Source organism: Prunus avium, chromosome 4, assembly GCF_965620075.1.
Source record: "Prunus avium chromosome 4, drPruAviu1.hap1.1, whole genome shotgun sequence".
Lineage (NCBI taxonomy): Eukaryota > Viridiplantae > Streptophyta > Magnoliopsida > Rosales > Rosaceae > Prunus > Prunus avium.
Genome location: NC_142287.1, coordinates 21670034 through 22234947, shown reverse-complemented (window position 1 = coordinate 22234947; position 564914 = coordinate 21670034). Strand labels below are relative to the sequence as shown.

Here is a 564914-nt window from a genome sequence, read left to right as displayed (position 1 = left end):
CTAGAGGAAAAAACATATTTACACCCCCCTGAGGTGTAAAGGGGATGTAAAAGTGGCTTTACACCCCCGAATTTACACCCCCCCACTGTGGATGCTCTAATGACTACACATGATAGAACACACATCAAGAATATACAAGAGCACATTTCCTCAATCTGATCCCTTAATACACTTATTTTAGATGGGGTGAATTTTTTTGTGTGGGTTGGCTTGATCGGTTGAGCAGGGGCACTTGTATTTATATGCATCAACCTAAGAGTCTTGCCCATCAAGAAACTCTTAAGAAGTCCTTATTTCATTAGGTTTATAGCTTCTAATCCACAATTAAATAGGAATCCTTCCAACTCTTATATTAGCCTTAAAACACTAACTTAAATAGAGCTGCAGATAGTTGCACTTGAACTCCTAATTGATATCAAGTCTTAGAATCCTTTTATGATAATAAGACCACACTTTAATGAGATAAACATCTATATGTCTAACAGTCTCCCACTTGGTCTAATGATCATCAAGAACTCAATATTAGTTACTGTAAGGACTATAGAATCCAACTCACTGGTAAGACATACCTCTTGGGATCTCATTTTAATTTTCATGTGGCAACGGTTTTCTATATAAACCATTGTGATTTTTCTTGGAAGCAATAAAAATAAGAGATAAGTGGTAGTGTTCTCAGTCCTGTCTGTTTGATGATTTTCCTTCTGCAAAACCAAGCCCTTAATATCAGTTTAGTTGTTTAATTTTGATCTAATTGATTTTTCTTTTCTCTTTAATGAAAGTTTGAAATGTCTTATAGTACTTCATAAGATATTAAGAAAGATATTAGCAACGTGTTGGAGCGTAAAAAAAAATAATCTTAAAAAGCAATAAAAATTAAGACGACGGTTTACCGTCGTCAATTCACTTCAGTTCTTAAAAATTAATCTTAAAAAGCAATAAAAGTTTGCCGTCGTCAGTTCAGTTCTGGTTTTGTTTTGGATTTTGTGTATTTAAAATGTTGTCTTTCTCACTTTGGTGGTTCGATTATGATCAGGATCCAAAGATCTCAATGGTAAGATTTCATTCCTCTTGGGATCTCATTTTAATTTTCATGTGACGACGGTTTTCTATATAAATCGTCGTGATTTTTCTCAGTTCTTGTCATCATTTTGTTGATCTACCGTCGTAGGCTACCAAAATCAACAAAAAAAAAACCTTAAAAAGCAATAAAAATTAAGACGGCGGTTACAGAGAAGGCAGACGTATAAATTGAATAAATACAACGGTAATTTTAACGTCAGGACATGGTAAATAAATATTATACGTCGCTAATTGAACAAACTGATGTGGTTATTACGTCTTGATGTTTTATAAATATGACGTGGATATTCTAATTTAGACGTCGTTATCTACTCTTCTGTTGTCGTTGTTCTCTACTACTCTATACCACAGTAGTGTTGTAGGCACCGTCGTAATACACTCCCAAATAATAAGTCGATAAATATATCTTCCGCATCATGGTACATTGATTTAACACGTCTTTGTTTTGTAATATACCGACGTGGATTCCATAATATTATACGACACCGACTAAGAACATTTGGTTGTGTTTATGAAGGAGTTAACACGGCGGCTTTTTTGTTGAACTGTCGTCTTTACTTTCTACGTCGGTGGCTTCATACGTGCGCGCTGTCGTTGTTTTTCTGTCATAATTTAACTCTAAAGAAAACCATTTTAATAAGACGACGTTTTTTTATTGGGGTGCATCGTTTAAAAAAAATATTCAAGTGGACCTCCATTTTTTATGTGTTTAAGTTACTTATCCACAACGGTTTTATGTTACCGTCGTCTTTCTAAACACAACGACGGTTTTTTGTTCTATCGTCGTCTTTTTCTGGTCATCTTTTTCACTTTTTGTAGTAGCGTGTGCATTTGTTTCAATGTTATAAATTCACCAAAAATTCAATTCTCGACATATTTTCATGAAATCAGCGCCTACAGAAGCCTTAGAAAATCATCATTCTCCCTTAATTTTGTCATTAGTTAATTCGAATTACAACTTCACTCTAACAGATGACATGTTAGTATAGTTCAAAACTGAAAAATTGTCCACTATAAATTTATGAATGCTAGTATACATTTCAAGAAATTTGATTATCCTTATGCATTCTAAACATCATACAACATTGAGTGTCATATAGGTGGAAACGAAGCAATAAATTCCATATCACAAAGCCAAAATATAAATATCACTTTATCAAGTTTAAACACCTTTGGGCAATCAAGAGATCGTTCGTATCTTGAGTATTTTATATTGCAATGTGCCACTTTTGATTCAAACTAAAATTAGCTAGTGAACCTTAATCAAAAGTGCAATTTGATCCATGCAACTCATTCAATTAAGAAATAATAGTAACACAACATCTTTAAAACATGATCTGAGCTTCATATTGCATGACCTTTTCTTCAAATTATAACAAAACTTTATCCAAAATTTGCCATGCAAAAGTCCAAGTTTCTTTAGGTGATCATTCAAAATATTATCCTTCCTTGGGTATTTAGATCATCTTTCTTAATAATAAGCTTGCATTCTATATAACATGACATATATATAATTAGACGTTGATAAAACTAGGAATTGAAAAACTGTGATATTCATGGCAATAAATTGAGATGCTCCTTAAATGCAAGTGATACATTTGCAAATTAATACTTGTAAATCATGTTAAACTTATATCCATAAAACAAATTTCTCTTTATGCTTGAGATTCAAACTAAAAGTGTCAACTATAACAGTAGTTATGACTCAAAACACATGTAGCAACACACCAAGATTATTATAAACCTTACAAAACAGCCAAGTTATTTTATGATGAACACAACCTTATGGATTAATCCAACTTTACATGATCGAATCCATTAAATACTGATTAATACTTTTAACACGTGTGTATTAGTCCAAATGTACATGGTTTTATTCATCTCACCTACGGATCAATCCCTTTACATGTGAAGTAGCATTGATGGTACAAAATGTTTACTTAAATGCATACAAAAGGCAACCAAGTATTAAATATGTCCATACATAAACAAACAATATAGCCAAGTAAGAAAGTTCCAAAATAGCTCACGTTTCCCTTTATGTAATGAACCAAAATTATATTTTCTTGAGTCATGAAAATAAATTTTATGACTATTTAAGATCGTTATGAATAAATTATCATCAACAACTCAAACACGTGAGATTTATCAAAACGATAAATAGGACATGTATTGCAATTCTTATAACAAAACAAAACCATATATGCACCTAATGGAGTTAAGGTTCATTGTGACATTCCATAAGTTTTTAAATACAAACATATCTAAATAAGCTATTCCATAATGCTTAAATATATGTACATTATTGATTCACACCTGTGGGTTGAGAATCAAACATGTTTTTAATGATCACCAAAAGAGTTGATATATGAATTTCTTTTGTAGGTTATATTCTTGCATATGTGGATAGAGAGAAATTCCTATATTAATTGACATATGTTATCTTTTTGGGCCACTCCACCGTTAATATATGTGGATAAACTTTCCCCAGGTAGCTTTACTTAAACACTGTTGACGCACAATTTTACCTCACTTGGATGGGCCTCTAATGGGTTGCCACGTCAACAGGCCCAAGGAGAAAAGTTGGTTGTTGCTTTCCTACAAAAGGGACTCTCTCCTCTTGTTGAAGGGGGACCCCAAAAAAGAGGGGGAGCCAAGAGAAGAGTGCTCTCGGCAACTCTCTTTAATTCCTCCATATCTCCCTCCTTTCCCATTTGTAAAGGCTCTCAAGCCTATCCCAATGTAATCTCTACACATATATACAAATACAACAATCAGTGGATGTAGCCCAACTTTATGGGTGAACCACTCAATCTCTTCATTTTACCTGTATGATTGCGATATTACGACTGTCCCAAAATTACAGGTTCAACATTTGGCGCCGTCTGTGGGATATGACACAAAATTCATGTCGTTCTCATCTATCTCAACTTGGAAGTTGATCTCCACCAAAAACCTTATTCATGGTTCAGCCACTCCTAGCCGACCAATGGAGAGTAAAGCCCATATGTGGCCCATTGCAAAATCTGGTCAAGACACCATGTGTCTCCCCCTCTTACTTTCTTCAAGACATGATGAAAAAATTATCAAAATGCTATGTCACACCCCAATTTATTTACTTATTTAATTAATTAATTATTTATTGGGAGTGTGAGGTGAAAGAAAAACTAAAACTAAAAAATTTAAATAGCAAGAAACAAGAGAACTGAACATAAACTTCTATTTAAACCAAAGTAATTTACATTGTGATTTTACAAGCAAAATAACATAAAAATATAGACTTTTAGCAAAACATCTAAAACTATCTGCAACACTTTCTTCTTGTTTCCTTGTCACAACTAAACTTCATATTCAAAACCTGCAATAAATTCATTAAGGGGTGAGCATTACATGCTCAGTAGGGGCCCTATGTGATTAGTGAGATTTTTAATGTGCAATTTATGCAATGTATGAATGAACTTCAATTCTACCCAACTCGTTAATCTATATAATAGGGCAAGCAAATCTGCATGTCCCATACCATGCATTTTACCACTGTGATTCCGAATGCCTTATTATATAAACTAACACCCATTTCAATCATCCCATAATTCCCCTTTTGCTAGTCATCTTGTCCATACCATTGATCTCCAAGCCCAAATCACCCAATCGACAATTGTACCGCCGATTTCCTACTCTACTGTGCACACGGGCTCGCCTGAACTTGGTCCCCACAATGGTTAGACTCAACTACACAAAAGATTCTTCCCATTATCCTCATTTCCATAATTTATTTATCAACCCAAAAATTCCAACCACCACCGACAACATATGAACATGTCAATATTAATCAAATTATAATGATAATTGACAAGCATGTAAACACCCAATATCAAGGATAATAATCAAACAATATTATCAAGCATAATATAGTGTTCACAATATTTAATTAAATCAATTTTTGCAAAACCTCCCCAAGAAAGAACTCCTACCTCAAATCCAAAGCTATTGCGTAACTCCCAGTTGCAAGTTCAAAACACCTCGAGTTCCTTCAACGAATTTCTTGTTCTACACTTTCTAATATTTTCCTCTTCTTTCTATCATGCATTACTATGCATGCTGTTTAAAAGAGCAAGTTAAGGGAATTGGTTCCTATTTATACTAGTGAAAGGCGGCAACTTGATGGTTTGTGATTGGTGTAGTGTAGGTTTGATTATATGCTTGACTTCCTAGATTATCCCACTTTCTCCTAATGCCAACAGCCCATGCTTTAACCAAAAGCGTAGTCATCTAGGTAAAAGCTTAGTCATCTAAGTTTACACTTGTGAAGAAACTAGAGTGGTAAGTTCCCTTTATGCAATTATCTTTGTACGTGGCATTCCCTAACTCAAACAGATAGTAATATTCCTATTACTTTATCACGAAAGTAATAACTATAAGGTCAATATATATATATATATATATATATATATATATATATATATATATATAGGGGGCGGATCCGTGGCACTATATTTTTGACACAAGTTTTGACACAAGTTTTCAACCGTTAGATTGAAATGGATTGAATGGTTAAGATTAACTAAACTAATTATATATTTTTTTTAAGAAAAATATATATTGAAAATAATTATTAATTGACTTTCTCTTTCTTATTTCTCTATCCTCAATCAATGTTTTATCAAATCTTCCTATTTCGTCGTTCTCTATCCTCTAGAATTCTTCGGTTAATGACTTCCCATCCTCCTCCTCTCTCTTCTAAAGCTTTACAGGTTTCTGATTCTTTTTCTTCTCCATCACCAACTTCATCTTTTGCTTTTTTTTACTGCTTATTTTTTGGGTTGTTACAGGTATACATGGATTATAACTCTCGAAGAAAAGGCTTGGGGATAACACCCCACCCACACACACACAATGAACTGCAAGCAAACTGTCTTTTGCCATATATTTTTTAATGTTATTACTAATCATAATGAATAAAAAGCTAAATCTTGTAAGCCATTAAGATGTTAGAAAAAAAAAAAACAGAGAGAGAGAGAGAGAGAGAGAGAGAGAGAGAGAGAGAGAGAGAGAGAGAACAACACAGAGTTAGACCAACCAAACCGTAGAGAAGAATATTGCAACAAATCTGGGCTTTTTCTTTTAAATATTAAAATCCTATTTTCTCTTCAATATTGGTAGCTTGAGACAGATTTTCTATGCCGTGGTAATGCTCAGTTGGTGTAGATGACGATGGCAAGGGGAAGGTAACGGTGAGGTTTCGCAGGATATTAATTGAGAAGAGAGAAAATGATAAGAAAACAAAAGTGGGAAAGATAATGAGTGATTTTCGGGATTATCTTAACTAATAAATAAAAATGAAATTTACTTGGTATTAGAGATTTAATTTAATTTAAGTAATTAATGAAACATAATCTCAACCATTCAATCCTTTCTAATCTAATGGTTAGAAATCTGTGTCAAAACTTGTGTCAAAAACATAGTGCCACGGATCCGGCCCCATATATATATATATATATATATATATATATATATATATATATATTAATATATATTAAACTATAACCCATATGAATATATAATTAGTTTTAAATGTAATTTTAACTTATAAACAAAACATTTGATTTTTCAAATATATATATATATATATATATATATATATAAATATATATATATATATATATATTATTTAAATACAGATCTTTACATGCTACCTCTTCTTGTCTTTGCCCTTTGCTCTGGCAGACCAATGAAATGTTAGTTTCTCCTACAACTATTGCTCATTGTGAAGAACAAGTACAGAGTGGTTTGGTTAATGTTTAAACAAGAAAGGGAAAGGGAGACTTGGATGTGGTGTGACAATTTTTGGCAATGACATCCACATCTTGTGCCAGAAAGAGCCCACTGCTCATGAAAGACACATCCTCTCGCTATCTTCCATACCCAGCACCTCTTTCTAAACACGAGGAAGTTGTAGCCAATCCTAGGCTGTTCATGGCTACTTTGGAAAAGCTCCATGCTTCAATGGGAACCAAGTTCATGACAGTCACGCATCTGCTACAAAAGCAACCAACAATATTCTGAATAGGAGATAATAAATCTCTTCTCTCATTTAGTAATTTTACAATAAAATAATATACCAACATAAATATCTAAACATAAATATCTAGGGATAATATCTCAACTTAATATCTGTGATGGGTCGTCATAACATAATATCTTATGATATTATATTGTTATTATGTGTCGGTACATGAACGAAGTTATAACCACTCTGCATGGTAGCCCGCCACCTTGCATGGCAGACCTGACCACCATGGATGAGCGCCGACCACTCTGCATGGTCGCCCGCCACCTTCGATTATGTAGGGGACTTGGACAATTGAAGGTCAGCTTCTGGTTATGTGTTTACATGCGCAGGAGGACCAATTAGTTGGAGGGCACTACTACAACCAATTACAGCTTTGTCGACCATAGAGGCAAAGTATATTGCATTGGCCGAAGCTGGAAAGGAAGCAATTTGGCTCAATGGCTTGGTAAGTCAAATGGGAATCACCCAAGATTATGTGAAGCTGAAGTGTGATAGTCAAAGTGCCATTCATTTGGCAAAGAATCAAGTTTTTTCTGGAAGATCAAAGCACATTGAAGCAAGATATCACAGAATCAGAAATTGGGTGGAGTCTAAGGAGATTTGGATTGAAAAGATTCATACAGATGACAATGCCGCAGATTTCCTTACAAAGATAGTGCCGGTCAAGAAGTTCAAGCATTAATTGAACTTGATCAATCTCGTTGATTGATTAAAGTGGAGCACCTCCTTACTTGAGGTGCAATGAGGCAAGAAGACGATTGCCAATGTGAAAACTCTTGAAGATTTCCAGAGCTGCTTCAAGGAGGTTCAAAGATACTCTGGGGTGCAATGATCAAGACTTGGTTTGACTCACCAAGGTGGAGATTGTTAGGATTTTGGCTCGTCAAATATGTCCTAGTTGGTTTAGGATTGTTTTAGGAAAATTAGAGGTATATCGATTCTTGTCCTAGAGGGATTAGGAAAGAATTTCAGTTTTCCTTATTCAATTTAGATTTGGATTTCTAGAAGTCTATTTGGTTTTGGATAAGTGTAATTTCCTAATCCACTTAGGAATAGGAATTCAATTAGCCTTAGGACATGTAAGCCAACTCTATATCTATAAATAGGGTGCGGCAAGGCTTATTTTGTAGGAGAAAAACAGCTAGAGATAGCCAAGAGTTTTGAGATTAGTTCTAGGGTTTGCAAAAGTTATGTAATCTCTATTATTAATCAAAGGAGCGGTGATTTCTCTAGGTAGAGAAATCACAACTGGACGTAGGCAAAAGTTCTGCCGAACCAGTATAATTCTTGTGTGTTTCTAAGTTTTCTAATCTTTGCTAGTTTAGTCTATTGCCGTTCATTACATTAAAGAACAAGATCCAGTGTGCGGGTTATTTAACAAACCAACAAACCAACAAAAGGGTTTAGTTGCTATGGCATAAGTCTACATCATTGTTAGGTCTTAGAAATCATTCCCACCAAAGCTAAGATTAGTTTCATAAGCCCTTAAGCCACCCCAACACTAACAACCAACATGGTTTTAGTAACTGTATAGTTGCTAAGGCCTTTAGCCATCAATTTTAGTTGGTTAGTGGGTTTAATACTTAGAAAGAAAATGGTGACTATAGCTCAATATTGTAGTAGTGCATGCATTGCCTGTCTTCTTTGTTGCACCGATACGTGGGTTTTGGGGGGTATGCGTGTATCCAATACGCCGTTGATATGATACAGCATCGATACGGCCTCGATATGTATCCGATACGCCACGTGGCGTATCGTGGACTTTTCTGACCTGTTGACTTTACGATACGGCTCCGATACTTCGTCGATACGGTCATGATACGGTAACGATACGTTTTCGATAGGTCAGGGGGTAAAAGCGAAAATATTTGGAAAATTTGGGGGTGATTTTGAAGGTTATTGAAAATATGGGGTTAAAATGTAAAATTAAAACTTAGAAGTTCAAAGACTCTGCCAATATCGAGAGGCTAGGTCTTTTGGGTCTCATTCAGACAGAAAACAAAACAGAAGACGAAGGAAGAAGGAAGGAGGAAGAAGGAAGAAGGAAGAGGACTCACCAGCGCCGTCGCATCTGGCCGTCGTAACCATGGCCGTCGCCATCTCAGATTCATTTGGGGTTTCTTACGCAGCAGCTCAAGGTTTTCGTTCTGTTTTCTTTTAATAAGCTGCTCTGCTGTTTTGTTAATTGGGTATATAATTTACAAAATTGTTGTGTGGTTAGTTTGTGAAGTTGGAATTGTTGTTAATTAGATAATAGGTATATGCTATATGGGTTGGGTATTTACCGGTGATGAATGAAGTTAGAGCTTTGAGAAGTGATTTCTTATGTTTTAATTTGTGCTTTGTTTATGGATACTTGTATTTTGTGTGTTTTGTTTAATTTGTGCTTTGTTTATGGAGATTTGAATGAAGTTATGTGTTTTGTTAATGTTTTGAACTTATTATGGATGAAATATCAATTTTCAAATTTTCAATTTATATTATTATTTTTAAATATATATTATTTTAATCGCTGGTGCCGTACCCGTATCTTGCTTTTTGGAGATTTGCCGTATCGGTGTATCCGTATCATATCGCCGTATCCGTATCGGTGCAACATAGCCTGTCTTTCTCTTGATGATCACCTCTCTAGATATTTTGGGAAGTTTTAGTTGATGTCGTCATCATTCTAATGGCTTTCACGTTTTTGTTTTTTCAGAGTAATGGAAGTGTGTGCACGATCAGCTGGGAAGATTACTAAGGTAGAGGGTTACTGTGAATCCGGGTTAGATCTATGGGTTGATTTAAAGGTAATCAAGAAAAATGTAATGGGGATTGTGACTGAACAGAATTACATGTTTTTTCCTATATTTGTGGGCAATATTTGTACATCTTCTTTCATTTTTTTTGCTGGGATTATTAGATGTGAAGAATGTGGAAAATATTATAGTATCATCATGATCTACTTTGAATTTGTGCCATGTTAACCTCACTCTTACTTCTCATGGATTTTGAGTTTCATTTGACTTTAATTATTTTTTTATTTATATTTTTATAAAACTCAATATCTTCTTCCTTTTGGCTAATTTTCAGATAGATAGCAATCCAGAAAATGATTTAGATCATAGTGACTTGCCTCAACCCACTGCGTCCCCCCAAGGCTTTTCAACAAGAGTGCAACTCACAGATTTGGGGTCACAACCAATTCTTGGAAGCAATTTTGATACCAATGAAAGAGGCAGTGACCTACTCATGTCAGCCTCTCCAGATGCTGATGTGAGCACAATCAAAATCAGCAAACAAGCTTCTAATGCAATGGAAGAGCTTTCAAGCATGGCTTTTGCTCAAGAGCCTCTTTGGCAAGTTGACATGGCAAGCAATACTGAAATGCTAAGTGATGTCGAGTATATGAGAGTGGTTAAGGTGAGAGAATGTCAGTCGCCCCCAAGCTTGGACGTTGGCAACTCTCGTGAACTTGAACCAGTTCTTGCAGTTAGTTCTGAATCTTCACGAGCAGTTGAGTACTTCGAAATTAGGCCTATCAGCATTATTGAACTTTTGATGGATTTGGTAAGTTCTCTTTTGATTAAACTTATTTAGTGTTTTTCTACGAAACAAGTTTGAAAAGGAAAAAAAAGGGGTTTTTACCATATAAGGACAAATAGGCAGTAACCAAGACAAAATGGTTCAGCCCCTCAAAAATTGGACAAACCGGTCTAGAGACATAAAAGTTATTTCATGTAACTTTTGAACAGTGACTGGATCGGTTTGTCCAATTTTGGAGGGACTGGACAATTTTAACATTTTGTCTTGTGTGGACTTTTTTTAATCATTTTCTATAAAATAAATCATGAGATATTATCAATTGATTGCTTATATTTTGATTGATGATCAGGAGCAATGGTCACTTGCTTTTTCCAATATTGTCTCTAAAGCAACACTAGTGGGAGTTTTGGCATCAACAGGAGTGGAAAGACACTACGATGGAACTCTCCAACTGGTAATATATATAAATAGGAACCTATGTTTCATCCAACTATAAATGTTGTGTATATGCTTCATCCTCCTATCATGAGATAATTATGACAAAGTGCATTATAGTTTTGCTAAGCGCAGTTGTCCAAGCGTGGCGACTACACACAATTTGATGTGGGATCTACTGTGAGTCCCACACTAATTATGGCTGACACTAGCATTAATTATTCTTATAATAACCATTGTACCGTAAAGTTAATTATCAGGTTATTGTTGTTTCCAGATGAAAGCCGAGTTTCATGCCCCATCACCACTTGTTCCAACAAGAGAGAGTTCTTTTGCAAGGTATTGTAAAAAGTTAGGCAGTGGCTTGTGGGGAGTTGTTGATGTGTCCCCGGAAACGTTGCCCCAATTTCCATCAAGAAACTTTCGAAGACGACCATCAGGCTGTTTGATTGAAGAAATGCCAAATGGATGCTCTAAGGTTACTAGATATACTTATGTTAATTGGCATGGTTGAGAAAAGCATAGTTAATTAATTATCAATATCTGATGCAATTAATTTTTGTTCATATGCTAGGTTATATGGGTGGAACATGTGGTGGTGGATAACAGACTGGTTCATCATTTTTTTCAGCCGCTGGTCACTTCTGGTTTTGCATTCTGTGCAAAGCGTTGGGTTAACACTTTAATTCAGCATTTTCAATGGTCTGCAACTGTAAGGGCTCCAAACAGTCCTACCGATCGTGGCGGTAATTAATTAATTTGTTTCATGCATCTTGATAAAATCAAGTGAACTATATTTGAAAATTTTCTTTTGATTACATCGATTGACTTGGATTTAGATGCACCAATTAAATAGCTAAGCTTTTTCCCCTTATTTTGATTAGTGATTATACTGCAACCTCAAAGAACATTCTTCTTGAAGTTTTCGGAGAGAATGGTAAAAAGCTTTTTCATGGACATCAGTGCTTCGAGAGAGAACAAATGGATGCCATTTCCAGTGTCGGGTGCTGATATAATGATATCGACAAAGAGTAGCACAGATGACCATGGGAAGATTCTAGGTACCACAACAGTGTTTGCTACTTCCGTCCACCTTCCAGCCCCAAGTAAACAAGTATTTAGTTTACTTCGTGATGTCAAATTTCGGAGACAGGTATGTTTTCTGAATTTTGAATATGCAATGTTTTCTTAAAAAAGAACAAAAAAAGAGGAGCATGCAAGTAGCTCTTAAAGTGTGCATAAAGATTATGTTGGTGCCTAGGATTAGATTGGATAACTCATAACATTCAAGGTATGCTGAAGTAATAAATGAAGGCTGAGATGAAAGTTTTTGTATTCTCCTGGGATTGTAAGGATAAATCTCATTCATGACTAATCAATCTTACCTTCAACTTGACAAAATTTGAAGGTTTGCCTTCATAATTTCTTCATTCAACATACCTTGACTTTAGTGGGTTATCCAATCCAATCCAATCCTAGACACATATTTTAACTATAATCCTTTCATTAACATCTGTCAGAAAGAGATCGATCATGTCTTCCATTTAACTTGTGAATATAAAACAGTGGGATATCTATGGACGCAATCATAGATTCGATGAACATGCTTATATAAGCAATGGCGACAATCCAGAAAATGGGGTTTCTATATTGCGAGCCATTAATGTGAGTTGCAGATAAATTCTAGGTTTTTTTTCCTTTATCCTTTTAAATACATTTAAGCTTAATATAGAATTGCTTGATTTTATTTGTATAGGATGAAACAAAGAAGATTAAAGCATTGTACATGCAAGAGAGCTATACAGCCTCGACAGGCTCATACATAGTTTATGCACCCTTTGATTATAAGCATGCCGAGAACAAGTTGATGAAGGATGAATGGCCAGACCACATACCTATCTTGCCCTCAGGGTTTTCTATCCTTCCTGACAGACCGATCCACTGGGACGAAACTGGTGGAAGTCTTTTGACCATTGCCTTCCACGTCGTTGCTAAATCACCAACTGATGAACGTGAGCCTTCTAATCAACTAGGGTTCCTTATGCACAACATTATCGCAAAGACTGTGATGTCAATCAAGGAGGCCCTAGGATTCTCTATATGATGTACAAAGCAACTACTAAAACTACAAATGATTCAGCACAAGTTTGTTGTAAGCACTTGAAATCATTGCAAGACGAGGCTCCTTTAAAATGAGGAGCTCCTCTCCACGGCAAATGGAATTTTGATGTGTCAAAACTTCATTTGTTTTGAGGAGCGCCCCCTCAATTTTAATGGGTGGAGGTAAAGCAAATGTTGAGTATGCTTTCAGAAAATATAAGGATTTTCAAACAAATTGTATGCGCAATTAACTCTAAAAGTTAATTTACCTGAGTCAGTTAACCAGTTTTGCCCTATTAGTTTATGTAATGTCTCTAATAAACTGATTACAAAAATCTTAATCAATAGGCTGAGACCTGTTATCTCAGATTGCATTTCTAAGAACGAAGGAGCCTTTGCTCCCGGAAGATCAATCTCTGACATTATTCTTATTGCCCATGAGTATGTTCATGATTTTAAGAGAAAGATGGGTTCTAGAGGAGTTGTGGCGATTAAACTTGATTTAGAAAAGGCCTATGACCTCCTTGACTGGGGTTACATTAGATGTTGCCTCACTCAATTTGGTTTCAATAATGCTTGGTGTGATCGAGTTATAAATTGTATTACTAGCACTTCCTGGTCATTTTAAAGCTTCTCGAGGTATAAGGCAAGGGAACCTTTTATCTCCTTATATATTTATCTTATGGGATTAAAGATCGAAATGGTCTCCCAACTATTGCTCCAGTATCATTTTAGTCCATCAACTAAAATTTTCATTTGAACCGTCCTTAAACTCTTTATTTTGTATTAAGATGGTCCATCTGTGATAGATTCCGTCACTTCTGATTACGCGATGGCCACGTGATTGAGCTTTGAAGGGTATATGCGACTTTTTGAGAAGCTCTATCGTTCAGAAGCAATCAAGAAAAAAATCCCACTCATCGATGGCCATAACAATTAAAACTTCCCACTCATCACAAATATTATAAACAAACCCCATGAAAAAAAATCAAGGAAATCCACATTATCAATTGTCTTTGCCTATGACCTCATTCCAAAACCTTTTTTTCTTGAACCATTTCTATCAATTTCTGTTGCAGTTCTTTCTTTTTTGCTTCCACGGATCTCAATTGTTCTTCATTTGCTCTACCTTCCTCCTCCTTTGCTCTAAGTCTTCTAAGCAAACCAGGGACCACTTGTTTTCCTCTTGGAAAAGTTTCATTATCCACCCACTCGAAAAAATGCATACCTCTTCTGTTATTCTGGAAATCAAATCTTACCCAATTTTAGACATCACCAAGCAATTAAAAATGGAAAAAAACGACTTTTGCAACCCAAATAATTACTTACCCAATTTTTATCTTTGTCCCACAGGCGCAGTACCGACTCGTGCCACTTGAGGTCATTGAAATCTACAACATCGCAAACCTAGGGTTCTAATTTGGGGGTTTTGGTGGAGCTTCTAACAGAAATGGGAGGGAATGCATTCCTACGTTGGCTTGGTCGTTTTAGAGGAGGGTACTCACCTCAAAATATAGTTTTGTCCCTCGATTTCATGGAATAATACACAGACTTCGACGGCAAAACCGTCTTGATACCAAATAAAGAGTTGACGAACGGTTTAAATGAAAATTTTAGTTGGTGGACCAAAATGATACTGGAGCAATAATTGGGGGACCTTTTCAGTCATTAACCCTATCTTATGCATGGAACTGTTTATTAGACACTTTAACAATCTTGCCATGTCTCCAAGAAACATGTGGGTTTTCATCTCCTGGTGGTTTTCGAATTTCTAATCTAGTTTTTGCAGATGATTGTCTTATTTTTGCAAGAGCTACCTCAACGGCTGCAAATAACATTAACAATTTACTCTAAAATTTCTTTGAAGTCTCGGGCCAAAAAATTAACTTACATAAATTCATGGTTTATTTCTCTGCTAATGTTCCTACTAGAGCCAGAACTATCCTTTCTAACCTCCTCCAGATCCAGCATAAACTACTTTAGGTTGGTATCTTGGCATTCACAACATTGTTTTCTGGAATGATCTAGACAATGCTAAACTCATGATAGACATAATCCGAAATAAGTTTGCTGGTTGGAATGCCCAAACTTTTTCTAGAGCTGGCAGACTTACCTTAATTAAGGCTAGTGTCTTTGCGATTCCTAACCATACTCTTTCTTGTTTTAAATGCCTTAAGGAAGTTAGTAAGGAAATAAATAACTACAGCAGATGTTTTTTTCTGGGGTAATGGGAATAAAGTCCCCTCATGGGAGGCCTTGGGGTTTATTCAGCTACTCATTTTAATAAGGCTGCTCTGGCTAAACTTGATTGGATCTATTTATCTAATAATTCCAACTAGTGGTCTCAAATTGTAAAATATTGAAAGAAAGATTGTTTCCTTTATGTTAAGAAGAAGGCTTCACATTTTCTTGCTTGGAAGGCTATTTTAGATGCTCGTTCTATTCTGATCAAAGGTTTGCGGTGGACTATGGGTAATGGGCAATCTATTATATTTTGGACTGCCAATTGGGTTTTCCCTTTTCCTCTCCTTGATTTGTTTTTTGACTTGCACATGATTAATATTGATTATAATGTTTTAGTTTATTATTTTATCCACAATTAAACTTGGAACAGAGAAAAACTTTTGGAAGTCCTTGATGAAGATATATTTGAGAAAATCATAAATATCCCCTACCCATTTCCCTATGCTTGATCGGTTGATTTGGGGGCCTAGCTCCAATGGAAAGTTTAATATTAAAAATGCTTACAAAGTTCAATTGTAGGATGAACTCCACCCTAAAGTCGATCTCCTGAAGAAAATGTGGGGGATTATCATGCTTCCTAAGGTGCAACTTTTTTCATGGTTATTTATAAGGAAAAGAATCCAAGTTGTTGGTGCTCAAAACTAGATGGTCGGTAGTGATAAACACATAATTATAACAATTTCTATCCCTAATCTATATTTGTTAGTACTTTGTTTTATTGATTTTTGCACCAATTAGAATGTTCCATTGCATTTTACGAATCCATTTGCACTTCATTGAAATGTAGGCTAATTCATTTGAATTCTCTATTTGGTAGATCTCTCTTTGAAGTGGCACCCAAACTCTTATCAATTGGGCAATAATTGTTACATTCTATTCTAATATCATGATTTTATATAGGTGCATGTTGGAGCTATTAAGGAGAAAGAATGTGCATGCATGTGAAGCAAAAAGAAAAGAAAGAAAAGAAATGAAGCCAATTCCAGTCAATTTCCGGCAGTCAACTTGCAAAGCCCAAAACATACACTTGTACTGCTCATATGGGAATACATTCTTCATAAAAGTTGTTCCAATGGGTGTCTATTATGACATATCCAAATTTGAGCCCCATTGGATACATATTGAAATCTCAGGCCTTCCTACACCAAGCCTGGTTCAAAAGAATCATTTTTTTTTCAGCAACCAAAAGAAAACCCACATGGGTTGGCAGCAAAAGGCAGCCATAATTGAACACCTTTGAATACCCATGTGAAGAAAGCTTGAGGTGCAGCAGCTAAAGAATTGAAAAGAATGCATGAAGTGCCACACCCATGCCAAAAGAAGTATGGGATGGAATTGATTCCAACCACACTAACTTAGACAAGATGAAGTGGGAGTTATGGATTGTATTGGAATAGGAATGGTGGTGTTGGAATTCATCATGATGTTCCTCCTTCTTAGCCCTATAAATAGAGAAGTCTTCAAGCTTCAAAACACACACCAAGCTCCACAACTCTTGAGCTTTCTCTCCTTCCTCCAATTCTTCTAGTTCTAAATTTCTGTTTTAGTTTTATTTTATGGGGAACTAACTCCCTAGCTAAGGCTAGGGGGAAAGCTTTTAATATGAGTATGTAATTTTCATTAGTTTGATCCAAACTTAAGCTTTAATGTGATTTTGTAGTTTTTGTTCAAATGGAATTTGTAGTTTTCTTTTTTAATTAATTGATGAATGTTTGATAATCTATTTCATGGGTTCAATCATGTTTTTCCCATTGTGTAGTAAAAACTTTCATGCTTTTAAAAGAGAAGAGAATTACTAAAGATTAATAGAATTTTGATGAAGTTTATTTTTTGATAGTTTGTTGCCAATGGTACAAGTTATGTTTAGAATACTTCTAAAGGAAATTAAAAAGAGCTTTAATTATTTTGAACAACTATAATGGAAAATGTTTTGTGGATCAAATTAATAAGAGTTGCATGCTTATGATAAAAGTGGAACCCCAATGCCTTAGTGTTTTAATCAATTGAATTTTCTTTAAATCAAATCTTGCATAAATCTACCTCTCAATAACAATTGTTCTTTTTCATCTCTGTTATTTTCTTTACACCGCTCTCTGTGGAAACGACACTCGGACTTCCGAGCTACACTACTATACGACACCTTCCCTTGGGTTTTGCAAAGTGGTACGAACAGGTAGTGGGCACAACTTAAAGATGAGGTGTGATCTGATCTGCTTTCGGTAGGCACTTCCCTTCGGCACGCTGACGGTGATATGTAAAGAGAGAAATGGAATAACAGTATGTAAGACCTAAGGCATCAGTGTGATACCGACAGAAGGCCTTATGATGCTAAAGTTAGTCGAAGGAGAGAAGAGTTAGCTATTGACAAAGTAAGGGCATAAGTGTCAAATAATTGTTACCTTGTACCCTGGTGGCAAGGGGCTCTATTTATAGAGGTTTTGGGTGTCCTCTTAGTGTGAGATTTCGATGTGGGACTCACGGGAGTAGCCTGGGAGGCTGCCACGTGTCCCAGTGAATATGCCATTGAGGAACTCAAGAGATTCCTACAAGATACCTTATGGGAGGCTGAATTGGCAGGGGGTGTCGAAGGCACCTGCCGATTGTTTACCGTAAGCCTGTGCAACTGGGCCAGCCAGTGTGCAATCGATTGTGGGTGCCGAGGGCAACTACCGATTGTGAGGTTGGGTTTGCCAGCATTGACTACTGGGCCCTGCTTGGTGTTAGGTCATTTCCAGGTGTCATGGCATGAGATGCCAATCAGATATGATATAAACAGAAGTCCACCAAGTTCCTGATTGAGAAGAGACTTCTTGGTTGGGGACTTTCACATGTCTTCGGCATTTTGACCCAGATCTCGATATAGAGATTTGAGCCAGTTATTCGTAGTTGCCGATGATTGTCTTGTAGTCCCCCAAGTCCCCGATCGAGGGGGCGCTTGAAAGAGGGATGCTTGGACCATGGTTACCGAACGGTATGCTTATGATGGTGGTTTGTGGTCCTTGGTTCTGACGATCGGCAAGCGAAGTCAAACGGGTGGGAGGGTGAGTGAAGACTCAACCTTGCACGCTTGCCGTTCGACATGCAATGATGAACGGATTGGGAGGGGAGTAAGGACCCAACCTTGTACGGCTGGGTTCAACATGCGGTGATGAACATATTGGGAAGGGAACATGAGGCATTGGCCTTAGTCGGTGAGGCCCTTACAACCTAATGCCGATTGGAAGGTGTGTAGGTGGGTTAAAGGGTCCTTAACCTCTGTGTAGAATGGCACTGTGAGGGTTTGAACATCCTCCTGCCTGTAGGTTCTGATCCAATCGGAGAATGGTCCAGGCTAAAGCTTCCCCTAGGTTGGGTGTTAAGACTTGTTTTGTTCCTCTTCGATTTGTCTCACTTTTCGGAAGAGGAGTCGAACTACAGAAGTGGTAGATGGTGGGTCATCATATACACGACATGCCGAATGACAAGGTGATAGCTGACGAGAATTGCGCCTCTAGTCTGCATAGCTTGCTGTTCGGTAGGTGTTCTTACCACGGTCTCCGTCTTCCTGGTTTTCATCACTTACAGTTCGGTAGTGTCTGCAGTCTTACTAAGAAAGCTTTGGTCTTTCCAAACGGCAGGAGAGGGTGGTTTTGGGGGAAAGAGGTATGTAGTCTAATTCGTCTGTCTCCTCCAAGCTGAGCGCATCGTAGCTTTAGCTTAGTGGTGACTTCAGATTGAGCACCTTTAGGTGCCGATTGTTAAGTTTGGCGTTGACCAGGATCGGCAATGGTCGTTGTTGCTCTCGTCGGTCTTTCAATTTGTCTCAACGGTCCAAGTAGACTAGGAATTCCCGATGTCGTTCTTCCGGAGAGGGCACGAACAGGTGTCGAGAGGTGAAAGGCTTGGCGGCTGCCATTTGCTTCCCCTTATCGCGACCGTCGGACTTAGGCAGGCTCTTGAGCAAATGCTCCTACCAATGTTGCATGGCCTGTTCGAGGCCGTTGTGCAGCTGAGTTGAATGCATCTGTTGCTCGTTGAGTGTCATCGAGCTTGGAAGAGAGATGTTGTTGTGCTCATGCATCTTTGCCTTATCCTACCATAGGGATTCTATTTGAGCCAAGAGGTTGGCTTCAGTAGTGCTTTTCCCAACGGATGTCTCTGGCAATAGCGTGTTGGGCCAAGGAGCAGGGCTTGCTCCAGTGTTGAGGCTGAGGATATGGCCATTGGGTTCGAGGGATGAAGGTGTATTTATCTTCACTCATCAGAGATATGGGTCAATCAGTGACGCTTTCCACAGACGGCGACACTCTGTTGGTGCTCAAAACTAAATGACCAGTAATAGGCCCAACTAAATATGAGGTGTGATATGATCTGCCTTTGGTAGACACTTTCCTTCGGCAGGCTGAGGGTGATCTACAAAGAAAGAAAGGGAAGAGCAGTATATAAGACCCAAGGCATCGGTGTGGTACCAACTGAAGGCCTCCGATGCTAAAGTTAGCTGAAAGAGAGAGGAGTTAGCTATTGACGAAGTAAGGGCATAAGTGTCAGATACAAATAGCTGTTACCTTGTACCCTGGGGGCAAGATGCTCTATTTATAGAGGTTTTGGGTGTCCTCTTGGTGTGAGGTTTCAATGTGGGACTCGTGGGAGTAGCTTGGGAGGCTACCACGTGTCCTAGTGAATATGCCATTGAGGAACCCGAGAGATTCCTGCAAGATACCTTTTGGGAGGCTGAATTGGCAGGGGGTGCCGAGGGCTCCTGTCGACTGTCTATCATGAGCCTGTACAATGGGCCAGCAAGCGTGCAATCAATCGTGGGTGCCGAGGGCACCTATCGATTGTGAGGCTGGGCTTGCCAGCATGGGCTACTAGGCCCTGCTTGGTGTTAGGTCTTTTCCACGTGTCATGGCATGATGGGCCAGTCAAATATGGTACAAACACAAGTGAGAAGTCATTTGCACAGGTTTCTTTCTCATGTTAACCCTGAGTGTCCCCTGTGCAACAATCAAAGTGAAACTATTAATCAACTGTTTTTTAAGTGCTCTTTTGCTGCAAGTATTTGGAGATGTACCTGAATCCTTCCTGTAACTCTTCAGCCTGATTTTGATGGGATTACTTGGTTGTCTACCCTCTCAAGTAAATCAATTAGTGACAACCCGAACACTCTCACTAAAGCTTTACTGATTTGCTGGGGAATTTGGGATGCTCAAAACAAATGTGTTTTCCAAAATGTTCCTCTCCATCCTGCAAAGGCCCTAAATGTTGCTAGTCAAATTGATATGGACTAGTGGAAACAAAATTTCAAATCTTCTTTAAGATTGCAGTGTGTGACTGACATCAAATGGGAGCCTCCTCCCATGGACTGGGTTAAAACTAATTTTGATGATCTGTTCGCAATAATATGGTTGCTACTAGTTTTATTGTTCATGATTGGAATGGACATGTGTTAGCAAGTGCTAAAAATATTGGTCAAGCTTCAATAACTGTTGGTGAATGTCTTGCCTTGCCCATGCTGTCCATAATGGTTGGCGTAAGGTTTTCTTGGAAGGAGACTCTAAACTCGTTATGGATTGCATCAATTAGGCGGTTTCTATTCCTTGGGGTATTATGATGTTAGTTCAAGATATTTGACTGCTGGTTTTGTCTTGTGAAGAAATTTCTCTTAATCATGTCTTTAGGAAAGCCAATTTCACTGATGATGCTGTATATGAACATCAATATGCGGGCTTAACTGTTGTATTGGACGAGTGCCAAGTCTCACAGGGATTATGTGTTAATTAAATCGATAACCTGGATTAAGATGGATTACGTGCATGTTAATATCTTACAATCTCAACAAATTGTGCCAATGTCATGTACAAAACCCCATTTAATCTAAAGATTCTTGAGGGGATTTTAGTACTTCAAACTATCCACCACGACCACAAAACAATTTATACTCACTTTGTGTTAGAATAAGATCATTTACCATTAACCACTTCATGTCTTCAACAAGTTTAGTCAATCCTACGGGTGATTGATTCAAAGGCAATGTACAAACTAAAAACACTTGTGACAGAGAAAACTGATACAATCTATGATTGCAAACACCTTGCAAAAAATCAGCCGCCATTCATCTTCTTGGAAGAATATCTGAAAACAAAAAATCATGGAAGGGTGGACCTGCGAGAAGGTGAACGCCAAATTTCATAAGGCATCTATACAAAATATAGCATAATGGTGCATGCTTAATTATACACTGCGTATACCAGTTCATAATCCTAGCCCATTCTGGTTCGTGCATACTTTTCTTTTTAAACAGAAAAAAAAAAAAAAACAAAATCATTTTCAACTAGCAACAGGATGTGATGGTACAGATGAATTGATATATTGATCACAGTTCTTGTCGATGCTCTGAGAAGAAGTTTAAGTAAATCCTTGTAACTATTTCAGGGTTTTAGTAAAACAGGTTTTGATAAAGGATCCTAACCTTCTTGTTCGCCAAGAATATAAAACGGAACATGTGCAATCATCTTCGTTGCACCATCACTCCACTTGACAGTGCCTGGGTTCTGCATTTGTCCACGTGAAGGTCGTGAAGGACCCAATACAGACAAGGAAATTGCAGGTTCAGTCATTAAACCCAAATAATCACGAGCCCGCCGCCAGACCCTCACATCTGATATTCGAGACCGAGCTACCTGGGGATACAAAACAATTTACTAGGCGTGAACTGATGAGGGAATTTTTGCAGCACATTATGCTACAAAGGAAATCCACCTCCTCCACTAAAACACATAGAACTTATGTGTAAGAAAATTGTAACAGAAAAACTTAGACACTACTCTGATAAGGAAATAGCTAAGTTTATGAGCTTATGGTCAAAACTGAAAGTAAAACCTTGCCCAAGGAAACCCGTGCCCTAGGCAGCAATTCACGATGGTTGGTAGCCAGCTTTGCAATGGCCGTAACAACAAAACATAGAAGCCTTGATTGGGATGACTTTCTGGAAGTTTGGCTATCTGAGCTAAAGACCGACTCCTGTCCGAGGCCTAGACGGCTTCATAAGAAAACAAAAAGAGAAGAAAAATGTCAGCAAACAAGAGGTTGCCATTGCTACGGACATATATGAGTCAAATCAAACAACGGTTTTATAAAGGGAGATTCACTATTATACCCAATATAGGAGCCCAAATTATAAAAAAACCCAATATGAAATGGACTTTAGAAACACACCCAAAGCCCATTTACAATAGAGCAAAAAGGCTTTTAACTTCTTTTAAATTACAAAACTGCCATTGATTTCTTAAAACAAACCCAACCCAAAACCTCATAAAAAACCCCAAAACACTCAATAGGGCATCAAAGTAATTTAATAATCAAAATTAAATTCAATAGGGTCAGCTATCATTTTTTGGGTTTTTTTTTAGTGTGTTTATAGAAATTAAATTGTGTAGGGTTTATTTATAGTTTTAGTGCTAAGAATGGATATATGACTAAATATCTCTTTTATCTATTACCTAGATGCAAGGTTTTCATACAGGAGTAGCTCTAAACCCTCAAAAAGCTCACGTGCTTCATCTTTATGTGATCCTCCACCCCCACCATGCTCTCCGATGGCCCAACACAATTGTAATGCCAACTCTGTCTATGGAAAAAGAAAAATGTAATACACTCTACATGGAACTACGAGACCTACAAACTTCAACAAATGATGAGGTAATCAACTGACCTTTTCAGGGCTGTCATAAGCTTCCCCAAGCCTGTCCATTATAGGCTTCTGCAAAGATTGAAATCACATTGTAAACTTTCAATCAAGGACAGTAGAAAATATCTTACAATAACATGTTAGTAAAGTTAGCCATGAGTCTACTGCAAGGCATGTATCCAGTATATTTTTCTCAATTTCCATTTTGCCCTTTAAATTTAAACCATATAATTAAGGTTTGAACCAAAACCCACAAGAACTGAAATCCATTACTCCCACCTGCTATCTGGTCAAAATTGTGCACCTCATAATTTCTAATTACATAACTTCAGAGCCTGCTGTGTCACCAACAGTTGCTAATAGATTGAAAAGCAACATACATAATTGAAAGAAATCGAACAATAATAAATGACAGAAGTAAAATTGTTTTTGCAACACTACCTTCAAAAGTGCAATAAAATCTGGAGAGCGCTGAAATGCAGCAAGCATGAATTCTAAAATCCTCTTACGAACCTATAGAAATGCATAAATTCTCATAAATAAGATTCTCCATCTCTTGGAAATCGCATGAGTTACACATATATCATGATGATTCCAAAGTGACAAAGGATGATAAGGGAACAGGCATCATGCAATCAGATTTCACAGAAGTTCACAAGTTTATGATACATAGCTATAAAGAATAATTCAAGCTCAAACCATGCATATAATATGAAAATGAGTAAAGAAGAAAAGTATCAACACCCACATATACCAGGGTAGCACCAAACCTTTTTTTTTTTGGGTACACCAAATCAAGGATAGTGAATCGTAAGAAACAAGAATGATACAAATATTCAGTTTCTTGAAACTATAACACAGTCTCCAATCATCATTGTCCATCATTAAAAGCGAACCAACTATCTTGGGTGCGTGATGTGACTCTAGTGACTCTAGTGACTCTAGTGCCTCAAGTGTGACAAGATCAAAGAAAATGACATCATTAAGGGCGTCATTGTGATACTGGCCAATGATCTTTGCAGAATCAAGTCAAATGAAGTGCATCTAATGATTGGTCCACTTCTATGCATCAATAATCATAATATTGTCCACATCTTTCTGTACAGTCTGCTAGGATGCCAAAAGAGCATTGCAACAACCTCAGCACAAGAAACTTAAAATTTATTTAAATGGATACGCACCTCATATGAAAATTTTTTGTCAGGAAATATTGTGGCATTTCGGGACATGAGTAGGGGAATCAATGCACAGACCAAAGCTGGAATAAAATAGAGAAAAATAACTTATGAGAACAGACAAAAGAAATAAGTTTCAAAAATAAAATCTGTAAACAATAAAATTGATACCAAACTCTAATGAAGAATCAGAGCTATATCTCACATACAATTATTGACATCACGCAATGCTATAGAAAAATACACATCAAGAAACCGTGGTGCCATGCGTAGTATGTGTTTCAGCCTATCAGATTGAGGGGTATTAATTGCAGCCTGTAAAGCTGCAGCCATCCCAGGAGATGTCCAATGGCGTTCCTGAAATACAACATGAATAAAATTTGAGCATATTTTTCTCAAATGGTCAATTCTAAATAAACTTGATGCCATAAAGTAACAGTATCCAGTCATTTATAAATATGCTCAAATCTTGATTCAAATATTTCTGAGTGGTCCAAACCACAGACATTAAGAATCATGCTTAAAGGAATCAAATAACAAAAAAACAAAAGTCCAGTAACAGACCATGTCAAAGTCTTTACTTAATTCCTTGTGATTACAAAAAAAAGAAAGAGTATATGTGATCATCTTGCATCTGCACTCGGTTGAAATGATAAAAAGGATGAATTAAACAAACTGCTTCAAAAATCTGTCCCACTTGCCCATTACACCATTTAAGACAAAAGGAAAGAAAAAAGAGGATACAAATAAGAGAAATGTTCTTTTTCTGTACACTTACAAAAATAAAAAATCTACGTTTCAATTGTATCCTAACCAAGTTTAAACCTTGTGTCACTGCCACTGGCATTAAAACAGCTGTAAGCTGCTCCAGAATATGCAAATGAACATTAGATTAGAAAGAAAAATCCTTACAGCGATGCCATCATTTTCATCCTTTAGAAGATCGAGAAACAGAGGGTCAGCAACATCAATTGTACTGCTGTCCTCTGATTCAGAATCTCCCCCTCCATCTCCTATTGTTGAACCAGTATATGCCTCATCCATAAGTGCGAGCAGCATCTGAATCAACATAAAAATGGTATGTTTAATAGTAGGATTTCTAAAGTTTCGGGTAAACTCAAGTAATTTTAAAGTCTGAAAAATAACCTCAGGAGCCGTACTCTTCTGCATTGAGGCTATGCTGTTTCCAACCAGCGACCCTGCGCTCTTTTCTACCTTCTCCAATGCCACCACCAAAACTACAATATAGTTGAGATGAAAAATTATAAATCTCATGCAAATTTAAGAGAAACTAAGAAAAAGAAATTTATCATAAAGTACACTCAGCCAAGCCCAGAATAACAGGGCTGCCATGATCAGAAAGTGCTTTATTGTTTGAAAGAAAAAACAAAAAGGTAAATAAGTAAAAAGACTCTATGACTCTCTGTTCATACAGTTACAAGTTCACAAGTGTACATTGAGTAGGACTAACGGTAGGAGTGCAAACTATTAGGGAGTTACAATAGTTAATCCTACTAATGATAGGAAATGGTCAATTGTCAGTTACGTTGTTATTAGGCCATAACTCCATATTTATGTTTATGATAATGGCTTGATGTGTATGTGTTCTGTTCCTTTCTACTTTGAATACAAATTGTTTCTATTCAAAAAAAATAAAATAATGGCTTGATGTAACTGTAGATTATTCTCTACTGACTTGTATATATATTGTATAATGATCATATGAATAATATAAGGGAAAATAAGTTTCTACATGGTATCAAAGCTAATGGCTAACGCCGATTAGCGATACTCCAGTTGCCAATATTGAGAGTCGTTGGCGCTCCTAACTCATAAGGGTGTTTGTTTCTGTATAGTCCTTTTTCCTCTCCTCTTCTCCAAGATGAATATATATTTTTTTTTTTCCTCTCCTCCACAGCTCAATGCCTCTTCCACTCCTTAGATACCTAGTCTCACTCCTCATCCATGTTAGTCTCTTGACATGATAGCCAGATCTCTTTTTTCCCTCAGAGACCACATCTCTATTGTTGTTTTCCTTTCTCTTGAAATCTCTCTCCACTTCTTTGTCTCCGTCGAGCTGTCTCTCTTCCCTCTATGAGCCTCGTCAATGCTCACCAAGCCTTATCCTAGTATGCAATCGTGGTTTCTCTCTCCCATGTTTTTCTGATGGTTTCTCTATCGTGGTTTCCATATTTTTCTTCTTGTTTGTTGATGCTGCCCGTCATCGTTCACCTAGCTGTTTCTCTTTCCTCCGCGAGCCTCGTCAACGCTCACCGAGCCTTCTCTGCTGTGCTACACTGCTGCTATTCCCTTGCCACAGCCCTTGTTTCTTCCTCTATGTTGCTGACTTGGTATCGGCCACTCAAGCCCTATCATTGTGTTGCAAACTTGGTATCTCTGTGTTGTCGCTTTGGTATTGACCTCTCACGCTCTATCTCTACTCAATCGGTGTTCTCCTCCCCTCTTAAGCCTAATCTCTTTCTTTGATTTTACTACTGGTCTCTGTCTTGTTCGCTGCTCTTTTGCGCTGCCTTTCTTCTTCTCTATTATTGGTATTGTCTTCTTTTCTTTATAATTCTTTTATATTACTGGGGTATTCTCTTCTCTTCTTTTCAATTGTGTTTTCTCTCTCCCCGTCATGGGTTGTCTCTGGCATCTTGAGTTTCCTTCCTGCCATGAGCCCATGCGCTTCTTCACATCTTGTGTCCCTCTCCCTCTCTTGACTACTTTCTCCTTTTGATGGGTGTTCACTTTTCTCATCTTTTTCTCTCCTTTTTCCATCTTTATTTTGAAAGGATTCTCTCTATGTGTTTTGCCCACAATCTCTTTTCATTTCTCTGTCTCACTTAGTTTCCTTCTTTATTTCTTATTATTGTTTTTTAGGTCAATAACCCCTCTTTATTTTAATCTTTATGGGCCTCTAAGCTCTTGTGATGATCTTTTCTTTATTACTTCTCTGTTCCCATGTGGTTTTCTTCCTCATACCTTATTTTATTTTTTCTATGGTGCTTTGAAATTCAAACTTGCCCATGCTCTCCTTTTCTTTTCTTTGTGTTCAAAGTTGGTTTCACCTCCTATCCTCTACTACTGTGCCGCACCCTCTCTTAACCCCATTATTCCCTTCAAATATTCCTTATGCTCTCTTTGCAGGAATCCCTTTCTGCTTACCCTGTGATGAATTTTCTTTTGTTTCCACTTCCTCTCTTCCTATGAGTGTTAACTTTTTTTATTTTTCTTATTTTGTGCAACTTTTTTTTTTTCTACATGGCTACTTTTCTCGCTTACCGCATGCTCTTTGTCCTACCTAGAGGGTGATTCCTAGGCAGAGCTATGTTTCTCAGGTGCCTAAAGTTGTTTCCTAGGTCCATTTGACTTGTATGTCAGCCCGTCATTTTATTCCTTCCTTCCATAAGCCCATGCACTCCTTCACTTCCTGCCTTTCAATGGGCATTATGTTTACTTTGTTTCTCCCATGCCGCTGTTGCAACTCTGGAGATTGGAGTTCTTCTTTTTGGTTCCCCTTACTGGACTACTACAACCGACTGCTGCCGCCATCTCCATTACCATGTAGTTTCTTCATTCAAATCTTGTTGTGCTGTGTGCGCTCGATTTGCGGGGGAGTATTAGGGAGTTACAATAGTATCAGTTACAATAGTTAATCCTACTAATGATAGGAAATGGTCAATTGTCAGTTACGTTGTTATTAGGCCATAACTCCATATTTATGTTTATGATAATGGCTTGATGTAACTGTAGATTATTCTCTACAGACTTGCATATTTATTGTATAATGATCATATGAATAATAAGGGAAAATCAGTTTCTACACAAACCATCAGCAGTAATAAGACCTCGTTGTTTATATGCTAAATGGTGGGACTTTGCAACTGACACTTTGGCTTAACTACTTCAAAATTATCTAGACCCAACCAGAGTATAAGCTCTGTAAGGTTAAATAAGCCAAGAGATAAAGTGCCATCAAAGAAATGCAGCGAATACAAAAGATAAATGTGAACTGAATAATCAAACTCACTTGGCAAGTCCACTAAAGATGGAAATAATGGAAGAAATGACCCAGGAGACATCAATCCTGGAAAAACCTTCATAAATGATTTTTCTAATCTGCAGGGAAATTCACAAAGATGACAACTGTTGGCTTCTCTTTATTTAGAAAATTTATCAAATCAAGTCATCTATTCACTATAAGGCCAAATGACAATTAGAATCGAAAAAAAGTATATTTGTAATGTACATATATTCAAAGTGTCTGTGTACAAAGCTAACAATTTGGTCATATGTGATGTGACATGTTTATAAAAAGACAAGTATAAATAGAAAAGGTATCTTTGAGCACAAAATCAAATGAGAGGTACAAAGAACTCACTTTTCCCCATTCCATGCAATCAACTTTAACATCAACGGAAAGAACTGCAGACACATTGTTAAGGTTAGAGATACAGGATGGAGTTATTTCACAACATTCCGTAGGATACTGCTGATATTGAAAAAGGATCACATAAAAGGAAAAAAAAAAAAGAGGAAATAAGGAAAAAATAGAAGTATAAACTTATAAATGCAATTTGAAATACTTTGACTACAAGGGCACTGATTTTGATAGGCTTTACCATTATCAGAATATTATCAAGAAGCAAGAATTGTCAACTAACCCACAGTTTACATCTCAAATTACGAGCATGATTCAACTTTTTATATTTCATAGCTTTCAAAAGTTGAGTCAAGTATCGTAACTTAGACATGTTTACTAAGTGATTCTTTGTAATTTACACGTGAATGTAAGTGTTTATTGCATTAGATGCAAAACAACTACACAATTGCGAAGTGCCACCAACACTTTTGAATAATATGAAAATACAGACTTCAACACAATATTTACTTTTGCTAACAGGTAGATGTCATACTATTTCTGATGCAGTACAGCCCGTAGGTATTAAATTAATCACTTAACAATCGAATAGAGAAGAATATAAGAGATCGAGGAGAAGAAATATAGGTCGAAAAGACGAGACAAAGGACAGAAACAGTAGAACAAAGAAGAATATCAGAGGTCGAGGAGAAGAAAATATAGATCGAAGGGACGAAATCAGAGAGTTCTTCTAGGAAAAGGTTTACTCTTTGAATTTTAAAGAACTACATGGGGTTATTTATAGAAAACTAAAACCTAGACATAATAGGATAAAAATCCCTTGCTTAAACAGAAAACCTAACCGAAATAAAATAGGAAACTTAAAACTAGAAATCTGGAAATCTGGAAAAGTAGAAATCCTACTAGAATTGGGAAAACTAGAGAATCTAGGAAACTAACAAATACATTAGGAAACTAATAAATTTAGGTCCTATGCGTCCTGCATCAATTTCCTTACAAACAGAAAATGATGTAGATATCAGTCATACCTGAGGAAGTAAGGTAGGGAAAGAAGTTAAAAGTTTTTTCTTGTTGGCATTCAGAAAGTCAATGGTTGCTTCTGCAACAACAGGATCTGCAAACTCACTGCAACCAGATTAGAAAATTTGAAGTGTGATGGCCATCATATTTGTAGTTAGATTTCATACAAGGGAAATGGAAAATTTATGTAAGAATATAAGCAAGAAAAGAAATGCTCGTTTCAACACCAAATGGAAAGTAGTGCAGATGATATTTCAGTTAGTGCATTTTTTGAAGTTTAAACATTTATAACTTTCTCTTTAAAGTACAAAAGAATCTAGAGAGTACTTTTCGTGTCAATATGCTTCTTATTGACTCTATCCTTGACATGACATCATATTTAACATTTAACAGGCAGAGACCCTGACATGAGTCCATGGACAACTATAGAGTTAAGAACATCTTCATCATCAGAACTGACATATTCAAAGAACAAATCAAGGTTTTGTAAAGGAGGACAAGGTGCACAAAGTATGTCATTCTTCATTTCATCTCCTGCATCAATTGACCCAAGTATTGGAGCTTGAAATAGACCAATGGAACTTAGGTTTCATACTGGAGAAGTTTCAAAACACTGAAGTAACAAATAAAAATCTTCCTTTCTTCCATTTTATCTTACAAAATTTCTAGAAGTTTGCAGGTTAATCTTGCCACAATTTTTTTTTTTTTCCTTTTCTTGTAGTAAAAACCAAACAAATGATTATGATGGAGCAACTGACTACAAAAGAGCAACTTCCATGTCATACAACTAATTACTAGGTAGATGTCAACATAGATAAAGGAGAAACCCAATTTCACTCGATATCATATACTTTTAAGCAGCCTAAAAAATAATCTGAAATGGTGTAGATCATTTACCGGCTCAAGCATGAACGGAAGAATGTCCTGAGACTGGGATCAGCATCATGTAGAACTATCTCTCCAAAATCAAGGTAAAATTGAAGAATGGCCTGGCAGAAAAATCAGGGTAATTGAAGTTTGAGCAAGGCATCTTCCAAAAAGAAAATTTATCATACACGCCAACCTCATCATTGGAAAGAAAAAGGTAACACCAAAAAAAAAAAAAAATGGAGACGGTGGATATGACTCTTTACCATATCCACTGTTGTGGCTTTGTCAATAAAATGTTCTCAGACCAATAAAAAAGATGACACTGAAAGAAGAGATTCTCTTTTACATTCTTATCGCTTTCCCATAGATTAGTGAAACTTCTCCAGAAAACCCTTCATCTTATTGCTTACATAAGTGCAAGCCCTAGTGAACAAGCATTTATTTATTATCTTACAAGGGAAAGCACAGACCTTAGGGAACCCAGTAGAAAGCACTTCCAATTTATTTTCAAAATGAATCATGAGTTATTTACACCAACAATCCATCGGGTTTTTGGCTTTTTCACAAAACACCCTCAGGTTTACACGAACGCCCCTGAGGTTTCAGCATGGAAAAGTCAAATACTCAAATGGATATGAAACCTTTAGCATCACATATACCTATTTCTGGTGCTTTCTGTAAGCATCCCAATACCATTTTCTGTACCGTCTAAATTCTAAAAACACTACGTGACATTAATCAACAATTTTTATTTTTATTTTGGTTTCATTTCCTAGTCTTTTCTCAGAAGTTAGACAAAATGAAACAGTAACAACACAGGGCTGAGTAAAAAAATTAAAAAGAATGGAAAAGATAAAACGAACCAGCAATAGAAGGCCAATAGAGGTTTCAGATTGAGACAGCGAAGCCACTGAGCGTTGAAAGAGCTTGTTAATCTGCGGATAAACTCTAGCCACCAAATCCTCTGAATTCTCATCTTTACACAATTCATATAGCTTCTTCACCTAATCAACATTTAATTCAACCAAAAAAACAATATTTTATTTTAAATCAGATAAATGGGAAAAAAAGAAAAAGGAAGCCTCTTAGTGTATGTTCGGTTCATAATTAAGCTCAGCTTTTGATTTTCCTTCCTCTTTTTCTCAAGAAACAAACAGAGAGTTAGGAAAATGATGAGATAGATAGAGAGAGAGAGAGAGAGAGAGAGAGAGAGAGAGAGGACTCACGGATTGGAGAAGAGAAGAATCGGAAGCAGGATCATTGGCGACGTTGGAGTCTCTGGCACTGCTCGATAAGGTTCTCAGATGCCAATCCCAATCGCGGTCTCTATCGCCCATTTCCTCCCTTTCTTTTTCTCAAAAACAAAATCCCAAGCGTTTTTTCTTTTCTTTTTTGGTGCTCCAAATCTCAACTGTTTTCGTAGCAAAATTTGAAACAGAAATTTTGATTTATTTCAATTGAAGCAAAGGTCTAAAACATTAACGAGAGAGAGAGAGAGAGAGAGAGAGAGAGAGATACGTTGGGGAAACTCACAGCAAGCACACACAGAAAAGTGAAAACAACCGCTCGCTGTGTGAAACGGCGGGTCGTTACGTGAAGTTAATTCATGTCGTTCAATGTACCCGGGAATTTATTTTATTTTATTTTTCTTTATAGAAGCGATATTGGGTAGCTGTGGGCACAGTTTGGTCCGGTTTTGACGAAAAAATTATCCAAGGTGGTCCAGCGGCTTGCCTATAAACCAGTTCGATTGCCGATTTTGAACAGGAATCTTTTTTCTTTCTTTTTTTTTTTAAATTTTAAATTTTTACAAAATTCAACTAAAATTTTATTTTTGGGGCTCAAAAATTCACAAATAACTCAATTTCATGCAAATGGAGGTGATTGGGCCTAAAAAAAAAGGGTGATTTCGACTTGGACTTGGAGAAAGATTAGTTATGGGTTTAGAACTTTAGTATTGGACTTAAATATTTTAGGGTTTAGTTAATTAAAAATTATAAAGATATAAAATAAAATAAAACCCTAAGATCTATGGGATGCCTCACCTCTCTTCGTGAATCAGTACTCCTGCTCACGTTATTAAAAAAAAAAAGTTAATGCAAGCAAATTTATGTCATGGAAAGTGCATAATAATATCATTCTTCGGGTTTTAAAAATTGAAAATTGAAAAAAAAAATATATTTTATTTTATTTATAAAGAAAACATTAAATTTTAATATATATTATTTTAAAAAAAATAAACTTGGAGTTAAGATATCAATATAATAATATTATGTATTATTTTACTATAAAATAAATATAATTTATTAAATGAGATTTAAACGGATTGACCCATTGGACTTCGTGCAGGGCCCAGATATTGTGACCGACCGCTAGAGCGAGAACAAGAACTAAAGCAAGAAGCATAGAGAGCCTAAAAGTCACAGCCATTGCCTTCTTAGCTTTGTCAGGATTGCCAGCTCCCAATTTGTGCTGCACCACAACAAGTAACTTTTGTTTCAATGTGCGAAACAGAATCTAGATATCGAAAAACTTGGAGCAATATAAAAAAGCTGGATTGTTGTTCTACCACCAACCTTGCAGCAGCACTTGTTGGAAAAAATGGCTCACCTAAAAGGATACAAAGTTTTTTGGCGCTCAAAGGATGATTTTGAATCTGCCTAAAAGCGACCGGTCGCTGGACATTTGCGACCGGTCGTTTTGAAGCAGATTCGAAGTCTGGAAGCAAAACTGAAGAGCGACCGGTCGCTAGTTCTTTGCGACCGGTCGCAGGCACACGAGCGACCGGTCGCTGGACATTTGCGACCGGTCGCTTAGAAGCAGATTCAAAGTCTGGAGGGAAAAATTCTGGCGACCGGTCGCCCATTCCTGACGACCGGTCGCTCCAGTCGTGCTGTGATGCTTTGCTTACGTATTTTCAACTGTCTTTTCAATGGCTATCGCTTTCCACGAGTTTGCAGGTGCTTAATGGATCACTTCTGAGGTAAAAGAGGGTTGACTACCTGCTGGATAGTTGGGAGAGCACTCATGGCTAATTGGTTATCCTATTTTGATTAATCTCCTCTCCATTTTCTGGTTTAATGGAGGTGGCTGAGTGGGATTGTATTACCTACCTAATCTGACCCTTAGTCTAAGTGGTGACTAAAAGGAAAGAACGTGGAGGACAATCAGATATCCTATCTCTTGTCCATTGGCCTGTGTAGGTAATGGGATGAAGTAAGATAACACAAGGGAGAAAGAATGTTGAACAAATGTAGTGGCAAAAGCTGGAAACAAGTCAGAGTTTCTTTAGAGAGCTTTGTTCAGAAAAAAACTAAGGTGAGAGCAAGAGAGTTCTCTAAGTGTATCAAGGTGTTGAGCAAGGGTGTGAGAGAAACAGATTGTGAGGGTAGTGTTCTAAGGGGGTTTCCTTTGTAAACCAAAGTTGTAACCTATCTTCATTAGTGAAATCTCTCAAGGTGATCACCAAAGAGGATGTAGGCAATTTGCTGAACCTCTATAAACACTTGTGTCATTTGTGCTTGGTTAATTTCTAGTGTGTGTGTGTAAGACTCATCCATCATTGAGTTCTTTGTCCAAAGTCCATCAACAACAAGATCTTAAAAGGGCAGTGAGTTAGTCATTAATTCATCAACAAGTGGTATCAGAGCTGTGTTTGGCAGCTGGTGCTAGTTCTTCTCTTGGAGTGCTAGTGTGTTGAAGATGGCAAGTGACATGGAAGCTGAGAGTGGTAGCAGTTCACAGCATATGAAGCAACCACAAGTAGCAAGCATGAAGGTGGAGTTAAAGCCTTTCACAGGGAAGGAGAACTTCACTCTTTGGCAACGAAGGATGAGGTCAGCTCTTACACAACAACAGCTCCATGTTGTGTTGGTTGGCAAGGAGAAGAAGCCAGCAAGCATGACGGATGATGAGTGGGGAGTTCTTGACGAGTTAGCCAGAGGAGCTATCGAAAACTATCTCTCCGATGAGGTGCTCATCAACGTGATAAAGGATACAGCGAAGCAAACATGGGAGAAGCTCGAAGAGATGTTTGCAGGGAAATCGTTGTCCAACAAACTCTTCCTCAAGGAAGAACTCCTAAATCTTCGGATGGAGGAGGGAGGAAATCTAATGGAACATCTAAGTAGTTTCAATAGATGTGTTGCTGACTTGCAGAGAATGGATGTGAATTATAGTCCGGAGGATAAGGCTCTCATGTTATTGACATCCTTACCTTCGTCCTATAAACACTTTCGAACCACTCTTATGTTCGGAAAGGTTACTCTTGATTTTGAGCCTGTGGTGCAAGACATCATGACACACCATAGGATGACTCAACGTTCGGGAGAAAACTCTCAAGGCGAAGGTCTAGTTGCAAAGACCGGAGAGAGAGGTCGTTCAAAGAGGCGTGAAGGCAAGAAAGGCAATAGAGGAAGGTCCAAATCCAAGGCGAAAGATGGTTGTTTCGAGTGTGGGTCAAAGGAGCATTGGAAAAAGAATTGCCCCATATGGAAGGAGAAGAAGAACAAAGGGAAGAATGCAGCGAACACAGCGGAGGATGTCACAGAAAGTGATGGTGAGCTTTTGTGTGTTAATAGCAATGTTAAAACAAATGCATTGGCTAATTCTTCAAGGTGTTCCTCTTCCGATTGGATTTTGGATTCCGGATGCTCATATCATATGTGCTCAAACAAGGAGTGGTTTGACACGTATGAGAAAGAAGATAGCAGTGAAGTGATGATGGGGGATGGCTCAATGTGTAGAGTCAAAGGAACCGGTACAATCAAGGTGAAGATGCATGATGGGGCTGTTAGGACGCTTGGAATGGTAAGGCATATTCCAAAGTTGCGTAAGAATCTCATTTCCCTTGGAACTCTTGATAAGAATGGTTATTCATTCAAAGCAAATGGAGGGAAACTCATAGTCTCAAAAGGTTCACTTGTGATTATGAAGGGAGAGATACAACCTAACTGTCTATATAGGTTGTGTGGTACAACAATCATAGGTGGAGCAGCTGTATCTACAAGCAAGGACTCGGAAGATGAAACTCAGCTTTGGCATTTGAGGCTAGGGCACATGAGTGAGAGGGGCATGCAGGAACTATACAACAGAAAATTGTTGAAAGGTGTTCAAAGTTGCAAGCTTGAGTTCTGCAGATTTTGTACCATGGGAAAGCAATCCAAAATAGCTTTCAAGCAGCGAAACAAAGAGGAAGAAAGCACGGGTATGCTAGATTATATTCACACGGATGTATGGGGGCCATCACCGGTTAAATCGAAGGGTGGAGCTCGCTATTTTGTGACTTTCTTGGATGATTTTTCCAGGAAGGTTTGGGTCTACTTCATGAAGGAGAAATCTGAGGTCTTCACCAAATTCAAAGAGTGGAAGGCGGAAGTAGAGAACCTAACCGGAAGAAAGATCAAGATCCTAAAGAGTGACAATGGTGGTGAATATAAGGACAGCAAGTTCCTTGAGTTTTGCAAAAGTGAAGGCATTAAGAGGCACTTTACCGTGAAGAAGACACCCCAACAAAATGGAGCTGCGGAGAGGATGAACCGAACTCTCATGGAGCGTGAGAGATGTATGAGAATTCATGCAGGGTTGCCCGAATCTTTTTGGGCAGAAACGGTTAACCACGCTGCCTATTTGGTTAACCGATCGCCTTCAAGAAATCTTGAGTTCAAGTGTGCAGAGGAGGTATGGTCTAAAAGGTCAATCGATTATTCGAATCTTAAGGTGTTTGGGTGCAGTGCATATGCACTTATTCCTAGTGATGAAAGATCCAAGTTGAAGCCAAAGTCTCTTGAATGTATTTTCATTGGATTTGAGAGTGGTGTGAAGGGCTACAAGCTGTGGGATCCAGTGAACCACAAGAAGATACTCAGCAGAAATGTTGTGTTTGATGAGAAGACCATACCTATGAACAAAGTCAAGAATTCAGAGGCAAAGGAGGATGTTGTTGAGAAAGAAACAACCATTGAAGTTCCACTCAAGAAGGTGTCAAGAAAGACTTCACGGAAACAGCCAACTGAAGACGTTCAGGAGGAGGTGGAGTCTGACATTGAAGAGGAAGAAGCTGGGCAGCATCAACAACACACTCAAGAAGAAGAAGAGGCTCAAGAACAGGTGGAGCCATCATCTATAGCTCGGTCCAGGCCCAAGAGAACCATCAAACCACCTCAAAGGTTTGGTTGGGAGACGGATGCAGTTCACTATGCCCTAAATGCTAGTGAAGAAGAACCAACCACGTTCCAAGAAGCTGTTGAGAACAAGGAACGGGAAAGTTGGATGGAAGCTATGATGCAAGAGATGGAATCTCTACACCAAAACTCAGTTTGGGAGTTAGTTCCTAAACCCAAAGGTCGCAAGGTTATTGGCTGCAAATGGGTGTTTAGGAAGAAAGAAGAAATGCATGAGAAGGGTGCCACCTTATTCAAAGCTCGGTTGGTGGCAAAAGGATTCTTACAAAAGGAGGGAGTTGATTATGATGAAATCTTCTCTCCGGTGGTGAAACATACTTCTATACGACTACTACTCTCCATAGTAGCACAAGAGGACATGGAGGTGGAGCAAATGGATGTGAAGACTGCTTTCCTTCATGGTGAATTGGAGGAAGACATCTACATGAGCCAACCTCAAGGGTTCATTGAAGCAGGGAAGGAAAATCTGGTTTGCAGGTTGAAGAAGTCTTTGTATGGGCTGAAGCAATCTCCAAGGCAGTGGAACAAGTGCTTTGATTCTTTCATGATGAAGATTGGGTATAGAAGATGTGAATCTGATTGTTGTGTTTACTCTCATGCATTCAAGGATGGTAACTTCATCCTTTTGCTTCTTTATGTTGATGACATGCTAATTGCATGTAAGGACATGTCAAAAATCCAGAATTTGAAGACATTGCTTGGAAGGGAGTTTGACATGAAGGATCTTGGTGCTGCATAAAAGATCCTAGGAATGGAGATAAGGAGAGACAGAAAGGAAGGCAAGTTGTGGCTGTCACAAAGCAAGTACATTTCCAAGGTACTTGAAAGGTTTAATATGATGGATTGCAAACCGGTGTCTACTCCTTTGGCGGAGCATTTTAAGTTAAGTGCAAAAGAATGTCCTTCTACGAATGTGGAGAAGGAAGAAATGAGTAAAGTTCCATATGCAAGCTTGGTAGGGTGTCTCATGTATGCAATGGTGTGCACACGCCCCGGCTTAGCCCAAGCCGTTAGTGTGGTGTCAAGGTATATGGCGAATCCTGGAAGGCAACATTGGACAGCAGCAAAATGGATTCTCAGGTACTTGAAGGGCACCAAAAGGCTTGGGATATTGTTTGAAAGACAACAAGGAAATGCATGTGTGTCGGGGTATGTAGATTCTGATTATGCAGGAGATTTAGACAAGAGGAGATCCACCACAGGATATGTCTTCACTTGTGGTGGAGGACCGATTAGTTGGAGAGCAGTGTTACAATCGGTTAGTGCCTTGTCTACTACGGAAGCGGAGTATATGGCGTTAACGGAAGCTTCAAAAGAAGCGGTATGGCTGAAGAGATTGGCAAAGGAATTCGGGATAGCTCAAGACTTGGTGGTGATTCTAAGTGACAGTCAAAGTGCTATTTGCTTAGTGAAGAATCAAGTGTTCCATGGAAGGTCCAAACACATTGATGTGAGATACCACCGGATAAGGGATTGGGTGAATGATGGAGACATCACAATAATGAAGGTTCATACAAATGAGAACGCTTCAGATTGCCTAACAAAGCCAGTCACAGCAGCAAAGTTCAAGCATTGTTTGAGCTTGCTCAATCTTGTTACATGCTAAAGATTGAGGTGGAGTTCTTGAGAGTTATCAGGGCGATTCTCAAGACATTACAGATGTCCTGGAAGGCAATGATGTCCACAAGGAGTATTAGGCTCGCCATGGTGGAGATTGTTGGAAAAAATGGCTCACCTAAAAGGATACAAAGTTTTTTGGCGCTCAAAGGATGATTTTGAATCTGCCTAAAAGCGACCGGTCGCTGGACATTTGCGACCGGTCGTTTTGAAGCAGATTCGAAGTCTGGAAGCAAAACTGAAGAGCGACCGGTCGCTAGTTCTTTGCGACCGGTCGCAGGCACACGAGCGACCGGTCGCTGGACATTTGCGACCGGTCGCTTAGAAGCAGATTCAAAGTCTGGAGGGAAAAATTCTGGCGACCGGTCGCCCATTCCTGACGACCGGTCGCTCCAGTCGTGCTGTGATGCTTTGCTTACGTATTTTCAACTGTCTTTTCAATGGCTATCGCTTTCCACGAGTTTGCAGGTGCTTAATGGATCACTTCTGAGGTAAAAGAGGGTTGACTACCTGCTGGATAGTTGGGAGAGCACTCATGGCTAATTGGTTATCCTATTTTGATTAATCTCCTCTCCATTTTCTGGTTTAATGGAGGTGGCTGAGTGGGATTGTATTACCTACCTAATCTGACCCTTAGTCTAAGTGGTGACTAAAAGGAAAGAACGTGGAGGACAATCAGATATCCTATCTCTTGTCCATTGGCCTGTGTAGGTAATGGGATGAAGTAAGATAACACAAGGGAGAAAGAATGTTGAACAAATGTAGTGGCAAAAGCTGGAAACAAGTCAGAGTTTCTTTAGAGAGCTTTGTTCAGAAAAAAACTAAGGTGAGAGCAAGAGAGTTCTCTAAGTGTATCAAGGTGTTGAGCAAGGGTGTGAGAGAAACAGATTGTGAGGGTAGTGTTCTAAGGGGGTTTCCTTTGTAAACCAAAGTTGTAACCTATCTTCATTAGTGAAATCTCTCAAGGTGATCACCAAAGAGGATGTAGGCAATTTGCTGAACCTCTATAAACACTTGTGTCATTTGTGCTTGGTTAATTTCTAGTGTGTGTGTGTAAGACTCATCCATCATTGAGTTCTTTGTCCAAAGTCCATCAACAACAAGATCTTAAAAGGGCAGTGAGTTAGTCATTAATTCATCAACAGCACTGAGGCCATATATAATCATGTATGCAATTGCTTCTGTATTCACACTGACGAGAAAATATTCAAAGAAAGATTAATTTGAGTCAGCCTGCAATATTGTAACAGTTATAGAAAAGGAGAGGAAAAAAAAAGTATATTGAAGCATACCACATCGCCATTAGTGAAGTTGTTTCTTCCGAGTTTGGCATCAATCCTCCTCCCATCAACACCAGAATCTCAAAAACCCATTCCTCCAAACTGGAAAGGTTAAAAAGGTTTGTGAGTTTAACCTTGCAAATTCCATCTCATACTCCTATAGATAATAATGCTGCTATGCTATAGTTGTAGGGAAGCATGCCAGCATCTGAGTTAATACTTCAAGAGTTCAAACCCTCAATTGATGTTATACGTCCACAGTCCAGCCCTTGAATTCAATCACGATTCTAACGAAAAGCCTTCCCATGTATGCTCAAACTTCTTTGAGCAGATGACATACATGGCCAACAAAAAGGGCAGATAACCATAACGAAATTGAAGCCGCCAGTGGAGCTCCCTTGTAACCAAGAGCTGTCCAATGTACCAAACCATAAGCAATGCCGAAATGAATAACAAGGGGGACGAACGAGAAGACCAATGGCAGGACAACAAATTGTGCCTGAAGAAATCTCAAGATGTTTTGCAGGAATCCATTTGCAAATAACCCTGGAATCAGAAATTTCATAAAAACAGCAGCAGACTTGGAAATTTGAGGATCTTGATGGAGTAAAATAAGTATAGGTTCTGTGTAGAACCAGATTATAGATATGATGAAACAGAATAGGAAAGATATGATGCAAGAGGCTTGTAGATAGATCCCCAACATTTTATACAACTTTGCACCAAACCCTTGTCCACAAAGCGTCTCAAGAGCTCCACTTAACCCAACCTAAAACAAGAACAGACAAGAAAAGAATTAAACGCAAAGGTCTGCAATCATACTGAGTATATAAGGGTCAGAGGGGAGAGAGAGAGAGTTACCATGAAAGCAAAGCCAGTAACAATGGCCCATGAATTGGCAAGGGTTGCACCAGCAAGCTCAAGCTTCCCAAGATGGCCAGCAAATATGACTGACACCAAAGTGATCAAATAGTAGAAAAGATTGGTAAAAATCATTGGCAATGAAAGCAAGACCTGTTTCTTGGCCTCCTCCATGTCCAACACTTTCTTCCACCAGCTTGTTTTGTTTGCGCCTCCTTCATCTCCATGACCCTCTATTAAGGGTACCCTAGTAGTTTCATTTATCCTCTCTAAATCTGTGTTGCTAACACTGCCATCTTCTTCTTTTTCTTCTCAAGTTTTCTTCTTCTTCTTCTTGTTTTCTTATAATTTTTTCTGGATGTCAAGAGGCTAAATTAGAAGGTACCATTCAAAAACTGGGATTTCCTCCGCCATTTAAAGACTAAATCTTTTTATATTTTTATTTTATTCTTTGGTTTTATCACGTGGAAGATTAATATATACTGCACAAGAGATAAATTTACAGGTGTTAAACATAATGTATAGTCAGGATCATATTGTCAGAAATTAAATAGCAGGAGACTTGTACAAACATAAATCCGACCGATTCACAATCAATTATAATTCGTGCTGCAATTTGGATTGGGGAAGAAATAATTTAGACGCTACGGCTAGTAGTCGCTAGCCACATGCAACAATTGTCTGAGAACACAATACACACTTATGACACACACAGAGAGTCGTATTGTGATCGTCATCTCCATCAATACACTGTACACACCAAGCTTTTGTCTTCTTGTTTTTTGTTTTTTGTTTTCCTGACAGTTCGAATGGAGGTGTTGAAATAAAGGATTTTGATTTGATAATAGAGTTAAATTTGATAAATTAAAAAAAATTAGAAAAAAAAAATTAGATTTGCAAGTAGGTTACTGAGGTCTGGGGTTGACCCCAGTATGGTCTTAGGCCAGTACTCTAAGAAGGCACATAATTTAATTCTATTTTCATGCATTGCACAAATGTTTTTAAGGAAACTGATTAATGATGGTGATGCAGGACGCGCAGGACCTAAATTTATTAGTTTCCTAGATTCTCTAATTTTCCAAGTTCTAGTAGGATTTCTACTTTTCCAGATTTCCAGATTTCTAGTTTTAAGTTTCCTTTTTTATTTGGGTTAGGATTTCTGTTTAAGCAAGGGATTTTTATCCTATTATGTCTAGGTTTTAGTTTGCTATAAATACCCCCATGTAGTTCTTTAAAATGGAGATTTGAATGTTGAGTAAACCTTTTCCTAGAACTCTCTGATTTCGTCCCTTCGATCTATATTTCTTCTCCTCGATCCCCGATATTCTTCTTTGTTCTACTGTTTCTGCCCTTTATCTCGTCTTTTCGATCTATATTTCTTCTCCTCGGTCTCTTATATTCTTCTATGTTCTATTGTTTAAGTGCTTAATCTAATACCTACGGGCTGTACTACATCAATTGGTAATCAGAGCCTTCCCTCACTTTCGTTTGCGTTTGATCTCTGCCATGGCACCCCAAACCGTGGCCAGCCTTGGGGAACAATTTCATGCATTCCAAGACAAAGTTTCTGACGATATCGCTGGCATGGAAACCCAACTCTCCAAACTCAGTGCTGACCTCAAAGACGAGTTGGTACAGGCTCACACACATCGTGCGACGACGGACCTTGCCATCACCAAACTCCAAGACTCCGTTCAATTGCTCATCAATCACTTTCGGGCTGGACACGCTGAACCTTCTTCTACCTCAGCGGTGCTCTCGTGTTCGTCTACGCCACCGCCACAAAGTGGCCTTTTGCCCACTCCACCGGTGGATCAGAAATTCAAGGCCATGCCATACGGCATGTCGCATAGCTCAATTGGGCTCTCGCTCGACACGCCCAAGGCTCAATTGGAGCCCCCTTTTTCTTTTGGGACTATGCCACCACTCCATTATACCCAACACACAACGGGCCCTCCTCCAGTGACTACTCCAGCTCCTACCCTGCCACCCGTTCCACATGCTCAGTACACTCATACCCCTCGCCGTTTTGACAACGATGTCATCCGCCACATCAAGCCTAACGCTTCTACTTTTGATGGTCGTGGGGATCCTACGATGTTTCTTGATTGAGTTCAAGCCATGGAAGATTATTTCGCCTGGTACGACTTGACAGATGCTCATAAACTTCGCATTGGTAAGATAACGCTACAGGGAGCCGTTAGAAAATATTGGAATTCTGTGGAGGAGCAACTATACCAATTTGGACAGCCGCCTGTGACTCTATGGGACGAGATGAAATTAAAGCTTCGCGAACAATATCTTCCCACCTTTTATCGCCATCAATTATATGAACAATTATGGACCCTTTCACAAGGCAGTTCGACCGTTACTGAATTCCACGCTCGTTTTATCGAACACAAGATACGTGCGGGGATTCGTGAAGAACCCGACATCACTATGTCTTGCTTTATCCATGGTCTTCGTGACGATATCAAGTGTGAAGTTCGGCGGTTCCGTTCGCATACTTTGGAAGATGCATATTGTCATGCATTGGAAGCTGAGACATATTTGTCGCCACAACATTCAGGATATTCTGGTCAACTTGCAATCGCCAACCAAACTCTTCCCACTACGGATATGCATACCGGGTTTTCAGGACCATCTAAACCGCTTGCACCACCACCTAACAAAGGACCGGCTGTTTCTACTAATGCTCGCATTGAATGTTTCCATTGCCATGCGAACTTTAACTATCAACACTCCCGCTAGTGAGCTTTGTGAGATTGTGGAGCCTCTCGAAGGTGTTTATGATCCGGACATTTATGATTGCTGACCCTCGTCCCCTATTATTCATACTTGCAGTTGGCGTTGTTGTCATTAATTTACCTTTTGTGGTTGTTTACTCGTCGGAGTCGAGTTCTTTTCGCCAGAAGAGAATGATGCAGGACGCGTAGGACCTAAATTTATTAGTTTCCTAGATTCTCTAATTTTCCAAGTTCTAGTAGGATTTCTACTTTTCCAGATTTCCAGATTTCTAGTTTTAAGTTTCCTTTTTTATTTGGGTTAGGATTTCTGTTTAAGCAAGGGATTTTTATCCTATTATGTCTAGGTTTTAGTTTGCTATAAATACCCCCATGTAGTTCTTCAAAATGGAGATTTGAATGTTGAGTAAACCTTTTCCTAGAACTCTCTGATTTCGTCCCTTCGATCTATATTTCTTCTCCTCGATCCCCGATATTCTTCTTTGTTCTACTGTTTCTGCCCTTTATCTCGTCTTTTCGATCTATATTTCTTCTCCTCGGTCTCTTATATTCTTCTATGTTCTATTGTTTAAGTGCTTAATCTAATACCTACGGGCTGTACTACATCAGATGGTGGTTGGAAATGACTGGTAGACAACAGGTAAGATAGAGAAAGGCATCATATAATGCAGAATAGGCCAATTTCAGAGAGTTGGAGACTTTTCTTTTTTGGCCGAAATTAAGAGAGATGGAGACTTAACTGTAAGGATATTACGTGCCTCCTTACTCTAATTCACTAGCCTCTTTGCAAGCGGCACGCGCTTCCGCGCCTACTAGATGCTTTATTTTTATAATAAAAAATTAATTTATTTTAGAATTAAAAAAGATAATGGGTAGTTGTGTTCCATAAAAATATATAGGATTTATTATCTTATTTTTATTTTTATTTTAATTTTTTTTAATATGAAAAAGTGTGAATTTACCATATTATCCTCATTTAATTAATAATTTTAATTCTTAATGTTTGGATTAACCAAGGGCATTTTCTGGTATTTTGAATGTTTCATTATTCTCTGCCTTTTGCTTTATATATATAGATTATTTCTACGAATCACAGTTTGACACATATGCAAAAATAATTCATCAAAAATACAAAAATAAAAATTTATGCACACATGTCACACTGTTATTGACAGGAATGTAGGAGCTCCTGCATACATAATAAGGAGGGACGTATTTTCCTATTTGAATTGGATTTGAAATCATGGTATACATGAATGTAATCCAAACAAACAGTTTAACTTTATAAGTCATCGAAATTTCTAAATTTGAAGTCACTCCATCCAAGTGGACCCTAAATGCCACATTAACACACAACAACAAAAAAGGTACAAAGATTAAGAACTGGGTGGAAAACCCAAGAGGAACTAGTGTAACAAGAGCCAAGAGAACTTACTATATCTATCAACGTCTTCACACAAACTTCATGCCAAAAAAAGAAGTTTACACAAACTGTCTTCTGTTTGATGTTACGAACTTACAACTATGAATTTTCTTCAAAATTAATAATAATAGATGAGAACTCTCAAAGATTTTCACAAATTAATAAATTATTATTGATTAGGCTGTTTTGAAAGTAGAGCAGCGATCCCCACAGACAGTCCATCCACATGTGTTGCTTCGTTTTGATGTTTTTTCTTTTAATTTTCTGTAACTAACATCTGTTTCTTTCTCCATGCCTTCTATTTATTTTTGAAGACTTTATAGGAAATGACCCATAATGTACGTTGCAATAAGGCACATGTTAATTCTCTAGGGTTGGCAACTTGGTATGGAAGTTAACATGGCCCTTTGTGGCAACTTTATATGCCCAAGACCTAAGCTCTCTCTGAAGCAAATGTCTGGTGTCGCCTTTTGTTTGGATTTTAGGCATTTTGGGCTCATTTTGCGTGGATGGAGGAACTGTCTCATGTATTTCTTTGAATCTTTAAAAAAAGTACTATGTGCCTCCTACATCTCTCTAACCTAACCTGATTATTTTGAGCTTACTTTATGTAACTATCCTTTCATAATCTTTCTTTAGTAATGAAATTTCCTTTTGACCAAAAAAAATTCAAGGATGGGCCAAATCTTTGAAGAAAAAGCCACTTTCATAAGAAACGAAGAAAAACTTTAATATTCCCAGTGAGGTATGTCCCGACTTATATTTCTGAATCACGACTCATATATTTTTTTGGGAAACGAACTATCGTGAACATAAAAGACTAGTCTTGATCCAACATTATTGGTATTTCTAATTTGATCACTTAAGAACAATAAGCCACGCTTGATGGCTTGGACTGTGCTATTTTAGTTAAATTGAACAAAAGTCATGTCACATGTTTGGTGAACTTATAAATACTGAAATTGAACTTTTTTTTTTTTTTTTTGGTTGAGAAATTATGGGATTGCATTGATAATTCGGCTTAAAAAAAAACCCCTAGACACAAAGGGCCATTACAATAACAGGGCGATCTAACATTAAAATTAAGACACTCTAGGGATCCTCCACTAACGATCACGCAAGATCAAAGAAACTCTGGCATAGTGTCACGGGATGACTTTTTCGGAGTTTTCCTTCCATGCGGCCTTAGACTTGATCGCTTCTCGAACAAGCTAAGTCAACATTCCTTCCCACAATCTAAGATCGAATCAAGCAAGAACACTATCGCAAGAGTAAGAACAATAAGAACACTCAAGAACGCTCAAGAGAGTTTGGGAGAATATATGCTTGTATTGCTACTCAATGCTTTACAAGTTGTGAGGTGAGGATATACAATCAAACATCCTCCTTATATAGTGATCATATCCCACCTACCACCACAATAGAGGGCTAAGATACATTGTCACCAATCGGGATCTACCTACTACTGTCACCAACCAAATGCTACCTACTATTGTACATTAAATCTGGACATGTGGGCTAAGAGGTCTAGCATGATCCATCCGACGGGTTGGGCCTAGAACATATGGGCCGTGACATTCTCCCCCATCTAATCTGGTGACGTCCTCGTCGCCGAGGTAGTTCCTGTTCAAATGCTTTGATTTTGTCCTTGTACTGCCACAATGACTCTTCTTTCTCCCAATTGCCTTTGGACTCTGGCAGGCCCTTCCATTTGACAAACTCGGTACACCTTTGCGTCGCACCTCGCGCTTGGCCATGATGCACTTGACCTCCCTGTCAGATGAAGTCACCATTAAAGGTGGAGCTTGTTGAGACTCCCCTCGACTTGGCTCCTCGGGGTCAGCATGGTAAGGCTTGAGATTGCTCATGTGAAACACCGGATGAATCTTCAATGGTGGCGGTAGTTCCACACGGTAAGCAGCTCTTCCCACTGTTCGGATGATAGGAAATGGGCCCTCATATCTCCTCAGCAACGCCTTGTGTACCTTTCTAGTGGACTTGTGTTGAGAGGGTTTGAGCTTCACAAAGACCATGTCACCTGGTTCGAATACAACATCTTGCCGGTGCTTGTCCGCCGATTTCGTCATCTTCCAAGTTGCCATCTCCAATTGAGCCCGAGCCAACTCATTAGTCACCTACCACTCCTTGGCCGTCTTGTATGCCGCAGGGCTACTCCTCGTGTAGCATGACACCACTGTGTTCGGTGTCATAGGTTGTTTTCCAATTGCCAACTCAAAAGGACTTGACCCTGTCGACTCCGATCGCTGCAAGTTGTACGAGAATTGAGCAACATCTAACAGCTTCGCCCAATCTCGTTGGTCCATGGACAAACTCTCCCATGGTCTGGTTGGAATAGGAAGTGGCTTTAGCAACCCACCTGGCTGTTTCTGCAAGGTCTTGTCTTGTTGGCATACAAGACAAGTATGCACAAACGAGTCTGCATCTTCCCTCTTTTGAACGGTATACCTTCGCTCGGTGTCATTGAGCTTTTGGCTCTCGAAAGCCAATGGGTGTCCATCCTGCATGAATACACCACCAATAGCAAAATCTGATGCATCAGTGTGTACCTCAAAAGGTTTGCCAAGATCATGAGGTTTTTGCACTGGTTCCTCCTCAATGGCGTGATCCACCTCTCCCTTAGGTGGTAAGGTGTTGGGCAGCTCCTTGGGCATGACATCTGCAAACTCCTTAAGGACTGCTTCCACCGCTTTTGGGACTAGTTGGACTTCCTTCTCAACTATATCCATCTTTATAGTTGCAAGGAACGTCGGCTCACCCTTTTTCCAAGACTTGGAAAATTGCATGGCTGACAAAAACTTTGACTCGCCTTGTTGCCTCACCACTGGCACCATGCATGGCATTGCCCCTCCCTGTGCAATGCACATAGTATTGTAAAATGGAATGGGAAATGCCTTTACCTTGTCCATGAGCGATTCCTAGCACGACATTGTAGTCATCCATCGAGATCACGGAGAAGTCAGCTACTCCCTTCCAAGCACTAATGTGTAACCCCACACCACGAGCTACTCCGTCAATTGGTTTGGCAGTTGAATTCACCGTCTTCATACTGCCTGCTTCCTTCGAGACTCGACACCCAAGTCTCTTTGCTTCCTGCACATACATAAAGTTGTGCGAGGCACCCGTATCCACCAGACAACGGGTTGTCTTGCCATCCACCATGGCGTCGACGAACATCACTCATTTTGCTTGAACCTGTGGTTGAGCGACTTTGGCCTGTAGGGCATTGAAGCGGTGAATGGCCCCCATTCCTGCTTCCCTGTTGGCCTCCTCTTCCTGTTTGCGCCTGATAAATCACGGCCATAAGCTGGCCGAAGGAGCCCATTCTCTCGGCCCTGGCACTTGTTCGTAAAAACTGAAACGCAGCGTTTCGCCAGGGTACTTCGCCTTCCTAAAGACAAAAGAAGAAATGCTAAGGCATGATCATCTCGGCCTCAAGCGCAGGCCGAGGCCGAGGCCGAACAAAATCACGGCCAAGGCATTAAAGGCAAATCATCACGTGACAGCAGGGTCCCAGGCTTCATTTAATGAAGTAGTGCCTGTTTAATGCAGCAAACCCACTGGCCACAAAGAAGCATTTAATGCATGAGGGAAGGTGGGAAGTAACTGAAGTCAGGATTTGGTGATGAGGATCAGAGTGATTAGACGTGGACATTCTCACAAGAATTCTGACAGCCTGAGATATTGGTTCACCAGCTATCCAGGCCATAAATGCGTCTCCACGGCCAGAAGCTCAGAACCCACGATCAAGAGCGGCGGCCGAGATTCACCGGGATTTCTGGGGTCACACCACCATACTTCACGATCCCAAATGTCGATTGGACTGCCCACTTGCTCCAATCAGGCTCCACCATGCAGATTTTTAGCCCCCACAAAATTATTTAAAGAAAAGTTAATAACCTAACCTTAAAGTAGTCTTTCCAAACTTCTTCAGGAGCAGTGAATTTCTTTGTGGTTGGATCCTACCCAAACCCAGAGCTGTGACGAAGAATCTGTGAATATTTTTGGTATTCTCTTTTAAAGTACTTCAACCGACTCTAGTATTGAGAATAGGTTTTGTGACACCTAAGTTTTTCATTAATCTTGGGGAGTATTTTGGTTTCTACAGTTGCCTTGCTTAGCATTCCATTAGCATCACGCCATCCACGGGTTGTAGCATCAACCATGAGTTGCAACAACATTCTACTCTCTTCCACACTCCAAGCATTATAATCTTGTTTGCTCTTCCCTTTTTCCATTTACTTGTGTATTTTCAGACTCCATTTGAGTGGTGCAACTATGAATTTTATCATGTCAATCACAAATACAACATAAAAAAATATACAAAACTACAAACGTTGATCCCAAAAATGCACATCAACAACCATAGATCCTAATAGACACATCTTATGTTGAATACAAACATGAATGATGTAGAAGAAATGGCTGAAGAAGAATTGGAGTGAATAATGGAAAAAGGACGCACTAGGAATTACATATTTGGCGTTCGAGCTCTGATTGGGGCGTATGATACCTTTTGAATATATATAGCCACACCGCTATACCAAATTAATATTTCAATACTACATCCGTATTTTGTAAACGTTATAAGGACTTGGTAAAATTCACATTTTCTTTTAAAGCGAATGTACAATACTCTTATTGAACATTACAGATGTATTTTTCATGTTTAATACACATATTTTTTTTAAAAAATTCACATATTATATACATAATTATAACATATTATTGAATAAAAATAATATATATTAAAATATTACATAGTGGCGGAACTTTTAAGTTGTAATTTTCCAAACTTTTGCCGAATAAAATATGTACGTAATTTATTCGAATTAATATCTATCAAGTATAAACTAATGCAACTAGGAGGGTATTGTTTTCATAATTTTTTTTTAAAAAGAAATAGTATAGCTGATCGGCTTTACTGGGGTTTTTCCAATTTTTTAAAAAGAAATCGTATAGCCGAGTAGTTATACAGTTATACTAGGGTTTTTCTTCTTCTTTTTTTTATTTAAAAAAATATAGCCACACCTATATACCAAATTAATATTTCAATACTACATCCATGTTTTGTAAACGTCTTAAGGACTTGGTAAAATTCATGTTTAAAAAAAAGTGAATGTACAATACTCATATTAAACATTACGTATGTATTTTTCATGTTTAATGCACATATTTCTTACAAAATTCACATATTATACATATAATTATCACATATTATTGAATACAAATAATATATATTAAAATATTAAATAGTGGTGGAACTTTTAAGTTGTAGTTTGCCAAACTTTTACTGAATAAAACACGTACGTATTTTATTCATATTAATATCTATAAAGTATAAAGTAATGCAACTAGGAGGGTCCTTTTTTCATATATTTTTTTAATGAAATATAAATAGTATAGTCGCACGGCAATACCATTTAAATATAATGTATTTAATTCTTCTTTTTTTTCTAATTTTGAAAGAAGTAGTATTGCTAGCCGGCTATATTGGGAATTTTTTTTTAGTTAGAAGGCTATACTGGGTTTTTTCCATTTAAAAAAAAAAAAAAGGAAATAGTAAATTGAAAATCCCAAGTATAGCCGGCAGGCGATACTCGTTTTCCGAATTTTAAAAAAAAATGGTATAGCAGTGCGGCTATACGCACCTCTTTTTTTTTTTTTTTAAAGAAATAGTATAGCCGCCTGGCTATACAGGGGTTTTTTTTCCAATTTTTTTAAAAGGAAATAGTATAGTCGCACGGCTATACTCAGTTATTTCCAATTTTTTAGAAACTATACTAGGGTTTTTTCAATTTTTTTAATGCAATAGTATAGCCGGTCGGCTATACTACGTTTTTTCCAATATCGGAACAGAATCCTCCAAAGACGAAATTTAAATTGAGGCATCACTTATATATGCATCACAAGATAAATTAAGGAGTTCAATTTACTGTATAATACACAGTTTATGGAGATGAATGTGGTTTTAGTATCTGTAATCCAACCAAACCACGTCATAATTGGCTTGCTAATTAAGGCAAATTTGACCAAATCATATTGCCGCAACACGTGCTAACTTGAAAGTCTCAATATTTGAGACATCTTTTCAATTTAATGATGATCGCTTATTTCTTATTTTACTGAGATCTCAAAGCATCACAGAAATAGACAGATAAAAATCAGAGTACGTCCTTTGAGCAGTCCTCGGAAGCAAACTGGAGTTGTCGCGACTTAAGTTCATATACAAAGCATGTGCCTTGTTGCTGCCATGCCCCGATCACGGTTCCCTCAGTTGAAGGCAACATTGCTACACAAAAGTAGCGTTTCTCAGTGTTGTTGTGTAGATACATGTATAATGCTTGTACAACGAAATCAACCTTGAAAATGAAATGCCATTCCTGCATACTCTCTAAAGCCCTGCTTTTCTTCAAAACAAAGTTTTAATCCTTCAGACGAATTGTAAACTCTTTGAAGGCAAAAGCTGAGGAAATAGGTTTCGAACGCTCGTATCACAACTCTGTAAGGCTCTCGAACTAGATGAGATCTCCAACAAGTTATAATTGATGAGAGAAGCATATATCGGAGTTTATTTCTGCATAGATAGGTTTAGTTTAATTTTCACTTGGCAGTGACACAGACACACAAACCAAACATATAATATATCAAACAATTTTATTCAACTATATATGTTGACAACTATAATAACATCCCTACTGTATTAATTAGAAACAAATCTAAAATACAAAACCCAAAAGAGTGGATAACACAAACATGGTGACACCCAACCCAAGTTTCGAAAAATGAAGAGCAGGACCGCTACTTAGAGCTGAGCTTGGCGACTTCACATCAGCAGGAGAGGATGAAGGTGTCGGACTTGGACTTGTAAATGAGTCATCTGGTGTAGGTATGGTGGCCAGAATCTCAACCCTTTGTCCGGCTTGACAATGACCAGGAGCACCACACAAAAAGTAAAAGTTGTCGGGCCTTTCAAGGGTGATGGTGTCAGATCCCGAGGTATAGACTGCGATAGAGAAGCAGGGTTGCAAGATTCGTAATCTTCGTTAGTAACTTGCATCACGTTATGGAATTGATTGTTGTAAGAAAATATAAGTGTGTCACCAACATGGAAGTTTTTTGTTGAAGCCCACTCGTTGTAATCAACAAGGCCTCTAGAAGACCACCCGCTAGAGTCACCAACTCTATACACAGCACCGAAACAAACACCACATAAAGCAATCATAACCAAGCAAATCAGTGGACTTTTTCCCAAAGCCATGAGTAGAGACAACAAAAAGGAGAGAGGATTAAAAAGAAGAAAAAGATCGAGTGATTGATCAAATTTATGTTAAAGGATCGAAGAGCTGACTGAAATTTTGCGTGAAAGTAGAATGGGGTGCTCTTGCATATATATATATATATACTCCAACGTGGAATATAGGGTTTCCAACTACTTGTTGGAATAGGATTTTTTTTTTCTTTTTTTCACAACAGAGTTAATTATAAAGTTTGAATGGCCCAACCCCAATCCAAATCGGCTTAGTACTGGTTAGTGTCAGATTAGCAACTGTGAAAAGGAATATGCCCATATAGTTGGGGATATATTTCACTTGAATTATTATTATTATTTTGCCAATACTTGAGCCAAGTTAAGACCCAAAATAGATTAAAATTTCAAATTTTAAAAAACGAAGACACATTATTTTGTCAAAAACACTTTAAAAGCAAAATGGAGTTGTTGCAAGTTGTTGTTGCCATGCCACCCCCCCACGAGAAATTGCTTGCCTAAAACAAAGAATTTTTATTTGATTGTGCAAATTTATTCATCGTGTATAATTTAATTTTGAAAGGGTTGATTGGACGAATCAGAATAAAGGGATTTCAATTCTAGTCCAAAAAATTTCGAAATGAAAACTCTCTTCCAATTCCGTTCCAAAAAATTTCTGAATTTCAACATCCATTCCAATTCAGAAAACTCCATAATTTTCATAATATTTCAGAACTTACATATTTCGGGATCCAGTAGTTGACAGTCAAAATGTTACTATCATGTTGTGAGTGATTATATGAGGAAAGTTGTTAAGTACTTGCAACTGAAGTACAAGAAGTTTGATTTTTATTTTTCATTAGTGACATAATTAAATTGGACTCAGACTATCAAAATTGCACGTACAAATTACACCCTTGTTAAAAAATTTGTTGTTTTCAGTATTCAACAGGGGCACAACCCAAAGAGAAGAAACCAATATAAATTGACAAATATAATAAATCAAACAATTTATTCAAAACTACGTTATAAGTCAAAACATTAAAACTACATCCATCTACCTCACGAATTGAATGAAACATTAACATCCCTACTATATATATTAAGAAACATATCTAAAATACCAAACCTAAAAGAGTAGAGATAACACAAACATGGTGACACCCAACCCAAGTTTCGAAAAATGAAGAACAGGACCACTACTTAGAGCAGAGCTTGCCGATATCGCTTCAGTAGGAGAGGCTGAAGGTGAGGAACCATAAGGTGTCGGACTTGGACTTGCAAATGAATCATCCGGTGTAGGTAGCTTGGTCATGATCTCAACCCTTTGTCCGGCTTGACAATGACCAGGAGCACCACAGAAAAAGTAAAAATTGCCAGGCCTATCAAGGGTGATGGTGTCAGATCCCGAGGTATAGACTGCGACCGGAGAGTTAGGGTTGCAAGATTCAAAATCTTGGGTAGTAACTTGCATCACGTTGTGGAATTGATTGTTGTAAGCAAATATGAGTGTATCGTTAACATGGAAGTCTTTTGTTGAAGCCCACTCGTTGTAGTCAACAAGGCCTCTAGAAGTCCACCCATTAGAATCACCAACTCTATACACAGCACCAAAACAAACACCACATAAAGCAAGCATAACCAAGAAAATCAATGTACTTTTTCTGAAAGCCATGATTTACGTAGACAACAAAGCAAAGCGAGTTTAAGAGCAGAGAGAGATAAGTTACTGAGCAAATTTGCGTAAAAGAAAGAAGTTTTGCGTGAAAGTAGAATGGGGTGCCCTTGCGTATAAATAGTATGTGCATCCATTAGCCGACTCCAACATGGAATAGGTTTCCATCTACTTGTTGGAATAGGAAATTTATTTTATTTTATTTTATAACAGATATATATCATTATAGAGTGTGAATCATGACACAGCTTATCCGTATGTGGGTGTGATTCAAATTTGGTGGTCAAAATATTGACTTCATGCCTCATCCAGGTTTGGGGACCAAAATGACCCAAATCCAATCCAAATTATATTAGTACTGATATTGTCAGATAATAGTTTGATGCACCTAGATAATAGCTTGATTCCAGAAAAAACTTTGTTCCCTTCAAAATAATTATTTAGGTCCATATAGTTGTGGCTATTTGATACTATTGATTTGATTTCTGAGCACATGCCCTAATTGCGTGACTTTGTTTTTCCTTTTCTTTTAATTAAGTGTACGCAAGACACACATTTTGTGTATGCTAATATATATTATTAAGGTCATCAACTAGCAATTAGTTTACTTTTCTTATTCTTCTACAATTTCATAAGTTGTCCCAAGTTCAATTTTCAAGGCCTGCAAAGATATAGCAATTTTATTTTATACAGAACATTCGAGTCTCTTTCAATTCTGTAGGAATTTGTTACTTGAGCCTAAGGATCTAAAATATAATGAAAAGGGTAAAGTGTTATTGCACCGCATGATCAGCTTCCTCGTTGAGATCTCCTCCAAATCCACATCAAGAAAAAATGGCGGGAAATGTGTAACACCCCGTCACGACTAATTATTTTATTTTGCGAAGTTACATTTTTGCTCTTGAAGTAAAGTATTTTGGTCAGTTTTTATTTGGAAATAGTTTGGGAATTAGAGTTGCACCATTTCATAGAGCTCGCTCTCACGAGTTCGTAGACATGTAGTGGGCTCAAATTAGCTTTTTAACGAGGAAATTGTGGTCAACAGAGTGCAGTGGCACAATTGAAATTTTTGGAGCAGTCAAAATTTAAAAACCCTGGGTTAGACTCTCCCACGGCTTCCTCTTTTGATTCCCCACGCCTGTCTCTTATAGTTCCCAAGTCTGGTCAGTTTTCATTTCAAACTCCCACACAATTATACCATTCTCTTCCGAAAGAATTCTCTCCCAACTCCTCACAAGTTCCAAACCCGTCAATCTAGTTGACTGCTTCAAAACCCCTCTCTCCTGAACTCAAAACGAAATTTCTTCTTCTTCAAACTTGTTCCTCTGGTTGTCTAGTAGGAACATCCGAACATTAGCCCAATCCAAGAAATATAATCACCCGAAAAACCAGTTTGAAGATGAACCGCTCATCTCTGCCTGGTACTTTGTGTTATGCATGGATTTGGCTTTTCATGTGAGTTTCCATTGCTCTTTTTGTCAGATACAAAGTAGTTTTATTTCAATATTCCTCCAAATGGGGAGGTCAATATATATACACATTACAAAGTGAAAGTGCTCCATAAAAGTATGGAGATAAAGATAAGCTAGTTGTCTAAATCCTTCCTAACACATGCTAACTATCTACCATAAAACAATATTCTCTAAACAAGATAAGGTGCCCACACGTGTTGACCATGCAACCATATTTTCCAACTCATGCCAACATTCCCCCTCAAGTTGGTGCATAGATGTCTCGCATGCCCAACTTGTCAAGTGAGTTGGAAAACGCAGTGGTGGAAACAACATGGGTCAAGATATCAACTAACTGGTCTTCTGTCTTCACAAATGGCACATCAATAATATGAGCTTCCAACTTTTCTTTAATAAAGTGTCTATCCACTTCCACATGCTTGGTACGGTCATGTTGCACAGGGTTGTGAGCAATAGCAATGGCAGCTTTATTATCATAGTACAATGACATAGCAACTCTAGGTTTGTAACCTAGTTCTTTCATCACATTCTTGACCCATAACAATTCACAAATACCTTGGGCCATCGCCCTGTATTCAGCTTTAGCACTCGAACGAGACACAACCTTTTGTTTCTTACTTCTCCAAGTAACCAGATTTCCACCAACAAAAGTAAAGTAGCCAGAGGTAGAACGCCTGTTAGTATTATCACCTGCCCAATCAGCATCAGTATATCCTTCAATAGTTATAATACCCTTTCCAGGAGTACTCTTCAAGTATCGTAGAATCCTGTTGACAGCATCCATATGTCTTTCACTAGGAGCATGCATGAACTGACTAACAACACTTACAGCATAAGCAATATCGGGTCTAGTATGAGAGAGATAAATTAATCTACCCACCAGTCGTTGATATCTTTCCTTGTTGGTGGGAACATCACCAGGATTTTCTTGTAACTTATGATTCTGTTCAATTGGAGTGTCAGCTGGTTTGCACCCAAGCATACCTGTGTAAGTTAAGAGATCTAAAACATACTTCCTTTGGGAAAGACATATGCCCTGGTCTGATCTGGCCACTTCTATCCCAAGAAAATACTTCAATTCCCCCAACTCTTTCATCTCAAATTCACTTGACAGATATTTCTTCAATTTATCAATTTCATTATCATCACTTCCAGTCAATATCATATCATCCACGTAAATAATTAAAGCAGTTACCTTATCTTTCTTATGCTTCAGAAATAATGTGTGATCTGAGTTACTCTGTTTGTACCCAAACTTCCTCATTGATAGTGCAAATCTTCCAAACCAACATCAAGGAGACTGTTTTAATCCATATAATGCCCTTTTTAACCTGCATACCATTCCTATCCTTTCTGGAACACCTGGTGGAAGATCCATGTACACATCTTCTTTCAACTCCCCATGTAGGAAAGCATTCTTAACATCATATTGCAATAGAGGCCAATCATAATTAGCAGCTAAAGACAATAATATACGTACAGTATTGATCTTAGCTACAGGAGCAAAAGTCTCATTGTAGTCTACACCATATTTCTGAGTATAACCTTTAGCAACCAGTCTAGCTTTGTACCTCTCGACAGAGCCATCAGCTTTATGTTTGATGGTGAAAATCCATCTGCATCCAACAGTCTTCTTTCCTGGAGGCAAATGAACCACATCCCATGTCTGATTCTTTTGTAGAGCCCTCATCTCCTCTGCCATAGCTTTGGTCCATTTTGCATCTGCTAATGCATCCTGCAACTGTCTTGGAATAGATACAGTAGATACTTGATATAAGAACGACTCATATGACTTGGATAATCTATGGGTTGACACATGATTAATGATGGGATATTTGGCTTTAGCATTTAGGTCTGTAGTATATTGAGGTTTGGGTTTACCACGGTTTGTTCGAACAGGCAATTGATATTTTGGTGGTTGAGACTCAAAATTGTTATTTAAATTACCTAAAACATCATTAGTTTCAAGAGTTACCTTATGTGGGACCTCTCGAGTAGGTTGGATAGGCCGTGGAGAAAGAGGGGAATAAGATGGTGTTTCCATGGTGTTTTCAGTTTCTGGTGTCTGAAAGTTGAATTCTTGGTCATCAATGATAGCCTCAGTGTGAGCTTCAGCATCCACACATGGGACAGAATCAGAAGCTTCAGTTTCAACTTGAGCATCCAGACGTGGGACATTATTAGACTTAGATGCAGAAATTGTAAGCCACTCATGCCTATTCTCTTTTACGCTGTCATTCTCCCTCTGAAGAGGAGAGCCATCAATGGTAAAATAGGATAATTCCTTATGAAATGTGACATCCATAGTAATAAACATCTTGCGAGTAGGCGGGTGATAACAACGGTAACCTTTCTGATGGGAAGCATAACCCACAAAAAGACATTTGATGGCACATGGGTCGAGTTTACTTTGATGATGAGGAAGCACATGAACATAGGCAACACACCCAAACACCTTAGGAGGAAGGTTAGTGACAGGAGACATGGTCTTCATTTTAGCTTGAAGAACTTGAAGCGGGGTTTGATACCCAAGTACACTAGAAGGCACCCGATTTATTACATACATAGCAGACTGCAATGCTTCCCCCCATAGATACTTGGGAACATTGTGATGAATCAGAAAGGCTCGGGTAACCTCCAAGAGTTGGCGATTGCGACGCTCCGCAACACCATTTTGTTGCGGAGTGTAGGGACATGATGTTTGATGAATCATTCCTTGGGAGATAAAGAACTCAGCAAGATCACGATTAACATATTCGCTGCCATTGTCAGAACGCAACACTTTGATAGTGGTAGCAAATTGAGTTTGAACCATCATACAGAATTCCTTAACAATACGACTCACATCGCTCTTGTGTTTGAGCAAATAAATCCAGGTGATACGTGTGCAGTCGTCAATAAAGGTCACAAACCATCGCATACCACCACATGTAGTGGTTTGAGAAGGACCCCAAACATCAGAATGGACCAAAGTAAATGGCATCAATGCCTTGTTATCACTCGAGGAAAAAATAGTACGATGACTTTTGGCGAAAATACAAGTCTCACAAGTAGAGCATTTGAATTCTTTATTACAAGAAGCAAACAAAGATGGTAAAGGTGCTTTAAATATCCAAACGATAGGTGTCCTAACCGTTGATGCCACAACCAAATCATCTTCTCATTCTCCAAAACTTGCTTATTAACTTGATGTGCAACAATGTCAGACTTTGAACCATGAAAGTACCATAAATCCCCTCTCCTAAAACCACGACCCACCTCCTCCTGAGTGTGAAGATCCTGAAAATAACAATGTTGTGGGAAAAAATGGGAAGAATATCCTGCCGTAAGTTTGGACACAGATAATAGATCCTTATCTAATGTAGGAACAAGAAGGACATTACTTAAGGTCATGGAAGGGGTAAGTTTTACAGTGCCAATGCCAGTGATAACATTTGTTTCTCCAGTAGCAGTTTTCATGATATATTTTGAACATGTGGAAGTAAAGGTAGTGAATTTCCTAGGATTATTAGTCATATGATCAGTTGCTCTAGTATCAACTATCCATGCACTATCACAAGCAGAAGTAGAAGTACATAAAGCATAACTAAATTTACCTTGCTTGGCCTCCTTAGTGGTTACATCACCTGATTCATCCCCAGTGGTTTGAGTGGTGACATGAGCAGCACTGCTTCTATGTTTCTAGGCAATCAAATCATCAGCCCATGCAGGTCGTCCATGAAGTTTCCAACACTTATCAATAGTATGGTTTTTACCACAATAAGTACATTTTTGCTCATCTTTAGTAGGAGACGATCCATTGTGCTTGACAGAGGGCTGTAATGGTGCAGAGGATCTCTCAATGACTGGTTTTGAAGTAGAAGCTGGTTTAGGTGGGTGTGCAAAAGAAGTACGATCTGGTCCTTGGAATCCCTTGCGTGCAGCCATGGCACTTCCACTAGTCTTCTCTTCACTCCACATGGTTTTTAGTCAGACATCTTCTTCACAAATCATAGCATAAGTTTCTAAGACATCAGGAAGAGGATCAGAGCGGAGCACATGTGCCCGGGCTGCATCAAGATGTGAATCCAGCCCTGCCAACAAGATATATACACGGAAATTTGTGACAGTTACCAAATGAGTGCAGAGATCAATTTCATTCTTGATTTGAGGTGGATTGATGGCATCAAGTTCTTGCCAAATGATTTGCAATTCCTCATAATAAGCCTCCAAGGTGCGTCCTGCTTGCATGGTGTTGACAGATCTCTTGGTCAACTCATAAATCTTTGAGGAGTTATTACTCACAGAATAAGTTTTCTCTACAGCATTCCAGATCGCTTTGGCAGTAGTAAGACGATCGAACAGAGCACGTACATGTTTTTCCATGGCATTGAGAAGCCATGTTTGAACAGTACAATTTTCTTCTTCCCAATCTTCATAGGCATCAACATCTTCCTGTTTAGGAGCTTTCTTGGTACCAGTAATATAGCCGAGCTTCTTCTTGCTGGCTATGGACATGCGAGCTGCACGAGCCCAGGAATCATAATTGACTCTCCCAGTCAATTTCTCAGGAGCAATTTGGAAGTTTTCAAATCTATCACCAGCCATAGGTAAATGAATAAAGAATATTATTCAAAAACTTTGGTTTGAAAAGGGAGACAAACTTGTCTCGGATGGGAAATAGAAATTATGGGAAAAAGAGAAAAGGTTAATATAGTTTATGGGAAAGAGAAAAAGTAAAGAATGATGGGCATGTGGGAATATGGAAAAAATAAAATGGATTTTTGTAAAGAGGAGAGGATTGGATCAGTTTGACGGTAGCAGCAAGCTATGGAGCAGTTCTGGCAGTGGGTAGTGGGAGGGCAGTTGGATAGTATAGATATTCAGTGGGCAGTGGTAATATTTTCTGGGTTTGGGTATGGGTAATAGCAGCGGAATGCAGAGTAGGGTAATAGCAGCGGAAAAACGAAATTGTATGGAAAGCTAGGATAGATCAGTTCAGGTCTCAAGAGCTTAATGCTCTGATACCATGTCAGATACAGAGTAGTTTTATTTCAATATTCCTCCAAATGGGGAGGTCAATATATATACACATTACAAAGTGAAAGTGCTCCATAAAAGTATGGAGATAAAGATAAGCTAGTTGTCTAAATCCTTCCTAACACATGCTAACTGTCTACCATAAAACAATATTCTCTAAACAAGATAAGGTGCCCACACGTGTTGACTATGCAACCATATTTTCCAACTCATGCCAACACTTTTCACCTCTGTCCTTCACACAAGTTGTTTCTAAGGTCGAGAGATACAACATATCCAAAAGGCAAGACCATTGAGGTCTTTAACCAGCTGAAATCGTATTCAAGGTGAGACTAGTTTTCTCATACTTCCTATCTGCTGGTTCCACACTATTGCCAACTTAGTCACTCTTGCATAGAGCTTTCCCATGATCTAATGACCCTTCATGAAAGTTGTTTTTCTATGTCTTGGCTATAATCTATCAAACTTTGAGCTTCATCCAAAAAGTATAGCCATCCAAACATTCTATAGGAGTGTAACATGTTCATATCCTTGTCTGTTGTGTTGATGTAGGCTCGAATTATGTCTTGCATGTCGATTTCTCTTGCTTAGATGAGAAAGTTTCTTTTACAAAAGTCTTTGAGAATTTTGTTCTCTACAACATATCCAAAATACATAGTCATCCAGCAAGTTTAGCCCTCTCGGAAGGGTTACAAAATGAAACAAGCTTCTTTGTTTCCAAGTGCTATTTTGGTAGTTGTTCTCCTTGGGGGGTGACTTGAGGATTTCAGACCAATTCAGAGGATTGAGGTAAATATTTAAGATTTTTTTGATTTCTAGAAATATGTTATACAGGTTATATTCTTAAGGTTTTGAATTGATGAGTTGTTTCAAAGTTAAGTGGAATTGTGGACCTATAGGAATGTCCGGATAAAAGATCAAAGGTTGTGGGTCCCGAGTGTCCGGTTGACCTAGATAGTGGGCCACGTTGACTCAGTTGACTAGATGTCTTCTGAAATCGTCTTGGCCCTTAGCACTACAAGAAAAAATGTCAGTAGTGACCAATTTCCTTGTGACCACATGAATAATGATAACAAATACAGTGAATTTTAATGACTAATAATACTACATGGTCACTAAAATGATTGACCCCTATTTGGTTGCTATTCCAAATTTACCAGGAGCTGTACTAAAGAATGCTACAATCTCTTTTTCTTTTACTTTAAAGATTGTATTTTATGAGAATCCCCTTCTCATTCAGCATCTAAAATCATCTCATTGCTTACCTGGTGGTTTGGTATTCTATTTATTTGGGTTTTTTTGGTTGCTATTCCAAATTTACCAGGAGCTGTACTAAAGAATGCTGCAGTTTCTTTTTCTTTTACTTTAAAGATTGTATTTTATGAGAATCCAGTCTAAATGATTTTTATTTTATTTTATGGTATTTGATTTGAGGTTTCCAGTCTAAATACTTTTCTTCAATAACTACTTTTTTTATGTTGTTGTGAGATTTTAAAGTGTGTAATTTCTCAACTCAGCCAGTAATTGGCACGAGTCTCCTTAAGTTAGTGTTCAATTCATTTCACTCAACTCGTTAGTTTTGACAGAATATGATAATAGAGGTAGCATCTGAAACACAATGATTATAAGCATATTGTCATTGTCTGTAATCTGTATTATATTTGTCTTGGCAGTTAAATCTCTGGATCCTGCGATCTAAGTAATAGCGCTGAACTACTGTAACTTGTTTAATGAAATATATTATGCATGTAGAGCAATGGGAGAGCATTTTTAATAATATTTCTGTTTTTCATACAAATACACATTTTTTAAAAAGCAAATGTATAATACACATATTGTAGGCATATGTACGTATTTTTCATGTTTAATGTTTTCTTAATTCTTTTTCAATAAATAGTATAGGCGCTCGGCTATACTGCGGTGTTTTTTTTGTTTTTAAAAAAAATTTAATATAAATTAAATTAAATAGTATAGCCGTTCGGCTATAGCCTTTAAAAAAAAAGAAAAAAAAAGGCACCCCGGCGATAGGCGGGATCTTTAAAAAAAAATAAAAAATCAATAGTATAGCCGCGCGGCTATACTTGGGCTTTCTTATTTTAAATGAGTAGTACAGCCGCTCGGCAATACTTTGTCCTTTTTTTTATTATCTTTTTTGTTAAATAGTATAACCGAGTGGCTATACTGGGCTCCCTTATATAAGTTTTTTTAATAAGTGGTATAGACGGTCGGCTATACCGGGCTCTTTTTTTTAGTTTTTATTTTAATAAATAGTATAAATAGTATAGCCGCACGGCTAACATCTTAAATATAATGTATTTAAAGGAAGCAGTCACACATGTGCAAGAAAGACATGCTAATAATTAGTAATCCTAGTAAGACTTGGACATGAATTTCCGTTCTCATTCTAATCAACGTAGATTTATACAACTTTTACACCTTAGACATGTGTTAGTATGAAAATTGTATTGTCATTTCCTAGACTCTAGCATAGGTTTGGAATTAGGGTATGAATATCTTTTACTGGAAGTTTTGGCGCAACACATTCAATCCCGGATTTTCGAAGTATGACTTGATCGATATGAGGAAACTAATTTCAGGTAAATCATGACATAATCATGCATTCATTATAAGATTCCTAGTTTGAGTTATTTTCACTCAAGTGTTTTTATGTTAATCTTATTCTTAATAGGATTAGATTTTATCTCTTGAGATTACTTTCCTAGTTGGACTCTATTTTAATTTAAGTTAAAATATTATGTTTTCATTATCTTGGACTTGGAAAGCATGTTTCAATGAATATCCTATTTGGCTTCGTTGTTTACATGCTCATAAACATTGTTTCATTGGATAAAAATTGATTGTTGGAAAACCTTATTTTATAATACAAAAGCTGATGAAATTACAATAGGAATCTAAGAGAATCAAATATGTTAAATGGCAAGAGAGTGAGCACGTGGCTTTGTGTTTTTCTCTTGCAAAAAGGAGTTGTAGTCTGAATGGGTCTTAGAGTCATAGTTGCTTTGGAAGTGTAGTCTCGTGGTTTGCTCTCTAGTGAGAGAAACCTGCTTTGCATAAAGGTATTGTTGTTTCTTTTTCAACAGGGGCTTTTCATTGCAATTACATCTTTGAGCATATTAAATCTTTGAGCAAAAGTCTGTCGTGCTGATTTTTCTTTGGTAATTCATCAAGTGCTCCTTTGTTGCTTGGTGACTTATCGAATTTATTCATCATTCATATTGCATACATATGCATGTCAGTGACTCATATGGTTGATGGCATCAAGACCGTGGTGGCGGTTTTCCTCCGGTGAGCTTGAAGCAATCGTGACCAGTATTGCGTTGAACATAAGGAGTGTCGAAGATCATCCCGTGACAGAAGTTGAGTTACGAAGAAGTCGGTAAACATTATCTAGAATGTGTCTAGGATAAGTGTTTGAGTACTTCTTGTAATCATCGTTCTATAGTGGATTTGTGTTGGACTGAGGAGTCCCGTGGATTTTCCCCAGAGGTGGGGTTTTACCACGTAAAATAATTCTCTCTGTGTTCTTTTATTTTATTCCCAGCACGTTCTGGGATTGATAAGCCATATCAATCCTGCTGCCGAAGTTTATTTTTTGTTTATTGATTATAATCTTAAATTGGCTTATACACCTCCCTCTAGACATTTTTAGTCATCCTGCAAGTATTTTCAACATGGGTTCATATATTTTAATAAATAGTGGTTAGCAATGATTGAGAGTGAATTGCCTTGCCTACACCCGTATAGGTAATTAGCAATGATTTCAAATGAAAACTGGTTTTTATATTTTGGGTGTTTATATTTTATATTTTGCTGGTGGTAGATGCAATGCCAAGTGTACAGCTCACATTGCTGACACATTTTGTAAGGCTAAATCTGTTTTTCCATTCATTGTAAAGGGGATAATTCCGTTGGTATGAAATTAGAGTGTGTGTGTGTGTGTGCATTGCTATGTTCATTGCGCAGTAACAGACGCTCTCTCTCCTCTCAACGATCTCTCTATCCTCTCTTAGCTCAATTTTTCTTCCTCTTTTCTAGAAACTAAGCTCTGCATATTTTCAAAATCTCATCACGGGCTAGTCCTCTGCCAATAAAATGTGAATACAGTAGGAAACATGACCAAGTAGCCCTTCTTCACAGTAAAAATATCCGGTGTATGTCCCGTGTTGCCGGCTTGTTTGTAGAGAAGCATCATACTCTTCCTGTTTGCCGCATCAGAAATCCGGTGATCGGTCATGTCCTTGACTTGCCTAATGCACATATGGATGTGTGTAGAATGAAATGTGCTTTTGATTCATTGACTGGTGATGCCAAATTGGTAAGTGCTTATATCCACAATGATGAAGTGGGATATGAAGTTATGAGCCTTGGACAAGATGGGGATTGGAGAGCCTTGAAACACCCAAACCAAGGCTTGTTGAAGAAAAATGGCAAATGGGCAACAAGAAGGCAATTTTTTCTAACTGATGAGGTTCATGATGGGGTTTATTTTTGTTCTGAAATTATAACAGATGGGGAAGATTGGTGCTTGGAAGTCCAAGATCTCGATCCGTGGAACGAGTGCTTCATCACAACTACATTGGCCCAAGGAGTTTTCAATGGCTGCAAGAGAGTTTGGGTTTTCAATTGGAACCAACATATAGCTGTTGGAGATATTGTAGAGCAAGACCTTCATGTCTTGGTGCTAGAAGACCTGAAAGAGCAAAAATGGAGTCAAATTAAGATCATTGTGCCATTGAAATTTTTGCAGCATCAGCCACTTTTGGATGATCAAGTTCTCATTTCTGTGAAGGCTGATTGTGATGAGCTCAAGCTGCGTTATAAGGGAGGGAAGACTCTTTTATGACATGAACAAATGAGGTGATTAAGAAGGTGGTGTATAAATGGTTTGACACCGATCTTCTGGGATTTTATAAGCCGAGCCTTGTGAGTCTCAAGGGAATGAGACAAGACGAGAGGGTACGACTCAGAATGGGGATTGATTAGAGCAATTGCAATGAATTTGGTGGTTGTTTATGATTACGAAATTACGTTTTTATTTTAAAGAAGTTTGTTTGAACCCTCAGTTGCGATGCATCCATCTTTGATATGCAAAAGTGCGAATTCGTTTGTTCCAAATTACTGCTCAAGTCTTTATACTCTGATGTGTGATAAAAAATTTTAATTTGCCTTTGATATATTAGATGTGATCATGACAACTAACACCAGATTCATGACAACTAACACAATTACGTCCCAAATAACCTAAATGATCATAAGCATGAAACAAGAAGTTGAATCAGAAAAAACAAAACTCACTACAAGGAAAATCCCTTTTAGCGACGAAACCAGTTGGTCGCTATTACATGATATTTCGTCGCCAACGATAAATAGCGACGAATATTTTTGGTCGCCAAGGTCGTCGCTGCAAGCTCGTGGCTAAAAGTACCATGCGACGAAACAGAATTTCGTCGCTAAAATAACTAAGCGACCAAAACACGTCGTCGCCAATTAGCTCCAAGTTGGTCGCCTATAGAGAGGGAGTTGCCGCCAAAAAACCAAAATTTCCCGCGAAATGGAATTATTTAGCGACGAAATATATGTTTGGTCGCCAAAGATGGGAGTTTATTTGTGGAATATGTTAGTGGGTTTACTGAATGGGCGACGAACAGATTGGTCGCGAAAAACAGCTGTCAGATTGAGCGACGAAAAGAAATTCGTTGCCAAAAGTGTATAGATTATTTTTTTTTTTTGAAATAAAAATTTGTGTCAAGCTTTGTAACAGAATATTATTTAGTCCATAAAGTTTCTGAAAAACACTAAATAGATGAAATTAATAAAAATCGCATAATTACTGTTCAGAAGATACTAGTTTAAGCATACATCAATGTAGCTAGATATAGAAACCCTCTAGAACCCCCCAAGGTATGCTACATATAAAAACCATCAAGTATGTAGATGTACACACAACCTAATGAATATTTACAATATCATCAAGATCATCATAAACATTACGTGACCACCACTATTACCTTGATCACCATCACAAGAAGAATCACCAGTATGCTGGGATGGAACATCTAAATGTGAGGGTACAGGACCGCATCCACTCAATGACATTCAAAAGTTTACCCACTGTGCCAGCTCACAAACTATGCCTTTCAACTCACCAATTGTGCCTTGAAGTTCCTCAACCTTTTTCTCTGTAGCAAAAGAGGAGGCAACTCGACCACTATGCGAACTCTCCACTCGGAGACTAGAACCCAAGCCTCGAATCCTCTTGCCCTTTGCAACCCCAAGTTCTGCAGTCATGATCTCTAACTGTTGTGGGATAGGGAGTGCGATTTGATCTAGTGGAGTTCCTAAACTCTCTGCCACTTGTTGCTTGGCCTTCTTATACTCTTCATACATCTTCTACAAAAAGAAGCAAAATAAAGATATGTCAATATTATAAATGCATAAAAAGAATGAAGTGAATGGGATGCTAGTACCACCAATGGCGTTCATAAATTAGCAGTGCCAATTATCCAAATCAGTCACAAACAAAAATAAAATCAACTTGAAGCAAATAATAAAAGGAAAATGCACATAAAAAATGGAATATATCTCTTTGGATATACAGATTGCAGAAAGTTTGAAAATACTCACAGGTCTTATAAGATCCTTTTTCTGCATCTCCCCAAAGCACAATACAAACAAGAAACTTCGAAAAACAGGGATTATAAATATTTGCCCAGCAACATGGCCCCCTTATAATTGGGCCTAAATTTGAACTTCTAAGAGCACAACGGGTTATTAGAGCTGAATTTGTTTAATTGGAGTTTGGAATTGGGCCTCCAAAGAGGAAGAGAAGTACAACTGCAGGCAGCTCAGTTTCAAAACAATCTTAGCATGCACGTTATTTTGGTCATCAATATATAAGATCATGGAAAATTTAGAAAACTTACACATATCTTCTTTGTATTTCTAATTAATTAGTTCTATTTGCAATGGATAAAGTCTTTATATGATGCTAAAACCAAGGTACACAATTAGCATCTAAAATAATGGGTCGTCAAAAACTTGCATGACCAGTCGGCTGATTTTGTTTTTGATTGCAGATTATAAACTAAAAAGCCATGAAGAGTACATGCATGTCACATATATATGCAAGTCAATAGTTAATTGTCAGCAGGTTTATGTATTCCTTACCCCTTTAATTTCAGCAGCCTCATTTATCGACAGGCTCTTATCCTTACACATACACATGTTGTTCCAGTAGCTAATGTATGTAGGATTTTCACCCTTCTACATTTTCCCAACAAAAAGAAAATGAGAAATACTTGAAATTATTACAATATAATAAATAAAGAAAGATTTCAAGTGGCCTAAAATTATAAACCTCTTTAACACCATCCATGTGTTTTAGGAAAGAATGTGACCCCATGTATATATGATCAAACTTCTTTTTTCTTTTTTTTTCTCTGTTCTCAGCATTGGCCTTGCAACATTTCTGTTTTGATTATATACATGAATTGTTAATTTTTTTTTTCTTTTTCTATTTGATACTTAGAATAAGTTCCCAATCAAAAAATGAAAACTGCAGATGTTATGAGACATTAAATACCTGATATTACTCATTTGTGTACAACGTATCAACCAAATAATGTCACTCTTCTAGAGTCCTTCGAGTACCAAACATCTTTTCAGGGGGAGGTGTTGCTCGTGCAAGTTAGGATCCGTTAAGTCCACATCAAACATGAACTAATATCAATTAACCATAAACAAAACAAGTATTAGTTATAATTTTTCAATGCAAATAGAAACATTGACTCACCCTTGTATATATTGCCACAAGCTTTTTATTTGCAAGTCCCTGAATTATGAATTAAGTTGCACATACTACAAAGCAGTATTAGATAAGATTACCTGCAATCCCAATGCCATATCTTTCTTAGACTCCAAGCTCACTTTTTTCATCCCTAAAACATTCAATGGAGCTTTATTGCGAGTGATTAACCCAATCTCAGAGACGAACAGTTTCTAAGCCTCAATAGTTGCCACCAATTTCTGGGATGGATCCATCCGTATTGGAAACAAACTCTTCCTCTTTTTAACAACATCACAAGTGCCAGCTCCCACAGTTCGGCAGCAATGAGTGTTCTTCCCCTGTGAAGAAGTCTGAGTATGCGTTCCCTCATCTAGAAGACAAAAATAAAAATTAAGAGCACAAAATTTTGTAACTAGAGTGCACAAAATAAATATATAAAAATTAAGAGCACAAAATATTGTATCAGTTACCCCGTTGGCGAGAACCCCCTCCCGAGGCTGATAAAGTACCTTGTTGTGGCTGAGTTGATTGTTGTTGTGGTAGCTGACATGGTTGCTCAAGTGGCTGTGGTGGCAGTAGAGTTGAAGTTTTTCTTCTTCTTATTGTTATTGTTGCTTAAGGTAGTAGCCCTCTTAAGTGTCATTCTGCACATTTACAAACACATAAACAAAGAGAGAATACATCAACATGCTACTAGATCATTCCCTGAAAAAAAAAAAAAAAAACCAAATGATTGAACATCATACTTCGGCTGTTATGACATCGATTCTCATCACAAACATGCTTGAGATAGAGGAATTATTCATCAAAAAATGATTGAATATCTCTAACACACCTTGTCTCCGTCTCCTTATACCTCATATAATGGGCCTTGTCCAATTCAATCGGTGATGACTTGAAGCAGTTTCAAAATTTCATAACATGATTAGAAAAAACACTTATATAGATACAAGCAAATAACTCTTTCACAGATTGACAAGCTAATAACTCTAGATTGACAAGCTAATAACTCTTTCACAGGAAAATTATAAAAAGAGAGATTCCACATTAAATATGTTTTTTAAGGGTAAGTATCATGGTAACAATTTTTTTTTTTATACAATTCTTTCCACATTACTTTGCACAACTTAGCTAAACCCATGAAACCAGTAAAAAAAGAAATGAAGGCAGGCGCAAGAATCGTAGCTATTCATACCTCTTAAGCAAATATAGCCTCTTAAGAAAGTATTTCAAACAACCTATTGCAAACAAAAGTTATAAAATAAAAATAAAATAAAATAAAACAGTTAGACATAATAAACCCATGACACAAGTCAAAAAAAAAAGAAGAAGCCAGAAGCCAGATTTTTAGCTATCCATACCTCTTAAGCAAATATAGCCTCTTAAGCAAGTAATTCAAACACCCTATCGTAAAAAAGAAGAATAAAAAACACAAATCTGTTAGACACTATATTTTTGGAGGGCTTGAGTCCAAATTAGTATTCAAACTCAAAATAGTATGCCTTCGCCCTCTAAGTTTCACTACTCATCATTAAACAAAAACATTATTTTTCTGAGTTAACTCAAAATAGTAACATAATAAGACATCACAGGAAGCACCAAATATCCAAGATAAAAGCCTAAACAGAAAACCAAATGGTTCAAAGAAATATTGTAGTCAACACATCCACTTTATACAGTTATAACATGTACAATGAATAAAATCAGGCTTAAGGTCACATGTCTCTCGTGTAGTATATGAATGATCTGAAACTAGTAATTAGGCTCTTCATCTCAATTCCAAAACAAATTATTATTCTTTACAGTTTTTAATTATATATGTCCTAAATGATGACAAAAACCATTTCAAAATTAACAAAAATGTACCCTTGAAGCTAATTGAATTACCTTGCATAAAATTCAAGCAACCAGTGACCATCACATAAAGCCAAAATGGTTCGTTAAAAAAGAAAAAAAAAAAAGGTGGCTGGAAGTGCTTGAAAAGGATTTCCAAAACAATCAAACCAGAATTGAAGGATGATACTCCATCAGTTAAATTCTATCATCCAATTAAGTGGTACTACACTCAGACACCAATGCTATAAGGGAAAGAAAAATAATTGCTACACTGACGAGTTAATCTATGGGACCATGACCCTGCAGCTAGCTTATATATAAATATAGAGACAACTCTACAGCTAGCTTATATCTAAACTATAAAGAGAACTCAATAAGCTACATTGGCAATAATAATAACAACAACAAAACCATAAACTCACAGACAAAGGCAAAGAAACCTTGAAACGAACACACACCCACATGACCAACTTCCAACTTCTAACTTTTTACTTAAATTATATAAATGAATTGTTATATTCTTTCTTCCCACGGATAGTAAAGAAATTCAGATTTAATCCAGAAGTATCAAGCAAACATTCATGACTTGGAAAACAATCAATCAGACTCAAAGCATTAAAACATAAAAAATGAAATAAATAATGGGTACGTGTGCAAGTGAATCATCTCAAATTTGACTCAGAACCCACATCAAATGGAAAACAGGGCATTCATATCAGACACAAAACCCTACTCAAATTTGACACAGAACCCACAATAACTACTTGAAAAAGGAAAAGTCATTTTATTCAGAATACTTGGACAATTGAATGTTCAAGCATTTAAGATATCAAAAAGGAAAAATCAAGCACTGAAATCAGGTCCGATTTAAATTCCTGGGTATCTATTTCTGTTTTTCCTTGGTTATTTTCTCCGCAACCAAATGAAATCTACAACTGAAAATCAGAGCTCAAAAGAAAATGAAGGTAAGCGAGACAAGGTAGACTCACCAGAAGCTTGCCGCTGAAACACATAGTGAGGAGGATTTCGGAGATGGAGTTTTCAGATGGCCGTCGATTTCTGACACTGGTATGGAAAGGCGTGTGAGATGGAGGATCTCTTTGCCGACGTCAGTGGAGGATTGCTCTGTCGACGTCGGTGGAGGATTGCTTTGCCAATGTCAGAGCAGCGGAGAGTGGGTCTGAGAGGAAATAACGAGTTGGGATTTACTTATTTTTTATTTTTGTATTTATACTCTCTAGATTGGCCCCAAAAACTATTTGGTCACCCTTAAGATAACATATATAAAACTAAGTCGTTTTATGGCTTAAATTTTCCAAGCACGATGGTCTGCGACGAAAAACAAGTGGTCGCCGACACCACAAAATTTTTAAGCGCGAATTCTAATTTAGCGACAAAACATTGAACCTCAGCGACCAAATATTTTCGTCGCCAAAACTTTTAGAGTTTCGCGCGAACACAATTCAGAAATTCTCGACCAAATATATATTTGGTCGCCATGACCTAGTCTAGCCACCAAAATCTTTCGTCGCCCTTTCAAAGAAATTTGTCTCTATTTAGTTGACTCAAGTCATCACGGATGTCTAAATAACACGAACCTTTTGGCAACCAATTGGAATCGTTTCGTCGCTGATATCCCTTTTTCGCCAACAAAATATGGTTCGTCGCTAAATATTTCGTCGCAAAAAAGGTTTTTCCTTGTAGTGACTATTACATCGGATTGAAAACCCTAATTAATTAATCCCATTGTATCGACCTCAATACCCAACCAATTTCACAAAAGGAAAAATATCACTTTACAGAAGGAATGGAATATAATACCCCAACTAAGGTTAGAGACAAGACTCAACGAAATCAAAACCCATCTGAGAAACTTTTAGAAATATCCAAATACATGCTTGATTAGATGACAGACACCTCCGTACAAGAAGAAAGGGAATGTAATTAGAGCCAAAAGGCTCAAAGAAATCATAAATAATTTCAACCAGCAAAAACAAAACTATTGCATCTGATTTGAAAAACCAAGAGTTTCAAGATTCATAGAAACCAACAGCAACTTCAAGTTGAGAATCATATACATACCTCAACTCAATACCTAGATATGCTTCTCGTCATCGGCAGTTGAAAGTCACCCAGGTAGCTACAAGTGGATACAAAGGCTTGGGGAAAGAGACATCCTTCCATACTTGTCCATTTCCTCTAGCAGGAAAGTATATATAGTCCCTGTAGAATCTGTATTGGGGAAGACGGAGGCCAACTCTAACAATTGTCCCCTTCTGGACAGCTGTGTTTCTCCAGGTTTGTAACAACGGCATTTGCAACTTTCCTAAAACCTCTCAACGTTGCAAATATCAAGCCAATTAAATTAGCACAATATATATATATATATATATATATATATATATATATATATATATTCATATATATATATATATATATATTCATATATATATATATATATTCATATTTCAAAAGGAAGAGCACCAACTATAAACAATTAAAGCCGATTGAATCATCAGAAAAGAAAAAAAAAAAAAAAAATCGGCCTAGGCGCTAGGCGGTCTGGGCGATTTTTTTGTTTTTTGTTTTTTTTTCCTGACTTGCAAATATCAAGCCAACTCTAACCTCACGCTGTCGCCTCCTTCACCAAATTCAGGAAAATCAAGCTCTTTAATTACCAGAATATTGTGCCTGATAAGTTATGGCAAGTTTAGACCAATATGCAAGAAGAGAGAAATGAACTGAAGAAACAGAGCTCACAAGTATTCTTTTCTTCTTCTTCTTATTCTATATCATTTTTCACCTGTAGAAACAGAGAAATGGATTCGAGGCGAAATGCTTAGTAGGAATCGTACAGCCGGGCGGCTATACCCTTAAAAAATTAAAAAAAAAAATCAGCCACCCAGGCAGTAGGCGGGTCCTATTTTTTTTGTGTTTTTAAAATCAATAGTATAGCCGTGCGGCTATACTTGCGCCCTTTGTTTTCATTTTTAATATAAGTTGTATAGCCGCTCGGGTATACTCCAAAAGTAGAATGCTTAAGTTTCGCCTTGACAACTTCAAGGGGACTGGGAAGTGGATACGCTACGGGACTCTGACTGTAGATATTGTGTGTCTAGTGTTGGATCACTTAGACTTGATATCTGACCAGAACTAAAAGCTTAAATTTATCAACATATATTTGTTCCCTCTGGTTGAACAGTAGAGAAACTTCTTTGCTTTAGCGACATTGAATAGTCATGTGAATTGTTAGTACCTGCAGATATATAGCAGCAAGCATAGAAAGTTTAACTACAGAATGTTAGTCCCATTCCCACCTATGTAGAGTTGAATTTTTCTAATTGTAAATAACTCAAGGACTAATGTGATTGTTTTCTTTTTGCCATATACAAGATTAGGGTTCATATATATCATTTCATCTTCCGCAAGGATTTTATCATGGTTTCTTTCTTTTGAAAAAAAAATCCATGTCCAAGTCTTACCAGGAGAACAAAAATAAAAAAGAAAACCAATGTTTGCTTAGGAAAACAAATGCTAATATATTATATTACTAGACCCATACCAAAAAAGAATCTAAGTTTTGAAGAACGAGTTATTTTACACAAGGATTTGCACTCTTATCTACTTCAAATACACTTGCCAAACCCTAATGGAACATGGCAGGTGCTTAGACAACCCTGCAGTAATCGACGTAGCAGTGAAAAAAACTTATGCTTATACTTTCACATGCTTTGCTAAAGCACTATTAATTGTTTAAGCACAGAGACCTTGTGACATTATACGCATCACCCGGTGAAAGGTTTACACACACGCACGCAGACACCAAAATTGCCATCCCGTGTCCTATTCAATGCCACAAATATGATTTATTAAAAAAAAAAAACGAGTTCTATACCTTCTTTATTTGAGATATGGATGCAGTCCAACAATTTTGGGCACCCAAATCCTGAGCAATGTAGCAATTACAAACATGCAGGCAGTGGACACATAATACTCGACAATCATTTGAATTCCCAACTGTCATGTAACATCTTGACATGTTCAACGAAGAATCTCCATTTTTTTTCTCTTTTTCTGAAAAGATGCTCGGGTGCCACATGAGGGCCGGCCCTGACTTTTTGGAGGCCCAGTGCCATTTAAGAATTCCTTTTGGCTTAAACATAGTAATTTCATTCAAATAACAAAGACAAAGTACATGCTTCTGTTAACCAAATACATGCTCGATCATTAAATGACATACACCTCCGTACAAGAAGAAAGGGAATATAATTGGAGCCACAAGGCTCAAAGAAATCATAAATAATATCATGCCAAAAGCATATAGTAACTAAATGACCAGCAACCCAGAGTTTCAAGATTCATAGAAAGCAGCAGCAACTTCAAGTTGAGAATCATATACATACCTCAACTCAACACCTAGCTATGCTTCTCGTCATCGGCATTTGAAAGTCACCCAAGGTAGCTACATTCGAAATTCGGACCAGACCTTCTTAAGTCCTTCTTAGAAAAGAAGGTTCTACTCCGTACTTTGAATATTGCTAGCTTGGTGAGACACCTTGCTCCAGAATAGGGCTGCTGCTCCACTGATTTTGTTTTTTTTTTTATATGAAAAGTTCCAAGGTTTCTACCTCTAATTATATAGACTTAGGAAAGGAAACTGACTTAATCATTGGACTTCTTTCCTTCCTAGGTTTTAGGCCCAAAAAGTAATTTCTAATATTCAAAAAATAAAAATGGAGAAAAAAAGATATTCAATGAAAACTCTGTTTTTCTGTTTTGGTTGGATATATATATAATTTCAATCATAAGGTTGTACTTATCATTTTATCTAATCTAATTTAAATTGTTGTACTTATCAGGCTTTTACTGTTACAAAATAAAAAACACAAAATTGGAAGCTTTTTCTCGGTTTTAAAGAAAAAACAAAAAGAAACCATGAGAATCTTTGCGGAAGAAAATGAGATATGAACCCTAATCCTAATCTCTTGTGACATTTTAAGATTTAGAAGACTCACTAATTAAATGACATTCATGATGATACATATCATAATCTTGTGCATTTCGTTTATCTTGACATGCAGTCTTGTGTACATGTAGTGCTGGACTTCGTCTCACCTGAAAATGTTAATGATTGCATCCAGTTGACTAATGAAGTCCGTCTGCTTCCAGAAGACATAAAGCAAAAGTTGACAAGCTAGAGGTGAACTTTCAAAGTTGATCAGTGATTGAAAGTGCCTACCTTTTTCATGAAAAACAGGTGAAGAGAATGGCCCTTTATAGTATTAGTTCAGCAATCAAAGAAATACGTGAGCTTACATGTGCAATGTAATGTAAGTGCCACTTTTATCTCCTCCATGCTTCCTCATGTGGCACCCGAGCATCTTTTCAGAAAAAGAGAAAAGAAATGGAGATTCTTCATTGAGTACATGTCAAGATGTTGCATGACAGTTGGGAATTCAAATGATTGGCGAGTATATATCCACTGCATGTTTGTAAATGCTGCATTGCTCAGACATTCCCATCAACATCGACTCTATGACGCCTAACTTTCTCTAGTAACTGCTACATACACTTAGCAGGATGGACCGTATCACCTTCTGGAGTACCCCAGAAAGCGAATGCCGCCTCCACTCCCTGGACTAAAATCAAATACAGAATGTAGATTAAGGAGGGAAACTTGCAACAGAAGCTTCCTAAGTTCATAATATCATTGCGGAACTGCATTTGTCTACAACCATAACACACACACAGTGATGAATAAACGAAAAAAAGGAGTGAATAGTACACACACACACATATATAACATATTTCAATTGTGCTTGACAAAATTCATGCTTTGGGACAAGAAAGTATTAAACATTCAGGTATATCAACTGGTATGATTCACAAACTTTAAGACACACCAAGATGCTTTATAAGATTTAAACACAATTCAATCAAAATATAGTCCAAAAGCATTGCAAGCAACATCGAAGGTATATGAGCAAGCGCAGATTTAATCCGATTATGTCCTTCAAGATCATCGACATAGTGTGAGACAACATTCCCCTTGTGCATAAGTTTCCACCAAAACAGCAGGATGCAAAAATGGGCAACTTGAGACATGATAAAAACTGCAAACTGCTGCACACTCTCATCCAATCTCCACCACTTTAAAGCAGGAATGGAGTTTGAAAGTTTTGCTACCAGATTGATTATAACAAAATCTCTCCTAATCGATTTGCTAACTCTAACAATTGTCCCATATGTGTCCGCTTCTGGACAACTGTGTTTCTCCATGCTTGTAACAACGGCATTTGCAACTTTCCTAAAACCTCTCAACGTTGCAAATATCAAGCGAATTAAATTAGCACAATATATATTCATATTTCAGAAGGAAGAGCACCAACTATAAACGATTAAAGTTGAATCATCAGAAAAAAAAAAAAAAAAAAAAAAAAAAAAAAAAAAAAAAAAAAAAAAAAAAAAAAAAAAACTCGGCCTAGGCACTAGGCGGGTCTGGGCGAATTTTTAATTTTTAATTTTCCTAACTTGAAAGAAAACTAACCTCACGCTGAAAGAAGCCAAAGGACGCTGAAAGAGGCCATTGTTGTTTCAGACTTTCAGTCAATCGCAGTGTTCGAAAAATCGGCCTAGGCGGGCGGCTAGGTGGCTAGGCGTAAGCTAGGCGGGCTCGAGGTGGCTAGGTTGTCTCTAGGAGGGCGCGAGGCGGGTAGGCGGTTGCTAGGCGGGCGCGAGGCGGCTAGGCGGTGGCTAGGCGGGCGTGAGGATGCTAGGCGGTCGCTAGGCGGCCAGGCTGTAGCTAGGCGGGCGCTAGGCGGCCAGGCGGTAGCTAGGCGGGCGCCTAGGCGGGTTGGGTCTTTTTTCGTTGCCGAACCCGGAGGACGAAACAAATCGAAGCTTGCTTGACTGCGAGTGCAAGTTACGAGTGCAAGCTTCGTGTTCATCTGGAATATATTTAAAGCGTATAGCCGCTCGGCTATACTTTTAAAATATACGAATGTCTTTGAATCGGCAATAAAGAAACAAGGCCGTATTGGATATTTCGGACGCCAAAATGTCAAATTGTCAAGGATAATTATCCTTCTTTTATTTGACAAAAGTTTTCAACAATATTAGAGTACAATGAATGGCTAAAATTTTTAAAATGCTAAACTTTTAGTACAAATTTTATAATCTAATCCTACTCCAAAAAATATTAGCCCACAATCTCTTTGTCTCCTGGCCTGTGATTATTTTTTGTTTAATATTAGCTCACCTCTTTTGACTAAAAAAAACACATTTATGACTGCTTTTAAAACAAATAACATGGTAGTAATAATAAATTACTATCAAAACAAACATGGGAAATATTTAATGTCTGCCAACATGAAAATTTAATAATTTCTTCATGCTCTATGTTCCCTAGTAGCCGTAAACCCCCTTTCCTTTTTTGCCAAAATAAACTGTAAACCCCTCTTCTTTGGCTCTATTTTAAATATTTTTACAAGTATCAACTAATTAAGGTGGTTTTGAAGTTGAAACTCCAAGGCTTGAGGTTAAATAATGGCTGGTCTGGTCCCTCTGTAGTTTGGATTGCTTCTTTTGAATTGCATTTGCATTGCTTCTTCTAGCTACCAAGTATTTTTGAGAGAAGGAGAAAGGTTCATTTTAGATTTTTTTTTATATTTTAAAGATGTTATTTTATTATTTTATTTGTTACCTTAAAATATTAGAATGTCTTTGAATCAGCAATAAAGAAACAAGGCCTTATTGGATATTTTGGACGCCAAAATGTCAAATTGTCAAGGATAATTATCCTTTTATTTGACACAAGTTTTCAACCATGAGATTAGAGTACAATGAATGGCTAAAATTAAACAAACTAATTTTTTTTAATTTTTTTTTTAATATAATGATATATTGTAATTACTTTTTTATTGACTTTCCCATTCCATTTTCTCTCTGTGTGTTAATATTTGGCTTTGTTTTTTATATACCCCCTGAAAATGTATTTGAGTCACACTTTGCTCCCTGAATAAGAACGGATCCATGTACAGGCTGGGCTGGGCTCTAGTATGGTGTAAAATTTTTAAAATACTAAACTTAGTACAAATTTTATAATCTAATCCTACTCCAAAAAATATTAGCCGACAAATTTCTATCTCCTGGCCTATGATTGTTTTTTGTTTAATATTAGCTCACCACTTTTGACTTAAAAAAACACATTTATGACTGCTTTTGGAACAAATAACATGGTAGTAATAATAAATTACTATCAAAACAAATATGGAAAATATTTAATGTCTGCCAACATGAAAATTTAATAATTTCTTCATGCTCTATGTTCCCTAGTAGCCGTAAACCCCCTTTACTTTTTTGCCAAAATAAACTATAAACCCCTCTTCTTTGGCTCTATTTTAAATATTTTTACAAGTATCAACTAATTAAGGTGGTTTTGAAGTTGAAACTCCAAGGCTTGAGGTTAAATAGTGGCTGGTCTGGTCCCTCTGTAGTTTGGATTGCTTCTATTGAATTGCATTTGCATTGCTTCTTCTAGCTACATAGTATTTCTGAGAGAATGAGAAATGTTCGTTTTAGATTTTTATTTTATTTTAAAGATTCTATTTTATTATTTTATTTTTTACTTTATGGTTTTGAAATATTTTAAATGTTATTATATTATTTTTATTTTTATTTTTATTTTACTTGTAGTCCCCAAACTCAAGAAAAATATTAGCCCACTTTCCTGAATCCGTCCTTGCCCCTGAAACTCATTTTGTCTCTCTTTACTCCATTTTCCATACATATTTGCCTCACTTTGCCTCAATTCCGGTGAGGCCAACAATTTATGGTCAAAATATTAATTAAAAATTAAAAACTCAATTTTAAATAAGATTAAATATTTAAAACATAATGTATATTAATTGAGTTTTTAATTTTTAATTAATATTTTTACTAGAAATTGTTGGCTTAGCCGGAATCTGGACAAAGCGAGACAAATATGTATGAAAAAAGGAGTAAAGTGAGACAAAATGAGTTTCAAGGGGCAAAGTGAGACTCAAATACACCTTCAGGGGACATATCATAAAATAAACCTTAATATTTCGGGAGCTTTAAGCCCTGTTTGGTATCCTACTTAAAACAGTAAATTCAAAAACTATGATTCTTGTTAAAAACATGAGTTTTCAAAGATTGATTTTAAGATCATAAACTTGTTTGGTATTGAACTCCAAACTATTTTCAAGATCTAAAAAAATTGGAATTAAATGAGCCTAAGGGAACATGTGTTGTATGACAACATAAGTTAAATGAGCCCAAGAAGCACTATGGCTAAAATACAAGGATGGGGTTTTGCTTCATCTTTTGTATTGGCTTATATAAGCCACACTTAGACTGTTTTCTTTCTAGGGTTTGAAGAATCCAACTTTGGAGTGGGTTTTTTTTTTTGGACGAAACTTTGGAGTGGGTTTGAGAGGAGAGAAATATCCACTCTACCATGCTAGAACCAGCCACCAAGAGGAGAGGGCTAGCACCTTACCTCCTCTTGGTCATCTTCTTCATCTCTTACACTACGTTTGTGTGTATGAACTAGAGGGCATCTACTTTGGTACCTTGTGAAGACTCTATGAAGCAAGCAACAAGGAAGAAGGTCTTTCCGAAGGTGAAAACTCGGAGACCATCCAAGAGAGCTTCAAGGATAAGAAAGTCTGATCCTTTTCTCCCTTTTCTTTTGTGCATAAGTGAGATTAGACCTAGAAAGATACTTGGAATTTGGAAGCATTAGGCTTAATAAGATCTAAAAGTCGCTTCCGCCTCTTTGAATGTTTGATTCATGTATGTTGTAGCTTAAAATCTAGGAGTTTAAATTTAAATGCATGTTTCCTTCAGAGGCTGAGTTATGGAGTCTCCTTAGAGGTTTGCAAATGGCTTGGGCTAAGGGTATTAGGACCCTTGATGTTGAATGTGACTCTTTTATCTGTTGTTTCTCTAATGGCCAGGCTTCTGGAGAAATGAGGAAACAAGTATGGAGTCAGTGAAGAAGTTCTTGGAGAAAGAAGGTGAAATGGCAATCACCATGGATGCGCTGCCAGAGAAGTTCTTTGAGCCCTTTATCATGAAAGGCATTCAAGTTGATCTCCTTGAACCCGGTTGTATTGTTTGTTCCTTCAAAGTACCCCCTCGATCGCTGAATGGAGGCAATTTTATGCATGGTGGAGCCACAACAACCCTTGTGGATTTGATAGGGTCAACTGCAATCCTCACCGTCGGAACTCCCGACTTTGGTGTTTCAGTGGAGATCAACGTTTCATACTTGGATTCTGCTTACCCTGGTGAGGAAGTTGAGGTTGAGGCCAAGGCTTTACGAGTTGGGAAGGCTGTTGGTGTTGCCAATGTTGAGTTAAGGAAGAAGAAGACATGCAAAATTATAGCTCAGGGCCGTCATACCAAGTATCTTGCTCTCGCTAGCAAACTTTGAACAGCTTGGAAGATGGAACCAAGACCGAAGACACAATTCAGTCTGTGTTCTATGTAAAGATTTTTCAACATTGAATAAAATTTCTTTTAACTGAATTATATAAATTCACAGTTTGAGATGCAAATCAATGATCAATTGAAATTTTCCTCAGACTTGTATAGAATATTGAGAAGCCTTTTGGTGTTGTCAGTTTTGAATTTAGGAAGAAGAAAACAGGGGAAACATTGTTGTCAAACTGGTGCTTCTCCCTACACTCAATAAACTGTGAACAACTTTAAACCAACAATTCAGTGTTCCAATTTACAAATTTTGCTCATGGTTATAGTTCAAAGAGTTTCACATGCAAACAATGCTCAATAACATCTCTCCTCAGACTGATTCCAATTCGAAAAAGTTGTTAAAAACCAGAAAATTCAATTGCTTAACCTTTAGATCGTAACATGATACAACTGGTTCATGAAAAAATAATCTAAATCAAGAAAAAAAAGTTGATTATTTAAGTCAATTCTTCAAAATCGCATTCCTCATCATAATTGCATTCATCATCGTAATTGTATCAATTATATTTGTCATTTGCAACATATGAATCGTCATCTTGGCCTTGTATGGCTTCAGCCTCTTCACTGTAACCATTACTTTCATGCTCAAACTCATCATCACAATTGTTCTTCTCATTTGACAGTTGCATATCACCAAGACTGCCACAATTAGACTTTGTGCATTCCTCAAATGCAGGTGCAAAACCCTGATTTTACGCATGAAGAAAAAGATCAGATGAATCAAATTCGGTATCTATTAAAGTTCAGGCAATTACTCACAGAGAGATACCTCCATTTTCTAAAACCTACCAGGATTTTTAACTAGGAGCTACATATAAAATGACAAAAAAACTTTGAACCATATAACTGCCCCATTAACTGCCCAATTAGTTAACTGATCATTCTAGTAAACCACCAGATTGATTTTCAGATATCACAGTTTCATGTCTTAATCCATGCTTAATAATAATATACCATCTTCCAAAGATTATTCCTTTATGTATTAAGTTCTGTCCTGGAGTAGTTTGTGTGACTTGGATATACCTTTATTCCATTAAACAGGAATTTGGTGTCTGCACACTAACCAGACATTAAGAAAACAAAAAATATATTGAGCAAGTAACATCATTTGACCATCAAAATTAAACGTGCCATTAGATTTGATTGGCTTTCGCTTGTAGCCTGTGCATCAATGAACAAGACCTTGGATGTTGACAAAACATAATATGGGATTTGCAAAATTGATTCTAAAATAAGACATAAAATATGCTTACAAGCTCTTCATTTAAATTATCCAAAGCTTCATAGTTGATTTTTGAACTCAGCCTCTACAAGAACAAAATGTCACATTAGTATCTGTTAAATAAATTATAAGTAGGACAATCAACATTGCAGGAAAATTTAAGCACCAAAAATCCCATAAACCAGTTTATTTTTAACTTACATTCTTAGTATCCATCACAGTAGAAATTTTGACAGCCTTTTCTAGGTTTTTAGCAGGAGCATCTTTCTTGGCCATTTTGGCTCGTTTTCCACTCTTTCCCTGCCAATTTTATAGTTGCATATAGAGATCAATACATAAGACTCAATGCTGGCAGTAAATTACATACACAAATAGTCAAAAGATCAAAAAATAAGTCAAATGCAAATAAGATTGAAGTGACAACTTTCAACACAGTTATGCAGTGTGTGACTCAAACAACAGCTCAGAACTAGGCAAGAACTCTAAGCTGGATGAGACTTCCTAGCCTATGCTTCAGATCACAACGCACATATGACATGTAGCAAACATAAACTCAAATACAAGAAACGGGGTCAGTTTTAAAAGTGAAGAATTCCTGCACAATCACAGAGCTAAGGAGAATGAAGAGGCAAATAATGCAGGGGCCGATAATCATGATTAACTACATAACCTCAATGATTTTCAATCTAAAGACTCAAAAGCCAAAAATATAGACAACAAATAAAAAGAAACCAGAAACGAAGAAAGCCCCTAGCATTGCAGCTGAGAGATGGCTAGTACCTTCAGATGGATCGGTAGCAGCATTTTGAGCCATGGACACATGAAACCAGAAGCAGCTGAGAAAGCATAGACTGCGAAAGAAGCCAAAGGACACTGAAAGAGGCCATTGTTGTTTCAGACTTTCAGTCAATCGCAGTGTTGGAAAAATCGGCCTAGGCGGGCGGCTAGGTGGCTAGGTGGCTAGGCAGTCGCCAGGCGGGCTGGAGGCGGCTAGGCCTTCGCTAGGAAGGCGCGAGGCAGCTAGGCGGTGGCTAGGTGGTCGCGAGGATGCTAGGCGGTCGCGAGGCGGCTAGGCGGTAGCTAGGCGGGCACTAGGCGGCTAGGCGGGTAGGCGGGCGGCTAGGCGGGTTGAGTCTTTACCCGGAGGACGAAGCAGCCGAAACCAAAGAAAACAAATCGAAGCTTGAGTTGATAGAGGAGCGAAATGGTTTGACTGCGTGTGCAAGCTTCATGTTCGTCTGGAATATATTTAAAGAGTATAGCCGCGCGGCTATACCGTTAAAATATTCGAATGTCTTTGAATCGGGAATAAAGAAACAAGGTCTTATTCTATATTTTGGATGACAAAATGTCAAATTGTCAAGGATGATGAATTGCCGAGCAGTTTGATGATATTTTTATTACTTGGAAGGGGAACACGATGTCAAGTCCTCTATTGGTTCACATAGATGTTTTAGCCTCTACTTCTTTCTTTCCCCTTTTTTTGCTTTTATTTGGGGGGCGCGTGGTGGTGAAATTGCAGTGCTAAGCTGTGTTCCTATTATGCAGATGCGCTCTGTTTCTGTGGAGCTTGAGATTCTTGGCAGGCATCAGCACCCTGAATTGACCATTCCCTTTTTAAAGGTCGTCTTTTTATTGTTTGGTCATTCTATTTATTTGGGTTTTTTTTATGGTATTTTTGGTTGCTATTCCAAATTTACCAGGAGCTGTACTATAGAATGCTACAGTCTCTTTTTATTTTACTTTAAAGATTGTATTTTATGAGAATCCCTTCTCATTCAGCAACTAGAATCATCTCATTGCTTACCTGGTGGTTTGGTAAATTTTTCTGAGTTGGGGAAATGGGCAAGAACTGCATTACTTACCTAAATTATTTTGCTCTGTATTCCTGGGAAAGTGGAGGAAAGAAAAAGGATGTGTATTATTAAGTATCATAGGTAATTATTTCAACTTCAATAATAAGCTAGTTTAAGAAGCACAAAGTATCTGTATTAAGTTGAGTTCGGTGAAGTTTTCAATTTCAAAAACACTATTTTTTCATTTCATCCCTTGATTAGAAAGGATAGGTTTCAAAATTATTATTCTTGTTTCTAAATGTATATTTTTATTTGGCATATTAAATTCATGTAAAGCAGGATGCTTACATTTTCTTTAGTTGATCAAAAACAGTGGAAATGAATTGCCAAGAAAAATGGAATAGTAACACTGTATTTAGTTTATTTAGTCAGACATAAATGTTATCAGGTTAATTCTTTTTTCTCTTTAGGCTGTAGCAGAAATTGCCGAGGCATCAAAGCGGGAGGCTTGTTCATTGCTGAGCCAAGCAGAGTCTTATTTGTTGGATGTCAAGGCTAGAATACATGATATGGAAAAGAAAGTTGATGATGACATTCTTATGTCCCACGTGGATTCAGGTAAACAGTTTTCTTTTCTGATATCTGCTTATTTTGATTGGGTTGAAATTTTGTTTTTTTTAATTTTATAGTATTTGATTTGAGAGGTTTCCAGTCTAAATACTTTTCTTCAATAACTACTTTTTTTATGTTGTTGTGAGATTTTAAAGTGTGTAATTTCTCAGCTCAGCCAGTAATTGGCACGAGTCTCCTTAAGTTAGTGTTCAATTCATTTCACTCAACTTGTTAGTTTTGACAGAATATGATAATAGAGGTAGCATCTGAAACACAACGATTATAAGCATATTGTCATTGTCTATACTCTGTAATATATTTGTCTTGGAAGTTAAATCTCTGGATCCTACAATGTAAGTAATAGCGCTGAACTGTACCTTTTTAATGAAATATATTATGCATGTAGAGCAATGGGAGAGCATTTTGTTTAAGCTGAATGATTCAAAGAGATATAGACGAACAGTGGGAGCTATTGCCAGTTCATGTATTATGGCTGCAACCCCTCTACTAGCTTCAGGAAGGCAAGCAGCTTGTGTGGTGGCCTTGGATATAGTCAAGGTAACTTTCTGCTCTATTTGTTTTCTGTCCCTTTCCGTTCTGTGAGGTTATGCATACAGATGCCAAGTAATTATGTGATAATGTGAACCATGAGAAGATCTTTTGCTTTTCTTTTGCTTCTTTTGTAATTTTATAAGATGCTTTACTCTTTTCTTACCCAAGATACGGCCACTATCTTAATTTTGATTGGTAGTAGCTGTGCGTTTTGCATGTCCATCCAATGATGAATGAACATTTTCTTCCCCACTTCTATATATGAAGGATGGTGTTATGTCATTGGCAAAAGTGGAAGAGGCTTATCGCCATGAGAGAGCTGCTAAGGAAGCAATTGAAGAAGTGATTGAGTCATATTCACTATATTATCTCCAAGATATGTTGGATGCTGCTGATGAAGGGGCTGATGAGAACAGGTTGCTTCCAGCAATGAATAAAATCTGGCCTTTCCTGGTTATTTGTATTCGAAATAAAAATCCAGTGGTGCGTGACCATTCTTTCCCCTTGCTTGTTGTCTTAGTCCTGCACAGGCATTGCAATTTTTACTTAGTCCTTTTGTGACTTGGACGAGATTCTTATGTTGGTGGCTTTATGTGCTTTAATTTATTTGCCAAGAAATTTGCTGACTCATGAGACAATTGATTATATGCTTCCTTTTTAGCGGATTGTAACTCTTGTTGCCTATGGGTTTTCAGGCTGTTCGAAGATGTTTATGCGTGGTGAGCAACACAGTGCAAATTTGTGGAGGAGATTTCTTTTCATGACGCTTCCACACTGATGGCTCCCACTTCTGGAAACTTCTGTCTACCTCCCCATTCCATAGAAAGCCCAACTTAAAAGAAAAAATCCCTTTGCAACTTCCTTACAGAAGCACTTCCACTTCTTCGGAGGACACCTTGGCCGAAACTTCTAATCTCAAAGTCCAGGTTTCAGTGCTCAACATGATTGCTGAATTGTCCCGAAACAGGAGTTCTTCGGCATTGGAAGTTGTCCTCAAGAAGGTCAGTGGTCTTGTGGTAGGGATTGCTTGTAGTGGCGTGGTTGGTCTCCATGATGCATCTGTAAATGCCCTTCAAGGTCTTGCATCTATGGACCCTGATCTTAATTTGCTTCTTATAGCTGATGTTTACTATTCTATGAAGAAAAAAGACATACCTTCACCCCCAACATTAGGCATACCTGAAATCTTCCAAATTCTGCCCCCACCCTCATCTCCAAAAGAGTACCTTTATGTGCAGTAAGGAGGGCAGAGTTATGGTTTTGATGTTGACTTTCCTTCGAAACTGTTTTCAAGAAACTGCATGTACTCTAGTTTTTGTTAACCAAGTGTGCAGTTAAAAGATTCTTATTATCATAGTATATGTACAAATTGCTATTCATACGTCGTTCTCAAGTATAGGTTCGAGTTGCCAACTAATATATCTTAGGATCCGTTTGATAACCATCTTGTTTTTGTTTTTCAATTTTTATACTTGAGTCATTTAGATATAGGCTCTTGAAGCTTAGATAGTGTAGACACAAAGTCATGAGCTTTCACTACTAAATGCTTCCTCAAATGGTTAGTGACCGGCCATACGTGCCCTTTGTGTAGGTTCCAGTTGCCAAGCCAGCTGAACATACATGGATTGTTTAGTTTTTTTATTAATTCCATCGAATTTCTTAATTATATGTAGTCTGTATCTAACATTTATTTGGACACTTTCCCAGAGTTATTATCTGTATAAAGAATTTAGTATTTTTTTTGTTTAATACTCGTATATGTATGTATGTATGTATGTATTTTTTAATAATATTTCTGTTTTTTTTCATACATGTCTTAAAGACTTGGTAAAATACACATTTTTTAAAAAGCAAATGTATAATACACATTGTAGACATGCATACGTATTTTTCATGTTTAATTTTTTCTTAATTTTCTTTTTTAATAAATTGTATAGCCGCACGGCTATACTGCGGGGGGTTTTTTCCCAAAAAAATTAATAGTACAGCCGATCGGCTATACCCTTAAAAAACCAAAAAAAAGCCACCCTGCTATAGGTGGGTCCACTTTTATTTTTTATTCTTAATAAAATCAATAGTATAGCCGCGCGGCTATACGTGGTATTTTTTATTTTGCGGCTATACCCTTAAAATGTATACTGGGATTCTTTTTTTCCTTTATTTAAATATAACTAGTATAGCCCAGCGGCTATACGGGGCTCTTTTTTTAATTTTAATTTTAATAAATAGTATAGCCGACCGGCTATACTGCTTAAATATAATGCATTTAAAGGAAACAGTCACCCATGTGCAAAAAAGACATTCTAATAATTAGTAATCCTAGTAAGACTTGGACATGAATTTTCGTTCTCATTCTAATCAACGTAGATTTATACACCCGTATAGGTAATTTAGCAATGATTTCAAATGATTGAGAGTGATTTCAAATAATTTAGCAATGATATTCAATGAAAACTCTTTCTTTCTATTTCAGTTGGATATATAATTTCAATCATAAGGTTGTACTTATCATTTTATCTAATCTAATTTAAATTGTTGTACTTATCAGCCTCTTACTCGTTACAAAAATAAAAAAACACAAAATTGGAAGCTTTTTTTTTGTTTTAAAGAAAAAACAAAAAGAAACCATGAGAATCTTTGCGGAAGAAAATGAGATATGAATCCTAACCCTAATCTCTTGTGACATTTTAAGATTTAGAAGACTAAACATCCATGATACATATCATAATGCATTTCGTTTATTATTAATCTTGTGCTTAATAATAATATACCATCTTCCAAAGATTATTCTTTTATGTATTAAGTTCTATCCTGGAGTAGTTTGTGTGACTTGGATAATAATAATATACCATCTTCCTAAGATTGAAGTGAAAACTTTCAACACAGTTATGCAGTGTGTGACTCAAATAACAGCTTAGAACTAGGCAAGAACTGTAAGCTAGATGAGACTTCCAAGCCTATGCTTCAGATCACAATGCACATATGACATGCAGCAAACATAAACTCAAGTACAAGAAACGGGGTCAGTTTTAAAAGTGAAGAATTCCTACACAATCACAGAGCTAAGGAGAATGAAGAGGCAAATAATGCAGGGGCTGATAATCATGATTAACTACATAACCTCAATGATTTTCAATCTAATGACTCAAACAAAGCCAATAATGTAGACAACAAATAAAAAGAAAACATGGAACAAACAAAAACTAAGAAAGCCCCTAGCATTGCACCGAATCCTTGTGAACACCCATATGATAAAATTTATGGATTTCCAAAGGCTAATTTATCATAGTCCTTGTTCATTGCTTCCCAAATCATTCTTTTGATCAGTGCCGCCTGCTTGCTGTTAAGGTACCCAAATCATGTCCCATTGCTTGAATATTGAGATCAACGTCGTCATTGCATTCTCAATTCAATCATTGCGTCCACATCACATAATGTATTTATGCTATACCTGAAAGATGGCTAGTACCTTCAGATGGATCGGTAGCAGCATTTTGAGCCATGGACACATGAAACTAGAAGCAGCGGAGAAACCATAGATTGCAAAAGAAGCCAAAGGACGCTGAAAGAAGCCATTCTTGTTTCAAACTTCCAGTCAATCGCAGTGTTCGAAAAATCGTCCTAGGAGGGCGGCTAGGTGGCTAGGCGGTCGCTAGGCAGGCTTGAGGCGGCTAGGCGGTCGCTAGGAAGGCGCGAGGTGGCTAGGCGGTCGCTGGGCTGGCTCGAGGCGGCTAGGCGGTCGCTAGGCGGGCTCGAGGATGCTAGGCGGTCGCTAGGTGGCTTGGAGGTAGCAAGGCGGGCGCTAGGCGGCTAGGAGGTAGCTAGGCGGGCGCTAGGCGGCTAGGAGGTAGCTAGGCGGGCGCTAGGCGGCTAGGCGGTAGCTAGGTGGGAGCCTAGGTGGGTTGGGTCTTTTTTCGTTGCCGAACCCGGAGGACGAAACAAATCGAAGCTTGAGTTGATAGAGAAGTGATTTGGCTTGACTGCGAATGCAAGCTTCGTGTTCGTCTGAAATATATTTAAAGAGTATAGCCGTTCGGCTATACGTTTAAAATTTATTTTGGACACCAAAATGTCAAATTGTCAAGGATAATTATCCTTCTTTTATTTGACAAAAGTTTTCAACCATTAGATTAGAGTGATGGCTAAAACTAAACAAACTAATTTTTCATTTTTTTTTATAAATATAATGATATATTGTAATTAATTTTTTATTGACTTTCCCATTCCATTTTCTCTCTCTATATTAATATTTGGCTTCTTTTTTTTTTTTTTTATATACCCCTTAAAAATGTATTTGAGTCTCACTTTGCCCTCTGAATAATAACGGATCCATTTACATGCTAGGCTAGGCTCTAGTACGGTGTAAAATTTTAAAATGCTAAACTTAGTACAAATTTTATAATCTAATCCTACTCCAAAAAATATTAGCCCACAATCTCTTTGTCTCCTGGCCTGTAATTATTTTTTGTTTAATATTAGCTCACCTCTTTTGACTAAAAAAAACACATTTATGACTGCTTTTGGAACAAAGAACATGGGAGTAATAATAAATTACTATCAAAACAAACATGGGAAATATTTAATGTCTGCCAACATGAAAAATTAATAATTTCTTCATGTTCTATGTTCCCTAGTAGCCGTAAACCCCCTTTCCTTTTTTGCCAAAATAAACTGTAAACCCCTCTTCTATGGCTCTATTTTAAATATTTTTACAAGTATCAACTAATTAAGGTGGTTTTGAAGTTGAAACTCCAAGGCTTGAGGTTAAATAGGTTAAATCTTATTTTTAAAATGAGTAGTATAGTCGAGCGGCGATACGTGCTATTTTTTATATATTATTATTAACTTTTTTATTAAATAGTATAGCTGTTTAGCTATACCCTTTAAATGTATAATAGGATTCTTTCTTTTTGTAATTGGTTTTTTCCTTTATTTAAATACTAGCCTCTCCGCATGCGATTCCGCGCCTGCGAGAGGATTTTTTTAAAAAAAATTTTAATTTATTTTAGAATTAAAAAAGATAATGGGTTTGTGTTCCATAAAAATAGGATCCATTATTTGAATTTTCTTTTAATTTTAATTTTAATTTTTTTTAATATGAAAAGTGTGAATTTACGATATTATCATCATTTAATTAATAATTTCAATTCTTAATGTTTGCATTAACCAAGGGAATTTTTTGGTATTTTGAATGTTTGCCTTTGACTTAAAAAAGATAATGGGTAATTGTGTTCCATAAAAATAGGATCCATTATTTGAATTTTCTTTTAATTTTAATTTTTTTTAATATGAAAAGGTGTGAATTTACCATATTATCCTCATTTAATTTAAAATTTTCAATTATTAATATTTGCATTAACCAAGGCCATTCTTTGGTATTTTGAATGTTTCATCATTCTCTGCCTTGTGCTTTATATATATAGATACAAGATAACTAGTATAGCCGAGTGGCTATATACTGGGCTCCCTGTTTTATATAAGTTTTTTTAACAAGTGGTATAGCCGCGAGGGGCTCTTTTTTCATTTTTATTTTAATAAATAGTATAGCCGGATGGCTATACTTCTTAAATATAATGCATTTAAAGAAAACAGTCACATGTGCAAAAAAGACATGCTAATAATTAGTAATCCTAGTAAGACTTGGACATGAATTTCCGTTCTCATTCAAATGATTTCAAATGAAATTCTATTCCCTGATCTTAAAATTCCCAGATAAAAATCTTCAAATTCCAAAGTAGTGTTAAAAACAAGGAAAGAACAACTTGAATTTTCAGATTGAAAAACCCAGAGTCCCAAGATTCATATAGGAACCAATATCGCAACATCAAAACGAAACGAAACAGAATTAACTGTGTCAAGTATTTTTAGAGCCATCTTCTTCACCTCAAGCATTTCAACAATTTCAAAGTATAAGCGAGTCTTTCTGAGATCGGTCAGTCATATATTGAAATATAGCATTCAAAATAAAAATATCCAAATACATGCTTGATTCAATGACAGACACCTCCGTACAAGAAGAAAGGGAATATAATTAGAGCCAAAAGGCTCAAAGAAATCATAAATAATATCATGCTATGACAAGCAAGAACAACTTGAACCAGATAAGCATTTTCAGATTCCGAAGTGCTAAAATCCAAGAAAGAACAACTTCAACCAGCAAAAACAAAACTATTGCATCAGATTGAAAAACCAAGAGTTTCAAGATTAATGGAAACCAACAGCAACTTCAAGTTGATAATCATATACATACCTCAACTCAATACCTAGCTATGCTTCTCATCATCGGCAGTTGAAAGTCACCGTACTTCAAAATTCGAAATTCGGACCAGACCTTCTTAAGTCCTTCTTAGAAAAGAAGGTCCTGCCCCGTACTTCAAATATTGCTAGCTTGGTGAGACACCTTGCTCCAGAATAGGGCTGCTGCTCCACTGATTTTGTTTTTTTTAATGAAAAGTTCCAAGGTTTCTACCTCTAATTATATAGACTTGGGAAAGGAAACCGACTTAATCATTGTACTTCTTTACTTCCTAGCTAGGTTTTAGGCCTAAAATGTAATTTCTAATATTCAAAAAATAAAAATGTAGAAAAAAAGATATTCAATGAAAACTCTTTTTTTCTGTTTTGGTTGGATATACAATTTCAATCATAAGGTTGTACTTATCATTTTATCTAATCTAATTTAAATTGTTGTACTTATCAGGCTTTTACTTGTTACAAAAATAAAAAAACACAAAATTGGAAGCTTTTTCTTTGTTTTAAAGAAAAAACAAAAAGAAACCATGAGAATCTTTGCGGAAGAAAATGAGATATGAACCCTAATCCTAATCTCTTTTGACATTTTAAGATTTAGAAGACTAAATGACATCCATGATACATATCATAATTTATTTTATGGTCGGTAGCTTTAAAACTAATGAAATCAAAAGTTTAGTTTTCATTCGATAATATATGATGCTACAACAAAATTACAAGAAAAGTGAACAACTCTATTTTACTAATTGGGTTTATATTGAAATGGGTGATCTTGCTTCATTCTATCCGCTAATTTGCTCCATATATTTTACAGATTTCCGATTTCTTATATTTAACTTGATTCTTTCATGTTTCAATATTTTATTTTTAAATGGTGTTTTTAACTTATTGACTTTGTTGTACAACTAAAGATCAGCATGTTTTTAACTTATTGGCAGCAAAAGATTACATGGAAACAAGTTGGTTATATATTTTATTAAAATGTGATATCCATTTAATTAATACATAAGTGCACCTTTTTATTTTTTGGAGTACAAATAAATTTCGAGATATGCTACAGTCAATCACACGATTCATGTCCATGTAAAGATTAGAGAACATTACTTTGCTCTCCAATAAAATGGGGAGAAAAAAGGTTACATTTTATTAAATGTGATATCCATTCAGTTAAAGGAAAAAAATTAATGTGAGAGTGCACTTTAAAATAAGTTTCGAGATATGTTACGATGAGTCTCACGATTCATGTCAATTCATGCAAGCGAAATTCACAATGCATCAACAGTCAGATTACGCCTACTCGTGAGCTATTCATAATTTCATATACAAGTTAATTTGGGTGGCTTAACTTTCAATGATCCTAGTACCAATGTCTTTTTTTCTCCGTCATGAAAAAGGTGAAGCGAATGGCCCTTTATAGTATTAGTTCAGCAATCAAAGTACGTGAGCTTACATGTGCGATGTAAGTGCCACAGCTGGGAAAGACAATATTTATCTCCTCCATGCTTCCTCATGTGGCACCCGAGCATCTTTTCAGAAAAAGAGAAAAGAAATGGAGATTCTTCATTGAGTACATGTCAAGATGTTGCAAAACAGTTGGGAATTCAAATGACTGCCGAGTATATATCCACTGCATGTTTGTAAATGCTGCATTGCTCAGACATTGCCATCAACATTGACTCTATGACGCCTAACTTTCACCAGTAACTGTTGCATACACTCAGCAGGATGGACCGGAGCACCTTCTGGAGTACTCAGCAGGGATGCTTATAAGATTTAAACACAAGCATAAATGCATTGCAAGCAACATCAAAGGTATATATATGTTACCAGGAGCTAGCATCTTCAAAAGTGCGTGTGTCCCAATGTGAGCAAGCGCAGATTTAATCCGATCATGCCCTTCAAGATCTTCGACATAGTGTGAGACAACATTCCCCTTGTTCATAAGTTTCCACCAAAACAGCAGGATGCACAAGTGGATGCAAATGGGCAGCTTCCCTTGTCAAATGGGCAACTTGAGACATAATAAAAACTGCAAACTGCTGTACACTCTCATCCAATCTCCACCACTGTAAAGCAGGAATGAAGTTTGAAAGTTTTGCTACCAAAACAGCAGGATGCACAAGTGGATACAAAGGCTTGGGGAAAGAGACATCCTTCCATACTTGTCCATTTCCTCTAGCAGGAAACGTATATATAGTCCCTGTAGAATCTGTATTGGGGAAGACGGAAGCCAACTCTAACAATTGTCCGCTTCTGGACAGCTGTGTTTCTCCACAATGGCATTTGCAACTTTCCTAAAACCTCTCAACGTTGCAAATAAAATATCAAGCCAATTAAATTAGCACAATATATATATATATATATATATATATATATATATTCACATTTCAAAAGGAAGAGCACCATAAATTAAAGCTGATTGAATCATCAGAAAAGAAAATAAATTAAAAAATGGGCCAATATGGATTTACTCCAAAAATACAATATCTTAAACGTATAGACGCGCGGCTATACCCCTTAAGTAGCGCAATATGGATTTATCTTTTTTAATTACTTTAATTAGTAGTTATGTTTTAGTTATTATTTACTTAGTGAATTATTAGTATTTAAATATTTAATTAAAGAAAAAAATAGAAATTTTAATTACTATTTATTAAGTAATATAATTCATGAAGTTAATTAAAATATTTAATACTAATTATTCATTAAAGAAATAATAATTAAAATATAATTGCTATTTTAACTAATTAAATTAGACAAAGATATTATTTAATTACTAAAAATAAAATTGAAAAAAATTAATTAACCTAAACATACTACATTTATATATATATTAAGGAAAATGCTAGAGGCACCAACTTTGGGCACCAACTTGCTCACCAACTCTCCCGATGAAAGGTGGCATATGTCTATCGCGGCATTCTTGCAACTCTTTTTTTCTTTATTTTTCTGTAGAGAATTATTGCAAGAGGGCAAATAAATAAATAAAGTAAATAAAAGAAAGCATCCAATATTAATTGCAGAAAGCTTTTTCTTCGTTTTAAAGAAAAAACAAAAAGAAACCCTGAGAATCTTTGCGGAAGAAAATGAGATATGAACGCTAAACCTAATCTTTTGTGACATTGATTTAGAAGACTAAATGACGTTCATGATGATACATATCATAATCTTGTGCATTTCGTTTATCTTGACATGCAGTCTTGTGTACATGTAGTGCTGGACTTCGTCTCACCTGAAAATGTTAATGAGTGATTGAAAGTGCCTACCTTTGTCATGAAAAACAGGTGAAGCGAATGGCCCTTTATATAGTATTAGTTCAGCAATCAAAGAAATACGTGAGCTTACATGTGCAGTGTAATGTAAGTGCTACTTTTATCTCCTCCATGCTTCCTCATGTGGCACCCAAGCATCTTTTCAGAAAAAGAGAAAAGAAATGGAGATTCTTCATTGAGTACATGTCAAGATGTTGCATGACAGTTGGGAATTCAAATGATTGCCGAGTATATATCCACTGCATGTTTGTAAATGCTGCATTGCTCAGACATTCCCATCAACATTGACTCTATGACACCTAATTTCTCTAGTAACTGCTGCATACACTCAGCAGGATGGACCGTATCACCTTCTGGAGTACCCCAGAAAGCGAATGCCGCCTCCACTCCCTGGACTAAAATCAAATACAGAATGTAGATTAAGGAGGGAAACTTGTAACAGAAGCTTCCTGAGTTCATGATATGATTGCGGAACTGCATTTGTCTACAATCATAACACACACACAGTGATTAATAAACGAAAAGGAGTGAATACTACACACACACACACATATATATATATATATATATATAACATATTTCAATTGTGCTTGACAAAATTCATGCTTTGAGACAAGAAAGTAAATGAAGAGATAGTTAAATAATTCTGTCTAATGAGGTTGCCTTTACTTTAATTAGCTTAAGTTTTTTTTTTCTTTATTAGCAGCCTTACTTGAATATAGATATCAAATACACGCCTTCCCAGATTTTGTGAAGTTTGTGCATCGCGGCTAGCAAAAACCGTTTTTGCAAATTGCAATGTTACAGTATAAGGTCCATTCTGAAGACCCAGGCCATAGTATCTCAGTGACCCTGGGGACACTCTTGAAGTCTCGAAAAGCTCTGGTGTCAAATCTGCACTGGAGACTTGCGTAAGGGTGGTTTCCACAAATGATTGATTCAAATTATCATAAAAACCCGCATTGCTAACAGCCCATTTCTGTGTACTGGTTACATTAAATGTTGCTGGGTGAAGAGCTGAGTCTTCAGCCTCATACAATATGCCATCATTTCCTCTCATTTGTGGTCCTCCACACTTGATTGAGAAGTTTGTATCTGTACAATTCAATGTAAAAACACAAGCTATGATTAGTGAAAAAACTTCAAACTAATGTAAGAGCATCCACAGTGGGGGGATGTATAAGGGGATGTATGTTAAATATACACTCGTTGTGATCGAAATCACCCGCAGTGGGGGGTGTACATGAATGTAAAATTACATCACCACCTTGGAGATGTAGATTTAGATGCAATTGTACACCTTTTTTTACATCTCTTGCAGGTGGGACCCATCTACAAAAAGGAGAGGAAAAATGGAGAAAAGTGGCTTTACACCCCCGAAAATACACCCCCCCCATTGGAGCAAAAAGCGTATTTACACCACCGAAAATACACCCCCCCACTGTGGATGCTCTAATAGCACAAGATATGCTTACTAGATTTATCAAGACATTCCTACAATATGTATACATAATGAGATAAGCAATGCCTATTGCTGTAACATGATCTAGCATTAAAGAAATAAATGCTAGTGAAATATAGAAGAAGATTACATAGTGGGGTATTTCGATTGCATGGAAAATTCCTCTAGAGGCAATTCAATCCAGGAAGACTGTAAACACAGAGAACAATTATTATTTATAATAATTAAACTGTAGTGGAAGAATCCATTAAACTGCAAAAGTGTAATAGCAATCACTTTATGTTTGAACTGTCCGTCTAAAAAAAGGGTATTTCGATTCAACTCACGTTATGTTTGAACTGTCAAATGTGAAGTTGTTGACCACTAAATTCCTGCATAAAATCCTTAATCAATCCACATATGAAGATGAAAATTTTGTGTTCAAATCTCAACATATCAGTACTTCAAATCCATCCCTTCTAATTTATTGAATTTCATTCATGTGGTATTATATATGCACAATGAAGGTGAAAGATAAAAAGGAGACATGCAGTTGCAATATTGTGGTTACCCATGGGGGAAAGCTTCCAGAGAAATAGTTGTAAGACAAATCTCTGCACATGACAATACAGAATGAGAAGGCACAAAAATGCATGAAAGTTCAAAGGAATTTAAGAAAGAAAAAGGCTGCCAGAATGCACGCGCACACACACACACAGAGTACTGGTTTCATTGCCAGTACATATAGCATACTTTTATGACATTAGGACTTGCATAGTCTGAAGTTGATTGCTCTTTTGGCTTGGAAGAGGTCCAGACAGACTAGTGTTTCCAAGAAATCTGGCCATATCAATTATAGGAGGCACCCAGGAAAAAAAAAAAAGTAGAAACAAAGAAACAATAAAAAGGTCAGATGAACGACTAAGTTTCCGAGCAGGAAATTCAATGGCATAAGTACAGAAGAGGGGAATAATGAAGGCAGGCCTTATTACAAATACATAAGAGAACTCATGTTGAACAAAGAACTTGGGAGTTCGCCTGTTAAATTGTTGAAACCCAGATCCCTGCAACATGAGTGATAAGTTAGAGGAACAATTAGAATGATAAGAAAATTAATTGGTATCTTTGGGATTCAAGCTTATATATCTGCTGGAATGTACAGTATCTGTAAACGTTGATATTCTCCAAAATCAGTAGGGATGCTACCATTGATTAATGTATTCCGTAGAACTCTGTTACACCACCAAAAAAAATTAGTGGACAAGTAAATGGAGTAAGATTTTCAATTTGAAAGGGAAAACGAAGTTTGATCACAGTGCGTGAATAAATGAGGTGTTAACTTACAAATCAGTTAAGTTCTTCAAATTTCTTATGAAATGAAGAGACGAGCTCACATAATATATATCACTGATTCGCCTTCATCATCATACACAAACATAAATGATGCCCAGTAAATGGAGGAGAGAGAGAGAGAGAGAGAGAGAGAGAGAGAGAGAGAGAGAGAGAGAGAGAGTTTAAAATGTATTAAGGATTTGCCCTTACAGAGATTACAATGAAGTCAGTTGAGGAAAACTAGTTGGTATTGGGCCTTCAAAAGAGTTCCCTTGAAATCTCCTACAAAAACATTTGAGATGCTTGTGAATAAAAGTCCCATCTCAGCCATGCAGATCTGCTTTCATAAACTGCAGAAGGTTAAAAGTTTGCCATACTTACACAGAAGTTAATTTTCTCAAATTCCCAATAAAATAAGGTATCTTTCCTGAGAAAGGATTGTCTGATGCATAGCTAAAATTCAAAAAGTTGACTCATAGTAAGCTCATCCCAGAAAAGAAATCTCAAAGTACTGAATAAAAAAAAAAAACTTACAGGATTTTCATGTTGATGAGCTTAGCAAATGTTGAAGGAATTTCTCCACCGAGTCCACAGCTGTCCATGTAACTGTGAAAATAACAAACTGATTGCTACCAATTTCATACGATAAATGCATTCCTTGCTCATTGATAATGAAACAACAAATAAACCGCTCCTTTAAGAGAAAATAATTACACATTGCAACAAGTGATTCAAATTCGATGAGTTAAATGAAGCACTCACAATAGCCCGAGATTGACTAAGTTACCAAGTTCTGGAGGGAGTGTTCTGGAGAAATTATTTGATCCAAAGGACCTGCAACAAGTCATGTTGAGAAGGTCTAGAATTAAATGATAGGGGGTTCTATATTTAACATGTCCCAATAGAGCATTTCTCAGTTGTCTTTGCTTACAGCATCGTTAGCTCCTTAAGGTTTCCAAGCTCCTTGGGGATGGGACCCAATAATGAATTGTGGGAAATTGACCTGAATGGAAATAACAATTAAAGATATTAGCACCCGTTTATAATTCAGGATAAAAACAGAGTAATTTTATGTATAGTACTATGTGCAGTCTATGTTTCACTACTTACAATACTGTCAACGCAGACATACCGATGAATGCTGGTAGGGGACCAGTGAAATAGTTCAGATCAAATTTCCTACAAGAATTGAAACAAAATGCAATGACCAGCGATTAATCTCTGAGTATAAAAAATATTCGTGACAATTTTGAACGGTAAGAAACTTGATCTGAAAATGTTAATGAACACCTCAGCTCAAGTTAGTTTAGTATTGTTAGAATACCCACGTGCTATTCACGTGTTAGTGTTGGCATCTGTTAAGCATGGCTGTTAGTTAAGCCTTCAGTCCTTACAATTGTATATAAGCTAAACTGTGCATTGTAATATTCATTTCAGTGAAAAATATACAGAAATTCTCAATATATTCTCTCTGTTTTTCAGTCTTCTTCTTCCTTTGTTTTCCAAGTACTTCTTCTGTTATCATGGTATCAGAGCCCATGGTGGTGATCAAGATCTAATATTCCGCTTCCGTCTCTCAGCTTCCTTCGTCTCTCTTGTTCTTCTCTCTCTGCAATTCCTCCTTTCTCAGCTTTCTAAGATTTCTCCGATTTCTCGGCTTTCTCCAATTTCTTCGAATCCAAAATTTCTAAAAACCCTAATTTCTTCATGGCTTCTTCTTTTCCCAAAATTGAGAGTCTTCTTGGCCTCCTTACGATTCTTCTTGCTGATGATAACTTCTTGAAGTGGAGTTATCAGATCGAATCTGTGCTTCAAGGATACGAGCTTTTTGGGCATTTCGATGGTTCTTCGGTTTCACCTCCTCAATTCGCCATTGTTGATGAGGAAGGCGACACTTCTGAGCTTACCACTGCTTATAAGGAGTGGATTCGTACTGATAAGGCACTTTTGAGTTTACTCATTGCTTCTCTGTCTGACGAGGCGCTTGAATACGTCATTGGATGCAAAACAGCTCGCGATGCTTGGATCAACCTCTCTGATCGCTATGCTTCAGTTTCTCGCGCTCGGATCAACCATCTCAAAACTGAGTTGCAAACTGCACAGAAAGGTGGAGATTCTATCGAGCGATTTTTGCTTCGTCTCAAACATCTTCGAGATCAACTGAATGCTGCTGGTATCAAGATTTGTGATGATGATTTCATCATTAATGCTTTGAATGGATTACCACCCGAATATGACATAATTAAGATTGTCTTGATCGCACGAGATACTCCATTGTCTCTCAAGGATTTCAGAGCCCAGCTTCTCGCTGCTGAACAAACTGCTGAGGCTCGTATTGTTCATCATACTGCTTTATATGCGACTAATTCATCTTGTGCTCAAGGTTCCTCTGTGTCTTCAGGACAAGGTATTTTACGTACACCTTCTCAGCCTTTACCACATGTTCAGTCGTTTGGTGGTCAGCAGAATTCTTTTTCTCGTGCCTCTGGTTCTCGAGGTTTTTCTGCACAAACCTCTGGTCGTGGAAGGTTTAATGGTGGTCGCCATGTCTCCTCTCAGTTTCGGGGTGGTAGTCCTTCTGGTTTTCATGGGGGTTCTAATTCCTATCGATCTCATGTGGTGCCTGAGTGTCAAATTTGCAGCAAGCGTGGACATACAGCCGCTAATTGCTATTTTCGTCATGCCAATTCCTCCTCTTCTACTTCTAGTGTTGTTGAATGCCAAATCTGTGGAAAACGTGGGCATGGCGCACTTGACTGTTTCCACAGGTCAAACTACTCATTTCAGGGCCAAGCACCTCCTTCTTCTCTGAATGCTATGACTGCTCAGACTTCTTTCTCTCCTGAGCAAGTCTGGATTGCAGACAGTGGTGCTTCCCATCATATGGTTGGCAATTCTTCTCAATTGGATCATGTGACTCCTTGTAATGTTGATGAGAATGTCACTGTTGGCAATGGGGCAGGTTTGACTATTCAGAATCTTGGCACTGCTACTATCTCTTGTGCCCAATCTCCTTCACTGTATCTTCCATCTGTTTTGCATGTTCCTAAGCTTAAAGCAAATCTATTATCCGTCCATCAACTGTGTAAAGACAATAATTGTTTTATCACATTTGACGTCTCTGGCTTTTATATACAGGACAAGATAACCAAGGCAATTCTTCTTCAAGGCAAGAGTAATCACGGTTTATATCCTATTCCTCTTGCTGCTTCTCAAAGATCTCGAGGTGTTTCTTCTATTTCTTCAGCTCCAGTTGCATATCTTGGACAACATGTCAACGTCTCTATCTGGCATCAAAGGTTAGGGCATCCAACAAATACCGTTGTGCAAAGAATGCTTCAAGATTCTGCTTTATCTGTTTCTGCTGATACTTCTCAAGCACTATGTACCGCTTGTTTACATGGTAAAATGCACAAGCTTTCTTTTCCTAAGGATCATGTTAAGTCTAGTGTTCCTTTTCAACGGATTCACAGTGATGTATGGGTCCTTCTCGACATAAATCTATAGATGGTTTTAGATACTATGTCAGTTTCATTGATGAGTGTACTGGTTACTTGTGGCTTTATCCACTGTTTAATAAATCTGGAGTGTTTGAAGAATTTCTCAAGTTCTATGCTCTTGTCACTAATCAGTTTAAGGCTCCTATTCAGTATTTTCAAAGTGATGGGGGTGGTGAGTTCATTAGTAGGCAATTTTCTTCTTTTTTGGATTCAAAAGGGATAATTCATCAGCTTTCTTGTCCATACACCCCTCAGCAAAATGGTTTGGCAGAGAGGAAGAATCGCCATATTATCGAAACTGCTCTTACTTTACTAGTTGCTGCTGCTCTTCCTGATAAGTTCTGGTTTCATTCAGTTGCTCATGCTGCTTATCTCATCAATCTTATGCCTAGTTCAGTTTTAAGATATCAATCTCCTTTTCAAAGCTTGTATGGCAAGACTCCTGATATTAAATCTCTTAGGATTTTTGGTACTGCGGTTTACCCATATCTCAGACCTTATAATGAACATAAGCTTCAGCCACGAACAGCTCAATGTGTTTTTATGGGATATTCTCAAGGTTATAAAGGGGTCATTTGTTACAATAGATCCACCGCAAGGTTTATTGTTTCCAGACATGTCATTCATGATGAAACTATTTTTCCTTTTAAGTCTCATTCTATCTCAGCATATTCAATTCCAGTTTCATGCTCTTCCAAGACTCAGCCTTTACCTATTTGTATTTCACTTCCTCCATGTGTGCAAGTCTTAAATCCTAGTGATATATCTGGTTCTATATCTCCTCAACACGTTTCTTCACAAAATCATACTTCACAGAATGTTTCTATTTCATCTTTAGAATCTACTGAGAATCCTGCCTTGTCTTCCAGTGATTCAGTATTATCTGTGATTAATGATCAGCAACTCCAAGTCCTCTTGCCTGCCTCCCCTTCTATCTCTAGTTCTGTGTCTCCTTCTTTTAACACTCATGCTATGCAGACTAGATCAAAGGCAGGTATCGTTAAGTCTAAACAGTTTGAAGATTATCAGTGCTATCATACCACTCTTCCTGTTCTACATGATGCTGCTGAACCAGGCACTTATAAGGTTGCTTCTCAATCTGTTCATTGGATTCAAGCTATGAAGGACGAAATTGAGGCATTACATGCTCAGGGTACTTGGGAGTTAGTTCCTATGCCAGTTCATAAAAATATTGTTGGTTGTCGATGGGTATATAGAATTAAGAAAAACTCATATGGTACTTTGGCTAGATATAAGGCAAGATTAGTTGCCCAAGGCTTCAGCCAAGCTCCTGGACTGGATTTCAGTGAAACTTTTAGCCCTGTGGTCAGACACACCACAGTAAGGTTGATATTAAGTATTGCAGCAATGAATCGATGGTCGCTCCGTCAACTTGATGTTAAGAACGCATTTTTACATGGTGATCTTGAGGAAGAAGTCTATATACGTCAGCCCCTAGGTTTTGAGGATCCAAAATATCTCAATTATGTTTGCAAGTTACGAAAGTCTCTTTATGGTCTTAAGCAAGCTCCAAGGGCTTGGAATGCCAAATTCACAGGTTATCTTCCAGCTATTGGTTTTGAATCATCTCACTCTGACCCTAGCTTATTTGTGAAGCATCTAGGTTCAGATATTGTGATCCTTCTCTTATACGTGGATGATATAATATTGACTGGTTCAAAGGTAGCTTTGGTGCAAGAAGTTGTTGATGAATTAAGCTTAGCTTTTGATATGAAAGATATGGGGAAGTTGAAATATTTCTTAGGATTACAGATTTCTTATAATACAGCTGGAGATATCTTTATTAACCAGGCTAAATATGCCAAAGACTTGCTTGCTAAGGCTGGTCTGAGTTCATGCCGACCTTGTACTACCCCTTGTAAACCACATGGTCAACTGTTACAGACTGAAGGTGATGCTTTGACTGATCCTACAACCTACAGAAGCATTGTTGGTGCATTACAGTATTTAACATTTACCATACTTGAAATCTCTTATGCTGTCAACACAGTATGTCAGTTCATGACAACTCCTTCAGAGTTTCATTTTCAGTTAGTTAAGAGGATTTTGCGCTATCTTCAAGGTACCTTGGATCATGGACTTACCTTTACTAGTGGTGCTTGGGAACTTAATGCTTACAGTGATGCGGATTGGGCAGCAGATATAAGTACTAGACGATCTATCACTGGTTTTGTGGTTTTCTTAGGTCATAATCCTATATCTTGGCAATCTAAGAAACAGAACTCAGTCTCCCGGAGTTCAACCGAAGCAGAATACAGAGCATTGGCTCATACAGCAGCAGATTTGGCCTGGATTCGACAAGTTTTGCTTGATTTGAAAGTGTTTCTACCTCAGCCTCCTACTATACATTGTGACAACCTTTCTGCTCTAGCATTGAGTTCTAATCCTGTGTTTCACTCACGGATCAAACATCTTGATATAGACTTTCACTTTGTTAGAGAAAGAGTACAAAGAAGAGATCTCTCCATGCAGTATATTCCAACAGATGAACAGGTTGCAGACATATTTACAAAAGGGTTACACAGTCCAATCTTCACAAAGCATTGTGGTAATTTGCGGCTTGGGAACCCAGCTGGATTTGAGGGGGAATGATAGATGAACACCTCAGCTCAAGTTAGTTTAGTATTGTTAGAATACCCACGTGCTATTCACGTGTTAGTGTTGGCATCTGTTAAGCATGGCTGTTAGTTAAGCCTTCAGTCCTTACAATTGTATATAAGCTAAACTGTGCATTGTAATATTCATTTCAGTGAAAAATATACAGAAATTCTCAATATATTCTCTCTGTTTTTCAGTCTTCTTCTTCCTTTGTTTTCCAAGTACTTCTTCTGTTATCACGATAAACCAAACAACAGAGAAGGGGGTTGGAAAAACTTCATCCAAAACGGCCAGATATCTTAAAGCCTCAAATTCATTTGGAAACACCCCTCGTTTGTTGATGTGGCTGGATTATTCTCTGGCTTTTCAAACTTGCTTCCATTAATGGCAAATCCAATGCATTGCTCTCCTCCACTGATAGGCTGCATGTCCCATTGCTTCAGTATCGAGATCAACGCTGTCACTGCATTCTCAATTCAATCATTGCGTACACATCACATAACGTATTTATGCTACACCTGAAAGATGGCTAGTACCTTCAGATGGATCGGTAGCAGCATTTTGAGCCATGGACGCATGAAACCAGAAGCGGCTGAGAAAGCATAGACTGCAAAAGAAGCCAAAGGACGCTGAAAGAAGCCATTGTTGTTTCAGACTTTCAGTCTGTCGCAGTGTTCGAAAAATCGGCCTAGGCGGGCGGCTAGGTGGCTAGGCGGTCGCTAGGTGGGCTCGAGGCGGCTAGGCTGTCACTAGGAAGGCGTGAGGTGGCTAGGCGGTTGCTAGGCAGGCACAAGGCGGCTAGGCGGGTTGGGTCTTTTTTCGTTGCCGAACCCGGAGGATGAAGTAGCTGAAACCAAAGAAAACAAATCGAAGCTTGAGTTGATAGAGAAGCGAAATGGCTTGACTGCGAGTGCAAGTTCTGTACTCTGCCAGTGCAAGCTTCGTGTTCGTCTGGAATATATGTCAAGAGTATAGCCGCTTGGCTATACCTTTAAAATATTCAAATGTCTTTGAATCGGCAATAAAGAAACAAGGCCTTATTTGATATTTTGGACGCCAAAATATCAAATTGTCAAGGATAATTATCCTTCTTTTATTTGACATAAGTTTTCAACCGTTAGATTAGAGTACAATGAATGGCTAAAATTAAACATACTAATTTTTTATATATATATTTTTTAATATAATGATATATTGTAATTAATTTTTTATTGACTTTACCATTCCATTTTCTCTCTCTATATTAATATTTGGCTTTTTTTTTTATATACCCCTGAAAATGTATTTGAGTCTCACTTTGCCCCCTGAATAAGAACGGATCCATGTACAGGCTAGGCTGGGCTCTAGTACGGTGTAAAATTTTTAAAATACTAAACTTAGTACAAATTTTATAAGCTAATCCTACTCCAAAAAATATTTGCCCACAATCTCTGTCTCCTGGCCTGTGATTGTTTTTTTGTTTAATATTAGCTCACCTCTTTTGACTAAAAAAAACACATTTATGACTGCTTTTGGAACAAAGAACATGGTAGTAATAATAAATTACTATCAAAACAAACAAGGGAAATATTTAATGTCTGCCAACATGAAAATTTAATAATTTCTTCATGCTCTATTTTCCCTAGTAGCCGTAAACCCCCTTTCCTTTTTTGCCAAAATAAACTATAAACCCCTCTTCTTTGGCTCTATTTTAAATATTTTTACAAGTATCAACTAATTAAGGTGGTTTTGAAGTTGAAACTCCAAGGCTTGAGGTTAAATAGTGGCTGGTTTGGTCCCTTTGTAGTTTGGATTTGCATTGCTTCTTCTAGCTACATAGTATTTCTGAGAGAAGGGGAAAGGTTCGTTTTAGATTTTTTTAAAATTTTTTAAGATGTTATTATTTCTTTTATTTGTTACTTTCTGGTTTTGAAATATTGTAAATGTTATTATATTATTATTGTTATTATTTTACTTGGAGTCCCCAAAGCCAAGAAAAATATTAGCCCACTTGCCTGAAACCGTCCTTGACCCTGAAACTCATTTTGCCTCACTTTACTCCCTTTTCCACACATATTTGCCTCACTCTGCCTTGATTCCGGTGAGGCCAACAATTTCTGGTCGAAATATTAATTAAAAATTTAAAACTCAATTTTAATAAGATTAAATATTTAAAACATAATGTATATTAATTGAGTTTTTAATTTTTAATTAATATTTTGACCAGAAATTGTTGGCCTCGCTGGAATCTAGACAAAGTGAGAAAAATATGTGTGATAAAAGGAGTAAAGTGAGACACAATGAGTTTCAAGGGGCAAAGTGAGACTCAAATACACCTTCAAGGGGCATATCATAAAATAAGCCTTAATATTTCGGGAGCTTTAAGCCCTGTTTGGTATCCTACTTAAAAAGTAAATTCAAAAGCTATGATTCTTGTTAAAAACATGAGTTTTCAAAGAGTGATTTTACGATCATAAACTTGTTTGGTATTGAACTCCAAACTATTTTCAAGATCTAAAAAAATTGGAATTAAATGAGCCCAAGAGAACATGTGTTGTATGACAACATAAGTTAAATGATCCCAAGAAACACTATGGCTAAAATACAAGGATGTGGTTTTGCTTCATTTTTGTATTGGCTTATATAAGCCACACTTATATTGTTTTCTTTCTAGGGTTCGAAGAATCCAACTTTGGAGTGGGTTTTTTTTTTTGGACAAAACTTTGGAGTGGGTTTGAGAGGAGAGAAATCTCCACTCTACCATGCTAGAACCGGACACCAAGAGGAGAGGGCTAGCACCTTACCTCCTCTTGGTCATCTTCTTCATCTCTTACACTACGTTTGTGTATATGAACTAGAGGGTATCTACTTTGGTACCTTGTGAAGACTCTATGAAGCAAGCAACAAGGAAGAAGGTCTTTCCAAAGGTGAAAACTCGGAGACCATCCAAGAGAGCTTCAAGGATAAGAAAGTCTGATCCTTTCCTCCCTTTTCTTTTGTGCATAAGTGAGATTAGACCTAGAAAGATACTTGAAATTTGGTAGCATTAGGCTTAATAAGATCTAAAAGTCGCTTCCGCCTCTTTGAATGTTTGATTCATGTATGTTGTAGCTTAAAATCCTTGAGTTTAAATTTAAATGCATGTTTCCTTCAGAGGCTGAGTTATGGAGTCTCCTTAGAGGTCTGCAAATGGCTTGGGCTAAGGGTATTAGGACCCTTGATGTTAAATGTGACTCTTTTATTTGTTGTTTCTCTTATGGCCAGGCTTCTGGAGAAATGAGGAAACAAGTATGGAGTCAGTAGTGAAGAAGTTCTTGGAGACAGAAGGTGTAATGGCAATCACCATGGATGGGCTACTAGAGAAGTTCTTTGAGCCCTTTGTCATGAAAGGCATTCAAGTTGATCTCCTTGAACCCGGTCGTATTGTTTGCTCCTTCAAAGTACCCCCTCGTTTGCTGAATGGAGGCAATTTTATGCATAGTGGAGAGCCACAGCAACCCTTGTGGATTTGATAGGGTCAGCTGCAATCCTCATCGTCGGAACTCCCAGGTTTGGAGTTTCAGTGGAGATCAACGTTTCATACTTGGATTCTGCTTACCCTGGTGAGGAAGTTGAGGTTGAGGCCAAGGCTTTACGAGTTGGGAAGGCTGTTGGTGTTGCCAGTGTTGAGTTAAGGAAGAAGAAGACATGCAAAATTATAGCTCAGGGCCGTCATACCAAGTATCTTGCTCTCGCTAGCTTAACCTTTTGATCGTAACATGATACAACTGGTTCATGAAAAAATAATCTAAATCAAGAAAAAAAAGTTGATTATTTAAGTCAATTCTTCAAAATCGCATTCCTCATCATGATTGCATTCATCATCGTAATTGTATCCATTATATTTGTCATTTGCAACATATGAATCGTCATCTTGGCCTTGTCTGGCTTCAGCCTCTTCACTGTAACCATTACTTTCATGCTCAAACTCATCATCACGACTGTTCTTCTCATTTGACAGTTGTATATCACCAAGACTGCCACAATTAGACTTTGTGCATTCCTCAAATGTAGGTGCATAACCCTGATTTTACACATGAAGAAAAAGATCAGATGAATCAAATTCGGTATCTATTAAAGTTCAGGCAATTACTCGCAGAGAGATACCTCCATTTTCTAAAACCTACCAAGATTTTTAACTAGGAACTACATTGCAAAATCATCATAAAATGACAACAACAAAAAAACTTTGAACCATATAACTACCCCATTAACTGCCCAATTAGTTAACTAATCATTCTAGTAAACCACCAGATTGATTTTCAGATATCACAGTTTCATGTCTTAATCCATGCTTAATAATAATATACCATCTTCCAAAGATTATTCTTTTATGTATTAAATTCTATCCTGGAGTAGTTTGTGTGACTTGGATATACCTTTATTCCATTGGACAGGAATTTGGTGTCTGCACACTAACCAGACATTAAGAAAACAAAAAATATATTGAACAAGTGACATCATTTGACCATCGAAATTAAACGTGCCATTAGATTTGATTGGCTTTTAGTCGCTTGTAGTCTGTGCATCAGTGAACAAGACCTTGGATATGTTGACAGAACATAATATGGGATTTGCAAAGCATGAATAAAGCAAAATTGATTCTAAAATAAGACATATAAAAGATGCTTACAGGCTCTTCATTTAAATTATCCGAAGGTTCATAGTTGATTTTTGAACTCAGCCTCTGCAAGTAGGACAATCAACATTGCAGGAAAATTTAAGCACCAAAAATCCCATAAACCAGTTTATTATTAACTTACATTCTTAGTATCCATCACAGTAGAAACTTTGACAACCTTTTCTGGCTTTTTAGCAGGAGCAGATTTCTTGGCCATTCTGGCTCGTTTTCTACTCTTTCCCTGCCAATTTTATAGTTGCATATAGAGATCAATACATAAGACTCAATGCTGGCAGTAAAACATACACAAATAGTCAAAAGATCAAAAAATAAGTCAAATGCAAATAAGATTGATGTGAAAACTTTCAACACAGTTATTCAATATGTGACTCAAATAACAGCTCAGAACTAGGCAAGAACTCTAAGCTGGATGAGACTTCCAAACCTATGCTACAGATCACAATGCACATATGACATGCAGAAAACATAAACTCAAATACAAGAAACGGGGTCAGTTTTAAAAGTGAAGAATTCCTGCACAATCACAGAGCTAAGGAGAATGAAGAGGCAAATAATGCAGGGGCTGATAATCATGATTAACTACATAACCTCAATGATTTTCAATCTAAAGACTCAAAAGCCAATAATATAGACAACAAATAAAAAGAAACCATGGAACAAACAGAAACTAAGAAAGCCCCTAGCATTGCACCGAATCCTTGTGAACACACATATGATAAAATTTATGGATTTCCAAATGCTAATTTATCATAGTCCTTGTTCATTGCTTCCCAAATCATTCTTTTGAACAGTGCCGCCTGCTTGCTGTTAAGGTACCCAAATCATGTCCCATTGCTTGAATATTAAGATCAACGCTGTCACTGCATTCTCAATTAAGTCATTGCGTACACATCACATAACGTATTTATGCTATACCTGAAAGATGGCTAGTAGTACCTTCAGATGGATCGGTAGAAGCATTTTGAGCCATGGACACATGAAACCAGAAGCAGCTGAGAAAGCAGAGACTGCAACCGAAGCCAAAGGACGTTGAAAGAGGCCATTGTTGTTTCAGACTTTCAATCAATCGCAGTGTTCAAAAAATGGGCCTAGGCGGGCGGCTAGGTGGCTAGGCGGGCTCGAAGCGGCTAGGCTGTCGCTAGGAAGGCGCGAGGCGGCTAGGCGGTCTCTAGACGAGCCCGAGGCCTCTAGGCGGTCGCTAGGAGGTAGCTAGGCGGGCGCTAGGCGGCTAGGCGGTAGTTAGGCAGGTTGAGTCTTTTTTCGTTGCTGAACTCGGAGGACGAAGCAGCCGAAACCAAAGAAAACAAATCGAAGCTTGAGTTGATGGAGAAGCAAAATGGGTTGACTGCGAGTGCAAATTCGTATTCGTCTGGAATATATTTAAAGAGTATAGCCGCTCGGCTATACGTTTAAAATATTCGAATGTCTTTGAATCGGCAATTATGGATCAATTTCCATGGGTCGGTTATGATCTGCGGCCCAAACGTCGGCCCGATCCTACGGCCTGTGGGTCCGATCCAAACGATTAACGGTTCTGCTACCCGCGTACGCCAGGCTTTCCCTTAGCCTTAGGTTGCCTTGCTCTCTCTCTCTCTCTCTCTCTCTCTCTCGTCTGCAATACATACAAATGGCAAGCGACAGGAAATCCGAGGAGAAGAAGAAGAGTAGGAAAAGGAGCACTTCTTCAGATTCTGAAGGTACTCAAATCTCTCTTCCCTTTTTTGTTTTTCCTTTCTCTCCGGTTGGTTGCTGAGAAATCAAGCAAAAATCGAGATAGGTAAAGAAACAGATGAAGAAAACATTCTCTTTTTCATAGCTTTTGTTGTTATGGTTTAATCTCACGTCTCAGTGTTGCCAAATAGATAGCTTTCAGACGTGGGTTACTTGCAGACTTTGTTGAAAATTTTGAATTTGTTATATTTTCCTAATATATTGTCATCAATCAGACAAATTTTTGTGGGTTTCCACTAAATTTGTGTAATTTATTGCTCAGGGAGTATACTGGAATGCGGGTTTAGTTCCATTTGATTATTCATTGTTTCAATTTTTTTTCTTTTTGCCACCAAAAGAGTATATGGTTGTTTGTTCTTATGGTTTCTTTGTTTTTTCCTAATGTGGAAGTACATATGAGAGAAAAGGTAAGAGGCATAGACCTGTAGAAGATGAGGAACGGAAGAACAGAAGGAGTGATAAGAAGGAGAAGTCAAAGGACAAGAAAAGGTCACATAAGCACTCGAAACACGATTCTGATAAAGGTATATCAATTCCATATGAGCATGAGGCTCGTACTTCATCATTTGAAATTATATGACTTTTTGGGTTTAGATTTTGTTATCAGTTTGAACTATGTGAAAAATGTTGTATCAGTTTATATTCTTCACTAGTTTAGGATGGATTTTCAATTGTTTACTGGTCTTAGATAATATCACTTTGTGATACTCATTGAATCCAACTTATCGGGTCTAAGAGTAAATTCACTTTGATTTGACCTCAAGCTGTCATCATATACCTACTGGTTGAATAATGAGAAATTATATATCAATAACCAGTCCAAGTAGGGTAATGGCATATTTGCATCAGTATGGTTTTATCAGACATGTACAGGCTTACTAGTTGAATAATGATAGAAATTAAGCTTCAAGTTGCTATGCACTTAAGAGTAGTAGCATGGGTTTATTAGCCGCATCCTTTGTTTGGTGTATGGAAAAACTTTGTTTGATCGAGTTGTTTTGACACTGAAAAAGTAAACAAAAACTAGGAGGTTAACTAGAAAAAAATTATATTATTTGACTTACCATGTAGTAATGTCTTCTATTGGATTATGATCCAAGAAACTTCCGTGGTTACCAATTTCTTTGCCTATAGAGGATGAGGCTCTTTATAGGAAATTACTTATCATATTGACATACTATTGTGCCTCAGAAAAGAAGACAAGGGATAAGCACAAAAGTAAACATCACAAAGGTGATCGCCACTCGGTAAGCTTTCTTATTTCTAATCATGAAATAAATATTTCATGTTTTATGTTGTCCCAACTGTGTATAATCTGGATTTTCTCTGTGCCTTTTAATCCTTAGGGAAGCAATATATTTCTTACAAAAAATGATAACTTGCCATTACATTGAATGTTAAATAATCCAAAGTGCTTGAATATGTTAGCAGAATCTTTGATACTTTTAGTATAATTCAACTGATCTGAGTTATTGAAGAACTGAGATAGTCAGGTAAAGTTTGCATAGATTCTCGAAAGTTGGCAAGGCTTTGATTTCGGCCGTTTAGACATTCTTATTGTATAGATCTCTAAAGGGCATCAAAAGTTTAGATTGTGTGAGGGAATGCATAGTAAAATCGGGGAACAGGGAGAGCAGTAACACATAGTTTCCATTGGGTACCTAATTGTGATGTTAAATTTTAGAAACCAGAAAACAACTTACAAGATATTGCTCCAATATGCAGTTTTTATTATAAGTTCTCTTTTCATGCAAGCAAGTTATATTTCTCATGAAGTAGTGTTTCTTTAGTTATGTTTGGAAATGTTTCTTGTTGCAATTAAGAGCGTATGGTGCTCAACCTATGGAAAGGTGCCACTGATGCTCAAAGAAGACCTAGACAGAGTATATTTGTAAACGGACAAATGTTTGCTCTGAGAGAGAACTTGTATGACAGAAACCAAGAGAGCATATAATGAAGTTTATTTCTGCACAGGTGCGATTTATTTTAATTTTCATCATGTACAGAGTGGCAAATAAAAACTGACAAATATAATTTTAAACAATATATTCAAGCCATGGATCCAATCCGCATAAATTGAATGAAAAACATTAACATCCCAACTATATTACACATCTCCAAAACACAAATCCCGAAAGAGTAGATAATACAAACATGGTAGCACCCAACTAAAGTTTCGAAAAATGAAGTGCATGGCTGAGCTTGACGACCTCTCTTCGGAGTCAGAGGATCCGTAAGGTGTCGGGCTTGGACTTATAAATGAGTCATCTGGTGTAGGTACGGTAGCCGTGATCTCAACCCTTTGTCCGGCTTGACAATGACCAGGAGCACCACACAAAAAGTAAAAGTTGCCAGGCCCATCAAGGGTGATGTTGTCAGATCCTGATGTATAGACTGCGATCGGGGAGGTAGGGTTGCAAGATTCATAATCTTGGTTCGTAACTCGCATCACGTTGTGAAATTGATTGTTATAAGAAAATATGAGTGTGTCGCCAACATGGAAGTCTTTTGTTGAAGTCCACTCGTTGTAATCAACAAGGCCTCCAGAAGACCACCCGCTAGAGTCACCAACTCTATACACAGCACCAAAACAAACACCACATAAAGCAAGCATAACCAAGAAAATCAGTCTACTTTTTTCCAAAGCCATGAGTAGACAACAAATAGGAGAGCGGATTAGAGAGCAGAAAAATGATCGAGTGATTGATCAAATTTTTGTAAAGGGAACGAAGAGCTGACTGAAATTTTGCGTGAATGTAAAACGGCATGCCCTTGCATATATATACTAGTGTATCTACTAGCCGACTACAACATGGAATAGGGTTTCCAACTACTAGTTGGAATTTTGACCCAAAAAAAAAAAAAACTACTAGTTGGAATATGATTTTTTATATTTTTCACAACACAAATAATTAGAAAGTTGGAATGGCCCAAACCCAATCCAAATTGCATTAGTACTAGTACTAATACTGTCAGATAGTTGTGACTATTTTTTACTTGATCCAAGTTATCTAAGGACACAAAATATATTTTATAAAAAAAAAATTGTAAAAAAAACAAATACACATATGTTTTTGTACCAAAAAAAAAATTACAGATTATAAATGAAGTTATATTTACACCCATGCCACGGTGCTTCTTGCACATCTGCATCACCACTCAATTGATGCCCTTTCTCTTCCTACATCTCGAGTACCAGATATAACAACTTTGTACTTTAAAAAAATATATAGTTTTGCTGGCAAGTCATATATGTGTATGTTTTTCCTATAAATTACAAAACTGCCATTCATATCTTAAAATGAGCCCAACCCCAAAACCTCATAAATAAAAAACCCAAAACACTCAATAGGATATTAAATTAATTTAAGAATCAATATTAAATTTAATAGGACTAGCTGTCTTTTTTGGGTTCTTTTTGGGTTTGTTTATAGAAATTAAATTGTGTAGGATTTATATATATCACAAAATATCTCCCTTTTTTTTTCTTTTTTCTTTTTTTAACCTTTTGGTTTTCTATCACCACCTCTTTTATAAAATTTATGGCATGTTTACTTAAAATAATTGATCTACTGTGCAATCCTCAAAAGCTTGCAATTTAAGATCATACACAAATCGGTTGTTGCGATGCCCCGATTATGGTTATAGTGAAAGGATTTAATGACGCAAAAAAATGCATTGATCAATTGTTATGAAATTAATCAACACCTTGAGGATTTGGAATAGTGCAACTTGTCTCAAAGTGAAAGAAACATATGGTCAAACCAAGGTGGTTGGTGTGAGTGGTTCGGCACTCTCATTCCTTAAGAGAGGTCAGGGGTTCAATCCCTGCTCTCGTACGGAGTCACCACTTTGGCCAACACTTTACCCCTTACGGGCCGGCCCGGTGTGAGTGGGGATTAGTCTGGGTTGTGGTTAAGGTTTAAAGGTGCCACCCATAGTTGGGGCCCATCCAGGACCACCTCATGGTTCAGACCAAAAAAAAAAAAAAAAACATATGGTCAGGGGCTTGAAACATATATTTGCTTTATCTGAAACAAAGAATTTTTATTTGACTGTGCAATTTTATTCATCATGTATAATTATGAAAGATTTATGTCCTTTGAATGGCAAGGAAACCGATTTACGCCATACATATATGTTCATATATATATATATTGTTGAAGTTAAATTCCTCCTTGCAACTGTGAGAATACAAGAAATTTCTTTTTGGTTTTGGGTTTGGCAGACCCAGACTATCTAATTTTGTCAGTTTTGGTTATTTTTAGTAGAGGTCTCTAGCATTGATGAGAGAGATTAAGTGTATGACAGAAACCTATTAAGCATATATTGGAGTATATTTGTGGACATCTAGATTTAGTTTAATTTTCATGTACAATTAGTTTCAGCTGTGACACAGAGATACAAACCAAAAAGAAGAAACCATATAAATTGACAAATATAATAATATCAAACAATTTATTCAAAAAACTATGTTATACATCAAACCATCTCTCACCTACCTCATGAAATGAAAGAAACATTAACATCCCTACTATATATTATTAAGAAACATATTTAAAATACAAAACCCAAGAGAGTAGATAACACAAACATGGTGACACCCAACCCAAGTTTTGAAAAATGAAGAGCAGGACTAGTGCTTAGAGCTGAGCTTGGCGACAACACTGCAGAATGAGAGGCTGAAGGTGATGATCCATAAGGTGTCGGGCTTGGACTTGCAAATGAGTCATCTGGTGTAGGTAGGGTGGCCGTGATCTCAACCCTTTGTCCGGCTTGACAATGTCCAGGAGCACCACACATAAAGTAAAAGTTTCCAGGTCTTTCAAGGGTGATGGTGTCGGATCCCGAGGTATAGACTGCCACCGGAGAGGTAGGGTTGCAAGATTCGAAATCTTGGTTGGTAACTTGCATCACGTTGTGGAATTGATTGTTGTAAGTAAAAATGAGGGTGTCGTTGACATGAAGGTTTTTTGTTGAAGCCCACTCATTGTAATCAACAAGGCCTCTAGAAGTCCACCCATTGGAGTCACCAACTCTATACACAGCACCAAAACAAACGCCACAGAAAGCCAGCATGAGCAAGAAAGTCAGTCTACTTTTTCCCAAAGCCATGAGCAGACAACAAAGGAGAGCAAATTAAAGAGCAGGGAGAGATCAAATTTATGTAAAAGGAATGAAGTATATAGCTGACAGAAATTTTGGGTGAAAGAAGAATGGGGTGCCCTTGCATATAAATAGTGTGTGCATCTATTAGCCGACTCCAACATGGAATAGGATTTTTTATTTTATTTTTCATAACAGAGTTAAATTAAAAAGCTCAAACAACAACCCAGCTTATCCGTATGTGGGTATGATTCAAATTTGGTGGTCAAAATATTTCCAAGAACGCATATATAATTCACATATAATTCACAGGAAGCTAGAGATAATAAGATAAAGTAGCGGCTTTTGGAAATGATATACATGAAGTAGCCTAAGCCTATATAGATATGGAGAAAACATGATAAACGCTGCATTAACATTACAGAGAACAGAGAGCTCGTAGGCTTTGTGGATAAGCCCGGTTCTTCTTTTTGAGAAAGACTTGTCTATTAGTCGTATTCTCAATCCTCTTGATCTGAAGCTTCACTCTCCCCATTCCTAAACTAGCTTTTACAGGTTTTTTAGTCGTACCTTTCCATTTCTATTTTGCTATTTTGGAAAACCTAGCTAGCTACTTGTATGGGAAAGTAATCAATATGATGGAGAAATATGACGAACATTTCCCTCTCATCATTCACATAATAACTCAAGATACAATTACATGGATGAATAGAAGTTAGGAGAGAAAAACTAAAGGAGAAAGATAAGGAGCAAAATCTTACCAGAGTTTTTGTCACTGTCAGGTCCCTGGCCTGACACACACACAGATACACATATCAAATTAAATATATTCATTAACATAACAAACATTTTGTTCTTGAGAATAATTTTATTTTATTTATTTTGATTGATTTATTAATAAATTGCGTTTTTTATTATTTAATTATTCTAACCCATTTAACGGGAAAAATTATTGTATAGAAGATTTCTCATTATTGATTAATTTGATTTTATATTTATCAAAGGCTGAAGCTTTCATTGTCAACCACTTATAAAACTAGATTGTCAAGATATAATGTTGAATAATAAAGTTTAATTTTGAAGATAATCACAAACATTAAAAGCAAAAAACAAAAAATCGTATAAAAGAAAAGAAATTTGTATGGATAATGCGAAAGAGAAAACACGAATGATGAGCTATAATGTTGAATAATAATTTTGAAGATAAGAACAAAGATTAACACGCTCCCTCATTGATCATAAAACCCCAACACCCACAATCGGATAGAATATTTTTGCTTATCACTTTAACTCAAGGTGTACCCTCACCACCCTTCTTAATATTTGACACGTGTCCATGGGAACCCATGAACATGGTCTCATGAACACGTGTCAAATATTGAGAAGGGTAGTGAGAGTACACATGGGTTAAAGTGGTGATAAAAAATATTTCCACAATCGGAACACTCAAATCATCAAAGTCAACCCAAAAAAGAATCATTTATCTAGATTCTTTCATCAACACCATATTTAAGGATTTTTATCACAAATGGTCACTAAGGTTTGCAAAATTATCACTTTTGATTCTTTATGTTTTTTTTTACATTATTGGTCCTTTATGTTACACCTCACACATCAATTTGGTCATGTTATTTAGGTTATGTTAAATTGATGACGTGGCACGTATGTGGTTCCCACATATCCAATGAGATAATGTCACGTGGATCTAAATAAAAATTATTTAAAAAAAAAACTGGTTTAACATTTAAAATCTAAAAAAATTAGAAAACTAAATTAAAGAAAAGAAAACAGAAAAATTGCAAAACCGAACCGCCGGTTTCTTTAGAGATTTTGGCAAAAATCGAACCACCCCACTGGAAAAAGGTTCCAATATTCCTGAAAAAATGCTGAGAAAGCTATCTTGTTTGACTGAAAACAAAGAATTTTTATTTGTTTATGCTAATTTATTCATCATATATATTCAATTTTTAAAGGTTTATGTCCTTTAAGGTGGAAGTTTCAATACAAAAGGAATGTCAACTCGAATATCTCCAGGTTAGGGGAGAAAAATGTTCTTCCATTAATGATTTAAGGTAGACCCATACTATGATAAAGATTGCACGTACAAATTCACAACGTTGTTTAACTTGTTCTTTTTAGTATTGATGAGAAATATAATTAACTTGTATGACAGAATCCAAAAAAGCATATATTGAATGAAACATTAGCATCCCTACTATACTAAGAATAAACATATCTAAAATACAAGACCCAAAAGAGTAGATAACACAAAGACGGTGACACCCAACCCAAGTTTCGAAAAATGAATGCTTAGAGCTGAGCTTGGCGACATCATTTCAGAATGAGGAGCAGGACCACTACTTTGATCAAAGCTTGGAGACACTTCTGAATGAGAAGCTGAAGGTGAGGATCCATAAGGTGCCGGGCTTGGACTTACAAAAGAGCCATCTGGTGTAGGTAGGGTGGCCGTGATCTCAACCCTTTGTCCGGCTTGACAATGGCCAGGAGCACCACACAAAAAGTAAAAGTTGCCGGGCATTTCAAGGGTAATGGTGTCGGATCCCGATGTATAGACTGCGATCGGAGAGGTAGGGTTGCAAGATTCGTAATCTTGGTTAGTAACTTGCATCACGTTGTGGAATTGATTGTTGTAAGCAAATATGAGTGTGTCGCCAACATGGAAGTCTTTTGTTGAAGTCCACTCGTTGTAATCAACAAGGCCTCTAGAAGACCAACCACTAGAGTCACCAACTCTATACACAACACCAAAACAAACACCGCATAAAGCAAGCATAACCAAGAAAATCAGTGTACTTTTTTCCAAAGCCATGAGTAGACAACAAAAAGGAGAGCGGATTAAAGAGCAGAAAAATGATCGAGTGATTGATCAAATTTGTGTTAAGGGAACGAAGAGCTGACTGAAATTTTGCGTGAGAGTAGACTGTGGGGTGCCCTTGCATATATAGTGTGTATCTATTAGCCGACTCCAACATGGAGTAGGTTTCCAACTAGTAGTTACAGTAGGATTTTTTTTATTTTAATTTCTTCATAACAGAGTTAATTATAACTAGTGCTCATCTGTCAGATAATGATTTATGCCCATATAGTTGTTGCTAATTTTCCCTTGAGCCAAGTTATCTAAGGACTTAAAATACATTAAAAGATAAAATGAAAAAAAAAAAATACGAAGACAGTTTTTTCTCCAAAAAAATATATATAAATTAAAAATTAAAAGAGAGAGGTATATCAAATTAGGATCCCTTTGTGTAATTAATACCTTGCATGCATACGTCCATAGACACTGCAGTTACTTGGATTGGATATATGAACTGGTATCACAAAAACAGAAAAATTAAAAGAAAAGAAAAAAAGAAGCCAACAGTCGAGTGTGCAATAATCCTCGGAAGCAATTTGTACTTTAAATTATTGGAAGGATTTGATGCTAATAGTATTAAGAGGGAGCTGTTTTAGGTTTTGAATGAAAGTGAAGTGAAGGTTAGGAGTGGTACTGTGATTTTTTTATTTATAAATAAATAGTATAGCCGCGCGGCTATACGTTTTATAATATTATATTTAAACAGTATAGCCGAACGGCTATACTATGTATTAAAAACAATTTTAAAAACCCGAGTATAGCCGACCGGCTGTACTGTCGGAAAATATTATATGTAAATAGTGCGGCGGCGCGGCTGTACTATTTATTAAACTTTTAATAAAAACCCGAGTATAACCGCGCGGCTATACTATTTATTTAAAAAAAATTTAAAATCGACTATAGCCGTACGGCTGTACTCTGTAAATACCCCTTTTCCTTACTAATTTTTCTTTTCCGTGATTTTTGTATACTCTGAAATAAATACCCCTTTTCCTTATTAATTTTTCTTTTCCGTGATTTTATTTTATCAATAAGAGTAGTTTAGAGTATTATCCATTACTATTAGGCCACTACCCGAGTTTTTATTATCCCCTTTTTAGTTTTAACTTTTTCATAGTTTTTACCTGTATAAAGAATTTAGCATTTTCTTGTTTAATACTCATATTATACACATACATACGCATTTTTTAATAATATTTCCATTTTTTGTCAAGGCAGCAAATATACATTGGTTAACTGAAAACGAAGAAAATGATAATTTTTTCAATCAATGTGTATTTATTCATCCTATATAATTAAATTGTTCAAAGGTTAATTTATTTAAAATGACACCTTTTTAATGTACGCGAGTGAATATGAAGTTCTATTATGCGTTCTCCCACTCACAACCCTCAACTGCTTGCACACAAGAAGTTTATTTCTTTTTCTTTTCTTTTTCAATGAAGAGCCAAAATGCTTTTCTTTTTTTTTTATCCCTTTTGTTTTGTTTTGTTTTTTTTTTTTAATGATGATGAATACCTACGTTTATCAAAATCGCATGTATAAATTAAGTTCTTTTCATTAATAGGCTCATTTATGACATATTATATAATTACCTGTATAGAGTTTATTTGAAGGTAAAATCTCAAAACTTGCCACTTGTTATTTTCTAATTGGTTCTTAGTGTGTTAAAAAATTTCTATGAGAAAGTTCATTGCTGCAAATTAGTTGTTTAATTTTGTAGTACAAAGCAGTGACACACAGGGACACGAACCAAAAAATATAGAAACCCAAATAAATTGAAAAATGTTATATATCAAACCTAACCCTACATCCTCATCTTCCGACCAAAAAAAAAACCCTACATCCTCATCTACCCCAGGAATTGAAACATTAACACCCGTACGTACAATAATATTAAGAAACCTGTCTAAAGTACAAAACCCAAAACACATAACACAACAGTGGTGAACTCAAGCTTCAAAAGACGAAGAGTAGGAGCACTGCTTAGAAACAACACTTCAGAAGAAGGCGATGCTCCATAAGGTGCCGGGCTTGGGCTTGCAAACGAACCATCTGCAGATATAGGCAGCGTGACGTTGATGTTGACTTTTTGTCCATGTTGGCAATGGCCAGGAGTACCACAGAGAAAGTAAAAATGGCTGGACCTATTAAGGGTGACAGTGTCAGAGCCAGAGGTGTAGGTTGTGTTGCAAGATTGGAAATCTTGGTTGGTAACTTGCATCACGTTATGGAATTGACTGTTATAAGTAAATATGAGGGTGTCGTTGACGTGGAAGTCCTTTGTTGAAGCCCACTCGTTGTAATCAACAAGGCATCTAGAAGTCCAGCCATTAGAGTCACCAACTCTATAAATAGCACCAAAACAAACACCATAGAGAGCCATTGTCACCAAAAGTCTCAGTGTAATACTCTTCATCAAAGCCATGACTAGAAAACAAAGGAGGGCGAATTAAACAGCACAAAGAGATCAAGTGATAGCTGACTCAAATTTTACGAGAAGGGTAGTTTGTGTGGCCTTGCATACAAATACCTTGTGTTTAAGCCATTTCTAAATGGAAAAGGTTTCCAAATAATGGTAGGAAATATATGTTTTACCAAATAGTTAACCAATTTTCTTAATTTCCTTTCTTCTTGGCCATATTGGATTTCAACAAGTCTGTAGGCTTCTTGGTTCCTAGTCTAAAAGCCCTTAATTTTCTACTAACAGACAAACTAATGATTTGATTAAACAAATATCTAAGTATTTAAGGGGAAGGTCAGTGGGGTATATCTCTTTTGGTTGAGCTCTTCCACCTCCACCATGTGGTCGGAGGTTCGAAACCACCAGGCACCCAATGATAAAATGTGTAAATCCCCTTCCCCAATTGCTTGCACTAAATAAAGGAACGGGGGTTTGGGGGAGGATAAAAAACACTTTTTATTTTTTGGTAGACTGGGCCCAAGGGCCCAAAAGTACAAAAAGAACTACATGCAGGCCCAAATTAAACATACTAGGGCTCGATTTCACAATTTATATCTTTTTCGATGAGGCTATATAATATCTGATTTGAAGAAGCAAAAACTTGGTTCCAAAACATTATTAACAAAATTTCACAGCACCAAACAGGCAACTGCAATTCAAAGTAAAAGGAACCAAAGAAAAGAAGAAAGAAAGCTGTGAAGAATACAATCAATTAAGGATGGTCATCATTAGCACAAATTTCAGGAGTAAATTGGAGCGCATGAGTGTTGAGATCGTAGATGAGCCTCATACTTTGCTGATGCCATGCTCCTAGTATAGATTTCCTATTACCTGGCATCATTGCTACGCAAAAATGACCTGCCTCATGATTATAAAAGTTCACATATCTTGGATCAACAACATAATTAGCACCCTCAAAGTGGTATGTCATAGAGGCAAATTGAGTAAACTGCGGCGTATAGCTGTAACATAATTGAAACCCTTCAGGCACCCGACCAATTCTGGTAAGATGGAGAGAATCATAATAGTTTTGAAATGCCCTCATAACCTCCCGGTACGTGTTACGTCCATTGGCATTTTGATCAAGTTGAGAGATTAGGGCACCTGAATCAATGAAGAAACCACGGGTACCACTTTGACTATATATATGCAAAGGTACCCGGTGGAAACCCTAACTTGCCTGATCCAACACTTATATCCAAAAGATTTAAGTTGTAAAATGGAGATCCTGGTGGTGTTACAAAAGGAGTTGTGCTAATACCTCCATGTGGTGCTGGTATATCATCCCCGAACCTTACCACACTAGGAGCCATTTGTGCTTCAGTAAAAGGAACCAAGCAATATGAGAAACGTCTTTGGGTTTGATCAGCCAACTGGGACAATAGTGAATCAGGGTTCAAGCTTAACCCCAACACCCCCGAAATGACACCATTTTTCGCAAATTGAATGTTTCGATTGTCGTTCGAACAACAAAAGACTATGTCAGCAACGCGTAGAGTGGTTGTGATGTTAAATGGAAATGTGAATATTTCAATAGAAGCTATACCTCTAGTCAATGCCCCACCACCATAATTGATGTTGTAGACACATTCGTCGTTAACACATTGGTAAAGGGCCCGGGGACCTTGACAAAAGTGGTGGTTGCAAGCAAGCTTTCGATAACTCCACGATTGTGCTGAATCGTAAATGGGAGTTGCTTGTGGGTAACAATTTTGACAAGGTTTGCACTGCGTCCAAATTAGGCTACCGCCGGTATCCAAAAGTAAGAACACAACTGTGGCTGGGGATCCAATGCCGACTTGCACCATGTAGAAGAAGTTGTCACGAAGCAAAGTAAGACTTATATTGTCAAGTTCTATGGTGGAATTTGAAGATGAAATTAAGTCCAAATAGTGAGATCTGGCTTCGGAGAACTTGATCATTCTTTGAATTCGTTCAAGTAGAGTGAGGTTTCCAGGGTACAAAGGAGATTCAGGAGCCTCTCTGGGGATGAGCTTGAGGCTGAAACCATTTGGTTTTGAATATGTTGGATGGAATGCAGAGATTGTGATGAGACAAAGAAAGAGAGTTATGTGAAGAACAGATGAGACTCCAGCCATTTTGGTTAATGTATGAAGCATTTGGGGACTGCGATAGCTAGACTTATAAAGTAATCTCCAAATGCATATAGCACCATATCTAGGCTGTTTTCTTTTTTTGGTAAGTCATGTGAACAATATCATGGCCAATTTAATAACACATTTATTCCCGTATATGGAAATCTTTTTTCTCGTTTTATTTATGTAAGGATTTTCCCATGTAAGTCTTTTTCTCCCTTTCATGTCTTTATGTGAACATTAAAAAAAGAAGAAAAAAAACTTAGCAATTACCATGTATGGTGATGACTTTTTACAGTTAATCGAGATAGAAAACTTATCACAGGTGTTAACCCCAAACTGGAAAATAATTATTTTTTTACATTGCTAGAGCTCGAGTAAAACCTATTTGGCCTGAGACTTTGTGAAAATCATTTTCTACATCAGACCGATATGAGGTAATTCATTAAATATAGTAAGGGATGAGATCCCCAAAATCCAGAGTGTAATTGAAATAAATTAATGAATATTAATAGTGTTGATGGGCATTTTTTTAAAATATAAGTCTAAACTACAAAGGGGATGGAGTTTCTCATATACACACACTACCAAAGTGCCATGGAGGTTCGAATCTGAGGCCACTGATCTGCAAGTCAAGGCCCTTTTCCACTGGGTTAGACCGTATTGGCACGGGCATTTTAGACATACATAAAAAGATATATAATAATATTAGAGTTCTGCTATTTCCACCCTCTGTCCTATTTCCCCACCCACCTTATCTTAAAAATTTTAAAGGCAAATTTACTCATTTGTAAAATGACTTCTAAGAACTTAGGGAAAAAACCTAAATTCACATAACCCACCTATTCCATAGTTTGACAAAAAGAAAAAAGAAAAAAAAAAGCGTAAGACCCATCATCTTGTTCTCCTCCCTCCAACGACACACACAGCGACGCTATAACCACCATCCTTTCTCCTCCACGTCCTTCTTGCTGCTCCTCGCTGCTCACATGAGTCGACCACTCCCAGAGGCGGATCCACCATGGGGTCAATGGGGTCAGATGACCCCATGGCAGATCTGGAGTTTAGTGTTAGGGACTGGTTTTTGCCCTTGGAAGCCATGGAAATGACCCCATGGAGAAGAAGAAGCTTCGGTGGCTGGGGTTCTTTTCAGTTTTTTTATTTTTAAAAACTGCCTTGCAAAACGACGTCGTTTTGGGCAATGCAATTTTTTTAAAAAGACCTAGCCAAAACGACGTCGCTTTGGTCTAGGACTTTTATAAAAAAAAAAAAAAAAGGGGCTGCAACTTCTTAACAGCAAACAGACCCGAAAACAGACCCTCTAAACTCCAAATTTTCATATTTCTCCTCCCTAACCCCAATCTCCCCAAGACCTCTACCACCATCTCCTCCCTTGCCACCGCCACCAAGGGTGCTAGCTACCGTTCACCACCAGCCATTCCCGTTGCCGCCACTATTTTTGTGAAAGTTTACAATTCAATTCAAGTAAGTTCTAATTTCTAAACCCTAAGCCTCAATTCAAATAAATGAAACCTCGTCGTGGACAATTGTAACTTGTAATATTATTTTTGAGATTAATTATGAGTGAAAGTACTATCGTTTCATTTTCAATATTTTTTTCATCTTAAAAAATTATTAGGTAGTTTACACTATGACCCCATGAGTGGTCATTCCTGCATCCGCCACTGACCACTCCATGATGAATATGTCAATACTTCAAGTGCTTGTATTCATTAGTTCATACTTTTTTGCAGTATGGTTACCCATGTCAATTGCTTTGTTAAAGGCAGACGATAACCTTCCTCTTTGGCGTACTGGATTGAAAGAGGTGGAAATGCTTGAATTAATAATTAAAGAGTATTTTAGGAATAATGGTTGGTGGAAAGATAGGATTATCTTTTTTCAAATTTAAATGAGTGGAAAGATGTGGGTGAGGAATTAGGACAGTAGGTAGAAATAGCAGCACTCTAATATTAATGCTAACTTGGTGACATGTACAAAAGTGAAAACGCCTAAATCAAAAATAAGAAGGTCGCTCACCAAAACAAAAAGGCCACAAATGTTTAACTACAAGTTGAATTCGAATCCTCTACTTTATTTTTCTTTGCTTGAATGTGCTTGACTTTTAATCTGAATTTGTCACCTCATTAAAAAAAGGGCTTGTTCAATATAGGTCCCTAAAAATTCTATTTCCTAGACATATACCCATCTATATCCATTTGTATCAAATTAATTTGAACCTATGTTTTAACATCTCCTACATTATCTACACAGTTGGTATTTCGTCAAACACGTGATGTGCAAAAATTAAACACACACCCAACTTCTTGTTGGAAAAAAAAAATGAATTGGGTTTTCTAAAACATTTTTACCTAATCTCAAATTCCTAATTATTGCTGGGTTTTTAGTTTGCTCTTCCTAATTTAGTGTACACAAAGAAACAACCAGAGTGACTCCAAATGGTTTTTAGCCATTTTTTTTTTAATGTTTTTAGTGGTTTGAGATTAAGTATTCAAAAAGAAACAACCAGAGCGGCCCCACAATAATGGGTATAGGTAGGTACCTAATGAGTAATTTACCTAGTGGGGTGATGCAAATGATATATCCATGAAAATACAATTGGTCGTTTAGTTTACATGAGAGCTGAGTTGACTTTAGTCACAAGTTGTGTTCTAGCAACAGAAGCTAGAAAGATAATCGGATAACAGAAAGAACCCACAACAAGTCGACATAATAAAGAACCCACAGCACTTTAGTCACCAATCAGAATTTCAATGAACATAAAAACCTGGCAAACAAAGAATTAAAATGTTCTTAAAAAACGATGATCTGCTCTCAACACTATAATGACATCACCTGTTCTTTCTCCTAATAAGACTTTGCATCGGTCTTGTCGAGTAAGACTCTGCATCGTAATTTACCTATCTAAGAAATCAGATTTCTAAATATGCATAAATTACTTGTGTTATGCAGGGCAGCCCACTCAAGATTTAAGTCGTCGGCGCCGGAATAGTTTGTCGCAGTCAGTGTTGTCGGCATCGGAATCCTGGATGCAACAAGAACTCCCGTTAAGGAAAATCATGGCTTTTCTCAGAAAAATAAAACTGATCCAACAAATCACTATCCCTATGCAAAATACCATTATGCAAATTAAATTCATAATCAAAACTAATATGCATAAAGAGGATTGAAATTGCAAGCTAATTCGGTGGGAGGAAATCAAAACAATAAAATTCAGGAACCAAGGCTTAATACACCTCCCACATAACACGTTAAATTATAAATAGGGGTAGTTTTGGAATCCGAAAAATATAATAAATCAGATTTTAAGTTATATTAGGTAACTACTTAGTTGGATCCTAGTGATCGGGTATTATTTGAAAAAATTGGGTATTTTAAATAGAAAAATAAAAGGAAGGATTGTAGATGATTTTAAATGAATTTTATGGGAGTAACCTCAATTTACTATTAAAAAAACCATCCAAAGACTAAAATATGATAAAATGTTTTTTTTTTGTTGCTTTCTCAAGGAAAATCTGTTCTCGAAGAGTCTGACCCTTATTGGAGATTATGCAACCAGCAGAAAGAGATAAGTACCCTTCCTCAAATCAAATTCTTCATCATTGGGGATCTCTATTCAAGTTTCTTGTTTGTTTTTAAAATCAAGTTCTTATTAATGGATTCTTTTCTTCTTTCATTTTGATGCCTAAGAAGGCTTGATTGGAGACGTGTGGGTTAAATATGGTTTTCTTATGAATTGCATCGGCTAAATGATGAAGAAGAAGAAATTTTTTGGGGAGGGGAACTGTCGGCAAAGTGGATATAATCTTTTAAGGATTTCTTGGTTTTAAAAATATATCAGTTTTGGATTTTTTTTTATTCAGTAAGGTGATAAATTCGGGTTAAAAATCAAGCAGATCGAAGCAGAGGATTTGGATCCCTAAAGGATTTAGTGATCAAGGGATAATCCTAAAGCCCAAAAGCGCAGCAAGTGGCTTGTAGCTCATGTGGTTAGAATTATTTACTCATGCACCAAACTTCCTAGGTTCGATTCCTCCATCTCCCAATATCATTTTGTATATTAAAACAAATGCCCAAAAGCGCAAAAAAAGAAATGTGAGAATTCAAATAAACAATTTGTGGCATACGTGGGTTTGGCCAGTTGGCCAACAATGCATGCCCACCCCCTTGCAACCGAGTTTAGGCATGTACCTGTAGAGTAGTAAGATATCATTTTGTAAAGAAAAAAAAACTTGCACTCATATTCTTGCAAGTAATGATCGAATGTTTAATCAAATGATTTCTGATGTTGAAATTTCTGCACAAATGATATTTTAACAAAGATGCTAAAAGTTGATGGAGTCATAAAATACAACTTATAGTAGGTCCCACAAATAGTAGCTTATTTGAAGCTCTCTCATCTATCCATATCTATAAGAGCACTTCCAGACCCTTGCCATGGCAAGGAGGTGCTAGGGCAGCTACTATTCACGTGAATAGTGGCTGCCTTTGCAAAAAGCAATGTGTGTTTCCAGCAATTGTCATGGCAAAGGGCAAATACTATTCATTTTTTTTGTTTTTTTCACAAATTTGTTTACCTAAACAATTAATTTGGACAATTTTTTTTAAAAAGATTTTTGGTGTGGGAAGTGAAAAATATGACTAAGTATTTTTTTTTTTTTTAAATCTGAATTTTTTTGTATTTTTTTCAATTTTTTTCAATTTTTTTTGTTGCTGACGTCAGCCTCCCTCGTTTTGGATCTCGGGCTCGACCCGCCCTTGGGCCAACCCGTCTTCGTTGTCCCCACCTGCAACTCGAGCCAACCTGAGCTGCTGGAATTGATTTTTTGCCCAAAAGTCCCCTAGCCCGAGTCTAGCCTGAGCTGCTGGACTTGCTCTAAAAGGATAAGGAGCATTTGGTTAAACTTTCAAAAGGCTTATTTGTTGAATTGACCCCTGTTGTTTCCAAATAGTCTCAGTTTGCCCCCTGAAGTTTCAAATGACTCAATTTCCCCCTGAACTTCTATTATGTGACCAGGGTTGCCCCATTCCATTAGTTTTCATATAAAAACTGTTAAATCAGTTGACGTGACATGGGTATTTTGGTAAATTTAACTATTAAAAATTAAAAAATTCAAATTAAATATAAAAAATGATTGAAATTATTTAAAATAGGTAAAAAATTAAGATGAAAATATCTCCTCTTCTTTTTTCTCCCTCAATTGTCAGCACTCACCACCTTTTCCCTCATCACAACTAGCCCCACCACCCAACCAACCCCAACAACCACCTTCCTCCTCCCCACCTTTGTCAAAACAAAGGTACCAAAAAAAACCCAGCAACCCCTCTTCCTTCTTTCTCCCTCTTTCTCTCCCTTTCCCCCCTCTCTCTCTTTGGCAGCCAAAAACCCAACTCGCCCTCCACCATCTCCTCCTCTCTTCGACATCATCAAACCCTAACCAACAATTCACCCTCTATCTCTTTCCTCCCAATTCTCTCTCTTTCTTTGGTAGCCATCGAGGAAGATCTAGACTGCCACAGATGCGAAATCTGATGTCAATTTAGTGATTTTATTTGTGGGTTTTGAGCCTTTTGACAATTGGGGGAGGGGGTTGACGAGAGAGAGAGAGAGAGAGAGAGAGAGAGAGAGAGAGAGAGAGAGAGGGGGGGGGGAGAAGGTGGGGTGGGTTTTGGCTGGGTGTGGGTTGGTTGGGCAATGGGGCTAGTTGAGATCAAGGTCTAAAATATCGGAAATATCGGTAGGCCAAAATCACGGACATTTCGATAGAAATATCGGGATATTATCGATATCGATAAAAATTGAATAAAAACCACAGAAATTGTAAGAAAAACTTGGAAATTTTTATTAAAACTTTGCAGGATGTTTATTTAGTCAATTATCTATTAGTTTATCATAAAAAATTGGAATGAAATGCATTGCATGAGGGAGAAGGTGGTGGGGCCTGACGATTAGGGAGAAAAAAAAGAATACATTTTTATCTTTATTTTTTATATTTAATTTGAATTTTTAAATTTTTAATAATTAACTTTACCAAAATACCCATGCCCCTTCAACTGATTTAACAATTTTTATTTGAAACATAACGTTATGAAAGTTCAAGGGGGAGATTAAGTCATTTGAAACGTCAAGAGGCAAATTGAGACTATTTGGGAACCACATGGGGCATTTCAACAAATAAGCCCTTTCAAAATACCAACAAAAACATCTTATTTAGAAAAATGCTAATGACAGGAAGTTGAGACGGACCATAGGCATGGTTAACTTGGGCTACAGCCCAGGTGGCTTTTTTTTTCCCAGCTAATTGAATAAGCTACTATCCTAAGGAATTCCTTGCAATGCACGTGGAGAATAAAATGGAGAAAAGAAAAGCTGCACATCTCTACACATAGAGAAAAAAAAAAAAAAAAGAATGCACGGTCAATGGAAAAAAAGAAAGAAAAGTAGAAGAAATTGTTTATGTCCCCCCTTGACTAGGTGTATTATTTGTTGTTATCAATGAAATTACATCATAAGGTCGAGTTTTCTATCTACTTAGTATGTTTATATGAAAGTTAAATTTAGTCCAATTAAGTTTGAAATCTTGGGTCCGTCCCTGAAAAGTCTAATTCAATAAAGATAAATTAGCAAAACTAAATCATTAGAGAGAGAGACAAAAAAAAAAAAAAAAAACCCAATCACACTGGTTAGCAAAGGAGCAAAATGTTGCATTAAAATATGAGAAATTTAAAATGTGAATTGTCTATTTTACCCTATTATCCAATCATCTTTAGGGAGCATTAAAATCAAAAGTAAAATCTTCTCGCTAGATCCAATAACTCTAACACACATCCATGCAACCTTAAGCACTTTCTTCGTCAAACTTCCACTTATTTTGACTTTTCCTCTCACAATAACTAAACCCTAACATAGTTCAGACAATAACTAAACCCTACATAGGAAAAAAAACAAGCTACTCTTAATGGATGGAGTGTCAAATGGTAGTTGGGAAGCCTCCAAATGAGTTACAGGTCGATTGCTTGAGTTTTTTTCGAAAGCTTTTTACAAGTTTGTCTTCGTGAGGGTTGTGATTCTGTTTGGTATAGATCAACACCAAATGTGAATCAAGATTTTAGTGAAAATACGTCGTATAGATCTTTCTTGTTCGTTCAAATGCTACCAAACAATCTAAAAGAGTTATTCATTGTAGTGTCATTGGAGCTATATAGATTTTTCAGTGACATTCCACCTAATTTTGTTTAAATCATCAGAGGGTTTTGTCGAACAATAGGAGTTTAATGCATATTTCTTTTTCTTTTGAAGGAACAACAATAAGGTGATGCCTCTAATCGAGCGGTAACTTGTGGCAGTGGCGGTGCTTCCAGTGGTTGGGTCAATGGTTCCAATCAGATAACGGAAGTGTGGGTTGATAGGTTGTTCAGTGGCTTTGGATCGATTTTCAAACAATGTTTCGGTTTAGCCAAAAAATTTGTGTTAGGGTTGGAATTTTATTTTACTTGCTTTTGTTTTACTTTTAGTAATTAATAGGTTTGGTTGGGTGTATGGATCAAATTATATAATGTATTGTGGGTTCTGCATATAGAGTGTGCAGGCTGGGCGACCGCACATGGCCTCCAGAAAAATAAAACCTTTAGTCCAACAATTACATAAGCTAAAAATGCCTTTTAGGTGTGTGATTGTTACTTTTAAAGCTATTCTCTGAAATTTTTTGGGCCTTTTTCTTTACTTTTCTTATAGTGAGTCTCTTTTACTTAAACTAACCAACTTAGCACCTAAACGTGGAACTTTTTATTTTTATTTTTGTACAAAAGCAGTTAAGTGTTGAATATAAGAGCTCGTTTGGGAGTGCTTTTGGAGCAGCGAAAAACGCTTCTAAATGGGTGAAAGCGCTTCTATATTTTAAAAATGGTGTTTGGCAAAAATTGCAAAAGCGCTTTGGGTGAGATCCAAAAGCACTTGGAGTGGTTTTGAAAGAAGCACTTGAGAGGTGCTTCTTCTTAAAAGCGCTGCAGGACAAAAACACGAGAAGCACTTAGCTCCCTTTAATGAAACTTTTAAAATACTGAAAATACCCATATTTAATTTTTTTAAATGCCAAAATACCCTTTCTTTCTTTTTTTTCCCCCTCTCTCTTTCTCTCTCCTATTAAAACCAAAACACTACCCGCGAAAAGCCCAACAGACGCCAAAACACCCATGGAAACCCTTAAGCTTCTATTCCATCTCTCTCATGGCTTCTCTCAATATTGAAGAGATTTGCTCTTTATTTTCTGACTTTATTCCACATTTGTTAAATTAATCAAACCAGCTAATTACTGATACACACCATGGCTTGGTAGTTTACAAAGTTCTTATGACACCACTGCGAAGATTTACAAGACTGAAGAAATCCTTTGTAGACATTTAAGAAACTCACGTGGTCACCCTGCATGGAATCAAGAAAATCAAACAGGACATCCCATTAGGTTACTGAGCCTAGAAAGATTAGGCAAAGACATATGCATCCCATTGAAAATTCAAATTTGGTACCTCAGCAGCAAAATTCAACTTGGCTTCATCCAGTTCCTTCTGTGATCCCCAACCAGAAATCCAGATAGACTGCAAGACCAACATCTTAATTGTGAATTACTCAACATAAGATTTCTGTTGAGGCCCAAAAAATCAAGGGTTGGGCCCAAATAAATCCCCGGCCCAATGCGACACCTTATTAAGAAGAAACCCGATGCAGAACATGCGAAATTCTTCATGCACGCTTGCACGAGCCACAAACACGTGCCATGCCAAATAAATATGCAATTTATCACGCTAGGAATTAAAATGAGCCTATAAAAGGCATTGGCTCTACAAGCTCATGCTAATTATTTTGTCAAGCATTATGTCTCTTTTCAAAGACGACAAAATTCAAGCACGCCAAGCGACATGCCATGCCAAGCAGGAAATCATTATTTCACACATAGCCATGCTACAAGCTTAAGTGGGCCCAAGCCACGCAAATGCTCGGGGCTTGCTTGAGTGGGTTGTGGTATGGATGGTAACGAGCTTTCATGGGGCCCATTGATGAGCCAAGAAATGGAAGTTTTGGGCTGCTTGGGAGCCCCAAAACTCAAGCCTATTTCTTGAGCCCAAACACATGGGTTAGCATGAGAGAGGAGAGAATATGACCCAATGCCTTAGGAGAACATCCCATAGGCTGCTGTAGCATTTAGGAAAATCCATGACAGTTAGAATGCCCAAAAACGGATAAGCCACTTCCAGCAGCTGGACGAAAGCGTGCGGGCCGCTGGAAAGGAGAACACTGATAACCCCAACGGACAAAGAACTAGCATTGTCATAAGTCTCATACCCAAGTCAAATAGCAAGCCACTGCAAAAACCAAAGGAGATTCATAGGAATACCCATCGGACAAAGAACTTCCTCCATCTCTCTTTTCCTCTGCAAGCTCCATCTTGAAAACCCACAAGGAAAGCAGGTGGCGCCTCACCCTTATGGGGGAGGTCCAGCTGCGTCAAAACCTTGGAACCACAATGGGCTCCTTACCCATGCACCTTGGATAGGAAAATTGCATCAAATAGGATCAAGTGGGAAGAAGCAACGAAAAAGGGAGGAAGAGGTTAGATAAAATTAGGGTTCTTTGTAGCTATAAAAGAGAGCCTTAGCTACCCAGAAAACCAACCCATTCTTCGGAGAGCAAGCTTCCTCTCTCACCTGCAAACCCAGTTTCAGAGCTTGACCAAGCTTTGTCAAGCAACCTGAAATTTACTCAAGCCACCCAATCCTTTTCCTCCGTGGTCTTCTTCTTTTCCTGAGATAAAAAACCTTCCTAATCTTCCTCTGCCCCAGTCTTAATTTCTGTCCTCTGTAAGAAACTCATGCTTTTCTCTCTCTCAAATTGCTAAACTTGTGAAAGCTTAGCTCCCATGCCACAGGCTCCTCATGCCAAGCCATTCCATTGCTAATTTGTCACGTTTATTTGGTTCATTGGTGAAGGGAACCAAGGTGTTTTCAAAGGGTTTTCACAAACCCTTTCAAAACTCTCTTGGAGCCTGGTCTTCGAACTTAGAAACAGGGGCAACCTCCTCAGCTCATCCTTTACAGCAACCCAAGCCCATTCGTCTAGCTGCTGGAACAAAAAGACCCCAACAATTTCTATTCAAGGAGTTTCTTTTCTTCTAGAAATTGAGATATTTTCTGTAAATTTAAAAAAGGCTTATTTTCTTTAAATTTTTTTAAAGTACTTTTAAAAGTGCTTTTATTGTGTCAGCCAACCACTAAACAAAATATCAAAAGCGCTTTTATGTAGTGTAAAAGTACTTTTAAATATGACATCCAAACGATAAACTGCTTCTTTGTAGAAGCGCTTATGTCATAAGTGCTACTGGCATAACTGCTTCGGGAAGAAGCACTCCCAAACGAGCCCTAAAAGGCTTCAACTTTTATGTGAAACCCCGTAATTTATATATATATATATATATATATATATATATATATATATATATATATATATTCAAGAAAATTAAATGATTTTGATGATTTTCTTAAAATTTGCTTTTAATATTAATATTAATTAGTTCTTGGTAGAAGGATTTTGTGCATAGCTATCTAGGATCATGCATGGCTGTGTAAATTGAGTTCTTTTATGTACTCCACGTAGTTAGCATGTGTCAATCAATTATGCATTAGATGGTCTACTAGTTTTATTTGCTTACAAACTAATTAGATGTCAATGAATTAGATGATTGAGTCATCAATACGTGTCTTCATTGTATTTATTCTTATCCTTCTATTGACTTAGAGTGAAGGAAAAGCTACTTGAAATAAGGAGATGATCCTTATGCATTGAAGTTATCTCATAACTACCGCCCTTGAAATCCTATAAATACAACCATTGTTTCTTCAATTATCATTTCCCTCTTCAGAAAAGTAGAGGCAATAGAACGAGGAAATAAAATAGAGAGAGAGAGAGAGAGAGAGAGAGTGGTGATGAAACTCTTGGAGCTTGGTTTGAGTAGTAGTATATGAAGATAGGTAGATGGGTTGTCTTGCCAATTTATTTAAAGGGTTCTCATTAGCAAGGTGAGTAGTTTATGTAATGTGTTCTAAAAGTTCTTATTTTGTGATAAAATATGAAAACCATGAATTATCGTGGATTTGTTCTATTTACAAATATCTCTCTATTTCAAGTCAAGCATGTCTAATTTGGTGCAATCTTTCATACTATATATATTGATTGGAATATTTATGAAGTATGTATTATTCATGGAACATGAGAACTTCAATTTTGGAGTATCCGAGGGATAGATGTACCACACGGGGACATAGGGCAGTAAGGCCAATAGGGGTCATGTGGTTGGTTACATGCTATGAAGGATAACCAAGATATGAAGGGATGATGTGATATGATCTGGATTGGTGTATCTTTTCATGATATTTTCTGAAGTGTGTAAAACGACATTGCTTGACTGGCATATTACATAATCTACTCACTGAGCGGTGGTTGCTCATCCCTCACCCTGTTTAATTTTTCAGATGAATTAGTGAGCAAGACAAGGACTAAACAAGTTGAGGCTGAATTAGATGAGAGTGATAGAGCTTTATTTATTAATTGTAAAGTTGTAAGATTTTGGGAGCTAATTTTATAAGAAAAGTTTACTTTATGTTTCGGCTTTCTTTTTATTTAATTTAATTTTACTTTTTATGTTTCTCACGCACCGAGCGCGAGATTTCCACCAACTCCCGGATCCGGGGCGTGACATTTTATTTCTATTTAAAGTCTCCAAAATCAATGAACCGGCCCAACTAGGTGATTTGGTTGGTTTTGATGGCTCACCAATTTTTTGCTCACCCCTTATAATTTAGACCTAGTGAATGGCAAGACATGGTTGGTTGAGCAGGCGTGGGTTAAACCAATGGGCTAAAGTATTGTGTCCGCCTCTTTGCACTTGAGTTGGATCCAAGTCTTCATACACCCAACCGCAGTATATAGAAACCTACAAAATACCTTTTAGAAACCAAAACGTATTGTTTGTAGTCTGTAGTACTCCCTGTGAAAGAAGAGAAAGTTGACGAGATACTTTTAATGTAAAAGGTGCGCACTCACATGACTATTTGGTAACACTTCTCTCTGGACTGAGATTTCAGAGAAGAAAGCCATTGTATTTGTAGATTTCAAAGTCTCACAAAACACACCCAACAAACCCCTGCCACCAAACCCAAACGTCGAAAAGAAATAATAATCAAAATTAAAATTCAATATTTCTGTCTCTCTGCTGTCATATATTTATTAGATTACTCTGTTCTACGAAAGCTACCCCGATCATAAAATCTGAGGGGAAAAAAGAAGTATTTTCCTACCCTTTTCTTTTTTATTTTATTCAAAGCTTTGATCTTTACTATATATTGAAGATCTACCGTTCCGGGTTCAACTTTCAAGCTTTTTTCAGGTCAAACAAAGCCAAAGTTTTATTTTTCTCTCCTTTGTTTTTGGTTCAGCAGCCGTGAATTGTTATTGGGTTCCAACTCTTCTCTTCAAAACCCGACTCTGACCCATTGATCTGTATTGGGTTTTTTCTGTGTTTCACAGAAAACCCACTTGAATTTTCACGCCAGAAATTAAAGCTGTTTTCACCATGATCTGCTCTGTGAAGCAATACTCAACTATAACAAATGGGTCTGATATCTTTTTGCGGCAGAGCACTCGGCCGCCGATGCAAAGATCGTTGTTTTTGCCCTCTCTTCCGGTGCAAAAGTCTCAGAGATCAGTTATTTCAGTGCAAAAGGCCTTACATGTGTCTGCGATCGAGAGTTTTGGGTCTCCAAAGCCTCGAACAAGTTTGATCAAATGCCAAGCTTACGAGGCCGACCGATCGCAGCCGATCGAGTCGAACATCGAGCTTCCGAAGCCCGATACTCGATCAGAGGCGGCAAAGAAGCTGAAGATCGGTGTGTATTTTGCTATGTGGTGGGCTCTGAACGTGGTTTTCAATATATACAATAAGAAGGTGTTGAACGCCTACCCCTTCCCTTGGTTGACCTCCACTTTGTCTTTGGCATGTGGGTCTTTGATCATGTTGATCTCCTGGGCTACTAGGATTGCTGAGGCGCCCAAGACTGATATGGACTTCTGGAAGGCTCTGTTTCCTGTAAGTTGAATTGGGTTTTTTTTTTGTTTCTTCTGTTTATGTTCTTTGGGTTTTCTGAGAATGGAGGAGAATGATAGAAAGTGAAGTTTTTAACTGGTTCTGCTTTATGGTCTTTAAGTTTTGGTATTGAAAGTGAATTTTGATTTTTGAATGTCTTTTATTGTGAAAATAACCATTTTGTTTGGTTGCTGAGAAAATTAAGGAAATAAAAAAAAGTTATGTTTTGGTAGTGAAAAGAAAAGGAGTAATTGAAATAAATAATGCCTTAGCTTTAGTGGTTGCCTTTGTTTGAGAGGTCTCAAATGTTTGCTGAGTTTGACAGTTTTGAAGTCTTTTGCCAGATGACTTACAGACTTTCGCTGTTTATTATCATTTTGCTTGAAATTTCTATGCTTTCTTTTTTGGTTATTGGTTGTGACTTTCTTGTTGCTGTTTTCACAACAGGTTGCTGTGGCACATACAATTGGGCATGTAGCAGCGACTGTTAGTATGTCTAAGGTTGCAGTTTCTTTCACTCATATCATCAAGAGTGGAGAGCCAGCTTTCAGTGTATTGGTTTCAAGGTTCCTGTTGGGCGAGTCCTTCCCTACATCCGTCTACCTGTCCCTCCTTCCAATCATCGGTGGGTGTGGTCTTGCTGCCTTGACAGAGCTTAACTTCAACATGATAGGTAACCATTCTTTTTCCTAGAGGGAACAGAATTGTTAAAATTCTTGGTTTATTGATCTTATTATTTTCTGAATTGGTAGTACTCTGTTTTCTTTCTTTTACAATCTGTGTCATGCTGCGCTGGAAAAGAAAACCAATATATATTATAATTAACATCTTTGTTGTTAGGGAGTTTTGCAATAAAGCTAGTTAGGCGCTAACATTTCATCAATAAAGATCTAAAGTTCTAAACATGTAATTTACATACCTTATCTTTATATTCTTCTGCAACCAAATTAAATTTCCACTCTTCATATTGTATGCTTCTTTATCCTTCTTTATCCTTCAGGTTGAGTTTTATCCAGTTGCAGAGTTTTGGTATGGTTAAATTTCTGTCATTAAATTGTAATTTCTAGTTATTTAGGTTTGAAATGAGTTTGCTTGTTTTTCTTTAAGGTTCTAGAGTGTTAAATTTGTCTTTTTACTGTTTGTTTCAGGATTTATGGGGGCCATGATATCTAACCTGGCTTTTGTCTTTCGGAACATATTTTCAAAGCGGGGCATGAAGGGAAAGTCTGTTAGTGGGATGAACTATTATGCCTGTCTATCTATCTTGTCGCTCATAATTCTCACACCATTTGCAATTGCTGTTGAGGGACCTACGATGTGGAAAGCTGGATTTGAAACGGCCATCTCTCAAATTGGACCCAACTTAATATGGTAATTACATGCTATCTACTAGCTGTGATATTTCCTGGTTCCTGCCCTGATACCAACTGTGATATGTTTCTACTGTTTGGTGTCTTCAGTTCTAGGTGTGCATTTGTTTTACCATGTTAGAAAATAAGGCACATGATCCCTAAATCAATAATGAAAACGTATAATCCAAACACCACAACTTTTATGTGTTTATTTTAGGTGTATGGATTTGTTTGTTAATTCAATGGATTTTCACTTATTTCACTTAACTGAATCCAAATTCACAATCTGTCCAGAGTCAAATCTCTTCTAGAGACTACTACCTAAAAAATTAATTTCCAGAGATGTCTTGAATGGCCATAATAGAATGCACATGATGCAAGGGACAAGTCATGTTGGTTTTGGTTAGGTAGTAAGTGCTAGAAGTTTATCTAATTAGATTATCTCATTTTTACTGATCATGAACTTTTTCTACATGAAAATTAGTAGGTTTTGAACACTCTCTGGCATCAAAATGATAGTTATAATAGGTTCCTGCAATCCACTTCTTTGCTGAATGTTTGTAGCTTCATTATTTATGTTACAGGGTCTTTTTACGTCAATGTACTGGTATTTGGAAGTGTTCATCAGATGAGCCAATAGTGAAACTATGTTCATTTTTTAATTGTTTCCATATCTGCAGTTATTGTTACACATTGCTGGTTAATCATTATATTTTGCATTCCATACTTTTTATTTCTTGTACGGAGAATAAGATACATCTGGCAATGTTGTTGCAAAGACCATGTGTTGTAAATGTTGTTTGGACCTTGAATCACTATATAGGAGCAATACTTTGTTTTGTTCTTGTTAACACCGTGATCCCCTTTGTTATTTTTTATTTATACAAATGCCTTCTTATACTTATGAATTGCTGTCGGTTATACATAATAGGTGGATGGCGGCCCAGAGTGTCTTCTATCATCTATACAACCAGGTGTCATACATGTCCCTGGATGAGATTTCTCCCTTGACATTTAGCATAGGAAACACCATGAAACGTATATCTGTCATAGTGTCCTCCATCATCATATTCCACACACCTGTTCAGCCCGTCAATGCTCTTGGAGCTGCTATTGCAATTTTCGGAACTTTCTTGTATTCCCAGGTAAGCCCATGTTATGCATTGAGCTTGATTGTTCATAATTTATTTACGGCCTTTTCTGCTTTATCACCCCTACTAACTTTTTGGATATCCATGATAAATTTTCAGTTGCCATTATTTCCAAAACTTTGAACTACTAGAATACAGACCAATTGTTGTTTATATATTCTAACATTCTCCTTTGCGTGTGGGCTTCTTTCCCCCAACACCTGGGATTCAACATAAATTGTGAGGTCATAGTATCATGGATTTGAACTAATGATCTCCCATTTTGATACATGATGAACCTAACATTTCTCATTAAAATACTCAACATGTAGAATTAATCTTATATTGGGAGATTGCATTTAAAGAGATTTGAACTCCATATGTTTGAATCACGTACTCTTAACATCGTATCAAAACTGTTGTATATTTACCATTATTTCCAGAATTTTAAGTTGTTATGATGTGGCCCAGCTATTGTTATTATATTGCAACACTTTCTCTGATGCAAATTCGCCAACTCTATAGATACGGACAAACTTATTTGCTTGCTTTCTTTTCATGGCTTTTGTTTGTATGTTAAAGATGCCAACAGGTATTTGGGGGATATTTTTGTAGGTATGGGTTGTGTCACGTGCTTATGATAGTGATGGCATTGCAGCCTTAGACTATGTGTATCTTTTTAAGTTAGACTTTCTACTTTCTTTACCCTACCTTGATGAAAGGTTAGGTGTAGCCTTGGCTCATAACCAGAGCAACTTAGGTGTTAGATGTGCCTGATGTAAATACTGGCAAGGATCATTGCCACTAATTAGGATGTTGATTTATGTAGTGTTAGGTGGCCTCTTTCATGCTTTGCTTGGACCATAAAAGTCTACCTAATTTTACTTTGAACTTACAAGTTTGTTTCATAATTTTACACCATTATTTAAAGTCGAGAATGATAGGCGCCCAAGTTGACTCTGACAGGATGATGTTGGGAATTTGCTTGGTTTCTCCCTTTATGATACTAAATCCAATCTACTCTTTTGGCCTAAACATCATTTTATTTCCCTGTTTCTTCAGTCAAAGCAGTGAGAAGCTTGGCCTCGAGGAGGTTTACGTTCATGTAACATAAATGACGGGGAAAGGGAGGCGGCAATTTCTGGCGTAGGCAGAGGCAGGGGAAGAGTTTCTATGAAGATCCATGGTTGCTGGATTTTTGGTCATATGAACCAAGAGTGTAATTGTAGATACCAATAATGATTCAAACATAATCACCTGTTATACAAGGAGTTAGGCGGTTTTTTTTTATTTGACCAGGTTGGTGAGAGAAATAATAATTCAATAATATCCAAGACTGTCTCTGCTTTGAGAAAGCAAAATGTCAATGTGGACCTTAGGCTTATTCGCATTTCGTGTTTAGAATCTCAAACTATGATTAGAGCATATTCCATTTGAGTTGGTGGGTGTGCTTTAGAAATCATGAGCTTTTATATTTCGGATTTAATGTAAGTCAGCAGCATCTGTTTGGTGCGGGTTTTGTTTCAAGTGTGCTTTGAGATAATTGCAAATGCATCTTTTTAATTATTTAATCACCCACTCATGTTAATTAAACATTTTTTACCAAGAAAAAGAAAAGACAATGGGTCAGATGCTATGCTATTACCATGGTCATAAAATGGTTTTTGTCTTTTTATACAATATCTTCTAATAAAGTGGGCCACAAGATTTTATCAAACTTGTAACTCAAATGATTAAGAGCAGTTATCCTGCATCGTAAGTCCTAGGTTTGATTTCTCCCTCTCCCAATATCGTTTGTATAAATTAAATTAAATTTTGTTAAAATAATTTTGAGAACTTTTTCTTTTTGTTAAATTTCACTACATCCCCTTTTATGAGTAGCTAGTCATACCCACGTCAAAAAGTTTTTTTGTTTCTTTTTTCTAAAGGTGTTGATAAATACATAAAAATGTATTTTCTTAGTTTCTTAAAAAAAATTGCATTCTTTGCAGAGATCTGGACTGTAGAGATTGAACAAGGTTGTAGCAGTGCTGTTAATGTATTAGAAACAAAACAAAGTTTTAGATTAAGAATATAAAAATACCAAAACAAATAAAAATACCTGTGCTAAGTGTTTTTGTCTACGTATGCATGAAGGGGACGAATAAAATATTTCTTGTTCATGTACAAGAAAGAATCGAAATCTCTTTTGGGTAGTGGAAAGAGTCTCTTGTTCATGTTCATCGTCCTTTTCTTAAAATATAAAAACTATGACCCTCTTTTTTTATTTATTATTATTTATGAATCCCACATAAATAATTTTTTTTAGAACAAACAGAATTTCATTAATAAAGGAGTAATTACAAGAGATGTTGATCCAGGGCGAACAGGGCAACGGCATGGGGCCCAAAAGTTTTTGGGGCACAACAAAAATTATAGTCCTCCATATATATGTATTGTATATGCCAAAACGATATATATGCATGATGTCTCCCACTTCTTTTTTTATTTATTCTTGATGCCCTTTTTTTTTAGAGAATTCTTTATGCCCTTTTGTTCCTTCGTTGTTGCTTCTGGTCCACTTTTTCTTCTGTATTTTTTTTCATCTCAAATTCCCTTTGGTCTGCTGTGTTTCATTTCCTCCTCTTTGTTGCAGTTTCCTGGCGTTTGTGGTGGCAAGGGGCAGAAAATCAATTGGAGTTGGAGTTGGAGTTCTTGTTCTTTGCTTCAAGTTGAAGAACAATGCTCAAACTTCAGGTTTTATTGTTCTTTGTTCATTAGTTTTATTGATTTTTTATGTAGTTACATTCTTGTTATTGTTTTGGTCTTATGTGTTGATTGTTGAGATTTTGATGTAGGACAAATGACAGATTTTATCGGGGTTGAGCTAGAGAAAAGGATGTAGTGGGAATTTGCGGATTTGTCATCCGAACTTTGATTTGGACGCAAAATACCATTTCAGAAAGGGAACGACGCCACAAGTCAAACTCACAGCTTTGCTGTGATGTAAGATGGATTTTGGCATTCTGAGGTCGTTTGGCCTTCCAAAACCTCATTCAAAGTTTCGTAGTTAATTTTCAGAATAAATGCCGTTTTCAGTTTTAATGTAATAACTCTCCTAGCAGCTCAAGGGTTGAGAGATGTGTATTTAGACAGGTGTGGTGAACGTTTTTCATAATCTCAGATTTTAATACAATTATCCCAAGAGAATTCCTCTTAATTTCTGGTGGAATCCAGATTTCTTGTTACTCAAGGTTTTCGTTTGAAACCTTTGTTGCTTGTGCTGCGTCAGATTTTTATTTTGAAGAACAAATTGCTGAAAGTCTAAAAGGATTTTTGCATAAATATTTTCTGGAAAAAAAAAATGCTTCACTGGAAAATGTAGTTGAAGATTTACCAAATGAGTCTAAACAACGAATTCATTTTGATCAAAATGAAAATGACAAAAGTGTACATGAATGAAACGAAAATGAAAGTGACCAAAGTGCAGGACATGATATTGAATTGAAGATACAGTGAATGAACTTGAATGCCCACAATTTGGCATTTCACGGAACACATGAAAACGAAAATCAGGATAATTGAACCTGTCCTTGGCAACGAACATTATTAAAAATTTATAATTTATAATTTTTAAGGGGTACTTGTATCCTTTTTTTATCCAAAAAAAACTGTCTATAAAGGGCACACTCTACACTTCGCCCCGGGCCCTCAGATCACAGAAGACCGACCCTAATGTACAAGATGAACACACCCCAAAAGGAGGTTCTTGCATACAATAAATCGGGAAATATAAATCCAGCAAGATAGTGAGTAATAGATATTACAAAATCAAGCCCAGCTCACTTAGAGTTGACAGATAAAGGATCAAGAAGACTCTTTACTGCACCAGTGCTACAAAGAGATCACTAAAGTTGTAAATATTTAGTTTTTACTATAGAATATTATGATTACATACCCTAACAAGAATTCAAGGCTAAATGAGAAAGCTTTGAGGTTGGCAAATAGTCGACGTTAATTTTCCGGTCAATGGGAGAAAAGGACAGCTCTTTTCCAATTAAGAAGAGTTTTATACCATTATGGCATGATGATCTTGATTTTCTATGTTTTTGTTTTTCCTATTCTTCAAATTGTTAAGATTAGAGCATTCAACACAAAATTGTTCAATCATAGACGTAGCCGCTCAACGTCCTCTTACATGTGATCGCTGCAGCTCAATTGGATTAAACGCGGGAATTATATCATGTTATAATGTGAGCATTCAACTATAAATCAATTGATATCTAGAAAGAGCAACGTGATATGTGATTTATATCTTACATGCAAATTTCGTTTTTTATTTTCTCTTTGTTTTTCTTAAAAGTTATTTTCTTTCTAAAAACAAAGAAATAAATCCTTCATCAACTGTCCTTTTTCCAAGAAACAAGAATATATATATCCGTGTTGTTTTTGGCAAAAATCACATAGGATAGATCTTTTTTATATGTATGAATTTGGCCTTTCAAGAGTATCAAAGGTTGTCGTAAAAACCACATAGTTTCTATAATTTTTCTTTTGTTTAAAGACTTCCCACTGTGTTGCTTACAGCATTGCACCAAACAAGATCTTGAATCACTTTTCCAAGGTATAAGAACAACGTGATTTAAGGCTTAATTGCTACAACGCTCCTGAAATTATGGTCAAATCTCACATTGCCTTTTGAAACTCAAAATGGCCCACTTTGCTCTCTAGACGGTCAAATCTCACATTGCCTTTTGAAACTCAAAATGGCCTCTCACATTGCCTTTTGAAACTCAAAATGACCCACTTTGCTCCCTTGACCAATGTTGCACGATAAGAGGAAAATGTGACCCACTATACAAAAAACCATCAAATTCAGCCTCAGTAACAGTAAGGGGAATTTTTACATTAACTGGTTTTTTGTATATTTTTATTAGTTTAATTACCACATCCACCATTATTCTTAAACCGTTCTTCTCCCTTGCGTCCCTCGGTTTCGAACCCAGAATCATAGAAAACCAATTGAGAATTTGAAAGGGCTAGATTCTTTAATGACGACTGAATTTCTCTGAAGAAATTGAGCAAAGCCTTCGCAATAGCAATCCATCGTAAATATTCAGATATAACTAGATTTGCAGTCTCCTCATTGAAATTCATAAAATTACATTATACAGCAAACAAAGAAACTTGCATCATTACAAAAACTGGTCTTTGATATTATGCGGATACAAAACTTTCCTTCAAATAAGCAACCCACTGTTATTCCACTGTTATTCGTTGGAGGCATCCTTGACCTATCAGCAAATTGCATTTCCAAACTTGCTCTATAACGGGTGATTTAATAGACACATTATGGAAATAATAATAAAACATTTCCCATGGTTCCTTTAGCTTTCTGGAGAGAGACGATCCTTTGGTTTTGCTCAATCATGGTGGCATCAAACCTTCAAGTGCTTGATGGCAGTGTGAACGTCCTTATCCCCTCTGCCGCTGCAGTTAAGCACAACCTTGGCCCCGTCAGGGAGTGTAGGGCACAGCTTCTCTAAGTAGGCCAATGCATGAGAAGTCTCCAAAGCTGGAATTATTCCCTCCAGTCTTGACAATCGTTTAAAAGCTGCAAGGAGTACAAAAAAATTACGAAAGCTGGATAAGACTGATCTAGTAAAATCTAGTTGTGTGCGCTTCACATGTAATGGAAACTAGGGACAAAATATAGTCCGAGGACTTAAGACCAAGAGCATGACAAGGACACTGCAATAAGAATGACGAACATCACAGCTTATTACAGGTCTCCACTTGTTCATGGTGTCATCCGTGGACTGTACATTAAGCTTGAGAGGAAATTACATATTCCATATGTCAAACTGATATTTCATTTAAAGATAACCAATCTAACGCTATGCATAAGTGCGCACTACTTCCCCCTACCCGAAAAAGAAAAGGTCAAAAGAGTATTAAAAAAATCTGAGCCAGAGTCCAATACCTTCCAAGGCTTCTTCATCAGTAATGCTATAGTATTCAGCACGCTGTGTGTCTTTCAGGAAACTGTGCTCTGGACCAACTCCAGGGTAATCCAGGCTAAATGCCACAAAGAAATCAGAGTTACTACATTTCAAAGCCACAACAAAATTAATTGATAGCTAAAAAGATCAACGAACTCTCATACCCTGCACTTATAGAATGAGGCTCAATAATTTGTCCATCGTCATCCTGCAATAAGTAGCTCATAGCTCCATGCAAGACCCCAACTTCCCCTTTTGTCAAAGTTGCAGCATGCTTTCCACTGTCCAATCCAAAGCCTGCAGCCTCCACCCCAATCAATCGAACATCTTTGTCTTCGACAAACTCATGGAAAAGTCCCATGGCATTTGAACCCCCACCAACACAAGCTACCAGCACATCTGGTTTCCCTCCCCACTTTTCCAGTGCCTGTTTTCTTGTTTCTTTACCAATCACCTTGTGGAAATCCCGAACCATCATAGGGTATGGATGTGGGCCAGCAACGGAACCCAAAATATAATGAGTTGTCTCTACATTAGTTACCCAGTCCCTTATAGCTTCTGAAGTAGCATCCTTCAATGTAGCTGTCCCAGAATGGACTGGTCTAACCTGTATTTCAAAACAGCAAAAGAAATTAAAGTTCAAAATAATTAGGATTAGTAAGAGCGATGCATTGGACTCAAATAAAAGTAACAGTTTATGCCATTTCACAGCAGAGTCTCAAGAAAACGAAAAATGAAATTCAAAAGAAATGGCCATGGCAGTTAAATTCAGTAATTTGTCCCCTAAAATGAGTGCACATTTCTTGTAAAGAAAAGATGCAATCTGTAAAATGTATCTGATCAGCATACCTATCTTGCTAACTCACGCCAAAAGAAATTATAAACTTATAAAATCGAAAAAGTAAAAATCATCCTTTCTAGCACGGCAAAAAACAACTGTCAGCTAACCATTCATGAGATGGCAGAATGGAACACTGAAACAATCAAGATTATATATAATCAATAGAAACTTAAAATATGCTAAATAAATTCCCTGAGAGAAAAAGAACCCAAGAAAATTTAAGTATTAGATAGATCGAAAACCATAATTTAATCTCTGACACAAATCTAATAGGTAACACAGAAGGGGCAATAAGCAAGAGTCGTGCACAACATAATAATTATGGAGCATTCCATAGGAAGACAATTGGCTTCTCCCCTTCTAGGAACCCTGTTCTGGGAAAATATTACTGGTGGAATATGCAAGTGAGAAAAATATGCACAATCTCTCGGTACAGTCCAGTTTCATAATTCATTGGATGTTCAGCTAATAAATGTAACGAAGTGAGTTTCAGAATCATAACAAACCTCTGCTCCAAGAAGCCGCATTCTGAAAACATTGAGGGATTGCCTTTCCATATCTTGGGCACCCATGTAGATGATACACTGCAATCCAAAGCGAGCACAAACAGTGGCAGTGGCAACTCCATGTTGACCCGCTCCAGTTTCAGCAATAATGCGTTTCTTTCCCAATTTCTTAGCAAGCAAGGCTTGGGCAACGGCATTGTTGATCTTATGGGCCCCAGTATGGTTAAGATCTTCCCTCTTCAGATAAACGTGAGGCCCTTCACCATTAGGGCGTTTGTAGTGCTCAGTTAGCCGCTCTGCAAAGTAGAGAGGAGTCTCCCTGCCAACATAGTCCTTCAAAATGCCATTCAATTCTTTCTGCAAAATCATAAAGTTATCTAATCAGTTACTCAGTTGTATACCACCAAAAGAAAATTAAATTTCTCTCCTCTTTCAGGCACAGGAAACTCAGATTCAGCCAATAACCAAGAAGTAAAAGGGGTTCTATTGTCAGCAACACACCAAGCATATTCTTTGTAAGTGAAAAACGGAATAATCTTTTTTTTTTTTTAATGAAGAAATCTTCTTCCTTATTTTGGATACTTTTGAGTGCAAATTTCCAAAAACTAAGTTTGGCGTATGCATCCTACAATATCTCAAAATTGAACGGTAACCAAAAATTGTAACTAAAGACACCACATCACAACTAAAATCACAAATTTTATTTGAATGAAACAAACAACAAATCCTACGAATTCCCGAATTCCCTAAAGCTTCGCTGAGCTCAATGACAAAATACAACATAAACTAATTGCATGCAACCTTTTTTGGGTAACAAGATGCAGCTTCGAAATGGGTATATACCATACACTGTCATGTACTCCATAACCAAGTTTTCTGGTATATAATGCTTTCCCAGCTTGATTCAATTTAAAGGACCTTGTGGCCACTCTGCTCAAATAGCTACATTTCATTCATTTTCCTCACAAATTTTGATCTTGACAACAATTCCAAGTACGAAAAACCAAATCAACATGCACCAATGTCCAATTCATTCATATACAATTCTCACCACATCAAAATTTTCACATTTGATTCTCAAAACAGAACAATGAGGGAAAAGGTCAAAAACAGTACCTGAAAGTCCTCGTCATTAGCAAGAGCATGAAAAGCAGCCTCGAGCTCGGTGAGGGCATGCATTAGAGTTTCGGGGACGTACTTGCCGCCATACTTACCGAACCGGCCGAAGGAATCGGGTCGGGGCAGAACCGATAAGGACCCATTGTCGTGCTTGTCCTCCATCTGAAGAGGTGCTGAATCTCGGGTGAGGGTGCAGCAGATGGAAGAAGGGGTGGTGGCACGGGGGGTAAATTTGTGAAACTTGAAGGGCAATTGGGAGGAGGAGGAGTAGGGTTTTGGAAGCGGTGGGGTGATCAGTCGGTGGGTTTTGCAAGTGGTGGAAGCGCTTGTGGAGGCTGCCATTTTATGGAGGTTGTTTTTAGAGAGAGATTTGGTTAAATTGGTTTTAGTGTTTTGCAAGGGTTGTGAAATTTGACCTCTTTTCGTACGTTTTTTATATTATAACAGCTTTGGTGAAATGGTAGGGGAATAGTTTGGATTTTGCATTTATTGCCCCTCTAAAAAAGGAAAAAATTTACCTACCACCCTTTGTCTTTGTCTCATGTATTGTGTGGCAAATATGGTATTGTGGACGTGTTCTTCTTCTGGGAGGGGTTGGTATTTGTGGTCAATAAATAATATGGTAGCTGAGTTCTTGTGTTTTTCTTTTTTGGATACAAGGTTTGTAGAGAAGGTGAGATTTATTAGCTTATTAAGACCACATGTAAAAGAATGAAATTTATGTTTTCAAATATACTATTTCAATCTATTTCAAATATACTACATTTAGTTATTTCAAATACATTTAAGCTAATCATATTATTGGTTTTTTTTAACAAATTTAGCACTCTCGTCAAATTCAAATCATTTCTTTCAAATTTCTCTATCTGAATGAAACCTAAGGGCCCATTTGGTTCGCGGATTGAATTTCTTGGGAATAAAATTCTCATGTCTAATCCCCCGATATGGGAATGGAGGGTGTTCATTCCCATGTTTGGGATGATGGGAAATGAGGACTAGTTATTGCAATTATCTCATATTCCCATATTTAGTTAGTGCAATATTAGGAATGAAAAGTTATCAAGTTTCCTGCAATATCCTTGTTTTTTATTATTATTAAAGGTTATCAATATGAAGAGTTTTTACTCACCAAAAACAAAAATATGAAGAGTTTTTAAATGGTCAAACAAGGACGGAGGCACATTGGGACCAGTGTAGTCTCGAGCTCCCGCTCAATTCTTATTTTAGAAAAGAAAAGTACTATGCTGTTACTGGATATCCTATATTAATTAATATATTTATTGTACCACATGGGCCCTACCAGCTAAATCCCACATCTCCTCTAAGGCCACCACGTGCAATCTCATTCTCAAAAGGTTCAATAACTATCACAACATTGACACACTTAGTTGACACCTGCTGATATGTCAATGTATCATTCGCTGAACAGAAAACGAGAAGAAAAGAAGAGCAAATGATACATTGACACATCAGCGGGTGTCACTAAGTGTGTCAATGTTGTGTGTCCAAATAGCATTACTCTTATTAAATTACTTTTTTACACAAACCCCTACAAACCTAAGAGTTTTTCACCCCTTTTTCCTCTTTTCTTGGTTCTTTCTCGTTGCTTGTGAGTTTTTTTCTCCTAAACTCCATATTATATCAAGTTCTAATTAGGTTAACCCATTTAATTAAAGTGTGATAATCTTTCTCTTAGTTTTTATTATTTTCTCCCCACCTATGTTTTTTTAGTTTGTGAAATTTTGATTTTTTCTTTCTGTCTATTTTGATGGGTCTTTCAATTTATGTGTAGAGAGAGTACTATGAATATTGTAAAGAATTGCTTACGCAACCAAATGGGGGATTTTATGGATGTTGATTGTTCGGTTGCATATATTGAGAAAGATAGTTTTATAATATAGATGACGAGGTTGTTTTGCAACAATTTCAAATAATGAAAATTCGTCGAGGACAATTATGATGCTAATGAATAGGCAATATATGATTTTCGATGTTTTGTTATGTCTTGTGAATTCAAATTTGTTATTGTTTATATTTTGTGAGAGGCCCCCATAAACATGAAATCTTGGCTTTCCCACTAGGGTCAAAAGTGATATTTAATAATGATAACATGAATAAGTTCGTCCAAAAAGACTGCATTAAATGCTTTCCCAAGTGCGCGAAAAAGTTTCTCAAGGTGAGCCAAGGGTATGAACTTCCCCCCTACATAGGAAGTCCATACCCACAAGTCCATAATTGCATTCTCAATAGTGCACTTACCAAACATTGGAATACAATTTGAAACCCATTTCCAAACTCCTAATCTTTGAACAAAACGGGCCTAAAAGATTAGGATTAAGCACATGTAGGTAAATATGACAGAAAAAGAATGGGAAGATTCACCCAAAAAATGAAAAAGAATGGGAAGATTCACCCGAAAATGAAAAAGAGTAAGTTAGTGTGGTACATAACCAATGTGAATTGTCAATTAGCGTTCGATAATATGTGTACATTTTAATTTGACCACAAACAAATTATAATTTAGTGTTTGAGGAGGTTTGGACATTCTTATTTGAACCAGAATACTCAAGTACGTGTACCCGGTGCTTATACAGAGGAACCCATGCCTTGCTGTACACAACCAGAACCAAGAACTAGAAGCAACTTTGTATTAATTTCCTACATCTTTGCCTTTATTTCTTTCTTCAAACAAAATTTCAACGTCCTCAAGTCACAAAAAGAACATCAAAATCTAGGAATGTAATTTACACAAACGGGGTTGTTATTGGCACTCCGAAAGAGTCTCGTTGCACTCTTCTTCCATAAGAGAGGAGTGCAACATGACTTTTTCGGGATGCCAATAACAGTTCTCTACGATTTAACCTTTCCACACAGATAATAATTTGTGCTTGACTCACCCTTAGTCCAGCTGTTGGCAACCATATAAAGTGCTGGCCAAGGATACATCCAGATTCATGAAAATCACAAACCACGAGGAGATATAACATACCAAGCATAATTTACAGTAACATCCATGAAACGTATTCAGAAAATTTGATGCTATTCATAAAATCCACCCATTCCCATACATCTGATCTGCCGGAAAAAAGAAAAGAAAAGAAAAGAAAAGACTTCTCATGCATCAATGATCCCCAAATGTTAAACGGAAGCGCATTCGAGTAGCCAATTGAGCCTGTCAATTCATAGAGTTCTCGTGCAGTAGTACATACTCTCGGCTGCAAAAACCAAATTATAAGAATGACGTCAAAAATATGCCACAAAAATATTAGAAGCAATACAGCATGGATCACATATCATATCAGAGACAGCAAACAAGAAATTCCCCAGTAAAACTACAGATTTTTCTCATCAAGCATACTTTTAAGCTTCATGAGGAAGTGATGAAACACAATTACAAATCATTTCGGAAAGCAGAATCCTAAGATTCTCCGTTCAATTTGAAATAGTCACAACCATCTTAAAATCCCAGCTGTCCAGTAGTTTGAGGCACAATTTGAGTAACGAAACAAAAAAGAATAGATCATATAGAAACAAAAACCATCTTTCAGTCAGTCGTCATAGTTTCTGCTTTAGAAACCTAAGAGTCTAAGACAGCTCAGTTTGCATGACAGATATAATCTTCAAAGACTACACACATGTACTCACAGAAAATGGAGCAGCCAGAAGAATGTTATGGTTCCTCCTCTGATTAGCTTTTTAGTCTCTTAAAAGATTAAACACATCATGCTGCAGATAACTCTTACCAGTTCGACATTTGAATGACTTTTGGAACCTTCCACAACCTTATTATCTTCAAATATTACCCTCAAAATTGTAACTATAAAATTCATAATTAATGATACAAAAAATGAGGGCCCAATTATGAAAGGGAGAAAAGCAGGCATCAGATATGACTTGAACTAAATCAAGTATCAGATGACTCAAACTAAATCAAGCATGACCTATGATTTCAATTTGTATAATCAGCTGCAACTCTACAAACCTTAAACATTCGCATGATCAAATGCTCTAATAGGATCAAGCTGATCACTATGCCAATACAAAACTTACTGACACCCTGACTTCAAAAGTACACACTTGTAATGCAAATATAGGGTTGGTGGTAGAATAATCTGAACATGACTCGCATTAAAATCTCCTGATTTTTCATGTTAGAGTTTTGATTCCAGTGCTTACATGAAACCTCCATTAGCTACAACAGCTTTCTCTGCTCTCATGTTTGGTATGCACTCTTTGGGAATGTGCTACCTTTTACATCCCCCCTCCCCCATGGGTTTACCGTTCCAATTGCCTGGAATCCATTTACCATTTACTATGATTCTTTATGACCAGCGTAGTCAAGTCCAACTAACAACTTTACTTGTCATGCAAGTCCCAAATTTAACAAACATTATGTAGGCCCTTAACCAGCACATACTGAACCAAACAACAATTATTGGTTTCTAAAACCAATTGTTTCAACTCAATTCAAACATAACCACCGTAGAAACCAAACCAATTAAATTCAGGCATTCAGCAGCAAGTATCATTACAGTATTCATTCAGGAATAATGCATGAATTCCAACAGAAAAAGAAGAAAATTTCTAGGAGACATCAATCTAAGGACCACAAAAGCTTAAGTTGGATTATTGATTAGTGACCTACCTACTATTACCAAATCTAATGGTGTCCTTTTCCATTAGTTCATAATACCGTTGAGGTTCAATTGCAGTATCCTGCAAAAGAAAAGCAAATGTTAAATCTAAATTCTTGCAAATACAGGAAAGCCTCAGCTTACTCATACACAACACAAATGCCAAAAGTATAATTAAAAGAAAAGAAGACAATATATCAATTGAGCCACTTACATTAAGAAAAGTTTTATTTGTGCTTCCAAGGTCCATTAAGTAAGGCCTGTAACGGTGCACACAAGAAATGAGATTTGAAAAATTCACCCTTCTAAATAATGGAATTAGCCACAAATTAACTGTCTTACCTTACTTTCTTTGATAGTGTACCATCAGGTTGCTCCATTTCAACTTGCCTGGCATGGTGGGAAAATAAAATATGATATTAGTTACTATCCAAGAATGTAAATGGCAAAAATTAAAAAAAAATTTGCAAAATTCAAGATCTACCTGAATTGTATAACAGCATGTTGCTTGCTACAGGATGGATGATCTGTAGGGACGTCTGCCACCCTTCTTTCCCTCCCAAAGAGGTAACAGCTTTGCCGATGTATGTACAGGGGTTCTGTAGATCATATGTACATCTTAGAAAACCATAATTCAAGGAGAACATTTTGATCACCATGAATAGAATCCCAAAGACATGGACTCAGAAATCCCAACAGAGAGTACTATTAAAATGCACAAGAAAAATAATTGCACTTTTTTGCATGCTTGCCAGATATGGAAAATCACCAAAAACTAAGTCATTACCAAAAGAAAATGGAATAAGCTCAGGTTGGGAGTAGTAAGCATCACACAACGATAGCTCGCCTAAGTAATAGAACTTGACTGGTCCAGAATTTCATTACTACTCGATAATCCAAAGTCAATCAAGTTTAAACACAGTTTTGAGTTAAGAGCAACAAGATGCATAAAGGTACTCAATACCAAAAGAAAATGCACATAAATCCAACAGTTTTCACTTTAAAAACACTACTCAATACTATTGGATTTGTACCTTTTTTCTTTTGGGAAGAAAACTACCAAAAGCTTAAAAATCTAAAAAGGAAATTTCTACAAGTACTAAAAACGTTAATGTACAACAACCATATGTGCACAAAAAATAGAAACATGCACTATATTTTGCGCCACAAAAATATGTTTCTTCTCCGATATATTGCAACATAGTATCTATGAACAGAAAGTCTCAAATATTTCTTGAACTGTCTAATATTCATTACTCACACCATTGCACCCAATCCGATAAATGATTTGAACTTGAAAGAGATGTTTCCATTAGGAGAAAACATACAGAATTACCACAGGCTGCTTGTCTTAGTAATCAGTGTTATAAGAAGAGGTTAAGTACGTGACGGAAGAAGTTATATGGATGCTAAAACGTTGTTACATCCTAAGGTTACTTATTTACTGAATTGAAAATTGATGCTGCATTGTGGGTTGCAGCCAAGGTCTTACAAAAACAATAAGAGAATCTTCAGTCATTAGCCCTTCAGCCTTTGAGATTTAAGAATTTTGACAGTTAATTGGCTTGGAGCTAGGTACTTTGATCAGACATGACACATGAGGTCTTTTAAAGACTGTACGTCTAAAGAGAAGCAACCTGCAGTCGGTACTCAGCAGCTACTTCGTTATCATTCAACTACTCTAAGTGCTTCACCATTGAAGAAGCATATGTAGGTCTCAAGAAAGGCACAAAAACAAGAAGATAACTTCCAGTATTTATCTCCAAGAGACTTACCATTTAACACTTCACCGCCCTTGAAAACATAAAGCCGCCATCTTACATCAGGTTTTCGTCCATCTGGAGGCTCAGTGAATAAAAGTGTTATACCTGACAAAATAATAACCATATAGAAAACAAAACATATATTATTATCTTTTTATTTGTTATAATGAATAAACGTATAGAAATGCACAATCTCCGCACTGTATATATAAAAAAAATCAGAGAATTAAAACTATATTGTAATTAGGATTCTAAGTTAATTAGAATATTTGGTTTCCTTGTTGTTTAAGGGTGCGATTTGGTTGTAATTTAATTTCACGTTGTGATTGTACTTAATTTATTTGCTTACTAAATGAGTGTTGGTTAAGGAATGTGATCTAGTTGATTTTCTAATTGAGTGTTAGTGATTTGTATTTGGTACAGAAGTTATTAAATTCAGTCTACCGGAGGTTTTGGTTGATATTTGACCCACATATTTAAATTTTCTTTTGGGGCCCAAAAGTTGAGGCTAGATGTTATGATGAGGTATGTGTGCCTATCTTATTCATTTGTGGAAAAATCATTCAAGATGGCACAAGTTTATGTCTTGATGTTCTTAATTATGTTTCTGAGTTATGTAACAAGCTGGGCATGATTATCATCTACGCTCCAACTTCAAGGTAAAGTGTTGGAGAACAAAAGTTTGTTCTAAATAGGAGTTTAAGCTAAGTAGAGTATTGCTTTCCAAGTTTGTTTGGGGTTGTGATCTAGCTTCCCCAAGTGATCTGGTAGTTATTTCGTTTCCTATTGTGATTAGGTTGTACTCTATTTAAGCCCTTTAAGGGTTCAGATTAGTGCATCTATTTCTTCCTATTTTCAAAAACAAAAGAGATAAAAAGTTTAGACTTTTGTATCAAACCCCAAGGAAAAGGTGATCTCACCCCTGACTCTATTAGTTTCCGCAGCAAGCTTTCCAGATAGCTCAAACGAAGGTTTTTCCTGTAAGTCGAGTAGTAAAAGGAGCAAAATGTAAGTACAGTTTCAACCTTCCACACAATTAAACAAATTATTTGCACTACACAATACTCAGAAATAAAAGCAGTATGGATAAACAAGACCTATCACAGCTTGCACCGGATAGCTGAGAATATTTGGCATGCGTAATAAAAATTTGATGATGATAGTTATGATTGAAGAAAGACACCAAGCTATGCATTACTTACCTTTTGCTTTGCTTCCAAGGCCTCCTCAGCAGCCTTCATCATAGCTACTGCATCATTCTCATCATCCCTGCCCAAGAAAGAAACCAACAGCTCATCAAAAGCTACATTAAAGCATGAGCACTCAGACATTAAAAGTTTCAAATGAACAGAACCCAAAGTGAAGTAACCTAAAGTTATGTGATCTACCTTAACAAATTAACAGACATGAACGTTTACTATGTTAAATTGGCAATTAATGCTTTATCACTTTTACTACAAAAATTAAGAAACTGGAATTGAGAAAAACTAAAATATTTTTTCCAATGACCCTTATCTCGTATTATTAAGAATTGGCATGTTTTATTACTTTTACTACATCATGAAAGTTTACTTTGCTAAATTGGCAAGAACATATTGCTTACACCGACCTTTATCTCTTCTCATTCACCAGAACAAATCAATAGAGTGACTAAATATATCAAAGTGCAATAACATTCCAGAAATCATTGGTCCATTGCAAGAAAAATATATTTGGACAACAGATAGTTTTATCAATGGTTTCAGCGAAGTGTAAACAAAAAGTTCGAAAGATACCCACCTATGCTCATCTTCTCTTGAATTTGGTACCTGAAAATGTTTACCTCTGGTTAGACACTTTAGATAAGAATCATCGCAACTAGAAACAGAAACCACTTATAAGCATCACAGATAATTGTCCCAATGAATGCAAACGTAATTGAATAATTAATTTGTGTGTTTTCCTTCATTCAAAAAAGTCTTAAAACATACAACCACTTCCACTTTTCCACATTAACTCCTCCTTGGAGTGAGTTAGGAGGTGATAAATAAGAAAAAAGATATTTTGAAATGGAAGTTATTAGAAAATAAACCTATGCAAAAGAACTTTTGAAAATCTACAATAATGTCAATGAAATTTAAGAAGCATCTTATAAAAAAAAATATGAAATTTAAGAAGCAATAATTTTCAATAATGGAATTAAAATTATTGGGGAGGGGGATGAGACATTTGAAGGAGTGGATATCACCAGACACCTCATCACGAGCTCTGGTATTGGCAGCTTGTTGAGGTGAAAGAGATCTTTTTCTGTTCTTGTGGTCCCGATCCAATGGAGAAGTAGATTGCCCATGTCTTGTTCTTGAAGACCTATGATCAGTACTGTCTTTTCCTGACCTTCTCTCCACTCTTTCACTATCAGTTTCCCTATCTGAACCCTTTTCCCTTTGCATTCTTCTATCACTCCCTCTGCCATGATTCCTTTCACTGTCATTCTCAATTACTTTCTCCACGTCTCTGGTAACACCAGCAGGTTGAGGTGAGGGACATATATGCCTACTCCTTCGCTGTCGATCTGATGGAGAAGTACCATGTCTTGGTCTTGATGATTTACCGTCAACATTGTCTCTTCCCGACCGTTTCTCTTTCCTATCACTCCCGACATCTCTCTCTGAAACCCCTTCATTCTGTAAACCCCTATCAGTTCCCCTCCCATTACTTCTTTCAGGTTCTTTCACAGCCTCTCTGCCAGCTTGAGCTCTTCTTAACCGTTTTGTCCGAGGAGAAGGAGAGCGAGCAGGAGGAGAAGGGGACCTTGCATGCTTTGGAGACTTAGGGTGACCCGAATGTTTCTCTCTTGGTGGAGAACTACCCCTGTGGGACCTCCTATGTCGAGTAGGTGATCTTTCTATTCTGGATGGACTTTTCCTAGATGGGCTCCTCCTACGAGGAGGGTCTCCAACTGGAGATTCTGAATGATTTGAAAGGTTACGCCCCATCAATGAATTTGCATATGCACGACTGGACTTCTCCTGACTAAGAAAAGTTGACAGAAAAACTAGAAGTTAGAACTTCGTTGATTACAGAATAAAGACTTGTCTAAAATCCATATGAATAATGTGGTATAAATTTGGACAAAACAACATAAAGAACTCAGCACAAAAGCTAAAGGTGATGTACCAGTCTACTATGTATCTATATCCCAATCAGCAAAAGTTTGTTAATGGGAATGCTAAATCAAGATAATTCAACCATAAATTATATACTATACATAGGGACAGACACCGGGTTTAAAAAAGAGGTGGGCTGAAATTTCAAGCCTATTTTTCTTAGTTGAAATTTCATCAGAATCTCTTTTGTTTATACGATATTTCCCAAATTATACAGAAATTGATAATTACTTCTTCCAACAATTGCAGGCTGCAAGCCCACAAATTGATAAGCTAACAACAAGAGGAAAACTAGAAGGATGAAATATGAAATAAAAAAATGACTCAAATTCAAAATTAAAAACAGAGCAAAGAAAAATATTCTGCGTGCACCCTTATGTTGCAAGCCACATAATAAAATAACACTTACAAAAGACCAAAATTTCAAAACTACGTTGGAATATTCAACACTGAACTCCAACCAACCCTGTAATTCTCACATCATAAACTAAGAATAAGAAAGCCAAAAGAGATCCATATGAAGCCAAATCATAAACTAACATATATATATATATATATATATATATATATATATATATATATATACACACACACATATAACAGAACAAACTGGAAATCATCAAATAACTATCTTAAGCCGGTGTAAGTAGCATAAAGGAGAACAATGGCGGTACCTGCAATGCAACTATCTTAAATGGAGGATTTTCTTAGCTCGTCGATTATGGATGGAGTTGTTCATGCTAATATATGCTTCACAAGCAGAGAAGCTTCACCTAGAATCTTCTTCACCAAATGCTCATTTGGGCATTTGGGTTCCCTAAAATAGATGGGTTCACTAAATCCCTAAATTCCTTTGTTCCTAAATCCCAACATTAGAAAGAAATAATAAAAAGCAGCAGAGTACTAGAATTGAAGAACCTAAAAAAGAAAGAAAAAATATATATTATGACCAGTTTATGTGAAAAAATACAGCTTTATGCTTTGAGGTTTGACCCCCTCGAAATCTATTTGCCTATGTCCCTTTTCTATGCCAATTCAACCAGTTTATAGGAACTTGTCCTAAAACCCAAATGGAAAAATGCCATTCTCATGCCAATACGCAATATAGAAAACCAACAGCAGCTACAATTGAAAGTTAAAACCCTAGAAATTAAAGAGAAAGAGGGAAGAATGAAAGTGAAAAGAAATAAACATAATATGCGACTCTTACTTGAGTCTTGTGGCTCAGCAGTGCGCTTCAATTGATCCAACAAGAAAAAACTGTAGGCAGAATGGAAGAGAAGGAGAGGAGTGAGCTCTGTCAAGAGAGAGCGTGAAGAAGCAACGATGGGAAGGAGACGACGCAACAAGAGGAGAGAGCGTGAAAATAGATTGGGGTATTTTTGGAAGTTAAGTTCATTAAAACAGCACCTCCTCAAATCTGCCGCATAATTAGAAGATGTAAGCAGATTTCCCTTATTTGCTTTCTCCTGCCATTTTTAACAGTAATAAGTGATTTTCTCATGAGTTATCAAACGGGCTCCGGCTTCTCAAATTATCATTTAGATCTTTTTCAACCCATTTGGTCATAAACTCAAATTTCTCATCTTCAAAAAGTAATTATTTGGGTTTTGCCCGGAATCAAACCGTTTTTTCCCCAACCCTTCAAACTCAAATTTTAAGTCCATAATTTATTAAATTGTTTAAGAATGATTTAAGTCTAATTTGTTTTTCATGAATAACTTTTCTTCATTTAATATTTTTAAATAACTTTATAATTTAATTTTTTTAAACAATTTGATCTAAAAAATATTGAAATTTCATAAATATAATTTTATTTGAGAAATAAGTGGGTATTTATAGAGTTTTTAGTGAGTTTTGGGGGTGGATATAATTTAGATTAATTTAAAATATTATTTTAATCATTGGATTTAAATTTCAGCCATTGGATCTTTCTTTTTACCGTTAAAATAACTTGGATTTAATATGGATCGTTGATTTGGGTTATTGTTAGAATATAAAAAATTGATGCACAACAGCTGCGGGACACCTAGCGCCCCATTGATTCCTCCTTGCACATGGGTTGTGTCAGCTTTGAGTGGGCTCCACTAAAAAGTTTTCCAGTCAAGGCAATAGCTGGACTGGTATTTGGCCCAAGTTTGGGTTTTTCCAAATTTTGACCTCTTACTTTTCTTGAGTTGGGAGAGAAATTGGGCTAAAATTTGGGATTTTTTGGATTGGCCTTATCACCCCAAATAAGACTTTACTTTCATACAAAACTTAAAGCTAACAATGCAATATACCGCTAACAATTTATTAGAAGACAATATTCTGTAAATTTAAGTTGTACTCACAGAGAGGCACAAATAGAAAGCAAGAAGATGCTTGAACATGTAGATGAAACCATAAGCTCTGTAGTTTCCATGAATTCATAATTTCCAATTTTCTTTGAGGTGATAGCAGAATGAAATCTACTTACCCGAGATAGAGTCCTACTTTCACCTTCAACGATAATGGAGAGCCTAAAGCCTTTTGTCATTGAAAATCCCTAACATAATAAGTTTGTTTCTTCTCTCTGCGAACCCTAACTGCAAAAGTGCGAGCGGTAATGATGAAACCGTAAGGGGTATAAGAACATAAGAGACTCAAACTCAAACTCTGCAATCCCAAGCCCTAATTGTAAAATTAGCAGTGCCTCCACGTTACTACGGTAACTCATAATTCTTGTGTTATAATATAAATCAATGATAAGTTGATAAGTGATCGGTTCATAATTGTATATCATTTTGTACTCTTCTAGCTTATGATTTGGTTATGTTTTTGAGTTAAACTTGTGCTTTTAATCCTTTTTGTGTTTATCTTTCAGTTAATTGACATTTAGGTAACAATGATGACTTTGGATAGGAAATGATGCAATCCATGCATGTTAAGGCTTGATTTGGGTGAATGGAACAAGGGCTTAAAGACAAACACATTTTGGCTACAACTCCTTTCCAGCCCAATTTCGTAGGTCAGCTTCTTGGCCTTGGATCAGCATGCTATGGGGCTTGGATGAGGTGAAGATCTTCATGAAACTTGTTCCAATGGGTGTCTAGTACAACATATCCAAATTTCAGCCCAATTGGACATTTGTGGAGTGCTCAGCCCGCCCAACACTCAACCTTGCTCAGCAGGATTTGCAGCTGCCAGCTTTGAGCCTTGTCTCCTCCTTTAAGCCATGTGCCTCACCCATGCTGCAACTGACTTTGGATCCAACATAATGAGTGAAGTGGGGAGGCATTCCAGCTATGAAAGTCTAAAGGATCAAGTTGGTACATGCTGGAGTTATTATAGAGAAAGCATGTGCATGCATGTAAAGCATAAATGAAATGAAGTCAATTCCAGTCTCTGTTCGGCAGCCACATTGCAAGGCCCAAAACGCATACTTCTACTGCTCCGATGGGAATACTTTCTTCATAGAAGTTGTTCCAATGGGTGTCTACTATAACATATCCAAATTTAAGCCCCATTGGATAAGTTTTGAAACCTCTGGCCTTCCTACACCAAGTCTGGTTCAGAAGACTCGTTTTTGTTCAACAACCAAAAGAAGACCACATGGGTTGGCAGCAAAAGGCAGCCACAATTGATCACCTTTGATCCCATGTGAAGAAAGCTTGAGGTGCAGCAAAAGAAGTATGGGATGAGATTGATTCCAACCACACTAACATAGACAAGATGAAGTGTGAGTTATGGGTTGTATTAAAAGAGGAATGGTGGTGTTGGATTTCATCATGTTGTTCCTCCCTCTTAGCCCTATAAATATAGAAGCCTTCAAGCTTCAAAACACACCCCAAGGGGGGGAGCTCTCAAACACTTCTCTAGAGCTCCCTTCCCTTCTCTCCCTCAAATTCTCTTAGTTTCCTTTCTAGTTTTCAAGTTTTTGTGCTGAAATTCTCCTTAAGTTTTTCAAGTTCTACTTTACTTTTATTTGTAATGTACATTCTTTCTTAAGTATTCAAGTTTAATTAGTTTCCAAGTTTCAATTATGATTTTTGTTCTTATTCATTATGCTTATAAGTTAATATGCTAGTTTGAATGATTGATCACCATTTAGGCTTGCATGTTAGCTATCTTGGTTTGAATTAAGAGTAGACACCATGCTTTAATTCGAATTGAACTATGAATAGGAAGAGTATGTATGGACATTCGACAACAAGGATTAGATACATGCTTGGTTGTTTAAATTGTTCTTCTATGCTTAATGAGTTCCTAATGCTTAGTTTTAGGTTAGACAACAAATGATCAAATTAGGGAATTAGGAACACAAGGTTATGACCAAACACCATGGCTTAATCATACTTTAGCTAGAATCAATCCGTTAATCTAATTGAACTTGGGAACTTATTTGCTTGAGTTATTTCATTCTTTCTTGTTTTATTTATTTTCTTTTTTTCATTTCTATTTTGTGTAGGGGAAACAAATTGGATCATTCAATCACCAATCCTCGTGGGATCGACCTCGCACTTACATATGCTATACTACCAAACGGCTCGTGCACTTGCGAGTATCACAAGTTGAGGATGCAGCTGAATCTATTTTGGTGCACCATACATAAACTAACTTAACAAAACAAAAACAAAAACAAATACTCAACAGAAAAGATAACAAAGAAAATATAAAAAAAACTTAATTTAAAAACACACGAATATACAAGCAACTCACGGATGACCAGTTAAGGGCCTCAGAAAACACAGCCAGGGGATCCGGGAAGGTTGGAGGGGTCACAATGGTCCCGCTTAAAACCCAAACTTCTTAGACACCGAAGGTGTCGCCTAAAGAACTCCTAGACACTGTATTGACGGAAGTGCTTACTGGAGTTACCAAAAGTTAGCTCATATGAAAAATAATTTTTTTTTTATAAATTTTTTAAAGATATTCTCGTAAGAAAAAGAAACAAAGAACTCAACGTGGACCAAAAGGCAAAAATAATTACAGAAATAAACAGAATTCAAAGAACAGAAAGGATTGAAATGCTCCCTCTTGAAGCGATTAGGTCGAGCGTGGATGAATTTGGAGGTCGCGACTTCTCCCACTACTCCACACTTCCTATCTTTATGATTGAAGTTGCCTTCTCTCTCCATTTTTATTAAGCTGTCATAAATTGTTAAAAATAACACACAAACTTGAAATGGAATTAAAAGGATTAGGAATGAACAATAGAGAACTAAGTAGACTTTAAACATTATAAATAAAAAGTAGGAAAACCAAATAGAATCAAGCAATGTTACCGATCCCCGGCAACGGCGCCAAAAACTTGTTGCTTCGATTCAGCTGCACCAAAATAGATTCAGCTGCATCCTCAACTTGTGATACTCGCAAGTGCACGAGCCGTTTGGTAGTATAGCATATGTAAGTGCGAGGTCGATCCCACGAGGATTGGTGATTGAATGATCCAATTTGTTTCCCCTACACAAAATAGAAATGAAAAAAAGAAAATAAATAAAACAAGAAAGAATGAAATAACTCAAGCAAATAAGTTCCCAAGTTCAATTAGATTAACGGATTGATTCTAGCTAAAGTATGATTAAGCCATGGTGTTTGGTCATAACCTTGTGTTCCTAATTCCCTAATTTGATCATTTGTTGTCTAACCTAAAACTAAGCATTAGGAACCCATTAAGCATAGAAGAACAATTTAAACAACCAAGCATGTATCTAATCCCTGTTGTCGAATGTCCATACATACTCTTCCTATTCATAGTTCAATTCGAATTAAAGCATGGTGTCTACTCTTAATTCAAACCAAGATAGCTAACATGCAAGCCTAAATGGTGATCAATCATTCAAACTAGCATATTAACTTATAAGCATAATGAATAAGAACAAAAATCATAATTGAAACTTGGAAACTAATTAAACTTGAATACTTAAGAAAGAATGTACATTACAAATAAAAGTAAAGTAGAACTTGAAAAACTTAAGGAGAATTTCAGCACAAAAACTTGAAAACTAGAAAGGAAACTAAGAGAATTTGAGGGAGAGAAGGGAAGGGAGCTCTAGAGAAGTGTTTGAGAGCTCCCCCCCTTGGGGTGTGTTTTGAAGCTTGAAGGCTTCTCTATTTATAGGGCTAAGAGGGAGGAACAACATGATGAAATCCAACACCACCATTCCTCTTTTAATACAACCCATAACTCACACTTCATCTTGTCTATGTTAGTGTGGTTGGAATCAATCTCATCCCATACTTCTTTTGCTGCACCTCAAGCTTTCTTCACATGGGATCAAAGGTGATCAATTGTGGCTGCCTTTTGCTGCCAACCCATGTGGTCTTCTTTTGGTTGTTGAACAAAAACGAGTCTTCTGAACCAGACTTGGTGTAGGAAGGCCAGAGGTTTCAAAACTTATCCAATGGGGCTTAAATTTGGATATGTTATAGTAGACACCCATTGGAACAACTTCTATGAAGAGAGTATTCCCATCGGAGCAGTAGAAGTATGCGTTTTGGGCCTTGCAATGTGGCTGCCGAACAGAGACTGGAATTGACTTCATTTCATTTATGCTTTACATGCATGCACATGCTTTCTCTATAATAACTCCAGCATGTACCAACTTGATCCTTTAGACTTTCATAGCTGGAATGCCTCCCCACTTCACTCATTATGTTGGATCCAAAGTCAGTTGCAGCATGGGTGAGGCACATGGCTTAAAGGAGGAGACAAGGCTCAAAGCTGGCAGCTGCAAATCCTGCTGAGCAAGGTTGAGTGTTGGGCGGGCTGAGCACTCCACAAATGTCCAATTGGGCTGAAATTTGGATATGTTGTACTAGACACCCATTGGAACAAGTTTCATGAAGATCTTCACCTCATCCAAGCCCCATAGCATGCTGATCCAAGGCCAAGAAGCTGACCTACGAAATTGGGCTGGAAAGGAGTTGTAGCCAAAATGTGTTTGTCTTTAAGCCCTTGTTCCATTCACCCAAATCAAGCCTTAACATGCATGGATTGCATCATTTCCTATCCAAAGTCATCATTGTTACCTAAATGTCAATTAACTGAAAGATAAACACAAAAAGGATTAAAAGCACAAGTTTAACTCAAAAACATAACCAAATCATAAGCTAGAAGAGTACAAAATGATATACAATTATGAACCGATCACTTATCAACTTATCATTGATTTATATTATAACACAAGAATTATGAGTTACCGTAGTAACGTGGAGGCACTGCTAATTTTACAATTAGGGCTTGGGATTGCAGAGTTTGAGTTTGAGTCTCTTATGTTCTTATACCCCTTACGGTTTCATCATTACCGCTCGCACTTTTGCAGTTAGGGTTCGCAGAGAGAAGAAACAAACTTATTATGTTAGGGATTTTCAATGACAAAAGGCTTTAGGCTCTCCATTATCGTTGAAGGTGAAAGTAGGACTCTATCTCGGGTAAGTAGATTTCAGGGTTTCATTGCTATATAAAGGAGACTCGTCAACTCTCTACGAAATACAACTTTTCAACAACAAACTCTACACTAAAGCCAACGCTTTCAGTCAAAGACGTTCGTCTCTTTCTGTTATTTGCTCTGCCAAGACTCCTTGGTATTGATTGCCAACTGACTCCTTCAGTTGAAGACCATTCTTGTGGTGCTCTTGTCTTGTTCTAATCCATCAAAACCACACAATTCTGATCCATCAAAACCACACAGTTCTGATCCTTACTCGATTGTCACCTGTTACTTAGTTTTGTTTTGAGCCAGAATTGATACAAGGTGGTGACAACTTGTAGTTCTAGTCAATCTTTTTACTTGTTTTCATTGTTTACTGTTTTATTTACTTTATAACCTTTTAACTTTTTGTATTAGAGAAAGGGAGCTGATTTTCCCACTCCCCTTTTCTCCACTTGCACTCCCTTTTGCTTTTTAATGATTTTTCATCAATTTTTTCTTTTTTGTTCTTTCTCTTTCCTATTCTACCCTTACCCTAAATTAATGTTTTGATAATTAAAATTAAGAAAAGTTAACAGAAAATAAAACCAAAAAAATAAAAAAGAAGTCAGAGCATCTTCTTCTATTTTGATACCTAAACCCTCTTCTTCTCCTTCATCGTGTCTTTCCCACTTCTCAGAGCCAGTCATGGAATAGAACAATCCTTCTCCTACCCAAGGCAAATACTCTTAATTATTGGCGAAAGGTTAGCTATGGATGAAGAACAAAAATTAGAGTCTGAGTTGCAGATGATTTTAGACATGGTGGGCAACAGTGATTTGAGTTGAATGCCAGAATTTAGTAATCCTTCACATTCTCAAGATATTGTGCATGGTACGTTTTATTTCTTACTTAATCTAACTTTATTGATTATTAGCAGTGAATTAGCATATTGGTTTTATGTATGTGTGTGTATCTTTATGTTTAACATTTTCATAACGTATTTGTTAACCTTGTGGGGAGATGCTGAGCATTGATGGTCTACATCTGTGTCCAAAAGGAAGCTTTTTGAACTCTAGAAGATGTTTCTGTATTAAAAAGAAATTCACTTTGCTGAGCATTACCTGTTATCTTATTCATAGGTTGAGTTTTACGAAATACTTGGTGCTCTGATGAATTGCAATTCAATTTTGATGGTTTTTTTTTAGGGAGCTGATTTTCTTTTGCCCGCTTATCTTCTCATATGCACACATAGACAAGTTTAAATTAGTGGTACTGCTATCTCTTTATTTTTGCCCTTGGGTAGAGGTCGTGGTGACCTACTGGTGCGATCCTTTGGAGGCGCCTACCGGCTGCTTGACGAAATGTCTCATAGTAGTACCTCTTTTGTCGTATATATTCATTCTTAACTAATATGTGATAGGTAGTGAAGCATAAACATTCTTCATAGCTGTAGCCAATGTGTAGTTTATGTTTTATATAAATTGGATGGTTTGTGATATAGGCAGTGAAGCATCGATTGATAAAAGTGACAAAATGCTCTCTTTGACAAACAAAAATTTTCGAAGTCGGGAAGACCTCATTGAAGTTGCTCGTAAGATTGCCTTTGTGCAAGGGTATGCACTGGTTATTAGAAGATCTAAATCTGAGAAATATGTTGTCCTTGGTTGTGATAGAGGCGGTAATTATAAAAGTAGAAGAGTTCCACTAGAGAAAAGAAAAAAGAAATCAGCATCTCGCCTCATAAACTGTCCATTTGAAATTTGGGGCAAAAAGAAAAGGAAACTTCAAGGATTTTGGAAGTTGGAGATTAAAAGTTTGTTGCATAATCATGAACCTTCAACGGACATGTCTGGACATCCCTATTGTCGTCGATTTTCAAATGAGGAAATTATGCGGATTAAAGAGATGAGTATGGCTGGTATACCACCACGCCAAATTCTCTCTTCACTTCGACAGAGCAATCCTCATCTTCGAGCAATTTCCCGAAACATTTACAATAAGAAGGCTAAAATTTTGGAGGAGAGCCTAGCAGGACGTACGGTTATTCAAGCATTATTGGATGAACTTGGTGGAGGTGGTTTCTCTTATAACATTGAGTATGACCAAGAAGGGCATTTGACTCATTTGTTCTTTGCTCATCCTATGTAAATTGAATTGAGTAAGAGTTACCCACATGTCTTTTTGATGGATTGCACTTATAAAACTAATAAGTATAAGATGCCATTATTGGATATAATAGGAGTTTCAAGTTTCAACACTTCATTCTACTCTTGTTTTGTCTTCATGCAAAAAGAAGAAGAGAAGGATTATGTGTGGGCTCTAGAAATGTTCAATAAAATTTTGGGAGTTCATAATCAGCCATTGTTGATCATATCAGACAGAGAATTGGCCTTAATGAATGCTATACGCATTGTATTCCCAAGTGCTTGTAATTTGTTATGCGTGTGGCATATTGAGAAAAACATTCTTGCAAATTGTAAACCTCATTTTAGAGAAGAAGTTGATTGGGTTGCTTTCCTATCTACTTGGGCTGATTTAATCAAATCTCCAAATGAATCATCATTCGATAAAGCTTGGGATCATTTTGAAAATGAGTACAAGGAGAATGCAGCTGTTTTGAACTATATTAGAGGTACTTGGCTGCCATTGAAAGAAAAATTTGTGAGTGCATGGACAGATGATGTTGCACACTTTGGTAATCAGGCTACTTCAAGAGCTGAAGGTGCACATGCATTACTAAAGAGGTATCTTCAAGTTTCAACTGGAGGTCTTCGTGAGGTAAAAGAAAAAATATGTCTTGCTATTGAACATCAATTTCAAGAAATCAAAACTCAACTCTCAAGTGAAAAGGTTTGTGTTCCACATAGACTTCGGATTCCATTCTTTAAAGAAGTTGTTACTCATGTATCTATGTTTGCTTTAAATGAGTTATACAAGCAACATGAAGCTGCAAAATATGGTAATCTTTCATCTCAATGCACAGGCCATTTTTTCAAAATGATGGGTATTCCTTGTGGACACATGATTAAGGATATGAAAATTCAAGTATTGCCTTTAAATGCCGTACATAATCAGTGGATGATCGATGCACGATTGTTTAACAATGATCAACATGCAAGTTTGGATGATGAAGATGATCAAATAAATAGTCTTCTATTGGATTTCAAAGAAAAGTATGAAAAACTGCCCATTCTTCAAAAAGATGATACAAAGAGACAACTATCTCAATTTGTTGGTACTTCTTTTCCCTTAATTCTGGAGCCTAAGATTCAACCTCATAAAGGACGTCCACTAGGGTCAAAGAAGAGAAAGGAATCTAGCTCTACAAGGCGTGAACCTTCAAAATTTGAGATAGTTGAAAATTCTCGTAAATGTAGTGTTTGCAAAGGTGTTGGTCACAATAAAAGTACTTGTCCATTTCTACCTTTTGGAAATGGATAGAAATGTAAGTATTTGTATGCCAAATTCTTTATTTTTTTTTAATCAAGTATGTGAGTACTATTTATCTTTGTTGTAGTTAATAGATAATAATTTTTTTCAGCTAACATATTTACAGGTAGAAGAACCAAAGAATGTTACTAACCAAATTGTCATTAGGAGCTTAGATATGCAGAGAGCAAGGTACTTCTTATGCATAATAGTCTCAGATTTTTATTCTTTCATAATTTTCAAAGTAATTGTACATGTCTTCTTATTAAAGGGAATTGTATCTCATCAAATTTTATAGTAGTAAATAATATTATGAGAGATCAATTAGTTTGTTAATTAATTAGTCTTCTTTCTTGTAGGTATTTTGAAGTGGATGGATGGATTCATCCTTATTTCACATGTCTGTTTTTAACACAAGGAAGAAGTGTTGTATGGAATGATACTGTTTGGTTAATGGAGCTAAATTATCTTTTTTGTGGTTATAGCTTTTCTCTGTGCTTGTATGGAATGAAATAGTTTGGTTAATGAAGCTAAATTTTTGGCAACCACGATGGTTTTGTCTATACTTTTTGGTTGTTGCTCTTGTTGCTATCTCTATTTAGCTATCTTTTCTGGCTTTCAATGAAGTTTCAGCTATTGACCAAAAAAAAGAACATGCCAATGGAGCTAAGTATTTTGCTTTCTTTTATTTCCCATGTTATCTGAACAACCCAATGAAGCATCTAAGTAAATATTTATATTTTGTTCTCGAATGGATACAAAGGATTAAAATTGTTCGGTGGAGTTCTTCCGATCACTATTTCCTAGTTCAAGAGTGGGAGATGCCAGATGCCAGATGCAAATGGATCACTAAAGAAATATTTTGCCTATTCACCAAAAAAAAAAAAAAAAAAAATCCCTATGGTTGCAGGGTTTATTCGTGGGCATGTGTTTTTGTAATAGGTGGACCATATAATTTTGCCTAGACAACTATACAGTGTTAATTATTTCTTACTTGATGAAAGGAAAAATATAATTTTGCAAGTTGAAAAATTAAGTATAAAGGAAAGGAAATGATATAAAAGTGAAGTAAAAAGAAATAAAGTAGGGTAAGGGTAGAATAGGAAAGAAAAAGAACAAAAAAGAAAAAATTGATGAAAAATCATTAAAAAGCAAAAGGGAGTGCAAGTGGAGAAAATGGGAGTGGGAAAATCAGCTCCCTAGAGAAATTATGAAGTCCTTTTTTTTGTCTTAAGGCATAGAAAAGAACCTCATTGACTCAGTTTATCGTTTCAGTTCACAATCCCTTGATTAGAATCATTTACTTTGTCTTATTTCTTTATATTTCTGTCTATTAGAATTGATTAATTGCTAATCGTGGCACGCCCGCAACTCACACTTTACCAAAGTTTGCTCTAGGGCTTTGATTAATTGTAAACACTACGATTTCAAATCATAAAAATTGAATCAAAGTGGTGAGAAGAAGAACAAGAGGTCATAACACCCAAATTGGCTCTTCTTTTTTGAACAATCCATCCACAAAAAGCTGAAAAAACTAACCAACAAAAACATAGCAAAAGAATCAAAAGTATCCACCTACCCCAATGTCAAAAGAATCAGAAGGTTATACGGGGTCGAACTCTACCATGGAGTTGGAAAAGGCTTGGCAGCGGCTGCACTACAAGTTTCAGAAGGTTTTTGTTTGTTTGTTTGTTTGTTTCTTTCTTTATCTTTTTTTTTTTTTCCATAAAACGTGGTTTTTTAACTAATAGGGTTTTTATTTTATTTATAAAAAAAAAACCTTATATGGATTTTAAAATCATTTTTTCTCTACCCTTAGATTAGATCTAAGGGTGGGTGACCACAAACTCCGTGGACCACAGGGTCCAGAGAACGGGACTGTCAATAGATATTCACATAGACATATGGAAAATATTTCCCTCCATCCTTGGAAGTAGGAACTCATACTTTTTTGTCAATTCACAGTATGACATGTGTGTAGAGATTTTTCTTGTTGTATTTTTTATTAATTATTTTTGCAAATGTATTAAACTGTAATTTACATGAAGTATAAATGCCTCGCAGTGTTCTAAATGTATACCAATATTACATTATAACAGTCCTGATCTCTTGGACCACAGGAGTCCAAGAAATTGTGGTCACCTACCGTTGGATATTAATCCAATGGTTCAACAAAATTTCTTAAAATGAGTGCAAGAGTGAGTGAACCGTTGAATTTACATCCAACGGTGAGTGACCACAAATCTCTTGGACCCCTGTGGTCCAAGAGATCAGGACTATACATTATAATTACTCGACAGTAAGTACGGTACAAGTGTGTGTCACATAGGTAAAACCTGATAATCAATGCATTATGTATTTGCAATGATAGGTTTTGTCTTTGAAAAACTGCAATGACCTAATACTACGAGTGATATGATTGTTTGGGAGTGCTTTTTGATCTCATATACAATTTTTAGATCTCATATACTTGTGCAAGTAAAAACGGGCAAAGGCGCCATGGGGTTGGCCCTAATCCATTATCCATATGCCATCATTTGGTCTTGGTTTGGATTGGCACAACTTAAACTTATATGAAGAGGAAAACATGCAAAATATTGTGGTGACAAACATAGATAAAAAAAAATGCATCCCAAGTGATTATGTAGAGCTAAAACAATATAAAGAGAATCCCTCCCAAAACATAGACTAGAAAACCCTCAAAATAGTGTGCGAACCCAAAGGAGTGGTTGTCGTCATATTAACCCATGCTCAATTGTCTTCCCGTTAGATTTTTAATCTGAATATTCTATTGCAAATCTTTGAGTTATATATGCTTCATTTGCAAGACACAATTTGGACTGAAAGTGAAGTAAAAAGAAGACCAATGAAAACCACAAAGTACAACTTCTACACTGTTCGCGAGAAATTTCTTTTTTAACATTAACATGCTAACCAATTTACATTTGTTGACTGGTGAGACCCAACACAAACCTTGACCCTAGATTGGGTGCAAGGTAACTAGGATCAAACTGTGTGAAGTGATTTTGAGATATGGAAGAACACAAGTGAAAAATTGGGAGAATTTTTTCCATTGATCTGATAAAAGTGAGTGATACAATGATATAAGAGGTTTTTGTACATGTACATGAGAGAAATTCTAAGTGAAAGGAAGGGTCAGTCATGTTTAACTTAAGATGAGTCCTCTATTTATAGGCGTAGTCTTGGGGCGGATTATGACTTTGGGCTGCAGAGGCTTGGGATGAATTTGTTTTGTAAGTGTGGGCAAGGATTGGGCCAAAATCTAAAGGTTTAAGTAAATAATGGGTCATGTGGGGGTTAAAACCTTGTAGAAACCAAAATATAGTTAACATTATGGCTGAATATTTTTTTTAAGTGTGCACGCCCACAGTAGTCATTAGATGGGTGCGGCAATGGACAAACCCAATTGAAATCGGACACGTGCAGGTCTCTCGCATTCGCCCGAAAATAAAAGATATTGTCATTGTCAATTAGAAGATGCAAAATACGCAAAGAACCCACTATTGTAGTGGTTTGAAATCATTACTTCCTCAGGCAAGGTACATGGTTACCTTCGAGTTCTAGCATCTGTATAGTGTGTGTAGTTTAGTATATTATTGGCCCTCTCGATAGAAAATACAAAATATACACTACTCCCGTTGAATAAGAATACTAAAGCCTTCAACACATGTAAGGAATAGAACCTAGGACTGCGGATCGCCTTATCATAGACCACATATGAGTTAAAATATTAACATGTAGGAGCATCATTAACTACCACACTATACGGTATGGTAACACACTCCATCACCCAGTGGCAAAAATGATTCGCATTGCACAGTGAGAGAGGTTTTTTAAAGACTAGGAACTTTTTGAATCAAACTCTCACCTAAAAAAACCCAATGACTAAAATCATGTCCCACAGTAGGCCCAAACTTATGAGAAAAACCTCCCTTCATTGTGTCCAAGAGACTGAGTGGGGTGGATTAATTTTGAAAGACAACCTACGTATATTTTACCTTAAGTAGTATTAATAATAACAAATTTGCTGGATTTCATTTAAATGAAATTAAAGGGTTTAGATTTGGATTTTTCAGAAAAAGAAGAGAATGCGGGAAAGAAAGTTAGGGAAAGATCATCTTTAACGAACGTTTAATGTCACTTTTTGTGCAAGAGGAATGCTAGCTACTTTTTCCTTTTATACCTCCTTCTTATTACACAACATGGTGTTGTGATCACAATATTCCGTTTTTTATGTCATCCTTAAAGGAGCAGTCCTGCCAAACACCGACTAAATTAAAATGATTTTTATTTGAGTGATTTTTTATAGAACTGATCATAAAGAAACGAACACTTATCATCATGAGATGAGATGACATCGTAGGATAAGAAGGAAAATAGAGAATGTATATAGGGAAATATATGAAATTAATAGTTTATCATCTAATTCCCCTTGTTAATCATCATATGAAAATCTGAAGAATGCCCATAGGACTAACAAATAGATTTTAAAATTAAAGATATCTCTTTCACAATTTATTTTACTTTTTCTCTGATCTGTACTCATTTCCTTTCCAATTTATAAACCCCACATCCACACTTGGGCTATTAGACCGTACATAGTTCATGTTTGTCATTGAAGACGATGTACATGATAACTAGATCCGTATGTGTGAAGGGGGTGGAGCTCAGCCGATCACTTCGAACGGTTTTCATACACATAACATAAACCTATATAATACAGATGAGCCGTCAGTTCGTCATTAAGTGAAATTCGAATCGTATGTGTATATCTGTTTATGTTACTTTAACACAGCGCAAATTATCTTGCACGTATATTAACAAGGTATTATGAAAGTTCGAATCAAGCAACACCAATTTGAACTAACATGAAATGCTGAAGTTTTGAGGGGTCACGGGCACTATAGGTCGAAGTGTGGCTCTGCCGAATGCCCATTGTTGCATTCTAGGAGTTGCATCTCATGAATAGAACCAATTACACTCTTGAGAGATAATGGTCTTGCATACTCCTCACGGTTTGTATTGGTGACTCACAAATAAGCACGTGACTCATGTTTCGCGTGTTTATCTTAATGTTTTGGCGCAAAACACAATTAACTAAGTTAAACTTCCCTATTGAAGTAAGTTTTTTTTCTTTTTTGTTAATCATCAACTCGGGAAGCGCACTTACGAGCATCATATAATTTAATTTCATTATTCTTCTTCCGTGCTTTTACTTGCTTAGATCTCTTTATCGTATTAATTAATCAAATGAGTAGAAGTCAAAAATGAAAATTGCTAGTCGATCGATTTTAAAGTTAATTTTTAGTTAGAAAGGCAAACATTATACACTTTATGTTCACCTTTTTATTTTTATTTCTGCTTCCGTTTATATTAATCTTTTTTGTAATGTTACCATGTAGCATGTATCGTTTTATAAGCTTATTTGAAAATCCCTCAATAAAAGCTCTATGTATATATACCAACGAAGCATTTACTTTGATGTCAATCAGATTCTCATTTATTTCTATCAACCAACATTGTCACGTCCACAACCACATGTAATCACCCTCTCAAAAACTTTTCCTCTCAACCGCCGCATGTAAAGTAAAATTCAAAAAACTTTTGGATCAGTTTCTAATACCATTGTCCCTTTTCCTAATCTTGAAATAATTAACTTATTTGCTCTCCCCCCATCCATCGTCTCCAAAAATCGAGAAATTTTAAATGTTCCAGGTACAACACGTGTCTAGTGTACCATCCAATAAACATAGAACATGTGGAATTATTATCCAACTTACTGCATTTCTTCTTATGACATGTGGCAGACTGCATTGGACATATTCCATATGTCTTCCGTCTATTGGATGGTACACCAACCACGTGGTGTACCGGGAACACTCAAAAATTACTCCCAAAAATCAAAGAGAGACAACTCTTCGCCAACCCCACCCCCCCAACAACAACCTCCTCCTCTATAAAACCCTGCAACTTCTTTCGCTTCAATCCCATCCCACCACACAGACTCAAACATGGACCGCTTCTCAGTGTTGCCCGAGTCCCACCTCTTCACCATTGTCTCCTTCTTGCCTTTCAAAGAAGCGGCAAGAACCTCCGTTCTGTCGAAGCGTTGGCGTCACGTTTGGCGTTCGTCAAAAAACATCGAGTTCGACGAACGTTGCTTTGCCAACGTCGATGCCGATAGAGCGGTCCAAAGACAAGTGTTCATTGATTTTGTGCGGCAGTGGGTTCAAAACTACCAAGAACCCACCGTGGACAGACTTTCTCTCAAGTTTTCGCTGCCTCAAAATAACCCAAGGGTTGTCGAAAACTGCATCGCATTTGCTCTCGCCCGCCATGTCAAACACCTAGCGCTTGATTTCTCTGATCCCACATGGGATGTACACGATCTCGACGATATTGCTCATCCGACGCCGTTTGATCTGCCTCTGTCTGTTTATAACCATCCTCTCGAATCTTTGACTCTGTCTTCTTGCAACTTCAATGTGTCCGAGTTCAAGAATTTTGGGGTGCTTAAAGAAATTTCGTTGTGTTGGGTTGAAATGAAGGAAAGCACTACTAAGGCTTTGTTGGCCAACTGTGGGTGTCTTGAGAGTTTTAGCCTGAGACACTGTTGGGACATGGACAACTTCTTCTGTGTTCGAGTAGGGGAATTAATGCTGAAAACTTTGGTGGTTTATAAGTGCAGGTTTATTTGTTCTTACTTTGAATTTGAAGCACCAAATCTGCGTTGTTTGAGGTACTCTGGGACCCTGCCAAAATTTTGTTTACTCAGAAATGGAGGCTTGGATGAGGTGGATCTTGACTTTGGGCATGAGACTGATGGGAATGAGTCAGTGTCTGATCTTCTTGGTCAACTCATTGATGAAGTCAACCCCATGAGGGCATTGACTGTTTGCACCTACATGCTTCAGGTACATAAGTTTTAACACTTTCAACAAAAAATAAAAAGTGAAATAACTTGTTATTGTGGTTGGTTTTATCTTATTTCATTAATCAATAATACTATTTTGTATCACATCGATTGACTACTTTGCTTATCAATTCTCTAAAAAAGGTGTACTCCACTAATAAATGCGGAATTCAAAACCTGTATTAGATATATGGTCAATAATGTGATCAGTAAATATGGTACAAATAATGCATCTTTGTTAATGAAGCTTGAGACGGTGTTAACTAATGATCAATTGTGTTGTCTGCAGGTTCTTCCAATGGGAGAGGAAGGCATTGGTTCTCCTTTGGGCATTACACAGTTGACACTAAAAACGATGATGCATGACTATGAACAACACGGCATCCAGTACTTCTTGAAAAACTGTCCCCAACTGGAGACTCTGAAAATCGAAATAGGCAGCCATGCCCGTACCAGAATTATCAATTATGTAAGGCCCTTTATATATATATATATATTATTAGTAATTAATTAGACTTTAATTAACATATATACGTTCTGGTTTTGTTATGGCTCCAGACGGAATATGAAGCTCCATGTGCTGAAGTGAAACCTGAACATATGTGGAACCAGAACACGATTATTTTCTCGTGCGTAACGCAGACTCTGAGAGAGGTTGAGATGAAGGGCTTTAGGGCGTCGCCGAACGAGATCGGTCTGATGAGCTATCTGCTCTGCTATGGCCGCGTCATGGAAAAGCTTACTATTACTGTTTCAAGCCAAGCCAGCGGCCGTGGAAACCCACAGCTCTACCGAATGGTAGCTGAAAAGACGCGGGATTTAGCTAGAACGGCAGCACCAAATCTGCAGATAATGATTATTTAAATACACACAACAAGACCGCATGAGCAGATGTTGTTATTTGAATTATTATTAATTGGTGTGAACTTTTTCTTTTGTTGTTTCATAACAAAATAAATACAAATCTCAGATGATTTTTTTTGGTTTTTACTATCAACGAGAAAAAAAACACCACGGTTTACGTTGGTCACACTCACAAATCAGCATGCAAAACTCACTTTTGTATTTAAGTTTCTTTTATGGATCTCAATTATGACCAAAAAAAAAAATATGGATCTCAATTTCTTTTACAGGGAATATTTTAGTTAAATTAGTTAATTAACTTTCCCAAATCAAATAAACCAAATTGCACACTTTTGTCATTTCAAAATGAACAACCTCTCGGTGTCATCTATTAATTTGGTCAATGAGACTCATTTTTAGCGTTCTTTTCTTCCCATATAGAACTTCTGATTAGGATTGGACAACTTTAAGATTTGGCAAAATTTCGACAAGATTCCCTTGCCAAGTCAAGTATAAGCTTGAGCTAGTTTCACAAACTAACAGAAGCAAATTAAATTAAGCTCATCGTGAATCAAAAGCTAGTTGGTATAATTTCAAATAATTTAATCTCACTGTTATTTTCATTTAATTTTCTATTACATCTAGGGCATGTTTACGTATCAGTAATGGAGAAAGTAAGGAATCAGAAAATTTAGGAATCGGGTAACTACTGAATCGGTATGGGAAGAATCATTCCCATTAAGCTGTTTACTAAACATATGGAATTAGCAAAGGAATGGGGTTGATTCCCATTGTTATTGTTTACTAATTTTCATGAATCAGAATCCAAATGAATTTGATTACTGAAATGCCCTGCACATTTTCACCACAGCACATATATAATTCTCAAATTGGCTAAGGAGACCAAACTAAACCGGTAGCAAACTAGTAAGAGGCCAGTTCAATGATAATGTTAATAACACCTTTGTCAAGAGCCAATTTCAAACGAAAAAAATAAACTCCAATAAATATATATCTTTCACCTACGTAACTAGTAAACAATCAAATAATAATGACATGCATAATCTTCATACTACCAAAAAAAGAGATATATAATATCCACAAAAGTCTTTATCTATGACTATACTATGTTTTGTGATGAATGTGAAGACAGAAGATAGAAGAAGAAGATAGATAGATAGAATGATTTACATAGCACAAGGCGTTGCTGCTGCTTATGGGAGGTTGTGTCTGCAACGATAACGTGAAAAAGAAGTTGGAGCGTCTTGGAACTTCTTGGCGTGAGTTTTTTTATATTTTATTTTAGGGTTTGGGGTTTTTTGGAATTATGGTAAAGTAGTCAAGGTATTTTTGGAGGTTATTAAGAGAAAATAGGAATGGGAATCGTATCGACTACTCCCCCCTAGGTGATCTGATACCCAGTTTTGAGGGGATGTGATTACGGATTTTGAGGTGGGGCCCACTTATTTTTTCATTCCTGATTGCAAGTAAACGCAGGGGAAGTCAGGAATGGAAATCATTCCCTTTCCTCCCATACCCATTACTGATACGTAAACATGCCCCTAATGTCGTTGACGAACGCTGACGTGACAGTCACAATCACAATGAGAGAAAAAAAAACATTGTCACATCAACAGACACCTGTCATTAACACCTGTTAATTTCGATCAATTTATTGTGTGTGTGACTTTATCAAAAAGAAAATTGTTGTGTGCCCTTATCAAAAAGAAAAACGCTTGTGTGCCCTGTAACCGCCTCTTCCCCACGTTTAGGAAAATGAAAGAAAACGAAACACGAACTGTTTCGCCAACCCCCCACCACCACCCCCAAAACGGTGCCTGTGCCTCCACAATTCTTTCTTCTACAACCCGTCCCTGCTACTTCTCTCAATCCAATCCCATCCCACACACAAACATGGACAGCTTCTCAAATTTACCCGAGCCCCTCCTCGTCACAATAATCTCCTTCTTGCCCTTCAAAGAAGCAGCAAGAACCTCTCTTCTCTCCAAGCGTTGGCGCCACCTTTGGCGTTCCACCCAAACCATCGACTTCAACGCGCGTTTCTTCATCAACGTCGACGCAAGTAGAGAGGTGCAGAGACAAGTCTTCCTTGATTTTGTGCGGCACTGGATCGCAAACTACCAACAAGCCACTATAAGCAAATTCTCTCTCGCACTCTCTCAGCCGAGAAATTCCCAAATGGTCGTGGAAAATTGCATCACCTTTTCTCTTGCGCGCAACGTCAAACACCTGGTGCTTGATTTTTCTGACCCCACATGGAATGAAGATGACTTGGAAGGTCCTGCCGATCCGACGTCGTATGATTTGCCTCTCTCTGTTTATGGCCATGAACAAGTTCTTGAATCTCTGACTCTGTTTTCTTGCAAGTTTAATCCTTCTGGGTTCAAGAATTTTGGGTTGCTTAAACAAGTTTCGTTGGGTTGGGTTGAAGTGGGAGCATGCACTTTCAAGGCTTTGCTTGTGAACTGTGGGTGTCTTGAGAGTTTGAGCCTGAAACACTGTTGGAGCATGGAGAACTTCCTTCGTGTTGGTGGAAGGGGCTTAAAGCTGAAAACTTTGGTGGTTTATAAGTGCAGGTTTTATTATCCTTGCTTTGCAGTTGAGGCACCAAATCTGAGTTGCTTGAGGTACACTGGGACCCTGCCAAGATTTGATATATCCAGAAATAATAGAGGCTTGGATGAGGTGGAGCTTGACTTTGGGCTTGAGTCTGTGTGCAGTTGTTCCATGGCTGATCGCCTCTATCAGCTCTTCTTTGAAGTCTTCCCCATGAGGGCATTGACTGTTTGCACCTACATACTTCAGGTACTCAATTTCCCTCTGCAACTTTGGATCTCACTTTAACGTTTGGCTATTTGGGACCTTTTATCATACACTTGTGCTGCGCTTTTTGTGTGTGGTGGAGAACAGAAAAGGAAAGTGTCTTGAGTTTAATGTATCAGGTGTTTATATTTCCGTAGGCGTATATGCATGTTGTTGATTAGTGTAATCAATCTGCTTTAGTGTTAATTATGTTGTTATCTCGTAAACTAGACGTCTCTAGAAGATCTTTTAGTTACTTATTTATCACGTTTCATGTTTACACGTGACTAGATTAATTCTTATAACTTTATACATTACATCAATTGCGACTGAACCGAATAAAACCGAACTGTACCCACCACTAATCTGCCGTGACTCTCTGAGTATTGATATTTTGTACATCCACATTTAACTCTCACATCAAGTAAGCAAAAAAAAAAAAAATAATTAAAAATAATCTCCATGAAAATCTGCTATAAATTGCATGCATTTACAAGCTTGACGTCGTCCTAACTAATAATTATTTGTGTGCAGGTTGTTAGCATGGGAGAGGATTTCATTGGTATGGAGCCGTCTTTTCCCGTTACACACTTGACATTGAAAACAGCAATGCATGACTATGAACAAGTCGGCATCCGATATTTCTTGAATAGCTGTCCTCATTTGGAAACTCTTGAGATCCAATTAGGCCCCGGCAGAATTTTTCATGATGTGGGTAATCTTTAAATTTTAATTACAAAGTACGTAGTCTTTTAATGAACTGCAAGTTACATATATACATTGATCTCTTCTTCAGGAATATGAAGCTCCATATAGTGGACTGGATCCTCATGAACTGTGGATCCGCCATCCAGTAGTTTTCTTGTGCGTGACTCACACTTTGAGAGAGGTTGAGATCAAGGGTTTCAAGGGGACGCCTAATGAGATTTACGTGCTGAACTATCTGGTCACCTATGGCCGTGTCATGGAAAAGCTTACTGTGATTACTTCGGGGGAAATGAGCAATCGCGGAAACCCAACAGTTTATCGGAATATTGCCAAACAAGCGCTTATGATCGAAAGTGCTTCGCAAAATCTGCTCTTCACGGTTCTTTAAATGACGAATGACTTGATCAACCTGTTGTTTGTATGCCTCTAGTTATAGGAATAGTTCGTGTGTTTTGGAGGAGAATTCTTGTGTAGGGACTGTCTCATACGGCAACAGCCCTTCATTATTGGAGTGAGTCCCTGCCCAAGAATCACTTGTTTTCTGAAAGGTCGAAGATGTCTAAATCAAATTAAGATTTGGACAACGACTAATACATGAGCAGATGTAGTAATGAATGACTAATGCGAACTATTTCTTTTGTTGTATTTTCATTAGTGAAATATTGGTGCTTTCTATCAAATCATGGAGTTGATGTTTGGTGACATTAGTTTTGCATTTATAGCATGTTAGATTATCTAAAATAATGGATAAATTTATGTATCGGATATCCTCTATGGGCGCACAAAAATGATTATGTTCAATTTTTTAATCGCTTGTAAGAAAAATAATAATATGATTTAAACTATTTTAAAAATGAATATTTTTTTAACAGAATTGGATGCTATATAAAAATGAGTAGTGTCGACAAAATTGAATTTTCCATTGATGGGTACTTGGGATCCTCCTCAATACCAAAAGCAGTTTTTTGGGGTCAAAAAAAGAGACTGGAAAAGAAAGTTGCTTTTGTAATGATTCAATTATTCCTCTCTATCTCCTGAGTGATCTCTAAAATATGAAGTTCACCAATCAATCCTCTAGCTCATCAAAGTCCCACTGCACAAAGTCAAGCTACAAGTTGCCCCATATCCCATCACATTAATTTTGATTCAGTTTCTCCTCATTTCCTCATTTCATGTCACCTCCAAAGTATGGCATTTTCAACGTGTTGCACGCATTACAGGCATCATTAGGTCTACGCCTACTTGCCTGGGAAAAGCACAAGTTTTTTCTTTATTTGTTTAAGGCTTAATTGTTATAAGAATTCCTTGAAACTGTAATCAAATTACACACTGGACCCCTGAAACTTTAAGTGACCTACCATGCTCTAATGTTTTCTGTCTTATATTGTGCTTCACCATCGAAAAAGGTTAAAAATTAACAATAGGACCCACTTTTGATTAACGTGAATCCATTTCAATCTTGTTGTTTTTAAGGATTATTAAAATAAAGAAAATAAAAGTAAAATCTACATGGCAATATTCATTAATTGACATAGTATGACCATATCAACTGCCATATAAAGTGGTTACTCTTATCTAATTCTAAAATTAAAAAAAAAAAACCAATTGGCACTCGAGGGCTAGTACATAAAATAAATCAATGTAATTATTCATGGGGTAAAATTAGTTAGATATGCTCTTCATTTGGGGTTTCACATTTGGTGTCTATGAAAGAAAGCAGACAATAGTGTTGAGCGCAATATAGTACCTCTGTGTGTCATAGGAACATATTTTGTATTTTTTTTTGTCAAGGGTACAGAAAATATACTCTCAAAGTTTGTGACGTGCCACCACAAAAACGAATAGGTAAGTGTTTTTTTGCTTGGGTAGTTCTAATGGACAGGACTTGTCAGGTCCAAAAGCTCCAAGTACGGCCCAGAGTTGTTATAATTTATAAATCACTTCCAACTGAAACAAGTAACTACCCTAATTTAGGTGGAAATCAAGTATGAGCACGAAGAAATGTTATGCCTTATTAGACCGTCTTGAAACTTGATTCACTTACAAATGACATTAAGGGAAGTTTCACTTGTTCGAGTGGTACTATACCTTCTCCGCATATTCGGTCTAAAGGACATAGACGGTAAAGAGAGCAACCCAACAATAATATGGTAGACATGAGTAAAACTTCCCCAATGACCTGAGTCATCTGAAAAGCTGAAACATGTAGAGTGTTGATTTTATTATCAAACGTTTAAGGAGAATAGTTAGATGATCTAAAATAATTGATAAATTTATGTATCGGATATCCTCTATGGACTAGTAAAGAGCTTGTACATAGTTTAAATGCATCTGATGTCAGAGTTGAAGTTTTTTCTTTAATTGTTTAAGGCTTAATTGTTATAAGCATCCCTTAAAATTATGATCAAATTACATATTGACCCCTGAAACTTTAAGTGACCTACCGTGCTTTATTGACCGATGTTTTCTGTCTCATATTGTGCTCCACCATAAAAGAAAGATTAAAAATTAACAATAGGACCCACTTTTTATTAACGTGAATCCATTTGAATAGACTACATGTATGTGTTTTGTTCTTTGACAAATATTTTTTTTCACTGTTATCTACGTATTTAAAGTAAAATGTAGAGAATGGTAAAACATTCAAAATATTAGAAAATGTCATTGGTTAATACAAACATTAAGAATTGAAATTATTTATTAAATGAGGATAATATGGTAAATTCACACTTTTTTATATTAATTTTTGTTATAATTAAAAACAAAATCAGATAATGAATCCTATTTTTATGGAACACAACTACCCATGATCTAATTCTAAATAAATAAATAAAAACCCATTGGCACCTAGGGGCTAGTACATAAAATAATGGAATTTTCAAACTCTTAAATAAATCACTGTAATTATTCATGGGGTAAAATTAGTCAGAAGCAGACAATAGTGTTGAGCACAATATAGTACCTCTGTGTGTCATAGGTATATATGTTGTTGTATTTGGAAGAAAATATACTTCCAAAGTTTGTGACGTGCCACCACAAAAACGAATAGGTAAGTTCTTTTTTGCTTGGGTAGGTCCTAATGGACAGGACTTGTCAGGTCCAAAATCTCCAAGTACGGCCCAGAGTTGTTGTAATTTATAAATCACTTCGAACCGAAACAAGTAAGTACCCTAATTTAGGTGGAAATCAAGTATTAGTATGAAGAAATGTTATGCCTTATTAGACCGTCTTGAAACTTGATTCACTTACAAATGACATTAATTACCGTGAAACAAATATAATCTCTCTCCTATTGGTCATGACAAGAGTGCCAAAGATCTTGCATATGTTTGGAATACGGAAAATGTTAGGCATATCACATTGTGTATCACCTCTCTAATAGAGGTGCGCCTCATTATATTGATGGGCTCCACTTTTATTATAGAAATGGTTCACAATATGGTAGATAAATGTAATAAGCCTAGCATTACCGGATTGTATCGCTGCCAAAAGAAGTATGTGGATTTTTGTATTTACGTGTTTAGTGCTTTAGCGCGAAAGCAGTTAGTTAAATTTGTTAATTAATTTGACGGCGTGCTATAGATTTCTTTTTACACCGTTGCCTAACTAAATCTCTTTTCATATTAATTGATGAAAACGGATGGTAGAACACATCAAAATTTAAATAATTAGTTAAATAAATTGTTTATCTTTACAATATTGCTATTATACATACACCAAAAAGAATTCTAAATACTTTTTTTTTCTTTGTATCGTGAAAATTGGTTGCTTATTTTTCTTTGGTGTCAAGTACACATGTAATTAAGATAAAATCAATTTGTCATGCATTCCCCCACATGTAACGAAAAATTTGAAAAAAGCTTTTAGAATCTAATTTTTCTAGAAATAACTCTATTTGTCTTTTTCATTTTTTTCCCATAAAAATCGCACCTAGTGACACAACACAAGTGAAACGTTGTGCCTGTATGTAACCGCTCTTCGTCCTCTATAAAAACAAGATTCTTCTTTAGCACAAACACAGAGACAAACATGGACCGGCTCTCATCTTTGCCTGAGCCTCTCCTTCTCATCATAATCTCACTTTTGTCCTTCAAAGAAGCCATAAGAACCTCCGTTTTATCCACCCGTTGGCGTCACCTTTGGCGTTCAACCGCAAACATCGAGTTCAACGAGCATTTCTATGCGAACGTCGATGCAAGTAGAGAAATTCAGAGACAACTTTTCATTGATTTTGCGCAGCAATGGATTGCAAACTACCAAGAAGACAACATAGATAAGTTTTCTCTCACATTTTCTCACCCTAGAAACTCCCAAGTCTTCGTCGAAAACTGTCTCAAGTTTTCTCTTGCTCGCCATGTCAAACACATGGGGCTTGATTTCTCTGAACCTACCTGGGATTTATCTGATCCTGGCGACAACCCTCATCCGGTGTCGTTTGATCTGCCTTCCCAGGTCTACAGTCATCATGTTCTTGAGTCTTTAACTCTTTCTTCCTGCAATTTTGTTGTCTCTGAGTTCAAGAACTTTAGGTTCCTTAAACATGTTTCGTTGGCTTGGGTTGAACTTATGGCTTCAACTGTCAAGGCTCTGTTAGTTAACTGCGGGCTGCTTGACAGTCTAAACCTAAAGCAGTGTTGGAACATGAACAGCGTTGACGTCTGTGGACAGGACTTAAAGCTAACCTCTTTGGTTGTCGATAGGTGCATGTGTTCGGGTTATCAGAGGATTTCAATTGAAGCACCAAACCTAAAATATTTGAGGTTTGCTGGCTTTGTGCCCATATTTGATGTGAACACAGCTGGAGGCTTGGAAGAAGTTGACCTTGATTTTGGTCTTGCTTCTATATGTGATGAAGATAGTGGTTATCTTCTCTATGACCTCCTGTGTGAAGTTTACCCTTCGAGGGCTTTGACTGTGTGCAGTTACACGCTTCAGGTACTCAATTTCACCATTCATAACCATTTCATTTTCAGGTTTACATAACGAGTTTTTCATCGTTATAATTTGTTCTTATTAATTATTATGTGTTGATTGTTTGCAGGCTGTTACCATGGGACCGGAGCCAATTGGTATGGAACCGCGTTTGAGCGTCACAGACTTGACCTTAAAGACTGCAATGCATTTCAATGAACAAAAGGGGATCAAGTTTTTCTTGACTAGTTGTCCTCTATTGGAGACTCTCACCATCGACATACGCCTCGGGACAATTTTTCTCCATGTGGGTATATCTAACTCATTAATTAATTAGTAATTAGTCTTTTAATTAACTTATGTCATCAAAATTATATCTTGAAGGAAGATGAGGCTCCATTTCATGAACTCAACCCTTGTGATGTTTGGATCGAAAACCCGATAGTTAACTCGTGCATAATCCGAACTCTGAGAGAGGTGGAGATCAAGGGCTTCAAGGGGACACCAAATGAGTTCTATTTGCTGGCCTATCTGGTCCTCCATGGTCGTGTCATGCAGAAGCTTACTGTGGTTACCTCAAAGGAAATCAGCAACCATGGAAACCCTGCAGTGTACCGAAGTGTAGCTGAGAAACTCTATGCATTGAGACGTGCCTCACAGCATCTGCAAATCACCATTTTTTAGAGAGAAATAACAAAATCCGATGGATGTTTTAATTATTTTCATGTGCATTTGAAGTTCGAAACTCATGTAGGCACAGTACTATTACTCAATTCTTATTTTAGTCCCTCACTTTGGATTTGAATTTTATAGTCTTCGAACGTTTATACTCTCACAACGACGCCGTCAATCTCAACTTGTGCATAATGAATTAAATTATGAGTACCCATTAATCTATCTACATATACAGGAACGTTAAGGTTGCCACATCTTGACCCAAAAAAAAGGACATTGTTGTCACATCATTTATATAACCTGAAAGTTTGTTAAATTTTCATGTTGCACAATCACAAGCTAGCCCCAACTTGAGGTTAAGGACTGACTGTTCATTGCCATCAATCATCTCCACTTTTCTGCTGTCCAGGCTCTGATAGTGAACTGTGGGTTACTTAAAAGTCTGAGTTTGAAAAAATGGAACTGTCTTTTAGTTTGTGGAAAAGGACATAAAGCTAAGAATCCTGGTGGTTGATAGAGTAGGCCTGTTTATTGGTCTTCCACATTCAATGAAGGCAGTAAATTTGAGGTATTATTTCAATGTTGGCAGTTTCCCCACAAATGTAGACAAACATTGAAGACTTGGGAGGATGTGAATCTTGACTTTGGGAGGATAATTGTCATAAGATAATGGGTGATGCTCTCTCTTCTCTCTAAACTTTGCCTCATCAGGCATTGAAAGTTTGCTCTTACATGCTTCAGTTAATTTCCCTCTTATTCAACTTTTCATTTATAAGTTTATTGTAAACTTATATGCCAATCGGTCCAATCCAGTGGAAAAAGACCTTGACTTGCTGACTAGTGGTTTCATGTTCGAACCTTCATTCCTTACTTGTACTTTAAAAACAAAAAAACAAAAACTTACACTGAAGGTGTGTCCAATATCAATTTTATCAATTCATAGCAGTTTTTTTTGTCTGTTGTGTGTTCAAAAGTGATGTACTTGAAATACCAATTCAAACATGAGGAGTATATTTGTAAGCATATATGTTTTGCATTGTGGGGTATGTGTGTGAAATCTGCTCTGTATGGGAAAGTTAGAAAACCAAAATAAAATACATCATAAGTCAGGCAAACAGAATACACATACACACACATTATATATATATATTCCATTAATTCCTGGCTCATCTGGATGGGTCTGGCTTTAGTGGAAATCTGCATTTCACTAAAGGACTTGACATAAGGTAAAGTAACAACATGCTGCTTTCAGTGCCAGAAAGCATTGGGCAAATCAGAACAAACCTCTTTTTTCAAATTTTCTTCAAACTTAATGATTTGGGACTGTAGAACCTTATCGGCTAACTGTTGTTCTACACATTTGAACCTGATTTCTTCTTTTAAAAATTTAACTTGTTTGCTTTTACTTTGGATTAGGCAAACAGACTTAGAAACTGCAGACTTTTGGAGGGACTTAAGGTTGTGTAACTCAGGCTTAGTTAAAAATTCAAACTTTACTTTTTCACCGAGGTGACTAGACGTGACTCCATCATACTCTACCTAAAAGGGGTAAAGCAGAGAAATAAAGCATAATCTTAAAATAACTTCATCCGTGATATTTCTGATCAGGACAAAGGACGTCTTAAAACAAATCTAATTTTGGCAGACATGGGCTTTGGGTAATTCAAAATTTAATTGTAAGGGCTTACCAGACGCTGTACCTAAAGTTTCTTTGGATTTATGGTAAAACTTAGTGGGAACTAAACCTTCCTGAATGCAGTTAAGGTCGGCTCCTGAATCAAATAAGGCAACTGTGGTTAACTTAAAATCATTAATGAAAATACTAACTTTTGCATACCATTTTCTGAAATTAATATGCTTAATTAGTTTTACTACTTTGGCATCATTATCTGGGGGCTCAAATTCTTTCTCGGTTTCAGATTTAGTTTCAGAGGATTCTAGTTCAGACTCTAGCTGGACTTTAAACTCGAATTTCTCCATAAGGCTTATTAAGTCTTGCTTAATCTCATAGTTTTTAGACTGTAACTTTTGGCTAATTTGCTTAAGTTCAACTAACTCTTTTTTCACATTTTTGACTTCTAGTTGCAAATCCTGAAGGGTGACTTCTTTCTTCTTACTAAATCGTTCCAAGGTGGTAGTAAGACTTATCTTAGGGGGTGTGTGTGAACTAGAATCTTCAAGGCTTATGACTTTTCTAAATTTTTTCAAATATTCAGACTTTAACTCTGGGTTTTCGACCTTGCTTATTAAATCAATTAATAATTCTTCTTGTTCTTCCTATTTAGTGAGAACACAAACACATTTGCTTAAGACCTTACAACACTTATCTTTACATCCTAGTTGGATGGTAGGTGAACTAGATTGGGAATTTTCAGAACTGGAGGCATCTGAGCTGGTTTGAGACATTGGGTCAGACTCAGAATTATCTAGCTCAAGGACTTTAATTAATTTGGCTTCATCTTCGGATGCTAGCTTTAATTGTTTAATCATATCTTTCACATTACACTCATTAGCATAGTGTCTGAATCTTTTGCATTTGAAACACTTCACTTTTCTTTTGTCGGACTCTCTCCTAGAGTGACCTTTTCTTTTGTTTTGTCAGGAATCTTTTGACCATTTTGGCTAGGGGAAAAACTTTCTTTTGCTATAGAACTCATTATTATCCTTGAAAGAATTTCTTCTTCGAGAATAATATTGGCTTTTACTGAAACGCTTATCATGGCTTTTCTTGTTTAGTCTAGACGGTGGTAAAGGTGCTAGACCATACTGTTCACAAAAGTTTCCTAGATCATATTTGGCATTATTTCTATCAGCTTGGACAAACTTACTTATTTTCAAATCAACACACATTTTCATACCTACTTGGTTAATTGTGCTAATAATATTACCGTAGGTTAACTCATCACAGTTTATCTGACCAGACTCATTGCTTAAGACTGTTCGAATCTTATGGGCAAATAGGTTGGGAAGACCGTTAATAAACTTTTCTTTCCAAAAGGCTTGGTTACTATCATTTCTAAGCATAACTCTGGAGATAAAACATCTTTGTACCATCTGAAATCACTTAATTTAGGGCATCTGAGGTTGCTTAGTTGATCATGAATTCTAGCAGTTGTGTTACTGGGGGTACCAATAAAATGCTCAATTATGGTATAAAGTAGAGTGTTAACTCCATCTTCAATACCGGCTCCTATGCTTTGATCAAAAATAGGGTAGCCATATGGGTTAAGCTTAAGGGCATGGATGATCTCAGACTTAGTTGTTTCTGTTAAATGCTTATCCCACCAAGAACGAAGTGTTCCGGTAAAATCAGTTTCTAACAGAGGAACTATCTCATATTAGTGTAGGTTATGGTTAGAAATGTAACTATTGGCAACCATAGACATATGTTGGAGCTTATTGATGATTTCTTGCTTGGATAACCATCGATATTCCACTCGTATAGTTTATCAGAGGACACAAAAAATTGGTTTTGGGTTCTTTCTTCGAATTGAAGATCGGGAGGTGTAGGCTTAGGGTACCAGTTTTTTTGTAAGATTTGTTGGATTAACTTTTCCTCGTAGTCGGCTTAGCTTAAGATTTTGGGTTTCTCTTAAATCAAAGTTCTTAAAGGCTTTTTCAATCTTAGAGATGCTACTAGTGTCAGACTTAGGATTAGAGACAGATTCTAAAGACATGGTTGACTCATTATCAGACGAATTAACTTCAAATTGTCTGACTTTAACTCCTGAGGATTCTGGGTCTAGTTCAAGCTTTTTCTTAACTGGAGTTAATATATTGAGCATGTCTTCTATCTTTCTCAAAGTTGGGCTCTGTTTGAGCACATAATTAGGCTTTAGATCTTGGAATTGGACTAAGGGTTTTTCTTTCTTAGGCTTAAGGGAAATTTCCTGGGGAGCTAATCTATCAACTTTTGTGTCAATCTTGTCTAATTGTTTTCCTATTACTATTAGGCTTTGATTGGTGTAATTATTCTGCTCAATAATTCTTTTGTCGCTATCCTTAGGGTCAGTAACTTTATACGGACTGGCAACTACTCTGGCATTCTTGTGACTTATTACTATTGTTTCTACCGGAGGGTGGGTAGAAATGACTTTAGTGGCATCTTCTTTTTCCCATTTTTCTTGTGTTAAAGTTGTTAACATTTGACTCATGTAATGACTTTCTACATAATCAAGGTAAAAGGCTGACTTGGTGTTTTTCATGAAATCTTTCCATTCATTGAAAATTTCTTTTCGTTGGTCTTTGGGGAAAGCTGCATGATACCTGGCTTTTCTAATTGCATTCTAGGGAGCTTGAAAATGGGTTTCTAACTTAGACCACTTAATAAGAAAAGGTTTGCTCAAGGTTCTTAATTGATTGTCGACTTCAAGGTGGAACCTTCAAAATCTGTCTGAGTTAAAGACTCAGGGGACTTAGGTTTTTCTTCCACGGGGTCTTTGCCATAGCAGGGTTGGACTATTTGCGCTTTTTTTCTTAGTGTGTCTAATTTGTAATCAATTAAGGCTTTTTCAATTTCTAAATCCCTTTCCATTGTAGAGGAGGACTCTGCAGAGGAATGTCTTGCAGGTTGCTTAAAAGATTGACTTGGTGTAGGTAACTGCTCAAGTTGAACCGTAGACTTCATTGGAGGTTGGTTACTGTTGTGTAGATACAGCTGCACCAAAATGGATTAAGCTGCATCCTCAACTTGTGATACTCGCAAGTGCACGAGCCGTTCGGTAGTATAGCGTATGTAAGTGCGAAGTTGATCCCACGAGGATTGGTGATTGAATTATCCAATTCATTTCTCCTACACAAAACAGAAATGAAAAAGAAAGGAAATAAATAAAACAAGGAAGAAAGAAAATAACTAACTCAAGTAGATAAGTTCCCAAGTTCAATTAGATTAATGGATTGATTCTAGCTAAAGTATGATTAAGCCATGGTGTGTGGTCATAACCTTGTGTTCCTAATTCCCTAATTTGATCATTTGTTGTCTAACCTAAAATTAAGCATTAGGAACCCATTAAGCATAGAAGAACAATTTAAACAACCAAGCATGTATCTAATCCCTGTTGTCGAATGTCCATACATACTCTTCCTATTCATAGTTCAATTCGAATTAAAGCATGGTGTATACTCTTAATTCAAACCAAGATAGCTAACATGCAAGCCTAAATGGTGATCAATCATTCAAACTAGCATATTAACTTATAAGCATAATGAATAAGAACAAAAACCATAATTGAAACTTGGAAACTAATTAAACTTGAAAACTTAAGAAAAGAATTTACATAACAAAGAAAAATAAATTACAACTAAGAAGCAAAAGGAAAGCTTTTTTAGAATTGAGAACTAGAAAGCAAAATTAAGAGAATTTGAGGGAGAGAAGGGAAGGGAGCTCTAGATAAGTGTTTGAGAGCTCCCCCCCTTGGGGTGTGTTTACAAGCTTAGAGAACTTCTCTATTTATAGGCCTAGGGGAAGTGAAAATCTGAATTCAATATGACTAATGCATACAACACTTGTATTATAAAATCTGAATTGGTTGATGCACTTCACCAATAAATCCCACCAGCAGCCCTAACTCATCTTCATGTCACCATGACCAAGCTTCCAACCAGAAACAATAGCTCATCCTGAGGTCAACATGACCAGCAACTTCAAGGGCTTACAAATTGGGCTAGGCTGAATCAAATGAAGACTTTAAGATGTCCATTGTGAAGTTCAGAATGTGTATGATCCAACCACACAAGTATTGGCCCAATCCAAGCTCGGAGGAGGAAGTTAAGGCCGAAACAAATTGCTAACTCGTTTTGCTCGCTGACAAAAATCCATCATGAGCATGGTTCAGTGTTTGCTAGGTTACGGACTCCAGATTTATCCAATGGGGCTGAATTTTGGATATGTTATAGTACACACCCATTGGAACAACTTTCATGAAGAATGCGGCCTCATCCGAGTTGTATAGGTTGCTGAAACAAAGCTTGCAATATGACCTACGGAACTGGACTGGCAGGGGGCTGTAGCCAAAATGAGTTTGTCTTTAAGCACTTCTTCCCTTTATCCAAATCAGGCTTTAACATGCATGGATTGCATCATTTCCTATCCAAAGCCATCATTGTTACCTAAAGCTGAAAGATAAACACAAAAAGGATTAAAAGCACAAGTTTAACTCAAAAACATAACCAAATCATAAGCTAGAAGGGTACAAAATGATATACAATTATGAACCGATCAGTTACCAAAACTAATCTTAATTGTACCATTTAAATATTATTCAATGTAGTCTAAATTGTTTAAACTATGTTGAACAAGCATCAGAGGACTTTCAGTTGTTAAGAACCAATCTGTTGGTAACTTAACATCTGACCACTTAATCGTATTAGGGACTTTGATATTGGCTTGACTACCAATGCTTTGGATGAGTAGAGTTTGCTCTTTAGGACTTTTACTTAAAGCTTGAAAGTTCATGTTTGTACCTGTGACTTTGTAGTAAATCCTATAGATTAAAGCTAGAGGTTGATTACCATGCAAAATATTATAACCGTTTGTCTTAACATTTAGAGTTAAGGTCTTAACAATATGTGGGTCACTTAGGCTTACTGTAAAATATGGGTATCAGTCAAAATGAATCGGACCATTACACATGCTTGATTCAATGATTCCTAAGGCGCTATCCTGGAAATCTGGAAATCGGGCATCTCTTAAACATAGGAGAATGGAGGTGTTTAATCCTAACTTAGTTAGGGGCTTAACTGCAACTTGAACCAGGCCAATGTGCAGGAAATTGTTTCCTTCTTTTCTATGCTTCTTAATGGACTCAAGATTTAGTAACTGGCAAGTTTCATGTTCTTTGGTTAAGGCATAAACTTGTTCAATTATCTTGACATGGGTGGTTGACTTTAAAGACTTAAGAGACCATTGTTGCTTATAAATTTCTTTGCTAGAGACTTTGGGGATGTTCCAATCTCTACAATTTAATTCACTGGTTGACTCAAACTCAACTTGTTCTTCGTTTACTATATCTGAGACTCGACTCAAGCTGGCTAGACTGGAAGAATTGACTGAGTTGGTTCTTAGAAGGCGACTCATACTTACAAGTTTCTGATTCTAGACTTCAATAGTAGAAGACTCTTGGTAACGTCTAAGGCTGACTCAAAGGTATCTAGAACTCAAATCGTTCTCTCTCTCACCTCTCAGGCCGCAACCGCTTGTGCCTCTCCTGGGTCTTACTGTTTGGACTCTAGGACTTACTGTTCGGGTTGAGAGAAAAGACTTAAGGGATCATATAACAAAGAAACAGACTTAGAAGAAACTGGGAGACTTGCTAACTCAGAAGACTTAAACCAGCCACTTGGGCGGGATAAGTAGCAGACTTAGAACTGACTCCTTCAAAGCTTACGGCTCTGATACCAAATGGGGATCTAAGGCTGATATATATATTATGATTCATCATCTACTTGCCACATCAAATGAGAAAATTAAAAACTTTTTCGTCTATGTAAATCAAGAATAAAGCCCCCTTCTTTCTAAATATTACCCACATATTTAAGGCACGCCCTATTAGCTATATGTTAGCACTATATATTCGCAATGCCTTGTGTAGAACTGTCACGTTTTCATTTATTTATTTGTTCTTTGTATGTGTTCAATTGTTTGCAGGTTATTTGTATGTGTTCAATTGTTTGTAGGTTATTTGCATGTGACTGGAACCATTTGTTCTCACCTCATTTTACATTTTTTTTTGGGACGAATAGACCTTATTTTACAGTGACATTTGACACAGAAAAAGTACAATGCATGACTTTAAACAATTCGGCACCAAGTTTTTCTTGAATAGTGGTGTTGATGTTTAAAATTGGACATAACTTAGATAGATGTAAAGTGGTGGATTATGTGTGAAGATGAGGGCCTTCAGCAGGTGTGTGTACCTTCGACGAAGAAGTATCATCGACTGATTCACGTATGCCTTCGGCAGGTAATGACATATGATGGAAGGAAAGTAAGTAAACATACAGAAGACAGATATACGTGATTCACCCTAATGAATGGGCTACATCAACGAAGAAGGATATTCTCATTATAATAAAATGGTTGTTTACAGTATACATATGGTTGGACCCAAAGAGAAGGGAAGAAGGGAGAAACCCTTTCTAAGTGGAGAGTGATCTCCTTTTATAGGTAATGGGGAGTCTTCACTTCTTGTATTCCAATGTGAGACTCTTGACATGACCTCTAGTTGTGACTTGTGGCAAGGCTTCTTTGGCTAAGGCGATGACCTCTCAAAATATGGCACGTGGCTCATCTTGCTTAGCTAGTTGCTCAGTTAGTCACGATATCCAACAAGTCGTTTTTGTTTGGAGACTCTTTCCATCTAAATCCACCCTTGGAGAATTTTTCTGGTACTCATAATCAGTGAAACTGTAACATATTTATTGCATGACTCATCATCTCTTCATTTAGTTGCCACATTAATCAATTTTATTGCATGACTTCCCTCATTTACTTGTCATTGTAGACATTTAGTTGTGACCAACAAAATAGATAACACGATGTTCATGAAAAAAAAAGGCAGAGGGAAGGCCAATGGAGGAAAAGGAAAGGGTATAGCTTTTACTTTTTCATTTGTTTAATATTACTTTGTCTTTTACTCTTCTCCCATGGCCTAGACAATTACGGCGTCATGGCGAGATGATGATGAAGAAGATGAGGAAGATGATGAAAAAGAAGAAGAGAGAAAAAAAAATGTTGTCTGTTTGGTTTTTTTTTAATGCATCCTGCTTGAAGTAAAATAAAATTTGTTTTTTGTTTTGTTTTTTGTTAATTAAAAAGGATGGGGAGTTTCTCAAAAACAATAAAGAAACGTATTGTAATTTCGGAAACCAACAAATTTAGGGAAACTAAATCAAAGACCAGGTTATGCTTTATATGTTATGTGGGCCTCAGAGCGTCAAATCCCATATGCTTTTGAAACGAAGACTTGGCTCAATTTTGACTCCATGAAGATGATTGAGGATAGGGGAAATGAATGATGAGAAGAGAAGTGTGATGAGTTCAATCACATAAACGGATTGAATGAAAGAGAAGGCTAAATTAGCTATTTATATATTTCAGTTTTGACTCCATTAGCTTTGTGTATATGTTGTGCATCATCATCAATATAGAATCTTTCTCTCCACTGAAACCGATTAAATTACAATTTAGTAAGAGCAAGCCTCGCTCATGGTGGTATGACGGCAAGTTTAATTGTTTAGGGTTAGCTAAATTATAATCCAAGTTGGAATTGATTAATTAAATATTTATTATATGGCATGAGCCACATTATTTGGGACTTAAATTTGGTGCACAAATTTGGTGTCCCTAACATTATCCGAAGATTTAAATGTATAATTATCATATCCCAACATTACATCATTAAAGTGTTAAGTAAAAGGCTCCACAATAGTAACAAAATTACCTTTTCTTTGGAGAGCACGCATTTCTTTTATGATTGTAAAATAATCTTATCACCCTCTTCTATAGGATAAAGTTTTGATCTTATACCCATTTCTTGAAGATCAAGGCGAGCATTTAACGAATCTTTTGTCTTACGATCAATGTTCATCACTGTGCCAATCACATTTTCAAATACGTTCTTCTCAATGTGCATAACATCCAAATTATGCCGTAACAAAAGAGTTTTCCAATAAGGCAATTTGAAAAAGATACTATGTTTCTTCCAATTGTGAGTCTGTCCAAACCCAGCTATCGTTGCTTTGTTCCATTCTTACCATGAGTTATTTCTCTCAATTCACTTAGTTCATTTATCATATCAATGCCTGATGGCCTAGTTAGAGCAACCCTCTTCTCTCTTGTATTATCAAACTGCATCCTCTGATTACGCCATGGGTGATCTAATTGTAAGAAACGTCGATGGCCCATATAACATTGCTTGGAGCCATGACTTAAACTAAGATGTGAGGTATTGGACCCACAACATGGGCAAGCCAATTTTCCTTGTGTACTCCAACCTGACATATAAGCATATGCAGGATAGTCGTTAATAGTCCACATGATTGCAGCTCGCATTTGAACATTATGCTTTGTAGATATATCATATGTTTTAACGCCAATTTCCCATAAGTCGTCGATGACCCGTTTAATAATTATTTTATTTTTTTGCAATGTTTTGGGGTGGAGGAAGGAAGGTGAAAGAAGAGAAACACAGACACATATGGTGGTAAGGGATTTGGGCTTATACACAGGAGGAGATAGAGAAGTCATAAGCGCATTTTTACATGATCCTTAATTTGTAACTTAATTAAGAGATTAGGGGTTCGGGATTTGACTTCCTCGAACAATGTTAAAGGCAAATTAAGCGCTTAAGACCTTATTTTTAGGATATTTGAACTTTCCTTTCAGTTTTCTTTAACCTTGTATTCAGGATTCCGTCTGTGCAATGGATATTTGCTCATTTTCTTATTAAGTTACTTTTAATTTGAGCCATGCATTACAAATTCAATATAGTTGTTATTGGCATTCAAATATATATATATATATATATATATATATATATATATATATATATATATATATATATTCTCTTATACTTTTTTAATCCATGCTTTCAATTTTTTCAACGACTTTTTCCGATGCAAGTTATATGCCATAGCAAATAATAACTATTTCTGACAGCGGTTAATTGCAATCGGAAATGAAAATTTACTTCTGACAACAAAAATTATTCGTCGGAAATCGACAACTATTTTCGACAAGCAAAACATGTCGTCGGTAAAATGCAATTATTTCTGACCGCACATAATTGCCCTCGGAAATAAGTGACTACTGCCGAGGGCAAAAACCGCCCCTCAGAAATAACCACGACAATTCCGACGGCCATGTGTTTTGTCGGTAATACATCTGGCGCCAAGGCTTCCCGCCTAAAAACAATGTATTTCCGACATCCATAGAGACTTTTTCCGAGGGTACATTAATAGTCGGAAATAAAATGTATCATATTGACATATTTCCGACGACCAACGTTTTTTAGTCGAAAAAATGACATTTTGCGACGATATTTAGGGGCCATCGAATAAAGTTTGTCGCAAAAGACCTTTTTTTTTTTGTAGTGTGGGGTTTTACCACAAAAGGCCTCGATATTAGTTAGAGTGTGGTAATTCTATTTAAACCCATTTGTTTTCTTTCACCCCATCGATATGGGATTCCAACACAGCTTGCACCAAAGTAGCTCTACCAGCATAGGAAAGCATTTTACTTTTCCAAGAAACCAATATGTTATGCACTTTATCCACCAAACTAGTGAAAGTAAATTTGTTGGCTCTATTATGCAATAAATGCATTCCCAATTACTTCCCCAAATTATCAGTAAGAGGAGAACCACATATACAACTAATTTCTTTTGCCAATTCCTTACTAAGAGTTATGTTCGTAATAAGGCTCACCCAGAAGGGTCTATTGCGGAAGGTTACTTGGCAGATGAATGCATAACATTCTGCTCTCGCTATTTGAGTCGTGTTAAAACTAGATTTAGTCGTACAGAGAGAAACTATGATGGAGGACAACCATCATCTGATGCATATGAATTATCCATATTTTCAGCATCTGGTAAAGCTTTTGGGAAAAGTGAATTATCCATATTTTCACACTCATTGAGAGAATATGAGCATACATTAACTTGTTTGTTAACATATGCATTGTTATCTCATGCGTGCAGAGAACATAAAAATTCTCTAGTCCACTCTGGAGTCCAAGATGTGGATGGGACACATAGGCATCAATTTGCCAATTGGTTTGAAAAGAGAGTAAGAAAATATTTTTTGTTTTGTTTGCAATTTCACTTTAAGTGTTGGGATCATATAAGGGTCATTGAAATATATTTTTCTTAACTTGTAGATTGAACAACTGTACAAGGACGGGAAAGTGAGTAAGGAAATGCTTGCTTTGGCCCATGGTCCTGAAAGGCGAGCCACTTACTATTCTGGTTACAATATGAGCGGGTTTAGGTTCCATACCTTGCATCGTGATGAGAATAAAAAAACACAAAATAGCAGTGTCATGGTTAAAGGGGAGAATCAAATTGATGATGTTCCTTGGTATGGAACATTAACATAAATTGTAGAGCTTTGTTATACACAGAAGAAAAGGGTTGTATTGTTCAATTGTAATTGGTATGATACAACCCAAAGAGGAAGGGGTTATAAGATTGATCGTTATGGGATTACAAGTGTTAACACAACACGCAAGTTACATACTAAGGATCCATTTGTGTTGGCAAGCCAAGCAACACAACTGTTTTACGTCAAAGAAATAAAGAATAGGACATGGAGTGTGGTGGTGGAAACGAAGGCTAGAAATGTTTATGAAATGCCTAATGATGAAGGAGAACCATACCAAGAAGAAGAGGCTCAAAGGTGTATACACGCAACTACCAACCAAAATGAAGACGAAAGTAATGATGTTAATAACAGTGGGGATGAGGACGAGGATGAGACTAATCATATGGATTTGGAATGAGATATAGTGTGATTCTTTTTATTATTTTGTGTCGTAAATGTTTTATTTATAAATGGATAGTATTTTTATTTATGTTTGGAATACGAAACTCTTTGGTTATTTTAGTTGTTATTATATTTGGTGGAGTATTTTTTATTTCTGTTTTGATTGTTTTATGTCTAATTCTATTATAATAGTATTTCTTTTTTATTATTGTCTATTTTGCTAATGAACACAAATGGTAGCTATGGCAAGAAAAGGAAGGAGTCGCAATACATCATCAACCAATGAACAGGGAGAGTTACTTAGATCCTCTGCAGTCCAACATGCCTCTTTTGAACCTGCTTTCAACCACATTCAATTTAAATGAACCATGATGGTGGTTCCCAAGCAAGTAGTACTTGTACTTTATGAGTTTTCTTCCTAACAGCCCCAACAGCTAAAACAATTCTCTAAAAAGACATAGGCAACTCATGTTCATCATTAAAGACATGGTTTCTCCACTTCCAAATGTACCAGTAGGTAAAAACCAAAAATGAGCTCCAGTAATACCTCTAAGGCAGTCCCTGTATACATGGCTCCACCACCTTGAGGCTCATATAAATAGAAATTCTTTGGAAAAAAAAAAGCATTCTCAGTTGTGCAAATTCAAGGCCCTAAAAGGTTGAGCCCAATCGGAGTTGAATCCAAATGTGTGTGCTTGGTTGAAGCCCTTGAAACTCAATGAGGCCTGCATGGAGAAAAAGCTAAAAGCCCAATTGTTGCGTCTCTCTCACTTGCCTTGCGACTGAGGAATAGCATACTTGCCTTTTGATATACTTGCTGCTGCCACTTTTTAAAACTTGTTGAAAACTTTGACCACAACAGCTAGTTCCACTATTGAACTTTGACCATACTTGCCTTTTTGTTTTGTAAAATATACAACTATAAACGGCTATATTCAATTTTTTAAATTTTTTAATTTTTTAGATTTGCAACTCAATTCTTCCTATAAATACCCACCAATCTCTCATAATTTTTACACACCACAACATCTTTATCAATTTTTACACACCATTCCTACAAATTGACCAAACAAAATGTTGGTTTCCAAATCTTGTCCAAATTATGATTCTTTTTTTGTTGTTGAAATGTTCACACAAAAAAAAACAAACTAACTAACATAACATGAATAAACATTAAAGTAAAATAGCTAACAAAAAAAAAACACGTAAATCAAATTACATCATAAAAAAAAATATAGAGAGCCCGCCATGGATATAGGGCCTTCCATTGTGGGAGAGATTCCTTTAGAGCCCCAAAGATTCCATCAGAGCTCTAAATAAGGCTCTATCCACCATATTTAGAGCTCCGACCATTGGAGATGGCCTAAAAATATGAAGGATAGTTTTAGAAGGCCAATTAAATAAGGCTAAGATATTACTTAATTGCAAATATTAAACTAGACAAACTAATTTTATATAAAATAAAAATAAAAAACGAAGTCACAAAATGTGGGTATTACAAATATATAGATTAGTACAGTCTAGAAGTTTCCTCTTTTCACCTATAGCAATCAAGTTTCAAAACTGAACTGCACAGATGAAATGGGATCAGAATTGCTTCGGCTTTGGGCGGCTATCTCCATCATCGCCAAACTTCTTCCTAGCTGCCCAGAACTCAACCACAAGACTTACAAAAAGCATCAATAGTTAATTGTCTCTTAGCTCTTTGATCATTGGAAAGCACCTTACCTTGGTAAACTAACCAAAGAAAAATCTGCAGTTTATGAGGGGTCTTCAGCTTCCACAAAATCTTCCCAAAAGGATCAACCCAATCCTCACTTGGAAAAAGTAAATGATAAGCAGACTTGACTATAAAGATACCATTAGCAGATGGCTTCCAAACTTGAGCATCTGACAACCTACTATCAAAACCTACTGGCACATTAATAATGTGTTGAATAAACTCATCACTTAAAACACATCTAAGCTTTTCAATATCCCACCAACCATGCTTAGAAAAAGAAGAAACAGTACAATTAACATCCTCAATGCCATCAAGATTTGTCTGCTGCAACAAAGGAGTATCATTACACCAAGAATCCTTCCAGAATCTAACATTGTCCCCATTACCAATCCTCCACTGCAAACCCCTCCCCAACAACTCAAACCCATACATAATACCTCACCAAGTTGAGGAACAATCATGTTTTAAAGAAGGATCCATAATTGAGTGACCTTTCAAATATTTTCCCTCAAAAATCCCGGCCCACAAACCTTGATCCTTAGAATGCAGCCTCCAACCAATCTTCACATTAATTGTAGAGGTTACAGCTTGTTGAAGTTTTTGGATCTGCCCGATGGGTCCCACTCTAACAACGATACTGTCCCCACTTTACCATCTGCCCAATCCGTCAGGTGTATACAAAAAAAATATATATTCACAAAAGCCAAAAACAAGAAAACAAGATGGAAATATCTCTTTGAAGACTAAATTAAAGTAGTACAGGATGGTCAAGGGGGAAAAATGGCAACAAAATAGATAACACGATGTTCATGAAAATACATTTTAAATTCAAGTGATATTTATAAAAATGATATATTTTGACAAATATTGGAAAAAAAAAATTCAGTTGTTCTAGATTATTGAAATACAATGCGAAGTGAACACTACAAGAGTGTCCCTCAAATAAGCTTTGTTTAAGAGATCTCTCAATTAAAATTTATATATATACACACACATATGATGATATTTGATTAATTAATTATAATCCTCTTTTTCAACATTACAAACCTCCATTTAAGGTGAAGCCTCTTGAGATGTTGAAGGAAACCAAGGTACCAGTTTACGAGTGCATAACTAGAAAATTAAGAGTGGTTGTTACGGGTTTTAGGGGGTCAATAAATGAACGTGACCTACTCAACTATCAGCTCGATTTTGTTTCATGGAAAACCATACAGTAGTTACCTCAACTAAAGTGTGTACTAATTAGTACATAATTGGAAAATATACATATTCAAAGTTCAATAAAATTAGAATAATTGTTTTGTTCATTATATAAGTATAGATCGTTATTCCATCATGTGTGAGCTCACAATAAATATTAATCATTACTGTAATGATATTTGATAAGTGCATTATTTCCTATATTTGTATACCTCTTTTTTTTTATTTTTGTAGAGAAAGTTAATTAAAAATAGTATTATTACTTTACTTTCCTTATTTTCAGCTATTCTGCGCTCTTGGAGGGGTTCTGACTGAAAATTGAATTTTCGAATGAATTTTAGCACAAGGCCAATGGAAAAGAAAGCTAAGACATTTAAGATCATTGTTTCAAAATTTCATAATTTTCTACCAAGCTAAATGCTTCAGACTTGCAAGTCAAGACAACCAAAGTTGAAATCCTGTCAAAACTGCACTACTATGGAGGATTGTAGATTTGAAGACCTTTCTGATTTTTCCTAGTGACGTGTGATATATGCTTGGAAAGCTTAGAGATCAACTACATTTCTCATATGTCTTTTAGAATTTTCTAGGAAGTGGAAAGACCCCAAAATATGCGTGCTAATTGACTGATATGTTTCCAAGTCAAAGAAGGATTCTTTCCTAGTTTGTTTCCTTAATTATTTGGGATTTTGTTTTGCTCTAGGAGATTCTTCCAGACCATTTTAGAGTAGGGTTTAGTTGTTTTACACTATATAAGGTCACCCTAAGCTCTCTTTATATACCATCTTCTTACCATATACAACTTTCATACACCCACAAATATATCAGAGAGAGCCAAGAGTTTGCAGCCACGATGCTTTTGGAGCTTACGAAGGTGTTGCTGTGGAGAATCTAAAGATCAAATACATCTGCCAAATCGGTTTTATGACAACAATTCTTTTGTTTATCTTTCTTTTGTCATGAACTAATTTCTCTTGCTAGTGCTACGATATAGCCTAGCCATGAATACTTGATTTTTATAGTTATATTAATTTATGATTACTACTTCATGTTGAGTATTTGTTACTATTCTTAATGCCTTAAATATCTAGCTAATATTTAATTGATGATCCAAACGAAGATCGAGTAGAGATGTTTGGTGTTTGCTTCTCGTAACAAATACCATGTCTTAAATGAGTGCTCGAGAGGGACTAACATGACTCATGGAATTTTCTTGCAGGTTTTCATAGAACTTAATGGGTCTTGATTTTCTAAATCCGTTTCTCGAGAGAGAATGGGTTGTTAATTGAGAATACTTTTGGTTGAGCCCGAGAGGGGATATCGAATGAATTAGAAGAAACCAAGTGTCAACATGGGTAGTAATTAGGGTTAGTTGGCTGTAAAAATTAAGTGGGATTGGTTATAGTGAAATCGAATGCTCTAGTGTCTCATCATCTTGATTTTTCACCGTTAATTAAATTGTTGTTTTTTATATTTATTTTAGTTTAGTTTAATAAATCAATCACTCTCATTAATTAATTGTTCAAATAAACTTCTAAAGTAATCATAATTGGTACTTAAAAGGAAATTATAGTCTTCGTGGGAACGACACTTCATTTATCTCTATATTACTTATGCAGATTGTATGCTTGCAATAATTTCACAACAATATTTCCTTTTGGTCTAGCAATTTTAGTGTCCACCAATTCTAGCGTTAATTAATATATTTAACATATGTGCCTTAATTTTGATCATATAAATTAAATGGATTATTTAAGATTTAAGCCAAAAGTATAAGAGCATCTCCAATAGCCTCTTCAATAGCTTTGGAATGCTAAAATAGGTGACTCATATAGCAAAACTCCCTCCAACAGACTTGTTAAACTTAATCACCAAAACTGCAACCCCTTTCTCTTTCTCCCAAGTTGACCTTGGGCTATTCAAAACATTTAGGCCCTGTTCGTTTACGTTTTAGAGGCTTATTTTCATTTTCAAAAAACAAAAACAAAGCAAAAACGTGTTCGGTAGGCAAAAACAGAAAACATTGAAAATGTTTTCATAAAATGAAACCAACTTCACGTTTACTTCTACAAAACAAAAAAAAGTTGTTTTTGTTCTCCTAGAAAACAAACGCTCAAAACACTCTCTTGCTCAATCTTCTCTCCCAATCAGACCAAAAACCAAAATTCTTCTCTCCTCACTCACCCTTCTCTTATCTCCCCCTTTCTTGACCACTCTTCTCTCTGGCTTGGCTCACTCCTCTCTACCAACAGGAACAACACCCATCTTCTCTGACCCAAAATAACACAAATCTGCAAACTAAGAAAAAAAATACAGAGGAAGAAAGAAAAGAAAAGAAAAACAGAGACAAGAAGAAGAACCACCATATACCCAGCTCAACCACCATCATCACCCAATCAAACCACCACAACCATTAATTAGTGGAACCTAGAGAGAGAGAGAGAGAGAGAGAGAGAGATGGGTGGGTGTATGAGATTCATGCCATGGAAGGAAGGAGGAGTGGGTGCGGCCTGGGAAGGAAAGGAAGAAGAAAAGAGGAAGAAAATGAGAAAAAAGAAATGGCCTTGGGAAGGAAAGGAAGAAGAAATTAGGAAGAAAGAAGAAAAGATGAAGAAAAAGAGACAGTCGTGCGAAGGAAAAGAATAAGAAAAGAGGAGGAAAGAGAGAAAAGGAGAAAAAGAAGAAAAAAAGAAAAGAAAAAAGAAAGGAGATAAAATAGTTTTTTAGCTTTAATTTTTTTCATTGTTTATAATAATAATTTTAGCCTCTAAAAATATCAGAATTATAAAAAATACACCTGAAAAACAATTGTACTACCAGACACGTTTTCATTGTTTTTGTTTTCTGAAGATGTTTTCTAATTAATCTACCAGACGCATTTTCATTTCCTGAAAATGCAAATTTGTTTTCTTGTTTTCATTCTTTGAAAATATTCTCTGAAAACACTCTCCAAAAACGTTACCAGACGGGCCCTTATATTTTTCTTTGGAAGAACAAAACCTACATTGAACAATGCTAAAAACCTACTCTTTTTTTTCTTTTCAAATAATAAATACATAGACTTTCATCATATGTTCTCGTATTTTTCCTTCTTCTTCTTTTTTTTTTCCAAAATATTGCATTAATTGAATTAAAAAGTATGTTAGGGCACAAATTATTGAAGGAGCAGATAAACATTTTCAAATTGTCACATAGATATTTGAAGAGTTTAATTTGCTATTATTGTGGGAGATGCTCTAACACTTTTATAATAACTAAAGAGTTAACACTAAAATTGTAATTAAGTGTTGATTGATTGTTTGATTAACTCTAAAATTAATCATGAATACCAACAATTTTTCCAACTCTCTCCCATTCAGATCACATGAGACCTCACACAAGACCGGGGGCCATCCAAACATGAGATAGTTGTTTTTTAGGTGATGATTGTCCCTCTTTATTTTTGTCCACTTACACTCTATTTTGTATGAGGTTGTTCTGCTTGGTAAGCGTATGATGTGGAGAGTTAGAACAGGAGAAGAAATAAAATTTTGGAAGGATCACTGGATTACTAAGGGCCCTTTGCTGCACTCTGACGGGTAGTATAAATCCAAGTAACTTAGATTGTAATGTGGTTAGCTTTGTGAAGAATGGGTGGTGGGACATGGGGAAGCTTCGTACTGAACTTGGTGGTGAAGAGATGGTTCAAAAAATTATTGGCACCCCTGTCGGGTTCAATAATAGTTTACAAGACACTCAAATTTGGAAATCTACTGCCAATGGGGTGTTTACAGTAAAAACTGCTTATGATATGTTATTCTTTAGGCAAGATTGGAGTGACCCCTTATGGGAGTTTATGGAAATTGACAGTTCCCCCTAAATTGAAGTTCTTTTGCTGGTTGATGTATCATGGAAAGATTTTATCGAATGAACAGAGGGCTAAGCGACAGCTCACTGTGGATGCTTCGTGTAAAAGTTGTGGATGTGGTATTGAATCAGTTATCCATCTCCTTAGAGATTGCCCAAGAGCTAAGGAGGTTTGGAAATATGTCTTACCCCCTATGCAAACCCCTCAATTTTTCCACACTGATATGCAAGTGTGGCTCTCTTGTAACCTGCTAAACAATAGTAAGGGAAGTGCAGGTATACCTAGGAGTTCAGTCTTTGTCTTTACCTGTTGGTATATATGGAAATGGAGGAATCAATACGTGTTTAGTGATGAAGAAGATCTACCTTATTGCCCTCAGCGTGTTATCATGAAAGCTGCAAATGAGTGGGTTTCACGTACTCATGGAGCCAAATTAGAGTAGGTGAAAGTACAGGTTCCCCTTGCTTAGGAACCACCTAATGTTGATTGACTTAAACTCAATGTGGATGGTTCCAGGAGGTCCATGAGTGGAGCTATTGGGGCTGGAGAAGTTCTTCAAAATTCTGAGGGGCTTTGGATCGGAGGCTTCACAGTTAATTTGGGCCTGGGTCAAGTTCGGGATGCTGAAATCTGGGGTCTGTTTTTTGGCCTAAAACTTGTTCCCATAACCCCTCTCCTCTGATTGTGGAGATGGATTATGCTCTTGTGGCGCAGCTCATACAAATGAAGGAATCCATTACTTTTCACCTTTTAGCTGGAATGATCACTGAATGCAAACATATGATGGATCTTCTTGGTTAGTGCAGACTTGAACATGTTTATCGTAAGAAGAATAGTGTTGCAGATTGTTTGGCTAATGCAAGTTTCAATGGAGACCTTGGCCTTTGTCTTTTCGGTATTGCCCCTGTTTGGGTGGCATACTTGTTAGCCAGTGATGTATTAAGGGTTCCTAGACCCCGTTTGATTTGCTTTTAGTTGTTTTTGGTCTTGTGTCTGTGGTGTTTAATCCCAAATTTCATTGAGAAAAAAAAGTATTAAAAAAACAAAAGAGAGTATAAGTGGATAAAAAACAAGTGAGAAAATCAGAGTGGTAACATACAATTTCTAACAAATGGAGCGTAAGTGGACAAAAGATGTGGAAAAATCACCCCCTTTTTTTTCTACGACATGAGAGAGTTCTGATAAGAAAATTTGGTTTAATTTCAATTTATCAACTTTTTCTCCCCTTGGCTGCAATCTTTTTTATTTCCGTCATCTTTTTTGTTTTTAGTTTTTGGTTTTGCTATTTCGGTTATTATAAAGGATATAAACGGGCTTGCACACAGACGTTCAGTTAATGGTGCAATGGGCTAATGTTTTGTTTTCTATACTTTGGGCTCTTGCCTCCAAATTTAAGTTGTAAGGTATGTCAAATTATTATGGGCTTAAACTGAGGAAGCAAAGCATTTTTTTCCATCAAACACCAAATTTATTTTTTTTTTACAACCGATCTAGCCCTTTAAAAAAAAACATTAATTTGCAGACTAATGGTCGCAAAATCAAACCGCCTCTCTCCTTATAGTTTAGACAATTGCTTGTATTTAGAAAGAAAAAAAACACACTCACTGCATCGACCATCAAATACCACCATATATCCTACATAGCCATGATAATTGGTAAGAAAAAAAAAAGACAAGAAAAAACTATCACCTCTCTGTAACTTCTTCTATCATGGTGTAAGTAATGATAAGATAACAAGAAAGGGGTGAGCTCTCTAAGGCCAAAAGAAAAGAAATAATAAAGGGATTTTTCTTGGGTCAATTATAGCTGGGAATAGAAAATAAAATCTCACTTTTCTTTTTTCCTCTTCTTTCTTTGTTTTTCGCTTCTTTTTTTTGGCTCCCTGAATTATATATGTACACAAATAGATCAGTGAACTGAGAAATACAACTCAGTAATCGATGATGGGCTCTCCAATATTCAAATTCCTCTCTACTTTCCATGGCAGGTTAAAAAGCTTGGCCAAGATGAACTTGAAGATCTTGTTCACGTTGATGTTGTGGGTTGCACTTGAGAAGAAAAGGGTCGCCTTCATAGCCTTTGCATAAGCCCTGGCCTGCACGAATAAAATTCCAACATGCAAGCTTTAGTCAACAAGTGGCCCTTGTTCTGCTCTTATCCTCCACGCGGAAAGAGAAGAAATTTTGAGTGAGTTCGGCATGTGTTTTTTAGTCACAGAATTGACAAAGGAAGACCCCACAAGTCTTCCCTTTATTTTTATCCCAAACATTCTTCTCCTTCACATGTCACACTTTGAAAACTAAATCATCAGCTACCCTAATCGTCAAGGCAACTCAGTTCTTTGCTAAGACTTGGGTTTTCTTTCTTTGGCTTAATTGCAAAATTAAGAAGTTTTTTGTTTTGTTTTTATCAATAGGGTTGTTTTTACCGGAAAATAGTATCGACCGTATCGTTCGACGTCCATCCGGTAACTCTAGCATTATTAGTGCTAAACAAAATTTGCAGGAAGTTGGTTTACCTGGGTCACGATTGTCCATTGCAGATCAGGGGGAAGTCTTACAAAATCATCGAATTTTGTCCCAATTAGTATGGGAATTGCTGTCTGCAACAGAAAGTAGGAGCTTAATTAGATACAAATTCATAACTAGAGAGAACTTAATTTGGCATCAATTGTTTTTAAGCTGGGTTGCCACAATTTTGACGTCATGAAAAGTGATGAATAGCTTAATTACTCAATGAAGTAAAGCAGTGATTTATGCTTAAAGCAAAGTCCATCATTGCCACAGGTAAGTAAAGCATTATTTATGGAATACATGTTGCCTTTGCAAAGATGCAGAGTGCTTTTATTATTTTCTTTGTGGAAAAAACCATTTGGGGCAAAAGTAAATGACAAATTCCCCCCAATCAAAAACTACTAAATTCAGTAGATAATCACTTGGAAAAAAAAAAATAGTTATATATATGCAAAAAACAAACTTTGCAAAGGACCTACTAGTGTAGTCGTTTGAAGCAATTGCTCCTCTAGGCAAGGTTCTAGGTTTGAGTTCTATCCGTATAATGTGTGTGAGTTTAGTATATTATCGCCCTTCTAAATAGGAAAAGTCCTCCAAAAAAGAAAAAAACTGTAAATGGTACCTGATTCCATTTTCTTGCTTGAGTGTACCATCCAACAACACTGCAAGCACATCCAAAAACAAAACCCCAGTTAATTAACTATAGTAAACATATGAGTTAATTTTAACTCAGAAAAATCTAATATCAGAAAAATTATGAACATACCTGTTTAGTGTGCATCTACTGGTAAGATCAAACATGAAAAAAATTGCTACGGCATCTTTACAGGCGATTGGAACATGATCCATTGAACTCTGGTCACCTACAAAGTCGAAAAAAATACATATAAAAAATAATAATAATAATAACAAATCAAATTCGTAACACCGATTAGAATGTCTGATAAGAGAACATTTCTATACGTTTATACGTACCTCCTACATCCCATAGACTAAATGAAATCCGAGCTCCTTGAACAATCAGTGTCTTATCCATTAAAGTCACCCCTGTCATCTGCAAATACCTCTGTTCCTGCTCATCCCCAACATATTTGCTCTTGAAGAACCAAAAACAAAAAAATGAATTAGAAATGTTCATCATTAATAGCAGCAAAATTAATTAAGAAACTTTAAATTGCTTATATAATTACCATAAAGCTTGTCTTTCCAATCTGGCAATCACCCAACAAGCTGACCTTCAAGCTCACCAAATCTGCATCAGTCTCATACACCTTACAGCTTGTAGTGGCGGGGTTGTCCACTACTAAAACCCCCTCTACGGCTTCCGGGGGAGGCGACAACGTCGTCCCCAGGGGCAATCTCTGATACTTGATCGCCGGCTTCCCTATGGAACAAACCAGAAACCTGTCCCAGATGAACTTGAAAAACTCCCGAATAATCGAAACCCGGTCGAATATGTTCCAGCGCAGATTGACGTGAACAATTTTTCTGCAAAGTTGTGTCATATTTGTGGCAGCTTCATGAATGTTCTGCGTTCATAAAAATTGGAAATTTGCTTCTTGTTTTTGTCGTATTTTTTGTTGGGTTTTGGTAATTTGGGTGATACGTGAGCTTTTGAGCTAACCCAATGCTAGGAAAGTCCTGAAGGCGACTGAGTAGCAGTCTAAGCAGGGGAGGGAGAGAGAGGACAGTTGACCGGTATTTTATTGCGGATTCCCAAACAGTCCAAAATGCCGGCTTCTTGAACACTTCGTTCAAAAGGGTGTTTTGGTCATTTCAGTTTGACACTAAAATATTGGTGTCGGGTTATGCATGGGCGTTATGGTAATTTCGGTGAAAAGGATGAAGTGTTGTGTGGGGGGTATAAATTTAGCATTTTTTAAAAAGGAATAAAACTTTGTGGACATGCATAGACAGAGTACAAGCAGCTTATCGTATGGTGTTTTATTTTAGATAAGAAAATAGAGAATGCGACTTTTGCAAAAGAAAGGACTCCCTAGTGCAGTGGTTCAGAGTATTTATTCCCTCAAATAAGGTCCTGAATTCGAGTCTTTGTATTCGTGTAGTGTGTGTGAGTTTAGTATGCTATCTTCATTCTCAATAAAAAAGATCTTTGAAAAAAAAATGCGACCATTTAAATATTGAATTTTAAATGCTTCTGTTCTGCTGTGTAAGTCTAGGGTGTCAAGCTAGTATTGTAGGGAATAGTACTCTTATACAACTTCTTTTGGCATACTTGTCGGCAAGTCCAAATTTTTCCTTTCTTCCTTCCTTTCTTTTGGCATACTTGCCGTTTTCAGTACTGTTTTTTAAATTGTTATTTGGAGCATGTATTTGTTTTGAACAATCGCTCTCGGGTGTGCGCAAGATAATCATTGACGTATTTGAACTTTGAGTAACATATATATACATACGTTGACGACTCATAATCATCTAAATTTTGAGTAACATATATATACATACATTGACGACTCATAATCATCTATCTGTTTACAGAAAATTATCTTAACATTCACTTTTGTGATAGTTACAACAATAACTAGGATTTTTAATTTGTTTTCTTGTATATTTATATGTGAATCATTTATGGCTCTAAAGTTATTTACTTACAAATCTGACTTTTTTTTTATATATCAAATTAATTGAAATCTGACTTCAATTATAAAACAGTTTTTGCAGCTATTTTATTTCTTTTTAGTTTTGGAATGGTGTTAGTTTGATCAATTATATTTTGATCACAATTAGCACAATTTTAACCGGATTAAAAAGTGTATTGTATGGTAACATTTTCATGATAAGAGAGGTCGACACATGGTTGCATCTGTAATTTATGATAGTGAAGATTTTCTCGAACTTAGATAAATTATATTGTGATCACAATTAGCACATTATTAGCTAAATAATACATCATCGATGGCATGATTCCTTCCTGACATGAACAAATAAAAAACAAAACAAACAGACATTGGTGCCCTTTTGATTGGTGGATCTAGATCAGAAGAATTTCAGGCTTTTGGAATAAAGGAGAGAGAGCTTTGAACCCCATCAAAATGACACAAAACCCCACCCTCCCCCACACACTGCTTTTCTTCACCCACATCAGAATTTAGAGAGTATGCTAAAAGGAATTTTAAAAAAATACTTTTGTTCGTTTCAGTGGTTGGTATAATGGTTACCCTGCCTTCTTCTTTACTCTTTCATTTCTTTATTTGGGCAAGAAATTCTTCTTTACTCTTTCGGTGATTCTATTTTAGCCTCAAAACAATTATAACTGATGTGTAGTTTAAAAAAATCATCATTATAACTTCAAACTAAAAAGTAAATTTATTGTATTTGTACTCTTTTTAGAGTTATACAATATCACACAAAGTCACGTGAAGTGAGAAACATACTTAAAGAGTGTATACAACACTGCACGTCGATAGAATATATAAGATGAGGGAGTTGATTGGTTTGAAAACCTAATTAACAGAGGGTATTTCTTGGCATTTTGAATGTTTTATCAGTCTTTACTTTTTGCTATATATAGAGATAATGATGGATAAATAGAATCGTCTTGATTTATAATAAACTTCTCCATTATATATATAATTAAAAAAAATATGTATTACACATTTCTAATATATGGGTTTAAAAGTCGTACTAATATATCAAATTTGAAAGTTGAACATTTGAAACTTTCCATGATTTTGCATCTCAAAAGTAGACATCTGGTTCAACTTTTCAAGTTTTTTCTGCAGCTAATTTGATGCAATATGAGCGGTTTCTATTGTTTTTGCACACCTATATATGAATATGCATGGTTCAAAATAAAGTAAGGTTTTCACATATTTTAAATCCATGCATGTATGACTATATTACCGTCCTTGATTTGTTAATATTATAAAGTTTAATCAGCAATATTCATGTTGATAAAGGAAAATATAATATACATTATATATAATATATAGTATTCATTTGGTTGGGAAGTACCTATATATGGGCTATAGGGATGTCAAATGCTTGTGGACGTCCACAGATTGTAGCTAACTAAGACTATTACCACCTAACCAATCTTAATATTCTAAGTTTTCATGTTTGTTTTCAATGGAGTTAGGGTAGAGCATGAATAGGTCGTACCAAACTAAAATAAAATAATTTAGAGATTGATTAAGAATAATGTTGACACACATACAACTTTTATATATCAATAAAGGCGAGATTGTTTGAATTTGAGTCATCTTTCAATATTAAAAACAACATATGATATAATTATATCATGAAACTGTACGTCGTCATGATTGAGTACATCAAATTGCATCTACATATTCTTTTCCTTCTTATGATTGCATTTAAATGTCATAATTAACCTTGTTAACAAAAGGGTCATTCTACCCGCATTCATTTGCTTTGTTTATCTGTATAAAATTGTTATGAATTCATTATTCTGTTTTGGCCTTTTTTATTTTGAGTATAAGCAATAATCTAAACTAAAGGAGAGAGGGATTTCTCATACACACACAATTATAATATTGTGGGAATTCGAACATGAGATATCTGGTTTGCAAATCATGGCTCTTTTTCACCGTGCTAGACTTAGACTCCGTTAGCTATTCAGTTAGCTATTCCCTTTTGTTCTTAGACACATTTTAAGAGTACAATAAGATCATAGTACACTAAAAACAATCCAATCCCTATCTTTTTTTCTCTCAAACCCTAAACCCTAAACCCTTTTTTCTCTCAAACCCTAGCGCCGCACACTATCTCTCAAACCCTCAATCTTTCAATGCAGCAAGGGGGGAGGTGGTCACTACCCCTCCTTCCCTCCCCTTGATACCTCTTTCAATTTCCAATTTCCATCTTCCATCTACCTATTCATTCCATCTCTGTTATCATCCATCTTCCATCTTCATCTTCATTCCATCTCTGTTATCTTCCCTTCTTTTTACTTTTAATTTCCCAGCTCCCTTTAAATTCCTCCCTCCTTATATGGCTTCTTCAAGGACTTTATCTCCCTCTTTGATCTATCGACCCCCATGGGCTGCAGCGACTAATCCCAAACATGATTTTTCATGTCCCCTTCAGAAGATGTGTAGAACTCTTGCTCGGGTGCTTGCACCACCTTCTTCCATTCTTGGGTTGTTACCACCTCCTTCCTTACTTAGGATGTTGGTTTCTTTAGCTTTGGGAAGTGTTTTCCCAGGTTTGTTCTTGGATTAGCTATTGTTTCCCTCTTGGTACTTTGATGGTTTCGTTTTTGTAGGAGTTATTGAGTCTTTGATGGGTGGTTTATGTATTGCGAGGGATTTTCAAATTTGTAGTTTTTGTATTTGTTTTGTGTGCTTTGTTGTGTTTGCAGTTCTTTCACTCATCATTAGTCCTGGTGGCGATGTCTCGGTCTTCATGGAAGAAGCAGCAGCAGTACTTTGGCGTTTGTTAGTGTTTCTGCTTTTGGTTGCTCTAGCTTTATGCCAGTTTTGTACTTTGACTTTATGTCAATTTTGAGCTCTGGCTTTATGTTTGTTTGAGTTTTGTACTTTGACTTTATGTCAATTTTGAGCTCTGGCTTTATGTTTGTTTGAGTTTTTTTTGTAGTGGGCTTTTACTGTTGCATTTGTTTGGACTCATTTTTATGAATTTCACTATCTTGTAATTGGCATTACCTTTCTATCAATGAAACTTGATTCCGACAAAAAAAAAAAAACACTAAAAACGATCCTTAACAGCAAAACATATCACTTTCTATAATAATAAATCATGCATATTGTTAACAATTCAACATCGGGCTCAACAAACGGCATATGATCAAGCTTTAACAAAAGGAAAACTATGATTAGGACCAAAACACAGGAAAAAGAAAGAGGAAAAAGCAGAAAATATAAAAAAGAAAAAGAAAAAAAAGAACTATGATTAGCTATACCTCGAGTTTCCGTGCCAGACATTGATGCTCAACACACGTGTTGACACATCACAATAGAATGAAAAAGATCGGATTTGACTATTATGCCCTTTACTGCCAACAAGTTTTTAAATTGAAGTTATAAGAAAGGAAACAAGTTTGTAATTTGAGTCGTGGAATCCCAGGTTAAAGTGGTTTCTAGTGCCAACATTTGTTTTAGAAAAAAAAAAAAAAAAGTTTATCAATGCCCAATCAATTAGAACTTGTAAGTCGTGTTTTACTTTTGTAATCTCAAGATATAATTTGAATTTCATGCCCAATCTTTTGAAAAATCCTAATAATGCCCCATATGGGGAAATCAGTTAAGGGTAGTTAGGTTCGGTTTAGGCCTCCAACAACAGAACCAATTAGGGCATGTTTACGTATCAGTAATGGGTATGGGAGGAAAGGGAATGATTTCCATTCCTGACTTCCTCTGCGTTTACTTGCAATTAGGAATGAAAAAATAAGTGGGCCTCACTTCAAAATCCGTAATCACATCCCCTCAAAACTAGGTATCAGATCAACTTGGGGGGAGTAGTTGATACGATTCCCATTCCTATTTTCTCTTATTAACTTCCAAAAATACCCTTACCACTTTACCATAATTCTGAAGCACCCCAAATCCTAAAAAATAAAAATAAAAACTCACGCCAAGAAGATCCAAGACGCTCTAACTTCTTTTTCACGTTAGCGTTGCAGACACAACCTCCCAGAAGCAGCAGCAATGCCTTGTGCTATGTAAGTCATTATATCTATATACCTATTTATCTTATTCTTCTTCTTCTTCTTCTTCTTCTAGAAGTCTTCACATTCATCACAAAATAAAGTACGGTCATGGATAAAGACTTTTGTGGAGATTATATATCTCTTTTTTGATAGTATGAAAATTATGTATTTAATCGTATGAAGATTATGCAGGTTATTATTATTTGATTGTTTACTAGTTACGTAGGTGAAAGATATATATTTATTGGAGTTTATTTTTTCATTTGAAATTGGCTATGGACAAAGGCGTTATTAACGTTATCATTGAACTAGGCCCTTGTACTGTTCATCTTATTCAGCATATTGATTCCTCATGTTTGCACCGCCTTACTAGTTTTTTTGTAGGGTTAGTTTGGTCTCCTTAGCCAATTTGAGAATTATATATGTGCTATGGTGAAAATATGCAGGGCATTTTAGTAATCAAATTAATTTGGATTTTGATTCATGGAAATTAGTAAACAATAACAATGGAAATCAACCCTATTCCTTTGCTAATTCCATATGCTTAGTAAACAGCTTAATGGGAATGATTCTTCCCATACCGATTCAGTAGTTCCCCGATTCCTAAATTCTCTGATTCCTTACTTTCTCCATTACTGATACGTAAATATGCCCTTAATGTAACATTATGACTCAGATTTAGTTTGGTTTGTTTTTATTTTATTTTTATAATCTTATTTTATTTTATAATATAAGCAATATTGATAGGACTGATTTTCGGACGGATCTGATTGGAATAAGGGGATTCCAATTCCAATCCAAAAAAATTTGGAATGAAAATTCTATTCCAATTCCATTCCAAAAATTTTGGAATTTCAAATCTAAAAACTCGGAATATTTGAAATATTTCAGAACTTACATATTTTAGATTTTTTTGGGTAAATTTCGGAGACTAGTTCAAAAATCTAAACATGCTTAACCATTTGAAAGATTAAAATTGACTCAAAATTGAAAACTCATACAGTAAGTTTGACAGGACCCTACCCAAATTCCACTTTGGAATATGTGCCAAATCCTGTGTGTATCCGACTCTTGGCAGGTGCTGAACACTCTTGACCAAATTGCCTTTCTAACAAAAACCAAAGTTAATTTCAAGTTTGACTTCTACCGAAAATTCGGCAGTCTCCCCTGTAAATACTCGTTTCCCAAAAATTTACACATGTACGAAAAGCAATTTATAACCACAACTGTTCAGCATGCATCAAGTTAGAATTCATGCAATCCAACAACATGACTTTAAGGCATCAGGCCTTACAGAAAACTAGGGCAATTTCATAGCAACGCAAATCTAATTAATTACAAGAGAAGCACGAATACGTGAGAATATCCTACATAGTGGAAAAAGGATGAAGAGTGATGATGATTGCTCGGTGGTGGTGCTCTAGTATACCTATTTCCTGGGGGCGCAAAACATTTAAAAGTGTGAGTGGACAAAATAAAGTTTTGAAAAAAAATAGAATATTAACATACTAACCCCACAGTTAAAACCATTTGAAAATTCATTTTATATCCATGCTCTATATTCATATAAGAATTAAGACATGCATATTTATATACATATTATTAATCATGCATTCAATCAAATCATCAAAATCAATTGAAAGCGTTGAAAAGAAATAATTTCCTTCCACCTAGGTGTTCCCATAATAAATATGTCAATTCCATGATTTTCTATTTAATTTCCACATTATACCGTCAATTCCTTATGTCACGTAGTGTGACACATCCTCACAGGCCTTGGTAACACAAAGTCGACCCGAGCCGCATTCCAAAGTTAATTACGGTTATGCCATTGGCTATTTTTGATCGTAACTTCTTCGTTACAACTCCAATTTGAGCCCACTATGTGTCTACGGACTCATCTCGACATGCTCTAAGCAACAGTACAATTGAAATCTCCAAATTCCTTCCCAAGCAAAAAGTCAACTTTGAAACCATTAAAATATTCCCGGGGTAAATTCGTCTTTTACTTGAATAAATTAATAATTAAATATTAATTTAGAATCGGGTTATTACAAAGTTTGGAAAATTATTATATGCTAGTACTTAGATGTTATTATCCTTTATGAAATAACTTGTCTATGTCTATTTGGTCATCAAATTATATTTAGTTCAACATGAAATTAGTAATTGTGTGCAATCTAAGATGGAAGCCCCAATATATTTCAGAATTATTAATTTTCTCGCAATCTCTAGATACATTCCAATTCCAATCCAATTTTTATTCGAATTTTCGGATTTTAGAAGTTTTGGATGTCAGAATTGATTTGGACTTGCCAAAATCAGAAAATTTCAAACTAGAATTGGTCGGAATAGGATTTTCCAATTCAACTTGCACGGTTTTCTATACACTATTAAGGTGCCATGAGAGTTCAAACCTGAGACCATTGGTCTGCAAGTCACAACCCTTTCTACTGGGTTAGACCTCGTTGGCAGGATTAATTTGGTTTAAGCTTCGAACTAATAGTGTAGCCAAACCCAAGGGAACTTAATGTGGATTTGGAAGCACTCACTTCAAGAACAACCTAACAAATTGAGAAATTACAAAATAATACTGGAGTACGTTCATGTGGTATTACTTGTACACATGTAGACAAGTTATACCACATGACCCCGTTACTTTACTACACTGTAGTTACTCGTCACAATCAACCAACACATGAGAAAATGATAAACACATGGAACTCTTGGCCCTCAAAGAGCAATAAAATATATAATAATATTCCAAAAATCTCCCTAAACTATAAAATACATGGTTTAAATACAGAAAATAACCCAGCCCTGTAATAAGAAAGAAAATACATTATATTAATCGACAAAAATACCAACAACAAAAAAATGTCGTCCAAGAAAAATATACAAATTTCCAACCAAAAAAAGAGAAAAATATACAAAAGTTGTTGGTCCGGATACAACATTGAGCTCAAAACAAAGCCCAACCAGAAGCATAAATGAAGCCGAGCACAACAAAATAAAATCTACCCATAACAAAAGCCCAAATCAAAGCCCTAGCAGAAGCCAACTCCATGCCGGGCTAAGTTGTTTCTTTTATTCGGAACCGCCAAATTCATCCAACGGTTCCTAAAAGGCGCCCTCTCCCTCATCCATCTCCGTAAGTTAACGCGCGCCTTGGAGAAAATTTGGGTAGAGGCATTATATACATATATTGGAGACAGTTCGCTCTCTCTTGCTCTCAGCCTCTCTGTCCCTAGTTTATTTTCGGCTGAGGCTGTTCTGACTGCCGTATCTTTTTTTGAACCTGACGAGCTACTTCGTTTCTCCGAACGCGCCAATTTGTGGTTTCATCGACTTGTGTAAGCTTTCGCGGAATGGAGCTTGCTTCATAATAATACTCACCTCTTCTAAGGTATCACGATTTTCCAAAATGTACGACAATACTTGTTTGTTTATCTCAAAGACATTGCACATACTAATTGGATTCCAAGGCTTCACACCAAGTCTTCACTGACATGCATGCTTAAGTAGGGTCAGGCAGAACCGTTGTTGCCTCCCCATATTTCTATCAATAGAGAGTTCTGTCACTTGGTCTGAACCTATTTATTCTATTCCTATGACTGTTCAGTGATGGGTTTTCTCCTTTTAGGATTAGGTTTCTATCTCATATCGTGTTGTGGGTATTGTACAATTTGCACATAAACTGTTTGTTAAAATGCCCGAATAGCGTTTGCTGAATTTTATTTTCACTCACGGTCACGGATATGATAGAAGTTTCCGATCATACTTTCTCTAACAATAATAATCTGCAGTCTGACTCAATGGATTCAGAAGCAGAAGCAGAAGCTCTTGAGGAGAAGTTGACATCTTTACTTGGACAGCTCCAAACAGAGAGTGCCATTCTGGAAAGAATGGTTTACAAGAACAAGAACCAGCATAGGCGTGGCTCGTATTTCCAGTACCTTATGAAGGTTTGCAAATTCCACGCCTTGTTTATAATCACAAAGCTTTTACTCAGTTGTTTGGTTCCTGAGAGAATTGATGAAATAGAAGGAAAATAAAATACTTTTTACTTGCATTGAGTATGCTTGATAGCAGTGAATGATTAATTGGCGAATTTGGGTGGTGGGTTTTTGTTGCATAGCGTCTTAAAGTCAGTTTTAGATTTCAAACTTAGCTATTTTTGTAGTTATAAGCTTCTTACTCTATTGTTTGCTTGCTGAGAAAAATTGATGGATGAAGAAAAAACTGAATTTCGATATACATTCAGGCAAAGTAGTAGTTAATGGACTAATTTTGGGTTGCTTAGCTTATTAGGGTCAGTTAAATCTTACAATTTAATTATCTATTCTATGTTTTACTTTACTGCTATGTATGTATGTACGTGGTTTGGCTCACTTTTTTTTTCTTTTCTTTTAATGTCATGTCAGGTAAGGAGGGATTTGAGGCTTTTACAATCCACTAAACTGGAGGAGATTTTGGGTTGCTGTTTTCAAAGTATCACTGGGAAGAGACCTAAGCAAAAAGTACATCTATTAGAAAGGTAAACGATGAAATTTATATTTTCATCATACGGATCCTATATAGATAAAGGCTGATGCTGCATCCCCGTTTTTTTTTTTGGGGGTGGGGAGGGATGGGATAGTAGAGTGGGGATTTAATCAGTATATTTTATATATATACATATATATATATATATATGCTCCATTAATTTTCCCTTTTGTTATGGATCTGGACCTTTGTCCCCAATTTGAAAATCTCAGTTGTGTGCTTGATAGATAGGCAGAAAGCTTCCACTAGCTTGAGTACGTAGTTTATATTATAATCACTTACCAAATCATTGCGTCACAGCTTGAAGAGAAGGAAATGTGAGAGTGGAAAATATAATTTCATGGAGCGACTTCTGGGAGCTGCACGCCTTCTGTCACAGGTGTGTTCTCGTTTTCATAATGATTTTTTAATTTTGCCTCATTTCCTTAAACTTCATAGTGGTGGTTAACATTGTTTTGTTCTGCTTTATGAAAACAATGTTAACTGCTAGGGATTTCATCCAAGTGGAGAAACCTTCCAGTTTTGCTAGTCTGGGTTTACAGAGTTATTCAAAGTTTTTCTTGATTATGCCTGACCGGATTTGAGGATGTTGGTATCTGACCTGTTAACTTTCAAAAGTTCAAACATGAGGTCACGTAATCTCATATGTTTCCTTTAGATTCATATAGATGTCTGTATCTATATTTCAAGATATCCTTACCTGTAAAAGAAGTAAATATCCACATATGTCAACATATTGCAAAAATAATAACGAAGTACAATTTTCTTGACAAAACTGTCCATGACTTTATTAATTTCCCACTCTTCTAAGCCAATGAAACTGCATCCATAGAAATGTCTGATACGAGTGAATGCAGGTATCATGTTCTTAGGTTTTAAGGAAGATTGTATCCTGCAAATCATAAGTATGTATGCTTATTGGTTAGCAATCAACAATGTAAATTGTGTCCTGTAATAAGGCCAACTCAAGTTTTGAGAATAAATACTTAGCAATAAAAAAAACACAACTGATTTATCTATTCGTTTATTTTTGTCTGTGTGTGGGTGTGGATATTGTCTGTCATAGGACAAGTTCTTTACTGTAGATTTGTCTACTAGGTAAACATCCTTCTTGATGAGCTAAGAATCCAAGATGGAATTCTGTAATAAAGTAGGCCTCAGTAGTACTTAGATCCTGCAACTAATTATATGTTTGTGATGAGGACATCGTTAGGTGGTCCAGCGTGAAGTACTTGCTTTTATTCTAACCTGTTAAAAATGTGTTTTGTTTCTGCTGCAGATGGTTGAGCCAATGTTGAAGGCAGCTATGTATCCTTTGCTTACTGGTTACATATAGTAACTTTCTTGTAACTTTTATAAGATCAGAAGTAAAATTTGAAATTTGATGGTTTCGGTGTGGTTAATATGGCTGCCGGATTGACTATCATGAATTACCGTATTTCTAAGGCATCTGAGTCTTACCTTTAACAGTAGTTTCTGAACTCTTATGATATACCTGGAACTGGAAGTCTTAGTAAAAAAATGTGTATAACAGAATCTCATGGTTTTACAAGTAAGCTGTAAGTAATTTTACATGGTATTAGATTTGTGATGTATCTTTTTATATTGACAAAAGATATATTTGTTTCTTATTGAAGCATGATTATTTTTACTGCTGCCAGGGTGTTTATATGCTACTTTTCATCTGTAGAGAAAATTCAGAAGCAGGTCTTTGCCATTCTGTATACAGTAGTTTAGTGCTTGGATCACCAAGCATAAATTGAAATATGCATCCCGTGAACTTGTTACCCTTGACTATTCTACAGCGAGATATCTACACTGCTCGCTCGATCATTTTTTATGGGATTTTCTCTGACTATTTTAGCGCTGCTTGCACGACTTCGAGTTTTAGTTCAACAAGTAAATTCAAGTCTTTTTTTCCCCAATACATTTAAAATTGAAATGTACAGATTATTTATTAAATGTGGGTAGTTTATGGAAAATGTGCTCATGTCCTTATCATTTCAGATGGTTCAAGTGCTGAACCTGTTCATAAATTCGCATAAACCTGGAGAGCACCGTACATGGAACTGAGTTATCCAACAAAACAGAAATTTCCTTGTATTCAACATGGAATACAAGGCAAGCTAGCCAACTGGGTAGTTTGTGTGGATTTATCATGAGTAAAAACAAAAAGAAATGTAGATGCTGCAGCAGCATTTGGCTAGTGATATAATGAGAAACCTAGGTGACTAGGTCTTGGTATTAAACATGGAGTTCAGCTATTGAGCGAGTTAATCATGTTTAGGATGTGAAACTTGTCCAAGTGGCTAGCCCTCAGGAATGTGTCACTTACAAATTTTGGACATTTCAAACTTTGAGTTCGTCCCCAATAGACTACTAGTAGTTGGACTGATTTGATGAACTTTTCTTTTGCTATCTGTTCTACAGATTTTACTTGATGTTGTCTCCGTATTCAACATGGTTTCTTCTCTCTCCCAAAAGAAGCAATCCATAAAGATAAATCAAGGAGGACTTGAGGTCACCCCTTCTTTTGTTCTGAAAATCACTCTGGTAACAGATTGTTGTTAGATGCATTCTAGCTTCTATGTTATTTACTGCTTTCTTTATGCACAATTGATACAGGTCTTTAGGGAGTTTTACCCAACAAATGAGGAATTTATCATTCTTGAGTGTGTGTTGAAATCAGATAAGTTTGAATTGCTCGAGAGCACTCATAAGAGTGAGATTGCAAGTCATGATGGGGATCTTGCTGTAGGGGCATCATCTGTACTATATCAAAGTGTTGAGTCTTTCCTGGGAGGTCAGTATGTTCATGGTGTTTTCTTAGTTTATCTCTCTTAAGGAATGGTATAAGCAGCAAATATTGTACTTTATGTTTACATCATTCTTACGCAATTGTGTGCATATCTCAATTTTCCCCCATTTGCTCTGTTTATTATTTTGATGTGACATAATCGACATTACTGCTTTTTTAATGTTTGTTGCTTATGATACTATCGCTGCCACATGGTTAAGGACATTCGGGGGGCTGGCTAATTATTTTCTATCATCAACATGACCTTTTTATATGACAAAGAGTAGAGGCTGTTAATAGGCATCATTGTGGGTTTTCGATTTCTTCTGATTTTTGGTATATACCATTCTTCCTTATTCATTTTGATTGGAAGGAAAAGATTAGTTAAGCTTTCTATTATGTAGTTTTCATATGTTATATTGTTATTTTTCTGTTACTTTGACTTTTATGATGTCTTTAGCAACTGGTAGGTTAGAGGTTCTGCACATTTTTAGATGAATAACCCTGCTTGTATCTTTAGTTGTATCCCATCAATAAAATCTGTGTTGTCATAAAATAAGACCTTTTGGATTTCTGTGTCTCTGCACAAAAGCATAATAAGTTGTGCTTATGCATCTGTCTTGGAGCGATAGGAATACATCATATGTTTCCCAACACATTTTCCTGTATGATGTAATTCTAGTTGTATGAATTTCTCCTTAGGTTCGTTTGTTCAAGTCGTTGAAAAGTCGACAAGAAGTCATAAAGAATTTGGTTAAACAAAGGTCTACACTCATCCACTTGGTTTACTCGTGATACCAGACAGAACAAAAGATAAAGTAGTACATATTAACTTTGTTCTGAAGTTTTGTTTTTACTCCTTGTATATTTTGTTGTTTTGTTTTCCTGTAGTTTAATGTGGTTATGGAAATATTACTTGTTGAGAGTCTTGTTAAACTTTTGGTTTGTGCCAGATGATGAAAATATTCCCCAGATGGCAGATGCAAACCACGCTATTGAAAAAGTTCCAATCCATGTCACGGAGGATAAGATTGATTTGTTGTCAGGCCTGTCCAACGACGGTACTGATGGGAAGCTGGTTGAACGTTGTGAAGATGGTTCAAACATTGCGGAGACTCCTAGCAAGAAGCTTTCTGAACAAGGTTGCTTGCTACCAGGCTCAAGCTCACCTTCAAGTTCCGATGCATCAAAACTGAGGTCTGGACCTGTTAAAGTGGCATTTGTACAAGTCAAAAGACCTTTACCCTCAACAACAAATACAACTGAAATCCATTTTAAAGAAACTGACATCAATAGCCGTAACGAGGAAGAAGATCCCTTGTTCAGTTTGCTTTCTAGTGGAAATGTAAAGAATAGTCTCTTCTGAATTGTCTTTTTTCAATATGAAATTTTGACATGAATCGTTAGGGCATGGAAGCTTAAGGAGCATGAGCATCCATCTTCAGAATTGTCTTGAATTTTGCTCGTAATGCCCAGTCCAGAAAAAGAAAACGCAAAAAATGGGTTTTATTTATTTATTTATATATATTTCTTTTGGCCAGTTAAGCTGAAGGAACTTTACTACTAAAATTTTAACTCTCCTATTGAAGTAATTTTACCAACCACTCTCGTAGTTGCATGCACAACTCTCTTTGGAGGATGTCTAAGTTCATATATTTTTTCTTCCCATAAAAGAAGAATCCTTAATTTTGAATGCACCTATTATTTCGTTCTTCAAGTAATTTGTAGCTAATTATTAAAACAAAACAAAAAATATTTCGTTCTACCTACTTCCTCATTCTTTTAACGAGGGCAAATATGATGTAGCAAATCATAGTTTCATTTCATACATACCATCCTCGATTCCAATTCATGCCGAACTCGTTTTTCATTGAGTAGGTGTAAAATGTAAACTGTGTGATACAAGTAATTTAAAGACTTGCTAGCTACTTGTAATTTTTCGCTTCAATGTAATTGATATTAGGTGCCATCTAAATTCCAATGACGTTTATTTTAGTTCCAGAGAAAAAAATTAAGATATTGGAGGATGCTAAAAAGTTAGTATCTGGGGATGTTGGAGCTGCTTGTATTAATTGTTATCATGATAATTACAAGATTAGCAAGTAACTATTGACGTGGTAATTGTTCAGTTTCTGTGTTGTATGTACTTCATAGTGTACAAACTCTGTGTTGTACTTCTGTTCACCCGTTCTGGTTTACTTCCTGAGATGACAGGGCAAAGTTCCCCATTAATTCAAAGACCATGTTTTGGTCAGTGAATTAACTTTCTTTATGTGTTGAGCGTGCCACTGTTAGCAATTTTTCAACCCTAACAGACTTATGGTGAAATAACTTGCGCCCCAAGTTATTAACTTTTACCAAACGATTGTGAATTTGGGTGAGGAATATCTCCCAAGTAAGTTCTTTTCTATGCCTTAGACTGGTAAGGACTTTTACAATTTATCTCAGTATAAAAACCGGCAGTTCTGGCCAGAATGAAAGATGATAGATTGAACCAATTTCAGGCAGAACTCCCTTTTACAAGACTCAAAAAGGGAAAAACTGACTATACAAGGACAAGGAGAGGGCTGCGCTTCCATTTCTGTCTGGATAGTTGCCTCTGTTCTGGGCTGGACTGGATACGCCTGTGCTGGACTGGACTTTTAACAACTTCAACTGTTAGGCTTCAGCTGTAAATCGATACCAAAGCTTGAGTTTGGCAGAGCTTAATCTATTTCGAACCCTGGAAGGTTTTTGGATGGGCAGAGCTGGGACTTCTCCAGTCTGAAAGGGGCAGAAGTGGCTGGACTCGAGCTGGAAGTGGGCTGTAATACCTGTGCTGCTTAGTCAGGGCTCTTCACAAATTTGTTGAGTTTTTCATATTTGAGAAAACTCGAAACTCTGCTTAGCTTGGCTTGTACTAAACCAAATTTGTAACGAGAGAAATCTCGTTATTGTTGACTAGTGAACTGGGATTCAAACCAGAGGTAGCGATTTAAACTTGTCTTTGCTGGGAGAAGACAGGATGATTCTGCAAGCTTGTTGGCAAGCTTTTGAATATTTCAGGCTTGAAGTCTGTTGGAACTTGTTTAGGATTTTGTGATCAAGTGATCATTTTGTCTTTTGACTGAGTTTTGGTTGATTGGTTGATTGATTATCGGGTGTCCTTTTTTCAGCTCTCATCCCTTGTATTTATAGGAATTTTGGTTCCTAAAAATATCTGGAAAATATCTCCTGGAAAATATTAGTTGTGATGAATATCTTTTCCTTGTAACTTGTGAAGAAAATATCCCTCTTTTGAAGGCACATGGATGTTTTGCAGAGATACTCAGCATGCTTTCTCTAAGAATTCCTTTTGAATACCTTCTGGCCATTCTTGTCACTTGTGCCTCAAAATATCTCAACTGATGAGACCACACGGGTCTGTAGTTCCTGAGACTTAAATGACTATAGGAGATAACTTTTGCTTTTACCTCTCTATTGATATGGTCTTGAGTTAATGAAGGTCAGACCTCAAGTTTCAAAATATGTAATTTGGGAACTTGGGAAAGCTATTTTGGCTTATTTTTATCTCTTGGAATGATATGGGCTTCTTTTCCAATTTTTGGCAAGTGGAGCCCGAATAGCCAGTTGGGCTGATGAGTAAAAAATAAGTCCAAATGTATTTTGGCTAGAATGGAGAGTTTGGCCAAAAAGTGCAAATTTTGGTACAAACAACTTCCTAGTGTACAAAGTATACACAAACGTAGCGATTACATGACTCCCCATTTTGTTCAATGGCGATTACATTTCACTTGATAATATATGCTTCGCATGGTCTCACAAGTTATTTTCGCCCATTTTCATTTTCCTTTCGTTATTGTGGTTTTTGTGACATATAAGATCATCCATACCTTTTGCTCTTTTGCATTTCACAAATATTGTAGTATACTCTTTCATGACAAAAAAAATTAAGTGCATTCGAATTAATATTTGCACGCAACTTGGTTGATGATCATTTTGCAAGAGAAAAAGTTTCAAAGCACTGTGGTTATGTAAAGTCTTGAATAATCGCAAGGTTTCTCACCCACACAATGTGCCCAAAGTGATTATGATATTTTCCTTTCTTCACCTTCTAATTTATTTACTTCATAATGTCCCCAATCATATAGGTATATACTATAAACTTTTCATTAATTTATAGATATTAATTAATAACAGTATTTGATTAATTTTGAATTAAATTACGTTGTATATAAAACCGTTTGATATTTGACAGTTGATGATATATGCAATGGGCGCAAAAGAGGTTATTAAGAGCAAATCTGGTCGGTGGAGGGTGCTTTAGTAGATGAAATCAAGGGCCTTTTTAATCTTTTTGCTCGTATCTTTTGTCAATTTGCTCCTCGGGAGTGTAATTAGGTTGCTTATCTATTAGCTAAGTAGACACTTCTGTCTCAGGATTTTCAAGTTTGGCTAGAGGATGGTCCTTTGTTTATTTATGATGTTTTGGCCAATGACAAGTTATTTTCTTATTTTATAATGGTTGTGATGTTGTGGTACTCTTTTTTTTTAACCAGATTTTCTTCCATTTGAGATTTTTTAAAGGGCTGCATCATTGAAGTCCAGTTTTTATTTTTGTATCCTGAAATCGTTTTTTCAATGAAGTTATCTTTCTTTGATTAAAATAAATAAATAAATACAGGTAGACATAAGATAATGAACACAAATTAAGAAAGAAAATAGAAAAGACATATATAAAAAGTAAAGGGCTTGGTTGAGGCTCGTTCGTTTGGGACTTTTGGATTGCTTGGTGGTTGAAAAGGACAAAGCGAAGACCAGGACGGTGACGTTTCACTAGGATTTTTCGAGGGAAAGAGATTTTAATAGTGGAAACTAGAAAATTCTCAAGCTTTGAAAGGAAAGCGTAGAAATGGTACATGCTCTGGTTCAAACAGCACCACTTCTCCTCCAATGTTCTCCTCCTCCTCCTCCCCATGTCTCTAACTGTAGGTACAAATCTCACCACCTTTCATTTCCCAGTCTATAATTTTCTTATTATGAGGCAATTTCTGCTCTAATTCCACCTTATTTTCTTTTCTGAAAGAATCAATGTTAATGCTAAAATTCTCTCATTTTCTTTGCTGGTTTTTTTCTTTTTGGCTCATAATATTGTTACAATTACTCATAAATGGTTTGGTTTTCTTGGGTTTTTAAATTTTTATTATGCTCCTCATTCTGGTGCTCAAAATGCATTGAAAAATAATGGGAAATGAGAAGTAGATTTTCTGGGTTTTGGTTATTACAAATGGGGTCGGCTGCAAATGGTGAGTACAAGTAATGGACACAAAAAACAAATCCTTGTATTTCAGGTGTGCACTGTCAAATGTCAATGCTGGAAAAGCAAGGTGATTGTTCTTTGAGTGAATAATCTTCAAAATGTTTAATAAGCTAACTTTAGATGCACACCATGAGCATTGATCTTGATCTTCAACTATAGCAATTCCCATATGATACTGTATACTTGTATGTAATTCCAAATGCAAATATGCCTCTGTGTTCTCAGATCCAAAGCGACTACCAATTGTATACGGTTAGGTTTTAAACCCATTTAGCAAGCTAGTGTTGTGTTTCTTTTGTTCTTATTTAGTCCAAAGAGTGACATTTTGCTCTCCTGTTTTACAGGGGAGTGCCTGGTAAAATAATGATGAAGTGCTGTTCAGAGCAATCTATCAGCAGCAAGCCTCTGACCAGACATGTTTTATCCGGCTTTGCTGCAACGTTAGTATTTGTCTCTCAAATAAACCAGGTTAGTAGATTTAATCTTTTGTAGTGTTATAGGATGCTAGAATTGAAAATTTATGTTCTGACAAAGCGTCGTCCTTCAGGAGAAGCAGAAGATTTATTTTCCTAGCTGGTAAATTTGACTCATCCAATTGTATAAAAACTTTAAAAAGCATAGGTGTTGGACCAATCATTTCTTTGGGTTACATCTTATAAGCTCGCAGTAAAAATTTAGCCCCTTCAGATCTACATTTGTTTGAGTTCTTTCCCATATTGGGATTGTCAGAAGATTTCTGGTAGAGATGCTTGAGCTTTTATTAAAACCTTGTAGAACAATGAGTTGTCCATTTCCTTCAATTCTCCACTCTGTAACAACTTACTTAAACTAGATTAGGATTTTCACGAGAATTCGTTGGATTGATGGATAGAAATTTTATTAAGGAATTTAGTCCAAAACTAGATTTCCATACGATTGTAATAACAATAGATATTAGGTATTCTTGTGTCATCGCAGGAGCTAGAAGGTACTTGATGCCTTTTACTGCTTTTGGGCAGGCTGTTGCATCAGATGCTTCCCATCAACGAAATATTTATGAGCTTGCAAATGCCCCTGAAAAGACAGTTACTCTTCCGCTTGATAAGGGATCTGATGAAGGAGGTGAGAAGCTAATGATGATGAGAGGCATGACTGCAAATAATTTCAACCCTATTAGATATTCTGGAAGGTGGTTTGAAGTTGCTTCGCTGAAACGTGGATTTTCTGGGCAAGGTCAGGAAGACTGCCACTGCACCCAGGTAAATTCGGGTATGTGTAGCTATTGCAACTTTTGGTGTTGAAATCTTGCTTCTGGAAATAATGTAAATATGATAGGAGTTTAGGTTCTCCCCCTTCTGTTGCATTGGACTTGACTGCAGATCTGAATTGTTCAACCTGCTCATCAAGCATTCGTGAGCTGTCTAGTTGTCTATCAATAGCCTTTCCAAATTGCAAGTGGTCCAAATCACTCTGAAAGCAATATCAGCTTTCTTGTCATGCTTTGCTTCTCATTGGTTATGGATAACAGGTTTTTTCTGCCAAATGTTAGCCACCTAATTCTGACTGCAAAAACATTTCGACTTAATAAATTGCAGGGTGTGTATACATTTGATATGGAGAAACGGGCCATCCAGGTTGATACCTTCTGTGTTCATGGTAGCCCTGATGGATATATTACTGGCATAAGGGGAAATGTTCAATGCCTTTCGGAAGGAGATTTGGAAAAAAATGAGACGGTCCTAGAAAAGCAAGAGATGATCAAAGAGAAGTGTTACCTCCGTTTTCCAACATTGCCATTCATCCCGAAGCAGCCATATGATGTGATCGCAACTGATTATGACAATTTTGCTCTTGTTTCAGGAGCAAAAGATAGGAGTTTTATACAGGTACTTACTCATGAAATGACTTACATTTTATAGGAATATTAAGTATTCATGTTTATCTGCATATAATTTTTGGCATTGATATATTTCAGATTTACTCCAGAACGCCTAATCCTGGTCCTGATTTCATAGAGAAGTACAAATTTTACTTGGCCAACTTCGGATATGACCCAAGCAAAATCACGGACACCCCACAAGACTGTCAATCAATGACGGATAGTCAGTTATCTGCAATGATGTCCATGTCCGAAATGCAACAGGCTTTAACAAATCAATTTCCTGCTCTGGAATTGAAGCGCTCTGTCCAGTTTGATCCCTTTACGAGTGTATTTGACACTCTAAAGAAGCTTGTGCAGCTTTATTTTAAGTAGTCCTGAGCTGATTAGTCTTGCTCTTCTTGTTCCTTATCTGTTCTGTTCTTACCAACCAGCCAAAAGAGAGAATATGCTGGTGTGCAACTACTTCTACTACAACTATGCTTTCATATCATGCGTGATTTTAATTTATAATCTACCTCTAATTGTACATCTTGGAAACAAGTCTGGGTTCTTGGCAATGAGATCAGCTCTAGGAAATGTTACACTGTAATAATTACAGTTCGTGCCACTGGAAGCAGTGCCGTAACTACAAGAAACACTTGCATGAAACGGGGATAACAAAATAGTGCTATTCCCATCGCAACCAAGTTTTTCTCCCTAACTCATGCTAGGGTACCTACATGGGTTTTTGGGTTTTTTGGCTGATACTTCTTGTATTGTAGAAATGCCATTTTCTAACTCTTGGCCAAGAAACCTTATATCTATGCAATCCCATCAACTCCTACACACAACTTTTACCCAATATATTTTTTTCCCTCGTGTTGTTTGTTTGGTCAGAAAAATGGTTTAGAGGATGGCAACAGGAAGATAGCTAAGAAGATATATTACATACCCATCAATTTTTTTTTTAAAATATTTTCAAAACAACTATTTTGGGATGCCTTCAAATATTATAATTCTTAAAAAAAGAGAGAGTGAATATCTGTAAATAAATAAAATAAAATAAAATGAGTTGAGTTGGGCCAAAAGAAGGCCCATAATTTCCCAGCTGACCCGCACCGACAACATCCAATATAAAGCTGGAGCCTAGTGGAAAAGGGAGGGAATTTTCTGGTAAGAAGTGTTTACCCTGGAGAAAAAGTAAAAGGCGAAACGAAAACCATGAAACTCTCGTTCTCTCTGCCATCGAAACCCTCTTCAAACCCTAACCCCAAACCTTCAACCACATTCAACGACAGCAACGCCGACCCAAACAACGACGGTTCAATTCAATACGTCAACGAATTTGACGCCTCGCAACCCCTACGCGGCGACCCCAAAACCAGTGTAATCCCTCCGATCCCTAACGAATGGCTGATGAAACCCGAATCCGAGAATCGCTCCGAGGTCCGGTCGCTCTCTGCCAGGATTTCCAACGGTCTCAATCTCCGACCGAAGCTGGAATCGGAGAACGGGGAAGGCGATGAACGGTTGAGATCTGCAGGCGTGGATTTGGAGGCGCTGGCGCTGCAGAAATTGAAAGAGGACTTGGAGCGGTTGCCGGAGCACAGGGGAATGGAGGAGTACAACGACGTGTCGGTGGAGGGGTTTGGGTCGGCGTTGCTTGCCGGGTACGGGTGGTGTCCGGGCAAAGGAATAGGGAAGCACGCTGAGAAAGATGTCAAGGTCGTGGAGTTCAATCGGAGACCGAACGACAGGCACGGGTTAGGGTTTCGTATGGGTCGTGTAGACGACCAGCAGTAAAAAGGACTTTTTAGGATGGAAGTGCCAATAATTACAAAGTGTTTTCTGTGTTGCAATTTTTTTTTTAAAATTTATTTATAAATAGCTTGGTTAATTGAAGGCTAAAGTATATATCAACACTTTATTGAACAATTTTTGCAGACTAGTGGTCTCAAATTCAAATTCCAGATCATGACAATAATGCAAATTTAGGAGAAGTACCAGTGACCATAATGCAAATTTAGAGAAAGAGGAACGACGATGTGACACAATGGACTAGTATCAGTTGCGATGCTTGGGTTTAGATGGGTGGCGCGTTGAGAAAATCTAAGATGGATGAGGAAGTTAGGATTTTAGTTGTACATTCATAAGAAAGATTATATAAGAAAAATTAGGTATTAGACATAAAAATCTTTACTAATGAGGATTTGATACCTAGAGTTGAAAATCCTTCTTACAATGTACTTGCTTTAGAAAAATATCGACTCCGTTGGATTTGGTAGAGTCAATGTATGAAGGATAAAAATCAGATATAGGAACAAATTTAGGGAAATTTTCAAGTATAGCGTTCAAAAAGGGGCGGGGATGGTATTTCAATCCCCTCCCGAATCCACATGTTTAAACACCTATATAGACTAATATATGTAGTTAAATTTAGGGGAATTTCTCCACCGTTTACTAGTTTCTTTTATTTATCAAAACCCTACTGGTTGATATATATTTGGTTAACAACGTAAATATGTTGTGCTCATAATGCGCCTTTTTTGTTTAAAAAAAATAGCTTTTTCATTTTTATTATTTGTGATGGGCGAGGGCAGGAACTCGTTCTCAATAAAGGCGGGGATGGAGAATTCCCCAGATTGAATATTACGGATATAAAGGCAAGACGGGAAAAAAATACTTAACTACGATGAAAATGGGAATGACATATCCACCCCATTTGCCCCATTGTCGTCCCTAGTTGGATCGGGTTTTTTTTTTTCCAATCCTGCTTGGAATGGGTTAAATTGGGGCAAAGGAAAGGCCCATGAATGCTCCACCACCGGCCACACCAAAAACACACGCAAAATAAAAAGCTGGAGCCTTTAGACTAACAGGGAGTCAAGGCTGTGAAACATAGCTCGTAGCAGCCTAATCATCGTTTCTCTCTGAAAAATCAAAGGAGGAAACGAAACCATGAAACTCTCCTTCTCTCTGCCACCCAAATCCTCTTCAAAATCAAACCCTAAACGCAAACCCTCAACCACCGCCACCACCTTCGACGACGGCAATGGCAACCCAAACGACGCCGCTTCGAAACACTTCGTCAACGAATTCGACGCCTCCAAAACCCCATCCACCGACCCCAAAACCCGCGTAATCGCTCCGATCCCGAACGAGTGGCGGCCCCACAAGAAGATGAAGAATCTCGAGCTTCCAATCACCGAGCCCGGAGGCCAAGAACTTAAGTTCGAGGTCGAGACGCTATCGGTCACCGACGACCCCGATGCGAAGATTTCGTACGGTCTAAATGTGCGGCAGAAATTGGATGCGGAATCGGAGAATCGGGACGGTGGTGATGAACGGCCGAGATTGGGAGGTGTGGAGGACACTCTGCTTCAGAAATTTAAAGACGACTTGGAGCGCTTGTCGGATCACAGGGGCTTGGAGGAGTTTGATGAGATGCCGGTAGAGGGTTACGGCGAGGCGTTGCTTTCTGGGTACGGGTGGTACCCGGGTAGAGGGATTGGAAAGAATGCTAAGGAAGATGCGAAGGTTGTGGAGTATACAAGGAGTACTGATAGGCACGGGTTGGGGTTTCATATGAATCCGAAGGAGAAAGAGAAAAAGCAAGAGAAAGAGAGAAAGAAAGATGGGGATTTGGGTAAGGAGGTGAGGATTGTTTCGGGTAGAGACTACGTGGGTTTGAGGGGTAGGATTGTTGAGAAATTGGGCAATGGCAAACTGGTATTGAAGCTCTCGAGTAGGGGCAAAGAGCAAGAGCAAGAGGTAGTGAAAGTGAATGTGGATCAAATTGCTGAATTGGGTTCGAAAGAAGAAGAGAAGTGCTTGAAGAGATTGAAGGAGGCCCAAAGGAAAGTGGGTAGTGATAGTAAGCCAAGACGAGAAGAGCAGAGGGGTTATTCAACGTGGCTTGCCCGTCACATTCGAGTTAGGGTTATAAGCAAGGACTTGAAAGGTGGGAAATTGTATTTGAAAAAAGGGGAGGTGATGGATGTGGTTGGACCCAAAACTTGTGATATATCTATGGATGGGAGTAGGGAGCTTGTGCAGGGGGTATCCCAGGATCTTCTTGAGACTGCACTGCCAAAGCGGGGAGGATCGGTTCTTGTGTTGTCTGGAAAGCACAAGGGGGTCTTTGGCAATCTTGTTGAGAAGGATTCAGACCGAGAAACTGGTGTTGTCAGAGATGCTGATACCCATGAATTGCTCAATGTGAGTCTTGAGCAGATTGCTGAGTTTACTGGGGATCCCAGCGACCTTGGATATTGATTCATAGGTACTTTGAACCAGAATTCAATTCCCTTTATGCTGTATTTGTAAGCTGAAATTCATTGTCTAAATTTGTATCTCAGTTTCTCATGCTTTACCACAATTTGATTCCCTTTATGCTTTACTTTCTCCTTAAACTTAGAAGTATGTTGTCTCATTTTCTTCAGTGCATGACATTTCTAGTATTCTGAGTTTGATTACTTTGATCAGATACATATCTTTAAATTTAAGGTGTTTGCCATGATGTTTAACTTATGGGAATTCCACTTATGTACTTTTGTATACTTTGTTTAATTTCTTTTAACTTCCATCTATACCATCAGTCTTCATTCTACCAAATCCAACTTTCTGGGAGTTGTATGATGAGCAATTTGTGCCAATTAGAAGGGGGGTACTGGCACTCCTTGGGTTATGAGTTAAAATTCGTTAGTTATTTAATGATTGAACTTTTGAATCACGGAAAGAGAGATAATATCTCGATCTGAAAAGGTCATTTTTTTAACAAGTAGTAGTTTAAGAATTGGGTGATTTAAGACAAAAGAATGTCAGTTGATTTAGTCTAATATTTGGATTTTTCTGGATCTCTTTTGGTCTGCAAAGGTTGCTCTTTTTTAAGAAACCCTTTTTGCTTATGAAAATATTCTGCATAACTGGATTTCCTTTAGGATGAGAGTTATATCTTTGTACGTAGAAATCTGCTAACTGCTAAGCGGGAAGTAAAAGTCAAACAATGGACTGACATATAAAGCAAAGATAGAATCATTTTATATAACAAGGTCCAAATCTACCACCGTAAGAACTGCAACCTAATGCCCGTTTTCTTGCTTGTATTGACAGCATAGTATTGTCTCCAGTATCAAACTTTTTTTTCTCAACTTTCCCATCATTAACCTCAATCATGACCCAAAGTCAAACAGTGAGCTATCCTTGCATTGTGAAAGTAAGCAGTCAGAAATATTCGTGCAGTATGAAACTAAGTATCCTAATAGCAAACAGCTACCAAGACTGTCTCTCCTAAGTCCATTTGATCCTTAACCATTTTAAATATCACTGCCTTTTGCGTTTGATCTATTAACCTTACCTATTGCTTTGGCTTCACAAATCCAGATGCAACAGACTGTGTGTTTTAAGGTTATGGAATTTTGGTTGGCAATTGTGATTTTATTTCAAGTGTGCATCTCTCTTCTTCCAATCATTTGTATCCTCTTGGAAAATCATAAACTATGGTAGATTTTGGTCCTGAATCACAGCCTGATTAGATGAACATAAGATGCTTTTAGAGTATGGATCACTTATTATTAGAATCATTGGAAATCACTGCAAACGAGTCTAGTTTTGTTTCTTATAAGTAACTTCAAGTTAGAATCGTTTGCAAATGATTTGTAAAAAATAACCTATATAATAGATCCAAGACACATACATATTAGAATAATTTAAAGAAGTTTTAGCAGCCACAATGCTCTTCTCTAGGATTGTGTGTGATGCAACCTCAATCCAAGGTGCAACTGACAGCGTGGAAAATTTTCCACTTTTAGATATTCTGGAAGGTGGTTTGAAGTTACTTCACTTAAACGTGGATTTACTGGACAAGGTTTGGAACAACTACTACTGCACCTAGGTAAATGCAAAGGGCATTTATTGTCGTGAATTGTGACTTCTAATATTGATATCTTGCGAGCATGATATGGAGAGGCATTGTGTTGGGAGAACTATTGGGTCCAAATTTAATGGACTGTGCTGTTATACTGGGGAGAAGTTAGATTTTTCTGTATTGTTGGACTTAACTGCAGATCCAAAATGTTTAGCACGACCGTCAATGGTTCCTGCTTGTCTAATAGAGATAGCCCTTCAAGTTGCGATCCAAGTCATTCTGAAAGCAACATCTTTCATGTTATGCTTTCACGTATCATTGCTTGTAAATAATAGGTTTTTTTAATATTTATTTTTAAATTTATAAATCTTAACCACCTATTTCTGACTGCAGAGGTATTTCAACTTATCAAATTGCAGGGTATATATACATATGATATGGTGACACCATCCATCCAGGTTGATACCTTCTGTGTTAATGGGGGTCCTGACGGGATATATTAGTGGCATAAGGGGAAAGGTTGAATGCCTTGCAGAGGAAGATTTGGGGGAAAAATGAGACAGAGCTAGTAAAGCAGGAGATGATCAAAGAGAAGTGTTACCATTTATTCCTAAGGAGCCATATGATGTGATTGCAAGTGTTACCATTTCTACAGGTACTTATGGAAACGGCTTTCAATTTATAGGATATTACGTAAAGTATTCGTGTTTATTTGTGAGAACTTTAGGTATCCATGTCACTTCCTTTTGGACCTATGCTTTCAATCATGAAGACTAGCCTCACCTGATGTTTTATAGGTGTAGAGATTTTGATTGATGGTGAGCAACTGTTCAACCACTGCCATATGTATAAACAAGCTTGTTGATTAACCTAGGGAGTAGGGGTTTTGTGGTGTGCCAGATGTATGTCACGTTAGAGTATACTAAGTCTTGTTCTCTAAATAGTGTAAGACGCATGACGAGAGACAATCGTAACTTCTGTCTCTCCAGTTTAGGGATGTCGCAATTATCTCTGAGCATTTTATTTTCAAATTGTTTCTTAAATCATTTTTGCCGTTAATGTATCAGATTTGCTCGAGAATTCCTTATCCTGGTCCTGAAAACACAGAGAGGTACAAATCTTACTTGGTGGAATTTGGACATGTGGTCCAAACAGAATCATTGGCACCCTATAAGGTCGGATAGTCGGCTAACTGCAATGATGCTAATGTTTGGAATGTGGAAGGCTTGACAAATGAATTTTCTAATCTAGAACTGAGACTTGGAGTATAACACCTTGCTAGTTTCTTTGCAGAAGAAGCTATTATTGAGCTTGTTCCATAGCGTGTTAGTTATGTGCAATTTAAACCAACCCCTTTGTTCTAATCTCAACAATTTAGCCCAGAGAGTTTAAATTGGACTGCTCCTTGTGTTTATTATATTGATCCATCATATGCGCGATGCATGGATGGTGTGGTGGAAGTATTATGGAGAATTTTTCAGTTCCTATATGATTGCTATTGAGAGAGTTGCGGAATCTGAGTTGGAGAGAGCGGATTGGCTCCTCCCTTTTTGCACAAAATGTATTCTTTATCATCATTCTGTAAGCTCTCATATTTTTCCTTCACCAATTGCGCAACTTTATGGTCTGTTTTACATAACAATAAAAGCAAGGTGTGCATAACTCTTACGCAATAAGTTTCGTTCCCAGAAGGAAATCTTTGGAACTAGTATATTTTATAGCAATGACAAAGTGAACAACCAACAAAAGTCGTTATTAAGACGAACCATAGCTTCTTTTAGAGGAAATTCATAGAACTAAAGGGATCTTAGAGTTGTAACCAAAAAATAAAGAAGGATGTAAGAGCAAATGGAAACATCAAAACAACCAAGGAATGATTCAATGAAGGAAGACGAAACCTGGACTGCCGTTTAATGGTTTGCGTTTATGACAATGGAGCTGGGATGTTATTCATACTACTTGTTTTCGTGCTTTATACAAAGCATAAATGGTGGGGGTTTTTGGTTTTTGGGTAATCAAGCCCATCCTTGTATTTGAGGAACCAATCAACCCCATGCTGAATCTCCTTCCTCACAATACATCCATGACTCACTCTCGTCGAATGCCACACTCATAAGATGCGTAGTGTGTGATGCGACTAGTTTAAACATGACAAAGTATGCTATTTCTAATTGATTGCTTTCATGTTTCTGAATTCTCATATTAGGTTACACATCTGATGAAATATTGCTTTAACGAGGAGGACTAATTAAGATATTGGAGGATGCTAAAACGTCACCAGTCGTGGTGTTCAAAGAGACTAAAAGAGATATGTAGCATCTACGTTATCCGAAAATAAGAAAGATGAATGGATAATAAAGAGTATGTCTGCACATTGAGGATGAAAAACTGATTTGTGAGGTTATCCGAAAAAAAAAAAAAAAGATGAATGGATAATAAAGAGTATGTCTGCACAATGTGGATGAAAAACTGATTTGTGAGGTGTTAACGAAGTTGGTTCTTTGCATTGTTGAAAACTTTGACAATGGTGTACGAGACTATCCATCTAAAATGATATGTGTTGATGAGCCTCACTAATCCAGCGACTTCCACTCATTTTGCAGAGTTTACTGTTTCTTTGGCTTGCTGGCACTGAAGGTGCCATCTTTTCTATTCCCAACATGTTCTATCTTTAGTGCTTTCAGAAGGATTAAAGTTTGGTTAGTATGTTGCGGGCCACTCTTACTGAGTCAGTTCTCTGTTGGCTGAAATACTTCTCGTCAGATTTGGTGATGCAAAATGTTTCCTAATTTTGTTTGGATTAGTTTTCCTATTATTAACTTTCATAATTCAGCTAAGAATTCCTTCTTGTTGAAGGATCTCTTATTAGTTAATTTGCTTTCCTATTTCTTAAAGTCTACTTTTGCTTTTCCTAGACTAAAAAGGTTTTGCCTCTATAAATAGAGCAGTTTGTAATCTTTTAAGGCAGACTTGATTAATGACAATTTTCCTTACTTTAAACTCTCGGATTCCGTCCTTTTCCCTTCGTCTCTTCGATCTCTAATTCTTCTCCTCGATCTTTTATTTCTTATCTATTCTATTGCTTAAGTGTTTACTCTAATACCTACGGGTTGTTCTACATCAATTGGTAATCAAAGACTTCCCTCACTTTCGCTTGTGTCTGCACTCTGCCATGCACCCCAAACTGTGGCCAACCTCGCGAAACAATGTCATGCTGACAATATCGCCGGCATTGATACCCAACTCTCCAAGCTCAGCGCTGACCACAAAGAAGAGTTGTTATAGGCTCACAAACATCGTGCGATGATGGACCTTGCCATCAACAAACTCCAAAACTCTGTTCAGATGCTTATCAATCACTTTCGGGTTGGACACGCTGAGCCTTCTTCTACCTCAGCGGTGCTTTCGTACGCGCCGTCGCCAAAAAGTGGCCTTCTACCCAATCCATCGATAGATCAAAAACTCAAGGTCGTGCTATACGGCATGTCGCATGGCTCAATCGGCCTCTTGCTTGACACGCCCAAGGCTCAATTGGAGCCCCTCTTTTCTTTTGGGCCTATGCCACTGCCCCATTATACCTAGCACACAGTAGGCCCTCCTCCAATGACTACTCAGGCTCCTACCCCGCCACCCATTGTTAAGCTCATAATTTCATACATATACATGCCCTATTTACTTACTTCTTTTGCTTAGTTTCTTAGATTTCTAAGTTATTTGCCTCCCTTTGTGTGTTTTGTAGGCAAATAGAGCAAGAGAGCATAATTCATGCAATTCAAGCATGTTAAGGCCTAATTTGGATGAATGGATGAAGAGCTTAAAGACAAACTCATTTTGGCTACAGCCCCCTGCCAGTCCAGTTCCGTAGGTCATGTTGCAAGCTTTGTTTCAACAACCTAAATAGCTCTAATGAGGCCACATTCTTCATGAAAGTTGTTCCAATTGGTGTTTACTATAACATATCCAAAATTCAGCCCCATTGGATAAATCTGGAGTCCGTTACCTAGCAAACACAGAACCATGCTCAGGATGGATCTTATCAGCGCGGAAAATGGGTTAGCAATTTGTTTCGGCCTTAACTTCTTCCTCCGACCTTGGATTGGCCCAAATAACATATGGCTGGAAATAAGACATTCTGAACTTCAATTTCGAGTGCTTAAAGTCCTAATTTGATTAAGAGAAGCCCAAGTTGTAAGCCCTTGAAGTTGCTGGTCATGCTGACCTCAGCATGTGCTGGTTGGATGCTTGGTCATGGTGAGCTAGGTATGAGCTATCATTTCTGGTTGGAAGCTTGGTCATGGTGACATGAAGATGAGCTAGGGCTGCTGGTGGGATCTATTGGTGAAGTGCATCAACCAATTCAAGATTTTCTAATACAAGTGCATCACCCAATTTAGATTTTCTAATACAAGTGCATCAACCATTTCAGATTTTATAAAACAAGTGTTGTATGCATTAGCCATATTGAATTCAGATTTTCACTTCCCCTAGGCCTATAAATAGGGAAGTTCTCTAAGCTTGTAAACACACCCCAAGGGGGGGGAGCTCTCAAACACTTCTCTAGAGCTCCCTTCCCTTCTCTCCCTCAAATTCTCTTAATTTTGCTTTCTAGTTCTCAATTCTAGCTTTCCTTTTGCTTCTTAGTTGTAGTTTATTTTTCTTTGTAATGTAAATTCTTTTCTTAAGTTTTCAAGTTGAATTAGTTTCCAAGTTTCAATTATGGTTTTTGTTCTTATTCATTATGCTTATAAGTTAATATGCTAGTTTGAATGATTGATCACCATTTAGGCTTGCATGTTAGCTATCTTGGTTTGAATTAAGAGTATACACCATGCTTTAATTCGAATTGAACTATGAATAGGAAGAGTATGTATGGACATTCGACAACAGGGATTAGATACATGCTTGGTTGTTTAAATTGTTCTTCTATGCTTAATGGGTTCCTAATGCTTAATTTTAGGTTAGACAACAAATGATCAAATTAGGGAATTAGGAACACAAGGTTATGACCACACACCATGGCTTAATCATACTTTAGCTAGAATCAATCCATTAATCTAATTGAACTTGGGAACTTATTTGCTTGAGGTATTTTCTTTCTTCCTTGTTTTATTTATTTCCCTTCTTTTTCATTTCTGTTTTGTGTAGGGAAAATGAATTGAATCATTCAATCACCAATCCTCGTGGGATCGACCTCGCACTTACATACGCTATACTACCGAACGGCTCGTGCACTTGCGAGTATCACAAGTTGAGGATGCAGCTTAATCCATTTTGGTGGAGCTAAATCTACGCAACACCCATTCCACATGATCAGTATACTCATCATCCTTGCCATTTGACAACAATGTCATCCGCCACATCAAGCCTACTGCTCATACTTTTGATGGTCGTGGGGATCCTACGATGTTTCTTGATTGGGTTCAAGCCATGGAAGATTATTTCGCCTAGTACGACTTGACGGATGCTCATAAAATTCGCATTGGTAAGATAACACTATAGGGAGGTGCTAGACAATATTGGAATTCTGAGGAGGAGTAACTATATCAATTTGGACAGCTGCATGTGACTTTATGGGATGATATGAAATTAAAGCTTCACCAACAATATCTTCCCACCTTTTATCTTCAGCAATTGTATGATCAATTATGGACCCTTTCACAAGGAAGTTTGATCATTACTGAATTCCATGCTCGTTTTATTGAACACAAGATACGTGCGAGGATTCGTGAAGAACTCAACATCACTGTGTCTCACTTTATCCATGATCTTCGTGACGATATCAAGCATGAAGTCTGTCGGTTCTGCCACGTAGTGCTTGACGTAGTAGCCTCTTTTCGGCGATAGTATGAGATTTCTACTGTCGTGGCGCATGTTCCGCTAGTTTCGCTAAATGAGCCCAACATCTCTGTGGCTCTAGGAAAAAGAGGGAGGGTGGTTTCCCATTGTGTCTCCACCAAGACTTGTGCTAAGCGTAAAACCCCAGTTGCACTCGTTGCTGGAGATATCTTTGTTTCTAGGGTAGATTTCATGGCTTCCAAGTGTTTGTGCCTTACTGTCTCTCCTGAAAAACCTATGGAGTCTCCTGGACCCCTTCCTTAATGTGTTATTGGGGCATTCGTGGGCTTGGCATTCGACAAATGCTCTTGTGCCTGATCCTCGTGTTCAAGGTTAAGTGGTTGAGGCCAGTTTTGTTATTGTTGCTTGGTGTTTTCTTTGTTCTCCCTTTAGCTGATCCTTGATTCTCCGCTTGTTTCAATTACTATGGTTTCATAGGAGGTTTCTTTGTCAGTGTTGAGATGATACGGCATGCTTGGGGGACTTTTTTTTTTTCCTGGCTTGTTTGCAGAGTTGGTCTCTTCTTTGTGTTGCTCCTTGCAGCTTGTTCTCCTTTCATCACCATTGCTCTTGGATTTGGCTGGAGATGGGGTGCTTAGTGGTTGTTTCCTTTTTCTTGGCGTATTGGTGTGTTATATGTCGGATGCTCTCACTATCTTGTGGTTGTGCAAAGGACTATGATTTCATAGCATGACTCTTTTGAAAGTTGGATTGTGTTGTAGTGTTCTCGTCGGAGGTCTATGTGTCAGTTTGTTGTTTTATTTATCTTGCTCTAACTTTGGTCCTACATGACTGTTTCAGACTCTCTTATTAGTCCATGACATGTGTGGTGCTCTTTCCTACTCTGGGGTTTGTCCCTCATGAAGGTTTTAACAAGGCCATTGTTTCGTGTCATTCTATGTACGCTATCTTGATTCTATTAATGAATTCCATTTCTCAAAAAAAAAAAAAAAAAAAAAAACAACCAACTAAAGTCGTCAACCCATAGCTTTTTGAGAGGAAATTCTTAGAACTAAAAGGATCTTAGAGTTGTAACCAACAAGTAAAGAAGGATGTTAGTGCAAACAGAAAATATGAATACAACCAAAAAATGAACTAGGAAGAAATCTGGACTGCCATTATAGCATCTACAATCTTACTCGTTATTTTTAGTTCAAATTTAGCTAAAAACACTCTAAAGCTATTTTAGTGAGCTCTCTATAAATGCTTCAATTATCTTTTAATTCAATTTTTGACTCAATTGAAAGCAGAAAAATAACAAAAAATAATAGTTAGCATTAAATAAATAATAAAGATAATATTAAAATAAAGCAGCATTAAATTATAGGAGCTCCTAGAGGTCTCTTGTTTTTTTTAGTACAAGCGATTGGGGGATGGGGGTTTACACAAATATTCATTGGGTGCCTGCGGTTTCAAACCTCTGTCCGTATGAGTGGAGGTAGAAGAGCTCAACCAACTGAGCTACATCCCCATTGACAATTCCTATTTTAAGAAGTGGATAGGGTGTTTGGTTGGAGTTGTATTTTTTCAATGGTTTAGGGAGCCCATTGTAGATGCTCCCAAACACGGAAAATCCTTCAAAATTAAAAAACTCAGTTGTGCTACTCTATGCAAGTGTAAGTAAAATCCACAATCAAATTTAGAAAGCTACGTGAAGATCAAATTTCTCTTGGCTTTCAATCTTTGTATTTATGGGTTTAAGTTTGAATACATGTATAATCTTAGAAGTTTCATTTTCGAGAGAACCCATTGACACACGCCGTTTAATGGTTTACGTTTATGAAAATTGGCTTATTCATACTGCTTGTTTTTGTGTTTTATGCAAAGCATAAATGGTGAGGGTCTTTTGTTTTTTGGTAATCGTGGGTTTTTTGTGTGTTTAATATAGGTATTAACTTATTATTGCTCACCAATTTTGTTTTGATTTGTTTTATGTTGTGTTCGTTTTGGTACATTAACCTTGTAGTTGTTATGCCTTCCAAGTATGAGTAGTTGTACAACGATATTTGAAGAACCGATTATGAATTTATTTATGATATAGCAAATCACAACTTCATACAAAACGCAGGCCCATGCTGAACCTCCTTCCTCACAATATATCCATGACTCATTATAGTCCAATGACAAACTCATTTTCGTCTAGACATAAGATGCATAGTGTGTGATGCGACTAGTTTAAACATAGCAAAGTAAGCCTTTCATGCTTCTGAATTCTGATATTAGGTGACATCTAATGAAATATTGCTTTAATTTAAGAGGAATAACTAAGATATTGGAGGATGCTAAAACGTTACCAGTCGTGGTGTTAAGAAGAGACTAAAAGAGATAACCACCGTCTACATCGTCTGAAATTAAGAAGACATGGATAATAAGGAGTAGGTCTGCACAATGGGGATGAAAAGAGTAGTTATTATCTTCAGTGGTATCAGACGCCGGTGTTTCTTCTGCTGTCTATTGTGCTCCCAACCTATCCTATCTTCAATCGTTTCAGACAACGAGAATGTATCTTCTGCTGTGTCTTCTGCTCCTAACTTGTCCCACCTTCAGTGGTTTCTTCTGATGTCCCTCTCATTATGTTGGTTAGTATGCTCGTTAGGATTTCGTAAATGTAGTTTGACATCATGTTGTAAATACTTGTCTTTATTTTTGCAAGCACTCTATACTATCGGTATTTTTTTAGTGCTTATGTCAAAAAAATGTAATCTTTTGTCATTTTTTTGTTGATTCGGAACCATATGTATTTAACAATGATGGTAGTTGTAATCTGTTTATTGGTGTATACAATCATGCAATTATTCTCACCCCTTTACATGCTATCAAGTATTCTTGCCTTTTTTTTCTCTTATATTCAGATCTTCCTCCACTTACTTACCTTTTCTTGAGTTTTCTTAAAGTTTCTCCATGACCAAGCATGAATGAACTTTATGCCAAGATGGAGTTATCAGTATGGATATACTGGATCATAAATGGTGAGAAACCTTGTTCAGCACAGAATTTAGGTGATAGGTTAAAAGCCCATTGAAGTTCATATAAATATTGGAATGAAAACATAATCAACGATTATCTTTGTCGAGATGTACCATGTTTCTTTCTTCTTTCTTTTTTTGTTTCCTTTAGTTTGTAACAATTTCAGTAATCTAGGTTATCTAAAGACAAAGTGATTAAATACTCATATGGTGCATTTCTTAATTAGATTAATCTTCTCATAAATAGTTCTGCTGTTCATCAAAGTGACACAGTACCCTGTAGCCTCAAAAATTTGCAAAGAGAAAGGAGGACAAAACTAAAAGCAAGGGTATAAATTGACAAAGCCTATAGCCATTGATGGGTAAAGCAGCTATTGAAAAGATTACATGATGATAAAGTCACTCCCAATAAAAATAAATAAATAAATAAATAAAAACTACATATTATTGAAATCATGCTTTCTGAACTGAAAAACCAAGAATGAAGTCTTTGATTTCATCACTTGCAGCCCTATCAAGAGCTGTCCGCCCATCGGCATCTTTGATAGAATAACTAGCACCAGCTCTTAAAAGTTCTTCAATCTTTGGCTTGTCACCTTCAGAGGCAGCCATCAACAACAAAATGTCTACTGGGTGGATGTTTTGGCTTAAAAGAGCATTCATCTTATCATATGTACCTTCAACAGCGAGCATACCCATGTAGTTGAAATACTGCAATGAAGAAAGGCATAAGTCGTTAAATGTGGTCATGCTTGAGATGTTTGACCTCATGCAACAAATTCATGTTTCTGGTTGCAGCAAAACGAACGCTTTGTCACCTGCTCTCACCTTGACCCTGTTCTAGATTTAATTGCAAAAACTGAGAGTACAGTTCACAACCAGAATAGTGCAATGACACTGTTTAAGAAATAAAAAAGGTTCCCTTGTGAACACACAATTAAAGACATATGAACTGCAACATGACCATGAAAATGCCTTGTCCTGCAAATTCTCCTCCTACAAAACAGTGCAATGGATGCAGACGCACGGGGCAAAGCTGTATATAACTTGGTGCTAAATCTAAAAAATACTTCTATATGCAGGCCAATTCCACCATGTTACTGGTGTGATGTATAGGGGCCTCAAGCCTGAGAATTCTGAAAAGGATCATGTTTATGCATCCAATAGATGTTAGCACCAAATTCAAAGATTCCCTCTAATTCTATTTTGACGATTAGTACGACACAAGAGCAAGGTTTTCCTTTCTATTAATTTATATGTCAGCAAAAAAGGGTTTTGCTGTCTTAAGAACCGGTTTCTCGATGCACTTATGCAAATTCCTTTTTGGCGGACAACCAGAACTCAGAAAACTATGAAGAAAAAGAATTGCATTTTCACATTCCAATATGAAATTGCACAGCACACACACACCTAGTTAATTTATCTTCACTACAAATTTTCAATTATATATACATGAGCATCTGCCCGTGGACACAAATATTAGAGGCCAACAATCATCCTTCCCTCTTGAATATTTGAACTACACGGACCAAAGAATTCGATGCTTCACCTAACTGTGCCTTTATAACACCCGGAAAAGTACCATTGCTACTGCAATAAGTTTGCCAAGAACTTCGTTTCTTATATGTTAAATGAAGCTCTTAAGAAAAAAAAACATTCATTAAGACTACGCCCTTTTGATGAATAAATTTCTTAATCTCTTTTCTTCCTCTGAACTTCATTATTCTAGCTCTTTGCCCAAAAAGAAAAAAATATTCTAGCTCTCCCCTCTTTCTGTACCCCTTCTTATTTATTTATTGCAAGCAAATGTCTCCAAGAATCTAGAAAAATAATTAAAACTTATTTCCAACTTAATTTCGATAAGAACACATAATTATAATTACCCTTAATTTATGCATTTAAATAACTTTATAAGTTCTAAAATGTTTAATGAGTTCTCAATTTCCTCAACATCTTTTATTACTTGAGGATAAAGTCATTAATTTAATAATTGATGTAAAATTCACCTCATTATATTTTATAATTAGCTGGAAACAAATATTTTGTTTGAACAATCCTTGTTCTTAATATTTTATACATTAATAGAAAAATGCTTCCCAAACATAGAACAATTTGTGATCACCAAAAGTCATTCACCCACATATATACACAGATACAATAACATGTAGAGAGAGAGAGAGGGAGAGAGAAAAGAACCTGTTCAACATCATCTTTATCAAAATCATCACGGGATTGGCTTCCATAAATACCAGCACCTTCAGCATCTACACCGTTTTTCCCGAATTTAAACCAGCACTTGGCTCTGGACCCGTTGGAGGGTCCAAGCCCGAGGGGCCTGACCCACCCGAGCCTATTTCGGGTACCCACGAACCGGGTGTTGAATTTCGTTGAAGAAGGAAAGGACTTGGAGGTGATGGCAGCAGCAGCAGCAGCACCAGTACATGGAATTGAAGCCATTGCTGAGTTTTCAGTTTACTGTCTGTGAACTTCTCAGCTCGATCACTCCTCCTATCCACTCATGTCTAAGTGCACTGGAAATAATAGACTGTGCGTCATCTTTTCACGCTATCCCTACAGAAGCGATCTCAGTCGTTGATCTAAAATCAGTCGATGGTGAGTTCGTTGACTTTTATGTGGGTACTCATTGTTTGAAGGCCCTAAATTACAAATCCATTGGATTAATGCTGAGGCCCAATAGTTAAAATTTTGTCAATTTTATTCTCGATTTATACTAAGGCTCTTTAGATCAAATTTTGTCAATTTTATTTTAACCAACTGTAAATCCCCCGAATCAACTTATATTTGGCGAATTTAACCAATTCAAATGATTTTGTTTGGTTTTCACACTTGAAAAGTGTTACCTAAGCTCTTTAGATCAAATTTTGTCAATTTTATTTTACCTAACCATAAATTGCCCGAACCAACTCAAATTTGGCGAATTTAACCAATTCAAATGATTTTGTTTGGTTTTTACACTTGAAAAGTGTTACCTAGGAGTGAATCGAATGAAATGACAATTAGTTTGGTTTGATTTAGTTTGATCTAATTAGAAACCACCTAAACCAAACTAAATTGCATATATTATTTTTTTCACTTTTCATTTTTCTTTATTAGTATGTTTCATTTCACACACTAACATCAACCATAAATAAAATAAAATAAAATGTCGAAAACGCTTCAAATTTCACATCATCTCTCTCAAATTTCTTAATCTACAACCGGAAGAAGTTTTCTCAACTATAGTTCAATTGACAGTATGCAATTCCCCTTGATGTATGTAAGAGATTATAAAATATTTATTCAATTATGTAGAAAAGGAAAATAACTGAAACAACTCGATGAATAAATCTACGGTTGCAATTATGCTACAAGTTTTAAGCCAAATTCGAACTGTCAAATTACTATTAGAGCTCGTTTGGGAGTAATTATGGAGATGTCAATAATCACTTTAAAATCACTAAAAGTGATTTTTTGGAGAAATCCGTGGGATTTGCTTCTTCCCATAAGCCATAATCACTCCCAAACAAGTATTTAGTTTAGTTGCAGTTGATATTTGTGACCCGTTCTAACCCATTTTGCTCAACCAGTGTAGGAAAGTTTTTCTCCTCATACTGACCCATTTTGCTCTGCTCTTGACAGACAGGTTCTTAATTGTTCTGCATGGAAAAAGAAAAAGAAAAAGAAAAAGGCTCAACTCTATTGCTTTCCAACTTCTTATTTTATGAAATATCATCTTATGGCTATGCAAAGCTTCAATTGACCCACCTGCACCCTTAATTATATGGTTCTTCATGTCATACCAAATTCTGCTAGTAATTTATTTCTACTTATTCTTGCTGATGAAGAGATGTAACAAGAACTGAGAAAATGAATGCCCTTCTCCTCAAGTCAGGGGAAAGAGAAAGAAATTCACATGGTGTGTATCAAAAAATTCTATCATATATATATCTTTCCCATGACCCCTTCAAAGGTGATGATGTAAACAGAAAAATGAGATAGGACCAGCAAAAGCAAATCGACCCCCAAACTTCAAAAGCTCTCAAGTGCCATTCAAGACAAGAAAAGAACTTAACAACTTACTTGAAAAAAGCAAATAAAATCCAACATCGTCACTTTTACTGATTGATTTGCAATACAACATAATACATCAAACTAAAATTGTTCCGCAACATCCGACGGTCATAATGAATCCAATACATAATCCAAGTATGGAAAACTACATTAAATCAGTAAATGAGACCCAAATGGTCAAATTTAAAAATAAAATAAAATGGAGAGAAAGAAGTTGTAGTAGCTTAAGGGATTCTACCTTTTTATCTGTAAGCACATGAATGAGGTGAGTATATAACCAGCCAACCCCACAAATTCTGTTCACTTTAGATAAAGAACACAAGGCAAAGAATCGTTGTGAAATAGCAAGGCCAAACACCAGATGTCCCAAAAGAAAAGCAATTACCTCACCAAGACTCAACTCAAAACCATCTCTCTTCATCCACAAGCCACCCCCTCCACTCCAATGTATAAATCCAGCACCATTGCCAGCAGAGATGCTGCAAAAATGGCTGCATATGCTCCTGTGGAAATAGGCACCAGAGGCACTGTTGGATCCCTCATAATGAAAGAAATTGAGCACTTCAGCCGCCTTGAATTAAGCAGCAGATGTAGCTCACACAAGCCTCAGCCACAATTTAAAGACATGGTTTCCTCGGGCAGTCATTTGAGACCCGCTTGTGAATCAGTGGTAAAAACACAAAATAAGAAAAAGCGACGCACTAGGATCCTACCAAGCATATGTTCTATGGTGGAAGTTTCAGACAGCAATCGACCAATTGGGATTTCTGTATACAGTTACAGGAATCTAAGATCTGATGTGAAGAAATTACCAGGTTAGACAATGCTCTCAGAGAGCTTTGAGAAGCCCAGCTTCTTCAGTCGATTCGTTATAGGGCCAGCCCATGCTCTATCTGAGTTCCCACATTTTAAGTCCACAACTTCAACAATGTTAGGTCCTTTTTTACTAGTTTTCTGCCTACTAGGAGTTCTATCCAGACCAACATTATCAGAGCTCAGTATCGGGATCTGACTAGTCTTTTTGGCATGAGTTTTTGTTTTCTGTGAAATTTCAGGGCGTCTCTGATTAATGTAGTTGCTGGTTCCACTGCTGCTAGCTTCATCACATGATTTTTTTGGTTGTAGCTTTTTCGGAGTAGTAGCACCACAGGGAACAGAAACAGAAGCTGTTTGATGTTTACTTCTGGAAGATGCAGGCATCGGAGGTGCAACTTTGATGGACTCTAATTCTCTTGTCATTAGGGAACTGACCGTCCCAGTGGTCCCAACCCTGATGGATCCTCCACCACCCTTTATAGCTTCTAGTGTCTGAACCATGTTTCTTCTAGTCTCCATCAAAGGTATGAGCAGACACCTTGTAACAGGAATTTTCTCCAGTAGAGAGATGTTACAACCAACTCCGTTCAAGAGCCTTTCCTGCAACAGCATCAGCCAATGCTTTTAGATACAATTGGTGTATATGAACAGCGATGTAGCTTAAATTTCAGATTGTAAGTAGTGTTTCTCAACAAATTTATGGTCAGTCTTAGAAGTACAAATTTATAGATATTTTAAAACCTCATTCAACTGCAAAGTTCCTGGTACATAAACCACCCTCCAATAGATAGAGATGATCACGTACTGAAAAAGAAAAGGCAGACTAAAAGAAAAGGCAATTAGGAAAGTATTATGGCTATGGGTAACATCAGTGGATAAGGCAAGGGTTTGGAGAAGTGTAAGTAAAGTATAAACTGTAAAGTGAAATCACTATTTATGCTTTTTCCAAAAGGAAAACTGCATTCTAGACGTTAGCTAATCTCATACAGCAAGAAATGAAACAAGTTTAAGTCATTTTAGTATCAGCTGTTAAAGAGGGAGATTCAGAAAAACCTCTTCCAACCTCCTAATCTCAAACCACAGAAATTAGCAAAACATGAGGTCTAATGTCTCTCAGAAAAGACCTCTGAAATTATAATTCCATAAACCCATAAAACCAAACCTTCAGATTATGCAGTCAATCTCCCCTCCCTATTTTTCATCTACTGTTCAAATTGCACCAGAACATACTTCCAAGTTCAATCAGAGAGGAAAAGCAAAAGCTTCCAAGAAAAAAGACAACCATGGTGCATCTAAACTGAAGAATTCACACTCAGGAAAAATGAAAACTAATTACTTTGTCTAGTCCTTACTATGAATGGCCCAGAAATAAAGATCACTTCAGTCCTTAACAAGCATCAACAAAATGAAGATCTATCAAACCCCAATAATTCATTAAATGCACAAATTAAGGCATGAACAGTCAAACCCTACAAGCTACCAGAAATGCACTGAGTGATGATCCCCACTATCCATAACTGGACAACTGATAGTGATGACCAAACATTAAGATCCACAATCAAGTAACAAAGAAACACTGATCAGATGTTAAGAAATTAAGAATACTGAGATAAAAATACCTACCCACAACCGAGGGAGTGAAGCTAAGCTGACAGAAAATCCGAACCCAACAAAGAAAGAATCAATTGAGATTATTAATTAGACCCATGTGAAAGAAACTGCTGAAAGTAAGAAATCTCAGAGCTTCTTGGAGTTATATTCAACACAAGGATCATAATGCTACCTTTAAGAAACATATCGAATCTCACTTCAAGGCACTTGTCTGTTTTTATTTTAAGCGAGTCAGAGTCAGACAGTCAACGGAAATCCCAACCAGTAAATTTGATACAAATGATTGGTATGGATAGGGTTCTTCTTTGAATTACCACATTTTACCTCCGGGGTTTTGTGTCGGGGTGCATTAAGAATGGACCACGGCGTTTTAATTTCCTTTATGGAAAATAGTTCTCTCATTATCAGATAAGTAGGATCTTCTATATTTTGTGTCGGGGTGCATGCAAAAGTTTTTCTTTTGTATTTTTGATAAATTATTTTTGCATATGTATCAAACTATGATTTACATAAAGAAGGAATATATCCTTACAAGTAAGGAGACAAGTAGTATCCTTTTCTTATAGAGTAGAGACAAGTAGTATCCTTTTGTTATAGAGCAAGGTTTGGCTACTTAAAATTAAGGAGAGCTACTCCCCACAACCAATGGGGTTTTGACACTTGTTAAATTTAGGGATGGCAATGGGTTGAATCAGGGGTGGGTATGTCATTTCCATCCTCATCCTTGTTAAGCATTTTTCCCCATCCCTGCCTTCATACCGGTAATATTCAAATCGGGGATTCCCTATCTCCGCCTTTATTGGAGAATGAGTTCCTCGACCCGCCCCATTACGATAAAAAACCAATATGAGCATAAGATATGTATCAATTCAATTGTTATTAACTAAAAAGCTAGACTATTTAAAAAATATATATTAATACATGTTAAAATTACATGTCCAAGACATGATCATCACTGTAGAGATAGCACCACCATCACACATTTGAGTTGGGGATTAGAATACTATTCCCGCCCCTCCCCGAATACCATACCCGAAAAATTCCCCAAACCCGTAGGCATACCCATTTTTTATCCTTCATACCCGACCCATTAGGGTCGAAGCCCTGCAAAGACCCTTATCTGTGGGGAAAATTGCCATCCCTAGTTAAATTCAAGCAAGCAACATTGACAAAGTTTCAACAAAAAAGAAAAAGAAAATTTAAAAAATTTAATATGTGTCAAAACCACATTGGTTGTAAGGAGGAGTTCCTCCTTAATTTTAAGGAGCCAACCTTTTTCCTTTCTGATATTACACTTCACGTTGTATTTGGATTAGGGAAATAAACTTGGAATTTTGACAAAAGTCAGAATTTCTAAATTTTGGTTTTTGTCAACAAAATTTCTAAATTGACATAAATCAATTCCTGTGTTTGAATTTAAAATAAATAAATAAATCTAGAAATTCCACGTGGAAAAAGAACATGGAATTTGGAGGTCATCAATCCCAATTTTAAATTCTATCTAAATAGTTGTCATTTATAAAAGAGATTTTCTATTTAAACCCCACACTTCTCTTTGTTCACCCCAATACTTAAATCATTAAGCTGTAAGTTTTACTATTGTGTAAAAAGATAAAAAAGGTCATCCAACTTAATAATTAACCCTAGTACATCTATACACACACCACACCACTCTTCATATTAAGTTTTAGAAAAATACAAACTCCTCTACGTCCTATTTAAATTGAATCAGGACAGAGGTAAAGTATAAATTGGATTAGATCAGGAAAAGCTCCTCTACTTGGAGAGAGGTAAAGTTGTTCTCTTTCTCTAGAAAGTATTAAATTTCGGGTTTGGCGTTCCATTTGTTTGTGTTTTTTTCTGCTGGGAACAAAGAAAATTGTGGGGTTTAAATAGAAAATCTCTTTTATTTCTTATTTTTTTAGTTTGGGGTGTATTTAAGGGTAGTTTGGGAAGATAGTGGGGTTTTCTTAGAAATTGTGAAAATTTAAATTAAACAATGGGGTGAACTTAGAACATGGGGTGAACTAAGAGAAGTGTGGGGTTTAAATAGAAAATCTCTTCATAAAATTCTAAGATGATAAACGTTAAATTCTGTCTTTAAATCCGTTGGCCAAATAAGAAACTTTCTATAACATTAATTTCCATCATTTTAAATTCCATTATTTATGAATTCCTTAGTACTTTTAAATTTCCTCATCCAAACACATAGTGCTTTTAAATTTCCTCATCCAAAGATTTTGCCAGCATAAATTTAAATTATCCATTAATCTAAACATTTGATTTTTTGTGGTGCGTTTTGGATAAGGGGATTTGTGGGGTGGATTTGAATTTTTCGGGCCCAAATCTAAGTCACAATGTTTGGCTCTAACTTAACTGCATGGATTTGAATTTGACCCAATTCCATCCAAAATTGTAAAAGTTTAAACTAAGGAACCATCCAAAATTGTAAAAGTTTAAACTAAGGAATTTCAAGTACCATTATAAGCATGTTTAGTTTTTGGGAAAGGGTATTGGAATGATTCCAATTCCTGCTTTTCATGTGTAAACACTGGGTATTGGAATTATTTCAATTACTGACTTTCCGCTCGTTTATGTAAGGAATCAAAAATTATGTGGGTTCCACCTTAAAATATGTAATCGAATACCCTCAAAATCGAGAATGGGATCAACTATGGGGGAGTAGTTGATTTGATTCCAATACTGATAAGTGAATAGTTTCTTATATTTTTTTTATACCTTTTATATTTGATTTTTGTTGGGAAAGTTAATTAAAAAGAGCATTATTACTTTACTTTCCTTATTTTCAGCTATTTTGCGCTCTTGGAAGGGTTTCAACAGAAAATTGACTTTTCGAATGAATTTTAGCGCAAGGCCAATTGGAGAAGAAAGCTAAGACATTGAAGATCATGGGGTTCATAATTTTCTATCAAGCCAATTGCTCTTAACTTGCAAGTCAAGACAACCTAAATTGAAATCCCTTCAGAACTGCACTGCTATGGAAGATTGAAGAGTTGAAGAGTTTTCCGATTTTTCCTAGTGTCGTGCGATATATGCTTGGAAAGCTTAGAGATCAAACTACGTTTATAATATTGTTCCAGGATTTTATAGGAAGTGGAATGACCCTAAAACATGCGTGCAAGTTGGCTGACCTGTTTTCCAGTCAAAGAAGGATTCTTTCCTAGTTTGTTTTCTTAGTTGTTTAGGATTTTGTTTTGTTTTAGGAGAGTTTTTCCAGATATTTTAAGAGTAGGGTTCAGTTGTTTTACACTATATAAGGCATGAAAGAAACATTAAATTCTAGTTATATTTGGTCACAAAGATAAGGTTACAAGTGACCTTTAGGCCACTGAAGCTTTAAATTTAATCTTTGAGCTTTAACATAACTAACCCCAAGTATCTTGAGGCTTGGTTTAGATTGTTCCACTCCTAGACATTCTAGACTAAGAGAAAGAGTATAAATTTTACCCTTGAAGCACTACTCAAGGTTGACATCCTTTGAGTTGATCACCTTATGGAAGGCCTTCTAGATTCACCAAATCACAAATAGAGGTAATCTCTAACTTTACCACACAAAGGAAGATGGAGGATATGATGCAACCTAGGAAGGAAGGATGCTAGTGTTCACTTCCTAGGGTGGCCGGTTTTGGCTAGGTGAGAGGAGCTTGATGGTGTTCTAACTCCTTTCTTGAAACTAGCTCAAATACCCTAACTTTTCTCAAGAGACAAAATTCACTTAAATAGACACACAAAAAGGAGATATTGGTCATATTGGTAACAAAAACCCGTCTTGGTCATATTGGTAACAAGAAAACAACCTATTATCTAGGGAAGCCTCTAGAACGGATGTGGGAAAAATGACCTATTCGGATAAAGACTGGCCCTATTAAACGAAAACACCAAGAAATGTAAGTCAAAATAATTCAACATTAGTTTGTATCTTTTGTACAACACCAATTCATACATTTCCTCTTTCTTTTTTTCTTTTTCTTTTTCAGTATTTTGCAGAGAAACATGAGCGATGAGACTTTGAGATGGGACATACTCATCGTCTTATGAGATAGAGTGTTCGAAGAGGTGTGATACATTTTGATACGGTTCTTCGAAGAGGTGTGATACATTTTGATACGGTTCTGGACTCCACTTTATGTGCCTAACTGTTCATTGGGAGAAACATGAGGGTAGGATGGGTTCCTAAGGATATTGAAGCATACAAATGTCCTGGGCATTGATCATATCCCGGGCATTAATCATGTCCATCTTTTGAGGCTTAATAGATGATCTAACCCTAATAATTCAAATCCCTAAATAGCCTTAAATAGTACATCAATCAAATCCATAATAGCCAGTTAATGATGACCGATGAGTAGGTCAAAATACGGATACACCAAGAAATGTAAGTCAAAATACTTTAACACTACTTTGTATCTTATGCACATCAATTCATACATTTCCTCATATTTTGCCGAGAAACATAAGCGATGAGACTCTCATATTGGACATATGCATCTTCTTATGAGATAGAATGTTCAGAGAGGTGCGACACATGTTGATATAGTTCTTGATTCCACTTCATGTACCTCACTAGTTTTTACATACGACCACAAAGAATTTTGGAGAGTCCAAAATTCATAGGGAGAAACTTGGGGAGAGAATGGGTTCTTAAGGATACTAAAGCATGCATGGCATTGTTGATGTCCATCTTTTGAGGTTCAATAGATTATCTAACCTTTATAATTGAAATCCCTAAATACCCTTTAAATAGTACATCAATCAAATCCATAATAGCCAATTAGTGATAAGTAGGTACAACATGAGAGGTCTCATCTGATCAATCTAATGATTAGATTTACAGTATTTGTGAATGTAGATTAAGCAATTATTCATTATCTATGCGCTTTTTGATTTGATTCAATCTAATAATTAGATGTAGACAATTCGTAAATTTGTATATTGTAGATTAAGCAATTATTCATTATCTCAGTACTTTCTAATTTATCAATCTATTGAAAAGATCTAACGACTACTTAAGGCTTTATTTTCTGTATTAAATTATAACCCAATTTGAATTACGAATGTTCAAAACTTAGAGCTCTCATTGGGAGCACGTGATATTTTGAACTTTAGGCTCATAATGGGTCCTATCAATGACCAGGATGATACAGGTTAGCATATTACTTACCCATTTTCTTCTTTTCTTATTAACCTAAATACATATCATTATTTTAACTATATTTCATCGAAACAGATACTATATTGGTGTTGAGCCTTCTTAGCCACAACATGTGTTGAGGACTTGTATAGCTCTCACACATGAACTTAGATTATCTTATTATCTCAAAGCATGATAACCTGTCTTGGTTGTATTGGTAATAAGAACACAACCTATTATCCATAGAACCTTGTAGAACTGTTGTGGAAAAAAGGGCTTATTTGGAGAAAGATTGGCCTTATTATACGGAAACACCAAGAAATGTAAGTCAAAATACTTCAACACTACTTTCTATCTTATGCACATCAATTCATACATTTCCTTTTTTCTTTTTTCTTTTTGTATTTTAAGGTGAAACATGAGCAATGAGACTCTCATATTGGACATACTCATTTTCTTATAAGATAGAATGTTCATAGAGGTTCGATACATGTTGATAAGGTTCTTGATTCCACTTCTTGTGCCTCATTAGTTATAAAAAACATACGACCACAAAAATTTTTGGAGAGTCCAAAATTCATAGGGAGAAACTTGGGGAGAGAACGGCTTCTTAAGGATACTAAAGCATGCATGGCATTGTTGATGTCCATCGTTTGAGGTTCAATAGATTATCTAACCCGCATAATTGAAATCCCTAAATAACCTTAAATAGTACGTTAATCAAATCCTTAATATCCAGTTAGCAATGAGTAGGTCTTATACAATAGGTCTCATATGATCAATCTAATGATTAGATTTACAATATTCGTGAATGTAGATTAAGAATTATTCATTATCTATGTGCTTTTTGATCTGATTCAATCTAATAATTAGATTTAGACTATTCATAAATTTGTATATTATAGATTGAGCAATTATTCATTATCTATATACTTTCTAATCTATTAATCTAATCTATTAATCTACTGATTAGACTAACGACTATTTAAGGCTTTATTTTCTGTTCTAAATCATAACCCAATTTGAATTACGGAGGTTCAAAACATGGAGCTCTCATTGGGTAGAACGAGATATTTTGAACTTTAGCCCCATAATGGGCCTCATCCGTGACCAGTGTGATACAGGTAAGCAAATTACTTATCCATTTTCTTCTTTTCTTCTTCTCCTAAATAAATATCATTATTTTTACTATATTTCTTTGAAACAAATACTATATTGGGGTTAAGCCTTCTCAACCACAACATGTGTTGAAGCCTTGTATAGTTCTCACACATGAACATATCCTATCACCTCAGAGCATGATAACCCATCTTGGTCGTATTGGTAATAAGAACACAACCTATTATACATGGAAGCATGTAGAACTGTTATGGAAAAAGGGCATATTTGGAGAAAGATTGGGCACATTATACGTAAACACCAAGAAATGTAAGTCAAAATACTTCAACACTACTTTCTATTTTATGCACGTCAATTCATACATTTTTTTCCTTTCTTTTCTTAGTATTTTTCGGTGAAACATGAGCGATGAGACTCTTATATTAGACATACTCATCTTCTTATGAGATAGAATGTTCGAAGAGGTGCGATACATGTTGATAAGGTTCTTGATTTCACTTCATGTGCCTCACTAGTTATGGAAAAACATACGACCACAAAGAATTTTGGTGAGTCCAAAATTCAAATGGAGAAACTTGGAGAGAGAATGGGTTCTTAAGGATACTGACGCATGCATGGCATTGTTGATGTCCATCTTTTGAGGTTCAATAGATTGTCTAACCCTCATAATTAAAATCCCTAAATAACCTTAAATAATACTTTAATCAAATCCATAATAGCCAGTTAGCGATGAGTAAGTCTCACACGAGATGTCTCATCTTATCAATTTAATGATTAGATTTAAAATATTCGAGAATGTAGATTAAGCAATTATTCATTATCTACGTGTTTTTTTTATCAGATTCAATCTGATAATTAGATTTAGACTATTCGTAAATTTGTATATTGTAGATTGAGCAAGTATTCATTATCTATATACTTTCTAATCTATCAATCTATTGATTAGATCTAACGACTATTTAATGCTTTATTTTATGTACTAAATCCTAATCCAATTTGAATTACATAGGTTCAAAACTTGGAGCTCTCATTGGGCAGCACGGGATATTTTGAACTTTAGGCCCATAATGGGTCCCGTCAGTGACTAGGGTGATACAGGTAAGCACATTACTTACCCATTTTCTTCTTTTTTTCTTATCATAAATACATATCATTATTTTAATTATATTTCATTGAAACAAATACTATATTGTTGTTGAGCCTTCTTAGCCACAACATGTGTTGTGGCCTTGTATAGTTCTCACATATGAACATAGATTATCTTATCACCTCAGAGCATGATACCCCGTCTTGGTCGTATTGGTAATAAGAACATAACCTGTTATCCATGGAAGCCTGTAGAACTATTGTGGAAAAAAGGGCCTATTTGGGGAAAGATTGGCATTATCATACGAAAACACCAAGAAATGTCAAAATACTTCAACACTACTTTGTATCTTGTGTGCATCAATTCATACATTTTTTACACTACTTTGTATCTTGTGCACATCAATTCATACATTTTTTTTTTCTTGTTTTAGTAATTTTCGGTGAAACATTAGTGATAAGACTCTCATATTGGACAAACTCATCTTCTTATGAGATATAATGTACAGAAAGGCGTGATACATGTTTATAAAGTTCTTGATTCCACTTCATGTGCCTCACTAGTTATGGAAAAACGTACGACCACAAAGAATTTTGAAGAGTCCAAAATTCATAGGAAGAAACTTGGGGAGAGAATGGGTTCTTAAGGATACTCAAGCATGCATGACATTGTTGATGTCCAACTTTTGAGGTTCAATAGATTACCTAACCCTCAAAATTCAAAACCCTAAATAGCCTTAAATAGTACGTCTCTCAAATCCATAATAGCTAGTTAGCAATGAGTAGGTCTCACACGAGAGGTCTCATCTGATCAATCTAATGATTAGATTTACAGTATACAGAGGTTCAAAACTTGGAGCTCTCATTAGGTAGTACCGGATATTTTGGAATTTAGTATTTGTAAGGAAATAAACTTCATCTCCTCGCGTTGGAGATCAAGGAACTATTTAATCATGTTACCGTTAGTGAAGTTTTTGGCAACCGAACTTCTTTTACCATGGTGCAATGAACTACACTTCATTTTTAAACTCTACCTCTATCACCTTTCTCAAAGAGGTATAGTTCTCAAGGAAGGGAAGCAATGATTCCAATTGTACCATTTTCAACGCCAAAAATGAGGTTGGAATTTGGTCCATAATTGAGTATAGCGAGTGCGTAAGGATTTGTAAGCTCATCCAAAATCCATATTCATCACATTTAGAAATGAACAACACCCATAAGGCATAATTCACGACATCTCTAATCCCTCGACAATTTTATCCATGTATTTGCAACTGCTAAAAATGAACCATAACATGATTAACACTCACTACTAAAAAAACACACACTAGCCACTGATATGAATTTGTCTCCTAAGTTGATTTTAGAGACAATAAATTGTCTCCATTAAGCAATAGAGACTATGCAGCGACTATTTTTGTTTCAGTATCCTAGTTTGGGGTTGCTATTGCTTATTAGGTACAATTTTGGGAGTCAGTCCTTCAATATTTTCAAATAAACAAATACATTATCAGCCAAGCCCAGCCATATTGAATTCTTCCAAGCCGTGGGGTCTTGGGAGAGGGTCTGATATTTGAGAGGCTATCTTCTAAATTAGGGACTAATGACATGTCAGTATCTCATTACTTTATTACATATGTTTAACTAATAATACAATTAAACCCATCAGTCCCCAATTCCATATATCCACAAAAAAAAAAACATATCCAAATATATGCACCCTTTCTCTGAATATTAATTCCTAATTTTCAAGATGGATTTTTGGGTTCGAATCACTCCTACAAAAACTGCAAGCCATATATGCAACAATTCCTCGTCCTCGAAGTCAACCATTTCTTAGAGGATCACCAACCATTTGAAGTCACAAACCTAAAGAAAATATATTCAGAAAATCCCCATATGAGCAGAGAATCATATACCGAAAACCCTAAACTTTCTTTTGACAAAAAATTAAAAAAAAACCCTAAACTTTATTAGAAATATATATTATATCCAACTGTAAATGAGCCTTACAGTATTTCCTTTGGATCATTAGGTGATCCTGGCGTTTTCTCCTTTAAGATCTAGGGTTGCTCCAATCGTGTGAAGGAGCTGAAAAAAATAATGAACAGGTTAATGTAACTAAACTAAAACCAAATTTTATACAAAATAATTATATAAAAAATTTCTTACAAAGATTTTGAAGCTCCTCTGTTCAATGTGCTTTCCAAGCTCTCCATTGCCTTTCCTCAAAAATTAAAAAAGACAAATACAAAAAGCATTCAGTAACAGCCATATATAAATAAATATCAGACCAAAGTCAAAATCAGATGCTGGAACCAAAATAAGTAAAGGCACACTGAAAAAGAATGATATTATGATTTTTCAATTACCAGTTCATCAGCGCCTTCTTCCATAACGAAACCATCACGGTATTTGTCCCAGATTTTCTCTCATCAACTTCCAGATAGGCATCTTACCAAGTCACACTGCTCCAACTCTTCAATTTCCAGATCGGGATCTCAAGCCGCAGCCTAGTATTTTGTGACCAGATGGCTTTGTGATTCACGCAAAAAGAATAAGAGAGAGAGAGAGAGAGAGAGAGAGAGAGAGGTGAAACAAATCATTCATTTTTCTCTCTTTTGCTTATGTCCAAGTGTTTGAAGTTGAGAAATAAAAAATGTGTTTTAACATTGGGCTGTGTGAAAATATCCAATGGAAGAAACTACCAAAAGCAATTAGTATCCAATTTAAGGCCAAATGCCAAAGCTTTTGAGTGAAGGGAGCCAGCCAAGCTTGTTTGTGTTATTTGTGAATGGAGCCGGCTTCTTTTGATAAGTTGGGACTGATAATAACAAGTTGGGACTGATAAAAATGCCCAAATATTAAGGAAAAATAAAGAAAAATACTTTTTTGTATTACACACTAATATCTATCCCAAATACCTTTAATAGGCATGGTGGGAGAATTAGTATCCAAAAAAAAAATCACAAGGCACTTTTATGAATTTGTATCTAAATAATCAGTGGCTAGTAGCCATATTTCTAGTAGTGACTCTACCCATACCGCACTAGAACTTGATTATATTCATCCTCAACATACTAATCTCATATTTCAAATACATCTCTCGTTGCTTTACTTGATAGATGAGTATATAGTCGGAATGTATTTTAAAAGGGAAAAAAAAAGAACAAAGAATTCAATAATGGATTGTTTGAATTTTCATGATATCTTATTATAATCTAATTTGCTTTGTAATCTCATTGAAGAACAAATCTATCAATGCAAAGTATAATAGAATCTTTGTTTGAGAGTGAATTGACCTCTTCAAGGGATTGTTGTTTGTTCTTCATCGGTTGTCTTCCCCCATTACAACTCTCATATTACCTGATCCACTAGGTGCTTGTTTTTTAAACTGAAGACTTCATCTTCATCGCCCTACATACTCAAGGTGATTTCATGCTGCTACTATTTTTCGTTTTCATTTCTAGGAATGGTTAGGTTGATTTTTCTCTGTTTTTCTTTTATTCATAGTTTTTGTGTCGAATAATTTTTGAGATATTGAAACTTGTAGATATGGAAAAAGTGAAACATATTAGGTCCGAGTACAATAATATTAAAATTAGTTCAAGGGATGTTGTAATTGGATGTAAGACCATTATGTTTCAGTTAAAAACAGATTATTCCACCGATAGAGGTGATTATGATGGATATGTTTATTTTAACGAAAAAGGCAAGCTCAAAGATGTAAAATTGATTTATGTTGCTGAATCCAAGGACTATGCCGAGCATACTTATGACTTTACTCGTAGTGTGAGAGTTTCAAATATCCTATATCCTTGGTTGTTTGGCTTTTGCTTGCATGAGTTTGGTCAGGGTGATAGGAGCCTCTTTAGTTATGAGGTTTTGATGAAGAAAGTGTTTTGGGGTCTTTGTAATGAAAAATATGAGATGTCACTTTTTAGTTGGTGTAAAAGTATAGATAATGGTGAAATCAAGGATGAGAAGGGCAATATGAAAGATAACAATCGATGCTTAAGTGAATATTGGCGATATACAATTCATGAAATCTTCGTAACCATTTTATACACTTATGCGGAAAATTTGTATCATGGTGGTTTGGATTCAAAGAGTTCTTATGTCTTTCTTAATGGAGAATTAAGTTAATCAAGATTGAAAACAATTTGGCAGATGTTGTTGTGAAAGATCGAGATTCTAAAAAAAAGTAGGATTTTAAAGATTTTAAGAAGTTGTTGACGGTTTTGCTTGAACCCAATGAATGTTGGATGAACGTGACCATTTTTTAAATTACTTTGATGATGCATCAAAACGTAGTTATTTGACTTATCTGAAGAAATTGATTGAACATCCATTTTTAATGGATGCCAACGATAGAATGGATCGGTTTAGCAAGTTTCATAATATTGAACCTGTTCTTTCCCTCGCTATGTGTAGCTATACGAGCACGAAGGGCTATTATTTTCTACATTTTAGGCGTGGGAAAGATCTATTACGAAGCCATTTTTGTTGGAGATATATGATTATGCGAAGAAGAAAAAAAAAACATATATGGATTCACCTCGTGAATTGTTGAGGTTTTTGAGAAATCTTAATGAGCATCTTAAGAAGAAAGGTTGGTCAGTGACTATTGATCACATGGATGAAGTTGTTAGATGCAAGTGGGGCGGGTTTTTGGATGCTATTCATTTGCATTTGGAGAAGTAAATTGTGGGATAAATTGGACATGGCTGTTCAACTAGCAGGCACAAGGTGTCAAGCTGGGCCATCTTAGAGCTGCATTCTTGTTTTTCTTTGGGTCAGTTTGGCATTGCTGTGCTGTGAAAATAATCACTGTCAAATTTGCTGTGAGAGAAATCAGCTGTGAGGGAAAGCAGTTTGGCGTTTGGTAAATTTTTTGTTAAAAGTGTTGTTGGTATTGATTTCCTCATAATCAGAAAATGATTGTGGCATAATCATTATACTCAGAGCATCTTCAAAACTGATTCCTGCATAATCAGAAAATGAAAGAACCTCATTAGCTGCTTTCCCTTATAGCTTTCTTTCACAGCAATTTTTAACAATAAGTGATTTTCTCACAGTTTACCAAACGGGCTGGACTTCTCAAAAATTTTTAAAAATCACTTGTCACCCCAAATAAGCAATGCCAAATGGGCACTTTGTCAACTCTTGGGCCCAACTAGCTCAAAACCCTCTAATTTTTCTAACCTTATTATTTTAATGGTATAAATTTTTGACTTTATATATGCTCCTGTCAGTTTCTCTGACTAAGCGCTTATTATACCTAAATCCTAAAGTTGAACAAGTGCCCATTTTTCATAAAGAAAAATGAACTGGCAAAAAAAGAAAAAAAAAAGAATAGAATCTGTCTTCACTAGTTTGAGGATGAAAAATGAAAAATATGAAATGTAAAAAATGCAAGTTTGAAATATCTTTGTAAATCAATTAAAATTGGTGCTTACAATAGGATGAAAATTTTGAAGCTTTGAAAATTGTCCATAAATTGGGACATCAACAATAGACTACAAAAGGATAAACTTATCTTAACTGTCATACTAGTTCTTTCTCGCTTTTAATTGGGAAAAGAAAAAACGAGGAAATCCACCTTATCTATTATGTTAAAATTTAGATATGAATGTCTTAACAAAAATTGTTAGAAGATTTAGACAGCTAAGTCCAAATCAATGCACCCCTTGCTAGGGAGTCTGAAATCGCACTCATTTCCTTGTATATGTGAGCGACCTCATTCTTGTGGAGAGCTATCTTAATTCTAAAAGTATCTGCAATGAGGTTTAAATGATTTTAGTGCAATAAAAACATTAGGACATAATCTTCTCAAAAGCCTAGCTACTTCTTGCATAGCTCATCCACTGAAACATGGATTTGTAAGGAAACAAACTTCATCTCCTCACATTGGAGATCAAGGAACCATTCAATCATAGTACTGTTCATGAAGTTTTTGGCAAGATCTCACACATGAGCATAGATTATCCTATCACCTCATAGCATGATAATCTGTCTTGGTCGTATTGGTAATAAGAACACAACCTATTATCCATAGAAGCCTGTAGAACTATTGTGGAAAAAAGGGCCTATTAAGGGAAAGATTGGTCATATTTTACGAAAACACCAAGAAATATAAGTCAAAATACTTCAACACTACTTTGTATCTTATGCACGTCAATTCATGCATTTTTTTTTATATTTTTTTTTATAGTGTTTTTCGGTGAAACATGAGCCATGAGATTCTCATATTAGACATACTCATCTTCTTATGAGATAAACTATTCAGAGAGGTGCGATACATGTTGATAAGGTTCTTGATTCCACTTCATGTGTCTCACTAGTTATGAAAAAACATACGACCACAAAATTTTTTGGAGAGTTCAAAATTCAAATGGAGAAACTTGGGGAGTGTAGATTTGTAGATTGTAGATTGAGCAATTATTGATTATTTCTATGCTTTCTTATTTATCAATCTATTGATTAAATGTAACGATTATTTTTTTGTGTGTATGAGAAACCTTCTCCCCTCTAGTTAGACTATCGTTTGTATTATAATATATATCTAACGACTACTTAAGGCTTTGTTTTCAATATTAAATCTTAACCTAATTTGACTTACAAGGGTTCTAATTGGGCAGCACGATAGATTTTGGACCTTACACCCATAATAGGTCTCGTTCGTGACTAGGGAGATACATGTAAAATATTACTTACCCTTTTTTTTCTCTTCTTATCTTGCATACATATTATTATTTTAATAATATTTCATTGAAACAAATACTACATCGGTGTTGTGTGTTGTGGCTTTGTATAGGTCTCACACAGAGACAAAGATTATCCTATCACCTAAGAGCATGATAACTCGGTCTGGTCGTATTAGTAAGCGTGACAAAACCTTTTATTCATGGAAGGCTCTAGAACTGATGTGGAAAAAAGGGGTTTATTTGGAGAATAGCTCGGTTCATGTCAAGATCAATGAGAAGTAAACGACAGAAATTCCTAGGTTGATAACACAACCGCTAAACACTATGTTAGGATTAAAATATGATTTATAAATTACATGTTATAGTTTATTCGCAAGGATTTCAACTACACCTAATATTGACATGATATCAAGCTTTGGGTTTCTTGGCCTATCTCTAGGGGTTACTAGAGGAAGACACTACAAGGCATCCTCTCTTCCATGGTTGAGTGGCATGTCAAATCAGGTCAACATAGCCGACTTAATATGTGTTTAAGCCTAGTTGACCGAAAAGAAGAAAACAATATATAATTGATATGGTTCATTGATTGGTATGTTGGTCGATGTGATTCAATGCTAGAGAATAAGTCATGTTAGAAGGAGCTCTCCTGGCGCCTATAAGGCTGCATCAATGCTAGTGTTATCATGTCTGGGTTGTTAAATGTGTAGTGTCATCACCAAATGGATGCCTTAGATCGTGCTACGTATTGTCTTTTCTAACATTTAATTTTAAATATATGTGTGTGTGAAAAATATTATTAAAAAATTTGACTTTATTAAACATCCACCTAGGACTCTGTTAGTGTGGTTTTATTTGGGTTTGACCCTGAGGAAAATTCTACGGTGGACCTGGCGCATCCATGCGCCAATAGATATTGACCGTTAGATTTAGGCAAAACAATAAGGATAGATCTACACCATTAAATGATATAACTTGAAAACCTTCTCAGCAGGTTGAAGGAAAATCCCCAACCCGTAAAAACTGAGCCCCCTCTTTCACTCCCTTCATCTTCTTCTAGCATCCAGCAAGCAACCAACGACGACGACGATGATGGCAAGCTTCACCTGCTCTTTACCCCATCTCTCGTTCTCTCCTTCGCTGGCTAGCGCTCTGAAAATTTCCTTCTTTTGCCTCTTTTTCTTGGCTAGCCCTCTCAAAACCCATCTCTCTTTCTCCCTCTCTCTCTCTCTCTCTCTTGTCAAGCGCTACCTCTCTGGGTTCATTCTGCTTCTCTCATACCAAAACCCCCAAATCTCCAACATAAAACCCTAATCCTAGACACCTAAATCCCTTTCCAAAACTGAAATTCATTAGAAAAGGTAAGATTTTATCAATTTCATCAGTATTTCTGTCATATATGGCTGCAATTTATGGGTCATTGAAGGTTTTAATGTTAGATCTAGTGCCTATTTGTGTTAGAACTGAGTTTTTTTTGGGTGGGTGATGGAGATTGAAACTAATTTTTATTCGATGTTTGGGGCAAGGTCATGGCGCATGCTCTACCGTATCTCGTTCTTGGTGTGTATTCTTTACATGGTTTTATTTGTTAAAAATTATAGTGTTGTTGAGTTCATATATCTTGACAATTATTAGCTTGATGACTATCTTTATTTTTCTAAAAGATTAATGTGAATTCTTTTCTTGTGTCAGCTTTCATTTCATATTTTAGAGTTTTTATCACTTTTTAATCTTTTCTTTTTATAAGATTACATTTTCCCTTTGTATAAAGTAATTAGTGTTTTTAATAGGAGAAGCTGCGTAATTGTTGAAGCTGCCATTATGGTTTTTGTTGTAAAAATTTCAAGGTTAAGGCAATTCAATTTTAGTTATGCCTTTATGACTTTTATTGTATATTAAATTTCATAGTTGGTCATTTTAGATTAATATTCTTTCAATAGTAAATAGCCACATTTGTATGAAAACTTGATCATATTTGCACTTTAGTCTCTTAGGAAAACAGAAAGAGAAAAAAAAAAGTAAGTCTTAAAGGAGAAAAAATGATTAGAAAGATATTCAAATTTTTTGCTGTAAGTCCAGTTTAATGGCTGTGTTGAAATTATATAAAGACAATATCTAGTTTGAGGTTTCTTGTTTGTGGATGTGGGTGTCTGAATCTAACAAAGTTGTGATTCCTTTCATTGTGAAATAAGGAAGTCAGTATGGGTTTTCCTCAAAATCTGGCCACTTCCTGATCGAATTGGACTTTGAGCCAAGGTATAAACTTGCTCCCCTTGTTGTGCTTGATGTGTTGATACATATGGATTCTGTGATTAAGTTTTTTTACACAGATGGTTGAGACTTTATGTTATTCATCTTCTTAGACCACTTTGGACTTTAATATTCTTTTTCATGGTCACACCGGAGCTCTAATTTTTGAGACTTCAAGTCACTGTAAAAAAACATGGCCAACCTTTGACGCACTTAATTGAATTGTGCGACATGATGAGAATTGAATTATGTTATCGAAAAAGAAAAATCCTTGTTATTGGGTGAGAATTTTGTAGGATTTACTTCATATATGCCCAGAGAAATTATGAGAAGTTGAGAACTTTTGTACACAGCACATATATATGTTGATGAGGAGATACACTAAAATTTAAAATGATGTTATGTTTGAATTTTTCAGCTGTATTTCGAATTTCGAATTTGGTTTATAATTTCATGAATAAGCAGCCAACCTTTGTGTTTTGGGTTTGAACTGTGATAATTGGGTTTTAATTATCTTCTTTGGGTTGAATATCTGAGTAGTTTTGGGTTGTGTTTTTGGAACCAACTCTTCTATCAGTTTATCATTGTCAATATTTGTCAATTAACTAGAAATGACTTTTATTTTCAAAATTTATATCTTTAAATGGGTTGGAGGACCTTTTTTGATGCCCTTGTTTCTATTTGTCAATTACCTATTTCATGTCTACTAATTGGATATTTGTAAATCCAACTACGTTTCAAGTTTGCATAATATGCATCATTTTGTTTTTATGTTCCATTAATCCAGTTGTGTGCTAAGTAAATTCTTGCCCATTTGATTGATTGTTGAGAGTATGTTTAGTTTTCTCAATTTGTTTTTGTGAATTCCACTGATACAATTGGATTTCACATATTCAATTACCTGCTTCCTGTCTGTCAATTTGATTTTTGTAAATACAATTGCTTTTCAATTACCTTGTGTCCAACAATGTTTGTTATTTACTTGTCACTAAGTTATTAACACTTGCAATGAAAGTAAAAGTTAATTGATATGCTAAATTCTATTGTTTTTACTTTTAGGTACTTAAATCATGGAAGAGAAGCTAAATTAAATGACAGTGGTCGTTTGGCAATTACCACTTAGACGACCGGCTTCCGCAAATTAGAATGGCACTTACATATTCATTTTTTTTTAAAGGAAAGAACATAATGGCAATTACATAGTGCATGTTTATCAATTGCCAACATGATGTGGCTGTGCTGTAGCAAAATAAAGGAATTTTGTATGAGCTTGGTGACGTAAGGCATGGGCTAAATTGAAGATGAGAGTGATGTGGTTAAGTCCCAGTCCTTTTTAATGTGGTGGAATGTAGTTAAATTTTTTTTCTTTCTATTTCTATTGTTATTTAGGTTTCGGTCTACTAAATAATTGATATATGCTACCAAAGTCCTTCCCTTCGTTGGCACTAGAAACAAGCTTTCGGTTTTATTACTGTGATCTTGATTTTCTTTTCCTTGATACGCACTTAGATTTTAGTTTGAAGTTGTCATGGTCCATAGGACTTATATTTTGGCTGTTTAGTTGTTTTCTTTTTCCTGGAATCATAAACTTTCATGTAGTGATGATGTTTTGGGGGCTTGAGTTGTTTCTGTTATTCTCTGCAAGCTTGTGACAACTTCTACTGGGATCCTATTTTAATTTCACTTGTTGGCAAAGATAACAGTTATTGGGCTAGTAACAGAATGCTTATCAGAATCCCATCTCAAATATCCCTAAGCAAATGGTACACCATCCTTCCCATTACCTAACTCTGATTTCACTTTTAAATACAATCTAAGGGAAAAGACAAAAAGAACTAGCAAGAACAAACAAAGCAGAGACAGTAAAACAGCGAAAAAGCCCAAGTCTTTATGTTATTGGCAGCTTTTTCAATTTTGAGAATGGAAATACATTATGTGATTTGTCAATGCAACTGACAAATAGGTAGTGTCATTTGCATTCGTGTCTTGCAAATGACAAACAAAGCAGTCTCATTTACATTCCAATTGCGCAATTACAAGCTATAATGGATAGACATAAATAAAGTTAAGCGCTTTTTCTTCTTAATTTTTTTTTTTTTGGGTTAAAACTATTCGGATTTATATAAAGATACCCAAGTTTTATTGTTTTGAATATGGATATGTTGTAGCAAAATAAGGAAATTTATACGAGATTGCAAGTTGGTGTGATGGCTTTTCCAAGTGGCTTTAGGCTTTAGGATCCATAACCTTGTAAAATGGTGATTTACAACATTATGGGGATGCATGAGGAATATATATATATATATATATTCATTTTGGTGTATTGTTCTATCTCAATGGGTTCAATTAGTTAATTCCAAAGGAAGTGACCATAAGATGGAAAGGGCACTGATAGATTGCCTCACCTAAGATGAAAAGGTAATAATGTAATTGACAAACAGTTAGATCGAAAATGCAAAGGAATAATGCAATTGACAAACAGTTAGTTGGAAATTGCAAACGAATAATGCAATTGACAAACAATTCATTGTAAATTGTTCCATAGAATTGTAAAACCTATCCGTAATCTTGTAATATTGTAATTTACAAGGATAAAGACATCTAGTACAATATTAAGGTAACTAGGGACATTAGGACAGTAAATTGAGTCCTTATACGTGTAAACACAAACGTTTACTATATTAAGGTCTTGTTTTACTCGGTTTTGGACAGTTATGTTCCATATGATTGTAAAATGCGTCCTTAATCTTGTAATATCGTAATTTACAAAGATAAAGACATGTAGTACAATATTAGGGTAAATGGGAACATTCGGAAGGTAAATTGGGTCCTTAGTATTGTAAACATGGATGTTTACAATATTAAGGTCTCGTATTACTCTATTTAGGATAGTTATGTTCCAGGAGATTGTAAAACCCATCCTTATTATGGTAATTTCGTAATTTACAAAGAGATGGACATGTATTACAATATTAAGGTAACTAGGGACATTGAGAAAGTTAATTGGGTCCTTATACGTGTAAACACAAAGGTTTACTATATTAAGGTCTTGTTTTACTCCGTTTTGGACAGGTATGTTCCATATGATTGTAAAATGCATCATTAATCTTGTAATATCGTACTTTACAAATATAAAGACATGTAGTACAACATTAGGGTCAAGGGGAACATTCGGAAGGTAAATTGGGTCCTTAGTATTATAAACATGAATGTTTACAATATTAAGGTCCCGTATTACTCTATTTAGGATAGTTATGTTCCAAGAGATGGTAAAACCCATCCTTATTATGGTAATTTCGTAATTTACAAAGAGATGGACATGTATTACAATATTAAGGTAACTAGGGACATTGAGAAAGTAAATTGGGTCCTTATACGTGTAAACACAAACGTTTACTATATTAAGGTCTTGTTTTACTCCGTTTTGGACAGGTATGTTCCATATGATTGTAAAATGCATCATTAATCTTGTAATATCGAACTTTACAAATATAAAGACATGTAGTACAACATTAGGGTCAAGGGGAACATTCGGAAGGTAAATTGGGTCCTTAGTATTGTAAACATGAATGTTTACAATATTAAGGTCTCGTATTACTCTATTTAGGATAGTTATGTTCCAGGAGATTGTAAAACCCATCCTTATTATGGTAATTTCGTAATTTACAAAGAGATGGACATGTATTACAATATTAAGGTAACTAGGGACATTGAGAAAGTAAATTGGGTCCTTATACGTGTAAACACAAACGTTTACTATATTAAGGTCTTGTTTTACTCGGTTTTGGACAGTTATGTTCCATGTGATTGTAAAATGCATCCTTAATCTTGTAATATCGAAATTTACAAAAATAAAGACATGTAGTACAATATTAGGGTAAATGGGAACATTCGGATGGTAAATTGGGTCCTTATACTTGTAAACTCGGATGTTTACAATACTAAGGTCTTGTATTACTCTTTTATGGATAGTTATGTTCCAGAACATTGTAAAACCCATCCTTAATCTTGTAATATCGTAATTTACAAAGAGAAGGACGTTTAGTACAATATTAAGGTAACTAGGGACATTAGGAAAGTAAATTGAGTCCTTATATGTGTAAACACAAACTTTTACTATATTAAGGTCTTGTTTTACTCGGTTTTGGATAGTTATGTTCCATTTGATTGTAAAATGCATCCTTAATCTTGTAATATAGTAATTTACAAAGATAAAGACATGTAGTACAATATTAGGGTAAATGGGAATATTCGGATGGTAAATTGGGTCCTTATACTTGTAAACTCGGATGTTTACAATACTAAGGTCTTTTATTACTCTTTTATGGATAGTTATATTCCAGAACATTGTAAAACCCATCCTTAATCTTGTAACATCGTAATTTACAAAGATAAAGACATGTAGTACAATATTAGGGTAAATAGGAACATTCGGATGGTAAATTGGGTCCTTATACTTGTAAACTGGGATGTTTACAATACTATGAATTAGGTGAACCCTAATGTTGTAATCATAGTTCAAAAACTTGTAAACAGCTGCCCAAATCTTGTAACTTATAAGTTTTAGGATCCTCTTACAATGTTATGGTACTCTCATATCCAAACTACTGTAAATCACTATCCAATCATATGCCAATTGCCAAACAGGAAGGGCATAATTGCATGACCCTTATGCAATTACATTTTCAAAAAGTGGAAACTTGATAACTTGTATAACCGGTAACCAATTTTTAAAAAAATCTGGGAGCATCATAAAGGACAAATGGTGCATGGGTGCACCTGGTGCACTGTAGAAGGTGCCATGACCCTGAATCACCCACCAAACCGACATCCTTGGTGGAGGAATTTTCGAAATCGACGCTGAACCACCACCCTAAACAATTGGTTAACCGAACGAATGGTTCGGGTTCGATATCAGTTTTCGAGGCAGCGAATAACGAGATCAAGGCTCCAAATCTCCAACGGTGAAGGGAGACAGGGTTGAAGTAGAGAGAGAGGTAGTGTGAAATAGAGACATAGAGGAGAGAGACCGAAAGAGGATACGAGGAAACCAAGGTGGTTGGTGTGAGTGGTTCGGCACTCTCATTCCTTAAGAGAGGTCAGGGGTTCGATCCCTGCTCTCGTACGGAGTCACCACTTTGGCCAACACTTTACCCCTTACGGGCCGACCCGGTGTGAGTGGGGATTAGTCTGGGTTGTGGTTAAGGCTTAAAGGTGCCACTCATAGTTGGGGCCTATCCAGGACCACCTCATGATTTAGACCAACAAAAAAAAAAGAGGATACGAGGAAGACGAAGACATAGAGATAATAGAAGAAAAAGATGCAGAGAAGACGAAGAAGATGCAAATTTGACCAAAAAACAAATATGTAGAGAAGAAGACGCATACAAGGAGAAAGAAAAAGAGAAGAGAATGTGAGAGGAAACGGCACAATAGGAAGTGTTAGGGTTGGCTTGGATTCAATTTAATTCCTAGCCCAAAAGGAAATTGAAGCTATGATAATAGTATACATATTAGAACTAAATTAGAAGCTCTTATTACTTTTGTGTATGAACTTATTTTCCTAACATTTGTAGTCTATATTATATTATATATATTAGTCCCCTTTTATTGAGGGATAATTTTATTTGAGGGGACACTCTTTAGGGTCTCGTACGATTTTTTTTTTCAATGATCCAAACCGTCTATATTTTAAATCTTCATTCTTAAATCATTCTTACAAAAAATTATGCAAATTGAAAATCATTTAGGCATCTAATTGAGACCAAGAAAATAGACGAACACGATGCTTCAAGAAAATACTATAATAACAACCATCTAATTGAGTGGTTAAATAGTTTTAGATTCAAGTGAATTTTTGCATAGATGATCTTTAAGGGAATATATAAAAACTAGATGTTTCAAATTATTGAAATAAAATGCGTAGTAGGGCCTATAAGGGTGTTCCTAAAATATTATTTGAGGGATCCCTCAGCTAAAGCTCTTTGTATATATATTCATAAATTCTCCTATGCGGACGTCCGGATGTTATTACCATACGGACGCGATGTATTTTCTACTACTCTTCCTTGCTTTCCTCCTTGTTTACAATGGCATCCACACAGTAATAACGTTTAAACATCTTGATGAGAGAATAACTATATATATATATATATATATATATATATATATATATATATATATATAAAAAGTTTTGTCAAAATTGAAAGCCATTAAATATATTAGCTTTACAATTCTATCTTAACGTGAGCTAGTACGTTAGTGGTTTTGGGAGATGGTTTAAGTTGTGGATCTCAAGCCTATGCGCTTAGCATTAGTACATTATACGCATTTAAAAGAGAATTAACCACTAGATTAATTTAACGAATTTTAATCAGTCCAAGTCAACTTAATTGTATTACAATGAAACTTCCACTTTGCACCTTATCATTATCAAGTGCAAAGTGCAAAGTGAAAGTTTCAATCTAATACAATCACTTTTTTTAAATGCATATAAATGTACCGATGCTCAATATAGAGGCTCATAATTCTTAAATTAGAGGCCAGGGATTTGAGAGAAGAAAAAAAAAGAACCAAATAAGACTGATCAATTTGGTTCGCCATTTGGTCGACTTACGATTTAAAATGCGTAGCCCTACATCCACCACAAGACACAATCCTTCCTTGCAATACAAAAGCCCAATCACAATATTCATACCCAAAAAATAAAAAGAAGAAAGAAAAAAACCATATAACAAACAAGAATGACAATACTTCTCTCTTTACCCGTAAAGCCCAATCATAATATTCATACCCAAAAAATAGAAAGAAGAAAGAAAAACCATATAACAAACAAAAAGGACAATACTTCTCTCTTTACCCATAAGAGCAACTCCACCCATTTGCCATGGAAAAGGACAAGGGGGGGGCTAGGGGCTGATACCATTCACGTGAATAGTGGCTGCCATTGCAAAAAGTAATGTGTGTTTCCACCCGTTGCCATGGCAAAGGGCAAATATTATTTATTTTTCGTTTTTTTAAATACAAAAACAATTAAAAAAAATCAGAATTTTTGGGTGAATTTTTTTCACATTTCTTTTGCCCAAAAAAAGCCCAGCTGTTGGATTTGAAAAAAAAAAAACATCGGAGCGACTAGAACGCGCCACGTGGCAAGTTACTGTTAGTCGACGTCAGCACTCGGTAATTCAAAATTTTTTTAACGTTGGCGCATATGTTACCGCACTGACGTTAAAAAAATTTTGAATACCGCTCTGACGTCAGCAGCCTTCGGCCTGAGTCTCGGGCTGATTTCCCCTGCGGGCTAACCTAGTCTCGTGGGACCCATTACCTGCCCAGGCTTCACAAGCCCGATGGAAGCTCGTTTTTGGGCTCAGGCCCTGTCCTACCAGGGCTGGGGGCAGCCATTGGAAATGCTCTAATGAGGAACCTCCTTAGCGTCTATTGTGACTCAACCACAAAGTGACATCTTTCGTTTCTTTTTTAATTGTCAAAACTATAACCACCTTGCTTATTTTTCAAATTTCAGTGTCCAATCACGACGTTGCTATCTCATATTCATAATTTGATGGTGGCCCTCACATTGCCTGTAGTCCTCTTTTGGTTACTGCGCTTCCACAACTCCATAAAATATTAATGATTGACCCCTCCAATCCAAACCAAAACAAATCCCAGATTAACAAATGCTCGACAGCATTTTTGATGAGCGATCACTTCAAACTTGATCTTGACCCACAAACAATCTTCAAAATTTGAAAAAAAATAAGATATGTAAATAAAGGTAAAGAAAAGTTAAACACCATCAAAAATTAATTTTTAAAACGTGAAATATATAAAGCCTCATTTAAGTTTTTTTTTTCCTGAAAGAATAAAAACATGGATTAGTCTAATTCCAATCTATTTTGGAAAAAGATTACCATTGGGCATTTTGATACTTTTGTTCATCCTGTCCCTCCCAGATCTCTCATTTTCAATTTGCAGCTTTGATTTTGCTTTCACTAGCTTAACTAAGCCTTAGCCCACACTCCACCCCAACCTGGCCACCTCTCCCTCTCTCTTTCTCCTCTGCAACAGCATTGTCTGTAATGTATCTCTCTCACTGCTTAACCCTGAAAGCTTAAATCTTTGAATCAGAGAAAACCCATTTCCATTTCACATCTTCCCATTTGAAAAACCAAAACCAGCAGCTTGAAAACATGAGTTTTGCAGGACCCAGAAGTTCAAAACCCACAAAACCCCCAAACCCATCAACCTCAAATGCACCAACATCCCAACCACAGCAACCCCCAAACTCCTCTTCAAAGTCCTCTTCTTCTTCTGTTTCTTCCTCCCTCTCAACACACTTAGCCATGGTGGAGCTGAAGCAGAGAATCCTCACCTCCCTCTCAAAACTCTCAGACCGAGACACATACCAAATCGCCGTCGAAGATCTCGAGAAAATCATCCAAACCCTCGCACCCGAGGGCCTCCCTATGCTCCTTAATTGCCTCTACGACGCCTCTGCTGACCCAAAACCCGCCGTCAAGAAGGAGTCTTTGCGCTTACTCGCATTGGTCTCTGCTTCCCACCCCGATTTCACATCGACCCATTTGACCAAAATCATTGCTCACATCGTTAAGAGGCTCAAAGACGCCGATTCCGGCGTCAGGGACGCGTGTCGCGATGCCATTGGCGCGCTGTCGGCGCAGTACTTGAAGGGAGAGAGTGTAAGTGACAATGGGGTACTTGGGTCCATTGTGGGTTTGTTTATGAAGCCTTTGTTTGAGGCTATGGCGGAGCAGAACAAAGGGGTGCAATCTGGTGCGGCATTGTGTATGGCTAAGATTGTGGATTGCGCTGCGGACCCACCTGTCTCTTCTTTTCAGAAGCTGTGTCCAAGGATCTACAAGTTGCTTAACAATCCTAACTTCTTGGCTAAGGCATCGCTCTTGCCGGTTGTTTCAAGTCTCTCTCAGGTTTGCTTCATGTATTATGTGGTTGCTTCTTGGTTGGTTAAATAAGAAGCTTCACTTTCTTTTTCCAATACAAATGATTTGTAGTCATGTACATTGTTGTGAATTTGATAGTAAAGTTGGGACTTATGTGGTTGTTTGATTGCTGGAAGTTGTAGGAAACAAAAGACAGCAGAAAAGAGAGCTAATTTGGAGTGTTAACTTAAAATGTGTTGGGTTTGACATAGTGAGAACAAATACATTGTCTTCCTGGTTTGTAGGTGGATAAAATGAACACTTGGATCTATACTTGGGATAATTTATTTGGATTTTTACTGATCTGAAGAGGTACGGACTTGTTGCAGGTTGGAGCAATTGCACCGCAAAGCTTGGAAAATTTACTGCAAAGTATTCATGAATGCCTTGGAAGTTCAGATTGGGCAACACGTAAAGCAGCAGCTGATGTGCTGATTGCATTAGCATTGCATTCAAGCAATTTGGTCACAGATAGAACTACTTCCACCCTGACTGTGCTGGAGTCTTGCCGTTTTGACAAGGTAGTCTTTTGTTGCATATTCTTTCAAGTACATTACCTTTTCCCTTACTATCTGTGCACACTAAATGATTACCAGATTTCAATAATGTCGTGGGGATCACTTGATTATAAACAATAACATTTTTTCTTTTAAACTTGTGGCTTTGTATTAATAACCGGTACACAATTATTCAAAGGAGATTCAATGCTGAACAGTATGTCATTGGATTAGTATGCATATAAAAATTTCACTACCGTATTAGGTTTTTCGTGTGGAACTTCTATATTTGAACTTTTTTCAGTTGTTTACTGGGAGAGGGAGGGGTATTTGAAAGTATGGAAGATAAACTCTCTTATCAAGAAATGTTGGATTAATTTGCTAGAGATTGTCCTCATGTGGATACTGGATATGGGTTTCACATTTCAGATAGGCCCATGGTGTTGTTTCTCACTTTACTCTGTTAGGAAAAAGCAATCTACTTGTAATATCAAACTGTTGAAATCAGCCAACGTCCATACAAGAAATATGTTATAAAGATAGGAGGGTGACTTTATATTTCTCTTGGCCTAGTGTCCAAAATTATGTTTGATTTGTTTTACAGATTAAACCTGTCAGAGATAGCATGACAGAGGCATTGCAGTTCTGGAAAAAGATTGCTGGGAAAGGAGGAGATGAAGCTCCAAATGAACAGAAAGGCCTGTCTCATGGTAAGTATATCAGTATATATTTTTTGAATGCTCCTATTTTATAATTCTTTTGTCTCTCACTGGATTATTTTTTAGTAACAAATTTTTAATAAAGAAAATCCTGAATCAGCAGAGGTGTCAGAAAAGAATGAGTCAAAAAATCCAAAGCCTAGTGAGAGAACAGAGCAAGCAGCAAAGGGTTCATCTAATGATTCATCCCCTACTTCAGATTCTGTTTCTAAATCCAAAGGTATTACTGCAGATAAAGCAGTTGCACTTCTGAAGAAGAAACCACCTGTCTTAACTGACAAAGAGCTAAACCCAGAATTCTTCCAGAAACTTGAAGAAAGGGGTTCTGATGAATTGCCTGTAGAGGTAGTTGTTCCTCGTAGACATCTCAATTCTTCAAACTCAAATAATGAGGTAGAACTAGAGCCAAATTGTACAGATTCGAAGGAAAGGCTAAACCGCAATGGAAACAGCCAATCTGATGATATTCAGGGATCTTTCAGTAGTAAATACCGTAACATAGAGAGAGGACTTGCTGGTCTGTATTCTAAACAGCGAGATCATGATGACTTTGAGCGCGGTAAATGGCCAGAAGAAAGGGCAAATGGAAAAGACCCAAGAATGAGAGCAGTTGATGGTGATGATAGAATTGATATAAATCAAAGGGAATCATCTAGCGGTCGTGCAGGTTTCTCAAAAACTGATGGTCAATCTGAAGGAGCCTTTGTCAATAACAAAGGAAATTGGTTGGCTATCCAAAGGCAATTGTTACAGCTGGAGAGACAACAAGGTCATCTGATGAGCATGCTGCAGGTATTCTAGTTTCTGCACTGTGGAAATGGTTTTAATGTATATTCCTCAAAATTATATGATACCTTTCTTCAATTGCAGGATTTCATGGGTGGGTCTCATGATAGCATGGTAACTCTGGAGAACAGAGTAAGGGGTCTTGAGAGAGTTGTTGAAGACCTGGCACGAGATTTATCTATATCATCAGGGAGGAGAGGTGGTAATTTTGCAATGGGGTTTGAGGGATCTTCTAATAGGCCCTTAGGCAAGTATAATGGTTTTCCTGATTACACTAGTGCCAAGTTTGGACGAGGCGGGGATGGAAGAAGTCCATTCGGTGAAAGATTTGCCCAAAATGATGGAATTGTTTCCGGCATGAGGGGAAGGGGCCCTCCTTGGAGATCTGACATGTCTGAGGTGTGGGATTTTTCTACATATGGTGGTGGTTCTCGAAATGGGCAGATTGGTTCAAGGAAGGCTGTAGGAGGTGGTCCTATGGATGGTAGGTCCCCCAAATCAGAGAATGAGAGTGATCAGGGTGGCAACAGGCGAGCATGGGATAAAGGGGTTGGACCTGTTAGGTTCGGTGAGGGACCTTCTGCAAGAAGTGTTTGGCAAGCTTCAAAAGATGAGGCTACCTTGGAAGCAATTCGTGTTGCTGGAGAGGACAATGGAACATCTAGAGCAGCAAGAGTAGCTATACCTGAATTGACTGCAGAGGCTATGGAAGATGATAATGTGGGCCAAGATCGGAATCCAATCTGGACTTCTTGGACTAATGCAATGGATGCTCTTCAAGTGGGTGATGTGGATACAGCCTATGTGGAAGTATTATCTACAGGAGATGATCTCTTGCTTGTAAAGTTAATGGACAGATCAGGTCCTGTGATTGACCAACTTTCAAATGAGACAGCAACTGAGGTCTTGCATGCTGTTGGACAATTTTTACCAGAGGCAAACTTGTTTGACATCTGTTTGTCTTGGATTCAACAGGTATCAGGTTTTTCTTAATCCTGTTTCTTATTCTACTAGCTAAGATAACTTCTCTTTTGAAGGATTCATGAGTTCACTAGTTTCCTTCTTAACGGTTACACTTCTTAATTCTCAATTTTATTGCTTTTGGTGTTCGTCTATGGAGCTGCCTCAGTTTCACTTGAATTTGACGATTTAGCCCCTTTTCCCATTTTGCAGTTGGTTGAAATGGTGCTGGAAAATGGATCAGATGTTTTTGGCCTTCCCACTGAAGTAAAGAAGGAGCTTGTATTCAATTTGCATGAAGCTTCTTTAGCAATGGATCCACCTGAGGACTGGGAAGGTGCAACGCCTGATCAACTTTTGGTGCAGTTGGCATCAACCTGGGGAATCAATTTGCAACAGCATGACAAATAGTTACTACTTCATTTGCCAATTTGTATTCAATGTGAACTTTGCGTTTTGAGTGGATGATTTGGTCTATAGATCCTTTAGTTAGTGCGATTTGAACTTAATGACCAATAAACATATATAATTGTCAAACTACTCTTCAACTTGCGAAGAAATCAGTCAATACTTTATGCCATAGAGCATTAATGGATCATATTCAAGTTGGAAATGCCTCAATGCGTGAATATGTTCACCTAATTTATCAAACGTGGGGCATGGGGGGATTTTAAGGGCTTTTAATACACAAATCCAACTTTAACAATAACGATCATTGTGGTCAGTGTTACCCCAAATGTCTCATTTGCAAGTATGAGGTATGTTGCTGTCAGTAGCTCATAGGCAATCCATGACCGTCATTGATGCGTTTGAAGGTTCTTACGGTGCCCTTTGTAACCTTGGTTGAACATGCACATACCTCATATGCAGGTCTGGATTTTTAAAATCCTTAATTCCTCTTTCTCCCAACTAATTCATAAAAGGAAAACGTATTATACTGAGAGAAAAATGAGGAGAAACTAAGACAACGTAATATCGCATCTTCATTCTTGTTCAAAATAGACATTAGTTTCACCAAGGATAGTACAATGCGCTAGAAGAGGCGTTCAACAAAACATAAGTGTTTAATTGTTAGTAGACTAATCTATATACAAGGCATGCTTTTCCATGAGCCTTCCCCATGGTCTAAAAATCACATAATGCTACCAAGCAGCAGATCGAACCCTCTTCTAGTAATCCTTGGCTGCAATGTGACGAACTCATCATCAAAGATGACGGAAAATTTCACATCAACAGGCTATAAAAACTGATTCCTTGGGCAGAAAACCTCTTAGGAGCGAATGCCATTAAAACAAGATTGCAAATGGCCCCTGGAATGTATAACACACGAACTGCCCTCATAACATAGAGGTTCTAAAACCAAAGGCCCAACTATGTAATTAACCACACCATCTACTTGGCAGAATACCAGTTTTGTGCACATTTGGCATCAACAGCAAGGTCAACCTTAAGGAAATTCTTGCCATTGAAGGGCTTCGACATGCACTCAACAACTATTGCCTTTGCGACCTCAGCAGACTCAGATGGCCCTTCCAAGATCACTTCATCATGAACCTGCTTTCCAGAAAAGATCATTTCCAGAACTCGTCAATAGCAACCTTTTTTAACCCTCCAATTTAAAATATTCCAAAAAAGATAGATAACAGAGAGCCACACAAACTGCTTTATCTTTTTAATCCTTTTTCTTAGTAAAAACTAAATAGTTTGTGATTTACTGTTGCACAAGTTAAACTAACTTAAACCTATTCAATGTGAATGTAAATGCGTCAAGGAGCATGTCAATCCAAGATGAAATATGAAGAACAGAAGCAATTAATTGAGGAAAGCATTCATTACGGTTTCTATCAAAATTTGAGCTGAAAAAGAAATGACTTCTGAACCACTATTAAATAACTCTAAAAATGATGCTCCTATTTCCATCTTATCACACCCTCCCTCCCTATAAATTTCCATAATTTTTCCACAACACCTACACCTATTTTCAACTTTCGAAAACTTGAAGAGATTCTACTGGATGTCCCCGAATGACAGAACAAAATGGTGGATGCCAATGGAATTACCACTCCAAACGTAATGTCCAAATCTCTTGAAACAACCAAATAACATATATTCAAGAAGAGAAGAAGTCAACCAAGCCGTATCGTTCTCACATGGTCTACTTATATCATAAGATGAAAATTGATTTGCCCAGATAAGACCAATAAATTGAAGATTTATAGACATCATTCAAAATTGCTGAGAAATAACCATATCAAAAAAGGCACAGAGCCAGATAATGTGGCTTAGAAAGAGTACAAGAAGATAGTTCTTTCATTTCACTTGAGTCAAATATTTAAAGGGAAGTTGACGCAGGATCAATTTAAAGATCTATTTAGGACATTATGAGAGAAAGCAAAAGAAGCAAGCATCCGGATATTGTGTGTGGTTATATTTTGTCCCTTTGACTCATTTTTTCTCATCAAAGATTCCTTTCCACCATTTATTGCTCTCTCACTTTCCCCCAACCAAACAATATCTTTCTAATATCTATTCTTAAATTTACTCTATAAACTTTCTTATAAATTTTTTTTAAACGAACAAATTTAAGAGGAAAATAAGCCTCCATCTCCAACATTTTTGTTCTTGCTACATATCTTTTCCCCACAAAAAATGAAAGGTACAAAACATAGCAATTCTCATTCCTCATGGAGCACTTTTCAGATGTTCTTAATAATTACAGGATGCTTAAAAATCTTAGCTTTTATTATTTATACTGCTATATATTTTTTCTAGATTTCTTTTGAAATTATAATTTTGTTCATGACATTGGCAAAGTGTTAGCTAGTTTAATAATAAGGAAACTGGAGTTAACCTGTAAAAGCAGCCTCCACCCAAGATCATTCAAACGCGCATTATTGGTTATTTCTAACATGGCACACATGGCAACATCAGCAGCACTACCCTGTTGCAGTCAACAAATCAAAATCTCATGTGTGGAGAGAGAGAGAGAGAGAGAGAGAGAGAGAATGCATGGGAAAAACCTGCACTGGTGTGTTAATAGCAGCCCTTTCAATATGACCTCTTTGAGCACGACTAGCACGAGCTATTGAGGGGAACCAGCGTGCCCGTCCTAGCAATGTGCGAACATGTCCATGCTTTGTAGCTTCCTCTTTGCGTTTTTCTTGCCAAAGCCGCACTTCTTGTCTTTCTTTGTACCAGAGCTTAACTGTTTGCTCTGCATCCTGAACAGATACCTGGGAACCACCATACCCTACTGCATCATTCAAATTGATACAAAAATAATATGAATGCCTTATTATATTTCAAATTTAGAGCTGCAAGTGTACCTTCCAATCCCGAGAAAGCCCAATTGGAGTTTTCCCATATGCAATGGAGAAGTTAAGCATTTTAGCTTTCCTTCTTTCAGAAGCAAAGGTATCCTGAACATGAAATGTTTTTTAATCAGAAGATAGTGTTCAGAGTGAATCCAGAGCTACTAACATTTCATTTGGACATCAGCATATCAACATATGGTTGTAACCTCGTCCAAAAAACAGATTAGAATGGCAGAAAAACAATCAAAATATCAATATGTTGACAGCTAATAGATGGAATATATATATATATATATGTATCAAATTAGAAAAACAATATTTCAGCTATCACTCAATAGGAAAAATTGCAACACGATATTGGGTGAGATAAAAACATGTTCAAACAAAACTGAACAAATTAAATATATAAACTTCATGCACATCAAATTAAAAGGTACAAAACAAATTTGATATCTTTCCATACAATGGTTATCCCAAGCCTAATCGTAGTAGAATCAATATTCAATTCATTTTTATACGCACTTGGAATGACTAAGAACTTTCATCTTTAGTCCTAGCTCCAGTCATGACAGGAGCAGTTACATTCCAGCTCCAGTCATGGAACAGAAGCAGTTTCATTAACCTGGAGGCATTGTCATATTTAAGGAGAGAACATAAGCTTTTCCAGCTCCGTCCACTTGCTTAAATCTGTTTGGTACTTTCACTTTTTCAAACATCACCAAAGCAAACATTGCCAACTCTTCATGAAATAAAGAGAGAGCAACAGAAAGAAATATAAAACATTTTTATTTTCCAAGGTTCAATTATAATAACCAACGACAATCTTATTAGCTCCCTCAAGAAAATTTTAGGCCAGAAAACGTAAATGTAAGAAAGAATGATCTTTCTTTTGGACTGAAAATAAAAATATTCCTACAAAAAGAAAGGCCACAAAACTCAATTTTCCAACTATCATCAATAAATCTTCACTGCTAAACTAGGAAAAAAACATTACACTTTTTAACCTTCAATAGTGGAACTGGGGGTTTATCTTCACCAGGTTGAGGATCCCACTCAAGTAGCACTTCCTTTTTCTCAACAGCTTCCCAAATATGCTGGTACATGTTCATTGCAGTCCTTGAATGAAAATCTCCACCAGCTTTGAAGGCATCCAACATGCTCTTACAGTTGGAAAGATGAGCAAGAATCCTGAGTTCCAGCTGTCATAAGAACACATTAATTAAAAAATTTAAAAACATGTATTCAGCAGATAATATAAACAACTAACCTGTCCATAGTCAGCAACAATAAGAGAATTTCCAGGTGCAGCTACAAACGCCTGACGGATCTTATACCGGTCTTTCTCCAAAGCAGGTTGATTCTGAATCAGGAAGTAAAGAAGAAAAATGAAGATTCATACCTCCCAAGTTTCCGGTATAGTTGGAGATGTTAGTTCAGAAGCAAGATATTTGATTGAAAATCAAGGTGCTTTTAATGATCATAGAAGCTGACTATCCAGATATCACCATTATCCATAAGGGAATGGTTAATGTCTTGGATAAACAATTGATTATAACTTCATTAAATAGATGATTGTAAAATAGTTGAAAGGATTATTAATTAAACCTGCAAATTAGGCCTCCTAGCAGATAAACGCCCCGTTTCCGTGTTAATATTTAGGGAACAATGAATCCGCCTGTTCTTGCCTGATATATTACTGCTCTGTAGTAGAAAGAAACCAATATCATTGTAAAGTGTCGCATAAATTTGCAGTAAAAAACTAGGGAAAAAGGAGTTAGCTTGGGATATTAGTAAGCATAAACAGTGTGATATAACAGCAGAAATCACCTGCAAAGGGAGGATGAAGTTGGATATCAACGAATCGATAGAGCAAACTTCACATAAAGCAGCAATAGCGTGGCAAGCTTCCTTTCCCTTCTCCTTTGGTTTAAATGCTTCAAAAGCCGTCCCATAAGCAGATGTGTCAACATATTCAGACATATTTTCTTGTTTTACCAAGTATTCATCACTCACTGTCTCACAGGCATCTCCAACATCATCTATGTCATCATCCATAAAATGAAATTCTGAAGAGACCTTCCCAGATAAAATCTTCAAGGCATCTCCACTAACTGAGGGCCAACCACTTGCTGTGTAAATCTCAGCCGGAAGATTGACACCAATACCATGCAGAGTGATATTGCGATATTTTGGGGTTGTATCCTTTCCATCTTCAATCACTTTATCAATGTTTGGAACTCTAAAAGTCCTCTCAGTTGGAACAGCCTGATCGGAGTCCTTGCTGTAACAGGATACAATCAAGTCAAATTTATACAGCTTCACTTGCCTTTTCATAAGGCTAGGGGGATGGTATCATGAAATAAGATTTTTATTTAGTACTGTCCCTGCATTTGAATAGGGTAAACGGTAAACTTACTATGCAAATGCAGGACACTTAATGTTCCAAATGACCCATAGGCACTAGAGTAATTGAATTTTTGTTTGGTTACCATAAAAATAGTTCATATGGATATTGGTGTTTTTATTAGGCATCTCACTGCAGTTGGGGATCATTTTCTATCACAAGAAGTGGTCCCTCCAATAAAATCTAGATTTTGTACCCTAAGTTTTAGATTTGACTTATGGTTCTAATCCATGGGGCTGTTTCCTCTCACATGAACTAAAACTCTTACAAAGCTTTGCAACAATTTCTGCTTCCTGTGCGTGTAGTCATGCTAACCAAACTCTCAAGAATAGCAAAGCATATTGTTGAACAGCGCTTACATAAAATTGTACTCTTAACCTTATCATATATCTTTTTTATTAAGAAAAAAGGAAAAACAAAAAATACAGCTCATGAGAGTTAAACATATCTTCGACCATATATCACAGGATACATATAAAAGGTAAAACTTTCAAATTCCAAGACAAATAGCAATAGACTGAGCTCCTTATGTCAACAGAGCAAGAAAAGTAAAGTTGCTAAAAAGAACAAGAAATCAAGAAGATAATCAGAATGCTTTGAACTGTTTTCAGTATTTAGAAGCAAGTAAATTTAGTTTTTTGACTTCTGTTCCAAAGTCACCAACTATACCTGATATAACCAAGATAGCAACAGAGCTCCTTATGTCAACAGAGCCAGAGAACTAAACTTGCTAAAAAGAATGGGCAAATTTTGAGAACAAGAACTCAAGAAGACGTAATCAGAATGTTTTGTGCTGTTTTCTGTATTTAGAAGCAAGTAAATTTAGTTTGTTTACTTCTGTTCGAGTCACCAACTACAGCTGATATAACCAAGACCTCAAAATAGAATGTGTTTAGTATCTTTCACCTAGTAAAATAAAGTCTGCCAAAACAGTTGTCTACAACATGAAAATTCTCATACACACTAAAACAAATTAAAGGCGTTAGTTGAAATGTGTACCTGTTCACAGTCCCACCAAACAAGAGCTGGCGTAGTTGCACATCACTTCCCACGTTCATGTACTTGGCATCAGTGCAGTAACTAGAAGCCCACCTGCGAAACCTGTTAGCAGCAACCACTTGTTCAGCTTTGGCCTGCTTCTCAATCTCAGCTAAATGTTCTCGATCAACCAACATTCCCTCAGTTTCCATCTGAACTAAAAGCTCACCAAATGGTCGCCAGTATTTTTCATAGAAATCAAACATGGATTTTCCAGAAACGGGGTTTCCATCGATTTCCCACGGCTTTTTGCCTAGTTGGTTTTTCATGCTCTCATACAGATTTAGTGTGCTTATTGCATCTAAGGCAGAATAGCAAATCCATAGTTTTCTCTCTTCTCTTTGTAGCACTTCAACAGGATCAATAATGGTCAATTTCCCTTCTTTTCCATCTGTTTTCACTTTCTTCCTGCCAAATATAGTTTTCATTGATATTTTACCAACCAAATCCTTCAAATGACACTGTTCCGCCCCAGACATGACCTTAGGGTCACGTGTAAGCGCTTCAAGAGAATAGCCTCCCTTTACCCGCCTTGACGAATCCCACAAGCGCGCCATGTGCATTGTGTCGGCGTGAAAACCAGAAAGCTTAAGCCCATAGTTCTCTATTACATGGTTATCAAAGCTGTAATTGTGCCAAACCTACAAAAAGATATCAAGTTTGTTCCTCAATCAAGCATGCACCTTGTATGCTAGTCAAACACCTACCAAGTGATTTTCCGGGCAAAAAAAGAAAGCACGTACCAAGTGAAACAGTCAACAGCAGTCAACAAAATAAAGGCCAACTGGACCAGTCTTATTAAGAGAAAAGGAAAATAGAGAAGAAGAAAGAAAAGAAAGGTTAATACTATTTTCTAACTCATATAGTATTGTACAATATTCGACAGACTCAAGGCCTTGATCCTTGGTTAGTCAGAAACAGAAACCGTCCTGAAAGCAAAAATAAAAAATAAAAAAAGGCTGCAAAACGGTGTTTCTATCAACTTCCCTGCAGTAATGGGAAAAAATGCATAAAGAGAAAGGAAAAGAAAGGCTCATGAAAATAGAAAGACAGTTATCAATAATTTAATTGTGCAAAAGGGGACAATTGTAAATATCTGATTAATATGAACCAAATTTGTCATAAGAGTTGCAATGTCATTATCGTGAATCAAAAGAAAGTAGTCATTTCTGAAAACTGTCACTACCCAATGATGATTATGTTGTTTTGAAGGTGCTGTGAGTCAAGAGGACCTTAAAAGAAAGAAAAACAACCTTTTTGATGGAGGGATCTTCAAAAAAAGGAGCAAATTCAATTAAAAGTTCCTTGCCGCCGCCATCAAGAACATCCACCCAAATACAAGACTTCCCATTTCCAAAATCCACACCTGGTCCAGAATAAATACTGAAACATATTATTTCTCCATGATCAACAGGTGTTTCTCGCTTCACTTCTATCTTAGCCACCTGTTAAAATGCTATTATTAGCAACTAGACAGTAGCCAGTAAATAAGAAATCTCGAGCACCCAAAAACAAGCCACACATTTATTTATAAAAAGGCAAAAAGAAAGTTCAAAAAAATGTGCAGGTATATTGCACACAGAACTATATCAATCAAAGTTAAGATAAACTTGAAGTATGGATACCTCTGTGTCACAGGCATGGACAAGATTCCTGTATTGATTTGTAAGCATCTTAACAACTTTCTTTGCAACAGAGACACTATTGACAACAAGAACCTTGTCATATATGGTATTAAGCCTAATACGAAGATCTTGCTTGCAATCATTATCTGCTTTTGTAGCAGCTTTAATTGCAGAAGCTTTTGCGTGAGACTTGTCCCCTTTAATCACAGCTGCAGCTTCATCTTTATTTCGTCCAGAATCAGTCCCCTTCCTGACCTTTGAGGTCTTCCCTAATTGTGACCCATTAACCACACCCAATTGTCTTGGACCCTCACGTGCATGACCATTGACCTTCTCCAGATTAATATTTTCAATCCTACTGGAAGTTGACGCACCCAGACCATCATGTGCATAACCATTTACCTTGTCCAAATGATTTCCTTCACCATTTACCTTGTCCACATGATTTCCTTCACCATTTACCTTGTCCACGTGATTTCCTTCACCAGGTGTTTTATCCAATTGTCCATAATCAATTATTTTGCAATATGAGCCTTCTGAATTTTCTTCCAACTTATCACACGTACTGACATGTGTGAAACCCTCAAGCCTTTCTTGGCTATTCGTTTTAATACCTCCCGCACGTGAGATCTTCCTTCCAAAATAATTTTCCATTACCTTTTTTTCTTCTCTCATTGCCCAAACCTTGTTGTTCCAGGCACTTTTAGTGCCATTAGATTCAGTATGATAGTGAACTGGATTCAAAGAGATCGTCGTATTATTTGAAAAAGTATCGTGAGCAGCTTTGGCTGCACAGACCTCTGGCCTGCAATTTTCATCAATTCCAACATCAAAGGCAGCAAAAAAAAAAATCAATCAAACATTATATCAATTTCTCCTCGCACTCTAAGTATGCAAAGGAAGCACAGAACATATTGGAGAACTTAAAACGCAACCTGGCATTCCCATAATTGTGAATTTGTACTAGAAATTTACATACATTAGCAACTAACATTGAAATCCCAAAGCCAACACCTACCCACAAAAAATTGCACATTTGAGTTTCCCCACTTCCTCTTCCTACTCACATTCCTCCACCAATTGAAAATAAATATACAAGTAATATTGCATATGCAGTTCCCTATAAGTCCTTACCAATACAGTCAGATTAAAATGAAATTAATACAATTGTCCAATAATTCAACCAAGTAAATCCAACAAAGTCTACATGACTCGAGCCAACAAAAGAAGATAGCTAGATGACCAATACAACCCAAAACAAAACATTAGTGTAACTCCACAACCATTTTTGTTTGACCCAAAACCCCAAAAACTCAAAACCTTTCATCATATTAAATTGCAAATGACAAAAATAAAATTATAAACAAAACACAAGAAATAAGCAAATGGGTATGGTGGAATATTAAAAAAAGGCACACAGAAAAAATTAGTAGGAACAAAAAAAGAGAGTGGAAACAGTGCAGTCTGAGTAAGATTGAAGTGAACCTGGTACGAGTCCATAGAGACCTGGACGAAGAAGAGCGGGGGCAGGAACGGAATACAGAGAAATAAGAAGGGCAAGAAGGTCTTAAATGGCTGGTTTGGATAGAGGAGAACCCCATAGCCATGAGGTTCGAAAGAGAAACTTTGGCCAGCTTACTACTCCAACTCCAACTCCAACAGGGGGTTAGAGAAGCGGCCGTCTTGGAAAGCTTTGGTGGCAAATCTGTAGATAAAGTGGGTATTCGTGGGAGGTTATTTGGGGTCTGGGACTAGTGGGTCTGAGTTTGAAGCAGAAGAGCTGAGCAAGGCCATGACGAGGGAGAGAGAGGAGAGAGATGAAGAAGGCCAAGACTGCAGAAGGCTAAACCCTGGGGTTTTCTGTCTCAGAAAAATATGGGGAAGAACCCAAATATCATATGGCTGGCAAATATTTGTCTCTGCAAATTGTTAATACTAAAATCTAAAAATAAAATGGTCATTTACCATTTAAGGGTTAAAACTTTCGGATATTACAGATATGCCTTTTTTGTGGTCCTTTGGACATGTGATGCATTGGTTTGCTTTTATTTATTTTATTTTATTTTTTAATTTAACCAATAGACAAACTATATATGTAAATATTAAACTGATTAATTCGATGGTCTTGTCTTTAGCGGGATGATGATCAAGGATATTACATTCTCACCTAAAGTTTAGAGTTCGATTCTCATCCTTCTTCTATCAAATTAAAGGAAAAAAAATTCTGACTCACTCGCATAGGCGAACCTATTAAGGCGCAAGGAGGTGCAGCTGCACCTCCCATCGCCGGAAAAACCATAGTAGGTGCTTGAAATTGCTCCTTTGCTCAAAATGTCTTTATCCTTTTACTTTTATTTATAATTATATTACTCCATTTACTTAAGTTTACAATGTAAATAAGGAAATACCCCCCATTTGGATTCAAATAAAAATACTTGAAAATCAAATTCCCACCAAATCAAAATATAAAAATTCGGTTTTAGTGCAAAATACGATTTAGGCTAAAAATGATCGCTCATTAAGTCAATATATACTTCATACTAAAATCCCATAAAATCAAGTTTTCTTATTTGATGTATAAGGAACAAAAGCCGCCAAAAATTATCTTGAGAAAATGATTATTCCAAAAACCCATTTTTCATACTTAGTCAATATTGCACCTCCGCTAAAAAATTTCTGGGTCCGCCAGTGCTCACTCGCATAATATTTTATAATTAGAAACTTAAATAATAGTTTTATAGACTGTGAAGATGTCTAAGAGATGAAGAGGGGAAAAGAAGAATTGTAGTTTTGTAAAGCATACATGGAATTAGGGTTTGTGACCAGATGTCCTTATCTATCGTCCTTACCGTAGTTAATAATCCTTGGCTAACTTTGCCCAAATGCAAGGAGAGGGGTTAGCTTTTTCTTGATGAAGGGGGTTAGGTTTGTTGACAACGGCTGTTATTGAATTGGTTTTCTGCAATTATTTCATTATAATTTACAAGTGCTTGGGGCCACTAAAGGTAATTGCTAATTTGTCGCACTGAACTACAATATTATTGGTCATACTTACTTTAATCAATCAATAATTACTTCATATTTTATTGATTTTGCTAAATTATACTTCCACCATTAAAGTTCATGAATTATCTTATGAAGCTTAATTTTAAAATTCGGTCTCATTCGTATCCAAAAACTAGGTCATTTCAAACAATTTCATTCTCGTTAGGATGGCAAGAGTTGTGATTAGAACTCAAAAGACGCCTCAATGTGTGTTTTTGTAAGATTTTCTTCTTCTTTTTTCTTTTTCTTTTTGTTGCAAATTTAAGAGTGGTGCTATTCCTCCCTTTTTTCTTGTATTAGCTAGAACTTTTAAACTCACTCTTTTTGACTTGTATGATGAAAATTTTGGCGACATAAAAAAAGTTCGGGTCTTTGGGGGAAAGAACATATGAAGGAAGAAAGGGGTGAGATAATAATAATCTTGAAGGCGAGAGCAGTGTTTATCATGTTTGAATTAACGCATTTAAAGGGTCTTATAGATTTTATATGTAGATGGAAAGATACTATTTTCTTTTAAGTTTAATCGGGATAGGGAAATAAGGTGGGAGGAGAAAAAGAACAAGTATGTGGGAATAACAACATTGAAAGTTTAATTCTCCTCATGAACAAATAAGAAAATTATTATGTAAAGTAATTCTATAGTTGTATGCACACAAAAAACCAATACGCATCTCCGTAGCTACCAAACGCAACTAGGGTCGGTTCGAACAAATCGAATCTTCATGTGATAAAAAAAAAGTGCACAGATTATAACCAGTTTAGTTTGATTTTGCATAAAAAGAGTCATAACTAAGTATCACATTAAACAGAACCAATCTAAAGAACGCTTTGGTTTGGGCTCATTTCCATATGAATTTTTTCTTTTGTTGCGTCTTGGGAAGTTTTGGGAGCATGAGAAATAGAATCAAAAGGGAAACAAGATAAGGGTTTCCAACAACAAAATTCATCAAGCACACACCTATGTTTAAATGCCCACCCTACCCCTACCCCTACCCAACTGTGCTTTGGCGGGCAACGTATCATTCAAATTTGTAAAGTGAGCAAGCGGCAAAGAACAATCCTGTTGTTTCTGCCACCTGTGTTGCACGTGCATACAGCATGTAATGTACCATACTCCATTGACCCCTAATTATTTATATATATAAAATTCCAAAAAACGAAAATAAAATGTCTTTTTGGTGGAGACAAACTGCCTGTGCTGCATCTCCAAAAGTTGGATCAACAATACTTGACAAACCTTTTTTCTTTTAGACTGGAAACACCTAAATATTAAGAAAGAATGGTATATATTTTACATGTGCACTAGTAATTTAACACATGCTATGTATGTGAGGCGGTTATTATATTGGAGAAGTCGAGAAGAATTCGAAAAAGGACATAATTGGTCATTACTAGTTTGCGCTTATTATATTAAGGACACTGCTTTCCTCCTTACATGGAATGAGACATTTCTACTTCCTGCAAATCAAAGTTTGACACATACAAAAAGAATTCATCAAAAACACAAAAAGAAGAATCTCAGCACACATTCAAATTGTGATTAGCAGGAAAATAGGAGTTTCTACTTCTAGAGAAGGAGGCAAGTATTTTCCTTATATTAACTTCCGTTTATTTAGTGTAATATAAGTCGTGGCATAATTGACACTTGTAAAAAATGGTTGACACTGTCATGTTTCATGTCATTTTTTGAAATATAGTAATTTATCTTTTGAGTTTTTTAGGTTGAAGATCCTAATACATATTCTAACCTTTAATATTGAAGTCAAATTTTAGTACAACAAAACAAATAGAGCATCATTGAAGTATAGACATAGCTACATTTTTGGCATTTGATACAACAAATTAATAGCAGACAATTTGGAAATGCTCTTTATGGCACTTGTAATTATTACCTGCAAGGATGAGTTTGTTCTTCTCTTCTCTTTTCTTCTCTTCTCTTCTTTTTATGGGCCATTTGGGCCTGCTTGGTTAAAGTGCCTCACCCTTAACCAATTCTTTTGTGATAGCCCCTCATTCTCATCAAGAAAATCACCAAAACTTCATCATGCTACAACCAAATCTGGACAAAAGAAGTGATTTTTTTTTAAAACAATGGCAATGGCATGGGGTTTGTTTTTACAGAGCAGCCTAGCTAGCTACAAGATGATCAAACTTTTCTTTCATTTTTTGGTCCTGACAACATGATCATATAGAGTTCATGAAACATTCACTCATAGGCTCCTTGTACTGTCTGGTTGTGTACCCTCCTCACCCTCAAAAGCACCATCATCAGTACTCTCAACATTTCCATCACCATTATTTTCACCAGTTTCAGCAATGCTGTCTACGGTTAAATACTCTAGCGCCGTTACAACGTCACTGATCAGAGGTCTAGTAGCAGCTTCCTCTTGGAGACACATTGCTGCAACAGCAAGAGCTTGGTAAAGACCCTTCATAGGGTACTTGTCTTCTAGCAATGGATCAGCCATTAATGTAAACTTCCTTCTGTCTTTAAATAATGGTTGTGCCTGCAAAAGAAGATGAGTATAGTCTTCAATTCTTTATTGCAGGAAAATGAAACTTACTGTACACCTTTGTGGGATTGAAGGGTTGATAGTCTAACAAAAAATATTGCAGAACTTTGGAAGATTACAAGATTCTGAACATACCCAAGTAACTAAGTTTAGGGTTGATAGTCTAACAAAAAATATTGCAGAACTTTGGAAGATTACAAGATTCTGAACATACCCAAGTAACTAAGTTCTGCTCCTCCGTTGGTCTGTTGTTGTCTATAACTCTTCTTCCTGTGATTATCTCCAAAAACACAACTCCAAAGCTGTAAATGTCGGATTTTGTTGTCAACTGCCCTGTCAGTGCATATTCAGGTGCACAGTAGCCATAAGTCCCCATCACCCTGGTGGATACATGAGTCTTATCCCCAGTTGGGCCTAACTTTGCCAGACCAAAATCAGAGAGCTTTGGACTGAAGTTCTCATCCAATAAAATGTTGGAAGCTTTGAAATCGCGGTATATCACAGGGGGGTTGGCTTGTTCATGTAAGTATTCAAGTCCTTTTGCTGCCCCTGCTGCAATTTTCATCCTTGTATCCCAATCCAAGGGCTTTTTTCCCGGACGTAAATCTGAGGATTGAAGTTTTGATTGTGATCAGAACACAATTATTAAGAAATCTTACTAATATATACTTACAGAGGCAGCTCTCAGAATGATCTTGGATTGGAAAAAAAAAAAAAAAAAGTTTTACACTAACTGAAGTGCAAAACCAAATTAGGAACTAAATTTAAACTTGTCACTCAAATAAGCGCTCAGAAAGGAAAGATCTCAGACAGATTGAGAATAGAGTAGTCATTTTCTGATGCAGATGCAAATGCAATGAATTAAATTGGTGCATACCAAGAAGATGGTCCTCTAGGGACCCATTCGCCATGTACTCGTACACCAAAATCCTCTGATCACCATCGGCGCAATATCCAACCAAATTGACAAGGTGGGGATGGTGAAGAAGACTCAATATCAAAACTTCTACAAGAAATTCTCTATTTCCTTGGAACCCATTCCTGTCTAGTTGCTTAACAGCAACAACCTGAACAAGTGAACAAGATGGATTATGCTCCAACTTAATCAGTGTATATATGGAGAGATCAAATTAAGAGATGGATGGAAATTATACTCGGTCTGTGTCTTCAAGTTTCCCTTCGTAAACTCTCCCAAAACCCCCTTCGCCTAGCAAATTGTCTGGATGGAAGTTTTTAGTTGCAACGCTTAGTTCCCGGAAAGTAAAAATCTGAGCAGAAATATTTCCTTTGCCAACCTTTGCTATCTCTTCAGCTATGTACTTCCTCCTGCTGCTATCTGCATGTTAAATTCTGAAACTTAAGAGGCCAACAGTTTGAACTAGCTGTTTCGTATAGGCTAGCTACTTGTTACTAGTATACTAATCAGGATTTTCAGCCAACTTACTTTCAGAAGATGTCACAATTTGTGATCACAAATTAGAACATTTTCAGTAAAATCATCATCAAATTTAATAAAAGGGATCATTTTACCATCAGTGGTAATACGTGTGATGATACGTATATGACAAGGTAACAAGAAGTACCAAAGGTTGATTTTGTATGCTTTAACCAATCTTAGTCTTCAAAGGGAAAATTCACCATCAAACTTAAGGCAAATAATTTTACGATTTTGCCGTAAAACTCTTCCAACTTAACTACTTAAGATTTTTTTTAAAATATTTTTTATTAGCTAATAAAACTATAACCCTTAATTGTGTACAAATGATTAACAGACCAAAGTGTTAAAAGACAACATAAATCAATTACAGATGAATTCATCTGCACACAATCCCCTGCAACACATCGCATATGCTCGCCAAGGAGAGAGCATCCTATAATATATCCAATTTAATGGTTGAATAATAGGTTCTCATCTAAGGTCCTTACCCTAATAGAGAATAATTATACACATGTTTATGTTTATGTTTGTTTGTCATTTATTATAATGGAGCCACTTTTTTTTTTTTTGTGTGGAAGATTTAAGTCGAGAATGTTAAAAAAGAACTTACCAGTTTTGAAGGAGATGTTAGCAAATGAAGCTAAAGTTTTGGTGTCATGGTATTCCTTGATGCTCTTCTTTAATGACTTCCTGGCGGATTTCTCTTCTGACATGCAACATTGGAAGCAACTCATCATTTTCCTTCCCTCTGGCTACAACTTCAATCCGATCACAGCCACCTTCAAATTGTCATCCAAATCTTGCATGGAATCTAACATGAAATTACAAAATTGTTTGATATGCTTCAACTCAGGAAAGAACAAGGGCAGATGTGTCGAGAAATTGCTTGTAAAAAACGGAGATATCAATCTGCTTAGCTTATCAAACACCCTTGGCTCTGGAAAAACCAGAATGCTAGTTTCTGGTTCTTCAAGAACAAGAGCTTGATCCCTCACATTGTTTCTTTTGCTTCATCCCTCTATCCAAACCATCGAGTTCGGACAGCGAAAACAGACTTAGTCAATTTTGCTAAATAAAGAGGGGCAGACAGCTATTTGTTTTTGTTTAACAATCATAAAATGGTTTTGTTATTTTCTCTTTCTTTTTCCAATATCTCCCCATCTATTTGCGTTAATGCCAGGGCAGGCCAAAAATACAACCTGCTATTATTTCCATCACCAAAAAGTTAACCTTCCTTTAACTGGCAAAAACCCGTCCATGCATTTCCAACCATCTCCACATATATATCTTTCCAGAATTTTGCTGGCACTGTAAATTAATTGCTTTGACAGCAATGTTTTAACATTTAGACCATGGGATTTTCTGAGCAATCTGCTATGTTTAATTCTATGAAAATTATTAATAATTTACTCAAAACTTGAGATAACTATAGTAATTTCAAACAACCTCTCTCTCTCTCTCTCTCTCTCTCTCTCTCTCTCTCTCTCTCTCTCTCTCTCTCTCTCTCTGTGTTGTAATTTCCATTTTGTCCATCTGCAGCCAAGAAAGAAACTTACATTTGCACAATGCACAATATTATTCAGCTAGGCAGAAACATAAACACCTAGATTTTCCTATTGATTGTAACAGATTTAACTACTGATACGGAACAGGAATTGTTTATAAATGGGTTAACAAAAGACCATTACGGCAAAATCACGGCTCTAAGTACATCCAAAGACAGTGAACCAACTAAGAAAGCAAAATGCATACGTTAACAGATACCAAACCACCAAAAAGTCCATATGTGCATGATACTTGTGCCCTGTGGATTTCGTTTCCGTTCAAGTTTTTACCCCCAAAATTTTCTCAATATTCTGAACCCTCATTAGTAATCCAACTCCCTGAGTTTGATTTGTAGCATTCACCATACAGCCATCAACCGCTACAGGGTTCTTGAGAAACCCTTTAGGCATTCTTTTAGGGTCATCAGCCCCCATTGGGTTATTGAGAGACCCTTTAGCCATTGCTTTCTTCCCTTTTCTTGCAGCATCTTTTCCTGATACTTTAGCTTCCATTTTATGCTTGTGCTCCATCCTGAAAGGTACACTAACTTCTACACTTGCCTTATTATCACTACCCTTCCTCCCTTTCTTAGCAATCTTCACCAGATTTTTAGCAAAATCACCAGCATTTATTTTCTTAGCAGGCCCTTCAGTTGTTGTGGCCAACTTCCGTTTCTTCCCATTCTTATCCTGAACAGGTGAGGTTGAAGAAACAAATTTTGTTGGTCGGCTGGTAGTGGAAGCCTTATGCAAACAAGCTGGTTTGTTTCCAAGATGTCTCAAACGTTCTGAAAGTGGAATGTGATCATCATTCCTATAATCAAGGGCTGACTCTTTCTTAACCTGCTTAGGAAATTCAGGAGTAGCTGAGGCCTTTTGCTGTACGGTATTATTGGATTTTCCAGGGACCTCAGGAATCACATAGGAGCGGCTCTCTTCAGGTTTAGACCTCTCCAAAGTTTGTGGTGATGCCTTATGCACCGGAACATTCCTCTCCGCTATGGAGGCATTATACTTTTCAATCTTCTGTATTGTCACTTGGACATCTTTCTTGATTGTATCTGCGCGAGCAGACTTGTATATTTTCCACCAATGCAAGTACCTAGCCGATACACCCGGCTCAAAGGACCTTGGAGGGACAAAGAAACCAACATTGGTACCTGGGGCAAAATACAGTTTTGAAAATTCACCAGGAAGGTCTTGATCCATTCCAAATTGCATTGCCACGCGGTTTGGAAAATACTTCTCTTTACAATGCTCTACTCCAACCAACTCAGAAGTGCACAAGCATCTAATATAAGATCGTAAATTCTCATCTGAGTGCTTGGCACTATGAAAAAAAGACGGTTTGTTCTTTGTATAGTACGATGAATAGCTCCAATTGATCAAATCAGCAGCATAAGGACGCCATTGAAAATTCTCTTGCAACTTAAGAACAGTTCTTACAAGAGGAAGACTAATTGCTCGAGAAGATAATCTGTGCCACCGGGCAGCCCGAGGCTCCCCCGGTTTCAGAGCATTTGGGGTACTCTTTAATAGAGGTTGAAACCTCTCGAAAGCCCATAACTGCAAAAGCTGAAATGGACCAGGAACTGAAATCTCCTCCCTACAAGAAAGTGATTGTTTCTTCAACAAGCTTAGGTCTTTGTAAAGACCAGAAAGGACAGCAGGGGCAAGAGCAAGCCTCGTCCCCTGTGACAACTGTGCTGCAATGGGAAAAACATGCCTCCCTATGCAAGCTTCAGGAAGAGAAGGAAAAACAAACCTTGACAACCACAATGACAGAAATGCTACATGTTCATACTTGTACTCATTTTGCAGCTCCATGAAATGCTTGATCCAAACAAATTGGCAGGCTTTTTTCGCCTTGGTCCTCGAAATCTCTACTCTCTTCTTCTCCATCTCCTCCACAATTTCCACCAACAACCCATTAACAGGCTTTGTCACAGGCCTCCCAAGGACTGAAAATCCACCAAGAACCATCATATCTTCAAGGGTAAAAGTTGCTTCCCCCCAAGGGAAAACAAAGGTGTTGGTCTCTGAAGACCAAAACTCCACTAACCCAAGTAGGATATTCTTGTTGGTACACCTAATCTCATATCTAGAACTCAAAATAGCATCGCAAATCCCTGCCTGGTTCCAAATAGAACAGTACTCACCTGCAAGCCTGTTAACCCATTCATCCCATTTTGCCTGCGGCATCTTCCAGCCTTTGAAGAGAACCCTAGAGGGCCATTGCTGAAGATTGTGATCCAAGACTTCACACAACAATGGGGTGCTTGGAGGTGCCACTGCTTTGTTGAAACTCAGGGCACATGGCTTGAGGAATCTTGCAACTCTCCTTTGTTTCTCATCTTTTGGAGACACCATATTCTCCTCTCTCTCTTCATATATGCAGTGAGACACTTCTGCTCCCTCTGCCATTTCTAGGCTGAAAAAGATGAAGAAGAAGAAGAAGAAGAAGACGAAAAGGGCTTTTAAACAGAGATGACATAAAATTTTAAATAAAAATGAAATAAAAAGTTTTAGCCAATCGTGTCGTCCTCCTCGTTCAAATCCAAAAACAAAAAGAAAGCTTGGGGATTGTAACACACGTTCACTCATCACAACTCTACTGGCTAGCCAGCCATTGCCGGCGTGACACATAAATGTACATACAGGTTAACATTAAAAAAAAAAAAAATGTAAAAGCATTTTAACAAGTTCACATAAAGATGTTTCAAACCCATCACACAAAAGCACGAAACAATTCTCACTCCTTTTTTTCTCCCTCTCTCTGTGTTTAATCTTGAGCTTCAAGAGAGAGAAGACTTCGTGGTTGCACCAATTTCTCATAAAACCCAAACTTTCTCAACGCACTCTGCCACGATCCATACGTTATTAACCTCCCACTTATTTCTATTCACTCCCATCTCATTTTGTAAAATCCAACGTGATGTCATACTTCTTGGTTGCGAAAAAAATATTTGGAAAGTATAACATTGCTCATCTATCACACGTACACTCTATTATATACTAGAAAGTTGAGAAGAAAAAAACAGTAGATAATATCCACCTATATAAGCATTGTTCTTAGCTATGTATCCCAACCAATCTGGCACTATTAAAATTGGGCTCTACATTTTCAATGCAACAGTGTAGTGTAAATTAATGTCGCAAAGGTTGGAAAAGAAATCGGAGTATTAAAGATGAGGGAATGCTAGATACATTCCTTTATCGCCTTCTTTATTGAGTTTATGTCAAGTGTATTCCATTCACATATAAATCTATGTATTAATTTATTAAGAAACTCTTTGTTCTCTTTGCAAACGAAAAATTATATTGTAAGTTATATATAGATTTATGTGTGAGTGAAATACATGTGACATAAACTGAATGACATTAAATCTTTATTATAGATTTTCTCATTGAAAAACCAAATATATTGTAGAATTCAATGTGATAATGTTAAATTGGCCGGGATTCAGAAAGTTACTCATGATGACTCGTAAAATAACTATCAAATTTTATTCATTTCATTTTCCAGAGCAATAATGCAATTAACAACAATTAAATTGTCATTATACTTTTTGTTTTCTTCAAGACAGCCATCAATTCAAGCATTTAATATTTTTACTTTGTAAACAAGTAACCCGCATGATCTTTTTGAAGAGAAAGAATTTCATGAAATGAGAATATCTCTTCATTAAGTGAGAATAATACTATTTTGCTATTTCGGCTAATAATGCTGTGACACGCGTGACAACACTTCCACGTGCCACAACAGTATTGGCCGAGATAGCAAAACATCTGTTGTAACTAAGTTTATCTCCCATTTGAATGGTGGAGGAAGCCGCGCGTTTCAGTGTTCCTTTCCTTTGTGCAGAAGCCGGAAGGACGCTAAACGGTGGACGATTATGATTGAACCTTCATTTACGTGACAGCGCAGCAGAATAGAGTAGGCGTCATATCATTGTTTCAGTCTTTCAGAGCAGACAAAATAGCTCAGTTTGATTCCATCAATGGAAATCGGAACCGTCAAACCAACCACTTTTCAAAACCCAATTTGTTCTTTTCTGTTTAATAACGATATTTGATTCAGACCAAAAAACAGAGAGAAAAATCTTGAGCTTTGGTGATGGAGAGTCCACCGGAGACGATGGTTGAAGAGAGAGAAGAGCACATGGTTTCACCTACGGGAGGAAACCCATTTCGTAAAAAAGCCTACTTTCTAAAACCCACCTTGCCATCTTCCATTGATGAACCTCCCTTTGAGCTCCCTCGTTGCTTTTCCTCCTCCCTCCCAACCCATTTTAAACCAAAGTCATGGCATTTGAATGTTGAGTTCTATGGATGGCGATCTAGCCAAGAAAAATGGAAAACTTGGGTTGATCAAATGGCACCTGTGCATCATGAAAAATGGAAGGAGGCTGGTATATATGAAGCCATCATTAGTTCAACATACGAAATAAGAAAAGTAGCCAACTTGGGTGATGGGTTTGCGGAGAAATGGTGTTCGGAGACCAATACTTTCATTTTTCCATGGGGTGAAGCAACCATCACATTGGAGGATGTTATGGTTTTGGGAGGTTTCTCGGCTTTGGGGGCCTCTGTTTTAAGCCCTCTTCAGGGCAAACAAATGAAAGAAGTCGAAGAGAAACTCATTGAGGGGCAAAAAGAAATTTACAGCAGTGGGACTAGAGAGGTTACCACAAACTTGTGGGTGAAGAAGTTCATGAACAGTGGGAATGAATTCGAGCACGAAGCATTTCTTGCCTTTTGGTTGTCGAGGTATGTTCTTGTTGGTTCTCGTAATTCAATACAGAATTCTGTTTTCTCTGTTGCAATCCATTTAGCTAAGGGGACCCGAATCGCGCTTGCGCCGGCTGTTCTTGCTAGCATTTATAAAGATTTGAGCTTGTTGAAAAAGGCAATTGTAGGCTCAAAGGAATTAGATTTCACCCTGAAGCTGAAGTCACCATTTCATTTAGTTCAGGTTTGGGCATGGGAAAGATTCTCAGAACTTAAGCCAGAAAACCCAAATCCTATAAACTCTTCTGAGCCAAGAATGGCTAGATGGGATAAAGTGAAGGGTGTGAGAGTTGAAAACTTAAGAAGGGTTTTAGACTCAGCCAGAGAATTTCCTGTGGCGCCCTTATGCCTTGGTCACTGATAACTGGCATATCCCTAAATACTATCCACAAGAGGAAATGTGGGTTTTGATTGGACCTGATTTGGATGATGAATTGCTCTCATATGTGAGATGCTTGAGGGCCAGTGAGCTAGTTGGACTTTATACTAAAGAGCATTACCTTCCACACCGGGTCGCTATGCAATTTGGATATGATCAAGACCTTCCATGTTCTGTTACTCGAGCTAACCGCAATTCGGATACAGCCTGGGACTACAACAAGGAAATCAAGAATGTAAAATTGTATCTTCCATCTAGACTTGTGGAGGCTAATGTTACCACAAAGTACTTGAAGTGGTGGAAGCAATCATTGTCAGGTCTTGAAGATGCAAGGGAAGCTGCTGTGCCACGAAAAAAGGGAACAAAGAGTTTGAAATGTTTGCTACCGAGGGCTAACCACCCTTCTGTACCTCCTGGTTTTCCTCCCAAACGTAAAAGAATGGAAGCTGAAGATCCTATTGATGAGGATGAACTAACTGTAACACAGCTTTTGAAATTTCGCAAGAAGCATGAGAACTTTGGGATTATACAAGGTAGTGACAGTGAGAAATTATCAAGTCAAGCTCAACATTTTGCATCTCCAATTGCACAAAAAAGCTATGTTAAAACCATGCAGTCAGATGGGAACATTGTAAACCTCGTGGGGGATGAATGTGCTAGCAGTAGTTCTTTATTTCAGAAACGTCAGCTGGAGCTTGGAGCTAGATTTGAAAGGCTCCGTACTATGATTGACGAGTTAAAGGCACATAGATTGGAGAACAAGGTTTAGGAAAAGGTTATGAAAGAAGACCTCCTTTGAGTTGGTATGTCCGAAACCTGGCTTTTATTACTGTGTTTTTGCTTAAACATCAGTGATGAATACATTCTTTTTTCTTCCTTCATTACTTATATGTGCAAAATTTGTAATGGCAGTAAATTTTTTCATCCATCTAATGGCTTCTGCGATAGATGCTACATTTGGCTTCTGGATTCTCTTTGTTTGTTCGCTGAATGAGAAGGTTGAACGTACAAAATTGATTAACTGTTTCAGTAGAATGAAAAAGCTCAACATTCGGAATAGTGAACAACTGATCGGACAAGCAATTTTAGGTTAATGTTCACTTCTAGTTGGAAGATTTTTCTTCTAAGCAGTGCTATTTATACTCAAAGAAGCTTGGAAATTGACAGAAGAAAACTCACAAATGATATATGTTATAACTCCGTCTTGTAACTTATGATGAAACCTTGTGAAGTATTTTGACACACCCAAAATCATTAAGCTTCTACTTATGTATGAAATCAGTGTTAATTGCATTTCATATTTCTTTACCAGTTGTTTTCATCCCATATCGGTATTTGCTAGTTGGCATGTCAAGTTGAACGGAATCTTATTTGCTTCCACATTACAGTTACATTGTGTTCTTGTTGAAATATGGTATGAACCTCTTCAAATCGCGAGTTACAGGTTTTTCTTTTTCTGGTGCAGGGAAAATGGAGGACGAGAATCAAACTCTTGAAATATCAGAAACTTGGTCTTTTGTATATATTCTATGCATAGCTTATAATGCTGCTGGAATCTTTTGGTAACAACTTAACCTGTTGATCAAAGCCTTGAACCTACGTAGCACATAGGCCAATAGATTTGGTAGTGACGATCTTACTGAACATACTACCTAACAATGTGCTATGTCAACCAAAGAAGTGATAGTTTTTGTTTTAATGACCATGAAAACAGAATTCTTGAGTCCACTTTTGTTATTCAACTATCTTTTGAACTTGTGGAGTTGAATTTTTTGGTAGTGGTTTCAGGAATTCTAGTCTTTCGGTATTTTCGTGGCACGAAGCTTCTTAATCGAAGTATTGATGTAATTTCTCCACCAGCTCTTGGATACTATTGTAAACTTCAGTTCTCGAAACAACTGAATGGAACTATGATTTTTCTAGTTACAAATTTCAATGGTTTTGTGGTTTGAAACTATGCACCTCTGTTTCTATCAAATGCTTTTGCAGTTCAAAAAAGAAAAAAAAAAAAATCAATTCATTAGTTAGGAGAGGAACTTTAAAACCAAGAATCACAATGAGTGGAAAAGACTTCCAATGTAAAATATAGTCCTAAAATAATGCAAAATCCATCTCCGGCCATGGGCTAAACAAAATTTTGGCCAATTTGGAGGGTCACATTTGGCCCTTTAGCCCTCCAATCAGGCCACATTTAGCCCAACTTTGACCTAGGCCAAATTTTTTGTGGGCTACATGCATGTGCTTTTGAAGAAAATAAATTATCGAGTGTGGACAAGAACACGAATTATCTCGTGCAAATACATATACAACAGCCAACATTAAAAGCTTTTTAAAATGTTTTCAATTAGTGTTGTTTAAGAAAAATTTATAAAAATTATTGGTCATGGCCGTTGGAGGTTAGACCATTGAAACCTAACCTTTTTTTTATTTATTTTTTTAAATGTGGTCACCTTTTTAAATGTTTTCAATTCATAAAAAAATTATAAAAAATTACTAGTCATGACCGTTGGAGGTCAGACCATTGAAACCCATCCTTTTTTTATATATATTTAAATGTGGTTACCTTTTTAAATATTTTCAAGTGTTAAAAAAAATTCTTAGTAATGGAATATTGTCTCTAAATAGCAGTTTAATTAAATTAAACAATACATAGTTGTGGAATGTATAAGTGTTGTACCATAGTTTTTCTCAAAATAATAAAATATGAAGGACCCTAAAATATAGCCATGTATGGCTGGAGATGGAAAAATTTAGCCATGCACTATTCTTTAAAAATTTAATATTGTGGAGGGCTAAATTTTTAACCATGGACTACATTTAGCCCTATGGCTGAAGATGGCCTTACAAGAACAAAGATGGGCTAGCCACAGTGCCGTTACACCATTCGCAACAGAAGTTGCAGAGGACCCTGCGTAAAATCACCAAAAATCAAATTAAATTTGCACTACCTGTTCACTCCATGATTTTATTCTACATGGCTTTACAAATTACAAATCAGAACATTGATGAACTGCTAGTATCCTTTATGTTTCACTCCCATCTCATTTTGTAAAATCCAACGTGATGTCATGCTTGTTGGTTGCGAAAATCTTTTTTGGAAAGTATAGCATTGCTCATCTATCAGACGATATGGGACTCATGAAATTATGAATCATGTACAACCATTATATACTAGAACGTTGAGAAGGAAAAAAAGCAGATACTTAATATCCACCTATATTAGCATTGGAAACAATGCTAATATTCTCAGCTTTTTATCCCAACCAATGTGTCACCATTAAAATTATTTTGCTCAGGATTAAAAAAAAGGTTAATAATGCCAGATTGGGGTCTACATTTTCAATGCAACAATGTAGTGTAAATTAATGTCACATAGGTTGGAAAAGAAATCGGAGTATTAAAGATGAGGAATGCTAGTTATATTCCCTTAGAGTGCTGCTAAACGAACCCTAAAATTAACTAAGTACACCCTACTATCAAAGAATTTATTGGATTACTAATTTACCCTAATATAAAATGACTAAAAAGGATATATATGAATTGTGAAACATGACACCACATATTTTTAGGGTGTACTTAGATCATAAGGTGTACTCAGTTAATTTTAGGGTTCGTTTAGCAGCACTTTTTAAAAACCATCTAAAACATGACACCACATATTTTTCCCTACACTTCTCTTCTTCTCCATCTTAGCATTTGGACAACCGAACTCTTTTATCTCTCAAAACCAAGCCTAGCAGAGCCTCTTCTCCTTTCAATCACTCTTCTTCTCCAAACTTATAATTTTTTCATTTTTCTCATCTTTCAATTCAGAAAATTCCCTAAAATATTTGAAGCTCCTTGTAAAAACTTGTTTTCTCCAATTTCCCTCCTCAAAAGTAGCCACACGAATCATATTGGGGCTTATATCAGCAAGCAAGGCAATCAGTTGTTTTTTTTTTGGGTGGTCATGAATCAAAGATTTCATTGAAAAAAAGATAGAGACTACAGATAGCCTAACCTTGTCAACCCCTGACTGAGAAGGCAATCAGAGTTGTTTTTTGGTTTTAAATATTGGATTCATTAAATAAATAAAAAATTATGAGAACGTTTTTGTATCATTAGTTAGATTTAGGATATATCAAAAAGAACAATATTGTCCAGATTGTACAGTTAAAAATTTTGAGAATCAAAGTACGGAGAAAAAGGGATCATAGGGAGATCGATGAATGTTGTTGGTTTTTTTTTTTGGCAAGATAGAGTGTATTAGGGTGTACTATGGGTATTTTTGGTAGTTAAATAGAGTGTACTTAGTTAATTTTACATTTTAATTTAAATATTAGGGTGCACTTAGATCATAGGGTGTACTCAGTTAATTTTAGGGTTCATTTAGCAGCACTCTTCCCTTATTGCCTTCTCTATTGAGTTTATGTCAAGTGTATTCCACTCCCACATAAACCTATGTATTAATGTAGGCTTTTTATCACAAATGGTCCATGAGGTTTGCAAAATTATCACCTTTCGTCCCTAACGTTTTTTTATGACACAAATGGTCCTTAAGGTTACCATCTACACATCAAAATGTCCCTGCCGTTAGCTTCCGTCAAATTTTCTGTTAAATTGCTGATGTGGCACGTGTGTGGAGCCCACACATCCAATGATATAAAGCCACGTGGCTTTAAATAAAATAAAAATATTTTAAAACTTTAAATCCAAAAAAAAAAAAAAAAAAAAACCCTACACTCTCACTCTGCCACGAACCGAATTTCAGCTTTTAACTTTGACTTTGCAGTTATAGATTGAGTTCGTTTGTCGAATTCTTCCTACCATGGAGCCATTAGATTGTGTGAAGAATGAAGTAAATTATTGAAATATGAAGCTTGTTTAGGAAATTCACCTAGTTCTAGAAGGATGATGCTTGCAAGCAAACTATAGATGGGAGACTCTGCGACTTACCCTAATGGAAGGAAGAGCCGCAGCTACCTTTGAAGGTGCACCGAAGCCTTTCTTCTCTATTTGAGGTGCCCTAACTTCATCCCAGATGACAGGAACTAAAAGAATACCCCTTCTTAGGAGCTCGGTTCGAAACCTCGCTGCCTGTTGGATACTTAAGGAAACAGTCTCCTTCTTCCCTGCTAAAATAACTCTCACTCTGCTAGCACCCTTTCCCTCCTAGCAGACCCACCTTTTGCCTCTCTCTCCCTCCTCTTCATTCCTTCTCTTTCTCTCTCTCCCTCTACCTCTCCCTTCCTCCTTGCATCCCCTGTTTTTTGTTTTTGGATTCAAAGTTTTAAAATATTTAAATTATTTATTTATTTTATTTAAAGCCACGTGGCTTTATATCATTGGATGTGTGGGCTCCACACACATGCCACGTCAGCAATTTAACAGAAAATTTGACAGAAGCTAACGGTATGGACCATTTTGATGTGTAGATGGTAACCTTAAGGACCATTAGTGTCACAAAAAAACATTAGGGACGAAATGTGATAATTTCGCAAACCTCAGAGACCATTTGTGATAAAAAGCCATTAATGTATTAAGAAACTCTTTGTTCTATTTGCAAACAAAAAATCAGTACTGTACATTAAATACATATATTTATGTGTGAGTGGAATACACGTGACACAAACTGAATGAGAAAGGCAAGACAGTAAATGCAATATTAGAATATTAGAGAAGATAGCTAGCAATCCTCATTAGAGCATCCACAATCATGCTCCCTATTTCTTAGCTAAAATTTAGCTAAAAACACAAAAAAGCTATTTTAAGAGCTCTCTAAAAAATTTCAACTCCAACCATACTCCCTAATTTGGAGAGTCATAAATGTTTTACTTCTTATTGTCATAAATACTTTACTTCTTTTTAAATTTAATTCTTGATTTGCAATAAAATGTTCATATTCAAATACTGAATATTCCCAAATAATAAACTACAAAAACAATTCTATGGTTTAGGGTTTTAGGGTGTTTGTGTGCTGCTAAATGTATACAGTGAAAAGAATTGGAAAAAATATATATTAATAAAATATAGTAGCATTTAATTATAGAGAGTCACTAGAAGTCCTTTCTCTCTCCTCAGATTTAGGAGCTCATAAAGGTCTCCTTATTTTAGGAGCTGGATAGGGAGCATGATTGGAGGTGAGTTTTTTTCATTCCTCTCTAAATTTTAACTAAAGAGGTGGTTTAGAGAGCTCATTGTGAATGCTCTTATAGATTTTTTCATTAGAATCCCAAGTTGTAGAATTCAATGTGATAACAAGACCATGACATGTGTGATACTTTTTCCTTTCTTAGGGTTTGTCCCATGAGGTTGTCTTAGAAAGGTTTTAACTAGATCACTGTATCGTGTGACTCTTTATACACCTTTGGTTTTATAAATGAATTCTCTTTCTCCAAAAAAAATAAAAGTGATAATGTCAATTTAGTTGGGAAAAAAAAAGTGTAGCATTGCCACTCTCTCTGGGAAGTGATTATAGAATACAAATAACTATCAAATAACTATTCAGAAAGTTACTAATGATGGCTCCTAAAATAACTATAAAATTTTATTTCATTTTTCTTCCGGAGCAATAATGCAATATTTTTATTTTTTTATTTTCGTTAGAAGTAATAATGCAAGGGGATAGCAACAATCAAATAGTTCAAGACAGCCATCAATTCAAGCATTTAATATTTTTACTTGTAAAAAAGTAACCAAGCATTTTCTCTTTGAAGAGAAAGACTTCTATGAAATGGAAATATCACTATTTTGCTATCTCGGCTAATAACACTATGACATGCGTTATAACACTTCCACATGGCACAACAGTATTGGCCGGGATAACAAAAATATCCGTTGTAACTAAGTTTTTCTTCTATTTAAATGGTGGGGGAAGCCGCGTTTCAGTGTTCCTTTCCCTTGTGCAGAAGCCGGAAGTCTGCTAAACGGTGGACGATTATGATTGAACCTTCATTTACGTGACAGGAGGCGTCATATCATTGTTTCAGTCTTCCAGAGCAGACAAAATAGCCTCCCGCCTTTCTCAGTTTGATTCCATCAATGGAAACTGGACCCGTCAAACCAACCACTTTTCATATTTCTCAATAAAGAAGTTAAATGGAAATGGAACGAATTTTCAAAACCCAATTTGTTCTTTTCTGTTTAATACTGAGCTTTGATTCAGACAAAAAAAAAACGAGAAAAGTCTTGAGCTTTGGTGATGGAGAGTCCACCGGAGACCATGGTTGAAGAGAGAGAAGAGTACATGATTTCACGTACGGGAGAAAACCCATTTCGTGAAAAAGCCTACTTTCTAAAACCCACCTGGTCATCTTCCATTGATGAACCTCCCTTTGAGCTCCCTCGTTGCTTTTCCTCCTCCCTCCCAACCCATTTTAAACGTAAGACATGGCATTTGAAGGTTGAGTACTATGGATGGCGATCCAGCGCCAGCCAAAAAAAATGGAAAACTTGGGTTGATCAAATGGCTTCTGTGCATCATAAAAAATGGAAGGAGGCTGGTATACAAGAAGCCATCATTAGTTCAACATACGAAATAAGAAAAGTAGCCAACTTGGTTATTGGGTTTGCTGAGAAGTGGTGTTCTGAGACCAATACTTTCATTTTTCCATGGGGTGAAGCAACCATCACATTGGAGGATGTTATGGTTTTGGGAGGTTTCTCGGCTTTGGGGGACTCTGTTTTAAGCCCTCTTCAGAGCAAACAAATGAAAGAAGTCGAAGAGAAATTCATTGAGGGGCAAAAAGAAATTTACAACAGTGGGACTAGAGAGGTTACCACAAACTTGTGGGTGAAGAAGTTCATGAACAGTGGGAATGAATTCGAGCACGAAGCGTTTCTTGCCTTTTGGTTGTCGAGGTTTGTCCTTGTTGGTTCTCGTAATTCAATACAGAATTCTGTTTTCTCTGTTGCAATCCATTTAGCTAGGGGGACCCGAATCGCTCTTGCACCGGCCGTTCTTGCTAGCATTTATAAAGATTTGAGCTTGTTGAAAAAGGCAATTGTAGGCTCAAAGGAATTAGATTTCACCCTGAAGCTGAAGTCACCATTTCATTTAGTTCAGGTTTGGGCATGGGAAAGATTCTCAGAACTTAAGCCAGAAAACCCAAATCCTATAAACTCTTATGAGCCAAGAATGGCTAGATGGGATAAAGTGAAGGGTGTGAGAGTTGAAAACTTAAGAAGGGTTTTAGACTCAGCCAGAGAAAATTTCCTGTGGCGCCCTTATGCCTTGGTCACTGATAACTGGCATATCCCTAAATACTATCCACAAGAGGAAAAGTGGGTTTTGATTGGACCTGATTTGGATGATGAATTGCTCTCATTAGTGAGATGCTTGAGGGCCAGTGAGCTAGTTGGACTCTATACTATAGAGCATTACCTTCCACACCGGGTCGCTATGCAATTTGGATATGATCAAGACCTTCCATGTTCTGTTACTCGAGCTAACCACAATTCGGATACAGCCTGGGACTACAACAAGGAAATCAAGAACGTAAAATTGTATCTTCCATCTAGGCTTGTGGAGGCTAATGTTACCACAAAGTACTTGAAGTGGTGGAAGCAATCAGTGTCAGGTCTTGAAGATGCAAGGGAAGCTGCTGTGCCACAAAAAACGGGAACAAAGAATTCGAAATGTTTGCTTTCGAGGGCTAACCACCCCTCTGAACCTCCTGGTTTTCCTCCCAAACGTAAAAGAATGGAAGCTGGAGATCCTATTGATGAGGATGAACTAACTGTATCACAGCTTTTGAAATTTCGCAAGAAGCATGAGAACTTGGGGATTATACAATGCAGTGATGGTGAGAAATTATCAAGTCAAGCTCAACATTTTGCATCTCCAATTGCACAAAAAAGCTATGCTAATACCATGAAGTCAGATGAGAACATTGTAAACCTCATCGGCAATGAATGTGCTAGCAGTAATTCTTTATTTCAGAAACGTCAGCTGGAGCTTGGAGCTAGATTTGAAAGGCTCCGAACTATGATTGACGAGTTAAAGGCACATAGATTGGGGAACAAGGTTCAGGAAAAGCTTATGAAAGAAGACCTCCTTTGAGTTGGTACATTCTTTTTTCTTCCTTCATTACTTATATTTGCAAAATTTGTAATGGCAGTAAAAATTTTCATCCATGTAATGGCTTTTGCGATAGATGCTACATTTGACTTGATTTTTGTTTGCTCACTTGTCTGAATCTGGATTCTCTTTGTTTGTTCGCTGAATGAGAAGGTTGAACATACAAACTTGATTAACTGTTTCAGTAGAATGAAAAATCTCAACATTCTGAATAGTGAACAACTGATCGCATGTTAACGGACAAGCAATTTTAGGTTAATGTTCACTTCTAGTTAGAAGATTTTTCTTCTAAGCAGTGCTATTTATGCTCAAAGAAGCTAGGAAACTGACAGAAGAAAACTCACAAATGATGAAACCTTGTGAAGTATTTTGACACACACAAAGTCATTAAACTTCTACTTATGTATAAAATCAGTGTTAATTGCATTTCATATTTTTTTTTACCGTTTTCTTCCTATATCGATCGGTATTTGCTAGTTGACAACGGAATCTTATTTGCTTCCACATTACAGTTGCATTGTATTTTTGTTGAAATATGGAATCAACCTCTTCAAATCGCATGTTACTGGTTTTTCTTTTTCTGGTGCAGGGAAAATGGAGGACGAGAATCAAACTCTTGAAATATCAGAAACTTGGTCTTTTGTATATATTCTATGCATAGCTTATAACGCTGCTGGAATCTTTTGGTAACAACTTAACCTGTTGATCAAAGCCTTGAACCTACATAGCACATAGTCCAACAGATTTTGTAGTTACGATCTTACTGAACATACTACCTAACAATGTGCTATGTCAACCAAAGAAGTTAATAGGTTTTTTGTTTTAATGACCATGAAAACAGAATTCTTGATTCCACCTTTGTTATTCAACTATCTTTTGAACTTGTGGAGTTGAATTTTTTGGTGGTGGTTTCAGGAATTCTAGTCTTCTGTATTTTCGTGGCACGAAGCTTCTTAATCTAAGTATTGATGTAATTTCTCCAGCAGCTCTTGGATACTGTTGTAAACTTCAGTTTTCGAAACAACTGAATGGTGCAACTATGTTTTTTCTAGTTACAAATTTCAATGGTTTTGTGGTTTGAAACTATGCACCTCCGTTTCTATCAAATGCTTTTGCAGTTCAAAAAAGAAAAAGAAAAAATCAATTCAATAGTTAGGAGAGGAACTTTAAAACCAAGAATCACAATGTAAACACACTGCCGAACCACTTATTTTCTTTTACTTATATTGTTTGGTAAGTTTGCTGATTTCCTATTCTTGCAATACTGATCTGTCCGTACACAATGGCATCACTAAGTTTTTTCCTTTTCAGAAGAATGCATAAAAAGCAACCATTGGAAGGACTTGTAGCTTAATTGGTTAAAAGCATTTATTTTGTGCATTTGAGAACCTTTGATTCCTCCCTCTCTCAATATCGTTTATATATAAAATAAAATAAAACTACTCATTCACTATCTATTTATTTATTTTTCAAAAGCAAATACCCATTCAAATATTTTATCTCCAACAATTTTTTATTTATTTAGGGCTCGTTTGATAACCATTTCAGTTTTAGTTTTTAGTTTTCATTTTTGAAAAACTGAAAACTTGTTTGGTAACTAATTTCAATTTTCAAAAAAATTGTGAAGTGAAAAATGAACACAAGTTGTTTGGTAACTTATTTCAATTTTTTCAGTTTTTAGTTTTATGTGAAACTTGGAAATGAAAGTTTTTGGGATCAAATTGTGAATTTGAGATCATAGAATGAAAGTGCATGTTACAAACAGTTCGTAGTATTTTTCGGTGAACTTTTTGGAATTATGATGATTTTTTGGTGAATTTTGGAGATGGAGTTGATGAGGTTTGGATTGGGTCCGTGGCCAAACACAAGAATTGAGTGTGTCCAAGTCGGGAGGTCCCAAATATCAAATTTTGATTAGAATGTATTTCATATATCGTAATGTAAAATTAATGAATGAAATATGAGTGAAAAAAAATGAAAACAAAAACAAAAACTGAAAACTGAATTACATTTTCTTATATAAAGAAAGTAGAAATGAAAGATGAAAAGGCCTATGTAGCACGAGATATTTTGAAAGAAAAATGAAGTCCCGTCTCTCACAGTGCTCCTTCCTTCGCGCAGAAGGCAGAAACCGTCGACGTGGAAAATTATAATTGGTCGTTTGTCACTGAGCTAAGCATTTATGAAGCAGAATAGAGCAGCCCTCATATCGTTTGTTTCGGACCAAACCAAAAACAGAATAGTTATGCTTCTTTCTCATACAAACTCTGTTTTTATTCCATCAATGGAAATTGAACCCGTCAAATCATTTTCTCTACTCATCAAAACATTTTCAAACCCCATTTTACAGCAGAAATTACCCAGAAACATTTCCCCTTAACCTAAACCCAAAAGCCGAAAACTTTCTCAGGGAAAAAAGAAAAAAGAAAAACTCCCAATTTCTTGAGCTTTGATGGAGAATCCAGAAGACTTTATGGTTGAAGAGAGAGAAGAGTACATGATTTCACCAACTGGTGGAAACCCATTTCTCAAAATAGCCTGTTTTCTAAAACCCACTTCGTCATCCTCCATAAATGAACCTCCTTTGAAGCTCTCTCATTGTTTCTCCTCCCTCCGATCACATTCTGGGCCAAACAAATGGCCTTTGAAGGTTCAATTTCGCGGATGGCCGCCAGGCCGAGAAGATTGGAAAACTTGGGTTGGTCAAATGGCTTCTGTTCACCAACCCACATGGGAGAAAGCTGGTATATACGAAGCAATCATTAACTCAACGTACCATATAAGAAGAGAGAACGATTTGGTTTATGGGTTCGCTGAGAAATGGTGTTCTGAGACCAATACTTTCATTTTTCCATGGGGTGAAGCAACCATCACCTTGGAGGATGTTATGGTTTTAGGGGGTTATTCTGTTTTGGGAGACTCTGTTTTGAGCCCTCTTGAAATCCCACGACTGAAACAAATTCAAAACAAACTACTTGAATTGCGAAGAGAGATTTGCAAGAGTGCTGGGTTAAAAGACGTTTCCACAGACTTATGGCAGAAGAAGTTCATGAACAGTGGTATTGAATTCGAGCACGAAGCATTTCTTGTCTTTTGGTTGTCCAGGTATGTTTTTCTTGGTGCTAGTTATATGATACATACCGGAGTTTTCTCCATTGCAATTCATTTAGCTATGGGGACCAGAATTGCCCTTGCGCCTGCTGTTCTGGCGAGTGTTTATAGAGATTTGGGTTTGTTGAAAGGGAAAATTGTAGCTTCAAACCAGTTGAAAATAGATGATGCTTTTATAGAACTCGTCCTTAAGTCACCATTTCAATTAGTTCAGGTTTGGGCATGGGAGAGATTCTTGGAACTTAGGCCAAAGCCCAATGGTATCAATTATGCAGAGCCAAGAATGGCTAGATGGGATAAAGTAAACGGCCCGAAAGTTCAAAACTTGAGGATGGTTATAGACAAAGCTGGAGGAGATTTCAAGTGGCGCCCTTATGCCTTGGCCATTGAGAACTGGAATTTGCCTAAATGCTATCCACACAGGGAAAAGTGGGTTTGTGTTGGTCCTGAATTGGATGATGAGTTACTGTCATTTGTTAGATGCGTGTGGGTCAGTGAGCTAGTTGGACTTGGTACTATAGAGCATTACCTTCCGCATCGCGTAGCTATGCAATTCGGATATGATCAAGACCTTCCGTGTTCTGTTTCTCGACCTAATCACAATTCTGATATAGCCTGGAAGCATTACAACGAGGAAATCAAGAATGTAAAGTTGTATCTTCCATGCAGGCTCTTTGAGGCAGATGTTAGCACAAAGTACTTGAAGTGGTGGAAGCAATCAGTTTCAGGTCTTGAAGAAGTCGCTGTGCCACGAAAAAAGAGAACAAAGAGAACAAAGAGAGTGAAATTGTTAGTATCGCCTGGTTTTCCTCCCAAACGTAAAAGAATGGAACCTGAAGATCCTATTGATGAGGATAAACTAACTGTATCAGAGTTTTTGAAATACTGTAAGAAGCATGAGAACTTTGGGATTATAGAAGGTAGTGACAGTGGGAAATTATCAAGTCAAGCTCAACATTTTGCATCATCTCCAATTGCACAAGAAAGTTATGTTAATACCATGAATTCAGATGAGAACATTGTAAGCCTCGTCCGTGATGAATTTCAGAAACGTCAGTCGGAGCTTGAAGCTAGATTTAAAAGGATTAAAAACGTTGTTGACGAGTTAAGGGCATATATATTTTAGGAAAAGCTTATGAAAGAAGACCTCCTATGAGTTGGTATGTCCGAAACCTGGTGCAGGGACAATGTAGGAAGAGCACCCAACTATGGAAATAGCAGAAACTTGGTCTTTTGTACATATTCTATGCATTGCGTATCCTGGAATCTTTTGGTAACTACTTAACCTGTTTAGCAGAGCCTTGAACCTACACATATGCCTAGATTTTGTAATTAGGATCTCTTGCTGAGCAAACTAAAAATGTGGTTTGTCTATCAAAGAAGTTAAATGTTACTTTTAATGGCTCTAATGTCCAACAAACAATATCACAGGCACCGTGTTTATCCATATATTCTGACCATGTAAACAGAAATCATGAGTCCACAGATCTTGTAAACATAATTCATGAGTCCACAGATCTTGATGGCATGTTTACTAACTAAAAATGAGAGAAGTCATGAATCGGCAAGTATTTGATTAGGGATTTAAACATGGAGCCCACATAGTTTTATTATATTCTTTATGTGTTAGTGGCATGTCGGGAATGGGAGTAAACACAGGGAAAAAAGGAATTGAAATAATTCTAATACCCATTCCTGAATGCAACATAATTCAGTTACGTTTATCAACTTCCTCCGAAATTATAGTTTATAATACAATGGATCAATTACAAAATCTACAGGGAAATGCTAGTCACCTTTTCCTTTGTACCTCCATATTCTACCCTTCCCCTTCTAAATCTGTAGGGAAATGTTTGTTTGAAGATCATAGCCACCTATTTTCTATGACACCCAAAATGCGTGAAATAGCATTTTTGCAAAAACATAACAAATTCGTGAAATCGTTAAATAGTATCATAATTTTAGTGTTCAATCAAAAATTTAGGTTTGCCTATTTATTTCATAATAATTTAATGACTAAACGATTTTTTTTTTTTTTTTTTTTTTGTTTCTTTTTTTTTGTAAAAATGATCTTTACGGGCGTCACAGAAAATGAACTAATCCAATCATCTAACTACATTTTAACTACGCATAAAAAAAACTACATTTTAACTACTCAAATCCATTATATTTGTAACAATCTGTCAAACACAACCATAGTCTTACCCAAAGAAAAACAGAAAAAAGGAAAAAAGAGAATGGCAGGCATAGTCTTCACGCAACCCAGTATTGCTTGGTACAGACGGCAGATTCTGATTGGACGTTCTCCACTGAGCTGAGCCTTCATGCAACAACGTAGCAGAAACCCTCATTTTGCTGTTTCGGACCGGACAGATTAATCTGTCTTACTCACGTAAACTCTGTTTTATTCCATCAATGGAAACCCCATTTCACAGCATACCAGCATACAACTGCATCAGCCCCTAAACCCCCAAAAGACCAAAACTTTCTCAGCAAAAGAAGAAAAGAAAAATCCCCCCATTTCCCTTTGTGTTCAAGATTGAGCTTTGGTCATGGAGGTTCCTCAAGACTCCATGGTTGAAGAGAGAGAAGAGTACATGGTTTCACCAACTGGTGGACACCCATTTCTCAGAAAAGCCTACTTTCTCAAACCCACTTTGCCATCCTCCGCAAAGGAACCTCCTTTGAAGCTGCCTCATTGTTTCTCCTCCCTCCCATCCCATTTTGAGCCAAAGAAGAAATGGCCTTTGGAGGTTAAATTTCCAGGATGGCGTAAGCTCTCAGAAGACTTCATAACTTGGGTCGACCGCTTAGCTTCTGTACACGAATCTACATGGAAGAAAGCTGGTATTTATGAAGCAATTCTTAGTTCAAGGTACGAAATAAGAAGGCAAGGCGATTTGGCTTGTGGGTTTGCTGAGAAATGGTGCCCTGAGACCAATTCCTTCATTTTTCCATGGGGCGAAGCAACAATCACGTTGGAGGATGTTATGGTTTTAGGAGGTTTCTCGGTTTTGGGGCACTCTGTTTTAAGCCCACTTGAAACCACAGAATCGAAAGAAATTGAGGAGAAACTAGATAGAGAAAGAAGAACACCTTACAGGGCTGTGTCTAGGCATGTTCTTGCAAGCGAATGGTTGAAGAAGTTCAGGAACAGTGGGACCGAATTCGAGCATGAAGCTTTTCTTGCCTTATGGTTGTCAAAGTTTGTTTTTCAAGGTTCTATTTGTGGAATACATAAGCAAGCTGTATCCATTGCAATTCATTTAGCTAGGGGGACCAGAATTGCCCTTGCACCTGCTGTTCTTGCTAGCATTTATAGAGATTTGGGTTTGTTGAAAAGGAAAATCGTAGCTTCAAACCAATTGAAAAGAGGTCGTGCTACTTCAGAGGCTATTCTTAGGTCACCATTTCAATTAGTTCAGGTTTGGGCATGGGAAAGGTTCTCGGAACTTAGGCCAAAGCCCAATGTTATTGATTATACTGAGCCAAGAATGGCGCGATGGGAAGGAGTTGTTGGTCTCAAAGTAAAAAACTTGAGAATGGTTTTGGACTCAGCTGGAGAAGATTTCATGTGGCGCCCCTATGCCATGGCCATGGAGAACTGGCATTTGCCTAACTATTATCCACAGAAAGAAAAGTGGGTGTTGGTTGGTCCAGATTTGAATGATGAATTACTGTCCTTTGTTAGATGCTTGAGGGTCAGTGAGCTAGTAGGACTTGGTACTATAGAACACTACCTTCCGCATCGCGTTGCTATGCAATTTGGATTTGATCAAGAACTTCCATGCTCTGTTACCCGTCATCGCAATTCTGATGTAGCCTGGAAGCATTACAACAGGGAAATCAAGAATGTTAAGTTGTATCTTCCACCTAGGCTCTTCGAGGCGGATGTTAGCACAAAGTACTTGAAATGGTGGAAGCAATCAGTGTTAGGTCTCGAAGATGCAAATGAAGCTGCTGTGCCACAGGAAAAGAAAGATCAGAGTGTCAATTGCTCACTACTAAGGGCTAACCACACCCCTGCACCTCCTAGTTTCCCTCCCAAATGGGACAGGATGGAAGCTCCTATAAATGAAGATAAGCTAACTGTATCAGAATTTTTGAAACATTGTAGTACTAAGAAGCATCGAAATTTGGAGATTAGACAAGATGGTGACAGTGAGAAATTATTATCAGGTAAAGTCCAATTGGCATCTCCAATTTCAGAGAAAAAATTCAATACGGACATGGTAAGCATCGTCGGAAATGAATGTCATAGCCGTAGCTCTTTATTTGAGAAAGGTCTATTGGAGTTTGAGAAACGAGATTCAGAGCTTGAAGTTAGGTTTAGAAGGCTTGAAAGTGTGGTTCAGGAGTTAAAAGCATATAGGTCTGGGACAAGTTTCAGGAAAAGTTGATCAAAGACGGCCCTCCGTTGAGTTGGTATTTCCTAAACTTGATTATTGTTACTGTGTTTTTGCTCCAATATCGTTGATGGAGACCTTTTTTTCCCTTTTTTTCATCACTTATGTGTTCAAATTTGAAACAAAAGTACACTTTTCATCCTTTGTGTTTGTGTTCTATGCTGCTTCTGAATTGATTGTTGTTTGCTTGCTTGGTGTCTGAATCTGGATTTTGTTTGTTTGTTGGCTGAATGAGAAGGTTGAGCATGAAAATTTGATTTGTCTTTTTAACAAACCAGTCACTTTTTAAGTGGAATGAAATAGTACATTCTGAAAATTTTGAATAACGGGTCACAGGTAAACAGAGACAAGCCCTTAGGGTTTAAGTTCAATTTTACCTAAAGTATTTTATTCTAAACAATGCTATTAATGCTCTAATAAGAAGCTAGGGAACTGACGGAAGAAAACTCACACTTGATACAAAACTATTGTAATCCCGTTGCCCAAGTTCGATTGTGATCTATCTTATCCAATAACCCTGCATACTGTAAAAATAATATAGTGCGGAAATCTGATATATAACTCAGTCTTATAACTGATGGCGAAACCTTGTGAAGTAGTTTAAGACACTAAAAGTCATTAAGTTTCAGCAAGATATCGACCTCTTAAGATCAAGAGTTAAGTTTTTCTCTACATTTTTATTTGGGTGCAAGGAAATCGGAGGAAGAGAGTTGGACTCTGGAAATATCAGAAACTTGTTGTTTTATGGATTGTGTAATAAAACAAGTTATCACACCCTATGTGGGTGAGTGGGAGATGTAATAAAACAATGATTATGCACTAATCCTTGTTTTATGGCACTACACAAATTAAGGCACTTAGCCTTGTTTTATGGCACTACACAAATTAAGGCACTTAGCCTTGTTTTATGGCACTACACTAATCCTTGTTTTAAGGCACTAAACCTTGTTTTAAGGCACTACCAACTTAAGCACTAGTGTATGTTTTATGCTCTCTTGAGATGAGCTAAGACAACTCCTATAAATAGATGGAGTGTGTGCAAGTGAAGAGATGATGAGAAGCATTAGTGCATACTCTCTAAGTTGGTGTGTGTGAGACAAGAAGTGTGAGTGCATATCAAAGAGTTGTAGTGAGTTTTACACCCACAAAGAGAGAAACCTCATATCTCCCTAAACACTCTCCTTTAGGCAATTCACCAAGAGCCTTGGTCTTGGGTACGTGGAATCAATGGAGTAACTTTCATAGCCAATCCAACGATCTTGGAGACGAGGAACGTGTAGAATCTTGTTGGCGTGTTCGTGACGTGGAAGCATCTCGGCGGGCTAGTAATTGCAAGCGGTTTTTCACTTGGAATCTTCCGCAAGGTATGCAGTACCTTATTCCGAATATATATTAACGATTATTAACAGATTGCTTATAATGCAGCTGGAATCTTTCTCTGTCTACTTAACCTGTCCATCAAAGCTGTGAACCTACATTTACAAATCGATTGTGATCTTACTGAAAATACTATCAAAACAATGTTGTTTGTCAACCAAAGAAGCTAGTTATTTTTAATGGCTCTATTGTCCAGGAAACTACATCACTGTCACTGATCTTGAATACAAACAAATTCAGTTCCATTTATATTTCTGTTATTCTACATGATATGGACTTTTCTCTTGAACTTGTGGAGTTAAGTTTTTGGTTTCAGGATTTGTAGTCTATAATACAAGGAATCAATTACACAGCACATACTTGTGTGTTCTAGCATATAATTTTTTTTTGGCATGCCTAATTAAAAGATGTACAATACGCTAGGCAGAGGAATTTTTTTTTGGCATGTCTGTATAATGTATAATGTATATGGCCAAACTTTACCTGGAAAGTAATAGTTTCCACTTTAGAGCCAGTATGCTGTTTTAACACAGGAACCAACTTCCCCAAACAGATAGAAAATATAGAGCCAGAAACAAATTCCAATTAGAGAACAAACAGAAATAGAAACTTCAATAATATCATTCAACTTGGAACAAATTTGTTCATTCAGAATCACATCCTCAATTTCTTTATTCTTAGAAATTAAAGAATTGCTAATCAATCAATTACAAAGTGAAAACTGTAACCTATACATCATATCATATACAACAAATAACAGAGCCAAGGTGGCCAGTTTCTATACTTCAAGAGCAGATCTCGCCTTCCTCCCACCAGATCTCTCCTTCCTCCCAATCTCCATTCAAAAAGGCCTCCTCGTCCTGGCCTTGCAACTCATCATCTTCCCTAAGGAATACACCCAATTTCTTAAGCGGCAATCCGAGGCGGACCTGAAGAAAAGGATCTTCACTGCCACAGCCACACAGCATCTCAAGTTGTTTGAGATCCTGTAAAGGGTCCTCAAATTGCACTGACTGCTTCATGTTCGAAATGGCCCGGCGAGCCGACTCCCTTTGCTTCATCCGCTGCATCGATTTTCTCCTTGGTGGAGAATCAGGTACACCCTTAAGTATCTTGTTTGCTTTCAATAATGTACCTGAAAATCGTAGCTTTAGTGCATGAATTTGGACAGCCTTACATTGGGAAACATTCTCTGAGGCCTGATCGATGGCATTATCAACAAGGGTGGCCAACTCATCGTGTTTGGTTGAATCAACTGACTGAGAATCAGAAACACCAAGCCCTTGACTTTGAAGAACGCTAGAAGGAGAAGAGGTCTTGCCCTGTTTGGGTAACACTGCCAAACCCTTGACTTTGGGAAGATGAGAAGGACAAACAGACTTGGGGTTTTTCTCCAGGGCTTCTTTCCACTTGCTCTCAAAAACACCACTAAGACGCTTGGCTGCTGCACACTCAACACTCCCAAGCGGATAATATCTTAAAGCATTTGACAAGGTAAGCCTCACATCAGCAGCAAACCCATCAGGGCTGGAGTAGACACCCCTCTCCAATTTGGATTTCACAGTACCGAAATCCATCGGCCTCCAGATGTGGTGGAAATAAACCGGATCAACCACAGGCTTCTCAAAGTACTTACTCACATGGCGGAGGTTCATCAGACACCCCAAAATTTCAGAACAATCAAACTCAAAACCTAGTTTTTGCCTCTTGATCTTCTGGGTCAGACAGAGACCATCAAAACCTAACTCCTCCGATTTTCTATGCTTTCTAGGAGACGAAGCCAAAGGGATGGTCTTTACCTGTTTGGGCGACAAACCCTTGCGCAGAGGAAGAGAAGTAGTCGGCTTTTTCTCCACGGCTAAATTCTGTTGGGTCTCAAAAACCCTAGAAACCCTCTTGATCTTCTGGGTCTGAAACGGAAACTCAAACGGAGTAACGCCATCCCCCAATTGTTTACGCTTTCGATTTCGAGTGGACAACGCCATTCTCGATTCTCGACTCCAAAACCCAAAATTCGAACAATTGTTGGACAGTGAGTGAGAGAAAGAACTCCCTCGCTACTTTCAAAACCCAGAAATCACAAATTGTTGCAGATAAGAAGAGAGAGAACTCGCTCCTTCTTGAACCCACAAAACCACTCGATCGTTGCAGACAAACAGAGCGACAACTCGTTGCTTCGTAAACCACTCGACCCAAAACTCGCCTCGCTCGTTGCAGAGAACAGAGAGAATGGGAAAGAAAGAGAGAGTTTTGGAAACTAAGGAGTGCAGTGTGGTGTTCAGGATTTAGGGTTCGCAGAGAAACAGAGCGAGAGAAAGAAAGAGACGATAAAAGGAGGGGAATGTATGCGTTCTGGCGCTAACGGTCTTCTTTTTTATGTTCAAAATGAAGGTCGGTGCTGTGCTGTGACTTGGCTGGTACTGAAGCTTTGTGAAACAAACTTGTATCAGTAATACGCGTCATAAAGTTAAAAAGCCACGCGTAAACATGGAATTAAAAAATATATATATTTTCTTTCCTATTCCCAAATGGAATAGGAATAGGAAACACAAAATTAAAAGGTAAAATAAGAAACACAAAATTAAAAAGTTTGATTTACTTATTTACAAATCAAAAAAATATTTTCAGACCCATCACCCAAAATTTAAAAGCTTTATTCATTTATATTAATTTAAGGAAATTTGTGTTTAAAAAGAAAAATTGGAAAGTTTGTCTATGATTAAAAAAAAGAAGTGAAAATTCAAAACAATTTTAATTATGTAAAACTTCTGCCATGGATGGATGGTAAAATACCTTGATAAATTAAAGAAAATCAATTGAAAAAAAAAAATCAAAATCAATCTACCTAAAACTTCTATCAGTGATGGTAATAAAAATATCATGAATAATTGACCATCAATAACGCGACTTATTAATTTAAGGGCATTTGTGTTAAAATAAAATTTAAAAAATTGGAAAGTAATGTTGGCTAGCTACATTTTCTTCCACTTTGCTACCTCCCACCTTTGTCGATTACCATTGTCACTATTGCCGGTTCTAATAGCCAATGGCTGATTTCTTTGGGCCGTGATGTATTTCTTACTTTATTCCACAACTACTAAAAAATAGGCTCGACTATTCAGCTTTGTTACAATTTTCCGCTAGTTTCCATCATGTGCAACGCGCATGACTAATTTTTGGGGACATATACTTCAATTGATGTGATAACCAAGCGTTGACTTCAAATTTCTCAACCTCAAATCCTCATTCTCAATTAATCAGGTGAGATCCTCATTCTCGATTAGATACGCAAATCATGAAATCAAGTGAGAGGCTCGAGTCATACATAATGAAGGTGGGTTAAAATAAGTTTGAACTAAAAAGGACAAACATAACCCTCAATTTGATGGATTAATGGACATAACTAACAGTAAAAGGGGATCGACACAAATTGAAAAATAAATAAATAGTTTCCAAATTAACCTATTTTATAAAAATAACAAGAGAGAAAAATAAATTTAAGGCACAAAAGATAAGTAAAAAGAGAAGATCATGGGGTACCTAAATATCAGAGAAAGTGAGGCAAACATCAACATTTGGATGTTAACAATGGTAGATGAGAATCAATTAACAGGTGAAGAGAAAGAAAGAACCCAAAATCCTTAAAACTTGGAAAACAAGTGTACTAACCACCACATGATATCTACTCTACTTAATTGAATATGTAATTTCTCAATTTATGATGCGGAGATTGAATGAATCACAAAACAAAAATTCAAAAGAAAAGGTAAAATAAGAAACAAAAAATGAAAAAGTTTGATTTACTTTACACTATTTATAAATAATAAAATATTTTCAGACACATAAATAAACATATTTCAGACCCATCACCCCAAATTTTAAAGCTTTAGTCATTTTTATTAATTTAAGGAAATTTGTGGTTAAAAAAAATTGGAAAGTTTGTCTATGATTAAAAAAAAAAATTTGAAATTCAAAACAATTAATTATGTAAAACTTATGTCAGTAAAACACCCTTGATAAATTTCTATAAGGAAAATCAAAATCAATCTACGTAAAACTTCTATCAGTGATGGTAATAAAACATCTTTAATTAAGAATACTAGCCTTCGTGCCTGCCAGATTTTTTAAAATTTAAAATTTATTTTAGAATTAGAAAAGATAATGGGTAGTTGTGTTCTATAAAAATAGGATCCATTATATGATTTTTCTTTTAATTTTTTTTAAAATATGAAAAAGTGTGAATTTACCACATTATCCTCATTTAATTAATAATTTTTTTACTTTTTATATATAGATGAATAAAGTTTTATTCAATGGCCAGAATTGGGGACACACTTTTTTAACACATATTATGACACGCTTTTTATGATCATTAGATTAAAGAGTATCCAATGGCTGAGATTGCATATAGCATCAATGTATACTGATTTTCTTTTTAAGTAATTAATAAACATTTGAAATGACAAAATGCTTTAAACTTTTCCATTTATCTTCATTATCTTCATCATATCCTTTGAATTCGTAGAGACACATTGGGCTCAAACGAGTTAGGGTGTGAGTTAAATCCTCAGAGCATTTTCATCCATTTGTCATGGTAAAAGGCAAGAGGAGGCAATGGCTGTTACTATTTACATGAATAGTGTCTGCCTTAGCAATTTTTTTATTGGTTTTTCACCCATTGCAATAGCAATTCAAGGGCAATCACAATTCACATGAGATCTGAGGAGAGGAATTTGTATAGAGTTTTGGTGTGGGAAGTGAAGAATATGGTTAGTTATTTATTAAAAAAGAATTATGAAATTTCTTCATTTTCTTCATTTTTTTTGTTATTTAAATTGGCTACTGACGTCAGCATTATGTCAGCTTACCCAAGCAGCAGTCCAGACAAGTCTTGCCTTTGGACTTGCCCACGTTAGTGAAACCCAGCTCTTGTCCTACCAAGACTTGGGCGTTGGAAACACATTTGGGAGCATGGGGGCCTCTTGCCCTAGGGCCTCCCGGTGGAAATGCTCTTAACTCAAGCTCTAACCAATAAAAATGGGACTCTACGGAGAATATGGACCAAAACAATACGGATCGACACTCTTGGGTCCGGAGGGCAAATGATGAGAATGAGTTCAAACTCTCACTTTGTTTGCAAAAATTCAATTCAAATTAAACACTCTAGTTGTAGTAATTAAAACTTGAAATTCAACAATAAAAATTGAAATCAGAAAATGGAAATTAATATTACATATAGGTCGTGTTTGGGTGGAAGCAAAACTTTGTGAGGCTTTCTACACTACCGACACTTATCAGCCAAACAAAGCGGAAGGAACTGTAGGGTCCAGTAACCGTATAGAAGGCGGGCCCAGTGGACAGAGTCAAGAGTGCAGAGTCGTGACTATAACACACCTTTGCCGCTTTGCGTATAAATTTGTCGAAGAAAGAAACTGTGAGCCCAAAGGCACTGTGGGCGTTTTGAACCCAAGACATAGCCATGGAAGCACAGCAGAAGAAGCAGCTGGTGGCGGTGGGTCTTCTTATCTTTACAGTCTTTATTTCTGGTGTCGGAGCTTGGACTGGTGAAATCCATGGCAGAGTTGTTTGTGATGTCTGTGGTGACTCCTCCGTTGGACCTGAAGATCATGTTCTAGAAGGTCCTTTCTTTCTCTCTTTGCTCAAATCAGCCCAACAGCCATTTGTTTTTGTAATTATGTGTTGCTTGGTGAAAATTTTGAACTGGGTTTTTGTGTTTGGCTTGTGATTTTTATGGGTTGGTGGCTATGATCATTTCTCATCTGTGCGTTTTGAGTCTTGGCTTGGTGGTGATGATCATCATGTTTTTTGCTACAATTTTTCATTTTGTCCAATTGATTTCTTTGTTTTTTTTCTTTTGATGAGTTTGCGAGCTTGTTTATGAGCTTAATTAGATCACCCTGAGATGATTTTTCTGAGACATTAACAAATTGAAAATTGCTCTGGTTTTAATGCTGTTTGATGATTTTGCCCAATCTGAATAAGTTATTATTGTAATGTTCTGCATTCCTTTATCTTTCTAATGGTTTTGCTTTCAGTAATATAATTGATGTGTTGGAATACTTTTCTCTCATAGATATAAAGACATAAAATTTGTGTTTTCGCTTAATCCTATAAACGATTACTAATCTTTTAAATATTTAAGAAGTCCCCTTTTTGTCATCTCTAGCATGAAATTTGATCTGATAATTGCAGAAATCAATGTGAAGCAACAGTGGATTTTGAATTTATAGTCTACCTGTTTTGTATAACTACTAGTACCTTCCAACAACAGTTTTTTATATCCTCGTTATGAATTTATATAATTGAGCTATGTTCTTGAATCTTATCGAAACGATATTTACCTTTTATGTTAAAGTTATACAGGTGGAACACTGATTTATGTCATTGAACTGCACAAGGTCTTCCAATATTCCCATCTGAACTTGTTGCCTAAATGTTTTCATTCACATTTACATTTCATCAAGATTACCTTGTGATAGCTTACAATCAAGAAGCGATGCTCCATGTACTTAAAATAGTTGATAGTAGGCTTAGAAATCGAAAGTGGTATTTAATTAGGCAGGAGAAGCATGATATTTAGACTTATATTGGTCTTGGCCAATTGCTATCTAGGTGTGGAAGGCAAACATCTTGTTGAGTAGGAAACATGTTGTAGTTTTGAAAACTTCAGAGAAATTATTCTGAATAAAAAATTTCAATCCAAAATATGAAAGAAAATGTGTTGACAACCTGGTTCATGGCTTCTAGGTTCCATTTTAAATTTTGAACATAGGATTTCAGTGTTTTCAGATATGAAGGGCTGTTCTCTCGTTGTACATAGAAACTTTGGTTGTACAACAAAAAGAAAGAACTTGACATCATTGCTGAAGTACTGACAGGCGGCAGCATTGCCGAAATACATTTTTCACTTGAGCCGGAGGAAGATCTTGTTGGATTAAGTTCAATCCTTTGGGAACATTAGGAAATCCTCACCAACACAGTACATAAACCATTTTTCTTTTTCATGAATCTGATACAAGTTAGGACTTTTACCCAGAACTTATAGACCATGAACAAAATGCCAAAATATTTTTATTTATTTTTCAATGAATTTAGTCTCTTTCAGACTTTTTTCTTTGATGATTTCATCTATTGGATTTTGTTTTTAAATGCAATAGAGATATTATGATAAGTTCACATCCATGTGATTTGTGGTGACTTTTATCATTTGAAGCTGGTAATGAAATTAAAATTTTTAGTGTGTGTTTAAGCTTTGTAACTGCTATCTAGGATGCAATTACAATGCTAGATCAGTGTATATGTGGAACTTTGACATTCTTGCATTTGTTTTTCACTTTGGATGTGGCCGAATTGAATGGTTTTGACCCTTGATAATGTTATGATGCAGGTGCTGAGGTAGCTGTTCTATGCATTACAAAATCAGGGGAAGTTCTAAATTACCAGGCATTCACGAATGATAAGGGGATATATACAGTGGCAGAGACAATGCCTGAGAGCGACCGCTGGGATGCATGCCTGGCCCGGCCCATCAGCAGCTTCCATGAGCATTGCACTCATGTTGGGGATGGTAGCTCAGGAGTAAAGTTCAGTTATAATCACCCATCAGGCTATTCGCACACCGTCAGAACTTTCGTCTATCGACAAGCAAGTGTACCAGCATACTGCATTTGAGAATTCTGAGTTCAATGTACATCTATATTGTTTAGTTGCAATATAAGCTTGCTTTTACTGAAATGCATTCATCACACAATGGGAGTGATTAAAGGGCATGTGTGAGGCTAATGCTGTAATGTAGTTTATGATGAACATAGTTCATGTTAGTTTAAACCCAATCCTTGATTGGAATAATATACATAACCCTAGAGGAAGCAACATAAAAATTTAGGCTTGTTTACTTGTTAGGAAAGTAGCTTTGGTAGATCCAAGGTCAGCATCTAATCAGTCATGGCACTGTCTTAGGAGCTTGATCGATTGTAAGAGATTTAAAGTTTATCATGTCATAGGCCAGTTGCGTCTGGAGGTTTGAGATTGGAACAGAGGACGTATATCATAAAACCTTGCTAATCACCGTATTTATTTTGAACATCTATAGAAGGGAACACTGGTCCTTTACAAACTTACAATTTGTGCAGTAAATTCCTGCGAAGTTATCTCATATTTCATAAGAAGCGTTGTTTGGCTCCTTAAAACTGAGGAGCTCCTCATAAGAAATGTGATTATCGCAATTACAATTAGGCAAATGCTCATAATCACTTGAGTTATAATTTACAAACTTTTTGCTACGATATTCTCGTAATTAAGTGAAGGTACACCAAAATAATGCCATTAATCGGAAATAATCTAGGAGATTGCTCAGTCTTGGGTTACCCTTTTTGGGGGACTGCCTGTGATACATGCTCATGCGTCAAAGATACCTCCAGAAAAAAAAAAATCATTTTCCAAGAATATTTGATCTACCCAAAAAAAGTCATGATCTACGGCTGGGACACCATCCACTTGGTGACAGACTTATAGTGGGCCCGAGTGCTGAGGTGTCGATAAATGGGAGGATCGCTGGACGTGGCCAAAAGCCATACAAACTATATAAGTAACCCCCACCAAAATGTCGAGAAGCTCCACTTGAAAAGGTAACTGTATACTACAAGTAAGATACGAACGAGGGGCATAAATGTCAGTCCAACAAATATTTTCCCAAAGCAACCGTTGAAAGACTCCTAAAGGGAAACTGAAATAACTTGAATTGTCTTCAGTTTGATATTAGACGTAGAAAAGAGGGTCCATTTGGGCGAGCTCAAACTCGAAGCCCCAGAGAAAATGATACAATGGCTGAAAAGGTTAAGAGCTGCATTTGGAGCCTCATTTCTCTGGCTCGTTTGCTTGGTTTACTTCACCCAGGTTTTTCATTCTCTTCCCTCTCTATCTCTGAGATGATAAATTTATGTTCTTGGTGTACATAAAACCTCTGTGTTACTTTCTTTTGTTGATTTGTGAGGAATTTAATCTTTTGGGTCATTATATTATGCTGTTTTTTGTGTTTCTAGGAGGTGGAGATTTGTGATTCTAGATTTTTGGGTTGCTGGGTTGTGTGTATTTATTGATTTTGGATGATTTTGAGAAAGATTTTGTATGGGAAATGCTCTGTCCTTGTTAAGAAGTTTCTGATGTTATTAGTAGGCAGGTGAATTTTGTTTGATTTTAAAGCATCCCATATGGAAATGGTGTACTGTTAATGAAACAATTTCTTTTGTGTTGCTGTAAGAAAAATCGATATGGTAATTGATATGTACCTGTTTGATATATTGTAGGGTTTTAGATCCTTTGTATGGACGGCAGTTTCTTACCAGCTGAAAGATAGGCTTAAGTTGTCACCCTCATCTTCCCAATTTGTGTTTTCAATTGCTTTCTTCCCATGGAGCATTAAACCATTATACGGGTAAGGATCTTCTTTTACTAAGTACAAGCGCTGGGAACAAGTTTTGTTTTAGATGTGTTCATGGATCTTCTAGATAACAGATTTGCTTATTTACATTTATGCCATTTATACTTGAATTCAAATATCTGTCCTAAGTTTGTAATGCAGTTCTAGTTGCATCATGTTGTCTAATGACGTTGAAAAAGGTTCCATCATTAGTCTTCTTAGAAATTCAAAGCACAACTTAATCCTCACAGTGAAGTCATTTAGAAGCAAATTTGGAGTAATTTAATGAAAATGGAATCATCACTTAATGTGACGAAAGAAAAGGATATCGATAATAATGAAGGATGTGCATGATGATTTTGCTTATTTTATTTATTATTATTTTTTAATAATTGTATTTCATCCTAAACATAGAATCTCTATTGTTGTTCTGAGTGTGGACATGCTTCATTTTATTTATTTATTTATATTCTCAATATTCCTGCATACAACACATTTCATATGAGTGCATGAGCAAATACTAGTTGGACATGAAAATTAGCAGTCTGAATGACAATTGTACTTGTTATAAAAACATAAAAAGAATGGCTATTATACCTATTGCATGTCTTCAATGTTTGTAGTCCAGACATTGAAGTTGCCTTTTTTGTGTTAACAGTTTCTTATTGGTCCTATGAAATCTGATTGCATGTCTTATTTGCAGAATTGTGTCTGATTGTATTCCAATAAAAGGAAGAAAAAGGGTTCCATACTTGGTGATTGCAACTGTGCTCTCTCTTGTGCCATGGCTTATCCTTGGCCTGAATGCAACGTTGAGGAGTTCCAAATGGAACCTCATGACCTTCTTAACAGTCCAGAACCTGGGCTCAGCCATGGCAGATGTAGTAGTTGATGCAATGATTGCTGAGGCAGTAAGACGTGAGCGGTACGCACACAAACTGAGATTCTTCCCATTTCTTTGCAATGCAGTTTGAGTTGCATATTGAGTATCCTGCAAGATTATTCTCTGGACAATATAAATCTGTTGGCATACAACCACATGAACTGCTTAACTTGTTCTCGCCTTATTTTGGGAGTTTAGCATGAGTATTGCTGCCCCAGGGCCTCATTTGCCGGAGACCAAAAGAAGATGGCTATTTTTTCATTTCCCCCTATTTCTACTGCTAGTTTGTCTGGTTGATCAGGGATCTAATTCATTTTTAGTACCTCTCACGGATTTTTTCATTCCCCTTCTTAATCTGTTCAAGGATACAACTTGATATCTTAAAATTACCTTTATCAGGGCCTTATTTGCTGGGGACCTCCAGTCGATATCATGGTTTTCAATGGCTTTGGGCGGCATATGCGGGAGTTTGTCAGGAGGATATGCACTAACCAACTTACAGATACATACGATTTTTCTTCTTTTTTCTGTACTACCATCCATACAGTTGTTATCATGTGGCTTGGTTGAGGAGAAATCTGTTACTGTAGATAGTAAAGTTTTGCCCGAATTTTATGACTCAAGTAGTGTTGATGGGGTGAATGGAAATAGTAGTTTTCTAGATGAAGATAGTTTCTCAGAGAAGAAACCCAATAGCAGCATGATAAGGAGAAAGAAAAGTAGTAAGGGCGGCAAAAATAAACGAGTTACTGGTAAAAGCCAGATTGCTGAAAAAGTTGACTCGTTGCCTTCACGGTGGTTCCGCTCTCTCAAAGCAGCCACTTTAAGTTTGTGCCATGCATTTAAACAACCACTCATTTTGAGGTAATTCCATTATTTATTTATGTATTTATTTATATGGGTTTCTTTACATGGCAGTTGAAAACACAATTTAAGGTTTTTCCTCTCTAGGGGCGTTGCCATTGTTACACAATGAGATGATCTGGTCACTTAATAGAAATTCCAAGTGGTCTAGAATAATCCTTGGAGAATGGGTGGTCAAATCATCTAATAGGATTTCTGTACATAAATTTATGGGGAAGTAAAGTTTAAATGTTTTTGCCCATTGTGGTACATGGTCTTCAAGCCAATCTAAATTGTTTCTCTGGAGATATAATTTGCTATTTTTCTTATATGTGGATATATTATAATTTTTAATCTTTGTTACTTTTGGTTTTACTTTGTTTGAGCTCAGACCAATGGCTTGGTTTTTCCTAGCACATGTTTCCATTCCAAACCTCTCGACTGTGATGTTTTATTATCAGACAGAGTTTTTGAGCTTGGAAGCCTCCTTTTTGGGCACTGCACGTGTTGTGGGATGGTTAGGCCTCATGCTTGGAACCTTTGTATATAATCAGTACTTAAAGACAATGAAATTAAGAAGGATCCTCATGTAAGTACAATGCATTTCTGTTAATATTTTTTACTGTAAATGGATTCCTTTTTGTTGAAATTATTTTATTGATGATGATTTTTCTGTCCTGATCCTTGCAGGTTGTCTCATGTTGGTTTGTCTTTCTTGGGTCTCCTAGATATGGTTTTAGTCTCTCGAGTAAATCTCACCTACGGAATATCAGATAGAATTATGGTGCTTTGTGGCTCAGCTCTCAGTGATGCAATCAATCAATTCAAGTACGTACATACTTGCTCATAGCAGTTTTCTTCTGTAATTCACGAAACAAATTATGGGACTCAGAAAATATGAAAGTGTGTAATGCTTTTACCCTTTGTATCTTACAAACATGCAAAATTCCATAAACCGCTGCAGGTTTATGCCATTTCTGATCTTATCTGGACAGCTATGCCCACCTGGAATTGAAGGGACTCTGTTCGCCCTCTTTATGTCGATAAACAACTTAGGGTCAACATTGGGGTCATTTGTCGGTGCCGGGGTGGCTTCAACTTTAAACATCTCTTCAGGTTCTTTTGACAACCTTCCTCTGGGAATTGCCATTCAAGTTCTCTGCACTTTCATTCCTGTTGGTTTTCTATTTTTGATACCAAAGGAAGTTACAGGGGTATCGGCGTAGCTAGCAAATCTCTTTTTCAACACAGAATAGGTTTCCTAGTTAGTGAAAATGAATAGAATATACATATGTTTTTCGAAGTCTTCTCCACTGGATTCATGTCTACAGAACAAAAGTTGAGATTTCTTTACGGATGCACACTACAATTTTGAAGTTATAGCTACTTATGAATGACACATTGACATTTAGAGCTTGCTTTGCCGATAAACATGTGTATAAATTTTTAGCACATTTCTGGTCTGGAATGAAATTTGAAATGTAGAAACAATTGCTGTTGTGAATACGTGCTGGAATTTTTTGGTAGGACAATTGAAAAATCAAGGAGTGGCGAAATCACTGGAGTTAATTAACACTGGTGATCAACTGCTCTCAAATTAAATAACACTCCAAATTGTTATTAGGTTGATTTGGGATTGAAGTTGATAGGAATTCAGAGTGTTATTAGATTGTTATTAGGTTGTTTTGGAATTTAGTTGAAAGAGGAATAAGAAAGATTGATTAACAATTGGTTTTTATTTATTTATTTATTAAAAGCGAAAGTAATTTTATTGATAACACAGAAAAAAGTATAGAGTAGCATCAATGCCAAATATGAGTACAATATCTCTAGGGATGGCAAATATGAGATATAATATCTAATGACCAAAGACAAAAATAAATTGGTATTTTAAAGTCAAAGGACCAAATACAGTTGTTTTGGCTATTAATTTGGCCTTGAAATCAATAAAGAAACTAATTAAAAAGTAGGTATTGAATAGTAAGTAAAGCTGTTTTTTTTTTCTTTTTTTGGGTGAAAATAGTAAGTAAAGCTTTTCATAAATAATCTCAACATAGTAAAAAAGAGATCATCAAGTCTTGGGTCTTGCTCAAGTGATTTTATATTTGGGAGATTCACTATTAAAAAAAATCCTACATGAAATGGATTTTAAAAACACACTCAAAGTTCATTTACAAAATAACAAAGTGGTGTCGAACTTCTTATAAATTACTGTCACCGTGTATGATTAGGTTAAAGCACAAATAAGGGATTGGTCTTCGACTATACTTTTTATAGAAGCCCCAAAACCCTAACCCTCCTGTTGGAACTTGAGCAGTCTTGGGAAATCGAAAACAAGGATGTCAGTCCACTTACCTGACGAAATCATAGACAAAATCCTTGTCAGGTTGGACCCAAAATCTTTGATCAAATTCAGTGCAGTGTGCAAGTCATGAAGGTCTCTAATCAAAAGCCCTACTTTCATCCACACCCACCTCAGCCGCACAATCCAACCCAACAACCAAAACGACTCTCACCTTTTACTACTTATCTCCACGAAAGCGGACACTGGTATGATTTACTCTTTCCGTTGGGACAATCCCGAGTTCAGTGAGTATACCCGGCTTATCGACCGTTTCGCTGACAATGAAGAACGTTCAGCCTGGTATCTCAACGTGGTTGGGACTTGTAACGGGCTCGTATGCCTTTCCTTAGGTTACAATAAACTAAGAATTTGGAATCCCAGTGTTAGAAGGTTTGTGATTCTGCCAAGCCCTATTTCTGAGTATATAGCTAGGTATGCCTTTGGCTATGATTCGCGTAACAACGACTATAAGGTTTTGAGAACTGTTAATTTACCTGGGCAGACCGAATGTTATCAAGCAGAGATTTGGTCCTTAGCTCGGGGCTCGTGGAAGAGTCTTGGAGTTGGAAGTACTGGTCGAGGCTTTTTATCTGAACTCATCCAACAGCCTGCTTTTGTCAATGATGCTGTGCATTGGGTTCAACTTAATACGACGAAGGGGGAAAATGGAATTATGTGGTTTGATATGGTGAGTGAATCGTTTGGCGAGACTAGGATTCCCCAATGCGTGACAAAAATGCTAATGCTTACCTTAAGACATGATGAGAACCTTGCCTTGCTTACATGGGATTCTGCAAGCGTAGACCATCCTTGTTCTTATGACCTATGGGTGATGAAAGAGTATGGTGTCGAGGAGTCGTGGACTAAACTATTCAGTGCTCGCCATCAAGAATTTATAATAAGGCCATTATGTTGGAGAAATAGTGGTGAAATAGTGTTCAAAATGTTTGGTGGAGGTCTCCTTTCGTTGGACGTTCAGACTGAACAAAAAAAATATCTTACAAGGGATGGAAACGATTGCTACTTCTTGGATTATTATGTAGAGAGTCTTGTCTTGCTTGGGGAAGCCAACGCAATTTCTTACTGAGGAGCAACCAAGAAGTACGCCTTCAAATTCTTGCAACATATATGCACATGCACTCATGGTGAAACTTCGATTGAATTTCACTTTAATCAGTTTTTTTTTTTCTTGTTCTTTCTTTTGATAATTTCAGATATCTTTTATTTTCACTCTCGTTGCAATGTAGAGACATTTTGCATTCTCAAGTGGCCACACGCATGTCCTGTTTGTTGAGTTGTGGGCGCACAATCTTCTACTTGTTCTTGGTCTTATTATTATCTTTGCTAGCTGATGCTGATCATGACTAACACTCGTCAACGGGAGCTTTTCTAATAAGGATTTGAGTTACGGATTAGTGTCGTGGATTCTAATGTCAGCTATCCATTAGATATGATAGCAGGTTGAATATTTTTCTGATATGCATGCACCGTATATCCTGTACAATGTGGTTGAGATATTAGAAGTCCTTAACCAATTCTTAACATAAAATCCTAAATGGAGAATTTCCCCCTCGTGTATGTATGTGATCAGCTCCTCCACCGGTCTTCTTTCGGAAGCTGAGGGGTGGTTAACAGGGTAGCTAGACAACGCGGTAGGAAATCTACTTATTTGAATTGCCGTTGGCTTCTCCTGGGAGTTTTCATATCCAGGTACGTAAATGTATTGGAAACATAGGGTGACATGACATACTGGTTTTGCATAGCTTTATTTTGGATGAACTGTTTTTGTGGATCAATGAACTGTTGATTGAGATATTGTTTGTAGCCAAACTTATGAGATGTTATGCACCAGATGTACTGTCATTTTGGCAATTCAAAATTTTGTGTTATTACCTTGAATTGTTAAGTTCTTTCGAATCGATTATAAGATCTTTTTCGTTCTCATTTTATTGGAAAAACTTGAACGAACATAATACCCTTGGTTCTGCTAGATCAATTGAGGAAAAACAAGAAATTTTGACAAGAGTGGTGGTATTATAAGTTAACTTTTGACAGTTATCATGTCATTGTTTTGACTTAGACTTGATGTATTAATTTTTTGTTCTTATACGAAAGACTCTCTATACAAATTTCTTAAATCTTGCTGACTAATGATCTCAGGTTCAAATCCTCATGATACCTTAGTAGTGTGTGTGAAAAAATACAACCCCCCTCTCTCCTTGTAATTTATATTAGCTTGTATATAAAAAATATATAAAAAAAACCTTTAACTATAAAAGGATATGAGAAGGTGTCACACACATTGTCCTAACCAATTGACCTAATAAGCGCCTCAAGTTGTGTTATTAAATATATATAGAGAACCCATCACTTCAATTTTGTTTCAAGCGTTTGATTTAAAGTTTTAATTGAATCTTAGCTTAGTTGATTTATTGAACATGATTTGTTCAAAATTATTAATCTAGCCTGGTCTCGAGCCTGTTTGGTATCCTACTTTGATCAAATTTTATAAATTCAAAAACATATTTTAAGTCCAAAACCCAAAAAACCAGTTTGGTAGGTCTATTTTTAAAAACCTAAATCCAAAAAAATCACAATTATTGAAAAAGAAAAAAGTGAGATTGTACAGCTCTCTCTCTCTCTCTCTCTCTCTCCCCTTAACCATTGAATGAGTCATCAACGGTGGAGGAGGCTCCATCAAACTCATCCCCATATTGGATCGACGAGATCGAGACCATTCTGATGTTAGACGATTATGTCAATGACCCAGATCTCGTTGTCAATGACAGCGACTTTTGCCCATATCTTGTCGGCGGCGTCGTTTGCAACTTTTTTTTTTTTTTTGGTGTTAAACTTGAGTTCATGATTCTTCATTGTTGGGATTGCTCCACCCTTACTTTTTTAAGGTATATATTTCACAATAAAGCATCTAATTAAAGGAATAAAATTCGTTGGTTCATCAGATAAAGAGAGATAGAAACATAGGTCTTGAGCTTCTTCTCTGCTTTTCCTTTTTTTTTTTCTCAATTAAAATTAATAATTAATTGGAATAAGTTTTAAGATTTAAAAAATAAGTTTGAAGTTGTATACACACACAAATTTTTAGATCTTTAAATTTGTACTTGAAAACTCATGTTTTAAAAAGAATCAAGATTTTTAAGTATGCAACATTGCCTCATTTGGAGGAGATTAAGTTTATTTTGCCTACTCTTGATCACGAAAATGCTGATGTTACACATACTTATAGGTGCTTTAAAGTCAAGCTACGTGAGTATGATTGCAACGTCTTAAAATTATAGGGTATTTTGTTGAAATTGAACAAATTAGAGGGAGCAAAAACACCAACTAGTACTTTCTCGGAAATCTCCTAAATTGAAATGAAAATTAGGTCAAAACCTCAGGAGAATGTTAAGCAATCATTCTGTCCTTACCAGAAAGCAGCACTCTCTCTCTCTCTCTCGTAAAAACCCCAACCCCTAACTCTTCCACTGAAAATTAGACCAAATTCAGAAGTAATGTCTGACTATTTTCCAAAGGATATCATACAGGAAATCCTCCAGAGGTTGCCCGCCAAGTGTTTGATCAAATGCACCTTAGTGTGCAAGCCATGGAGGTCTCTGATTCAAAGCCCTAGCTTCATCCACAGCCACCTCCGCCGCACAATCCATTCCAACAACCAGAACGCAGCCGTTGGCCTCCTTCTGCTGAGGGCTTTTGCCGGCCACGATAATTGTACGCTTGACTCGTTGCATTGGGATTACTCTGAAACCGGTGAGCATTCCAAGCTTGTAAATCCTTACCCTTACATTAAACAAGCTATTTTCTCCCCAAGTGAAAGAGTTGTAGTTCGGGACTTCCATGTGGTAGGAGCTTGTAATGGGCTCGTATGCCTTGCTGTTGACTTTGCCTATGTTGGTTCCCACACAATCATTTGGAACCCTTCTGTTAGAAAGTTTGTAACTTTGCCTAGGCGTTGTGTTTCACTGAGCAAGACTGGTCAGCATAGAGCAAGCTATGCTTTTGGGTATGATTCGCGCACCAATGACTATAAAGTTTTGAGAAGTACGAGTAATAGGTACGGGAAAACCCCGTGTGAGGTTGAGATTTGGTCGTTACTCAGGGCCTCCTGGAAGAGTCTTAGTGCTGCTGTTGTTCCAGAAGATTTCATGTTTGGAGTTTATAATAATCGTAATGTTGTTCCTGGGAATGTTGGGCCTGTAGATAAACATGCTTTTGTCAATGGTTCTCTTCACTGGGTTCAACGCCGTACTGTAGGGGAGGACAAATTCATTTTGTGGTTTCATATGGGCAGTGAATTATTTGGAGAGATAATGATGCCTGAAGGTTTGACAAGAGAGCGTTGCTTTGTTTTAAGGTACGAGGAGTCCCTTGCCTTGTTAGATAGTGAAGAACTACAGGGAAATTGTTCTAAATTCGACATTTGGGTGATGAAAGAGCATGGTGTGGTGGAATCGTGGACTAAATTATTCACCGTACACCTGCACCGCCGTATGTTGGAGCCATTTTGTTTTACAAGGAGCGGTGAACTAGTGTTCAAAATGGGTGGTAGTGGTCGACGGCTGCTAAAGGTGGATCTTAAGACCGAAGAATTTAAATATTTTGGAATTGATGGATATACGTGTCACTTCATGGATTCTTTTGTGGAGAGCCTTGTCTTACTTGGCCAAGCCAATGCTATTTCTTACTGAGGAGCCAGCAAGAAGTAAGAACAGGTTTGGTTACACTCTAACACACTTGCTTTCACTTATCTGTGTTTTATTCCATATATTTGAAAATAACTACGGATAATGTATCATTGTTTGCAATATGCACACACTGAAATTTAAGAATCAAGATGTTGCATAAAATCCCCTGTTTTCACTGGAGTTGTAGTAATTTATTCATTTTTTCTTGTTTCGATAATTTAAATTTCTTTTACTTTTTCTTTTAAATGTTGTCCCACTATTTAATAGGTCACTGTGCATCAAAAAAACATTTTTTTTATTTTTTATAATGTGATATGGTTTAAGTGCAGTGGGTTTCTCTTTTTGTTTTAGCTTCTTTGAGGATTTTAATTTATCTGAGAATTTTCGTGAATTTTCATTTTGTTTTCTAGTAAATTCCTATGAGTTGCCATTGCAATTGTGTCTCTTTGTATATGTCAAGCCATGAGCAAGTGTTCTACAGAGTTAATATGTCCGCAATTCTATTCTTTAAGTTAGGCATAAGCAATAATGACTCACATTTCCAATGTAGTCCTGGGAGGAAAGCAATGTACTTCTATCTGCGCCAGTTAGGTTTGATTAGTTAATGGCCAAACAGTAATTTGGTTTTGGTTAATATGTTCTTAAAATCATTATAATTTGATCCACTTGAATCCCCTTTTATCACTCACATTAACATGAGAAATTAAGTTGGTATTCGATTTTCTTTGTTGCAGTAAGTCTATTAGTTCACCACATGAGCTCTGAAAAAATGGATCCTCTTCTACTACTACTAAAATCCATAGGAGTCCCATTTACAATTGTCCAATGACACTATGTTCTTCTCCACGGTGCATGAGAAAATGTTTGATAAGTTGGTCAATTGTTGAATTGATTAGCTTATTGTTGGGGTTAAGGATTAACTTGTCTAAGAATGTGTTAGTTGGTGTCAATGTGGATGTGGATGGGCTTGGGTCTCTAGCTAGAGATTTGGGATGCAAGTTAGGTGTCTAGCCGCAAAGCTATTTTGGTCTTCCCTTTGGCGGTAATCCTTGTGGCTTATCTTTTTGGTATCCTGTGGTAATTAAAGGTTGGAAGAGAGGTTGATTGAGGGGGCATGGCGGGTACTAATCTTAATTTAGTCGGTGTTGTTGAGTAGCATGCCTATTTGTTAATGTTCATTTTCCGGTTTCCAAACAGGGTAGATAAGGTTTTATAAAAGTTTGCTTACGTATTTTCTGTGAGAGGAGAAGAAGGATCACTTGATTGGCTAGAATTGAGGCTATTTGATCTTTCAACTGGAGGGGACGGATGCTTTATGGATTCTTTTGTAGATATCCTTGTCTTACTTGGCCAAGCCAATGATAGTTCTTACTGAGGAGTGGGAAATAGGAACCAAGCACAGGTTGGGTTTCAGCAATTACTTTCATAGTTTAACTTCTCTCTGTATTACTCCAAATATATGTTGGATTAGTTATGCTTAGAGCACATGATTATTATTTGCAACTCACAGTGAATTTTATGTTTGCTCTAAATTACATTCTCAGGTACTGGAAACTATTTGTAAAGAAGGGGAGGGCCGACGACAATTGAAAGAGATGCAAAGCTCCTTGCTCTGCAATCTGGGGGAATATTTCCTTAGTGGAAGAACCTCAATAGACTGGTCAGGATTGTCAGGAGGAGGCACTGGCCGGATGGAGCTCGCGTCAACAAGCTCAGTAAGTAGCTTGTTTGGGTCATCGTCAGAGGCCAGATTCTCGTACTGCACCAGAGGCTTGTTCATTTTCTTCTTCGTTGAGGGATTTAAGGGTTGTGGGTTAAGGATTTTGGCTGGGAACCATGCATTTTTGTAACCCTCTTCGTTGCTACAAACTTCCACCTTCGAATCCTTGCTCAGATGGGCTTCGCTCCTCACCATCACTTTCTTGTTTTCGCTCACTTTCTTTCTCCAGAGAAAGACACACTACTACTATATTTACTAGTGTTTTAGCAGCAGAGCGGTCAAATTGTACGACTCTCCCTCTCTCTCTCTCTTCAAATTGTGCCTTTATCTTATCTCTGGTGAAATGAAACAACTAATGGTAAAATTTGAACCATATATTATATATTTTTTTGTCTGAATTTAAACGATTTGTCGGTCAATCAAGTTTCCTTGGAAGCCACAGGACTGAGAGAGTTATTGTTGGCTTGGATGTTTTGGTTATCCGGAAGATATACCTAAAAACCCAAAGATATACCTTTATACCCAAAAACCCAAAGGTATACCTTTATACCCAAAGATATACCCAAAAACCCAAAGGTGGAAGTTTGTAGCAAAAAAGAGGGTTACAAAATTGCATGGTTCCCAGCCAAAATCCTTGACCCACAACCCTTAAATCCCTCAACGAAGAAGAAAATGAACAAGCCTCTGGTGCAGTATGAGAATCTGGCCTCTGACGATGACCCAAACAAGATACTTACTGAGTTTGTTGACGCGAGCTCCATCCGGCCAGTGCCGCCTCCTGACAATCCTGACCAGCCCTTAGAGCAAAGCTCCTCCCTTTTTTGTTTGTGTTTGTTGTTTGAAACTATGACTGTTCTTTTTACTTAATTATGCAGACTTATGTAATTGTTTTTGACATTTAGTCCAAGTTGGGTTCTTCATTTTTCTGTGTTGAATCCAACCATATAAAGCATATAAAATTTGGATTAATGATTGGAAAGTTACATGTTAAAAACGGAATAGAGGTCAAAGCTAGAAAACAGATGAAATTTGTTTCTCTCTTCTCTGCCAAAAAGATCGCTTAGTTTGTTGTCCGAAGAATTTCTTCTCTACCCAAAAGCGATTGATCACTTCTACAATACCTGGGTGATAAAGAAGCGATACAATGGTGATACAGTAGCGATACCGTGGTGATACAAGAGTGATACAAAATCTTGATTGTGTTTACCTTTGGTTTCTTGTTTTGTTTCATTTATTTTACTTTTCTTTACTCATTTTTAGTATTCGATTTGTATCTTACCTTTTTTATTGTGTTAAATAAGTGTTCTATATGTACTCAATCTAGATCCTTGTATAAGCCTCCAATTCCTCGTGGGAAGGATTCCGTATTTACAAATCTATACTCTAATAGATTCGTACACTTGTGGGTATTTTTAGTTGGATGATTAGCACAATAATTTGTGCCAATTATTAATACAACAATTTCTGGTGCCCAGGGAACTAGCACGGCTTATATGTTTTCTTTGAGTATGTTTAGAATATTTAATTAATTTTCGTTTATTACTTATTGTTTCATTTTGGTCTCAGTGTAAGTTTGTTTCTTTTGTAGGATCAATTTGCATATGTCCTTTGCGGAGCTAGACATCTCACTAGAGTGTACAGTAGCAGAATTTCGAGCTCAACTTGTGAGAGAAAGAAATATTCGACTAGCTGCGTCTACTCCTCTGCTTATATTGTTCTCGCAAGTTGAATCACTTGAATCAAACCCTAAGCGTTAGAATTAGGTCACTTGTTTGTGTTTGTTGTTTGAAACTTTTAGTGTTCTTTTTACTTAATTATGTACACTTTTGTAACTATTTTTGACATTTGGTTCGAGTTGGGTTCTTCATGTTTCCGTGCTGAATCCAACCATTATAAAGTACATAAGTAACCAAAGTCTGTCAAAATTGAAAGTTTGACAATAATTGATAAACATAAATCTCATTATCTCATTCTAATACAATAATTATAACACGTGATTAGGCCAACTCACATAAGCCATCTTACACAAAGGTCAATTTAATTTCCAGCATAATTATTTTTTATTTGTTTTTTATTTACAAAAGAAGATGCGAAGGAGACCTGTACTGAACCATATATAACCAAGAAAACTGGAACAGAGAGGAGACACAAAGAAAATTGGAAGAGACTATGTTATTTCCGATTTTATATTGAATTCTTTTATTAAGAGTAACCAATAACTCATACAAATATTTCAATCGTCATTGAAAGTGCTTTGATTTAATGGCCTCAACCTCATAATAAGTCTCAAATTTGAATCCCAAATTTATCTATAATTTGAACAAATAATGATGATATACAATGATTTGGAGGGTGGTTGTAATACTTATCACATTGTGGTCTTAATGTGGGGTATAAAAAAAATAGTCTCGCCAAAATTTTCCAAGAAGATGATGTCAACGACCTGAAGAAGAGAAATTCATGCAATGGGAAGAAACTGTCTGAAAACTTCCCTTTAATTTAGTCTTTTAAATAGATATAACATCAATTAACACACTACTTTTCTGTTTGTTCCATTGCGTGAATTTATTCTTCAGATTGATCTCCTTAGAAGACAGGTCAAAAGGTATCATCTTCTTGGCAAGTAACCTACTCATTTAACAAATAACAAAGTTTTCTGCACGCTTTCAAAGTTCTTTGACTGAAGAATTTAATCAGCCATATTCACTATAAAAAAAAAAAAAATGGCAATAGTCACCATTATTTAGTGATATTTTGTGACATGAGCGAATGTCACCAAATAATGGTGACTGTTGTTATTTTTTTATAGTGATTATTGGTATACAATTGCAAATAATTACAATGAGAAAGTTTTTATTTTATTTTTGGCTTTTTATTACAAATGGTCCCCGAGATTTGCTAAATTATCATCTGTGGTTCCTAACGTTTTTTTGTGACACTAATGGTCCTTAAGGTTACCCTCTACACATCAAAATGGTCCCTGCCGTTAGCTTCCGTTAAATTTGCTGTTAAATTGCTAACGTGACACATGTGTGGAGCCCACACATCCAATGATATAAAACCACGTGGCTTTAAATAATATATATTTTAAATATTTTAAAACTTAAATTCATAAAAACAAAAATAAAAATACCCGCACCCTCCATTCTCACTATATCAGCGCCTTTCACCCCTCGCAGACCCACCTTTTGCCTCTCTCTCCCTCCTCTTCCTTCCTTCTCTATCTCCCTCTCCCTCTCTGTGTGTCTATGTCTCTTTCTCTCTCTCTCTCTTTTTTAAAAAAATTCTACAAAGCCAAGGGCTTTGACTTTTGCTTAGGCTAATGCTGCAATGCTTTGGCAGAACCAAATGGAGGGGCAATGTTTGGTTGGATTAGACTGTAAAAGTGAAGGAAGAGGAGAGAGAGAGAGAGAGAGAGAGAGTGTTTGTGAGGGGGAGGTGAAGCACTGGCAGAGGAAGGACAGAGAGGGGATGGTCATGGTGCAGTTTTTTTTTTTGGATTTAAAGTTTTAAAATATTTAAAATATTTATTTATTTTATTTAAAACCACATGGTTTTATACCATTGGATGTGTGGGCTCCACACACATGCCACATCAGCAATTTAATAGAAAATTTGACGGAAGTTAACGATAGGGACCATTTTGATGTGTAGAGGGTAACCTTAAGGACCATTAGTGTCACAAAAAAACATTAGGGACGAAATGTGATAATTTCACAAACCTCAAGGACCATTTGTGATAAAAAGCCTTTAAAAAATTTATTAAAAAATATTGAGTGGAAGAAGCTACTCTACAGCTATCAGAGCCAGGTTTCGATCCTGGGACCTGTGGGTTATGGGCCCACCACGCTTCCGCTGCGCCACTCTGATTGTTGAGAATCATCCGTCTGTAAATCAATTTAAACGCGACTGAAGTTTGGTAAACTTATTAGTTGCCTTTCCGTACTTCCCCTTTCCTCAACTCCATTGAAGTGGGTCGCAGAAGAAGAACAAGAATGAGGAGGCGACCTGGAATTGGCGGCTTGCAGACAGCCGCTGCTGCTAGGGTTTGTGATGATTCTTCTCCTTCATTGATTGCTGCCCCTAATTATTGGTATTCAATTAACCAAGCCATGCTGATTTTGCAGGACCAATATCGGTTGTTAGGCGAGAATGTCGCCAAGATCAGAACCGATCTCATGAAGGAACAGCTTACCACTTTTCGAACCCAGTTGGAAGATTTCGCTCGAAAACACAAGGTCCCATTTTGTCTTTAATCATTTTCAAATAGCAAATTATGTGAATTTTTTCTTGGTATCAATTTGTGTTGACTGTGGATGTGTATCGTACAGAATGATATTCGCAAGAACCCTGCTTTCAGATCACAATTTCATAACATGTGCACTAAGGTTGGAGTAGATCCCTTGGCCTCCAATAAGGGTTTCTGGGCAGAGCTCTTGGGGATTGGTGACTTCTATTATGAACTTGGTTGGTACTTTCTTCTTCATCTCTTTGCATATCTGCAAAAATTGGCTGTTATTATTGTTGCTAAGATTGTTTAGATATATATATATATATATATATGTATGTTCCAGGCCTCTGTTAAGTTGCAAATTCAGTGCCCAATATTTTGTAATATCTGGCTTTATATATATATTGTTGCGGCCAAAGTCTCTGCATTTTATATGGGAGTGTATACATATTCTAAAATGGAGCTCATTGGTTAGACAGGGGTACAAATTGTTGACATTTGCTTGGCAACAAGACCCCACAATGGAGGTTTGATCAACTTGCAAGAACTCTGCAATCTGCTTCGTCAGAGGCGAAAGAGTGATCGTGAAGCTGTGTCTGAGGATGATTGCCTGCGTGCTATAAGTAAACTGAAGGTAAATATGGTTAGCCTGTCCATCCATTACTTGTATAAGTGTCAGTCAGAAATTGATGTGAATATGAGATACTTCAGTTAGGAAGGCCTTAGACAAGGGATTGCCCCCAGCCCCCGAAGAATAAAAATAAATTTTCTGCTCCTATGGTCTTACTTTAAGAGGTTCACCTCCTGAATTTCGGGTGACTAGGCCTAAAGGGCTTGAATTCATGCCACATTTTTGCTACGGGACAGAACATTGTGGCTAGTGCTTTTAGGCTGTTAGCCTGGTGATTGCTGGAAGGCTGATTAAGTTTTGTTATCGTTGTATATAAGTAGTTGTAGTAGTAGACCCCTTTGATCTCATGTTATTGACACACTATATTTTATGATTTATTACGACTTTATCTACTCTTAAAGCATTTCATAAACTTTGTCTTAAGCAGTTCATATTATATCTCTGCAGTAGTTAGTACCATACTATTATGATCGTTGACTAAGTGATGCATTATACTAACAACTGTTGCTTGATTCCAGGTATTGGGCAATGGTTATGAGGTGATTTCTGTTGGAAAGCGAAAGCTTGTTCGTTCTGTTCCAACTGAGTTGAACAAAGACCATAATGAAATTTTAGAGCTTGCCCAGGTTGCAAATCTTTGTTTATCTTCCTGCTAACTTTGCCAGGAATATAAATTTGAGCGAACTTATTTGATTTTTTCGATCTAGATGGGTTACTTAAGCTTATGTTCCGGTTCTCTTCTCTTAGGCTCAAGGATTTGTGACTGTTGATGAGGTAGAGAGACGGCTATCTTGGACCACTGGTCGTGCAATTGATGCCTTCGACACTTTACTAGATGTAAGTTGATGACATTTACTAAACTACTCATGCTAGTATCCTCTCTTTCCCTTCAGTCTATGAAATATACATGCTAGGATTGCTGGGGCTCAATACACCCTTGCTTTTCTCAGGAGGGTCTTGCAATGATTGATGATGGCCACAAAGATGGTATTCGCCGATATTGGTTCCCTTGTGTATCTTCCATCTCGACTCCAGGAGGAGCTGACACCTAACAAACATGAGGCTTCTCAATAATCATGGAGTTCAAAAAGGGTTCTGTGTGCATACTGAAGGATGGCTGATTTATCTGTGATTTCCTTTTGTAATACTAGTTGGTCAAACAGACTGCTGATGGACAATGTATTTCATCTTATGAAGGAGTCATTTGCATGGAATAACTCATGTTAATTCTCTCTGTGAAACAAATAGTTTTATTGATGAAGTATATTGGAGGAAAACATGATGCTCTGTAATGAAGCTGAACACAACTTTTTGTTTTATTGGCATCTATGATCATATATATAGACATCATCTCATCTCTTTCAAGAACTCTCAGTTTCTTCTGTCCATTCAGAGGTAGGCTCACTCCAAGACCTGGGGCGCACCCCTTGCTTCAAAAATAACATCATCTCCAATGCCTCAAAAACCTTATGCTTGTCCAGAAACCTATTCCAGACTCCACTCACAATGCAGTAATTGTTGTTGTAAGGCTTCTGGTGGTGCGCCGCATGCTGTGACCGCGATACCAAGATTCCCAAGTCTTGCAGTGCCATGACTACTGGCGGCAACTGGCTCTTCGTGCCGTGAGCCCAAGCATGAAATTGTTGGCAAAACATAATGGAACCTGAGCAACCTACAACTAACCCATGAACAATTGGATCATCACAAACGACGTCTATAGGAAGCACCATGAAAGTCACAACACGAGCCACAACATGTAAATTGTTCGCGAATTGGCGCCTGGTTATTGTCCATGGCCACTTGTGGTGACCTTGAAATGCCTCAATTTGGGCGCCAACAATTGGGGTTAAGGCACTACCGTAATTGTCAATTCCCCAGTGGTAAATTCCGGAGCCAAGGTCAGCCAACACATAGCCCACCAAGCCTGCTAAAATGGGCTCCAGCCATATGTGTGAATTGGCTGCACTAATTATGGACTTGGCTAGAGAAACTAGCACCATGGTGCAGCCACATGCAACCCACCATTGGCGGAGCCAATTAAGGCCCACAAGGGTCACTTGACCATTCTCAATATTTTGAAAACATTATATTTATCTATGTCATCCAAATTGTTTTATAGCTATACTTACTATTGACCCTTCTAACAAATGTAAATTGTCTACAATGAACATGAATATGATCTATATTTGATTTCATGTCTTCATATGTCATTTATACGTGTGTGTCATGGATTTTATTTGATTTTCTCATTCTATCTAAAATCAACTTTTGATACTCTTTCATCATCTTTAGGTTGCTAGAATTTGGGTTATACTTACTAAGATATTAAATTTGTGATATTGAAATTTAATCATTATAATGAATTCTTATATATATTTTTCCATAAAAACTAAGTTCATTGTAATTATAAAGCTATTTAAAGTTGACCCTCCTTGATAAAATTCCTGGTTCTACCACTGCAACCCACGCACGATGAGACCATGTTGATAGCAAACTTGGGTCATTGAGCTGGGGACGGATGGCGCCTCTGATTACTAGGTTGTTGGTGTTGGGCTTGATATTCGTTGTGAAAGAGCAAATCATACTTGTGCTGCTGAGGGTGGGAGTTTGGTGCTGGGGATTTTGGCGGAACTTCGTTTCAGTTGAGATAGAGATTGGAGGGTGTTAAGGAGAAACCAACATTAGAGCCTATTTTGGAGAACATATAGAAATATTTAGTTATATACCCATTCTTAGAATGGTGTCGTAGTTATAGGAGAAGTGTGGGGGGTAGAATTATGGACCATTGGGATAGGATTTGTGCATGAGGAAGTTCATTTATTTACCTAAATAGACTATTAGGATAGAATTTTTTGGTCAACTTGCAATTGGATTAAAAACCTCAAAAGAAGGCAAGGGCAAAAAAAAAAAAAAAAAAAAAAAACCACAAGGAAAACACAACCTAAAAACAACCTCTATAGAGTTCGTGCACGAGGAAGTTCATTTATTTACCTACATGGACCATTTGGAAAGAATTTTTTGCATCTTTTTTTGGTCAACTTGCAATTGGATTAAAAGCCTCGAAAGAGTTTGTTGTCTCAGGGCACGGACAATGGCGGATCTAGGATCCGTAACCCAAGGGGTCATAGTGTAAGGCCATCTCCAGTCATGGGCCATAGGCCAAATATAGCCCTAAAATAATGCAAAACTCATCTCTAGTCATGGGCTAAAAAAAGTTTGGGCCAAATTTGGAGAGCCACATTTGACTCTTTAGCCCTCCAACTAAGCCAAATGTAGCCCAGTTTTGGCCTAGGCCAAATTTTTTTGGTGAGTCCAGCGCATGTGCTTTCCAAGATGAGAAAGTATCACGCGTGGGCAAGAGCACGAAATATCTAGCGCAACTGCAAATCCAACAGCCAATATTAAAGGGCCATTAACATCATCAATGACGTCAGCTAACAGTTAGGTTTTTATTTTTATTTTTAATAACCTTTTTAAATGTTTTAAAATTATTTTTGTTTAAAATATATATATAATTGGTTTCTGATCATTGGAGGTTAGAACCATTGATTGAAAAGTTATTTTTTATTTATTTATTTAAAACCTTTTTAAATGTTTTAAATTCATTTTGTTTAAAAAAATATATAAATTAAAAAATATTGTCTCTAAATCGTAGTTTAATTCAAACAATACATAGTTGTGAAATATATGAGTGTTGTATCATAGTTTTTCTCAAAATAATAAAATATGAATGACCCTAAAATATAGCCATGAATGGCTAGGGATGGAAAAATTTAGCTATGCACTATTCTTTAAAAAATAAATATTTTGGAGGGCTAAATTTTTAGCCTTGGACTACATTTAGCCCTATGATTGAAGATGGCCTAAATGTTCCAAAAAAATAAAATAAAATAAAGAGAGTTATTTTTCCTATCTTTTTTTTCTCTTCCAAATTTTATTATTTATTAGACAAATATAATTGAATGATTTCAATTTGCCATATGATGAGCACATAATTATTACATGTAATATCTCTTAAATGATATTTGTTTAATTTTGGACAAATTGCTTTGATACTTGGGTATGTCACATGTGAGGTGTTGTTGTTACAAGGATGGCTTAATCAACTTGGACTATGCACAATAAACATGCCATGGGTAATCACGTGGGTTGGCAACAAGATGATGAAAGGCTACCTTTTGGAGGTTTGCACATGCCAAAGGAATGCAAAGAGAGAGATGGTTGGCCACCAAAGGAAAAGAATAGCAAATGAAAATTGGGTATTGCCCAGCCAACCAAAAGGAAATATAAAGAATGAGAAAGTGTGGAATAAAAGGAAAGAGATAAGGAAATGGAATCATGATGGCAATAAACAATGGAAGTGGAGCATCAATTGAAGAATTAAAGAGGATGAAAGCTGCGAGAATGGCATGATGGGATAATAATTTATTCAAGACATATTGCAAGGTTGCAACATGAGCTTCTCCTATAAATAGAGAGATCCTCCACAACATTCAAGATATCAAGCTCCACAACTCTTGAGCTTTCTCTCCTTCCTCTATCTTTATAGTTCTAAATTTCTATTTAAGTTTTATGTATTTTATGGGGAACTAACTCCCTAGCTAAGGCTAAACTTTTAATATGAGTGTGTAATTTTTATTAGTTTGATCCAAACTTAAGCTTTAATGTGGATTTGTAGTTTTTGTTCAAATGGAATTTGTAGTTTTCTTTTTAATTGATTGATGAATGTTTGATAATCTATTTCATGGGTTCAATCATGTTTCCCATTGTGTAGTAAAAACTTTCATGCTTTTAAAATAGAAGAGAATTACTAAAGATTAATAGAATTTTGATGAAGATTATTATTTGATAGTTTGTTGCCAATGGTACAAGTTATGCTTAGAATACTTCTAAAGGAAATTAAAAAGAGCTTTAATTATTTTGAACAACTACATTGGAAAATATTTTGTGGATCAAATTATTAAGAGTTGCATGTTTATGTTAAAAGTGGAACCCCAATGCCTTAGTGTTTTAGTCAATTAAATTTTCTCTAAATCAAATCTTGCATAAATCCACCTCTCAATCACACTTGTTCTTTTTTCATCTCTGTTATTTTCTTTACACTGCTCTCTGTAGATACGACACTCGGACTTTCGAGCTACACTACTATACAATACCTTCCCTTGGGTTTTGCAAAGTGGTACAAACACCATCTTTTTCAATTTGTCATAAACTCTGGAAGCCCAAGTTCAGCGCATCTGCCAACTAGAATGGTAAATAATTTGGGAAGTGAGGGTTTGGGGGGAGTTGATCCAACAGACTGCTGATGGACAATGTATTCCATCTTATAAAAGGAGACAGTTGGAGGGAATAACTAACTCATGCTACTTTACTACCACTTCCTTTAGAAATGGTCAACAATCTCTTGAAATAAATCTTACAATATACATTAAGAAATACTAGCCTCTCCGCACGCGCTTCCGCGCCTGCGAGAGGCCTTTTAAAAATATATATATATATATATATATATATATATATATATATATATATATATTTTATTTATTTATTTTAGAATTAAAAAAGATAATGGGTAGTTGTTTTCCATAAAAATAGAATCCATTATCCGATTTTTCTTTTAGTTTTAATTTTTTAAAATATGAAAAAATGTGAATTTATCATATTATTCTCATTTAATTAATAATTTCAATTCTTAATGTTTGCATTAACTAATGACATTTTCTGGTATTTTGAATGTTTCACCATTCTCTACCTTTTGCTTTATATATATAGATTAAGTTCAAGAACACCTGATTCAAGAGCTGGTGATGATCATATACATAGACTCATATCACCTAATCTCTTGAAATAAATCTTACAATGTACATTATGCAGGAGTAAATAAATCTGGGAAGTTTAAAAAAAAAAGTAAACGAAAGCTCCAAAAGTAAAAAAGTAAAAAGTAAAAAAAGAATGTTCATTGGGCTGTAAGTTGAGAAGTGGTCTCTGTCTCTTCAATCCATTCAGAGCTAGGCTCACTCCAAGACCTAGGCCTCACCCCTTGCTTAAAAAACAAGATCATCTCCAATGCCTCAAAAACCTTGTGCTTATCCAAGAACTCATTCCAAACTCCACTCACAATGCAGTAATTGTTGTTGTAAGGCTCCCGGTGATGCGCTGAATGCTGCGACCGGGACACCAAGACGCCGAAATCCTGCAATGCCACCACCAACGGAGGCAGCCTGCTCTTTGTGCCATGCGCCCAAGCATGAAACTGTTGGCTAAACATAATGGACCCTGAGCACACTGCAACAAACCCATTAACAATTGGATCATCACAAACAAGGTCTATGGGGAGCACTACGAAAGTCACAACACGAGCAAGGGCATGCAGATTGTTGGCAAATTCTCGCCTGGTGATTGTCCAAGGCCACTTGTGGTGCCCTTGAAATGCCTCAATTTGGGCACCAAAAATTGGAGTTGAGGCTCCACCGTAATTGTCTATGCCCCAATGGTAGACTCCGGAGCCAAGATCAGCCAGCACATATCCAACCAAGCCAGCTAAAATGGGCTCAGCCCACATGTGTGAATTGGCTGCACAAGTTATGGACTTGGCTAGGGAAACTAGAACTGTTGTGCACCCACTTGCCACCCATGCACGGTGAGACCATGTTGAGAGCAAACTTGGGTCGTTGAGCTGGGGGCGGGTGGGGTTCGGGAGGAGGGGCGGTTGGGGCTCGAGCCGCCGTATTTGTGGTTCGAGGTCTAGCTTTACGGGTTTGGGCTTGGGCTTGGTGGTGGTGGTGGCAGAGCAATGCACAGCTGTGCGGAGGATTGGAGAGTGGCTTGTGTGGAGTTGGTGTTGGAGACTTGGGTGGAACTTGGCTTGAGTTAAGATAGACATTGGACGGTGCTAAAGAGAAACCAATGTAAGAGGCTAACTGGAGGCAAAATATATATATATAGAGTGGAATTTGGAGCTGTGGAGGTGGTTTTGTGGTGAGAAGCTGATGAGAGAGAGAGAGAGAGAGAGAGAGAGAGAGAGAGGAAATGATGTGGTAGGCATGGGGGATGCGTGGGGTTTCTGAAATCCTCAAATGCCTTATTGTGACTTTGTCACGTATGATGTTCTTTTCGTTTGGTTTGGACTTTAAAAGGTCACCCCCTCTCATATAAAGAGCTCAAATATGATTAATGACTTTTTGTCACTGTTGACATGTTATGTTATTAGATTATTATTATTATTATTTTGAATTAATAAATCTCGTATTTAGAATTTAAAATTTTAAGTGAAGTAAGCAATTTGCTGTGTCTCTTAATTTAACAACACAAAAAAGTTGAATTTTCTTTTCAAACACTAAGATGGAGATCAATTTGATAACTTACCCTAATCCTGCCCTTTTCCCTATCCCTCTCACAACTTGAGCCAACAACCGATTCTCACTTGAACAGTCAAATTGCCCTAACATGTGGGGGCAGATTTACATACGTGGAATCATTTGAGCCGTGGATGTAGTTTGATCGAAAAGATGAGTGCAAAGAAAAAGGACAGTCTTTAATTTATTGTCCGGTGGTACTGGCATATAAGTTAGATTTGAGATAGTGGTGAAGTGCCGTCTCCTTTCTTTCTTTCTTTCCTTTTTTTTTTTTTTTGGAATAATCAAATTTCTTTCTTTGAAAATCATTTTGTAAATTATGGGACTGAACGCGATGATAAAATAATTGGAAGTTGAGGAATATTCAAGTCCTTAAGCATATACGGAATAATATTCAAATGAGATCCTTGTCAATATTGTGCTCAACTTCCTGGTTGTTGTGGTTGATTTTCCTAAACTCCACTTTCTAAGGTAACATTAGAACATTTTGAAAGTTTAAAAGGCTCAAAGCCAAATTAAAATTAATATGAAACACAAGAAATAGTTCAAGAGGGACATCTAAATTTTTTCCTTGAAATCTAGGAAACTGTTATTGGAGATGCCCTAAGCATGGACTATAGAATAGCATACTGAGGTATAAATAAGAGATATCAAGGGAGGAGAGAATTGAACATAGGACCTTGGATGCAAGGGTAAATACTCTTAACTACTCGAGTTATAAGCCCTTAAGGGTAAAGCTTAGTATTAATTTTTATCTTTAGGGTGTGTTTGGTTTATGATAAAAAGAATTTGGGAATGGGGAATCATTTTTTCGTTTTTTATTTTGGTCAAGAATGACAAATTATTTGATTTCTCATGTTTTATAAGTCTAGGCGCATACGAAATATTTTCCTGACAATAAGTATTTTTTGGTTTTTTGAGAATTCCACTTTATATATATGGATAAAAATATATTTGTAGTGATTGTGAAGCGTAATTGTGTTGCAACCCATTCCAAATGTCACATTTTAGCATTTGAGTGGCACCGAAAATATGGACGGCAATAAATTGTTTTTCACTACGTTGGGACATTTGGTTCTTGGGCTTTATGACTTGTCGATATCATATTAGAAAGATATATCATTTCAATTATTACTCATCCAAGTCCAACTATCCACAAAGCTAAAGGAAGAAAGGAATGCATTACCCCAAGAATTACACACAAAGCTAAAAGAAATTACGGTTGTTGCTTGTAAAATAAAGAGATGAAGTCAACTTTATACTTAATTTCTTATATACATATCTATATAGAAAACATGACCCTTTCTAGAGATTGGCCAAAATATGCATTAATATATTTCTAGCATGTTATAATTATACATAATGCAAATATTAAGATAGGAATTTACAAATTAAAAAAAAGAGCTTCTAATTGTAATAAATATATGTGAATGTGGATGACCACCATAACACTCATTATCTCAATCTTTTCATGTTCGTAACTTATGCTCTTATTATTGTAATTAGTAGCTATAATTTGTAGGTTGAATACCCATAGTTGTCAGCCTATAAATAGGTACTTTTCAAAGATGACTGGTAGAAGTTTAGTGACTAATTTCGATTGGCTTCCTCTACTCCTCATTTCTCTCTACAAATTCCCTTAGTTATATAACACGTTATCAGCACGAGTCTCTAACCACTTGAGATAGCACAGTTTCGTCTCAAGTATGAAAGCTCTTATTACACAAGCTTATCAAATGGAAAGAAGTGGATCGACAAAAAGTAGTTGAATGACAAGATTCCAAACAGATAAGAATTGTTTTATTATATTTCTCATTTACATATTTAGTGCATGAGTTTTGACGAATTTGCATTTTTATTATAGATATCTATCTTGTCTATCTACTTACAATATTTCATCTGTATTTTGTTATTTGTCAAAAATCCAATATTTTCATTAAGGAGCAAAGTGAGAGACTCGAGAATCTCTATTCTTATACAACTAATGGAGGACTAGAAGTTCCTTAGTTCTTATTCAATCATGTAAGGGCCAGAAGATCCTTGGATTTTAATTCTTATAATATAAATATTTGTGGACTTGAAGTTCCCTAATTCTTAAAAAGCAAATAAAGATTTGAAGTTCTTTGATTCATTTTTTATTGGAACAAGAAGTTTCAACAATTTATTTTATTGCAATATTTTAATTTTGGATTTTTATCACAAATGGTCATTGAGGTTTGCGAAATTATCAGCTTTGGTCCTTTATGTTAAGTTTGGTTCTTGCTATTAGGTTCTATCAAATTTTATGTTAAGTTGCTAATGTGGGATATATGTGGAGCCCACACATCCAATAATATAGAGCCACATGTCTTTAAATAAAAGATAGTAATTTAAAACAAAAAATCCATTTAAAAAATTAAGATTAAAACATCAAATTTTAAATTTATAAGTATAAAATAAATAAATAAATAAATAAATAAAACCTATAGCCATCCCTCCTTTCTCCTTCGTATTCCCCTCCCTTCCTCTTCTGTCACCCCCAGCAGCAACCCACACCCAACCCCCATCCCATCCCCAGCCCCACCTCCCCAACCCACTCTCTCTCTCTCTCTCTCTCCATCACATTTTCAACATTCTTCAGCTTTCAGAGTGCTCAATCCAACACATTGCGTTCCAATCTTTTATGAGCAAAACTATGCTTGAAGGCTTCAACAACCCGAACTTTGGGTTACTCAATGAGTCTTTGCCCCTTAACAACAAAACCCAATCTTTTAGAAATTTAAGAAACTCATATCAGTAAATACAAAAAAATTTCTTACCCATAACCCAAGTTCATCATTTTGTAAGTTCACTCGGGCAAGAGGGAGATGGTGGGGTTGGGCTTGGGTAGCGGGTGGAGATGGAGCTGATCAGGCTGTGGCATCATCGAATGTTTTTCTAAAAACAAAAAAACGATGCAAAATTATGGCTAGGCCTCCAAAATGGCTTAAGTGAACTGAAGTACCTCTCCACGTGAAGGGCATGTGGTCAAAACTTGAATTTGAAGGAATTTGATAGATTGATGTGTTATTGAATTCTTCGAATGGAAACTACAAGGATAAAATTGACAAAACCGAAACTGGGGGATCAAAATGATAAAATTGACTTAAAAAATCAAAAATAAACTTACGCAAATTTTCTTTTGGTAATGGCTACTTTCCTCACTAGGAATTGAGATATATATATATTCTCCTATGCGGATGTCTGTACATTATTACCTTCTGGATACTATGTATTTTCTACTATCCCTCTTTGATTTCCTCCATGTTTGTAATAGCATCCGCATGGTAATAACGTACGGACATTCGTATGAGAAAAGAACTGTATGTATATACCCTGTATGTATAGGCCGTATGAAATTAGTAAAAGGGAATGCTAGCAACCTTCTCTTTTGTCCCTTCTCCCTTTCTCTCATGACATGTGTCACTTTTCCTTCACTTAAAATAATGTCATCTATACATAAGACTAGCTAGCTTTTGTTTTCCAAATTTACCCTTATTAAATGTATTACTTTCACATTTCCTCCTATTTATCCTTTTTTTTTTTTACAATTTTCTTACACCTTGTTAAAAAAATTAAATAAAGAAGGTGAATTTTTTTTAATAAAGAAAACGCTAGTTTGTTTTATGTAAAGAAAAAGATAGTTGTTTAAAAAAATAATGCGATTTTATATTATTGATGAACAAACAAAAGTACAAAGAAACTATATGCCAAATATGGGTACATCTTTTCTAATGACTAAACACAACAACATGTTGAATTGATCTGGCAAGAATCATGCACAACCTAAACAATGACTAAATCCCCGAACCAGCAACCATAAGCACGTGTACTCAAACCTACAATACAAATTCGCTGCGTAACAACAGAAACGACAAATCCGCATCAGAAGCCAGAAGCTAAAAAGAAATAAAAATCATAAATATAAAACAAATCAAAGCAAAATCCTAAATAGTTTATGAAAACTATTTGTCTAAAAAAAAAACTAAGAAACAGGACCACCACCCCACATCTTCTTGGCTACCCGAAGAAAATCATAGCACCATACCGGTTAAACTTATAGTCCCTCACTAGCTAAACTCGAACCCAACGGGACCAGACATCTTCCCCTCTTTAGAGCTCCAAATTATGTCGAAGGGAGCCAACTCCTTATGTACTTGGGTCAAAATACAATGACTATATCATGGCAATGACATTGTTTCACGGCAACTAACGGCGGACCTGGGATTTTTTTACAGGGGTGGGCTAAAATTAATTTTTTGGACATCTATTATTATGGTGATTCGGTCGAGCTGGTCAAACCACCTATTCAACATCTTCACAAAATAAAACCACTATCAATGTGTAGACTGAAAAACACATGAAAAAAAGGAAGAAGAGAGAAATAGAGACTTAATAAAACAAATAAAGAAGACAAAAGGAAAGAAAGAGAAACAACAAGAACAAGAAAAGAGAGAGAAGAAAGAAAAAGAAAAGAGAATGGAAAGAATTAAACGGGCCAAGAGATTAAAGAAGAAAAAGAAATGTCAAAGAAGAAAGAGAAAGAGAAAAGGGAGAGAGATAGAGAGAAAAAGCTATCATGACTTCACGTGAAAAGAAGTTGGCCCAAAGAAGCTGCCTGGAGTTTGGTCTGGTGATGACTTTAGAAACTTTGGGCTAATATTTGATTTACATATCTAGGTTTGGCTTTCAAATTAAGCCTAATCTCAAAAATAGGATTGGGCTGGAGCCCACTTTAGCACTAACGTGGATTCCCTCTTGACGGCGACTGCTTCTACACCATAAAATAAACTAACAATCTTGAGGTAAAAGAGAAGGAAGGAGAAAAGAAGGGATGAAAGGAGAAGGGAGGAGATAGGGAAGGAGGCCTCCAACCCCCAAAAGGGATGGCGACTAATTTTTCCTTAGGGTTTTCTTTAAAAACTAAATGTTAGTTTTAAAATAAATAGATAAAAGTTAGCCATTTTTTTCTTGAAAAAAACACGTTTTTTTTTAAAACACAAAATAAATGTCACATTTTTATTTTATACTCGGAAAAGGATGTATTTCACATTCCTAAGCCCCCAACTAATAAGATATAGATAATGCCTCATTATAGTATTCGACCCAAAAAAAGGAGAAGTAACAAAGCACAAAATAGGCTTGAGATCAAATATATAGGATCAAAAGAATAAAAGTCACCAAAACCAAAATTTCCACACATCAATGAATATGAAAAAATAAATATAATATAATTTAGATTAACAAAAGAAAACAGTAAGAATGGTATGCATCTATACTATACAAATTTCTTTATAATTCTTGATTCAGCTCCAGACCGGAATGAGACCGACTCTCGTTCATAAGGGTAGCCTCCTTTTTTAACTTATTTATTTTATTATTCTTTTTAAATGGTCATGATGTTATTTTTAAACATTCATAATGACTCAAGGCAAAAGGCTCAAAGGGGAGCCAAAAGATAAAATGCGTACAAACAGGAAGGCAAAAAAATATGTTAAATTTCATATACTGACAAGGGAAATTTTTTCACCCCGATACTTAAATTATTAAATTCTTAAGTTTTATTGTTGTATAAAAAGACAAAAAAGGTCATCCAACTTAATATTTAATCCTAGTACATCGATAAACACACCTCACACACTTGGAATAAACATCTATGAGAGCACTGCCAGCAATTACGTCCAAACAGTACCCATATTTGGTGACCAGGCCATGGATTTGCTTGCTCAATTCCAATGTAAATAAATCAGCTGAGAAACCAAGAAGGCTGACGAATGTCTAGAGACAGTTATGATGTCTTAGACATCTTATCATGTCTTCAGTAACCTTCAATCATTGCATTGTAAGAGACCACATTATGATCAGCCATTGAATTGCGTAGTTGTAACTTGTAAGAGCTTGACTAATGCCTGCCTTTTGGTTTGGAGGTTTTGGGTTGGAAGACATGGGCCTTGTTGTGGCTAAAGAACAGGGCACACAAAGGTGGAGAAGTTGAGGCCCCGTGTCTTTGTAATCTTCTTCTGGCAATGTCTTAGGTGCAGCGCAAAGTTTCTCTCATACCAAAGGAAAGGATTCTCTATTCAAATTGTGTGTGTTTCCTTTCTTTTATAATACTGGTACATGACAGAGGGATGGCTGATTGTAGTTTGCACCCAAGTTATACTTTGATATGTATTATTGGCTGACAACATTGTGATTACTGGTTAACATGGTTTTGAACTCAACAACAAAAAATTATTTTTTGCTTTTGTCTTTTTTTTTTTACAAGTGATATTGAGGAAGGGGAGATTCGAATATAGGACCTTGAGTGCAGGGGTAACTGCTTCTAACCACTTGAGCTAGCTACAAATTTACTAGGACGTATTTGCTGGCAGTGCTCTCATAGATGTCATCCAACTTAATAATAATAAAATAATGCTGCTAGACATTTGACAACAGTTTGACTCATATGCAAATTACAGGGCTCTCATAGATGTCTCCATTGGACATTGTTTCCCTCCTTCCCTGGAAGGAGGCATTCATACTTCCAGCAAATTATAGTTTGACTCATATGCAAAAATAATTCATCAAAAAACTCAAAAATAAAAATTTATGCACACATGTCAAACTGTGATTAGTAGGAAAATAGAAGTTCCTGCTTCCAAGGAAAGATGCAAGTATTTTCCTTCCCCATTAATAAATAGGTCGAGTCAATATGATGTATTTGTTACATGACTAATTAAAAATCTCAACTTATAGTTAATTAATATAATTAATATTCAAAAGGAGTCTTATTTACCAATTGAATATATCGAATAAGATAGGAGCCTGATAGATTTTTTTTTGGTCGAAATCATGATAGATAGATGGCTTAAATGTTAAAATGGTCCCTTTGTTTTACAGTGTTGGCTAATTTAATCCATGTGTTTTCAATTTAGCCAATTTAGTCCATGTGTTTAGAATAGTTATCCAATGTGGTCCAATCCATTAAATTTACATTATAAACCTTTTTTTGTCTTTTTAAAAACCGAAAAACTTTTTTAAATTAATTTTTTTTAAAATAATTAACTTAAAAAATTGAAACTTCATTAAAACATAGCAAGGGAAGAAAAAGACCCTCCTTCACCAATCCCTTCACAGCTCGTATCGTAAACTCAATTTTTTCAGCTTTCTACAGCTTCTCCAAAAGCCAACTCAAGCCCCAATCACCAGCTCCAATTCAAAAGGCCTCAGAATCCTCGTTGCGGAACCCATATTTTGTATTGGCATCAACAACTAGCTCAAAACCTTCCCTAGAGCAAACGAAGATTGACAATTCATTCAAAGAAGGGAAATTGAGAATCCACAATTTTGTGTGTGATAGCATTTTGATGCTGGTGGCGGCTAGGATGGGTGAGTAGGGGGAGGTAGCTGGGATTGGATGGTGGTGCCTTGTTTTTTATTTTTAAGGGGGGTGTATTCAATTAAGATTTTAAAAGAGTTGAATGGAGTTATAAAGTTTATAGAGTTAAATGTAGTTCAATTGATTTCTATCAACTCCACATAGAGTTTGATTGAATTCCTAGATTGATTTTGATGGTTTTTGTTAGAGTTTTGTCGTAGATTTGAAAAGAGTTTATTAGAGTTCTAAATATATATTTTTATTATTTTTTATTTTTTATTTGGTTTGTTTATTGTTTTTCTAGATTTTCAAAAGAGAAAAGTACCTTTACAACCAAATAAGAAAAGGGCATCCAAAGAAAATAGATTTTCTAGATTTTATTTGGGTTATAAGGTGTTTTTCCTTTTCCTTGTTGTGAATCTCCCATTTATAATGTTACTAGATAATACATGCAATTTTTAATTAGTTCATAAGAAAAAATACATATATGAAGATAATTTTTTTCCTTTTTGTTTTGGCATGGACTAGATATATATATATATATTGTACATTGATAAAGAAGGGAAACACAGAACAAAAAAAAGGATGATTGTAGATGAAGAAGGCTATCGATATTTGATGAACAGCAACCAAAGAAAAAGGATGATGTAGAAAAAGTACAGAAAAAAAAAAACAGCAACCAAAAAACTATTCAAGACAAAAAAAACAGGAACCAAAAAAAAAAATGAAAAGAATGAAAAGTAGAAAAATCGTAGAAAAAGTACATGCACAGCAATAAATATGATGATGATGTACTGTTCATTGATATTTGATGATGGCAACAATAACTATTCAAGAAACACCAACGATTCATACATGATGTGCATCGAATACAAGCAACATCAATTGCTTGGATATATGATGATGTATAGCAACAACAATTATTCAAGCACTGTAAAGCGTAGAAAGCGTAGAAAAAGAGAAGAGATTTTGCACACACATTCAAGGATTGGAAAGCGTAGAGCACGTTCAAAGTTTCTAGGGTTCACATAAGATTTGTCAAAGCCTTTTGTATTTATACTTAACACTTTAATTTCTAACGAAATCGGGCAACTTATTAATTCCTTCAAAATAAATTACTTTTTGAATACACCTAAATTTTGTTTGACTTTTAAAAAGTCATCATTGAATACACCTAGATTTCGATGTATTTTTTTAATATCAATTGAAATCTGAATTGAATACACCCAAACTTTTACGAACTCTTTTAAAATCTGAATTGAATACACCCAAACTTCTAAACTCTTTTAAACTCTTTTAAACTCTTAATTGAATACACCCCCTTAAGTATTTTAGTTTTTGTTTTTGGATCTCATTTTTATCTTTAGTGCTTATTTATTTATTTTTAAATTAAATTAAATTATTATATTAGTTTTTAAATTTTTTTAATATCAAACCAAATGGATTAGACTACATTAACTAACGATGCTAAATAGAGGGACTAAATTGGCCAAATTAAAAATATAAGGACTAAATTGACCACGATAAAACACTATTTTGACATTTAAGCCTAGATTCTATATACAAAGTTATTGTGGAGTCTAATTCGCAGCTGCTTATTCGAATGCTTCAAGGAGTAAACCCTGTTGATGCATTTTTTTGTTTTTGGGTCAACAACCCTGTTGATGCTAGGATTGAAGGAATTAGCAAAAGATGTAAAACTTTCTATTCGCCTCTAATAAAATCTTCCTATCGTTTGGAAAAAAGAAAAAGAAAAAGAGATATAATATGTCGTAAACACGTCCATGAAAAAAGAGAGGGAAAAAGAATATTGAAACAGGAAAAAGAAAAAGTTTCCTTTCCTCGTTGGAATTGCGAGAGACAGGCAATAATGAGTTAAACAAAGAACGTTTATATCTGTCTAACAAAACGGGTTCAACTAGCCGAGGGATCTCTCCCTCACTCACCTACGGACAGAGAGAGCCATGGCTTCCTCTCCCTCTTTACTGTTTGCGGCCGCCGTAATCACACTCACTTTGCTCTTCGCATATTCCGTCAAATTACCATTTCACCCCCGGGACGTCCTCCCTCTCTTGCCCAGACAGGTTTCATGGCCAATCCTCAACTCTCTGCACGGTGCGGTCGATCTCTTGCCCATTTTCGTGGGCTCAGCTTCGTCCCCAAAAGACAGTTTGGAGTGGAAAGGTGCGTGCTTTTACCAGAACACAGCTTGGATGGAGTTACACAACAAGCGTGGCAGCGAATTTGGTGGCGGAACTCTTCATATCAAGGTCTAGACGAACTGAGTGTTCTGTTGGCTTGTTTTCTTTCATTTTCGAACAGGGTTTGTGCAAATTTTGAGTTTTGAGTATGTGGGTTAATGGGTATTAAATTATGTTAAACTTGTTTCAGTGACCTTATATTTCTTCTGCTCGTTTTTTAGCTGGGTTTGTGTAACTTTTTGAAGTTTTGGTCATTAGGATATTCAGATTAATTTTCTCTTAAAAAATTGTCGATAAATTTTAAGGTTTTATTGGCTAGTTTGATTATGATGGGCTATGCGAGGGTTGGTTTTCAGTTTGTTTCTAGGTGATTTAGCAGAAATTGGAGGTTTGTGGTATTGGAGTTGTGGAATTTACTTGCTGTTTGACTGCTGGATATTAAGGTGTTAATTACATTTCCGGTTTGAGCCTCGCTGGGGTTTCTTTTGATTGTTCTTTGGATTTTATGACCCAAAACATATCGTTTTGGCTTCATTTTCTAGAATATAGGTTTCATTAATGTTGTACTTATGAATTTGAACCTCCTGTGGTTGGCTGATCCCTGTAGGAAAGAAAATACCTAATTAAGGCTATTTGTGATCTTACATTTACATTAGATACTGAGTTCCTATGCTTAGAAAATCTGGGGCATTCACCAGAGTTTTCATACTCTTATTACAATATTTTAAAATTGTATCCATGTTTGTATCCAGGTTAATAAGGCTCAAAGTTGGACATGTATGGATATTTATGTCTTTGCGACTCCATACACTGTCACATGGGATTACTATTTCCTGTCTGGGGAGCATACACTTGAGTTTAAAGCATGGCAAGGAAAAGCCGAGTTTGAATATGTAAGTTGCCACTTTCTAGTATTCAGATATTACTTGATATTCCAATTTCCTTTCAAACGAAAAATTGGGTTTAATTTTGTCTTTAATGTTACCCAATCAGGTGAAAAGCAGGGGAGTTTCTATTTTCCTCATGCAAGCAGGGATGCTAGGCACCCTGCAAGCATTGTGGGATGTCTTTCCCTTGTTTACAGATACTGAATGGGGTGAGAACTCCAATATTGGGTTTCTCAAGAAGCACATGGGTGCTTCCTTTGATCAACGTCCTCAACCTTGGGTCACAAATATTAACGTAGATGATATTCACTCTGGAGATTTCCTAGCAATATCTAAGATTCGTGGGTGGTGGGGTGGATTTGAAACACTAGCGAAGTGGGTCAGTGGAGCTTACGTTGGTCATTCTGCTGTTTGTTTAAAGGATTCTGAAGGAAATCTTTGGGTTGGTGAATCAGGACATGAAAACGAGATGGTGAGCTGCAAAGTTTGTAAAATACTATATGGTATTGTACATTTGGTTTGGAGGTTCTGTTTTGCTTGTGTGTGATTTGCATGGAAACTGTTTTTTTTTTGTTGTTTTTTTTTTGTTTTACAATTTTCTTCCAGTTTTCCAGTCAGGCACCATTGCCAGGTCAAAGTGTATTAATTTTAATTATTATTAAATTAGGATAAGTGATGCTATAACTATGTCCCTTGCCTTTGGGCTTTGGTTCGATTGGCAATGCTGGGATGAGATGGGTCCTAAGCACCAACGAATATGAAACAACATTAAATTCTCTATTTCTCTCAATCTCTCCCGCTCTCTCTCTCTCTCTCTCTCTCTCTCTCTCTCTCTCTCTCTCTCTCTCTCTATGTTTTTATGTGTATTTATATGTATGTCTTTATTTGTATATGCCTATGTATAAAATACAATCTGTTGTGCTTTTTTCCTTTCGTGTTCTAGGGAGAAAGTATCATTGCTGTGCTGCCATGGGATGAGTGGTGGGAGTTTCAGCTCAATAAAGATGATTCCAATCCCCATATTGCGCTGCTTCCCTTGCATCCTGATATACGAGCAAAGTTTAGTGAGACTGCTGCCTGGAAGTATGCAAGGAGCATGGAAGGCCATTCATTTGGTTATCATAACGTGATATTCAGCTGGATAGATACTGTAAAAGACAACTATCCACCCCCTGTGGATGCTCACGTGGTATCATGTTATTAGTACATTTAAGATTTCATTATCAGACTGTTTACAGTATTAGTAAATCTAAATTAATTTCCTTATTTTTTTCTTTCGGTATGATGATTTAGTTAGTGTTGAACTTGGTGGTTTCCATTACCTGTTTGGATTGAGGCCTGGGATTCTATAGAGGACTTAAAAACCTACCTGTTAGGTGCTTTACCCCAATTATTCTCTTTATGGTTTATAACTTCTGGCTTTCAAACAACCACTTTATAAACTTGTGGGTACGGATTAATTTGTATCAAGGTGCTGATGTAGAACAGCCCGTAGGTATTAGAGTAAACACTTAAGCAATAGAACAGAGAAGAAATAAGAGATCGAGGAGAAGAAATAGAGATCGTAGAGACAAAGGGAAAGGGAAGGAATCAGAGAGTTTAAAGTAAGGAAATTTATCATACATCAAGTCTCCCTTAAAAGATTACAAACAACTCTATTTATAGAGGCAAAACCCTTTTTAGCCTAGGAAAAGGAAAAGTAAACTTTAAGAAATAGGAAAGCAAATTAACTAATAAGAGATCCTTCAACAACAAGGAATCCTTAACTGAATTAGGAAAACTAATCCAAGTAGAATTAGGAAAACTTATAATATGCATCATGCATAAGGTGCTCATGCAGCTATTATATGAATTCTTCGTAGTGGCCTAAAAGGGTCCACAATGGATGATGATCAGTGGATGTTTACAACTGGAAAAGAAGATAGAAAGAAATGCTTTCTTTAGGTTCATAGTTAGATTGGTTAGCCAACTAAGAGAATATAGTTAAGTCCTGCTATCTCCCTCTCTCTCAGACATGTCTTGCGTGTGGATGCTTCTACGAGCTTGAAGAGGTTTTCTTATTCATTGGTCCTTATTCTTAGCTCTATGGTTATGCAGGTTGCTTCTGTTATGACAGTTTGGAATAACATAGAGCCTACATATGCTGCGAACATGTGGAATGAAGCCTTGAACAAGAGACTTGGAACACAGGTGTTGTGAAACGTTTTCCTTGCATTGCAATCCTGTAGCTATCATGGAACTCTCTCTTTAAAAAATATGTTTTATTGCCACAAGGGCATCAGATTTTTGGAGTAAATGATAAATCAGCATTCCTTCAGTTAGAAATATCAACCGATCAAGATTTTTACTTTTGGTTAGAAGTTAAGCAATTAGTCAATATCATCTTTGAAATTCATTGTGCCATTTTTATCGTTCTGAGTTTCTGATGTACCCTTTGTATTTCATGCAGAACCTTAGTCTTCCAGATATTCTAGTTGAAGTTGAAAAGAGAGGATCATCTTTTGACGAACTGCTGACACTTCCCGAACAGGATTATTGGGTATACAGTGATGGGAAGTCAACATCGAGTGTGGCCTTCATTCTTGAAATGTATAAACAGGCAGGACTGTTTGATCCAATTGCTAGCTCTATCCACGTCACTGAATTTACGGTGAGTTTATCCAGAACAAAATTCAATATCTGTTTGTTTTAGAATAAACGGGGCTGAGTTGATGCTAGTTCTAGGGAGACACAAGATCAATGATGACTGACCTCTTTTATTCCCTTTTCAATAAGAATTGATATGATATTATAGTTGAACCTTTTTAATTTTAAATAATAGAAAGTTTAGTGACATTTGAAAAAGGAAAGGAATTAGATTGTTGAGGTTCATGTAGCTTCCCATTCAAAACGTCATCCATTGGGTGCTATGCAAATTAGTTGTTTCATGAGGAGTTTATATGTTCGTTCTCATGGATTTAACTTTATTTGCCATAAATGCAGATAAAAGATGCTTACATGCTGAAATTCTTTGAAAATAATTCATGCCGCCTGCCAAAGTGGTGCAATGACGGGGACACCGTGAAGCTTCCTTTCTGTCAGATTAAAGGGAAGTATCGAATGGAACTACCTGAATACAACAGCGTGGAACCGTACTCCCATATGAATGAAAGGTGCGAATCACTGCCCCCAAAGTACTCCAGGTCACGGAATTGCTAGTCCTCAATTCGTTGCTCTTACAAATTTGTTAGGCCTATGGTTGATGTCATACCAGTTTCTTCTGCTTTTAGTGTAGTTCTATTGTTGGATACAAATGAATGAAAGATGGTGAAGCTGTAAATATGTTCGGTGGTCAGGTACGAAAGGAGGGCAGTGTTAGTGTTCCAATTGTTGTACAATGTACATGATAAAAGGAATATGAATTGTAATGCATGTCTTTCTTTTCCACAATGTTTTTTTTTTCCCTTTTTTTTTTATAATGTCATTCCAAATTTATTGAAGTGTTCCCTAGTCTCAGAAAGGAGTTGGGAACAACATATTAGTTTTTTTTACGTTTACATGAATCTCTCAGTTTTATCTCTCTCTCCAGGGTATCTCACAAATTGCTGGTTCTGCCATACGTTTCTATTAAAGATGCAAGTATGACTTGTAAGTTGTAATATAGTGCAAACTGCAACCATTTATGTTAACAAGATTTTTTTGTATGCGTGTAAACATTTGACAAAACAGAAGACAAGTGTCGAGTCGAGTAAGGTGGCCCAAGTTCAAGGGAATTATTCGATCGTTGTTTCTTTTGTTTAATCAGACTGCAAATTTAGGTTTTCAAGAGAGATGTCAGGCATCATAACTGTCAAATACGTGAAGACACATGATCTTGTCATCATTTGAATTTTGAGCTCAGATTGTATGAAGAAAATTTAGATTGACGTTAATAACAAAAGGGGTGTCGCCAACTCACTATCAGGCCAATTTAAGAATGATAAAAAAAAAAACAGAGATGTAGACGGGATAAAGTTGAATTTTGGCCTATAGTTAGGGGTGTTCAACATCCAATCCAATTCGTCTACACCAACTGATTCAATTCAATTTTGGTCAATTTTTCGATGGTATGGCGGATCGAACTGGATTCTTAAATTCTAAAACCGAATTTAATGCAGTCCAACTTAGTTGGTTTTATGCCTTTTCACATTTGAAATTGAAGAAATTATAAAATGGATCGGATTGAATCAAAATCATAGTGCTATACCGGCTAAACCTATAGTCCCGTACTGGCTAAACTCGAACCCAATGCAACCAGACATCTTCTCCTCTTTAGAGCTCCAAATTATGTCGAAGGGAGCCAACTCCTTATGTACGGGGGTCAAAATACAATGAATATATCGTGGCAATGACATCGTTTCATGGCAGCCAAGAGCGGACACGAGATTTTGTTTTTACAAGGGTGGGCAATTTTTTTTTTTGGACATCTATTATAACGGTGATTCGGTCGAGCTGGTCAAACCACCTCATAAAACCACCATCAATGTGTAGACACAGAAATGCATGAAAAAAAGGAAGAAGAGAGAAACAGAGACTCAATAACACAAAAGAGAAACAAATAAAGAAGACAAAAGGAAAGAAAGATAAAGAAGAAGAACAAGAAAAGAGAGAGAAGAAAGAAGAAGAAAAGAGAAAGGAAAGAAAAAAATGAAAGAGAAAAGGGAGAGAGATAAAGAGAAAAAGCTATCATGACTTAGCCTGAAAGGAAGTTGGCCCAAAGAAGTTGTCTGGAGTTTGGTTTGTTGATGACTCTAGAAATTTGGGCTAAAATCTGATTTATATGTCTATGTTTGGCTTACAAATTAAGCCTACTCTCAAAAATAGGATTGGGCTGGAGCCCACTCCAGCCTTAACGGCGACTGCTTTCACATCACAAAATAAACTAACAATTTTAAGGTTAAAGGGAGAGAAGGAGAAAATAAGGGATGAAAGGAGATAGAGAAGGAAGCCGCCAACCCCCAAAGGGGACGGTGATAAAGACTTTTTTCCTTAGAGCATCTCCAACCGATGTGTCAAAAGTGCCACATAGACGTTTAACAGCTAGAAATAACATCTCACATTACTCCAACCGATGTGTCAAAGCTGATGTGGAATGAAGGCTGAAGGTTGAGATGTTATTTTTGACATCCCAAAAGCAAGATGTCAAATGAATATTTTATTATTTTTTCTTTTCTTTTCTTTTTAATTAAAAATAAATCAACACTAAAATGCAATAAAATAATATTTTAATTTGACATTTCGGGTGGAGTGTAAAGCTGTGTAAGATGTCAAATTGCCACATCAGCCATCAAATTTAAATTTGATGTTTGGTATTTGACATCTCCCTTGGAGATGCTCTTAGAGTTTTCTTAGAGAGTATTTAGGGTTTTTTTTTGAAAACTAAAGCGTTAGTTTTTTTTAATAAAGAAAAGTTAGAGCCTGTTTGGTATTCAACTTGAATCCAACTTTTTAAACTCAAAAACAAATTTGTAGTAAAAAATAAAGAAAACCTGTTTGGTAGCCCTATTTTTCAAAACTCGAACTCAAGAACAACTAAAAAACACCACAATTATCAAAAATAAAAAATATCTGTTTTTTTAGTTTTTTTTTCTAATAACCCACAAGTTCTCAAATTTTTAAGATTTGAAAACAGTTTTCAAGTTGCATACCAAACAAGTTTTTGAATCTTAAAAATAGATTTAAGAACTCCTTATTTTTAAGAAAAATCAAAGTTTTTGAGTTCCCTATTTGAATAGGATACCAAACGCCAACTTAGCTTTTTTTTTTTCCTTAAAAAATAACACGTATGTTATAAATGTCACTTATTATTATTATTTTATACTTGAAAAAAGATGTACACTGCTTCCCTCCTTCTAGAGGAGGCATTCCTACTTCTAGCAAATTACAGTTTGACTCATATGCAAAAATAATTCATCAAAAACACGAAAAGAAAAATATATGCACACATGTCAAACTGTGATTAGCAGAAAAGTCGCATTTCTTACATCCAAGAAAAGATGCAAGTATTTTCCTTCTCATTAATAAATAGGTCGAGTCAATATGATGTATTTATTACATGACTAATTAAAAATCTCAACTTATAGTTAATTAATATAATTAATATTCAAAAGGAGTCTTATTTTCCAACTGAATACATCGAATAAGATAAGAGCCTGATAGATATATTTTGTTTTTTTTTGTCGAATCGTGTGATAGATAGATGTATATGTATGTCGTACACATCTCCACGTTCCAAAAGAGAGGGAAAAAGAAAAATGAAACAGGAAAAAGAAAAAGTTTCCTTTCCTCGTTGGAATTGCGAGAGAGAGGCAATAATAAGTTAAAGAAAGAACGTTTTTTATCTGCCTAACAAAACGGGTTCAGCTACCCGAGGGATCTCTCCCTCTCCCTCACCTACGCACAGAGAGAGCCATGGCTTCCTCTCTCTCTTTACTCTTTGCGGCCGTAATCACCCTCACTTTGCTCTTCGCATATTCCGCCAAATTACCATTTCACCCCCGGGACGTCCTCCCTCTCTTGCCCAGACAGGTTTCATGGCCAATCCTCAACTCTCTGCACGGTGCGGTCGATCTCTTGCCCACTTTCGTGGGCTCAGCTTCGTCCCCAAACGACAGTTTGGAGTGGAAAGGTGCGTGCTTTTACCAGAACACAGCTTGGATGGAGTTCCACAACAAGAGTGGCAGCGAATTTGGTGGCGGAACACTTCATATCAAGGTCTAGACGAACTGAAATTTCTTATTCTGTTGGCTTGTTTTCTTTCATTTTCGAACTGGGTTTGTGCAAATTTTGAGTTTTGAGTATGTGGGTTAATGGGTATTACATATTTTTAAACTTGTTTCAGTGACCTTATATTTCTTCTGCTCCTTTTTTAGCTGGGTTTGTGTAACTTTTTAAGTTTTGGTCATCAGGATACTCGGATTAATTCTCTTAAAAAATTGTCGATAAATTTGAAGGTTTATTGGCTAGTTTGATTATGATGGGCTATACGAGGGTTGGTTTTTAGTTTGTTTGCAGGTGATTTAGCAGAAATTGGAGGTTTGTGGTATTGGAGTTGTGGAATTTACTTGCTGTTTGTTTTTCCATAGAATATCAGAGGACTGCTGGATATTATGGTGTTAATTACATTTCCGGTTTGAGCCTCTCTGGGGTTTCTTTTGATTGTTCTGTGGATTTTATGTTCCAAAACATATCATTTTGGCTTAATTTTCTAGAATATAGGTTTCATTAATGTTGTACTTATTTGAATCTATGTTTGTATCCAGGTTGATAAGGCTCATAGTTGGACATGTATGGATATTTATGTCTTTGCGACTCCATACACTGTCACGTGGGATTACTATTTCCTGTCTCGGGAGCATACACTTGAGTTTAAAGAGTGGCAAGGAAAAGCTGAGTTTGAATATGTAAGTTGCCACTTCTAGTATTCAGATATTACTTGATATTCCAATTTCCTTTTAAAGGAAAAATTGGGTTTAATTTTGTCTTTAATGTAACCCAATCAGGTGAAAAACAGGGGAGTTTCTATTTTCCTCATGCAAGCAGGGATGCTAGGCACCCTTCAAGCATTGTGGGATGTCTTTCCCTTGTTTACAAATACTGGATGGGGTGAGAACTCCAATATTGGGTTTCTCGAGAAGCACATGGGTGCTTCCTTTGATCAACGTCCTCAACCTTGGGTCACAAATATTAGTGTTGATGATATTCACTCTGGAGATTTCCTAGCAATATCTAAGATTCGTGGGCGGTGGGGTGGATTTGAGACACTAGAGAAGTGGGTCAGTGGAGCTTACGCTGGTCATTCTGCTGTTTGTTTAAAGGATTCTGAAGGAAATCTTTGGGTTGGTGAATCAGGACATGAAAACGAGAAGGTGAGTTGCAAAGTTAAAATACTATGGTATTGTACATTTGGTTTGAGGTTCTGTTTCGCTTGTGTGTGATTTGCATGTAAACTTCTTTTTTTTTTTTTTTTTTTTACATTTTCCTTCCAGTTTTCTGTATAGTCAGGCACCATTGCCAGGTCAAAGAGTGCTAATTTTAATAATTGTTATATAAGGATAAGTAATGCTATATCTATGTCCTTTGCCTTTGGGCTTTGGTTCGATTGGGACGAGATGGGTTCTAAGCACCAACAAATATGAAAAAAAACATTAAATTCTCTCTCTCTCTCTCTCTCTCTCTATATATATATATATATATATATACATGTCTTTATTCGTATATGCCTATGTATATAAATCTGTTGTGCTTTTTTCCTTTCATGTTGTAGGGAGAAGATATCATTGCTGTGCTGCCATGGGATGAGTGGTGGGAGTTTGAGCTGAATAAAGATGATTCCAATCCCCATATTGCATTGCTTCCCTTGCATCCTGATATACGAGCAAAGTTTAATGAGACTGCTGCCTGGGAGTATGCAAGGAGCATGGAAGGCCAACCATATGGTTATCATAACTTGATATTCAGCTGGATAGATACTGTACAAGACAACTATCCACCCCCTTTGGATGCTCACGTGGTATCATGTTATAAGTACATTTAAGATTTCATTATCAGACTGTTACAGTATTAGTAAATCAAAATTAGTTTCTTATTTTTTTATTTTGGTATGATGATTTAGTGTCTGATTTAGTTAGTATTGAACTTGGTAGTTTGCATTACCTGTTTGGGTTGAGGCCTGGGATTCTATAAAGGACTTAAAAAGCTACCTGTTAGGTGCTTTACCCCAATTATTCTCTTTATGGTTTATAATTTCTGGCTTTCAGACAACCACTTTATAAACTTGCGGGTGCTCATGCAGCTATTGCTTCCTAGTGGCCTAAAAGGGGTTCAGGATGGGAATAAGGGTAGACATTCCTTCTAAGTAAAACCTTTTTATTAGGATGATAATCAGTGGATGTTTACAACTAGAAAAGAAGATAGAAAGAAATGTTCTCTTTAGGTTCGTAGTTAGATTGGTGAGCCAACTAAGAGAATATAGTTAAGTCCTGCTATCTCCCTCTCTCTCAGACATGTCTTGCTTGTGGATGCTTCTATGAGCTTGAAGAGGTTCTTATTCATTGGTCCTTATTCTTAGCTCTATGGTTATGCAGGTTGCTTCTGTTATGACAGTTTGGAATCACATACAGCCTGCATATGCTGCGAACATGTGGAATGAAGCCTTGAACAAGAGACTTGGAACACAGGTGTTGTGAAACTTTTTCCTTGCATTGCAATCCTGTGGTTATCTTGGAACTCTCTCTTTAAAAACTATGTTTTATTGCCACAAGGGCATCAGATTTTTGGAGTAAATGATAAATCAGCATTCCTTAAGTTAGAAATATTAACTGATCAAGATTTTTACTTTTGGTTAGAAGTTGAGCAATTTGTCAATATCATCTTTGAAATTCATTGTGTCATCATTATCGTTCTGAGTTTCTGATGTACCCTTTTTATTTCATGCAGAACCTTAGTTTTCCAGATATTCTAGTTGAAGTTGAAAAGAGAGGATCATCTTTTGACGAACTACTGACAGTTCCCGAACAGGATGATTGGGTATACAGTGATGGGAAGTCAACATCGTGTGTGGCCTTCATTCTTGAAATGTATAAGGAGGCAGGACTGTTTGATCCAATTGCTAGCTCTATCCAAGTCACTGAATTTACGGTGAGTTTATCCAGAACAAAATTCGATGTCTGTTTGCTTTAGAATAAACAGGTCGTTTGCATCGTCTCCAAAATTTAATCCACTGTCTAAAAAGGGGCTGAGTTGATGCTAGTTCTAGGGAGACACAAGATTAATGATGACTGACCTCTTTTATTTCCTTTTCAATAATAATTGATGTAATATTATCGTTAATCCTTTTAATTTTAAATCAGGGATAGTATAGTGACATTTGAAAAAAATAAAGGAATTAGATTGTTGAGGTTCATGTAGCTTCCCATTCAAAAAGTCATCCATTGGGTGCTTTGCAAATGAGTTGTTTCATGAGGAGTTTATATGTTCGTTTTCATGGATTTAACTTTATTTGCCATAAATGCAGATAAAAGATGCTTACATGCTGAAATTCTTTGAAAATAATTCAAGCCGCCTGCCGAAGTGGTGCAATGACGGGGACACCGTGAATCTTCCGTTCTGTCAGATTAAAGGGAAGTATCGAATGGAACTACCTAAATACAACAGCATGGAACCATACTCCCATATGAATGAAAGGTGCGAATCACTGCCCCCAAAGTACTCCAGGTCACGGAATTGCTAAGTCCACAGTTTGTAATTGTTAGGCCTATGGTTGATGTCATTCCAGTTTCTTCTGCTTTTAGTGTAGTTCTATTGTTGGATACAAATGAATGAAAGATGGCGAAGCTGTAAATACATTCGGTAGTCAGGTACAACAGGAGGGCGTGTTAGTGTTCCAATTGTTGTACAATGTACATGATAAAAGGAATATGAATTGTAATGCATGTCTTTCTTTTCCACAATGTTTTTTTTTTCCTTATTTTTTTTTATATTGTCATTCCAAATTGATTGAATTGGAGTTTTCCCTAGTCTCAGAAAGGAGTTGGGAACAACATATTGGTTATATTTTTTTCTGTTTACATGAATCTCAGGTTTATCTGTCACTCTAGGGTATCTCACAAATTGCCGGTTCGGCCATGCTTTTCTATTAAAGATGCAAGTATGACTTGTAATATAATGCAAAGTGCAGTCATTTATGTTAACAAGCATTTTTTGTATGCGTGTAAACATTTGACAAAACAAAAGACAAGTGTCGAGTCGAGTAAGGTGGCTCAAGTTCAGGGGAATTATTCGATCATTATTTCGTTTGTATAATCGGACTGCAAATTTAGGTTTGTCAAGAGAGATGTCAGGCATCATAACTGTCAAATACATGAAGACGCCTGATCTTGTCATCATTTGAATTTTGAACTCAGGTTGTATGAAGAAAATATAGATAGACGTTAATAACAAAAGGGGTGTCGCCAACTCACTATCAGCCCAATTTATGAATGATAAAAAAACAAAGATATAGACGGGATAGAGTTGAATTTTGGCCTATAGTTAGGGGTGTTCAACATCCAATCCAATTTGTTTAAACCAACCGATTCAATTTAATTTTGGTCAATTTTTTGATGGTTTGGCCACTCGAATTGGATCTCTAAATTTCAAAATCGAGTCATTTGATGAAATTAAAACCAATCATCGAATCCAATCAATCCAATAGAAAATGGATCGGACTGAATCGGATCCTAAGCTCTAATTGGATTGCATCACATGTGTGGATTGACTGAATTTTGTCGGTATTAAACCAACAAACACTCCAACCTATAATAATGTAACACCAAAATTTCCAGCAAAAAGAAAAGTGTAGCACACCAAAATATGATGAGCACAACAGAGTCTATTTGTTTCAATAAACATATCACTTTTGTTGTCGTAAGCAAAATAACATCTCTTTTTAGTTATTAGATCAATTCCAACAAGAGCCATAAGAGCAAAATCATCAATCCCAAAAGAGCAAGAAGACCAACAACTAACAAGCCCAAAAAGCAAAAGTAAAATGGACAAAAGCCACACAAACAGCTACAAAACTCACATCACAAAATTAAGCATGATCTCAAGCAGACTCCACAAGACCAAAACCATCTAAAATCCTAAAACAATCAATAAGCCTAAATGATCACTACCACCACCACTTGAAGCAGCGCTTCCGTCAAATCTGCCTCATCTAATCTTGAAAAAAATGCAGAACATGGGGCGTATACGAGGGAAACTCAATCTCTAGCGATCCAACTATGCATAATATAGGACAAAGAAAGATCTGGATGACAACACATTAGTTTTGGTTGTTTACATATCCCATATTTTTTTCAGTTTCTTGCATTAATTGTCATGGGTAACTACTAGCAAATTAATCATGCATATAAGGCGTTTAGGTGAAGGTTGAATACATGTTAAATTAATCATGGGAGTGATCCTATTTATTGTTCAATCTGTGCTGGTTAAGTTATCATTTTCATTTGTTTCTATAAGCAGAACTTTCAGTGTAACTTAATATTCACAAATGTAGCTTTGCAGACCTTGTTTCAAGAGCATATAGATAGCTAATACATCACTTACATTAAGACACGTTATCCTTCTAAACAAAGCATGATAACTATTTAAGTTGACAAAACATTTTAATACTTAACAAGGTTTCCTTGGCCTGATTTCTAAGGGCAGTCCTTGAGTAGGTACAGGCATGGGATCCCTACTGAATTTGTTGTCTGCACAGAGCTTCCATGTGAACTGAGTTACCATATAATGAATTACAACAAGTATTTCAATCCTGGCAAACTCGTATCCTGGACATACTCGATGCCCCGCTCCGAATGGAATGAAGTTGTAGGGTGGAACTGATGCTTGGTTCTCGAACCTAGTCGGATCAAACTTTGATGGCTCTGGGAAAACGCTCTCGTCCATATGTGTCATAGAAGTAGCCCAGAATATCTGACAGTATTGGATATTATGATCAGTTGTATGTTTCTGGAAGAAAATGGGACACAGATGCTAATAGCTCTTTATTGTACATTTGAACTTACTTGCCACCCTTTGGGGATGAGGAAGCCATCCAAATCAATGTCTTTCAAGGCCTTCCTGAAGCCACCAAAAACAGGAGGAGTTATTCTCATAGTTTCCATTGCTACTCTCCATGTGTACTTCATCTTGGCAAGGTCTTCCCATGTCAGAAACTCTCCTGGGGATTTGCTTTTAGCTATTTCTTCTTGCTCTGCAAGCCACAAATCAAAAGGCATCAGTTGCATTGGATCAGTGCCTTTTATGCAGGAAATTTGAAACTCTTGCCTCTAATATTTATACCCTGAAGAAGGGCTTCATAAACAGCAGCCTCATTAGCTAGAGACCGAAAAAGAAAAGTAAGCACAACAGATGAAGTGTCATGTCCTGCAACCATGATTAGCATGATATTGTGCAAGATTTCCTTTTCTGTTATAACTTCTTCATTGTCATCATTTCGGATGCTAAGCAAGCAAGTGACAAGGTCTTGGAGTGGAGAAATAGTTTTCTGCTCAAGTTCCGCCCTCTTTTCAGATATGAGTTCCTTGATCATGTTTTGAACCCTCTTGCTAGCCTTGAGGCTGCGGTTGTAACGTGTGAACGGAAAGTTAACCGGGACTGACCACATTCCTTCTATCATTTGTTGGAAACACTCCACAAGTTCATCTCTGCGAGTTCCTTGCTCAAGCCCGAAAAGCAGAGAGCACATTATGTTGAACGTGAGGATCTTCATCAGGGGCAAGGCCTATCAAGCAATAGAAACCTTCGTTAATTGACATTGATCTTTGTTTGTTGCTTTGAGTTACTTTTCTTTTTTAATCTTAAAAGAAAAAAACAGAAGCAGAAGGCATACAGGGAGGTTTCTTCTAGGTAACTCTTGTTTCACACATTCTAGGGACAGGATGCAGTTAGGTTGATGGAAAAAATGGCTTTGGCTGCCACAATTCCTATGATGAGAAAAACATGGTTGAAAAGATCTGATAGAAAGAAAAAAAAAGTGTTGAAAAACAGGGTAAACTCTTCTTTCACCAAATGGTGTCACTTGAAGTAAATTTATATCAGACCAAAAAAAAAAAAAAAAAAAGAAGTAAATTTATATATAATTTCAAAACCCCTTTCAACTTTCTTTCTATTTTGAAAATTCTCTCACAGAAAGTTCTTGATAGGAATAACTTACTGTGCTTCCTGGTTTCTTGGTCCATTTTTCCAACATATTGCTTCAGTGACTCAGGCTTCAAGAACAACATAAGAGCATTTCTTAAACGCTTGTGATCACTGCCACTCATCTCCAGTATATTCCGGTCACCCAAAATCATACGAATAGACTCTGTTTGTTGGCTGGTAATGGTGCTGCCATCAGTGGTGAATATAAACTTGTTTGCAGCCTGTCCATGAATGAAGACTGTTGGTTTCCCAAAGAGACTTAGCTTTGAAACTGAACCGTACTTTCTGATTCTTTCTTCAAGCCATTTTTCAGCAGTATTGGCACGCATGGCTCTGAGAAGGCCAAGGCTCTGGCCTATTATGGGCAGCCCTAGTGAGCCTGGAGGAAGCCTATTTGATGGCTTTTTTCTTCTTGCAAGGAGAAGGAAGATGGGGATGAGGAAGAGGAACACTGTGATAAGAAGGATATCCATGATTTGTGAGGCTTTGTTTGTGGAGTGAAAGAACAGGAGTTTAATCCATCTTCAATTCAATGCAATTCAAGGAAAGCTAAATATGTTTTTGTTGGCTTCTGGGAGGGTATCTCATGTGCCTATAAGTCAACTATTCCATTTAGAACTCTGAAAACAAAACCCCACCAAACTTCTTGGTTTACAAGTGCACTTACTTCTATTAAAGAATGCAAAGTATGCCTTGTAATATAATAAGTAACAGTTCAACGTCATGTGTTGTATAGTTCACTGTTTCTATACATTTAATAAATTAAAGAAATTAGTATAAGGTGTCCTAGTTCTCTGGAATTATTCCCTCATTGTTTTTGTTTATTTAATCAGACAGAAAAACTTGACATATAGCTAGAACTTTTGCTTTTTGTTATTAAAAGGTTCCAAGTTCGAATTCCCCCATTCCCTTGATAAAAGAACAAAAGTAATATAGCTGGAACTAAGTTGGAAAGGTAAGTCTAAAATCACAGAGACAGATTAGAATGGTTTCTTTTCAATTTTTGCACACAGGACCCCATAAATCTCATAAATGCTCTCGTGGCCCGTTTTCGTGTAACATAATATACAACCTCTAGAGGTAGCTCGATAGAATTTGATTTCTTTAAATGCATGAATAGCATATAATATCGTTCCAGATCGAGACATTTCGTATAGCTAGGATGATAAGTATTGAAGTTGATCAAACATCTTAACATTACATTTGTTTCCTTGGCATGATTTCTATAGGTAGTCCTTGAGTAGGTACTGGCAGAGGAACCCTACTGAACTTGTTGTCTGCGCATAGCTTCCATGTGAATTGAGTTACCATATAATGGATTGCAACAAGGATTTCAATCCTGGCAAACTCATATCCTGGACATATTCGTGCTCCTCCTCCGAATGGAACAAAGCTGTAGGGTGGAACTGATTTTTGGTTCTCGAACCTACTTGGATCGAACTTTGATGGCTCAGGGAATATGCTATCGTCATTGTGTGTCATAGGAATAGCCCAGAATATCTAGCAATTTTTGATGTTAGGATTTTCTTCAATATATATATTTCTATCTTTTTGAAAGAGAATGAGAATTTCTGTGATATATATATATATGCTTGTAGTAAATTTGAACTTACTTGCCACCCTTGAGGGATGAGGAATCCTCCATACTCAATATCTTTCATAGCCCTCCTCATGCCACCAAAGACAGGAGGAGTTGTCCTCAGAATTTCCATTGTTACCCTCCATGTGTACTTCATCTTAGCAAGGTCTTCCCATGTCAGAAGTTCCCCTAAGGATTTGCTTCTAGCTATTTCTTCCTGTTCTGCAAACACAAATGAACAAGCATCAATCACATTACAAAGGTTCCAACTCGTTAGCGATCCAATGGAATAAGGTAAACTTGAACGCTTCATTTTTTGTGTCGTGTAGAATTTTATGAGTAGGGGGATTATGCATACCTTGAAGAAGGGCTGCATAAACAGCAGGTTCATTAGCTAGAAGCCGCAAAAGAAAAGTAATGACCACAGATGAAGTGTCATATCCTGCAACCATAACTATTATGATATTGTGCAAGATCTCTTTTTCAGTTAATTCTTCTTCATTGTCAACATTTCGAATGCTAAGCAAGCAAGTGATAAGGTCTTGGAGTGGTAAAGCAGTTTTTTGCTCAAGTTGCATCCTCTTTTCACAAATTAGTTCCTTAAGCATGTTTTGAACCCTCTTGCTTGCCTTGATGCTGCAGTTGAAACGCGTGAACGGCAAGTTAAGAGGCACTGACCACACTCCTTCTATCATTAGTTGAAAACACTCAATGAGTTCGTCTCTGCGAGGTCCTCGTTCAACCCCAAAAAGCAGTGAGCATATAATGTTGAACGTGAGGTTCTTCATGAGAGGCAAGACCTATGAACAACGGAAAAACTTCGTTAATGTGAATTTTAATTCAGCGAATAAGTGCCGATTTACATATCTGTTAAACTGATTGGCCAACTAAACGCCTTTGCAGTAGGTATGGTCCCAACCTATATGAGTGCCAAGTGTAATTGACTCAAAAGCTTTTTATAGCGCTATAACTTACTGTTATTTTTTGCTTCCCATGCCAATTCAACTCAAGATGCTTCCTGATTTCTTCGTCCATTTTTCCCACATATTGCTTCAGTGACTCAGGCTTCAAGAACACCATAAGAGCATTTCTAACTCGCTTGTGATCCTCGCCACTCAGCTCCAATATGTTCCGGTCACCTAAAATCATTCGAGTAGACTCAGGTTGTTGGCTGGTAATGGCTGTGCCATCATTGTTGAATACAAACTTGTTTGCAGCCTGTCCATGAATGAATACTGTTGGCTTGCCAAAGAGACTCAGCTTTGAAACCGGACCATACTTGGTTATTCTTTGTTCAAGCCATTTTTCTGCAGTGTTGTTGCGCAGGGCTCGAAGAAAGCCAAGGCTCTGTCCTATTATGGGTAGTCCCAATGAACCTGGAGGAAGCCTTTTCGATGATTTTCTTCTTCTCGTAATGAGAAAGAAGATGGGGATGACTAAGAGGAAAATGGTGACAAGAAGTGTATTCATGATTTGTGTGGCGTAATTTGTTTTTGCAAGAGTGTGAGGGAGGGATTCAAGAGAATGAAAAATCAATGCATATGGGGGGAGTCTAGTAAAGGAAAAGAAGATAAATGCTTTTTTCTTTTTAGGGTTTCGGGCGGGTGTATCGAAATATGCAGAAGCACATTAATATTGGTTATGCAAAACTAGAAAGAATCCATACATAACTCCATTATGGAGAAGAACATGGTTATTACTGGTTCTTATAGTGCAGTGAAACTCTGTTCATGATGGCAAGTTCGGCTTGGAATATAATTTCAGCTGTTTGGTAGTGCATCGATAGTACCTCAGCTGTTTGTTTTTAGCTGTTTGTACACACACCACCCATTTGGTGAAGTTAAGGAATGAATGGTTTTCTATCATTGGACTTGGTTTGTTTAATAAAAAAAAACTTCATTTCATGGCCATTCCGCCTAGTTTGTAAATACATAGGTTTCATGTGTCACAAATGTCAAATGCATGAAGACGCATATTATCTTTGTCATGATTCTGAACCCCAAACGTGCAAGACAAATTAGGTTGACTTGATCTTTGCTGGGTACTTAGAAAACATCACAATGATGCCTTGCTGATTTCACTTTTTGTTGTTTTATGTATTCTGGAATTAGATAATGTTTTTGTGACCAATAAACTCTACAAAGACTAATTGTAATCATCATTACATTGTAAGATATTATATGGGGAATCTTGGGTTAGCCAAGACGGTTGATTCCCTGGAGAGTGTGGACAAAAGGGTACACTCAGGTTCACTAAGTATTTTACCCATTTTCTGAAATAGAAGTGTAGGACTCAGTTGAATGTCCCATTCAAATGAAACTTTTTTATGCATCTAATTGCAGCTTTGATGAGAAACTGGGGTTACTTCACATGCTCTGAAAGCCTTTTCCCCCTCATCAGTAAAGAAGAAATTTTTAGCTAAACAAAGAAAACAAAGCAAAAGAGTCTCGTCTAACACTTGGGTCGGTCCTGCGCTCCCGTGGTTTCGATTAAAAGTTCAGTAGACAATGAATTCAAGGCATGAAACAAGATTCGAACCACTTTCAGAAACAAGTTATATGTTTCATTTTATACACACAACCTGATATAGTACAGTATCTAGAGTTGCAATTTTGTACAGATAAAATCCAATCATGAGAGCGCTGCAACAAAATGAAGTGGTTTTAGTTTCAGGAAATTGAAACATGTGTTAGGAGTTCCAATTGAAAGGTTTTAATCTAGCAAAACTATAGTCTACAATTTCATGAAACGGAAAGGTTGAGTGAACTCAATCCAAACTTCTGAATTATGATGTGAATCAAGGGGAAACTTGAAAGTATGATTTCTCAATAGCACTGATTGTAAGGTGCTACAAAGATATGGGACCTGAAACTCTATTAAACTAGATTCCTCAAAATGGTTTGAACAGAACAGATAAACCTTGTTCAATCATTCAGGTGAGCTTTGCTTGTTTATTGAGTGGGGACACATGATTCTAGATTGTCCAGAAAATATGATATCCAAGTGTATGTATTTAGATGAACATTCAAATCATTAAAATATGATATAAGTTGCACCCTTCGAGTCTTCACAGCATTAAAATCACCAATTATTGATTCATTATCTATATTATCAGCTAATTCTCTTTCAATATGAAGTAGCATACAATCAGCAAGAAACTCATCACCTATCTTATTCCGAAGTCGATTTTTAATAAGTCTCATACATGAAAATGCTCGTTCTGTTGTTGCTGTAGACACAGGAAGAGTTAGCACCAAACGAATCAATCTGTCAATCAAGTAGTATGTTTCTGCTAATTTTGTCTCAATTAAGCGCTCAAGTAATATAGGGATGGAATCAATATTCTTGAAGGCTTGAATGCGATCCATATCAATCTTATAAAATCCCAATTGCTGATTTAAAGCATGCAACTCAGTTGTAGTGAAATCTAAGGGGTAAAATTTCTCAGCAAGACTGCATATATCATCAATGTTAAATTGCTTGAAAGCATCACGAGGATCTAATGCTGAGCTAAGAGAAAGGAGTTCCACAGTCCCATCTGGAAATCTAGTATTTAACTCCCCCAACTGATAATCTATTACCTCATTGAATATATCAATATGATAATAATGCTCAACTGTGATACAATCTCTTTGTTGACAAGAACGGCGAGTGCCTATTGTATGACGGGCACCCATATCAGGCATATTAATATCATGTTCTTCACAAAATGATTGCACACTCTGTATAAAATCATTCCAACCATTATTTCTCAACTCATCAAGCTCCATTTTTGTACTTGCAACCAAATTCAAAGCCTTTACAATGTCTTGAGATTTTCTTTGAAGTTCTTGACAAAGAAAATCAGTGAATCTCATAGTTTTGTCCAACAATTTCAAGGCAAAAACAAAGTCAAAAGATAACATAGATATTTTAATACCTTCTGCTTCGCCACGAAATTGTGAGGTAGGTCCATTATGACTGATATCCGTTAGAAGTGTCTTGGTTGCACCAAATAAATCAATCAAACTCCTAATAGAATTAAAATGTGACCCCCAACGAGTACTTCCAGGTTGTTGCAAACAACGAATTTGATTAGCCCCTTTAGCTGTCCCAAGTCTTCCAGCAGCTAGTAATTCTTCAATTTCAGCTTGTCGGGTTAATTTTAACTCAGAATGGCGTTTGGCAGAAGCACCAACAAAATTCACAATGTTATTCAACATTGAAAAAAATCTCCAAACGAGTCCTACCTCTTTAGCTGCACCATTTAAAGCTAATTGAAGACGATGAGCAAAGCAATGTATATAATATGCATATGGACAATCTTTGAGAAATAATGCTTGTAAGCCACTCCATTCACCACGCATATTGCTAGCACCATCATATCCTTGACCACGCATATTGCTCACTAAAAGATTATGCTTGCCAAGAACTTTACAAATATCACTTTTAAGAGTTGGGGAGTTAGTATCATGAACACTCACAATATCAAAAAACCTTTCTTGAATATGCCCATCACAACCAACAAACCTTATGATAATAGCCATTTGTTCCTTCTTAGAGTCGTCTAGTGCTTCATCAACAAGAATACAAAATTTCCCATCTTCCCCAATTTCATCGCGTATCCTTTTTCTCACTTTGGTAGAATAGATACTTAGGATCTCCTTTTGTATCTTATTTGAAATATATTGGGCATTCAAGGGAGCATTTTGTAACACAACTTTTTCAATGTTTACATTCATTCTTGCAAAAGCCTTCACCAACTCAATGAAATTGCCTCGATTAGAGGAGTCATAAGATTCATCATCACCTCTAAAAGCCATTCCTTGATTTGCTAAATACCTAATCGCCTCTATTGTGGTTGTAAGCCTCAACCGGTTGTTTGCAACTTCTTGTGGGGTTTGCACTACTCTGTCAATATGGTGAGACGGGTTTTTTAAATCCATCCACTTTTGCATAGCAAAATGATGTGGTGAATTTATATTGCCTATATGAATAAGGAAAACACACTCTTTTCCACCAACTCTTCTCCAACTTCTAAATCCCTCTACAGTGAATGCCTTATGTAAGTGATCAATGTCAAAAAGAAAGCATGGAAAGCAAAACACTTTGTCTTTATGAACACTATACTCAAGCCAATGGTATTGCTTATACCAACTACCAACAAATCGACGCTTTTGTTTCCCTTCTAAGTGTGATGGAAATTCCTTTAATTGTGGTTGACATGGTCCTAAGAGAATATATGCTCTTCGAACATTATCACGTTCATTAGGTGGATATGTGTCTATTTGAGGACGTAATCCGGGATTACGCTCGAGAGAATTGGTATTAACTTCTTGATGAGACTCGACTCTTACGTTTTCATCTTCAATTCTTTGAGGTTGAGAAGGAGGTTGCTCCTCACATATTGGAGGAGACAGAGAAGGACCCGAAGGCATGCTAGTTGATGATTCATCATTGTTTCTCTTAAAAAAATCTTGAATAGTCCTTGATCTCTTAACATTACGATGTTGACCCGACATTATAAAGTATAACCTATTGAATAATATATAGAAGATGTAAACATATAGACCAACAAAAATTTCAATAAAAACATTACATACTTAAATAGTTAAATATCGAATTAAAATCCCCAATTGACAATTCATACAAGCAAGCAAGAACACCAAGATAAAAAAAACTAATTGATAAACCTTAATTGTAAATCCCTAATTGATACTTGATAAACCCTAAATAATCCCCAAAATTTCAAAAGAAAAGAAGAAGAAGAAGAAAGGAAAATTACCTTAGTTTGCTTTAATTAAGTCTGAGGAGAGAGGGAATGTTTGTGAGAGTCTAATGTGTTTTCACGTAGGGTGTGGGGTTTAATTCTTTTTATTTATTTGTTGGCTTGGTCAGCCAATCCTAGTGGGATTAGTAATATTTTATTTGGGTGGATAGCCTTATCCTAATGGGAATAGTTAATAATATTTATTTAGATGACCTAGGCTAGAGTATTAATTTAGCTTAAATAAAAAACAAGTTACCTGGGCTTTAGCCCAGGTTAGCGTGCTAGTGGGTTCGTCCCTGGTCATGAGAGCGCTGCAACAAAATGAAGTGGTTTTAGTTTCAGGAAATTGAAACATGTGTTAGGAGTTCCAATTGAAAGGTTTTAATCTAGCAAAACTATAGTCTACAATTTCATGAAACGGAAAGGTTGAGTGAACTCAATCCAAACTTCTGAATTATGATGTGAATCAAGGGGAAACTTGAAAGTATGATTTCTCAATAGCACTGATTGTAAGGTGCTACAAAGATATGGGACCTGAAACTCTGTTAAACTAGATTCCTCAAAATGGTTTGAACAGAACAGATAAACCTTGTTCAATCATTCAGGTGAGCTTTGCTTGTTTATTGAGTGGGGACACATGATTCTAGATTGTCCAGAAAATATGATATCCAAGTGTATGTATTTAGATGAACATTCAACTGAGCCAAGTATCACAAAAATTATTTTCATAAAATTTAATATAACATTTGTTGGATGAACATGTTAAGACTCAAGATCCCACATTGAAAAAATAGTATATCACAGAGTGGTTTAAGAGCTCATGGGCACCCTTCCCTTAGAGCAAGTCCAGCAGCTCAGGCTGGACTCAGGCTAGGGGATTTTAGGGCCAAAAACTGATTCCAGCAGCTCAGGCTGGCCCGAGCTGGAGGTGGGGGCCACGAAGACGGGCTGGCCCAAGGGCAGGTCGAGCCCGAGATCCAAAACGAGGGAGGGTTGATGTCAGCGATGATGTCAGCGCACAAAGTTTAAATTTTTGTGCAGCCATGCGCTGCGCCAACGGCTCTGGGACACGTGGCGTCGTCTGGGTGCTCCGATCGTGATTCTCTCCTCCAATCCAATGGCAGCCAATATTTTTGCAATAAAAATATGAAAAAAAAATCCGAAATATTGGAATTTTTTTCTATAAATACCTACCAATACTCTTCACTTTCAACACCAAATCCTCATACATTTTCTTCTACTTCTAATATTATTCATTTTTTACTCAAAATTTTATTCACTTTCTACTCAACATTTTATTCATTTTCAAGTTTTATTTTTCTTTATCATCTTTATGGCTTCTTCTATCGACGGTGTTAAGGCATGGGCACCATGGAAGATGTTTTGTTGTGTGAGTGTTGGGTCCAAATTTGTCATTAAAATTTATCTGAAATTTGAATTTTAAAATTTATCTGAAATTTGAAATTTGAAACAGAAAATCTTATCCGAAAATTTTATCCAATTATGATATATGAATAGTATTGACACGTAGGAACCCAAAAATCTTATCCGAAAATATTGTCCAAATTAATTATTTAGGTAAACAAATTTGTGAAAAAAAAAATTAAAAAAATGAATAGTATTTGCCCTTTGCCATGGCAATTGTTGGAAACCAACATTACTTTTTGCAAGGGCAGCCACTATTCATGTGAATAGTAGCTGCCCTAGCCCCCCCCTTGCCATGGCAAGGGGCTAACTACTGGAAGTGCTCTTACCACCCAATTTTTAAGAGCAAGTTCTACCCATGGATTCTTATAATATTTGCAAATAGAGGCTTTAAGTATGCACTGTAGCCTTTGTCCTAGTTCCACCAATGTACTGTACCATATATAATATACACGTATATTATTGTTATTATTGTCTTCAAAGAAGTTTCCCTTTAATTTATAGTCTTCAAAGACTGAATTAAGTAGATATATAAACAACTAACACACTACTTTTCTGTTTGTTCCATTGCGTGAATTTAGTCTTCAAGTCGCTATCCCTAGAAGACAGGTCAAAATGTATCATCTTCTTGGCAAATAACCTAGTCCATCAGTCATTTAACAAACGCGAAAAGTCACTTTTGGTTTTTGTAGTTTGGCATTTCAACTATTTTTGACTTTGTAGTTTCAATTTCGTCAATTTTGCCATTGTAGTTTCGTATTTTGTAGCAATTCAAGGACATGTTAGTATTCTTGTCAATTTCTTTAACGATGCAAGGGGCAATTTCATCAACCCAACCTATATTGTTATTGTTATTATTATTATTATTATTATTATTATTATTATATACATATATACACATATATATTACATATATCATATAATACATCACATATATAATAATACATATGTCTTCATGCAATGGGAAGAAACTGACCGGAAGTTTCCCTTTAATTTATAGTCTTCAAGGACTGAATTAAGTAGATATATAATCAACTAACATACTACTTTCTGTTTGTTCCATTGCGTGAATTTAGTCTTCAGGTCGCTCTCCCTAGAAGACAGGTCAAAAGGTATCATCTTCTTGGCAAATAACCTAGTCCATCAGTCATTTAACACAAGCCAAAAGTCACTTTTGGTCTCTGTAGTTTGGCACTTCAACCACTTTTGACCATGTAGTTTCAATTTCGTCAATTTTGCCATTGTAGTTTCGTATTTTGTAGCAATTCAAAGACGTGTTAGTATTCTTGTCAATTTCTTTAACGATGCAAGGGGCAATTTCGTCAACCCAACCTATATTATTATTATTATTATTATTATTATTATTATTATATACATATATACACATATATACATATATATTATATATATTACATATATCATGTAATATATCACATATATAATAATACATGTCTTCATGCAATGGGAAGAAACTGACTGGAAGTTTCCCTTTAATTTATAGTCTTCAAAGATTGAATTAAGTAGATATATAATCAACTAACACACTACTTTTATGTTTGTTCCATTGCTTGAATTTAGTCTTCAGGTCGCTCTCCCTAGAAGACATGTCAAAAGGTATCATCTTCTTGGCAAATAACCTAGTCCGTCAGTCATTTAACAAAGGCCAAAAGTCACTTTTGGTCCCTGTAATTTGGCACTTCAACCACTTTTGACCATGTAGTTCAATTTTGTCAATTTTGCCATTGTAGTTTCGTATTTGTAGCAATTCAAGGACATGTTAGTATTCTTGTCAATTTCTTTAACGATGCAAGGGGCAATTTCGTCAACCCAACCTCCATACATAGCCATAAAGGGCCAAAGAAATTCCGACATAAAAGTCGCAAGCTTGCAAAAGTGAGGCATAAACCACAACGCATGCACCTCAATGCACAGAATTACAATCTTTAAACTCTCACAAGTAAAAAATTACAAGCAGAGACTATGAACATGCAACAAACTCAAAACGAGTTAATGCACTTATTACAAACAAAACTAAAACACATGAAGTAAATCAAGAGCTGAAACTAGAGATATGCAAAATGACCCAACCAACAAAGGTAGCCACATCCCTAAGCAAATCAAAAGCCCGAACCGTAGATTTGCAAAAACAAACAAAAGAGAGGAGAGGGAAGGTGAGGGGATGGGAGTGTAAGGGAGGTGGGGTGGGAAGGAGATGAGAGGACAAGAGAAGGAAAAGTAGGAGTGGGGAGGGGGATTTATGCGTCAAAGGAGAGAGGAGGAGAGGAAGAGAGGAGGAGGAACAGTGGCCTCCTCCTATCTCAAGGTTTTTGCGGCTAGAGAGGTTTTTTTTAGGAGGGGGCTAGGGTTTTTGCTCCTCTAACATCTATTAAGTTATTGACACCAGTGCACTTGAATTTTGCAATAATTTTTTGTTTGTATTGCAAATGGTCCTTGAGGTTTGCGAAATTATCACCTTTCATCCTTATGCTTTTTTTGTGATATTAATAGTCCTTAACGTTACCATGTACACATCAAAATCATCCATGCCGTTACAAGCTCTGTTAAATTGTTGATGTGGAAGGTAAGTGGTACTCCACATCTCCAATGACATCGTGACACATGGATAAATTAAAAAAAAATTATTTTAATAAAGCTTAAAATAAAACAAAATGAAGAACAAAGTTGAAAAATCATTCTCTCTCTCTCTCTATCTCTCTCTCTCTCTACTCTCTCTCCCCTCCCCTATGTTTTTTTTTCCTCCCCCACGACCTGACCACCCCACCCCCACCCGCAACCCACACAGCCCCAGCCCCAACCTATGTTCAATTCCATGGTGATACTATAATTTCATTGACGACAATCAATGGCAGATCCAAGATTCTCGAGCCAAGGGGTCTTGGTGTAAAAGTGTTGAAATTTTTCCTACGAAGAAAATAACACTAAAAAAAGAGAAAGACGGTGATGGAAGCACCGACAGAGAGGTAGTGATGGAGGTTGGGAGGTTGGGAGGTTGGGCTCCTAGGGTTGTGAGATATTAATTTGGGAATTAAAGGGTTTGGGGATGTGTTGTGGAGTCGGATAAATGGGAGGGGCGGAGGATGATCTTTTGTTTTGGTGTTTTTTTTTTTTGGTCCTAGTTCCACCAATGTACTGAAACATATAACCAAGAAAATTGGAACAGAGAGGAGACACAAAGAAAATTGGTAGAGATTATGTTGTTTGCGATCTTATATTAAATTCTTTTACTAAGAGTAACCAATAACTCATATCTTGAAAAGTGCTTTGATTTAAGGAAAATGCTAGAGGCACCAACTCTCTAATAGAGCGTGGGACCCATTGTATTGGCGGGCTCCACCTCTATTAGAGAGTTGGTGCCCAAAGTTGGTGCCTCTAGCACCACCCTTAACATTGTTTGAACATGACCTGTATACAGTGGCGGATCCACCATGGGGTCAATGGGGTCAGACGACCCCATGGCAAATCTGGATTTTAGTGGTAGGGACTGGTTTTTGCCCTTGGCAGCCATGGAAATGACCCCATGGAGAAGAAGAAGCTTCGGTGAGCAACTAGGGTTCTTTTGTTTTTTTTGTAAAAACTGCTTGGCAAAACGACGTCGTTTTGGCCAAGGAAATTTTTTTTAAATGACTTAGCCAAAACTACGTCGTTTTGGGCTAGGACTTAAGAAAAAAAAAAAAATAAAGGGGGCTGCAGCTTCTTAACAGCACATACCCTAAAATAGACCTCCAAAATCCCATTTCTCCTCAACAACAACCCTAACCCCAATCTCCCCAAGACCTCCACCACCATCTCAATATTTTTTTCATCTTAAAAAATTATTGGGTAGTTTACACTACGACCCCATGAGTGGCAATTCCTGCATCCGCCACTGCCTGTATATGATATAACTTGGGACCAACTGGCTCTTAATTACGATATTTCTCTTCTCAATGGTATAAAAATATAGTCCCACCAGAATTTGCCAAGAAGATGATGTCCTCTCCTCGAGGGAAAGCGACTTGATCAAGAAGAGGAATTCATGCCATGGGAAGAAACTGAAAGGAAGTTTCCCTTTAAGTTAGCCCATTGACTGAAGAGTTTAATAATAAGCCATATTAGACTATTGGTACCTTGACGTAATTGGCAAATAATTACAAGGAGAAAGTTTATATTTTATTTTTTATCAATGGGGTGAGGAAATTTTGCAAACTTAGCATCTCCTCTCTAACATCTATATATAATTAAGGGGTCTTTAAACATAGTGTTCATACAATTCCACTTTGAGAAAGTTTTTGAGAGAGAAAATAAGTTGGAAGCTAGCCATGGATCCTTCTGTGTATGAGGCCGCAGAATCGGGCGATGTTGGTTTTTTCAGAAGAGCTAGACATGGTGATGTATCAATTCTCCATCAGAAAACCCCCGCTCACAAAAATATTTTTCATATTGCAGCTGAATACAAACAAATACATTTCTTCAGAGATGTCCTATTCGATGATCAATCCTTGCTATTTTGGGCTGACAATAAGAAGGGCAACACTCCTCTCCACGTAGCTGCGAGAGTAGGCTGTGATGAAGTTGTACAGTTCCTCATTGAACACGCAAAGAAACTTCTGCATATGGAACGAGCTGAAGAGGAAAGAGGACCAAATGGTGAAGCTAACAAACTACTTCGTATCACTAATTTGCAAGGAGATACAGCATTTCATGTTGCTGCTAGAAACGGTCACGTTGGGGTGGTGAATTTGTTAATGGCTGCAGATCCTGGGTTGTGTTGTTTGACTAATTTTAAGAAGGAGTCCCCTTTATTCTTGGCTACTCGGCATGGCTTTCCGCTCGTAACTCGGTCAATTTTAAATGACTGTCCAATATCTCCTTCTTTTAGAGGGTTGAAAGGTGTCACAGCTTTGCATGTTGCGGTAACTTGTATGGACGAAGAATCGGAAGGTAAACTGATATTTCTTATTTTCAAATACTTTATATTTGTTCAAACTGTTATGCATGGAATATTCTCATCTTCTGTAATATCTTCCTCTCATATAAATGACACACTATAGGTATTGTGGAGACTATGGTGTCCAAATATCCAGATATAATAAAAAGGGCTGAAGATCAACTTGGGTGGACTCCCTTACACTACGCAGCATTGAGAGGGAACCTTGAAGCAACTCAACTGTTGATGCAACGTGATAGTTCTGTTTCTTACATCTTGGACAAATCTGGAATGTCAGCTCTCCATGTCGCGGCCTATGCAGGTCACACTGATGTAATGGAAGAGATGATTCGGTGTCGGCCAGATATTTGTGATTTGGTCAATCATTATGGCCAAACGGCTCTACATGCTGCAGTTTTAGGTGGACGAACAAATGTCATCATGCATTCACTGAGCATGTCTAAGCTTGCAGAACTAATAAATGAAGCAGATGCAGATGGAAACACTCCGTTGCATCTGGCTGCCATCAAGAAAAATCCTGAAATTATAAGAGCGTTGACAGGCGACCCTAGAGTGGACACGATTGCTACCAATAGGAAATTCTCACAGGCTACGACATTTGTCTTAGCCAGAATATTGGAGAACAGGTATTTATAAGGAATTTTCAAGGCTATATTTTCATAATTTCATAAGCTAACTTTAAAGTTAAATAAAATTTATAAATTAACAAAATAATTTTAATGAATAGACTTGGAGAAGTGTTGGGTTAAACACACATGTAAGTTTCAGTATTCTTCTTAATTAAGCTTCTTTTGTGGACTCAGATCAATAACAGGGGTATCCCTAATTATTAAAAGTATAGATTAAATTGTTTTAGGGTTTTAGAGTTATATTTGCCCTCTAAATTTTTCATATAATTCTTCACTATCCATGTTTACTTATTAGGAATAGGTATTGGAATGATTCCAATTCCTGACTTCCCCACATATAAGGAATCAGAAATTATGTGGGTTCCACCTTAAAATCCATAATCGAATACCCTCAAAATCGGGAATGGGATCAACTAGGGGGAGTAGTTGATCCAATTCCAATACCTTGGTTCCCATATCTAAATTCCCCAATTCATAGCCTGCCCCTTGCACCCAAGTTCTAATCCCCTTTCCCAAATTAAGAGTTGAATTTTGTTTGTTTCAGACTGTGCATATTCAATTTAGGCCTGGAGAAGCAAACAAAGTTGTGCATGCTTCAGCCCAGCATACTTTGAACTTAGAGTCCAGTTTGCATTGGCTGGAAGATGCACCAATTGGCTTGATTCTCTTATTCAAGCTGATAGTGATGTATCTTGTGTTTTCTGTTGAAATAATACTGCCTTTCAACCAATTTCATTGTGCTTTCTCTATGTTTCAGGAAATCTTCGGTAGTAGTAGTCGTAGGGTTTTGGACAATTTCATTGGTCTTCCATATTTCCATCGCCAAATCAGACGTGATTTCTGGAACCTTCCCGAGAAGGATACCATTGAACGCGAGAAAGAAAAGCTGCAAAGACGTGAATTTAGACTACTGGTAGCAACGGTTGTTGCAAGCATTACATTTGCAGCAACTTTCGTTGGTACTGGAGCATCAGGAAGCGATGGAAATGCAGATTTAAATGGAACAAGAATACAGCTTCGAATTTTTTCTTTCTCGAACTTATTTTCCTTCGTTTTCTCATTTTTTGTGATTTATAATGAAATAGTAGATAAAAACTTCTTGCCAACCCGTCTAGCTTCACACTTCACTCGATTGTCCGCCGTAGCAATGGTAGTAACAATTTCTGCAACGCAGCGGCAGAAAGAAGACACCAAACAGAGTCTGCGTGAAAGTGTAGAGTTTATAATCAGTATGATAACTACATTTCTTGCCTACCTTTTGTTCCCGAAATTCTGCGAAGAATTGACGATGAAACTAAAACAAAGACAATTATACAAAAGAGGTTTTTCATTTTTTGTTTCGTATGTATCAGCTTATATAAGGAAGAAATTTCAGAAGCAACACGCTTTGTAGGACATATATATATGTACCCTTGTTTCTTTAAATTATAACATATTCATAATTGACTATGTAATTTGCTTCGGTTCCAGCCACTGTTAATTAAATATTGTATGCTTTGAGTCCAGCTCGCATGTCTTTGCTACAGAAACCCAACTCATGTTTATTTTTTATTTTTCTTCTGGTTTTGTTGTCAAACTGCTACATGCACTTGCATGAACTTGTATGCAAGTGCAAACAAGCAGTTCTAATTCAATTCATGCGTGAGGTTGTTCTTGTGCTCTCAAGGGATTTTCCCTTCACCAGCGAACAAGAAGGTTGGTTTGGTACACCAAGAAAACAAAACAAAAGGGTCATGTCTATCACTGGAGTTGATCCAGAGCTCCAGTTGATTTGATTCGATTAAAAGTACAGTAAATGATCAATGCAAGTTCAGAGACAAGGTTTCGACAAATTTCAAAGACAAGCCATCTCTTGTTTGATACCCAACCTCATAACATAGTATCTAGCACTATTGGATTAACATTGAATATGGGCATCTGGATCGGTGTGATTTTAGTATGTCAGTTTATAAGTAGTCGAAATAAGTCCTCAAATACCATCACTTGGTCTTGGCTGGAATATGGTTCCCTCCAGTTGCAATTTTGTAGAGATAAAATCCAGTCATGAGGGCACTGCAACAAATGAAGTGGTTTTAGCTTCAGAAACTTCAGATACAAGTCATATTAAGGACAACCTATAAACACATATAACTGAGAAGTTCCAATTGAAAGCTTTTAATCATAGGTATACTCTACAATTAGGGACAATGACAGAAACACTGTGCAATTACTACAATACGCTAACCAAATAACTTTATAATTTAACATATGTGAATTGCCCGCCTTCCTGCAAAACCAAACAAAAAATAGAAAGACCCCTTTCCGTTCCTGTTTAAGTTTAACCATATAACAGGAGGGAGATATAGATTCTATTCCAACTCTCATTACTCTCCCATTTCCTATCCTACCTCTTTTAGAGACCATAGATGTATACGGTATACCCGTTCTATTCTGCAAAGATAATAGATGTAAACACAAGAAAACAGATACGTAGGGCGGGCTGAATCCAAACTTCTGAATTATGATGTGAATCAAGATGAAGTCATGCAAGTATGATTTCCCAATGGCACTGATTTTAAGGTGCTACAACATATATGGCATCTGAAACTCCTTTCAACTAAATTTCAGAAAATAGGTTTCAATAGAACAGATTAACCTTGTTCTATCATTCAGGAGAGCTTCGGTCATTCAGTGAATTCAAGATTGTCAAGAAAATATGATAAGTATTTGGTTTAACATTCAACTGAGCCAATTTTTACCAATAATTGATGTCAATAAATTTAAAGACCTATAAATAGCCCATCCTCGACAATCTGCCAGTCTTTGACAGAATTACTTTACAGTTACATGTCTTTGAGAACATAACCTACCATCCCAAATCTACTAACCACAAGAAATATGTACATGCCTTGGGTGCACAGACTCATTACCAGCACAGTAGTAAAGATAACGTTTGTTCAATTCAATCTATGCCAAAGCCAGCTAGCATGGAGAAAGAAGATATTCTAAATATCATATTGAATTTGTTTTTTGGAAACAAGATACAGGGGTTGCAATGTAGGAAAGCAGTCATATGCAGCAATAAATTAAAACCAGATGCAGAAGGTACATAAAGCACTTCTGATGTTTATAAACCTACAGACTGAACCATGGCACTCAAAACTCAGATGCAGTAGTATGAGGTAGACAACCATAAAAGGGCACAATGAATCTGAACTTACCTGATGCCAGCAACAACACCAGCTGGCATGAACTTAGAAGTTTGCACGTACCGCTGTCCCATGACACACGTGAGTATGGCAGCACAAACTGTTTTAAGGTACATGAATCAGTTCCAAAACAAATTTTTCAGAGATTGAGCATCAACGTAACAGTGGGCAGGATGAAAAAAGAAAAAGAAGAAAAAGAAGAACAGAATGCAAACTATCTCTATCTCAATCTCTTCGCTTCTTAAAATTCTTGAAATTTTGAAAGGCAATCACTGAGAGCATATTACACATAAAGCACATATTTCAAATCACCCTACCAAGTTTGCCACTAATGGATAAAACTTTTTAGTTATAAGATATGAATAAATGTTACTTAAAGTAAGCCTAGATATGAACAGAGGAAATGCTTTTATATGAGTTGGGATCCAAAACTTTAGGACTTTTTTGGTGTATCCAGCATTGCCCAATGAAGAAATGCCTAAATCTGTTATGGATGTATGCAACCCATAGCCGCAGACAAACTATAAAGATTCAATTAACAAACCTAGAAACAGTTTTCAACAGGAAATAAGCAGAGGCTTCCAATCATGGAGAAGCACAGAGCTTCGAAATCAGTTGAGAGAACAAAATAATAACCTTGAAAAACAAAAGGAAAAAAAAATCACATGTCCTACATATCAGCAAAGTCAATGCTATCAAATGAATCAAACTACAAAGCTAACACATTTTGTGATCCAATAATGTTCTTTAAGAACTATCTCAAGAAACAGAGACCCAGATAACCTCAACAAAAAAGGAAAAAGTCACATTTCCTGCATATCGGCAAAGCCAATCCTATAAAATTAATCAAACTACAAAACTTGCATATTTTGTGATCCATTAATGTTTTTCAAAGCATTATCTCAAGAAACAAAGACCCAGATCACGATTTAATTGTTTTTCTTTTCACCTTAACTTCCTTTAATTTCAGTGAAGCATCACTAACACATCTGGGATCCAGACCCACCAAAATTCTAAAAGCAAACAAAGAAGCCTACCCGTTTCAAGAATCAAAGAAGGGTACGAGTTCTTCTTCCTCTCAAAGGCTTTGAGACTAAAATAGCCAGCAAGAGTGAGAAGCAATCCAATGCCCACACCTCCAGCCAAAGAAGCTGTGCTCCCCTTCCTAAAGTACCCAAATAGTCCTCCACCGATCAGCAGCAACCCGTACGGGATCGTGAAGCAGAAATCGTGCATTTTCTCCAACTGGGTTTCTCGGAAAACTCAGATTCTCGGGAAAATCACACCAGTTTTTCCCTCACAAATAGAAGAAACAAAAAATTTAAAGAAAAGACTTTTGGGTTTATCGTTAGTGTTTTTTTTTTGGTGCTTGAAATGTCATAAACTACCAACTATTGGCGCGTGGAAGACAGGCTCATGTGGCCAATCATGATTCATACCAACTCCTCAGTTTGTTTTTGTTCAGTTCAAGATAAGCCATTGACTGGGGTCATTTTTGGGTGTTCCAGTTACACAATGCGACTGGTGTACCATCCAATAGACGGAGGACATATGGAATATTTCGAGTAATTTTTGGGTATTCTGGGTACACCACATGGCTGGTGTACCATCCAATAGACGAAGGACATATGGAATATTTCCAATGTGGCCCGCCACATGTCATAAAAAGAAATGCAGTAAGTTGGACAATAATTCAATATGTCCTATGTTTATTGGATGGTACACCAGATACGTGGTGTACCCGGAACATTTAAAATTTTCTCCATTGACTAAAGACATTTTCTGTATCAAATTAAAGCAGTTGGATATGCCATGTGATCAGGACACGTCTGAGTTTGATTTTATTTTTTATTTTGTCTTTGTACTAAAGTTAAGAAGGAGAAGAGGGAGGAGATAAACTTACACACGAGTATTATAGAGAAAAACTTGTATATCACCGGAAAATACTGTTTTGTTATCTCATCCAATTGTGTTACGCCATGTGAAATCCTTTATTATATGTGGTGGAGGAACATAATTGGTTGTGATAACAAAATAGTGTCAATTCTCCTAACATGTAAGTTTTTTTTTGTATCATAAGGAGCACACCAAAGATATAGACCAATCCAACTAACATGGTAGTTTGAAGATTTTTTTTTTAAAAAAAAAATCAACTTAGAATAATAGAAACTGTTATTTGTCTTAAAAAAAAAAAAATTGTCAAACCAACCGTAGAGACTCATTAAACGACGTGTCGTCCTCCAAATTTAGCTATCCGTCGTCTTTTCACTGATTCTTTTCTTTTGTTTTTCTACTATGGCTGCTAGAACACATAGATGCTGGTTCGGTTCTCGGACCCGAAACAACCATTTCTGCACACTTCTCCAAAAGCCCTTCTTTCTTCCTCAACCCCTAAAAATGGTGGCTACCCAGGCTACTTCCAAGAGACCCATTTGCCCGTCGTGCTCCAAACCCATCCGGCTCTGCCTCTGCACTCGGATTCAGACCCCGGGGCTCCATAACTCTGTAAGTGTAACCATTCTTCAACACAGCCTAGAGAAGAACCACCCGCTTAATTCCACTAGGATTGCCAAATTGGGCCTCAAGAATCTCAACGTAGTTACCGTTTGTGACGTAAATTTTGAAGCCCGGTTCTTTATCCGGTCGCTGGACCCGTATTATCAAACGGGTCCTAACCGAAATGGTTCAGAAAGTTCAGGTTTTGATCAAGTTGTGGAAAGTAGAGAGACCCAGAAGATGGTTTTTGAATATTGTGATGAGGTCAGTTCAGGGAAGGAAAATGTGGGTGAGTCAGAATTTGTGTTATCTGCAAATTTCCCAAAAGAGAAAAATATTAGTAGTTTGATTGAAAGTGATGAGAAATGCAAATTTTGGAGTGAGGCTCAAAACCAATTAGGAGGTGTATATTGTGTAAGCAATTCGGGCTTATCAACCAGTGATGTATTAGTTGTAGGGCAAGAACATGAGTTCACTGATGATAAGCACTTAGATGGACAAGACAATGCTGATGAGGTTTCAAGTGCTACCACATTGGATGCAGTATCCAAGCTTTCCAACAAAGGTTTTGATTCAGTTGAAGGTGTCCAAACTGGTAATGATGTGCCTGTTATAGCTGCTACCATTGGCAAGTATGGTGTCATTAGCTCTCTTTCCCATATTTGGATGGCAGAAGGCCACTGTAAGAATCCAAATTTCGATACGATTTTAGACAATGCGGGTGATGCTCTGGCAGAGGGGTTTGTTGTACAAAAGTTGCAAAAGCAGCCATTGAAGGGAAGTGAGGAGTTGGATGAATATGTGGAGTTTGAAATGGAGGTTCCTCCTGGATCTGTACTCTTATTTCCATCTGAAGAAGCAGTTAGTGTCAATGACCTTGAGGCTATGAATATTGAGGTGAAGAATTTGATTGTTTTGGACGGAACATGGTCAAAGGCAAAGAGAATGTATGTGGAAAATCCCTGGCTGAAACTCTTGCCACACTTGAAGTTGGAATTGGACAAAATGAGCTTGTACGATGAAGTGAGGCTTCAGCCGAAGCCCGGATTTCTGTCCACCATTGAAAGCATTGTATATGCACTGCAGGCAGTAGGGGACAGTCCTGAGGGGCTGGACAATCTCTTGGATGTTTTTGAGTCTATGGTTGAGGACCAGAAGCGATGTAAAAAAGAGAGATTAAGCAACGTCTCCCCGCCGGGGTGAGTGAGTCTTGTGCTCAATTTCTCACTTGACACAATTTTGACATCATCTTGAAATCTAGTGATGAAAGCCGTATTCAAAAGTACATCATTACATTTTGATTGATGTGGTCAGTGGTCACTGAAACACAGGTTGATTTTTGGAAAGTGGTAGCAGTATTGCCCCATTGTAGGTGCTGGGTTCGTGTTTCAAAGAAATTGTTTTTGTAAGCCATGCTTCATCAATATCAATAACAAACATGACATTTTTTGCTCATTTTTTTCTTCTGTTATTTATGCTAGATTGCTGATCAATCTAGACAGAGCTCTGTTGCACCGATACGCCATATTTTGGGGGTATGCGGCAAATCCGATACAGCATTGATACGTATCCGATATGGTCACGATATACGTCAAGGGGTAAAAACGAAAATATTTTGAAAGTTATTGTATATTTGGGGTTAAAATGTAAACATAAAACTTAGAAAGTGGCAACCAAAAAAGAAGAAAAAAGACAAAGAAAGTGGCGTTTGTTCACAGAAGTTGTCGTTTCATTGAGCTGTGCCTCTCTCTCCCCCTCCCTCATGTGGGCATCATAATTACGATATTGCCCCTTCATTTTCAACCTGCAGTTACAGTTTTTCCTCGGCTCCCTCTAACTTCAACTCTCTGTTGCAATGCTTAAGCTACTCCCATGGCGCTCCTCACCTCACAAAACCCTAACCCTCGACCCGACCAAACCCCTTCTCTCCCTCTCTCGCTTTCTCAGCCATTCTCTCTCCGAAGACCAATATGAAGACGACCCTCCTTTCTCTCCAGTTTCCAAACCCCCAAAGCCCAAGAAGAACAAGACACAGAATAAAGATCCAGATTCGAAGAATGGCCGGACCGAGCCTCTCAAATCGGACCTACCCTTCGACTTCAGCTACTCGTACTCAGAAACAAACCCGAAGGTCGAACCTATTGCGTTCCGGGAGTCGCCGAAGTTCTCTCCTTTTGGGCCAGGTCGGCTTGATAGGAAATGGACCGGCACTGTTGCCCCGACCCAACAAGAAGTGGACTTGGACCGGGTCGCGGAGGAGAGGAAACGGGTTCTTGGAGACCCACTAACGGAGGAGGAAGTGGCTAAGCTAGTGGAACGGTACCGTCATAGTGATTGTGCTCGGCAAATCAACATGGGTAAGGGGTTAGGATTTAGGGTTCTACCCTGAGATTAACTATGTATTGCATGGTATTCTATTATATGCAGCTCTTTATATATGTTTTAGGTTTGAAAGTTGGTTTGGTTTTGCAGTCATTTTTATGAGGAGGGACTAAATGATTTAATTTTGTATCAGGAAAGGGAGGAGTTACTCATAACATGTTAGATGATATCCACAACCATTGGAAGCGGGCAGAAGCTGTGAGGATCAAGTGTTTGGGAGTGCCAACTCTTGACATGGACAATGTTTGCTTCCACCTTGAGGTTTGAACTTAACTCAGTCAGCTCCATTTATCTGGATTTGGTTTTGATTTTTGGTGTTCGGAAATTATTAGCTCATGGAGATACTAGTGTCTGTGCAGGACAAGTCTGGTGGGAAGATTGTCTACCAGCACATTAATGTCCTTATTTTATACCGGGGTCGAAACTATGATCAGAAGAATCGACCCGTAATACCTGTAATGCTCTGGAAACCGTACACTCCGATATATCCAAAGCTTGTGAAGAATGTTGCTGATGGCTTGACATTTGAAGAAACGAAGGAATTAAGAAACAGAGGACTAAATTCCCCACCTGTTATGAAACTTAGTAAGTGTCTTATCAAAAAAGAAGGAAACTTAAAGAAATGAATTTAATTTTTGGGAAGTTTCAGATGACGCTTTGCTTTTCTTTGTTGTTTATAATAGTAAACGGGATATGGAAACAATTTATGGTTCCCTTCTGTTAGCTTGCTTTTTTATTGTTTGATGTTATTCCCTGCAGCTAGAAATGGTGTGTATGTGAATGTTGTGGATAGAGTCAGGGAGGCTTTTGAGACCGAGGAGGTAGTGAGACTAGACTGCACACATGTTGGTACCAGTGATTGCAAAAGGATAGGCGTGAAATTAAGGGTAGGACTTGTATTGGGTTGAATTGGAGTTTTCTTTCTGTTTAGGTGGTAGTTGTGGGTTTCTATTCCGTTCTTATGCTTCTTGTTTTCTGCATCTGTCTGGAGTTGCTCCCTTAAGTGATCTATCCCCTTGTGTATTCTATGTATTCAGGATCTGGTACCTTGCATCCCTCTTTTGTTCAAGGATGAACAGATTGTACTCTGGAGGGGAAAGAGAGATCAAGAACAAGACTCCAAGTGCAGGGATAGAAGTGAAAAGTTTGCAGATGCTTAAGTGTGGTCAGGTTTGGTACTCAATTCTAGAAGAAAAATTCTCAAATACAAATGCCAATGCTATATCTGAAAGTTTTTATGTCAAAATTTTGTTTGTGACACAGTGCGTTAAAATGTTCTATGCCAAATACAAAAAAAGTCTTCCAATTACTATTCTCTTGTCAACCTCCATTCCTCTTGCATTTAGTTACAACTCTAGTTTTCCTTCACCACTGAACTACCATTTCCCCTGCCGTATCTTTAGGCTCATTATGTTCGCTTGAAGAACCTAGAAATGGATTAAAAATTAAGAATAAATTAAATGACAACCGAAGGGATAAATTAATTGACATTGAGGTGTACATCACTTGTCACATCATGTGGTATTAACATGTGGTCTTCCTAGCATTATTGGTGTTATAAATGTCTATGCTTTTATGCACAGCACACACAAAAGGTTTATGAATCCATAGACAATTTTACACTCACATGGAATACCCCACGTGCATGGTAGAATGACCCAGGTCCTTCTACCGTATTGATGGTTGTATGGTACAAGGTTTTAGTGTTATGAATTCATAACACCTTTTGTGTGTGGTTTGGGCAAAAGTTTTGTGGGTTTAGACTTTTGTGTGTGTCTGGCTCTACCATACAGCCACTAATTAGTTGAAGAAAGAATCCATGAACTTTAGAGATTTCATCCATTGTTTGTTGTCAATTTTTCAAATTTTCTTCTCTCATGTTTCTCAGTGCGTATTCTCATAACAGATTAGGAAAGGAATAGACAATAAACAATAAGGAAAATTTGGGAATGCATTCAGAACTAATTAAGATATATAGTAGCCTGCAACAATTGGTTGAGGATCATCAAAGATCAAATTTTTGAAAACTTAAATAATTTTTTAATCAGTTTGTACGTTGTATACCTACCTTTTTTTTAATAAGCATTTCTGGTCATTTTGGTAGAAACAGACAGAACTTTTAGGCATTCAAGAGTTACATACAAGACAATGAGAGATCAAGAGTTTTTACATCTTGTTAAAGTACAAATATGAGGAGTTGCAACAAATTTCGGGTGGCCTCAAAAAATAGGCAACAACATGAAACAACTGAAATAGACAATCTGACTTTTCTGTTTTATTCCTATTTGCTTTTTTTAGTTTAATATCTAAACTTTAATTCACCTCCAGCTTCTTCAAGCGACAGTACTATATTACTCAAAGAAAAATAAAATTTAGCCAAAGGAATTGATAGTTGGATGATGGTTTGGTGGATTATATAGGAACAGTGTAACTAGGAGGAGAAATTGCGGTGGAAAAAGTAATAGTAGTTGGAAATCAAATGTTTTCTTTGGCACACAACATTGGAAGGTAAAGTTCCAAATGTAGTGTTTTGGTAGTGTAGCTTGTCAAATTTAGCATTGGCATATCAGTTAGCTCTTGCAGATTGCTAATCACTCATCTCATCCAAGTCACACAGGTCCGGTGCTCACCAATTCAGGTCATAGTCTTACTGATGCAGGACGCTACATCACTTACTGCCAATGGTTTAAGTAGTCTTCTCCAACACCCAGCAAGCTACAAAAGAGGAACTCTATTGAAGATGATCGGGTGCGCTTGGATATGTGGGAGGAATGATACCATATTATGTTCTCTGCATGTGTTGCCACTAGACCGAAGAAGTTGGTAAAATCAAATGAGGCAGTGCCATTTCATATCTAACAGATCTCATGAGGACGTTCTTAATGTACAAGGCCATTATGCTGCATCAAAATGGGAGAAGAATTGCAGAAAGCACTTGGGAGACCATAATTTCCCACCTTTTGGTTCTTGTTAACTTTCAAGTTTCAACTGTAATCTCTTTGCGCATGCGTGTGACACCTCTGTAATCTAATGTGAATGTATTCTTTTTGGAATAAACTCAAAAATGATTCCTTTTGTGAATTTTGCTTTTTTAAGTGTTGCCGTACAATTTTTTCAAAGCAATTCTTGAGGCCACACCTCACTATGCACCTAGGGTTTTTTTTTTCTTTCCTTTTTCTGGAAATGATCTTTGTATATTTGTTTGTACAGATAAATACTTCGTATTGCACCATGGAATTGTTTTAGAACCAAAAGGAAGAGAATTGTTTTTAAGATATTTGGCAAACTTCCAGAAATAAAACTGGGGCTGACCATGCCACACCCACAGATGTGCCAATATGTTTAAAAGAAACATTCAGTAGCCATTGGGGCCTGGAGCTTTTAACCAGAGTTCTGTATGATCTAATCCTTCGATCCTGAATGTATAGCCAGAAAGACATACTGCCAAGAACAACATAAAGGGAGAACTATATATGTTACATTAGACAAAAATAAAGGGAGTATCTTACCACATATACTACACGCAGAGTTCAACAATATGCTGAAGTTCTTGCACATTCAAACTGCTTAAAAAACCAGTTTTCCAGACACATCAACCAGTTGAGAGAACCCAATTAGCACATCGTGGACCCACCGTGTTCTACCAATTCAAGCAGCTATTAGCACATCAACCAGTTGGTAGATGATTTCATCTTATACATAAAAACCCCTGATTTGACAAAATCAGGTGAAGCCATCACATGCATGACAAGTTCTATGGCCCCACAAGTATACTCCTTAGTTCATGTCTCTTCTCAGCAACACATCCAGAACTGAGTAACGAGGTTATCCAGACCTGATCAGACCTTACAGGCTCATCATCATCATTCCTATGCCAGGTCCAAAAGGCATGGGTCGAATTCACTATCTTCAGCTCACCATGACCAAAACTTGCTTCCCGGAAAACTGACCACTCAGGAGATGGGTTTATATACCTGCCAATGCGAACCGAATTTCAGGATTGTATTGCCAAGCACATGAGAAAACAAATATTCTATTTTCCTATATTGAAAATAGTGAGCACAACATACTTGTGAGCTAAACCTTCTCTGTTTCCTCCATCACCAATGGTTATGTGGACAGCGCCGCATGTATCTGATTTTCCACCGTTCACACGTTTCTGTCAAATGGGCTAACATGAATTAAAAACTGAAAGCCCCAAATTTATACTAAACAAATATATGCTGAATTAGCATAGCTATACCGTGCGTTCATAAGCATGAACATGACCAGCGAGCACTATATCCACACTGGCAGCATACAGTAATGGCTCCATTGCTGCCATCATGCTGTCCCCTTCACCTTGATGAGCCTTGTTACTATTGTACCAGGGCACATGAAAGAGCACAACCAGCCAAGGTGTCTTCTGACGGTCTACCTTTGAAAGATCAGCCTGTTTCACAAGAATGACAATATATGACCGTCATAGGTCTACCTCTAAGTGTCTTTTTACAAACAAATATAATGTATAATTTAATGTAGAAGAAAAAACATATTCCTTCTGACAAGAGAAGAGAAATTTAACTAACCTTCAACCACCTGTATTGATCTGAATACTCATCGTAATCAGTATATGAACCGAGCATGATAGCATGAACACCTGCAACTTCAAAGGAATAGTAAAGATTCGAACTTGATCCGCTCTCTTCACACGGCATTTTCCATCGGGAATTATAGGATGCAAACCCATCTTTTAACAATGGTATATTCTCCTTTTCATGGTTCCCTTGGGTTACCATCCATGGCCTTGCACTTGCAAGTGGCTGCACCAGCTCACCAAATGTATCCCATCGGGACTGCATGTAATCAGCATATGAAAGATCTCCAGGAAGCAGATGCACATCATATTTGCACTGGTCAATGTGGTCTAGGGTTGACTTTGTCCATTCAGTTTGTCCCAGATCTCCAGCCACGGCAAAAGTAATTGGAAATTGAGCTGGAGGGGTCTTGAACTGAAACTCAGGACCTTGTCCTCCACATTGATAAAAGTAAACGGTGCCATGTTCAAGAGGCCCAATGACAGTATGGTGTATCTTTCCTGATCTATAGAGCAGATAACTATAAGAGGTACTTTCTCCTTGAGCTACAGAACTGTACTTCGCTGACAATGTTCCATATTCAACAATTGACGGAGCAGATTTATCATTAGTGATCCAAGTCACTCGCATGTGCTTGTCCCCTGCCAAAGAGATGTGCACCTGCAATAGGAATTTGTGCAGCAAAGTATATATATAGTCAATGACTACCATAAATAAAACGGTTTAAAACCTGAAGAACTTCATAAATTTGGAAGCAATAAAGAGAAAATATCAAACAAAGCCAAATGCCTTAAAAGATACTTGCATGTTCACTATGCAGTCATAACATCCAGAAATCTAACTTTCACTCCAATGTGCAACAATTGATCATTTCCAATAATTAAGGATTTGTTGAGATTCAAGGAGGTACGCTATAAAACTTATCACAAGCAACAAATCTTATATATACTTCAGCAGAAAACCTGGGATAGATTTGCTTTTTAACAGAAGGCACACATCCAATTATGATTCAACCCGCAACTGTTCATCAGACGCATGTTTGTTTGAGCCACCTTCTCCATTTAGATCAATTTCCACCCCTGCTCTGTTAAGCTTACACTAACAATATACATAGAGTTCAAATAACAACAAACTTTTGGAACTTCTCTTTTCTGTAAAACAAGCTTGTTCACATGGCCCATTATTCCATACAAGATCAAAATCAAGCTACACAACATACTAAACAAAATATAAATAAATAAATAAAAGAAAGATTAGACAGAAAGGAAAGTATTTTCTGGCAAAACAAACAGAACCCAACTTAAAATGGAGCAAAAGATTTATGGTTTCATAAGATATGGAGTCGGACTCTGATTTATTTATTTTTCCTAAGTAAATTTTGACATACCCAGAAAGTGAAAGAAACAGTAGAGTGAGAAGATGAGAAGGTAAAGATGATTAAGCTACCTGCTGGGGATGGGAAGAGTGTTTTCGGCTCCATGGAAAATGGAGGGCTTTGCGAGGCGGAGGCCGGACGTACTCTTGGGCTGCGATGACGGTTGCCGAGATTAAGAAAAGGAGCGTGATTATCGGCTTCGAGTCCATTGCTGTCTCCCTCTTTGTCTGCAATCATTTTTATGAAAGTTGTTGATATCTAGTATTAGTACCTCAGCCGGGGGGCGCTGTTTATTGCTCTTTTTGGACTGTTATAGTGGAATGACTAAATTACCCATGTCTTATTGGATACAATTTTGTATATTTCTTCTATGGACTTGCTTGGGGAGGGTGGATCTGGAAAATAAAATATTACATCTATTTTTGTGATTTCCCATCTAACAAAAACAAAAACAAAAGGTTTTTGTGTGAACACGATGCCTTAACGAAGATATTTGGTGCATTCCTTAACATGTATGTAGGTGCAATAATGTGGTAATAGTGGGTAAAATGTTTCCACCTCAACTTTAACTGCAATAGTGTGCTTTGTGTTTGTAAACCCTAAAAGGAATTTGTATATCACAAGAATAACATTATTTTGTTATCCCGTAATATTTATATAAAGGGATACTCATTGAATTGTGAATAGAATAGATACAGAATTTACTCTCATAAGTAAGTCTTTTTTCAACAACTTTTCTTTTTGCATTTAGTTTTGCAATTATTTTGTTAAATCATTGTAAAGATCTTCTCTTATGCTTATAAGCCCCCAATGTTTTCTCTTTTTCTCAGCTTACATGACATTTGATATGCACACTACATTATTGCATTGCAAACAATCATGTTGTAGAACTTGATTTAATAATGCGTTATTTGTTGAAAAAACATATATTGAGAAGAAAAACTAGGTTGTGTAGCAAGAACTTAGCAGATGCAACTTAGGAGGTTATTTGAGTAACAACCAAACAAGGACTTGAACATCTCTTCTGTTTACAGCTAGCGAGAGCCTGGATTTTTATAGAATTACATGAAATTACGCAACCCCGTCATTTCAGGGAGACAAATTCCAGCAAGGATTGAATGGATTCTTATCCTTTTGAGAAGAGGCCATCGTGAAGATACCGACCCTCTTGTGCAGGCTCTAAGAGCTCATCTTGTCACGTGAGGAGAGAGAGAGAGAGAAAGAGAGATGATTAATATACCCGGTGCACTATAGTTTTTCTCGTACAAAAAATTAGCACCCAAGTTATTTTTCTCTACGGACATGGAACAACTCACAACTCCAACTACTATACAAAAGGCTTCTACATTCATAAATAATGCCAAGGGTTATGGGATTGAACAGAAACCCTTAACAAAACTCATAGTAAGGGCAGAGTCAACTTCAAAAATTAATTTCTGAATCCCTTTTTTCTTAGGAAGCCTCAAGCCCAAAGTTCTGCGTCCGGGGGTCCTGAGCAAGAAAAGTCTGGGATCTAGCAGCCATTTCTTAGCATGACTGAGTCTCTGCAATATTTCTTTCCCATTCAAATACACCCAATCTATCTACTTCTTGTGTTGATGAAACCTGCAATTCTGATGGTCCTTTTCCTAGCACATTTGAAATAATAACTAAAAGAGATTGGCAGGCATGGAGTTCCTCCATCTTTTGTGAACCAGTTAGTTCCAATGTAAGATCCTTCCATGGCTGGTAAAATGACCTGTACAAATTGTATGGCCAGAACAAGTTAGCTTTGATCAGGGTTTCCGGGCACAAATGACGCACCCAGCATTCGAGTAGGCTAGCAAAACATCAAAATATCAGACAGACTGGATTCCTAAAATGTGCTAGTGAAAGGTTACTGTATTTTTAAAATCTTTCAGACAATTTATCAAATTGACAGTGTCAGCTTATTAGTTATCATCAAACTTGATTCCCAACATGGGAGCCTTGTCCTGGTAAACAAAAAGATGATTATAACCATAGTCTTAAATTTCGATAATATTGCCGAAATATCAGCGATAATTTCGTTTTTTTGAAGCTCCGATATTTTGGCAATATCCCATGTATATATCGTATAAATTTCGATATTTTTGGCGATATTTTCGGCGAAAATATCGTGAAGAAATTTTCCATCCTTCACAAGGCTATATTGGTCATTATATCGACGATATATCTCGAAATTTCGAAATTATCACCAATTTATCGCCACTCTCTCAAATCAGAAATAAAGACGAAAACACATAAAATTGAACATAAGCTGGTTTTAAACCCAGGTTAGAGACCAATTCCTGTATCTCTCAACCACCCGCTCTATTGCAATTTGCTTGTCATCATAGTATCTCTAACATATTTAGAGCAACTCACTACAGAAAAGCATATGGACTTTCTCAATCATATAAATTAGCATATATTTTTATAATTTACACACACGTTAAGCTTTTTACCGTATAACCCCCTTTTATTACTTAATATTTACATATAATTTTTTAAATTTATACATATACTATATAAATCACTCTAATTTATTATTGTCATTTATCTTTACATTTGTTATTGTTATTCTTGACCTACATAATAGTATAAAAACCCATTTTATTACTTGCATATTAAACAATTTTTTAAGTTACAGTATTTGTCAGCTCGCTATATAATCAACTTAAATCAGTCAAACCCATTATGCAATGCATTTCCTTCTAATTTTTGTGTGATAAAATAATAGATAAATTGACTAAATAAACATCCTCTAAAGTTTCAATCAAAATTTCAAAGGTTTTCTTACAATTTCCGTGGTTTTTATTCAATTTTTACAGATATCGATCATTTCCCGATATTCCCATCCATATATCCGTGTTTTTGGACTCCTTATATTTCCGAAACCCTCGATATTTTAGACCTTGATTATAACTATAAGGTGTCCAGGAAAAGTCTAAACAGAGCATCTATTTTGGTCAATTTTTCAAACCCAGTGACCTCAATAAACCATTAGGAAATTTTGGTAGAAAAAGTAAATGTGAGTCAACAAGTCCCTGCCAAATACCATGTGCAAAGATTGAAGAGGAAAGGAAAAAACGGGTGGGGGAACATTATATCTTACCATCTCCAAGCAGGATTAGCTTCAGCAGGGAAACCTATCTTCGACCAGAGTGATTTCACAACACTCCCATTATTACGTAAGAACCCTGAAACAGATTACATGAAGGCTGTAAGTAAAAGGTGTAAATCTATTTTTTGTGCATATGCATTTGATCGTCAGTGCACTGTAAAACTACAGTTCTGAAAATGGTTCAGCGTGATAGAACCATTTAACTATCTCAAAACCTTTTTCAAAGGTAGAGTTAGGATTTATGGGTATCTTGGAAATATTGGGGAGAGAGGAAAGGAGAGTTTTTTTTTAATGGTAATAGAAGCAATTTAATACAACAGCATACATATCATATCACCTTCCTGACTAATACGTCTAGATTACAAAGCAGCTCACCACTTTATTTCTTTCTTTTTCTATCATAACCTAGAGCAAAGTCACATAAACACACATCATAGTTCCGAGCCCACAATTGATGAGCTCGTCCATAAGCAAATACAATAAAACTAAGAGCTGTATGCTAATTCTTGATGTAAGCCTACCACAACTAGAAGTCCGTCTATGTGGTTTCAATTGTTCTTACTCAACATTAAAATAAAAAATTAAAACTTAATTACAAAGACAGTTGTTGTCCTTGACCCAAGGCATCCGGTTAAAACTGGTGGCTCTCCCACAAAATTATTAGGCAAAATCAATCTAAAGTCTCACCAGCAGATACTCATAATGATCATAATTGGACCAATTCTTTTCCAGAATTTGTATCCAGGGAGGGTATGTCATGGGATCAGTTGGACATTCTCATTCATTATTCAATTCCCTGTATGGTTACTGTTGAGGTTCTGAAGTAAGATATGCCACTTTTTCGAAATAACTAAAGCAGTTTTTAAACCAACTTCTCGTGTTCGCACCCAAACAATAAACTCCAAAACCCAAATGCATAGCTAATCAAATAAAGCATGATACCTGCAAAAATGGAGGCATCGGAAAGGAGAAGACTAAGGGCAGTTGTGGCTGATGGTAGCACTTTGTAATTTGTGCCAGCAAGCTGTTGGAGGTAGAGAATTGCAGAAGCTAAAATCTCCTCACAACCATAACTGCATTTGCTGTTTTCTCTGCATGCACTTTCAACATGATCCATTAAAGACTGCAAAGTTTTTATGTTTAACATTTTTGGAAACTCTGGGTCCAGATCATTTGATTTCCAATCAAGCTTCCCAAGAATTACAGACGCAGTTAGCCAACGTAAAAGTTTTGATATCAAAGAATTTTCTTGCAGCTCTTCCTCTGGAATAATAGTGAAACATTGGTGAGATTCTTTGTGCTGAAGCATCTTCGCAGACTCTACTTCCACAGCAGCAGAAATTGCCCACATAATAAAACTTGAAAGCTTTTCACGACTCTGAAACATATCAGATCAAGATTCAGTTTTCAATCAAGACAAAATAGTGAAGACTAATTTTGTAGTGTATGAACAAATTTGGATAAATACAGAATATCGTTGATGGCGTAACATCTAATTGCCATATTAAGGTATCAAGAATGTTAAGGATATCTTTAACAGGGATAAAATAATTAATTTGGAAGAAAGATTACCATATGAATATATGATACACCCGTTCAATTGTCCAATATGCATAAGGAACCTTAATTATGCATCACAAAAACATATGTCGGAAAATATTTTGCCATTGATACATTCCATGGGTCTTCTAAAAGATGTTATAATCTAAGCTTTTGGGAATCTAGGGCATAAGTGAAGATTAATATCAAATTAGTTCAAGGGGAATTTATCATGTTACATTCAAGAAATATAAGTTCATAGAACATCCAATCATACAAGGAGCACATCTATGTGCACATATATAACCAGCATACCTACATGTTTGAAAATTCAATTTCAAATCTGCCCAGATTTTGAAATTGGCCACGCATTAATGAAAAGCAAAGCCTACAATTCCAACTCAAAAATGATTCCATCCCAAAGGGCAGCTAACAAAAACTTCTGTTGATGTATACTTTTCTCAGAGGTTCAGGAGAGGAACTAAAACATTCTTCCCATGTGCAATACATATACATGGATGGATAGCAGATGCAAACAAGCAGACAAACAAATAGCTACTGTTAAGTGTGTGTTTGAGAGAGAGAGAGAGAGAGAGAGAGAGAGAGAGAGAGAGAGAAATACCAAACAAAATATGGCCACTGGAGGTGCGCTCATAAGTATAGCATTAAGGCCAAGCTCTGCCGTAGCACAAGATCTTGTATTGTCACATATCTTAACAGCCTTATATATGTTATATGAACCCTCAATTGATAGAATAAAATGTGGCTGATATATCCTCCTCTTTTGGGATATCTTGAGTGTTGATATTATTATTCCCAGAATTGGATTGACAACCGCAACTTTTTGCTTTATCAAAGCCATATAACTGACAAGAAATTTATAGAGATGAGATGTAAGTTCCATGAGCTGCTCAAGAGCATATTTTTGCAACCACTCAGTCATGTTTCTGGAAGAAATAACATCATTGACAACCTGAAATCCAAGGGACATGGCAAGTAAGCAGGGAGTAAAAACTATGAAAGACCTTCTGCAAGCTTAAATTAACAAATAATAAAAATAGTGAGCCATTGTAAATGTCCCATTCACCTTGGAATATGTCTTGACAATATAAAAGAGGTTATCTAGAAGACTATTTTCTCTTTCGCAATTTTTTTAAAGACACATACTTCATGAACAAAGAAATAAACAGGGGACAAGTTCACTAGTGTAGGTAGAAGATGCTAGCTAGACAATTCAACTAAGACTGCAAAACAGAGCTAAGCAACTGAAAGGTACATGAAAAATTCAATTAATTCTGCTCTCTGGCATGGACACATGAACATTGCGTTATGATGCTTCTAGTTACAATTTGACGGTACAGACAATGACAGATTTTAATTGACATCAAGCAGACATCTCAAATGTTATGCAATACACATGAACAAGAAATTTCAGGGGGAGGGGAATAGAGAATTTTACAGAGCAGCAGACAATAAAGTTTCAGTAATAACCTCGGATACCACACCCAACTGCAACAAGAACAAACTTTTTTCATCTCTGAAATGACTTTCACTCGATATTGAGAGCACAGATGATAACCACGAAAAAAGACCACATTGTTCCACCAGATAACGTGCCATCTTATGTAATTTAACTGCCTTCTTCACTACCTGAGTGAAAATAAGATAATAGCTTAAGCCATATAAAACCAGACATAAGCAATTAGTATCAAAATATCAAAGACTACCCAAGTTTTCAAAATCAGAGCAAAAGATACAGATGCATCTCAAAATGAAAAATCGCAATTCTGAAAACTAACTCGTGTTTAGAATCACACATTGTAATTAATAGACACCTCAATCTAGCACGTCTAGCTCGCGCCCAACCTCATGAGTATTAGAGCCCGGTATCAAACGTTCAAATGAAGAAACCATTAATAATAGCCAAATGGTTACCTGAAGAATTAGTTCCTTGGATTCATCATCTGAGATTGGAGAAACATAGAAACTCATCAGAGTCTCAAGAACAGAGTTCTTCATATAGATTTTAGCATCATCCTCAAAATTCAGCCCTGCATATACTAAGCGAAGTATCCACAGCCTTTCTGCTTTGAAATTGATAGAGGAACTCCAAAAAAAATTGCTAAAGAAAAGTATATTCTGCAATTGAAGAAAATTAGAAAAGAAACATGTAAGTACATGTCTGAAAGCAGAAATAAAAAGTGTAGTTTACCAAGTTCATGAAACTCATACCTTCACATTCAACCTGGACGATCTCATCAAAAGCTTACTTAAAGCTGCATAATGATCATGTGAAGGATCTAATAGTATGAGGGATGTCTCTGCAGCAAAAATAGCATTTACAGAAGGGATCCTCTGCCACGGTTCTTCTATAGCATTTTGCACATAAGTTAACAGAAGTTGAATTTGCCTGACACCCTTCCTCTTTGGACATTTCTGTGAATGGTAGTTGCACTTTGATAAACAAACAGCTTAGACAAAGAATGCAGAAAGGAATATTATAACCTAAGTGACATTGATTTTTGTAAATGGATGATCTGTCACAAATATTGACATACCAAGATACTCTGCAAGCAAATAATATATGATACTTCAACATAAGAAAATTCTAGAAAATTGAGAACTCTAGCCATGAAACAGTAATTAATAGCTCTTTAATTACAGACATGCACTAGTGCTACTGTGCAAAAATCTGACTTCCTAATTTCGAAGAGGACTAACTATAACACGACACATAATATTGCTGCAACTTACATCATATAGTGATTGGATGAATAATAAATATTCGAAACATTAGGAAAGTCCAGTAGCATACTGAATATGTATTGCACTTATATACATATATATACTATTAACACATGCACAGAAAGCAGGTATAGAGCCAGCAACTATTTTGAACACAGCATTACCTCCAACGCGTTCTTAAATCTTCCAAGAGAATCATAACCCAATCTTCTTATCCTATCGTCAGGTGATGACATACTCATAAATGCAATACCAAGCAAGCCTAAACCAGCGAATTCCAAGGGTTCAATATAACCCTCTGCAAGGCTATGAATAGAGAAGCGCAAGATGAAAACAGGATTATATCGTTCTACGTTTTCAACATCAGGGGAATGCAACTGCATAAAATTTAATGATGTGGTTAGATGAGAACTATGACAATAAACACATATCTCAAGTCTCAGCTTAAACATAATTATATTTGTCATTAATTCACAAGTAAAATACATACCACATGCATATCATCAAAATTTTCTTTTTGAAACTTGTTCAAGGATAATAGTTCCTCAGATGTCACTCTATCATATGGAAAATATAGCACCGTGGACGCACATATTTTGGGGTCAATAACAAGATTTTCTCTAAATTGACTTCTACAGCGTTCTTTTACTGCTTCAGTATCAGTCATGCTATCATAAGACAAATTCTGCGCCAGAGTCCGTTCGTTTTCTATCTTTAACACCGCATTGCCCCACAGGTGATCCATTCCAGCAAAATTGACAGGCTCCATATCATCAATAGACTCAATTGTGCGCATCAAATTATATATCTCCACATCAATTTCACTGAGTGTTGAGCCATAAGAAGACAAGAGAAGTAAATGCAGCTCTCTGAGATTTATTCCTAAATCTTTTGCAAAGTCAAAACCATACTGATGAGCCTTTATTGGAAAGAGTATTCGAAGTAATTTAATAACCTCCAACTGTTTTACATACAAGTCAGTTGTTTCCAGATTGCACTTGCCATCAATTACATTTTCGTTTGTGGAAGGGAAAACAAGTGATCTCAAAATGCCAGACATAGGCCTGGAAAATGCCCCAACAATAGAACAATCAGATGATTTGTAGACAGAACGAATAGTAGGCGCAAAATGAGAGTGGGCAAGTAGAAGCTGAAGATAGGGAACACGTGAAAATTTTCCTTCTGACAGAAAAGTTAGGACATCTCGCACGGTTTTCAAAGTTGTTGGATCTTCAAACCTATATAGAAGAGCTGATTTCATCAATTGCTCTAGGAAGGGGATAGATTGTAATTGGGTAAGAGCATCAGAAATCTCTCTGGTCAGTTCAAGAATGCTTGTCAATATGAGAACTTCCAAGCATCTCCACAGTGAAGAACTATCTGTGATTGTTTCCTTTTGAGAACTATCAGAAACTGAAGAGACTCTTTTAACAATCCATTGCCAGATACCCACCAATATGTTTAAAAATTGCATTCTTGATGAGTCCTCTTTATTTGATCCATTGTCCAAAGAAATGTCTTTCAAGTCCCTGCCTGCTTCATCTGACTGATTACCTTTTGGGAATAACAAAATTTTACAAAATGATATCTTTGCAAAAATTTTATTTGCAAGGTTTAATGATTCATTGAGTGATTTAGAACCCAATCCACCAACATCACAGTCTATCAGCTCATTGTGTTCTGAAGAAGGTGGGAAAACGGAATTAAAAAGCTTTAATCGCTTCTTCAATTTCATTGAATCTTCATTCAAACTAAAGTGATAACGCAACATACAAATTGCTTTTCCAAGAAGACTATCATCAATGAGACAGAGAAGTTCTGGAGCAGACGATGGCAAAAACTCTCCAAATTCTTCCTGAAACACATCTCTAGACACAAAAGTATTCCAATGTTGGAAACCATTCAAAAGAATCTTTGAATAAAAAACAGGTATATTTCTAAAATGCTTGTAACACAGCCTTCCAAATTTCATGGAAACGGAATTCAAGTAAGACAAAGCAGCAGGCAAAAGCATCATATAGTGCTCATCTGAAAGAGCAGGAACACAAGTCTCTTCTATCACATTGCCTTCATGTAGAAAATCTTTGTTCAGAATACCCAAAAATAAGTGCCCAAAGGTAGACAAATGCATGGAGCTCATATCAGTAAGACGAGACAAAAATCTAGCTTTCTTCTTGCTTGTTCTGTAAATGCAATGGGAAAGCATTTCTACAGGAGTGATTGCTATAACTCTCGACATTACTATATGTAATGGATGAAGATTACATTGCTGCATATATTTGTGTCTGCAAACGGCATTCATAGCCTCCAGCAAGCATACATCCACAACTTCTGCTTTAAAATGCAAAGAAAACTTACATACTTTACTGTAGATTTCCTCCAAAATGTCGGTGTTGATACTGGCCTCTTCCATTTTCCAAAACAAATCATATGACTTTCTCTTTGTATTTGGTTGCTGCAAATAACTAGACAGATTTCTGAAAGCACCACCAGCAATGCAAGACCCAAAAGAAATAGCAGATTTCTGGTTGTCATCTATGTCAACTCTACTAAACATCCATCGCACCAATTCAAGAAGCTCAAAAGGAGATATAAAACGAATCAAAGCATGTAAAGCATAATATGTTGGCAGGAAAGGCATTAGATCTTTAGCACTAATGCATTGATCAAATTTGTCCCTGACTACCTGAAGTAGCTTCTGCAGCAAGATGTTAAAAGCTTTCACAAATTGTTTACCAGCACCATTTTCAACTTCTGGTGTAAATTGGCGGTCATTGCATGAAGAAAAAAAGTAGTCACAAGTTGTTGCCAATATATCCAAGCCATGCCGATCTAATCTATGAATTCTCTGCCTGGATAAACCAATCAAAGCATCTGTATTTTCTGCTAGGTTAATCTTTGGCAAGTCCTCACTACATCCCAAAGGACAGGAAAATGATGTTATCATTGCAGGATGAGAGAAGATGGTTTCAGCCACTTCTTGAATATCTTGGCTTGACAGAAGAGCCCAGGAATTTTTAGAAGAACCAGAATCAGTATTCAAAACCAATAGTTGAGATAACAAACTATCCACAAGAACTAAACAAATCTCAGACAGTTGCTGGAAGTTGACTAATTGTTCAATTCTATGAGATGACCGTATCTGATAAAGCCAAAATAGCACAAGACGCAAATACGAAATAGGGTGGCAATCAGTTGCGCACTCAGATAGTTTAGCTAGAAGCAAGTCTTGTATCTTTGAGGGCTCTGATGAAGGACCATGAATGCTCATAATGGCAGGGAATAGAACATGGAAAGGTGCCTTCTTCAAAAAGAAGCTAAAGGCAGCAGAAGCAGCTTCATCTGCATCAACATCTTGGTTATATATCATTTCTCCTGCATAAGAAGCAGGGTCAAGAGAAAAATTGTTTCTACCTCTGCAACAACTATTGGATAGAGCCATATCCAGAGCAGGAAAAAAAATTTCTGGCCACAACTTGGAAACACTGCCTAGAAGGGTTTGTTCAAGAAAGAATCTCGATGATAAGAGAGAGACAGGAACACCCAGAACAAATTGTGAAACGGTCATAACGGATGGAAAATATTTTAATATTCCATCAGACATAGTACAGAGAATTGAGAAAGAAAAGGCTTTGGTGATTCCAGCTACTTCACTATCATCCCTACTCTTTTCAAATCTTTTAACTTCCTCAAGTGCAGTTGCTAAAGAACTACTAGCAGGCATAGCCTTATTGCGAATAGAAAAAATACCACAAGTTTTCTGATCAGATATACTCTTCGAAAAGAGAAGTAAATCGTTTAAAGGCCTCCACTCACAGATGTTCTCCCCAGAATCATCAATGACAGAACAGTCACCAAGCCTCTCAGCCAAGACTGAACAAATCAAAGAAGACAACAATACTGCATCAACCTATCAAAATTGATCTTCATATTAGATTGTGTTCAAAAAGCATTCAATTCTAAGCTAAAAAATAGAAGATGTGTACCTGAGTTTGCAAGAGATATTTCAGTGTGCTGCATACATACGTTGATACCATTGACTTCTCATGCATTGTAAAGGATCCAGATCCAGAATCGATCAACCTTAGACACTTCTGCAGCACACATATGCTTAGAGGACTGAAATGAGGTTTCGCTTCTGCAAGACAAACAAAGGAAAATTCAGCATGAAGAAATAGCCTTTCACACAGTTGAAGGAAAGGATACATTAGGACCACTTTCATCTAAAAAAACAAGATTTATTCCTGAATATAGCACAATTAAAAGCATTTTAAACGAATTTAAAACTACACACTCAATTCAATAGAAAAAGTAAGAAGGTGAAGAAGTTATTGGACAACACATTAACACCACATGAACCTGCAAGAAAAATTTAGTGTTAAAGCTGAAGCTTAAAGGGTTGTATTGGACAACAGGCGGATCCATTAGCCACCCACTAAGTTTCGCGTCAACCTGAGAAACCTGTTTTAACCCATCAAGAATACTGTTATTTTAAGATGAGTTTAACATTTGGTGTATAATGTTTAAACATTAGTATTTCATGTGCGTGTTACCCATTATTTTTCTATATTGTGTTTGTGTTTGCATTTTTCCACCAGTTCACTTACGGTCACACTCAGTTTTGGCTAATTTTCACATGACACAACACAAACCTGCAAAAATGCAACTCATTTTCAGGTCTACTTCAACACATCATATGCAACTTACATGCTCAAGCACCACTACCATAAATCTAATTCATCAGAAATGAGGACATTAACATACTTCTTTCCCTTACTATCCCGCAACAGTACATGAAACTTGTGTAAAAGATCATGCCTCCTCTAATCAATTAACTTTATATCTAATCCATTTAAAAGTCAAAAATCAAACCTGTAAAGACCTGTAAAAGAGAAAATTTGTAACATCACAACTCATTCACTCATTCATTGCATGGGCCTACCCATAAAGAACTGTAAAAGGTTTTATCATTTAAAATTTTCCATGCCACATCTTAATCGAGCATGCCAGATATGCGTAGTGCCTACCAAGCAAACTTGGCAAGTATCAATTAATCCGCCACCACCAAAAAAAGAAAATAAAGATGTACCAATGCTAAACTTGTACAAATTAGATGAATAACAGTTACCTTTATTTGTTTCCAAAGGGTGGGTATAACGCTTAACAATCTCCCAGTATTTGAACAAATTATTCCCAGTAGTAGAAATGGCATCACATAAGAATGAGTTGACAACATGACACAAGCTCTGTAATACATCCAAGCTGAGGACTTGAACAGAAGATTTTTCTCTATCAAAACCCGGTAAAAACAAGAACCATGATGCAATTTCATGTTGGTTTCTGTCAAAGGCACCAGTACTTAACATAGCCGCTTGCGCAAGACGATATGATTGATCCTTTATGTCACTGATTTGTGAAAAAACTAGCAAGTTCATGAATGCCAAAAGATGTTTGTACATCAGTGGTGGAGTCCTAATTGGAATTCTACTACTTGGAGACCATCCAACGAATTCTACTAGCAAAGACAAAATAGAGCGCTGCAGATCAGTTTGTGATGCTGAAGGACTGCTTAGGAGATTCATAAAAAACTCAAAAGATCCCTCCAAGACAGTGGGCATTATCCGCTGCAATAAAAAGAATTAAAAGAACATTGTAAGCAACAACTGCATAGGAGCATATGCTTTCAGACTGTTACCAAACGAAGAAATACATACATTCAGGCATATACTAAGTTCCAAAGCATGAGGCAAATGAGTTATCCTTTGAAGTAAGGATGCAACCTACGTTACTAGATCTATTATGCGTGAGAAACGTTTTCCCTCGAGGGATTAAGGCAAGCCTTGACTTGAAAGCATCAAAACACAATAGATGTATTCCCTAAAGGCCTGATAGTGCTAGAAAATCACATCCCTCACACAGCAAATCCAAAATGCTAAATCAGCATTTTTTATTTATTTTTTATTTTTTATTTTTTTACCAAAAAGCAACAGTGATCCGTACCTTGGCCAAATAAAAAAAATATCAGGCATAAGTATCTAACCCTGCATTTTTTATGCCCAATATGGCCTCAATAAAAGATCCAAGAGAAAATAAGACTATGAAAAATTAAACTTACAAGATAAATTTTCAAAGCATCGAGCAGCCTACAGTGGAAGTATATCTCTGCATTCTTCAGTGTCGTTAGAGATGTGGAGTGAAGATCCAAACCCCAAATTTCCGCCATAACATTTGTAGCATCCTTTTCATTGTCCAATCCATCGTCTGTGGACGTACCTACAATTCTTTCACTAATCTCGGGCAAAGCAACATCTGGATCAAAATTTAGCCCACCTATAATAATGTCTGCGTCCTTGTTCTCTATATCTGTTTTCAATTTTTTCACACTACTGCGGCTGTGTTCGGGTAACTTCTCCAACTCTGCTGTCCTCTTTAAGCTTAACTGTTGATTTTTGGAGTGATTACTCAGAGAAGAAAGTAGAGTCAACAAAACTTGAGGATCAGGGAGCAAGGTACGGACTTCATTTTGAAAATCTTGCTTGAAAGACTCTGAAACGTATAACTTCCCATTTTGGTTTAAAACACCAAGGAAGGAGTCCAGCAACTTCAGTGCCTCTAAAAGAACCCTTAAAGTTCCGTGCTTCACTAGAAAATCAGAGTGAAGCAATCCCTTATTGATTGTGGACCGGCTGAATGAACGGGGATACAAGCATTTCATGATACTCTGCACGTCCACATTGTCCAACAAGGCTGGATCATGAGACTGAAAATCATGGAAACCAAAAGGATGCCCGCTTCCCACTGAAGAAACCACGTTTGCTGCCAGAGTAACAACAGAAAACCTGCAAATGCTTCAGTCACCAAGCAAATATAGAGGAATAGAGGACCAGCTAAAATTGAGTATTAAACAATATGATGAAGAGGTACAAATAATCTGACCAGGTAGGCGATGCACAGTCCTCAAGGTTGTAGGGGAACTCTACCATATATGCTGCAGCAATAGGCGGTCTCCCATTAACAATAGCCAAAAGCAGATCCCTGTGGTACCCAATCTCAGTTGCTTTAAGCTTCTTCATTACATCCACAAGTCGCTTAGAATTACCCTTCAGGTGTCTCTTCAAATCTGACATCAAGCCATTACAAGGATCGGTACAAACCATAACTAAGACACTGTATGCCAATTCTGCAGATGCGCCACCATTCTCCCTTCCACAAATGTTGACTAATTGTTCCAAAGTAACACTCCCAAAGAGAACACTTCGAAGACTTGGGGAAACTGATGACTCTTCAACAAGAATCCTGTTCCTCAATGTGGACAAAACATATAAAACAGTCTCATCATCATCATTCCCAAGCCCGCGAAGGACAACAGAGTACATTTCCTTCTGCCGTATAACCGACCTCAGCAATCCTGGTGTTCCCACCTCCAGAAACGACACTGCAAACCCCACAAACGCCTTTCTCAATGACAGCTTCATTCTTCTCTCGTTCTGCTTCTTTTTGTACTCACCCATCTTGGAAAACCCCTGGAGTTTGAAATCAAAATTCTTTGCAACCTCGGAAGCCAAACCAGACCCACGCCTCACAATCGAACCCAAAAGCAGAAGTGCCGCCTTCTGGCGTTTCGCTTCTTTACTATTCAACTCCTTATACACATCTTGCAACTGCTCTTCAATAAGCGACCGAGCAAACCTATCCAATGCCCTACTTATAGCCATCCTCTCCACATCATTTGGTTTATATATTCCATCAGGATGACTCAAAATAACAGAAATTAATTTAAGTATACAAAATATTCCCGATTTCCCTCGCCGGAGCTTCCAAGCACCCAGAAGCTCCAAGCACTTGGCTGAATTCTTCACATAATAATGGAGCAATTCACCTCCAGAATCCCCTTTCAGCAACTTAATGAATTCTTTTGTACCGTCAGAGCATAATTTAATTTCGACAGAATTAATCTTATGCAAAAGCTCTTTAAGTTTAGCTTCATGGGTCACTTTAAGCGTAGGTTTAGGCATCTCCACTCTCCCAACCTCACCGTCATAATTTTCAACTACCATAGCTGCAATTCAAAAACAAACATAACAAAGCAAATTACTTTCTAGGCAACCAATTTGTTCTCTCTTTTGTATTCAGACACTTTCTAGGCAACGAAACAAACAGAAAACTGAAAGGGTACCAAAATAAAACAAAAGCCTCAGTTTTGTATGCATTGGATGCGTACCTTGATCTTCGGAGGCTGAGATTGCTACTTCCATTGAAAAACAGAGAGAGTCTGGTTGATGTCCTTGTGGGGTTTTGGAGAAATTAGGGTTTAAGGAAATTAAGGGTTGGCTCCGGCCCAAGCCCACATTTTGAAATAGGCCCGGCCTATCATTCAGACACCCTATCACAATTTCACAAGATTGACAACCCAACCTATCCTCCATCCCCACGTGTCACTCTACAACCCTCGCCTATATAAGCCCCTTCCACCACGAAAATATCCTCTCTTTCTCTCAGACCCAATCCGGGATTAAGGTTATCGCTGTTCCCAAACCACGCCGCAATCCCTCTTCCTCCTCCACGAGGACACCCTTATCCCCGTACCCAAACACCCGCCTTTCTTCACCATGATGCAGCAGCCATCAGGAGGAGTGGTTCCACAACAGATTCCGTCAGATCCGCAGCAGCAATACCAGCAGCAGCCGCCGCAGCAGTGGATGATGATGCCGCCGCAGCAGCAGGGCCAAGCCCCTCCGGCACAGGCTGGGTGGGCCCAGCAGGCACCTCAGCAGCAGTACGCGACCACACAGAATCCTGGCCCCGATGAGATCCGCTCGCTCTGGATCGGTGACTTGCTGCCGTGGATGGACGAGAACTATATCCTCAGCTGTTTTGGTCCCACCGGAGAGGTAGTTACACAAGCACCTATGTGATTTTCTGTACTTTGTGCGTTTATGTGTGCATGTATATCTAGGGCTTGACTTTTATGTGATTTGCTTTTCAATTTTGTGTTCTGCTTGGATATGGATGAATGTTTTTGTACTTCAAATTTGGAATTTAGGGCTTGTTTCTAGATGTGATCTGAAAGAAGAACAAAGAACATAACTTTTAATGACTTTATCAACTGGGTTTTTTTATAAACCAAAATTTACAATAAAACAATTAACTTTAGATGCCTGAGCCCAGGTTTCAACCAAAACTACAGAACTGCTTATTGAGATTTGCTGTTTATTTATATTTCTGGTACTTTTTGTGTGGACTATTTGTATGATCCGTGTTTCCCATTATGTTGTATTCATTGTGGCTTTTGAGGTGTTTGTAGGCTGTGACTGCAAAGGTTATCCGTAATAAGCAGACAGCTTTGCCAGAAGGTTATGGCTTTATCGAGTTTAGGTCTCGCAGTGCGGCTGAGCAGATCTTGCAGCAATACAATGGAACACTGATGCCCAACACAGAGCAGAATTTCCGACTGAATTGGGCAACCCTAGGTGCTGGCGAGAGGCGACAGGACGATGGTCCGGATTTTACAGTTTTTGTAGGGGATTTGGCTGCTGATGTGACTGATTACCTCCTTCAAGAGACATTTAGAGTTGCTTATCACTCTGTTAAGGGTGCAAAAGTTGTCACTGATAGGACCACTGGACGCTCCAAGGGATATGGTTTTGTTAGGTTTGGTGATGAAGGTGAGCAATTGCGAGCCATGACTGAGATGAATGGTCAGTATTGCTCTACCAGGCCCATGCGGATTGGCCCTGCTGCTACTAAGAAACCAGCTAGTGGTGGACAGCAATACCAGAAAGGTATGTTTTAGATATTGCACATGCTTTGTGGTAATAACTGTACAAAACTTCTGAACCTGTATTTGCAGCTTGGTTGTAGTTAGCTTTTTTCCTATATGTTTGTTCTGCTACTTTACATTTTGAATATTTTGGGCTTTATGTTAATCATGGTTTGGTAAGTTGCAGTAGGGCTTTTAGTTTATACTTTCGAGGTGAAATTGTCAGAAGTGTTCTAAATTTGGCACCGTTTCAGTTATTCAGTTGAAGATTGGCGGAACTTAGTCATTTCCTTCGAGTACTTTCCTTTGTAAACTTGGGCGCATTTAATTATGTTAAAACATGCAAAGACTTATGTAGAACTCATGTTGTCTCAAAGCAGGACACCGAGAGGCTCTCATTTTGGGGGGCCTGGAACTGATTTCAGCTGAAATGATTCCACATTAATGCGTGGCCTCATTTTAGGTCAGTTATTTTGTTTATGTCATAAGCTTCTTCTTTTCTCGTGGCATTTGCTATGCTACTCAAGAATTACCTTTCCAGTCAGCTTTACATTTATTCCATTTACCAGTCAGCTTTACATTTATTCCATTTACCAATCAGCTTTACATTTATTCCATTTACCAGTCTGGTTTACTTTATTCCATTTTCCAGTCGAGTTTACATGTATTCCATTTACCAGTCAGGTTTACATTTACTCCAATTTCCGAAGTTTATATATCCTTCTTTTAATACTTCGCTTATTTTGAAGAAGCATTGTGTTTTTTTCTTTGTGGATCGGTTCCACAATGTTCTCTATGTTTGATAGGATAGAATTTGTTCCCAAATTTGTGGCCCATGTCTCTCTGTGGTTTCACGTTTCAGCCTTCATCTTAAGTCAGAATATAAATCTACATTAAATGCTAACTATAAGTTGTAGCCCATGCAGTAGTTCACATTTTAATCCAAAATACCTTTAAATCTCTGAAGACATTTTCTTGTGTTGCACCTTGTGGTGCCACTCTTATTTTTGTTTTAAGGTAGAAGTAACACTTAGTAATTTGTCATAAAATGACCATCCCAATATTGTACTGGGCCAGGATTTGGAAATAGTTCTTCATCTAGACTCCTATCCAATTGAGTGTACTTGATCTGTTTTATTGCTTGTAAATTTTTTGAGTGACCTATTTAATTTCGTGTATAGAAATTGAGCTGTCTACATCTTTTTGTTTCTGGTTATCTATCTTATTATGATTGAAGTATGTTCCATTTTAAGTTGTACTTTGGTTGTAAACTCACTACTTTTTATGGTTCCTTCTTTTGTTTAGTTCTCTATTTTATTACATTTCCTGTATTTTTCATAGTTTTATGTGTAATAGACTCAAATGCATGTCTGGTCCCATTAGCTGTTAGATGTTCTGTTCTATTATGATACCTTTTTATGCATGGAAATATAATTTGATTTGAAGGTTGGAGTGTAGGTTTAGGAGTCATATGTTGCAGCTTTTTAGGTAAAAGATCTTCCTTTCAAACCCAAAATAAGTTTTATAGCAGATGTCAATATTTAGTGTGAACCCCAAAATGAGTCTTTATTGCACATGTCCATAGAAGGGTATGGAACATTTTCAAGCCTAGAAAAAGCTACAGTTATGCCGGTTTTTTAACCCATGAAAGAAAATCTACAGTTACAACAGAGGGTGCCTTTAGTAGGGTTTTTATTTCTGCTTTATCCAACCAAATCTGATTGTACTTTGTCCTCTTGATAATTGTTATGGCCATAGTTTCTTGTTAAAAATTTTATTTAAAAAAAAAACCCCTCTTCAGATAATTGTATAGGCAATGCACTTGTTATTGTTGGTTGGTGGCACATCATGTTATATGCTATCATAGCTGTTCAGTGAAATCCTCCATGCCACATTGCCAGTATGAAGTTGGAGGAGATATAAAAAAAAAATTAAAAAGTGCATAGCCTTAATAGAGATGCGTGCATCTGAAATCCTTAATGTATGGGTAAGTTGCAAGGAAGTCATATTTCGTGCAAAATTCCAAGTGATGTGTTACTTTGATAAATTGATTGTGGTTTTGGGAATATAAGTTTGAGAACCACAATAACACGGTGAAGATTGGTGCCTGAGTTCTTCAATGCTTAACCAGATGATACAGATCATTCTGCAGAAAATTTTGTCTGTGATACTATTCCTAAGATTCCTAACATCGCATATACTAGTGCTTATGTGTTTTTTATTTGCAGCCTCCTACCCAAGTACTCAAGGAAATCCAGGCGAGGCTGATCCAAATAATACAACAGTGGGTAGTTTGTCCTAATGTTGCATTGTACATTTCTTTCTACATTATAGTAACCCCTGACACATTTGAGTGCAGATATTTGTTGGGGGTTTGGATCCCTCTGTCAATGATGACATGTTGAGACAAGTCTTCAGCCAGTTTGGTGAGCTAGTTCATGTGAAGATACCAGTAGGCAAGCGTTGTGGTTTTGTTCAATTTGCTAATAGGTAACAGTTCTACACCTTAGTCTAGATAAAAGTTTCCTTTTGTTTCCTCCTTAGAAAATAATCCTCGTATGTGCTTATGTTGTCTGCATGTATCTTCAGATCTTGTGCAGAGCAAGCATTGGGAACGTTGAATGGAACCCAATTAGGAGGACAAAGTATTAGACTTTCATGGGGCCGCAGTCCTACAAGCAAACAGGTTTTTATTGGTGACCTTATAATTTTTTGACTTTTTGCTGGTATGCATGCTAACCATAATTTTTACTGGTTTGATTGATTCAGAACCAACCAGATCAGGCACAGTGGAACGGCGGTGGTGGTGGATTTTATGGATATCCACAAGGATATGATGCGTATACATATGCTCCTCCTGCCCAAGACCCTAACCTGTATTATGGAGGCTATGCTGGATATGGAAATTACCAGCAGCCTGGTGCTTACCAACAGCAACAGCAGGTAACTATCACTAGTTTCAGCTTCCTTGCCCTGTAGAGATTTAGAATTGGAGGTTCTTGCTAGTGTGTTATATGATGTGGGATTAGGATTGTTCATGACATGAGTTTGTTTCTATGGTTGCAGTGATTTGTAGCTGCCTGCCTTGGAGCCTGAAAGCTGGGTATCATCATGTTCCGGTGCATCTTAGGTTGCGGTTTTAGTATGACTGTTGTATGATGTTGTGCAGTCGAGTATCAACTTTTAACATTGTCTTTGTCATTTTCTTCATGCTTTCTTTTTCCCTCCTTCCCCATCCTTTCATTGCCTCGAGTGAGATTCGGGAGACAGTGCACTTTAAATATGTCATTTGCAGTTTAATATGTTAAGCAGTTATTCGTGTTGTATGCTCCATCATTTCTTTCTTTTAAGCTTGTTTGTTAGTTGTTTTTGTCCCCCCGTGTATTTTTGGCGTGTAAGAATTCAGCGTTGGGGTTTCGACATGGGATTGCTTTCCTTAGTCAAAAGAGTGCATATTCTCAAATCTGGATTTCCGTTTTGAAGTAAAACAATGTGATATGATTAATTTTCGGTACATAGATCAATTAAATCACTTAAATTGGGTTGTATTAGGCCCCGTTTGGGATTGCTTTTTTTAACCAAAAACCTGCTTTATTTTAATGGCATGTTTACTAATCTGGAATTGAATTAGGGGGGATTGAATTGAGGATGAATTGAATTGAGGAGAATTAGATTTCGGATTCCTAATGAAGTTATTTACTAAACCATATGGATTGAGGGGAGTTAGATTCCGAATTCCTATTAAAGTTGTTTACTAAATCATATGGAATTGGGGTAGGAGTGGTACTAATTACTAAAATGTCCACATTTTTTGTTTAAAGTAGATGGCATATTTGGAAATTTGAAAATTGTGTGAGGATATAATGGGTAAAAAAGATGAATTCCTAAGGGGTGAATTCTCCAGGAATTAGAATACCACCACCAATTCCGGAATTGAATTCCTCCAAAATTAGGAATTCAATTCCTAATTTTGCGTGGGTCCCACTTACTTTTCAATTCCATTATGTGAAGTAAACGCAATTCCATTATGTGAAGTAAACGCAGGAATCCTCAAAAGTGGAATTCAATTCCTGATGAGAATTCCAATTCCGGATTAGTAAACATGTCATAAAGTTAAGCAGTTTAAGGTGTTTGGTAAAAAGAAAATATCCTGATTATTTTAAAAGCAATGGCCTTTTGACATCAGCTTTTAAAAGCAAACTCTGGGTTGCTTTTCAAAGCTGCTTTCAAAAGAAGCAGAGATGAACATTTAATGAATTTTTTTAATTCCCAAAATACCATCATTCATTTTAAAAAATGACATCACCTTCACTTCCACATCCAACTCCACCACTTGCACCACCACATTCACTACCTCCACAACCACTGCCACCACCACCACCACCACCACATCCTCCTCCTCCTCATCCTCCACCACCACCACTATAGCCACCACCTCCTCCACCTCCTCCACCACCTCCTCCTTCACCTCCACCTCCACAACCACCACCTCCTCCAAAACCTCCAAATCCACCACCACCTCCGCAACCAACACCACCACCATGCTGCCACTGCTACCACCACCACCACCTCCACAACCGCCATCCCCACCACCACCAACTCCACCTTCATCACCACCACCACCTCCACTCCATAACTACAACTACCACCACATGATTAGTACATAACACTTTTAACATCATGTCTATTTTAGTCATTATTCACAGTTACAACAATTTTATATTAAAATTTACCAAACGTTTTTTACATTGTTTTTTGTACTAACAGCACTTAAAAATATTGTTTACCAAACATGGAGTCGATTTACTTTACAGCTAATTATTTTCAAAGCACAGTAGAAGCAACTTTTTTTAAAAGTGACAGCAATCCCAAACTAGGCCTTAGGCAGCTGGGTTTATTTAACATTAATATTAGGACGCTGAATATGAAGGGTAAAACCCGATGAGCTACAAGCTATCCATTATGTTGGTTGGTGATTTGATTTGGAGACTGATAGTAAGTTTGTGCTCTTACCAAAGGGAGAATGCTTGTTGGGAAAGGATACCTTTAAACTTAGGATTTTCAACTGTTTTATCTCCTGAATTATGATCCTAATTGCCACTTGTTTAGATCTTAAAATTAGTATTTAAAAACTCATGTTTTAAATAAATAAAAAAATTATGATTTTTTATTTCATTTTTTTTAGTAGGATACCGAACGGGCCTTAAGTTTTCAAGGCAATTTTTTTAAAATGTTAAGAAATCCAATAATTTCTTGGATTTAATCCACACCAACATGTGGAGGAAAAGCTAGCTGCAGTAAGAATTGTTATGTATATGGCCAGGCCAAAAGTCACTTTTGGTATCTGTAGTTTGATACTTCAACCACTTTTGACTCTGTAGTTTCAATTCCGTCAATTTTGCCATTGTAGTTTCATAATTATAGCAATTTAAGGACAATTCTAATTTCTATCAAATTATTCTAACTTCTGTTATCTATTAAGGAGTATTTTGGTCCAAACTTGCATCCCCTCCCCAACCAGCCAACACTCAACAGTCCCCCAACCCAACCCAACCCCAGCTAGCCACCACACCCTTAAATGACCGCCACCACAGCCTCCCAAGGCGGCCCCAACGCAACAAAGGCACAAGGCAGAAGCAAGCAAGCAGAGAAGCTAGAAAAAGAAAAAGGAAAATGGTTTTGAACTTTGGGAAGGTGGGTGGAAGCTAAAAGATGAAATCAAACTAAGAAAAAAGAAAACAAAAAATGGTTTGAAATTTGGGCGTCTGATACAGCCAGAAAATGATTCACATTCAAGCTAGCATGTTTGCCTATAAGATGAAGACAGAATGTTGTCATCCAAAAACATTGATCAAGGGAGTTAATAATGTACAAGTTTCATATATGCACCCAATAGATCTACAAATTGCTTGTTCATCTGAATAGGCAATGCTGAATCATGCATGAAAAGTAACACCAAGTATTAGTGGTGAGAGAGAAATCTGTAATGATGCTTCGAGGAAGTGTTTCTTTGGGTAAAAGGAAGAAAGGGCCAAAACGCAATAAAGCTTGACGAAACTGCATCTACTTCTCTAATCCATGTTTCTGCATCTCAACAACATCGCTTCCTCTATTTCTTCTTCTCCATTTCCTACTTCTTCCTCATTGGATGCATCTGTAATATGTGCTGGAGTTGGGGCAGCCTTGGGAGGCTGTGGTGGCTGGCTAGGACCAAAATACCCCTGAATAGATAACATAAGTTAATAATAATTTGACAGAAAATAGGATTGTCCTACAATTGCTACAAAAATGAAACTACAATGACAAAATTAACGGAATTGAAACTACAAGGTTTAAAGTGGTTGAAGTGTCAAACTATAGAGACCAAAAGTGACTTTTAATTTTCAAAAATGAAGCCCTTAATATGTTTTAAGTCGTATTTATAATTTTCAAAACTTTGTTCTTTACATGGAATTGTACCTCATCTAATACTCCTCGATAAAATGGGGTAGTAAAAACATGATCATTTCCATATTAAATAGTTTAGGGCTCTCACATGTGGGGTGAAGCTTAACTCATTACAAATGTCACGTGGAGTAAATTTCTACAAAACAAGGGTAATTATTAAGTACAATTCTACAGTGTAGAGACATTGATTACCCACATATAGGACACTCCAAGTGTGAGGTTACCTTGCAAAAGTTTAGGTTCCTCTTTCCATAAGAAAAAAGCTTGGACCTAAAACCGTGGATTGCATATGTATAAATTTGGAACGTGTGCGACCATCGTGTTTAGTTGCCACCAGTTATGAAATATGTTCATCTTGAATTTTTGTTAATATTTTTTTTTTCGTACAAGGTAAAGATAGATCCCCTATATAGAGAGAGAGAGAGAGAGAGAGAGAGAGAGAGAGAGAGAGAGAGAGAGAGAGAGAGAGAGAGAGAGAGAGAGAGAGAGAGAGAGAGAGAGAGAGAGAGAGAGAGAGAGAGAGAGAGAGAAGCATATGAATGCTACACATGATGGAAATCATGTTGATCGTGATGCATCTTCTCGTTCCCAAGAACAAGACTTGGAACCAAGGAGAGGAAAAGGATGAAAAACCCCAAGAAGGTTAGACATGATTTCTTCACTAGAAGCTCCTTATTGGAAGGAAGCAATACAAAGTGAGATTGAATCCACTTTGTAGAATAGCACATGAAAATTGGTTGACGTACCTCCAAGTAACAAATCTATTAGTTATAAATGGATTTTAAAAAAGAAATTGAAATCATATTGTACTATAGACAAGTATAAGGCTGGTTTAGTAGCAAAATGGTACCATAAAAAATAATTGTTTGACTCCCTCGATACTTACTCACTAGTCACCAATTACTTTTGTGGGTGCTACTAGTAATCGCAACCATTTACAATTTGGAAATAAACCAAATATATGTAAAAAAAAAAATACTTAAATAGTGAGTTTGATGGAAAGACGTAGACACATACTTACAGAATTTGTTATCTTTGATAGCAATCATGATGTAAAACCGTTTGATGACATTTGCAATTTGAAAAAGAATAGTAGTAAAAGTGTATCTTGATGGGTATAATCTAGAAAAAGATTTCATTACAATAGAATTTTTTTTATATTTTAAAAAAGTCAATTTGTATGCATATGAGCGCGTGCTAAGAAGTTAATTTATATTGAATTCAAATAAGTAATGAAATTAGAAATTCGTATATTCTCAATTATTGAGAAAAAAATAAACATAGATACATCAATGACATGTTTAATTACCTGAAATAAGAATGAAAGAATAGAAATGTATGATTTCAACTCATTCTTCATTTTGACTTCGACTCCTTTTATTCCGATTGCTTCTCGTTCTGATTTCATGTAGGGTTTGTAATAAATGAAGGAATTAGTATAAAAAAAGAAAAAAAAAAGAAGAGAAAATAAAAACACATGTATGTATCGTATGGAAAAAGTAAAAAGAAACAAACAAAAAAGGGGACTTGTTCAATGTTTCGGATGTATAACAAAACAGAGACGCATTGCCGCACAAGAAAAGAAAGTGATTTTCCTTTTCAGATCTCTTCCCCTTCTATATTAACCCTCCAAAATCGTAGACACACGCACAGAAGTACTGAAACTTGTAGTCAGAGAAATTGGGCTGGATCAGAAAAAGCAGAGAAAAAGAAACATGGGTTGCAGAAACAGAGAGTTCACAGACGACGAGACTGTCTCTTCTTCTTCATTGAGTGAGGCCTTGCTCTTTGCCACCATGTGCATCATTGGTCTCCCAGTCGATGTTCACGTCAAGGACGGGTCTGTCTATTCTGGAATATTCTACACCGCCTCTGTGGAGAACGAATACGGTGGGTTCTCTTGAGCTTTGTTGTTGTTTCAATGTGTTTTTGAAAATGGCGAATTTCTCAGAACTCTTTCTGGGTTTTTAATATTATGCGGTATTGTATCTGGGTTTTATTATTTTGAGGGATTTGTATCTGGGTCCACATTTTGCTTGACTGGCAATGGTGATCCTATAGATTGGGATGGATGGGAAGTATTTGATCTGGCTTTTACTGTTTTGTTGGGTTTTCAGTTTATTTTTGTGGATTTTCTTATGAGTGTTTCTGATTTCATTTTCACCGAGAAAGGGTGAACCATAAGAGAATGTACACTAGAACTAAGGCATTGAGATATATTGGATTTGAGAAAACTGGATCTTTAACCACTACTTTTGTGTGTGCATGTGCTTTTATTCAATTATCCTGAAGTGTAATTAGCAATCGACACAGGACGCGTGTTTTAAACTTTAGAATGGGCCCTCTCTCTGTCACTCACTCACACACAGACTTCTGATTGAGATTCATTCAGTTGGTGTTTGTGTTGTTTAGGTATTGTTCTGAAGAAAGCAAGGATGACTAAAAAGGGAAAGAGTGATGCTAATGTAGGAAATGGGACATTGATTGACACTCTAGTAATTCTCTCAGTTGACCTTGTTCAAGTTGTTGCTAAGGTATGTAGTTCATGTCATTCCTCTTATATTTTTTGAAAACAACTTAAGCAATCTGCAGTAGGTAAATGTGGCTCTTTATGCATCATTCAGGGAGTTTTGCTTCCAGCGGCTGATGTTGCTGGAAATATGGCTGGTGACGAAACTGAAGCTGTTACGGGTACTGTTCCTTCTGATGTATGTATAAAGAATGATGCGAAGAAGCCAATTGAGTCTGCCATAAATAAGAAGAAATTGAACGGTGTCAGGTATTTTTTCAGTGTTGGACTTGTATGGATTGTTTTATGGACTAATTGAGTCTGCCATAAATAAGAAGAAAATGAATGGTGTCAGGTATTGTCTCAGTGTTGGACTTGTATGGATTGTTATCTGCAAAGTCTCGAGAATAAAAGAAGTTTTCAGATTTCAGTTGTTGTTCATCATAGAAACTGATTATACTGGCAGATGGCCACTGCCTGTTTTTCGTACGGGAAAGGATACCCTTGTATAATCTGTTGCTCAATTATTGCTGTTCAATTCGATTTTATGTATAGTATGTAGTCATACTTTAGTTATATTAGCAGGGGCCCAATGCAAAATGGCAATGGACTTGCTCATGGCGTCACCTCCACAGGAGCTGGAAAGGAACATGAAGGGAGGAATTTGCCACTGAAACATGGTGGGGATACCATGGAAGTTGAACATGGGAAAGGTGAAGGGATGAATTTATCTGAGGTAAATTTTTCTATATGCATGGTTCTATCTGTCTACTTTATACCTTAGTTTGTACTTGGCATCATATATTTACTCGACCACATCTCTTTTGGAATTTAAGAGGTTGTTTTTCATTTTTAGAAAACAAGGAACAATTCTATTGAACAGAACAAAAACATGGCCAACTTTAGCACTCAGGATATATGCAGAAAAGCCACTTTGATAAGAGGTGCATAACATCAACCCCTAATGATTTCAAACATAAATTAGAGTTTAATAGGGAAGAAAGTGTATATAATGATAACCGCTGCCAAGATTGTTCTGTCACATTGTAATATATGTTGTATTTATCATTGCAAAATGCTTTCTGCAGGCTGATAAAGTTAATGATAAAAAGATGACATCAAAGCGATTGCCTTCCGGAGTATCTTGTGATCCTGTTACTGTAATTGTTAATTCAGACAATCAATGCTGTGAAAGGACAACTTCAGCAGACATTTCTTCTGATGTTTTTTCTTCAGGTGTCTCAACTTCATTTAATCCAGCTGCAGATGCTTCTTGTCGACGTGTGGAGGCAACATCAACTGAAATGGTCCCTCCTCAGGGTCCAGAATTTAATAGAAGTGCCAAGGTAACACTATAATTGGACGAACCATGTTAAATTCAACCTGAATGATTAATTTATTTATATTGGTTAGTATATTCTTGTCTTAGAATTGGTTGGTCACCTTAATGCTATCTAATTTATGCATCACTTGGTTCACTAAGAACCTTATGTTGAAATCTGCTGGTAATTGGGTTCTAATAGATTATGGGTTTAGTGGCCTAATACTAAGGAAACTTAATGCTTGGTGATCCCAAGTGCAACTACTTATATTATGAGGTGGCGTTAATAAATTTTTTAAAGTTGATGATGTGTTTCCTAATGACATAGTCAAGTTGATAACCTTTTTCTTTGGTATTCCTTTTTAGGAATTTAAGCTCAACCCAGGAGCAAAAACATTCTCTCCATCTTTTACAAAGCCCATAACATCAACCCCTCCTTCGGTGCCAACAGTGGCGAGCATGGGTTATATACCAAACAACTCCCCCGTGGTAGCTGTTCCTGCTGCTCAGCCGGAAGTTGGATCAAATCCTTTCCCATCTCGTTCATCTGTGCCTATTAAGGTGGTCCCGTACAATAATTTCACCAATGGACATGGTGGCAGTGGTTCTCAATTTTCACAACCTGTATGTACCGTAGGCATTTCTAAATTCATATGCGGGTTATTATATGATACAATCTATGTATATAGTACAGTCTTTGTATGATATGATTAACTGCAGTTGCGGATAACCAGTTTTGTGAGCGGTAACTGGCCAGACACAAAATTGGTTATTCGCAAGTGTGGTTAACCGTATTATACAACAACTATATATGTGTATATATATATATATATATATATATATATGTGTGTGTGTGTGTGTGTGTGTGTGTGTGTGTGTGTATAATGGGGGTGTGTGTATATAATGGGGGTGTGTGCACTTCAGCCTACTCACTGGTGGACAAGAAATTTCATACCAATAACTTCTCCTTGATTTGAATATCAGCGGTTAGATTTTATTCCGGTAGTTTGTGAATAGGGGATTGATGACTATATGAATGTATCATAGAATACAGAATTCATGTTGATGTTATTATATGAAATTTGACTTTTAGTGAAAGCTCTGCTTATAACTACTAGCAGCGTTAGTGTAGCAGAGTTAGCGTTATAAACACTTGTAGAGTTGATTATGTAAATACTTTAGTAACTAAAATAAGGAGATAAAGTAAGTAGTCAATCCTGGACCATTAGATTCAAGATTAAAGCATTCAGACAACTTGAATTACAAGTGTTTTAACCTTAGCCTTGGAAAGTGATCTTACGGCCCAAGATTGACTATTTAATTTAGCTCCTTACCAGTGCTTGTCTGCTCATGTGCTTATACAATGTACATATGCACAAACACGCACACACACACCCACAGTGATTATTTCTTACTCACTGGTGAACATAGATTTTGTGCTTATTAATGAGTTTGAGATAAAAATTGTGTGCGTGTGTGTAGTCATGATCTTTTCTACTCACTAGTGAACACAAAAATCTCTTATCACTAATCACTAGGTCAAAATCCAATAGCTAACATTTGTTTAAGATATAAAATGCTTTGTTGGGATTTGAATATTACGTTGTTTTTTTGTCCAATGGTTGGTCAACATTGATTTTTGTGTTAACCGGTGAGTAGGAAATGAAGATTACATATAGGAGTGTTTAGACTGATAACATTCAGTATCTCAATGAGATACGAATCATGATCTTAAGTCCTAGGATGAAAATCCAATGGTTAAAATAACACAGGATTAGAGCATGGTACGTGCCTTGTTATAATGCTTTACATTGTATATAATACACAATATATAAGAGAGAGGTGTTGTGGAACTTTAGGATTCATCTTTGGTTGCCCTTTCTGGATATAGATTGTTGGACACGTGGGAAGCAGGGTGCAGACGCTTAGGTATCCTGTTCAGGCTGGACCTACCTATGTGCATCCAAATTCTCAAGCTGTAAGTAATTGAACGAAATTAATGCCATCTTTATTTCAACTTATTTTCAGTGGTTTAGGATCAGGATAAATCTTTTACTCTATTTTGCTGATTTACTAAACCCCCTCCTCTTTGTCTAGGTTATGGTTGGACGGTTTGGGCAGGTTGTATACATGCATCCAGTTTCTCAAGTAAGATACTTCATGGTCCTATGATTGAAGCTGTCTTATGATATGATTTCTAATTAGTTAAGTTTGAAGTGGTACCTGGATGCTTTTTGAGATTTGCACTGAGTTGTATTTGGCTAAAAATAGTATTACAGTATGTACTGAAGTTGATGCTCTACAGGGTATGCCAATATTTCAGTGGTCAAGAAATATTCATTTTTAGTCCACTTGTGGGGTGTAACAGGACGCACCTGTTGATACATTCTACTCGAGTTATTCTGATTTCTGTCTATGTGCCATGAGCCCTGTCAGATTATTTTTGACATAAAAAAGAATATTTTTTATCGCCAAGTACAAATAATGAGAATTGTAGTAACAGTAACAACAACAAAAATGATAACAATATTCCTTCGAAATGTGATAACAATAAAAGTAAATAGTAAGAAGACTTATGGTGGTAATGATTTTTGTATCATTTATTTCAAATTTATTGATCTCCCTTCATCTTATATTGAAGGATTTGGTTCAGGGTGCAACGGCTATGTCACCACTGCCTGCTCGTCCTGTGTTGACTCCACATCAGGTCCAGTTTCCGAAGCACCAAGGTATGGGCTAAGTTATTATGTTCCCAATGAATCTTCATTTGACAATGAAAATGGAAAAGTTAATGAGCATCTGTATTATTTTGCGGGGTATTTTCTGTTTCTGCTCCAAATTTTTTTTTCTTTGTTAAAACAAATCTTGAATGTGAATTATTTGGAAAGGGAAACCCTGAGGAACAAAATTATAGCTTTTTTCACGAATTCTTTTCGTGTCATGTTCATGGATACTAATGTAACTTTCACCATTTAAATTTCAAATGACAGCAGGTCTGAATTTCTTCCACATTTTGAATATCTCTTTGGGTAATTTTTGCTTTCTTTTCCTTATTTAATGCAGGACCTGCAGCAGCCCAAGCTTTTCAGCTGTGTGTGCCTCCGCCGTTCATGACTACTGGACAGCAGCCTTTCCCCATTGCCAAGACACATCCCCTTTTTGCAACCTCCCTTCCCTTCTAATTGTCTCATTTAAGTCCCAGGATCTAATGATCTTGTCGATCCCAAGTTTTGGTGAATATCGGTTTCTTTCACTAGTCACCTCAGCTAGGGGTTCTTTTCCCCATCCTTATATATTATAATTCTAGAAAATTTTGGCCTTAAATTCTTTTGTTGGACAAGAGTCCAGTCAACCTGTATTCACACACTGTTTTTTCTATACATAAAAGTCGGACAACTTTTGCACAAGGGTTTCTGTCAAACCTGGTTAAAGGGCGTGTAGCTTTCATTGTTTTTTTTTATAAATATGTAGGGATCTTGTCTTCTACAAAAAGGGAGTGGGTTTCATGCTTTTCCTTGAATAATTTTGTCAATAGAGTAACATGTAAAGTATTTGAACAAGAGATGCATTCATTCGATTGATTGTTTTTTCGATACATGATTCGTGATTTTAAAATGTTATATCCTCTGATGTTTATATGTTCCAACTGATTGCCTGGAAGTTTTCCATTAAGCAGTGGAGATGCTTTTATTTTTATGTCTCTGAAAGACTTGGTAAAATACACTTTTTTTTATAATTAAACATACAATACATGTATTATACATGTATATATGTATTCATCATGTATAATACACATGTTTTTTTACAAAAATTTCAATAATACATATAAAATTCACATATTTTTCATATGTTATTGAATAAAAATAATATATATTACAAATTGTAAATAAATTATATTAAAATATTATATAGATTATAGTGGTTGAACTTTTTATTTGTATTTTTCACAAATTTTGTCGAATAAAACACGTATGTATTTTATTCGTATTTTTCCCGTTCGTATTTTACTATGTATGTACTCTACCATGTAATATGTCGAATAGAAGGCTACAAAATTTTTATTTAAATAAAAAAAAACTCAAAATTTTAAATTTAAAAAGTTAAAACTAAAAGTAAAAGGAGAAACTGTTATTTTCACCACAATAAGAAAAAAAAAATACTCAACTTCATTTCTCTCCTAGGCGCTTTGGCACACCTGAGATGGTTTTAAAAGGTTAAAACAATAAAAGAAGAAGAAAAAAAAAAAAAAAAAGGAAACTCGCCTTCATTTGTCTCATACTCTCACTGACACATCCGAGAGACTGTTCTTTTTTTCTTTTTTTCTTTTTATAATTGTTTTGCCAAAGTCGAAAGATCGCATTCATAATTCACACATAAAGATGGTAAACCATAAGGCCAGATACAAATACAATATTCCTAAGGGTCAATACAAACTGAAAAAAGTTAATGCAAATACAAAGGGATCCAATGACAACATCACATGTGTCAAAATTTAATTGTTTCATCATGACGGAAGAGTGTACTTGGAGGCACACCTTAAGTTTTGTTCATTAGTTGATACACCTTCAAAAGACCGTAATTAAAATATATGAGATGAGACATATCCAACAAGTTGTGACGATCAAATAAACTATAAATGGGTAAAACACATCTTCCTCGGTTCCTAGTTTAAGAAAACAACCATAAGCTTCTCTCTCTCTCTCTCTCTCTCTCTCTCTCTCTCCAACAAGTTATCCACCATCCTGAATCTATTAATTTAAGAAAAACACAACCCTCTTCTACATAGAATTGTTTGATACTACCACATAAGCTGATGATAATGGGGCCTTATGAACAAGGATCATGAATTCTCTTGACTACCTCAGTAACCAATTCTTCAAAAGGCATCTCAGGCAGTATCATGAATCTGGCTTCTGCCTGAAGCAGCGCCTCTGTGGAGGGTTGATTAACCCAAGTAGCAACTTCATTATTTTCTCTGCCTTGGGTTTCAACCGTTGATCCATTTGATGGAGGAGGAGGAGGAGCTGATGGAGCACAAGTTGATGAACCATGAACATCTGGAACTTCATTTCTTCTTATCATTGGATCACCAAGGCCCACACCATTCTCTGCTAAGACATGAGGGTAAGATCCAGGCTTGTACAAAACACCCCTTAAAGTGGTATGAAAGTTGTCACCCCTAACTGTCAGCATTTACCCTCCATCAAATTCTGCATTAATGAAAGCGCAGACCACTGATGCCACCCTCATATCAGTTGTGCGTACAACCCTTCTTTCAAATCCAGGAGCGGCTGTTGGTGGAGGACTATAAATGCCAATACCTGCAGCATTGTGCCCTGAGTTATTTGGCTGAGGATGTTTCCGTGGACGACCACGCTTGCGCTTCACCGGAATGTTGTTGTTCCCTTGATCAGCTTGGCTCATCTTCAGCTACTTACTCTCTTGCTTCCTTATAAGTTGTTTCAAATTTCCCCTAGCTCTTCAGGGCACAAGAGGATGGTTTTATGTTGAGTTCAAACATGATCGCATTTATTTAAATTACATGCCAAACATCTCACTTAGCAAGTATTCCCTATCTATAAAATCAAAAGCTTATATGCAACAACCAATTCCAACCTAAAGTACTCCAAATCCTCAACTCAACAATTTTTATTTAAAACTAAAGCCTAAATACTTAACTGTAGAATTAAGCACTAACCCCCACAAGCTACAAATATATAACAACAACAAAACAACATTAAAAAAGAAAGGGGCAAAAGGATATTTACTAGACAAAAAATCAAAAAATCCTCTTAATACATCCACCCAACGAAGGACAAACAAAGAAAGAATGAAAATGATAGAAGGGAAATTATTAGTTTTTATTTACGATAATACAGAGAGTATTTCTAAAATTTTCCCAACAAGGAAAACAAGCTTGTAAAATCCTATTGAACCCAAGGTATTTTTGGTGTGAGGTTTGAGAGAAATATAATATAATTAACATATGGAAGAAATTAAGATGAGCTATAGGAAAGAAAGTGACAATACACTACTACAAATATAGCTAAATGAGTACACAAAAAAGACAATGGTGCTCTTAAAAGCCATCGTTGTGTTTCAAAAGACGACGGTTTTAACCGTCGTGGGTTAGCATCTTAAATACTACTAAAATCGAGTTTGCGTTGGGTTGACATTTAACAAGCGTCATCTTTTAAAAAACACTAAACAAAAGTTGCCGCTTAAGTGAAATCACCCTTGACCTAAAATTTTAGATTTCCCCCCAACGGCTCGAAAAACATCTCTCTTCCTCCTTTTTAGAATTCTCCTCAACTCTCTGAATCTTCCTTATCTCTCTGAATCTCCCTCAACATTCTCCTTTTCAGATTTCTTAAACACTCGTAAACCTAACTCATCTCTCTTAATTTGCTCTTCCGTCGTCACAAAGCTTGCCGGCATAGGAGGGTCATGTGTTGGACAGTAACTCTGACACACGCACCCCCCAAGAAGACCTTCAAGAGAGACTCCTCCGTTGCAATCATTGCATGCGAGGTCACCATCTCTCTCTCTCTCTCTAAATTTGTGCTTGTTGCAATGCTAAGTTATTTTTTAAATAACATGCTAGTTAGTTATTAAATAACATGCAAAGTTAGTTTTTTTTTTTTAGGAACTTATCTATTGAGGGGTGATAGTATTCTAAACTCACACACACGACACAGATACTAGGACTCGAACCCAGGACCTTGCCTAAGGGAGTAATTACTCCAAACTACTACACTAGTGGGTCATTTGCTACTAAGTTAGTTTTTTAATAACATGTTTGTATTTGCACTTTATTATAGGATTGTATGCTATGTTTTTTTTATTTTTTTTTATTTTTAAATAACGTGCTTCTCTTTGCACTTTATTATAGGATTGGATACTAAGTTTTTTAATAACATGCTTGTCTTTGCACTTTATTATAGGATTGTATACTAAGTTTTTTTTCACAACATGGTTGTTATTTGAAAATGTTTGGAAGATGGATGAGTCATGGATGCATCCCGATAGAAGATCGAAGACATATGAGTTAGGGGTCAAAGGATTTTAGTTTGATATTGCAAATTCTAGAAATCCTTAACATATTCATTATCCATGTGTGAAGTGTGAGAATATTCGACTGTTTAGAGTTGGAATTATAAAGGACCACTTATATTTTAACAGAGTTGACCAAACTTATAAGATTTGGACATATATAGCATGGTAAACCTAGGCAATCAACTACTAATGCTAGTAGAAATATGGAAGTTAATGCTCAAAGTAGGTACAATTTTGTTTCAGAAGAAATAGAGATGGAGGATAATGATTTACAAGATATTGGATCCGATCCTTATGAGTTTGCCAATGTAATTGGGATCAAGATCAACCCTTGTACGGTTGTACCCTGGTTGTTATATAATTTGAAAGCAAAACATAGGATGCAATACCTTCCTCTATGTATGAGGTAAAGAAGACTTTGTGTGCATTGGAGATGAATTATGAGAAATGTTTGTGTTCACCCGTTTCAATTTGGTTCCTGTGATGGTAGGGTAAAATTCCGCATTAAGTTGAAAACATTTATGGTCAACAAGTCAACTTTCTTTTGTGAGCGCGCATGCCACTATTAGCAGTAAGAAAACCCTAACAGACTTATAATGAAATAACTTGCGCCCCAAGTTACAAACTTCAAAGACAAGTGATTGTGAATTTGGGTGAGGAATATCTCACAAGTAAGTTCTTTTCTTGCCTCAGACTAGTGAGGACTTCACAATTTATCACAGTAACAAGAACTGGTAGTTCTGGACAAAATACAAGCTGTAAGATAAATCAGACTGTTTGAAATAAAGACTACCTATTGCACGCTATTAAAACAAAATAAAAGTTGCCAAGTCTTGGAAGAACAGAACATTGGACTTTGACTTCTACCTGTTTTGGTGACACGGGGCTGGACTGGATATATCTATACTAGAATTGCACGTCATTATTTTCAACTGATGAGGTTCAACTGTAAATCGATACCAATGTCGAGATTGGCAGAGCTTTAATCTGTTCTGGCCATGGAGAGGCTTGCTTAATGGGCAGAATTGATATTTCTTCAATCTGGATTGGACTAGAAATGGCTGGATTGACAATTGTTGATCTGGGGCTGCACCACAATGTCTGCTTTGCTTGATTATGAATCAACCAAGAGCTATTCTGGCGATTCTGAGCATTCGAAGCATCCTTGGAAATTTATTGAGGTTTTCATATTGTGAAAAACCCAAATTCTGTTTGATTTGGCCTGTGCTGAGCCAAATTTGGGACAAAGGAAGTCTTGTTTCTTTTGTGAATTGTTTCTTTGAATTGAAATGAACCAAGTTCTGGCTATTTTTCTTTGAATGAATTTTCAAACTGAATGGCTTGATTGCTTCAGAGTTTGAATGCTTTTGAGATTTGAATGACTTTGTTCTTTCGAATTTGTCAATGCAATTTGAGAGTTTTTGTCTTGATTGATTTTTGTTGTCTCTGAATCTGTTCACCTCCTCTCATATTTATAGAGAACTCTGGAATGAGGGTTTTTATTTTAATCCTTTAATACTGGGCGGCAGATCTTTCAAAAAGATTTTCCTTTTCCAATGCCACAAAAAGGGGAAGTTATTATTCTAGCAAAGCAAAACCATCAACAGGCATCCTCTATGATGGTCTTTTCCTTGCTTTCCTAGCAAACAACTCTCTTGTCTCCCTGTTTTATTTCTTGAAAAACACATCATGTTCCAATGTAGAGCCATCTATGAGTATAGAAGGGCAACTTGGTTGCCCTTTCCTTCTGGTCATTCTGAATGGTTTATGGGAAGTGTTCTTCTAGTTAACCTGCTTTCATTAACTCCCCATCAACTCCTCAGTTGAAAATCTTGATTTTCAACGTCACATGGGCCTCTTCTTTTGGAAAAAAAGATCTTCCAATATATATGCCTTGATTTGACTTGAGATCAATGGTGAAGATCAAATTCTTTGGGCTTTCGGAGCCCTCTAAAACTGGGCCCACTTTTCTTGTTTAGCAACTAGTTAGTCTGGATTAAATCAACCTTTTAATCACAATTAAACCTCAATTTTACGGTTTTTATTTCTGCTAATCGATGTGCAAGGGCCTGGGCTTCTAAAAACCATATAGGCTGATCTATGTCTTTCAAACCAACGCCTAAACCTCCTTTTTCTGATATGGGCCAATTTTACTTGGGTTGGCATGTGAAATTTTAGGCCCAAATAGTTTGCGATGCTTCGGAATTGTTTATAGTAATGTGAAAATTTTGATGCAACTATTTTTGGGTTTTTTTTTTTAAAAAAAATCTCTTGGGTAGAAGGGATGAAGTGGGAAAGATATAGTGTAGAGGAAGACCAGGGTATCAGAATGAATGGAAAGAATGTGATGGTTGTGACAATATTAAGCAGAAAAAAATGTGATGCTTAAGATTTTTACCTTATTAAGCAATATTAAGAAGAAGAAAATGTGGTGGTGCTACTATTGTTATATGCAAAAATAGCGAGTTGTCGTTGATTACTTTAAGTAAGAAAGGTTACAAATGACCCAATATTGTAGTGGTTTGGAGCAATTATTCTTTCAGAAAAGGTCCTAGCATCCGTGTAGTGTGTGTGCACTGGCGGATCTACAGAGGCGCAAGGAGGTGCAGCTGCACCTCCCTTCGCCGGAAAAAGCTTTGGAGGTACCTAAAAATGCCCCTCTGCTAATGCCCAAAACAACTATGGTTACTGATGAGCACAAAATTAATACAAGTTTTATCCTTAAATTTATAGTTGTTAGTATTTTCTTTTGTTTTATGTAAATCTATTAGAGTATTTATATTGTTTTTTTTTTCAATCTTGTTTTTATATTTAATGAGTGGTTGTTTGTAGATATTAAGTGTCTTCTACCAAAGGCATGAGGAGGAGGAGGAAAAAGTAATGTGTTGCAAAAAGAATGTAGAAGAAAGATGAAAATGTGTGCAGCCATGGTCAAGGAAATATGCTCAAGACAACGTATGGTTCAAAGCCAAAACCAAAGAAGAAGCAATCAATTTCATTAATATGCTCTAGGACATGCATGCAAGCTTCCATCATTGAAGAAATAAAGAAAGAATGAATAAACAATGAAGGAGAAGTTTAAATTGACTACTTGCAACCAATGAATGCAAAGAAGAATGATGATGTTTGAGTTGTTATCTAGCTACAATTTGAGGAAAGTTGCTGCAGTTTTTATGAGAAGACACGAGAGATGAGATGGAGTAAATGATAAGAAGACAAAAATAAAGATTTTTGTGAAAGCCAAAGTCAAGGACGTAGGCCAAGATTAAGGAATATACTTGAAAATGATGGGATACTTATTTGAAATGATAAAAGCTTGGAGCAAAGAAGCAAGTGTAGAGAGTGTGGAGAAATTCAAAAGTGAAACCCGACAAAGAGAAGAAGGAAAGTATGGAAGTGCATAATAAAGTGTTCAAGTGGAAGAAAGTTTTGAAGAATTTGGAGAAGGAGTCATCATCACAATGAATTAATTAAAGGAAGCAAAGTGGCAATTGGTTTGATGGCAAGTGGAAGACATATTAAAAATCATGAATAGAGGGATTTAATATTGCTCCCATCCTCCTATAAATAGGAGGAGCTACGGCATTGTAAAAAACACACCAAGCTCCACAATTCTTGAGCTTTTCTCTCTCTTCCCTCCATCTTTCTAAGTTTTAATTTATGTTTTTAGTTTTATTTTATTATGGGGAACTAACTCCCTAGCTAGGGCTAGGGAGAAAGCTTTTAATATAAGTGTGTAATTTTTATTAGTTTGATCCAAACTTAAGCTTTGAAGTGAATTTGTAGTATTTGTTCAAATGGAATTTGTAGTTTTCTTTTTAATTAATTGATGAATGTTTGATAATCTATCTCATGGGTTCAATCATGTTTTTCCCATTGTGTAGTAAAAACGTTCATGCTTTTAAAAGAGAAGAGAATTACTAAAGATTAATAGAATTTTGATGAAGTTTATTTTTGATAGTTTGTTGCCAATGGTACAAGTTATGCTTAGAATACTTCTAAAGGAAATTAAAAAGAGCTTTAATTATTTTGAACAACTACAAATGAAAATATTTTGTGGATCAAATTATTAAGAGTTGCATGCTATGTTAAAAGTGGAAACCCAATGTCTTAGTGTTTTAATCAATTGAATTTTCTTGAAATCAAATCTTGCATAAATCTACCTCTCAATCACACTTGTTCTTTTTTTCATCTCTATTATCTTTACACCGCTCTCTGTGGATACGACACTCGGACTTCCGAGCTACACTACTATACAACATCTCCTTTGGGTTTTGCGAAAGTGGTGCGAACAGTTACCATGGGATGTAAGCTCTGTGAGGCGCCGTGAATGGCTTATTCCTCGCGAAGAAGAAGACCCAACCCTGACTCAACTTTTGTTTTCCTCTAGGTTTTAAGTGAACGACGTCGGATTGAGATGTGTGGGTTTTTTTAATGAAACGATGTGTTTCGTGTAGTCTAGTTTCATACAATAAAGACACCACCGTTTGGTTTTTTTTTTTTTTTTTTTTTTTGGTAACACCATCGTTTGGTTTGTAAAATCCCTATTTTACCAAACCTCGGCCTTTTGATTTAATTCCATATAATCTCTATCATTTTCATTCACCCAATAAAATCACTACACTTAGCCTGTATTTTAATGTTTGGAACCTTTCCACTACTGAGGTCATTTAATGAAATCACAATTTATGACCACAATAAATATATATATATATATATATTGTATAAAAAAAAGTCATTTTTAGTTGTTTTATATTTTCTTAAGGTATGGTATTTTTTTTCCTTCTTCACCACCAGTGTCAGTGTTTCTTCTTTTTTTTTCTTTTTTTTTTCTTTTCTAATTTGTTTGTTTGTTATTTATTTATAATATGTTTATTATTACAATAATAATGATTGTTATTATTATTACTGATTTGGCTCTCTCTGTATTTTGTATGATCAATACAATAGCACATGAATTGATGATCAATTATGATTTATTTGTTTAATTGATAATTTGATATGCATTTCAATTAGATAAATTGAAATTGATGATTTTTTAGATTAATCTTCATTAGATTCTAAAGGTATTTGGTTGTCTAATTATTTTATTATTTTTGAGCTTTTAATATTTTTTTTTATCGCCCCTTCCCTAAAAAATTTCTAGATCCGCCACTGTGTGTGAGTTTAGTATACTATCCTACCTCTCAATAGAAAATATTTTTTAAAATAAGTCAGAGAGGTTATACTACAGTTAATAAGAGTTGTCTTGATTCCTTTTGTAGCAAATTCAAGGTCTAAAATATCGATGATATCGGAAATATCGATAGTCCAAAAACACAGAAATTTCGATGGAAATATCGGGATATTATCGATATCGATAAAATTGAATAAAAACCACGGAAATTGTAAGAAAAACTTGAAAATTTTTATTGAAACTTTGGAGAATGTTTATTTAGTCAATTATCTATTAGTTTATCACAAAAAAAATTAGAAGGAAATGCATTGCATGATGGATTTAACTGATTTAAGTTGATTATACAGCGAGCTGGCAAACACTATAAGTACAGAAAATATATAGTAATTAATGAAAAAAGATTAAACACACCATAATCATTTATATATAATGATTTACTACAATATTTTACACTTAATACATCACATGGTAAGATACATGAGTGACTTAGTACCACATAGAGTTCCTATGAGGTTCAAAGATTCATTCTCATGTGAAAATTTGATTCTTGCAAAAAAAATTCAAAACAAAACAATATAAATATAAATATTTTACCATATTATCACAAAAACATAAGTGATATAGTGGTTAAGGTGTTGGATGAGTAAAATGGAAGGGGTTCAAATCCCCTTTGTGTTTTTTTTTTCTCCCCTTTTTTCCCTTTTCTTTTTTTTTTCTTCTTTTTCCTTTTTTTTTTTTTTCATTTCCATTGATATTTTCGATATTTTAGCGATATTACACCGATATTTTGACAAAATATTGCTGAAGTGTGAGCGAAATTATTGACACCGATATTTTCCGATATTATCATCGATATTCTCAATATTTACATGATATGTATATGGATATGTTCCGAAATATCTGTGATTCGAAAAAACCGAAATATCCTTGATATTTTGTCAATATTATCAATATTGGGTTAGACTATGAGCAGATTTGGTTGAAGTATGCAATATGCAACCGTCCAACATGACACATAGCAGTGAGTAGTTGTCCTTATCCACCGTAATCCTCACCTTTCACACAAATTATGTGACATAAATAAATATTGGATTTATGAATATCTATAGTCCTACATTTTTTTTAGGCTTATCTATTGATATGTCCCTTGTGCTTTGCTTATCATCTCACTATGCCCCATGAACTTTCAACTGACTCAATTTCCACCCTTTACTTACATTTTGTCTCACGTTACCTCATTCTGTTAATTTCTTCAATAAAATTGTTAAGTCATTGACGTCGTGTGGACATTTTTGTAATTTGAGCTATTAAAACATTTAAAATTCTTATTAGAAAAATAAAATTGGTATAGTTCCTAGTTTTTTGGTCCACAAATTCATCAAAATTTTCGTTAAAATTGGTCACATGACAACCTAAAAGGGGTATATTATCAAAATATAATTCATCCACCCAAGAGACATAATAAAACTCGAGTCTTTTGCTCAACAATGTTAGTGCTTTATATTTACGATTTCACATTGGGGTTCCATCATCAAGGGGATCAAATGGCCTTATTTAACAAAAGACATGATCTTTATTTTGTCTCTTAGGTTGATAGGTTGTATTTTGAAATATATATATATATATGTCTTTTAAGTTGGTCACATGACCAAATTAATGTGAGGACCACATTGATTGATTTAAAAGTTTTTTTTTTTTGTCGGAATTAAGTTTCATGAAATAAAAGGTCAAAGCCAATTATACCAAAATGAACTCAAAAATTAGAGTTCACACCAAATGCAACACAAATATGCATAGAACCCGCTACAGTCATAAAACTTACAAAATGCATAAGCACACAGAGGCATAAAACCCAAATAAATGTAAAAAGCCCACAAACACAAAAGCCCGTAAAAGACAATGGCCCAAAAATCACATTAGGAAATCGTAACACAAATAACATATATATGTCACACAATCCAACTGCCACAAGCCGTGCCACCAAAGCAAGTCGACAATCACCAAAGAGAAACCAGTAACCAACAGAAAATGGTGGTGGGCAAGCCACCCATGCTACAACCAGTAGTGCTACCATAATCCAAGCAATAAGTGTCATTTGCACTTTAAGTGCATCCCAACTCCATAAGTGCCACCGATGGTAAATGACGGAAGAGAAATCCATGAAGTCAAGGAGCCGATGATAGTGGTTGAGACCGGACGAGGAGAAAATGCATAGCAAAAACCTGTAAACACACCACCCAAAAACAAAAACAAAACCGATGCCTTCGCCTAAAAGAGTAAACAAGTAAAAATCCTTTCTATCTATAGGATTTATAAATGTGAAACCCCATATTTTTAATATTTCATAAAATTAAATATTTACAATTATTAATCTTCAAAAACTATATAATTAATAATATATATATTAATTGTATAGCAAGTTGCGTAAAGTTAGCTACTAACTAGTATAGCCTATCAAATATTATTGCATGATTTTAATTATTTCAATTCATTTCAGCTTTAATTATTATTATTATTATATATATATACTTACTTTACAAAAACTGTTAGAAAAACATTTATGCTTACTAAGCATTGTTGAAGACTGACGTGTTGCAATGTAGTGTCCTCAAAACCAATTAAAGTATGAGGTGTAAGAATGATAGTTATTCCTATATATATAAACTTGATAGGAGAGTGCTCACTAAGCACTCTACAAAGCCAACACAAAAGGCTATTTGGGAGTCTAGGAACCTATGGACTAATTAGGTGGCACAACATTAAGCTTCATCTAACCGACTCTAGCTTACTATAAATAGGTCTACTCAATAGTTCTTTGATCATAGGTACTTCAAGTGTGTTAGTTTCCTAAAAAAAGAAAGAGTGAAGTGTGGTGAGATTTTGGAGAAGCTCGAAGTGTTTGGACTTACAACTGGGAGTTATACAATTGCTTTGAATTTGAGGTAGGGGTTCTTTCTTGGGGAGGTTTTGCATAAATTGATTTAATTAAATATTGTGAACACTATATTATGCTTGGTAATATTGTTTGATTATTATCCTTGATATTGGATGTTTACATGATTGTCAATTATCATTATAATTTGATTAATATTGACATGTTCATATGTTGTCAGTGGTGTTCAGAATTCTTGGGTTAACAAAGAAATTATGGAAAAGAGGGTAATGGGAAGGTTCTTTTGTGTAGTTGAGTCTGACCATTGTAAGGACCAAGTTCAGGCGAGCTCGTGTGCACAGTAGATTAGGAAATCGGCGGTATAATTGTCGATTGGGTGATTTGGGCTTGGAGATCAATGGTATGGACAAGATGACTAGCAAAAGGGGAATTATGGGATAATTGAGATGGGTGTTAGTTTATATAATGGGGCATTCGGAATCACAGTGGTAAAATGTATGGTATGGGACATGCAGATTTGCTTGCCCTATTATATAGATTAACGGGTTGGGTAGAATTGAAGTTCATTCATACATTGCATAAATTGTACATTAAAAATCTCACTAATCATTTAGGGCCCCTATTGAGCATGTAATGCTCACCCCTTAATGAATTTATTGCAGGTTTTGAATCTGAAGTTTAGTTGTGACAAGGAAACAAGAAGAATGAGTTGCAGATAGTTTTGGATGTTTTGTTAAGAGTCTGTACTTTACTGAAATTTTGCTTGTAAAATTACAATGTAAATTACTTTGGTTTAAATAGAAGTTTTATGTTTAATCCTCATGTTTCTTGCTATTTAAATTTTGTAATTTTAGTTTTTTTTCTTTTACCTCACACTCTCAATAAATAAGTAAATAAATTGGGGTGTGACAATAAATTTCATTTTCCTCATAATTTTATGCAAGTGTTAAATACCTCCCTTGAGGAGAAGAACAAATATCATAAAATGATTTTCCAACTTAAACTTTCTGCATGGCATCAGAGCGAGGTTGCCATAGAAAATTTTACAATCTTGTTTCTTACTACTGCTGTTGTCATCAGCCAAACCCATCTGCCAGTTTTCCCTACCCTCTGGCTCATCATTGTTTGGTTGGTCTTACCTTCTTTCTTGACGTAATCTACTGTTTTTCCTCTACCTTAGTTGTTTTTTCTTACCGTAAACTTAAACTACTATTTCGATGCCCACTTGCTATAAATTGTCAATATACATAACCTCAAATTACCCATATTCTACCGATCAAATCTAACTGAAAGTACCCATCTTTGTATCGAAACATTAATCCCAGAAGATACTTTTATCTACCAAAGTTCTTGCCCATACTTAACTCCCCAAACTTTGCCTATTTTTCATGTCCTATTTCATTTGAACTTCAGACGATAAGCAACAACAACGATCGTAAGGTTATATTCTCCCACTTATTCTTCCCTCAACCATCTGCAACTGATCCTGCATATTCGAAGGAGTATTGCTTGGCTCCTTAAAACTGAGGAGGAACCCTTCCTCACAACAAATAGGATTTTAACACATGTTAGTTAAATTCCAAAAGACAAGAGTTAAAAGATTCAAAAGAAAAAAAAAAGTTAAAAGAATTACATGTGTCCAAACTTGTTTTGAGGAGCCAAGTTTTATCCTATTCGAAGTAAGTGGTGCAACCGTAAGCCCTTCTGTAGTAGGTTCTTTGCTTCCACCTTGAACTGCCAAGGATGTTTGGGCTGATGTAGCCCAAACTTATTTTTTTTGCTGAACAGATAGCCCAAACATATTTTGATGGAACCAATCCTTCTCTGATTGTGATTTGATCCATTAGATCTGGTTTCATGGTTTTGTTGAGCTTTGAATAATGTCTCTGGTCTTAATATTGGTTTGTTTTCTCGCTTGCTTGGTTTGCTTTTCTCCTGGTGTTTGCTAAGCCTGTTGAGTTTGTTCTCTTGTTCCCTATATACCTTTCGGCTTTGGTGTACTGGCCTTTGCTCCTCTTTTTTGGGTTAGTAAACTCCTTTATTCACCAAAACGAAAATATGATGTTAATAATTATATTTTACATGACAGTACTTCGAACACATAAAAGCAGAGACATTTTCTAACAAGTTATCACAGTCAAATAAGCTATAAACAAAAGTCAAACAGGTCTTCCTCAGTTCCTACTTTAACAAAACAACCCTTCTACACAAAGGTCTGATTACCCCACCATGCAAAGCCTCTATGTCCATCAGCAAAGCATGCACACAGTACCCATTCAAGGTGGCAATCATAAAATCAGACACTTGAAGCCTCGGAAGGTTTTCATGAACGATCAGATTTTATTTCCGAGCACGGGTTAACTTGGTTCATCCAACTTCTGTCTGGGACCTGTGGTTGACACTTCAGCCTGTGGCTCCTCCCTCTCCCTCATGCTTTCCTGCAAAACCTTGTTGATGTTCCAGCCAAAAGAAAAGAAAGAAACTCGTTGAGATGTTTAAATCAGCGTCTATGTCTGCAATAACATTAACTACTAAATTGCTTAAGGAGAATGTTAAAGATTGGTTTTACCTGCAACAGCTCAGACATTTTGCCATTTCTACTGTCCTCCGGTGGTTTTGAAACTGGTGTAGAGTGGTCTTTCGGCTGTATGGCTTGCAGAGGCTCAATTACTAGGGGTTGATCCATATCGTTCTCCATCTCACTGCCAGTTGACTTGCTACCCTCAACGTGAATCTCAGTTGATTGTAAGGTGGCTTGTGAGGGATTATCAATCCTTTTAACTACCTCAGTAACCAATTTTTCAAAAGGTATATCTGGGAGTCTCATTGATTTGGCTTCTTCCTGAATTAGCGTGTCTGTTGATGGTTGATTACAAGTACCATCATCATTTTGTCCACCTTCGAATGCTAAAGACTGATTTCCAACTATTGGCATCTGGTTGGAGGGTATCGACCCATTTGATGGAGGAACTGAAGGAACCTGTTTAACTCTTGAAGATGCCAGATCTGCAGCTTGGGGTGCGACAGAAGTTGGCTCACTGGTGAGTGGCACCTGGTTGGTGGGTATCGACCCATTTTTCGGAGGAGCAACTGGCGCAACAGAAGTTGATGAACCAGTCAATGGTACCCCATTAGATAAATTACGGGGTTGCAGTATAACAGGCAACAAGTTTCCTCTGGACAATAGTGGATTAACAGTTTGGGCTGCCACAGGGGGCAAATGTTTGCCTTTTGAAGCCACGTGATGAACAGAGCGGATGACATCTCTAGAACGAGGTTTCTGACCGTGGACATGAGAGTAAATCTCAGCTGGAATGGGAATTGCATTTCGCCTGATCATTTGAACATCTGGGGCCACATCATTCTCTGCTGAGACAGAAGTGTAACGTCCAGGCTTGAAGACAACGCCCCTCAAAGTGTTGTGAGAGTTGCCAACCCTAACACTAAGTAAATATCCTCCATCAAAAGCACCATCAATGACACCAGAAACTACTGTTCCCACCATGACATCAGTTGTACTATTATTTGGAGCTGCATGATGGGACTGGTATTCGTTCCTCCCATCAAATCCAGGAGGAACAGGAGGAATACCAATGCCAGCATTCACACGTGAGTTCAGATTCTGAGCATTTGGCACACGAGTATCCTCTTCCAGATTTAGTTTTGGATATTTCCGTGGACGGCCACGTTTGCGCTTCACATGGATGTTTGACGAGGGATCAGGGTTGTTCCCTTGATCAGCTTGGCTCATCTTCAGGTACTTTTAGCAAAATCTCTTGCTCTTCCCCCAAATTCTACCAAAACTCCCCTCCCTGCAGCAAGAGTAAGGCTTTATAGTGAGTTTTAAAAAGAAAATTGATACCAAACATGATAGAATTTAAATTACATATCAAACTTCTGTGCTTTTTAAAGTTTAAATAATAAGACTTAGCAAGGATATCCTGTACAGAAGCCTCAATAAATTGATTTCTACCTTTAAATAACAAACTTTTACACACACAAAAACAAAAAAAATTTGGACAACAAATGAAAAATCCACTAATTATGTAATAGTGCATTACTTGCAACATTGAGTCCAAGAATGAATACTGTGAAAATTGAAGAAAAAAGAATGTTTGTAAATCTTGGATAATGAGTATGTTTTTCATGGGCTGATTTTCTTGCTGAATATTCTGTGGGTTTCAGGAGAAGCAGAGCTAGGACATCTAATACAACATTTTTCAAGATGGGCAATACACACGATTCAATTATTTTCTCGAGCTGCGTTTGGTGTTGTCTATCTTAACACTTTTCTACCAAGTGGTGAATAACAAGTAATCAGAACCTCAAGGGAACCCACTCTGAGACCACTTGTTAGGACTTACAAGTGCAAACCGAGATTCAAAAGAATGACCACTCAACGGCTCCTAATGGAAAGAAATAGATGAATGAGAAAGAATTTTGTAAGCACAATATGTATGTGATATGGAAAATTCTTGTCCACGTCCACCAGAGATATGTATTATTCACTAAACTGTAACTGTATAACTTGTATAAAGCATAGTTGAGTTAAAATCACATAACACAAATACAAAGAAAACCCTTGAACACCAACTAACGATAATGAAAATTGCACCACAAGATTTATGCAATTCATAAAATTCTTGTCTACATGTATAAACAGTAGAAGACACAGTTGAGTTAAATCACACAGCACAAACACAAAGAAAACCCTTGTACAGCCACTATCTCAATATCCCAAAGAAATCCTCATGAACAACTTCTTCTCTTGTTCTTACATTATCATGCAATTAAACTACAAGTTAAACGTTATATAACACAGTCATGTAAGAAGTACCCAATATTCTCATGGTGTGGTTTAACTTCAATTGTTCCCTCATAAGGCTCCCATTATCTGAACATTACTACATTGATAAATCGCCTAAGAATACAGGCTAGCCTCTGCTATAAACTCAGTCAGTACGAGCAACCAAGTTATCAGAATGCTCTGGGACCACTGCAGAAGAAAGTCAGACAACACTACACCCCAATTACGACTTTCCCACAAACCCAATTCCTAATCATCAAAAAGTGACTGCTTCAAAAGCAGAAAATCACTCAAATGGATAAGCATGATTGCTAACTGTCAACAAAAAGACAACAAAAGAAATAGGAAAATGCAGTATAAGCTACAACAGATGCTAGTGAACCAAAATGCACAATGATAGTGACATTGATTGTACACCAGTAACTGAACTTAGAGGCTGCACTAATGGAAATGAAAAAGACAGCAACAAACAAATTAAAACTCAGGCACTAGATAGTTCCGGCTTACAAGTAAAGCAGAAACCTGAATAGCAGCAGGCAATGGAATTGTATCACAATCGCAATACAGAACCAAAAATAATTTTACACATTTAAAACCAAAGTTCATCAAAACCATACTTCAAAAAATAAAAAATATATATATTAAAAAAACCCTAAATTTCCACCTGGTTGCTAATACTAATCATTTTCTTTTTTCATGAATACTGTAAAACATTTTTAGAAAATAAAAAGTGTATGGTAAGAAATTAGAAATTAAGAAGTTTAAAACTTTTCGATAAAAAAACAGGGCCCAATAAATATTAATTCCACTTCACCTCAGCGAACCACAGTTTCTTCTTTATTCGTTGTATCCTTTTATTTTTAAAACATAACAGAAACTGCGGAACAAAAAAAGCAATTAAGAAGATAGACCAACAAAAGAAAAAAGTTCAAATTTTTACTTGTACCCAACAAAAAAAAAGTAAATATTTACTATCAATTAAACCCAAGGAAAGTTTCTGAACTCTGATGAAAGCTAAGTAAGCGAAGACAAGAGAGATGCATATATTGAACAAAAAACAAAGATGAGCTAGGGATTGTGAGAAATTGGGGAAGAAAGTGGCAGTACCTTCTCTTAGTGCTCCGACGACGTCGTCTAGCAGTGAATAAAACGCTTCAGTGGTTGGGAGCTCGGAATTGTTTTTAGGTGCTGTGAAAAAAATTTGATGCAACTGTTCTCGGTTTTCGGGTTTCGGGTTTTGGGTTCTGGGTTTCGGGTTCTGGGTTTTTTTGGGCGGAAGGGACGAGGTGGGAAGGAAGGAGTTTGGAAGTAGAGAATCAGAAAATGGGGCGTGCTTTTCACTGCTGAGTTATAAACTACTGTGTAGACACTTGACATTGTTTACTTGCTTTTAAGGCATGCAACAGTTTGGTGACACATAGTCATCATATTGTTTTTTTTCGATAAGGTCATGGGTTGTTACTTGTTCTTATCTTTTGTTTTTTATAATAAAAAAGATAGTTGAAATTACTCTAATTTATCGAAAAAGAAGTTCGAACTTGTATGCAAGGGAAGGAGCTTACTGACCAAATGACGTAATTAATGTCTACTACCTATCTTTCATACTTTTTCCTACTTTTCACCTCTAACAAAAATCAGCCCACAAATTTTTTATGTTAGTATGAAATTGTGTTGTCATTTCTTAGAACTTAGTATTGGTTTGGAAGTGTCATTTAGCTGTAGGGTTGAAGCAAAATTGCTGTCTCTGATTTCCAAAAACTACAGGATTAAAACAGCTCATCAATTCCGGAATTCCATAATTGTGACTTAACACGTATGAGACATTTGATCTGAAGGATAAGACATGTCATTTTTCATGCACTCATAATAGGAACGCTTTTTTGGAATCTAATATGATTTTATTTATTTGATCTTCCTTGATTTTAATCAATTAGAATCCGTTTAGGAGTGCATCTCATTTAGGCATATTTTGCAATATGTTTTTATTTATTCCTTCTTTATCTTATCCATGATTTGTTACGTATCTTTTAAAGTAATTTACTTGCAAATCAAGTTTTAATCATATCAACATTATTAAAGGTGTTGAGATATTCTTGGTAGTTGACCTAAGAATATTAGGACTCCTTTAATGGTGGGATTATCATAAATTTCCTTTATTAAGTTTTTACTTTCTTATTGGTTTTGGGCTTCACGTGTGATCATTATTAGAATAGGAAAATATCTTTTTGATTTTATTAAAATCGTGCAAATCAAGTAATTTGGTTTTCAACATGTTTTCTTTCTTGTAAAGAAAAAGTCTATAAAATAAGACCTTTGTCTTCTTTGTTCGAAGAGCTTTTACGATCATATTTTCAGTCCATAAACTTTGGAGAGCTGAGTTTTATTTGAGATAAATCATCAAGTGTTCCATGTTTACTTGGTGATTTATCAAACACTTTCATCATTCATATTGAATTCATCTGCATGTTCGGTGACTCATACGGTTGAGGGCACCAAGACCGTTGTGGTGGTTTTTCTCCAATGAGCTTGAATCAATCGTGACCAGTATTGGATTCAACATAAGGAGAGTTGGAAGAACTCCGATGAGCTTGAAGTAATCGTGACCAGTATTGTGTTCAACATAAGGAGTGTCGAAAGATCATCCCATGACAGAAGTTGAGTTACGAAGAAGTCGGTAAACATTATCTAGAATATGTCTATGATAAGTGTGTGAGTACTTCTTGTAATCATTGTTCTATAGTGGATTTGTTTTGGACTGAGGAGTCCTATGGATTTTCCCCATAGGTGGGTTTTACCACGTAAAATAATTCTTTGTGTGTTCCTTTATTTTATGCTATGCACGTTTCCAGGATTGATAAGCCATATCAATCCTGCTACTGAAGTTTAATTTTATTTATTGATTATAATTTTAAATTGGCCTATTCACCCCCTCTAGGCATTCTTAGTCATCCTACAGGTAATTTCAATTGGCATCAGAGCCGGTCGCTAGACACACTTATCCAGATCTGGAATATTGTAGGATGGATCGTGCTACGTTGAGACAGTTCAAGAGTTTTCTAAAGAATCGAAACTCTAAGGATCAAGACTAGCGAAACAACTCATGTATGAATTTTGAGAAAATTAGAAATATTTATAATACTGACGTTGTTTCAAAATCTTGTAGGTTAAATGACACAAAAAATTCAAAAGGAAAAGTCAAATGCTTTGAATGTGGAGGTTATGGTCACATATCTTCTCAATGTGCTAACACTTTGAAGAAGCAAAAGGATGGGAAGAACGAAGCATCGAATACATAACGACCGAAAGCTTGGATGAACCAACGAAGAAAGATGTTGATGATGAAGATATAAATATTGAGTTTATCATAAACAAATATGATGATTTGTTGGCTGCTTCTCAAAAGCTCAGTAAACAAAATAGTGAGCTCGTCAAAGAAGTTGTTGTACTGAAGTTGGAAAATAGCAGGATTGCAAACGAGGTTCAATCCTCTGGAGCAGATTCCGAAAAGGTAAGTGCAGGTATGAACGAAAAATTGATGTTTTTGTAGAAAAAATTGACTGATCAGAATAAATTAATTGCATCTCTAACTTCTGACAACAAAGCCCTTGTACTTGAACTTAAAAATTCAAAGGAAATGATTGTTTCTTTAACCATTGGTGCAGAAAAAATTGACAAGATGACTAGCATGGGAAGAAGAGATGGTGACAAACGAGGCTTGGGATTTGAACCAAGTAATAAGTAATCTGTCGTGTCTAAAACAAAGTTTGTCAAATCCTCTTCACCTATTGAACCTTCTGCCGCTCATGAAGTCAAGAAATTCATTCCAATTTGTCACTTTTGTGGAACTCGTGGCCACATAAGACCAAGATGCAATAAGCTTCGAAACGAATTTGTTCATTCAAATTCTCATGTCATGGGTGGAAAAGTAAGTATCCAACATAAGATTTCAAATCTTATGAAAGAGGTAAAATGCTTATCCAAACTATCTTCTTTTCATTATTTGCCGCCAACTAAGACAAAGTTAGTTTGGATGAAAAAGGAAAATCATAATTGTATGTTTGCCTCTACTAATGTTGTCATGGGTGGAAAAAGGAAAAAGGATCTTAAAAGTCTTGTTGCAAAACCTTTAGATAATCTTCGATTTGACACTCTTAGAAAGTCTTTAGGTATTTGTTCTTTTGAATGATTGTTTGTATGCCTGCCAAAAGACTCTAGCTATTCTCTTATTTGTTTTTGTAACATAAATTGGATTAAATTCTAAGTATTTTGTTCAACACGTGCAGGGATTGATAAACGATATCAATCCTACTGACGTCTGGAAGCTTTTGTTGATCTTAGATTGGATTTTAGGCTTTGGATCACTTTGGGCATATCAATATTGGGTTTATATGAATGGTTCTCGATTGTCTTTGTTCTTTATAAGGTCAATTAAATGTTCTTTATATTAAATCTCATGTCTCACATATAGCACATACACTAGAATCTTGCTTAATAATTTTGAATGAATCCTTACCTGGCCTTTGACTTGATACTAGATTTGCATTGTACTTTTGGCTATTGAGCTCACAAATTTATAACATCTTTTTAATTAAAAGTAAAGTAAAATAAGTGCTTGATCCCTGCCAAGTAACCAGGGCTCTTGTCTAACCAATGCTAAGGTTCGCGTCAAAAAGCTTTGATCTTGTACAAATTACTCCTCTTTGTAGCCTATATGACTCAGGTTAGTACATCCTAGGGGTGCTTTAACACCCATTGTCTTAAAGTCAACTGATTTGAGCACATTGATTCAACACCCGTTACATGGGTCTTGTAAAAAGCTTGATAAAGTTAGCAAAAAATAAAACAAAAAAATAAAAAACAAAACAAACAAAGGGTGAACGTGGTGAGCTATGTATGCATTTTGTATGTATGTTTATCATATGTTCTTGGCTTGTTCTTTGTTGGATTTTTTATTTGTTATTAAGCAAATTTAGTCACATAACACGAGATTGGGCTTTGATATTGGCTTATTTGATGGACTTTATTTCTCACAAATACTTTTGATTCTCCATTTTATAATCCTTGTGTTTAATTAAACATTTGTGATTTGATGTGCCTTAGATCCTAAAAGGCTTTGCTTCAAATGCTTCTACACATATATTAATATTGGCTCTGCTTGTCTATCCTTATGCGTAGTGTTGACATGTACTCATGATTTCTTTGTGGTGTTGTTCACTTTTCTAAGTGATGCTTATGTTCTTTTTTATTATTCCTTTTTTTTTTGTGGCTTTAGTTTTAATTATATATATATATATATATATATATATATATAAAGGTTTTTTTTTTCCCATATGGTATCGTTTTATGCTTCTTGTTTCCTTGTGTAGCTAGATTTTTCTTCCTGTTGCTCATTACAGTATTCACATCGTATCTCCCTATACTCTATTTTGGAAGAGAAGAAAGCTTTAGAAACTGAATTTGAAGATTGGAATCAAGAATACTCTCAAGTTGAAGGGCTGGAGTATGATGAAACATTTATTCATATTGCTCACTTTCCATCTGTTAGATTGATGCTTGTTGCTGGGACTTATTACTTCCATACATATATGCCTCTTATTTTTCATCTCTTTTTTACTGAGTGCTATTCTTGTGTTCATTATTGGTATATATTTAGGGGGAGAATTATTGTTCAAGTACACAAGATGATATGATCATGTTTATTTTTATTTTTTCAGTGGTAGCTTTTAGTTTTTGTTTAAGTCCTTAAAAATAATAAAACATAAATTTCTTTTGTTTTCAAACATAGTGTCGTTTTATGCTTCTTGTTTAATTGTGCAGCTAGGCTTTGCTTCATGTTGCATCTTGAGCTTCGTGTGAATATCAGAATTACTGAGAAAGACACAAGATAAACTGAATCTAAGGATTGCAATGCCATTGTCAATCCTGTCAGTTGTAGACCTATAGCACAACATGTTCACAAGAATATTTCTTTGGAAATATGTATGACAAAATGAAGAGCAGAAGACACGTATACAAAGAGGTAATTATCATATATTATGTTTATATGATTGAACCTAAAAATGTGTATGTTGCTCTTGTAGATGATGAATGGATCTTCGCCATGCAAGATGAGACTTTTGCACCTTTTGATTGAACATCTGGAATCGGACACACTGATCCTTTCAATCTGTCTCTCCTTTAGTCGTGAAAAGACAAAGTTCCTCAAGGACTTCAATGGTTAATTCTTCTAATTTTTGGTGGTAATCATTCTCTCATATTTTTGCCACTTTAATGCATGGTACTGTTATCCCTTTCTTTTTGGCTTCTGACATCTTGCTATTTCTTTCTTGGGCATTAAATTGGTGATTTCATAATGCCTTTATATTAGCTCCCTTATGTTCTTTCCTTGCCCTTTGGATTTCCTGACAAAAAAGGGGAGAGATGATTGTGTGAAATTATGATATAAAAAAGGGAGAGAGATTGTGTTGTGGAACTAAGTGGGAGTAGTGTTGTAATTTTGCTTTGAATTACATTTCTTTTCCCACATGCTTCATTGGTTTTGTTGTTTCATAATGTGTAGGGATTCAGAGCTTCGAGTTTAGAGTAGGATTTCATTTGTTAAATCCCATGCAATTTCTTTTGAGTTGTAATAGGTGTTTTGTTTAGGAAATGCCAAAGGGGGAGATTGTTAGTATGAAATTGTGTTGGCATTTCCTAGAACTTAGTATTGGTTTGGAAGTGTCATTTAGCTATAGGGTTGAAGCAAAATTGCTGTCTCTAATTTCCAGAAACTGCAGGATTGAAACAGCTCATCAATCCCCGAATTTCAGAATTGTGACTTAAAACGTATGAGACATTTGATCTGAAGGGTAAGACATGTCATTTTTCATGCCCTCATAATAGGAACGTTTTTTTTGGAATCTAATATGATTTTATTTATTTGATCTTCCTTGATTTTAATCAATTAGAATCCGTTTAGGAGTGCATCTCATTTAGGCATATTTTGCAATATGTTTTTACTTATTCCTTCTTTATCTTATCCATGATTTGTTACTTATCTTTTAAAGTAATTTACTTGCAAATCAAGTTTTAATCATATCAACATTATTAAAGGTGTTGGGATATTCTTGGTAGTTGACCTAAGAATATTAGGACTCCTTTAATGGTGGGATTATCATAAATTTCCTTTATTAAGTTTTTACTTTCTTATTGGTTTTGGGCTTCACGTGTGATCATTATTAGAATAGGAAAATATCTTTTTGATTTTATTAAAATAGTGCAAATCAAGTAATTTGGTTTTTAACGTGTTTTCTTTCTTGTAAAGAAAAAGTCTATAAAATAAGACCTTTGTCTTCTTTGTTCGGAGAGCTTTCATATTTTCAATCCATAAACTTTGGAGAGCTGAGTTTTTATTTGCGATAAATCATCAAGTGTTCCATGTTTACTTGGTGATTTATCAAACACTTTCATTATTCATATTGCATTCATCTGCATGTTCGGTGACTCATACGGTTGAGGGCACTAATACCGTTGTGGTGGTTTTTCTTCGGTGAGCTTGAATCGATTGTGACCAGTATCGGATTCAACATAAGAAGAGTTGGAAGAACTCCGACGAGCTTGAAGCAATCGTGACCAGTATTGCGTTCAACATAAGGAGTATCGAAAGATCATTCCATTACAGAAGTTGAGTTATGAAGAAGTCGGTAAACATTATCTAGAATATGTCTAAGATAAGTTTGTGAGTACTTATTGTAATCATCATTCTATAGTGGATTTGTTTTGGACTGAGGAGTCCCGTAGATTTTCCCCATAAGTGGGCTTTTACCATGTAAAATAATTCTCTGCTTGTTCCCTTATTTTATGCTCTGCACGTTTCCAGGATTGATAAGCCATATCAATCCTGCTACTGAAGTAGTTTTATTTATTGATTATAATTTTAAATTGGCATAATCACCCCCTCTAGGCATTCTTAGTCATCCTACAGATAATTTCATTTTTTTATAAATAAAAAAATCAGCCCATAAATAATGTCATGCAAATAAATGTTTGTGTGTGAGTTTTATATTTATTATTTAGGAGAACTCAAAGCCTCTCACACAAACCAAGGTGGTTGGTGTGAGTGGTTCAGCACTATCATTCCTTAAGAGAGGTCAGGGGTTCGATCCCTGCTCTCGTATGGAGTCACCACTTTGGCCAGTACTTTACCCTTTACGGGCCGACCCGGTGTGAGCGGGGATTAGTCTGAGTTGTGGTTAAGGCTTAAAGGTGCCACCCATAGTTGGGGCCCATCCAGGACCACCTCGTGGTTTAGACCCAAAAAAAAAAAAAAAAAAGCGCCTCTCACACAAAGATGGTGAAGTATCGCTAAATTTTCTATTAAATAAAAGGCCAAATTGTATTTTTCTTCTTTGAAAAGTTGATTTGTTTTTTATTTGGTTCATGTCATTTTGATTTTGGCATTTTAGAAACCATCAACTTTGTCAAATTAATTAGTGACATTCGATGTGGCAATATGCAACCACGACATATGAGGTAACTTTTGTCTCTCCAAAACAAGTGCAATCTCGTCCATTTTTCTTAACAATTTTAGACGTGAAGGAACTTGATTGCTAACTAAATAAAATGACAAGACCACAATTGCAAACATTAAATTAACAAGGACCAAAGTGAAAATGAGCTAAACCACAAGAACCAACGATGTGATTTGACCTAAATAAAATACCTCTAATTTTAGGTGGTCATGTCCATTAAAGTGCAAAGTTACACTTTAACATAAAGTCTTTCTTTTTTTAATGCAAACAAGGCCAAAGGTCACGTCCATAAAAGTGAATTGTAAGGATTTAGTTTTGTTTGGGGTCAGCCACAATTTACCCAAATTGGTGATGCTCAATTTCAATGTGCCAATTTGCATGTATCTGTTGGTCTCTTTGCCTGCTCATAATATTAAGAGGATCAAATCGAACTGTTACACACAACTGAGTTATTGTCACCATTGCAGGTTCTCTTGAGCTTCTGCTTCTCTCTCTTGTGGACACCTGAAGCAACAAACAAATGAAAACCCAGGCACTGGAAACTTCTGGCTTACAAGTAAAGCAGAAACCTGAATGGGAGCGGGCAATGGAATAGTATCACAATTGCAATACAGAACAAGTAATTTCAAAAATAATTTTACACGTTTAAATCCAAAACTCATAAAAACTATACTTGAAAAAAAACCTAAATTTCATTCCACCTGGTTGCCGAGAAATAATATAACATATTTTCAGAAAATAAAAAGTGTATTGTACAAAATGAAAAATTATAAAGTTTAAAACTTTTTCATAAATAAATGGGACCCAATAAATATTAATTCCACTTCTTTTTTTCATTCGTTAGGAAGGGAGGGAGAGGGGTGAGTGTTATATTAGGTTGCCTCAAGAGTCTTCTACGGGTTGCATTTGGAGGGAGAGGGAGAGTTTTGCTCACTTTTTCACCGTGGTGCCGCATGTGCAAATATTAATTCCACTTCACCTACATCTTCTTTATTCGTCTTATCTTTTTTGTTTCAAACATAACATACAGTTAAACTGCATAACAAAAAGGAAAAAAAACACAACATAGCAACAACAGCAACTGAGAAGATGGACAACCAAAAGTGAAAAGTTCAAATTTTCAAATTGCTGTATTTGATGTCCTAGACACATATTTGAAATATATTGAATTGTGAAACAAATGTAATTTTAATAACTACAACTTACTCATCATATTCAACCATAATCAAACTTAAGCAAAAAAATTTAATAATATTAAAAAAATCCTAAAATAAAATAATGTGGGCTTGTTAAATGGACTAATCTCCCCCCTCCACCCACGACAGCCCCTTCCTCCTCCATCACCACCACAATTCCCCTTCCCCTCCCCCACTCCATCTCTCTTTGCCTCTCTTTCTCCCCCTCCGTCCTCCTCTCCCTCCGTCTTCCTCTCCCTCCCTCCTAAAAGCACCATCACCGTTCCTCTTTTCTTCTGAAGTTTATGGAGTTTTAGGGGCTTTGTACTTTCCAAAAACTAATCTATCTTCTCTTTGCTCCTGACTAAATTTTGTTATGGACTTGTAGGAACGTTTGTAATGGAAAATGGCAAGCAAAGTTGTGGGATTAGGCCATAGACGAAGAGTGCAAGGGTGGGGAAGGAGGGAGGGGCTGCCGTGGGTGGAGGGGGAGATCGTGGACAGGCTATCCTTATTATTATTATTTTTCTATTTTTTAAAAATTATTTTAGGAATTTGTTTATTAATTTAAATTTTTAGATGAATTTTTAAAATAAAAAATAAAAACAGACCCACCTTTAATAGAAAATCTAACAGAAATTGACGGAGGTGGTAGATTAGCACCAAAACTGAAATTATGTGGCAAATAATTAAATGTTTTTTATTGGGTGGTAAATTTGTACAAATGATATTTTTGGTAGTTAAATAAGGTGTACTTAGTTAATTTTATATTTTAATTTAAATATTAGAGTGTACTCAATTAAGTTTAACAACATCCTAAAACAATATTTTGGTTCAAGCATGGCCATGCAGCTATAGCAGAAGGTGAATAGATATTTTCTTTTCTTATGTAAATGAATAAATTTATAAGAGAAACTATCAACATACGAAAACAAAGAATAATTCTTTCCCAAAACATGAATACCATATATATTGTTGAAAAATTAAAAATGAATGGGCATTTAAAATATAAAGGATTAAGATCCTCCACGTGTTGATTACGAAAAACACAAACAAGATTTACATGATTAAAGAATTGACAAACTCTTCTCCACTTGTTTATTACAAAAAAACACAAACAAGATTGATATGATTATTATGGGAGCGATTTTCATTCAACAAGAATATTCACCAAAGATTCCTTCTTCTCCTTCGCTTCTCTTTCTCCCTACAAAATCAATTGGAGTAAAATGACCACATCCCGGGGGTGTTGGCCAAAGGCCCTCCGATGCTTAAGTTAGTTCAATTGATTCGTAGAAAAACAATAGCTAAAAAGGGTACGAAGCTCTCGTGGGGAGAGCCGGGTGGCCGGAGCCGTGTGTGGTGGTCGAAGCCTTGTGTGAGAGAGAGAAAGAGTATGGCGGCTAGGGTTTGTGAGAGAGAATTTCTGCAGAGTTTCAGATAGAAATTTGGACGTACCTCAACCCTTGTGCGTAGCCATCAATTTATAGGGGTCTCGGAGGCTAGGATTTCAGAAGAATAATTCCACATATGGAAAGGAATTATTCTTCCCTGATTTGATGAGATTGGTGTCATTAGGGATTTGATTTAAATCAAATCCCTAATTAAGGCAAGAATCAAATAAATCTCAATTAAATCAAGTAACTCCCAATTAAATTGAGTAACTCCCAATTAGGTCAAATAATTCCCAAATTGATTGGCTTAATTATTTGACCTTGGATCTGAGATATTTTGCTTCCACAAATGCCCCCCAGCTTTTGCATGGCGCGTGGTGGCATGGAGGAGGTGTGAATTAACTGTTGGGCTGTCCAACTGTAATTATCTCATATCCTAGGTCAAATAATTAAGCCAATCAATTTGGGAATTATTTGACCTAATTGGAAGTTACTCAATTTAATTGGGAGTTACCTGATTTAATTGGGATTTATTTGATTCTTGCCTTAATTAGGGATTTGATTTAAATCAAATCCCTAATTACACAAATCTTGCAAAATCAGGGAAGAATAATTCATTTCCATCTGTATAATTATTTTTCTGAAACCCTAGCCTCCGAGGCCCCTATAAATAGATGGCTACGCACAAGGGTTGAGGTACGTCCAAATTTCTATCTAAACCTCAACCCTTGTGCGTAGCCATATTTTATAGATGCCTTGAATTCAGATAGAAATTTGGACGTACCTCAACCCTTGTGCGTAGCCATCTATTTATAGGGGCTTCGGAGGCTAAGGTTTCAGAAGAATAATTCCACAAATGGAAAAGAATTATTCTTCCCTGATTTGGTGAGATTGGTGTAATTATGGATTTGATTTAAATCAAATCCCTAATTAAGGCAAGAATCAAATAAATCCCAATTAAATCAGGTAACTCCCAATTAAATTGAGTAACTCTCAATTAGGTCAAATAATTCCCAAATTGATTAGCTTAATTATTTGACCTAGGATCAAGGGAGAAAGAGAAGTGAATGAGAAGAAGGAATCTTTAGCGAATATTCTTGTGGGATGAAAATCGCTCCCACAATTATGAACTCACAAACTATCACCTTAGTTTCTTATCTCTAAGCAAAAGCTAACCAAATATCTTAACTTTAGGCATAATCGAGAACGTTTAAATTTTTGAAATAAGATGAAGACTAAAGTAGTATTATTCACTAATTAGAAACGTGAAGATGATCTAATAGTAAAGGTATCATCTGAAGACGGTCTCCAAATTGGGACACATCTATAGTATGTATCAATGAGATAGGAAGGGCTAAGATTAGACCAACCACATCTTTATATCCCAAAACTTTTAAACCCCAATCAAGACAAGCATGTTCATCCGAAGTTATTATTACATTAGGGGTGTATGTCAGTTCGAAACCAATACAATTTAGTTAATCTGCATATGATCTAATATAAATTGAATTGTGATTTTTTCAATCTGATCCAATCATATTAGATGTTTAAATCCGATCCGATTAATATTGGATTGAATTGAATTAGATTGGATTGAATTGGATTGTATGATCAGTTTCATAATGGAAAAATACAATAATGAAATATTGAACATTTATCTTTATGTTTAATCTAATCAAACATATTAATAGACGTAAGTAAATGTAAAATATAAATGAAATACAAGATAAAATTGTTTTGATTATATAATATATTAAACACAATTTCATTAAATGACTTAAAATATTGATAATCTTTTCAACTACAAATACCTACAAGAGCAAAATAAGCATAAAAATAATTTAATTTGATTTGATTGGATTGTCATAAGTATCAATCATCCGATTCAATCATGTCGGTTTTGAAATTTTAAGGATCCAATTTAATCCACCAAATCATCAAAATTGATTGAAATTGAATTGAATCAATCAATTTGAACGGATAGAATTGGATCTTGTACTAGTAATGAAGAGGCTCCCTTGGAATGCTAGAGACGCAAAGAAGAGTTGAGAACAAACATGAGGCCACTTACCAGGGATGTTAGGGTTTTTTAATTTGTTCTTTAATTTGTTTTTTCTGTTTTTTTTAAGGATTATTAAAAAAAGAATAAATAAAAAAATAAAATACACATGACAACATTCATTAATTGACATAGCATGACACATCAGCTGCCACATAAAGTGGTCAACTAAAATAATTAATGTTGTGTGTATAAATAGCATTAGTCATCAATGTTCACATCAAAAGCCAAAATGTTAAAGAGCCATTCAGGCCACGGCAAATCCCATAAATGGGTGCTATTTTTTTTTTTTTTTAAGAAAAAAAAAAAAAAGGGGGAGAAATAGAAAGGCGTTGCTGCAAATAATATTTGCAATCAGACCCTCGTAAATTGAAGAAATTTATCAAAGAGAGAATATGACGTTGTATATTCTGCAATGCGAGCAAAGGGCAGAGTTTTTCTCTTGACCAGTCTCTTCCTCCCTTTGTAATTTTTAATTTTCATGGTTTTCTTTTTCAACTTCTTTTCGGAGCGTCGTTTCTCGAACAGGTAATTCGATCACTTTCCCCAGCCTGCTGAATTCATCATTTTTGTTGAGATTTTGTTAAAGAATGTGTGGATTTGATTTTGAAATATTGAACATTTGCGTTTTGTTTGGTTTCTGAGAAAATTCAAGACAAGTAAATTTCTGTTTGAAGGTTGAGTTTGAGTCTCTGGGTCTTCTTGTTTTGGTTCCTAAGCGCTGAAAATGTCAGATTGAAATGTACTGATGGCTAAATTTCAGCTTAGCTGGGTTATGAATTCTATTAACGTATAACAACAATTATTTGAAAGTTTGTTTTTTGTCTTATTTTTTCAGCAATTAACTTTGTTAGTGTTAGTGGAGAAAACAATCAGATAAAGCTTGTTTAAACTACATACAATTCACTTTTTTTTTCTTTTCATTCTGTTCAGTTTTGGGGTTGAATTATAGGTTTTGTGCAACAACTTGAGGAACTTGGTGGAAATTTAATTGGTGTCCTCAGTTTGGTGCTGAAATTTTGTTAAATATGAGTGTGGTGGGGTTTGATATTGGAAATGAGAATTGTGTAATTGCGGTGGTGAAGCAACGGGGTGTTGATGTTTTGTTAAATGATGAATCAAAACGTGAAACACCAGCTGTGGTTTGTTTTGGTGAGAAGCAGCGGTTTCTGGGGTCCGCTGGTGCTGCTTCTGCAATGATGAACCCAAAATCAACAGTGTCTCAGGTAAAGAGACTGATTGGTAGAAAATTTTCGGAGCCTGATGTTCAACGTGACCTTCGAATGTTACCCTTTCAAACTTCTGAAGCCCCAGATGGTGGCATTTTGATTCATTTGAAATACTTGGGTGAGACTCATACATTTACGCCGGTTCAGGTTACAGCGATGCTTTTTGCACATTTGAAAGATTTAATAGAGAAGAATCAGGAAATGCCCATTTCAGATTGTGTGATTGGTATTCCATCATACTTTACAGACTTACAGAGACGTGCATACTTGGATGCTGCAACAGTTGCTGGTTTGAAGCCTTTGAGATTGATGCATGACTGTACTGCAACTGCTCTTAGTTATGGGATTTACAAAACAGATTTCCCCAGTTCCGGTCCAACTTATGTGGCATTTGTTGACATTGGTCATTGCGATACACAGGTCTCTATTGCATCATTTGAGGCTGGGCAAATGAAAATACTGTCTCAAACTTTTGAAAGAAGCTTGGGAGGGAGAGACTTTGATGAGGTCTTGTTTGGTCATTTTGCTGCACAGTTCAAGGAGCAATACAGAATTGATGTGTACTCTAATGTCAAGGCAAGTATCAGGCTACGGGCAGCTTGTGAGAAGCTTAAGAAAGTTTTGAGTGCGAATGCGGAGGCACCTCTTAATATTGAGTGTTTAATGGATGAGAAAGATGTTAAGGGTTTTATTAAAAGGGAAGACTTTGAGATGTTGTCTTCAAGTCTGTTGGAGAGGATTGGTGCTCCTTGTAGCAAAGCTTTAGCTGATGCAGGTTTGACTGCTGAGAAGATTCATTCTGTGGAGCTTGTTGGGTCGGGGTCTAGGATCCCAGCTGTTGGTAGAGTTTTAGCTTCTGTATTCAGGAAAGAACCTCGCCGGACACTGAATGCGAGTGAGTGTGTAGCACGTGGATGTGCTCTTCAATGTGCAATGCTAAGTCCAGTTTTTCGAGTCAGAGAATATGAGGTTTGTATTCTGAAACAAATTATCATTTCTTGGTTTAAAAAATTCACTACTTTCGTGTCACTTGAGAATGCCATGATATATTTGTTCATACGCAAGGCAACACTATGCTGTTATATGCAATGTACCCTGTATAGCTAGCTACATATCCTGTTTTTTTGGCTCTGTTTTTTGAAATTTTGAGAAGTATGGGTGCCTCTCACAAAGCATAAGCTTAGGGACTATAAACAACCTTAAAGAAGGATTTATTTTCAGTTCTAAACGTAGCAGCACTTAAGCAGGCAAGAAAGCACAAAATCTGTAATGGATGCTTGCTTGATTATGTGATTTTATTGTTTAAAGGTAACAACCTCTTACTTGCTCTGGATATGCTCTACATTTCAAAAATCCCTCCTAGACTCTAAGAATCAAAGCACTAACTTTATAGCTTTAATTTTCACAATGTAGAGACATGTCTCTGTTATCTGGATAGTTGCCACAATGAAAGTAATGGTTTTCCTGGATCCATATGCAGGTTCAAGATTCAATTCCTTTCTCCATAGGATTCTTATTGGATGAAGCTCCAATTTGCACAGGGTCAAATGGCATCCTGTTTCCAAAAGGCCAACCCATTCCAAGTGTTAAAGTTTTGACATTTCGACGAAGCAGTTCATTTCATCTGGAAGCATTCTATGCTAATCCCAGTGAAGTGCCTGCTGGTGTATCTTCTAAAATTAGTTGTTTTAAGGTAATATATTTTGCTCTTTGTTCTCTTTTTTGGTGGGCTAAAGGGAGGAGAACATGTGGCACACACAATTTTGTCGGTGAGGATGCAAGAAAATAAAGTCAATAAAGGATGCCTACACGAGAGAAGTAATTGAAATCAAAGGCAATCATGTTGCCACTGAAGACTGCAAAGCTCAATGTCTAATCTTTGCAGCATTGGAAATAATCCAGGATCATGGAAATTGCTTTTGGTTAGATTATAGAACACTTGGGGGAGACAGCTTCAGTATTTTTTTTGTGGGGGGGGGGGAGAGAGAGATGTAACCAAAACCCAATTAAAAAGATTTACTATCTGCTCAATGCACATGTCATTTTGATCCTCTCTATGCTTACTTTCTAAAAATGAGCTGCTGTTTATGTAGATTGGCCCTTTCCAATGCTCCCATAGTGAAAAGGCAAGGGTCAAAGTTAAAATTCAATTAGACCTCAACGGTGTTGTCTCTGTTGAATCAGCTATGGTAAGTTAGAAGTCTGATCTTCTTTCTTTTATGGCACCATATTAACTTTGTCATTTACTAATTGACTAGGATCATGTTTTTGTGGTATAAATCTTGTAATGGCATTAGGTGATTGAAGAACATGGAGATGACTCTTCTACAAGGGGTGTTGCTGATTCAATGGACTCAATGGACATTGATTGTGTAACTGCTTCTGGTTCTTCTGAGGCAGTTGCAGATGGATTTCAAGAAAGTAGTAGCATGCAGTCCAAGTCTTCACATGCTAGTGTAAGTTTGCTTTCAACTTCATTAGTTGCAGACTTGTAAATTTAGTTTATTTATTTATTTATTTTTATTGTCCATATTTCATGTCAGAAGAACTAGATATGAATCTGGAATTTGGATATATGCAATAATTCCCTTATAATTTATTTATTAGTAATTGTGTCGTTTATATTTAATGTGCAATTTATAATGGTTAGATTTATTTGGTTTTGCAAAGATTTAAACTCTGTTCCTGTCAATTTAGTTGTTAGTTTGTGGAGTAGATTGAGAATCATTTAAAGATATGCACTTTTCCAGGGTGATGGGAAAAGAGACAATAAATCCACCAGGAGGCTAGAGATACCCATTAATGAAAATATATATGGTGGGATGACCAAGGCTGAACTTTCAGAAGCTCAAGAAAAAGAACTCCAGTTAGGTCAGCAGGACAGAATTATGGAACAAACGAAAGACAAAAAGAATGCATTGGAATCTTATGTATATGACATGCGTAATAAGGTATAACCTGTATTATCTTTCCATCATGTTTGCTTTGGTTTTGTGATTCAACCAGCTCAAATAATTAGATTTAGCATTGATTTGAAATACGCATTTTTCCAAGCAGTATAAGGACTTAAGACTAACATTCTACTTATAATATTGGAGTTTGTATTGTTTATGAGGCCAGTTTTTTTTCCCCCTAAATGGCCTGAGAGTAAAATATCATCAACTCAACTGATGTAGATTTGATGCTGTTTGTGATAACGGTCGAAATGTATAATGGTGAATACTGCTGTCTAGTAATATCAGGATTTAAGCTGTATGACTACTCTGTATTAGCTTTAACCAAACAAATCTTTTAATTGTCTTATAGTATGGGATGATCACCAGTTCTATAGATATTTGGCAAAAGATCAGTCCCTTATTGCGGCCCCTCCGTTCATCTCATTATCCATACCTGAGCTTGCTTGACTATAACTTAGTCATACTCTTGTGGATCTTTTAGTTCATGCTCATTTGCTGCCATAGGCTGGCTTTTAACATTAGGACATGCATGTGAATAGCTCTTCAACACATATCGAAGCTTTGCAAGTGATCAAGAGAGGGAGGGAATCTCCAGGAGCCTACAGCAGACTGAGGAATGGCTTTATGATGATGGAGAAGATGAAACAGAAAATGCATATACTTCAAAGCTGGAAGATCTTAAGAAGGTTCTCTCCACTTTTTGAAATTTGACAATTTAAGTTCCTATTATCTTTCTCCTACCTTGATGTCTATTGGATAATTATAGATGGTGGATCCAATTGAGAACCGATATAAAGACGAGGAAGCAAGATTGCAAGCTACAAGAGATCTAGAAAAGTGCATTGGGGATTACCGGACGGCTGTGAATTCACTTCCACCCATGGATAGGGAATCGGTATGACAATACAGTTAGTTACTTATGACTCATATAAATGTGACTATAATTTTTCCTATGATTGACTTTCGGTGTCTCAGATTGTCAATGAGTGCTATAAAGTGGAGCAGTGGCTTAGAGAGAAAACCCAACTACAAGACTCGTTGCCAAAGAACGTTGACCCAGTCTTATGGTCAAGTGATATTAAGCGCAGGGCTGAGGAATTGAACTCGTAATACTCTTGCACTTTTTAGATTGCAACTTACTTTTTTCTTTTAAAAAAAAAAAGTTTGCAACTTACTTGCCTAGAAATATAATGCTCCATTTTTGTTAATATGCTTTTAATGATGTCAACATTGTATGTGGCCTCTTAAAGTTTAGGACTGCAAGATTAATAACCGTTTGCCAAATCAATGCCCTTCTAAATTTTTTATCTAACCTTGTAGTGGTATCTGCTATATCACATTGATGGGTTAAATTAGAAACCATATGAGGAGAATTTATGATTGTGGGGTAACTCTTTCCTTAGCAAATGCACTACAGTAATTTTTACTCATTTCCCTAGTTTCCTGAAGGGTTATCCATTCACTTGCTTCCTTCTGTAGTTACTGCAATATTTGATTTCCAATCTCTACAGTTAATCATGCTATTCTAATCATTGCAGGAGATGCAAACACATATTTAGATCCAGGGCTTCTAATCGAGAGGACTCCAAGGGTTCTAACCAGCAGGACACTTCTGATCACAAATGAGTGGAATCATGCAGGGTGCGTACAAAAAAGATTTTAAGGCTTAAGTGTCTTGTTTGTTCTGCAATCTGTATATCTTTTGCAGTCACGTTTTTTTCTCATTGAATAGATGGGCAGCAGGTACTTATCAAGCACATATTACTCAATATTGGCCCCCTTTTTTTCTTCTTCCACCGAAGACCTATGACATGATATTGTCTTTGAGCAAACTGTTTGACATCTCATGAAGCGTGTGAAGGAGTCGTTTGAACATTTTATTGCTAACATAATCCATGGTTTTTTCAAGTCCTGGCCATGCTGGAGAATGCTTTTTGTTTTAGAAGAGCATAAAATGTTGTATAAGAGGTTTTACTTCAAGGACAACTATTTTTTGGTTGGGTTTTAATTTTGAGGGGGAGAGTATTCCCAAAGAAAAAACCAAAATTTGCTATCCCTTTTATCCAATGAATTGTTTTCTTATGTGCTTTTATTATGCAGCAAATAAACTACAATGTACCTACGTGATTGGCAAAATAGGATGCTTGAGCATAGAACGATTGTTGCTTTATTTGACAGCCCCTCATATTTAGTTGTAGTCTGGCAACCAGATCATTCGCATAATTCGCTTTGAATTGCTTCAAAAGCTTGAAAGCATTAATCTACTTGGGCCCTTGGCACAACATCATCTTGAAAGTTAACTAGGTTATGAGGTGTAAAGAAATAAGAACGGCATGCCAGTGTTTTTATTGGACTGATTTGAGGGTTGCAACAGATTTTCTTTCTGACCAAGTGAAAGAACAATAAAAAGATTGGATTTTTCACACTTAAGTTAGAATGTTTGGGTACACTATTCTGGCCAATTACTCTAATCAACACCTGCGAACTTATCTTCATTGTTATAGTCAGAATCATGGTCTTGGTCGTAGCACCCAAGTACAGAAGAAAAAACTATCTTTGTATTATGTCACGGAATAAATTCTCTCTCGAAAAGTTGGTCAACATTATGAAGACCATATTACATAGGGAAAAAAAATCTAAAATGGAGAAATTATCGTCAAGAAATGTAACAGAAATACTTTGGTACATGGCAATGGCATCAACTCTCAGCCTCACCTCTTCTTGGAACCTTTTTCTTTTTTTCCTTTCGTTTTTCTGGCTTTGACAGACCGTGCTCCACTTTCCTGTCCATGACAAAGGCAAAAAATGAGCAAGCTGCATAAAGGGAACAAAACATTGAAAAGTACGGATTTACATGTACCTTCCGATACAGTCTGTATGCTGTTGAGCCTGTCACTTCCTGCCCAGTTTTACTTACATAAACCTGATGATAAAAACTAAAAGCATTACAACCTGTACATGATCAAGGCAAGGAGAGATATATGCATGCAGTAATAATGTCAAAGACATTACAGAAGATTTAGAACTACAATGCCAACCAAGTCACTTATATCCATGTGACCGAAGATAAGAATGCCTGCATAGGGTCAAATGAAATCTCACCAGCAATATCAAATTCTAGTTTCCTATTTCTAGAAGGAAGATTCAAGATGAATCACAAATTAACAGATGCTTTCAACCAAAATAAAGTATCACACTATCTCACTTGATCACTATCTATCTACAGAAGGAAAATTTACACTGGACAGTGTATAACGTTATTCAAACCGGACAAACATTATAACCAAGGATCCAGCAATTTTTGCAGAAACTCTATCACTCCGCTTCTTTAGTAAAGCAACAATAAGATAATGTAGGATTTAGTACACTTTTACTTAAGAGATTGTAAGCATAATAGCATAATTCATTAACAATACAGTCAGTTTTTAGAACCTTTTATACTGTCCACATTTGGACTGGCTAATAGCTATTAACATAAGATCTATACAATAAAATCATCAATATGAAGTGTTTTAACATACCTTCCTTCCACCAGGGCCGGTATACCAATGACCAGCAGCTTGCCCACTTGCACTGGGCGCAGACCATTGACCAGAAGGTTGTGCATTTGCTTGAATCCGCTTTGTACTGGCATTGCTTCTGGGTTCCACCCAGTTTCCAGAAGCATGCTCGACATTTCCAAAATTTGATTTGTCTGACCTATTTCTTCCCTTTCTTGAGCTCTTATTGACACTACCTTTCTGTGCTGCTTTACCTTTTGGATTCATCCAGCCTACGGAAGCATGTAAGCCTTCTTCAACATTTGATATGTTTGATTTATTTCTCCTCTTAGAGCTTTGGTCAAGGTGAATTTTCTGATTCACTTTCTGCTTTGAAGCTTCTCCATTGCTAAATTGACCCCTGAAGTGACAATGTGAAACATGTCATGACATAACACTCAAAATGAAAGTTTATAAAAACCAGAAACAACCGGGAAAAAAAGTATTTACATGTAGTCAATAATTGATGAACCATTCTGTTGATTTCCTCTGATGTTAACGCTGAGTGGAAAAAAATTGGGTAAACGACTGCAGACTAATTTGCGAATATTTGGATCGTCATGGAAAAAGTAATGATGAGCAGGTGGAAGGGGATCAGCCACATTCCAGAGTTGTTCAACATCTTGGACGCAACGTGTCGTTTGTTGAAAATTTTCATTTGTATGTAGACACGAATCCCTCTCCCATTTCTGAGTAGTCTTATCCTTCGTGGATTGGAGAAATTCTTGACATACCTCATCCAAAGCAGGTGTTGGAATGCTAAACTTCTTGATTGGACTGAAATCTTTCCACAGATCCACATCACCTGCATCTTGAGGCATTGATAGTTTCTTCTTTGTTTCACTAGTACTTGCAGAATGGCCAGAATTGAAGTGTTGTTTCTTTGAGGATGGATCAACGTTACAAGTAACCCTGCTCCCATTTCCACTGACCGAAGGTTCATCAGAATCAGAATCAATTAATTGGAACCTTCGAAGAGGACTGGTAGTCAACTTTGGAAACATCAATCCATGGCGGTTCGCCTCCATACCCACAGAAGCTGAGACATCTGAAGCAGGTTTCCTTTTCCTTCCCATGCTATGGCAGGATGATTGAGAGGTTAAAACCCCACTTCCATGTAATGGGATCTTTGAACCACTGGAAACAGTTTGGTATTGTGTTGGCCGATATGCATCTGCTACAAAATTTGGAAACCATTAATCTAAATACATAACCAAGAGGGTAGACCCACACACACACACAAGGAAGAGAGAAAGCACACTATCTGAAAATGAGTCAGATGAAAGATTATGTGCAAAGCAGACCTTCCTAGCAAAAAATCTAAAAATGACTATATTCACTTACTGAGAAAGTTCTCCTAATAGTACTTCAAATCAAAAGACGCAAAACTTCGACATTCAATGTGCTTGCTTATGCTTCTTGCATACAGCTTACAATTTTTGCCAATATTTATCAACGCCCAGATTTAAGAACCAACCCCATTGCTCTAAGCAATTAAGTTACCAAATAAAGTCCCTACTAGTACTGCTACTCCTAAAAGGCATTTCAATTTTCAACCATACCTACCCATTTTCCCATCTCAAATTTTCACCTTTTGCATAACCCTAATCCCCCAAATCACAAAAACCATTAGTTTTATCAGAAAAAAATTCATTACATTACATCTGCAAATCTAACAAAAATGCTACCTTCTTCTACTTAACAACTGTCATCGAAATATGCTTTAGAATTACTTCCCTTCCCCAAACCTTCCGCAAACAATGTATTATTATTATTTATTTTCCTGTTTTTAAATGGAGATAATCAACTCCACCACATTTCCCCCATTTTATTTCCAATTTCATCAAAGACAACATAAAAGAAATCAACCTTTTCAATTCCCATTTTCACTAAACCATAAATAAACAAAATTACTAAAACAAAAAAATGAAAAATCTTTACAATACCTCGAATAATATCTTCCGGAGAAGAGAACTCTTCGATATCATCGTCAATATTACGAAACGGCGTCGCGGGCTCCCGCTTCAGAGCCAGTCCTCGCTTGAGCCGCTTGAGAGGCCGCACTGGTCGGGGCCCGATTTCTGGATCCGGACCAGTGATTTGAGGCCCGATCTCTTCATCTACGTCAAAGGGTTTAAGGGCATCGGAACCGCGCCAAGGGTCTGGAGCTGGTGCGGGAGTGGAGTTGTCCGTGGCAGCTGTTTGGCGCTCCGAATCGAAACCCAGATCGAACCCGAGAGAGAACGAGGGAGGCTCGTAGTCGGCCATGGAGAGAAACAGAGCAACTAGTTTTGGGTCTTGAAATTGGAGGGAGAGGGAAAATGGGGGGAGAGAGAGAGTGGTTTTTATAGGGTCATATTTGAATTTGGAAAAATTGGAGGGATTCCAAAATAAAAAGTTTCCTTTTTATTCATATTAGATATTTCTCTCTCGCATTTCCATTTTTTCTTTGTTTTTGGCGGGCTCAGAAGTTCGATTTCAACGGCGTAGTGGAGAAGAGTCAGAAGATAGTTTGGAGCATGGACTTGGGCTCTGGCTGGGCTTCATAAGTTTGGTCCCGGGGACATGTCTTAAAAGCCTCTGGGCCCAATCCCCCTATGAACCTGCTCCATTCTGGGCGAGACTATAATGACGGGGTACTTAATAATCATCCCGTCAATGAAAATGTTTAAGTTCAATCATTTCTTTACAGTATTAGACGGTCAATGAAATTTTTTAAGTACAATAATTTCTTTATAGTATTACACGGTTGAATTGAACCTCTGAATGAAAATGTTTAAGTTCAATAATTTCTTTATAGTTTTGGCCGATTGGATTGAACCCCTCAATACACCTCCTCAACATATCGCCCTTGTTATAGAAGCTTCCCACCGCTTCTCGGACCGGTAGGTTTGTACTCTTTTTCCGGTTTACTGTTATATGTTTTGGTGAACATTATCACATTATGTAAATGGTCACTGCCACCTGCTCTTGTAGCCAAGTTAGTTGTTAGGTTAGGTCCTTTTTTTAAGGGTAGGTCTCCTCCTCCCCTCCTTGTACCACCAAAAAGAGCACCACTTTTTTTTGAATTATATATATGTAGAGAGAGAGAGAGAGAGAGAGAGAGAGAGAGAGAGAGATTGGCAAATTTGAGGCTTTTGTCTTGAACTCTAAAGTATATAATGTACAAAATTGAACAAAATGTTTACAAGGGCTTTATGACCCCATTTTTTCCCCCTTTGCAACTACAATTAACATCTTCACATATACAAAAAGGCAAAATTAAGGGATTGAGATCACCACCACAATCACCACTAATCATATCACTAATCACCACTAATCATATCACTAATCACGTGATTAGTTAATTAACCTCAGGAATACTTTGAAGGGCAGGCCTCCAAGACCGTTGATGGGCCTCATATCGATCACCAAAGCTAATCAGCTTAGCCAAAACCTGTTGCACTGACATTTGCTTCAAATCCACCCTACCCAGCAACTCCTCCAGCTGCTTCTTTGTGATCTTGATCTTCACCTCTGTGGCTCCACCAAGTTTCTTAGCCAACCCAGCTGCTCCCAAATCTTCAAAACCCCCCTGGCCCTCCTCCATCTTGATCTTCTTCTTCTTCTTCATGATCTCCTCCATGTCCTCTTCATGATCATCAACACCATTTGCCATGCACCCCCAATCATCCCCTCCCCATTGCGTAGATGGCTCATGCCTTATACAGTTTCCCATGTTTTTCTTTTTCTTCTTCTCTTTTTGGGTTTTTGGTTTTGAGTTTTGAGTGAAGAAAATATTCGAGCAAAGGTTTGGGTGCTGTTTTGGAAATGGAAATGGAAATGGAGAGGTATGCTTTGTGTTTTATATATAGAGGATTGGAGAGAGGGAAATTAATTAATTAAAAATGAACCTGGTGAGAGAGGATATGGTGAGGAAATGGGAGAAAGATAGAGTTTATGAGAGGAAGAGTCAAACCTAATTTGTCACCACGTTGGATGACATGCTGTCCTACGTGGCTGGTGGTGGGAGTTTTGACCTCTTCATCCCCAACCTAAAGCTATATTGATGACACCATCACCATATGCTCAAAGCTCATCAGCTTCACTAGTTAAGAAATAAATAAATAAATAAATAAATAAAAACAGAGGTCAAAATTGTGATGCCAATTCATTTGGCTTTATCAATATGTATTGACAAGGTAGGTTTTGTAGCTCTTTATCTCAAGTGGTAAAAAATGCATTCATTCATATCTATGATTAGAAGCACAAGAATAAGATTAATCATATTGATTAAGAGACCTATCTTGCAGTCGTGTGATCCCACTATTAGAAATCTTGTCATAACTAATCAGGTAAACTTCTTTAACATCAACGAAAATGAGACATTCAAAACGTGTAGAGAGTACATTCGATGTTCAAACTCGTTACGTAATGAATAAAAGAAACTATATCCAGACAACCAGTAATGAGCCAGATCATATATGAAACGAACATCTTCTCGGACAGAAAATTTGACATGTTATCTTAACGTATTGGTTAAAATGAAATCATTGATTAGGTAAGTTTATTGACCATTAACTAACAAGAGACTATATACATTACCAAAGTATTGAAATGGCACCAACTAGAGAGTAGATAAGACTCAAAGAAGCAGCAAGTCAGGTGTGAAAGGGGTTTAGGATGGAATCTTTTGTCCCTTAATAAAGTAGTAGGTGTGAACACAAATTAGCAAAGGGAATCTTTCATCTGGGTCTTATTGCTCTTCCACGTGCGCTTGCTCACTTTCATAGCTCTCTTTTCATCATTACCCAATTATTATGATTATCTTGTCCCTCACCCTTCATCTTCACATGCAGGGAATTCAAAACTCGAATGCTACCTATAATTTTTCACACTCTACCTTTTCTTTTTTAAAATCATTTTCATTTCTTTAACATGCACCCTTTAAAATAAATTAAGTTACTTTTTTTTTTGTTTTTTTTTAAATACATTGAAGTTCGACTCTGGAGTTCGAACTGGGGTGCCATGGAAGGAAGGGGGAAGCCACCGCCAATGTGGTGGTGTGGAACACATTGGCTGCTAGGTTACCTTTTGACCATGTCCTAATAAAGAAAATTTTCAGGTAATTTTTTTTTTTTTTTAATAAAATAATTATGGATATGCTTGGGGTGAAAATAAGGTCACTGTTTCTTTTTCATTTTTTATTTTTGAATTCCCAATTATTGTACTGTGCACGTAGATTAAGTCAATTCAAATTGGTCATTCATCACTTGTCAACCTTAGTATTTAAATAATACTTTAAAACATTGATATAATCAAAAGCTAAGACCAATTATTATTTTTTCTATGAAGAAAAGTTTAGGGGGAGGATTGACTATTCTCACCACCAACGCTAAGCCAGGCCCACAATTTCAAATCAGAAAGACTTACTCGTGGATCCAACTGTCAGATTTATGTATGAAATTATAGATTGCACACCAATGAGAACTACTGATAGCGAGACTCGATTATTAGTGGAGCTACACACATCGCAAGGTCCTTACCAACTGGACTAGTAATCCTCATTGGTAAGACCAATTATTATTTCAAACAAGATAAAACGTTGATATAATCATAAGCTAAGACCATGCCCTCATGAGACCAAGTTGAGATGGAGAAGCGTTGATATAATCATAAGCTAAGACCATACCCTCATGAGACCAAGTTGAGCTGGAGAAGAAAATTCTTTTGGGCGAAAAAAAATATTTATAATTAATTGGGGTTCAAGAGCTTTACTTTTCGTGTATGGCAGTATGGGAGTAGTAGTATATATAATATATAATATGGTTGGTGGTGAGTCTAAATTTGGCTTCGTCTTCTTCTTCGCCAACCTTCACGTTCAAAAAACAACCCCTTCGATTATTCGATCTCGTCTGTCGTCTCCATGCTAACTTCCAAAACCATAGAAAAAGCTCATTGCCTCAACCACGAACCACTCACATGATTATTAATTCTTCGGGTCTTTACAAGTCACAAGCAATTTTGATGGTTGAGAAGAGCTAATGTAGTCAAGAGACTATTTTAGTCACCGCATAGTGTATTTTCAAACTGTTGAGATTAATTATCCCGGAAACTTCACACGTGGACAAACTCGTTCTAATACCATAATCGTGGAATATGCTATAGCGGTGGGTGCAACTATTTTCTAATTTTTTTTCTTTCCCTATTTTGGTTTTCAGTGGCTTTAATTGACCAAACTAATGATGTTACGGCTAGGTAGCGGACAATAAATTTCAGGTTTGGAATGTGCCATGTGGTATAATGTCTAGTAATTGATAGTTGCAGCTTGTTTTAGCTTGTTTGTATTTTTGGGTGTACAGGAGATGATGGTTGGTTGATGATGTTTGCCTGTTTGAGGCCGTTTTCGTTCTGTATTGTTCTACTCTTTTGGCTTAGCCTTTGTGGAATTTGAATATTTTGATGGTGATGTGGCAAACTTCAAAATAAGTGGATACAAAACAAGATGATTTGGGTAATTAAAATATGTATATAGTGTGCAATACAATTATACAATTCAGAAAACAAGAAGAAAATTTGTAATATGATTTTGCATTGGAAATATTTTTGTTCACTACTTTATGAGATAGAGACGACAAGTTGCACGTAAATTTCTCTTCCATTTAGGGCCCTTATGATTGACCAGAAATTGGAAGTTTAGCATGGGAAATAGATAGGATATAGGAAATGCAAGATCTTATTATATATTCATATTGGGTAACACAATATGATTGGAGCATTCATCCCAAAATCAATTGGGAATAAATGGTGTGGCCTAAAGTCTACTAAAATATGAGAACTATAAGAGAATATTTGTTTGTAGAGATTTTCTGTACATTCTTTTTCTTGTATGAGGTCATATTTATAATATAACGGAGCTTTAGTGCCCGAGTAAATAATAAATTCTTATTTTTATTTACTGTAGGAAATCAAGAATTAAAGTAAATCAAATACAATTATAATGGAAATCTTTGGTGTGTAAGGAAAGACAGTCAATAGTTCACAAGTCACGCCAACTAAGCCCTATCCCAACATAGAACTCTCAACAAACAAGACCAACAATATTGAGAGAAAAGTAATGTGCAAAATTCTTGATTGACATATACACTTTAACATTCAACGTGCTACATGCAAGGAAACTCTAGGTAATATTTTAATTACTTAACAAGCTAGGACATGCAAGGAAACTATAGGTAGTATATATAAATATATTGGTGTTGTGGGTTTTCGAACCTAAGACCATTGGTTTAAAAGTTAGGACTATTTTTTACTAGGCTAAACTTGGTTGGCAAACTCTAGGTAATATTAACCAGGTATAGGTTTTTCATTCTTCTTGCATTTCTGAAGTGGTTTATTAATCATATATGTTGTTAGTAGGATATAGCTTAGTTGGTTATAAATGACTTCATTTAAAGGCGAAGTAAATAAAGAATATCGATGATCCTCTACCCTAAATAATGTTATAATTAAGCTAGTTGGGACTTAGACTTGAAAGTTGGTGAATAGAACATATGGATTTGTTAGTTAGGCTGACCAATATATAATTAGATATTTGAACTTTGGAACGTTTGCAGCACATGGCTTTGCATATTTCAGTTGCTTTTAAATAATTAAAAGTGCTCATGACAACATTTCGTATAAAATCTTCAAAGTGTATCTAGATTATAAAATAAAAGAGTTTGTTGTGCTTCTAGTATTTTCTATAGAACCATTCTTTGAGTCGAAGCTAGTGCTGGACACTCTCTGAAAAACACTCTTTGTTAAAAAAGCACTGCAATTCACGAGAAAGCTTCAACCAAATTATATTGCTCGTAAAAAAAAATAAAAACAAAAACCAAAAACTTGGGTCACCAACGTGACATGTTATTTGTTTTGGCTACAACTTGCTGTCCACTAAGGGGTCGTTTGGTACGGCGGACTGTCATGGACTTGACTAAATCCTGGGACTGTCTTGGATTAGCTTGGATTGGACTAAGCTGGATTAAGTACTGACCTACGTTTGGTGCTGCGTCGGACTAAGAAGCTGGATTGTAAAAATAGTGAAGACCTATGTTTGGTGCTGTGTCGGACTAAAAAATAATTCTTGTAATATTTAAATTTAATTTGAAATTTTGACCTAAAAATAAATAAATGCTACAAAGAAACACAATTCAAAGATTTAAAACAATAAAACAAATAAAATTATGATTGTTTATGAAGAATAAAATTTTGATATATTTTTTTTTTGGCTTCTCAAGATTTATCTTAGTTGCTCCTTAGCCTTGCCCCAAGACTACTACAAATCTTCTATTTTTTGTTGGTCGAAACATTACTAAGGAGCTAAACTCACTCTATATAATTCTACGTCTTTCATGGAAGACCAAGTAAAAAATAATTTTAAATATATATATATATATATATATATATATATGTGTGTGTGTGTGTGTGTGTATAATTTTTGTATATTTGACTTTTGACTTTAAACTGAAAAATATAATTTAACAAGGTAATAATTGCTTGCGATAAAGAAAGCAACACATCATGAATTATTAAACTTGTTTCAATATAAAAAGAATATCAAGCATTTGTCAATTATTATAGTTTGATTTTCCAGCACATCATGAATTATTAAACTTGTTTCAATATAAAAAGAATATCAAGCATTTGTCAATTATTATAGTTTGATTTTCCAAATACAAATGTGGTCAAATGCAATATCAAAATAATTCTTGTAATATTTAAATTTAATTACGGATTTTGACCTAATAAATAAATAAATGTTAAAAATCCCAATTAAAAATTTAAAACAATAATAAAAAGAAAACAAATAAAATCCTAATATTTTTTAAAGAGAGGAGTCGGACTAGCGTGTTCTATTTAGGAACGTGCTATTTAGTGAACCACTTTTCGGGCTCACTATATTAGACGGGCGAGTGAGGCCTTTTTTTCACTATTGGACTATATAGTCTCATTTAAGTTAGTCCCGTCTGTTACCAAACATGGGTTTCGAGTGCTATTTAGCCTAGTCCAGTCCAGTCCAGTCCAATGAAGCGTACCAAACATACCCTAATAGCTTCACCAAGAGTTGGCCTCCTACTACCAAAGGTGGATAGCTCAACTACAGTGTTCGACAGAGTTCCCAACATGTTTCTTGAGTCGTGGTACCTCACATGAATATATGGACCACACTATCCAACTTTAGCTAGCTTCCACTGAAAAACTGGCTCATCATACCTTGCCACAAACCTGAGATTTCTGCCAAAATGTTCACATGAGATTGTGATCTCTTCTTTTGACCGGCACATTGTTTCATTGCACTATCAAAAAAATTGGCAATAATCATCATTATTTGGTAACATTTGATGACTGTTTTGTTTTTTTGGTGGTAGTGTTGATTTCTTATATTGGGAAGTAATTAAAGTGGGTGGTACTATTTAATGATCACGTCGTATTATAACAAGTGAACAAATTACACCACGAAACTGTATATTAGTACCGAACAATAATTTATATATATCCTGATTGAAAAATTATTATAAGTTTTCACTTTTCAGCAATAATTAGATCATTAATAGTTTTTTAAATGAAAAAAATAATATATAAGTTATTATCTGATAGAAACTTGTTCTTAATCAATTTTTTGGTGAGTTAATCAACTCTATCTTATCTTCATATATATATATATATGTGAAGATAAGATTGAGTTGATTAAGTGTGTAGAAGGAACAAGGACTTGAACCCTTATCTTTGAGTTTCTGCTTAACCAAGTGATGATTAAGTTTGACAATGATACGATCTCGACGTTTGTTCGGTTTCGTAATTTAGTGTTTAATCTAGTAATTTGACGATTTCAGAGAAAGGTACGTACGTACTTCATAGTTTTAAGATCCTCTAAATATTTAACCAAAGCTTACAGAAAGTTCCAAAAATAAAGAAAACCAAAATTGCCGGCATGGCATTTTAGTCACTCTCGCCAAAACATAACATGTGGGCTAAGTTTCAGAAGATATGCCTTTCTGGGCTTGACATTAAACTGCCAAATCATGTCAGAAATTCAATATCCAGTAGTTCTTGGACCTTATGGACAATGAGGGTGGATTTTGCAGCTCATAGGTAAGTGATACTACTTTTACTTTTGGAGCCTTGGAAGTTGGAAGAGGCATTGAGCTTACAACTGTGTTCAATGGTGGCCCATACAAGTCATGATGCCAAAGGTGCTGTGATCATTGAGCAGTACTACATTTCAAATTTTTATGATATTAACATCTTTTAACATCTTTATCCCACTTATATCTACACTATATATGTTCCTTGGGTACATGCATATGTGTCCCTTTTAGTTCCTTCTAATTTGATATAGATTCCAACCAAACAAACCCTTTTATTAGTTTGGTCGCTCTGATCGCATTCCATCAAAATATTCGGTAAAATTAGTCACGTAATGGCACGTGACCAACTTTAAAACGGTATTTTCGTCATAGTGCAACATGTCTACCCATGAAAAAAATAAATAAATAAACTCATGTATTTTCTCAAAAAGACTAGATGCTTTCCTCGATGGAACCCAAATATAATTAAAACTCTTAATAGAGAGAAGATAACATTGTTGAGCAAAAACATGAGTTTTCGAACTAAACTGAGCTATATTTTGATGAAAATATCATTTTAAAGCTGGTCACATGATCAAACTTGACGAAGAGAAGGGACTAGATTGATGTGTAGACCAAAAAATAAAGGATTACATTGATTGATCTGAGGCAGCCCACTTCGTATATCAGGTAAACATCATTTGAATTGCTTTTACTATCCTCTTTAGTGATGATAATTCCAGATATTTGCAACCAGCTATGGGGTCATGACTCATGACAGTCACGTAAAAAAAAGAGTAGTTTTCATTAATTGAAATCACATATTTGGAAAGAAAAAGAAAAGAAAAGACACATATCTAAAATTAAAGTGATTTTCTCAACAAGAAAAAAAGAAAATCATGTGATATGATAATTTCTTTCCAAAAAGATTTTGTTTTATCTGTGCATGTGATCACCCTTGGGAATATGTCAAGTATTAAAAAAATAAATATAATTATAATAATTATAAATATATAAATATAAATAATAAAATAAATTAAAAAAACCCACTCGAGCAATCAAGAGGTTTCCTGCATGATTAATTTTGTTTGAAAAATCACACCAATGCCCTTGAATTATATAACCATCTCTAAGGCCTATTGTTCACATGGGCATTGGTATTATTTTCCCTAATAGGTTGCTCGAATGGTGGGTTCTCACCCAAGCTGCAATCAAGTTTCTAAAAATTCTTCAAAAGTTGGTTTGACGCCAATGGCCGAAGGGCAGAAATTGGTACTAATATTTGGCCTAACAATTGCTCAATGGAAATTTTGCCCACGTAATGCTCACTAGCTTCATGCTACAACAAAAGAAAATGTTTAGAATCTGTTTGGGTATGCTCAAGTCAAGTGGTGAAGGTGAATGAGAAATGAGTTATTTTATTACCGATCTCGCTTGTACTCTATCACTTTGTTAAGTAACCTTTGTCACCCTAATTCCACCGGCCGGTCGGATTCTCATTAACCGCGGCAAACATCAGCCTCACCTTCTTCCTTCCAAAAATCATGGTTGTTGACTTGTAGGAAACTAAACTTTAAAGAACTTACAATTTAAGAGCAAAAACCCAAGGAACCCTCTTGTAATGTCTGGCATCATTTATGTGCCCAAATTATAAAAAAAGGTTTCGTGGGAATGGCTTAGATGGTTACTGGTAAACTACCAATGGCCTCTTCTTTATCATGTCCCAAGTACTATATATATTCATAAATAATAGACGTGTCTAAGTGTTCATGATGTTAAAAACCTATATAATTCTCAAACATGATAATGGAGTCCCCACCAAACGTGGCCGCCCTCACCTCTCCAAGACATGCAAGCCACTCACACAATACCTAAAGGCTTGTCCATTCCGGTAAAGATTTGAAATGGTTAAGCACTTTTTATTTACCCCCAAAAAAGATAAAGGTTAGAACACTCTTGTGAAATATACTTTTTTTTTTTTGTTGGATCTTGTGAAATATACTTAAACAACGTATAGTCTTATAACATAAAATTTCCTTACACTGTTACACACTATTACAAAAATTGAAAAGATGACAGATAATTATTATTGTCTTTATTCCTTCACAATTGTCGTTTTCATACCCAAAAAAAAGGTTGAGTTTTCACGGTTTATAGGCTAATTTGAGAGAGATGAGTTTTCACGCGTATAGAAAATTTGGGAAGAGCTACAAAACATTAAGCATCTTCTTTTTTTAGTGTGTTTAGATGTACGACGTTTCCTTCTTGACAATTGTCGTCGTCCCCCTTAAAATCAAACCCAATACAAGTTACTTTTATCAGTCCCCTACCATCATAGTCATGCTTCGGCTTTTTAGATGTTCCATTGTATAGTCAATGTCAGTAGTGACCAAAAAACAAAATTTCTTATACCAGTAATATCTATCGTTAAAAAATTTAACATGTTATATTATCAGATTGTTAAATAATGTCGTTTTAATCTAATATAAGTATATTTGCTCTTGATGAAAATTTGACCACATATAATATATGAGGTTAAATTATTTGGAAAGAAAACATTAGCCTTCTGTAGTTAGCTGTCTCCCTCTAGGGCAAAGATGGAGACAGAAATGAAGAAAAGCTCGCACATAACTTTCAATTTCAATGTTTAGGCTAAGAAACAATAATGCTTCAAAATCAAAACCAGATTCATATCGAAACCAAACTATTTGTTGATATCGATAGGCAATAGGGAGGGTCCATTAATAATATATGTATATTATGTACTGTCCCGAAAACAAATTCAGCCTAAGAACAATAATGCACTACTGCCCAACTCTCTCAAATCCTCCATACGATTGGATAAAACGTATTCGACTTAGTTCTTGCATAGCACTTCATTGCTGCCCCCACATCAGTTGGATCAATTCAGGACTGACTGTAGCTGGGGCCCAGTTTACCTTGTCCCACATTTAGCATATTGCCCTTGGGTTCGTATAGGAGAAATACTCGTGTGAAACGGACTAATTATGTTATTCCACGTGTGATAACTTTTTTATCTTGTAGATTGTCTGTTTATATCATCAACTAAGTGAGTTATTTACTTGATATGAGATAATTTTTTTTATTAACTGGATGTAGGATTCGAATTTGGAATCTACTCTAATATTAGGAATAGATGTATAATTCGAGTATTTGTTAGCCGGGGCGTCACTAGAAATATATTTTTTCTCCGTAATGCTCAAAATACCTTAGATTGGAGGGATCAATGCCATCTCAAGCCTACATGTGACTTTGCAACTAGTTGTTAATATGTGAGATTTGATTAACAGTTTGACAACGTAACATGTCAAATATTTAAGGATTATACTATTACTAAGAATAGTTACTCATGCATGCACGTTGGTAACTTTAACTGTTCATACATTATGAGACTGTGTAAGTAATTTTTAGCCATTAATACATATTATCCGCTATTAATAGAGCGACTGTCCCTAACATCCCTCAACATTAACATTAACATTACAATTTACAGTAAAGATTGTTGGTTGGATTCCCAATTGGCAACTGCCTAAGTATGGTTGACCAAAAAAATATTGTCCAAATTGAGAGTTAAAATAATTGATTTAGATCGACCGTGCTAAGCTTAGTTTATGTGGGTCGGCTCACGAACCGAGTTAAAACCTTCCCTCCTTCCCTGCCCATGTGGGTGCATTCGTCGCCTAGCAAAAATTTTGCATAGGATTCAAATGCGTGCAGACTTGGCCATGGCTGCCACGTGTATGCCGGTGGAGCATCCACGTGGTGACGCCCTCGGATGCCTTTTTTGGCTGTGGAACTAGAATTAAAAAATAAAAAAACAGACAATAAAAATACAGAAAACAACACAAGTAGATTGTAGATCTGCGACCGTCTCATGAAACCTACAAAATCTAAACCATTTTTTCCTTTTTTATTAAATAGCAGTAGCAGACACAAAAATGAAACGGCAACACCACGCTCACTTCGAGCGCGTGTATTATTATTATTAGCATTTGGAAATAATTTCTCCTATTTTTTTTTTTATAAAATTCTATACAAAATACAAAATAATAATTGTCCACAGGAGCTGCACTGAAATTTAGAGAATCAAATGCAAACGGATATGATACTCATTAGTAAAGGTTCCTCGAGGAAAGATCATGGATTTGAGTCCCAGTATCCGAATAGCGTGTGTAAGTTTAGAACTTGGACCGTGCCGTTATTTCTATATAACTTTTGTTATTGTTATCGTTTTTATCTTTTTATGTTTTTGGAATTTTGGAATTTTATGAAAAAGACTTTATTCACGTAGGGTAAATCTCAAAGACTTTTTTTTTTGTGTGTTGATTGATTGATTGTATCCCCTTCTACTTCTATTACTTCATAAGCCTACCCCCACGTGTTCTTCTTAATTGTAATGATATGACCCGATTTTGCATGCTCATTAAGTAATCCCACGATATATGTATAAAGAAATACAATAACTGTTTGATTTCTGCTTGCAATTATTTTTCACTTTCTACTTAAAATATACAACTAAAGAAGGAAATAGTATTTCGACCTGTTTCACTGTTACCTTCTAATGAGGAATGCGTATACAAATGTTTAGGTATATCTATTTGTTTGATCAAAAAGAAAAAGTATATATTTGTGACGAGTTCGATAATTCTGTTGTGGCGAGCACGTTTTTTATGGCGGGTGCGTCATCTCGTTGTAAATATCCTCTATAATTTGAACAAAAGAGAAAAAGAAAAATGCACTCATAGTGGCTTGGAAATACTAAATCAAGCAAATGACCCCCCGTACTAGTATAATGATTTGGAGTAATTGCTGCCTCATGCAAGATCATGAGTTCGAATCATAACATCTGTGTAGTGCGCTTCATCCAATCATTCATGGTGGGTTTTCAATGGGGAAGCTTTCCACATAATGAGTCTAGTTTTATTAGCATTTAATGAACCAAAAAGGTCCACAAAACTTAATTATCTTGACAAAATTAAACTAGTACAATATCTTATGGGAGGCCATTTATAATGGACATAATGCTTTACCTACAAAAATGGTATATGAAATCAATTCAGCATCTGCTTTCTCTGTCATTGGAGAAATGTCCTATTTGATAGAAAATTTGTGGTAGTAATTTAATTTATCAAATTAATATGATTTTATTTCTCGTTATTTTAGATTTTTTTGCTTGTCGCAATAGAAGGGAATCGAACATTTGACCTAGCATGGTTTAAAAAAAGGGTTAATATTTGTAATTTCCAAAATAAATTTATTTATAGATTCTCGTTTTGGTTATTAAAAAGTTCTACGCTAATAATAATACTCTTCAAATTAGAAGGTGTTCTTCCAAACGATGTCGTATAGTAGCTGTCTATGTCAACAACCTCGATGTCCAAGTAGTTGACCGTATGAAAAAAGAAAAGAAAATACAATACATAGATTTTCACGTTCGTATGTCTACTCTTACACCGTATTTCTATACCTGTCTCTCTGCGTGTGTCTTTGTCTCTGTGTCTCTGTGCGTCATTTTCTCCAGCAAACAAAATCCCTCAAACTCTCTCTCTCTCTCACTCTCTCTGTAACGCTCATCAGCTCTGTACTTCCTCCTTCCCATTTCACACACTACACACACACCACAAACACTTTTACACAAACACTCATAGCCTCTCTCTCTCTCTAAATGGCTGAATCTCACTCAAGAAGATGAAAATACCCAGCAAGCCCCGCCACCCCTCGTCGACATTCCCACCACCAGACTCGGATCTTCACCCACACAGGCCCAGCAGCGCTCGCAGAAAGACCCGAGCTCCCGGTTCGGCCCGGTTGAAGCGGGCCGGACTCCCGGCCGGGAAGCGGAGCCGACCCGAGACGCCTCTGCTCAAGTGGAAGATCGACGAAGGCCACGAAGACCACCGCGGGGATAGAAGAAAAGACCAAAATGCCCCTGAGGAGGAGAGAGAAGACGGGGGGAAGAGGAAGAGCAAGAAGGGAAGAGAGGTCGCCATGTCGGCCAGGAAGCTCGCCGCCGGGCTATGGCGGCTGCAGTTGCCGGAAACTGTTTCGGGTGTACCAGGGCGGACTGGTCAGCTAGGGTTTCAGGTGAGTTTGGTCTCGGAAGTTATCTTCTTTGCGGTCATCAAAGATCTGAAAGTTTTTGGTAAAATGGGTCTTCTTCGAAACCTTGATGAAATCTCATTTCATTGAAGTTTGACCTTTTTTTTTGTCAAAAAGTTCATTTATTTATGTATTTTATTTTTGAAAAACATTATGGTTAATGCATTTGGTGTTGTTTAATTTGCAATTTTAAGTTGGATAAAGACTATTGGTGCTGATATTTGTGGTACTGTTGTTTTTTTTTTCTTCATGATATATATTTCTTGGTTTTTATTTTTTAATTTGGGGTTTAAGAAACCAAGCATTGTCACTCAAGATTTGATTGATCTTACAAAGAAAGAAAAAGCCTTCTCTGGGTTGATTGATCTTACAGAGATTGTGTTCTTTAAAGCTTTAGAATGAAATGGTTCTCTTTGATCTTTTTAACGTGATGATGATTGTGTTCTTAAGTGTTTAGGATGAAATCTGTGTTGAGGTGGTAATGCCTGTAAGTTTCCATCAATTTCCTGCTGAGTATCTCTTAGTTTGGTAATTAATTGGTTTTGAGATATTTTCAGAACTGCTTTCTTAAATAAGATTCGTGACGTTGCTTCAAGTTAATCTGAATGTATTAACATGGAACTGTAAGATACGGTGATACAGTGGTAGGACATTTATGCATTTCTTTGATGCATTATGAAAATTCCAGGTCATTACACTTTTCTTTGATATGTTCTGAGATAGTCCTTGCGTGCTGTTTTAGCACATCTATGTCATAATATGCCTTAATCTCAACATGCCGGTATTTATGCTGTTGTATACTGTGGATTTTGAGTTTCAATGTTGTCGTCTTCTATGCAGCCTGACGTCGGCCATATCGGCGTACCGTTTCTCCGTAATCGCAACAGCAAAGCATATGCTTCTGAAGCAAATGATTTTTTACAAAGCCCTAGTTCTACCTCAAGGAATGGATTCTTGTCCAAGGTATGATTCTTCCTTAATCACTTACAATGAATTGTCAATGATCTGTAAATTCTGAATGAGCATCATATGTTATGAACTTCAGTACAACACGATCCCTTTATTGTCTTGTACACGAGTCACACATGCTTAGCTCCATTTAAGTCAAGCTCCCTGGTAGAACCCTGCTGTAGATGACTTACTTTTCTAGGATTGATGCTATATACTTATTAAGAACCGTCTCCTTCGGGAATAAAATAAAGTAAAAGATGGTTCATCCAATCATCTTTCTTGTTTTCCACATGAATAGAATGTTATGGAAAATATAGAAGCAGTGTTACTCTTAGGATTTCTCATGTGGGAATATGTATTTAAACATAGAAGCAAATAGACATTAATGCTCATATTGGATGGAAAATAAAGAAGAAAAGATTTACTTGTATAAGAAATTTGGTGTAAATAGATGTATACCATATTCTTTTAATTGAATCAAAAGATGTAAGGTCTTTAATTAGCAACAGTGTCTGATGGAAAACAAGGGGGAAAATATGGAATTTTGTGAGAGGGAGAAGCATAACAAGGCTTGGTGGACTTTCCAACTATAGAGAAAAGGGAGAAATATGAAAATTTAATGTTATATGTGATTTATTTTCTATTAATGTCTTTTTTCTCAACCATTAGATCAAATATGGACGACTGAAATGCATTCAGGTGCACCTCAGCCGGCTAGGAAACATGTCCTTATTTAACGATCTTATTAGAGAATAACTCATATCTATTTACTTAAAATTCTAGAACAAGCAGTCTAATCTGTTTAACTTTTTCCTTCATTTCCATTGGTTTCTCAACATCTCTTATTTGAGATCTGTTTTCCCCCTGGAGCAATTTATGGTCTTTATTTTTTTCTGCCTCTAATTTTTATCTCAAACGTTAATTTCAGTTATCCAACTCTGCCATGGAGGGGCAAACAAAATGGGATCCTGTCTGCTTGAAAACATCAGATGAGGTACGACAAATTTACAGCCAAATGAAGCTTCTTGATCAACAAGCAAGTGCTGCATCAGTGGTATCTGTACTTGAAGCTGATTTAGAGCAGGCTCGAGCTCGAATTCAGGAGCTTGAGATGGATCGGCGTTCCTCAAAAAAGAAAATTGAACACTTCTTAAGGAACGTCAGTGAGGAAAGGGTTTCATGGAGGAGCAGAGAGCATGAGAAAGTCCGTGCATTTATTGATGACATCAAGGCTGAACTGAACCGGGAAAGGAAAAATCGTCAGAGAACTGAAATTCTCAATTCCAAATTGGTTAATGAGCTTGCTGATGCCAAGTTATCAGCAAAGCGATACATGCAGGACTACGAAAAAGAAAGAAAGGCGAGAGAATTAATTGAAGAAGTATGTGATGAGCTTGCTAAGGAAATTGGAGAAGACAAGGCTGAAGTTGAAGCATTGAAGAGAGAATCCATGAAACTCAGAGAGGAAGTGGAAGAGGAAAGGAAGATGTTACAGATGGCTGAGGTCTGGCGTGAAGAACGTGTTCAAATGAAGCTGGTTGATGCTAAGGTGGCAGTTGAGGAGAAGTATTCTCTGATGAACAAGCTTGTGGTAGATCTAGAGAAATTTCTGAGGTCAATAAGTGCAACCCCAGATGTGAAGGAAATGAGAGAAGCAGAGTTTCTTCGACAGGCTGCTGCTACTGTGAATATTCAAGACGTCAAGGACGTTTCTTATGAACCCCCAAATCCTGATATCTTTTCCGTGTTCGAAGAGGTTAATTTTGGTGAGCCTAATGAGAGGGAGATTGAGCAATGTGTTGCCTACAGTCCTGCTAGCCATGCTTCCAAAATTCGTACTGTGAGTCCTGAAGTCAATGGAATCAACAAGGACCGGATACAAAGACATCCAATTGCATATGTTGGTCATAATGGTGATATAGAAGAAGATGAGAGTGGATGGGAAACTGTGAGCCATCTTGAGGATCAGGGCTCAAGCTACTCACCGGATGGGAGTGCCCCATCTGTCAATAAGAATCACCGAGAGAGTAATGTCTCAGAGAGTGGAACAGAATGGGAAGACAATGAAGGTGAGGAAACACCAATTACTGAAATCAGTGAGGTTTGCTCGGTACCAACAAAGCAGATGAAGAAGGTATCATCAATAGCAAGGCTTTGGCGATCCGGCCAAAATAACGGGGACAACTACAAGATAATCTCTTTAGAGGGACTAAATGGTAGGCTTTCGAATGGAAGGATATCTACTGGGGGTATCGTATCTCCGGATCGGGGTTCAGGTAAAAGCGGGCTTAGCCCCTCTGATTTAGTGGGGCAGTGGAGTTCTCCCGAGTCAGGGAATCACGTTCGAGGAATGAAAGGGTGCATTCCTCTTGGGGCGCAGAAGCATAGTTTGAAGGCAAAGCTTTTGGAGGCAAGGTTGGACAGTCAAAAAGTTCAATTGCGTCATGTGCTTAAGCAGAAGATCTAGAAGTAGCGAGGCAGAGCTTGCTCATCCAAAATACTCACAAACCCGGACAAAAATAAGTAGTTCCATTTCTCACCGTGCAAGGTACCAACTTTCTGCTACTTGAAACTGCTCGCATGTGGTGGGGATGAAGAGTCTGAATAATGCAGATGATAATGGACTCTCACATCTTGTTTCCCAATTTACACCCATAATTATGCTATGCTCACAGTTCCATGATAATCTGGATGAACAACCAGGCTAGGTTATCTTGTGTCAAATGAGGGGCTATCGGTTCTGCTTGTTTTGGGGGTCTTTGCAAGTGATCCAGAAATCAAGTCGTATTATTTGTATCATTTTGAGTCCAGAGGACACCATTTGAGGACAATGGGAGACAAACGAAAACATTTCCCTATCTGTAATATGTATTTTGTTATGAGAAATGTTCGATTTAGTTTCTTGTAGGAAATGGAAAATCTCTGGTCCAATAGGAACTAAGACTGACAACCCATACTGGTTAAAAGTGCTACTAACGTACCAAACAAATACTTTTGGTATAGCTAAGTTGGTTGAAAAGGTTGAGCAATGGCCCTGAATTATAGATAATGTTCCACTTTGCTCTTTGAATTTCCAATTTGGTACTAAAATTCCTAGAACTTCCAATTTGTCCCTTTTAGTTCAAACTTGTTTTAACTCACCTTCACCATGTATGACTCGAGCCTCTCACCCGATTTCATAACTTGCGTGTCTAATCGAGAATAAGGGTTTGAAGTTGAGAATATTGGAGTCAATGCTTCTTTAAGACATCAATTGAAGTATACGGCCTCAAAAATTAGTCATGTGCGTTGTGCATGATGGAAACTAGTGGAAAGTTGTATCAACAAAGCTGAATGTTTGAGGGATATCGACACAAACTCAAATTTGAGAAGGTAAAAAACAAATTGAAAGTTCGGACGGCAAAGTGGAACAAAGTTCAGGGGCCATGGTTAATTTTTCCACCTATTTTTTAATAGTTGTAGAATAAAGTAAGAAATACATCACGGCACCAAAGAAATCAGCCATTGGCTATTAGAACCAGCAATAGTGACAATGGTGATCGATAAAGGTAGAGGTAGAAAAGTAGAAGAAAATGTAGCTAGCCAACATTACTTTCCAATTTTATTTTTTTTCAATTGATTTTAATGTTCACAAGTACTTCGTTTAATGTTTTATTTGATAATAAAAGAAAACTTTCCTTAGTTAAAGATGTTTTATTACCATCACTCATAGAAGTTTTAGGTAGATTGATTTTGATTTTGATTTTTTCAAGTGATTTTCTTTAATTTATCAAGGTATTTTACCATCCATCCATGGCAGAAGTTTTACATAATTAAAATTGTTTTAAATTTTCACTTCTTTTTTTTAATCATAGACAAACTTTCCAATTTTTCTTTTTAAACACAAATTTCCTTAAATTAATATAAATGAATAAAGATTTTAAATTTTGGGTCTGAAAATATTTTTTTGATTTGTAAATAAGTAAATCAAACTTTTTAATTTTGTGTTTCTTATTTTACCTTTTAATTTTGTGTTTCCTATTCCTATTCCATTTGGGAATAGGAAAGAATATATATATATTTTTTAATTCCATGTTTACGCGTGGCTTTTTAACTTTATGACGCGTATTACTGATACAAGTTTGTTTCACAAAGCTTCAGTACCAGCCAAGTCACAGCACAGCACCGACCTTCATTTTGAACATAAAAAAGAAGACCGTTAGCGCCAGAACGCATACATTCCCCTCCTTTTATCGTCTCTTTCTTTCTCTCGCTCTGTTTCTCTGCGAACCCTAAATCCTGAACACCACACTGCACTCCTTAGTTTCCAAAACTCTCTCTTTCTTTCCCATTCTCTCTGTTCTCTGCAACGAGCGAGGCGAGTTTTGGGTCGAGTGGTTTACGAAGCAACGAGTTGTCGCTCTGTTTGTCTGCAACGATCGAGTGGTTTTGTGGGTTCAAGAAGGAGCGAGTTCTCTCTCTTCTTCTCTGCAACGATTTGTGATTTCTGGGTTTTGAAAGTAGCGAGCGAGTTCTTTCTCTCACTCACTGTCCAACAATTGTGCGAATTTTGGGTTTTGCAAGCCCGGCCGCCTAGCTACTACCTAGCCGCCTAGCGACCGCCTAGCGACCGCCCAGCCGCCTAGCGCCCGCCTAGCGACCGCCCAGCCGCCTAGCGCCCGCCTAGCGACTGACTAGCCGCCTGGGCCGACTTTTCAAACACTGCGATTGACTTAAAGTGTTGCTAACGTATAAGCGAAAGCGGCAATCAAGAACAGATCCTGTACAGGGACATGAGTGCCATAATTCAATCTTTCTTGCTCCGATGATACTTCTTTAAGCAAACCACCAGACTTGCAAGTTCATTTGATTGATAAGCGTTCATCAGAACATTACAACAGAAATTCTGCGGTGAGATTTTAGAAAGTTGGAACCTGTTCACTTTTTTTAGTTTGTTTCATAGGGATATATGTTGTATGTCAATCTTCTTTATGTAGATAATTTAATAATCCATCCTTCCCTATTTTTCCTCTAATAATTTTGTTCTTGAAAAAATACTGACAAGAAAAAGGTTTTAAGGGATTACCAGATACCACCAGAATGTGCCCTATTCAACCGACCCTTTAAAGCGTATCTAGTTGAGATGAACATTTAGATTTGGTTCTTTAATTTAGGTTTCTATGAAGATCTTCTCTTAGTTTTTAAGGTCATTGCTTTATTCTGTCTCACCTGCCTCTTTTTCTTGCAGGTATGCCATGTATGTTTTGTGTGCTGTGTTGGGGGTAACCTGAAGCACGGTGGAAAATTCCTTCAGTCGTATCATCTCCAATGCCTAGATAAGCCCCATAAGGAAAAGAAACACATTGAAGTATCTGGCACAAGACAAATACCAATTAAAACCGTTCCGACAAGTCTTGATGAGGTTCCTTCCCAAAGGGATGCATATGGGAATAAGTCTAGTGGCAAGAAAGTAGGCTCATCTTCAAATGCTAATGCTGGAGCATTGGTTGATGATAATAATGTTGGAGGGAGGTTAGTTTCTCAATTGGTGATGAATTCCGCTGTAATTACTGCTGATTTTGTAAGACAAAAAATATCATCATCAGCAGCAGCATTTGAAACGAAGGCGAGATCTGCTCTTGAAGTATAGAAACTGGCCACCTTGGCTTTGTTATTTGTTGTATATGATATGATGTATAGGTTACAGTTTCCACTTTGTAATTGATTGATTAGCAATTCTTTGATTTCTAAGAATAAAGAAATTCAGGATGAGATTCTGAATTAACAAATTTTTTCCAAGTTGAATGATATTAGTGAAGTTTCTATTTCTGTTTGTTCTCTAATTGGAATTTGTTTCTAGCTCTATATTTTCTATCTGTTTGAGGAAGTTGGTTCCTGTGTTAAAATTTACTTTCCGGGTAAATTTTGGCCATATACATTATACATTACACATTATATAGACAAGGCGTAATGCAGACCCTTCTTGGAAAGTTCTTGTCTCCAATGGATTCCCCCTGAATTGGTTTAGGATAGCTTGTAGTAATAGCCGTTTGACATCAATCACTGTAAATGATGCTGGCCTGGTTGGTGAGTTCAGCTCTTCAGCCATTACTGGTCTTAAAATGTTTCCCAATTTGTCGATTTCAAACAACCAGCTGACAGGAACCATCTCAAAGTTGAGGTATAAATTTGTTTGAGCTAATGGATTTTCTTGGGAGAACGAAGAAGAATCAAATAAGTTTGAGGGCAATAACAAACAAGGTAAAGGGTATTCAATCGATTCACCAGAACATAAGACCCATAAAATGATGGTAAAACCTGCAACAACAGTATTTTTCTATGTTTGTTCTTTTTGTTGGTATAGTACAACATTTCCCAGACTACATAAATCGCAACATCCAACATTATACTTATTTGACAGACATTGAAACAATAAGTGAATACAAAGGAGTTACACTGGAATGAAATTGGGACTATATTTCTGTTATCTGTATTCTTGAAAGTTGACATGCCCTGTCGCTCGTGCATGCTCCACAGCCTCCTGAATATTCATAAAAATTTATTCAGTATACTAAGAATAAAGGAAATCTCATGCGCACAACCACAAACATTTAGAAAATCAAAAGAGGTAAGTTAAAAAATAACCTTCTGGCCAACTAGTCCAAGTTGGCACACCCCACAGCGCAAAGTGAAGTTGGCAGTGTCGGTGTATCTCCTTTTACTGAGAAGCAGCATCATGGTATTAAGACATAATCATGGTATACCTGAGCTATAAGAGTAGTAGGAGCACAAATGGAACTAACAGCAACGAAACACGCATGACCTCAAGCATTTTGATAACTTAGTCAGCAAAACACCGGAAAAAAGTTCACAGAAAATTAATCTTTTTATCCCCTTTTTTCTATTGGATAGGCATGGATTGAAAACTTTACATACAGGCTAAACACATCTGACATGCCCTAAGTTCTCAATCATCTTAAGTCGAGAACAAATTTATTGATTATTATTTTGAAATGTTCATAAACCAGACTTTACATGCACAGAGTAATAAGCATGCACTGTAGTACCATTTAGGTTCAACAATTAGGATGCCCTCAGTACATAGAGATCAGGAAATTTTTTTCAAGACTGTGTACTAGAGGTTAAAAACTATTGTCTCTTCAACTTGTATAGGTTTGTAAACAAGGTCGGTTGATGTAAAGTGAACTAGAAAACTTCTGCACACTGAACTACATGTGTAGAAATAATCCCCTAAATCACATGCTCTGTATCCTTTATCATCTCAACGTGCTAATTCCAGACTAAAAGCCTAAGGAACATTTCATGTTTTCACATATTATGCGTAGTAGTATTTGTGCGTGCACTATGGATATAAGCCACCATGAAACCATAAGCACTACCTTTGTTGCTCTCTCACAAGATTAAGAGCGAGCCCCTCAACCAGCCCAATGGTACTGTCCTTAACTGCAAATATAGTCTGATCAAACTCCTCTGGAGCTCCCTCAAAGGGTGACATCTGATACAATACAATGCAGAAACCAATGACCATTAACTGGAAAAATTAAATCTCAATCACAAACAGTGGAGAGCAAATGTTTACAAATAAAATAGCTTTAAAATCAGTAACTATCTTCGTTTTAACATATATTGAAAAATTATTTCACATCAATTATAAATCAGGAAAAAGTACAACTCGAAAAGAGCAAGAGACAAGACCTACGAGGCAGAGTCTCTCAGCACATAGGTAAAGAGAGCGTGGGAAAAAGGGAAGATTCAATAGCCTTTGAGCAGTATGTGTTGTTGTGAAAGAGATTAACATTAGATTCGTTAGGGAGATACAGAGGTGTGGCTCTCAGGCTATTTGAGTCCTATGTGCTTACATGTTCAAAAACTCAAAAAAAAAAGGGGAACTTGGTTGGATGTTGAAAATTTGGATTTATTTAAGGGCATTTTGGTAAAATAAGGAAACCGCATATTTCCAAAAAATTGGCCCTACTTGAGGCCATAGTGAAGCCACTTCTTAATTATCCGTCCACATTGATAATCAGTAAAACTAAGAAACAGAAAATTAACATAAATCATCAGAACCACATACAGCTAAAGCATCGTAATGAAGCCCATCATAGATCAGCAGAGCCCTTTCGGAATACTTCTTCTCCTGTCAACAGTACCCCATACAAAAATGAGCATAAACATTCAGAAATGGAAGCTGACAAGATTAATATACATGAGAATTCACTACTAATGCTAACCTGACCATACAAATCACAACGTGTAGTTTGAATATCATATGCTGCAATTTCACGCCCATAATAATCTGCTAATATTGAAAGCTCTATAGCACCTGTACAACAGATTTCAACATAACATTCAGCAAGCGAAATCTAATGGTAACCCAGTGCTGGATTGGGACAGAGAATTCAACAATAGAAGAAAAACATTTGAAGTTAATCTTATAGACAAGTGGCTACACAAATTATTTCTTGAACCGTCAAGGCACAAAAACTTGGTCAAATATATCAACAATGTTCACTACTGTAGAAGAAGACATAAGCTGGTATTGTATAATTAAGGTTTGGATACTTAGTTGGCTATCAGAAATAACCAAAACTTTCACAGGAAAAGCTTTTCATTTTGCATTTTGTTCGGTAACCAATATTCATATACGTAGGAAAAGGAAAGTTTATCTATTTTTAACAGACCTCCCCACTTCTCAGAGTCAAGAATCCAAGCACAATACTCTTCATTTGGTTTACCGAGAAATGCTTCAGAATACTTAGTTGGATCACTTGCTACTGTTGCTGCTATAACCTTCACATCATGGATGACCACAAAATGATCAGGAAGTATCGCAGTTATGCATGCTTAATACAAACATGGAGCTATGTATGCACAAAAACTCATGGTTTATCTATTGTTGTGTACTTTTAATCCCTGAATGTTCACATACCTGTCTCAACTCAGGAGCTTTTTTCTTGTCATGGTCCATAACATACCTACAAATGAAGGATGACTATTGAATAGAAAAATTGACCTTAAATGACTCAGCTCAGTTCATTGCAAAAGACAATGGATAGAATAGAAGATTGCATTGGAGCTTACCCAACTGCATTGAAGAGGCAACTATTGTCTGAGGGAATAACCCTTCTTACTACAATACCTTCCATATTTTAAAAATTTATATACCTGAAACATTTTAACAATTTGAATATTTCAAATGTTGATGGTTTTGTAATAGATAAGCACAAGCCAAAGAGCTGACATAAGGAAACACATGAATATTTAATACAAAAATAAGGACCCAAAAAGCATTGAACTCCATAGAAGTGGTTTGTGTGAAGAAGGAACCATTTGTGATTACAAAGGAAAGGAGAACAAAGATTATTAAGATACCAAAAAAAAAGATAGGAGTCCAATCAAGAGTAAACAGCTACAGAAAACGAAAAGAATTACACATAAAAACTTCCTTAAGACTGAATCCTAAAGTTACACAAGTATGAGACAAATAAAAAAAGGAAGGCTGAGGACTCGAACAAAACCCAGCATCACATACTCAGCAGCAGGCAACCAAGTGCCAACCAGAACCAGATTCAATTAGTGGTAGCAGCAGGCCATGATTGAAAACATTAAAAGAAAAGGAACAAATATAGTGTACAGAAATGAAATTTTACAAATTTGTATTAGGAATGAATCTGAAATGAATGAAAAAAAATGAACTTTAAAGAATCCATACTCTTTATCAGTTCTTTAAGGTGCCAATAAATGAACCTAATATGTCAAAAGCCTACCCAGAAAACCACCCAGTTATGTGCACCCATAAACAAAACATATTATCGAAATAAATCCTCAAATAATTCCACAAAGGAAACCAACCTTCAGACTCAGAAACCCAATACCAAAGCTATAAAACAAACCCAGAGCTGAATTTGAAACCACCCAAAAGCATAAATTGAAAAAAGATGACAAATAAATAATGTGGCAATGAAATTTCCAGATCCAGTAATAGTATTTGTACCAAGAGCAGCATATTCAAATAGACATGATACAATTTGGAAGAGAAGAGGAAAACAGATAAGAAAAAGAACTCACTCTGTTTCTTCCTTTTTGGTTAATAAGCTAACGGTAGTTGAGCCAATACTTTGACGATGAGGTGGTGGTCGCCTGCCTGGTTTTGGCTATGGCCTCTGTATTTTGATGTCGTCTTCCTTTTTTCTTTTCCCTTCCTTTTATCGGGAGAGTTCGATTACAAGTTTGAACTTGATGCCCAGGTCCCACTGAACCTTAACGGGAGCGGATCTGCTGTCCCCAAATTACATGTACCCTTGTGTTCCCTATCTAATTGTTTGACACATGTCCACCCACTTAACCCTGAATTAACACCGTTAACTGAATAAAATTTAGAAAGAAAAAACCAACACCATAGCAGCAGCAACCACCCCTCGTGACCTTCATGCCCCTTCCCCTTCTTCCCCTTCTTCCCCTTCCCTGACCTCCTCCCTGCGTAGCAGCACCCACCTCTTCCCGTCCTTGAAATTCGCTCACAATTCAAACTACCTCAAGACCCTTCAATTCATTCAATAAAATTATCAGATCACCGATTCAAGCCTTTATTTTGGGTGCATGAATCCCAGAAACCCAATTGAAAGACTATCAAAATTGAAGAGGAGGAGGTGGTAGTGGAAGAGAAGTGGGCAACAGGGTGGAGGTTGTGTGACTGTGTGGCTTAGGTGAGGGGGCTGGGACGAAAATATCGCTCCCGTAACAGAAATTATATCTTTTAACAGAAATTGGATGAAAATATTTATTAATTTGTATCCATGAAATTGGCCAAATTGAAAATATAAATTAAATTCGCCCGATATAAAAACAAAATTACTATTTTGGATGGCATTGCACTTGCTGAGCTTAACTTGACGAATAACGAACAGTTATATAGAGATGTAATTTTACCAGATTTAGAGATTTTTTTTTTTTTTTCAAGAGATTTGGGCTCGTTTGGTACACAGGATTAGCTTGGATTGGCTTGGACTAAATTTAGTACCATGTTTGTTTTATCTAATCCTAATCTTAGATGGGATTGCTAATACCGGGCCCACCAAAAACACCTCCTTAGGAGGGGACTACTAATCCCATATGGAAAGGGGGGATTAGCTAGTCTCAATGCTCACCAATGTATAAAATGCATATATTATATTGTAAAATTAATAACATATATTATTATTATTAAACTTACTTACACATATACTATAATGTACATATATACATGTATATACACATAAATATATCATATATGTATATATGTATATATATACATACACATATATACATATATAATATATATAATATACATATACATATATACATGTATATTATTATTATAATATACCCATATACACATATACATATTAATATAATAATAATAGCATACGTGTATATATGTAATATATATTATATATTATATATTATAATACATATATATACGTATATATACATATGTGTATATATTATACCCATGTATGTATTATAGTATACATATACACACATATATACACATATACATTATATATGTATTATATATATTGTAATATAAATATATACATGTATAAAATACATATATATATATATGTATGTATTATACCCATGTATATATTATAATATACATATATACACCTATATACACATATATTATATATGTATAATGTATATATATAATATACATATATACATGGGTATAATACATATATATATATATATATATATATGTGTATTTTATAATATAATATAATATATATATATATATATATATATATACATGTATATACATGTATGTGTACATACATATAATATATATATATGTTTATATTATTTATAATATACATATATACATACATGTCACATATATCATAAAATACATATGTACACATACATAATACATGTATTTATACATATATACATATATATAGATAGTTTTGAAAAATAAAATAAAATCTAGTCCTAGTCCAAGTGTACACCAAACACATGATAAGTGTTATCCAACTTAGACCAAGCCAAGCCAAGCCAAGACAGTCCTTAAGCATAGTCCATGCCAAGATAGTCATGTGTACCAAATGAGCCCTAAGATGTAATGGATACAAACAACCCTAATTGGAGCTATATTTCTAGTGTCTCATTTTCTACAATGTGTGACACATGTAAAATGAAAAACTAAAAGTAATGGTCCAATTGGGTTCTGTCGATTCTAAACAAAACTGAAACTGCAGCCCAACTGATTCAAGCCGGTTCAGTTCAACTCATATAAAAATAGAGAGATAAATAACCAAGCTAAACCACCCCAACCAGTCCGGTTTGGTTGGTTCCACCGGTTCATCAATTTTTTTCTCCCACTTTAGGCACAACTAAGAGCATCTCCAACCGATATGTCAAAAGTGCCACATAGATATTTAACGGCTAGAAATAACATCTCACATCACTCCAACCGAATTGCCAAAGCTGATGTGGAATGAAGGTTGGAGGTTCAACTGTTATTTTTGACAGCCCAAAAGCAAGATGTCAAATAAATATTTTATTATTTTTTAAAGACAACTGGCTGTAACTTTCATTTATTATTTTCCTTTTTTATTATTTTCCTTTTTTATTTTTTTCCTTTTTCCTCTTTCCAGTTTATTTCCTACCGTTGAACAATTGTTTTTAAAAACACAACCATTTCCTCCTATCGTACATGTAATTTTTGTTTATCACCTCTTTCATTTCATTTTCGTCAAAAGGTTATATATATATATATATATATATATATATATGTATAAGAACTTGTGCTCAAACACAGTTCTTCTTTTATACCAAAAAAAATTCTTTTCCTTACAGTGAATTGAGCTACCAACCAAAGTGGTTACAAACGCAAGAATCAATGAGTAAGAAGCATGAAAACGAATCTAACTTCACTAGTTTCTCATCATCTTCTACTCAAAGAACTCCCATAGATATTATTCTCAACTTAGAATGAAAATTCTTCAAGGTGGTGAATTGTGAATTATATTTCAATGAATTGATTTTCTTGTAGTATTTTCTTTTTCAATTAATTGATTGTCTTTTAGTATTTTATTTTCCTTTTAATTAAAAATATAAAAATTATATTCTAAGAAGTAGTAAATAAATCAACACTGAAATGTAATAAAATAATAATTTAATTTGACATATTGGGTGGAGTGTAAAACTGTATAAGATGTCAAATTGCCACATTAGCCATCAAATTTAAATTTGATGGCTGATGTGGCAATTTGATATTTACACAGTTTTACACTCCACCCGATATGTCAAATAAATAATTATTGTAACAGTCAAATCATTCAAGATAAAGAAGAAAAAAAAATAAAAAAGGAAAATAATAAATGAAAGTAGCAGACAGCTATCTTTAAAAAATAATAAAATATTCATTTGACATCTTGTTTTTGGTATGTCAAAAATAACAGCTAAACCTCCAACCTTCATTCCACATCAGCTTTGACAATTCGGTTGGAGTGATGTGAGATGTTATTTCTAGCTGTTAAATGTCTATGTGGCACTTTTGACATATCGGTTGGAGATGCTCTAAAAGCCAAACAGAACAAATCACAAGAAAGCCTAACAGAGAGGAAGACAAACTCATCAGAACATACACAAACACAATAAAGTGAAATCTCCAGAAGTATGCATAGATCCAGGGAACAAAGTAGATAAATACTTCTCATGCTTCCTATTTTGCATTCGTAATCGATACGTATACAGAACTCATGAAACATATTGCCTACTGTCATAAGCTTTAGCGTCTGAATATATAAACAGTGTGGCCCTAGTTCCCTTTTAATTTCAAAACCACCAAACATGTGAAGAAAAAGAGAGGCACAGGGGACAGTTTCATTGGATTACTATGATGATGATGGAGGAAATAATACTGCACTGCCGAGCAAACACATTGAATCACGGCAAGTCCCAATCCGAAAATGTCAGGCAACGTACCAAAAACAGGTCTATTCGGAGAAGCATCTTTGTGCTTTATACCATTGTGAATGAGCTCCAGGATGCAAGTAAGCACAGCCGCTATGGCCAACAGCAAACTAATTAGTGCATAAAGAGGCTTACTTGTGGAGGAAACCTGATCGAAACCGGCTGACAACATTTCTAGGTTGAAACCAACGAGCATAAAGGTCAACTCTAAGGCAGTTACCTACATAGAAGTTATAATCACTTAAGTTTGAAATTAAAATGGGTGCCAAATAAACCTCACAAGAGACATTAACAAAATGCTATAGTTTAATATGAGTATAAGGTTTGAGCATCACCCTTGTCCGGTGATGTGGCTGGCCAACATCATTATGTTCATCCTGCGAACCGATGTTAATTGCTGCAGACTCACTAGGATTTGAACCAGAAGGGCCCTGCCATTATGAACTGTAAGAGCCTTATAACTATTCACAAGTTAAATTAAAATCATAAAACTGCTTATCGCACAAGAAATAGTGAAAAGAGGGAGTTGATTATGGTCATGAGTTTTTACCACTTCACTTACCAGATTGCCCGGTTCGTCATAGTTGGTGCTAATGCGAGGACTACTGCTTGGTAAAAGCGACTCATTGAGGTTGGAGTCATCAGATCCCTGAGCAAATAAGTTCAACTGGAACTATAAAAGTGTTGCAAGATAATGTCAAAGTTAAAAGTTTGGTTTTGTTATTGTTATGGCCTTTGACCATTATCCTTACCGCACTGTCTAGCCCATCATAGACAGTATCAGCTTGGGTACTAATGCAAGGTAAAGGAGACACACTCGGATCAGAATCTACAGAGCCCTGAAACTGAAAATAAGTTCAAGTTGTTGCAAGAATGTATGAGAAAAAAAATGGTTTAATTAAGGCTATGAGTCTTTACCACTATCCTTGTTACATTACCCGGCTCGTCTTGGTCAGTGTCAGCAGCGTGGGGACTAACGCTCAATAAAAGCGACTCGGTGGGGTTGGAATCATCAGATCCCTGAAATTATAAAAATGGTTCAAAGAAGTATAAAAATATGAAACAAAAATGATTTTATCATGATTACCGTAGTCTGGTATTGTTGCTTGTAATGGTTGCTGTTGTCATCATGGGAACTTTTGTTAAGCAAAGGCAACCTGCTGAGGTTCTTCTTAATGTTCAAACTATTTAATCCTGCACAACCAAACTACTCAATGAATAAAAATCATGTATACAAATAACTCAATAAAAAGAGAGAGAGAAAAAAAAAACCACACTTCTGCTCATCTTGATTTCAAGGAAACTGACCTTTGATCATAAATTCAAATGTGGCTTTTGAGAAATCCGGACTGTAATCTGCATCTTTTCCTACAATATACAGGGTTGGGGGAGAGGAGTAAGTCCTGTAATCTGAAAATACATGGACGAATTTTGCAAACAATTATACAAATTTGCTAGGGTAATTCTTCTGCACCAAAGTACAAATGCTAAGCTCAGCTCAACTCCGCCTTTATGCAAACTATTTCCACCTACTTAAGATTTTCTCATTTCTTATCATGTGCCTCCTAGTGCCGCTACATATCCATCTTAACATCCCCAGATCACAACTACACTTACTATTTTAGAAACATGCTGTTTGATGGCCCAAAATTCTGAACCATAGAACATAGCTCGCCTTACAGCCGTCCCATAAAAAATTATCTTCAACTTAGCATCAATATTACAGTGATACAAAAATTCAAAAGCAGTTCACTACTAACGTCCATGAAACTTCAATCTCTCCTTCATTATGGACAGTCAAACTTTGAAGTACCAAAAATGCTCACTCTTAGGGATCATGCGGTCATCAATCTTTGCTGTGTCTTCTTGTCAACTCCTAGTTGTGCTAAGTTACTCCATATACCAAGTGCTTTTTCTTGCATAACATAACATATTAGATTCTAAACTAGTCCTCCATGCTTCTAAGCTTAACAATTAACCCTAATTTGGTGTTATCAACTAACACAATGTCATATGCGAATAACATAACAGTCGTCCATAGCCAAGGAAAAAAATACAAGGGCTTAAGGTCAACCCTTGATGTAAGCCTATTGTATATAAAAGTTCACTAGTTATAGTACTATGTTCTCACACCAATCACCACCACCCACTACACAAACTTCCCTGCCCTATCTCAAGTGCATCTCCGGGTGGTGCGGTATAGACAGCCAACAAAAGAAAAAAAGAAGAAGCAGACTCCAATGTCAGAGGAGAGGGTGGTCGTAGATCAGGCTCAACCAACAAGAAAGAGAGGATATCTCCTAAGCAAGGGCCTTTTCTCAGGCCAATAAGCACAAGCCCGTGGTCTTGTGCTGCCTTTGGGGTTCAAAATCGCAATGAACAACCTTAATCGCATCCACAAACTTGGAAGGAAGGAACAGTTGAGATCAAACTCCAAACAGTAATCTCTACCTCTAAATATCAAAAAGGGAAAAATAATTCAATTCTTGCTAAATTTTGAGCGGCTAGTCTAATGTATGAGGACCTAATTTGGACCTTTAAATTGAAATTTAGAGGTGAAAAACAAAAAAAACACCTGATTTGTAGTTTAAAGAGCGGCAGCGTTGTGAAGTCCGGTGAGACTGAGATTGTTGAAGACACAAGGACTGGCTGCGTGCCATGTTTTGCAGAGATTGAGGTTGCTGCTGCTGAGGAGGAGTCGGACACAACATGGTTCCAATTCTCCGGAGGACAGACAGAGTCGCGGAATAAGAAGAGGTGAAGATTTGTGTTGTGAAGACACCATTATGCTTTTTTATTTCTTCTTAAATTCTCCAAAAACTTCAAGGAAACTTCCTCGTTGCTCAGACCTCCCAAACATGCTACCATTGAAAAGGATTTCCAAATCCCATGTCTGCCTGGGTTGCAATCCTCCGTGTAACAAATTACAAGTTGGGGATGACATTGACATGAGAGTAATTGGTTTTTTTCTCCGATAGTAAGTCATTACCAGGTTGACTAAATTACATTTTAATGGTATTAAAACTAAATCAAACTGGCATTATCATTATTATTATTATTATTGTAGCTGTAATTTCAGAAATGCAGAGACTAAATAACTAACAGACAGTAAAACACAAGGAGGCAACTCAAACAGTATGTATGTAGTATTATTTATTGGCCAGAAAACTCATAGCCACACATTAAATGGAAGCAAAGAATAAAAAGGAAAGTTAACATATGAAGTTTCTATTCAGTTCACAACAAAAGAAAAAAGAAATAAAAGAAAGGAAGAGACTACAAATTCTGCAGAACTTGGTGGACTGGCTCGTCAGCTAACAAGGGTTATTTACTTTTCTAGAGCTATTATCTATATATGCTGGAAGGAAGGAAGCTTCTGGAGGAGAGCACCCAGCAGCATGCAATGCAAATACTGATTCCACCAGCAGATTGGAAACCAGAAACTGGATTCCAAATTCCAGTTAACATTTCTTTAGAACTGACTCTGAGTAATGAGCTTAATTCTTTACTTCTGCTCAGCTCATCTTTTATGGGCACATCTCTCAGCTGAGTCAGAAGTTACTGACTCTGAATAATGAGAGCTGAGCTCTCTGCTTTTTGCTTTTTTGAACCAAGTTTTGAATATTCTTCTCCCATTCTAAAGTTACGCTTTCATACTTTGAAAAGACCCAAGTACCCTTTCAGACAGGTACAACTTTAAAAGGGCATTGTTTACAAGATTGTTTGTTCCATCGTGATGGGGACTTGGAGAAATTACAGAATAGTACGATATTACTACGTCAGCTGGTGATACTTTTATTCAAAATATGCCATGTGTCATACTTTTAAGGGTAAACTACTGAATACCCCCCTGAACTATCACGCTAATTGAAATCTCCACCATGAATTATTTTTTCAGCCAATTTAGACATTGTATTAAATTTATTCGCCAATTTCACCATTGTCATTAGCTTTTTCACAATTCCATCCAAATGCCGGTCAAATATAAGGGTAAATTTGACATTTTACAAGGTATTGTATTAAGAAAAATAAGGAAAATGTAATATAATATATTTAAAAGGTATAGCTGCCGGGCTATACTGGCATCCCATATCCTCACTTTCTATTCCACGTTTCAGACCCACCACAACCCCAAAATCACCTCCTCGCCATAACCTCCCCTGGTCCAAATATGGGATGTGGATGTGTTATGGCAAGACTTTGACACACCCCAAGATTAAATTCGAAGCACCGGAGAATGTTGTTGAGGAATGCGAAGCTGGGCCTTCTGGGGTCGACAAGGATGAGAAACAATCAGACGGTGTTGATTTTACAGTGAAGCCCGTTGATGGGTCTGATGCATCGGATGCTGTGGATGTTGGTGCAAATTCACTAGCTGTGAAGGTTGAGAAAGTGAATGAAGTGGGAAACCCCAATTCTGATGTATGCAAGAATATGCCAGTTTATCGAATTAGTAGAATTTTATTTTCGAATTGGGTATTTATGAGTTTAGAGAGAGAGGTGGTGGTGGTGGTCTAGTGGGCTTTTATGTGGGCTTGCTGTTGGGTGTGTAGGGGGTGGGGGACAACCATAAGAGAAGAAAGAGAATGTTTGAAAGGGGAATCAATGGGGGAAGACCAATTATTGCAGATTTGATTCCTCATCAGTGACAAGATTGCAGATATGGGAAAAAAAAAAACTTTGATGAGGGTTTGTGTCCAAAGCTTTGATGCATATCTGGGTTGCAGATTTGTTTTCGTTGTTGATTCCTTTGGCCTAGTTTTGGTTTTTTTTATTTGTAGAACTTTTGGCTGAGAAAGAGAAGAGAGACGAAGAAGAAGAGAGAAGGATCAAGAGATTTGGGTTGCAGGGTTGGCATGTGCCATTCACGTGGTGTTTTTAATGGAGATTTGGATGGAAATTGCCAAAAACTAACAGTGGGGGGTAAATTGGCGATAAAATTTAGTACAAGTGCTAAATTGACTGAATAAATAATTTAGGGTGTAGATTTCAACTAGCGTGATAGTTCAGGGGGGTATTCGGCAGTTTACCCTACTTTTAAACAACTCATACTTTATTTTACTGCTAGAATTGGAACCTAATTTTTACCATTTAAAATAAAAATAAAAAAATAAAAAAATCATAAAAAGCAAGAGACGAGCAATCGCCCACCCCAACTCAGTCACCTACTCCCCTGTCGTCTGCCCTGGTCCCCCCCTTTTTTTTTTCTCTCTCTCTCTCTCTCTCTCTCTCTCTCTTCAACTGCTAAATCATAGCGAGATTTGCTTCTCAACCTTTCGGTGGCTACCCCAAGATCCATATATATTTTCTCGTTGATGAAGGTCTCACTTGTTTGTTGACTTCTAAATTATAGATTGTCATTAGATGTGAAGAAGGAAGAAGGTTGTAATGGGAGGTGGGTGTATCACAGACAAGCTACAAATTGACCAACAGGAAATTGATATTGAAAAGGTTGATTGTGTTGGGTATTATGCTGGTTCTCGGTTGTGGATCGAATAAGCCCCATCAGATATTAAGATTAGATAATTTTTTTTTTATTCATTGACAATGATGATGAAGTTTCCTGGTTGTAACAATTTATTGGGCTATGGGGATTTGGCTTATTTGTGACTAATGATTGTTGATGGCAGTCCGAGGAACAAGAAGACATAGGGGTGCTGTTGGGTTGTTGGGGCATTTTTTTCTTCTTCTAATTTTATTTCAGTGGATCTAAATAAAGTCCGGCTATAAAAGGAATAATTATTTTCTTTCTAAAATGACATATGGCATATTTTGAGTGGAGGAGGTATCACTAACTGACGTGGTAATACCGTACTACTCTATAATTTCTCATGACTTGACTAATAAAAAAAATCATGGACAATGACAATATTTCCATGCATATTATTCATTAGAAATACAAAAGCCAAGCATAAATTACATCAACCATTTCTATTTAAACAACTAATTAACCTCGAAACATGAACCTAACTTAATCAACGAAGGCACCAAATACACATTGATGCAGCCGTACGTAAATGTCTTCATAGATTCCCATTTTATGATCAACAGTCCTTTCGGTAAAAAACGAGTAATGCTAGGGACATGCACGGAACCATGATTCAATTGGAAAGTTTTTATTGAAATTTCAATAAAACCTACTTTGTTTTTATGACACTTTCCAAATTGTATATAACAAGCACATCTACCAATAAATTAGGTAACACAACTTCCATTAAAAAAACATTGCTCCAGACCTTGGAAAATTGCTATTATTTTGGAGATTATTACTCAAAAGTAATTAGGATTTAAACTGATATATTTATTCTTCTTTAAGAGAGATATATATACTACATATAGAGTGGGTACAAACAACCCTAATGACGAGTTATATTTCTAGTGTCTCATTTTCTACATCATGCGACACATGTAAAATGAAAAACGAAAAGTAATAGTCCGAGTGGGTTCTCTCGATTCAAAACAAAACTGAAATTGCAGCTGAACCGATTCAAGCCAATTCGGTCCAACTCATATAAAAATAGAGAGAAAAATAACCAAGCTAAACCACCCCAACCAGTCCGGTTTGGTCGGTTCCACCGGTTCATCCCCACCCTAGCCATAACTGAAAGCCAAAGAGAACAAATCACAAGAAAGTCTAACAGAGAAGAAGACAAACTCATCAGAACATACGTACAAACACAACAAAGTGAAATCTCCAGAAGCATGCGTGGATCTAGGGAACAAAGTAGATAAAGACTTGATATTTGAGCTGACAAATATAAATATCGGGTACTTTAGAAGCGGGGCATGCTGCTCATGCTTCCAATTTTGCATTCATAATCGATATGCGTTCACATATCGAGTGGTTACTTGTTCATTTGTAAAATCAAACCTGTTTGATTTGGGGCTGACTTGTAATAGACAAAAAGAAGTTTGGTTATGTAGTTTTGTTACTGAGCTTCGGCTCCCTTAGAACAAAAAAATAAAATAAAAAATGTTTGATATATATAATTTTAAAAATGTGATGCGACCAAATAGTTGGATATAAAATGAATGTGCTACATTGTCTAATTTTTGGGCAATTTCATAATTAATTAGTTATACATTCAGAACTCATGAACCATATAATGTGGCTGAATAAAACAGTGTGGCTCTAGTTCGCTTTCAATTTGAAAACCACCAAACAGGTGAAGAAAAAGAGAGGCAGAGGGAACAGTTTCATAGGATTACTAGCATGCTGATGGAGGAAATAATACTGCACTGCCGAGCAAACACATTGAATCACAGCAAGTCCCAATCCGAAAATGTCAGGCAACGTACCAAAAACAGGTCTATTTGGAGACGCACGGGGGCGGACGCACAGAAGTACAAATGGGGTCAGGCGACCCCATGAAAGCCTGAAAAAATGTCTGTGGAGGTCTAAGGCGACCCCATGGATCTCTGGTGTGCCACCCTATGGCGCACACCACCTAAATGCCGCAGAAGCCTTGCGTTGCAGCTGCCTTGTTCTACAGCACCTCCATGCCATAAATTACTCCCTTTGTTCTTGGCTGCTTCTGCTCGAAGAGCTTTTGGCAGCAACACGAGGTGGAAAACCAACCACTAGCGAAAAAGATGATATCCCCTAATTGAATACGCAGCTTTTTGGCGTTGGACTCCTTATCGTTTCACTAATGGCCGTTGCCTTTTTTCCTTTTTTTATTATTTTTTTCTATAACACACTTTTATTTATTTATCAAGGTTTTGTTTCAAGATGGGCCGGCTATTTTTGGTTTCAAGTCTAATAATAAAACGATTTTTAACCCATATCCAAATGTAATGTAACATATCATAAACCCCCCCAAAAAAAAGTAATGTAACATAAGACTATCAGTTTTAACTATGAATAACTAAAAAATCCTATTAGGATACATTAACTTCGGAATTTGGAGATCATAAATCCCAACTTTAAATTCTATCTAAAATTCGAAGAGAGATTGAGTTTTTAAAAAGATAACTTTACAAATAATGGTTAAATTCTGTGTTTTAAATCCGTCATCCAAACAAGAAACTTTACAAATTCTAGAACATTAATTTTTATCATTTTAAATTCCGTCATTTATGAAATCCTTTGTATTTTTAAATTTCCTCATCCGCACTATAAATATATTGTATACCTCTTATTCTTGTTATAACTTTTAAATTTCCTCATCCGAACACAAAGTATTATCATACTTCCTATTTTGCATTCGTAATCGATACGTATACAGAACTCATGAAACGTATTGCCTACTGTCATAAGCTTTAGCGTCCTGAATATATAAACAGTGTGGCCCTAGTTCCCTTTTAATTTCAAAACCACCAAACAGGTGAAGAAAAAGAGAGGCACAGGGGACAGTTTCATTGGATTACTCTCACGATGATGGAGGAAATAATACTGCACTGCCGAGCAAACACATTGAATCATGGCAAGTCCAAATCCGAAAATGTCAGGCAACGCACCAAAAACTGTGCTATTCGGAGATGCATTTCTGTCCTTTATACCATTATAAATGAGCTCCCAGATGCAAGTAAGCACAGCGGCAATGGCCAACAGCAAACTGATCAGTGCATAACAAGGCTTACTTGTGGAGGAAACCTGATCGAAACCGGCTGACAACATTTCTAGGTTGAAACCAACGAGCATAAAGGTCAACTCTAAGGCAGTTACCTACATAGAAGTTATGATCACTTCAGTTTGAAATTAAAATGGGTGCCAAATAAACTTCACAAGAGATATTAACAAAATGCTATAGTTTAATATGAGTATAAGTTTTGAGCATCACCCTTGTCCTGTGACGTGGCTGGCCAAAATCATTACGTTCATCCTGCAAACCGATGTTAATTGCTAGAGACTCACTAGGATTTGAACCAGAAGGGCCCTGCCATTATGAACTGTAAGAGCCTTACAACTATTTATAAGTTAAATTAAAATCATAAAACTGCTTATCACAAGAAATAGTGAAAAGAGGGAGTTGATTATGGTCATGAGTTTTTACCACTTCACTTGCCAGATTGCCCCGTTCATCATAGTTGGTGCTAATGCGCGGACTAGTGCTTGGTAAAAGCGAGTCACTGAGGTTGGAGTCATCAGATCCCTGAGCAAATAAGTTCAACTGGAAGTGTTGCAAGATAATGTCAAAGTTAAAAGTTTGGTTTAGTTATTGTTATGGCCTTTGACCATTATCCTTACCGCACTGTCTAGCACATCATCGTCAGTATCAGCATGGGTACTAAAGCAAGGTAAAGGAGACACACTCGGATCGGAATCCACAGAGCCCTGAAACTGAAAATAAGTTCAAGTTTTTGCAAGAATGTATGAGAAATAAAATGGTTTAATTAAGGTTATGAGTCTTTACCACTATCCTTGTTACATTACCCAGCTCGTCTTGGTCAGTGTCAGCAGCATCGGGACTAACGCTCAGAAAAAGCGACTCGGTGGGGTTGGAATCATCAGATCCCTGAAATTATAAAAATGGTTCAATGAAGTATAAAAATATGAAACAAAAATGATTTTATCATGATTATGAGGTTTTAACATTACTGTAGTCTGGTATTGTTGCTTGTAATGGTTGCTGTTGTCATCATGGGAACCGTTGCTAAGCAAAGGCAACCTGCTGAGGTTCTCCTCAATGTTCAAACTATTTAATCCTGCACAACCAAACTATACAATGAATAAAAATCATGTATACAAATAACTCAATAAAGAGAGAGAGAGAGAGAGAGAGAGAGAGAAAAAAAAAACCACACTTCTGCTTATCTTGATTTCAAGGAAACTCACCTTTGATCATAAATTCAATTGCGGCTTTTGAGAAATCCGGATTGTAATCTGCATCGTTTCCTACAATATACAGGGTTGGGGGAGAGGAGTAAGTCCTGTAATCCGAAAATAACATGGACGAATTTTGCAAACAATTATACAAATTTGCTAAGGTGATTCTTCTGCACCAAAGTAAGCCGGTTACTCAGAAATTCTCTTTTTGCAAGTACAAATGCTAAGCTCAGTTCAACTCTGCCTTTATGCAAACTATTTCCACCTTCTTAAGATTATCTCATTTCTTATGATCATGTGCCTCCTAGTGCCGCCACATATCCATCTTAGAAACATGCTGTTTGGTGGCCCAAAATTCTGAACCATAGAACATAGCTCGCCTTACAGCCGTCCTATACAAAAAGGCTAAATTATTGAAATGCCCCATGTAACTCAATTTCAGTCTCAGTTTCCCCCCTGAAACTCTAAGTGTCTCACTTTCCCCCCTAAAACTCCATATATTGTCTCACTTTGCCTATATTCCATCCCGCCTTAACAGAAGTCGTCAAATCTTAACCCACCAAAAACAACCTCCCCTTACAAATTTAGATACTCTTTGAATCTGCAACTACACCCAAACTCATTTGCAAAACCAAACCCCTCTCCAAACTCCAAGAAACGAAGAGCAACCTCCAACAATGGCGGCAGCCCAACTCCTCTCTCTCATCGTCCTCTCAGTTCTCTCTCTCTCTCCTCCGCCCTCCCCACCCAAACCCTCGTCAACACCGCCGAAATCCTCTCAGATTTCGCCTACACCTCTATGGCTCTGACCCTTGACCTCGCCTCTCAAACCCTCCTCCTCTCCCAATCTCCTTCTCTCACCATCTTCGCCCCCACCGACGCCACCTTCTCTCACTCCGGTCAGCCATCGCTGAACCTCTTGCAATTCCACATCATCCCCCTTTATTTCTCTCTCCGATCCCTTAATAAGTCCCTGCCTTTCGGCGCCAAGATCTCATCTTTACTCTCTAACCGCTCTCTCTCCGTCACCACTTTGGCCTACGACCCCAGAGTCTCACTCAACAATGTCCCCATCATTGTTTCCCCATCATTATTTCCTCAATTTTCGACTTCTGTTATGGCTGGATGGAATATAAGCAAAGTGAGACAATATATGGAGTTTCAGGGGGGAAATTGAGACACTTAGAGTTTCATGGGGGAAATTGAGACTGAAATTGAGTTACATGGGGCATTTCAATAATTTAGCCATAAAAAAATTATCTTCAACTTAGTATCAAGGGTTATTGATCCCAATGGTCCCCCAACTATTGCTTCAGTATCATTTTGGTCCACCAACTAAAATTTTCATTTCAATGGTCCTTCAACTCTTCATTTGTTATCAAAACGGTCCTACTATCAAAGTGTCAAATATTCCGTTAAATTGAGGGGCCAAAAAGTAAAATATTATTTAAAAAAGGGTTAATGACTGAAATAGTCCCCCAACTATTGCTCCAGTATCATTTTGGTTCACTAACTAAAATTTTCATTGGAATCGTCCTTCAACTTTTTTTTTTTTGTATCAAGATAGTCCTACCGTCAAAGTCTGTTAATTTTATTGTTATTTATTTTTGTATTTATCTAATTTTTAAATTTTTAATTAATTTAAACAATAGAGAAAAAAATTATTACTTTTAAGTCCATGTCAGCAAAAAAAAGCCATGTTGGTGGTGAGATTCAATTTTTTCAATTTTAAAATTAGGTACAAGTTCCTATAATAGTTTCCTTTAATTTTTAATTATTGTTTATACTCTTTTAAAAAATTTGTTATTTTATTTTTATATTTATGTGATTTTAATTTTTTTTTAATTAATTTAAACAATAGAGAATTTTATTATTATTAATTGTTAGGTTAGTCTCACGAAAAAAAAGCCATGTGGCTGGTGAGATTCAATTTTTTAAAATTTTCTAAGTTTTATAATAGTTTCCTTTAATTTTTAATTATATATTACTATTTTTATTCATAGAGACATTTTTACCCCTCAATTTAACAATAAAATTGACAGACTTTAACGGTAGGACCATCTTGATACAAAAAAAAGAGTTGAAGGACGATTCAAATGAACATTTTAGTTGGTGGACCAAAATGACACTGGAGCAATAATTGAGGGACCATTTCAGTCATTAACTCTGGTATCAATATTACAGTGATACAAAAATTCAAAAGCAGTTCACTACTAACGTCCATGACACTTTAATTCTGTGATAACGTGGTCTTCAATCTCTCCTTCATTATGGACAGTCAAACTTTACTGTGTCCTCTCGTCTATTCCTAGTTGTGCTATATTTACTCCATATACCAAGTACTTTTTCTTGCATAACATAACATATTAGATTCTAAACTAGTCCTCCATGCTTCTAAGCTTAACAATTAACCCTAATTTGGTGTTATCAACTTATCAACTAACATGATGTCATATGCGAATAACATAACAGCCGTCTATAGCCAAGGAAAAAAATACTAGGGTTTAAGGTCAACCCTTGATGTAAGCCTATTGTTTATAAAAGTTCACTAGTTATACTATGTTCTCACACCAATCACCACCCACTACACAAACTTCCCTGCCCTATCTCAAGTGCATCTCCGGGTGGTGCGGTATAGATAGCCAACAAAAGAAAAAGAAGAAGAAGCAGACTCCAATGTCGAAGGAGAGGGTGGTCGTAGATCAGGCTCAACCAACAAGAAAGAGAGGATATCTCCTAAGCAAGGGCTTTTTCTCAGGCCAATAAGCACAAGCCCGTGGTCTTGTGCTGCCTTTGGAGTTCAAAATCGCAATGAACAACCTTAATTACATCCACAAACTTGGTAGGAAGGAACTCCTTTTTCTATAACGCACCACAAATCTCTGCTTCAGACCCTACCATGTATTTTATTTTCTCCAAAACAATGAACACAATATGAAAGGTCTCTCCTCTTTTCTCTATAGCTCTCCATCAATCGAACCGAAAATAGCCTGCAGAGTAGACTTTCAAGGCAGGGCACTGAACAGTTGAGATCAAACTCCAAACAGTAATCTCCACCTCTAAATAACAAAAAGGGAAAAATAATTCAATTCCTGCTCAATTTTGAGCGGCTAGTCTAATGTATGAGAACCTAATTTGGACCTTAAAATTGAAATTTATAGGTGAAAAACAAAAAACACACCTGAATTGTAGTTTAAAGAGCGGCAGCGTTGTGAAGTCTGGAGAGACTGAGATTGTTGAAGACACAAGGACTGGCTGCGTGCCAAGGCTTGCAGAGATCGAGGTTGCTGCTGCCGAGGAGGAGTAGGACACAACATGGTTCCAATTCTCCGGAGGACAGACAGAGTCGCTGAAGAAGAAGAGGTGAAGATTGGTGGTGTTGTGTAGACACCATTATGCTATTTTTTTATAATCAAATTCTCCAAAACCTTCTCCAAGGAAGCTTCCTCGTTGCTCAGACCTCCACCATGCTACAATTCAAAACGATTTCCAAATCCCATGTCGGCCGCGGTTGCAATCCACTGTGTAACACATTACAAGCTGGGAATGACACAGGCACGGACTTTAGTACAGCCTCACATGGGCTATAGCCCGGGGGAATTTTATTTTTTTATAGCCCAAAGTAAATTTTAGCCCTCCTCAATCTTTAAAAAAATACCCACGTGTCTTGAGCTTGGGCAGAAATAGATATAATATATAGGTTAAAGAAATAAAAAAAAAATTACAAATGTTTGCCTTGAGCTTGGGCAGGCGACGCACATGGGTGGTATAAAAATAAACAATACTATTTTTTGGTCTGAAAAATAAATAAAGAACAATACTATATATAATTGTTTGTTGGTAAAGAATACTATAATTTTATTTTAAGTGTGTTTTTAATACTTTTTGTTTTGTTTTTGGTGCTTGAATGTGCTGTATTTAGGCCTGTTTTTCTCTTTTCTCTGAAAAAATAAAGACGTTGCCTCTTCACCAAAAAAAATTGTATTTAACATGTAAATTTTGCTTATTTTAATATAAAATAAAATTTACTTATACTGTTGAGTTTAATATGAACATTTTTCATAACATGTAAATTTTACTTATATTTCCTTGATATATACCTATCATTCTATAAATCCATGTGTAAAACCCAATTTCAAACTTAAATGACCAGTAGGATATATGAGGACATAGTATTCCAATGTTTTTACATTCTTGCCATCAGACTTCATATTTTATTTATAATTTATTCCAAGCATTTCATTAACTGCCATAATTGTAATTAAAACTCCCTATTAATAGCATATCAATCACCCCATTTCTTTTGGTTGCCATTCCCTCTAACATATCACCCCCTAAAATTGCAAAAAAATAAAATAAAATGTACATTACATATCCAATAATGTACATATGAAAAATATAAATATAAATATATACGTATTAAAATATAGGTATATTATTTACGCAAAAAATTAACAAAAATAGGTTAGTTACTTTGTAATTGAAATTTCCGTACATTTTTCATAAATTAAAAATAGGTACACAATAATTTATAGAAAACTAGGTACGTTGTATAATTGAAATTTATGCACATTTTTTTATAAATTAAAAATAGGTACATTATTTAGAATAAAAAAATAAGTTCATTATACTATGTAAATTGTTTTACTAGGTATACATTATTAGAGAAAAAAAAATTGGTACATTATTTAGAGAAAAAAATAGATACAAAATTTAGCAAAAAAATAGGTTCATTATACTAGGTAAATTGTTTTAATAGGTACATTATTAGAGGAAAAAAAGATAGGTACATTATTTGGAGAGAAAAAATAGGTTCATTTAAAAAAAATTGTTTTCATAAAACAAACAATAAAAAGATGATCAAATTATTTTTTATAAAACAAGTAATAGGTGCTTTATTTAGAGAAAAAAAAATAGGTACATTATTTAGAGAAAAAACAGGTTCATTAAAAAAATGTTTTTCAAAAAACAAACAATAAATAGATTATCAAATTATTTTTCAACATAATTGGAATGTACACTATTATTCATAAAACTATAATAAAATAGAATACTAGTCGAATAATTCATAAACGGAAAACAACATTAATTCCTAAATTTAATATTGAATTTAAATTACTGATACATTAAATAGATTACTAGTCGTAATTCATAAAAGGAAAACAACATTAATTCAAAAATAGATTACTAATACTTTAATGTGGAATTTAATATTTAATTTCAAATAAGTTTCTAAATTAATTCCTACATCCATTACAACTATTTGGAGATCTTTCCAAATTCAACTATTTGGAGATCTTTCCAAATTCAACCTGTGTCATTAGTTACACCCCCCTAATAACACATTAACTTAGAAATATGGGTAGTTTTAGAATCCGAAAAATACAATAAATCAGATTTTAAGTTAAATTAGGTAATTTGCTTAGTTGGATCATAGTTATCGGATATTATTCGAAAAAATTGGGTATTTTAAATAGAAAACTAAAGAAAAGGGTTGTAGGTGATTTAAAATGAATTTTATGGGTCTAAGCTCAATTTACTATTAAAACTAAATCAAACTAGCATTATCATTATTATTATTATTATTATTGTAGCTGTAATTTCCGAAATGCAGAGACTAACTAACTAACAAACAGTAAAACACAGGGAGGCAACTCAAACAGTTTGTATGTAGTATTATTTATTGGCCAGAAAACTCACAGCCACACATTAAATGGAAGCAAAGAAGAAAAAGGAAAGTTAATATATATGAAGTTTCTATTCAGTTCACAACAAAAGAAAAAAGAAATAAAAGAAAGGAAGAGCCTACAAATTCTGCAGAACTTGGTAGATTGACTCATCAGCTAACAAGGGTTATTTACTTTTCTAGAGCTATTATCTATATATGCTGGAAGGAAGGAAGCTTCTGGAGGAGAGCACCCAGCAGCATGCAATGCAAATACTGATTCCACCAGCAGATTGGAAACCAGAAACTGGATTCCAATTTCCAGTTACCATTTCTTTAGAACTGACTTTGAGTAATGAGCTTAATTCTTTACTTTTGCTCAGCTAATCTTTTATGGCAGAAAAACTTGTATGAAATATAGATAACACTGTTTTGCTATTTCCGGCCAATCACAGTCTGCCACGTGGAAAAATTATCATTCATAACATACTGTGATTGACGGAGATAGCAAAATAGTGCTATCTCCGTTTTATGCAAGTACTTCTCCTTTTATGGGCATCTCTCAGCTCAGTCAGAAGTTACTGATTCTAAATAATGAGAGCTGAGCTCTCAACTTTTTGGCTTTTTTGAATTGAGTTTTGAATATTCTTCTATCATTCCAAAGTTACGCCTTCAGACTGTGAAAAGAGCCAAGTACCCTATCAGACAGGTACAACTTTAAAAGGGCACTGTTTACAAGATTGTGTTGTTCCATCATGGACAACCACTTGGAGAAATAGTATGATATCACTACGCACGTCAGCTAGTGATATTTCTCCTCAAAATATGCCATATGTTAAATAATTCATTCACACTTTATTTTACAGCTGGAATTGGAATTTAATTTTTACCATTTAAAATAAAATATAAGAAAATAACAAAATCAGAAAAATCAAGAGACCAGCAATCGCCCATCCCAACCCAATCACCAACTCTGTCTCTGTCTCTCTCTTAAATAGAGGTGTCAAACGGGCCGTGCTGGGCCGGCCCGTCCCATTTAAACTCGTGTTTTTAACATTTTCGTGCCGTGCCGGGCCGATCCATTTAATTTATCGGGCCGTGCCGTGCCGGCCCATTTAATAAAATCATTGATCTCGACCCGGCCCAAAGCCCATGTCCATATTCAAACGGGCCGGGCCGGGCTCGTGTCGTGCTCGTGCCATACTCGGGCCCAAGAACCAACCCATTTAATTTGATTTTTTTTCACTTGATTTTTGTTTTCCACTAGATAATTCAAATTATAAACATTAAAAATATCATTTGAGGCAAGAAATTATGAACTATTTGAAAACATTAATCAATCAAACATCCAAACAATATGAAGGGGCGGAGGGCAAAAAGTGTCCAACTTCAAAAAGTCCACTTGAACTTTTCATCTTTAAACAACTTATTATTTTATATGTGGAGAAATGTTTTGCTTTGATTATAGGAGAAACGTATATGTCATATGTATTGATTAGATATCGAGTCCAATGTTGTTTAATTAATTTGTAGTTGATATGTTTAATTAACTAAGGACCCAAGTAATTTCCCTAAAATGAAAGACATCAAATATATGTTTATGAATATATATTTTTTTAAACATATACAATGACATTAGATGTCAAATTATTGCATTTTTACTTTTTGAGAAAAAAAAAAAAAAAGAAGCTAAATGGGCCGTGCTTGGGCTCGTGCCTGGGCTCGTGCCGTGCTTGAAGCGGGCTCGGGCCAAGCCCGGCCCATGTCGGGCCATAGGCCGGCCCGATCCATTGGACCTATTTCTTGATCCCGGCCCGGCCCAAGTTTTCGTGCCATGCCGAGCACGGCCCATTAATATTCGTGCTTGTGCCGTGTCGTGCCTCATTTTAACGGGCTGGGCTCGTGCCGTGCTGGGCCGGCCCGTCCCGTTTGACACCTCTACTCTTAAATCATAGCCAAATTTGCTTTTCAAGGTCTCATTGGTTTGTTGACTTCTAAATTATAGATTGTCATTGGATGTGAAGAAAGTTGTAATGGGAGGTGGGTGTATCACAGACAAGCTACAAATCGACCAACAGAAAATTGATATTGAAAAGGTTGATTGTGTTGGGTATTATGCTGGTCCCGGTTGTGGATCCAATAAGACCCATCAAATATTAAGATTATATAATTTTTTTTATTCATTGACAATGATGATGAAGTTTCCTGGTTGCAACCATTTATTGGGCTAAAGGGATTTAGCTTACTTGTGACTAATGATTGTTGATGGTAGGCAGAGGAAGAAGACGAGTGGTGCTAGAGGCACCAACTTTGGCACCAACTCTCTAATAGAGGTGGAGCCCGCCAGTACAACGGGTCCCACACTCTATTAGAGAGTTGGTGTCCAAAGTTGGTGCCTCTAGCATTTTCCGGAAGAAGACATGGGGTTGGCGTTGGGTTGATGGGACATATTTTTTTTCTTCTAATTTTTTTTCCAGTGTATATAATTAAAGTCTAGCTATAAAAAGAATAATAATTTTCATTTTAAAATGACACATGCATAGTTTGAATAAAAGTATCACCAGTTGACGTGGTAATACTGTAACTCTATAATTTCTCGATGAGTTGACCAATAAAAAAAAATCGTGGACGATGACAATATTTCCATGCATATTATTCATTAGAAATACAAAAGCCAAGCATAAATTACATCAACCATTTCTATTTAAACAACTAACACATTGATCCAGCCATAAATGTCGTCATAGTTTCCCATTTGATGATCAACAGTCCTTCGGTAAAAAACGAGTAATGCTAGGGACATGCACGGACCATGATTCAATCGGAAAGTTTTATTGAAATTTCAATAAAACCTATTTTGTTTTTATGACACTTCCCAAATTGTATATAACAAGCATATCTACCAATAAATTAGGTAACACAACTTATATTTAAAAAAACAATGCTCCAGACCTTGGAAAATTGCTACTATTTTGGAGAATATTCATATGCTGAGCCGATATTGTGAGATTATTTATTATCAACATGTTTTTAGAGAGGCCTGTACAAGTTTTACCTGCTCTACTCGTGAATGGTTTTTGGTTACATTAGGAGGAAAGAAACCTTGGAATTTCAATTATGGGTGCCAAGCAGAGGGAAGGGAAGGGCCACAATCATTATGGTAATCCCGCATTGGCTTACTCGTTGATGTTTGTAGAGGCTTTTCTCTGTAGGTTTCCTACTATTTGTATTAAAATAAAAAAAGATTAGAAGAAAAATAAGAAGCAAAATAAGAGAGAAAAAGAAAAGAAGAGAATGAAGAGAATTGGGCATGTGAAGTGGGGGAGAGGGAGAGTCACGGGCTGACTCAGAGAGAGCAAGATAGAATCTTCTTTTGTTTGTTTTGTTTGTTTTTATTTATATTTATTTTTTGTCTTGGGTGATAGAATTGAACTGGGTAAGGAATAATAGGCTAGGGAAGGAATATCGGGAGTCACAAAATGCGGAAATTTCAACGGAAATGTCGATAATCAGTAAAAATTGAATAAAAATTATGGAAATTTGAATGAAATTTGAGATATGTTTATTTAACCAATTATCTACTAATTTAACAAAATAAATAAAACTTAATTGTCTTATGGGCTTGTGTGACTAACATTATAATGTACACTGACAAACACTACTACTCACTTAGGCATGGCAATGGGTTGGGTTGTGTCGAGTTCGTGTCGTGTCGGGATAATAAATGTGTCAAGAATACTCAACCCAAACTGATCCGTTTAATAAAAGTGTCGTGTCGGGTTCGAGTCATCTTAAACATGTTATTAAACAGGTTACCTGATTAATAACTTGTTTACTCATTCCTAGTTTCCAATTTAGAAAGGTAAACATTAAAAAAAGGAAACATTGACTACATCAAGTTAATAAACAGGTTATTTCACATTTAAAAAAAAGAGGAAACATGAGATTACATTAACTTAAAAAAATTATTTAAAAAAATAACATCAGGGCGCGCTTCCTGATTCCACAATAGGAGCCTTTAGTTTGGCCTTTTGAATCTCTTCTCTTGGGTTTTCATACACAGCTTCTTGGGTTTTCACGCACAGCTTCTTGGGGCTCACTTGAGCTCCCAAAGATCACACCCTTAGCTTGAGCATAACTTGTGTCGTGATCTCGATGCTTGCGTTTACCCGGTTGATCCAGGCACTCCAGCTGCTTTTGCATGTCTTGAGAGTAAAAAGCTATCATCTTTAATAGCTTTTGATTATACTCCTGCAACATTTCAAGCTGATGTTGTTCACCTCCGCCGTATTTGCCCTTTCCCTCTTCAAACTCCTTATCACACGCTGATAGTCTTCAACTAAATTTCATTCTGCAACCAACCGAGCTCTTAGCACCTCTACCTCATGGGATTTCACAATGAGGCGATGCCCCACACTTGCGACAGATGCCGCACTTTGCATGCTTAGTGCCATGGCATCACTCACCACCCAGTTATCATCCCTTGTTCCCAACACACGCACATCCCTGGGAGTCACCTAACTCCTCGCAACTCCAACAACAGCATCATTGTCAAGGAGTAAAGAGTCATTTACGGTAACTGGTCCTCCTGAGAAAGCAAAGTAGGGCATCCACACGGGTGCAACCCCTTGTCCCCATGCTTGTGTTGGTGAAGCTAGGTTTAGATCGAGCGAAAATGGGAATGAAGAGGCCTTTTTTTATCTAAGTTTGAGGAGGTGGGTTTAGATTTTTTTGAGTTTGAGATAGGTTTATATGGCAGTTTGAGGAGATGAGTTTAGATTTTTCTCAAGATTTTTCTGAGTGTGATTTTTTTTCCCATTGTTTCCTTTTATATAAGTAATTTGCGAGGCCGCTCCATAACAATAATACAAATTTTTTAAAAGTAATTTGCGAGGCTGCTCCATAATTTCCACTCCTCGTTTCCCGCTCCGTGTTTCCAGCTTCATGTTTTCCACCTCGAGCTCCACGTGCGGTTTCGAGTCGTGTAATTGGGTAAAACGACTCACTTACATAATGGGAGCCTTAATTTTAGAACACTATATACTTTACTAATATGGAAGATAGAAATATAATTTTACCTAATTTACATAAGGCCAATGACTAAAAAGTAGTACCTAATTTTACAATAACACTATGCCACAAAAAGCAGATTGAATTTTGAACAAAATTTCATTGGATACAAACAACCCTAATGGCGAGTTATATTTCTAGTGTCTCATTTCCTACGTCATGCGACATATGTAAAATGAAAAACAAAAAGTAATGGTCCGAGTGGGTTCTCTCAATTCAAAACAAAACTGAAATTGCAGCTGAACCGATTCAAGCCAGTTCCAACTCATATAAAAATAGAGAGAAAAATAAGAGCATCCACAGTGGGGGGGTGTATATGGGGGTGTATGTTAAATATACACCCCGAGTCATCGGAATGGTCTCCAAATGGTGAGATGTAAATGGATGTAAATATACATCACCACCATGGGGATGTAAAATAAAATGTATATTTACATCCATTTTTACATCTCTTGCAGGCGGGACCCACCCGATAAAAGAGAAGAAAAATGAAGAAAAGTCAACATAAAAGGCTGGGACCCACGGCTACACCCCCGAATTTACACCCCCCCACTGGAGCAGAAAACATATTTACACCCCCCGGAGGTGTAAAGGGGATGTAAAAGTGGCTTTACACCCCCGAATTTACACCCCCCCACTGTGGATGCTCTAACCAAGCTAAACTACCCCAACCAGTCCAGTTTGGTTGGTTCCACCGGGTTCATCCCCACCCTAGGCATAACTGAAAGCTAAAGAGAACAAATCACAAGAAAGCCTAACATAGAAGAAGACAAACTCATCAAAACATACAAACACAACAAAGTGAAATCTCCAGAAGCATGCGTGGATCTAGGGAACAAAGTAGATAAAGACTTGATATTTGAGCTGACAAATATAAATATCGGGTACTTTATAAGCGAGACATGCTGCTCATGCTTCCTATTTTGCATTCATAATCGAGGTTAATTGCTCAAATGATCCTCAAACTTATACCCGATTTACATTTTGGTCCCTCAATTAAATTATTCGTTCAAATGGTCCACCAACTCTTTATTAATCGGCACTTTGGTCCTACCGTTACATATTTGTTAAATTTAGTCATGTGAGCAGCACATGCTACATTGTGGGGGTAAATAAGACTTTTGACAACTAAAAAAAAAGATTAAAATTAATTAATACAAAATTTTCTTTATTTTTAAAATTAATTAAAAACTATATTGGGAAATAGGTTTTTTTTTGGGTTAATGACCCAAAGGTAAACACAAACAGCAGTTTCTATCACCCCTTTATCACCACTGTATCACATATGTATCACCACTGTATCACCACTTTATCACCTATTTGGGAAACATAGGACGCTTATGGACGGTTTTACCCTTACATTTGATGGCAACATTGACAGAATGTAACGGTAGGACCAATTGACCGAATAATATAGAGTTGATGGACTATTTGAATGAATAATTTAATTGAGGGACTAATATGTAAATCGGGTATAAGTTTGAGGACCATTTGCGTAATTAATCCTTCATAATCGATATGCGTTCACATATTGAGTGGTTTCTTGTTCATTTGTAAAATCAAACCTGTTCGATTTGGGGCTGACTTGTAATATACAAAAAGTTCATTTTATGTGATGCGGAAGTTTGTTTATGTAGTTTTGTTACTGAGCTTCAGCTCCCTTAGAACCATAAAAAATAAAAATGATATATATAATTTTAAAAAATGTGATGCGACCAAATAGTTGGATATAAAAATGAATGAGCTACATTGTCTAATTTTTGGGCAATTTCATAATTTAGTTATACATTCAGAACTCATGAACCATATAATGTGGCTGAATAAAGCAGTGTGGCTCTAGTTTCCTTTCAATTTGAAAACCACCAAACAGATGAAGAAAAAGAAAGGCAGAGGTGACAGTTTCATAGGATTACTAGCATGCTGATGGAGGAAATAATACTGCACTGCCGAGCAAACACATTGAATCACAGCAAGTCCCAATCCGAAAATGGCCAGCAACGTACCAAAAACAGGTCTATTCGGAGACGCATCTTTGTCCTTTATACCATTGTAAATGAGCTCCAGGATGCAAGTAAGCACAGCAGCAATGGCCAAGAGCAAACTAATTAGTGCATAAAGAGGCTCACTTGCGGAGGAAACCTGATCGAAACCGGCTGACAACATTTCTAGGATGAAACCAACGAGGATAAAGATCAACTCTACGGAAGTAACCTACACGGAAGTTATAATCAGTTCAGTCTGTAATTAAAATGGGTACCAAATAAACCACACAAGAGATGCTAACAAAACGCTAGTTTAATCATGAGTATGAGTTTTGAGCATTACCCTTGTCCTGTGATGTGGATCATTATTTTCAACCTGCAAGCCAATATTAATAGCAACAGACCCAGGAGGATTTGAACCGAAAGAGCGCTGCAATTATGAACTGTAAGAGCCTTACAACTATTTATACGTTTAATTAAAAATTAAACCTGCTTGCTTATCTCACAAAAAATAGTTAAATGAGGGAGCAAATTATGGTCATGAGTTTTTACCACTGCACTTGCCAGATTGCCCGAGTCGTCATAGTCAGTGCTAACACGCAGCGGCGGACCCAGGAATTTTTCAGTGAAGGTGCAATTTTTAAAAGCTAAGAGCTTAAAAATAAAATTAAAAAAAAAAAAAAAAAAAACCTAAACATCCTTATCATTTAAACAATCTAATGTTATTCATAATTAATTTAAAAAATAACATTACAATTAACCTACAATTGTTGCCAACGAGGTTTCATATCATGAAAACGTCGCATTATATTTGCATTACTAATACAAGAAAAAACATCTTTCTCAATGTAAACAACCAAGCTATCACTCAACCCTTGATTCCCCATTTTGTTACGCGGATTATTTGAAGGATGATTGGAACTAGGCGGATTATTTGAAGGATGATGTGAACTAGGCGGATTATTTGAAGGATTATTTGAAGGATGATTGGAACTAGCCGGATTATTTGAAGGAGGGTTAGAGCTACCCGTATTATTTGAAGGAGGATTTGAACAACTCGGATTATGTGAAGGAGGATTTAAACTCTTTCTCTTAAAGTACCGTTCCATAACTGTACAATTAAAACAAAATAAGGGTTTGATGAATTTGGGTGATGTGAAATTGGTCTTTTATAAAGAGAATTCCCAATCCCATTCAAATAAGGAATTCCCAAAACCCAATTGAATAAAGAGAACTCCCAATTAAAACCCAATTATGTAAGAAATTATAGTAGCCCAATTAAAACCCAATTATAGAAGGAATTATAGAAGCCTTAGAAAAGCCCACGAAATGGCCCAGCAGCTTCCCTATTTTTTCCTCCTTTTTAAAAAAAAAACCCTGGTCCAAAACGACGTCGTTTTGGCCAGGTTAAATATATAAAAATAAGCAGCGCCATTTAAACAGCCTGGTCCAAAACTACGTCGTTTTGGCCAGGCTTCATTAAAAAAGAAGGCTTAAATGTCAAAATGGTCCCTGTGTTTTACCCATTCGGCCAATTTAGTCCCTGTGTTTTTAATTTGGCTAATTTAGTCCCTGTGTTTACATCTGTGAGCCAATGTAGGACAATCCGTCAAATAGATGTTAAAATAGACATGTGCATAGCACATGAGTGGGCATAAAGGTATTTTAACACAAACCAAAACCCTCACGACTCTATTCCTTGGCGCCAATGGCAACTGCCATAGTCTGCGTTCATGAGAATTGGGGTTTCAAATTCAATCAGTTCCCTTGAATATCAATCGCTTCACTAGTCCGAATAAAGATGGCATGGAGACGAATCGAATCTGATAGAGGCTCAATCAACCCAGGTGAGTATTCTCGAGTTTGGACCCTATGCTTGTTTTCCTTCAGTGTAAAGTTCGTTTCATTGTCTCGTTGTTGGTACACAGGTCTTGCTTGTTAACTATTTTTTCGCTTTCTTGATTTCTTGTTTTGATGCTTGTTTGTTTTGCTGCTTTGCTTTAATGGAAATCTCTTTAAACCAAAGAAAAAAGGACAGAGCATGTACCTTCTAGTGATAAAAGTAATGGACACTCTCCCTTTCACAGGCTTTGTCTTTAAGAAATAAAATAGTAAACTAAGCATACATAATGTTGGATTTTATGACCCACTCACATCAATAAGAGTACCAATCTCAAACCATATGTTGTGCAGATAAAAAATTTCTTTATTAATAGAAGTCTATTACTTTTGTTGTGCAGATGATGATCACATGACTATTGAATTTAGATACGGTGGACATTTTGTGCACACTCCAAGAACCCATTATATAAATGGTATGGTGACTTATTTTGATAATGTAGATGTTGATAGGTTGTCTACATTAGAAATTAAAGACCTGATACAAGAGTTGGGTGTTCAAAACTCCAAATATTTTTATTACACACTTCCAGGCCATGAACCAGCATATGGTCTTTATGCATTGGAGAAAGATGAACACATTTTAGGTTTTGTGAGCTCAATACCTAGGAATAGGCAAATGACTGTCTATGTAGAGCATGATAGTGATGTTCATGAGGTTATTGGCGACTTAACCCAACCACCAATGTCACAAGCTAATATAGATTATGGAGAATCATTTAATGAAATCCATGATGACCTGTTTAGTCAAGTTGATGAAAATAGGTATGGTTCATATAGTCTCAGTGATGATCACTTATTTCAAGAAGAGAGAAGTGCTTTGTATCATGGTGAGCCTCAAGATTTTTATGATGTACTGATACATACTAATGAGTATGAACATGATGGTGATGGTGATGATAAAACATCTATTTGACGGATTGTCCTACATTGGCTAACAGATGTAAACACAAAGACTAAATTAGCCAAATTAAAAACACAGGGACTAAATTGGCCAAATGGGTAAAACACAGGGACCATTTTGACATTTAAGCCTAAAAAAAAACAAGGTGTCGCGTGCTGCGCGCAGCGTGCAAGAACCAGCAGCACAGCGCAGAGTTAGTTTGTGCATTTCGTCTAACAGATTGTGTGCATATCTGGTCTGAAGCAGAGGTGCAACACCAGAGGCTGTAATGGATTTTTCCGGCGATCGGAGGTGCAGGTGCACCTCCTTGCGCCTGCACAGGTCCGCCACTGCTAACACGAGGATCGAAGTCATCAGAGCCCTGAGGAAATAAGTTTAACTAAAACTATAAAGTGTTGCAAGATAATATGTCAAGGTTAAAAATAAGTAAATGGCTTGGTCCTTTTACTTTCATTTATTTCTATATTACTCTATTTACTTAAGTTTACAATGTAAATAAGGACGTACCCCCCATTTGGATTCAAATAAAAAAAAAAAATACTAGAAAATCAAATTCCCACCAAATCAGAATATGAAAAATTGGTTTTAGTGCAAAATACGATTTAGGCTAAAAATGATGGCTCATGAAGTCAATATATACTTCATACTAAAATCCCATAAAATCAAATTTTCTTATTTGATGTGTGAGGAATAAAAGCCCCTAAAAATTATCTTGAGAAAATGATTATTCCGAAAAACCATTTTTCATACTTAGTCAATATTTTTACATAAAACAATTTTTCATGTATGATATGAATGCATGAAGGGACCTAAGGTTAATCTAGGTAAAAAGTCTTAGATGTTCAATCCTATGGTGTTAAACCCTATTTGGTTTATGTTAAAACCAGGGACGGTACACAGGTTTGGCTAACCTGGGCTACAGCCCAGGTGGCTTTTAAAATCCCAACCCAAAAACTAAATATAGCCCAGCCAGCTCCAATTGAATATCCTATTATCCTAGTCCTACCCTTCTTAGGAATCCAATTGAATATCCTAGTCATGCCTTCACGTGGGGAATAAAACTTATAAAAGGGAGAATAGGAAAGCTGCAGCCTACAGCACATAGGATAAAAAAAATATAAAAAAGAGAATGCACGCAGGATGTTTATATGTAAGGTAAATTTAGCCCAGTCAAGTTTGAAATCCTGGGTCCGTCCCTGGTTAAAACTTATTGAAAATTAGTCTATGGAGCTATGAACTTGCGTGGTTTATATGATTTAATGTTTACTTTTATTTCTAGAAAGACTATAGAAATTGTAAGTACCAAAAAAAATAATCATTAAATTTTAAGCTAATAACTTTAACTAGCCCACCGGTTGAAAAATTCCTAGTTCCGCCCTTGATTGTTATGTGTTTTGACCACTATCCTTACCGCACTGTCAATATCCAATTCAACTGGCAATAAGTTGGCTAGCACGTCATAGTCAGTATCAGCACGGGGACTAATGGAAGCTAAAGGATGCACAATCGGATTGGAATCAACAGAGCCCTGAAACTGAAAATAAGTTGGATTAATTATAAAATATGGCAAGAAATAAGAAACAAAAGTGACTTCATCATGATTATGAGTTTTTAACATTACAGTTGTCTGGTAGTGTTGATCGTCATAGTCGTTGTTGTCATAGTAGCTGTGGTCATAGTGGGAACCAAGCAAAGGTAAACTCTCTAATTCTGCACAAATAAACTAAACAAGGATATAAAAAATCATGTATACCGATTAACTCAATAAAAAATCAAGTCATCACCCTATTATACATATCCTTGATCACATCCACAGACTTGGTAGGAAGGAACTCCTTTTTCTATAACACACCACATATCTCTGCTTCAGACCCTATCATATATTTTCTCCAACTCAATCTCTCCTCTTTTCTCTATAGCTCTCCATAAGTCCTGCATAGTAGATTTTCAAGGCAGGGCACTGAACAGTTGAGATCAGACTCCAAATAGTATGCTCTACCTCTACGTGTATTCGATCAAAAGAAGAGTAGCCAAACTCAGCTGATTGAGGGATCTGAATTGGAAAGGCTCTCATAAATTACATTAGCCCCTCAGAATTGAATTACTCTTTCCTTTCGTTATTTATGTAGCTTCAGCTGAGTTTGGAGAGATTGAGATTGTTGAAGACTCGATGCATGCCAAGGCTTGCAGAGATTGAGGTTGCTGTTGAGGATAAAAATGGTGACTGCAAGCTACGGAAATGGTGAGGCCATATGCAGTGAAGGGAAAGAAGCGAAAGAAGAGGGCAGATATATATGACAGAGCAGAGGAAACAGAGGCTTTGTAGCAAGGGTGTTTCATGATGCTAGGGCCAGGAGAAGGAACACAAATTAATTCTTTTAATCTATAATCATTTGAGAAAGTAATGACAAATATATTTACTAAGTATGAAGACATTGAGGGTTATAATCAGCCTAATCCCACAGAAAGATGTTTTAATATCCAGAAAATCTCTATGCTGAAATGAATTAAACAACAAATGAAGTAGATAGTGTTGAAAAAATAATGCTCATTTGTGTTCTATACAATTCTAGAGAAGTCAAGACTTCAAAAGATGGAGATGGCAATGCAAGAATATTCTAGAACAAGCTAGCAGCGGCTGAATGCTCAAGGCGGTGGAACAAAAGCAATTGAAGTTTGAAGAACATTCTAGTACAAGACACATATGTGGCTAAGAAATGAAGAAGCCCAAGTCGGTGGCTGTGTATGTCGGCAATCAAAGCCTATAAATAGGCATGGTTGTACTCATATAAGGTGCAGTTCAACAAATAGAACTCCCAAACCAGATATGGAGTTCAACCAAAAAGAACTCCTAAACCATAAGGGAGCCAAGAACTACCCAAAGAAAGCTATGTTGAGGAGCCCATGAGCTCACCAATCGAAGTGAAGGGTCAAATAGCTCAAAACTAATCTAGATCAAGTGTGATGGCCAATAAGCCAATAAGTTAAGGAGGCCAATTAGCCTACACCTAGTCATGTACTATTCTCCTCCAATCTAATAAAATCACTTTATTGTTTCCCCTACAATCTAACAGATAGCTAGATTAAAGAGAGGATGATTTGATTACCTCTGACTTTGATAGCACCACATTTACCACACTTGTAGAAATGAAGATCTGGCAACTCTGGAAGAAGCTGCAGACAATTAGGACAGCTAACCAGTCGAACTTTAGTGGTCAATGCAGACGACATATTTTGTCCCGAAAAGCAAAAGCAAAGACGAAAAAGAAAACAAAAACTTGGGCAGCACCAAGTCCCAAACTTAACAATCAGATTCAAGCATGACAATTAATTTGTCCTTGTTGAGAAACCATGAGGGTTACACACAATCTGCAAAGTAATAAAAAGATGAACATGGCATGCATCAGAACAAATGCTTAAATCTATGAAAAGAAATGGGATTTTAGATCCATGACAGTAGGGTATTTGTAAACAAACTACAAGCTGATAAATAAAAATAACATAACATGAAATTCTAAATTAAAATTGGAACAAAGCAATGAAGAGCCAAAATTAAGGAAGCAGTACCTGAATTGTAGTGAATAAACTCAAAGCCAGAAGAGAGGACATACAGAAGAGGTAATGAATTTGTTTTTAAAAAAAAGTCTGAACTCCTATCTCTGGTTTTCTAGCTAAAGCTTTAGTCTTGGGTTTTTGGTTTTTCTTCCAAAATTCCAAGTCAAATGAACTGCCCTCAACCAGCGAGAGGCTCCTCCTCCTCTCTCTCTTTTGTCTTAAAAAAAATTTCTTCTGGGTTTTTCTTTCTGCGAAATTCAGGCTAAATTCCACTTCGAAAATGTCAACCATTTCCTTTGCTTCAATTCCGAAACCAGGAAGCTTCGTTGTTGCTCGCCTCCTAAACGTAAATGCTGCCGTTCTAGAAGACTTTTCCAATTTCGATGTTGTCGGTCTCGGTTGTGTGGGTTGCTTGCTTTGCTCTGAGTAACAACTTACGAACTGGGATGACATTGACATGGGTGTAGTTGATGTATTTATGCTTGGCTTTTGAATATGTAATATCAATGGTAACTTAATTAATGAATATATGCATGGAGATATCGTCATCGTCCATACTATGCTGAAGAATCTTGTAAAATGATGAGGAGTTCCTTTTTATAATAAAGAGCCAAGCTTTTTCCTTTTATTAATACAAGTATGTTAATTGCAATTGTAAGTTATGCTAGTTTGACTTGAGTAGTGCAAATGTAAGTTATGTTGTTAATTGTAAATGTAAATTATAATACAGATGGATATTTATTGATACTATTCCTAAAAAAGTGGGAAATTATGTTGTCCACCCATATTATAACACGAAAACAAACTATACCATGTGGCCGTTAAATTCAAATTCGTATTTAACTACCCATGTACTAAATTAGCAACACTTTTATTTTTCTGACAACAACAATATTCGAATGTACATGGTGAGGATTTGAACTCGAGTACAAAGAGATTAGTCATAGGCACACACTGCTTTGGCCAACTAACAAATTAATGAAATTTAATTAAAGGCCTTTTGTTTTCTAAATAATTCGCATTAGTTTGGCCTAACTATCATTAGTAGAATTGTTGAACTTTCCTTTTGGTTTCGAGGAAAAAAAGTTGAGGCTGGTTATGCACGTCAATTAAAACAAAAGCGCAAAGAAGACTACAAAAAGGAGGGAAATTAAATTTGTTCTTTTTTTTTGGTAGAATAGATGGACGCGCCATTTTATCAGCCTTACGATTGTTTGTGAAGTGAGTGAACCAAGCAAAAGGCAAAGACTGGATACTGCCATATTGGATAAGAGCGGGAGGGCCAGCCAGGGGCAGGTTGAGTCAAGTTTATTATCCATATCCATAATCCACCCTTTCAATTTCAATTTCAATATGGCTACCGGTCCTCTGCCTCCAATAACCTCTTCTCTCATCTCCTCCTCCTCAAACAGCCATTCTACTTCTTCTTCACGTTCAAAACTGCCCCCACTTCTCTCGCCTTCTCCATTGCCTCGTCATAATTATCAGCAGCAGGCACAGAGTAAAAAACGAAGAGAGTTGTTGTTGAAAGGAGGACTTGGTCTGCTTCCTCTTGCTCTGGTTGAGTCAATATTGAAAGAGCCACTTACTGTGCCTTCAGCAGAAGCTAAGGAGGCGGTGGTGGGCTCCTTCCTCCCACCCTCACCTTCCGACCCTTCCTTCGTTCTCTTCAAAGCCTCTGCTAAAGACACTCCCGCTCTTCGCGCAGGTACTTACTTTACTTCATTTTTATTTCTTTCTTTCTCTAATCATTCACTCATGTCTTCTTTAATTTTGCTCCACTGAACCTACATTTTGATTGCTGCTTAATTATATATAATGAACAAGAAGAAAAAGAAAAAAAAATTTGGGTTAGTTAACAAGTTTCTGACTAAATTTGGAAGTAGGCTTGAGGGTGTCAAGGACTAGGAAATGATGTAGCAAATCGTGCAATTCCTTGCTAAACGATCCATTTATTATATCACTAGCTTAGCAATCAATGACAGAATTATTATGAAAGATAAGTCTGCTAGTTGTGGAAAAACCGGCAGCCTGCGCTACGTTACTTCTCTACACCGAAAGACTAAATGTGGTTTCTTGAGAAGAAGAACCTGGACAAATCTTCTTTCTGAAATGTAAATGTGTGATGAGTCAGTTGTTTGATTGGGATAGGATATGCCGTTACAGTTGGTTAGTTGGTAATCTTGAGCATTAGAGCTTCATTTTGTACCGTCATGGAGTCTGGTATTAAAGAGATTCCAAATTCAATCATGGTTTTTACTGAGGAGCAGAGAGAGCATCATGCAATTACAGGAAGATTTTCTATGTGTGGTTTTGAAGAGTGTCCAGGAATCTTATACAAATAAGAGACTCTATCAGAAGTGGGGTTTGTGATTTTTTATTTTTTCTAGGAATTAGAAACATTTTGTTTTGGTTTTGTTTGAAGGTGTAGTATGTTTGTGTGGGTGTATATCTACTTGTATTCTTTGGTGCTTTTTTGCTCCTTGTTTGAGTAACGATAGGAAAGTATCAGAAAGCTTTGCAGGTCAATCAATCCTGGCCTCTCTTTACTGAGGTAATGGTATTACAATAAGTACATCGAGTATGTGTGTGTGAGAAGTTAGTTCTTTGTTAAGACTTCTTCAGTGGAGGCTAAAGACTCACTTAGAATCTGCACTACCGCATTTGAGGTATGTTTTGCTTTAGTAGCAAAAATGTCCAGCTCTTCTGAATCGCCGAATGAAAGTTTTCCACGGTTTGATGATTTCTCAAATATATAATCCTGTTTGAAATGTAAAGTGAAGGAGGAGTTTAGCTTACTGTGGTCATAGGAAGTTAAATGGATCCAATCTAACCTGAGAGAAAACTAGATAAGTGACACTATTACTCTGGATGAAAAAGAGAAGAATATTAGAAGGTATCCCGAAAGGTACAAGAGAATGTCTGCTTCATAACTTTAGGGCTGATTTGAGTTGAAGAACAAGCCAAGTCTGAGCCTTGACTAGAAATTGTAATAAAGGGGACACTGAGAATATTCAGATTGTGCAGAAATAGCTAGTTCCTTTGGATGGGGTGCTTGTCTATTTATAGACAAAATTGACGTCGACAATGACATAGTGGTAAGGAGAGGTGAGGATTGAGTGACCTGCAATCTTGTAGCCTGAGCATGAAGATTTCAGCTGTGAAGAAATGCTTTCTCTACTCACCAGGTCAATCAATCTTCTAGCCTCCATGAAGAAAAAGTGGTAAGGAGAGTGTTCAGGAGCCGACAATAAAGGAGGAGGAAGGACTGTTGAGTTTCAGGACTGGACTTTAGAAGACTAAGAAGAGTGCCACAATTTTCTAGAAAATGACAGACGGTAAATGAAGTAGATTAGCATCTGAGCAGAAAATAAGAGGTAGGACTCTCAGAGGAATATCAAAATGCTGAAATGATTGTTCTTTATCGTTTCTGTTTGTGCTAGCTAGCCATTTTACAGAGAACAATTGGTTTGAAATCTGGATGGTTGTGAGCTTCAAGATACATATATACTAATAGAATATACATAACTTTTTTCCAGTTAATTAAAAAAAAAAAGGATCACTTCAGAGAGCTGCAGTTTCTTGAAGCTGGAGTACAAATGATGTTTGTTTTGTCCATACAAAGTTGCTTTTCCGTGGGTAGTTTCCTGAGTTTGTAGTTTCATTTTTACCCTCCAAAGTTTCCAGCGCAGATTTTAGGATTTTGGGTTTGTTATTGGTCTATGCTCTTGGTGCATTTATCTGGATCAAATTCTAAAAATTATAAGAGAAAATTAATAACATCAACTCATTTCTTAGTTGAAATTTTATCTCTTTTGATGATTGATACTAGAAACTCTGTTCTTTGCAGGAAATGTGCAGCCTTACCAGTTCATTATTCCCCCAACCTGGAAACAGATGCGTGTGGCAAACATTTTATCTGGTAATTACTGCCAGCCAAAGTGTGCAGAGCCCTGGGTGGAGGTAAAATTTGAAGACGAAAAACAGGGAAAACTTCAGGTTGTGGCTTCACCTTTGATACGCCTGACAAATAAACCCAACGCAACAATTGAAGATATTGGCAACCCTGAGAAGGTGATTGCTTCTCTTGGCCCTTTTGTTACAGGAAACACATATGATCCAGATGAGCTTCTTGAGACGACAGTTGAAAAGCGCGGCGATCTGACGGTACAATCTTTCTTGGCCATCCAGCTTGTCATCGTCTTATACTCTCATTTTTCCTCCATGTTTTCCTCATCACATTGTAGTATGTTGATTTTTTCTGTTTTTGTGTATGCTTAAGAAGCTCTCTCTTTTTCTACCCTTACCTGAACATGAATTCTTTCCGTTGGTAGCAATTTCATGCAAGCTTTCCTCTGTTGTTTTTGTATGCAGTACTACAAGTATGCGCTGGAGACCCCGTTTGCTCTTACAGGTTCTCACAATCTTGCAAAGGCAACAGCCAAGGGAAACACTGTTGTATTATTTGTGGTAAGTGCAAGTGACAAGCAATGGCAAGCTTCTCAGAAGACTCTAAAAGCCATGCTTGATTCCTTTCAAGTGTAGTTCACTGCTGAATGAAAGGGAAAAGAAAATTATTTTGGCTTTTGGAAGCACTGTTCTATTATTTTCATAGAGCTACAATACAAGAGGCTGCATTTACACGCAATTGAGTTCCTCTCTGGGCTTTTAGCCCTTTATTCAGCTTTAGGCCATCTCCAATGCTAAAGGGGCTAAACCCAAATTTTCACCTTTCAAAATACAACTATTCATGTATTGCCCGAACTCAAACAGTTTTTTCCTCCAACCCTCCAAACTCAAATTTTTTGAGAACATAGCCTTATTAAATTGTTTAAAAATAGTTTAATTTTTTGTGGTTAATTATTCTTGAGCTAATTTTTGTTTATAACTTCATGATTTGTTTTTCAGAACATTTTAACCTAAAAAAAATAAAAATTTGACAAACTTAATTTTATTTCAATTAAAGTGAACTTTTAGGCCATTATCCCACATGGCTTGAATTATTTTTTGACTTGGTGGCCATCTCCTCTTGTTTTCTAGTAATTATTTCTTACATCTGTGCCATCTCCTCTATTTCCTCATCTCCTCCTTTATTGGATTCTCTGCACTTCCTCTATCCCCTCATCTCCTCCTTGAATTATTATCCCTCTTGTCTTGTTGCCATTATTTTCTGAATGGAAATTTTCCTTTACCCTACATCATATCTTCCTGTAATCTTGATTTGTTTTCACTATTTTTTGAAGTCTATTTAAGAAGAGTTAGGACTTGAATAAAATTGCAATAACAAATTTAAAGCTCAAATAAAATGGGTACTAACCACATTACTTAGATTAGACCCACTTACAAGGCTTGCATTGGCCTTAGTCAGACATGCCTTCCAAAGAAAGCATTGTTGGTTGATGATTTTGAATTGAGAAGCATTTGCCTTAGTGCTCCACCAATTTCATAATTTAAATAAGGCAGTTCTTTGAGACATCGTTTATAAGTTCTACAATGCTCAAAGTTTTCTATTTTTTTTATAACACGATTGAGGTTCTATTCTTAAAAAAACATCCTAATTCTTTTTTCACAATTGCAATAGGTATGTGACTAGTCTCTAGTCTAATGACAAACTCATTTTCACCATAACTGGAGGAGTTGTTTGACTTGACTAGTCTATCGTAATCAAACAAATATATATATATATATATATATATTAAAAGATAAACAAACAAAAATGTCTTAATATACAAGATAATTATATAATTAAGGTTGGTACAATCTAAATCTAATTCTAATATATCCCAAGTCAAATCTAATTATCCCATGAAATATTGAATAATAATCTCTCTAAAATCATGGTTGCTTGGCCACTATTAGTACTAGTACTACCGGCCGGAAGCCAAAGCCAAAGCCAAAGCCGAAGTCCGAGAAGCCACCAACATCTCTAAAATCATGGTTACCGGAGTCCAAACAGCCACCAACATCTTAATCCCGGCTTCCGCTTCTAATGATCAGCCCATACGGCAACCCTTCTTCGACTGTGAGGGAACGTTCTTTTGCATCATGTGTATCGTGGTCCCCTATTTCATTCTAGCCCCATTGGCCCTCACCTTGTTGTTGACCCGTCCAAGAGCGTATGACCCTGAGTTCCTAGTCCACTCAGCGGCCCTGCAATACCCACGCAACAATACCCCCTCCGAGTTCACCGCCATATGGAACCTGACGCTCCTAGCCATGAACCCCAACAAGAAGTGGGACATCTACTGTGACAGCCTCCAGGCCTCGCTCTTCTACAACAGTCCCGTCTACCAACATGTTACGGAGCTAGATCAAAAGTACCAATGTGTGCTGCTGGCAGCAACGTCGTTGCGTCCCTTGCTTCTAACCACCACAAACCAAACACTAGTTAGTTTCAAACTCTCCACGCTCGATGCTTACGTGGCTGATGACTTGGCCAACAAAATCTCGGATGGTAACACCACAGATGTGTTTGTGCTCGAGATTTTGGTTTGCTACAGGTATAGGCTTGAGTCGAAAGACGTGAAAATTCCAGAACCCAATGTCCAGAGCTACTACTGCAACGTTCCAAGGCCAAGTTGGAGTATTCTCGGATGATGACAATAATAACAACAGGACTTTGGCAGCCAATGAATCAACCGCGTGCAAGGGAGGGGATTCAGTATCTTTCTTTTTAATAAATTTTTGGATCATATCATTCCCAAAAATAGGTTAAGAATTTGGGGTAATTTTCTATCCATCTGTACTGTTAGAATCATCAAATATATATTGAAATTAAATAAACTTAAATTGAACTGATTTCCAATTCATTTCATTTGTCGAATCATCAAATAATATTTTGGATAAGTTAAAATAATATAAATATTTATGTGAATTTTTAACACTGTCAAATAAATAAATAAATCAAACCACAAAGCAAAGTACAATGGCATCCAAAATCAACATGTGTTTCTTTGTTCCAAGTACAATGTTGGCATGTCTAAGATGTCTTGCTAAAACTGAATGGTCAACTACTGGCAGGCTGATGGGGGAAAACCCGATGGTGGCTTAGGACACTTGATACGAAACCCATCACAAAATGCTTGAAGCATATTTTCACACACCAGAGTCAAGGGACATGATGAATGTTCTGCACGAGCCTCCACCACCAGTTGAAGAGCAGTGAACACATCCCCATCTGAAGTTGTTCCGTGTTATTGCAACTTTAATTTCGCCTGCGTTGTTACTACAAATTCACATGCCATAGCTATATTGATTGACTCATAGGCTACTGTTCTGCCATACTCACTACAATCTGCTCACAGAGTCACGTTGCAAAGAGGAGGCAAAAAGCACAGTACATTCGGCACTAGTTGCTTGGGTGTCCGCTTAAAAATCACCAGAAAGTAGTATAACACAGCACATGCGCTCTCAGCAACTTCTTAGACATCATTCATGCTAGTAGTAAGATGAAAAAAAAAAATAGTTCTGCATCTTTCTTTGATTATTTGGGGTATCTCCAAATGTGTACGAGGGACAGACTGGAATAACTTTGCCAAAGCCCATGCCGCAATCACCTTCATATAGTCACTTGGACCATTTTTCAAGGCATCTAGCATATGATAAAAAATCAAAACATCAATTTTCATTAGTTTTCCTTCTGTTGAGCCTTCCGAAATGGAACCAAATGCGTGAATGATTACCTCTATATGCTTGAAATCAATTCTTGCCAAGTATTCCTTGACAGAGTCCACCACATTGTCCCCAGCCTATGGTGCTTTTGTACTGTTAAAAAGAAATGGCATTATAGAATCCACCACACGGTCCTCAACAAGTAGTGCAAGCAAACGGAGGCAAGTGCCTCCATCCATCACTACTGGCAGGCTGATGGGGGAAAACCAGATGGTGGCTTGGGACGCTTGATTCGAAACCCATCTCAAAATGCTTGGAGCATATTTTCACACACCGGAGTCAAGGGACAAGAAGAATGTTTTGCACGAGCCTCCACCACCAATTGAAGAGCAGTGAACACATCCCCATATTCCTTGACAGAGTCCACCACATTGTCCCCAGCCTATGGTGCTTTTGTACTGTTAAAAAGAAATGGCATTATAGAATCCACCACACGGTCCTCAACAAGTAGTGCAAGCAAACGGAGGCAAGTGCCTCCATCCATCACTACTGGCAGGCTGATGGGGGAAAACCAGATGGTGGCTTGGGACGCTTGATTCGAAACCCATCTCAAAATGCTTGGAGCATATTTTCATACACCGGAGTCAAGGGACAAGAAGAATGTTTTGCACGAGCCTCCACCACCAATTGAAGAGCAGTGAACACATCCCCATATGAAGTTGTTCCGTGTTTTTGCAACTTTAATCCCGCCTGCGTTGTTACAATAAATTCACATGCCATAACTATATTGATTGACTCATAGGCTACTGTTTTCACATACTCACTACAATCTGCTCGCTGAGTCATGCTGCAAAGAGGAGGCAAAAAGCACAGTACATTTGGCACTATTTACTTGGGTGCCCGCTTAAAAATTTCCAGAAAGTAGTATAACGCTGCACATGCGCTCTCAGCAACTTCTTAGACATCATTCATGCTAGTAGTAAGATGAAAAAAAAAATAGTTCTGCATCTTTATTTGATTATTTGGGGTATCTCCAAATGTGTACGAGGGACAGACTGGAATAACTTTGCCAAAGCCCATGCCGCAATCACCTTCGTATAGTCACTTGGACAATTTTTCAAGACATCTAGCACGATATTGTCCGCTTTGGGCCCCCCTTTCTGCCCTCACGGTTTTGTTTCTGGGAGCTGACAAGCAACTTCCCAGTGGGTCACCCATCCTGGGATTGCTCTAGCCCCCAACTCGATTAACTTCGGAGTTCCCATGACTCCGAAGCCAATGAGCTCCCAAAAGGTCTCGTGCTAGATGGATGCGGGCATGTACATATAAGGTACATCAACCCCCTCTCTATTGGTCGATGTGAGATCTTACAATCCACCCCCATTAGGGGCCCGACGTCCTTGTCGGCACACTCGTACCACATGGCAGAGTGCCTATGATACCAAATTGTCACATCCCGGGATCGGCTCCGCCGTAACACGATATTGTCCGCTTTGGGCCCCCCTCTCTGCCCTCACGGTTTTGTTTCTGGGAGCTCACAAGCAACTTCCCAGTGGGTCACCCATCCTGGGATTGCTCTAGCCCCCAACTCGCTTAACTTTAGAGTTCCCATGACTCCGAAGCTAGTGAGCTCCCAAAAGGCCTCGTGCTAGATGGATGCGGGCATGTACATATAAGGCACATCAACCCCCTCTCCATTGGTCGATGTGGGATCTTACACCCAGCCTATCGTGCTTTTGTACTGTTAAATAGAAATGGCATTATAGAATCCACCATGCGGTCCCCAACTAGTTGTGTAAGCAATTTCCATTAGTTTTCCTTCGGTTGAGCCTTCCGAAATGGAACCAAATGCGTGAATGATTACCTCCATCTGCTCGCAATCAATTCTGCCAAATATTCCTTCACAGAGTCCACCACATTGTCCCCAGCCTATGGTGCTTTTTTCAAGGCATCTAGCCTATGATAAAAAATGAAAGCAGCAATTTCCATTAGTTTTCCTTCGGTTAAGCCTTCCGAAATGGAACCAAATGTGTGACTGATTACCTCCATCTGCTTGCAGTCAATTCTTGCCAAGTATCTCTTGACAAAGTCCACCACATTGTCCCCAGCCTATGGTGCTTTTTTACTGTTAAATAGAAATGGCATTATAGAATCCACCACGCGGTCCTCAACAAGTAGTGCAAGCAATTTCCATTAGTTTTCCTTTGGTTGAGTCTTCCCAAATGTACCCAAATGCGTGAATGATTACCTCCATCTGCTTGCAATCAATTCTTGTAAAGTATTCCTTGACAGAGTCCACCACATTGTCCCCACCCTATGGTGCTTTTTTCAAGGCATCTAGCATATGATCACCTCCATCTGAACCCATCCCCATATGAAGTTGTTCTGTGTTTTGCAACTTTAATTCCGCCTGCGTTGTTACTACAAATTCACATGCCATAGCTATATTGATTGACTCATAGGCTACTGTTCTGACTTACTCACTACAATCTGCTCGTTCAATCACGCTGCAAAGAGGAGGCAAAAAGCACAGTACATTCGGCACTAGTTACTTGGGTGCCCGCTTAAAAATCGCCCGAAAGTAGTACAACACTGCACATACGCTCTCAACAACTTCTTAGATATCATTCATGCTAGTAGTAAGACGAAAAAAAATAGTTCTGCATCTTTCTTTGATTATTTGGGGTATCTCCAAACATGTACGAGGGACAGATTGGAATAACTTTGCCAATGCCCATGCCGCAATCACCTTCGTATAGTCACCTGGTCCATTTTTCAAGGCATCTAGCATATGATAAAAAATCAAAACAACAATTTCCATTAGTTTTCCTTCGGTTAAGCCTTCCGAAATGGAACCAAATGCGTGAATGATTACCTCCATCTGCTTGCAATCAATTCTTGCCAAGTATTCCTTGTCAGAGTCCACCACATTGTCCCCAGCCTACGGTGCTTTTGTACTGTTAAATGGAAGTGGCATTATAGAATTCACCACACGGTCCTCAACTAGTAGTGCAAGCAATTTACATTAGTTTTCCTTCGGTTGAGCCTTCCGAAATGGAACCAAATGCGTGAATGATTACCTCCATCTGCTTGCAATCAATTTTTGCCAAGTATTCCTTGACAGAGTCCACCACATTGTCCCCAGCCTATGGTGCTTTTGTACTGTTAAATAGAAATGGCACTATAGATTCCACCACGCGGTCCTCTATTAGTAGTGCAAGCAAACGGAGGCAAGTGCCTCCAGCCATCACAACTCCCAATGCTTTATCCTCGGTCCTCTCAAGTGTCTCCAATAGCAATCTGACGAGATCTAGCACTACCGCATTGATATGATTCAAGCCTTGATCCTTATAATCATTTATTCTCATCTTCCTATCCTTCTTTATCTTGATCTCTGTCTCACATAATGTTGTTAATAATATGTTAACTCGCAATTGTACGGGGCAATTAGTAGTATAGCAAGACAAGTACGAGGTCGTACCCACGAAGACTGAGAAGTTCAAATTAGTTATGTACTTTAGATTACCAAATTCAAGAAGTTAGGAAGTTAAATCTAAAACAGAATTTAAAGCAAGAGTGAGTTTGAAAACAAATGCAGCAAGATTAAAATGAACTTTGAAGTGAGAATGCTTGTGATTATAGAAAGAAATGAACAAACTGAAATTGCAACGGAAAGCAAGTAAACAAAAGTAACAAAGGGTGGTTTTGAAAGTTAAAACACAGGTTTGGAGACTAGGGCATTCGATTCACCATAACAATTCAATTCTGGGTTATAAAGATTCAAGTAACAAGTCTAATTCAGATTCAAAGATTGATTCTAGCTAAAGTATGATTAGGCCATGGTGTTTGGTCCTAACCTTGTGTTCCTAATTCCCTAATTTGATCATTTGTTGTCTAACCTAAAATTAAGCATTAGGAACCCATTAAGCATAGAAGAACATTTTAAACAACCAAGTATGTATCTAATCCCTGTTGTCGAATGTCCATACATACTCTTCCTATTCATAGTTCAATTCGAATTAAAGCATGGTGTATACTCTTAATTCAAACCAAGATAGTTAACAAACAAGTTCTAATGGTGATCAATCATTCAAACAAGCATGTTAACTTATAAGCATAATGAATAAGAACATGAATCATGAATCAAACTTGAAACTCCAAACTTATAAACCCAGAATATTCATGTTAGGTTACATCGAAGCCCTAGTTATGGATTTAGCTACTCATAATGGAAAAGAGACTTGAACAGAAATGAGAAAACATAATGAATGCAATAAGAGTAGAAAAACCCTTTTTCTGAAGTTCTTGTGGTGTCCAAGGCTTCTCCAAGTGCTTCTCCACTTCTAATGCTTCTCCAAGAGCTTCCCCACTTCTAGAAAGATGTATGAAGGATATGGAGGTGATTTGGGATGAGTTTGAGTGAGTGGTGATGGCTAAGGAAGATGAAATTCGTAGGGAAATGGAAGAGAAGTTTGCTGGAGTTGTTTTGGTGATTGTTGGAGTGTTTGGGATTGTGAGAGTGTTTGAGGATGGTTGGAGTGAATTGTGGGGGTTGTGAATCTCAGGATTTGTTGTGTCTTGAATGTGGAATGGATGTGGTATTTATAGGGAGAGGGGAGTGACAAATCTGAATTCAATATGGCTAATGCATACAACACTTGCATTATAAAAGATGAATTGGTTGATGCACTTCACCAATAGATCCCACCAGCAGCCCTAGCTCATCTTCATGTCACCATGACCAAGCTTCCAACCAGAAATGATAGCTCATACCTAGCTCACCATGACCAAGCATCCAACCAGCACATGCTGAGGTCAGCATAACCAGCAACTTCAAGGGCTTACAACTTGGGCTTCTCTTAATCAAATTAGGACTTTAAGCACTCGAAATTGAAGTTCAGAATGTCTTCTTTCCAGCCATATGTCATTTGGGCCAATCCAAGGTCGGAGGAGGAAGTTAAGGCCAAAACAAATTGCTAACTCATTTTGCGCGCTGATAAAATCCATCCTGAGCATGGCTCTGTGTTTGCTAGGTAACAGACTCCATATTTATCCAATGGGGCTGAATTTTGGATATGTTATAGTACACACCCATTGAAACAACTTTCATGAAGAATGCTGCCTCATCCGAGCTGTGTAGGTTGCTGAAACAAAGCTTGCAATATGACCTACGGAACTGGACTGGCAGGGGGCTGTAGCCAAAATGAGTTTGTCTTTTAAGCTCTTCTTCCATTCATCCAAATTAGGCCTTAACATGCTTGAATTGCATGAATTATGCTCTCTTGCTCTATTGGCCTACAAAACACACAAAGGGAGGGAAATAACTTAGAATTATAGGAACTAAGCAAAAGAAGTAAGTAAATTGGGCATGTATATGTATGAAATTATGAGCTTAACACATAACGAACTCTAGAATTCAATGGCTTGAAGTGCAACAATATCCTCGTCATTCAAAGCCCTTTTAGTAATATGAATAATCTCTTCAAGGTCAAGAGACAGCCTTAAATTCTTGTACTAACATATAGACACCAAACACTCAAAGGCTGCCTGTTGAATCTCCACTTTAGTTGACTTAGCAAAAATTTTCGTTGAGGCCATGCATTTATTTCAGTTGAAGGTTGCTTTAGAGTTGTTGTAGGGATATGGCTAGCTGTGTGGGTGTAATATAGACAATCTGAACTTGCTTGTTTTAACTAGGTGGGTGATTTATAATTATGTTGGTAAGAGTTGTTGAACTGGTTCGGTTTTGTATAGTTTATAATCTGTTGAAACACAAGCTGAACTTGGTCTGGGAACAAATATTTCGGCAACCAATCATGAGGTGCCACGTGGACAATGGGAATATCCCTTAGGTCAATTATTATGCCCCATTTAATTGGCTAATTATCTAGACCAAAGATAAGGATATCTCCACAAATTAGGGATTTGATTCTCATCAAAAACCCTAATTGATACAATCTCTCCATTTAAGGGAAAGAATAATTCCCTCCCATATAGGAATTCTTATTTGAAAAACTCTAAAAGGCAAGAGCACTATAAAGATATGGCTACGTCACACCTCCAAGTTAATTGCGCGAGTGCAACCTGACTCTGGGGGCGAGTCACTCGCTCAGGAAGCTCTAAGCATAGGCTACTTTTGGCCTATCATGCGATAGGACTCCATGAAGTATGTCAAAATATGTGATCAATGTCAACAGTACAAGCCGGTTTCTATCCTACCTGCCGAAGTGTACCATCCGTAGAACAGCCCTTGGCCATTCATGCACTGGGCCATTGACTTAGTTGGTCCCATGCCACCAGCACCTGCCAAGAAAGACATGATGATCGTCGTCACCGACTACTTTACTAAATTGATCGAGGCCGAAGCTCTATCCTCTATTAAAGAAGCAGATGTAGAGCGATTTGTCTAGAAGAACATCATCTGTCGGTTTGGCTATCCATAGTCGCTTGTCACCAACAAGCAGATGACAAGATTCTTTGCGAAGTATGGCATCCAACAATACTTGTCTATTTCAAGATATCCGCAAGGCAATGACCAAGCATAAGTATCCAAGAAAGTTGTGCTTGATTGCTAAACCCTCCGCTTACCAGCTCAGTTCTAAGAAGTGACTGAGCCTTCTCTACTTCAGACGAAGAAAAGCTACTGTTGATGTTTTCGAGCTATTCATCCAGTTATTTCCATTTCAATAAAGCAATGTAATAACACAAATATCAATACAAGTTCAGTTGTCCATTTAAAGAATTGTTCGAGAAAAAGCATGTTCAAAGCACCCTAAGGGAGGCGCACGAAGACGTCCAAAATGTCTTAAGAGAGAGACGTAGGACACCGTCCAAAACGTCCTAAGGGAGACGTAAGGCAACCCCGTCCAAAACGTCCTAAGGGATACGTAGGACACCGTCCAAAACATTCTAAGGGAGATGTAGGAAACCATCCAAAACGTCCTAAGGAGACGTATGACAACATTCAAAGAGACAACGTAAGAAGTTAACCAACCAAGGCGCCAGTAGGCCACTTAAGCAGTTCACAAAACTCAATAAAAATTGAAGTTTCCATAGTTAAAGTAACCAATTGGCCAGAGTTTAACTAAAGAAGATGGTCAACCGAGACCAATTATTGAAAAGAAAAATAAAGCTACAAAGCATGAAAAAGTTGAATAGTCTCTATCTACTGTGAGACTTCAGCAGGTGACGCATGTCGGCAACCTATAAAACTTCGGCATGATCAGCTATGTCCCTCATGGTTCCAACCAACCTGCTATGTCACCATGATCCACCTCGACAGCCTGCTCACATCTGCTACCTTATCAGTTACATGCTCCACATCCATTGCAGCAACCTGCTCATCCTGGGCAAGGGATACCTCTAGGCAAAACAACTCCTTATCTCCATCTTCAATGGGTGATAGGAAGCAACTCCTCTCTTACAGTCCATGTCACGACCCGACTCCCCTAGCACGATATTGTCCGCTTTAGGCCCCCCTCTCTGCCCTCACGGTTTTGTTTCTGGAAGCTCACGAGCAACTTCCCAGTGGGTCACCCATCCTGGGATTGCTCTGGCCCCCAACTCACTTAACTTCGGAGTTCTTACGACTCCGAATCCAGTGAGCTCCCAAAAGGCCTCGTGCTAGGAAGAGAAGTGCCCACACATTTAAAGCACTTCACCTTTCCCTCCCCAAGCGATGTGGGATTGCTCACCGTTCTTGTTTCCCCAAGACACGGGTCTTACAGTCCAAGTAGCCTAACTTGTAAGCATCAACAATGGCTTCAGACTTGGCCGCCTTAGAAGCTTCTCGGTGGACATTGAACTTATCTAGCAGACTGTCATAACTACGGGTCATGTTAGTGACTTTATGATCGAGGTGGTCATGGGCATCTTTTCGCTCACGGAGGGCGGCAACAATTGAGTCAAGATTCCCATATTTGATAGCAAGGGAATCCAACAGAGAGAAGTTGTAACACCCTGTCCCAAATAATAGTTTATTTAATTACTTAATAGTGAAATTATGTTTTTGCCCTTGGGAGTAGGGGTACTTTAGTCACTTTTTGTTCGAGAAAGAATTTGAGGAATTGAGTAGCACTGTTGCGTAGAGCTTTGTGAATACTAGTCCATAGACAAGCAGCACGCTCAATTTCGATTTAAAACAAAGAAGTTATGATCTATGGAAGTGCAATGGCACAACCGTAAATATTGTGAAGTCCCAATTTAAGTACCAAATCAGATTCTTTTTTCTGGATTTTTTTTTCTCTCTCTCTCTCTCTCTTCCATAATAGCCAACCACTTTGGTTGGTGATATCTCAGCACTCCAGCCAACCACAGTGTTTGTGCTCAACGTTTGGAAAATGATCATGTACTGCATCAATCAAGCCTTTTTTCTTGTCTGTGATGAACACATATCCTGAGCTCTTTTTGATTCCAAGGTCCTCTGCCAACGGTTGACAAAACCATGACCATGTTTCGTAATTCTCCACCTCAGCCACTGCATATGCAATAGGATACATGCCATTGTTAGGATCCACACCAACAGCAGATAACAATTGTCCAGGATGATGACCTTTGATATGACAAGCATCAAATCCTATCATTGGCCTACATCCTTGCAAAAACCCTTGCTTAACTGCAGCCAAGCAAATGTAAATCCTCTCAAACCTTGGCCTTTCACCCTCCAACTCACATTTGATAATGACTGTGCTACCCACATTTGTCCTTCTTAGTTCAGCAGCATAATCCCATAATAACTCATATTGTTTTTCATAAGTCCCCTCAGTTATGGATGTTGCCTTATGCCTTGCCCTATATATTTGGGATTTAGAAGCTATCACAGACAAATCTTCTTGTACATGCTGCTTAAAAGTTCCCATATCCCAATTATGCAGTCTAGACAGTTTAGTAGCATATCTCTGAGCTAACCATGTTGAGTTAGCATGAAAGTTGTGGTCAACTGTCCCACAATCATGCACGTCAACCAACTTCTTCACTTGAACCCATTCACTACCATTCACTGCTGAAGCAAAACAAACCCAGTTGCAATTCCCTGCACACACTGCCCTCATCCTGTCACGATCATTGCATTTGAATTTAATCATCCTCCTGTTTATAATGGAATAGTCCCTAATTGCTTTCCTAAATAAGTCAGTGGTTGGAAATCTTAAACCCAGCTTGAACACAAGGTTGCGCATATCTGTTTCTGGCCTAAATTCTTGAAATTTAGGCAATTTCCTCTTCCTTTTCTTCTGGTTCCGATTATCCTCGTCATTTGAGCTACTATCCAAGCTCTCAACATCACTTTTAGCTACATCAATTGACTCCCCATCTTCTTCTACAGGGGCATTTGGGTCTTCAACTACTTCAGGGTGGTCTACATAATTTTCAAATGCTTTATCATCCTTTTTCAACAACTCACATTCATTTTCACTCTGCTCATATGCACTGTCAACAAAATCAGGGTCATCTTCCTCTTCTTCATCTTCACTGTCTTCATTCCTGTCTTCCACATCAGTCTCACCTATATCAGCCCTATTACCCTCATTGTTCAGGGGCCCATCATCATCACTTGAATCCCAGTCTTCAACTGTGCAAGCAGGCCCATGATCCTCAGTAAAAGGCCCCCCATCTTTATCATTGTTAAGTGGCCCACTGCCTTCATCTATGTTTACTGGCCCAATTTCCTCATTCAAACCCGCACGTTCCTCTTCCCTATTCTCATTCAATGCCAGACCTTCCTCTTCACTATCCTCATTCAAAGCCATACCTACCTCTTCAATGTGTTGTACATAAATTAGCACCACTCTCTCATAAGAAAGTGGTACCTTATCACACAAACTTAACAGCTTACCATCTGTCTCTAGATCCAGTAACTCATCATTTACTACTCCTTTAAGTGATACTTTCCCCATGTGCCCAAGCACTTTCACTTGCTCCCACATCTCTAACATATTTATATACTCTACAGGACACCAATCCAAATATCCTACAGACCCTCCACTATAACACCACTTATTCTGTTTGTTTTTCACAATTCTACCACCATGATGCACTTCAAATGTGACTAACTCTTTGTCCTCTACACACAAACAAAAAGGAGTTTGTCTTTAAGAACAGTAAAATAGTCTTCTAAGCCAATTATTAAAAGCAAGACAACAAACATTGTTAGATTAACATATTCAAAGCTAACCACAAGAAAACAAAACCGGGACCACATCAGGAAAGGTATACTGCATTACAACCCACTCTCCCGACAACAAATAACACAAAAAGACCTAAAGACTATCCATTTGTACACAACGCGCATCACTATCAGCTCAAGGTTCTTTTCCACATAACATGACAAGATTCCTTTTCAGAAAACAGGTCACTTTTCAGAAGAATCACTTACCGTACAAAGGTTGTGCTTCTCCTGCTTCTCGCCACATGGGCATCGTCGTCCACTCGCGTCGCTTCTTCTTGCCTTCAACTCTTCGAAACCAACTCACGGCGCTCTCTCTCTCTCTCTCTCTCTCTCTCTCTCTCACAGTGCTCAAACCCTAGACCTAAAATCCCCAAATCTCAATTTTCCCTCCCAAGCTGATTTCCTCTTTTCATTTTTCATTTTTCTGAGATTATAGTCGCTTTTAGTTAGACATGGGTCCACAAATCCACATCAGCAAGCCTAACGATCTTTTAGTTAGAGGTGGGATCCACAAGTCCACGTCACAACCTCAGATTGGTGGGAAAAAGCCCAGCTCAGTTGAATTGACCAATATACCCCTGCCACGTCAGCATTTTAACGGAATTTGGGATGGCGTTGATGGAAAGTGGTAAAGTGACACACGAAACCTTGGTCAAGGGGGCAAAGTGGGTCACTTTAACTTTGAGGGGGTAAAGTGAGAATTGACCAATGTTCCAGGGGGCACTGTAACAGTTAAGCCTATTTTCTATTATCAAAGATTGGCATGATAGTTCAAGCTGGAAGCGGCACAATTATTTATTTATTTATTTTTGTGTACAAGGGTGGGCCGAAGCCCAAACAAGAAACAAAACATAAAAATAAAAGCCGGCGTCTAGACTCTACAAGCCCTTGTATAATCATCCTCCACTAAACGGCCCACACCACAAGGTGGGTTTCCAAGAACGGAGGTCACAGTTATTCTATTTTAGCGATATTCGATAATAAAAAAAATATAGAAAAGCACTTTAAGCCATATCTTATCCTATATTGACATAAAACTAGACCATTTCTTTATGTCTTATGGTGATTCAACCTTCGTTGTTTTTTTCTCTTTCGTTTTCACTTTTATCCTTTTGTCTTTTTATTTTAAAGTTGCATACTTCTTTCACATTTTTTAAATTTATCAATTTCAATAAGTTGAAGACCTAAACTATTGTGGTGCATTTGAATGAGGAAAATAAACTTGGGATTTTGACAAAAGTCAGAATTTCTAAATTGACATAAATCACGTGGGAAAAAAAACATGGAATTTAGAGGTCATAAGTCCCAACTTTAAATTCTATATATAAATAGTCGTCATTTCTAATATTTCAAGATGATAAACGTTAAATTTTGTGTTTAAATCCATTAGCCAAACAAAAAACTTTACAAATCCTCAAACATTAATTTTCTTCATTTTAAATTCCATCATTTATGAATATCTTAGAGCATCTACAATCATGCTCTCTATTTTTTCGTTAAAATTTAGCTAAAAACACACGAAAGTTATTTTAGGAGCTCGCTATAAAATTTCAACTAATCATACTCTCTAGTTTAGAAAGTCATAAATGCTATAATTCTTTTTTAATTCAACATAAATAGTCCAACCTCTATAAATATATATACAATCCCCTTCTATTGAGGGACACCCTTTAGGGTATCTTACGATTTTTTTTTTTTTTAACGATCCAAACCATCTATTTTTTAAGTCTATATTCATAGATCATCCTTGCAAAAAATTAGACAAATCAGAAACTGTTTCTACATCCAATTGTGTCATACAAAATCAATGAACACGATACTTAGTACTAAAATTTCAAGAACTCAATTGAGTGGTCAAATGATATCGGATTCAAGTGATTTTTTATATAGATGATTTTTGAACAATTATTTAAAAACTAGACGGTTTGGATTAGTGGAATAAAATGTGGAGTAAAGCCCTACAAAGGTGTCCCTCAAATAGAAGGTTTAATGAATATTTTAAACTTAAAATTAATATTGGCTATTATAGGGAGCTTAGGGATCCCACGTGTACATGATCTACTCATGCATTCTAATGTTGAGATAAATTAGAGAAATTATTGTGTGTATCCGATTAACACTACACTACACTATTCAAACTTCGTTTTCTTATTATTTGAGTATTTTTTATGAAGGGTTTAGATAATGTAAGAGTTCCTAAAAGTAGAAGTCTCCAAGAGACTAATAGGGAGCATGATTGGACTTGGAGGTAGGCTTTTTGACTTTCTCCCTAAATTTGATCTAAAGAGGTAATTTAGAAAGTCCACTGCGAATGCTCTTAGTACTTTTAAACATCCACTATCCTTATCCAAACCTGGCGTTAGATTATGATTGGATCCCTTTAGGCTTCAATGTTATGTAATTTTGAGTACTAACTAAGCTGAAATTGTCTTAGAGGTCATTGTAAGTTGGCCTATTTGATACGGTTTCTTCACTTGTCTCACTAGCCGTTTCCCAAAAAATTATACTTGCATATTTTGACAAATTAATTTATACATTTTTGAATATCCATTCAATCGTGTTGCTGAATATAAGAATTTGCGTTGAGCTTGAAATGACATTTGTTTTTGTCTAGAATATAGGCTATAAAGATTCTAAACTTGAAAAGAACAATCCTTTTGGTCTAACTTAAAAAGAATGATTACCCATACAAGTTTGATGCATGTACTGGATAGGCCAGAATCACACTTTTGAGAAGCATCTCAAACATTGCTTCTCCATATAATCACTTTAAGTGATTGTAAAATTTATACGGAAAAGTGATTCTTGACCTATCTAAAATCACTCCCAAATGAGTTATCAAGTTATCAAGATTATAAACGACTTAGAAAGAATGATTAAGAATGATTACCTACACAAGTTCGAAGCCCATACTTAATATAACAAATAGAAATAGAATAGCCCCTAAATCACATATGATATAATATCAAATTCAGCAAAATAGGAGACTTGTTACTTATACAACAGACAACTACACAAAAAGCCCAATGTCAACGTGGCAATAATGGGGTCCACAAGTTTTAGCCCCCGTAATTTTAAATTTGTTTCTGAAAATGGATAGAAAAGCTAATTCACACGGAAGGCCTAATTGGGAGAGATGAGTATAGACTCAGCCAGAATGAAACATCTGGAGCGCGTAACCTTGTTTCTTCTGTTTCTTCTTTTTCTTCTTTTCAGTAGGATCAAAAGGGGAAATCTGCAACCCGAAAAAAAAAAACAAAGAGAAAAGAGAAGGGATGAAAAACCACATGTACAATACTTGGCTCTAGTCCAAGAGAATCAAGACATGGACTCGGTATAGCTCACTGGACTAGCAACCTGAACCCCATCACATTCTAGCGAGGAAATCACAACAATCTTAGTAGAATGCACCACACCAATCTAGGAAAATTTTCCTCTCTACGATGAATCAATACCTTTTTCCATTTGGGTTCTTATTTGATCACCATTAATTTTCCACTTTTAGTTCCTTTATTGTAATACTATCCCATCCTCTTTTTTACGCTAAAACTGTGTCAGGGAAATTAGATAATATATTTCGCAGACTATAATTAGCAGAGCCGGTCCTGGGTTTTCTGAGGCCCAGGGCAAATTTTTAGAATGTGCCCAAATTACAAAAAAAAAAATTATCAACAAATTAATTTTATTAGGTAACATTTTTTTAATTTTTATAAAAACACAAACAATAACAATAAAACTAATGAACAAAGAATAGTAAAATTTGGATTTTGAGCATTTTTTTTCTTCAACTCGAAACTTCAAATTTCCAATTGTAAAGAACAAGAATCTTTGTTGAGTTTTTTGCTAAAACAAATAAAAAAGAAAAATAAGTTAACAAAGATGTCTCTTGAAAAAAACCTATTATACATCTATTTATAAAAAAGAATGACACAAAGAAAAGACTTTCCAATTGCTAAAGCTTCTGATGTGTGTTGCTACCACTACCAGGTCTTTTTTTTGGCTAAGATAAGAACGTTTGTTTGGTTTTTTTTTTTTTTTTTTTTGTTAAGAACTCTTTGTTTCCATATGTTTAGTTTCATTAATTTTTGTTTTTTGAAATATTATATTATATAATTTATATTTAGTTTCCTAGAGAATCTCAAAGAGGTTTGGTGCTGCCATGATTAATGATCACGGCTACTTCCTTCTAGGACATTGACGGTTTGGGGGTTTTTTAATTTTATTAATGTAATAAATACATAGACTAAAAATTCATATTTTTGTGCCCCCACAGTTTTGGGCCCTGGTGGCCCTAGGCCAGGGCCGGCTCTGCACCTATCCAAAGTAAAATATCCTATATCATCGTCCCCAATTGTGATCTATCCAAGTAGAGGCATGCCCATTCTAAATCCAATGTATCACAACATCTATGTGATTGTTGTTCCAATGCCAAATTCATTTTCCTCGGTAGATATCATATGTATATTGTATCGTATGACTATAAAATATTGAGAGTTTGGTATAAAACATGGCAAGTACTATACTACTAGTTTGTTTTCCTGCTTTCATATTATGATATTTGGTGATATCTAATGACATATTGTTTTAGTTTATTAATTTTATTAGAATGAATTAAGATGTTGGAGGATGCTAAAATGTGTGACAGAGAAAATTCGGTAGCATTACCATAAAAATTGATCCTGCCAATTTCAATCTTGGCATGCTGCTACCTGAAATGTTGAACGAGGTTGGTGATTGAAAATCTGCCAAACAAAACCATGTAGGTCAAGTTAAATGAAGGATGGTGTCAAAGTTGAAAAAGTCAAAGTTGAGCAAAATAAAGGATGGTGTCACCACCAACCAACAGTAACAGGAATTTTGATCATAGATATGCAGAGCAGATTTTCTTTATATAACATCGATATAAATTTTGATCGTAGATACAAATTAACTAGGGTTTTGATTCTTACTTTATTTTGTTTTTAATATTGAGGGTATTTAAGTTAGTGGTTGTTTAAGAACATTGTAGTAGAGTAGAATAATGCATGTGTGTACTGATCGTCCTTCCTAACTTCGGAAAAAAAAAAAAAATAGGAATAATGTCATACCTCATATTGTTTAATTCGTTTGTTCACTCTGGTATGTCAATTTAATTTAAACAATTTTAGTCTTATAGTTTGTTGTTGCTATCAAGTTCAAAACATAATCTAATTAATTTATTGACAAAAAAATATATAATTAATTTATGGAACTCTCGACATGGCAATATACAACCAACAAATGTCATAACTTTTTTGTCTCAATGAAACTTTTACAATCCCACCGGAACATAACCATTCCGTCTACTTTCGCAATGCTAGATTTGTAGGATTTAGCCGTTAACTAAACATAACTATATGACTCAAATTGTCAAAATTAAAAATGACATAGATCAAGCAGATGTGGGTAATGCCACTTGATCAAGGTAGTGTGTCCTTCCCTTACTCCCTCCATATGACAATTATATCCCTATGTTTACCACAAAGGACTTAATAAAATTATGAAAAATTTATCGCTCTCATTGACCCCAAAACCTATGCCATCAAACTCAACAACCATGTCTTTCACTTCTTAATCTTAAACACAAACAAGAACTCATCCAAATGTGCCTCCAGATTGATACATGGCAATTTTTCCCTCCGTAGAAATGGTCCATGTTATATCGCATTTACTTTTACAGACAATTATATATTTTGGCCTTCTAATAAAAAAACTGAAGAAAAAAAAAAACTGCAAAAGGACTCAAATGACCAATGACGGTTGTAGATGTGCCAATGAGTATTATCTGTGCCTAATGAACGGTAGCCACATAACATCGTCGTTTCTAAAGCCAATAACGACGTTTATTCGTGGCTACTATACACTAGAGACGGATATAACATCCATATCATGCCTACAAAGGTCACGGGTAATCTGCTTAAAAAAATATAAAAAAAGGGAGGGGGGCGGGGGGGGGAACCGGATAATCAGTGTCCTTTGTAGCCTTTTTTTGTACTAACTTCTTGTCCATAAATTGGTAATCTGGATAAACTTAACATATTGAAGTGCGATTACACTCAATTTAACGATAGATTTTAGCTAAACAATCTTGGCGTATATTGTTACTGCATGGTAGCTTTATTGGGGTTTAGGGTTTCTTGCCTAGGTTCATCCCAATTGTCTATGGCCTATCTAATCCAAGTAGAGGCAGGTCCATCCTGAATCCAATGTATCACAACATGTATGTGACTGTAGTCAAATGCCAAACTCATTTTCTTCGGTAGGCATAAGATGTATATTGCATGGTACTAATGGTATATGACTATAAAATATTGACCCTTGGTATAAACACAATTACTATACTACTAAGGTTTGCTTTCATGCTTATGACATTAGGTTATCTAATGGGATATTGTACTAGGTTATTAGAATTAATTAAGATATTGGAGGATGCTAAAACGTTGAAAGTAGTAATTAAGCTTTGGACTGGTCATGTATGTACTACTGTTTGGAGTGGATTTCTACTACTCAATTAATATCATATATCACTTGAATATTTATATTTAATTAATTGTATTTGTGTAACAGTTGTGTGGCAAATCCTCAATTGGATTTCCAACTTAACAATCAATATATTCTTTAATGGGAGTTAATGTAACCAACAGAATTGAATGAGTTGATGTTGGGTGATAAAAGAATAAGCAATTGAACCATGCCACCTTACACAATGGTGGCTATTCATTCTTGAAGTTAAACATTGGAGTAAGGAGGAATAGGAATCACTCATGTTGATACCGTGACTAACCGAACAATTAGCTAAGCAAGATTAGCCACGTGCCACTTTGAGAGGTTATCACCTTAGGCAAAGAAGCCTTGCCACAAGTCACAACTAGGGGCAATATCAAGAGTCCCACATTGGAAGACTAGAAGAGGTGGAGACTCCCCTTCACCTGAAAAAGAAAATCACTTTCCACTTAGAAAAGGGTCTTGACCCTTGGGCGTTATACCTTAGGCCTTAGGCCTTGGGCCTTCTTCCCTTTATTTTTGGCTCTAATTCTCTTGTACAAATGTAAACAAACATTATCAAAAATGTGATTTAACCTTTTCGTTTAGAAGGATTCTATATTGATCGCTTCCATATTGACACCAAAACCTATACTATCTTAATCTTAAACACCAACAAGAACTCATCAAAATGTGCCTCCAGACTGCTACATGGCACCTTTTTCCTCCATAGAAATGGACGCATGCTATATCGAATTTACATTTATGGACAATTGAATATTATAGCCATGACGGCCTTTCAAGCGGATAATCAGTGTCTTTTGTAGCCTAATTTTTTTACGAACTTCTTGTGCATGCATATAAGGATTCCATATTATCAGTGACCCTATTATTACTCTCATTAATTTTAATGATACTTTTTAGCTAAACAATCTTGGCATATAATGTATTATATATATGCAATCCTAACGCATATGTGGATTGATAGCTTTATGGAAGGTTATAAGGGGTTTCGGGCTTCTTGGCCAGGTCTACCATTGTTGATTTTTATTTATTTATTTATTTATTTTATTTTGGTTTGAACCACGAGGTGGTCTTGAATGGGCCCCAACTATGGGTGGCACCTTTAAGCCTTAACCACAACTCAGACTAATCCCCGCTCACACCGGGTCGGCCCGTAAGGGGTAAAGTGCTAGCCAAAGTAGTGACTCCATACGCCATTGTTGATTTTTGGCCCAGCTATCTAAATTATTTACTTAATGGGAATGAAATTATATGACAACAATTGACAAAAACAAAACATTTAGGATATAACTACAACTCAAACATAAAAATACAAAGTAAAGCAAAGGAGAAAATATTCAAAACAATTTATATGCACACAAATATATAAAATAAAATAAAAAGAACGAAAATTATAGAAATTACCAAGATTACATATACAAAACGTGAAAAAATAAAAATAAAAAATACAAGTGGGGCTAATAAGATTATATTTAATAAAAATGAAAAAGAAAAGAAAAGAAAAAATACAAGTGGGGGCTCAGTGCTTTATGGGTCAAAGTAAAACATGCTTTATACTTCAAAGGCATTGCGAAAATGTTCTCTTAGTCCTCTAGAGGCAGACCAATTCTAAATCCAATGTATCACAACACTTATGTGATTGCCGTTTAATGCAAAACACATTTTCTTCGTTAAATACATAAAATGTTTTTTTTTATTTTTTTATGTCAAAGACATACGATGTACATTGAGCGTTGATATAAACATGACAAGTACTGTACTACTACAGATCTACTGCTTTCATGTTTCTGATATTAGCGGATATCTTATTGGATATTGTATTAGTTTATTAGAATTAATTAAGATATTGGAGGATGCTAAAATGTTGGGAGTATATGTTGGGATTGCTGACCTTTAGGATGATCGCCAACATTCTCCGCAATCATTTGAAGGATGATAACAGAAATGGGTTGCAACGGTCATTGCTTTTGTAAGTTATTCAAGACTGTGGCTTGCTATGTTATGAGAAAAAAAATATGCAGATTTTTTTTACAACCATGGATTGGGACAATAGAGGAGGACAATCCCCATCTTCCAACAATAACAACAACATTAACAACCACGACAACAATAACTGATGTTGGAGCTGAACCATAATTTCATGTCAAGGAAAGTGAGATTTTCTCAGCTCTCTCTCTATTTTTTTTCCTCAAAGATTTTTTGTACGTAACAAGATAAACTGTAATTATATAACAAATCAGTTCATAGTTCAAGATTCTTTTTAAAATAAATATGCAAAGAACCATGATGTCGGCAAAGAATGCCTATAAACATGCAAGCAATGTAATCTAGCTAGTGGAGTGGAGTCATCCACGAACTCCTAATCAAACCTATGTTGAGCCAATAAGCCAACTCCCAAACTAATGGAGCCAAGAGCTACCCAAACAAAGCTATGTTGAGGAGCCAATAAGCTTACCAATCTGGGCCAAATAGCCCAAACTACTCTAAATCAAGTGTGATGGCCAATAAGCCAAAATAAGATAGTAAGAAGGTCAATTAGCCTACACCAAGCTATGTACTATTCTCCTCCAAATATAATAAAATCACTTTGTTTCAACTATTGTCCTATTGTCCTAAACTCCTTCATCACATAAACCAACAATGGTATCAGAGCAACACCACTCACAATCACCCTACAATCTAACAAGTGGTATCATAGCGTCACAAACACTCATCGCACACCTCCACCTCCTAAAATAATAACAGAGAGCTATAAATTACAAGGACTTTGATTCATCCACTTGAAATTAATAGTTGGAGAGCTAATCCTCCATCTTTGTTTAATGTTCGACTCTCTAGCTTCTAGAAGATACACGAAATTGTTTATGAAGCTTAGCATCACCGGAATTTATACGTTATTATACATATTATAGTTTAATTAAGAAAAACGTGTGTCTTTTTTCTTATTCGTAGGAATTTTATCAACTATGTTAGTTAGATATATTTAAGGAATATGTCTGTGATTCGTGAACTGGATTCAATACTAGGAGAATATAGGTCTAACATTGACTTGGACAAACCAGGGAAATAACAAAAACCAACAGGCTACAATGGAGCATGGAAGCCGCTGTAGCAGTAGTTTATTATTTGACAGTGACTTAAAAAAAATTATAATAATAAAACCAACATCTTACATGAAACCCCCGGCTATTTAAACTTTGAACTTAATTCCCTCCCAAGCCAATCAGTTTAACAAAGAATTCTACAATTGCACACATCTTGTCCAGCAACAGTCAATAAGCAATCCAATCCAATCCAATGGAGAGACAACCTGGTTTCCTCTTGACAATAATAACGTTGCTACTGCTGTGTATAACTAAAGGCCCAGTAGTAGCACGAATTACCAACTTCACCACAGATCAGTCTGCTCTTCTTGCTCTCAAATCCCATATCACCAATGATCCTCACAACTTCTTGACCACCCAATGGTCCACCACTACCTCTATTTGCAACTGGGTGGGCGTTACTTGTGGCGTACGCCACCTTAGAGTCACAGCCTTGAACCTTTCTTACATGGACCTCACAGGCACCATTCCTCCCCATCTAGGCAACCTCTCATTTCTTGTTAAGCTGCACCTCAGAAATAACAGTTTCCATGGTACCTTGCCTCAGGAATTGGCCCGTTTACGCCGACTGCAGTTCATTAACTTTGGATTCAACAATTTTATGGGAACCATTCCAGCGTGGTTCGGGTCCTTATCCAAACTTCAAGCCTTCAATATTTTTGGTAATCAGTTTTCAGGTTCCATGCCTACTGCAATCTTCAACTTATCTGCACTGCATGTTGAAATATGCAAATCATATCACAGATTATGTGGAGACAATTGTGATTTAGTTACCTTGTATAGGTCTTGATTATAGGATCTTGATTCTTTGTAATTACAGCACTTGCCTTGTATAGCCTAGCCCAGCCCTATATTACTATGTATTGTATTCATCTTTAATATATGAAAATATAGGAGTCTTCTCCTTCATTAAACGTTGTCTAGCCTCTGTTTCTTTTCATGGTATCAGAGCACCATTCCTGGTGACTCATACTCCTTTAACACCTTCCGCAAACACTGAGACATGGCTGGCGACGATGAAACACCAAAACCTTCAGGCGTTAAGCCTAACACACAAGATACAGAGACCATTGATGCCTCTGATCCTTTTTATATACACCATGCGGATCAAACAGGTCTGATCCTTGTCACGCAACTTCTAGATGGTGACAATTATGCAACTTGGAGTCGGGCGATGTTGATCAACTTGGAAGCAAAAAACAAACTCGGTTTCGTTGACGGCACAATCAAGGCACCGCCAACAACCAGCGCCAAATACCTCTTTTGGAGGAGATGCAATCAGTTGATTAAATCTTGGATTCTCAATTCCATTAGCCCTTCATTGGCTAACACTGTGATTTATGCGAACACCGCTGCTGAGGTTTGGTCAGATCTCAAAGAGCGTTTTTCTCAAGGGAATGTGTCTCGTATTTTTCAGATCAAGCGAGAAATTGCTGAAATGCGACAGCACCAGCAGTCTATTTCAGCATATTACAACATGCTTAAAGGTCTTTGGGATGAGTTGGGATCATATCTTCCCATGCCATCATGCCAATGTAATCCAGCGTGCAAGTGTGGAGTCATGAAGGAGCTTGCAGACAGAGAGCAACAAGAACAGGTACTTCAATTTCTTATGGGCCTAAATGATACTTATTCGGCTGTTCGTACGCAGATGCTTCTGATGTCTCCTTTACCCACGGTGCGCAAGGCATATGCCATGCTCATGCAAGAAGAAAGACAGCGACAAATAACTGAGAATAGCACAATCACTTCCGTTCATGCCATGAACACATCAAAGAGTACCAACAAACAGCCTCGCAAAGTGCACGACGATGACAACAAGAATTTACATTGCACACACTGTAATGGTGACACCCATACAGTTGATCGCTGCTACTACCTTAATGGTTTCCCAACATGGCATAAACTACATGGAAAGGCAGTCAAGCCACCCAACAAGAACAAGCGTGTGGGCGCCAACAACACCACCCAGGAATCACAAAAGGGAACTGGTACTCAGACTTTGGATGATCTGAAATTCACCCCTCAAGAAGTTAATCAGATCAAGTCCTTTTTACGAGGTGATGGTAAAATTCAAGCCTTTGCAAATGCTACAGGTATATCACATGACTCTTGGATAATTGATAGCGGTGCAACAGACCACATTTCTTCTTCACCCAAACTGATTCCTAAGAAAACCATTTTGTCTAATTCTTCAGTCAACATGCCTAATGGTTCACAGGCACATATCTCTTGTCTTGGTTCTGTTCAAATCACTCCTCATCTAAAATTGGAAGACGTGCTTTGTGTTCCTGGTTTCCGAGTCAATTTAATGTCCGTCAGTAAATTAACTCGTCATCTCCATTGTCTTATCTCATTCTTCCCTACTTTTTGTATCATGCAGGATTTAACAACGAAGAAGATGATTGGGTTGGGGAAGGAGCATGATGGTTTGTACTATTTAGTACCGGTCACCGAAGATTTTCTTTGTGAGCGTGGTCCCCGAATAGCGGTTGCTGCGTTGTCCTCCACTTCTGATCTTTGGCATAAACGCTTGGGTCACTTGTCTACTGGTCCAATGCGTGTTTTATCTCAAACAGTCCCTTCCATTTCATTTAATTTTCATTCTCAATGTGATGTCTGTCCTCTTGCCAAACAGACAAGATTACCATTTTCTCTAAGTTCAATTTCAACCAATAAACCTTTTGAGTTAATTCATTGCGATATATGGGGTCCTCATCGATTACCCACTAGCTCAGGTGCTCGATATTTTTTGACTATCGTAGATGACTACTCACGTTTCACATGGTTGTTCCTCATGAATCTTAAATCTGAAACACAAGAAAAGATCCAACTTTTTTTTGCCTATGTTAAAACTCAATTTCATTGTGACATTCAACAGGTGCGCAGTGACAATGGTGCAGAATTCCTGTCCATGCGTTCTTTTTTTGCTCAAATGGGCACCCTATGGCAACATTCTTGCTCACACACCCCCCAACAAAATGGGGTTGTGGAACGCAAACATCGCCATCTTCTTACTGTTGCCCGTGCTTTATGTTTTCAAGCACAAGTTCCCCTCAAGTTTTGGGGAGAGAGTATCCTTACTGCAGCCTATATCATAAACCGTTTGCCCACATTAGTGCTCTCCAAAAAATCACCCCATGAGGTTCTCTATCACACCCCACCTTCCTATCGTCATTTTCGTGTCTTCGGTTGCCTTTGCTACGCCACTCAAACAAATTCCCTCCACAAATTTGACGCGCGGGCTCGACGTTGTATCTTTGTTGGCTATCCCGCAGGGCAAAAAGCTTATCGTTTATATGACCTCACATCTCACCAATTCTTCTCCAGTCGCGACGTGGTCTTCCACGAACACATATTCCCATTTTCCACAATTTCTCAGCACACCCAAACAGCACTCCCTCACGGCCCAATTTTGCCATCCCACCCACATGACCCATTTCCTCCTGATGCCACTTTCGAGCAGCCCATCATCACCTCGGAAACAAATAAACCCTCCTCAGAAACAGTTTCCCTCTCCTCGGATACCCATCACTACCCTTCCGATACACATCCCAACGCCGACCTCAACACTGATCTCGACATCATCTCTGAGTCTATCGCTGATCCACCAGCAACCCTCGCTCCTTTAACATCCTCCGATATTCCCATCTCAACTTCTTCCTCTCCAGCACTTCGACGCAGCACTCGTTCTCGGCAACCCAACGTACGTCTCCTCGACTACGCATGCTCACTGGTGACTGCTCCTACTCCCACTCCATCCTCTTCTTCGGTGTCAGGTACTCGCTATCCTCTCTCCAAATATCTCTCTTCTTCTCATTTATCTTCCTCATATCGCTCTTTTTTGCATAATATTACTACTTGTGTCGAACCCACTTCTTTTGCACAGGCTAACCTTGATCCCAAGTGGCGTGAAGCCATGGCAGCTGAATTGCAGGCTCTTGAACAAAATCATACATGGACTCTCACCTCACTACCTCCTGGCAAACGTGCTATTGGGAGCCGTTGGGTTTACAAAATCAAGCATAAATCAGATGGCTCTGTTGAGCGCTATAAGGCGCGGCTGGTAGCCAAAGGTTACACCCAAACTGAAGGCTTGGATTATTACGAGACTTTTGCCCCGGTGGCCAAATTGGTCACTGTTCGATGTTTATTAGCAGTGGCTGCTCATCACACTTGGCCTCTTCATCAACTAGACGTCCAAAATGCTTTCCTCCATGGTGATTTGGAGGAAGAGGTTTACATGTTACCCCCACCTGGCCTTCGTCGACAGGGGGAGCACTTGGTTTGTCGACTCCGGAAATCTTTATATGGCTTAAAGCAAGCTTCACGGCAGTGGTTTTCCAAATTTTCCACAGCTATTCAACATGCTGGTTTTCGACAATCAAGGGCTGATTACTCTATGTTCACTCGTGTAAAAGGTAAATCCATCACTGTGGTATTGGTCTATGTTGATGATATGATCATAACCGGAAATGATCCTACTGCCATACAACAATTAAAGGGTTTTCTCCATCATCAATTTCGAATCAAAGATCTTGGTTTGCTAAAATATTTCCTCGGAATTGAAGTAGCTCGCTCCAAGGAAGGCATCTCCATTTCACAGAGAAAGTATATTTTAGACATATTGGATGATGTTGGTTTGTTAGGGGCTTGTCCTGTGGATTTTCCCATGGAACAAGACTTAAAATTACAGTCGACAGAAGGAGAATTGTTGAAAGACCCCACTCGTTATAGAAGAATTGTGGGGCGTCTCATCTATCTCACAATAACAAGGCCTGACATTTCATATCCTGTACAAGTCCTCAGTCAATTCATGAGCCAACCACGCAAACCACACCTTGCAGCAGCCATGCGTGTGTTGAAATATTTGAAGGGGTCAATAGGCCAAGGATTAATATTTCCATCCAACAATTCTTTGCAGCTACGAGGTTATTGTGATGCCTCGTGGGCGTCGTGTCCTACAACAAGGCGCTCCGTTACGGGATACTGCATCTTCTTAGGTAACTCCTTGATATCTTGGAAGACCAAGAAGCAGCATACAATATCACGATCTTCTGCGGAGGCAGAGTATAGATCAATGGCAGCAATTACCTGTGAACTCACATGGCTACGTTTTCTGCTACAAGATCTTCGAGTCCTTCATGCCGCACCTGCTCGGGTTCACTGTGATAATCAGGCCGCGCTACACATTGCGGCTAATCATGTCTTTCATGAACGTACCAAACACATAGAGCTAGACTGTCATCTGATTCGAGAAAAAATTCAAGCTGGGCTTATCACAACTCATTTCACACCATCTAAACATCAGGTTGCAGACTTGTTTACCAAAGCACTTGGTAAACTCATGTTTCAAGCTCATTGCCGCAAGTTGGGCATGCACAATATCCATGCTCCAACTTGAGGGGGAGTGTTGAAATATGCAAATCATATCACAGATTATGTGGAGACAATTGTGATTTAGTTACCTTGTATAGGTCTTGATTATAGGATCTTGATTCTTTGTAATTACAGCACTTGCCTTGTATAGCCTAGCCCAGCCCTATATTACTATGTATTGTATTCATCTTTAATATATGAAAATATAGGAGTCTTCTCCTTCATTAAACGTTGTCTAGCCTCTGTTTCTTTTCACTGCAAGTAATTAATATGGGAAATAACCAGCTATCAGGTGCGCACCAACAACCAACTATCTAGGAATCTATTGTTGATCAATCATTACATTATAACATCTTGTTATTAATCTATACGATGAGATGAGCTTAACTATATCTGTTATTTCTTTTTCTTTTTTCCTTCTTCTTTGTGGCGCACATATATAACAGGTAGCATACCAAGAGAAATAGGGAATTTAACAATGTTGAAGGTGATACGCCTTGACTTCAACAATTTCAAAGGTAGATATGACTCGGCTAAGCTTTGACTACAACAATGTTGCAGTGTCATTAATTATATATACACGCATTTATAATGAGTTTATCGATATTTTTCAGAAATTCCAAATGAGATTGGCTCTTTAGATCAGGTGGAGTTCATGTATGTGCAGGAGAATGCCCTAAAAGGGCATGTTCCTGTGACTGTCTTCAACATATCTCTTCTTTGACTATGTTGTCACTAAACAGCTTGAATGGTGGCATTCCAGACAATATATGTCAGTATCTTCCTAATATTCAGTTGCTGAATTTGGGTAACAACCAGTTTGGTGGTCCACTTCCATCCAAATTATGGCAATGCAAAGAGCTTCTGGAATTAGTATTGGAGAATAACAATTTCAGTGGAAGCATACCCAAAAATATTGGGAACTTGACCCAATCAATGGAGATTTATATTGCCTACAACAATTTGACAGGTATTTGAAATGTCATGTCAACTCTATTCATTTTATACTATTGTTCCTTTCATGATTTATATCAATTTTATAAATGTTGTCCTTCATTATGAACAAGGTGACCTTATGATTTTCTTTTAATCATATATAACTAAATTCACATATATAATATTGCAGAGTTTGGAATGGAAGGAATCATTTCAACCAGAGGAGATGTGTATAGTTTCGGTATTGTACTTATGGAGACATTCACAAGAAGGAAGCCAATTGATGAAATGTTTGTTGGGGAGATGAATTTAAAGCAATGGATTGCAAATTCATTACTTCCATATGCTGCAATTGTTGAAGTTGTTGATGCCAATTTACTTGGAACAGAGGAAGATGGTGATTTTGTGAGTAGGAGGGATTGCTTATCATCCATTATGAGATTAGCTCTAGCTTGTTGTACAGAATTGCCGGAAAAGAGGATTAACATGCAAGAAGCTCTAGTCACACTCAATAAAATCAAGATTAAGTTTTTGAAGGACTATGGACGAGTGCAGTCTTAGTTGTTCATCCTCTTGTTTTTTTTAATCCATTTTCTTCTTGTTGTTTTTCAGCTGCAAAGAGTGCATGAATTGTGTGTTCGGAAAAAAAAAAAAAAAAAAACCCCGCGTATAGCCGCTAGGCTATACTATTTATAAATAAAAAAGACCCGCCTAGCATTAGGTGCCACGTGTCAAAACCGTATAGCCGCACGGCTATAAGATCTTTAAAACAAATATCACCGTAGTGAAGCCGCGCGGTTATACTATTTTTTAAAAATAAAAAAAATAATGGGTATAGCCGATCGGCTATACTATTTTGACAAAAATACCCAATAAAATGGCTACCCACGTGTAAAAACAGTATAGCCGAGCGGCTATACGATTTTTAAAAAAGAAATGCCGTAGTATAGCCGCCCGGCTATACGATGTAAATATATTATATTTAAACGGAATAGCCGCACGGCTATACCGTTTATTTTCAAAAATTAAAAATAAGTATACTCCTAGTTGCATTAGTTTATACTTTATTGATATTAATCGGCTAGTTTCAACATATTCAAAGCGGATATTGAAGAAATAGAAATTTCACAATAAATCAATCTGAGAATTCAATTTTTTCTTCTTCTTTTTTTGTGGGAATGTTTGCCTTTGATCTAACTCATTTTCTCGAGTGAAACTTGTTGGAGGAACAACAATCAATATTATTATAATAATTTAATTAAACAACATATAGAATAATGAAATTAAATATGGCAGTAAATTAAAAACTTATTGTTCTTGCATATAGAGACTTGAAGAATTGCAAAGTCCTTGAAATAGAATCTCACCCCTACTCAGTGCTTGTGTTTAAACAGAGTGGTTGATACCTGTTCCAACACGTATTAGATAAGGGCAAACTCAATAAGACAAAAACATTATATGATATTTGAATTTTAAAAATATTTCAAATAAATAAATAAATAATTACTTAATTGGGTTTAATTTAAATTATGGAGGCCAAAAAGTATACAAAAAACAGATGTATTATTGAAAAATATATACATACATGTATAATACGAGTATTAAACATGAAAATGCTAAATTTTTTATATGGGTAATAACTCTGGCAAAGTAAACAAATCAAATGGGACAATAGAGACTCAAGTAATGGTCTAATAGTAATGGATAATGCTCTAAAGACTCTTATCGATAAAAGAACATCGGGGAAAAACAATTTTTTTTAAGGGATCCCATTAAATATATATATATATATATATATATATATATATATATATATATATATATATATATATATATATATATATATATATAAAGCGTATAGCCACTTGGCTATACCATTTTTTTTAAAAGATCAAACTTACTTGAAACAAACATTAATAAGATTGATACTCTTGATACACACTTGATACACACATATAACATAGAGTAGATACAAAGCCTATTTATAGGCCACAATATTAACTCAATATTAAACATAACCATAACCACTATACCCACTAAACTTCACTTTAATTTCAACTCATAAACTAGACATAATAGCTAAATCCTTTTGACTCGGCTATACCATTTTTTTTTTTTAACAGAAGGATAACGTTAACAAAATAAGTCTAGCCGCGCGGCTGTACCCGTTTATAAATTTTTTTTTTTTATATAAAAAGAAGAAACCCATAGCGATTAGGTGCCACGTCTCAAAATAAGTATAGCCGGTCGGCTATACTAATTTTTTAAAACAAATTAAAAAATCGGGTATAGCCACGCGGCTATACTCTTTATTTAAAAAAAAAGAGTAGCCACACAACGCCTTGGCGCCGCGTGTCGAAAAAGGTATAGCCGCCCGGCTATACTATTCTTAATAAAACCAAGTATAGCTCGCGGCTATACTATTTATTATTAAAAAAAAAAAGAGGATCCGTCCAGCTAGTAGGCGCCACTTGTAAACAGTGTATAGCCGTCTGGCTATACTAATTATTACAAAAAAAAAATAGAGTTTCCTTCTAGCGAGTTGGCGCCACGTGTAAAACAGTATAGCCGAGCGGCGATACTATGTAAAAATAAAAAATAAAAACACTGAGTATAGCCGCGCGGCTGCACTATTTGTTTATATTATTAAAAAAAAAAAAAAAAAAAAAGGACCCCCTAGTGGTTGGAGGAAAAAAGTGTTTGAGTCCGGGTAATACATGAGTAGTTGTATTTTGAAAGGTGAAAAATTAAGTTTAGTCTTTTATGGTTGGAGATGACCTAATCTAAACAGTTTTAAGGCTTTCAAATTAACCATGTTTTATCAGATAATTCAAACTCATAAGGTACACAATTTATTAAATATAAA

The 564914-nt window shown here is 36.6% G+C and overlaps 60 protein-coding genes, 4 long non-coding RNA genes, 1 other non-coding gene and 15 pseudogenes across 118 annotated transcripts; 40 read left to right on the top strand and 40 right to left on the bottom strand.

Annotated features, from left to right (window-relative positions):
- Nucleotides 1–9117: 9117 nt before the first annotated feature.
- LOC110751219 (homeobox-leucine zipper protein PROTODERMAL FACTOR 2) lies at nt 9118–13445 on the top strand. 5 transcript variants are annotated; one of them, XR_015835406.1, is made up of 10 exons: nt 9118–9288; nt 9849–9939; nt 10223–10699; nt 11025–11129; nt 11246–11290; nt 11388–11588; nt 11685–11856; nt 11995–12263; nt 12631–12775; nt 12867–13008. XR_015835406.1 is itself a non-coding variant. In XM_088252627.1 (10 exons), the coding sequence occupies exons 2-10, from the start codon at nt 9853–9855 to the stop codon at nt 13212–13214; spliced, it is 1755 nt and encodes a 584-aa protein (XP_088108753.1). In that variant the 5' UTR covers nt 9119–9288; nt 9849–9852; the 3' UTR covers nt 13215–13445. The 5 variants fall into 5 exon arrangements, 4 of the variants coding, with proteins under 4 accessions (XP_088108754.1, XP_088108753.1, XP_088108751.1 ...); XM_088252627.1 differs by having other exon boundaries at nt 9119–9288; nt 9849–9891; nt 12677–12775; nt 12867–13445; XM_088252625.1 differs by having other exon boundaries at nt 9120–9288; nt 12677–12775; nt 12867–13445.
- Nucleotides 13446–21326: 7881 nt separating this feature from the next.
- LOC110751218 (AP-5 complex subunit zeta-1) lies at nt 21327–32075 on the bottom strand. Its single transcript, XM_088252120.1, has 16 exons — nt 31796–32075; nt 31433–31573; nt 30597–30688; nt 29708–29804; nt 28680–28723; nt 28329–28417; nt 25442–25533; nt 25208–25354; nt 24505–24652; nt 24302–24378; nt 23562–23633; nt 23145–23192; nt 22933–23060; nt 22313–22472; nt 21903–22113; nt 21327–21595 (listed from the first exon to the last, which is right to left on the bottom strand). The coding sequence occupies exons 1-16, from the start codon at nt 31904–31906 to the stop codon at nt 21546–21548; spliced, it is 1707 nt and encodes a 568-aa protein (XP_088108246.1). The 5' UTR covers nt 31907–32075; the 3' UTR covers nt 21327–21545.
- A 552-nt stretch (nt 32076–32627) lies between these two features.
- On the bottom strand, nt 32628–40923 carry LOC110751212 (protein DETOXIFICATION 18-like; annotated as a pseudogene).
- A 638-nt stretch (nt 40924–41561) lies between these two features.
- LOC148295038 (uncharacterized) lies at nt 41562–43856 on the top strand (annotated as a pseudogene).
- Nucleotides 43857–51413: 7557 nt separating this feature from the next.
- Nucleotides 51414–51919, bottom strand: LOC148295037 (mavicyanin pseudogene; annotated as a pseudogene).
- Nucleotides 51920–53072: 1153 nt separating this feature from the next.
- On the bottom strand, nt 53073–53600 carry LOC110751207 (mavicyanin pseudogene; annotated as a pseudogene).
- Nucleotides 53601–59059: 5459 nt separating this feature from the next.
- On the bottom strand, nt 59060–59677 carry LOC148295036 (uncharacterized). The gene has a single exon (XM_088252361.1). It carries the CDS (start codon nt 59675–59677, stop codon nt 59060–59062), a length of 618 nt encoding a protein of 205 aa, XP_088108487.1.
- Nucleotides 59678–62615: 2938 nt separating this feature from the next.
- LOC148295035 (uncharacterized) lies at nt 62616–65113 on the top strand (annotated as a pseudogene).
- An 865-nt stretch (nt 65114–65978) lies between these two features.
- LOC110752169 (uncharacterized) lies at nt 65979–70896 on the bottom strand. 7 transcript variants are annotated; one of them, XM_088252732.1, is made up of 10 exons: nt 70742–70888; nt 69278–69320; nt 69112–69154; nt 68663–68810; nt 68387–68560; nt 68015–68286; nt 67713–67849; nt 67488–67598; nt 67298–67393; nt 65979–66520 (listed from the first exon to the last, which is right to left on the bottom strand). In XM_088252732.1, exons 8-10 carry the CDS (start codon nt 67530–67532, stop codon nt 66227–66229), a joined length of 435 nt encoding a protein of 144 aa, XP_088108858.1. In that variant the 5' UTR covers nt 67533–67598; nt 67713–67849; nt 68015–68286; nt 68387–68560; nt 68663–68810; nt 69112–69154; nt 69278–69320; nt 70742–70888; the 3' UTR covers nt 65979–66226. The 7 variants fall into 7 exon arrangements, 6 of the variants coding, with proteins under 6 accessions (XP_088108858.1, XP_088108860.1, XP_088108857.1 ...); XM_088252734.1 differs by having other exon boundaries at nt 68752–68810; XM_088252731.1 differs by lacking the exons at nt 69112–69154; nt 69278–69320 and having other exon boundaries at nt 70742–70896.
- An 8853-nt stretch (nt 70897–79749) lies between these two features.
- On the top strand, nt 79750–80211 carry LOC110751225 (uncharacterized). Its single transcript, XM_021951656.2, has one exon. The coding sequence runs from the start codon at nt 79759–79761 to the stop codon at nt 80209–80211; it is 453 nt and encodes a 150-aa protein (XP_021807348.2). The 5' UTR covers nt 79750–79758.
- A 496-nt stretch (nt 80212–80707) lies between these two features.
- LOC148295034 (uncharacterized) lies at nt 80708–87955 on the bottom strand (annotated as a pseudogene).
- On the top strand, nt 82837–86150 carry LOC110751210 (uncharacterized). The gene is made up of 6 exons (XM_088251678.1): nt 82837–82942; nt 83041–83115; nt 83759–83906; nt 84307–84458; nt 84720–84935; nt 85148–86150. The coding sequence occupies exons 1-6, from the start codon at nt 82913–82915 to the stop codon at nt 85214–85216; spliced, it is 690 nt and encodes a 229-aa protein (XP_088107804.1). The 5' UTR covers nt 82837–82912; the 3' UTR covers nt 85217–86150.
- Nucleotides 87956–94655: 6700 nt separating the features above from the next.
- On the bottom strand, nt 94656–97879 carry LOC110766948 (putative leucine-rich repeat receptor-like serine/threonine-protein kinase At3g14840; annotated as a pseudogene).
- Nucleotides 97880–98203: 324 nt separating this feature from the next.
- On the top strand, nt 98204–100058 carry LOC148295033 (uncharacterized). The gene is made up of 2 exons (XM_088251620.1): nt 98204–99711; nt 99888–100058. The coding sequence occupies exons 1-2, from the start codon at nt 98457–98459 to the stop codon at nt 99926–99928; spliced, it is 1296 nt and encodes a 431-aa protein (XP_088107746.1). The 5' UTR covers nt 98204–98456; the 3' UTR covers nt 99929–100058.
- Nucleotides 100059–106128: 6070 nt separating this feature from the next.
- LOC110747334 (uncharacterized) lies at nt 106129–106598 on the top strand (annotated as a pseudogene).
- A 63-nt stretch (nt 106599–106661) lies between these two features.
- LOC148295032 (uncharacterized) lies at nt 106662–108340 on the bottom strand. Its single transcript, XM_088251571.1, has 4 exons — nt 108269–108340; nt 107650–107748; nt 107520–107573; nt 106662–106910 (listed from the first exon to the last, which is right to left on the bottom strand). The coding sequence occupies exons 1-4, from the start codon at nt 108305–108307 to the stop codon at nt 106662–106664; spliced, it is 441 nt and encodes a 146-aa protein (XP_088107697.1). The 5' UTR covers nt 108308–108340.
- Nucleotides 108341–109117: 777 nt separating this feature from the next.
- On the top strand, nt 109118–111188 carry LOC148295031 (uncharacterized). Its single transcript, XR_015835111.1, has 3 exons — nt 109118–109225; nt 109650–109783; nt 110451–111188. It is a non-coding gene; the product is annotated as an uncharacterized LOC148295031 (long non-coding RNA).
- Nucleotides 111189–113816: 2628 nt separating this feature from the next.
- Nucleotides 113817–114338, bottom strand: LOC110747820 (mavicyanin pseudogene; annotated as a pseudogene).
- A 2263-nt stretch (nt 114339–116601) lies between these two features.
- LOC148295030 (mavicyanin-like) lies at nt 116602–117159 on the bottom strand. The gene is made up of 2 exons (XM_088251723.1): nt 116721–117159; nt 116602–116681 (listed from the first exon to the last, which is right to left on the bottom strand). The coding sequence occupies exons 1-2, from the start codon at nt 117157–117159 to the stop codon at nt 116602–116604; spliced, it is 519 nt and encodes a 172-aa protein (XP_088107849.1).
- A 1990-nt stretch (nt 117160–119149) lies between these two features.
- On the bottom strand, nt 119150–119668 carry LOC110769196 (mavicyanin pseudogene; annotated as a pseudogene).
- A 748-nt stretch (nt 119669–120416) lies between these two features.
- LOC110769185 (aspartic proteinase CDR1-like) lies at nt 120417–121803 on the bottom strand. The gene is made up of 2 exons (XM_088252360.1): nt 120885–121803; nt 120417–120808 (listed from the first exon to the last, which is right to left on the bottom strand). The coding sequence occupies exons 1-2, from the start codon at nt 121801–121803 to the stop codon at nt 120417–120419; spliced, it is 1311 nt and encodes a 436-aa protein (XP_088108486.1).
- A 12086-nt stretch (nt 121804–133889) lies between these two features.
- Nucleotides 133890–138963, top strand: LOC110769163 (glucose-6-phosphate/phosphate translocator 1, chloroplastic). Its single transcript, XM_021973096.2, has 5 exons — nt 133890–134957; nt 135402–135627; nt 136103–136325; nt 137238–137451; nt 138499–138963. Exons 1-5 carry the CDS (start codon nt 134445–134447, stop codon nt 138508–138510), a joined length of 1188 nt encoding a protein of 395 aa, XP_021828788.2. The 5' UTR covers nt 133890–134444; the 3' UTR covers nt 138511–138963.
- Nucleotides 138964–142530: 3567 nt separating this feature from the next.
- On the bottom strand, nt 142531–146308 carry LOC110769205 (tryptophan synthase beta chain 1). Its single transcript, XM_021973138.2, has 5 exons — nt 145881–146308; nt 144765–145121; nt 143582–144024; nt 143399–143493; nt 142531–143029 (listed from the first exon to the last, which is right to left on the bottom strand). The coding sequence occupies exons 1-5, from the start codon at nt 146223–146225 to the stop codon at nt 142854–142856; spliced, it is 1416 nt and encodes a 471-aa protein (XP_021828830.1). The 5' UTR covers nt 146226–146308; the 3' UTR covers nt 142531–142853.
- A 2526-nt stretch (nt 146309–148834) lies between these two features.
- DDL (SMAD/FHA domain-containing protein) lies at nt 148835–156817 on the bottom strand. Of its 3 annotated transcripts, none has more exons than XM_021973159.2 (11): nt 156637–156815; nt 154515–155292; nt 154060–154088; nt 153483–153549; nt 153201–153258; nt 152293–152385; nt 151002–151116; nt 150860–150907; nt 150732–150777; nt 150529–150599; nt 148835–149098 (listed from the first exon to the last, which is right to left on the bottom strand). In XM_021973159.2, exons 2-11 carry the CDS (start codon nt 155253–155255, stop codon nt 149059–149061), a joined length of 1308 nt encoding a protein of 435 aa, XP_021828851.2. In that variant the 5' UTR covers nt 155256–155292; nt 156637–156815; the 3' UTR covers nt 148835–149058. The 3 variants fall into 3 exon arrangements, 2 of the variants coding, with proteins under 2 accessions (XP_021828851.2, XP_021828843.2); XR_015835294.1 differs by having other exon boundaries at nt 149007–149098; nt 150865–150907; XM_021973151.2 differs by lacking the exons at nt 150529–150599; nt 150732–150777 and having other exon boundaries at nt 150865–150907; nt 156637–156817.
- A 6755-nt stretch (nt 156818–163572) lies between these two features.
- On the top strand, nt 163573–164950 carry LOC148295029 (PKS-NRPS hybrid synthetase cheA-like). Its single transcript, XM_088252359.1, has 2 exons — nt 163573–163633; nt 164304–164950. Exons 1-2 carry the CDS (start codon nt 163573–163575, stop codon nt 164948–164950), a joined length of 708 nt encoding a protein of 235 aa, XP_088108485.1.
- LOC148295028 (protein FAR1-RELATED SEQUENCE 5-like) lies at nt 164312–166433 on the top strand. Its single transcript, XM_088252744.1, has one exon. The coding sequence runs from the start codon at nt 164987–164989 to the stop codon at nt 166241–166243; it is 1257 nt and encodes a 418-aa protein (XP_088108870.1). The 5' UTR covers nt 164312–164986; the 3' UTR covers nt 166244–166433.
- Nucleotides 166434–172263: 5830 nt separating this feature from the next.
- On the top strand, nt 172264–174029 carry LOC110769178 (putative F-box/LRR-repeat protein At1g56400). Its single transcript, XM_021973113.2, has 3 exons — nt 172264–173166; nt 173455–173634; nt 173724–174029. The coding sequence occupies exons 1-3, from the start codon at nt 172264–172266 to the stop codon at nt 174027–174029; spliced, it is 1389 nt and encodes a 462-aa protein (XP_021828805.2).
- A 1554-nt stretch (nt 174030–175583) lies between these two features.
- Nucleotides 175584–183235, top strand: LOC110769171 (uncharacterized). The gene is made up of 7 exons (XM_088252358.1): nt 175584–176834; nt 177366–177542; nt 177628–177926; nt 177970–178050; nt 181538–182474; nt 182581–182757; nt 182835–183235. The coding sequence occupies exons 1-7, from the start codon at nt 175785–175787 to the stop codon at nt 183132–183134; spliced, it is 3021 nt and encodes a 1006-aa protein (XP_088108484.1). The 5' UTR covers nt 175584–175784; the 3' UTR covers nt 183135–183235.
- Nucleotides 183236–204065: 20830 nt separating this feature from the next.
- SGP1 (Ras-related small GTP-binding family protein) lies at nt 204066–206584 on the bottom strand. Its single transcript, XM_021973084.2, has 6 exons — nt 206079–206584; nt 205864–205984; nt 205655–205751; nt 205511–205550; nt 204894–204977; nt 204066–204470 (listed from the first exon to the last, which is right to left on the bottom strand). The coding sequence occupies exons 1-6, from the start codon at nt 206391–206393 to the stop codon at nt 204306–204308; spliced, it is 822 nt and encodes a 273-aa protein (XP_021828776.1). The 5' UTR covers nt 206394–206584; the 3' UTR covers nt 204066–204305.
- Nucleotides 206585–214665: 8081 nt separating this feature from the next.
- Nucleotides 214666–220477, top strand: LOC110769151 (uncharacterized). Its single transcript, XM_088251360.1, has 9 exons — nt 214666–214940; nt 215341–215499; nt 215959–216071; nt 216380–216458; nt 217359–217387; nt 217885–217978; nt 218510–218599; nt 218705–218882; nt 219830–220477. Exons 2-9 carry the CDS (start codon nt 215350–215352, stop codon nt 220240–220242), a joined length of 1146 nt encoding a protein of 381 aa, XP_088107486.1. The 5' UTR covers nt 214666–214940; nt 215341–215349; the 3' UTR covers nt 220243–220477.
- A 3190-nt stretch (nt 220478–223667) lies between these two features.
- CHL (chloroplastic lipocalin) lies at nt 223668–226564 on the top strand. 4 transcript variants are annotated; one of them, XM_088251645.1, is made up of 7 exons: nt 223668–223847; nt 224207–224242; nt 224401–224427; nt 224520–224643; nt 225174–225413; nt 225750–226040; nt 226130–226564. In XM_088251645.1, the coding sequence occupies exons 1-7, from the start codon at nt 223768–223770 to the stop codon at nt 226406–226408; spliced, it is 1077 nt and encodes a 358-aa protein (XP_088107771.1). In that variant the 5' UTR covers nt 223668–223767; the 3' UTR covers nt 226409–226564. The 4 variants fall into 4 exon arrangements, with proteins under 4 accessions (XP_088107771.1, XP_088107773.1, XP_088107772.1 ...); XM_088251647.1 differs by lacking the exon at nt 224207–224242 and having other exon boundaries at nt 223670–223847; XM_088251646.1 differs by lacking the exon at nt 224401–224427 and having other exon boundaries at nt 223670–223847.
- A 2182-nt stretch (nt 226565–228746) lies between these two features.
- Nucleotides 228747–233486, top strand: MOS2 (D111/G-patch domain-containing protein). Of its 3 annotated transcripts, none has more exons than XR_015835126.1 (3): nt 228747–230297; nt 232275–232536; nt 232949–233486. XR_015835126.1 is itself a non-coding variant. In XM_088251644.1 (2 exons), exon 1 carries the CDS (start codon nt 228974–228976, stop codon nt 230288–230290), a length of 1317 nt encoding a protein of 438 aa, XP_088107770.1. In that variant the 5' UTR covers nt 228750–228973; the 3' UTR covers nt 230291–230297; nt 232301–232940. The 3 variants fall into 3 exon arrangements, 1 of the variants encoding a protein (XP_088107770.1); XR_015835125.1 differs by having other exon boundaries at nt 228750–230297; nt 232301–232536; XM_088251644.1 differs by lacking the exon at nt 232949–233486 and having other exon boundaries at nt 228750–230297; nt 232301–232940.
- A 7521-nt stretch (nt 233487–241007) lies between these two features.
- Nucleotides 241008–243194, bottom strand: GDC1 (Ankyrin repeat family protein). Its single transcript, XM_021959912.2, has 2 exons — nt 242879–243194; nt 241008–241393 (listed from the first exon to the last, which is right to left on the bottom strand). Exons 1-2 carry the CDS (start codon nt 243137–243139, stop codon nt 241136–241138), a joined length of 519 nt encoding a protein of 172 aa, XP_021815604.2. The 5' UTR covers nt 243140–243194; the 3' UTR covers nt 241008–241135.
- A 1582-nt stretch (nt 243195–244776) lies between these two features.
- Nucleotides 244777–247396, bottom strand: LOC110758141 (hexon). The gene is made up of 3 exons (XM_021959944.2): nt 247193–247396; nt 245566–246169; nt 244777–245256 (listed from the first exon to the last, which is right to left on the bottom strand). Exon 2 carries the CDS (start codon nt 246086–246088, stop codon nt 245570–245572), a length of 519 nt encoding a protein of 172 aa, XP_021815636.1. The 5' UTR covers nt 246089–246169; nt 247193–247396; the 3' UTR covers nt 244777–245256; nt 245566–245569.
- Nucleotides 247397–255965: 8569 nt separating this feature from the next.
- Nucleotides 255966–257183, bottom strand: LOC110758122 (uncharacterized). Its single transcript, XR_002526904.2, has 4 exons — nt 256910–257183; nt 256710–256759; nt 256551–256628; nt 255966–256406 (listed from the first exon to the last, which is right to left on the bottom strand). It is a non-coding gene; the product is annotated as an uncharacterized LOC110758122 (long non-coding RNA).
- A 4936-nt stretch (nt 257184–262119) lies between these two features.
- On the top strand, nt 262120–264946 carry LOC148295027 (uncharacterized). 2 transcript variants are annotated; one of them, XR_015835091.1, is made up of 3 exons: nt 262123–262602; nt 263434–263497; nt 264551–264946. It is a non-coding gene; the product is annotated as an uncharacterized LOC148295027 (long non-coding RNA). The 2 variants fall into 2 exon arrangements; XR_015835090.1 differs by having other exon boundaries at nt 262120–263497.
- Nucleotides 264947–271348: 6402 nt separating this feature from the next.
- On the top strand, nt 271349–276014 carry LOC110758138 (TORTIFOLIA1-like protein 1). Of its 2 annotated transcripts, none has more exons than XM_021959936.2 (6): nt 271349–272442; nt 272784–272975; nt 273556–273661; nt 273774–274462; nt 274541–275431; nt 275630–276014. In XM_021959936.2, exons 1-6 carry the CDS (start codon nt 271684–271686, stop codon nt 275825–275827), a joined length of 2835 nt encoding a protein of 944 aa, XP_021815628.1. In that variant the 5' UTR covers nt 271349–271683; the 3' UTR covers nt 275828–276014. The 2 variants fall into 2 exon arrangements, with proteins under 2 accessions (XP_021815628.1, XP_021815627.1); XM_021959935.2 differs by having other exon boundaries at nt 273771–274462.
- A 362-nt stretch (nt 276015–276376) lies between these two features.
- Nucleotides 276377–285706, bottom strand: LOC110758137 (DNA polymerase I B, chloroplastic/mitochondrial-like). 2 transcript variants are annotated; one of them, XM_021959932.2, is made up of 12 exons: nt 285283–285706; nt 283798–284602; nt 283426–283617; nt 282134–282813; nt 280558–281011; nt 280336–280431; nt 279998–280090; nt 279735–279929; nt 278743–278835; nt 278437–278649; nt 278268–278357; nt 276377–276970 (listed from the first exon to the last, which is right to left on the bottom strand). In XM_021959932.2, the coding sequence occupies exons 1-12, from the start codon at nt 285402–285404 to the stop codon at nt 276809–276811; spliced, it is 3195 nt and encodes a 1064-aa protein (XP_021815624.2). In that variant the 5' UTR covers nt 285405–285706; the 3' UTR covers nt 276377–276808. The 2 variants fall into 2 exon arrangements, 1 of the variants encoding a protein (XP_021815624.2); XR_002526906.2 differs by lacking the exons at nt 276377–276970; nt 278268–278357 and having other exon boundaries at nt 278630–278649; nt 279725–279929.
- A 2288-nt stretch (nt 285707–287994) lies between these two features.
- Nucleotides 287995–291794, bottom strand: LOC110758143 (Protein kinase superfamily protein). Of its 2 annotated transcripts, XR_015835239.1 has the most exons (6): nt 291404–291794; nt 290510–290691; nt 290233–290422; nt 289570–289961; nt 288735–289349; nt 287995–288300 (listed from the first exon to the last, which is right to left on the bottom strand). XR_015835239.1 is itself a non-coding variant. In XM_088252065.1 (5 exons), exons 1-5 carry the CDS (start codon nt 291528–291530, stop codon nt 289053–289055), a joined length of 1188 nt encoding a protein of 395 aa, XP_088108191.1. In that variant the 5' UTR covers nt 291531–291794; the 3' UTR covers nt 288646–289052. The 2 variants fall into 2 exon arrangements, 1 of the variants encoding a protein (XP_088108191.1); XM_088252065.1 differs by lacking the exon at nt 287995–288300 and having other exon boundaries at nt 288646–289349.
- A 572-nt stretch (nt 291795–292366) lies between these two features.
- Nucleotides 292367–294814, bottom strand: LOC110758134 (uncharacterized). Its single transcript, XM_021959928.2, has one exon. The coding sequence runs from the start codon at nt 294759–294761 to the stop codon at nt 292617–292619; it is 2145 nt and encodes a 714-aa protein (XP_021815620.1). The 5' UTR covers nt 294762–294814; the 3' UTR covers nt 292367–292616.
- Nucleotides 294815–296454: 1640 nt separating this feature from the next.
- On the top strand, nt 296455–298276 carry LOC110758144 (uncharacterized; annotated as a pseudogene).
- A 6411-nt stretch (nt 298277–304687) lies between these two features.
- On the top strand, nt 304688–306547 carry LOC110758145 (uncharacterized). The gene has a single exon (XM_021959948.2). It carries the CDS (start codon nt 304688–304690, stop codon nt 306545–306547), a length of 1860 nt encoding a protein of 619 aa, XP_021815640.2.
- Nucleotides 306548–308764: 2217 nt separating this feature from the next.
- On the top strand, nt 308765–310961 carry LOC110758128 (protein MAINTENANCE OF MERISTEMS-like). The gene has a single exon (XM_021959918.2). The coding sequence runs from the start codon at nt 309018–309020 to the stop codon at nt 310800–310802; it is 1785 nt and encodes a 594-aa protein (XP_021815610.1). The 5' UTR covers nt 308765–309017; the 3' UTR covers nt 310803–310961.
- Nucleotides 310962–312100: 1139 nt separating this feature from the next.
- LOC110758120 (protein MAINTENANCE OF MERISTEMS) lies at nt 312101–317899 on the top strand. Of its 3 annotated transcripts, none has more exons than XR_015835196.1 (3): nt 312101–314101; nt 315270–315446; nt 315508–317899. XR_015835196.1 is itself a non-coding variant. In XM_021959910.2 (2 exons), exon 1 carries the CDS (start codon nt 312229–312231, stop codon nt 314074–314076), a length of 1848 nt encoding a protein of 615 aa, XP_021815602.1. In that variant the 5' UTR covers nt 312101–312228; the 3' UTR covers nt 314077–314101; nt 315270–317899. The 3 variants fall into 3 exon arrangements, 1 of the variants encoding a protein (XP_021815602.1); XR_015835195.1 differs by having other exon boundaries at nt 315270–316555; nt 316631–317899; XM_021959910.2 differs by having other exon boundaries at nt 315270–317899.
- On the bottom strand, nt 316245–317444 carry LOC110758131 (uncharacterized). The gene has a single exon (XM_021959923.2). The coding sequence runs from the start codon at nt 317442–317444 to the stop codon at nt 316245–316247; it is 1200 nt and encodes a 399-aa protein (XP_021815615.2).
- Nucleotides 317900–320865: 2966 nt separating the features above from the next.
- On the top strand, nt 320866–323214 carry LOC110758166 (Pollen Ole e 1 allergen and extensin family protein). Its single transcript, XM_021959972.2, has 2 exons — nt 320866–321098; nt 322868–323214. The coding sequence occupies exons 1-2, from the start codon at nt 320939–320941 to the stop codon at nt 323149–323151; spliced, it is 444 nt and encodes a 147-aa protein (XP_021815664.1). The 5' UTR covers nt 320866–320938; the 3' UTR covers nt 323152–323214.
- A 1000-nt stretch (nt 323215–324214) lies between these two features.
- On the top strand, nt 324215–328035 carry LOC110758127 (Major facilitator superfamily protein). The gene is made up of 7 exons (XM_021959916.2): nt 324215–324375; nt 324786–324913; nt 325602–325823; nt 326181–326645; nt 327016–327213; nt 327315–327452; nt 327589–328035. The coding sequence occupies exons 1-7, from the start codon at nt 324295–324297 to the stop codon at nt 327848–327850; spliced, it is 1494 nt and encodes a 497-aa protein (XP_021815608.1). The 5' UTR covers nt 324215–324294; the 3' UTR covers nt 327851–328035.
- A 1141-nt stretch (nt 328036–329176) lies between these two features.
- On the top strand, nt 329177–330055 carry LOC110758159 (F-box/kelch-repeat protein At3g23880-like). The gene has a single exon (XM_021959964.2). The coding sequence runs from the start codon at nt 329177–329179 to the stop codon at nt 330053–330055; it is 879 nt and encodes a 292-aa protein (XP_021815656.1).
- Nucleotides 330056–332200: 2145 nt separating this feature from the next.
- On the top strand, nt 332201–337238 carry LOC110758140 (F-box protein CPR1). Of its 3 annotated transcripts, XR_002526907.2 has the most exons (3): nt 332201–333701; nt 334872–335076; nt 335219–335792. XR_002526907.2 is itself a non-coding variant. In XM_021959942.2 (2 exons), the coding sequence occupies exon 1, from the start codon at nt 332484–332486 to the stop codon at nt 333675–333677; it is 1194 nt and encodes a 397-aa protein (XP_021815634.1). In that variant the 5' UTR covers nt 332201–332483; the 3' UTR covers nt 333678–333701; nt 336983–337238. The 3 variants fall into 3 exon arrangements, 2 of the variants coding, with proteins under 2 accessions (XP_021815634.1, XP_021815633.1); XM_021959942.2 differs by lacking the exons at nt 334872–335076; nt 335219–335792 and adding an exon at nt 336983–337238; XM_021959941.2 differs by lacking the exon at nt 334872–335076 and having other exon boundaries at nt 332204–333701.
- Nucleotides 337239–339192: 1954 nt separating this feature from the next.
- TRNAM-CAU (transfer RNA methionine (anticodon CAU)) lies at nt 339193–339264 on the bottom strand. Its single transcript has one exon. It is a non-coding gene; the product is annotated as a tRNA-Met (tRNA).
- Nucleotides 339265–339288: 24 nt separating this feature from the next.
- On the top strand, nt 339289–341575 carry VPS22 (EAP30/Vps36 family protein). The gene is made up of 7 exons (XM_021959966.2): nt 339289–339440; nt 339522–339632; nt 339726–339861; nt 340105–340259; nt 340775–340882; nt 341004–341093; nt 341207–341575. The coding sequence occupies exons 1-7, from the start codon at nt 339390–339392 to the stop codon at nt 341306–341308; spliced, it is 753 nt and encodes a 250-aa protein (XP_021815658.1). The 5' UTR covers nt 339289–339389; the 3' UTR covers nt 341309–341575.
- A 42-nt stretch (nt 341576–341617) lies between these two features.
- On the bottom strand, nt 341618–342386 carry LOC110758161 (fatty acid desaturase 4, chloroplastic-like). Its single transcript, XM_021959967.2, has one exon. It carries the CDS (start codon nt 342254–342256, stop codon nt 341618–341620), a length of 639 nt encoding a protein of 212 aa, XP_021815659.1. The 5' UTR covers nt 342257–342386.
- Nucleotides 342387–345970: 3584 nt separating this feature from the next.
- On the bottom strand, nt 345971–347192 carry LOC148295026 (fatty acid desaturase 4, chloroplastic pseudogene; annotated as a pseudogene).
- A 9597-nt stretch (nt 347193–356789) lies between these two features.
- On the top strand, nt 356790–361503 carry LOC110758162 (uncharacterized). The gene is made up of 7 exons (XM_021959968.2): nt 356790–357256; nt 357940–358080; nt 358181–358546; nt 359018–359263; nt 360172–360264; nt 360524–360724; nt 361057–361503. The coding sequence occupies exons 1-7, from the start codon at nt 356951–356953 to the stop codon at nt 361270–361272; spliced, it is 1569 nt and encodes a 522-aa protein (XP_021815660.1). The 5' UTR covers nt 356790–356950; the 3' UTR covers nt 361273–361503.
- Nucleotides 361504–364351: 2848 nt separating this feature from the next.
- On the top strand, nt 364352–368543 carry LOC110758153 (uncharacterized). The gene is made up of 7 exons (XM_021959956.2): nt 364352–364806; nt 365355–365495; nt 365595–365960; nt 366359–366604; nt 367179–367271; nt 367531–367731; nt 368108–368543. The coding sequence occupies exons 1-7, from the start codon at nt 364504–364506 to the stop codon at nt 368321–368323; spliced, it is 1566 nt and encodes a 521-aa protein (XP_021815648.1). The 5' UTR covers nt 364352–364503; the 3' UTR covers nt 368324–368543.
- A 1533-nt stretch (nt 368544–370076) lies between these two features.
- On the bottom strand, nt 370077–372872 carry LOC110765786 (beta-amyrin 28-monooxygenase-like). The gene is made up of 5 exons (XM_088252357.1): nt 371795–372872; nt 371471–371682; nt 370921–371362; nt 370644–370831; nt 370077–370551 (listed from the first exon to the last, which is right to left on the bottom strand). The coding sequence occupies exons 1-5, from the start codon at nt 372252–372254 to the stop codon at nt 370249–370251; spliced, it is 1605 nt and encodes a 534-aa protein (XP_088108483.1). The 5' UTR covers nt 372255–372872; the 3' UTR covers nt 370077–370248.
- A 12-nt stretch (nt 372873–372884) lies between these two features.
- LOC110758165 (beta-amyrin 28-monooxygenase-like) lies at nt 372885–375038 on the bottom strand. The gene is made up of 4 exons (XM_021959971.2): nt 374336–375038; nt 373719–374160; nt 373395–373582; nt 372885–373281 (listed from the first exon to the last, which is right to left on the bottom strand). The coding sequence occupies exons 1-4, from the start codon at nt 374828–374830 to the stop codon at nt 372979–372981; spliced, it is 1428 nt and encodes a 475-aa protein (XP_021815663.2). The 5' UTR covers nt 374831–375038; the 3' UTR covers nt 372885–372978.
- Nucleotides 375039–376311: 1273 nt separating this feature from the next.
- On the bottom strand, nt 376312–378081 carry LOC110758146 (uncharacterized). The gene is made up of 2 exons (XM_088252356.1): nt 377700–378081; nt 376312–377597 (listed from the first exon to the last, which is right to left on the bottom strand). The coding sequence occupies exons 1-2, from the start codon at nt 378079–378081 to the stop codon at nt 376312–376314; spliced, it is 1668 nt and encodes a 555-aa protein (XP_088108482.1).
- Nucleotides 378082–384761: 6680 nt separating this feature from the next.
- Nucleotides 384762–387593, top strand: LOC110758158 (uncharacterized; annotated as a pseudogene). The gene is made up of 3 exons (XR_015835287.1): nt 384762–385475; nt 385586–386108; nt 386869–387593. The product of XR_015835287.1 is annotated as an uncharacterized LOC110758158 (transcript).
- Nucleotides 387594–387845: 252 nt separating this feature from the next.
- Nucleotides 387846–390713, bottom strand: LOC110758164 (Transmembrane proteins 14C). The gene is made up of 3 exons (XM_021959970.2): nt 390337–390713; nt 389312–389399; nt 387846–388163 (listed from the first exon to the last, which is right to left on the bottom strand). Exons 1-3 carry the CDS (start codon nt 390533–390535, stop codon nt 388091–388093), a joined length of 360 nt encoding a protein of 119 aa, XP_021815662.1. The 5' UTR covers nt 390536–390713; the 3' UTR covers nt 387846–388090.
- Nucleotides 390714–391594: 881 nt separating this feature from the next.
- Nucleotides 391595–393250, top strand: LOC110758154 (DTW domain-containing protein). The gene has a single exon (XM_088252196.1). It carries the CDS (start codon nt 391595–391597, stop codon nt 392996–392998), a length of 1404 nt encoding a protein of 467 aa, XP_088108322.1. The 3' UTR covers nt 392999–393250.
- A 142-nt stretch (nt 393251–393392) lies between these two features.
- Nucleotides 393393–397272, top strand: LOC110758156 (RNA-binding CRS1 / YhbY (CRM) domain-containing protein). Of its 12 annotated transcripts, none has more exons than XR_002526910.2 (7): nt 393393–394152; nt 394311–394438; nt 394537–394762; nt 394937–395064; nt 395215–395347; nt 396598–396685; nt 396795–397272. XR_002526910.2 is itself a non-coding variant. In XM_021959961.2 (6 exons), the coding sequence occupies exons 1-5, from the start codon at nt 393651–393653 to the stop codon at nt 395335–395337; spliced, it is 1107 nt and encodes a 368-aa protein (XP_021815653.1). In that variant the 5' UTR covers nt 393393–393650; the 3' UTR covers nt 395338–395347; nt 396795–397272. The 12 variants fall into 12 exon arrangements, 5 of the variants coding, with proteins under 5 accessions (XP_021815653.1, XP_021815652.1, XP_021815651.1 ...); XR_002526909.2 differs by having other exon boundaries at nt 396787–397272; XR_015835289.1 differs by having other exon boundaries at nt 395215–396685.
- Nucleotides 397273–397633: 361 nt separating this feature from the next.
- PAP18 (purple acid phosphatase 18) lies at nt 397634–400380 on the bottom strand. The gene is made up of 5 exons (XM_021959958.2): nt 400201–400380; nt 398746–399414; nt 398421–398609; nt 398248–398336; nt 397634–398151 (listed from the first exon to the last, which is right to left on the bottom strand). The coding sequence occupies exons 1-5, from the start codon at nt 400336–400338 to the stop codon at nt 397932–397934; spliced, it is 1305 nt and encodes a 434-aa protein (XP_021815650.1). The 5' UTR covers nt 400339–400380; the 3' UTR covers nt 397634–397931.
- A 733-nt stretch (nt 400381–401113) lies between these two features.
- EMB2788 (ribosome 60S biogenesis amino-terminal protein) lies at nt 401114–415863 on the bottom strand. 3 transcript variants are annotated; one of them, XM_088252238.1, is made up of 15 exons: nt 415759–415863; nt 414474–415596; nt 413653–414376; nt 412666–413161; nt 411524–411675; nt 411288–411447; nt 408028–410912; nt 407702–407914; nt 407025–407228; nt 406728–406931; nt 406284–406442; nt 405415–405765; nt 404196–404631; nt 403245–403329; nt 401114–401867 (listed from the first exon to the last, which is right to left on the bottom strand). In XM_088252238.1, exons 1-15 carry the CDS (start codon nt 415790–415792, stop codon nt 401657–401659), a joined length of 7437 nt encoding a protein of 2478 aa, XP_088108364.1. In that variant the 5' UTR covers nt 415793–415863; the 3' UTR covers nt 401114–401656. The 3 variants fall into 3 exon arrangements, with proteins under 3 accessions (XP_088108364.1, XP_021815621.1, XP_021815622.1); XM_021959929.2 differs by having other exon boundaries at nt 408028–411447; XM_021959930.2 differs by lacking the exon at nt 415759–415863 and having other exon boundaries at nt 408028–411447; nt 413653–414353; nt 414474–414615.
- Nucleotides 415864–416009: 146 nt separating this feature from the next.
- RBP45A (RNA-binding protein 45A) lies at nt 416010–420630 on the top strand. 3 transcript variants are annotated; one of them, XM_021959931.2, is made up of 7 exons: nt 416012–416428; nt 416842–417319; nt 419526–419581; nt 419657–419787; nt 419887–419983; nt 420067–420240; nt 420364–420630. In XM_021959931.2, exons 1-7 carry the CDS (start codon nt 416147–416149, stop codon nt 420364–420366), a joined length of 1221 nt encoding a protein of 406 aa, XP_021815623.1. In that variant the 5' UTR covers nt 416012–416146; the 3' UTR covers nt 420367–420630. The 3 variants fall into 3 exon arrangements, 2 of the variants coding, with proteins under 2 accessions (XP_088108365.1, XP_021815623.1); XR_015835305.1 differs by lacking the exons at nt 419887–419983; nt 420067–420240; nt 420364–420630 and adding an exon at nt 417678–417760 and having other exon boundaries at nt 416010–416428; nt 419657–419732; XM_088252239.1 differs by lacking the exons at nt 419887–419983; nt 420067–420240; nt 420364–420630 and having other exon boundaries at nt 416011–416428; nt 419657–419791.
- A 4644-nt stretch (nt 420631–425274) lies between these two features.
- Nucleotides 425275–431169, top strand: LOC110758152 (polyadenylate-binding protein interacting protein). 2 transcript variants are annotated; one of them, XM_021959955.2, is made up of 10 exons: nt 425275–425634; nt 426157–426278; nt 426369–426523; nt 426839–426989; nt 427342–427599; nt 427941–428198; nt 429466–429552; nt 429672–429722; nt 430228–430303; nt 430638–431169. In XM_021959955.2, the coding sequence occupies exons 1-10, from the start codon at nt 425460–425462 to the stop codon at nt 430754–430756; spliced, it is 1452 nt and encodes a 483-aa protein (XP_021815647.2). In that variant the 5' UTR covers nt 425275–425459; the 3' UTR covers nt 430757–431169. The 2 variants fall into 2 exon arrangements, with proteins under 2 accessions (XP_021815647.2, XP_021815645.2); XM_021959953.2 differs by having other exon boundaries at nt 425278–425634; nt 430216–430303.
- Nucleotides 431170–444736: 13567 nt separating this feature from the next.
- LOC110758151 (AT hook motif-containing protein) lies at nt 444737–448882 on the bottom strand. Of its 2 annotated transcripts, none has more exons than XM_088252649.1 (3): nt 448614–448882; nt 445269–446511; nt 444737–445137 (listed from the first exon to the last, which is right to left on the bottom strand). In XM_088252649.1, exons 2-3 carry the CDS (start codon nt 446448–446450, stop codon nt 445057–445059), a joined length of 1263 nt encoding a protein of 420 aa, XP_088108775.1. In that variant the 5' UTR covers nt 446451–446511; nt 448614–448882; the 3' UTR covers nt 444737–445056. The 2 variants fall into 2 exon arrangements, with proteins under 2 accessions (XP_088108775.1, XP_021815644.1); XM_021959952.2 differs by having other exon boundaries at nt 444737–445146; nt 448614–448880.
- A 12133-nt stretch (nt 448883–461015) lies between these two features.
- On the top strand, nt 461016–466920 carry LOC110758139 (heat shock protein 70 (Hsp 70) family protein). Of its 4 annotated transcripts, none has more exons than XM_021959940.2 (11): nt 461016–461172; nt 461578–462842; nt 463354–463566; nt 463967–464062; nt 464171–464329; nt 464624–464824; nt 465370–465516; nt 465597–465725; nt 465806–465936; nt 466369–466471; nt 466574–466920. In XM_021959940.2, the coding sequence occupies exons 2-10, from the start codon at nt 461673–461675 to the stop codon at nt 466454–466456; spliced, it is 2334 nt and encodes a 777-aa protein (XP_021815632.1). In that variant the 5' UTR covers nt 461016–461172; nt 461578–461672; the 3' UTR covers nt 466457–466471; nt 466574–466920. The 4 variants fall into 4 exon arrangements, with proteins under 4 accessions (XP_021815632.1, XP_021815631.1, XP_021815629.1 ...); XM_021959939.2 differs by having other exon boundaries at nt 466563–466920; XM_021959937.2 differs by having other exon boundaries at nt 466369–466920.
- A 450-nt stretch (nt 466921–467370) lies between these two features.
- Nucleotides 467371–470748, bottom strand: LOC110758126 (Rho GTPase-activating protein). 2 transcript variants are annotated; one of them, XM_021959915.2, is made up of 5 exons: nt 470316–470748; nt 468820–469543; nt 468352–468730; nt 467691–467753; nt 467371–467613 (listed from the first exon to the last, which is right to left on the bottom strand). In XM_021959915.2, exons 1-5 carry the CDS (start codon nt 470635–470637, stop codon nt 467542–467544), a joined length of 1560 nt encoding a protein of 519 aa, XP_021815607.1. In that variant the 5' UTR covers nt 470638–470748; the 3' UTR covers nt 467371–467541. The 2 variants fall into 2 exon arrangements, with proteins under 2 accessions (XP_021815607.1, XP_021815606.1); XM_021959914.2 differs by having other exon boundaries at nt 468820–469546; nt 470316–470738.
- Nucleotides 470749–471488: 740 nt separating this feature from the next.
- On the bottom strand, nt 471489–472263 carry LOC110758147 (protein expression protein). Its single transcript, XM_021959950.2, has one exon. It carries the CDS (start codon nt 472085–472087, stop codon nt 471713–471715), a length of 375 nt encoding a protein of 124 aa, XP_021815642.1. The 5' UTR covers nt 472088–472263; the 3' UTR covers nt 471489–471712.
- An 11709-nt stretch (nt 472264–483972) lies between these two features.
- On the top strand, nt 483973–488444 carry LOC110758132 (uncharacterized). Its single transcript, XM_021959924.2, has 3 exons — nt 483973–484559; nt 485415–485537; nt 486454–488444. Exons 1-3 carry the CDS (start codon nt 484164–484166, stop codon nt 487990–487992), a joined length of 2058 nt encoding a protein of 685 aa, XP_021815616.1. The 5' UTR covers nt 483973–484163; the 3' UTR covers nt 487993–488444.
- A 1155-nt stretch (nt 488445–489599) lies between these two features.
- On the top strand, nt 489600–491303 carry LOC148295025 (uncharacterized). Its single transcript, XR_015835429.1, has 2 exons — nt 489600–490415; nt 490753–491303. It is a non-coding gene; the product is annotated as an uncharacterized LOC148295025 (long non-coding RNA).
- Nucleotides 491304–491784: 481 nt separating this feature from the next.
- Nucleotides 491785–495951, bottom strand: LOC110758163 (OTU-like cysteine protease family protein). Its single transcript, XM_021959969.2, has 9 exons — nt 495594–495951; nt 494607–494690; nt 494455–494500; nt 494207–494315; nt 493757–493848; nt 493600–493662; nt 492905–493020; nt 492150–492225; nt 491785–492045 (listed from the first exon to the last, which is right to left on the bottom strand). The coding sequence occupies exons 2-9, from the start codon at nt 494669–494671 to the stop codon at nt 491989–491991; spliced, it is 624 nt and encodes a 207-aa protein (XP_021815661.1). The 5' UTR covers nt 494672–494690; nt 495594–495951; the 3' UTR covers nt 491785–491988.
- A 3199-nt stretch (nt 495952–499150) lies between these two features.
- Nucleotides 499151–503064, bottom strand: LOC110758129 (uncharacterized). 6 transcript variants are annotated; one of them, XM_021959921.2, is made up of 8 exons: nt 502060–503064; nt 500793–500852; nt 500572–500678; nt 500403–500504; nt 500237–500323; nt 500047–500157; nt 499820–499915; nt 499151–499704 (listed from the first exon to the last, which is right to left on the bottom strand). In XM_021959921.2, exons 1-8 carry the CDS (start codon nt 502193–502195, stop codon nt 499330–499332), a joined length of 1074 nt encoding a protein of 357 aa, XP_021815613.1. In that variant the 5' UTR covers nt 502196–503064; the 3' UTR covers nt 499151–499329. The 6 variants fall into 6 exon arrangements, with proteins under 6 accessions (XP_021815613.1, XP_088108314.1, XP_021815611.1 ...); XM_088252188.1 differs by having other exon boundaries at nt 500047–500151; XM_021959919.2 differs by having other exon boundaries at nt 500237–500329; nt 502060–503063.
- Nucleotides 503065–507712: 4648 nt separating this feature from the next.
- LOC110747045 (uncharacterized) lies at nt 507713–512752 on the bottom strand. Its single transcript, XM_088252192.1, has 8 exons — nt 512435–512752; nt 509263–509322; nt 509026–509132; nt 508841–508942; nt 508675–508767; nt 508481–508579; nt 508268–508363; nt 507713–508152 (listed from the first exon to the last, which is right to left on the bottom strand). The coding sequence occupies exons 1-8, from the start codon at nt 512568–512570 to the stop codon at nt 507778–507780; spliced, it is 1068 nt and encodes a 355-aa protein (XP_088108318.1). The 5' UTR covers nt 512571–512752; the 3' UTR covers nt 507713–507777.
- A 6149-nt stretch (nt 512753–518901) lies between these two features.
- On the bottom strand, nt 518902–522857 carry LOC148295024 (uncharacterized; annotated as a pseudogene).
- A 1833-nt stretch (nt 522858–524690) lies between these two features.
- On the bottom strand, nt 524691–528870 carry LOC110747240 (uncharacterized). 2 transcript variants are annotated; one of them, XM_088252190.1, is made up of 5 exons: nt 528341–528870; nt 527881–528142; nt 526395–526483; nt 526185–526307; nt 524691–525134 (listed from the first exon to the last, which is right to left on the bottom strand). In XM_088252190.1, the coding sequence occupies exons 2-5, from the start codon at nt 528002–528004 to the stop codon at nt 524904–524906; spliced, it is 567 nt and encodes a 188-aa protein (XP_088108316.1). In that variant the 5' UTR covers nt 528005–528142; nt 528341–528870; the 3' UTR covers nt 524691–524903. The 2 variants fall into 2 exon arrangements, with proteins under 2 accessions (XP_088108316.1, XP_088108317.1); XM_088252191.1 differs by having other exon boundaries at nt 526185–526301.
- Nucleotides 528871–529592: 722 nt separating this feature from the next.
- PPD6 (thylakoid lumenal protein (Mog1/PsbP/DUF1795-like photosystem II reaction center PsbP family protein)) lies at nt 529593–533092 on the top strand. The gene is made up of 3 exons (XM_021947448.2): nt 529593–530036; nt 532179–532495; nt 532703–533092. The coding sequence occupies exons 1-3, from the start codon at nt 529682–529684 to the stop codon at nt 532871–532873; spliced, it is 843 nt and encodes a 280-aa protein (XP_021803140.2). The 5' UTR covers nt 529593–529681; the 3' UTR covers nt 532874–533092.
- A 22834-nt stretch (nt 533093–555926) lies between these two features.
- Nucleotides 555927–562609, top strand: LOC148295022 (uncharacterized; annotated as a pseudogene).
- On the top strand, nt 557211–558160 carry LOC148295023 (uncharacterized). The gene is made up of 2 exons (XM_088251351.1): nt 557211–557829; nt 558117–558160. The coding sequence occupies exons 1-2, from the start codon at nt 557211–557213 to the stop codon at nt 558158–558160; spliced, it is 663 nt and encodes a 220-aa protein (XP_088107477.1).
- Nucleotides 562610–564914: the final 2305 nt, after the last annotated feature.

Coding starts and splice junctions, on each gene's coding strand:
- LOC110758132 (XM_021959924.2), top strand. CDS start 484,164: ATGAAAATACCCAGCAAGCCCCGCCACCCCTCGTCGACATTCCCACCA. Junction 484,560..485,414: donor CTGGTCAGCTAGGGTTTCAG/GTGAGTTTGGTC, acceptor TCTTCTATGCAG/CCTGACGTCGGCCATATCGG. Junction 485,538..486,453: donor GGAATGGATTCTTGTCCAAG/GTATGATTCTTC, acceptor CGTTAATTTCAG/TTATCCAACTCTGCCATGGA.
- LOC110751210 (XM_088251678.1), top strand. CDS start 82,913: ATGTCAAGTCCTCTATTGGTTCACATAGAT. Junction 83,116..83,758: donor TGACCATTCCCTTTTTAAAG/GTCGTCTTTTTA, acceptor TTTTCTCTTTAG/GCTGTAGCAGAAATTGCCGA. Junction 83,907..84,306: donor TATGTCCCACGTGGATTCAG/GTAAACAGTTTT, acceptor TTATGCATGTAG/AGCAATGGGAGAGCATTTTG.
- LOC110758137 (XM_021959932.2), bottom strand. CDS start 285,404: ATGGCTATGGGGTTCTCCTCTATCCAAACCAGCCATTTAAGACCTTCT. Junction 284,603..285,282: donor TCTCTATGGACTCGTACCAG/GTTCACTTCAAT, acceptor TGAAAATTGCAG/GCCAGAGGTCTGTGCAGCCA. Junction 280,432..280,557: donor ACTTCATCCTCCCTTTGCAG/GTGATTTCTGCT, acceptor TTTCTACTACAG/AGCAGTAATATATCAGGCAA.
- LOC110769178 (XM_021973113.2), top strand. CDS start 172,264: ATGGACCGCTTCTCAGTGTTGCCCGAGTCCCACCTCTTCACCATTGTC. Junction 173,167..173,454: donor TTTGCACCTACATGCTTCAG/GTACATAAGTTT, acceptor TGTTGTCTGCAG/GTTCTTCCAATGGGAGAGGA. Junction 173,635..173,723: donor GTACCAGAATTATCAATTAT/GTAAGGCCCTTT, acceptor TTATGGCTCCAG/ACGGAATATGAAGCTCCATG.
- LOC148295023 (XM_088251351.1), top strand. CDS start 557,211: ATGCTTAAAGGTCTTTGGGATGAGTTGGGATCATATCTTCCCATGCCA. Junction 557,830..558,116: donor AGCCTTTGCAAATGCTACAG/GTATATCACATG, acceptor TGTATCATGCAG/GATTTAACAACGAAGAAGAT.
- LOC110758129 (XM_021959919.2), bottom strand. CDS start 502,195: ATGTTGTGTCCGACTCCTCCTCAGCAGCAGCAACCTCAATCTCTGCAA. Junction 500,853..502,059: donor CTCTTTAAACTACAAATCAG/GTGTTTTTTTTG, acceptor TGTATATTGTAG/GAAAAGATGCAGATTACAGT. Junction 500,158..500,236: donor ATGATGGGCTAGACAGTGCG/GTAAGGATAATG, acceptor ACACTTTTATAG/TTCCAGTTGAACTTATTTGC.
- LOC110758152 (XM_021959953.2), top strand. CDS start 425,460: ATGGGTTGCAGAAACAGAGAGTTCACAGACGACGAGACTGTCTCTTCT. Junction 426,279..426,368: donor TTGTTCAAGTTGTTGCTAAG/GTATGTAGTTCA, acceptor TGCATCATTCAG/GGAGTTTTGCTTCCAGCGGC. Junction 429,723..430,215: donor ACATGCATCCAGTTTCTCAA/GTAAGATACTTC, acceptor CTTATATTGAAG/GATTTGGTTCAGGGTGCAAC.
- LOC110758159 (XM_021959964.2), top strand. CDS start 329,177: ATGATTTACTCTTTCCGTTGGGACAATCCCGAGTTCAGTGAGTATACC.
- LOC110751219 (XM_088252625.1), top strand. CDS start 9,853: ATGGAAGTGTGTGCACGATCAGCTGGGAAGATTACTAAGGTAGAGGGT. Junction 10,700..11,024: donor TTGAACTTTTGATGGATTTG/GTAAGTTCTCTT, acceptor ATTGATGATCAG/GAGCAATGGTCACTTGCTTT. Junction 11,291..11,387: donor AATTTGATGTGGGATCTACT/GTGAGTCCCACA, acceptor TGTTGTTTCCAG/ATGAAAGCCGAGTTTCATGC.
- LOC110758143 (XM_088252065.1), bottom strand. CDS start 291,530: ATGATGAGTTGCTTCCAATGTTGCATGTCAGAAGAGAAATCCGCCAGG. Junction 289,962..290,232: donor CCTAGAGGACCATCTTCTTG/GTATGCACCAAT, acceptor TTCAATCCTCAG/ATTTACGTCCGGGAAAAAAG. Junction 289,350..289,569: donor AGCAGAACTTAGTTACTTGG/GTATGTTCAGAA, acceptor CTTCTTTTGCAG/GCACAACCATTATTTAAAGA.
- LOC110758166 (XM_021959972.2), top strand. CDS start 320,939: ATGGAAGCACAGCAGAAGAAGCAGCTGGTGGCGGTGGGTCTTCTTATC. Junction 321,099..322,867: donor TGAAGATCATGTTCTAGAAG/GTCCTTTCTTTC, acceptor GTTATGATGCAG/GTGCTGAGGTAGCTGTTCTA.
- EMB2788 (XM_021959929.2), bottom strand. CDS start 415,792: ATGGAAGTAGCAATCTCAGCCTCCGAAGATCAAG. Junction 414,377..414,473: donor GACTGTGCATCGCCTACCTG/GTCAGATTATTT, acceptor AAGCATTTGCAG/GTTTTCTGTTGTTACTCTGG. Junction 407,229..407,701: donor GATTTAAGAACGCGTTGGAG/GTAATGCTGTGT, acceptor TACCATTCACAG/AAATGTCCAAAGAGGAAGGG.
- LOC110769171 (XM_088252358.1), top strand. CDS start 175,785: ATGAAAGAAAACGAAACACGAACTGTTTCGCCAACCCCCCACCACCAC. Junction 176,835..177,365: donor TTTGCACCTACATACTTCAG/GTACTCAATTTC, acceptor ATTTGTGTGCAG/GTTGTTAGCATGGGAGAGGA. Junction 182,758..182,834: donor TCGGGACAATTTTTCTCCAT/GTGGGTATATCT, acceptor TATATCTTGAAG/GAAGATGAGGCTCCATTTCA.
- LOC110769163 (XM_021973096.2), top strand. CDS start 134,445: ATGATCTGCTCTGTGAAGCAATACTCAACTATAACAAATGGGTCTGAT. Junction 134,958..135,401: donor TCTGGAAGGCTCTGTTTCCT/GTAAGTTGAATT, acceptor TTTTCACAACAG/GTTGCTGTGGCACATACAAT. Junction 135,628..136,102: donor GCTTAACTTCAACATGATAG/GTAACCATTCTT, acceptor TGTTTGTTTCAG/GATTTATGGGGGCCATGATA.
- LOC110758161 (XM_021959967.2), bottom strand. CDS start 342,256: ATGGTGCTAGTTTCTCTAGCCAAGTCCATAATTAGTGCAGCCAATTCA.
- LOC110758127 (XM_021959916.2), top strand. CDS start 324,295: ATGATACAATGGCTGAAAAGGTTAAGAGCTGCATTTGGAGCCTCATTT. Junction 324,914..325,601: donor AGCATTAAACCATTATACGG/GTAAGGATCTTC, acceptor TCTTATTTGCAG/AATTGTGTCTGATTGTATTC. Junction 327,453..327,588: donor GATGCAATCAATCAATTCAA/GTACGTACATAC, acceptor AAACCGCTGCAG/GTTTATGCCATTTCTGATCT.
- LOC110769185 (XM_088252360.1), bottom strand. CDS start 121,803: ATGGCTGGAGTCTCATCTGTTCTTCACATAACTCTCTTTCTTTGTCTC. Junction 120,809..120,884: donor GGATATAAGTGTTGGATCAG/GCAAGTTAGGGT, acceptor TCATTGATTCAG/GTGCCCTAATCTCTCAACTT.
- LOC110758140 (XM_021959942.2), top strand. CDS start 332,484: ATGTCTGACTATTTTCCAAAGGATATCATACAGGAAATCCTCCAGAGG.
- DDL (XM_021973151.2), bottom strand. CDS start 155,255: ATGGGGCGTAACCTTTCAAATCATTCAGAATCTCCAGTTGGAGACCCT. Junction 150,908..151,001: donor CATGCTGTTATACAATTCAG/GTAGATCTTGAA, acceptor CCACCATGCCAG/GCAAGTTGAAATGGAGCAAC. Junction 149,099..150,864: donor ATGGTACACTATCAAAGAAA/GTAAGGTAAGAC, acceptor TGGTTTTTGCAG/CCGAGAGTATGTACTACTGC.
- RBP45A (XM_021959931.2), top strand. CDS start 416,147: ATGATGCAGCAGCCATCAGGAGGAGTGGTTCCACAACAGATTCCGTCA. Junction 419,582..419,656: donor CTGATCCAAATAATACAACA/GTGGGTAGTTTG, acceptor ATTTGAGTGCAG/ATATTTGTTGGGGGTTTGGA. Junction 419,984..420,066: donor GCAGTCCTACAAGCAAACAG/GTTTTTATTGGT, acceptor TGATTGATTCAG/AACCAACCAGATCAGGCACA.
- LOC110758162 (XM_021959968.2), top strand. CDS start 356,951: ATGGCTTCCTCTCCCTCTTTACTGTTTGCGGCCGCCGTAATCACACTC. Junction 359,264..360,171: donor CCCCTGTGGATGCTCACGTG/GTATCATGTTAT, acceptor ATGGTTATGCAG/GTTGCTTCTGTTATGACAGT. Junction 360,265..360,523: donor ACAAGAGACTTGGAACACAG/GTGTTGTGAAAC, acceptor TATTTCATGCAG/AACCTTAGTCTTCCAGATAT.
- LOC110769205 (XM_021973138.2), bottom strand. CDS start 146,225: ATGGCAGCCTCCACAAGCGCTTCCACCACTTGCAAAACCCACCGACTG. Junction 145,122..145,880: donor CTAATGACGAGGACTTTCAG/GTACTGTTTTTG, acceptor ATGATTTTGCAG/AAAGAATTGAATGGCATTTT. Junction 143,494..143,581: donor CCTCATTCTATAAGTGCAGG/GTATGAGAGTTC, acceptor TGTGGCATTTAG/CCTGGATTACCCTGGAGTTG.
- LOC110758151 (XM_021959952.2), bottom strand. CDS start 446,450: ATGAGCCAAGCTGATCAAGGGAACAACCCTGATCCCTCGTCAAACATC. Junction 445,147..445,268: donor AAATGTCTGAGCTGTTGCAG/GTAAAACCAATC, acceptor AACATCAACAAG/GTTTTGCAGGAAAGCATGAG.
- LOC110758147 (XM_021959950.2), bottom strand. CDS start 472,087: ATGGGAAACTGTATAAGGCATGAGCCATCTACGCAATGGGGAGGGGAT.
- LOC110758134 (XM_021959928.2), bottom strand. CDS start 294,761: ATGGCAGAGGGAGCAGAAGTGTCTCACTGCATATATGAAGAGAGAGAG.
- LOC148295032 (XM_088251571.1), bottom strand. CDS start 108,307: ATGATTTGGGAAGCAATGAACAAGGACTATGATAAATTA. Junction 107,749..108,268: donor ACAAGGACTATGATAAATTA/GCATTTGGAAAT, acceptor TAAAATTGGCAG/GGAAAGAGTAGAAAACGAGC. Junction 106,911..107,519: donor ATAATTTAAATGAAGAGCCT/GTAAGCATCTTT, acceptor GTGTAAAATCAG/GGTTATGCACCTACATTTGA.
- LOC110765786 (XM_088252357.1), bottom strand. CDS start 372,254: ATGGATATCCTTCTTATCACAGTGTTCCTCTTCCTCATCCCCATCTTC. Junction 371,363..371,470: donor TACCTAGAAGAAACCTCCCT/GTATGCCTTCTG, acceptor ATTGCTTGATAG/GCCTTGCCCCTGATGAAGAT. Junction 370,832..370,920: donor TTATGAAGCCCTTCTTCAGG/GTATAAATATTA, acceptor TGTGGCTTGCAG/AGCAAGAAGAAATAGCTAAA.
- LOC110758156 (XM_021959961.2), top strand. CDS start 393,651: ATGCTTAAGCTACTCCCATGGCGCTCCTCACCTCACAAAACCCTAACC. Junction 394,153..394,310: donor TGCTCGGCAAATCAACATGG/GTAAGGGGTTAG, acceptor ATTTTGTATCAG/GAAAGGGAGGAGTTACTCAT. Junction 394,763..394,936: donor CCCACCTGTTATGAAACTTA/GTAAGTGTCTTA, acceptor TATTCCCTGCAG/CTAGAAATGGTGTGTATGTG.
- LOC110751218 (XM_088252120.1), bottom strand. CDS start 31,906: ATGGGCGATAGAGACCGCGATTGGGATTGGCATCTGAGAACCTTATCG. Junction 30,689..31,432: donor CTATTGGCCTTCTATTGCTG/GTTCGTTTTATC, acceptor TTTTTCTGCCAG/GCCATTCTTCAATTTTACCT. Junction 25,534..28,328: donor ATCTTTAGTGGACTTGCCAA/GTGAGTTTGATT, acceptor ACTATATTGTAG/TTTTGGTGGTGGCATTGGAG.
- LOC110758154 (XM_088252196.1), top strand. CDS start 391,595: ATGGCTGCTAGAACACATAGATGCTGGTTCGGTTCTCGGACCCGAAAC.
- GDC1 (XM_021959912.2), bottom strand. CDS start 243,139: ATGGCTTCAATTCCATGTACTGGTGCTGCTGCTGCTGCTGCCATCACC. Junction 241,394..242,878: donor ATAAAGATGATGTTGAACAG/GTTCTTTTCTCT, acceptor TCTTCATTGCAG/TATTTCAACTACATGGGTAT.
- LOC110758139 (XM_021959940.2), top strand. CDS start 461,673: ATGAGTGTGGTGGGGTTTGATATTGGAAATGAGAATTGTGTAATTGCG. Junction 464,063..464,170: donor TCTCTGTTGAATCAGCTATG/GTAAGTTAGAAG, acceptor TAATGGCATTAG/GTGATTGAAGAACATGGAGA. Junction 464,825..465,369: donor TATATGACATGCGTAATAAG/GTATAACCTGTA, acceptor GCATGTGAATAG/CTCTTCAACACATATCGAAG.
- LOC148295030 (XM_088251723.1), bottom strand. CDS start 117,159: ATGCTTGCTTTATGCGGTGTTTGTTTTGGTGTTGTGTATAGAGTTGGT. Junction 116,682..116,720: donor AAGCTTTGATCAAAGTAGTG/GTCCTGCTCCTC, acceptor CGCCAAGCTCAG/CTCTAAGCATTCATTTTTCG.
- LOC148295029 (XM_088252359.1), top strand. CDS start 163,573: ATGGATGAAGAACAAAAATTAGAGTCTGAGTTGCAGATGATTTTAGAC. Junction 163,634..164,303: donor TTTAGACATGGTGGGCAACA/GTGATTTGAGTT, acceptor TTTGTGATATAG/GCAGTGAAGCATCGATTGAT.
- LOC110747045 (XM_088252192.1), bottom strand. CDS start 512,570: ATGTTGTGTCCTACTCCTCCTCGGCAGCAGCAACCTCGATCTCTGCAA. Junction 508,943..509,025: donor AGCAACAATACCAGACTACA/GTAATGTTAAAA, acceptor TTATAATTTCAG/GGATCTGATGATTCCAACCC. Junction 508,153..508,267: donor AGCCACGTCACAGGACAAGG/GTGATGCTCAAA, acceptor ACTTCTATGTAG/GTAACTGCCTTAGAGTTGAC.
- LOC110758120 (XM_021959910.2), top strand. CDS start 312,229: ATGGAGGTTCCTCAAGACTCCATGGTTGAAGAGAGAGAAGAGTACATG.
- LOC110758163 (XM_021959969.2), bottom strand. CDS start 494,671: ATGGAAGGTATTGTAGTAAGAAGGGTTATTCCCTCAGACAATAGTTGC. Junction 493,663..493,756: donor GTTGTGATTTGTATGGTCAG/GTTAGCATTAGT, acceptor TACTGTTGACAG/GAGAAGAAGTATTCCGAAAG. Junction 492,226..492,904: donor CTTGTGAGAGAGCAACAAAG/GTAGTGCTTATG, acceptor GCTGCTTCTCAG/TAAAAGGAGATACACCGACA.
- LOC110758131 (XM_021959923.2), bottom strand. CDS start 317,444: ATGGCGTTGTCCACTCGAAATCGAAAGCGTAAACAATTGGGGGATGGC.
- PPD6 (XM_021947448.2), top strand. CDS start 529,682: ATGGCTACCGGTCCTCTGCCTCCAATAACCTCTTCTCTCATCTCCTCC. Junction 530,037..532,178: donor CACTCCCGCTCTTCGCGCAG/GTACTTACTTTA, acceptor TGTTCTTTGCAG/GAAATGTGCAGCCTTACCAG. Junction 532,496..532,702: donor AAAAGCGCGGCGATCTGACG/GTACAATCTTTC, acceptor TTTTGTATGCAG/TACTACAAGTATGCGCTGGA.
- LOC110758138 (XM_021959935.2), top strand. CDS start 271,684: ATGAGTTTTGCAGGACCCAGAAGTTCAAAACCCACAAAACCCCCAAAC. Junction 272,443..272,783: donor TTGTTTCAAGTCTCTCTCAG/GTTTGCTTCATG, acceptor GACTTGTTGCAG/GTTGGAGCAATTGCACCGCA. Junction 274,463..274,540: donor ATCTGATGAGCATGCTGCAG/GTATTCTAGTTT, acceptor CTTCAATTGCAG/GATTTCATGGGTGGGTCTCA.
- PAP18 (XM_021959958.2), bottom strand. CDS start 400,338: ATGGACTCGAAGCCGATAATCACGCTCCTTTTCTTAATCTCGGCAACC. Junction 398,610..398,745: donor ATCAATACAGGTGGTTGAAG/GTTAGTTAAATT, acceptor CTTGTGAAACAG/GCTGATCTTTCAAAGGTAGA. Junction 398,337..398,420: donor TTCATGCTTATGAACGCACG/GTATAGCTATGC, acceptor CCCATTTGACAG/AAACGTGTGAACGGTGGAAA.
- LOC148295036 (XM_088252361.1), bottom strand. CDS start 59,677: ATGGCTGGTGATAGATTTGAAAACTTCCAAATTGCTCCTGAGAAATTG.
- LOC110758141 (XM_021959944.2), bottom strand. CDS start 246,088: ATGGAGACTAGAAGAAACATGGTTCAGACACTAGAAGCTATAAAGGGT.
- LOC110758145 (XM_021959948.2), top strand. CDS start 304,688: ATGGAGAGTCCACCGGAGACCATGGTTGAAGAGAGAGAAGAGTACATG.
- LOC110747240 (XM_088252190.1), bottom strand. CDS start 528,004: ATGTCGTCTGCATTGACCACTAAAGTTCGACTGGTTAGCTGTCCTAAT. Junction 526,484..527,880: donor TGGTGCTATCAAAGTCAGAG/GTAATCAAATCA, acceptor TTATTTGTGCAG/AATTAGAGAGTTTACCTTTG. Junction 526,308..526,394: donor ATCAACACTACCAGACAACT/GTAATGTTAAAA, acceptor ACTTATTTTCAG/TTTCAGGGCTCTGTTGATTC.
- SGP1 (XM_021973084.2), bottom strand. CDS start 206,393: ATGACACAACTTTGCAGAAAAATTGTTCACGTCAATCTGCGCTGGAAC. Junction 205,752..205,863: donor TAGTCTATGGGATGTAGGAG/GTACGTATAAAC, acceptor TCGACTTTGTAG/GTGACCAGAGTTCAATGGAT. Junction 205,551..205,654: donor AGTAGATGCACACTAAACAG/GTATGTTCATAA, acceptor ATGTGCTTGCAG/TGTTGTTGGATGGTACACTC.
- LOC110769151 (XM_088251360.1), top strand. CDS start 215,350: ATGGATTCAGAAGCAGAAGCAGAAGCTCTTGAGGAGAAGTTGACATCT. Junction 215,500..215,958: donor ATTTCCAGTACCTTATGAAG/GTTTGCAAATTC, acceptor ATGTCATGTCAG/GTAAGGAGGGATTTGAGGCT. Junction 216,072..216,379: donor AAAGTACATCTATTAGAAAG/GTAAACGATGAA, acceptor ATTGCGTCACAG/CTTGAAGAGAAGGAAATGTG.
- LOC110758128 (XM_021959918.2), top strand. CDS start 309,018: ATGGAGAATCCAGAAGACTTTATGGTTGAAGAGAGAGAAGAGTACATG.
- VPS22 (XM_021959966.2), top strand. CDS start 339,390: ATGAGGAGGCGACCTGGAATTGGCGGCTTGCAGACAGCCGCTGCTGCT. Junction 339,441..339,521: donor AGACAGCCGCTGCTGCTAGG/GTTTGTGATGAT, acceptor CTGATTTTGCAG/GACCAATATCGGTTGTTAGG. Junction 341,094..341,206: donor CCTTCGACACTTTACTAGAT/GTAAGTTGATGA, acceptor TGCTTTTCTCAG/GAGGGTCTTGCAATGATTGA.
- LOC110751225 (XM_021951656.2), top strand. CDS start 79,759: ATGGAGTCAGTGAAGAAGTTCTTGGAGAAAGAAGGTGAAATGGCAATC.
- CHL (XM_088251645.1), top strand. CDS start 223,768: ATGGTACATGCTCTGGTTCAAACAGCACCACTTCTCCTCCAATGTTCT. Junction 224,428..224,519: donor GCGACTACCAATTGTATACG/GTTAGGTTTTAA, acceptor CCTGTTTTACAG/GGGAGTGCCTGGTAAAATAA. Junction 224,644..225,173: donor TTGTCTCTCAAATAAACCAG/GTTAGTAGATTT, acceptor GCTTTTGGGCAG/GCTGTTGCATCAGATGCTTC.
- LOC148295033 (XM_088251620.1), top strand. CDS start 98,457: ATGGCTTCTTCTTTTCCCAAAATTGAGAGTCTTCTTGGCCTCCTTACG. Junction 99,712..99,887: donor CACTGTTGGCAATGGGGCAG/GTTTGACTATTC, acceptor TTTTATATACAG/GACAAGATAACCAAGGCAAT.
- LOC110758153 (XM_021959956.2), top strand. CDS start 364,504: ATGGCTTCCTCTCTCTCTTTACTCTTTGCGGCCGTAATCACCCTCACT. Junction 364,807..365,354: donor GCGGAACACTTCATATCAAG/GTCTAGACGAAC, acceptor GTTTGTATCCAG/GTTGATAAGGCTCATAGTTG. Junction 367,272..367,530: donor ACAAGAGACTTGGAACACAG/GTGTTGTGAAAC, acceptor TATTTCATGCAG/AACCTTAGTTTTCCAGATAT.
- LOC110758146 (XM_088252356.1), bottom strand. CDS start 378,081: ATGAATGTAAACATTGAAAAAGTTGTGTTACAAAATGCTCCCTTGAAT. Junction 377,598..377,699: donor TGGTGCTAGCAATATGCGTG/GTGAATGGAGTG, acceptor TAAATGGTGCAG/CTAAAGAGGTAGGACTCGTT.
- LOC110758164 (XM_021959970.2), bottom strand. CDS start 390,535: ATGCACGATTTCTGCTTCACGATCCCGTACGGGTTGCTGCTGATCGGT. Junction 389,400..390,336: donor TTCTTTGATTCTTGAAACGG/GTAGGCTTCTTT, acceptor ACCTTAAAACAG/TTTGTGCTGCCATACTCACG. Junction 388,164..389,311: donor GGTGTTGTTGCTGGCATCAG/GTAAGTTCAGAT, acceptor CATTTGTTGCAG/TGCCCTCATGACTGGATTTT.
- MOS2 (XM_088251644.1), top strand. CDS start 228,974: ATGAAACTCTCCTTCTCTCTGCCACCCAAATCCTCTTCAAAATCAAAC.
- LOC148295028 (XM_088252744.1), top strand. CDS start 164,987: ATGGATTGCACTTATAAAACTAATAAGTATAAGATGCCATTATTGGAT.
- LOC110758126 (XM_021959914.2), bottom strand. CDS start 470,637: ATGGCCGACTACGAGCCTCCCTCGTTCTCTCTCGGGTTCGATCTGGGT. Junction 468,731..468,819: donor TCATCAATTATTGACTACAT/GTAAATACTTTT, acceptor TTGTCACTTCAG/GGGTCAATTTAGCAATGGAG. Junction 467,754..468,351: donor CCGGCCCTGGTGGAAGGAAG/GTATGTTAAAAC, acceptor TTTTATCATCAG/GTTTATGTAAGTAAAACTGG.
- LOC110758165 (XM_021959971.2), bottom strand. CDS start 374,830: ATGAATACACTTCTTGTCACCATTTTCCTCTTAGTCATCCCCATCTTC. Junction 373,583..373,718: donor TTATGCAGCCCTTCTTCAAG/GTATGCATAATC, acceptor TTGTGTTTGCAG/AACAGGAAGAAATAGCTAGA. Junction 373,282..373,394: donor TCATCCCTCAAGGGTGGCAA/GTAAGTTCAAAT, acceptor AAAAATTGCTAG/ATATTCTGGGCTATTCCTAT.
- LOC110752169 (XM_088252731.1), bottom strand. CDS start 67,532: ATGGGGTCACATTCTTTCCTAAAACACATGGATGGTGTTAAAGAG. Junction 67,394..67,487: donor ACATGGATGGTGTTAAAGAG/GTTTATAATTTT, acceptor GGGAAAATGTAG/AAGGGTGAAAATCCTACATA. Junction 66,521..67,297: donor AGGCTGCTGAAATTAAAGGG/GTAAGGAATACA, acceptor TTCTTTTTGTAG/AAGATGTATGAAGAGTATAA.